The 514,082-nt window shown below is 37.9% G+C and overlaps 4 protein-coding genes, 1 long non-coding RNA gene, 2 other non-coding genes and 2 pseudogenes across 15 annotated transcripts; 7 read left to right on the top strand and 2 right to left on the bottom strand.

Annotated features, from left to right (window-relative positions):
* Positions 1 to 57,400: 57,400 nt before the first annotated feature.
* Positions 57,401 to 293,042, top strand: FILIP1 (filamin A interacting protein 1). 4 transcript variants are annotated; one of them, XM_063724869.1, is made up of 7 exons: positions 57,401 to 57,443; positions 173,481 to 173,762; positions 225,365 to 225,538; positions 234,566 to 234,744; positions 272,748 to 275,553; positions 279,064 to 279,121; positions 291,936 to 293,042. In XM_063724869.1, exons 1-7 carry the CDS (start codon positions 57,405 to 57,407, stop codon positions 291,974 to 291,976), a joined length of 3,579 nt encoding a protein of 1,192 aa, XP_063580939.1. In that variant the 5' UTR covers positions 57,401 to 57,404; the 3' UTR covers positions 291,977 to 293,042. The 4 variants fall into 4 exon arrangements, with proteins under 4 accessions (XP_063580939.1, XP_024103808.3, XP_024103809.3 ...); XM_024248040.3 differs by lacking the exons at positions 57,401 to 57,443; positions 291,936 to 293,042 and adding an exon at positions 96,677 to 96,868 and having other exon boundaries at positions 279,064 to 281,335; XM_024248041.3 differs by lacking the exons at positions 57,401 to 57,443; positions 173,481 to 173,762; positions 225,365 to 225,538; positions 234,566 to 234,744; positions 291,936 to 293,042 and adding an exon at positions 253,600 to 253,681 and having other exon boundaries at positions 279,064 to 281,335.
* On the top strand, positions 116,347 to 116,503 carry LOC112134103 (U1 spliceosomal RNA). The gene has a single exon (XR_002915676.1). It is a non-coding gene; the product is annotated as a U1 spliceosomal RNA (small nuclear RNA).
* Positions 124,477 to 125,075, bottom strand: LOC103890933 (ubiquitin-conjugating enzyme E2 variant 1-like; annotated as a pseudogene).
* On the top strand, positions 189,399 to 189,605 carry LOC112133929 (small nucleolar RNA U3). Its single transcript, XR_002915536.3, has one exon. It is a non-coding gene; the product is annotated as a small nucleolar RNA U3 (small nucleolar RNA).
* Positions 267,524 to 271,460, top strand: LOC100431378 (high mobility group protein B1-like; annotated as a pseudogene).
* Positions 293,043 to 297,015: 3,973 nt separating the features above from the next.
* On the bottom strand, positions 297,016 to 302,726 carry LOC134761534 (uncharacterized). The gene is made up of 2 exons (XR_010140246.1): positions 302,590 to 302,726; positions 297,016 to 297,194 (listed from the first exon to the last, which is right to left on the bottom strand). It is a non-coding gene; the product is annotated as an uncharacterized LOC134761534 (long non-coding RNA).
* A 204-nt stretch (positions 302,727 to 302,930) lies between these two features.
* TMEM30A (transmembrane protein 30A) lies at positions 302,931 to 334,900 on the top strand. Its single transcript, NM_001131090.1, is given in 7 exon segments — positions 302,931 to 303,479; positions 320,081 to 320,188; positions 322,488 to 322,595; positions 326,908 to 326,995; positions 328,349 to 328,492; positions 328,854 to 329,060; positions 331,538 to 334,900. Coding segments are annotated over 7 exon segments (1,383 nt in total). The 5' UTR covers positions 302,931 to 302,945; the 3' UTR covers positions 331,732 to 334,900.
* Positions 334,901 to 340,109: 5,209 nt separating this feature from the next.
* Positions 340,110 to 350,247, top strand: LOC100462105 (cytochrome c oxidase subunit 7A2, mitochondrial). Its single transcript, XM_002817071.6, has 4 exons — positions 340,110 to 344,327; positions 346,761 to 346,850; positions 347,643 to 347,727; positions 350,046 to 350,247. Exons 1-4 carry the CDS (start codon positions 344,214 to 344,216, stop codon positions 350,102 to 350,104), a joined length of 348 nt encoding a protein of 115 aa, XP_002817117.3. The 5' UTR covers positions 340,110 to 344,213; the 3' UTR covers positions 350,105 to 350,247.
* A 30,616-nt stretch (positions 350,248 to 380,863) lies between these two features.
* Positions 380,864 to 502,824, top strand: COL12A1 (collagen type XII alpha 1 chain). 6 transcript variants are annotated; one of them, XM_054557760.2, is made up of 66 exons: positions 380,864 to 381,257; positions 384,237 to 384,344; positions 392,142 to 392,258; positions 394,736 to 394,879; positions 395,319 to 395,378; positions 397,259 to 397,522; positions 397,693 to 397,857; positions 398,536 to 398,709; positions 402,908 to 403,198; positions 403,403 to 404,005; positions 405,861 to 406,133; positions 409,144 to 409,416; positions 411,919 to 412,191; positions 421,490 to 421,762; positions 430,670 to 430,936; positions 431,339 to 431,531; positions 432,649 to 432,770; positions 434,707 to 434,856; positions 434,939 to 435,058; positions 435,158 to 435,322; positions 435,902 to 436,048; positions 438,707 to 438,846; positions 439,397 to 439,526; positions 441,070 to 441,212; positions 441,862 to 441,991; positions 444,322 to 444,462; positions 445,552 to 445,677; positions 448,732 to 448,871; positions 449,113 to 449,245; positions 449,353 to 449,373; positions 450,108 to 450,250; positions 452,831 to 452,960; positions 453,697 to 453,836; positions 454,272 to 454,401; positions 455,614 to 455,756; positions 456,717 to 456,846; positions 457,465 to 457,607; positions 459,269 to 459,398; positions 461,225 to 461,344; positions 462,424 to 462,570; positions 463,324 to 463,440; positions 463,601 to 463,747; positions 464,291 to 464,365; positions 466,380 to 466,519; positions 468,348 to 468,471; positions 468,635 to 468,778; positions 470,274 to 470,438; positions 471,758 to 471,796; positions 471,893 to 472,031; positions 474,071 to 474,213; positions 474,502 to 474,611; positions 478,654 to 478,803; positions 481,295 to 481,372; positions 482,499 to 482,585; positions 483,980 to 484,033; positions 485,097 to 485,192; positions 485,736 to 485,789; positions 486,153 to 486,206; positions 490,496 to 490,549; positions 491,980 to 492,051; positions 495,671 to 495,706; positions 495,807 to 495,873; positions 496,897 to 497,085; positions 498,017 to 498,085; positions 499,409 to 499,579; positions 500,590 to 502,824. In XM_054557760.2, the coding sequence occupies exons 2-66, from the start codon at positions 384,272 to 384,274 to the stop codon at positions 500,598 to 500,600; spliced, it is 9,192 nt and encodes a 3,063-aa protein (XP_054413735.2). In that variant the 5' UTR covers positions 380,864 to 381,257; positions 384,237 to 384,271; the 3' UTR covers positions 500,601 to 502,824. The 6 variants fall into 6 exon arrangements, with proteins under 6 accessions (XP_054413735.2, XP_063580934.1, XP_063580936.1 ...); XM_063724864.1 differs by having other exon boundaries at positions 499,409 to 502,824; XM_063724865.1 differs by lacking the exon at positions 380,864 to 381,257 and adding an exon at positions 381,714 to 382,021 and having other exon boundaries at positions 499,409 to 502,824.
* Positions 502,825 to 514,082: the final 11,258 nt, after the last annotated feature.

Below are 514,082 nucleotides of genomic sequence, written 5' to 3'. Positions count from 1 at the left end.
AAGCAAGTTATAGGCCATCTTTTTTTCATCAGAGCCATCACACTGGATACAGACCAATTTTATATCATTTGTATAAATATAATTTATAAGTATATATAGCTAATCTGTGTGGCATAGCTATGTCAGAAGAAAGGAATTAGAGGGTTGGTGTGGATGACTTTGTCTTTTTTTCTTTTTTTTTTTGAGATGGAGTCTCACTCTGTTGCCTAGGCTGGAGTGCAATGGCACAATCTCAGCTCACTGCAACCTCCACTTCCTGGGTTCAGGCGATTCTCGTGCTTCAGCCTCCCCAGTAGCAGGGATTACAGGCACATGCCACCATGCCCAGCTAATTTTTGTATTTTTAGTAGAGGCAGGGTTTCAACATGTTGGCCAGGCTGGTCTCGAACTCCTGACTTCAAGTGATCTGTCTGCCTCGGCCTCCCAAAGAGCTGGGATTACAGGCGTGAGCCACCGTGCCCAGCTTGTCTTCTTTTTTATGAAATTTTAGTTTGGAAGAAATTACTTTCTTTCTAGTATTTTTCAGTATTTTCAAATAATGTTAAGCTAACAAATAAAGAACAGTTTAGATGTTTTCTCTGAAACTCCAAAGTTTGACAGTATTATCTTATCTTTCTTTAAAAAAAGTACACCTTTTCTAATGAAAATATGATCATTGGCCAGGTGCAGTGCTTCATGCCTGTAATCTCGGCACTTTGGGAGGCCGAGGCAGAAGTTCGAGATCAGCCTGGCCAACATTGTGAAACCTGATCTCTACTAAAAATACAAAAATTAGCCAGGTATGGTGGCACAAGCCTGTAATCCCAGCTACATGAGCCCGGAAGGCAGAGGTTGAAGTGAGCCTCCCAGCACCAATGAACTCCAGTCTGGGTGACGGAGGGAAACTCTGTCTGAAAAGAAAAAAGAAAAGGAAAAGAAAGGAGAAGAGAAGAGAAGAGAAGGGAAGAGAAAATTAAAAAAAGGAGACGAGAGGAGAAGAGAAGAGGGGAGGGGAGAGAGGGGGTCATTTTGGACTTTCATATTTTGTGTAAATTTCCTCATTTTTCAGGCCTTGCCCATCATTAAGTTTTTAAAATTCTAGATGTGAAGACCGTACATGTTCTATAATCTTGAAAGTAGGAAAAACATTTTATGTATCAGTCAAAATTTAATTCTAGATAAAAACAGTTGGTTCATGTCTTCTCTCTTTCTTTTTTGTAGTTTAATGCGTTTTGATAGCAAACTTGCAGGGATAGCACAGAAGACAGGCAACATTAAAAATATGTACTTGCGTGTGGGACAATTCAGTTAGAAAAGTGAATGGATGGAATCTACTGTATGATAAACTTGCAACAAACACCCTTTAGTTGCCATCAATAAGCAATTTACTTGTTTTAAAAATGCTGGCACTGTCCAGAAAATTTTAACAGGTTTATTTATAACTATTATAAAGTTGAAACACTGAAACTTGTTCACTGAAACATTTTGACTTGCATTAATGCTTTACATCCCTGGCATTTATACTAAAAATTCACACACAAATGAAAATGGAAAAACTGCCAATACCTGTTTTCTGTCCCCTGTTTATCCACTCACAATCATATATTTAAGTACCTTTTGGCCCTGAGGAAAAAATATAATGTTCAGATCTACCAACAACAGGAAGAAGATAATTTTTTTTTAGAGTGAATGTTTCCCATCGTAGTGGATTCTTAAGCACTTTTCCACATATGCAGCATGCTACCTGGATGTCTTTTGGCATAATTTGTTACACATGGATAGCACACAATTTGGTGTCTTCAAAAAGGCCAACCAGATGGGCTTCACTTGCCTTCTGCAAAACACCGATAGCTGTGCTCTGGAAGTGCAGATCTGTTTTAAAGTTCTCAGCTATTTCTCATGCTGATTCTGGAAGTGAATTTGGCAAATCATAAGTTCAAGGGACTTCTGTTAATGTCTAATTTCAAGGAGTGCCACAGTACCAGGCCTATAATGATGAGGTTTCTTCACCCTTTAAGTAGAGGGTGCACTCCCTCTCGAGTGGCTTTTTAGCCATTTGCTTTCTGGGTGCGTTATCACTGGTTGATTTGCAGGCAGTTTGCCTTGTATGAGCTATGGTACCTTCTTACTTACCCCACTTCTCCTTTGGCTGGAGCTCTGCGAGCTAGAGGCAGTGCTGATGTTGCTGTGGTGACTGCCTCCTCCATTCTCTTTTATTATTATTTGGTTTGTGTATACTATTTTAAAATCACTATGAAATAAGATGGAATCAAATGATTGCTATTTTTAATTAATTAATTTTAGAGACAGGGTCTTGCTCTGTCACCTTGGCTGGAGTGCAGTGATGTAGTCATAGTTCACTGCAGCCTTGAACTCTTGGACTCAAGCAATACTCCTGCCTCAGCCTCCCAAAGTGCTGGGATTACAGCTGTGAGCCACAATACCTGGACATGGCTGTTTTTGCAGGTCAAAATGATCAAATGTTGGTACTTTCATATGTCTCTATCTAATAATCAATAGCTATTTGAATTAAGTCATGTGATTTTTTTTTTTTTTGAGACAGAGTCTTGCCATCTCTGCTCACTACAACCTCCGCCTCCAGTCCAAGTGATTCTCCTGCCTCAGCCTCCTGAGTAGCTTCAATTACAGGTGCATGCCACCATGCTCAGCTAATTTTTGTATTTTTAGTAGAGACAGTGTTTCACCACGTTGGCCAGGCTGGTCTCGAGCTCCTGCCCTCGAGCAATCCACCCGCCTCAGCCTCCCAAAGTGTTGAGATTACAGGGATGAGCCACCGTGCCTGACCAAGTCATGTGATATCTTTACTCTGGTGGATGAACAGTGACTATCTGGGGCTGGTAACGTGGGGTTAAGAAAAATTTACCAAGACAGTTGTAGATAAATACAGGCAGATTTATTACAGAAAGTATGAAAATACATTGCAAGAAAGCAACAGGCAAGTCAGCAAGAGAGTAGCTAACTGCAAAGAGACAAAGGCATGCTGGAAATTTTATAGGATTTTATAGAATGGAGCTTGTGCTGTGTGCTGAAGAGGGCTTTGTGCAGTATTAATGCCAAGGTTGCAGTGAGCTAACTTAACAATTTTTCTGTCAGCTGAGGGTCTGGCGATAACTGGTCACAGGACGGTTGTGAGTTGTTTGCAGAGGACAGCTATGTGTCCTGGACCATGAAGAAAGGCAGAATTATATTGTAGCTTATTTGCTTCTTCTTTTTACTTTACCCTGGTCCCACCAGCCTGACTCTGTGCCCCCACCTCCTCCCAGGTAGGACTCCACATTTATCTAGCAAATAATTGTGAAAAATTTAGATTTGTCTTAATATTATGTTATATGCACATAAAAACTATATTGGAAAGTTTGGTTTACTGAAGGTATTGAACTTACATGGTAACTATTAAACCTATAATATAGGGATGTACTACAATACGGGTTTCAATGTATTAGAAAAGCAGGTAGTATATACCAGTATCATGCTGTTTTGGTAACTATAGCTTTGTAGTATAGTTTGAAGTTGGATAATGTAATGCCTCCAGATTTGTTCTTTTTGCTTAGTCTTACTTTGGCTACGTGGGATCTTTTTTGGTTTCACATGAATTTTAGGATTGTTTTTTCTAGTTCTGTGAAGAATGATGGTGGTACTTTGAAGGGAATTACATTGAATCTGTAGATTGCTTTCGGCAGTATGGTCATTTTTCAGAATATTGATTCTACCCATCTATGAGCATGGGATGTGTTTCCATTTGTTTGTGTGGTTGATGATGTCTTTCAGCAGTGTTTTGTAGTTTTCCTTGTAGAGATCTTTCACTTATTTGGTTAGGTATGTGCCTAAGTATTTTATTTTATTTTTATTTTTTGCAGCTGTTGTGAAAAGGATTGAATTCTTGATTTGTTTCTCAGCCTTGTCCTTGTTGGTGTATAGCAATAATACTGATTTGTGTACATTGATTTTGTATCCTGAAATTTTACTGAATTCATTTATCAGATCTAGGAGCTTTTTGGATGGGTCTTTAGCATTTTCTGGGTATACGATCATATCATTGGTGAACAGCGACAGTTTGACTTCCTCTTTACCAATTTGACTGCCCTTTATTTTTCTCTTGTCTGATTGCTCTGGCTAGGACTTCCAGTACGATGTCGAGTAAAAGTAGCGAAAGTGAGGATCCTTGTCTTGTTCCAGTTCTCAGGGGAAATGCTTTCAACTTTTCCCCATTCAGTATAATGTTGGCTGTGGGATTGTCATAGATGGTTTTTATTACCTTGAGATATGTCCCTTTTGTGCTAATTTTGCTGAGGGTTTTAATCATAAAGTGATGCTGGATTTTGCCAAATGCTTTTTCTGTATCTGTTGAGATGATCATATGATTTCTGTTTTTAACTCTGTGTATGTGATGTATCACATTTATTGACTTGTGTATGCTAAATTATCCCTGCATCCCTGGTATGAAACTTACTTGATCATGGTGTATTATCTTTTTGATACGCTGTTGGATTTGGTTAGCTACTATTTTGTTGAGGATTTTTGCACCTGTGTTCATCAAAGATACTGACATAGACCAATGAAACAGAGTAGAAAACCCAGAAATAAAGCCAAATACTTACAGCCAACTGATCTCCAACAAAGCAAACAAAAACATAAAGTGAGGAAAGGACATCCTATTCAACAAATGGTGATGGGATAATTAGCAAGCCATATGTAGAAGAATGAAACTTAATCGTTGTTCTTATCTTATACAAAAATCAACTCAAGGTGGATCAAATATTTAAATCTAAGACCTGAAACCATAAAAATTCTAGAAGATAAAATCGGTAAAACTCTTCTAGATGTTGGCTTAGACAAAAAGTTAATGACCAAGAACCCAAAAGCAAATGCAACAAAAAGATAAATAGATGAGACCTAATTAAAATAAAAAGCTTCTACACAGCAAAAGAAATCATCAGCAGAGTAAACAGACAACCCGCAGAATCGAGAAAATATTCACAGACTATGCACCTGACAAAGGACTAATATCCAGAATCTACAAGGAACTCAAACAAATCAAGAAAAAACAAATAACCCCATAAAAGTGGGCAAAGGACATGAGTAGACAGTTCTCAAAAGAAGATATACAGGCTGGGAGTGGTGGCTCACGCCTGTAATCCCAGCACTTTGGGAGGTGGAGGCGGATGGATTTCCTGAGGTCAGGAGTTTGAGACCTGCCTGGGAAACATGGTGAAACCCTGTCTCTACTAAAAATACAAAAATTAGCTGGGCGTGGTGATAAGCGCCTGTAATCCCAGCTACTTGGGAGGCTGAGGCAGGAGAATCTCTTGAACCCGGGAGGTGGAGTTTGCAGTGAGCTGAGATCCCGCCACTGCACTCCAGCCTGGGGGGCAGAGCGAGACTCTGTCTCAAAAAAAAATTATACAAATGGCCAATAAATGTAAGAAAAATGCTCAACATCACTAATTATCAGGGAAATGCAAATTAAAACCACAATGAGATACCACTTACTCCTTCAAGAATGGCTATAATTTAAAAATTTAAGAAAATAGATATTGGTTTGGATGTGGTGAAGAGGGAACACTTTTACACTGCTAGTGGGAATGTAACTGGTACAACCACTATGGAAAACCATGTGGAGACTCCTTAAAGAACTAAATGTAGAACTACCATTTGATTTAGCACTCCCACTACTGAGTATCTACCCAGAGGAAAATAAGTCATTATATGAAAAAGACACTTGCACACTCATGTTTATGGTAGCACAATTTGCCACTGAAAAAAATACAGAACCAGTATAAATGCCCATTGACCAACAAATGGATAAAGAAAATGTGGCATATATACACCATTGAATACTACTCAGCCATGAAAAGGAATGAAATAATGGCACTTGCAGCAACCTGGATGGAGTTGGAGAACATTATTCTAAGTGAAGTAACTCAGGAATGGGAAACCAAATATCATGTGTTCTCACTTATAAGTGGAAGCTAAGTTATGAGGACACAAAGGCATAGGAATGATATAATGGACTTTGAGGACTTGAGAGGAAGGGTACAAAGTTGGTGAGGGGTAAAAGACTACACGTTGGGTAAAGTGTACACTGCTTGGGCGACAGGTGCACCAAAATCTTAGAAATTAACACTAAAGAACTTATCCATGTAACAAAATATCACCTGCTCTCCCAAAATGATTGAAAAAAAAAAAATGGCCTGGCACGGTGGCTCATGCCTGTAATCCCAGCACTTTGGGAGGCCGAGGTGGGCAGATCACCTGAGGTCAGGAGTTCGAGACCAGCCTGGACAGCCTGGTGAAACCCTGTCTCCACTAAAAATACAAAAAAATTAGCCAGGCCTGGTGGCGCATGCTTGTAGTCCCAGCTACTTGGGAGGCTGAGGCAGGAGAATTGCTTGAACCTGGGAGGCGGAGGTTGCGGTAAGCTGAGATTGCGCTATTGCACTCCAGCCTGGGCGACAAGACCGAGACTCTATCTCAAAAAAAAAAAAAAAAAAAAAAAAAGAGGAAGGAATTAAAAATAATTTTTTTAAAGGATTGATTATACTCTATCAATGAAACATAAATCATTTTCTTTTAAATCTTGCTAAAAAGGTGCAGCAAATATATTAGCACTATGTAATAAAATTTGTAACTGAAAAAGGAAAAGCAGACAGTATAATATTAAGAATAGATACCAACAGTTATTTGTAATGTGACAAATTGAAGATGTAAGTTTCTATGAGATCATTTCATTTGGAGACAGGAAAGGGCAGATGTGTCAGGCGTTTAATGGGAATTCCTTTGGCAATATTGTTTATGATTATCTCCTCCTGGGAAAAGGACAAGGAAAAGTTACAATTTAGTTTGGAATGTTTTGGATGGGAATGTAGAATGTATTATATAGTGAGCTAGAAAACATTTTGTACTCATCAGGACTTTATACTCATGAAAGTAATTTATTTTCTAAATATTGATGAACTTTGTCATCCTAAGCAAGATAAAACAGTTAGGTATTTGGTTCCATAAATGGGTCTTTATTATGCAAAGGCCACTGCTTCTTAGGTAGGAGACTTGGATAAGTGGGACAAGTGCCTATTTTGGATAGAAAGCAGCAGCCTAGGGTGCGTTATGTAAAATTTGAATTGTAGCTATAGACCCTACTTTAGCTCTCCAGCTCCCTTTCCAGAAAAGGCTTTATGGACAGCCTATGGACAAGCTATGGTCCTGGAGGAGCCATTAACACTGTGTCAGTAGCCAGTCATATGTGCCTTGAAGGGGAGAGACTATTTGGACGGGGAGAACAGTACACTCTGAGGCGAGGCATGAAAAACTAGGGGAATAGGAATATGGCGCTATTTGCTTCTTATCTACTGTTATCAGTAAATTGGCCTATTTGAAAAAAAATTTAGAGAGCTGAGCACGGTGGCTCATGTCTGTAATCCCAGCACTTTCAGAGGGCAAGGTGGGCGGATCACCTGAAGTCAGGAGTTTGAGACCAGCCTGGCCAACATGGTGAAACACCGTCTCTAAAAATTAGCCAGGCATGGTGACAGGTGCCTGTAATCCCAGCTACTTGGGCGGCTGAGGCAGGAGAATAGTTTGAACCTGGGAGGTGGAGGTTGCAGTGAGCAAGATCGCACCATTGCACTCCAGCCTGGATGACAAGAGTGAAACTCCATCTCAAAAAAAAAAAAAAAAAAAAGAAAGAAAAAAAAAAAAGAAAAGAAAAAAAAAATTTAAGCATCTGATCTGTTTTTGTTAAATCACATGGATAAATTAGGCTGCCTTTGGTCTCTTTAATAGTTTTAGACAATAGATTTTGTAATATGGAATGCAGAAGTTCCCCCATTATTAGAGATTTCACTTTCCATGGTTTCAGTTACCTGTGCTTAACTGTGCTCCGGAAATATAAAATGGAAAATTCAGAAATAAACAATTCCTAAGTTTTAAAATATGGGACACTGAATAGCACGATGAAATCTCATGACTTTTCATTTGGGAGATGAATCATCTCTTTGTCCAGTATTTTCACACTGCATATGGTACCTGCTCATTAGTCATGTAGTAGTCTTCTCAGTTATTAGATTGACGGTTGTGGTATTGCAGTGCATGTGTTCAAGTAACCCTTTTACTTAACGATGGTCTTAAAGTGTAAGAGTAATGATGTTGGTAATTCAGATATGCCAAAGAGAAACCATGAAGTACTTCCTTTGAGTGAAAAGTGAAAGTTCTCAATAAGGAAAGAAAAAATTGTATGTCAAGGTTGCTAAGATCTATGGTAAGAACAAATATATCTGTGAAATTGTGAAGAAGGAAAAAGAATTTCATGCTAGTTTTGCTGTTGTATCTCAAACTGCAAAAGTTATAGGTACAGATGGTGATAAGTGCTTAGTTAAAAGGAAAAGGCCTTACATCTGTGGGTAGTAGATATGAACAGAAACATGTTCCAATGATGGTGTTGACCAAAACTAACACTTTTGAGGTAGAAATAGTTTGATAAAGGTTTATTGGGAGCCAAATATGAGGATTGGCATGGGAAAACACACAACAAAGTTGGGAGCATTCTGGATTCTCACAAGTTGGAGGGCTTTTGTAGGAAAGTTTAGGAGAAGGAAGGGGGACTCCTCATACCATAGTTGTGCTTTTTTATTGGAGGATACAATACAGAGTTTGCAATTTTGGATACAGATTGCAACATATGGGCTAAAACATTAATATCTATGTGCAAGACAGTCAGTAAAACTTTGTGATTCAGAAATAAATCAGTGTCCTTTCAGTGTCAGTAGGTTATACATTAATCAGCACATCAACAATTTGAGGAACTTAAGATCAGATTCTTTACTCAGGGACAGGGTGTTGCCATGAATTATAAAACCTTCCCTAGGCCATTATTCTGGAAGCCTGATTGCTTATTTATTTATTTTTGAGACAGAGTCTTGTTCTGTTGCCTAGGCAGGAGTTCAATGTCATGATCTCGGCTCACTGCAACCTCCACCTCCCAGGTTCAAGTGATTCTCCTGCCTCAGTCTCTCAAGTATCTGGGATTACAGGTATCTGCCACCTAATTACGGGCATCTGTCAGGCTAATTTTTGTATTTTTATTAGAGATGGGGTTTCACCATGTTGGCCAGACTGGTCTCGATCTCCTGACCTCAAGTGATCCCCTCACCCTCTGCCTCCCAAAGTTGCTGAGCTTAGAGGCATGAGCCCCCGTGCCCGGTCACCTATTTACTTTTAAAGAAAACTGTCAAATGTGACCTGTAGGTTATCAATGGCAATCAGGTTTAGTACTATCCATGTTTCAGGCATCTTGGAATGGGGGTCTTGGAATGTATCTTCCACAGATAAGGGGAGACTATTGAAATTTTATAACAAATAATTTTCTATTAAGTTCATAGAAGAACTTTGTCTAACCCTGTATAGGTAAATATACTTATTTTCTCTACATGGTCTAAGGCAGGTCGTGTACTTTGATTGTTTTTCTAAATTAAGAATCAAATAGTTGTGACTTCTTCATGTTTGTGTCAATGTCACAGTTAGATTTTTGGTGTATTGGACACTGAGGCTGACCAACAAGGTCAATTTCCACCTTGTTCTGATATATAGTCATTATGGCTTAGGGCTGACCCCAGCTCTAACAGGCATGCCTGAATTGTCTAACTCAGGCTAACCCCACTCCCCTTGGTATAGTGATTGTTTCAAATAAACCAATCTAATCCTAAAATACACCTTGATAAAAGTGAGTTCTCTTTCATATTGAAGAATAGTATCCAAAGCCCATTAATATCATCTTGACAGTTGGCTGGCTTTATCAGTTTCCTAGTCATTATATTATCCTGTTTCAGAGGGTTAACTTTGTAGTGTGGTACAGTCCTCTTTATGACTATACATTTAGAGTATGTGTGTGGATTAAGGTTGTAGAAAACTGACACAGAAATACAAAAAAGGTTCTGGGGAAGAAAGGTTACATAATATGGTTTTAGCTCTGAGAAACTGGTAGCAGTTCTTTTCTTTTGAGAGGGGGAACTAAGGTGGAAGGGAAATTTACTTTTCACTGCACATCTTTCTCTACTTTTAAATTTTTGTGCCTTATGTATGAGTGTTACCTAATAAAGATACGTTTATATATTAATTTTTAATTTTTTTTAATTTTAGAGATAGGATCTCACTATGTTGTCCAGGCTGGACTCCAGGGCTCAAGAGATCCTCCTGTCTCAGTATTCCAAGTAGCTGAGACTACAGGCTCACATCACCACAACTGGCAAGAATAATTTTAAATTGGTACTATCACAATCTTTAAAAAGCTCTCTGGACACTTCTGTAGTTCTCACTTTTTCTAAACTGATGCACTGCATATATGACAACGATGTTACTGAGCCATTGCCCTTGGGTGTTTATTTCAGTTGTCAATTCGCAGTAATTAATTTTTTTTTTGAGAGGGAGTCTTGCACTGTTGTCCAGGCTGAAGTGCAGTGGCCTGATCTCAGCTCACTGCACCTCCACCTCCCAGGTTCAAGTGATTCTCCTGCCTCAGTCTCCCGAGTAGCTGGGATTACAGGTGCCCTCTGCCACGCCCGGCTCATTTTTGTAGTATTAGTAGACATGGGGTTTCACCATGTTTGCTAGGCTGGTCTTGAACTCCTGACCTCAGGTGATCTGCCTACCTGGGCCTGCCAAAGTGCTGAGATAACAAGCGTAAAATTATAGTCATGCTTCTGTTTTGAAAAACTCATCTCTCTCTCTTTCTCTTTCTTCTCTCTCTCTCTCTCTGTCTCTTTCAGACAGAGTCTCACTCTGTCACCAGGCTGGAGTGCAGTGGTGCGATCTCGGCTCGCTGCAGCTTCTGCCTCCTTGGTTCAAGCGATTATCCTGCCTCAGACTCGCGAGTAGCTGGGATTACAGTCGTATGCCACCACGTCTGGCTAATTTTTGTATTTTTTTGTAGAGACAGTTTTCACCATGTTGGGTTTCACAGCGTTGGCCAGGCTGGTCTTGAACTCCTGACTTCAAGAGATCCTCCCGCCTCAGCCTCCCATAGTGCTAGGATTACAGGCCTGAGCTACCGTGCCTGGCCATTTTCTAACTTTTTGTTGGCTACTTTTATTTCTTCATTAGAGAATTGCTGCTTGATATAATTTTCTCATTTGCAGTTTTCTTATTGATTCGTATAAACTTTCTGTAAAGTAATAACTCATTTTTTGGTCGTTTTTGCTGCTAAAGTTTTTCTCCAGTTTGTTATTTTCTTTTGTATTTCAGTTTTTTTAAGGTACATACATGTAACATTATTATATTGTCAATATTATGTTATCTATGTGTTTAGCGTGTTTCATCGGATATTTGACAAACGTTCACTTTTCTTACCTTTTCTCCTTTGGTTTTAATTTCTTAAGATTCTAATATTCAATCTATTTAGATTTTATTTGGAACTATAGGGTGAAGTGAACATTTATTTTTTTTCAAAATTTATAAATTGCCAATATTTTAAAAAATACTTTCTTCTTTCTTATGGATTTGTGATTCTTCTTTTATCTAATATTAAGCCATGAAACAGGGCATATTTCTATGCTCTACATTTTATTTCATTAATGGTCTTTTATTCCAATGTTACTACTGTACTTTAAAGATTCTTGTCATTTTATAATATATTTGAATTATTGATAGGGCTTTTTCCTGCCCATTGCTTTCTATTCTCACCTAATCATACTATATAATTTTTAGTATCATATTTTTTTCAAGTTCTAAAATAAAAATCCCTTTGAAATATCAACTGGAGTTATTAAGCCTATAAGGAAAACAGAGAGCATGAGGTTTCCAGTTAACAAAAAATTATTTTTAAGAAACTGGAGGGTGTTTTTTTGAGTCTTCTAAAAAAAATCACCAGGCTTTAAATATATTTTTCCTTTTTACTCCCCAAATGGCACCAGCTGTGTAATTTACTGCCAGCCAGAATGTTGTTTTCAACTTCCACTGGGTGTTTTTTCTTGTACTCAATTTGCAAGCTCTTTTTCTCTATTGCATTTGCCACAACATGACATATATACTGAAGTATATTTTATCACATATTGCATATATATGGAATTGTTATACATGCATTACGTAAACACTGAAACACATTTTATTTCTATTTATTTTTATATTCTTTGGATAATTTTAATGTAAATAAACTTAGCATTTGGGGTATTTTTATTTTTTATTAATTTTTGTTTTTTTACTTTCAGTTCTGGGATACATGTGCAGAACATGCAGGTTTGTTACATAGGTATACGTGTACTATGGTGGTTTGCTGTAGCTATCACCCGTGACCTAGGTTTTAAGCCCCGCATGCATTAGCTATTTGTCCTGATGCTCTCCCTCACCTCGCCCCACCCCACCACCACCAATAAGCCCTGGTGTGTGTTGTTCCCCTCCTTGTGTCCATGTGTTCTCATTGATCAACTCTCACTTATAAGTGAGAACATGGGGTATTTGGTTTTCTGTTCCTGTGTTAGTTTGCTAAGAATGATGGCTTCCAGCTTCATCCATGTCCTTGCAAAGGACATGATCTCATTCCTTTTTGTGGCTGCACAGTATTCCATGGTGTATGTGTACCACATTTTCTTTATCCAGTCTATCATTGATGGGCATTTGGGTTGGTTCCATGTCTTAGATATTGTGAATAGTGCTGCAATAACATACCCGTGCATGGATCTTTATAATAGAATGATTTATATTCCTTTGTGTGTATACCAGTAATGGGATTGCTGGCTCAAATGGTATTTCTGGTTCTAGATCCTTGAGGAATTGCCACACTGTCTTCCACAATGGTTGAACTAATCTACATTCCCACCAACAATGTAAAAGCGTTCCTATTTCTCCACAGCCTCACGAGCATCTGTTGTCTCTTGACTTTCTAATAATCTCCATTCTGACTGGCATGAGATGACAGTAGTTTTAATTTGCATTGTGGTTTTAATTTGCATTTATCTAATGATCAGTGATGTTGAGCTTGTTTCTGTACATTTCTTGGCTGCATAAATGTCTTATTTTGAGGTGTCTGTTCATATCCTTTGTCCACCTTTTTTTTTTTTTGAGACAGAGTCTCACTCTGTCACCCAGGCTGGAATGCACTGGCATGATCTTGGCTCACTGCAGTCTCTACCTCCTGGGTTCAAGCAGTTTTCATGCCTTGGCCTCCTGAGTAGCTGGGATTACAGGTGTGTGTCACCACACCTGGCTAATTTTTGTATTTTTAGTAGAGATGGGGTTTTATCATGTTGGTCAGGCTGATCTTGAACTCCTGACCTCATGTGATCTGCCCAACTGCTCAGCCTCCCAAAGTGTTGGGATTACAGGCATGAGCCACTGCACCTGGCCTCCTTTGCTCACTTATGACATTTTTTTTTCTTGTAAATTTGTTTAAATTCCTTGTAAATTCTGGATATTACATCTTTGTCAGATGGGTAGATTGCAAAAATTTTCTCCCATTCTGTAGGTTGCCTGTCTGTTCTGATGATAGTTTCTTTTGCTGTTCTGAAACTCTTTAGTTTAATCAGATCTCATTTGTCAATTTTAGCTTTCGTTGCAATTGCTTTTGGAGATTTCATCATAAAACCTTTGCCCATGTCTATGTTCTAAATGGTATTGCCTAGGTTTTCTTCTAGGGTTTTTACAGTTTTGGGTTTTACATTTAAGTCTTTAATCCATCTTGACTTAATTTTTGTTTATTATTATACTTTAAGACTTAATTTTTTTTATAAGGTATAAGGAAGGGGTCCAGTTTCAGTTTTCTGCATATGGCTAGCCAGTTTTCCCAGCACCTGTTATTAAATAGGGAATCTTTCCCCTGTTGCTTTTTTTTGTCAGTTTTGTCGAAGATCTGATGGTTGTAGATGTGTGGTCTTATTTATGAGGTCTCTATTCTGTTCCATTGGTCTATATGTCTGTTTTGGTACCAGTACTATGCTGTTTTGTCTACTATAGCCTTGTAGCATAGTTTGAAGTCAGGTAGCTTGATGGCTCCAGCTAACCTTGTAGCATAGTTTGAAGTCAAGTAGCTTGATGGCTCCAGCTTTGTTCTTTTTGCTCAGGATTGTTTTGATTCCATATGAATTTTAAAATAGTTTATTCTAAATCTGTGAGGAATGTCAGTGTTAGTTTGATGGGAATAGCATTGAATCTATAAATTACCTAGGGCAGTATGGCCATTTTCACAATATCTATTCTTCCTATCCATAAGGAAGGAATGTTTTTCCATCTGTGTCCTCTCTTATTTCCTTGAGCAGTGGTTTGCAGTTCTCCTTGAAGAGGTCCTTCATGTCCCTTGTTAGCTGTATTCCTAGGTATCTTGTTCTCTTTTGTAATTGTGAATAGGGGTTCATTCATAATTTGGCTCTCTACTTATCTATTGTTGGTGTATAGAAATGCTTGTGATTTTTGCACATTAATTTTGTATCCTGAGACTTTGCTGAAGTTGGTTATCAGCTTAAGGGGTTTTGGGGCTGAGAGGATGGGGTTTTCTAAATATAGGATCATGTCATCTTCAAACAGAGACAATTTGACTTCCTCTCTTCCTATTTAAATATGCTTTATTTTTTTTCTTGCCTGACTGCCCTGGCCAGAACTTCTAATACTATGTTGAATATGAGTGGTGAGGGAGGGCATCCTTGTCTTTGCCAGTTTTCAAAGGGAATGCTTCCAGCTTTTGTCCATTCAGTATGATATTGGTTGTGGGTTTGTCATAAATAGCTCTTACTTTGAGTTATGTTCCATCAATACCTAGTTTATTGAGTGTTTTTAGCATGAAGGGATGTTGAATTTTATCGAAGGCCTTTTCTGCATCTATTAAGATAATCATGTGGTTTTTGTCATTGGTTCGGTTTATGTGATAAATTACTTTTATTGACTTGTGGCTGTTGATCCAGCCTTGCATCCCAGGGATGAAGGCAACTTGATTGTGGTGGATAAGCTTTTTGATGAGCTGCTGGATTCAGTTTGCCAGTATTTTATTTATTTATTTATTTATTTATTTATTTATTTATTTATTTATAGAGACGGAGTCTTGCTCTGTCGCCCAGGCTGGAATACAATGGCATTATCTTGGCTCACTGCAACCTCCCACTCCTGGTTTCAAGCGATTCTCCTGCCTCAGCCTCCCAAGTAGCTGGGACCATAGGCACACGCCACCTCACCTGGCTTTTTTTTTTTTTTTTTTTTAAGTAGAGCCGGGGTTTTGCATGTTGGCCAGGCTGGTCTCAAACTCCTGGCCTCAAGTGATCCATCTGCCTCAGGCTCCCAAAGTTCTGGGATTGCAGGCATGAGCCACCATGCCCAGCCTGCCAGTATTTTATTGAGGATTTTTGCATTGATGTTCATCAGGGATATTGGCCTGAAGTTTTCTTTTTTTGTTGTGTCTTTGCTGGGTTTTCATATCAGGATGATGCTGGTCTCATAAAATGATTTAGGGAGGAGGGCCAGGCGCAGTGGCTTATGCCTCTAATCCCAGCACTTTGGGAGGCCAAGGCAGGTGAATCACTTGAGGTTAGGAGCTTGAGACCAGCCTGGCCAACATGGTGAAACTCCGTCTCTACTAAAAATACAGAAATTAGCTGGGTGTGGCGGTATGCGCCTGTAATCCCAACTACTTGGGAGGCTGAGGCAGGAGAATCATTTGAACCTGGAAGGCAGAGATTGCAGTGAGCCAAGATTGTGCCATTGCACTGAAGCTTGGGTGACAGTGAGACTGTCAAAAAGAAAAAAAAAAGATTTGCAGAGGAGTCCCTTCCTTTCAGTTATTTGGAATAGTTTCTGAAGGAATGGTATCAACTCCTCTTTGTTCTTCTGGTAGAATTCAACTCGGAATCAGTCTGGTCCTGGGCTTTTTTGGTTGGTATGCTATTTACTATTGCATCAGTTTTAGAACTTGTCATTGGTCTATTCAGTGATTTGATTTCTTCCTGGTTTAGTCTTGGAATTTATCCATTTCTTCTAGATTTTCTAGTTTATTTGCATAGAGGTGTTTATAGTATTCTCTGTTGGTAGTTTGTGTTTCTGTGAGGTCAGTGGTGATATCCCCTTTATCGTTTTTTATTGTGTTGATTTGATTTGTCTCTCTTTTCTTCTTTACTAGTCTAGCTAGTGGTCTAGCTATTTTGTTAATTTTTTCAAAAAACTAGCTCCTGGATTCTTTGATTTTTTTAAAGGGTTTTTCATGTCTCTATCTCTTTCACTTCTGCTCTGATCTTAGTTATTTCTTGTCTTCTGCTAGCTTTTGGATTTGTTTGCTCTTTCTTCTCTAGTTATTTTAATTGTGATGTTAGGGTGTTGAGATCGTTCTAGCTTTCCAATGTGGACATTTAGTCCTATAAATTTCCCTCTTAACACTGCTTTAGCTGTGTCCCAGAGATTCTGGTATGTTGTCTCTTTGTTATCATTGGTCTCAAAGAACTTCTTGATTCCTGCCTTAATTTCATTATTTACCCAGGAGTTATTCAGGAACAGGTTGTTCAATTTCCATGCAGTTGTGTGGTTTTGAGTGAGTTTCTTAATCTCGAGTTCTAATTTGATTGCACTGCAGTCTGAGAGATTGTTTGTTATTATTTCAGTTATTTTGCATTTGCTGAGGAGTGTTTTACTTCCAATTATGTGCTCGATTTTAGAGTAATTGCAATGTGGCACTGAGAATAATGTATAGTCTGTTGTTTTGGGGTGGAGAGTTCTGTAGATATGTATTAGGCCTGCTTGATCCAGAGTTGAATTCAAGTCCTGAATATCCTTGTTAATTTTCTATCTCATTGATCTGTCTAATATTGACAGTGGAGTGTTAAAATCTCCCATTATCATTGTGTGGGAGTCTAAGTTTCTTTGTTGGTCTCTAAGATCTTTTTTTTTTTTTTTTTTTTTTTTTATGAATCTGGATGTTCCTATATTGGGTGCCTATATATTTAGGATAGCTAGCTCTTCTTGTTGAATTGGTCCCTTTACTATTATGTAATGCCCTTCTTTGTCTTTTTTTAAAAATCTTTTTTGGTTTAAAGTCTGTTTTGTCAGAGACTAGGATTGCAACCCCTGCTCTTTTCAGCTTTCCATTTGCTTGGTAAATTTTCCTCCATCCCTTTACTTTGAGCCTATGTGTATCTTTGCACGTGAGATGGATCTCTTGAATACAGCACACTGACAGGTCTTAACTCTACCCAATTTGCCAGTCTATGTCTTTTAATTGGGGCATTTAGCCCATATACGTTTAAGGTTAATATTGTTACGTGTGAATTTGATCCGGTCATCATGACGCTAGCTAGTTATTTTGCACCCTAGTTGATGCCATTTCTTCAAAATGTCATTGGTCTTTGTATTTCGTGTGTTTTGTAGTGGCTGGTACCAATTTTTCCTTTCCATATTTAGTGCTTCCTTCAGGAGTTCTTGCAAGGCAAGCCTTGTGGTGACTAATTCCCTCAGCATTTGCTTGTCTGGAAAGGACTTTATTTCTCTTTCATTTTTGAAGCTTAGTTTGGCTAGATATGAAATTCTGGGTTGAAAATTCTCTTTTTCAGCTGGGTGCAGTTGCTCATGTCTGTAATCCCAGCACTCTGGGAGGCCAAGGTGGGCGGATCACGAGGTCAGGAGATTAAGACCATCCTGGCTAACACAGTGAAACCCCATCTGTACTAAAAATACAAAAAATTAGCCGGTCATGGTGGTGGGCACCTGTAGTTCCAGCTACATTGGGAGGCTGAGGCAGGAGAATGGCGTGAACCTGGGAGGCGGAGCTTGCAGTGAGCTGAGCTCGCCACTGCACTCCAGCCTGAGCAACAGAGTGACACTCCGTCTCAAAGAAAAACGAAAATTATCTCTTTTTTTTTTTTTAAAGGAATGTTGAATATTGGCCTCCACTCTCTTCTGGCTCGTAGGGTTTCTGCAGAGAGATCCACTGTTAGTCTGATGAGCTTCCCTTTGTAGGTGACCTGGCCCATTTCTCTCTGGCTACGCTTAACTTTTTTTTCCTTCATTTCAACCTTGGAGAATCTGATGATTATGTCTTGGGGTTGATCTTCTTGTGGAGTGTCTTAGTGGGGTTCTCTGTATTTCCTGAATTTGAATGTTGGCCTTGTCTTGCTAAGTTGGGGACGTTCTTCTGGATAACATCCTGAAGTGTGTTTTCCAACTTGGTTCTATTCTCTCCATCTCTTTCAGGTACTCCAATCAGTTGTAGGTTTGGTCTTTTTACATAGTCCCACATTTCTCAGAGGTTTTGCTCATTCCTTTTCATCCTTTCTTCTCTAATCTTGTCTGCCTTCCTTATTTCAGCAAGATAATCTTCCATCTCTAATATTCTTTTTTTTTTTTCTTGAGACAGTCTTGCTCTGTCACTCGGGCTGGAGTGAAGTGGTGTGATCTTGGCTCACTGCAACCACCACCTCCTAGGTTCAAGCGATTCTCCTGCCTCAGCCTCCCAAGTAGCTGGGATTACAGGCACATGCCACCACGCCCAAGTGATTTTTTGTATTTTTAGTAGAGATGGGGTTTTGCCATGTTGGCCAGGCTGGTCTTGAACTCCTAACCTCAGGTGATCCACCTGCTTCAGGCTCCCAAAGTGCTGGGATTACATCTCTGATATTCTTACTGCCACTTGATTAATTCGGCTATTGGTACTTGTGTATGCTTCACGAAGTTCTCATGCTGCAGTTTTCAGCTTCATTAGGTCATTTATGTTCCTCTCTAAACTGATTGTTCTAGTTAGCAGCTCCTCTAACCTTTTATCAAAGTTCTTAGCTTCTTTGCATTGGATTAGAACATTCTCTTACCTCAGCAAAGTTTGTTATTACCCACTTTCTGAAGCCTACTTCTGTCAATTCATCCATCTCATCCTCCATCCAGTTCTGCACACTTGCTGGAGAGGTGTTGCAATCATTTGGAGAAGAGGCACTCTGGCTTTTTGGGTTTTCTGTGTTTTTTTGTTGATTCTTTCGCATCTTCATGAGTTTGTCTATTTTTGATCTTTGAGGTTGCTGACTCTTGGATGAGGTTTTTGTGGAAACTTTTGTTGTTGTTGATGCTGTTTTGTTGATGCTGTTGTTGTTGCTTTCTTTTTGTTTGTTTTTCTTTCAATAGTCAGGTCCCTCTTCTGTAAGGCTCCTGTGGTTTACTGGGGGTTCACTTCAGGCCCTATTCATGTGGTTCACTCTTGCACCTGGAGATGTCACTCAAGGAGGCTGGAGAACAGTAAATATGGGTGCCTGCTCCTTCCTTTGGGATCTCTGACCTTTAGGGGCACCAACCTGATGCCAATAGGAATGCTCCTATATAGGATGTCTGACAACCCCTATTGGTGGGGGGTGATATGGTATGGCTGCGTCCCCAGGCAAATCTCAACTTGAATTGTATCTCCCAGAATCCCCACATGTTGTGGGAGGGACCCAGGAGGAAGTAATTGAATCATGGTGGCTGTTCTTTCTCGTGTTATTTTTGTGATGGCCATCGATCATGAGATCTGATGGGTTTATCAGGGGTTTCTGCTTTTGCTTCTTCCTAATTTCCTCTTGCCACCACCATGTAAGAAGTGCCTTTTGCCTTCTGCCATGATTCTGAGGCTGCCCCAGCCATGTGGAACTGTAAGTCCAATTCAACCTCTTTTTCTTCCTAGTCTCGGGTATGTCTTTATCAGCAACATGAAAACAGACTAATACAGGAGGTCTCACCCAGTTGGGTGGCATGGCAAGCAGGACCCATTTAACAAGGCACTTTGGCTATCCCCTGGTGGAGGAGCTATGCTGAAGTCAGGGGAAACCTACTTATCTGGGCTGCCTGGATTCCTCAGAACTAGCAGGAGGAAAGACTAAGTCTGCTGGTCCACAGAGACTACTGCCACCCCTCCCCCTAGGGGCTCAGGCCCAGGGAGATTGGGGTTCTACCCCTGAGCCCATGGCTGGAGTTGGAGTTCCTGCAGGGAGGCCCTGCAGTCACAGTGTTGGCTGCCACCTCTCCCCCAAGGAGCTCAGATGGCTTAGACTGCAGGCAGCCACAGGAGTGGTGATGGCCGCCCCTCCCCCTGGGAACTTGGCAGGCTTATGCCGATTCTAGCTGAGTGGGTGTTGAGAATCTGTGTGGCTTCGTGATTGGGGCTCAAGGCCCCAGTGGCATGGGTTCCCGAGTGGGATCTTCTGATCCATGGGTTGTACAGTTCTGTGGAAAAAGCATGGTTTCCAAGGCTAGGTAGCACGCTCACTCAGCACTTCCCTTGGCTGGGGGTGGGTGCCCCCCTGCCCTGTGTGGCTTTCAGGTGGGCTGCCACACCACACTGCTATTCCTTCCTCTCCATGGGTCATGACAGCCACCTAGTCAGTCCTGATTGTTTTTTTTTAATTAAATTTTTATTTAAGGTATTTTCTTTCTTTTAGTTTTTTAAGTTTTGTTTGGTGATCTTTAAGAGAAAACAAGAAGAAAAACATATTTTAGTGCCTCTTCTACTGCAACTAGGATCTCTATAGGCATGGTCATAAGTGCCAACTGGCTTGTGGCTCACTGAGGAAGGAGCCATCTGAGGATAGCTCTATTGAAGGAAATCTCAGTGGCTCATGCTTATAATTCTTGCAGTTTGGGAGGCTGAGGCAGGAGGCAGGAGGATCACTTGAAGCCAAGAGTTCTGCAAAGTGAGGCCCCTGTCTCTACAAAAAGTTAAAAAAAAAAAGGGAAAATCTTAAAATCATGCCCTCATATGATATCTCCAATTCTAACTCAACACATCAATTTCTTTTTGATCTTCCCCCTCTCCATGTAAGTAAATGCTTTCTCCAACTGGGAAGTCTGATTCTTGTAACTTTCAACTTAATTACTTACTGTCTCAATTAATTTACTTATTTTTCTCATTCTATCTATTTCCCAAACTCATGTCTCCTTCACTCACCATCTCTGTGCAATGCCTCCTCACCTTTCAGAGCCAGTGTGCACACCACTGATTAGTCTCCTAATGGCTTCCTCCTCCCTGCTTTGCATTCTCTTCTTGTGCACTGGCAGCTGTTTTATGTCTGCACAGCATCCTATTCACCTCTTCCTTATGCTATACCAACAAGAAAAAGAAAAGAAAGGGAAGGGAAGGGAAGGGAATAGGAATGAAAGTGAATAGGAAGAAAAGGAAACAGGAAGGGAAATGAGGGGAAATAAAGAGAAATGAAGAGAAGAGTTTGTCTTCATTTGATTTTTAGGAAAACAATAGAGTAATTAGGTATATAAAATAAACAGGACTTCTGAAGACTCCAAAGGTTCTAGCAATAAGTGAAACTCCAGCACTTTTGGTTTAACCTATGTAAAATTAGGTGACATATACAACTTTATTTTATCATTTGAGAGCCACATTTGGTCAAGGAACATACTTATAGTTCATCTTGGCTAGTGGTTTCTGCTTCAGTTCTAATTTATTGTGGCTTGACTGTTAAGGTAGACAAGGAGAACAATAGATAGGGGTGAGATGGCAGAGAGGCTTTCTTCTCTAATCTGTTTTGGGATGAACTGTTTTGGGAGACACTGCTTCCTGCGTCCCAGAAACTCCAGCTCCAGCTGTGGCTAAAGGGCCCCAGATATGTCCCAGGTTGCTGCTCCAGAGGGCACAAGCTGTAAGTCTTGGTGGCTTCCATGTGGTGTTAAGCCTGTAGGTGCACAGAGGGCAAGAATTGATGCTTGGGAGCCTTCACCTACATTTTAGAGGATGTATGAAAATGCCTGGAAGTCCAGGCAGAAGTTTGCTGCAGGGGTGAAGCCCTCATCGAGAACCTCTACTAGGGATGTGTGGAGGGGAAATGTGGGGTTGGAGCCCCCACATGGAGTCCCCACTGGGGCACTGCCTAGTAGAGCCATGAGAAGAAAGCCACTGCCCTCCAGACCCGAGAATGTTAGATACACTGACAACTTGCATCATGTGCCTGGAAAAGCCATAGGCACTCAACGTCAGCCCTTGAGAACAGCCATGGGAGCTGAGCCCTGCAGAGCCACGGGGGCTGAGCTGTCCAAGGTCTTAGGAGCCCACCCATTGCATCAGTGTGGCCTGGATATAAGACATGGAGTCAAAGGAAATAATTTTGGAGCTTTAAGATCTTATGACTGCCCTGCTGAGTTTCAGACTTGCATGGAGCTTGTAGCTCCTTTGTTTTGGCTAGTTTTTGCCTTTTGGAATGGGTATGTTTATCCAATGTCTGTACTCCCATTGTATCTTGGAAGTAACTAACTTATTTTTGATTTTACAGTCTCATAGGCAAAGGGACTTGCTGTGTCTCAGATGAGACTTTGAACTATGGACTGTCGAGTTAATGCTGAAATGAATTAAGACTTGGGGGATTGTTGAGAAGGGTTGATTGTATTTTGCAATGTGAGAAGGACACGAGATTTGGGAGGGGCCCCTCCATTTCAGTTTTTTAGAATAGTTTCAGTAGAATTGGTACCAGCTCTTTGTATGTATGGCAGTATTCCATTGTGAATCCATCTGGTCTGGGCTTTGTTGTTGTTGTTGTTGTTGGTAGGTCTTTTATTACTTACTTAATTTTGGAACTTGATATTGGTCTGTTCAAGGTTTCAATTTCTTCCTCATTCAATCTTGGGAGGTTGTGTGTTTCCAGGAATTTATTCATTTCCTCTAAATTTTCTAGTTTGTGTCCATAGAGGTGTTCATAAGAGTCTCTGAGATCTTTTGTACTTCTGTGGGATTTGTTTTAATGTCACCTTTCTGATTGTGTTTGTTTGGATATTCTCTCTTTTTCTTTTTTAACCTAACTAGTGGTCTACAGACCTTGTTCATACTCTCAAATAACCAACTTTTGGTTTTGTTGATTCTTTGCATGGTTTTTTGGAACTCACTTTTATTCAGTTCTGTTTCGACTTTAGTTATTTCCTTTCTTCTTCTAGCTTTGGGGTTTGTTCTTGTTTTTCTAGTTTTTCTAGGTGTGTTGTTAGGTCATTGATTTAAGATCTTTCTAAGTGTTAGGACTATAAATTTTCCTTAACTGTGCTTTTGTTGTATTCTAGAGATTATGATATGTTGTGCTCTGTTTTCATTTATTTCAAATGATTTTTGGATTTCTGCCTTAGTTTTGTTGTTTATCCAAAGTCATTCAGAAGCCAGTTCTTTAATTTCCAGGTAGTGTGGTTTTGAGAGATCTTCTTGGTAGTGATTTCTGTTTTTATTCTACTGTGGTCCAAGAGTATGACTGGTATAGTTTTGGATTTTAATTACGTGTCTATTGGTCCAATTGGTCAAGTGTCAAATTTAAGTCCAGAACTTCCTCATTAGTTTTCTGCCTCAATGACCTGTCTAAGGCTGTCATTGGGGTGTTGAAGTCCCCCATTATTATTGTGTGGCTGTCTACATCTTTTCACATTTCTAGAAGTACTTGCTTTATGAATCTGGGTGCTCTAATTCTGGGTGCATATATGCTTAGGATAGTTAAGTCTTCTTTTGAATTGAATCCTTTATCATTATGTAATGCCCTTCTTTGTCCTTTTTTAACTTTTGTTGATTTGGTTTAAAGTCTGTTTTATCTGATACAAGAATAGAGACTCCTACTCATTTTTTGTGTTCCATTTGTGTGATAGATCTTTCTCCAATCCTTTACTTTGAGATTGTTGCTGTCCTTACATGTGACATGGTTCTCTTAAGATAGACGGACGGGTCTTGTTTTTTTACAGAACTTGCCACTCTGTGCCTTTTAAGTGGGGTGTTTAGACCATTTACATTCCAGGTTAATATTGATAAGTGTGGTTTTGAACCTACTGTGGAATTGTTAGCTGGTTTCTTTGTAGTCTCTGCCATGTGTTTGCTTTATAGGGTCTGGGGGCTATACTTAAGTGTGTTTTTGTGGTGGCAGGTATCGTTCTTTTGTTTCCATGTTTAGAACTCCCTTAAGGATCTCTTGTAAGATTGATCTAGTAGTAACAAATTTCTTCAGCACTTGCTTATCTGGAAAAAAATTATTTCACCTTCATTCATGAAGCTTGGTTTGGCAAGATATGAAATTCTTGGTTGGAATCTTTTTTCTCTAAGAATGCTGAAAATTGACCCCCAGTCTCTCCTTGCTTGTAAGGTTTCTGCTGAGAAGTCCACTGTTAGTCTTATGGGATTTCTTTTGTATATTATCTGACATTTTTCTCTAGCTGCCTTTAAGATATTTTCTTTAGTGTTGACCTTGGACAGTCTGGCGACTAATGCCTTGATGATGTTCATTTTGTGTAGCATGTTGCAGGTGTTCTCTAGATTTCTTGTATCTGGACATCTACTTCTCTAGCAAGATTAGAGAAATTTTCTCAAACTAGTCCCTCAAAAAATGTTTTCCAGATTGTTCTCTTTTTCTCAGGAATGCCAATATTTATAGGTTTGATTGCTTTACATAATCCCATATTTCTTGAAGACTTTGTTCATTTTTTAAAATTCTTTTTTCTTTATTTCTGTCTGACTAGGCTAGTTTCAAAGACTAGTCTTTGAGCTTCAAGCTCTGAAATTCTTTCTTCTTCTTGGTCTAGCCTATTGACAAAGCTTTCAACTGCATTTTGAAATTCCTTAAGTGAGTTTTTCAATTCCAGAAGCTCTGATTGATTTGTTTTTAAGATGTTCATCTTTTCCTTCATTTTCTGAATTGCTTTAGGAGTTTCTTTGAGTTTATTTTCAATCTTATCTTGGATATCATTGAGCTTTCTTGCAATCCATGCATTGAATTCCTTATCTGTCATTTCTGAGTTTCCATTTTGTTTAGGGACAATTGCTGGAGAGCTAGGGTGATCCTTTGGTGGTGCATTACATTCAGGTTTTTCTTGGTGCCAGAATTCTTGCCCTGTTTTTTTTTTTCTTTTAATTTAGAGATGTTGACACCTCTAATAATTTTCATGTGGGTAATATTGATTATTTTTCTTTCTTTCCTTTAATATTCTTGTTTTATCTCCCACTGCACCCCCCCCCCCCCCAACACACACACACACACACACACAGTGTGACTACAGAGAATGCTGGGTAAGATCGTTTGGCTCTGCTTCTATAGCCCTAAGCACTTTTGTCAGCAGGTTTTTTATTGGGCTGTGCAGTTTGACCTACAAGCCAGTAGATGGGGCACTTACGTGTAAGAGCCAGCTGTGGCCAACACTGCTCCAGAGTGGGTGCTCCAATCTCTGGCTTGAGACTAAAATGCTTGTGTGGGAATGCTGCCAGGTCAGTCAAGAAATGGCTGACTGTATGAGTCCAGATTAAAAATGGCACTCCACTTTTGGTCCCACGTCTGGGAAAATGCCTGTAGCTTTTCCCAGTGTCCTTCCATCACAGTGTCTCCAAGCCTCTCCCCAAGTTAGCTCCAGGGCTTGGGAGAAACAAAGTGTTCTCCCTTGGTCTGAGTTGCCCTGCTCCCCAGTGGAAAGTAGTCACAAAGGGAAGCCCTATGCCTTGCTCACATACTGCAGCTTCACTCACTTACTTTTATCAGCCTGATGTCATCACAGTGTCTTTTCTTGCATTCTCCTTCCCAGGATCTGAGGTTTTCTTCATGATTCTGGTGAATTCCAATTTTCCTTCTTGAATTAAAGGTCACCAAGTTAATCTTTATGCACTACCTTGCTATTTCCAAGTGTCTGACGCATGCTAAAAGCTTTAATCTACCATCTTGGGGAAAAAAAGAAAACTCTTTATTTCTTTGAAATTTCTCTTTACTCCTTTTCTCTATTCTTTCTGGAACTCTTATTTGTATGTTGTTGAATTTTCTATGCTGATTCTTTACTTTTCTTTAACATTTTCTCTTCTATATTCCCTCTTTTTTTTCTTCTATGCTTTGAGAGATTTCCTCAACTTTATATTCCAACTCTGCTACTGAACTTTGAAACTTACTATTTACACCCACCTTAATATTTCAAAAAAGAGGAATATTATTAGGTGGATCAGAACAGGATACATTTCCAGTGGGAATATTTTTCATTGGCTGCAGGTAAGATGTTACAGCTATCTAATTCATCTATTCTATAAACATTGCTCAAATTTGGAAATGCCCACCTTCTGGGAGCACACCAAAGATTAGACCTCTGCTATTAAAAGGTGTATATAGGCTGGGCGTGGTGGCTCATGCCTGTAATCCCAGCACTTTGGGAGGTGGAAGTGGGTGGATCACCTGAGGTCAGGAGTTCAAGACCAGTCTGGCCAACATGGCAAAACCCCATCTCTACTAAAAATACAACAAATTAGCTGGGCTTGGTGATGGGCGCCTTCAATCCCAGCAACAACTTGGGAGGCTGAAGTAGGAGAATCGCTTGAACCCGGGAGGCAGAAGTTGCAGTGAGCTGAGATCACGCCATTGTACTCCAGCCTGGGCAATAAGAGCAAAACTTCATCTAAAAAAAAAAAAAAAAGAAAGGTGTATGCAGATTTCAATGTTCTACGAGAAGTCAACGATACTTCTTATCTTTCTCTCTTTGTGTATAATGTGCTTTCCCCCCTTGGGCTCCTTTAAAGATTTTCCTTAATAATCTTTGGTTTTTGACAATTTGATTATGGCTTCATGTGTTTTTCTTTACGTTTATGCTGCTCAGAGTGTATGAAACCTCTTGAATTTGTGGGTTGATAGTTTTCATCAAATTTAGAAAAAATTTGGCTGTTATTTCTTCAAAATTTTTTTTGCTTCATTGTTTCTTCCCTCTGTCTTCTTTTGTATGTCAGTTACAACATTTTAGGCCATTTGATTTTGTCCTACAAGTCACTGAAGATTTCATAATTATATTCAACATGTTTTCTTTATATGTTTCAATTTGAATAATTCCTACTGCCTCTGCTTTGTTTTCAAGTTCACTGATTCTTCTCTTCTGCAGTGTCTAATCTGCTATTAAACCTATCCAATAAAATTTTCATGTCAGATGTATTTTTCAGCTTCAGGATTGGTTCTTTTGTAAAGTTTCAGTTTTTCTGCTGGTAGAATATATTGCATCTATTCACTCATTAGGCCCTTTAAACATATATATACCCATATATACATATATACATATATACACATATATACACAAATATATATACACACATATATATACACATATATGTGTGTATATGTATATTTCTGAGTCTGTAAAGTCTGTTTATTTTTCCTGCTTATGGATAATATTTTTATACTCTTTCTATATCTAGGAATTTTAAACTTTCATACTGGACATTGGCTGGTACATTGTTGTGAGTACAGATTTTGTTTTCTTCCTTTGAAGAGGACTGTGTTTTGTCCTTGCAGGCAATTAATTTACCTGCCAAATGAGCTTGATAATTTTGAAGCTTTTAAAAAAAAATGCGGTTAGGGCAGGTCTAGTCTAGCCTTTACTTCACTGCTTAAGCAGCTCTTCTTCTTCTCCTTCTTCTCCTCCTTCTCCTTCTTCTTCTTCTCCTTCTTCTTCTTCTTTCTCCTCCTTCTTCTTCTTCTTGTTTTGTTCTCTAAGTTTCTTTTTCTTTTTTTTTAAATTTTACTTTAAGTTCGGGGGTACATGTGCAGAATATGCAGGTTTCTTACATAGGTATACATGTGCCATGGTGGTTTGAAGCAGCCCTTCTTCCAAAGTGTAGACTTTCTGGGGTCTCAATTGAATGCCTAGGCTAACTGAAATGTCCCTACCCTGGCATTTGAACTCCAGCATCTCTCAGGCATGTTGCCTCCAGAACCCCCTTTCTTCACAGCTCTCTAGCTAGTCTCTGCCAGGCCTTACATTGTCTCATCTTTTATTAGTATTTGGCCAAAAATTTGAAGGGTCCCTAATGCGGATTTCTGGAGCTCATTCTCCACACAACTCTCTCTTCTCTAGCACCACAGGGTTCCAACTTCTGAACTTTGATCTTTGCTTTCTTAGAGGCAATGAGACCTCTGTATTCATTGGCCTCCTTCTCTGTCTATGTCTATGTCATAGTCTGGGATATGCTCCCAAGGGAAAGTTTAGTCAATTGTGGGGCTCACTCACCTCATGTGTTTTCCCTTTCTTAGCAATCACCATCCTATGCTCTAGTTGTCTAATGCCTGAAAACAACTATTTCATATATTTTGCTCAGTTTTTTTAGTTTTGTTAGTTTGCTTTTTAATGCCGAGAAGGCTAGTCTGAGACTAGTTACTCTGTCATAGGCAGAAGAGCAAGTTGTTTTATATTTTTAATCCCATCTCCATAAGTATTAAAAAAAAAATTAGCCAGGTATGGTGGTGTGTACCTGTAGTCCCAGCTACGCAGGAGGCTGAGGTGGGAGGATTGCTTGAGCCTGGGAAGTTGCGATTGCAGTGAGCCATGATTGCATCACTGCACTCCAGCCTGGACAACAGAACGAGATGCTTTCTCAAAAAAATTTTTTTTCTAAGAATTTTCTTTCTTTCTTTCTTTTTTTGAGACAGGGTATCAGCTCTGTCACCTAGGCAGAAAGAAGTACAGTGGCATAATTTCAGCTCACTGCAGCCTCAACCTCCCAGGTTCAAGCGATCCTCCCACCTCAGCCTCCCAAGTAGCTGGAACCACATGCGCATACCACCACACCAACTAATTTTTGTATTTTTTTGTAGAGACATGGTTTCACCATGTTGCCAAGGCTGGTCTCTATCTCCTGGGCTCAAGTGATCCACCCACCTTGGCCTCCCAAAGTGCTAGGATTACAGGCATGAGCCACCATGTCTGGCCTTTTTTCTAAGAATTTAAAAACATTCTTGAATGTTTTATTCCTTCTGCATTTTTTTTTTCCAGGATGGAGTCTCGCTTTGTCACCCAGGCTGGAGTGCAGTGGTGTAATCTGGACTCACTGCAACCTCCTCCTCCTTTGTTCAAGTGATTCTCTGCCTTAGCCTGCCAAGTAGCAGGGGTTACAAGCACATGCTACCACACTCAGCTAATTGTTATACTTTTAGTAGAAACAGGGTTTCGCCATGTTGGCCAGGCTGGTCTTGAACTTCTGACCTCAGGTGATCCGCCCACCTCGGCCTCCATAAGTGCTGGGATTACAGCTGTGAACTACTGCACTGGCCCCTTCTGCATATTTTTTATCTCAAATTCTTTCTATTTCTTTTTTCATTGCTGATTCATATTAGAGACTTCTCAAGTATCAGGCAATCCTTGGCTATCAGCTTCTATTGGATGGTGAGGCAATGTGAGGTTGAGCTGAAACTCTTGATATGTATGCAGAACTAGTCACAGGTAAACTTTACTGTAGTGTCGTCTGGCATGGCCTGATACCAGACTCTTCAAGTAATTTTCCTTGAGCTAGGAGAAATCATCTATTCTCCCAGGGAATGGGGGTCAGAGAGCTTATTTTTCGGTAATGAATAATGATCACTTGATCATTCTGTTTCAGTATCTTGTCCTTGAATTAAAATCTCTATAGTTCCATTTCTTCAGAGAGCAGATATTTAGTTGTCTTCCAGGATTGGGGATGGATAGTAGCTTCAGTTTTGGGGCAGGTTTCTGAGGGAGAGGAAGCTGTCAAACTATACAGCATTTAAAAATATCAATTTTCTATTTTAGAATCCATCTGTACTAATTTTGACTTTCAAGAGTAACTGATGCTTCAATTTTCTGAGCATTTCTGGGATTCCGTTGTCTGTTTCTGGATTTCCCTTACACTGTTAGGTTTTAGTATTCTCTGGTTTGTTAAGTCAGTTACCACTCATCCATCTGCTTTTCAGCCAAAATGTTGATTGCTATGATCTTTTTTCAAATTCTCTTTCTCCTTGCGGTTAAAAAAATCTACTTACTGTCGTTTTAGTGTGGTTTTAGGAGAGAGAGGCAATACATTCTATATTTTTAATCTGCTGTGTTTAACTGGATGCCTGTGTTCAGGATTTTAAGTCTACAATTGTCACACAATTAGGGCTAAGTATTTCTGTGGTAGCCTGATCTCAATCCTTAGTTTATCTGCATTGTGGTGAAGTCTTTTTATTTTCATTTTTAAAAAACTGTGCAACAGAGCAATGACATTTTGACTTTCTATTAATCAAATATAATATTGGTTTCTTAAATATGAGAAAAATATTTAAATATTTATATTGGTTTTAAATATAAGAAAAATATTATCGATGCCAAAAAAGCCAAAGAGAGTTCATGGATTCTTTGAAGTTCATCCACAGACCCAAAGGTGCTAAGCATGAAGTGCTTAATTAAATAATGAAATGTACAATGTATATATATGTACATATATATATATAAAATACATTTTATCTCAAAAATCTTTTACTTTTTTTTTTTTTTTTTGAGACGGAGTCTCATTCTGTCACCCAGGCTAGAGTGCAGTGGCATGGTCTTGGCTCACTACAACCTCTGCCTCCCAGGTTCAAGCAATTCTTGTACCTCAGCCTCCAGAGTAGCTGGGATTACAGGTGTGCACCACCACACCCAGCTAATTTTTATATTTTTAGTAGAGATGGGGTTCTGCCATGTTGACCAGGCTGGTCTCCAACTCCTGGCCTCAAGTGATCCGCCCGCCTTGGCTTCTCAAAGTGCTGGGAGTACAGGTGTGAGCCACCATGGCCTGGCCTATCAAGCCCTTTTATAACAGCATCAGTTCATTCATGATGGTGGAGCCCTCATGACCTAAATGCCTCCCCTGCAAAAGGCAGTGGGGATTAAGTTTCTAATACGTGAAGTTTGGAGGACATATTCAGACCATAACACTTAGTAAATTATAAGGAAATATTAATATAATACTTATTTTTCAAACCAATAAAATCCTCCTTCCTTCTTCCCCTATTTACCTTCCTTCTTTCCATACTTGTTTACTAGTAAATATTTTCTTTAGGACTGGATTAGGCACTGTAAGAGATTAAAAACAAGAAATTGAAAATATAGTTCAGTGTTGGTAGAAGATTGATAAAGTCTATTTTAGGATACGATGCTTGTGTTTGTGGTTTATCTTTAGCCTATGTTGATATTTCAGATTAGCTGAATTCCTTTTAAAGGATGAGTTGCTTTGGCATATTGGCTCATTTACTTAGAGATAGATAGCCTAAGAAAACTGCACAGAAATAGTTGCATTTCAGAAGAAATACAGGGGTAATGTGATTAACATACAATCTGGGGTTTATGGTTTTAACCAGATCTAGATCATATCTTCAGTTACCAGACTGTTTATTCTCCTGGAAGCCTGGGAAAACTTGTTTTAGCATCTGCTAGTAGTTTTGGAATTTCATGTTGTTTATCTTTTGGAAACTAATTAAACTAATTTCTTTGAAACAAACAGCACTAAAAAATAATGTTAATGGCGTAGAAATCACAGAGGATTACCTGAAACAAACTTGGGGAGGGTAAGCAGTGTGTAGTTTTTCTACTCACTAGCCCAGAGCTCAGGAAACATTTCACTCTATTGTACCCATCCAGGAAAGCAAAAGTAAGTGTGTGCTTTGGTACTTAATGAAATGAAATGTACTTTTTTACGGTACACATTTCTTCATTAATGGATGTGGTTGGAAAGGGTAGGGGAGGACACTGTTGTTAGTTTGCTGAGGTTTTGTCAAAGGGCAATAAACTACTTGTGACCCAGCAAAAACTGAGATCACATTAGAAATCAAGTATAGACCAGGTTCTCTGAGTCTTAACAATGAATGAAAATGCTATATTTTTGTAATGTCTGCGTTTAAAATTGTATAATCTATTTAAGAACTTCATATGGCAGTAAGCTTATCTTGGGGATTTGTATTAGTCATCTATTCCTGCATAATGCTCTAACCCAAAATCTAAATTTAAGCTACTAACAGCTTACGCAACAATCATTTATTATCTCACAGCTTCTTTGGGTCAGGAGTCCACGTATAGCTTATCTGGGTGCCTCAGTCTCAAGATTTCTCACAGGCTGCAAACAAGGTGTCAGGTGGGACTACAGTCTCATCTGAAGACTTGCCTGGGGGATGATATGCTTCCAAGCTCCCTGTCATGGCTGTTGGCAGGCCTCAGCTTTTCACTGGTTGTTCGCTAAAGGCCATGATTTGTTGTCACGTAGGCCTCTCCGCAGGATAGCTTACAACACGGCAGCTAACTTCCTTAGAATGTGTGTGTGTGTGTGTGTGTGTGTGTGTGTGTGTCAGACAGAAAGAAAGAGAGAGAGAGGGAAAGAGAGACACACAAAATAGAAGCCATAGTCTATTAAACCTAATCCTGGAAATGACATTTCATCACTGTCAGTACTCTGTTTGTTAGAAGTTGAGTCAGTAGGTCCAGCTCACACTCAACAGCAGAGGATTATACAAGGCTGTGAATACCAGGAAGTGGGGACCATTAGAGACCATCTTTTTTTCCCCATCCCCACTCATCTTAAAGGCAGTCTACCATTAAAGACCATCTTAAAACCTGCTTATCATGATTTTGTGGGACTCAATGTTAAATAACAATGCAGAGCTCTTTGTTCAAAGAATATTAATATTTTCAAGATGATGACAGCAGTGAATTAACCAAGTCTGGGACTGTTCTAAGTGTGGGTCCTGCTGACTCTACAGGTCACGTGACCATGAAGTTGGTCCTGCTGCCTACCATAGGTCTAACTTTCCATCCTGGTCACTCACTTAGTTAAGCAAGGCTGTAAACCACCTGGGGCCAAAAATTTTTTTCTGACTTATGAGGAGGAGATGAAAAAAATCTCTTTCAACAAGGATCTTCCAAACTTAAAATAATTTGAATGCTGAAAAGATACAGGTGAAAATGAATACAGCTAGGATTCTGCATATATTTTAGTAAGTGCTATGAAATTTAAAAAAAGACTATCAGTTTGAGGTTAAATGAATTTTGAATTGCAACTTGGGAAAAAGAGGAGCAAAGAGTTGAGATAAAACGTGTAAATATTAGTTTAAGAACTAATAACAAGGGTTGAAATGATTTATCAGTTAGGGCCTGGAATGAAATGGCATACTCAAAGTGTATAATTTGAGAAGAATTTTAAAAAGGAACTATAGTTATCCCCTGGTATCTTTAAGGGATTGGTTCCAGGACCCTGGCAGATACCAAAATCCACAGATGCTCAAGTCCCTTATATAAAATGGCATAGTACTTGCATACAGCCTATGCACATTGTCCTCTATACTTTATTTATTATTATTATTATTATTATTTGAGACAGAGTCTTGCTCTGTTGCCCTGGCTGGAATGCAGTGGCATGATCTCAACTCACTGCAACCTCTGCCTCCCGGGTTCAAGCAATTCTCTTGAGTAGCTGGGACTACAGATGCGCACCACCACACCCAGCTAATTTTTGTATTTTTAGTAGAGATGGGGTTTCACTATGTTGGCCAGGGTGGTCTCGAACTCCTGATCTCAGGTGATCCACCCGCCTTGCCCTCCCAAAATGCTGGGATTACAGGCATGAGCCACTGGGCCCATCCTGTCCCGTATACTTTAAATCATCTCCAGATTACAATAAGTTTTATAATACCCAATACAATGTAAATACCACATAAATAGTTGTTATACTCTATTGTCTAGGGAATATGGACGAGAAAAAGAAGTCTGTTCATACCAGTACATATGCAACCGTCCACTTTTTGGAGTATTTTTGATCCATGTTTGGTTGAATTGTGGATGTAGAATACCTGGATATGGAGGGCTGACTGTATTTACAAAGGTGTGGCTGGGGTACAAGGAACCTACAAAGAATACAGCAATAATCTGGTTCTCATAATAATAGGACTGCTACCATCTCTACAACTGAATGATGTGGTGGGGGTGGGTAGAGGGGCATGAAGAAGCTGGTACTGGAATGTGGACACACAGCAGGCTGTGTGGGCAGGGCTTGCTGACAGGAGCTGTGATCCATGGTGGACAAAGGCAGCTCTTCCTGGAATGTCTTGGAAGGGTAGAATTTAGGAAAATAAATACAGATGGTGCCTGACTTACAATGGCTCAACTGAAGATTTTTTTGGCTTCATGATGGCGCAAAAGCAATACACATTGAGTAGAAATCATACTTTGTTAAATTTTGATATTTTCCTAAGCTAGCAATATACTCACTCTATCATGATATTGGAGGTGGCAGTAAGCTGCTGCTTTCAGTCAGCCGCTTGACCACCACCGTTAACAACTGATATCGTACTCTACTGTGTGCTGTGTTCCATAAATTATGTGAGATATTCAACACTTTATTATAAAATAGGCTTTGTGTTAGATGATTTTGCCCAACTGTAGGCTAATGGAAGTGTTCTGAGTACTTACAGTAGGCTAGACTAAACTATGATGTTGGATAGGTCAGGTGTATTAAGTGCATTTTTGACTTACAATATGTTCAACTTGATGATGGGTTAATGGAGGCATAACCCCATTCTAAGTGTGAGAGCATCTATACCCAGCTCTCACTGTCTTTTTTTCCTTCAAATATCCTGCTAAACACAAGGAAAGGTGGACAAGGTAAGTACCAAGCAAAAGATTTCCAGTAGTGACAGATACCAAGACTGGACTGCAGTGGAACAGTCTAATAGAGAGGACATAAATATCTAATCTGCCTATTTTTAATGCTTTCGTATGGGTTTAGACTTAGGTCTAGGTGGAGGGAGTTGCTTAGTAGTTTCTTTTGCAGCTAACATATATTTATAAACAAAATCGCCTTCTAATAAATATAGATTCTATTTTTTGTATTTATTAATTATTTAAAATGTTTTCATCATATTTTTTGGTGATATACATTTCTATGGTTAAGAATTTGAAATGAAAACACTATCTCTTCAATTCCTATGCCTCAGTCCCTGAGTTTCCCAGTCACTGGTATTCATTAGTATTAGTTTTGAATATACCCTTCTTGAGATATTATATACCCAATAAAGCAAATATATTAATAAGTCATTTTCATCTTTAAATGGAATACTATACATATTTTTCTTTACCTTACTTTTTTCACTTAACAATATATCTTTGAGGTTACTTTATGTCAGTACACAGAATCCTTCCTCTCCCTTTCTTCCTTCCTCTCAGTAATTTATTCATTTAGTAGCTATATGCAAGGTATTGTCCTAGGTGATGTGGTAGATCTCATATTTTTTTCAGCTTCATAACATTATATCATATGAATGCACCATAATATATTTACTAGTCCCTATTGGTGAGCATTTAGGTTATTTCTAACCTCTTGATATTACTAATGATACTTCCTTGATTAATCTTGGTCATCCATCATTTTGCAAATAAATGAGTATATCTGGAGGATAAATTCCAAAAGTGAAGTTGCTGGGTCAGAGGGTAAGTATATTTATAATTGTGATAGATACTGTTACATTGCCTTTCATAGAGGTTGTGCCGATCTACATTCCCAGAAGTAATATATCTTGCCTGTCAAAGTGTATCAATTTTTTAATCTTTGCCAATTTGGTAGGTGAAATATTATCTCAGAGTTGTTTTGCTTTTATTTTATTATGAGAGAGAATACTTTTTCAGCAGCATAAGAACCCTTTCTAACTTTTAATAAACCAGCTGGGCATGGTGGCTCATGTCTGTAATCCCAGCACTTTGGAAGGCTGAGGTGGGTGGACTGCTTGAGCCCAGGGATTTGAGACCAGCCTGGCCAACATGGCAAAACCCTGTCTCTGCACAAAAAATACAAAAATTAGCCAAGTGTGGTGGCATGGACCTGTAGTCTTAGCAGCTCAGGAGGCTAAGGTGGGGAAGATCACCTGAGCCCAGAAATGTTGAGGCTCCAGTAAGCCCAGATTGCACCACTGCACTCAAGCCTGGATGACAGAGTGAGACCCGGTCTCAAAACCAAAAAACCAAAAACCAAAAAACACCACAACCCAAAAAACCCAAAAACAACAACAAAAAACCATCTCTTCATAAAATTTTCCTATTTTTCTAAAGGGCTTTTGAGCTTTTTCATATTAACTTATGAAAGATAGGTATAAATACAGAAATATCAGTCACTTTTCAGTGCCATGAGTTGCAATATTTTTCCCAAAGTGTTTCTGTTTATGATGGTTTTAATGTGCAGATATTTTAGCTTTTTTAAGTGGTTGAATTTATAAATCTTTTATTTGTGGTTTCTGGGTTTGTGCCATATTTAGAAAGACTTTCTGAAACACTGATTCATCTTTGTGTTCCTGGAATAAATCATATTTGATTATGGCATGTTGTTCCTTAATTGTGCTACTGGATTTTCTTTGCTAATATAATGTTTAGCATTGCTTCCTACAAATTGGTATTATTCATCATTTAGCTCTTTCTTCTCTACTTTTTGGAACAAAAGGGATGTTTTTGTTACTAGTCTATGCATGTTATATCTCCTGTTTTTGACAAGTGGTTTCAGTTTCACATCTCAGTGTGTGTCTGTGATGGTTTATTTTATGTGTTAACTTGACTGGGCCATGACGTGTTCAGATATTTGATCAAACATTATTTTGGGTATTATTGTGAGTGTGTTTTTGGATGAGATTAACATTTAAATAGGTAGACTAAGTATAAAGTAGAATGCCCTCCCCAATGTGGGTGGGCCTCATCCAATCAGTTGAAGGCCTTAATAAAACAAAAGGGCTGATTGTTCTTGAGTAAGAGAGAAGTCTTCCTGCCTGACTGCCTTTGGACTTCAACTGAAACATTAGTTTTTCCTCGGTTTTGAGCTTGCCAGTGTTTAGACGGGAACTACACTATTAGCTCTCCTGGTTCTCAAGTCTTTGGACTCAGACTGGAACTAAACCATTCATTCTCCTGAATTCCCAGCTTGCTTGATTCACCCTGCAGATCTTGGGACTTGTCTGCCTCCATAATTGCATGAGCTAATTCCTCCTTATTATACGCCTCTTTGTGTGTGTATATATGTATATGTGTTTGTGTGTGTATATATAATCAGAAACAATAGATTATAAATAATATATTAAAATATATACTATATAAATATATATCACATTAATATATAGGAACATAAAATATGTATATTGTGTGTGTGTATATATATAATATATATATAATATATATAATATATATTATATATATAATATATATATAATATATATAATATATATATAATATATATATATAATATATATATACACATCACCTATTGGTTCTCTTTCTGTGGAGAACCTTGACTAATACCATGTCTTTTACCTAGGAGAAATGTACATTGCTGATTAATTCTGAGATTTTTACCAACAGACCTCCTGTCTCCGTTTTCTTTTGACTTTATTTTTTCTTCTCTGGTTTTGGCCTGTCTTCCAAATATATTGTGGCTTGGATATCAGCTGTCTCTAGTCTCATGAGATGAGCCATGCATTTTTTTCTTTCATGTTATTTTGGTTTATTTCATGTTATCTTGTTTTTAAGTGGTTGTTTTCTGCAAGGAGAAGAGGGAATTTCCTATGGTATTCTTTGTTCTGTAAACCACAAGTTTAGATCTTGTTAAACTGACCATGTCATTTTCTTAGGTTTGTTATTAGTGCTTGACAAAGAGGGAAGAAAATTTGGAACACTGAGTAATTTGGAAGGGAAGAAGAAAAAGGATGAGGATGAAAGGAGATGGCTTGAGGCCAAAGGAGCAAAACAATTGCTGGAAAATTACCAGTGCAATATTTAGAGGAGTTTTAAGTATGACAATATCCACTATGCTATTTGAATTTGTATGAAAATCCTTTCTGAGACACATCCTCTCTCTCAATCCTCAGTAAATTCTTTTGGAAGTATGATTTTTTTTTTTTTTTTTTTTTTTTTTTTGAGACAGAATCTTGCTGTCGCCCAGGCTGGAGTGCAGTGGCATGATCTTGGCCCACTACAACCTCTGCCTCCCAGGTTCAAGTGATTCTCCTGCCTCAGCCTCCCGAGTAGCTGGGATTACAGGTGCTCACCACCACGCCCAGCTAATTTTTATATTTTTAGTAGAGATGGGGTTTCACCATATTGGCCAGGCTGGTCTTGAACTCCTGACTTCAGGTGATCCACCCGCCTCGGCCTCTCAAAGTGCTGGATTACAGGCGGGAGCCACTGCACCAGGCTGGAAGTATGAAAAATTTAATAAGCAAATTTTCTCTCTTTCTCTCTGAATATGCATTTTGAATTGAGGGAAAGGCTGAATATCATGCCTGGGACTTCTTGGTATAAAACAGAAATAGATTATGCAGAAACAAACTTCAAAGCAGAGCTGCCAATGAAAATACCTCCTCCTAGTAGATATTCAAAAAGATTGAGAAAGGTTAGGAGCTCTCAGAATGTGGAATAGCCATTCTAGCTAATCACATCTAGTTGTAAAGGGTTTGAGAGACTTGAAGATGATAAACCTTTTTTCTAAACTGATAATATCTATTTCTTTTACCATTTATGTATACTTTAGGATAGATGCCTTTGGGGGCATACAATCATAAATAAATCCCCTCTATTAGGAGAACTCATAGAAGTAACCCAAGTTTAGAAAAGAACAATGGTTTGATATGTTCACCTCCTTTCTACTCCTATTTAGTCAGCAGACCACTCACAGAAATGTGTCCCTGCATGTTGTCCCTATGTGTGCATGATGTAGGGGAATATCTGTATGTATGTAAAGGCACCATACCTGGTCCTATGTGTCTCTAAAAGCTTTTGTATAGCATGAGAGCATTTAAAAAACAGTATTTGGGGTAGCTGAACAGGGTTTGAACAATCTTTCTCTTTCTACTCCTATCTTCCCATCTTTCAGTCATCAGAAAAGATATTTTTGGAGATGGTTTAATGGTGAAAAAAGTTCACAAATTATTTGGGAAGAAGAAAGATAAATCCTGCACATTCATTATGATCAGTGTAAAAAATGTATTTGAGTGGAAAAATAGACAAACGAAATTTCTTTCAGTACTGGGGCACTAGATGATTTCTTTCTTAAAAATTTCTGTGTATTTTTGATTTAAAGGTTACTTTCAAAATTTGATTTAATATGTATTTTTTTCTTAAAAACAGTGACTATGATGTTTCTTTCTTGAAAAGATGATTTTCTTTCTTAAAAATTTCTGTGTATTTCTAAATTTAAAGGTTACTAACAAAAGTTTATGTATATATATATATAGATGTATACATCTATATATATATTTTTTTTTTTTTTTGAGACAGAGTCTTGCTCTATTGCCCAGGCTGGAGTGCAGTGGTGTGATATTGGCTCACTGCAAACTCTACCTCCTGGGTTCAAGCGATTCTCCTGCCTCAGCCTCCTGAGTAGCTGAGATTACAGGTGCGTGCCACCACCACTGGCTAATTTTTGTATTTTTAGTAGAGACAGGGTTTCATCATGTTGGCCAGGCTGGTCTTGAACTCCTGACCTTAGGTGATCTGTCCGCCTTGGCTTACCAAAGTGCTGGGATTACAGGAGTGAGCCACCATGCCCAGCCATATTTTTTTTTTCTTAAAAACACTGACTATGATGTACACATGTGTAAACTGTGGAGTGCTGGCTTTCCAGAAACTTGATAGTCTTCTTTATTTGATCTCTACTGTACACTAGATGAGTTTTTATTTTTGTCATGGTTTCACCTTAATATATTTATGTGTGTGAGACATATCTTTGCATACTCCTATATGTTAATTTAATTAACTAGGAAAAATGTTCTAGTTAAATATTTGTAGAAGTTTAAATTCAAATGTACCCTTTTCTTTGTGGAGAAATCTATTTTCTTCTTAATCAAACAATCAAGATTGACAGCCTTTTATATCTGAGAAAATAAACAGCTACTCTATTGGTGAAAAACAGCATCCAATTTATAATATAAAATTATATTACATATCTGTGGTACTCAAATATTTAAAAGAATAAAATTTTAATTATTCAGGATAAATATTAGGTGGGAAGTTAATGTTTGAGCTTATCCAGTGTCTAAGCCAAGATTAGTGGCAAATAACAAATTCACGAAGGCAAGATTTAACAAGGAGAGGAAATTTATTATAAGGATGCACAGATACCTCTCAAAACTCAAGGGCAAGGATATTGTCCAGAACATTCTCAGGTCTCAAAACAAGTATTGGAAAGTCATTAGAACTGCAGAGAGCTGGTTCCTGGGAAGAAGATCCTGTGTCTCTCTGGAGACATCTGAACTCTCTCTCATCTCTGCCTCTCCTCTGTATTTCTGTTTTATTTTTCTCTGTAGACAGGTCTGTCCTAGTTCTTTTGCACATGACAGCCTTAAAGCACTTCATTTTACATCCTTGGCTCAAGTGAACATCTCAGACTGATAAATGTATCAAAATTTCAAATCTAAATTCCTAAAATAAAGGATTTGATGGACCCATACTGAGATGAGTTTCCAACCCTGGGTCAATCACACATGAGCCGTGTGTGAGGTCATATATTACTAATATAGTTGCTAAAGATCTGTATTTGAAGAAGAAAGTGCTCAGAGAGAACCGATCATTCCCTTTTTTTTTTTTTTTTTTGCAGACAGAGTCTTGCTCTGTGGCCAAGGCTAGAGGGCAGTGGCACGATCTTGACTCACTGCAACCTCCACCTCCCGGATTCAAATGATTCTCCCACCTCAGCCTCCCCAGTAGCTGGGACTACAGGCACGTGCCACCATACTTTGCTAATTTTTGTATATTTAGTGGAGATGGGGTTTCACCATGTTGGCCAGGCTGGTCTCAAACTTCTGACCTCAAGTGATCCGCCTGCCTCAGCCTCCCAAAGTGCTGGCATTACAGGCATAAGCCACCGCGCCCGACCTGATCACTCCCTCTTATGTGCCTTCCATGTATCTACTAAACATGTCTATCATAGCACCTGTTAACACTTTGTTTCATTTGGTTTTTTCTTTGCATGTGGAGGACAGGGACAGCTTGCTTAGTGTCCTTATCACTAGCAGACATGAAATTAGGCAGTAATAATAATTAACATCTATTTAGCACTTAATTGTGTATCAGGCATTAAAAATTTCTTTTTCTTTTCTAATTTATTTAATTTTCTCAGCAACTCTATACAAGGAACAATGCTAATCTTCTTCTTTAGAAATGATTAGATGAAAAATAGCATTGACAATGAGTCTTAGAAGTAACATATCTGTTATAGTATGAATATTTATCCCCTCCAAAACTCACGTTAAAATTTATCTTCCATGGGGCAGGATTGAGAGGTCAGGCCTATAAGAGGTGACTGAGTTGTGAGTGATTCACGAATTAATGGGTTAATTGATTAATGGGCTATGGAGGTGGGATTGGTGGCTTTATAAGAAGAGGAAGAGAGCTGAGCTGGAACGTCATGTGATGCCTTGCACCACCTTGGGACTCTGCAGGGAGTCCCCACCAGGAAGAAATTCTTCACCAGATGTATTCTCTCAACCTTGGACTTCTCAGCTTCCATAACTGTAAGAAAGAAATTCCTCTTCTCTATAAATCATATGGTGTTTAGAATACTATTTTCAGGCATTCTGTTATAAGCAACAAAAAATGAGCTAAGACAATATCACCGACGGAAAGGCTGTAAAATTTTTGGTCTACCCATAATAATACCATCTGCAGTATTGTTTATTCAAAGACCTTATACTTTTTTTTACCACTTGGTGTCAGAGTTGTACTATTTGAATATATTAGTGCACTTGGGAAATCTTGTGGGAGTTATCTGTGAGCTTTAAGCATTTCACTCTTTGTTTAATTTCTTAGTACGTAACTATATTCTGCACGAAGTCACTAAGGAGAGCAAATGTTATTTTAGTCTTCCTCTGATATTTTTAGGTTAAATTGCATTTGCTGCCACATTGGAAGGGAAAACTACCACTGCGAGAAGTGCACACAGAATTTATGAGAGAATTCTTGGAGGCTCAAACAATGTTTTCTCATTTTTGCAGAAGACAGGAATAAGTCTGTCTCTCAGATTAATCCTCTGTGTAAGAACCAATTAAATACTTCTCCCTCTAAATGACATCTAGGAGGATTTACCTCTCACAGGATGACAGCCTGATTTCTGACTGAGGGATCAGAGAACCAGGATAAATACTAGATAAATGGATCAAGTATTTCAAATACAAAAACAGTGCTAAGTGACTGTTAAGATAAGTCACTTATTAATTTATTCAACAAAGATTTATTCATCTTCTGTAATGTTCCGGGCCCTGGTTTGGGAAGATTCCTGTTCCCATGGTATTACCCAACTTTTCTATGCAGCCCACCTTTGGCGTCTGTCTATTGCAGTATTCCTTACATATCCTGAGTTTGACAAACATGAAGAGATAATGACCTGTTATAAAAAGAGAGACTAAGCCTGGATATATTGCAGGAAAAAGAATCATCTTGGTGCCTGGAATATTCAAGGTATTCTCTTTTAAAGAAGTGGTAAAACATACATAAACATAAAATTTGCCACTTTCATTCATCATCAGGGTATTATTAAGAATTTGCCTATTGGGCCCAGGCGTGGTGGCTCATGTCTGCAATCCCAGTGCTTTGGGAGGCCAAGGTGGGTGGATCATGAGGTCAGGAGTTTGAGACCAGCCTGGCCAACATGGTCAAACCCCATCTCTACTAAAAATACAAAAATTAGCTGGGCGCAGTGGCGGATGCCTGTAATCCCAGCTACTCAAAAGGCTGAGGCAGGATAATTGCTTGAACCTGGGAGGCAGAGGTTGCAGTGAGCTGAGATTGCGCCATTGCACTCCAGCCTGGGCAACTAGAGCAAAACTCTGTCTCAAAAAAAAAAAAAAAAAAAAGAATTTGCCTATTGGTATCAAGGTTTTGCAATGACTTTTTAATGAAAATTGGGTTATAAGAATATGATTAGGCCAGGCGCAGTGGCTTACTCCTGTAGCACTTTGGGAGGCTGATGAGGGCAGATCACTTGAGTCCAGGAGTTTGAGAACAGCCTGGGCAACATAGTGAGACCTCATCTCTACAAAAAATACAAAAATTAGCTGGGCATAGTGCACACACCTGTGGTCCCAGCTACTTGGGAGGCTGAGGTAGGAGGATCATTTGAGCTTGGGAGATGTAGGTTGCAGTGATCCATGATTGTGCCACTGCACTCCAGCCTGGGCGACAAAGTGAGACCCTGTCTCAAAACAAAACAAAAAAAGATTAATTAGACATATTAAATATGTACCTAAAAAAGCAACTATGAATAATTAAGGAGTCAGTTAAAAAAAAAAAGAAACTAAACAGAAGTGGGAGATTTCCATAATTACTTTGAAACTGGCAATATCCAGGCTGTATGCTATGCTATTTTTTCTTTTTAAAAATTTTAATTTGGCTGGGTGCAGTGAGTGGCTCATGCCTGTAATACCAGCACTTTGGGAGGCCAAGGCGGGCAGATCACGAAGTCAGGAGATCGAGACCATCCTGGCTAACATGGTGAAAGCCCGTCTCTACTAAAAGTACAAAAATTAGCTGGGCATGGTGGTGCATGCCTGTAATCCCAGCTACTTGGGAGGCTGAGGCAGGAGAATCGCTTGAACCAGGGAGTTGGAGGTTGCAGTGAGCCGAGATTGCACCACAGCACTGCAGCCTGGCAACAGAGCGAGACTCCATCTCAAAAAATAAATTTATTTATTCACTTAAAAATATATTCTCAAGTTTCAAAACTCAAAGACATAAAAGTTTTTTTTTCTTTTTTTTTTGAGATGGGATCTTGCTATCCTGGCCAGGTTGGTCTTGAACTTTTGGCTTCAAATGATCCTCCCACCTCAGCCTCCCCAAATGTTGGGATAACAGGTATGAGCCACCATGCTGAACACTAGAAGGTTTTATATATATACTGAGAAGCTTCTCCTTATCACTGATCCCTGGTCACCCTGTTACCCTTGCTAGAGGCAACCAATAGTGACAGCATTTAAAAAATATTTTCAGAGATATTTTATCTTCTGTATACCAAAACGCATATATTCTCTATCCCCCAACCCTTTTTTATGTCTGAATATTATTTCATTGTATTGTCAGGCAAAATTGTGAAAGATTTTGAAATGGGGAAAAAGAAACAAAAGAAAAAAAGATTACTGGGTGTCTTTTCAACGGAATACTGAATTTTTTTAGTGAACACTTCTAGGTTACCTAATACTGTAGGAGTCTGTATCTTCCACTGTCTTAATGAAGTATTTTAAACACGGTTAAGTTGGAGAAAACGGGAAGTAATGTAAGTGAATTTTGCCTGCTGGAGAGGCAATTGATTTCCCTTTCTCCCCAAGATGTCCATTTTATATCTATTAACAAATTAATTTCATTATTCCTAATGGCCTATGTATCTGTTCTTTATTTTTTTATTTTTATTTTTGAGGAGTCTGACTTTGTTGCCCAGGCTGGAGTGCAGTGGTACAACCTCAGCTCACTGCAACGTCTGCCTTCTGGGCTCAAGTGATTCTCCTGCCTCAGCCTCCCGAGTGGCTGGGATTACAGGTGGCTGCCATCAAGCCCAGCTAATTTTTGTATTTTTAGTAGAGACAGGGTTTCACCATGTTGGCCAGGCTGGTCTTGAACTCCTGGACTCCAGTAATCCCCTGCCTTGGCTTCCTAAAGTGCTGGGATTACAGGTGTGAGCCACCGTGCCCAGCCTATATCTATCTGTTCTTTAGATTGTTCTTTGAACAATTTGTTACAAAGAAAATTTTTCTTTTTCTTCTTTTAAGAAACTCACGGTCTATGTAACATCTTATTGGTTCCCTCATTAATCAATGAGTTACAACGTTGGCATATGTTAATTTTATATTTGTATGACAGCCATAATTTTACCTATAAAAATTATCCCTAATAGTTTTAGGTGGTCATCCACTGAGATGCCTGATGACAAAGCCAGGTAAACTGCCTTGCTGGAAAAGTGGATTTTGTGGGTTACTTAAACCTAGGCTTATGGTTTCTTAGATCCCAGAAAAACCCCTAGTGTCAGTAGAACTTTAACTTGGCTATTTCTCTAGTTTTTTCCCCATTTTTTTCCTTGATTTTGTGTTTTCTTTTGTTCACACATGACAAATAAGTATTCTCTACTGGTGGCAGCAGTGACTGGGGATTTGATTTTATGGTGTGATGTATTTGATGCTTTCTGTAAATGAATGATAGAGATTTATTTTCTATTGAGTGAGAGATGACAGAAAATTTGGCTTGCTAGTCTTTTTTTGTTTGTTTATTTTGAACTCAGTTAAAAATGTTATGTTCAGTGGGAAAGAGAACAGTTCTTCGATATTTGCACTGCTGAGCTTCTGTGTGTGTGTGTGTGTGTGTGTGTGAGACAGAGTCTCTCTCTGTTGCCCAGGCTGGAGTGCAATGGCACGATCTCCACTCACTGCAATCTCCACCTCCCAAGTTCAAGCAATTCTCCTTGTCGCCCTCCCAAGTAGCTGGGTTTACAGGTTCCCATCACCATGCTCGGATAATTTTTGTATTATTAGTAGAGATGGGGTTTCACCATGTTGGTCAGGCTGGTCTCAAACTTTTGAGCTCAGTTGATCCACCCACCTCGGCCTGCCAAAGTGCTAGGATTACAGGCATGAGCCACTGTGCCCGACTGTCGAGCTTTTGTGTTTCTATGTTTACTCTTGACCTATGGCTGAAGTTGTAGAACTGAAGCTAAAAGTTTTCTATATATCTGTGCCTATGTGTCTTTGTGTTTATGTGTCTATAATTCAGAAAGACCCTTTCCTCCCATTTTATGAGTATAAAATATTTTCTTAGCTCCAGAAAGTATTAATAAATTAGATTATAATCTCTTAAATTAAAGGGGCTCTGTTCTGATTGGCTTATTGAGTTAAATAAGTGCTTATGTAAACCAAATGTCCCTAAAAATGCCTGTAACAGAAGGACTTTTTTTTGGTCTTTTTTCCCCCCCTTTTTGTGGAGAACAGGGTCTCACTATATTGCCTAGACAGGTCTCGAACTCCTGGGCTCAAGCTATCCTCTCGCCTCTGCCTCCCTAAGAGCTGTGATTACAGGCATGAGCCACCGCGCACAGCCAGGACTTTGACTTCTAACATTTTAAATGTGCTAAACTTTAAAAAATTCTTCTTATAGAAACTTAATTTAGGAATATTTTAGGAATCCCCGTTCACATAATTAAAGCAAATGAGATTAGTATGATAACTTTGATGAGAAAATAACAACTATATCTTTTCTGGATTTATCAGTGTATTAAATCATAAAATACAATTATACAATTTATTTTACTGGGGCTTATTTTTTCTAAACTTATACAGGACATACAGATTTTCTAGTCAAGTAAGCTAACATTACTCCTCCATAATGTTTAAGATTATAAAAAACATAAATTTGTGTGAAATAAAATAGAATAATTATTTTGACAAACTTTTATATAAAGAATAATTAAGTTTTTAAAGTCTTCCAGTTTAAACAATTTTTGAGATCTTTGGGTAGCTTACAATCTTGAATTAATATTACATTATGCAAATGTATCAGTAATTATTGGATACGTAAATAATTTCTAAGATGCAATTCTGAGATTTTGATTATTAAATATCATATTTCTATGCTTTTGCTTATTTTTAAATATTCTGTAAATAATCTAAATCTTTGGATCATTTAATGAATGTGCTCATTTTGCCACTCTATGATGTAAAAGCGATGTGTATGTTTGTAGAAAGTTGTGTTATGTGTGTTCGTGAACTTTGCTAGTCTACTAAAATACTCCTTTATATTAAACAGTTTTCAGTTACCTACCTTCATCCAATTTTCTGTGTAAAGTAGAGGTTAACTACTTTGATTAAAAGTTATAACTACAGCTTGGGCAACATAACAAGACCCCATCTCTAAGAAAAAGAAAAAAATTAGCTGGGTGTGGTGCCTGTAGTTTGTTCTAGCTGCTCAGGAGGCTGAGGAGAGAGGATCGCTTGAGCCCAGGAGTTCAAGGCTATGGTGAGCTATGATTGCACTAGTGCACTCCAGCTTAGGTGACAGAGTGAGACCTTGTCTAAAAAAAATTATAATTAATATGGCTCATTGAGACTATACTGTGAACATTGGTGCTAGAGAAATATAATTATTTATGTGCCTTGTTTGTCAAGGAAAAAGAGAGTAGTTTTATCCTAATGGAGGTATTCTCAAACCCTTTGATCTCAGGATCCCTTCACATTTTTAAAACTTTTAAAGACAACTAAAGAGCTTTTGTTTAAGTAGGTTATATTTATCAGCATTTGCCATATTGGAAATGAAAATTAAGAAAGCTTTAAAGTATTTGATCCTTTTGAAAAACAGAGATGATGAACTGATTGCGTGCTAACCTAAATAACACATTTAATAAAAACAAATTATATTTTAAAAAATTAGTGAGGAGACTTGCATTGTTTTAAATTTTTGCAAATCTCTTTGAGACCTGGCTAATAGAACACAGCCAGAGTCTCATATCTCCTGCATTCAATCTGTGATATCATATATCATATGGGTTATAAAAAAACTTCATTGTACACTGGTGAGAAGACAAGTGAAAAAGGCAATTCTAAGGTGTCAATTTATTCTAGAATATGAAACATTTAAAATGAATTTGCCTTGGTTTATAATACCTGAGTCTGAAAAGAATATATGCAATGGGCTAAAATTTTGGCATAGTTTGCCTAGTTTTGATGGTCTTGCTTTCTTGGTTTACTGATTAATGCCTTTGTCTACAATAGGTGAGATTAAAAAAAAAAGTTCTGTGTATAGCAAAGTGTCTGTGTTTTACCAGAGTAACTTTCTGTGCTTTATATTAACTTATACGTCCTTTTTTTTTTTTTTTTTGAGATGGCATCTTGCTCTGTCACACAGGCTGGAGTACAATGGTGTGATCTCAGCTCACTGCAACCTCTGCCTCCCAGGTTCAAGCGATTCTCATGCCTCAGCCTCCCAAGTAGCTGGGATTACAGGCGCACACCACCACACCCAGCTAATTTCAGTATTTTTAGTAGAGATGGGGTTTCACCACGTTGGCCAGGCTGCTCTTGAACTCCTGACCTCAGGTGATGTGCCTGCCTCAGCCTCCCAAAGTGCTGGGATTACAGGCGGGGGCCACCACGCCTGGCCTTATATGTCCTTATTTAGGAAAAATAAGAACAAAGAGTCTGCATTTATGAAAGAGGAGGCTGCTTACAAGGCAGCCAGGTGAGGAGGATGGATGATATTTCTCAAACCACATCCCTGAAAATTTGGAGATGAGGGTTTTTAAGAATTGTCTGGTGGTCAGGGGGCTAGGGAATGGGTTCTACTGATTGGTTGGGTCAGGGATGAAATCACAGAGGTGTCAAAACTGTCTTCATGTGTTAAGTCAGCTCCTTGGTGGGGGTAACCAGTCCAGGTGGTGTCAGTTGGTCTACCAGAATGCCAAGTCTGAAAAATATCTCAAAGATCAGTCTTAGGTTTCACAATAGGGGTATTACCTATAAGAGCAATTGGAGAAGTTACCAATATTGTAACCACTGGTTATGTGACTCCTCCAGCAGTAAGCAATTATAAAAAGTGAGCTAAGAGACAATTATTGATTACTGTTTATGCATATATTTTAACAGAATTCAGGGTCCTACAGTAATCTTAACTTTGTAGGCTTTTATTAGTTTTATAAATGTGGTTTCAGACCCTAAACAGAGGGGTGAGTTTTGGGAAGGGACTGTTATCATCCTCACTTTAAAGTTAAATTATAAACTAAATTTCTCCCACAGTTAGCTTGGGCTATGCACAGAAATCAGCAAAGGCACTTAGCTTGTGAAGTTAGAAACAAGATGAAATCAGTTATGTCAGTTTTTCTAACTGCTATAATTTTGCCAAGCCAGTTTCAGATTGTTTACGTTTTTCTGGTTAACTCTTTCCCCTTTTGCCCTGCGAATACTTGCCCAGCAGCACTTGCAGCTGCAGTGTTTACCCCGAGATAACTTTGCCATTAAACATCTCACTTTTATTATTATTTTTGCATTGCTCTAGTATATCAACTTTAGAAACAAAAAACATCATCATTCTACTTACAGCATTCTGGTTTTTGTAGTGGCATTTCCATTTACAAAATATAGTAATTCTCCATTGCTGAAAATGTCAAATCCTAGAAAATGTAGCATTCCTATGCACGATGTTAACATCGTTCTTGAACAGTTATTGACCAAAGATTCATTTGATGAATTCAATTTTTCTGAAATAGACAATTCTGATGATTCAGATGATTCTGATGTTAGTTCTGTTTAGAAATAACTCCAAGATCAGTTTTTATATTTTATTTTCACATTAAAAATCAGACAGATTTGCTTCAGCCTCAGAGCATGTTTATATAAAATTAAATGAGCATTGGCAACAAGCTGCCCCCCACTTTTTAAAAAATGGCAAAAGGGTTAAAGGGGGAGATTAGCATTTTTCAAGGGGAAGTGTTTCCTTACAGAGGGGTTTTAACTAAACAAAAGGAGTATAGAACTTTTTTTGGTAGGGGGTAGTAGGGGGTTCCTGAATGGATGAAATTGTCTACTAGTTAAGAAAACATTTACCAATTCCCATAGTGTTTGTGCTCATGGTCATTCTTAGGATAATATACAACATCTAGGTCTAAGATTGGAAAGGGAAATATCATGTATTATTTTGAGTCTTTTGGCTGGGGGTATTAATAAAAATGTGATAAAATCAAGGTAAACTGAACAAAATCTTTACTCCCAAAGCTGATTCTTCCAGACAAGATACAAACAGAAATATTGGGATCCAGCAAAGAGTATACAGGTAGCCAAAGGAAACAGTAACTGAAAAGATTAATATAATTTACAGAAATGATCCTCAGAAGAATAAAGAGTTGATGGATTTGAACTTGTATTACCTTTTATAAAGAAAAAAAGGGAAAAGAAGAGCTAAAATAGGATCCAAGTTTGTTACCTTTGACACTCTAGCTAGAGAGTGTATAGGACTCTTGGGAATCTCTCCAGAGTAGATGGGAAGTCTTGGTGTGTCCCTACATAGATAGGAGAAATTTGGGTAACTGATGGTTTGTAATAGACATTTGTTGTTTTGTGCTGTCATCCTTCTGTTAACAGTGTCCTAACTTTTTTCAGAAAAAGCATCTTTTATCTCACTTCCAGTTCATATAGTTTATTAGTTTGGATTCCTTTAAGCAGAGCCTGAGATTAGAAGTTGGGTGTAGGGATTTAGTTGGGAGATGATATCAAGAAGCAGAAGTGAGGAAGTAGGGAGAGTATGAAACACATGAAACATGGAAAAGCCAATAGCCAATAGAGTGATTTATCAAGTTCATTATCACTGCGGCAAGTGGGGCTCAATTCTGTCAAAGATCCTATAGGAACTCATTAGAATGTTCCTGGGTATAACCTCTCTGAAGGTTGGGAGGCTACAGAATTATCTGCTATCTCCATCCCTACTTGGTTGAATATTGCCACTAGGGACATTAAATCCCCTGCTCTTTGGGCCTGTGCCCATGTAGAAGTTGAGGAAATTCCCATTGCTTTGGAAAGCCTTGAAGCAGAAAAGTGGAGAAACACAGGGCAGGTGCTTGAGTGTGGTGGGTTCAGTATGCACAGAAAATTCTATCACAGCTGATGCTGAAATCAGAGGTGGCACAAGGGGAAGTGACACAGGGTACCAAAGAGTCTGTTACAGTAGCTTAAGTGGTATTGAGTCCATTTCATGTTCAGGAGCGGGAATATGACTTAACTGGGAAATCAGAATGGTGCATTCCCTGGGGTGTTTGGTTTAAAAATGGGCATGCTACCCTATTTGGACTGATTAGAGTCAGGCCTAAGACTTTTGTTTGTCTACAATAAAAGAGATACTTTCTTATTTTCTGGGGCAGAAGCAATAATGACTAAGTCTGGAGATACAGACTGCCATCTTGCTACCATGTGGATTAGATCTCCGTGAAGAAAGTCAGCACGGAGGAAAGAAGAGTTGAGAAATGGAGGGAGAACAAGTCATATTGACATTATCTGAGTGTTGAATCCAGCAAAGCTTAATTCTCATTTACATAAGCCAAGAATTCCTCCTTCTTCAAACTTATCCTCCCTCACCCTAAGCCAGTTTTTTATAGCTTACAACAGAAAGAAACATGACAGACACAGAATCTCTTTCTAATTGGGTAAGGTCTTGGAGCTTAGATGGTCTCTCTTGGTAGAAGGAAGCCATCTTGCAGAGGGGCAGTTTTGGTACCTGAACTCCTTTGTTAATCAATGAGAGAGACAAGAATCTGCTGAATTATGAAATCTACTTCTGTCCATCTGCAAACATCACGACTTTCCCCTGCAGCTGTAACATCAGATCACTTGATTGTCATTTGCGTTTTTAGTTTCTGGTAACTTTATTGAGAATTGCCTATGCATGTAAAAAGTATTTTTGTTACATTTGCCTAGTGTTTTTAAGTGCTTATAGAAGAAGAGTTTTCTGTTTATCTACTTTGCTGGGACCACTCTTTATTAATTTATGTATTAACTCACTCTATAGCAGATGCCAATGATGGCTGCACTATATTCCCCTGGCTCCATAAATTCACCTACATCAGCAGACAGTTGTTGGCACTTGGTCTGTCGCTGTTTTGCTGCCTGAGGGCTTTCTCTGCCCTGTAGGCACTTGCTCCACTAAAAGCAGGGGCAACTCTACTTTCTCTGTACTGAGGTGGAATGATTTTTGAAGTTTATTTTATCTGATACTAACATAACTACTTCAGCCTTCTTATGGTTACTATTTGCATGGTATATCTTTCCCATCCATTTCCTTTCAACTTGTGCCTTTATATTGAAAGTGCATCTCTTGTAGATAGCATGTTGTTGCGTCTTGCTTTTTTAATTAATTTTACGATCTCTGACTTTCAATAGGAGTATTTAGTTCATTAAAATTTAATGTAGTTACTGATGTGGTTGGATTTAGAGCTATTATTTTATTACTTGTTTTCTGTTTGTTTCTGTTTTTATTCTTTCTTGTCTGCTTTCTTTTTGATTGTTTGATTGATTGATTGATTGATTATTGTTTAGCTATACCACTTCATGTTATTATTATTATTATTGTTATTATTATTTTTGGTGGCTGCTTCATGTAAAATGTAGAACCCATGCAACTTTTTTTTTTTTAACGGAGTCTGGCTCTGTAGCCCAGAATGGAGTGCAGTGTGGCGCAATCTCGGCTCACTGCAAGCTCCGCCTCCCGGGTTCACGCCATTCTCCTGCCTCAGCCTCCTGAGTAGCTGGGACTACAGGCGCCTGCCACCACGCCCGGCTAATTTTTTTGTATTTTTAGTAGAGACGGGGTTTCACCGTGTTAGCCAGGATGGTCTCGATCTCCTGACCTCGTGATCCGCCCACCTCGGCCTCCCAAAGTGCTGGGATTACAGGCGTCCATGCAACTTTATATATCAATTAACCGCCCCCTTTGGCCCTTTACGATATACAGTAGTCTCCCCCGTAACTTGCTGTTTCACTTGCTGCAGTTTCAGTTACCCACAGTCAATTGTAATCCACAAATATTAAATGGAAAATTCCAGAAATAAATAATTCATAAGCTCTAAATTATACACTGTTCTGAGTAGTGTGATGAAAGCCTTGTGCCATCCTACTCCATCCCACCCAGAACATGAATCATCCCTTTGTCCAGTGTATCTATGCTGTATGCTCTACTCACCTGTTATGGTTTTGCTGTGTCCACACCCAAATTTCATTTTGAATTCCCACGTGTTGTGGGAGGGACCCCGTGGGAGGTAATTGAGTCATGGGGGCAGGTCTTTCCTGTGCTGTTCTCGTGATAGTGAATAAGTCTCATGAGATCTGATGGTTTTATAAAGGGGAGCTTCCCTGAATAAGCTCTCTTCTCCTGTCTGCCGCCATGTGAAACGTGTCTTTCACCTTCCGCCATGATTGCCAGGCCTCCGCAGCCACGTGGAACTGTAAGTCCATTAAACTTCTTTCCTTTGTAAATTGCCCAGTTTGGGGTATGTCTTTATCAGCAGTGTGAAAAGGGACTAATACATCACTTATTAGTCACCTAGTAGCCATCTTGGTTATCAGATTGACTGTCATGGTATCATAGTGCTTGCTTCAGGTAACCCTTATTTTACTTAGTAATGGCCCCAAAGTGCAAGAGTAGTGATACTCGCAATTTGGATATGCCAAAGAGAAGCTATAAACTGCTTCCTTTAAGTGGAAAGGTGAAAGTTCCCAACTTACTAAGGAAAGAAAAAAAAAATCACATGCTGAGCTTGCTAAGATCTGTGGTAGGAACAAATCTTCTGTCTGTGAAATCGTGAATAAGGAAAAAGAAATTTATGCTAGTTTTGCTGTTGCACCTCACACTGCAGAAGTTATGGCCACAGTGCATGATGAGTGCTTGGTTAGGATGGAAAAGGCATTAAGTCTGTGAGTGAAAGACATGAATAGATATGTGTTTTGCTTGATGGCAATAGGGTTTGATACTATCTTGTTTTAGGCATCCACTGGAGGTCTTAGAACATATCCCCTGAGGATAAGCGGATACTACTGTAGATGTTATATTTTACAACTACATATATTAAAAACTTCACAAGACAATGTCATAATATTTGCTTTAAATAATGATATTTATCTTTTAAAGAGGAAAAAATGGTCTCTCATATTTACCTATATTAACCACTTCAAAAGCTCTTTATTTCTTTCTGAAGATCTCGGTTTCCATTTGGTTTCATTTTTCTTCCAGTCCAAAAAAAAAGGTTCTTTGACATTTCATATAGTGCAGTTCTCCTTATAGTATTCTACTGCATGGAAATGTCTTTATTTTGCCTTTGTACTTGAAAAGACATTTTCATTGGATATAGAATTCTGAGTTGACAGATTTTTTTTTTTCTTTCAGCACTTTAGAGATGTTTCACTGTCTTCTGATCACCATAGTTTCTGAGGAGGAAATCAGTATATATTAGAATAGTTGTCCCCATATAAGCGATATGCCATTTTTCTTTGGCTACTTTCAAGAAGATTTTTTCTTTATTGTTGCTTTTTGGCAGTTTGACTATGATGTGTCTAAGTGTGGTTTTCTGCAAATTTATCCTTCTGGGCAGCTTTTTTTTTTTTTTCTGAGACAGGGTCTCACTCCATCACCCAGACTGGAGTGTAGGATGCAATCTTGCCTCACTGCAACCTCCGCCTCCCAGGCTCAAGCAATTCTCCTGCTTCAGCCTCCCAAGTAGCTGGGATTACAGGCGCACGCCACTACCGCCCGGCTAATTTTTGTATTTTTAGTAGAGATGGGGTTTCACCATGTTTGCCAGGCTGGTTTCAAACTCCTGACCACAAATGATCCACCTGCCTCGGCCTCCCAAAGTGCTGGGATTACAGGCATGAGCCACTGCGCCCGGCCTTTATGGGCAGCTTGACTCTAAATAATGTCTTTCACCAAATTTCAAAATTTTGGGCCATTAAATTTCAAACATCCCCCTCCCCCCAGCTCCATTCTGTCTGTGTTTTCCTTCTAGGAATCTGATTACGTATGTGTTAGATCTTCTGTCATTGTCCCATAGATCTCCAAGACACTGATAGTTTTAAAAATTGTAAAAAACCTTTGTCCTTCAGACTGGATAATATCTGTTAATCTAAGTTTACAGATTCTTTCTTCTGTCATGTCCAGTTTGCTGTTAAGTCCATCTAGTTAGATTTTTATTTTCAAAATTCCGTCTTTTATTTCAAGAATTTTGATTCTTTTTTAAAGTTTCTATTTTTTGCTGATATTCTTTGCATTTTCACTAATATAAGCATATTTTGTTTCATTTCAGTGAACAGAATTATAAAATCTGCTTTAAAATTCATGTCTGCTAATTTTATCATCTAGATCACTTTGAAATTGATCTTTTTCCTTTTTTTTCTTGAGAGATAGGATCTCACTCTGCCACCCAAGGCTGGAGTACAGTGGTCTGATCATGGCTCCTTGTGGCCTCAACTTCTTGGGCTCAAGTGATCCTCCGTGTGCCTATTATCCGAGTAGCTGGGACAATAAACACATGACACCATACCTGGCTAATTTTAAAATTTTTTGTAGAGATGGGGTCCCACTATGTTACCTAGGCTTGTCTCAAATTCCTGGGCTCAAGTGATCCTCTCATCTTGGCCTCTCAAAGTTCTGGGATTATAGGCATGGGCCATTATGCTCACCTGAATTGATCTTGGCTCATTGTCTTTTCTCTTGAAAATGAACATTTTCCTTGTTCTTAATATGTTGGGCAATTTTGCATTGTGTTGTGGACTCTGTAGAATGTTTTGTAGTTAAGACTCTAGTTTCTACTGTATATCTCCAAAGAGTGTTAATATTTTAAGTGGAAAATTAACTTTGTCAAACTCATACTGTACATGCTTTCTCTTGGCCAGCAGCTGAAATCTCAGCTCATTCTTCTTGTCCTTAGCTGAGGTACTTAGAGTCTCTGCCTCATTCATGTATAGTTCAGGGACTTGGGTAGAGTTCATAAACAGAATTCAGGCCTCTCCCTTTCTGGCTCTCTTTTTTCTCAGTTTCCTTCCACACTTTCCAGGTTCTGTGGTCACTCTGAATTCCATTCTCTAATTCTTCAGGCCAGAAAGACTGCTTTCTATTAGAATTTTAGCCACCCTGTGCAGTGCTGACTTTAGCCTGCCCTCAGGCTAAAATCTGTAACAATGGGAAACTCATCCTCTTCTAGTCCTTCTTCCAAGTTTTAATTCTTACAGAATCTTCTAGCTTTTGTTCACTTTCCAGTGACTTCGGGTCATTTTTTTTTTGTTTATTTTACTTTATTTATTTTGTCCAGAGATTATAAGTAAATATGAGTTCTTATTTTTGAAAAGATTTGTCCTGATAGGTTCTTACTTGGCCATCTGAGACATATCTCGTATAGTATCTTAGTGGGCTTGAGCCCATTTCCCCACATTGTAACCTGATCATTTTGTTGACTTTTCTTATTCTCAGTCTCTCTTCCTCACATATGCTTCCTAAACTGCCTACATTTAAGAGTTTATCATGGTCCAATTTAATGGTGACATAAATTAAGATATACATTTATTAAATCATTTGTACAGTCAAATACATTATTTAGTTTAATCCTCCCAACAGGTCTAAAAAGTGTGCTTTGTGAGAAGAATTTAAATATTATCTCTATTTTACTGGGTTTCATTGTGATTGTATCTTGCATATGATACTAAGTTTAGTAAGTGGCAGAATCCAACTTTAAAACCAGATGTGTCTGATTCTAAAATCTTATAGTACTGTGTGTTTTGGGCTAGTTACTTTACGTTTTTTATCCTTGTTTTCACATATGTAAAATGGGGATGATATAGCAATGAAATATAGAATTATATGTCAGTTAAATGAGATATTGTGAATACATGATATAGTGCAAGCAAAATAGTGGGTATTTATGTTAGCTTTCATTGTATAACAACCTCGAATTCTCAGTGGTTTACAAGAATAAATATTTATTTCTTGTCTCCGGTTCATGTTGTCAACTACTGGTTGGATGCTATGAATCTATGCAGACTGCAGGCTGAGTCTGCTCCATATATCTCTTTATTTTGGAACATGAACTAAAGGAGAGCCTCATGTGCAACATGCCTTTCTTATGGCAGAGGGCACAGGAACTAGAGTACTTTTGGAGTCTTGTAATCTCTCTAAAAGGCTGTGTTCAGAAATGATATACAGCAAATATTCCATTGGTCAAAGCAATTCACGTGTCCAAGCCCCAAATCAGTGGGCTGGGGAGATATATTTTATTCGCAAAGGAGAGAATGAATAATTGCAAACAATAACATAATCTACCACAGATATAATCATGATGTTTTGCTTCTACAATACCACAGTTACTATTTTCCAATAACTGGAGTAGAAGGTGGATCATATAAAGGATATGGCTACTTGAAATGGCAAAAGTACAAAGGAGTATTTTATTACATGCCAAGATAAGAGTTCAGATAAGAGCTGCTATGGGCATTTAGAAAAAGTTAGTGTGAGACACAAGGACTAGGAAAAGTCTCATGAATGAGAGATGGCTTGATCTGGGTCTTGAGAGATGATTCGAATTTAAATAAAAGTCATTTGAAGCAGCTATAGCAAAATGAGCAAAGGTACAGAGTTGGATTAATTTGATCCTGTTACTGGGGTGATTTTGCAGGGAGGATCATTGGAAGCAGGCTGGAGAGACTGAGTATCAGGCAGGAGATAAAAAGGAGACCTTAACAAATTTTAAACAAGATTCAGAATTGAAAAGTTATGTTTTAGGAAGATTGTCCTGGCAATTCTGTAGGAGGGAAGATGGGCGGCAGGGAGTATTTCTCCAGTGTTATACACAACAACCATTCTTCTTTTATGTAAGTTGTACACTGGCTCTGTGAGACGAGCATATCACAAAAATGTGGTGAGCATGACAAATATTTCCTCAATGCATACTTGACTCCCACTGGTAAGAAAACTTAAATTGTCTTACTTGTTTTTCTCAAAATCTCCTGTGTGACTAAATAAAGAGCATGCTTTGGTAGGAGACAATACTTCCCACACAGAAACATAATTAACGCAACATATCAGATAGGCTGGATGGTCAATAAAACATTGCAAACTGGAGGAAAATATTTTTGCACTATCATTTTTTATTTTGCTTTTGAACTAATCAAGGAAAGACAATTTGAACACAATTTTCTTTTGTGCACTTAAAAGTAGAGAAAAGATTTCTAAAATTTTCCATCTTTGAATTTTTTTAGCAAAATACAATGCCCAGAAGCTTTTGGAAGGCAGTGACAGTGGCTGTGGTAAGAATTTCCATCCATTATTTTATCCCATTATTTCTCTGATTTTTTATTGTTACTGGTTTTGGTTCATTAATGACCTGTGATAAATATTTATTATGCAGTGCTGCTCTATTTTGGATTTGAAAATTAGTAACATAAGTTTGAATGAGATTATTTGATTTTCAGAATTGTATTTATGACTTAGCTAAGTGGAAAAACGCTCAACAGTAATGTATGCGTTTATCAACCCTTAAATCCATCACCTAAAAAATTAAGATTTTTTTTCAGATCTATTGGGCCATCGTTATTTATGTCATGAAGACTATATTGCTTCATAATTAATATGATATTGAAACTAGATATCAGAGGATGAAAAGCACTTAAAAATATATGTAGATTAACATCTGGAATCTTGGAGAGTGAAACTGAGGAAGAGAGAAGGGACTGAATATTTATTTACCTTTTCTTGCATGCCAGACACTGTAAAGTGCTATACTCACTTGTTAGAATAACCATTCAATGCAGTTGTTGCTGTTATTATCCTCATCTCGCATATGAGGAAACTTAGGCTCTCCAAGGTGAAGAAAGCTACTCAAGGCCTCATAGTTAATAGTGGGTAAAGCTGGTGTTCAACCTAGATGGGTTTGACTCTAATATCCAATCCCCTTCCATTACATAATGTTGTCTCTCCACATTGCTTTGTTCTCATATTTCCTAATCCTTTGTCAAAGGGAGCTGGATTCCATGTTGAACCTAGAATTTCTGTTTTAGTTAATGGATGGTCTATTTATTAGTGGTCCATGATTTTCAGAAGTTCAAATTTTAAAAAAATTAGTACTATAAACAAGGAAATTAAATTTATAATTTGGTGCTTAAAATATATACTTATATAAAAACAATTATATTACAATAATAATAAAAACAAAAAATATTCAAATATCACCATAAATCATCTCTTAGTTTTCCATGTTGTCTTTTAGTTTTTGACCATGTGCACACACAATTTGGTAAGAGTTATGTTCCTTAATTAAACATTTTAGTAACTATACACTATTTCACTAGGTAGACATAACATCGTTGATTAAGTTATTCCTGTAATGTTTGAAACTTAAGTTGTTTTCAATTTTCTGCTACACTGTAATAAACATTTAAATTCATGTAGTGCTTTTCTTATTTTATATAATTTCTGTGGAATAAATTTCTGGTAGATATTGGGTCAAAGAGCAGCAAAATAAAAAATTAATACAAAATGTTCTACTTACAATTTTTAAGCTTAATGAAATAGAAAGTATTATCATATTGAAATGCTGTTGTGTCAGGGGTTCCCAGTACAACTCTCAGGCTTGATGATTCTCTAGAAGGACTCATGGAACTCAGAAAAGCTATTACAGTCATGATTATGTTTTATTACAGTGAAAGAGTGTAGATTAAAATGAGCAGTGGGAAAAGGTGCATAGCTGAAACCTAGGAGAAACCAGGAACAAGCTTCCCGATGTTGTCTAGCAGTGAAGTTGCAGGGGGGATGCGCTTAATTCGCTCAGTAATGACCTGTGACAATATGTGTGGAGTATTGTGAACCAGAGAAGTTCCCTTGAGGCTTAGTATCCAGGCCTTTTTGGGGGGGTCAGTCACATAGGTATGTAGTGCCCGTGTCATTGACCTTAGCTACTCAATCTCCAGCCCCCTAAAGGCTGGAGGCATGCAATGGCTCCAGTACAGAATGGTTCAAGGTATGAGGCATGCAAAAGCATTCTTATCAGACAGGATATTGCAAGGACTCAGAAGTTCTCTCCCAGGACCATGTCAAGAGCCATTCCTTTTTTTGGATTGTGCAGTTTCATCAGCCAAAGCCTGTTGAGCTAACTCCTTATTACACATTGGTGTAGAAATAGTTCAAGATAGATTGAAAAATCATGATGTCACAATGTTTAAAAAGGCTTGGAAGATTAATTAGTTCAAACTTTACTTTTTTATAGCCTGAGTAACTGTGGCTCAGAGCAGCTAAATTATTACCCAATCACACAGCTAGTTAGTGATAGACAAAATGCATGAGGATTAAGTGGAAGGTTTTCAATGACTTTCCACTTAAAGTCATTGTGTAGGTTTACTGTTAAAATCTTTTTTCCTATTAAAATGCTACCTTATTTGTTCTCAGCTTTTTAGAATGTAGAAATACCACCTATAATGCATGCTTAAAATGCAGATACCCGTGGCTCAACTTCAGAGATTCTTATTTGGTAAATTTAGGTGTGATGTAGGAATTTGCAGTTTTTAACAAAGTTACCCATGTGATTTCTGATACTGGTCAGCTGAGGACCACACTTTGAAAAACATTGTTACGCACTGATGACTGATAAATCTTCCTACAACCCAGATTAAATTATGCCATTGTGTTTTTAAAAGAAAAGTCATTGGCTCTTCACTTTCTGCCTAATTAAGTACCACTTTCTTCGGCCCATCATTTCACTAACTTCCACATTCTAGCCCCAAGTACCTTTCCTCTCGCTATTCCCTAAAGCCCCCAGCAGAATTGACTTTGTGCACTTCCCTGAATGGTTTGTGTGTATTTTTACTCTTATAATTTGTTCCTATTGTAACTTTAATGGTTGCTTCTTGTTTTTGTCTGCCTAGCTTTTTTTCCCCACTCCTTTCTTCTCTGGGAATCTGCCTCTGTCTCACTCCATGTGGTTCTGGGCTGAGTGGGTATGTAGGAGATGGAAAGATTCTCTCAGGCTAGTAATATTTGGACTCATGGAACATGCATGGTTTAAATTAGCATTTGGAGGATGAATACGACTTTGAGAGGAGGAAGACATAGTGAGTTGTGGCTGATGGATGGGAAGGAGTATGTGGTGCAAAATGAAGAAATGTACTTTCAGGCCAGTTGTGGTGTAGGTACTTAGAAATTTTGGTCAGATGAGATGGGTCAGGAGAAAGATTGGAGCTTCAGAAATAGAAAGCATTAATGTGAAAAGATGGTGTGTCCTATATTTTCTATTAAAATTTCTGATTTGCAAATGAGAAAGATGAAAACCTGTTATTCAACAGAAGGAATTCTGCAAACTATGATTTTGAGCACTGGAGTGCTCGTCACCTCTGGATCCTGACTTTGCTTGCCACCTCCTTTATAGTCCTGATGATCCTCATTTTCTTTTTCATGGGCAGAGATAAGAGTTTATTGGTGCCTTCTATTATTCTTCCAATGAATTGATACGGTGTAAACTTTATATACTGTTCCCCTAGGGACCTTTTTAAAATGTCATTTAAAAAATCACATTGAATATTGACTGTTTCTTTCTTGTTCTCTTGACTTAACAATTTTCTTGCTGATTTGGGGGAGGATACAAGAAAGTATGGAGAACAAAGAAAGTGAATATTTAAAAAATGTTTTCTTCCACTCAGAATGGGACAATTTTCTCCAATGGCTCAAAGAAGACATTAAACATCTAATACCTGGTTTTCTAATTCCAAATCTCATGCTTCTTCCAAGAGGGGAGAGTGATTAATGGTACTCAATTGGGAGGTTAAAACATGGTATGTTGTTAAAAATAACCAATACTACTATTTTTTTGCCTTTCAATTTTTGCATTATGAGAATATTTGACCATAATAAAACAGAGCTATTTGTGTTTCAAAAAATGGATGTTTTGTGTTGCGAGGTTTGGGATTCTACAGTCTCTGAGTAGGTGATCTATTTGTCTGGCAAATAATGTCTTCTTTTAATTTGGCATTTGGAGTGCCAGGCTGGTGCAAGGATATTCTCATGTCAGACTATCAGACTAAAATTATGCTGTGTGGAGAAAGAGAGCCACCAGGTAGCGCTCAAGTACTATTCATCAATGTTAGAACATGCCTATGCGGTCAGGTTAGTGTATGATGAAGCAACCAATTTTGCTGAAAAAATAAAAGTACTTAATTTTAAGAACTTTTTCTCATATATGGATGAATTCTAATATAGAACCACAAACTCTGTTATTAAAATCCATTGAAACTAAGATAAAATTTTATTGCTTATCTGCTATGAATACATAGTTTTCTCTTGCACACTGCAAAACAAGATAGGAATTCATAATTATCTTATTGACCAGGTGCTTGAAAATGTATATCAGTAAATAGTGCCTAAAAATCTGTCAGAAAAATGGCCAGAACCCCCATGCAAAGAGGAAAAAGTTTGCATACAGGGTTACTGCGCTGTGAGATGCACTTCTCCCTGGGATTTCTCTGGAGGGGCCTCCTCTTCACCCCAGAGGATGTCTGACTTTGCAAATCCCTTCCAAAAATATGGAAAATGATAAACATTCATACCAATTTTCTAAAAAGATTATATTCTTATTACTAAAGTTAATTTTTCTGAGTACTTTAATATAGCATTTGAATATACTGAAGAAAAATGTATAGTTTCTGTGTGTAATTAAAACTTCTTAGATCTATGCTGAATTAATTCTATTACAGAAAATACCTAACATGGTGATTTGAAAGCATAAAATCAAAATATGTTTGTTATTTTAATGTTAGTTTTATGCTTTTATTATGTGAAATTCTAAACATATGCAAAAGAAAAGAGAATAATACAGCTGATCCTTTGACAATGGGGGTTTGAACTGCATGGGTCCACTTATACAGGAATTGTTTCGATTAAACACATATCTCAATGGATGGAAAATGTGCCTATGTGGGGTGACTTTTTGCTTACAGGGGGTCCACAGGGCTGACTGTGGGTCTTGAGTATATGTGGATTTTGGTATACTCAACAGTCCTAGAGCCAATCCCCTGCATATACATGTACTCATCACTCAACTTCAGTAATTACCAATATTCTGCATCACTGTTTCATCTGTACTGTTCAAGCTTATTTTTTCTTAAGTATTTGAAGTACTTTTAAGTAACAAGAGATCATATCATTTTACCTGTAAATATTTAAGTTTGTATTGCCAATAGATGAGAACTTCAAAAAAACAAACCCACATAATCACAATACTGCTATTCCATTACCCAAGCACTTGATATGTAACTTTGTTTTAAAGCTCAATCAGGCAGTATGCCATCCTCAGTGAGAAAATATTTGTCTTGAGAGTTTGAAATAAGAATATGCTGTAGAATGTTGAATAAATATTGTTTTTAAAAAATAGGTGTCCAGGCGTGGTGGTTCATGCCTGTAATCCCAGCACTTTGGGAGGCTAAGGCAGGCAGATCACCTGAGGTCAGGAGTTTGAGACCAGCCTGGACAACATGGTGAAACCTTGTCTCTACTAAAAATATAAAAATTAGCCAGGCATGGTTGCGCACACCTATAGTTCCAGCTACTTGGGAGGCTGAAGCAGGAGAATCGCTTGAACCTGGGAGGCGGAGTTTGCAGTGAGCCAAGATCATGCCACTGCACTTTAGCCTGGGCGACAGAGTGAGACTCTGTCTCAAAAAAAAAAAAAAAAAAAGTAAAAGATTTTTAAGATAGAATGTATTATATATATTCTACATTTCATTATTTAATTAAGCCTTCTGTATCTCATGTGTGGATCATTGGACAAATGAAAAGCCAAATACATTTCTTGAGATAGGTGAGGTCTTAACTTAGATAAGTGCATATTTCCAACGTGCATACTTCTGTTTATAAGTTAGATAAGTGCATAGCCCTAATGTGCATGTTTCTGTTTTATTGCCGTTGTCGGAATAAAAATCATGAATATGGCTACATTAGCTAAACTCTGCCTGCTGTGAGACTTAAGACTTTTTGATGTGCAGCTCTGTTTATTTTGGCTTGCTTTCTTTTTCAGACTTTATGGGATGTAACGTTCCCTATAAAAGTCTGACATCAATAAGGATAGGAACTGACTCATTACATTTTCTGAAGATAATCAGAGTTTTTAGGCTTTTAGTATTCTCCTCCATGCCCATCCATATTGACAGATTGCTTCAGCCAAGGCAGGCGTGACCACAGAGTTCGTTTGCGTCAAATAGCCAAAGCTTAAGATCATGCCGCAGAGTTCAGCTAAGACCAAGAGTGGAATGCAATTGCCTAGCCTGAATGCGAGTGATATTGCATATCCTTTTAGGAATGTAATGTTTAGATTATATCTAGTGGCAGTGAAGAGTAAACAGACAGCTTTTTTCCTGTAAGACCTTGTAATACTTCCATATTATTTACAACATCATTATTTTAACCCAGTGTATTGCTTGTGTGTGACAACTTTGAAGGATTTTTCCTACCAGACTATTAACTTAAAATATAAAAGAATGCATGGAAAAAATTGCTTATTGGATTAAATTGCTAATCCAATAAGGATAAAGATTTTGACTATCCTGTCTGTATGCCTGCTTTTCTTTATAAAGAATTAAAAAGCATAGGACAAGTAACTTTGTTGCATCAAATATCTCTGAATTTTATCTATTAACTAATTTATGAAATACTTAAACCAAACTTCTATTAGGTAGATAGATTGAATTCTTTGTTCAAATTCAGAAATTCCCCAGCACTTTAAACCTTATGAATTATTTATACTTTGATAAGTATTCACCTATTTTTTTTTCTCCATGCAAGTCTTGATATGGAAGTGAGTAGAGCTGGGTTCTCATCTGAAATTATATAAATATAAAATGTACATATATACACATACAGGCCATCTTAAAAAGCAGATTTATTCAACAGAGTTAGTTCCAGTTAGGTTTTGACTAACGAATCTAAATAATACTAATCAAATTTGTATTAGCAGATGGCCTTAATGTGTCTTTTTTTGCCTGTTCAGGCATAAAAAATGTTCTGCTTAACAAAAAGTATTATCAGAGGTATTTTATTTTGTATAAAACATTATAGGCTAATGTAGAGTTGATTGATTTTATCCAATTTCCCTGAAATGTATCTTCGAATCAAAAAACTTCCAACATAACCATCTACTGAAAATTCCAACGGTAGAAAATGGAAAACTTCCACCTCTGTTAAAAGGATCTACTTTTCTCAAAGATGCAGAAACTTCAGAGTGAGATAGTACTGGGTATGCATTCTAGTTCTGACACTGACCTTGGTTAAGCTACTTACTTTCTCAGAAATCCAATTTCCTCATCCATTAAAAGAGCTTAATACTACCTAATAATAATGGCTATACTGTTTTTTTTGTTTGTTTGTTTGTTTTTTGAGACAGGGTTTCACTGTTACCCAGGCTGGAGTGCAGTGGCATGATCTTGGCTCACTGTCATCTCGACCTCCTGGGCTCAGGTAATCCTCCCACCTCAGCCTCCTGAGTAGCTGGGACCACAGGTGTGCACAACCACACCTGGCTAATCTTATTTTATTTTATTTTTTTTGAGAGGGAGTCTCGCTGTCTCACCTGGCTGGAGTGCAGTGGTATGATCTTGGCTCACTGCAACCTCTGCCTCCACCCGGCTAATTTTTGTATTTTTTTGTAGAGATGGGGTCTTGCCATATTGCCCAGGCTGGTCTTGAAATAACAATACCTTTTAATAACAAGTAATTTAATTTTTTATTTTAATAGCTATATTTTATTGAACCCTGCTCAAACATTGTGCTACTGCAGAAGACATGTTAGTGCCCATTCCACTTTCTTTGGGCCTTTCATGGTGCTCCAGTGAAACCCTAACTGCCAGTATGTGCGTCTCTGTGCCTCAGTGTTTTCCTTCCAGCTCTGAGTAGATATGGACTAAAGTGCTAAGTAATTCATATCCCCAGGAGCAGCCCTCAACTAATGACCTCACCCCTTTGTTGGTGCATAAATATCACAGGTACCTCAACCCTTGGGTGGAATAATTTCTAAGGTGTATTCTTTGCACCACTTTCCCAAAGTTTTCTTACAAAATTAAGCTCCAATTGCCCCTTGTGGTAGCTGCTTTACCCATGTCCTCTTTATTGGTTCTGTTGCTCAATTAGTTCTTCTGCTTCTTTAACATATTCTCTGAAATACCCAAATTTACTAACTTCAAATTTTTGCATTGTGGTCTGCTTCTGGGAAAACTCAAATTAAGACAGCCAGCTACTTTATATTTCACCATATCAGTTTAAAACCATTCTCCCGGCCAGGCACAGTGGGTCATGCCTGCAATCCCAGCACTTTGGGAGGACAAGGAAGGCAGATCACTTAATCCCAGAACTTTGGGAGGCTGAGGAAGGCGGATCACTTGAGTTCAAGACCAGCCTGGGCAACAAGGCCATATCTAATTGCAAGGGACTTTAGGAAATGCCTGCTACCTGGGTAATCAGGTACCTAACAATAATTCTATTATTATAGGAAAAGGGAAGATGGGTTTTTGTAGACACCAGCACTCTCTACCACATCTTTGTAGTAGAGTATGTATTTTTGGCTCCTTGTGAACCTCACTAACTGCAGACAAGGGGACAGAATATGAAACTATCAATCTGTCTGGCATCTTTTATGCAAATCAAGTCACAGAGCTTTTACATACTAATGATAATATCTTGGATTTCATCTCATCTCTTTTTTTTACCCAACCATATACTTACCTAGAAAAATATACCTTCTCCCCTCATAGTTTTATACATTTGTATACAACATCTTGATTTATATATTGATTTATCAGTAATGAATATTTAGATAGAGCCTTGCCTAATCTCTTGTGTATGTCTATTCCACTTTTTACTGAATAACTTCTATTGCTTCATTGGTTGGAAAAAGAGAAGTGAAATGGGAATGAATGAAAGTCATTGCAGGGAGTCTCACATTTCCATACATAAAAACTTCCTAAAAAACAATTTTAGAAAGTAAAATGTTAGAAAGTTGCTGGTGTGCTGATATCTGTTCTCAGGCATGTAAGAAATAGTGTATCATCTCTAAGTATATTTCAAGCAAATACTATACTTATTTATGTATTTATTTTTGTGTTTAGGCAAAGCAGATGGTAATTAATGACTTTCAAAAGTAGGAGGCCTAGGGCCAGGGGCCTCTGTTGCCTGTTCTTTGCCTTAAGGATGGTCCACATTCCTGGGGGTCTGTTACTCCTCTGTACCTACCTGGGAAGATTGTTGTGCAGTCAGTACTATTTTACTCAAGTATCAGGTCTCAATAAGTTTCCAGAGCAGGAATGAGGGAAGAGGTCTTTTGTCATCCAACTATTATACCACTATTTGGTGCACGTGCAACTCGTGGTAAGGCTCCCCATATACTATCTGCTTGAGGCTTATTTGGAAATAAAGAAAGGAGAGGATGTTGGGGTAGGAGGGTAAGTTGTGTTAGGGGCACCATGGGAAAAAGCAGGTTTTTACCCATAGTTTCTGGGTGGGGGTATGGGGAGCTCAAGAGAGGATCAGAGAGGTAGGGCCTAGGTTTGCTACAGTGGACTTGTGATGGTTAATTTTGTCACTTGACTGGGCTGAAGAATGCCCAGATAGCTGGTAAAACATTATTTTTGGGTGTGTCTGTGAGACTGTTTCTGGAAGAGATTAGCATTTGAATTGGTAGACTGAACATAAGAAGGTCGTCCTCACCAATTAGATGATGGGTGGGCATCATTTAATTCGTTGAGGGCCCAAACAGAACAATAAGGCCAAGGAAGGATGAATTTACTCTCTCTCTGTTTGAGCTGGAACATCTGTCCTCTCCTGCTCTTGGTCATTTGCAGTCTTGGTTCCTGGGCCTTCAGACTTCAACTGGGACTTGAGATACCACCCTTTCACTCCACAGTACCCTTCTGCCCCCATTCTTAGGCCTTCAGAGTCAGACTGAATTACAACACTGGCTTTTCTGGTTCTCCACCTTGCAGGTGGCAGACTGTGGAACTTCTTGGCCTCCATAATTGCATGAGTCCTTTTCTATTTTATATATATCCTATTGGTTCCATTTCTTTAGAGAACTCTGACTAATACAGATTTTGGTACCAAAAGTGGTTCCAGAGGAAGAGAATTTTAAGAATAAATTTTCTGGGTAGGTCGAGGACTTCTAGAATTGGCTTTCTAACCTGATTAAAATTGCTAATACTTGATTTCCAGTCGTAAAGAGAACACTTATGGTTCCATGGCATGAACTGTTAATAGAGCTTTGCAAAATATCTGCATTGCTTATTCTTAATCAACCAATTATAAGAAGCAGGGTGATAAGTGACTATATAGTACTTTAAAACATTTTTTTGTAAATTAAAAAATATAGTGACATTAATTGGTTGCTCCTAATGTCTCTGGACAAAGTGGTGAAAGAACAGGGTGAGCTCAGAGATTTGAATTCCCAGCTGATGCACAGCATAAATGACCTAAAAGCTAAGTATGCCCTGAAAGAGAGCCTTATTTCCTGTAGCTGCAGGGCTGGAATTGCTGAAAATCAATGATAGAACGTCATCCTTCCATTGGCTGAATTACAATGCAAGTGGAATTCCCACCTTCACAGGGTGTCTAATGTTGAAGTGAGGGCATTAATTGGGAAAGAATAGGATTCCATAAGTGGAGATGGGCATGTGTGGGAAGATCTTGATGAAGCTGGGGACACTGAGTCTCTAAATTCTGATGAGTCTAGTTTGCCAGTGGAAGAGGTTGCCCCATCCCCGGTGGAAGTAGCTTCTCCACCCATAGTAGTGTCAGCCTTTCCACTGCCATCTGAGGGGATTAACCCTGTTAACAACTCAGCTAACAACTCATGAAAGGTGAGAGAAAATCTTGCCTGAGGAAATGGTAATGGCTTCCCTAAAGCAGTTGCCACACAAAACAATGTTGATTCTCCTCAGTACCACTCCCCACCGCCAACCACTCTTTGCTTCTAGATTTATTACCAAGAAGTGAAGTGACCTGCATAAGATATTTCTATGTAAGTTTATTAAACTCAAGCCCTAGAAGGCCCTTGAAGGTGAGGTACAAAGTGTGACCCATGAGGAAGTACACTACACTCCAATAAAACTACTTGACTTTTCTAATTTATATAAGCAGAAATCCAGGGAAAATCTGTGGGAATTGATATTAAAGGTGTGAAATAATGGTGGAAAAAACATAAAGTTGGATCAGGCCAAATTTATTTATATTGGCCCTCTAAGCAGAGATTCTACATTTATGTTGCAGCTTGGTGAGTTAGAAAGATCTCTAACCGTTTGTTTGTTTGTTTGGCTGAAACATGGACCAAAAGGTAACTCACTGTGAGGAAATTGATATGCCTGACCACCCTTGGTTTAATGTAAAGGAAGGGATTCAAAGACTTAGGGAGATGGGAATGTTAGAGTGGATTTGTCATTTGAGACCTATTCACCCACACTAGGAGGTCCAGAAGACATATTTTTCACCAATACTTTGAAAAAATAAATTTGGCAAGGGACCACCAGCATCCTTGAAGAGCTCAGTGAAATCTGGCCTCTTCTCTGTAGGCCAGATTTTACAGAGGAAACCATAGTCGCTCAATTGGAAATGCCAAATGCAATTGGCGTAGTTGGATCCTGGAGTGAGAGGGGCCAAGTGATGGCGCTCAATTGCCAAAGACAAGGTGGATATAGTTAGTGTAATGAACAGAAGAGTCAAAGCAACAATCGGAACCCTCTGACTTGTTTAGACATAGGGTGTCGGCTAGTTAATCATGGTGTTTCTAGAAGTGAAATAGATAGGAAGCTTACTAAATTCTTACTTTATCCATATAAGCAGAAAAGTTCCAGGTCAAGTGAACAAAGTCTAATCATAAAAACAGAGAATCATGACTCCCTAATCAATTCCCAGATGATGGGGTTCAGGACTCACTACCCCAAAATGTAGCTGTAGGAAATCAGAGTATGCCACCCCAAATGTGCCTCTTTGGCATAAGGACTATTTTAAGCTGTCTCTTGAGAAACTGCAGATATAGAAGAAGCCTTGAAAACAGAGTAGAAGTTATCATTTTCTAAGACAAATTTATATCCACAAAGAGAATCTCCATATATAAAAGTGTTTCCTCTGCACCAGAAGGAGAGGCATGACTAAATAAAAACTCTTAATGGAGAAGGCATTGACTTAAATCTGGAAAACAAATCTTAACCTTGTTTACTATACTTGTTGTAACCTTGTTGTAACCAGCCTTTCCCCACACTCTTATTTTTTTGTTTCAGCAAATGATGATATTTACGTCTGAAGTTTAAACTACTTCTTTGAGATCTACTCTGAGGATTTACTCATGCAGCTGGGTTATCTCCCATGTATACAGAAGGTATACATGTTATTAAACTTCTTTTTGTTTTGTTTTTCACTTGTTAATCTGTTTTTTTTTTTGTTGTTGTTGTTATGGAGAGACCCAGCTAACAACTCATGAAAGGTGAGAGAAAATTATTTTTCCTTTCCTGCACAGACTTGAGCCAGTTTACAGATCCAAAACCTTTTGAATGAAAGGCAGGCTGGATCCCTTGAGGAAGGATCCTGGCACACCACTAAAAATTTATAGCCTTAATGTTTCTCTCAGCCTTCCCCAAAGAGACCTATGGCCTTTTACCAGGGTAACTGTGCATTGGGGAAAGGAAATAATCAGACATTTTGGGGATTATTGGTCACTGTCTCTGAATTGACACTGATTACAGGCGATCCAAAACATCTCCGTGGCCCTCCAGTCAGAGTAGAGGCTTTTGGAAGTCAGATGATCAATGGAATTGTAGCTCAGGTCCATCTCACAGTGGGTCCTTCAACTCTTTCTGTGGTTATTTCCCCAGTTCCTAGCCTCTGGCAGAATCCCCACATCCATTCCCTGATCTGTGGAGTAAGGGCCATTATGATGGGAAAGACCATGTGAAAACCATTAGAACTGCCTCTACCTAGGAAAATAGTAAATCAAAGCAATACTGCATTCCTGGAGGGACTGCAGAGATTAGTGCCACCATGGACTTGAAAGATGCAGGGGTGATGATTCCCACCACATCCCCATTCAACATTTGTATTTGGCCTGTGCAGAAGACAGATGGATATTGGAGAATGACAGTAGACTATTGTAAGCTTAACCAGGTAGTGACTTTGATTACATCTGCTGTACCAGATGTGGTTTTATTGCTTAAGCAAATTAACACATCTCCTGGTATCTGGTATGCAGCTATTGATATGGTGAATGACTTTTTCTCCCTACCTGTCTACAAGACCCATTAGAAGAAGTTTGCTTTCAGCTGGCAAGGCCAACAATATACCTTGTATATCAGGGGTATATCAACTCTCCATGTCTATGGCATAATTTAGTTTTTTGGGATCTTGATGACCTTCCATAAGATATCACACTGGTTCATTACATTGATGACAGTATGCTAAATGGACTTAGTGAGTGAGAGATACTAACTACTCCAGATATATTTTTAAGACATTTGCATGTCAGAGGGTGGGAAATAAGTCTGACTAAAATTCAGGGCCTTTTACTTCAGTAAAATTTCTAGGGATCCAGTGGTGTGGGGTATATCAAGATATCCCTTTTAAGTTAAGGATAAGTTATTGCATCTGGCCCCTCCTACAATCAAGAAAGAGGCACAATACTTACTAGGCCTATTTGGACTTTAGAGGCAATATATTCCTCGTTTAGGTGTGTCACTCCAGCTCATTTACTAAATGGCTCTAACAGTTGCTAGTTTTGAGTGGACCTATAACAAGACAAGGCTCTGCAACAGGTCCAGGCTACTGTACAAGCTGTTCTGCTACTTGGGCCATATGATCCAGAAGATCCAATGGTGCTTGAAGTGTCAGTGGCAGATAAGAATGCTTTTTGGAGTCTTTGACAGGCTCCTATAGGTGAATCACAGTACAGGCCTTTAGGATTAGTTACCATCATCTGCAGGTAACTGCTCTTTTTGTGAGGGACAGTTTTTGCTGCTACTGGGCCTAGTAGAAACTGAATGCTTTCCCTTGGTCCACCAAGTTACCATGTGACCTGAGCTACCCATTATAAACTGGGTATTATCTGACACACCAAGCAATAAAGTTGGGCATGCACGGCAGCACTCCATCATAAAATGGAAGCAGGCCTTGGAGGTATAAGAAAGTTACATGAAGAAGTAGCCCAAATACCCATGGTCCCTACCCCTGCTACATTGCGTTCTCTCTGTGCACCTATGGCCACATGAGGAATTCTCTATGATGAATCAGTTGACCAAGAAAGAGAAGACTTGGGTCTGGTTTATAGATGGCTCTGCATGATGTGCAGGCACGGCCTGAAAGTGGAGAGCTGCAGCACTGCAGCCCCTCACTGCATATCCCTGAAGGAGAGTGGTGAAGGGAAATCCTGTCAGTGCAAAACTTTGGGCAATGCTCCTGGTTGTTTAGTTTGCTTGGAAGAAGAAATGGCCAGACCTGAGATTATATACCGATTTATGGGCTATACCCCGTGGTTTGGCTGAATGGTCAGGGAATTGGAAGGAACATGACTGGAAAATTGGCGACAAAAATATTTGGGGAAAAAGTATGTGGATAGACCTCTCTGAATGGGCCAAAAAAAAGTGAAAATATTGGTGTTTCATGTGAATGCTCACCAAAGGGTGATTTCAGTAGAGGATGATTTTGAAATCAAGTGGATAGGATGACCCATTCTGTGTAGATAACAGTCAACCTCTTTCCCCAGCCACCACTGTCATAATCCAATAGGCTCATGAACAGAGTGTTAAGAGTGGCAGGGTTGGAGGATAAGCATGGGCTCAGCAACATGGATTTCTATTCACCAATGCTAACATGCCTAAAGTCACTGTTCAGTGCCCAATCTGCAAGCAGCAGAGACCAATACTGAGACCATTGATATGGCACCATTCATTGGGATGATCAGCCAGATATCTGGTGGCAGGTTGATTACACTGAACTGCTTCTTTATTCAGCCTACCAATTCAAATGCTAATCTTTGGAATAGATACTCTGAATACAGATTTGCCTTCCCTGCATGAAATGCTTCTGCCAAAACTACTATCCACAGACTTACAGAATGCTTTATCCACTGTCATGGTATTCTATACTGCATTGCTTCTGATTAAGGTACACTTCTCGCAAAAGAAATGTGGCAATGGGCCTGTGGTAGAAGAATTCACTGATCTTACCATGTTCACCACCATCCTGAAGCTGCTGGCTTGATAGGACAATGGAATAGCTTTCTGAAGACCGAGTTACAGCACCAGCTAGAGGGCAAGATTCTCCAGGTTTTTATTATTATTATTATTATTATTAAGTATTTATTGATCATTCTTGGGTGTTTCTCGGAGAGGGGGATATGGCAGGGTCATAGGATAATAGTGGAGAGAAGGTCAGCAGATAAACACATGAACAAAGGTCTCTGGTTTTCCTAGGCAGAGGTCCCTGCGGCCTTCTGCAGTGTTTGTGTCCCTGGGTACTTGAGATTAGGGAGTGGTGATGACTCTTAAAGAGCATGCTGCCTTCAAGCATCTGTTTAACAAAGCACATCTTGCACCACCCTTAATCCATTTAACCCTGAGTTGACACAGCACATGTTTCAGAGAGCAGGGGGCTGGGGGAAAGGCCATAGATCAACAGCATCCCAAGGCAGAAGAATTTCTCCTAGTAGAGAACAAAATGGAGTCTCCTATGCCTACTTCTTTCTACACAGACACAGTAACAATCTGGTCTCTCTTTCTTTTCCCCACATTTCCCCCTTTTCTTTTCAACAAAACCGCCATCGTCCTCATGGCCCGTTCTCGATGGTCGCTGCCTCTTCGGAGCTGTTGGGTACACCTCCCAGACAGGGCGGCCGGGCAGAGGCGCTCCTCACCTCCCAGACAGGGCGGCCGGGCAGAGGCGCTCCTCACCTCCCAGACGGGGGTGGCCGGGCAGAGGCGCTCCTCACTTCCTCCCAGAGGGGGTGGCGGCCGGGCAGAGGCGCTCCTCACCTCCCAGACTGGGCTGCCGGGCAGAGGCGCTCCTCACTTCCTCCCAGACGGGGTGGCGACTGGGCAGAGGCGCTCCTCACTTCCCAGACGGGGCGGCCAGGTAGAGGCAGGCGCTCATCACTTCCCAGATGGGGCGGCCGGGCAGAGGTGCTTCTCACTTCCTCCCAGACGGGGTGGCGGCCAGGCAGAGGCGCTCCTCACCTCCCAGACGGGGCGGCCAGGCAGAGGTGCTCCTCATCTCCCAGATGGGGTGGCTGGGCAGAGGTGCTCCTCACTTCCTCCCAGACGGGGTGGCAGCAGGGCAGAGGCGCTCCTCACTTCCCAGACGGGGCGGCCAGGTAGAGGCAGGCGCTCATCACTTCCCAGATGGGGCGGCCGGGCAGAGGTGCTTCTCACTTCCTCCCAGACGGGGTGGCGGCCAGGCAGAGGCGCTCCTCACCTCCCAGACGGGGCGGCCAGGCAGAGGTGCTCCTCATCTCCCAGATGGGGTGGCTGGGCAGAGGTGCTCCTCACTTCCTCCCAGACGGGGTGGCAGCAGGGCAGAGGCGCTCCTCACTTCCCAGACGTTGGGCGGCCGGGCAGAGGCGCTCCTCACCTCCCAGATGGGGTGGCGGGGCAGAGGCGCTCCTCACTTCCCAGACGGGGCGGCCGGGCAGAGGCGCTCCTCACTTCGCAGACGGGGCGGCCGGGCAGAGGCGCTCCGCACTTCCTCCCAGACGGGGTGGCGGCCGGGCAGAGGCGCTCCTCACCTCCCAGACGGGGCGGCCGGGCAGAGGTGCTCCTCACCTCCCAGACGGGGCGGGGGGGCAGAGGCGCTCCTCACTTCCCAGACGGGGCGGCTGGGCAGAGGCGCTCCTCACTTCCTATACAGGATGGCGGCCGGGCAGAGGCGCTCCTCACTTCCTATAGGGGATGGCGGCCGGGCAGAGGCGCTCCTCACTTCCCAGACGGGGCGGCCGGGCAGAGGGGCTCCTCACATCCCAGACGATGGGCGTCCAGGCAGAGACACTCCTCACTTCCTAGACAGGGTGGCCGTGGGGCAGAGGCTGTAATCTTAGCACTTTGGGAGGCCAAGGCAGGCGGCTGGGAGGTGGAGGTTGTAGCGAGCCGAGATCAGGCCACTGCACTCCAGCCTGAGCAACATTGAGCATTGAGTGAGCGAGACTCCGTCTGCAATCCCAGCACCTTGGGAGGCCCAGGCGGGCAGATCACTCGGGGCCAGGAGCTGGAGACCAGCCCGGTCAACACGGCAAAACCCCATCTCAACCAAAAATACAAAAACCAGTCAGGCGTGGCAGCGCGCGCTTGCAATCCCAGGCACTCGGCAGGCTGAGGCAGGAGAATCACAGGAGCCTGAGGCAGGGAGGTTGCAGCGAGCTGAGATCACGGCAGTACAGTCCAGCTTCGGCAACAGAGGGAGACCAAAGAAAGGAGAAGAAAGGAGAGGGAGACCGAAGAAAGAGGAGGGGGAGGGGGAGGGGGAGGGGGAGGGAATTCTCCAGGTTTCTACGCTCTGAATCAGTGTTTAATATGTGGTGCTATTTCTCTGACAGCCATCATTCACAGGTTCAGAAATCAAGGGGTGGAAAAGGCCTGGCACCACTCATTATTATCTCTAGTGACCCACTGGCAAAATTTTTGTGTCCTCTTCCTAGGACTTTGTATTCTGCTGGCCTAGAGGTCATAGTTCCACAGGGTCTACCAGGTGATACAACAAAAATTTCATTGAACTAGAAGTTAAAACTGCCACCTGGCCATTTTGGGCTCCTCATGCTTCTGAGTCAACAGGCAAATAAGAGAGTTATGGTGTTGGCTGGGTAATTGATCTTGGACTATTAAGGTGCAATTGGGTTACTACTCTAAAATGGAGGTAAGGAAGAGTATATCTGGGATACAAGAGGTCCTTTAGAGTATCTCTTAGTATTTCCATGCCCTGTGATTAAGATCAATGGAAGGCTACAACACCACAATCAAGGCAGGCCTACAAATGGCCCAAACTCTCCAGAAATGAAGGTTTGGGTCATCCTGCCATGTTAAGAACTACAACCAGCTGAGGTGCTTGCTGAAAGCAAAAGGAATATAGAAGGGCACTAGAAGAAGACAGTCATAAACATCGGCTACAATAATATGACCAGTTACAGAAATGAGGACTAAAATTGTCATTAATATTTCCTCTGTATTTTGTTATGAATATATTTGTGTGTATATACACATATATTAAGTAAATATCTTATTTCCTCTCTTATTCCCTTATCATGTAACATAATATGTATTTACTTTACAGCAGTGTTTAAACAGTGTTTATTTTACATCATTGTATTTAAGTTATGGGATATCAGGAAAAAAGTAAAGACTAATCAAAGACTTTACCTCCTCTTCTGGGGAGTAAGTTAGTGTATTTTCAGTTGTGCCCAGAATAGTTGTGTCATGTTAGGTAGAATTATGACCTTGTTTTAGTCGTTATCTGGAAATTAAGTATGGTTTAGGGAAATGTGTTTGGGTGTCAGATTAACATGGGATGAACTTGTGAGGACCAATTTTATGTGTCAGCATGACTGGGCTAAGGGATGCCCAGATAGCTCATAAAACATTATTTCTAGGTGTGTCTGTGAGAGTGTTTCCAGAAGATATTAGCATTTGAGTCAGTAGACTAAGGAAGATGACCCTTAACCAATGTGAGTGGGCATCATTCAATCCATTGAGAACTCAAAACAAAAACATGGAGAAAGGGTGAATTCATCATCTCTCTGTTTGAGCTGGGACAAGTCAACTGTCTTCTGCCCTTGGACATCTACCCATTGGCACTCCTGGTTCTTGGGCTTTTGGACTCGGACTGGGATTCACACCATTGCTGCCCCATTCCTCTGGTTCTCAGAACTTTGGACTCAATACTGAATTACACCACCAGCTTTCCTGGTCCTACCCCTCACAGACAGCAGATTGTGGGATGTCTCAGCTTCCATAATTGTGTGAGCCAATTTCTATAATAAATCTTTCTCTCTCTTCCCCTTATCGATTCTGTTTCTCTAAAGAATCCTAACCTGGGACATATGTGACTTTTATCAGGCATGGGATGTAGGGAACTGCTGGAAGTGCTTCTAAATGCACAGGCAGTTCCCACAAACATGGCCAGTGTATGATACTCTACTTGCCATTCTGGTGGATAACAGGTCTTCTCTCCCAATGGCAATAGCTTCACATAGTACCACCTTGTGACAGCTTGAAATAACTTTTAGTTAAGTGAATTATAAACCTCTGATTTGGTCTCTGTGGTTTAAGGGAATTGACACATGATGTATCAAAGCATGAGATTTTTGGAATTTGAATGTATGAAACTTGAGGATTTCATAGATGTATTTATTTCATTTACCTACATAATTTCTGTCCCTGTAATCATGAATATTTGAGAATTAGCTAATCTATTCTTTAGGTATGTGGTGTACTCTTTGTCTAATATTTATCTATCTGCATTTCTGATTTACCTAGGCCCTTTCAAAAAGGGTATTTCTTCCTCACAGACTCCTGCATTAGAGAAGAATATTTATGATTCATTTTCCTAATACTGTTTTATGTTGTCTTAATTATAATTGTGTGTATTCTAATTGTTAGAATATACATGTCTATTCATTATAATTGTGTGCATTTATATCTATTTTATTAACTGATGAAATTGTTGAAGGGATGGACAAACTTATAATTCTTTTTATTCCTAAGAACAAGCTTAGTTTACTGTCGGTACTCAATGAATGTGTATTGCTAATTATATAATTTATAAAGCAGAGTATCTTCTTTATTTGGTTTCTTAAGCACCTTTTCATTCAGATGAAGTGCCTAGAGGTATTTTGGAGAACTATCCAGATTTCCATACAGTTTCTTTTTGCTAAGTCCCATCTAATCTGGATATGCAATAGGAAACTGCATTTCCTGGAATATTCAGTTGTATAACACAAACTCCAAAGAAATTGTCTTGGAAGTTCAGGGATTTAGGGTTTGGAGGGAGTAGCTTGACTTGATGAGTTAATAGAAATTCTTCCAAACTTGTAGACTTCAATGTTCTACTCCTTTCTAAATAATTTATTGGAGGTATAGAATTCTTCCCCTGGCCCCTCCAATGAGATACTGCCTTGCATATTTTGCTACTCTTTGAAGAACAGTTGTTCTCCAATGGTTCATTCTTAACATTTCAAAGAAACTTCAGATGTTTTCCTTAGGTTTATTAATCATGAAAGCACTGTAAAACTTTTCCAGGCAAACTCCATCTGGCCACTTCTTGTTTGGTCCTTCCATGATTCCAATTACTCAACATTTTTGTGTTTCTGTTTCTGTTTGGAAATTGCACATTAGTAAACAGAACTTTTTTTGGTTAGGATTATTCCAAATCAACCGAAATAACAATATACATTGAAACACTTTGTTGCCATTACCTGGCACTAAATAGAATAAATAGAACAACTAACCCGTTAGAATGCCCTTGTGAAACATCACAAGCTTTGGGGACCTCTCAATAATCCCTGCTCAATATTGGAAAGCCATTTAGTGCCACTCTAAAACATTAAGACTTGCAGTTTAGGTTTGAGACACTTGAGTAAGCAAGGCCCTAAGTGGAAACTTGATATATAATACTTTTTGGCCTTTCAAAGATAAAATCACAGAACCATAGAATATTTAGAACAAGATCTTAGATCTAAAAACAGCTGACCCTTGACCTCTGAAGATCTAATCATTCTGACAGGATATTTCATAAAGAGCATAAGTTTAATTGCCTTATCAAGTCTGGGTTAAGAAGTTTAATTTTGAATGACATTAAATACTTTTCTCACTGTAGACAACATGAGTAAGAATGAATAGCCTTCTATATGTTACAGTTACTTTAATTTGCAAGTATTAAACCAATGCACTTTATTTCTACCTTTTCCCTTAAATCATTTTTCCTTTGTAATCTTCTCCTTCTAAAGCTGGGCCTTGAGGGTTGCAGGTCCAGGATAAGAAGATAGGTACTAGACTTTAAGAAGACAGTAGGGTTCAAAGCAAGCCTAGTGGAATTGAGAGGGTTTTTGTTGTTGTTGTTGTTGTTGTTGTTTTTTCCAGTCTCCTTTAGCTTTGATTTTACCCGCCAAAGGGAAAGTCTGGAGAACTTGGGTCACAGAGTTTTCCCATAGTGAAGAGAAGATATCCCTTCCCCTATGGCATCTGATTGAGCCATTTCCCTTTGTGGGCATTGGCCTAAAGAGGAGGAGGTATGTTAAATAGTTGTGTGGGAGGCTATTTCCATTTTGGATCAAAAAGAGATTGATTTTTGGGCTAACCTAGACCAACCTGGGACTTAGCCAGAACAAACTGAATTTGGCTATATAATGTGACTAGGTGGAGTCTGCAAAGTTTAATTTTCCTGGGCCTCTCCTCCATCCCTTGTAGCAAGAACTCAAGAGTTCTTGAAACTTCTGGAAGGGGAACTTGCAAGGCAGCTAAGTTCAGAGCAAGTGGGCCTGCCCTATGTCCTAATTTGAGATTGTTCTAGTTTATCTCTATTGTTTCATTATAATTATAATAGACCTTTTTATCACTCTCACAAGATCTCACTTTGAATGATAAGTTATATTTTAGCCTAGCTAGTGGCCCTGATTAGGTGGGGGTCATCCTGAAGCAGAGGCAGGAGGTGGATTGTTGAGGCAGATGGTTGGTTGTAGGAAATGTCACAGATGTGGGGAGTTCTATAGCACTGCTGAGAACTGAGCTAATGCTCCATTAACCTGGTAACACTACCAGGTTTTTAACAAGCTAGGAACCAGATCAAGGACAATTCCAGAACAGGAGTTTAGTTATGAATGCCAGCAGGGCAAGCAACAACAAAGTGGGCCTGAACATCAAGCTTAGATTGGGGAACTTTAGTGGTTCTCAGTTCACACATAAACCATAGCCCCCTGCCCGTATGCTCAGGTACCATCTTGGGGAGCTGAAATATGTATGGACGTGCATATGTACTGCACACATAGATGTGGTGAAAGGCTGAGAAATCTCTATTTCTTTCCTAGACACGTCAGAACATGGGCCTGTATTCTTATGTGATAACAGTGGATTATTTCAATTATCGAACAGGTCTAAATTTTAAGCAAGATTGAGGAAAGTTAATTCCTCCCCTCTAACCATCTGATGGAGGTTTGTGAAGATCAGAGCAATTTCAGTCAAATAAAGGAGTTCATTTTTCTTTGAATATCTAAGTTTCAGTATGCTGGTAAATTTGTGACCCTACTACATGTTTATAAAAGCAGTCTAGTGTACTGATTAAGAAAATGTGCCATGGAGTTGGTCTGCTTGGTCCCAAATGCCAGTTCTGCCAGTTACAAGCTATATGATCTTGGACTAATTAACTAACTTTCCTAACTTCTTATTTTTCCATGTGTAAAATGAGAAGAACAATGCCCAACTCTATGTATCATAAGAATTAAATGAGATGTATTTGCCGGATACCTATATATCCTCAATGAATATTAGCTGTTGCCATTATTATTCTCCACAATTACGGTTATATATCTTTTTATTTTTGGCTACTTGTAAGTACATATATTTGCATCAATCTTACATCTACTTATAGGATTCAAGCTCCTTTAGGGAATCAGATTTCCTTTATTTTTAACTCACACATGTTAAATTCACCAGGTACTAATGATTATCAATAAATATCCCTTCAACTGTTGACCACAGAAAGCTCAAGTTGTTAATAATAGAATACAAATTATTTTTATTCTTTCTCTAACTTTCAATATAAAATTGATCAGCAAATACTGTATTTTTTGCTTCCAAAATACACTTAGAATTCACTTACTTCTCTTCATTTCCATTGCTACCACTCTATTTTAAGCCACGATAATCTTTCACCTGGATTCCTGCAATACTCTCCTCATTCATATCCTTATTTGCATTCTTGGTCCTCTCCATTGTATATTTGCACAGCGAATGGTGTAAAGATGAAGCAGATCACATCATTCCCTTGCTTAAAATACGTCAAGGGCTATCCTTTATTTTATAATAAAATTCCACTTTTAAAAAGCCATAACCAATAAGGTCCTAAATTAGGAACTAGAAATTCAAATGCACATAGAGGCCAAATAGGCAAAATGAATGAATGAAAAGACGGTTGGTGCAGTGGTGAACATGAGGTCACAGGTCTTGTCTCAAGTGGGTGGATCCAGCTGATTGTTGTCCCATTAAGAATACAGGCCCATTGCTAACAGATATTTTAAATTTTTTCAAAATCCAGACTTTTTATATGATATCTTTTACTTTTCAACTTTTGGCAACTAAATTAAGAAAACACATACATAGCTTTAACCAAGATCCAGGCCTGAGACCTCTCTTCTGTATGGCAAGGTGCTTATGTAGCTTTCCAAACTTCTCTCTCCCATACTCTGCCATTGTCTTTACATTTCTTGAAGGTTCTGTGTTCTGTTCCACATCGATGATTTCTGATGTGCTATTCCTTCTGTCAGGATTACTCTTCCTCTTCCCCTCTATAGTTTGCATGGTCTTCTTCTCCTACAGGTCTCAGTTTAGATGGCATCTCTGTAAACAGGCCATTTCTTCTTATGGGAATCCCTAACTTAGCTCAGGTATCCTGTAACACAGAAGCTGAAATAAGGATTATGCACTAAGCTTTATTTGGGAAGTATAATTCCAGAATGGTAAAACTAAGAGAAAAGAGAAATGAAGGAGGGAAGGATGGGAAGCAATGCAAGGTGAAGCATGACAACGCTGCCCACGGCTTCACAAGCCATGAAGAAGCACAGCTGGTCACCAGGTACTGACTGTATAAATAAACATTTTCTTCTGTTAGGTATTCTGTGAGGACTGCCAATCTAGAGCTTCTTATTTTAACATCTTTGATTGGAGACTCAAAAAGATTGTTGTATATTCGCTCATCAAACCTACTGAAACCTGGTTTGTAGTAATGAATTCTCAGCATAGGCTATTTTTTTTCTCATCCAAAGCCAGGCCAAGATGGATGTTTTCTTATTTTCCTGTGCCTATAATTTAGTATTTTTGTTCTTTGTTTTTATTACAAGTGTCCTAACTTTATCCAGGGGTTTTAGTTCCAGATCTTAATCTCTATGGGCCTGAGGCTTCGTATCCTATCCTATCCCTATCTGGCTATTAAAATCTGTTGGTTTCTGAGACTAATACAGCCCCCATACCTGAGAAACCTCATATTCATGGCTCTGATTTTTCAGTCCCCTCTTTGGTTTTGGTCATTAGGGGTTTCCCGTAGTGTCTTTCATGTCAGCTAAGTTTCTAAAAGAATATTTGTATTATTTTAGCTGGAATTTCTAGGTGTTTTTTGGTGAGGAGATTTTCAGGATTATTAGACCATGGTCCAACATTTTTGGAAACAGAAGTCACACATTGAAATCATGCACTTGTTGGTTTGAGTTTTATCTCTCTCTTCCAAGAAACATTGTGCTCCATAAGAACAGGAACCTTGCCTGTTGAAGTCTTGTGTCTCACAAAGCGCCTGGCACATAATTGGCACTTGTAACACATTGACAGAATGAATCTCAATAATGTCAGTGTGGAATTACAGATGTAACCATTCTGAGTTCCAGAGAGTAGTGACTCTGTTTTACTCAGCTTTTTCTTCTCAGACAATTTAATACAGTTTCAAGAATAGAGCGAATCTTTCCAAAGATATTTGGTGGTTAATTTATTTTTATTTATATTAAAAAGGAATGATAAAAATCACTAGCACCTTTAAATTTAGTTTTTAAAGGAATGTTAAGATGGATATTTACAGTGTTATTTTCCTTTTTTCTTCTTCAACTTTTATTTTAAGTTCAGGGGTACGTGTGCATGATGTGCAGGTTTGTTACATAGGTAAACGTGTGCCATGGTGATTTGTTGCACAGATCATTCCATCACCTAAGTATTAAGCCCAGCATCCATTAGCTATTCTTCCTGGTACTCATCCTCCCCTGACACCCTCACCCTTTGACGGGCCCCAGTGTGTGTTGTTCACTCCTGCCATGTGTCCATATGTTCTCATCATTCAGCTCCCACTTATAAGTGAGAACGTGGTGTTTGGTTTCCTGTTCCTGCATTAGTTTACTGAAGATAACGGCTTCCAACTCCATCCATGTCCCAGCATGGATTTTTATGGCTGCATAGTATTCCATGGTGTATATGTACCATGTTTTCTTTATTCAGTCTATCACTGATGGGCAGTTAGGTTGATTCTGTGTCTTTGCTATTGTGGATAGGGCTGCAATGAACATATGTGTATATGTATCTTTATAATAGTGTGGTTTATATTCCTTTGGATATATACCCAGTAATGGGATTGCTGGTCAAACGGTATTTCTGGTTCTGCGTCTTTGAGGAATTGCCACACTGTCTTCCACAGTGGTTGAACTAATTTACATTCCCACCAACAGTGTAAAAGCATTCCTATTTCTCCAAAGCCTCACCAGCAGCTATTATTTCTTGACTTTTTAATAATCACCATTCTGACTGGTATGAGATGGTATCAAATTGTGATTTTGATTTGCATTTCTCTAATGATCAGTAATGTTGAACTTTTTTTCATATGTTTTTTGGCCACACGTATGTTTTCTTTTGAGAAGTGTCTGTTCATGTCTTTTGCCCACTTTTTAATTTTTTTTTTTCTTGTAAATTTGCTTAAGTTCCTTGTAGACTCTGGATTTTAGGCCTTTGTCAGATGGATAGATTGCAATAAATTTCTCCCATTTTGTAGGTTGTCTGTTCACTCTGATGATAGTTTACGATAGTTTCTTTTCCTGTGTAGAAGCTCTTTAGTTTAATTAGATTCCATTTGTCTATTATTGCTTTTGTTGCAATTTCTTTTAGAGATTTCATCATAAAATATTTGCCCATGCCTATATCCTGAATGGTATTGACTAGATTTTCTTCTAAGGTTTTTATAGTTTTGGGTTTTACATTTAAGTCTTAAATCCATCTTGAGTGAATTTTTGTTTATGGTGTAAGGAAGTGGTCCAGTTTCAATTTTCTGCATATGGCTAGACAGTTCTCCCAGCACCATTTATTAAATAGGGAATCCTTTCCCCATTGCTTATTTTTATCAGGTTTGTTGAAGATCAGATGGCTGTAGGTGTGCAGTCTTATTTCTGAGTTCTCTATTCTGTTCCATTTGTCTATGTGTCTGTTCTTGTACCAGTACCATGCTCTTTTGGTTACTGTGGCCTTGTAGTATAGTTTGAAGTTGGGTAGCATGATGCCTCCAGCTTTGTTCTTTTTGCTTAGGATTGTCTTGGATATTTAGGCTCTTTTTTGGTTTCAAATACATTTTAAAATAGTTTTTTTTCTAATTCTGTGAAGAATGTCAATGGTAGTTTAATGAGAATAGCATTGAATCTATCAATTACTTTGGGCAGTATGGCCATTTTCATGATATTGATTCTTCCTGTCCATGAGCATGGTGTGCTTTTCCATTTGTTTGTGTCTTCTCTGATTTCTTTGAGCAGTGTTTTGTAGTTCTCCTTGAAGAAGGCCTTCACTTCCCTTATTAGCTATATTTCTAGGTATTTTATTCTTTTTGTAGCAGTTGTGAATGGGAGTTCATTCATGATTTGGCTCTCTGCTTGCCTATTGTTATGTAGGAATGCCTAGTAATTTTTGCACATTAATTTTTAAATTAATTTTTAATTTTTATTTTTTTGAGAAAGAGTCTCACTCTGTCACCTAGGATGGAGTGCAGTGGCACGATCTCAGCTCACTGCAACCTCTGCCTCCTGGGTTCAAGTGATTCTCCTGCCTCAGCCCCTCAAATAGCTGGGACTGCAGGTGCACACCATCACACCAGCTAATTTTTGTGTGCTTTTTTTAGAGACAGGGTTTTACCACGTTGGCCAGGCTGGTCTGGAACTCCTGACCTCAGGTGATCCACCTGCCTTGAACTCCCAAAGTGGTGGGATTACAGGTGTGAGCCATCATGCCCAGCCAATTTTTGCACATTAATTTTGTGTCCTGAGTCGTTGCTGAAGTTGCTTATCATCTTAAGAAGCTTTTGGGCTGAGATGATGGGGTTTTCTAGATATAGGATCATGTCATCTGCAAACAGAAATAATTTGACTTCCTCTCCTCCTATTTGAATACCCTGCCATCTTTACTGTTTCACAGGCTTCACTGGTGATACTGAGACAGGAGAATAGGGTCTGGAGGCAGGGAACCTAAGTCCAATTCATGCTGACTTCCTAGAAATGAATCAAAAGGAAAACCCTACCTCTCCACCCCAGGTAACAAAAGGATCAGGGGCTATTCCCTTTGCACTGCATTGCAGATGAAGAATGGCAAGTACCTCTGCTAGGTCTCCTCCTGCAACCGATCAGACTGGTCGCAGGCCTAGTCTTCATTTGCATAGGGGTATAACTTTGTAACTTCACTTCAGCTTCTAATTGTTCTCCTCCTGCAACTAATCAGACTGATCATGGGTGACTACTTCATTTACATAGGGTGTGACCAAGGAAACAATGGGAAACCTCTAGAGGGTATTTAAACCCCAGAAAATTTGTAACCAGCACCCTTGAGCCTCTTACTTGATCCTACTCCCACTCTGTGGAGTGTACTTTCATTTTAATAAATCTGTGCTTTCGTTGCTTCTTTCATTACTTTGTTTGTGCATTTTGTCCAATTCTTTGTTCAAAATACCAAGAACCTGGATGACTCCTCACTGGTAACAATGCCTCAGTGTTATTTTTCAAAATTTTCACTGATCCCTAAGCTATAAATAATTTTTCCTCTGTGTATTTCTTATAGCTCTTCTTGCTTTGCCCATTTTATTATGTATTTGCCTCCTCTTCATTGCCAGACTCTAAGCTCCTGAGCGCCGTTCTTGTCTGATTATTATTATTTTTTAATCTTCCAATGCAGGGTTTCTTCACCTTAGCACTATTGACATTTTGGACTGGATAATTATTTGTTTGGGGCAGCTATCCTGTACATTTTAGGATATTTAGCAGCATCCCTGGCCTCTACCATTGGATGGCAGTCCAACCCTCAGTTATGACAACCAAAGTCATCTCCAGATATTGCCAAATGTCCCTTGGCAGACAAAATGTCTCTCACTTGAAAACCATTGCTTTAGAGGGCCTTGCACAGAGTAAATGCACCACATTCATTTATTACATAAATCCTATAGCAGATTTTGATTGAATTCCACACAGGCAAACATGGAATTCATGTTTTTTCAGGGGAACTGGTTTCATGTTGGACCAGCCATCTTGTTTGCAGGTCTGAACCGGCACTAAGATGAGCTATGCTCCTGTCTCCACTCATTGTCAACTCCCCTTTCTCATTCTCATCTACTTATTTATAGTTTGAAAACATCTAGAGTTTATGGTCTTGGTGTGTAGCTTAAGGCTATTACTTCCATAATACATGTATTCATTTTCTGACAAATGGTGTTGGTCAATTTACATTCAAATGCACCTGCTTTACAGATGACGGAATTTTCAAGCACACGCAGACACAGAAGTTCAGAATACTTACTATTTGTTTACATAAATGTGCAAAATTTGGCTTTGGAACTGTAACTTTTTTTTTCTTTCAGCAAGGTTACAACTAATTAAATCAGCAGCTTTTGAAAAAAAATATTCCTGCCTCCTTACTTTACATATCTGACAATGTTTTCAACAGTTTAGAATTATGTATAAAAACCTAAGCAATAAAATAGGCCAGGCGTGGTGGCTCATGCCTATAATCTCAGCACTTTGGGAGGCCGAGGCGGGCAGATCACCTGAGGCCAGAAGTTCAAGACCAGCCTGGCTAACATGGTGAAACCCTGACTCTACTAAATATACAAAAATAAGCCTGGTGTGGTGGTGCACGCCTGTGGTCCCAGATCACCTGAGGCCAGGAGTTCAAGACCAGCCTGGCCAACATGGTGAAACCCTGACTCTACTAAATATACAAAAATGAGCCAGGCATGGTGGTGCACACCTGTGGTCCCAGATCACCTGAGGCCAGGAGTTCAAGACCAGCCTGACCAACATGGTGAAACCCCATCTCTACTAAAAATACAAAAATGAGCTGGGTGTGGTGGTGCACACGTGTGGTCCCAGCTACTCAGGAGGTTGAGGCAGGAGAATAGCTTGAACCTGGGAGGCAGAGGTTGCAATGAGATGAGATCTTGCCGCTGCATTCCAGTCTGGGTGACAGAGTGAGACTCCATCACACATACAATAAATAAGTAAATACAATAAAATATGTTTTGTAAAAAAGATATTTTATGTTAGAAATGAAGCTTATAACAAGGAAACCTTTTCAGGTAATAAAAATATTTTTAGGCAATGAAAATAATTTTAGATAGTGGAAATTGACGGGGGTGAACCCAACAACACCATTGCCTTTCCTTGCTCTGATGGAACATTCTCGCTTTTAGAGCAGTGGCTCCGCATCATCACAGTGGTGGTGCTGGTGGAGGGTGCAGAGTGGTGGTGGGGTGTGTAGATTAAACACCATTATTCCCACTTGACAATTGAGGAAATAGGCTCAGAGGGATTAAATCATTTTTAAAAATTGTCTTGCTAGTTGGGGTCAGAACAAAGTCCCCTTTTTCCCAGGGCTCTTTCTGCCATAAGACATGTTCAGATAGTGATGTCATGTTCTAGCTATTGCTAAGGAAGTGCAAAAAGTGTTTCTCTGTCCTCTATCGCTTAAGGTCAACAACAGCAAAATGACTGAAACTTTTCCTCAGGTAATCCCTAAAGGAGAAAATGTCTCCTCCTTGCATCATGCAGAATTTCCAGGCAGACCCAAACACAATTGATGGCTCAAAGGGAAAATGTCACAGGAGAAAGCTACAGAGGCAAATGCAATGATATAATGTTATGGCAAGTTAAGACATTCTTAAAGATAAAAGAGCAGAAAAACCCACATACAGTATGGAAAGCAAAGCAACTGTAATTCATTTTGAAGAATCACGAGATGACCTTTTTTCTTTTTTTCCATGAGTGAATATTAAGAGGAATTTAGTTAAGGAAATTGAATGCCAGATCCACACCAGACAAAATTCAACTATGTCATTTGCTTAATAATTACATTATCCTGAGGCAGACTCATTGAAATCCTGAGTAGTAACAGGAAAGGCAAGTCATACCAAGCACAAATCTTCAAGCCTGCACCTCAGCAACATGTTGGAAAACCACCCCAATAGGAAATAATTTTAAATTATCTTATTTTCCTATTATAAAAACAAAATATCAATATGAAAACTTTAGAGAACATACAGAAAGATAACCATTGTAATTATTACGTGTAAATATTTCAGATACACACATTTATACACATATATGTATGTGTATATGTATTTCTATAGAAATACATATGCATAATGTGGGGAGGGAATTTCTATATATGTATTTCTATTTTCATATCTGTATCTATATCATCTACATCTATCTTTAAATAGGATAATGCAACAATACATTTAATGTTGTTTTATTACCTGCTGTTTTCATTTAACTTTCAGTGAGTTTTTTCCAATTCATTAACTAAGTTTAATATTTTTCTGCAATATTGTTAATATTTTATTAGAGACGAGGTCTTGCTCTGCCACCCAGGCTGGAGTACAGTGGCACAATCATAGCTCACTGCAACCTTGAACTCCTAGCTAAGCCATCTCCCGCTTCAGCTGAGACTACAGGTGGGAGTCACTGCACTGACTATAAAGCTATTTTTAAGGGCTAAAGATTCAACAAGGAACTTGTAATTATCTTATAAAGGTCAGTTTTGTTTTTTTAAAAAATTACTGCTTTGTAGTTTTCATTGACTTTTTAATTGTCTCACTCTACCTAATGACTCTAATTTCCACATTTATTTTATATTATTTAACCTAAAGCTTTTAAAAGAACGTTCTCCATCATTTCACCATATAGTTGACTTAGCTCATAGTTCTCAAGGTAGGTGACTGAAAGGAAAACTTTGAGGCACAAAGTTTTCAGATATTTTGTCATTTCAAAAACACTTTCTTGTCCCTTCCACCTCTCCCAGGAGGTGATTTATTACTTCATTTTCAGATGAAAGAAGTGAAGAACGCAAATATTAAGGATACAAGGGCCGACTCAGCTGTAAGATGGATACCAAATTCAAGTGTTTCTGAACATTTCTCGCCCTGAATTTTTCATCCTGAATGTTCGACCTTTGTGATGACATTTCCTGTTATTTACGAACTGTTGGCCTACAGCTTTTGCTGTGTGGATGCCTTACTTTCTTGATATTTTTTACCTTTAATTATCAGATAAGGCAAGAAAAATATGCTGCTAGTTTTGTTAAAAGTTTTGTTAAAAAAGCAAGGATGAAGACTCTTTTCCAGTGGTTTTTAAACTAATTGCTTCAGGCTGGCATTTCTAGTTTCTTTACTTTTTTTTTTTCTTAAAATTGTTTTTCTTTTTTAAAAAAATAATCACCTTCTTTGAGAATAAACTTTTTTATATTCATTTTTTAAAATCTCAGTTGCTAATAGTGTATATTAATAGTATAAATTCAATCATCTTCTTTTTTTTTTTTTTTTTTGAGATACAGTGTTGCTTTGTCACCCAGACTGGAGTGCAGTGGAGCAATCTCGGCTCACTGCAACCCCCGCCTCCCAGGTTCGAGCAATTCTCTTGCCTCAGCCTCCTGAGTAGCTGGGATTACAGGCGCATGCCACCACGCCCAGCTAATTTTTGTATTTTCAGTAGAGACAAGGTTCTACCATGTTGGCCAGGCTGGTCTCAAACTCCTGACCTCAGGTGATCCTCCCCCCTCAGCCTCTCAAAGTGCTGGGATTGTAGGTATGAACCACTGCCCCTGGCCCTCAATTATCTTCTTAATTATCTTATGACACCAGTGGAATTCCATGTGACTTCTATGAAAAGACTCAGATAGTCATAATATTAATTATATAAATAATAACTAACATTTAGTGAGTGTGTATTTATATGCCAGACAGTAAGCATTAAAGACATTTAATTACAGAAAACTTAAAACCTATATGAAAATAGAAAGAGTGTGCAGTATAATGATTACCTGTTTCCCAGCTTTAACAGCAGTCAAGTGATGGTCAATTCTGTTTCATTATACCCTCACCCACTTCTCTTCCTCTCCCTACACTGGATTTCTTTCTTTTTTTTTTTTTTTTTGAGACTGAGTCTTCCTCTATTGCCCAGGCGGGAGTGATCTCGCCTCCCATGGATTCAAGCAATTCTCTCGCCTCAGCTGCTGAGTAGCTGGGACTACAGGTGTGCACCACCACACCCAGCTAATTTTTGTATTTTTAGTAGAGATGGGGTTTCACCATGTCGGCCATGTTGGCCAGGCTGAGGAGGGTGATCTGCCCACCTCGGCCTCCCAAAGTGCTGGGATTACAGACGTGAGCCACCTGTAATCCCTCCCAGCCAACACTGGATTGTTTTGAAGCAAATTCCAGACATCATATTATCTGTAAATATTTCAGAAGGTAAGGACTCATAGGCATGATATATTTTCAATTACATTTAATTGAAAAAAATTTCAGTGAATTATAACATACACAAATCATAAGTATACAGCTTGATTAATTTTCAAAATTGAACACACTAGTGTCACTAGCGAGAAACTGAACATTACCAATGCCATAGACACTTTCCTCATGTCCACTTCAAATCATATTCCCATCTCCTAAAGGCAACTACTGTTCTGACTTCCAGCTTTGTCACTTTTTGAACTTGATGTTTATGGAATCATACAGTGTACTTTTTGAGTCTGGTTTCTTGCACTTAACATTTTGTTTGAGAGATTTATTTACACTGCTGTATAGTTGTAGATTGTTCATTCTCAATGCTACTGTATGACTATACCACAATTTATTTATCTGTTCAATTGTAGAAAGCATTTAGAGTGTTGCTAGTGTTTGGATATTGTGAGTAGTCATTTTTTCCATTTTGGCAGTTTTAAATGAAAGGTTTATATAAAATTACTTTATTCCTGCATCTTCTCTATTGTTTCTTCCTTATATATCCCCCTTTCCCTGCTACTTGACAAGATTTGGCTTTCCTTTCAAAGGTCTTTTTTGTGGTCTTCGTCTAGTGTTAGCCCAGTGACAAACCACCTTGCTGGAGTAAATGCCCACATGGACAGTGGTGCTGTTAGCCTTTTCCTGCTGCACCCATTCAATGTAAATGACGTATTTTTTCCTGTGAACCTGGACTACGTTGCCAGTTTGCTGAACTTTATAGTGTTCTTGCACAATCTGAACTTCATCATCCTTTCACATAGGCATGGATCTAACATTGTACTTCAGATCCAGCTCTTTGGAAAGAGGTGAAGACATAATCTTCCTGCAAATGTGGGAAGGTGCATTGAAATGCTTCTTACAGTTCTGTTTCAGTCAGAAGTCCCAAAGGGATTGGACTTCATTTTGGCTGCTTCCGCTTCGGCGATGGCTGCAAAAGGGGAGAACTGAATAGTCTTAAATTCTTTTATTAATCTTATAGAAGAGGGAAAGGTGGCTTAAGAGAGATTAAGTGATTTGCTAAACTCACTCAGGTAATAAATAAGGGAGTCTGGACTTAAACTAGCTTTACCCTACTCCAGAATCAAATATCTTAATGTCTGTATTTTTAAGAAAGTCCATTTTTCAGAGTTAAGTATATATATATAGTGTGTGTATATATGTAGTGTGTGTATATATATATAGTGTGTGTATATATATATGGTGTGTATATATATATATACAGTGTGTGTATATATATACTGTGTAAATATATATATATATACCGTGTGTGTATATATATATATACTGTGTGTGTGTGTGTGTGTGTATATATATATATATATATAGTGTGTGTATATACAAACCTATATACTTTGTGGAGAAAATGCATTATTCTTTGTGGTTCTATGCCCAATCACTGGCTTTCTGATTCTGTATCTGTTTCTTAAAGAGTAAATGTCCTAACCCCTTTTAAGAAATTGTTAAAAGTCATCCATTACAACTAAGAATTGAGTGTTGAGCAAGAGTAGGTCATGACTCTGGCACAGGAAAGGAAGCAGGAAATAGTCTCAGGAGAAGGTTATCTGATCCTATTGAAAAGTAGGATGCTTGTGATCTGTAAGTGTCTGTAGAATATGGTCCTGAAATAACTTTCAGGATTAGACATGTTCTGGTAGGCTTGTCCTCCAGAGGTTGGCTTACAGGGTGTCAAAGAAACAACGACTTTTAGGCTTAAGTTCTAATAACCCACTTTCAAGCACACAAGTAGAGAAATGAGAATTTTAATGTCTAATACATGCATATAAGTGCTTAATTTATGGCAAAAGCAAAAATATTATCTTATCGGTTTATTTAAAACCTAGTCTTTCTCTTTCCTGAAGCAGCTGGAAAAATAAATAATTTAATATTTTACGAATATTTGTAGGTGTGACAGTGCTTATTGTCAGGACAAGTATCTATTTTATAATGAATATATGTATACATTATTATAACAGTGTTAGTGCTGTTTCTTTTAAGGTTTTATAAAATCTAAATAGAAGAATAGGTAGATTAATTGAAAATGCAAGTATTTTCAAATTGTGAAAGCTGATTATGTCAAGTGTAATATATTATGTTGATGCCAAAGAACTTACTAATGTATGATTTCCCCGACATTGTTTTTTATTTTTTCTTGTTGTTGGTTACAACTTTGAGAACACATAGCTCCAAAACATTTTTAAATTGCTTATCAAATCAAATCATAGACCAAAAGTATATTTTTAGAATGTAATTTTAGAATTTCATTAAGCATTAAACTCATTCATCATAAAACATCATGCATTGCTTGTTTTAGAAACAATACTGAACAGCTCATATCCTTTGCTTAAAAATAGACTTTTTCTTAAAGCAATTATCTTCTTTACAGTCCAATTTGTTTCTTTTCTGGTATTCAACAGGACTTCAGTTCCAACGAGTTTTTATTTTACTATGCTAATCATGAAATGATCCCATCTTTTTTTCCTATCTGCCTCCAAAGCTGTTGGATTTTAAATGTATTTTTTGGTCAAAAGTATATATATTCAGGGATAGTGAAGTTCATATGCCGTAACCCTCAGTGATTGATAAGAACAGGCTACTGTGACTATTGTATGTAAGAGGCAGCTAAGTAGTTAAGAACACAAATTTTTGGAACCAGATTTACTAGTTCAAATTCTGGTCCTGCTATTTACCAACTAACATGCGACCTTGGCCAACTTATTAACATCTCTGTGCATCAATTTCTTGCCTGTAAAATGTGAGATAATAATAATACCCACCTCATAAAGTTATTGTGAGAATCAATTTGGTTAATATATGTTAAGCCCTTAGAACTCTGTGTCTGGCTAATGGTAAGTTTTGCATAGATATTTTTATTATTATCCTGAGATCTATTACTTTCCTTTGAAATTTTAACAAATTCACTTTTGGGGACCAAGGCGGTCAGATCACTTGAGGTCAGGAGTTCGAGACCAGCCTGGCCAACATGGTGAAACCCCGCCTCTGCTAAAAATACCAAAAATAAAATAAAATTAGCCGGGCATGGTGGCACATGCCTGTGGTCCCAGCTACTCAGGAGGCAGAGGCAAGAGAATTGCTTGAACCTGGGAGGCGGAGTTGCAGTGAACTGAGATCATGCCATTGCACTCCAACCTGGGCGACAGAGTGAGTGAAACTGTCTCAAACAATAACAACAACAAAAATTTAACAAATTCAAAATAATTAATTCACAATCAAATAATTTCTTTCTACAAGTTTTTTATATGTATCTAATGATGACCAATTCTGTCCAGAGAGCCTGGAAGCATTTTCTGTATGCTCTATAGTTTTCTTTATCTTTTCTTTAATCTTTTATATGTTCATTTGCTCATTCAGTCTTTCTTATTTATTGAACACTTACTATGGTGCTTAGGTAGCCAGAAAAAAACAAACTGAAAAATTCTCTGGTACCAGTGAGCTTATATTCATCATCTCAGAGTCAGGCAATAAATGTTAACAGAGCATGTTTGATTGAAAACTTGCCTCATGCCACCCACCCACTATCCCCAAATTATTAAAGTAAATATTGTTTTGAAGCAAAGGTCTATTTTTCTCTTCACTGGTATATTAAAGAACTTAATTAACCTATTAAATAACTTAATAACTTATTTTTGCTTTTAAAAATCACTATGCTTATTTAAGTGAACAAGGTGGGAAAATTTGGTTTTAGAAATGGGTGTAGAGATAATGGGTCAATGCTCTTATTTAATTTATTTGCCTTTCCCCCCACCCCCCAATAGCATTAATCTATCTTCTTATTGAAAAGTTTCCTTTGGGAGGCCAAAGTGGGCGGATCACAAGGTCAGGAGATTGAGACCATCCTGGCTAACACCGTGAAACTAAAAATACAAAAAAAATTAGCCGTGCGAGGTGGCGGGCGCCTGTAGTCCCACCTACTCGGGTGGCTGAGGCAGGAGAATGGCGTGAAGCCGGGAGGCGGAGCCTGCGGTGAGCCGAGATCACGCCTCTGCACTCCACCCTGGGGGACACAGCGAGACTCCATCTCAAAAAAAAAAAAAAGTTTCATCATGACTCATCCTTGAAGTTGGGATATTCGGTTTTACTTGTAAATTTATCAGAGGTTCTCAGAATGCTCACAGGGCTGTGGGAAAGGATGCAGCTGAACAGTAATATATTAACAGTATGTGTTGAAACAGCAGTTCCTTGTTGACTGTATACAAAACACAAATTTCTAATAGTTCTTAGCAGCACCACTTCCTCTGCAGATTATGTCGGAAATGCTTTAGTCTGAATAATCATTCCCAGGGGGAAAAGCCTTCAAAATAAATTTACTTTATTGCCTGTGTGTGTGTGAGTGTGTGTGTTAGAGAGAGACAGAGTCTGATTATTGTAGAATACTGAGTCAGTCATGCACATATGCCTAGTACAATTAAAGAACATAATTTGATGATAGCAACAATATCTAATTATATGAATTATTCTGTATGCTGTGGCTTGTCACCACATTGTTTAAAAATAAACTAATAGCAACAATAGACAGCTAATCCAAAGGTTAAGGAAAACAATGGTAAGGGAATAGGTTTTCATAAAACAAAACAAAACTGAAAACTTTAATTATCTGGATAGTTGTGGAAGAAATAAATCTATCATCCTTTTTTGGCCATAAGGGCAAAGTGGGTTTTTCCCCTCAGTTATCTCGACATTTGGCTACCACTCTTCTTTGCCTCATTTTGGTCTGGAGATATCTGTAAAGTGAACTCTTAGTAGGGGTGAAATAATATATCCTCAAAGTTATTTTTAGTGGATTTTAACCTGGAGCTGTTGCATTTGGTGTGTGTGAGGGGAAGCATATATATTTTTCAAACAGTAATTTACCCACATCTCACCCCGACCCCCCATGTTTTTTTGGAGACACGGTCATGTTGCCCAGGCTGGAGTGCAGTGGCACAATCATGGCTCACGGCACCCATGACCTTCTGGCCCCAAGCCATCATCTCACTTCAGCTCCCCAAGAAGCTGGGACTACAGGCATGTGCTACCATGGTCAGCTAATTTTTTTGTAGAGACAGGGTTTTGCTGTGTTGCCCACGCAGGCCTTGAACTCCTGTCGTCGAGTGATCCTTCCACTTCAGCTTCCCAAAGTGCTGGTGTTAGCTGCTGTGCCCAGCCCCTTTGTAATTTTTTAAAAGTTCTGATGATTCTGAATTATCTCATACTTCATTTATATACTTTCTACCTCTATTAGAACCCACTTTTGGGGACTGTGAATAGATTAAGTTTCTAAAAGATCCATTAGCTCGAGAAGAGTCAGTTAATTTCACGTGAGAGCTCTTTCATCTTAATAGAAGTCTCTCTTTTTTTTTAAATCAAGGTTGGCTCAGACTCAGAAAGACTGAGTCTGAACAAATGCAATTTTACATGTGTATGGTAGTAAGTACATTAAAGGGACAGGGTGCATGCTGTCAGTGTGGTGTTTGGAATGAGAAGAACTGAGATGTTTTTGAATGGCTTGAGCAGGAGAGGGTCATTTCTTTAAAAAGAAGGACATACACACACTCCTGATTGAAGTGGCAAACTTTCTCAGAGACATAGGGTTACCCACCACATAAGCTACTTACTGCAAGTATGCAACTCTTAAAATATTACATCCACACCTTTACATATGCCCTTGGTTCATCTTCAGTTTGCATGTCAAAAAGAGGGTATCTTTAATCTGATAAATTGATCTCAGGAAGAAGGTCAACCTTTATAACGGTATTGGTGAGATTTTTATCAGGGCCATATTCTAGTTTGTTAATCAATAATGGTTCTCTCTCTCTCTCTCTCTCTCTCTCTGTGTGTGTGTCTGTGTGTGTGTGTGTGTGTATGTGTGTGGTGTGTGTGTCTCCCTTCCTACTTTACCTGTGGCCAAAAGGACCTCCTTCAGTTTCCCTTAGTATTAATTTCACATATGTAATTAGTAAAACAGTCCCCAAAACTAGTTAATTAAACAATTTTTAAAAAGCTTCAATTTCAGCAGATTCATACCGTTTTATTATGTAGGATGAAGCACATAAAGTATCTTGAGACATTCTTCATGTTGTAGAGACTTGAGGGTTAATGATGAGGCAAGCCTGTCAACAACCAGAGGTATCTCATGTCCTGGATTTCCTGGAGTGTTTACCGTGTGTTACTTTGAATGAATGACCTGAGTGAGGATGCTAAGATTTTCCTTCTTAATGTTACTCCTTTCAAAATCATAATGTTATAGACATTCCTTTATGGTAATATTATTTTAATAACATTCAGGTACATAGCTGGACAAAAGTTTGATATGACTAGGTAAGTGATCTAGCTATAAATGAAACATACCAGTGTCAAAAGCTGTTTGGAAGTGATCTTGTACTCATTTTCACAACCAACAGTTGTGATACACTTTTTTAAAACCTCCATTTATGCAGAAGTGATACACTTTTAAAAAGCATTTTTTATTTCAGAACATTTACCTGAGAGAGCCTAATTGAGAAGAATATTGCATTAGTAAATTGCTCTGCCTAAGACAACTGCTGCTCTGTTTCTCTTCACATTTTAAAACCTAAGTCTCAAATCTCAGTCTGTAGTTAAGAGCTTCAAACAATAATTACCTCTGTGAAATGAGCAGAAGTCCTTAAAAGGGTCTGCCAGTTTTCCCGCAGTCTTTTACAGGGTGAGCAGTGCTGTATCCACTGATAACCCAGCTGCTTAGGAACTGAGTAAAGCCAGCTCCAAACTTCTCAGCTGTTGACAGGCTTGACTTGCTGAGAACACTGGTTAAATATAGCACCCGCGAGCTCAGCTCCTCAACATAGTCATTGCTCTGACAGTGTTGTGAAGGGAGCAGAAGAGGAGAAACCTAATCTCCGAACCCAACAACACCTAGCAACAGTTGAAAAAACTTTTAAACAAAAGTCTGGGTGGGAGATATACAACAACTTCCAATTTCTGCTGATCAGGATTTCAGGGAGAAGAAGCTGCTTTTCCCCCTCTCTACTCTGTTTCCTGCATGACTTCAGCTATTGGCTAGTCCTGGGAAAGAAAGTGGGAAAAGCTTTTTCCTCTGTATTCTTTTGGGCTGGATAGTTTTTGAGAACTTGAATCTGTCTTGGGCTGTGAGACAAGCCACTGGGTTCTTCAAAGGATAAACTACCTACATAGAGGACATACCTTTGGTTAAAGGAGCTGCCGTCAGGTAAGACCAAAATAAATAACTACTTACTCTCTTAAGAAATATCTGTTTCCACAAGAAGAGAGTTCTCTCCCATTCTGTTTTGTCTGTTTCCTTTGATTCTTCCTGTTCTACGATGTGATAACACATTTAGAAATTATGATAACCATTGTGAATTATTTTTAAAAAGTCAGAAACATCATCTCTTCCTCAAAATTATACCGATCACTTTTCAAACACAGATAATTTTATGGTGTTTTAGTAGACATCAAAATATTTCTCCCAAGTTAACGCTCTTCGGCAGGTAACAGAACTATGACAAAGGACAATTTCACATCTCCTTTCACAATTGGGATGGCTAAGCAATGAAAAGGATATCTCCCCTAGAAGTAAAATAACTTTCATTTACTGAAACTAGTTAAGCAGCTTGTGTGGTAAATGAGAGGAAAGTCCCGCATGGTGTTTGTATTGCTGTACTTTTTAAACCTGCTGTTGTATGTGTCTCCTTTTGCCTAATTCTCTGATTACACTGGTACACCTTGTGCTGGTTCTGACCTCGTTACACTAGAGTCACCCCAAATGCTTCTGACTGGGCATAAAATATGCCTGGTATTAAATCACTACTCTTGAAGTTGTTGAATATAACTACTCAAGATAATGATATTTGTGTACTTTTAAAAAATAAATCAATGCTTGTATTTAGATATAACAGATTCTATTTTTAAAAACTTAATTAGAAAACATTTTCTGTTAAGTTGCATGTGTGTGTGTATGAATGTGTTTACTACAGCGTGAAGGAAATCCTCCTTTCATCTGATGGCATCTTGTCTCCCCTTCCATGAGTTGCCATGCAATTTTATCAGAATTGCTTATAGTAACCAGTTTCATGTTGAATATGACAACTTATGTTTGTACATTGTTGATATAGTTAGTATTGACATCTGGTGGTTTGTAATTGGGGTAGATTTGCATAAAAATATTTTTCCTCTAAATGAATATGATGATTTGAATAATTTTTTAGTCTAAGGAGAATATCAAAGAAGATATAGAAGCACATTTTAATTGGAATTTTTAAAGCCTATTCTATCAATGTAAAGAAACAATTTACCCAAAACCAGTTTTGAACATATTATTTGCTGACAAATAAGAATGTATCAACCTTTTCAGAAAATGATCTTTTTTTAAGAAAAGCTAATTAAAGCCTATATAGCATATGCTCAGGAAAATGAAATAGGGCACTCATTTCAGTATGTATTATGTTTTATAATTATGATTTATGTTTTATAATTATGTTTTATATATTTATAATTATGATTATGTTTTATAATTATGATTACTTGTTTATACAGTATATAAGCAAATCACATATACAAATATGTACAAATAATAGTGCAAAATGCACTCTGGTAAGTTTACTATTAGAGACTGAAACTCCTGGTACTTTAGTAGAAATGAAATATCTTTGTCTCGAAGGAGTTTGAAAAGTCAGAACTAAATGCTTTACATTTTTCTTTTTTTTATCCTAAGAAGGGTTACATTGTTGACTTAAAAATGTATGTGTAAGGCCAAAATCTACCATTGATTCTAGGCATGTAATTTCTTTTGGAGTCAGTGGGACAGTGTGGCGATAACTAAGTGCAGCATTTGGCCCTGTGTGAAAGTCATGTTTGCTGATGAAGTGAATTTTTCAGTATCATTAATTTTCTTCATTGTTGTACATTTATTCTTGAGAATCAACAGCAACTCAGCTCAGGCTAAACCACACGGTTTCCTCCACTATATGAACAATCAGGCTCTCCACGACAACGCAGATCTGTTCTCCTATTCACTCAAGTTCATAGTTCTGTGACATTTTGGAACTGTCCCTTTCCCCTTTACCATAAAAGTTGTTAGATTCCATTGCCGTGTCTTCCACCACACTAATGCCTGTTTTCTTCACCTAGTTTGGATTATAACAATGCTGCTCCCTCCTACCCGTTGTTGCCATCCAAATCATCTTGCCCATGACCACGAGATTGGTTTTACTAAAGCATTGCTATGTTTGTCTATCTACTCTTCAGTTATCTTCTGGGACTTCTAGTTGCTGCCAAACACCTAGGCTGGGTATTTTGAAAAACTTCCATCATCTGGCACCTACTTAACTTTTCCAGTCTCACTACCATGACTCAACAACAAGGTCCCTCTGCTTCAGGTATTGCAGATTATAGGCCATTCTCCAAACACATACTCAGTGGACATTTCAATACCCCAGCTTTGCCCCAGCTTTTATTCTCCCTGCCTGGAAGACATTTACTCTCTGGTCCTGTAGAAACTTTGCCTACTCTTAAGACCCAGATCAGGGTCTTCCACTTTCACAATGATATTCTGGATCATACATTTTAGAAGTGATTCTTTCTAAGTTTAGACAGCTTGGTGCTCTGTTAGAATTAGAGTGCTTTTAAGTAGGGTTTGCCTCTTTATATTCAGAACAATTTTATGACGTCTATTAGGTGCAACGCAGTATCCTAAACATCACTTGGCTTTGGAGCTTCTCAGCTGCAGGCACATTGTGGATGTTCCATTCACATTTGTAGCTGTAGATATCTGATGATAAGTACATGAGAAAGTATGGATAAGTATAGAATCAAGAAAAGCAACTGTAAGTTAATAGTTTTTTACTTCAGAAATTTCTCAAGGAAAATCTTCATGGTTTTACCATGCACAGAAAAATTACAAACACTTTTAACTACACTCATGTACCTGATTGTGGAAATGATGTTGTATCTCTCAGGAATAAAATAGAAAGGGGAAATATGACAGGACTGTGTATGTATATATGCATGCACACATGCACACACACACACACACATACACGCACACACACACAAATCCTGTGTATCTACCTAGACCTCTAAATACTGTAACTTATATACTTTTGTTATCTTTTGGTGCCAGATTCTACTTATAGTTACTTTTGGTACAATTCATTTAAATCATGGCTCTTATTTGTGGATCGTGAATTAGAATCTGGCTTTGAACAAGAAAACATTTAAATACGTTATGATCCTTTTTCTGTTCTTTTTCTCTTGATATTTTGAAAAAGGCGTTTTTCAGTATTTAATTGCTCGTGAAAACTGTAGCCTTACTGGGTGAGATAAAGCAGGAATCATACTTTCAAAGCAATTTGTTCTGTATTCAACAAAAGAAAAACATTCTCTTAGTATTTATGTTTTAAGATGGTCAAAGTGATGAAACTTACTCTTTTAAGCGGATATTCAGTAAGAAACCCTATGGAATTTTCCAATGAAATTTGTGAAATATTTAATATGTTCATTAAGCACCGGTTTCCTTGTGGTTATAATTTTTACTTATTGTTTAGAAGTGAAACTTTGGGGTTTACACAGTCTAAATAATGCTACCTGTGTTTTCCTTTTTTGGCAGGTGAGCATTTTTTCATAAAACATATGCCTTAAGATACAAGATTTTACAGAGTTTGTTTAATTCACATTTTCATTCATTTGTCTAATCTTCCTTCTTTAAACTCGTGAGTTTTAGAAAGGTAGCACTAGGAGAAATGAGGGGGCAAGCTCGTGTTGAGATTTATTTCAACAGAAAGGTTTAAGAGAAAAAAGATTGGTAACAATTTATTAGAAAAATGACATCTAAAAGCCTGCAGTATAAATTTGTTTTTACATTATTTTTAATATATATAGCAATAAATAGAAAGAAGATAAGCTAATAAAAATACATTTTGTTTCTTTAAATCTGAGTTGAAGATATAACCAGAAGATGTTCATGGAAGAAGAGTCAGAAAAGGTTAGTAGCACGACTAAGTCAGTCAGATAGCCTGGATTCAGATTTCAGCTCAAGGTGACCTTAGGCAAATTAATCTCTGTGTCTCAGTTTCTTCATCTGTAAAATGAGGGTAATAATGCTATTTCCTTATGAAGTTTTTTTGAACATTAAATGACTTATAAAATCTATAGTTTATAATTTATTCTTCAATAAATTTGAGCTAGTATGGCTTTATTACACCTTAAATATAGTTATTTGCTTACTTTAATCTTTGTTGCATACAAAATTCTTGGATGCGGATAGTTTGTGATCTCAACTTCACAGATTATAGGAAGGGCAGGAGAATGTATTATTTAAGTCTGGAATCCTGCTTGGGACATACTTTGCTGCTGGGTGCTCTAAGCAGACACAATTTGAACAGCAGCCAATAATTTAGTATGGAATTTATGTTTCAAACTCTCCCTTATCACTCAGCAGTCTGCTGTCTTATAGAACCATTACTAAAAAGCCTAAGAAATCACCCACAGCACAGACTGTTCTATGGTTTCTATATTTGCACTCGGAGATAAAGTGTGTTTATACACAGTGCTTGGGTGTCTGTTTTACAGCCGACTACACTGGGTAATGTACAACAATGAAGACTTCCTTCTCCATGCAAGAACACATTATTAAATTTATCATTCTTTATTTCTTTCCTTAGATGATTTGTTTTGTTTTACTAACCTAGTAACAGATAAAAATGAAAAGACCAAAAAAGGTCATCTTAAGCTAACTTTAATTTTACTAAATGGAAATGAATTCTTGCGATTCATTGCCCTTAATCCTATTCATTCTTCTTAAATATGAAAAGAAAAGTACATTCCAAGACAAACAAAAAGTGTTATCTCATAAGATGTGTGTGTATGTGTATTCTGCTTAATATTCTGTATACTTAACAAAAATATATAAAGCACCCTTATAAGCAGGGAAGTTTCTTAGCAGCTTTAGTGGCAACAAACCTTATGCAGGACATAAATGGTTTAAATCTGTCAATTTTACTTTATTTTTCCCAATTGAAAGGATAAGTCTCTAAAAGATGAGGCAAAACAAATTTTAAAACTGTCATTCTCTAATGAAAACTTTGTGTGGAAAGAAAGAAACAAAGGAAGGTAGGAAGGAAAAGTAAAACAAAGAAAGAAAAGAAGGAAATAACTTTTCCTGGCTTTGCAGAATGAATACATTACAGTGATACCAGGGCAAAAATATAGAAACCTCAGGAAAGTATATTGGATTGTGTTTTTCTTTTTTCTTAAATGGTCAGTCTATGTTTTAGCTAATGAGAGAAGGGAAAAGGCTACAGGCAGAATATAGCTATCTCTGGTAGTAGCTGAGGCAGTTTAATTTCAAAGACCAGGCAGCCCGTTGTGGAAGAATTTAGAATAAGGAAAGTCATACATGAATTGAGCAGTTTTAGCTGGCTGTTAACCAGCTGATTGCAGAACTTGAGAAACTCCCAGCACAGAAGTGAAGGAATACAACTTAAACCAGCATCCCCCTGCTGCTCTGTCTCTGAGGGCTTTGTTTAAGCCACAGCAACACTGAGACATCAAAGGAAGGTTTGGGTTTTTTCCCATTTTTGAGACGTGGTGTCAACGTGCATAATATTGGGTGATTTATGTGTTTCTGAGGCCTGTGAAAGACAAACTAAAAAGAATTTTTAAAGCTAATGCAGAAATTATCTCGAGTGATCTGATTTTAATTGAGCCCTTAAAGTTTAAGGATTTTTCTGTTTTTATTTGCTTGCCTAAATGCTGTTGCCTACCTCCTTTACCAAAACATTGAGGAGACGATGATTGTTGCTTCACTGACCAAGGACCCTATAAGTCTGCCCTTGAAAATAGTCTTTTTTGATCTTGTAAAAACTGTAATTGCAATCTTCCCAAGTTACTTTAAAGAAATGAATTATCTGCTTCTTATCTTTGTAAGGAAAAGTTGTAAGAAAGGTATGAAATGGACACATCAGAGTTGGCCAAATGCATTCTTTAAAAAATAATTTGTTGAAGATTTCAGGCCAAAAGAAGATCTGACTGAAAACAATAGACTGCTGGCACCACCAAGACAATGGAGTTACTGCCAACTTGCCCTTGTTTATCTAAAAGATTTATGCAAAAATTAGGTTTTCACACATGCACGCGCACACACACACACACACACACACAAGTCATAGATGACACAATAATGGGAATAAATGAACATTCTTTTTCTTTCATATACTTATGTCTTAAGTAACTCATTTTAGGCCTTGCCTCTTTGACCATAGTACCAAGCACAACAGGAAAGGAAGAGGCATTGCTGAGTTAATAATGCTATTTCAGTGTGGCAGCCTAAGTGCACATGAGGAAATGATGCCCTGCGCCTGTATTTGGAGCCCTGTAGTTACTGTGACGACAGCACACACTAATGGAAAACAAAGAGGGTCTGCTCATCAGGGCAAGCCAGGAAGAGTTTTGCCAGCTCAGATTTTTCCTAATTATTCTATAGGTCTTGAAATGTGACACTGGAGGTATTCAAGGCTCTTTGTGTTTCATTAACTGTTTAGTAAGGGACACATGCTCGAAGAGCAGCCTGGTATTTGGATCAGGGAGTGGCCTTACATATAAGCTTAACTTTCACATGCTGTGTTGATAGATATCATCTTCTGGTTTGAATACCACCAAACCAACTGGTTTGGCCATAGCCTGTTGTTCGTTCTGGTCTTTAAGGAAGTCAGCTGCATTGGTCGAGTTCACTTCTCAGGGCCCCTCAACTTTTGATAAGACATCCCCAACTTCTACATTCTGCTCATTCCATAAATAATAATAATAATGGCTACATATAACATATATTATCTATATAATATACAACATATACAGTACATTTACTATATAAAATGATAGGAATAACTAGCATATACTTGAGAATATTACTATGTGCCAGGAATTGTGCCAAGCATTTTACATGGATGATTTTATTTGCTTCTCATAACAACCCTATGAGGTACTATTTTTATCACTATTTTACAGATTAGGAAAATGAGGTTATAAATGTTAAATAACTTACCCAGTAGTAGATTTAAAATCCAAATCCAGGCAATTTAATCTTATCTATTCTATAGTTTCAACCACTTTTTAAAAGTCGGCAGTTGTTTATGGAACACCTCCACCTAGATGACTATGAGATGTTTTAATGAAACGTGTAGAATGTGACACTGCAAGGTAACAGCTGCCCCTATAGTATTAAAAGATTCACAAAGTGCAAAGAATAAAGAGATTTAGGGTCAGAAAGCTAACAGAGGCTCTTTTCCAGGATCCCAAAGTGGAATCAGAAGCTTCAATGGCCAGTAGAGTTGGGCCACCCTGGATGAGCTAGGCCTGGGGCACTGAGATGCAGAAGCAATTCTTCCAGTTATTGATGGGGCAATGTGGTTCTTGGTTTCTACACTGCTGGGTTGATTCCCAAGAAGAGGATGCCGTGGAGCATTTGATTTTGTACCACCTCCTTTGACACTGTTGGGGCTTTTGTCTGCTGTTGCTCGTATTGACAACTCAGAGCCCCACCTTCTATTGTAAACTTTGAATGTGCTGCCAGTCTCTGCCTTGGTCATAAACATTTAGTTTGTGAAGTGGGTTCAAGAGGGAGTTCTATGAAATACTTATCCCCATTGTTGGTAGCAATACTTCTTCAAGAAACCTTTGGTGGAGTGTGTGTGTGTGTGTGTGTGTGTGTGTGTGTGTGTGTTTTGGTCAGGAGGCCGTGAGGAAGGCGGTAGAAGGTGCTCCACTTAAACGCTTGTTATTGGTTCCAAATGACTTTGTTTTGGTAGTGAGTTGCTATTCTGGCAGCATGATGTTCCTTCAAAAAAATAAAATAAAACAGAGAGCTTGCTGTAGTTGAAGAAAAATTACCTGACGCTTTTCAGCCATTTTGCTACTATGGATCAGAGGCATATTTTATTGGATATTTTATTTAATTCTTTTATCTTTATTTGCCTGCATGATGTCCAAATATCTGACCATTTGGAAATAATTGAAACTTTTGAGTTTCTATTTGCATTTCTGGCATTTAACTTTCAGATTGTCTGAAGTAAAAGGAGAGCAATTCTAATACAACTTTGATGGAGCAGATAATGCTTTGCTTTCTCTTATGCCAGTGGCCAGAAAGACTCCACTTTTCCAGGGTATCACATATCCCAGGTAGTGGGATTGAATATCCCAGGAAGGTGAATGTTTTATATTGAATGAAATATAACAGAATAAATCTCTACCTTCTGAGAAATTCTATTCTAATAATTGAAACAGTAACTTGTCACAACTATACTAGCACACCCCAACTCCCCCTCCCCAAATACACTACATTCATTATTGGTTAATAGCACAGGACTTGTACTGCTACTCACCTGACAGGCTAAACATCTTCCTGAAGCAAATATACTGTTTGTTGTGTGATACAGACCTGTTTAATCCAAGTCAATGAAAAAGAAGTAAAGGCAGAGATGTATTACATTTCACGAAGGCTGTCTGTTTTCTTGACATAACATCTCTTGATTTCTTTGCAATAAACTCAGTTTTCCTTTTTTCTTCTCCTGTCTTTATGTAAAAAGGTGTAATAGTGTCAAAGGAGAAAAAGAACTGTAATTTTTTTTTCACCCACCCAGTGAAAGAGTATTAGTGTTCTATTCTTTGGAGACAAAGAGTTTGACTGGTTGGCCTCTAGTAGTATTTTTTTTCCTCATTCAATTATTCTAAATTTCTTTTGGTACACAACAGCGATAATTTCCACATTAGTCTTTAGCTAATTTTTAAGATATTAACAGCTTATCATATTCATTCAAGAATTATCTAAGACTTCTGTAAGATTTCCTAATTCTCTTTGCACATCTGCCCCTAGTCTGATTGTGAGCAGGCACAGGACCTTGAGTACCACGATGTCAATGATTACATGGCTTTGGTCCTGGGGACAGCTATACCTTACAGGAAACCAAAAGGAGTGGAAACCTCTAGACTCTGACCTCACTTGAAACCATCAGATTATCTAGTACTGTGGCTCTCAACACTCTCTGTGTGTCAAACTCACCTGGGGTGCTTTAAAAATGCAGATGCCTGGGCTATGCCCCCACAGGTTCTGATTTAAATTGGCCTGAGAGGGTGCCCAAGTATTGGTCTATTTTGTAAGCTTTTGTGTGATTTTAATTTGCATCCAATATTGAAAACCTGTTATCACAATCATTTTAAAGACAGTACTTTAAAAGTACTTTAAAAGATAGTACTTTAAAATGATGAGTGCCACCTCATCATTTTAAAGAAGATAGTACTAGAATGAGAAGTCACTCAGCTCAAGTTACAAAACCCTCCGCAGGTAGAATTGAGTATGCAACTGTGGTTACTCAACCCTTGGTAGTGGGTACTTTCTACACCTTGCAGTGGCTGTGTTCCTGTCTCAAGAGAACTGACACTCGGGATCGTTGCCTGGCTTACTTTTAAGATCTTGACTTAAGGATTTTTGATTACTTTCTGGGTCCATTTCTATGACCGCACCTCAGTTCTGTACAAGAGTCACATAGGTGGAAAAAGAAGTAAAGTAAGGACCAGAACTTAAAGTCCCCTGAGCCCCAGCCTATTGCTTTTTTCTATCACACAATCATAATAAACAATAAAGTAGCTAATATTTAATGAATGCTTTCTGTATGTTAGGCACTAACAGTTTCATAAGGCAGATACACATATACTATATATTTTACAGACAAGGAGGCTGAGGGAATTGTTCATCTCCCCCCAGCCCCCAGCAAGCAGGTGGCAAGTCTGGGATGAGTCCAGGCAATTGGACTCCCCAGCCTGTGCTTGTAAGCTCTTAATCACTTTGCTATTCTGGAGCCCACTCTGAAAATGTAAGGTGTTGAATGGCAGCTGCTCCCTCATTTCAGCATCAGGGGTCTTGTTGCAGCTGGTTATGGTGCCCTTAGTTCCTGCTAACTGGGCTTTCTGTTTGACTAGAGATTGGGTCCTTGCCTTCTCCTCTATTTTCCCAATGACTGGCCCAATTGGAGGCAACCTATTCTCCTCAAGATTTTGCTATGATGCTCTATTTCCCCTAGTGACTTTGTTTCTTATTTCCTGTCTTTCCTTTCTCTTGGGGACCAATATGATATTTTATGCCTTACTTTTGGGCACATGTACTTTACCCCAGACATTCTGAACACAAATTCTACTCTCCTGTTTGGATCCTTGACTTTTCCCCTAGTCTTGTGAGTTTGGCTGGGTTCCCCATTTTTCCTGGGATTCCTCTGTCTGGACTTTTATACCTCCCCCTATCTTCTCTCACAATACCAGCAACAACAGGAAAGGATTAATCACTTTGCTTTCCTATACAGCAGGTGCACTGGAAACAAGCTGATCTGTCCTGTGAAACTGACAGGTCAGTGTGTTAATGTACTCTGAAGAACTTTTAAAATCTACATTTTTAGGTAGCATGTATGGAATTAATTTTCTGATTGATTCTGTAGGTTTGAAATTCTACGGAACAGGCTCCTTTACACCTAGAGAAAAATGTATGTGTGTTGTCTGGTAAAATGAATCTTACTAAGATGAAAATCACCAATAGCAAATACTGTAGCACAGATTTTTTTTTTCTGCAATAGAAAGCAAACAAAAAGTGAAAGATTCTTATAATTATTCTGTGACACATATTTACATGTAAATTCAAAAATTCAACCTGATAAATAAATTCTGTTATGACTTGGCATTGTTTTTAGAATCACCTTGACCCAAACAAACACTCAATAACTGTTTGTTAAATTGAATTCATTAAATGTCATGAAATTGAGAAAGTAAATATTAATGATCAGTTTCCATTGATTGAAGTGAACATAATGTTTCCTTGATAAACATGGCAGTAACAGTTGGTGACCATTGATGATTATTTCTCTGCTTCTCAGTTTTCTCTAAACCTTTATGGTCATGTATTGCTTTTCTAACAATATTAATTAAAAATAAACAAATGTTTTAAATGTTCACTAGAGTATCACAGAATAACCAATTCATAACTAAGTGGGAGCTGGACTTAGTAGCTCTAATTAGCATGATGCATACATATTTCCATTAACAGACTAGAATTCTTACTTTAAAATACAGTGGCATAGACATAACTATTGACAAAAGTCTAATTGCAGCTACTAACCCAAAACCACAACCAGGCTGTAGTTCATTAGCTGGAAACGCTCCCATCCTTGGAAATCTATTTTGGAGTTAGGATTGCTCCACTCCTCTACAAGTGGTAAAGCAACAGCTGCCATTTAATTAATGTTTCTGCTGACAGTTCCAGCTGATGAATACCATTGAATTTCCCTATTACCATCAATACTATCTACATTACTCCAAAAGGATATATTGAGTATAATTGCTTGATTTTGTCTTATTTCACCTTATTTCTTTCTCGCATCACTTCTTCCAAATTCCAATGATGCCGTTATTTACATCATCATTCACATCTTCCAGGGAATAAAGTCCCAGTGGGACGCATGTGTTCCTGGTGATGTATTGTGATGGAATCTCACCAAAATGAGCACGTGAAATGCTGAGCTCAGAGAAGAGGACAAGGGGGAAAACCAGATGAAAGTGGCCTGTGGTTTTTCAGAAAGTGAAGAATTTTGTCCTTTTGAGAGAAAGATTAGGGAAAAAAACAGAGGTCTTGTTTTTCTACATAGTATTAGCGAAAGATTAAAATCATCCAATTTGAACTATATTTGGGTTATATTATTATTTCAATTTCTCTTTCCAGACACTTTTTCATAGGAGTTGAATTTCAACAGAGCTCTCACTATTATTGTGTTAGAATTTAGAAGGATTTGGTCTGTGTGAAAGCACATGATTATACAGTGAGCTCCACTCAGTCTGCTCATCTTAAAGAATGTGTCCTGGGGCTCAATCAGGCAAGGCCCATGTTTTGTAGCTAAAAGAGGGGTTGGATTGATGCTGAACTGAGAGAACATAGGATCTAAATGGTGTGGCATCAGATGGTAGAGTGGTTCAAGCTAGCAGCTGGGATCTGAAGGTCTAACATGTGGTTATGGGGTATTCTGGCAGGTGGATAGAGGATGCCTGCATTCTGACACAGGCAGGGAGTCAGTCCACATTTGGGCAAGCTTGTCATCAGGAGCAGGAAGGAGAGCAGGGAGGTGGGAATCAGGAACAGGATAGCTGTGGAGGAGGAGCAGTCCTAGAGACTGTGAGTGAGATGCCAACATTGTCATACAATGTCAAAACAACTAAGATGATGCTAAATCCTAGTGGTGGGCTAGAGTTCTTTATGTCTCTCCCGCTTCATATTTAGTAAGAATAATTTACTCAGTCACCAAATATTTTTTGAGACTCATGTATTTCAGGCACTGAGCTAGGGATTGGGATACAATGGTGAATGTTATATTATCTCTGCTCTCTAACAGGAGTTATGGGTAAAACAATGGCAATTTCAACACCAAGTGACTAGTGGGTAAATGGTTTAGTGAGACCACAGAAGTGGGACCACTCACCTGATTTTGGATGGTCAGTGATTGATCCAGAGACAGTATAAAGTGACTCTCGCTGTGGGAAAGGGAACTGTAGAGGCCGAAAACAAGATAGGGCCTGACAAACAAGGTCTAAGGGAAAGCATCAGACATGAGTGTTATTGAAAAGCTCAAACATCTGATTTGTTACAACAAGTCTACATAGCTGTCCAAATAGTGGGGAATTAGTGAGTTGCATTCTTTCACTTACATGACAATTTTAGTTTTAAAAAATATGTAATGAAGAGGCTCTGCTATATGCATGTATGTTCATCACAGTTAAATCTTCAGTGGCCATAATGAGGCAGCCAAAGAAGCCTCTTGCAGGCTAGAAAATTCCTGACCCTCAAACCACATTGCTGAGTATTTTTTCTAAACAGTGACTACTCTCAATATGTTTAAAAACAGATGATGAATGCTTCCTATAAAAGTATTTGCTTTAGGACTTTTACAAGTTTGTGCACTTTGAAAAAATACTTATATATTCAACCCTCCACTTCAAGTGCCTAACTGCTGCTGAGGCAATAAACCTAAGTCGTAGCCAGAAAATTTTTGAAGCACATGTTGGAGAATTGCCTTACCACATATTAAAATGAATTTTGAGCCAGGAGCAGTGGAGGCTGAAGGGAGATTATCGATTGAGCCCAGGAGTTCATGTCTAGCCTGGGCAATAGAGTGCAACTCTGTCTCTTAAAAAAAAAAAAGAATTTTGAACCCATATTAATTAAAACACTTTGGCGGTGGTATCAGAATCAGTTCACATCAGATGAGGAGATCAAGGGAAAATAGTAGAAGGTTCAGAGAAGTATATACCTATAAAAATGGTGTACATTTTTAATACTATAGAAATGTAGTATTAAATCAATAGGGTTCAAATAACTGGAAAAATATGAAATTAAATTTCTGTTACAACTTACACTAAAATATGCATTAGATGGACCAGAAATTTAAGTCTAAAAAAATGGAGGTGAAATACTAACAAAAAAAATTAAAAACATATATAGGTGGGGAAGACAAAAAGCCAGTAAAACATAAGACTAAAACATTTGATTCCATAAAAACTGAATGAAAACTTTTACACTGAAGAAAAACCCCTTATAACCATCATGAACAAAGTTAAAATTCAAACAGCACTTTGTGACCAAAATAACCAGGAACAAATGTCCTTAATATAAGACTTTTTTTTTTTTTTTTTTTGAGATACAGCTTTACTCTGTGGCCCAGGCTGGAGTGTAGTGGTACGATCTTGGCTCACTGCAACCTCTGCCTCCTGGATTCAAGCAATTCTTGTGCCTCAGCCTCACGAGGAGCTGGGATTACAGGCATGTGCCACCACGCCAGGCTAATTTTTGTATTATTAGTAGAGATTGGGTTTCACCATGTTGACCTGGCTGGTCTTGAACTCCTGACCTCAGGTGATCCACTGGCTTTGGCCTCCCAAAGTGCTGGGATTACAGGCATGAGCCACCACGCCTGGCCAAGACTCTTTTAAATGAAAGTAGAAAAAGAGACACAATAGAAAAATTGACAAATGACATAAATAATTTGGAATAAATATGTGAAAAACTATTTAACCTTACTGATAATTAAAAATTTAATTAAAAGAAGATGTATTATTTCAACAGCTACATTGACAAAGACAAAAAAATTCAATACCCAGTATAGTGAGGGTATGAGGAAGTTGACACTATATGTTGCTGGTGGGAAAACCAACTGCAAAAGTTTCCAGAAAAACAACAATATGTGGCAAAAATCCTTATAATCAGAAGAAATATAAGGCTATTTCCATTTTGAGAAATAAAAAAATCTAAACACATGCAGTGCTTTTGAGAGTACATTGTTTTTTCTTCCTCCTATTGTTCTCAAATCTATTGACTTGTAAAAATTTGGCAGACCTAGAGACTCTTATATGAAAAAACAGCCAATATACTTCTTTCTCAGTTGCTTGATAGGATTTCCTAGGAGGGACCTTGTTAGAATAGGGTTGTTAAAACAAGGCTGCATAGTCCTTAAGTGTCAAGTACATCTTGATAGCAACTTATTTCCTTAGTTATGTATTATTAAAACATAACCTGATAGCCAAAGCTGACACATTTATGACTAGATCATGAGGGTGAGGGACCAAGGAGCAAGTGGAAGAAATGGGGCATTGCACCAAACAACTCTTTGCCATGGATCATTACCTAGAATAAAATTGCTCAGGCTCATTAAACTGTTTTGGTCATGAAATACTCTGAAAAAAATTGGTTTACCATAGTATTTGTAGATACTGGTAGATGCTAAAAGATAATTGACTCTAACCTCTTTTTAGGAAAGATGACAAAACTGAGACCCAGAAAGTTTAACTTACTCAAGGTCATACAGCTTATTAATTCAGATGTACGAATTTATAGACAAGCCACAGCGCTGTGGCTTATATCTTCCTAGAATCCAGAACACCACCTGTCTTGCGTTATTTCCCAAGATACCTGTTGTATAAGAGCTCATGATTTCTCTGTATCATCATGCCTCTAGCACCACCAGATGTTGGGCTTTTCAGCAGCTCACTACCCATCAATCCTGCCTGTTACTCCAGGGGATGGAGAGAGGCTGATGCTAACCTAAGCTCCAGTTACAGAGTGGTGTATGGGGTGAACGTGTCCTATGAGGGGTCCAGTGAAGGTGGTAAATAATTCTCAGCTGCTTCTCACTGCACTGACAGCAGGGTCATTTTGTGAATGGGTAGGGAGCAGCAATGTGAGTGAAATCTCACTCAAGATCTTGTGTGCTAACATTTTTCTGCTTTCTCCTGGGGAAGCCCTTTTTTGAAAGAAGCCACTCCTGAAACATTACCCCAAGTAAAGCTAAGAATGAAGCATTTTAAGCCAAGCTGATCATCTAGATTATCTTTTGCTGTTTGATCCTGCAAAGAATGTGCTGAGATGAGTAGTAGTACTGTATCACATAAGTTGTCCTTTTGTTTTCATACATTGGGCGCAAGTGAATGAAATCTCTTTACTTCTCTCATACCCACAGGTAAAGAGGAGTGAGTCCAAGCATCATATTTAATTCTGTTAATTACAATGTAAGTGTAAAATAATAGCAACAACTGCGCTCTAGTTCCAACTTCTGTTTGATGATTGTCAGACCTAGAAATCTAACAAACAGTACATTATTCAATGAATTCTTCACATTGTCCATTTGCAGCCCCCTTTTCTTTAAACAGTCTAGCCAATTATATTCTCATATCCTTGTTTCCTATTATCTCTTGTAGCCTCCTTGACATAATCACACTGTGACTTGTGGGAATTGTTTCCCCCTCTTCGCCTTTTCCTCTGGGTTCAGGCCTGGATGTGTACAAATTTTGTTCCCCTGCATCACACGAGGACGCTTTCCATTAGGCCTTGTACTCAACTTCCCATGCTTTCCTGAGCTTATTCTTTATTATATCTTATTTCCCTTTTATTCAGAATTTTTTTCTTTCTCCTTATTTTTTTAGGTATTTAAAATATTTTAAATTATTAATATTATTTTTGATGGACAAATTATAATTATATACATTTATGGGGTATAATGTGATGTTTTGATATATGTATACAATGTGGCATGATTAAATCAGGCTAATTAATATTCATCACCTATCATTTTTTATAGTGAGACATTTGAAGTTTATTCTCTTATTTTGAAATATATAATGCCTTATTATTGATTGTAGTCATTCTGCTGTGGCATAGATCTCAAAACTTATTCTTCCTGTCTACCTGAAATTCTGTACCCTTTAATCAACAACTCCCCATTCCCTCCCTCTCCCCGACTCCAAGCGTCTGGTAACCATTATTTTGCTCTCTATTTCTATGACTTAAACTTTATTAGATTCCACATATAAATGAGATCATGCAAGAATGCTTTTTCTGTTATTTCTTCTGCTTCAGTCAGTCTTAGAGCATCTTTCAACATTAATATACATGAAAGCTACACAAAATCAAGGCACTTTTATTAATGTTGTAGAAAAAGTTAGTATTCACAGGGATAATTTTTTTAACCAATAATTAACCATCGAACTCAATATGTATTATCAATTTCCAATTAAAACTAATAACCCCAATCATTCTCCAGGAAATATCCACCTTGGAGGAAGGACCTAACATTTCTTCCATATTGTTGTATAACAGAACAGAGTTCCAAGAACAAATTGACATTCAGTGAGATCAAACCAAACACTAGGGAGCATAAAGATGGTCTGTCATGACTCTAGGTTATAACATTTGTTCTTCTATTTTGGAATTTGGTGTTATAAGGAGGAATAGTGTCTACTATGCTCAGAAACAGGGAGAACATGGTGTGAGTACAAAGGTTGTAAAGGGTGCTCAATATACTAAGAAAAGGCCAGAATCTTCATTATATAAAGTCCTCAGCTAAATTCCAGGTATTTTTCATAAGTGCATTGGAGCAACAGCTTAACTTTAAAAGAAGAGTTATAAATAGGCATGTAAAATATGCATATAGAATAGGTTGAGCAACATTTTACAAAATATTCCTGAAAAGATTCTGCATAATATTGATGTTTAATTACTTTCTTTAACTCAACTTGATTTCTTTATTAATAGTGGTTGACTTGTTTGTTCAGTTTTGTTCATACCAACTGAAGTTTACAACTGATTAAACTGAGGGTATAATCTCTTATGTTTTCTGTGATCTGGACCTGACTACAGAAGCAATTTCCCAGTGTCACCTAAATCCCAGTTAAACTGAATGACAAGTTAGGAATCATGATACCAATAAGACCCAATCTCTAAGCTGTCACCTGAATATGATGATCATCAATGTCACTTTTTTTTTTTTTTTTTGAGATGGAGTCTTGCTCTGTTGCCCAGGTTCGAGTGCAGTGGTGTGATCTTGGCTCACTGTAACCTTTGCCTCCCAGGTTTAAGTCATTCTCCTGCCTCTGCCTCCTGAGTAGCTGGGATTATAGGCATCTGCCACCACACCCGGCTAATTTTTGTATTTTTAGTAGAGATGGGATTTTGCCATGTTGGCCAGGCTGGTCTTGAACTCCTAACCTCAAGTGAACCGCCTGCCTCGGCCTTCCAAAGTGCTGGGATTATAGGTGTGAGCTACAGCGCCTGGCCAATGTTACTTTTAATGTAACTATTAAAGCTATTGGCTCTAGAAAGAAAGTAAATGACAGATAATAATAGTTACTTTTATTGAGTGCTTCCTACCATATTAGGAACTGTGCTAAATGCTTTATGTGCACGAGATGACTATTATCATTTTCATTTTATGGATATAATCATACTATTTTTTGAATTCTTCCCTAAGACATGATCTAACCTCTTGTCAACTAAAATTTGGGCTTGTCTAAAATGTCAGCTATGTAAGTTTTTACAAAATGAGGTGAGGCTCATAAAATAATTTTTTTCCTAATAGATTTTCTAATACTTGATAGTTTTGATTTGTATACAAAATTCACTATGAAATTTAAAAATCTACCCACAAAGATATTATCAGAGTAAAAAATGTGAGCCACATTTAGTCTTTTTAACTTTCTAAACCTCAGAAAGATTTTTTATTGTTTTAATAACATCATCATAATATAATAAGATTCTGTGCTGTCCTTTGTAGGGAATGGTGGAACAAGGGATGATGGCTACCCATCATAAATACAACCAGTACTGTGAGCTGATTTCAGGAGAGGAATTGAGCATCCGTTATTTCCTGCCAGATTGCTCTCAGGATTATTCGGAAATAAATATTTCCTTGTGGAAGGCTAACTGCTCTTAGAGCAAATCTTCAATTTTCACCTGTGTCTCTGGAACTACTTCACTGACCAGCCCAGACTATGTGTGATTTATAATTCAGATAAACATTGATTTATAGTTAAGATATGCTTTATTGAAAAATTTTAATTATACTCACTTTAAGTTAGAGATCAATTAAATCTGTATTAGTCCATTCTCTCATTGCTATAAAGACATGCCTGCAACTGAGTAATTTAAAAAGAAAAGAGATTTAATTGGCTCATGGTTCTGCAGGCTGTGCAGGAAGCATGATGCTGGCATATGCTTGGCTCTTGGGGAGGCCTCAGGAAATTTACAATCATGGCGGAAGGTGAAGGGGGAGTAGGCATGTCACATGGCCAGAGCAGGAGCAGGAGAGAAGGGGGTGGCGGGTGCCACACACTTTTAAATGACCAGATCTCATGAGAATTCCATCACTATTGCAAGGACAGTACCAAGGTGATGGTACTAAACCGTGAATGAGAAACCACCCCCATGATCCAATCACCTCCCACCAGGCCCCACCTCCAACACTGGGGATTACAATTTAATATGAGATTCGAGTCGGGACACAGCTCCAGACCGTATCCAAACTTTTGTCTGATATCTTCTTTAAATACCTAATGAGTATAACAGTTTCATGGAAAAAGGAAGCTCTGGGGAACCTAATGTACAGCTCACTCATTGCTGTCATGTCAACTGCAGACCTCCCAAGCAAGCACTGCTGGAAGAAAAAAAGAACTAGCATCTCAGTTCTTTTGGTCCCTCTGTTTGCATACACTGACTGTTCTTCAAGGCTTCGAAGAAGCAAGACCCATTGTTGGGTCTGACATATGGCTACTTACTAGTTACTTCCTCTTTCACTTCCAGTCCTCTGGTAGTAGGAGGTGGTAATACAGACAGCATGGATGTTTAACTGAATCACAGGTATATGATCATAGCATTATTGTTACAGTGAAAAGTTAGAAACAAATATATGTTTAATAATAGGGCACTATTAACCAAGAAAAGGTGGATTTGAATAGCTCTTAATACATCCACTTAATGACAATCTGCAGACAAAATGTGAGAGTAAATGATATTAATAAAATAATATATTCAGTAAAAATAAATGCATTACAGAAAGTATCTTTAAGATTCTATTGCAAAAATAAGAAGACTATATTTCTAACATTAACAGTAACCATTTCCATTTGGAGATATAAATGTGTGATTTTAAATTTCTACAGTAAGCATGAACTACATTTAATAAGGAAAAGAGTTGAAGCTATTTCAAAATAATTTAATGGATCAGTTCACATGGCCAAACAGATAAGAAATACTCCATTTAAACTCAAAATTTAATAAGATATTCTCTGGAGGTCATAGTGCCAAAGTTGTACGTGTGTATGTTTATACCCTTACCTTCGTCCATAAAAAATTTTAAAACCATGATCATGAAGGTGGTTTTCCCAGGGCGAGGCTCATCCATTGCACTCCGGATGTGCTGAGCCCTGTGGTTTCCCCAAATGTGGGAAACTGAGCTGCATAATTTGTGGTAGTGGGGGTCTGTGTTCGTGCTTTCCCCTTAAAAAACAGTTTTCGTGTAGGTTTGGTAGAGATTGTTATACGTTGTCCCAAATAAAACTGTGTCTTTATGTTTTTAAATAAAACATTTCTCAGTTAGCATATGCATGGACATTTTGCTTTCCCATGAGTGAATTTGTTTCATTTTGTTTTTTAAAAATCGAACAGTCACATATTTACAGAAAAGCTGGAAGCACAGACAAAGGCTTTTTTTTTTCTTGAAACACTGGAGAGTAATTTCTGATCTGATGTCTCACGTTTCTTTAGTTGGATCACCTACAAACAAGGATATTCATTCGTATAACTACAACACTAGCATCAAGGTTAGGAACTTAACATTGATGCATCACTATCATCTAATACTCAGAACCCATTCAAGTTTCTCAGTTGTCCCAGAAATGTCTTATATGGTGAAATAATTTATTTCAGAATCACACATTGCACTTAGTTGTGTCTCTTTAGTTTATTTCACTCTGTAACATTTCCTTAGCCCTTCCTCTTTGACTCTTTAAAGTCCTATAATATTATTGTATCATAAATAAGCACTTTGAGGTATCAAAGTAAATGATCCTTCCTCAAGATTGTCCATAAAGTTAAAAAGCAACATACGATCTTCTCAACTTTAGTCAGTTTGAAAGTAGCCAGACCTGGTTTCGTATGCACACTCTGCAACTGAAAAAGTCTTTGCTCTACCATACCCACAGTCTTCCCTCTAGAGTATAGACCTTAATTAGAAAGGTAGAAAAATATTGAAATAGGTGATGAGAAGAGAAAAATAAAAATATGGCTAAGAGAATTTGAGATTTGGAAATGTGCTGTTTCTTTCAATCTTTATGAGGCTTAAGATGGTGTTTTTGAAAGACGTAATATTTAGGACATACTTTATATTATGTCTCTGTGACCAATATATGTGTTGTGGAGATAATTTGATGCTTTTAGTTCTTTAAATATTTCTTCTTAAATAAATCCATTCAGTCCATTAACCATAGTTAATGTTTTCCCACTGGTTTGTACATGTCATAGTTAAAGACCAATGTAGACTAGCAGGGAAATAGAAAAAGAAAAATTAGTACATTCATGAATTATTCTCTGTTCTACTTTAGACAAGTTAATTTTCCTTAAATTATCAGGTTCCATCTTAATCATAGGCCATTTGTGGTTATCAAGAAATAAATGTTTGTATGTTTGACCTTCACAGTCTTACATTTCCCACTAAAAGCCAAATTCAATTAGTCCTTTAACATCTAATCACAAAACATTCAATGTGGGAATCAAAATTTTTAAAAAATGGATAATTCTTAGATTTATCAAATTGTTCTCCCAATGAATATTAACTAAGACTTGAGGAAGACTGTTCTATTAAATTAACATTCAAATGTCGTAATTATATTAAGAGGGTAACTCTTATTTCCAGAATAATCATTTTAGAAATTAAAGAGCACTTATATCATAGCACCCTGGGTGGGTAAATGAAACTTCATACAAAACATGGCCCCCAAAAATAAAGCCCCACCCAAGATTACCTTTCATTTTTTAAGACCAGAGAGTAAAGGATTATACTCCTGTGGTATGACATGCAGCATCTTTGGATTTTCCAGTAATATGAATGAAAAGAAGAAATAGCTTAGATTTTACAAAGACTGTTGTTTCACTGATTTCACTAGTTTAAAGCAAATTGCTTGCAGTACTTTATAATTTGTACATTAAAAATTTAAATTACCTTAGTAATAGAGGCTCCTTAAAAAAAATTATAACTTTACAGATCAAGCTGAAGTACCCTTTGATTATTCCCCTCTCCAATGCCCCATCTTAGTCTTCTCTCTAGAAATAGTCACTGTTAACAATATAATGTATATGCTTCCAGACTTCTCCATAGCGTTGCTCATAGAAGAGATATCTATGTATGTATTTTAGCATAAATGATATATACATTATTTCACCTAACAACATGACTTAGACATTTTTTTCAGTACACACAGGTTCACTTCATTTTAGAAAATTGCAGCATGGTCTTCCATAGAAAGGATGCACAATTATTTCTTTAGCCATTCCTGATTTTGTGAATATTTAGGTTGTTCTGAATTTTTCACTGTTACAAATAATATTATGATGAAGATCATTGTACTTGCTTCCTCAATATCTACTCCAACAGTTAGTTGACTCTGAGGTAGATACTAACAGTAGAATTTTGAGGTGACGGGATATGCAAAATTGTCCGTGAATGCACAATACTTGTATTTAAATTCCCTTCAGCAGTGTATAAATATACTTACTGAATTTAAATTTGAATTTCTTCCATCAAAGTGAGGTTGAGTGCCAGTTTATATAAATCTTGATTATTTTTATTAGTTCTTCTGTGAGTTTACAGTTTATATTATTGGTCTATTTTTCAAATAGATGATTCTTTTCTTTCTTTAAATGATTTGTTGATTCTAATCCTTTATTATTATTTAGGTTGAAATACCTTCTCCTAGTACTTGTTGAAATACCTTCTCCTAGTACTTGTCTTTTCACTTTTATACTCTTGTGGTTGATGTAGTTAAACTCATTATATTTTCTTTCTTTTTTTTTTTTTTTTTGAGACAAGGTCTTGCTGTCACCCAGGCTGGAGTGCAGTGGTGTGATCTCCGTTCACTGCAACCTCCACCTCCTGGGTTCAAGAGATCCTTCCACCTTAGCCTCCCGAGTAGCTGGGACTACAGGTGCTTACCACTATGCCTGGCTAATTTTGTTATTTTTAGCAGAGATGGGTTTTGCCATGTGGCCTAGGCTGGTCTTGAACTCCTGGGCTCAAGCAATCTGCCTGCCTCTGCCTTCCAAAGTGCTGAGATTACAGATGTGAGCCACCTCGCCTGGACTCATTATATTTTCTCTTACGGCATTTGCTTTTTTTGTTTTATTTCAGAAGGTCTTCCTGACTCTAAGGCACCACATATTTGCCTACATTTTCTCCTAATAATTTCTTATCATTAAAAAATTTTAAGTCTTAACTACAATTTTGTGAACAGTGTAAGATAAAATCAAACTTTTATTTTTTAAAAAGAGATAGCTAGTTAGTCTCATTGATTTGAAATGCCATACCATTATTTTCCCATTGATTTGAAGTTCCACTTTTATCATATTTCATAAACATATGTGTTCTATAGATACAGGCATACATATATACATACATATTTATCATTTAAATAAACATTGGTTGGTTCTATGATTATTCCTCATTTTACAGACAAGGAAACTGAGGTACAGAAATATCAAATAACTTGCCCAGCAACACATAGTCAAGAAATAGTGGAGCAAAAAATAAAACCTATGGATCTAGATTTAGAGTCTGTGGCCTTAATGACTATACTTCCTATAAATTTTCTGTTTGTGAGTCTGTTTTTTGAACTCTATTCTGTTTCTTCAAACTACTTGTGTATTGTTGCATTAATTTATTAATTTCCTTCCCAATTACATTTTAAAAACAATCGATGGCAATATATAGAAAAGTCGTTGATTTTTTTATTTTGTTTTTGTTTCTTGCTATCTTGCTGAACACTCTTCTTAGTTATAGAAGTTTTTCCTTTATCTTGAGCTTTCTATCATTTTTCTCTGTAAATAATAACAGTTTGCCCCTTATTTTTCAACACTTATACAACTTACTATGGTTTTACTTAATTCCATTGGCTAGGATGTCCAATCTAATGTTGAATAGTAACAGTAGCAGTGGGCATTCTTGTTTTGTTCTTGACCTTACAGACAATATTTCTAATAAATATCATGTTTGCTGTATTTTGGGGTAGATATTCTTCATTATATTAAGGAAGTTTCTTTTTATTCTTAGTTTTTTCCCACATAAACAGATGCACACACAAGTGTATCACATATACACACATAATCACAATTGTCTTTGGGCACCTGTTGAAACTGTTTCTCTCCTAAATCATATGACCAAGTTAGCCAATTATATTGGATTATATTGGTTGTTCATTATTAAAAAGCGATATTTTGTATTCCTGGGATAAACCTTACTTGATCATAGTGCATTATTCTTTTAATTGATTGCTGGATTTAAATTTCTAATATTTTATTTAGCAATTTGCATCTATGTGAGATTTGCTATGGTTTTCTTTCCTTATGCAGTCTGGCTTGAAATTTTTAGAAAGCTAATGCACGTTCTTAAAAGGCTTTTTTATTTTTTAAAGGGTTGGTCAGAGTTGCCTATGAAATTTTGTGGACCTGATTAAATTAGGGGAGAGGGGAGTATATTTGAATACCATTTCAAGTTTTTTCTGCCTTTGTTGGATTGATTTTATTTTCTTCTACTTTTTTGTGATAGCGTAAAAATTATAAATTGTATTTGTGTTTTTCTACTAAATGCTATTCAATTAGCACTTAAATGAAATATATTTTCTAGTAATATTTAGAATTGGTCAGTGTCTCTCTACATTTATTAAACAAAACCAAAAATTTTTGTATGCTTTAATTTTACTTAAGTATTCCTTCCCATTTCAATTCCCTTCCATATTGACCTAATTTGGAAGTTTATTCTACATTGTTACTTTAAAAATTCCTATCATTGTTGTTTTAAAAAATCAACACTTATCTAGAATTAATAATATAATTTAATGGATTTTTTGTTCATCATTATTTTTCAGAGCTTCCTTATTATTATAATATTCATTTTTATTTTGGTTGGCAAAATTATATCAAAGAATTACTGTGAGTGGTAAAGTTTCTGGTTCCTTCATGTTTCATTTTCATTCTTGAATGATAGTTTGGTTGGATATAAAATTGCAGGTTTAACTTTTTTTTCTTGCTCCTTTGATTTTATTCATTTGTTAACAAGAAAATTGTATCGGAGATTTTGTTTTTTCTTTCCCAAAGATTTTAGTATTTGTTTCCTTTATTCTTTGTTTGGGAAATGTTAATATAATATCTAGGTATAGGTTATTATTTAAATTTATCTTACTCAGAACTTGGTTGGACCTTAAATTGTGACTAAACTAATGTATATGTTACCTTCCTTCCATTCCTGCTAATATCTTAGTAACTCCAATTGGGTGGATGATGGAGCATTTGAGTCTATTTTACATAATTCCTAACTTTTATTTTATACTTTATATCTGTTCATCACTTTTTATTGCATTCTGCAAGAAATTTTTGGATTAATATTACAGTTCAGCAATTTGTTCTTTGTGTCCATTCTCTTATTTGACCTACTTGTCGAGTATTCTATTTAAAAGATCAATATTTTAATAGGTGTACTTTCTAATTGATTATTTTCTGTGGATTTAATATCCTATCACATATCTCTGTGGATATGACTTGTAATTACTCTGAAGTCCTTTTCTGACATTATTAATTCCTGGCTGTAAGTTCTTCATGTTTTGAAAACAAAGAACTCTATTATATTTCTTTTTAATGGTATTGGCCTTACTCCAATGCTAAGTGACTCCTGAGTGTTCATCTTTTAGCTGACACTCCTTATTAGGCTCTTTGTTCTATGTGCTCTGGCAGGCTGCTTAGAGAGAGACCAGATTTGCTGCTGGAACTTGTATTTCAGTCTGTTTTCAAGAGTGTATGGGAGGGGATGAGGATGCCCCTGGCCTCAGAGACTAGCTCCTGGTAGGGGAGGGGCTGTCTTATTCCTATTGGTAGCTCCAGCTATTCAGGGCATCCAGGATGCTGCTTTGTTTCTCTGATTCAAGCTTCCATACCTTTGACTCCCAGCTGGAAGCAATAACTCCTGTTGCTACTCTTTGACTACAAATGTGGCCTAAGTTGGTAGAGGGAAGGTGCACAGTTCAACCTTGCTGTTCCTACTGCTCTCCTGTAACAAACACTGTCTGTTGTCTTAGGCCTCCCTCTTGTCCTTCGTATCCATTCCCAACATTTATTAGCAGCACTCTCCTATTCTTGTTTTGTGCTGGTTTTAAATCCTCCTTCTAATACCACCTGCTTTCTGTCTTCCAATGTCTTCTCAAAGTTTATATGGTCCTCCAAAGCTTGATACTGTTTCCCAGCTATATACATTAAAAAATTCTTTCTAAAATTTTGAGATTTCCAGTGGGAAAAGGAGACTACAATCTATTTCCGTTCTACCACCTAGAAATGGAAACCAGCGTGTAATCTTCAAAACCTTGGGAGGATGTTTTGAAAATGAGTTTAGCAGACCAGTTTGCAGGACTGCCATTTATGGTTGTGTATGCTGCTCACTGTATGAAGGCATCCAGTTGAGGAGGTAGCCGAGAGCTGAGAGCAAGCACACTGTTTCTTCCCATCTGTCAGAGAGCAACTGACAGGCAGGAGGGACCTTTTCTTTCTAATTCACACAAGGATGTCCTGTGGGTCAGCAGTCGCCCTAGTCATTTGAGCTTTAAATTACGTTATGTATGATGATGATTCTGCACGTGTATACCTAGGTCAAAATGACCAAATTATTCATTAGAAATACACATAGTTCCTTGTACATCAATTATACTTCAATAAAGCTGGAAAATAAAGTAAAAAAAAGTAAAAGAAATTTTATTGTGCAAGTAGTAAAGTGTGTAAAATGTTCTGTTGGATTTAGAGGATAAATTTTTAAGGTTTCATATTTTACAAATTGGTCAAGATGATATAAAAGCTTCACCTTAGTTGACAAATAACAATAATTCTAAAAGAAGATGCATTCATGAACAGGATAGTTAAAGGAGAAGAGAGTTAAAAGGAGACAGTAACTAGCTGTTAATCATCTTTTCTGATAAACAAAGTGGTATAGTTAACAATCTGTCTTGGAGATCTTAGGGAAAGCCCTAGGTAGAGAGGCAGAGGGATGAACTAAAGCTGTGCTGCCCAATACAGTAACCACATGTGTCTATTCAAATTTAAATTAATCAACATAAAATAAAATAGAAAATGGAAATTAGGTTCTTCAATCATATTGCTGTATTTCAAGTGTTCACTAGTTCCATGTGACTAGGGGCTACTGTACTAGACAGCACAGATACAGACTAGTTCTGTCATCACAGAAAACTCTATTGGAGAGCACCGACCTAGTTGATCTCTTAATCTAGGTCCTCTACATACCAATAGTTTTACCTTTGTAGATAACTACATTAAATGTAATCCCAGATTTTAATTGCCAGGGGGTCTAACAGAAGACAGAATATGGGTCCATACTGGGTGCAGAATAGGCATTCAGGAATCAATAACGTTGACTGGTGATCAATAACGTTGATTGGAATCAATAACGTTGTTGATGAATGGATACATGAATGAAGCTAGCAGTTAATTCCCACTATTTGATAAAACACTGCATTCATTTATCCATTCATTAACTCAAGAAATATTTATCAAATGCCTACCACTTGCTGGGTACTGGTTCAGGCACTTGATCAGGAAAGTGAACAGACCAAGATTATTTCCCTTCTGGAGTTTACATGCTGGAGGATGGGGTAAATATTGTAAATAATAAGCATAATAAATCAGTAAATCATATCACAAGTGTTAAGGTGATAAATGCTATGAAAAATAAAAAGTAAATTAGGGTAAGGGGAATCAGAAGTGCTGAGCGTGAGTAGGGAAATGAAGATTATAATTTTAAATAGGATGGTCAGGGAATGCCTCATGGAGCAGGTAATGTTTGAGCAAAGACTTGAAAGAGGTGAGGAATAAGCCATGTGAATATCTGGGCAAAAAGTAAGCCAGGCAGAGAGAATAACCTGGGTGGGCCTTAAGCCGGGAACATGCTTGGCAGTTCGAGGAACAGCGCGATGGCTGGCGTGGCTGGAGCAGGTGAATGAGGGAGAGAGGAGTTGCAAAAGAGGTCTGAGAGGTAACAGATGGGGACAACAGCAGAGTCTTGTAGACCATTGTAAGAATTTTGACTTTTACTCCTTTTGAGAAGTCTTGTTTAGCAGAGAAGGAACATGATCTGATTTAAGTTTTTGGTTTTTTTGGTTTTATTTTTGTTATAGCACAATTTATATATTTCAAGTGGACAAAAATTAGTGTCATTTTTGGAATCTTAAGATAAATTGTCCTTGAATGGGAGCTTCCTTTCCAGTACTTTGAAGTCTATAAGATGCGCCTGGAAAATTTACTACTGTGGAAAATGAAGACTGCTTAAATCGAATGAGGGGATGGAGAAGAGCTTGTTTTTTTTTTTTATTGCTGTGAAACTGTCCTTCAGGCAGCTGAAGGAGTTTCATATTTTCTTTAGACATTATTAGGCACTGAAGCTCTTGCAGGACAACTTTGATGCTATATGAATTCTGCCATTTTGCTAGCATTGATATGGGTCAATGAAATGGGTCCACCACTTCATTGGAGCTAGTAACTCCATTCAGATTAATTTCTGTTACAAATCTTACAAAAGAGGCTGCTTCTGGTTATTTAGGTCCACATTTTATTTTAAGGCTGTATATTTGGTTTTCATAAATTGTTCTTGGAGGCCCAATTGTCAGCCCTGTGCATCTTGTGTCATGTCTTCATCATCTTCTAGACCGCAGTTAACTGTGCCATCTCCTGCTCCTTTCTGGGCTTCTTTGAGTTCTTCCAACGGTTGGAAATTGTAAGGGACTTTTACTCCAGAGCCTGCGGTAGCTGCCATTTTGTGTTGCTCTTGCTCCTTGACTTAAGTTTTGAAAGGTGAAGTTTAGCTCCTGTGTTAAGGAGACATCGTAGTAAGCCAAAGACAGAAGCAAGAAGGCTGGCTAGAGGCTGTTGCATTATCTAGGTTGAAGATGATGGTGGCTAGGTCCAGGGTGGTAGCAATAGTAATAGTGAAAAGTGGTCATATTCTGGATATATTTTCTATGTTGAACTATAAAATTTCTGGATGGGTTGGATGTGGATGTGAGAGAAAAGGAAGAGTCAGAGTTTCAGCCTAGCAACTAAAAGGATGCAGTCAGCATTAATGGGGGTGGGGAAGGCTACAGGAGGACCAGATAGAGGGTAAGACCAGAAGTTGAGTTTTGAACATGTTAAGTTTGAGATGTTTATTAAACGTAGAAGTAGAAGAGTTGAATGAGTTGCTGGATATACAGGTGCAGATTTGGGAGAATAGTATGAAGTTGAAATAGGGTTACTAACAGGTAAGCAAATATATTCTTTGTTAATGAACCAAAGTCTTTGTACATCAGAAGGTAGAATTGGCTGGCTGTGAGTTCAGGTAAAAATAACAGATTGTTCTTAGCATGAGCTAAGAGACCTGTTAACAAATTTTGCTTTGCAAACATTTACAAAATGTTCAGGCATTAAATTCAGTTTTAAGAAGGAAATATTTCCTGCATACTTTGATGTTTAGTGTGCAGAGTTTTTCTGTGATTTTCACAAAGCACTTGAGCATTTTTGTTAATATCAATGCTATGTTAGGACAAATGCTGGTATTATTTTCTCCCAGGCCCGTAATATTTTTAGCAGTTAAACCCAAATCACTGTACTTTAAATAGACTTCATTTACCACTGCAGCATAAATAATCTATTTTTAGTCATTGGAAAGAAAATCTTGATGTTAATTTAAAAGAAGGAAATAATAAAATGTAAGTACTTGAGTATTAGGCCTGAGTCTATAAAAACAAGTTAATCAAAATTGTGCAGCATTATAATCTTAAAAGGATGACGTCAAGGGTCTGATGTCTTGGATTCTTAAGGACAGACATGGAACAGTCCAACATCTGTGCCAGAATGACCTCTGTGAAGCATAATATTTCCTTCTAAATATTTAGACATCATGATAGTTTTCTATGGTTTTAATTCATAAAATATGGATTTTTTAAAAGCCACAGAAGCATAGCAATTTTTTTCAGCTGTCCCCCTACCATCTCTACCTTGCTTTTAACCCCTATTAACTCCTAATGTGAACAATTCATCTAGAACCTTCTTTCAGAAACATGACCATCTACAAACATCTCTGGATAAGGAAATAAAATGACAAGGAAAAAGTTCACTGACTCTGAGCTGGTCATGAAATCTAAAGGCATTAATATGAATAAACTAAGATAAGAAACATCTTAGATAAGCTTGTTGTGGTTTAACTTCATGGCTTTCATAATGCTTTTACTATATTTTTCTCTTGTTAAGACTCTGGTTGTTTTCTAGGTCAAATATATTCTAGTGACCCATGCTGTGCAAAGAACCCTTATTTTATGATACCCAGAAAACTGTTTTGGAAGTCTCAGAGGAATCATGTGAGTTAACATAGGAAACTCATTCAGTCTGTTTATTTTCAGCTGATTTGCTTTCTTAATTGAGTAATCCAAAACTGGATATTTATGTAAAAGAAAATATGTTTTGCTATGTTTATACTTGAGCATAATTAGCTAGTTATTTTTCTTTCTCTTTAGTTTTACCGCCACTACACACAAACACAGTAACCAATTAGGTTATAATAGAACAAGATAATTCAATGGCTTGGTTGTTTATTCTGTATCTTGAATGCTAAATAGAAAAAAAATTTATGTTGAATATATGAAATTTTTTCTTTCCATGAGATTATAAGTTAGGGAAAGGGGGTATGGGGCACAATAGTGGGCTTTACTTTGTGCACTGAGAGCAGCAATTCTGAGATCCACACATATGCCAGAACATGGAACTAAACTCAGACTCTTTGGCCTTTTGCTCACAGATATGTCCTTTCTTGCTAATCTGTTTACTCTCTACCAAGAGCCAAGTGTATCATCTTCACATTTCTTGCATATATTGCGCTCATTTTCCATTCTGTGGCCACTGTGAAGACTTCAGGTATAGATGAAGTTATGTGACTGAAAAATAAACATCTGAGTAGCTACAGTCTTTGACCCCTCTTCCCATTCCCCTACCCCAGACTTTCCCACCCCCACTTAACTGCTCTTGGGCCACTGTGGTTATGAGGGAGGTAGTGGAGAAGTGGAGATGATAGAAAAGTGATTTCTTTGGAATGAGTAAAGGGATGGGGGCAGCTTGTATAGAATGACCCATCTCTGCATCCCCAGAAAGCAATGGCTTAACAGGAGAGTAAACACAGACTGGGCAGTGGGATTGGCTTTAGTTTGAGAGATAATTTTCTAGAGTTTAGAGAGAGGAAGGAAAGAAATTTGTTGAAGCAGCTACTGTACACAGCTATAGCAATACTTATCAATATGTATAGGTACATGTATATGTGTGTGTATATATATATATATACACACACATATATGAGATTTAATTTGTAAGATTTAATAAGATTTAACCTTATTTGCAATTATTTTTGATTATCAGCAAGATTTATATTAATGTGGTACATATCAAGATGGGCAAACTAGTTCTTTAGAGCTGTTATCTGTCCTGATTGGGTCAGTGTCTCTTCTGTTTAGCCAGTGACCCTGCCATTCCAGCTGTGCAGCCTCTCCCCTGGAATTCTCTGGGCCTCCTCACAATCCAGAAGACAAAGGGGTCAAGCTTTGTGCCTCAGAGGGCCTCCAAGTCATTTCAGCACTATAGCTGGCATCCTCAGAAACTCACTTCAGCACTATAGCTGACATCCATTCTGATTGGTTGTTAAATATTTAAAATCCCACCTCTGATTGTGATCTATCTGGAGTTGGGCCCTAAAGAGATGAGATACTTAGAAAGGGCAAGTCCATGTGGGCTTCATAGTTGGTAGGGGAAGAAAGAGAGGTGGTAAGAAGTGTGGAAATAAAAATGGGGCATGAAAAGGAGACTGAAGGGTGTGGGAAGAGAGGTGAAGACACACTGCTGAAGAAGGGCATTGTGAACAAGTGTGGCCTACATCTGGATGGCCTGGGGCAGCCATGCCTTTGCTTTTCTTGTCTCACTTTTCAAGTGAGGACCTATCCTCGCTTGAAAGTTGTGTAGGCACCTTTGAGAAAATACTTCCTATTGCCCCCTCTGAGCATGCACACCCCATCCTCTCTTCTCCTAAGCGCCTGTGTTGCATGCACACACTTTGCCCTTGTTCAAGCGGTGCTTAGTAAGAATTCTTGAATGTTTGCTTTCTAATGTGTATGTCCAGGCAACTTCATGCAGTGAATCTGGAAATAACCTAATTTATCGCCTTCATTTTGCAAATGAGAGAATAAAATGGGTCTAAAGAAATCAAATAATTGCCGTATATCCCTCAAATCCAGGGATGATTCTCCTACTAACACTGTAAGTCTCAAACTGCAGATTTCCTGAGGGAAATTATGTTATAAATCAGGACAAACTTCTCAATTGTTTCTGTGCTTTGAGAACAATGGACTTTGTTTTTTACTTTACTTATGAAAACTTAGAAAAATATTCAAAATATTATATTGACTGAAAAAAATCCATATGACCACATTAAAAATATACACGTGAACATAATTTTAGGCAAAGGAAAAATTCTATGCCCAAGCCAATAAATTATCTTCTATGGTGTCATGAGAGGCAGTTAAAGAATAGACTCCGGATCCCAAATTACTTAGGCTCAGATTTTAGCAGAGCAATATTTAACAAGTTACTTAACTTCTCTCTTCCTTGGATTCCTTATTTGTAAAAATGAGAATAATGTACCATTTTATAGAGTGGGTCTGATGATTATGCAAGATGATTTAGCTTAGAGCAATGCCTAGCACATAGTAGGGCTGCTTGTACTGTTATTATCACAGTTTTTGTGGGCTGAGGTTTTTTACAGCCCAGATTCAGAGTAAGAGGAACTTGATTTCCTTCGAATCAGATTTGATAAGTACAAAAGTGAAAGGTCAGATAGAGAGGGAGGTCGTGTGGGTTATTACAGTAAACAATAAATCCTACTTGAGTTATGTACCCAATATGTTAGCTACAGAAAAATTTGAAAGTACTAAACGTTTTGTTACAAATCAGCTTGTTTGAGCCAGTTCTATTTTTATCAGCATGTCTTATCTCTCTTATAAGCAAATCATGTCCAATCAAAGCCAGAAAAAAAACAAAGCTAACAAGTATTCTGACTCAACACATTTTTTTGTAACACTCAGAAAGCTCAGTCTTTTATAGTCTTTTGGCCATATTGTCTTGGTTATCTTCTGAGATGAGATGCACAAAAACCTATAATGAGGACTAGAGCTCACATTGGAATCTCAGAAATAGAGGCTAAATTACCATTTCCAAAAGGGGAACTTTTCACCTCAGTATTAAATCAAGCCTCAGAAGAAAATGAAAGTTATTATTATTAATTCTGACGGTTATTTCACTCTAAGACAGCTGAAATTCCTAGATATCTACTTTGTAAAATAATTTATTGATCCCAGATTCTCAACTATGGAAATGATTCAATATCTAATATTACTCCTATAAAAATTTAGCTTTCTACTTTAGGATGTAATAGATTTTTCCCCAAATAATATTTAGATTCTTTAAAAAATATGTTAATATGCATAAAATGACTGTAAGTCATCAGAAAGATGTATTAAGAGCTGAATACCTTTAGAATGGCAGAAAGGACTTTCTCTTCAGAGTGCTACTAAATTCTAGGGAGAGTATCTTTATCCCTTTTTAGTCTTCATCTATTTACTGAGACTTAGCAAAAATACTTTGAGGGTTTTAGTTAGCTTGATCATGCCTCACACTTCCTGAAGAAGGTTGCAGTTGTGGAGACCGCACTAAATTCCTGAAGGAGTTCCAACCAAAGAATCCTTAGACATGCTCCAACTGACTGGGCTCAGGAGATTTTTTGTTGTCTTTTAGGTGAAGAGCTAATGGCAGAGGGAATTATGAGGCCTCCTAGTCATAGGGTCACCATTAACTTTATTGGCTCTGTTGGAGTCTAAGTGTTTTCCCAAATAAAATGAAAATTAGAGCAGGAGTTAGTAGCATTTCCTTTCTCAAAATAATGTTTGATTTGAATTACTTATAATTATTTAACTCACTCAAAGAGATTAATGTAAATATTTGAGAAACTGCCTCCCAGGAAACAGAGAAATGACTTCAAGATTCTGAAAATTATCTTCTAATTCTCTTGGGAATGCAAAGTGTGTGGGTAACCTAAATATCAAGAGACAGGAAATATATTTGACAATTGGAAAGACTGCTATTGAAATGCATTCCTGTTAAATCAGTGGATCAAAAAGTAACAGAAAATTATGTGTCTAAAAGCGAATGTAGATGTTAATATAAATAACAATGACAGGGTGGATGTTTCAAGAGGATATTAAAAAGGAATAGATTCAGATCTTAGTTGTACCAGGCCTGGTAAAGGCAATGTAAATGGCAAAGTCTTATTTCTTTTGAAAGTTTTGTAATGATCGGATGATAGGGCTGAAGGGACTGAGAAGGAAGGAGGAAACTCTTTTCCAATATCTTCAATAGGATATGCCCTTTTCTAAATTCATTTTTATGTTTCATGTGAAAATTCTTTTAATAGGATGAGTACTCCTTAGTTAGATAATGTGGTTAAAGCAATTACTCCTCTATAGTCCAATCCTGCCAACAATTCATACTAGTAATTAATAACATGCTGAACGAATATTTTTAAAACTGCATTTTAAAGAACTCAACTCATAATTTAAGAAAATATTTCAGTAAGCAGTGGCAGGGAATCATTGCAGACACTCACAGAAAAGAAGCAATAAAAATCGGTCTGTAAATAAAACCAAGCAGGATCAGAGACAGCGTATAGTGTCATTAGATTCTTAGGTCATTAGATTATCTTGGCTGGCTCTTTACTTAGATGAGCCATGTTGCTTGCTTTGGGGCCTCCAGGCAAACCTTATGTGGCAAGAATTGACGTATGAATACATTTTCAGTACACCACTTCGTGTTATTTCACAGGCCTCTGACATTTGGCTGTCACCCAAATAATCTCTAGTAGGTTTCATCAATGCCTTCATTTTTCTTTTGTAATACTTAATAACTTCTTTGGGTAGTTTTTTTTCTTTTGAGTAGTTTTTATTTAAGCATTTTTTCCACATCCAGGAGAAAGGAAATACCTGAATAAGGAGTTAGGCTTTCCTAAAGTCTCAAACAATTTATCTTTGTAGCTCCAAGTAAAAGTAGGAGTAGGAGAGAGTAGACATGATCAGAGCTCATTCCAAGCCAGCGTTTTCACTCTTCCCTTGCTTCCTTTCCTATAAATAAAATTTGGGGTGGGGAAAAGATTTGGAAAAATATTTGTAAAAAATTTTATCCCTATTCCTCCTCTTCCTCTGAGCCGGAGACCACCCAGGGGCTTGACTGATGTTTTCTATTGGAGAAGTCTGAAGGAATCCACTCTTGGGTAGCTTAAGTGTATCTGCTTTAGTAGGCAACATTTCTGAGCCACACAGAAATGGAACCAGTTTTCTTGGTTTGCCTCCAAGTTGACCAACTTTGAAATTAATTAGCTGTGAGGCTTATAGCAAGCCACTTTAACTCTTCTAGACCTTCTATTCTTTTCTAATAAAAAGAAGAAGAAAGAATAGATGTTCTCAAAGGTCATTCTAGATAAAGATTTCTCAATTTCAACATTATTGACATTTTGGACTGAATATTCTTTGTTGTGATGTGCTGTCGGAGGCATTGTAGAATGTTTAACAGCATCCCTGGCCTCTACCCACCTGATGCAGTAGCGTACTTCCTAGTTTTGACATCCCCAAATGTCTCTAGCTATTGCCAGATGTCCCCTGGGGAGACTGAAAGATAAAATACAAGACACCCAGTTAAATTTGTGTGTCAGATAAAGAATGAATCATTTTATTGTATTTAATTGGACATATTTATACTAAAAACTTACTTGTTTTTTTGTCTGAAATTCAGATTTAATTGAGCATTCTGATTATTAGTTTGCTAAATCTGGTAGCCTTATTGGTGGGGAGGGTGAGGTGGTGGCACAAAATTGCTCTCTCCTCCACTCCGTTGAAAACCAATGTTCTAGGCAAAAAGTTTTTTAAAAATATATGGTTTTGTTCTCCTCGGAATTTTCCACATTAGAATAATTAAAGGGATAGGCCAGACTTCCATTAGATCAGATTTTTGGAAATGTTCCTGATTGATTAATTTTGCATTCATAGATATAGCTATTCTAAAAAAGAATATTTTTCAACATTGTTAGGATAGGGATGTCAGACAATGACCATTCCTTTAAGCCACTGCTGATTTCTCTCTGAGAAGGCTAAACATGTGCTTAGGGCATTGATAAAACAGAAACTAGAGAGAGAGAGAGAGAGAGAGACATTGTTTGAAATAATTAGGTATTTTTTTAAAGCATCAGTGTAGTAGACACTATGGAAGAAGTTCTAACTTTGTGGAACTTATTTTGAATTCCATATGAAAGCGGGGTGAAGGATAATCTTTTTAGTGCCTAGGGATTTTGAGTTTCTAACCCTGGCCTGATTTCAGGACATTTTACCCAACATCAGTCATAACAGAAAGAGGGTTTGCCACAGGTAGTTCACTCCTCCTTTCTACCCTAAGCTCTTGAGCAGTTATGTATAAAGAGCAGTTCTGTAAAGAAGTGTGCATGTGGAGAAGTGGATAATCAAATGAAACAGAGCTTTAGGTACATGTCTTTGTGTGTGCCAAACTCAACACACTGCTTTTTCAATTTGAGCCAGACTCATCTGACCAATTTAGGGTCTGGCATTTTTTAATTTCCACTGGTACTTGCTGTCTTCATGATAGCATGGGGCTTGAAGACTCAACATAAGGATGAGGGAGTCATGAGGATGTTCAAACTGGTAAAATATGGCAGTGATAACTGTAAGCCTGCAGTGCTCATAGATAGTAAAGGACGTAAAAAATATTTTATCATTGTTATTGATAAAGGTTTTTTCAGTGCTTTCCATAGGTATGAATTAAATGCTGAAAGAAGGCTGAACAGCATAACATTTTTCCTCTTTTACAAACTTCCATATCATTTAGGAAAATAATACATGCAGATAAGAAAAAGTGACAAAGAAAATATTGGATAAAGAAAGAATATTTTTGGGAATACGGTGGCTCACGCCTGTAATCCCAACACTTTGGGAGACCGAGGCGGGCGGATCACGAGGTCAAGAGATCGAGACCATCCTGGCCAACATGGTGAAACCCTGTCTCTACTAAAAATACAAAAATTAGCTGGGCATGGTGGCACGTGCCTGTAATCCCAGTTACTCAGGATGCTGAGGCAGGAGAATCATTTGAGCCCAGGAGTGGGAGGTTGCAGTGAGCTGAGGTCATGCCACCGCACTGCAGCCTGGCAGCAGAGTGAGATCAGTCTCAAAAAAAAAAAAAAAAAAAAGAAAAAAGAATACTTTTTTGTATGAGTATACGTAAAATATTTAAAATATTAAATGAAACACACTTTTATTGAAAACTTATTTGTTCTTTATCTGAGATTCCAACTTAACTGAGCATCCTGTATATTTATTGCTAAATGTGACAAATAAATATATCTTGCAATATATGCTAGATGCCAAAAGATTGTTTAAATATTTGGTGTTCTAGGAGTTGAGAGGGGATACTGCTTCTTTCTCAATCTCAGCATTATTGGCATTTTGGGCTGGATAAATCTTTGTTGTTGGGGCGGGGGGCTGTCCTATGCATGGTAAAATGTTTAGTGGAATCTCTGGCTTTTACTCATACATGCCAGTAGTACCCTCAACCCCTTTGTGACAACCAAAAATGTTTCCAGACATTGTCAAATGTTCCCTGGGGAGGAAAATCTCTGATTGAGAACCACTAGCCTCTTAGTGTGGAGGAAGACTTAGGAGAGATATCACTTGAGTACGGCCTAGGAGGATGTGTGAGATTTTGCAAGAAAGAGGTAGTTTTGATGGAGAGCATTTTAGATGAGGGAAAAGGCATGAATAAAGATGTCAAGGTATAAAAGTTGAGAGTAAGTTTGGGGTAGAGTAAGCAGATGAGTTTAACTATATAGTTATTGTTCATACGGGAAACAGTCGGATTGTAAAGTACTTTAAGAAATAGAACATATTTTGTGACTCTGCCTATGCCCACAGCAGCCTAATAGTATCTTGACCTTAGTAGCTGTTCAGCAATTCACTGGTGATTTGATTTGGAAGGTAAATGTATCAAGATAAGAAAGCCTTGAATGGAAAGTCTAAGAGGTAAAACTTTTTCTGGTGGTCAGTGGAGAGCCCTTGAAGGTTATTTGAGCAAGGGAATGGCATGACCTTGAGGAAGTCAAGCTGTTCTGGGGTTGATTGGGTTCAGTTATCTCAATGATGAGAGAAAGGAGTTGGAATTGAGAATAGTAATAGCAATCACCTTTAAAAAATTTTCCCCCCACAATTTACAAAGCACTTTGCCTGCATTTTCTAATTTGGTTGTCCCAAAAATCCAGCATCAATTTCATCAAAAATTTTTCTTCTTTAGTTATTTTTCTTCCCAACTAGCACTGATGTTTGGACATCGCAATAAAAATGAGCTTTGGATACACTTCATGCCATGAAAAAAAACTCTCACAATTTTATTTTATTTTTTTTGTCCTTCAAATTATGATGTCATCAAAGGGTCTGGGCAACTGATTTACCTTATGGGCAAAGATGGAGTTGAGTGGCACTCTGTCCTTGGCAGGGAGGAGCTTTTAAACCTGGGCTCCTCTCTGTGTCTGGGATCCGGGTTGAAAGCATTTCCTTTTGCTTCTTCAGATGAATAAGTGGCACTGTACAAGCATTAAAAGAGATGTCTGTCATATGAATTTGGCATTGTCCCCCCACCCCCCCAATCTCTTGAAAGTCTGTTTGTGGTGCCACAGGATTAGTCCTTAACCACTCTGTTCTTTCCATCCCCAAAGAGGCCAGACAGCTTTCTTTCTAATGCTCCCACCTCCTAGGTACCCTTTCTATTTACTGTAGAATCGGATCTTATCCTGTGGAGAAGTTACATAATTTTGGGTGTTATGAGGTAATGCATGGCTCTTCTTTTTTTTCCCCTGCTCCTTCAAAACAAACATTTCTTGTTCCTTGGTTCTTCAATGTCTGACTGATGTTAGGACAAAGATGAGAATAAATTAGTTGATCCTACAAAAATGAAATGAGTAATTAGGAGAAAACTCAACTATGGCTAAAATTGGTTTCTGCTAATTAAAAACATTGACAAGCAAAAGATTGTCAATATGTTCTAGATTTAGTCATCAGGAAATCAGGCCTATTGTAGAAATGTTTCTCATCATAAGAAAAGACATGGGACTTCACGGACTCTAATTAAATTTCTTGAATCCATAATTTTGGTTAGCAGTATTCCATTTAGTTATTCTTTGTTATTACTGTTTGTAGTTGGCAGAATAGCCCCCCTGAATATGTCCACACCTTAATCTCTGACTCCTGTGAATGTTACATGGCAAAAGAGACTTTGTAGATGTGACTAGGGTTATGGACCTTAAGATTAGGAGATTATTTTGAATCGTCCAAGTGGGCCCAATCTAATCCCATGCATCTTTAAAAGCAGAGCATTTCATCCAGCTAGAGGGAAGAGAGATGCTGCAAAAGGGAAAGTCAGAGAGATTCCAAGCATGAGAAGGACTCAATGCACTATTGCTGGTGTTGAGATGTAGGGTTCTAGTGTGAGGATCAAGGGGAGAATTTTAGGAAGTAAAGGCCTCTCTGCTGACATCCATAAAAAAGCAGAGACCTCAGTCCTACAGCTGTAAGGACTATAATCCTGCTAACAACCTGAATGATCTTGGAGACAGGTTCTTCGCAGAGCCTCCAGTAAAGAACACATCCCTGAAACACCTTGATTTTATCATTGAGAGACCCTAAGCAGAAGAATCAATTAAGCCATGCTGTATCTGGACTTCTGATCTGCAGAAACTGTGAGATAATAAATGGATGTTGTTCTAAGCCTTGAAATTTATGGTAATTTGTCATGGCAGCAATAGAAAACTAATACAGTGTTCTTTGTCATTGTTTCTGTCTTCATTAGTGTCACCATCATTGTTATGACTTATTATGTATTTGCATCACATGACATGGCCCCAAGTACCAGGCTTTGCCACTAGATTTTAAGCCCTTAAGACAGAGATTTTTTTTTCTCTTTCTCTCTTTCACCCTGGCCAGAGTGCTCTGGCCTGTTCATAGTTCACAGTAACCTTGAACCCCTGGGCTCAATTGATCCACCTGCACCAGCCTACAGAGTAGCTAGGACTAGAGGTGCATAACACCAAGCTAGGCTAACTTTTTAAATTTTTTGTAGAGATGGGGTCTTGCTGTGTTGCCCAGGCTGGTTTCAAACTTCTGGTCTCAAGCAATCCTCCCACCTCAGCCTCCCAAAGTGCTGGGATTACAGGTGTGAGCCACCATTCCCAGCCTTTCTCCCTCTCTTAAAAAATTTTCACCTACATAATCTCTAGCACTTCAAACAGTTGTCTAACACATACTATGTGCACAATAAATATTTACTGAATGACTATATAGGGCTACAAAAGAATTTTCAATATTATCCCTTCCTTAGTGGAGTTTAAAAATCTAGTTGAAGCATCAAAATCTCAATTAACTTCCAAAACAGGACAATATATTTCAGTGCTAAAGGAGAGGTCTAGACAATACATATTGTAGTTTTCTAGGGGCATAGAAGTTGCAGTGGGTACAGGTGGAAATACATTTCATGGAGAAGATAGGCCTTTGGGTAAGATGACTAAAGAAGCAAAGCAAAGCAAAGGGGAGGACAGGAGAAAAAGACAACAGCCTTACAACTCTGCACGGGGTAATCCAAGATGACCAGCTTGGGGTAATCCAAGATGACCAGCTTAGGGTAATCCAAGATGTACTAACCTTGGCTTGAGCCTGATGGTGAGACTGCTGTGTCATCTGCAGTCCCTTGCCTTGCTGGAAATTACAGCGAACACTTTATAGTACAAAACACCTATCAATGGGGACTAAGGTTTCAGTTATCAACGTTCTTGATCATTCCTTTTATTCTTCCATCTGGCTTTTTGTCTCATCAAAATATGACTCCTTCATGTTAAATGGCATTATACCTTACTTTTTAAAAACAAATTTTAATGCAAAAGGAATACATGGTCACTATAGACTACTTGGGAAAAAATAAGTATAAAGAAAATAAATCATACACAATTTCACCACCCAAAATAACTGCTGAGTAGTTTGATGTATTTTTTCACATTTTGTCCTTCTGAATTACTTATATACTATAGTCACAAGATTAGTGTTGTGCACAAGATATAGTTTTATATCTAATTATTATTTTCTGTGTAATTTCCTATAATGTGAATAAACCATAACTTATTTGATAACTCCCTCATTATGGGTCATCTAAGTTGTTTCCAATGTTGTGGAATTTGGAATCCAATAATATAGCAAAGACTTGGAACCAACCCAAATGTCCAACAATGATAGACTGGATTAAGAAAATGTGGCACATATACACCATGGAATACTATGCAGCCATAAAAATTGATGAGTTCATGTCCTTTGTAGGGACATGGATGAAGCCGGAAACCATCATTCTCAGCAAACTATCACAAGGACAAAAAACCAAACACCGCATGCTCTCACTCATAGTGGGAATTGAACAGTGAGAACACATGGACACAGGAAGGGGAACATCACACACCGGGGACTGTTGAGGGGTCGGGAGAGTGGGGAGGGATAACATTAGGAGATATACCTAATGCTAAATGATGAGTTAATGGGTACAGCACATCAACATGTCACATGTATACATATGTAACAAACCTGCACGTTGTGCACATGTACCCTAAAACTTAAAGTATAATAATAATTAAAAAAAAAAAACTTTGGTAAAAATCCTTGTCAATAAATTCCTGGTGGCATCTCTGATAATAACTTAAGGATAAAGTCGCAGAAGTTGGAATTATTCGATCCAAATATTAAACCTCTTTATACAACTGGTCAAATTATTTAACAGGAAGAAAATGTGGAATTTTTTTTACAGACTACCTCACATTAATTGATATTTCTATTAGTTGTGTATGAGAGTGCTTATCTCACCATACATTTACCAGCATTAATTTTGTCATTTTTGTCATTTCTTTTTTTTTTTTTTTTTTTTTGAGACAGAGTCTTGCTGTGATGCCCAGGCTGGAGTGCAATGGCTCAATCTCAGCTCACTGCAATCTCCGCTTCCTGGGTTCAAGTGATTCTCCTGCCTCACCCTCCCGAGTAGCTGGGACTGCAGGTGCGCACCACCACATCTGGCTAATTTTTGTATTTTTAGTAGAGACAGGATTTCACCATATTGGCTAGGCTGGTCTCAAACTCTTGACCTCGAGTGATCAGGGTGATCAGACTGCCTCGGCCTCCCAAAATGCTGGGATAACAGGCTGGAGCCACTGTGCCTGGCCTTTGTAAGTCTTTTTAAATGCTATTTTATTGTCGTTTTGCCATAAATGTCACTAATTTTTCTAAATGCACTTTGATATATATATGAGCTTAAATATATTTTTATGTTAGAGTAGAAATTTGTTTATCTTCTTTGGGAATCACCTGTTGATACCTTTTGCCTATTTTTCTATATATTAGTGTTTTATATTGATTTATAAATTCTGTTTCTACTATAATTATTGATATTTTGATTATTATATTAAAGATAAATATGTATTAATCATTAATGCAAATTACATATACATATATGTATTATATATAAATATATATTTATATATAATATTTGAAAATAATATTTCTATTTTGTAATTTGCCTTTGAATTTTGTTTATACTGTTTATACAGATCAACATATCAAAGCAGTTCCTCAATCTAAACATCATGGCAAGTCAATGGCTTGCTTTTTGAAATTGTTGTGAAACGTGGTTTCCTCTCACTCCCTGACACCCAACCCTTATCCCTGCCCCAACATGAAATGAGAAGTCCACTAGCATTTGAACTTATATTTCCTCCAAAGTGTAAATTGATTACATTACTTATATAAACTAATTTTTTTGAGATGGAGTTTCGCTCTTGTTGCTCAGGCTGGAGTGCAATGGCACGATCTCGGCTCACTGCAACCTCTGCCTGGCAGGTTCAAGTGATTCTTCTGCCTCAGCTCCCTGAGTAGCTGGGATTACTGGCATGCACCACCATGCCTGGCTAATTTTGCATTTTTAGTAGAGACATGGTTTCTCCGTGTTGTTCAGGCTGGTCTCGAACTCCCAACCTCAGGTAATCTGCCTGCCTCGGCCTCCCAACGTGCTGAGATTACAGGCGTGAGCCACCGTGCCCAGCCACTCTTTTTTTTTTTTTTTTAAGAGAGATGTTCTTATTCTGTTCCCCAGGCTGGAGTGCAGTGGCATAATTTCACTGCAGCCTGAAACTCCTGGGCTCAAGCAATCCTCTCATCCCAGCCTCCTCAGTAGCTGGGACTACAGGCACATGCCACCTCTTCCAGCTAATTTTTTAATTTTTTAAATAGAGATGTGGTCTTGCTTTATTGCCCAGGTTGGTCTCAAACTTCTGGCCTCAAGTAATCCTCTTGTCTTGGCCTCCCAAAATGTTAATTACAGGTGTGAGACACTTCACTTGGCCTCTGATTATTCTGAAAGAATTTATTGGTATTCTTATTAAACAATCACAGAATACTTGTAGAACATCACTTGAAATCAGTAATTAGTTTAGCCTGGGCATGGTGGCTCATGTCTATAATCCCAGCACTTTGAGAGGCCAAGGTGAGAGGATCCCTTCAGGCCAGGAGTTCAAGACCAGCTTGGGCAACATAGCAAGATCCCTCCACCCCGCCCCCGGCCACTTTCTTGGCCCTGCCATCTCTATCAAAAAATTTTTTTTTAAAAGTAGGCACAGTGGTGTGTGCCTGTAGTTCCACCTACTCAGGAAGCTGAGATGGGAGGATCACTTAAGCCCAGGAGTTTAAAAGCTGCCGTACAGTAAGCCATGATTGCACCACCGCACTCCAGTCTGGGTGACAGAGTGAGACGCTGTCTCTAAAAAAAGAAAATTGTTTAAATAAAATAATCAGATATATCAACATAGTATTCAGAGTTATGTGTATTTTAACCTGAAGTAATTGTTTCTAACTGGTTATCGTATTACTCTGAGTGCAATTGCAGATTCCACTGATTATTTTCAGTGAGTCATAAACACTCATACTTTAAATACTTAGACTTTAAGATAGTTAAGCTGGGAGTAAATGTCTCAGGATTTTTGCCATAGCAGTCAAATAAATATCATTAGTTTTTAAATGCACTTCCTTCAATGTCCTACTCTTGTTCGGGTTTCATCAGTTTTGTGTTTAGCCAGGCTACCTAGACTTTTAAAAAAATACAGATGGGGTCTTGCTGTTTCCCAGGCTGGTCTTGAACTCCTGGGCTCAAGGGATCCTCCTGCCTCAACCCCTGAGTAGCTGGGATTACAGGCGCATGTCCAGCTAAGGCATTTATCTTTTTTTTCTTTTTTAAACTTAAATAGGTTTTTGGGGAACAGGTGGTATTTGCTTACATGAATAAGTTCTTTAGCGGTGATTTCTGAGATTTTGGTGCACCCATCACGCGAGCAGTGTACACTGTACCCAAAATGCAGTCTTTTATCTCTCACTGCCTTCCCATCTTTTCCCGCCAAGTCCCCAAAGTCCATTGTATCATTCGTATGCCTTTGCGTCTTCATAGCTTAGCTTCCACTTATGAGAGAACATACGATGTTTGGTTTTCCATTCCTGAGTTACTTCACTTAGAATAACGGTCTCCAAATCCATCCAGGTTGCTGCAAATGCCATTATTTCATTCCTTTTTATGACCGAGTAGTATTTCATGGTGCATATGTACCACAATTTCTTTATCCGCTTGTTGATTGATGGGCATTTGGGTTGGTTCCATATCTTTTTTGCAATTGCGAATTGTGCTGCTATAAACATGCATGTGCAAGTATCTTTTTCATATAATGCCTTATTTTCCTCTGGGTAGATACCCAGTAGTGGAATTACTGAATCAAGTGGTAGTTCTACTTTTAGTTCTTTAAAGAATCTCCACATTGTTTTCCATAGTAGTTGTACTAGTTTACATTCCTACCATCAGTGTATCCCACCACATCCACGCCAACATCTATTACTTTTTTATTATGGCCATTCTTGCTAGAGTAAGGTGGTATCACACTGTGGTTTTGATTTACATTTCCCTGATCATTAGTGATGTTGAGCATTTTTTTATATGTTTGTTGGCCATTTGTGTATCTTCTTTTGAGAATTGTCTATTCATGCCCTTAACCCACTTTTTGATGGGACTGTTTGGTGTTTTGTTTATATTCCTTGTAGATTCTGCATATTAGTTCTTTGTTGGATGCATAGATTGCAAAGATTTTCTTCCACTCTGTGGGTTGTGTGTTTACTCAGCTGATTATTTCCTTTGCTGTGCAGAAGCTTTTTAGTTCAATTAAGTCCCATTTATTTATCTTTGTTTTTGTTGCATTTGCTTTTGGGTTCCTGGACATGAAGTCTTTGTAAGGCATTTATCTTTAAAGGGATGTATTTGCTATCTTATTTATACAGTAATAGCACATAAGAATCAATCATGTTTCATTTTAAAAGAATTGAGATCAGAAATGCTGAATGCATATCCTTGTAAATAGGAACTCTCACCTATTAGTAGAGGCTGTTCCAGTGATGTATTGAGAAGGCTTCTGAGAATGTATTCAGGCTCAGCAGTCAAAGAATGCCACAGCTAATTAGTGATCTAGGAGGAAGGTATGACAAAATCCATGCTGTGTGTTTACCATCCAGGTTAAAGTAAATTTAATAAATTTGAATGTTCAAATATAAACAGAAATTTCAAACTTATTTAGTGTCTGGCATGCTATCTTTGAAGCAAAATTACAAAGACTTTTTCCTCATCTATGTGGGGGGTATTATTCTATATGTAGGGAACAGCTCCCCTTAAAAATAATGTGATATTACAATTATTTTCATTTTTTTTTAATGCTTGAAAAGTGCCAATGAAGAATCCTGAAGAAATTCCCTTTCTTCTGTATTGGTATCTGGTTTGATTTCTTTGAGAGCTCAATCTTCAAAGAATGGGAAAAGAGGTCTGATTTGTATTTGTGACTACCTCTGGGTGCATTTAGGTTTTTAAATACAGTTTACTTTTAAGATGAAGATTTAATACATGTAGCCTCACCTGGATATTTAGCTAAGGGCACACTGGAAAGGTCTTGAGCCACAGTTAAGAAAATAAAGATCTTTCCAAAGTATCCTTGATCAAAATCCCATACACCTGGAATGCAAAAATAACTTCAGTACCTTTCAGTCCTTAACATTAGCTTTCAAAGTTCACTATTCTTTATTCCCTAGACAACTAGGCTCCATCTATCTTTCTGTCCTATGAATATTTTAAATCATCTCAGCTTGGTAAGGTAAAGCACAGGTCTACAAATCCACGGATGAAGAGCATTGTTCTCCTCTTCTCTTCAAATAGTCAGTGGAATCCCAGGGCTCCCTGCACATTTTCTTTAGGATACCTTGACCTCATCCAAAGGTCTTTTGAGATTTGAAAATGCAATTCTTGGCTCAAGCTAATGTATGGTGAACTAGAGTTTTCATTGAAAATGCTTCCTGCCAATTAAAAACAAAGGAAGAAGATAAATGTATATTGCACCTGATTTCCAGTGTTTCTTGCAGCAGAAAAAAAGAACACTTTAAAGAAATCTAAAATTCTACGTTTCTATGTTTATAACCATTTTCTTTCTTTTTTCCCTACTTGCACTCAAACTTTGTTATAGCTAAAAATATATAAAGGTTTTTAATGCAACAGAAGTTTGTAGAGTTGTTCATACCATCCTTATGCCTTAATCGTTTCTTTTTTGGTTTTGACTAAACGTTTCCTCTGAATAATATGCTACTTTTTTGGAGGCAAATTGTCTCCTCCCTAAGGTTCGGTGACTTCATTTGATATGACACCAATGTTAACCAAGGAAATGAACACTGACTATTTAAAAAACCAAAAACCAAAAAGGGAAGGTGTTTTAAATGATTGGGCAGACTCTTGGCATTAGCTTTTTAGAAGCAACTGGCTCAATTAGCCAGCTCAGGAAATGTGCCACATTGTGTGTAAAAAATCCAACTCCCCAAATTACAGAACTGTTGGAACGTTGTGCACCCAGTTTACATTTGCTGGAGAACGTCATCCTTGGCTCAGATGCAACGAAAGAGTCATCATTTTCCCAGGTGAACTGGGGCAAACTAAGGTTTAGTCTCCTTTTATTGCCAGGGAGAGATTGATGGTTGCGGCTAGAAACTATGCAAAAGTTGGCAGTTGTAGCTTCCTTGAGCTTTCAGGTTTGTCCAAGTGAAAGTCAAGGAGTGTGAACCCAGGTAAATGAAATGTTTACCACTAAAGAAGCTACCATGGATTTGAAACCACTGAGGTGCATAGCGCTTTCACAGGAAGCATGCCATTCTGCAGAGCTACAGTCTTCTCTGTGAATGACTGTGAAATGTAGATTAGCTCATTTAAATTTTAGGCTAAACATGCAAGAGGGAGATTTTACTGAGATGGCTAGTGGTTACATCCACAGCATTCAATTACTATAATAAGAAACAGATATGTCACTCTAGAGAATTTGGGCTTTGCCTTGTTTAGTATAGGAGTTTATAATATTTTATAATGATTGCAGCTGCAAACACTACTCCATAGTAGTTAGCATATTATCTGCCATTAGCTATGAAAAGGAAGATTCAAATGGTGAATGGAACAACTAGAGGATTTGTTTTTAAGAATAAATATATTCTAATAAATATAAATTCTTAAGGAGAATCTAACTATAGCAATAACTTCAGAAAATGAAAATTTTGTGAGTTTTGAAAACTGGGTGATTATAAGTCAAGATCTCTTAAGTTTTCTCTCTGTAAATCTGATTATATATTTTGAAATTAGTTCTCAAAGTAGTCTATGACATGGTGATGCTTTAAATTTTATAACAAATATCCTATAAATACTTAGAAAGTTTCAAATTTGTAAGATTCAGCAAAATAATGATCTTACTATATTGGCGGGATTGGATAGTTTGTTGTTGTTAATAGGTATTAAGCACAACCAGATGTACTGTCCTAAAGGAATAAATGAAGAAGGAAAAATGTGTTCAAAAACAGAGGTGCAAAAATATATATTATTAATTAATGTAGTGGTAACAAGCACAGCCTTATGACTTTGCAGAATGGAATCTACAAATATATAGACTATAGAAATTCAGCAGGTTCATTTATTCAATATTTAGCAGATATTGTGTTGGCTATGATGTGCTAGGATGTAGTAGGTGCTGGGAGTTAAAAAAAAAAAATGTAAATGTGGTTCCTGCTTTCAAGAAGCTCACATGCTCAAATAAACATGGTGGCTGCCATAGTTACATGTGAACCAGTGTTCAGGGAGAGTAAGAAAAGAAGCAGCTAAGTTTTCCTAAGGAAATCAGGGAAGGGAAAGTAATGCTTGCATTGAGATTTGAGGAAGAATAAGATTAATAGTGTGGGGAGTAGGAGAGAGACAGAGTTCCAGGGGCCTTGAGAAAGGGTGGTGTGTTTAGGGAACAGAGATCAGTAGAACATAGTTCAGTATAGGGTGCTTTGAGGGGAAGGATGAGAAAAGAGTATAAAGACCTTGAAAAGCTTAGGTCTTGTAAGAGTAAGAAGTTTATTTTGGGGAATAGCTCAAAGAATCTTGGCAAATGATTCAAGAATCTTGAGCAGAGAATTGACACAAAACCACTTTTGTGTTGAAAATATTTTTCTAAGAGCTTTGAAGTGTATGAGTTGGAGGGGCTGCACTTAGGGTAGAGTGGTTATTGCAGAGATGGGAGGAGAGGGGATGGAGGTAGGAGTGGAAGTCAGAATGCATAGCCTACTACAGCTCTATTTCTATCTTGTCTCAGCCTCGAATTTATGCTGGACTGAAAGTCAGTGGAACACCCTTTATACTGGCTCAGTTCTCTTTAATCAGTCACAAGTTCTGAGGTGATATAAGCAACACTTACACAATTACAGGTAAAAATCCCAATAAAACAAACTAATGGATTATAAATTATTTTAATCCTCTGAAATTTTACTACCTATCCTAAGGTATTGCTGGGCTAGAACTTATGAATTTTTTTCTCTACAAATACACATATACACAGGAGCAGTATGTGTAAGTTAGTTTAATTTAAAAATGAAGCTTTTAAAGTGTGGATAAATCTGTGCCAGTCACACACTGGAACAGGTCCATTTAAGCTTCATTATTATTAAAGCAATCTAACATATAAAGGGTGTGGCTGAGGAAGTGAGCTAGGTAAGTGTCAAGTGATAGACTGACTGTAAAACAACTTACGATGGTAGGGGACACCTAAAAACTCCTGTGGGGTCCTTTTTTTGATGTTGTAAATCAAAGTACTACTTTATTAAATGAGTTATTTTACACAATATGAACATCAATATAATTACAATTGTAGAAAAAAAAATTATAACAAAGATGGGCTCATTTGTGACTCTTGTATCAATGAGAAGCCCAGCACAAACTCTGTTAAATTGGTTATTTGTGTTTAATAAGAGTAACTGACAGTAGACTATGTACGCACATCAAGTAGGATCAAAACTTACTAGAAATCAAATATTGATAGCTGGTTCAACCGGAAATGGAGAGTATGAGAACCAGAGACACTCAAAGAATACTTCTTTTAATTGGCTGAATCTCATTGAAGTATCACAACCTGTTTAGTATTAACTGAGGGAAATGTATCTGAAAATTAGAGGCAAATAACTGATTTTTTGGTGGGATCAGTGCTGCATTTGAAAGAGAAGAATCAGTATGTTAAATTGGATTGACCATCACAAAATTATATTTGAGTCATTGTGTTTACCATTATTTGCCTTTATTGTTACCTCTTCTATTTATTAAGTACTTTCTACATGCATAGCGCTGGGCTGAGTTGTCACCATTCACGACTTCATTTTGTCTCTACAAAGCTCAAATGGTAGTCAGACATTATTATTATCTCCATATTCAAATAAAGTTGAGGTTTAGAGAGGTTAAATGGCCCTTTTGCTATACAGCTCAATCTAATATGAGAATGTTAGAACTGAAAGAAAATTTAGAGGTAATCCATTTTATCAAAAACTTAGATGCCTAAGTAGTCAGGCAGATAACATAACACCAGGAGTGCATGCCTTATCCGAGGGGACAGCTGCTATTCAGTGTATGCCTTTTGTTGCTGCATGGGAATGTAGACCCAGTGTTGCCAATCTTATAATTGTTTAAGAGAAATGAGGAATCAGAATTTGAATGTGAAATTTCCCAAATTTAAAAACATGCTGGGCAAATAGGATATGTCCACAGGCTGGTTATGGCCAATGGGTCACCAGTTTGCAACCTCCAATGAAGTACAATTCCATTATTTTACAAATAAGACACAGAAAAGTGAAGTGAGACACCCAGTGACTCACTACAAGTCAGGGATATATCCATTTTTCCCCTTAAAATCATGTTAGATTACCAAAATACTTAAGTTTTTCAGAAAAATGTTTTTAAAAATTGGTAGATTTTTGAAACGCATTTTAAAATTGTTTATTTCCTTGATAATCTATTAAAAATTGATTAATGCTTGTAATGCTAATGCTCTTGGCATAAACATTTAAAAATATGTGCTTTTCTTTCTGCCGACTGTTTTGGCTTGATTATGTTACAAACAGCATTAAATAAATAGTATAATTTGGATAATAAAATTTCTAAAGAAAAAAGAAAATCTATGGATTGACTTTATTTTTGTTTAATAGATGTTCCAGGAGCAGAACGAATTCTAACTACAAATTTTCTAATACTCTTTATTTTTCATCTGATCTAAAAATTGGACAAATAAGTTAGGGAATCATTTCCCCAAACAATTAAGAAACTTTACACTTTCACTCCAAGATTTTTCATTGTGGACCATAAATATAAAGCTATCTTAGGTTCACTTTGAACATTTTCTTCCTTCTTTGTTTCCTCTCTAATAGTAAAAAGATTGCTCTTCTGAGAACTCATTGGTCCTTCATCCTTTGCAGGGGTGTTAAGGAATCAGGGAGGGCTAACTCCACGGACGACACTGACTGGGGATCCTGCATGTGTGTGGACATGGATTTATGAAATAGAGTGGGAAGAAAGAGGAAGTTTTACTCTTCTGTCATACCTTTTTTTTTTGAGACGTCGCTCCTTGTTGCCCAGGCTGGAGTGCAATGGCATGATCTCGGCTCACTGCAACCTCCACTTCCCGGATTCAAACGATTCTCTTGCCTCAGCCTCCCAAGTAGCTGGGATTACAGGCATGTGCCACCACGCCCGGCTAATTTTATATTTTTAGTAGAGATGGGGTTTCTCCATGTTGGTCAGGGTGGTCTTGAACTCCCGAACTCAGGTGATCGCCTGCCTCAGCCTCCCAAACTGCTGGGATCACAGGCATGAGCCACTGCTCCCGGCCTATCATACCCATTTCTTAAGAGAAGTCCATGGAGTCAAAGACCAGCGTGGTAAATTGGTGGGGGCATTTCCCAGTGAGCCCTCACCTGTGGTCTCATGGAGTTATGTAATTCTTGAACACAGGAAGTCAATCTTGCCTGCCATTCCACTTTGTAGACGGGTCTCAGCATTTCCCTCTTACTGGTTGCATGGCTTTTAATACTACAAATGTTGTTTAATGTCTTCAATAAGCCCTTCATAGTGAAAATTCTCTTCACCTGCAATTTCTCCTTCACTTCCTGCACAATCACAGGCTTGGCAGTAAACCTAAATGATTTGCCATGAAGGTTGGAGAAAGCAGATGGAATCCAGCATTTCCAGATTCTTAGAATTTTATTGACTTGGAGTTGAGCATTTTAAAAGATCAGCTTGTATCTCAGTGCTTTTTTGCTTTTTATTTTCATTTTGCCACAGTGTATTTTTAAAACTTTTTATTCTGAAATAATGTTAGATTCCCAAAAAGTTGCCCAAAGAGCCTGTGATGGATTTTCAAAATGAAGGTCGTAAAAAAAAAATCCAGAAGTTATTTTCCTATCTTATTTATGTCATCTGCTCAATGCAATTATTACATGTTTTTACCAACTTTAAACTCCTAAAATATTGACTTATATATTAACAAGAAAAGCAAACCATCATAGCAATAATATGTGGTCATGCAAATGCATATTTTTTTTATTGAGGTGAGATAGGTTATCCATGGTGATTTGCCTTTAATAGATTCTCAAGAAATATTTGTTGACTGGTTTATTTAGTATAGTAGGAAAGATTTGCTGATTTATCTTCCCTCTTTAATTGAGAATTACTTCTTAACAATGGCCTAATTTGTACTTCAATGTTAGGAAGAACTTACCAAGCACTAGTTCAAGTGTGTGGTCTTTCTAACCTAGAGTTTATTTTGGATAGGGATACCCAGAGACCTTTATCAAATAATATGACACTTGCTCTCCAGGACATTCTCCTCAAAGGCTGGAGTGGTACATAAATATTTCTAGCTTCTTCTTAGTGTCCTGTTATAAATTGATCATCTACTTATTTATCTAAATCTTTCCAAACCTGAGCTGTTTGATTCATCTCAAGGAGCGACTATACTCTGTTTTACAGCATTAAGAATAGCTTATTTTTCATTGTCCTACGCCTGCCCTCCTTCATATTTTAAGGACTTCCACGTATGTTTGCACATTGTAACTTTTGTTCTATTCTCAAAGGGACAAAGAACATGTGTTTGCATACTCCAATCATGACCATATTTTCTTACTATCCATTTAACCTTTTTTTTTTGGACGGAGTCTCGCTCTTGTCGCCCAGGCTGGAGTGCAGTGGCGTGATCTCGGCTCACTGCAACCTCCGCCTTCTGGGTTCAAGTGATTCTCCTGCCTCAGCCTCCTGAGTAGCTGGGACTACAGGCGCATGCCACCACACGTGGCTAATTTTTTGTATTTTTAGTAGAGACGGGGTTTCACCGTGTTAGCCAGGATGGTCTCCTTTTCTCAGAACTTTTAGTAGCTTAGATTTCCTTCTCTCAACAAACCCGGGAATTGCTATAATGCAGGACCTCTGTGTTAACATGCTGAAGAGTGAATTCAAAGATCTGGAGACATTTCATTAGAGGTTATCTGAGGAGAGTGTAATATTGGCCTATCACATTGGTCAGCAGCCTGTTTGTAACCCCTGTCTCTGGCAGAGCTTAGTTTTTCCTATTGGAGTCGTTCAAAATCTTTCTAGTTTCTTAACCTTTTAGTCACAGTTTGGCTTTTCTGATTTCTCTGTAATTTCTGGGAAACCCTGTCAATTCCTCATCTTAATAAAGAGTCCATGAGTAGAAGCAACATTCTAGTTGCTTCCACTAGTTGCATTCTAGTGGGGGCCTTATGATTCTGAGAACTTTTGCGATATCAGTCCACATTTTTTACATTCTTTAATTTATCTGAGCCAGAGTGGAGCTGCCTTTGGAGATTTAGTAGAATGTACTGATATCCATTGCATTTTCCCATACGCTGCCTTTTTTTTTTTTAGCCTAATCCAATTACACCAAGATTTATTGCTTGTGCATTATGTGAAAGCCCTATGCTAATTGCTGCAGGGGTTACAAGAGTGAATTTGATAGTTTTTGCCCTCAAGCAGTTTATGATCTTGTGGGATTAAAGACATGGCAGTTACACCAAAGCTATAATATGCAGACAAAAATAAGTATAATTTCTGTTTCCATTTTTATATCTTACTTGGGTTAAATTTATCTTAGGCTTTCTAATCAAAGCCCTGTGAAATAAAGGAGGATAAGAAGAGGAAAAGCAAAATCCCCAGGCTGACTGTACTCATCAGTTGCTGTGAATAAGCTGGCTCCAAAGTATGAGGTCCAGATGTTGGATTTATATCACAGCTCAGTGAATGACAAAAATCATAGTACTATGTCTTTTATTGCTTCACTATTTATATATAACCTATGATGAAGCATTAACCTTCTTTGGGTAATATTTCCTGCCCCAAAAGACCACTAGCAGGCATACAACTATGCACAGCTGGAAGAAGCATAGCCTGAAATTCATGACAGTAAAACAGGTTGTCTTTCAACTGTCACTGTGCCACATAATGGAATGTAACAGAGATAATGCAGGAGTTGTTACAATGCAGCTTGGCTGAGACAGCCGTGATACACAGGGCCTTGTCTTTAAAATCTTTCTTTTAAAATTATTTATTTTCAATAAATTAATTCATGAAATCTTATAACTTACTCCTATGAAAAATGCAACAGTTAATGATTTCCCAACTTAGATTGGAGAAACTAAGGCACAAAGCAAGCAGCTAATTTCTTTGAAATGCCTAGTTACCAGTTAATTGCTTTGGAATGCCCAGTTAGTCTCTTAGCCAATGTTACTAATGACTAATTCTCGGTTCTTGAGGACAGTTCCTCCCCAGCTCAAACATGTTCTCAGCAGATCATGAAGGACCCTGACCAATACGTACATCTCTCCTTGTTCCATTAGAGATGCCTTAGAAGTCTTCGAGGTCACCATTTGTTTGTATATATCTTTTACATCATCTTTTTGGACTGTACTTGAGGCAGTTACCTCATAGTGAGCAAGGAGAGATTCCCGACTGTATCAACACATCAGCAACTGTTACCGAAATATCACAGACTCAGGCTCTCCCATGAGGCATCTCTGGCCAAGAGGATTGCTGAAATGAGGATTGTGAGGAAGATGAGAAAGCCAATATTCTTATGAACTAAGCTTTATTTCTAATAAAAGAAAGAAAAACAAGGACAAAACATTGACTGCAGTTCAAAATCCAGCTGTTTTCTTTACAGAGGCCACTTGTTTTAAGTTTGTCCATACAAACTCACATATTTTCTCCCTAGCTTATTGTCACATACTTTAAGAAGACAAATTATTTCCTTCTGATTTGTTCCTCCTTTTCCATGCTATTCTATCTGCTTTGAACCACCATAATACTGTGGACTGAGGCATGATCTTTATCGTTATTGGGCACAGCAAATGATGCCAGGTTTATCTGGTATATCTCTGCAAGTTTTGTGTTCATAATATTTTACTTAGGAATGCAGGGAAGTTTTTCCAATCTGATTCCGTCTGCATGGAAAAGTGAGAGCGGGGAGTTGAGGCTGCAGGAGTTATTTGGCCCTTTCTCAGTGGTGTGCTGGAGCCAGCTGGCACTGGCTTTCAGGAACTGATTGTGCTCATCTCTTCTCAACTCTGCGTTCAGTGATGTCATGCTGGTAGCTTGAAATTGACCATGATGGGGGTATTTACACCATGGGAAGTGCAAATGCTACCAATCAAGTCCTTTTTTTTTTATTTTTATTTTTTCTGGAGAGCTGGCTTACCAGCACATCATTTCCCATTGTTTGTCTTGACCTAAACACCGAGGATTTCTGCCAGTGTCCATTAAAATGTCACCACACTTCTGGCATATTGTCAGCACAAATCGGCAACCCAAAATGAGTTAGAAAGAGATGAATTCTCTCCACCTGTCTCATCATCAAAAGATAGCTTTGGGACAGGGCTTTATCTGTCTCATAATCTCCATGAGCAACTCTGTAAAGCTCCACTGTATAATTATTGATTTGTGACAGAAGTGTGCTTTCTAAGTAAATGTGGCCTCAAGGTAATCTATGATTCCCTTGTACCTACTTCTAACCAGATTACTCCCACTAGATCTCCTGTTCCTAGAAGGAACTTAGAAGCCATTCTGCTTCCAACTTTGGTACATACAGCGTTACAATGGAAGCTTTTTGCAAAAGTGTCTTTTTTTTTTTTTTTTTTTTTTCTGAGACAGGGTCTCACTCTGTCGCCCAGGCTGGAGTGGCGCAATCTTGGCTCACTGCAACCTCAGCCTCCCAGGCTAAAGTGATCCTCCCACCTTGGCCTCCCAAGTAGCTGGGATTACAGGCACATGCCACTAGCCTGGCTAACTTTTGTATTTTTAGTAGAGACAGGGTTTCACCATATTGTCCAGGATGGTCTTGAACTCCTGAGTTCAAGTGATCTGCCTGCCTCGGCCTCCCAAAGTGCTGGGATTACAGGCATGAGCCACTGTACCCAGCCTTGCAGCAGTGACTTCTGCAACTCTTATGACTTCTGTGATCCTAAGGGCTTCAAGAGCATCAGGGATTCCAGCCCTGCCATTGGTCTTAAAGAGAAAATTAACAAGAAAATCCCATTATCTCAATTCAGTGTTCCAGTTAATCAAGGTTAACTGGAATCTACTGTGCTATGCTCCTTCCCTCTTCTGAGTAATTAAAGCCCTCAAGCAGATTAAATAAGCAGAGATGAGTGTGCCTTTAGTGTGTGAGAAGTTTGAGTGGTTTAAACCCTGGAGGCTGTGCACCTTCCTGAGATTCTCTTCCTTGGTGCCTTTGATAACATCTCAGTAGTATCAATGATGACGGGAAAAGTCACTCAGCAGAAATCAAGAGAGAAGGAAATGTAAGAGTGTCTCTTGGTAGCTGTCAGGACAGCATTTAAGAACAGAGTTATTCATCCCTCCCACCCTTGCGGAATTCTAGAAATAGCTGAATAAGGGTCTTTGAGGAAAGTCTCTTGGTCCCCGGTCATGGGTGGGAGCAGAGTTTGAGAGGTCAAAATTTTACTGCCAGGTTACTGTATTCCAGGGAACCTGATTTTAAGTTCTCATTGTGTGAAACAGCAGAGGCATAAAAATGTGAAATCTGGGCCGAATCAAACATGATTTAATTGTTAATTAAGTCCCTAACAATAATTTACCCATTCATTTATATTTCAAGACTTAAAAAAGCAAAGAAATCTCCAATGATTTAAAATTGTCTTCTGAAGAAAAGTGAACAAATCTGTAGGGACCTCTGAATTGATATTGTACATATGATATAATTTTGTTCTTTGAAAAAAATCAACAGCCAAAATACAGAGTACTTTTTCGATTTTTTAAAAGGCTACATTAAAAATTCACTCTCCATTTTATGAGGCCAGCGTCATCGTGATACCAAAGCCTGGCAGAGACACAACAAAATAAGAGAATTTTAGACCAATATCCCTAATGAACAGAGATGCAAAAATCCTCAATAAAATACTGGCAAACCGAATCTAGCAGCACATCAAAAAGTTTATCCACTGTGATCAAGTGGGCTTCATCCCTGGGATGCAAGGCTGGTTCAACATACACAGATCAATAAACGTAATCCATCATATAAACAGAGTGAAAGACAAAACCCACATGATTTATCTCAATAGATGCAGAAAGGCCTTCGACAAAATTCAACGCCCTTCATGCTAAAAACTCTCAACAAACTAGGTATTGATGGGACGTATCTCAAAATAATAAGAGCTATTTATGGCAAACCCACAGCCAATATCATACTGCATGGGCCAAAGCTGGAAGCATTCCCTTTGAAAACTGACACAAGACAGGGATGCCCTGTCTCACCACTCCTATTCCACATAGTGTTGGAAGTTCTGGCCAGGGCAATCAGGCAGGAGAAAGAAGTAAAGGGTATTGAATTAGGAAAAGAGGAAGTCAGATTGTCCCTGTTTGCAGATGACATGATTGTATATTTAGAAAACCCCATCGTCTCAGCCCCAAATCTTCTTAAGCTGATAAAAGCAACTTCAGCAAAGTCTCAGGATACAAAATCAGTGTGCAAAAATCACAAGCATTCCTATACACCAATAATAGACAAACAGAGCCAAATCATGAGTGAACTCCCATTCACAATTGCTACAAAGAGAATAAAATACCTAGGAAGCCAACTTACAAGGGATGTGAAGGACCTCTTTAAGGAGAACTACAAAACACTGCTCAAGGAAATAAAAGAGGATACAAACAAATGGAAGAACATTCCATGCTCATGGGTAGGAAGAATCAGTATTGTGAAAATGGCCATACTGTCCAAGGTAATTTATAGATCCTATGCCATCCCCATCAAGCTACCACTGACTTTCTTCACAGAATTGGAAAAAACTACTTTAAAGTTCATATGGAACCAAAAAAGAGCCCGCATTGCCAAGACAGTCCTAAGCAAAGAGAACAAAGCTGGAGGCATCACGCTACCTGACTTCAATCTATACTGCAAGGCTACAGTAACCAAAACAGCATGGTACTGGTACCAAAACAGAGATATAGACCAATGGAACAGAACAGAGGCCTCAGAAATAATACCACACATCTACAACCATCTGATCTTTGACAAACCTGACAAAAACAAGAAATGGGGAAAGGATTCCCTATTTAATAAATGGTGCTGGGAAAACTGGCTAGCCATATGGAGAAAGCTGAAACTGGATCCCTTCCTTATACCTTATACAAAAATTAATTCAAGATGGATTAAAGGCTTAAATGTTAGACCTAAAGCCATAAAAACCCTAGAAGAAAACCTAGGCAATACCATTCAGGACATAGGCATGGGCAAGGACTTCATGACTAAAACACCAAAAGCAATGGCAATAAAAACCAAAATTGACAAATGGGATCTAATTAAACTAAAGAGCTTCTGCACAGCAAAAGAGCTTCTGCACAGCAAAACTATCCTCAGAGTGAACAGGCAACCTATAGAATGGGAGAAAATTTTTACAATCTATCCATCTGACAAAGGGCTAATATCCAGAATCTAAAAAGAACTTAAACAAATTTACAAGAAAAAATCAACCCCATCAAAAAGTGGGTGAAGGATATGAACAGACACTTCTCAAAAGAAGACATTTATGCAGCCAAAAGACACATGAAAAAATGCATCACTGGCCATCAGAGAAATGCAAATCAAAACCACAATGAGATACCATCTCACACCAGTTAGAATGGCGATCATTGAAAAGTCAGGAAACAACAGGTGCTGGAGAGGATGTGGAGAAATAGGGACACTTTTACACTGTTGGTGGGACTGCAAACTATTCAACCATTGTGGAAGACAGTGTGGCGATTCCTCAAGGATCTAGAACTAGAAATACCATTTGACCCAGCCATCCTATTACTGGGTATATACCCAAAGGATTATAAATCATGCTGCTATAAAGACACATGCACACGTATGTTTATTGTGGCACTATTCACAATAGCAAAGACTTGGAACCAACCCAAATGTCCATCAGTGATAGACTGGATTAAGAAAATGTGGCACATATATACCGTGGAATACTATGCAGCCATAAAAAAGGATGAGCTCATGTCCTTTGTAGGGACATGGATGAAGCTGGAAACCATCATTCGGAGCAAACTATCACAAGGACGGAAAACCAAACACTGCGTGTTCTCACTCATAGGTGGGAATTGAACCATAACACATGGACCCAGGGCAGAGAACATCACACACCAGGGCCTGTTGGGAGGTGCGGGGAGGGGGAAGGGATAGCATTAGGAGATATACCTAATGTAAATGACGAGTTAATGGATGCTGCACACCAACATGGCACATGTATACATATGTAACAAACCTGCATGTTGTGCACATGTACCCTAGAACTTAAAGTATAATGAAAAATAAATAAATAAAAATAATAAATTAATAAATAAAAATCTTAAAAAAAATTCACTCTCTTTGAGCCACTGTGGATGAAACCTATATGGCCTTGCATAGTAATGTTTTTGCAGAATTGGCTTTGTGAAAGAAATATCAACTTATTTTTAGAATAAACTAAAATAAAAGTTGACTTGGAAATAACTCATTCACCCAATCAGCTAGCATAGGCAAAAATCTTCCTAATTTCTCCAGCTGTCTCTGTGATTTATCTTTTCAATGGGAACAATTTTGTTACTGTGAGGTCCATGCTGACACAAATCATCTACAACTCCTTCCTTTACCAAGGGCCTGGCCCTTTGAAATCACTCAGTAACAATGAAACAATAAAGTAGATCCTGAAAATAATTTGAAAACAATAAAGTAGATCCTGAAAATCATTTCATAGGTAACATTTACATCAAGTCTGTCTTCAAACTTAGTTTTGAGTAGTAAATTTTAAAGTGACAGAGATTTACTCTAAAATTACCTTTTCAATGATACATTCATATGTAGGGTATGGTATTTATAAATATGCAAGTGACAACTATTTAATAAAAACAGTGGAACTATTTTGGTAAAACTGAAACAGTGTATCAAATACAGGGTATCACTAGTTTACAATCTAAGTGAAATCTATGGAGAAATAGAAAACCTGTAAGTCTTTGGTCCTGGCTGGGACTTTTGTTCAAGCAGAATCCTGCTATTTATAATCCTTAGAAGAGAAACTTTATTTTTAGACAGTTCATGTATGTCACTATCTTTTGCACAGGGTACTATAAGAGATTTTTAAAAACACATTACTCTTATCTTCTGAGGTTTTGATTTGTTTTCTTTCATATTTCTCCTTATCCTCCCACTAGTCTTTGTGTATATTCCCTTGGAGCAGAAGTGTAGAAAGGACAGAGGGGTGTTTAGGTCTGTTACCTCAGTTGGCCCAGGAGTCCAATACTGCAGGCTCCTTCTCTGCCTAGGACAGCTGGGTGTGCCTGGTGTGGGGGAAGTCCTTTGTTCATTGGCTATGCTACACCCTCACTCTGGTTTGTCAGCTGTCTGGCAAATCTTTGTCCTTGGCCACAAGTGTCATTAGATGACAGCATATGAACAACTCAAGGCAAACATACCAGCACTCCTAGAAAAGCAATTCTCAATTTGTGTTCTGTGGATGGTGAGTCATGCTAGTATACTAAGAACAGGGGTGAACAGAAAACAAGGGAAAGAAGGGTAAAGGACACCCTCCCTGGTTCAAATTTGGAAAATACTAACTCTGGGCATTTTTGTTGGCTTAAATGGCAGCTGATGAAAATAAAGTGTCAACAAAATAAGAAGATAGTATTAAATTACTGGGAAAATATTTTTTCTCATGCCTACAAGAGAGACTTTACTATTTATGTATATCTTAAATTTTAGACGTTAAAAATTATAGGAATGTAGCCAAAATTAAAAATAACCTGTGTTTTGTACTTTCTTGACGTGTAACTATAGAACATTCCTTGACCTTCCTCTGCCCTCATGCTCAGTATTTAGTTACCATGGCTACCGCCAAGGCTCACTTTTTCTTTTTTCTGATGTGAATGGATAACAGTGCCGTATGAAGGACAAACTGAAGGCTGAACATGCAAACTCAGAGTGTAGTCTTATTATAACATGCAACCTCAGAGTGTAGTCTTATTATAACATGCAACTTTCCTGAGTTAATCTGTTGTGTTTTGCAATATACATACTTATTATTTTGCTGCACTTGTCCTCCATTTTGAACTTTTCCTCCTAGGTTCACATCAAACCACAAGACAGCTATGTGTTTTTGTGCTTTTCCCTTGGCCTGCAAAGAGCTTACTTGCCCCTCTTAGGGACCAACAGGAGTACCATCTGCTGGGAAATGCTCAATCTTCAAAGCCTGCACCTCTGTCCTAATCCACAGCCATTTGTCTTTGCATGTTTCTAATTTCTTATGATCTTAGCAGTTATTCAGGATTAGGTCTAGTTAATCCTCAGATATGAGACTGCTACTAATTTGGGATTAGGTCTAGTTAATCCTCAGATATGAGACCACTACTAAAGCATGACTCAAGCTTTCTTTTATTTTTTAAATTTGCTTAAATGTCTGTTTTGTAGACCAGTTTTCACATGAGAAGTCACTGGAGTGTGAGCTGTTATTATATATATTTATGATATCTTTTATACTATATACATATAATATTTGTTATAATTATTTCATTTTGTTATTTTTTTCTGTTTTTGGATATGATTTATAATACACCTAAAACATAAGGAGAGTAGCATAACACTTATAATTTATGAATACATATACATGTTTTGGGATAAGTGATTAACTTTTTAATTTATCAACTATCAAACAAATTTGAAAACCACTGTATTAGTCTTTTCTCACACTGCTATAAAGAAATAACTGAGACTGGGTAATTTATAAACAAAAGAGGTTTAATTGATTCACAGTTCTGCATGTCTGGGGAGGCCTCAGGAAACTTACAATCATGGCAGAAGAGGAAGCAGGCACGTCTTACATGGCAGCAGGAGAGAGAAGTGAAGGAGGAAGAGCCCCTTATAAAACCATCAGATCTCATGAGAACTCACTCACTAATGTGAGAACAGCATGGGGGAAAATGCCCCCATGATCCAATCACCTCCCACCAGGTCCCTCTCTCAGCACTTGGGGATTACAATTTAAGATGAGATTTGGGTGGGGGCACAAAGCCAAACCAAATCAACCGCTCTCTTAGACTATGACGTTCTTGAGGAAAGCAACATGTTTTATTTTTGTGTGTGTGTCTTTGCATCCAGCATGGTGCTGGTGTGCTTGTTATGCAGTATCGTGGGACACAAAAAAAGTTTGTGAAATGAAATATAACCCATAGTTTTCATGCTGAGAAAGCCTGGGGTGTAACAGTAAAAGATCAGTATCATATTTCCTTGACTTCATTTCTACCTGAACTATTGTAGAACCTTCTCTTCACTTTCTGCCAGGTTAATTTAAGAGGCGGTCCCCAGGGCATGTTCCTTAGGCCTTCCAAACACTGTTCTGCTCCTGAACTGCCTTTGAAGATTTGTTAATGCCTCTGCTACCTCTTCTGGTTCCAACAGTGACCATTCAGGAGTGCCCCAGATCCACTTCCTGTCTCCTGCATAGCCAGTTCTTACAGAGCCTTTCCTGGTGTGCTTCTGTTTCTATTTACACCTGCTAGGGGGCCTCAGCTTTGGCTGCATGCCTGTGGAGGCATCCTGAGAAACCCATTCCCTGCTATGCACAACATTCCTTCTCCCCTTGGAAAGTAACATTGACCTTGGATCAAGCTTGTAGATGGAGCACAGCTTCTTCTTGTTGGACAATTCCTCTCCAGGAGGTTTCTTTGACCACCCTACACAACAGAGTTGGCCTCTTGCTTCCACCCATCCCCCTTGCATTTCTGTTTGCCATCCAGGGTTGTCTGGACAGGACCCAAACTCAATTGGTTTCGGAGGATAGATGGATAATAAACAGTGATGCTGGCAGAGTAGTTGTGTATTAAACCCCTGAGAACTAAAAATTCTTCCTCTTTTTTTCTAAATTGAAACATGAAACTCCCTGGGTGTAGCTTTTGTTTTTCCCCTTAGGTACAGAGAAGAATTTCTCTGCAATAACAAAAAACATAGTGCAAACATGGTAATAAACACATGGCAATTGACTCTTAGTCTCAGTGCTAAAGAGGTAATAGTGAGTAATAAGGATTGTGGTAAACTAGCTAGTAAATGCTCCATCTAAATGGATAAACTGCTACCCAACTCCAGCTAAATGTAGCTATGCAGGACTAAAGGTCAAGTGGTGCCAAATATTCTGACTTTTTCAACAAAATCTAAACAGATTATTTGTGAAATCTGATACAAAAATGTCTCATTAAGCACACACACACTGAAACCATGTCTGCAAAGAAGGTTTGGTCAGTCAGGCATCATTTTGTAATCCACAAGTCTAAACTCTCAAGCAGGGACCCTGCTGGAAAATGAATGATAATGTGACATATAATCCTTTCATGGAAATAATTACAGTTAATATTAATTTTATCCAACCAAGGCAAGTATTTGTAGTTTAACTTTGAGAAGGCAGAGTTGCTGGTTGAAATAGGTAGATATTCTGGGGCTGGGGCTTCTTTGCAATTTTCTGGACTTAACTTAGTCCTACGTTGTCCTAGAGCATTGTTTCTCCATGTTTGGTCTTGGGACTAACAGCATCAGCATCACCTGGAAACTTGTGAGAAATGCAAATTCTCAGGCCCTGCCCCAGTCTCACAAATTCAGAAACTCTGGAGGTGGTGACCAATAATCTGTTAACAAGCTCTCCAGGGGATTCTGAGGTACACTGAAGCTTGAGCACCACTGCCCTAGGCTTTTAGAGGGAGGTTTTCCACTTGCACTATGCTCTTGGAGCCCTGCAGGCTGGTATAGTCTTGGTACTCCTGCCCCTCCACCCTCAACACCGGGTTTTAGGAGCAAAGATATGCCTGATATGTGAACCATGGTTTCAGCTTGGCTTTCCAAGAACGGAATATTGGACTGAGACTCAAACGAGGAGGCTGGCGCTTAGCAAAGAAAGGGGGATTTGAGAATTAAGTATGTTGAGAGGGAAGAGGAGGAAAAAGATAATGTCTGCTGTGTTCTTCTTCCCCTTCCTCTGCCAGGGCTTATTTCACAAAGAAGAGAAAGCTAGCGATATGATTTAAAGAAAGACCTTCCTCACTCTTCCTTCAACCCACCCTCTTTAAAAATGGCTACTTCTATTTTAATTTCAAAGATCCTCTAGTGTTAACAAACAAAGACACTGAGGAATATACAGTAGTCATGCTGCTATGTGATTTAAATTTAACCAACTTGATTTCTCAGCACCATTCTGTGATTCTGGAAGAGTGAGAGTTCAAAAGGATATGGGGGGTCATGTTTGGGCTTGGGGCACATTTCAAGGAAGTGAGGGATAGAGAGGCCTCTTCAAAAGCAGAATATCACTGGGATTTCACTTTAAAATTTTAGGGAAAGCATAGAAGAGGAGCACAGAAGGGAAAATGAGAAATGTGTCTAAAGTAAGGAGGTGAGGAGGGACAGAGAGAGATGCAATCTATAGTTTTGGGGCAGAGTACTCCTGTACCATTCCCTCTTAATGAGAGGTCCTCACCAGCCTCCTCTGAGAGGAACTGTACAGTCATTTCATTGTTGGAAAGACTGAACTCTGGCTGCCTCCAGGCCCCATATGAGTCTTACTTCTTGCTTTTCTTTTTCAAAGTTAGAAAAAGAAGAATAGTGATGAGACTTAAAGGAAAATTTCTTTGCATGCATAGCCTGAAAGTCCTATAGTACTTTATAGTTTATAAAACTGTAACCAGTATTATATTTCAAAGTTCAGACACACGTAAAACTCAGGGGGCACAAGTCTAATAATTGATTTTTTATGACTGAATTCAACTTTGCTCTTTACTTACCTATCCTATACTCCTTCCTTGTAATCCTTGCCAGAGGTAGAGAACTTAATCTATATATTTTCCAGTAAAATTTTATCTGGTGATTATTTTGTTGTTATTACATTCGTGTATAAGTCAATCCTAGACCAAATCAAAATTCCATTATCGTCTTTCCTTTGCCTTCTCCCAAGCTCTCCTCTTCTATATCTTGGGGTATCACACAAACACTGAACATCAGTGTTGGGGAGTGGGAAGGAAGTTTGCTAGCATGGTAGTCTGGTAGAAGTAATGGGGGAAGCACATCCAGTATCTAGTTTAGACTGGTTTCCCTGCTGCCATCAGGACTGGTTACATAATTTGGAGGGTCCCGTGCAAAATGAAAACGTGGGGCTGCTTGTTCAAAAATAAGAATTTCAAGATAGCTGCAGCAGAGCATTAAACTGAGTGCAGGGCCCTGTGTAACTGTAGTGGGTCACATGCCTGTGAAGCCCATCCTGCCTGTATCCTCTGTTGTTGTCTCTCAGCTTGGCCTCTGTTGAAGTAGTGCCCATGGTTCTTTCTTGTAAAATGCCCCTATCTCTACTGCTATCTTGGAATCCCACCATAATTCATACAAAGGCTGCAGAGTCCTTCGAGTGTAGCTGTGCCTTCCATTTCAGCCCCAGTTTGGGTGATCTGCTTGAAGCCGTCTGCCTTGGTGACTCTCCTGTTAGCATGTCAGCTGCCTCTCTAAGCTACCTTCCACTTTTGCTGGACACATGGCCACTTCTGTATCTCCTCTATATATTTAGTGGGCATTCATCGCTATCACCTCCTTTCTACAGTCACATATAGCTAGGACTGTATTTCCTGTCTGCATATCCCATGGCATGGCTAATGTCAGCAGAATCCTACTCTCAATTTTTACCCATGAAACAGAATGTCAGGTTCTTCCACCTTAGATTCCTCAAACTTTGTGGGAGAACCCTTTTATGTTCATGTCCTCTTTCAGTTTATCTGGAAGAGAAGAAGTGGCATTTTTTTCTTCTCTCTTATTTTCAGTCATTTTCTAATTACTGTAAACCAGAGGACAGAATGAGGAGTGGCAGAAACCATTTCTATTTCTCCCAGTTTAAATACACTCATCATTTTTGTCACATAGTCTTGATCAGGGTTGGCAAACTAAGAACTAAGAGTCAACTCCAGCGACACCCATTCATGTATGTATTGTTTGTTGCTGCTTTTGTGCTACAATAATACAGTTGAGTAGATGCAACAGAGACCACATGGTCTGCAAAGCCTAAAATATTTAATGTCTGCCTCTTAAAGAAAACGTTTGCCAACCCCTGTGCTAGATGCTCACAGTTGAAAGTAAAGTAGTTTTGTCCCCGGTGCTACCTATATGAGGATATTGAGAGGTATTTGATGACTCCAATAGTTAATCTACCATTGGTTAATGCTTCTTGCCTTAATATTTCTAGTAAATATTTTCACATACATATGGAGAGTAGAACAGGCATTGTGATTTCACATACATACACTGTAGGTAGTACATCTAATACTTTATTGTCCTCATTTTACAGATGAGGACACTGTGGGTTGGAGAGTTAAGTGACTTGTCCAGCATTACAGAATACGTGTGTGGGGTTAGGGATGCAGCTCCTTTGATTCCTTGGGGTTAATGGCAAACATCTCTAGGAGGATTCAGCATGTTAAGGAAACAAATACTAAGGATGTTGATGTATGAGGTGATGAGACACCTTAAGGCCAGTGTGGAGCTGGGTGTGTGCTGAGGTAGGGTGGCTGGAGGGTAGAGAAGATAGGAGTCTAAGGGCCATTATGTGTTTGAAAAAAATTATTCCAAAAGGTGATGACTCATTTTCTTATATACTTCCTGCCCACGCTGAGTCTGAAACTTCTGCATTGTGGCATGACATTTTAGATAAAATAAATTTCTAGTGCACCTTAATTAGTTCATCACAAAGCTCTTCAACTTTATGGCTCTTGTCAGCCTTTGCATTCACATAGCAACTAAGTTTATGCTGATTGCTTGACAGTATTCAGAGTGATAAACATCTTTAAACATCAAATAAACATCTTTGACAATCATGTGGTTTCAGTTGCATTCACAGGATGTGTTTTAATAGGAATAATTTTTACATTTCTCCTTTATTGGTTTATGTAGTAGCTATGTCTGTTTTCAATTTAGGCTCTATATGCTTTGATCTAATCTAAGACAAGGGATCTCAGGGCCAATTAGAAGAGACAGAAGTTGGGAGGAGTTCAAAAAAGACACAACTTGACTTCATACATTACAACTGATTTTAAGTTATTTTTTATGTTATGAAAGGCTCTAGGGATTTGAAAGTAAAGGCATTTAAAGGATACCTGAATACAGTTGATGTGTGTACAGGCGATTAGAACACATGAAGTCATAAGCAGCACACAGATGGGGTGATCTGTGCTGTATTTAATTTTTTTTCTTTGTCAGCATAAAGCAATGATATCATCCAAATCACAGCATGTCTTTCACCCCATAGAGGTTAACTTGTCTTATGAACATTGACCATCAATTGGGATTTGCCTCACATTTCTGGAAAATGCAATAAAGTTGAGAATATTTGCTATATAAAGACAAACATTTTTTTATCAGGAAATTTCGTACAGTTGGTTTAATAGAATAATTAATCCACAGACTAGAATTTTTTAAATTCAGTTACTTTAAAAAAACAGTTCTACTCATCCAGTTGTCATAAAATGTTTCTGTTTCTGGAGTCTTAATGACTTTTCCAATCCAAGAAGTTGAAAGTCAAGACTGTGAGGGTAAAGTTACACTTCAGCTCCTTTGAAAACCTCAAGTATTGAGGAGTAGAAAGGCAGTGTGAGGAAGAAGTGGGGAAAGAGAATGTGGTCTTAGAAGAAAGAGTTATTGCACAAATAAAGAAAAAATTTTATTGGAATAGTGGGATTCTTTATCATTTATTATTGTTTGAGACTTCTTGGGGGATGCTATGCCCTGTGACTAAACTTATTTCAGCCCATGACAAGGTGACTATAAATGCATTTGTATTGCAGTAGTGTTGATGTGATGGCTAAAGCTTCCATTTAGACTTCTTGCACATGGAGAATCCAAACAGACCTGTGTTCTAGCTCAGGCTTTCCCGGGTGCTGGCCATATTGTTTGGGCAAATGGCTACAACTCTCTAAGCCTCATTTTCCTTATAAGAAGTATAATTATAGTACTTGCTTTATCAGGCTGTTATCAGTGTGTCAGGAAATTATTGGTGCAAAAGTAATAGTGGTTTCAGACCATGAATTTTAAATCATTAAAACTAAGCTCGAACACGTCTTTATTAATCAAAATAGGAATTATTACAATCAATACATTTTTGCCAATGAGAAATAAGTTTGTTTAATCCTGTGGCATAAAAATCCATGCTTCAGGATTCAATGAACTCTTGGAAAGCATTTTCTGGATCCTGCTGGTTGTGGAAGTGTTTTCCCGGCAAAAAGTTGTCAAGATGCTTGAAGGAGTAGTAGTAGGTTGGCAAGAGGTCAGGTGAATATGGCGGATGAGGCAAAACTTCATAGCCCAATTTGTTCAACTTTTGAAGAGTTGGTTGTGCAATGTGTGGTCCATCGTTGTTGTGAATAACTGGGCCCTTTCTCTTGACCAAGGCCAGCTGCAGGCATTACAGTTTTCAGTGCATCTCATCGATTTGCTGAGCATATTTCTCAGATGTAATGGTATCGCTGGGATTCAGAAAGCTGTAGTAGCTCAGCCAGGCAGCAAACCACCAAACAGTGACCGTGACCTTTTTTTGGTGCAAGTTTGGCTTTGGGAAGTGCTTTGGAGCTTCTTCTCAGTCCAACCACTGAGCTGGCCTTCACCGGTTGTCGTATAAAATCCACCTTTCATTGCGCATCACAATCAGGTCGAGAAATGGTTCAATGTTATTGTGTAGAATAGAGAAATGGTTCAAAGCTATTGTGTAGAATAAGAGAAGACAGCACTTCAAAATGACAAATTTTTAAATTTTTGCTCAGCTCAGGAGGCACCCACTTATCAAGCTTTTTCACCTTTCCAATTTGCTTCAAATGCTGTACAACGTAGAATGGTAGTCGTTGAGTTCTTCAGCAACTTCTCATGTAGTTGTAAAAGAATCAGCTTTGATAATTGCTCTCAATTGGTCATTGTCAACTGATGGCCAGCCACTGTGCTCCTTTTCTTCAAGGCTCTTGTCTCCTTTGCAAAACGTACTGAACTACCACTGCACTGTATGTTTCTTAGCAATTCCTGGAACAAATGTGTTGTTGATGCTGCCAGTTGTCTCCGTTGCTTTACTACCCATTTTGAACTTGAATAAGAAAATCCCTCAAATTTGCTTTTTGTAACATCATTTCCATAGTCCAAAATAAATATAAAATAAATAACAAGTAATAATTGATTAACAAAAAAGCAAGAAATGTACATTAAAATGATGTATAATATAAAACCATTTATTCAAGAATGTATTCCAATATCAAATGGCAAATTTCAACAATGCAAAAACTGCAGTTACTTTTGCATCAGTGTCTATCAGGTGGTTAAGCCACTGCTCAGTGCATCATAAGCTCTTCAGTTAATGTCAGCTATTATTATTGCAAACAAAGGTAATATTTAAGAATAATTCAGCAAATATAGACTGCTGAGATAATGTCTAAGGTACTTGTCTTTCTGGCTACCAATAGGCTTGTTTTGTTAGTGGCAGGAAAATGGCTGATTCTTATTCAGTTCTGAGCCTGATGAAATAGAGGAAGAAATTCTAGTCCTGGCTAACTAGGAGTCTGGTAATTTTCCAGATGTTTAGAAACTTTAATTAAACTAAATGGTGACATTCCCTTTTCTTCAGAGGCCAGATGGTACTACTGAAATGTCTGAAAAAAATTATAGTAATCAAGTAGAAAAAGTAAAGGTAAAATTTACCAGAAAACAAAAGAACTTTCATAATCACTTAAATGTGAGGGTCTTACTCTTTTTATTTAATCAATGATTATATATTACATGCTATGTCTGGTAGTGACAGTGACATCAGAATTATAATAATAAAGAATTATAAATATAAAAATATTTTAACATGTACTTGAGGTTCAAGGATGAATCACTGATGTTGAAAATGCCAGAAAAAATTATGTCATTATGTCATCACCACTGTATATAACAGTATATTACTAGATAGTTAAATGCTTTTCTCTTTTATATAATTGAAAGTAGCCTTTTTCTGTGATTGAAGTAAAAAAGAAAAAAGTTAAAAACCCTGTTATAGATACTGGAAGTGAGTATAAATAAGTGAAGTGTAATACCCACGCTGCAAGATCACAGATCCTGAAGTCATGGGATGTGTTTAGGAAATACTCATGAGACGTAAGTCCTGGTTCCAACTATTCCATTGATCAGCTGTGTGACTCTGAGCCTCAATTTCCTCAGTTGTAGGAGTAGAGGGGCTAGCATGCTAGTTATTTTAGGAAGATAAAATAGAAACACTATTCTTATGCAAAGTTGTTTGCATTCTAGATGAGTCAACAAGACTAATACCAGGAGCCATTCAAGAACCACGCTAAACAGTATTATTAAGCCCTAAATGGGTGGTACAAACTAGATGTGCTATAGGAGTTCAGCAGAGGAAGAAGTCAGTATGAGCTGAAGTAGGGAAGAGAGATGTTGTGGAGGGACAGTGAGGAGGAGTAGCGAGGAAGGGTGCTGATGTTTCAGGCTCAGTGACAAGGATAGTACAAAAAGTTCCAGCCTCAAGTTGGAGGGATCCGGTTGAATCTTGCGGTAACCACCCAGGACTCAAGTCTCATGAGTATTTCCTAAATATATACCGTGACTTAAGGATCTGGGACCTGTGTCCTGGTTATCCTGTTGCCCTGTGGAGCTGATACATCCCTAGCTTTAGAGTAATTGGGAAAATTCAAACAATTCGCATCTCTTTTACTTTCTATAGTGCCAGCATTTAGGTGCCCAAGTACGTTCCCACTCATCTATCCACCGTCCATCCTCCAAAATTGTGTTGACATCTGTCATCCTCATCTGCTGTCATTTACACTCCTATTTTCTCTGTCATCTTTTTTTTTTATTTTTATTTTAGTGTGTTTCAGGAGAGAGTGGAAATAAATGCAAGTTTTAATTCACCATGTTTATCCCAAAGTGCACGTTACTATCATGAAAATTTTATTATTTTAGTGTTAGAAATCTCTCCAAATATTGCTAATTGCTTTTGGCATCTGTTAACAACAAGTGTATCTAAATATTTCTTTCTTTCTAATTATATTTTATCCAGTTACTTTAATTGGAAGCAATGAGTTCTATAAACCTATATTCTAATATGTAAAATGTTATAAATTCAAACCATCAAATGGTGTCTATCAATTGGTATTTCAATGATTTGAAGAAGTCTTATTAAATGTCCTTAAAGAGATTATGTTTGGGGCAATAACAATAATATAAGCAAGTGTGAAAAGCACCAAGTAATTAATATAGAGAACAAGCAAATGTACAAAATTACCCAGGAAGGAGAAATGGCACATGTTGGAATAGTCAGACGAGGCCTGAAGAGTACAAGGGAAGAATAGGCCATTTTAAGAAAGAAATTCATGAGCGAAGATATAAAAATAAAATATACCAGACATAATTTGTAATCAGTGACTAAACAAACATGATAAATGTATGGGAGGCATTGAAAGGTAAGACTGGAAATACAATTTTAGGGAAAGTGGAGGATCTTGAATAGTAGGGTCATGGCTAGTGGAATGGAAAGTAAAGGACAGCTACAGGACACATTATGATAGAAGAGTCCATCAATTTGGGGATTTTAATTAAAATGTTGGTAAGAAGGGTTACCATCTATTACCATTCAAAGTTTAAAACTCAAATTGTACATTCTTTTAGACTCCATGCTAATTTTAAAAGATTTCTTATTTCATGGCAGTTCCCTGATCTATTCTCTTGTTATTTTTTGTCTTTTTTTTTTCTGGAAATTTTTCTGGGCCTCCTGGTATTGTTCTTGAAGGATATTAAACAGAACGTCATAAAATATTTCACCATAGTTTTAAGCTGGAGTAGAATAATATTTTTCTATTTGCCACAGTATGATATTTTCCTTGGCCTTTTGATGACAACATCACTGCAGTGACTCCAAGAGAATCCTTTTCTCTGAATTCTAACATTTTGTGAAATTACTTACAGACATTTTCAATTTGTCTGAATAGATCTACCCTAATAGGATAAAAAATACTTTAAGTAAAAACCTTAGTTATTTTTTAGGATTTAATAAATGTAGGTAATGAGAAGTAAAACAAATATTTAACATGGCTTGTTGCATAAATAGGATGAAGACAAGAAAGGAAAATTTATAGGCAAACTTGAGAACATTTCTGAGCGATATATGCTATAGAATATGTGATAACCTCATGAGAAATGTTTGAACATTTCATGAGCTGGGATATTTATACGCAGATTTAACCAATAAGATAACGCACACAGGAAGTAATCTGGCATTGATAGGGAATAAACTAGTTGATTTAATTGGTCTTTTGCATTTGAAAATTCACTGATGACATAAAACTAGAACAGATATTTTCTTTTTGAGTTTTGGGTGCTTTGGGTATTGTCATTTATGTGTAAGAGAAAGAGTCAGGACAGTTCTGTGGTAATGTTCTGGAAGCTCCACTTGTAGCAGGCCTTTTGCCAGGCCACCTTGTAAAATCTCGGCTTTTCTGTAATTATGTGCTTTCCTTTTTTACTATGATAATTTTTCCTCATAATTCTATAAAGTAATTTTAAAATAGAAATTAAATATATAAAATTATTATGGCATCTCATTCTATGCACTAGGTAGGTTCTTGAAAATATATATAGATAAAATAAAACCAGGAACAGACAGGGGTTGGATACCTGAGAAGCATAGCAAAGATGCCAAAACCTAATTTATACAGAAAAGAAGTTTTTGTTGGTGGTGGGATGGGGAGTATTTTGACCAATGTTGAATCATAACAGGAAAACACAAATCTGGAAAGGAGCAAGAGCAAAGGTGAGAGTGCTAGGGAGAAAATTCAAGGTCAAGATTTGTAAGAGCTAAGGCAGTCTGGGAACTAGAATTTCTGTAGACATTTTTTGTTTCCTTTTTTTCTTTTCTTGTTCAAATGCTCTAGAAATACTTGTTAGTTCAGCATAAATGACTAAAAGGCTTTACATTTGCTGATTCCTGTGATATTTTTCATCTGACAGTATGCTCTGGCATTGCCCAATTAATGGGAGGCTGCAGGGGGTGGGGGGGGGCGCAGATGAAAAGGAGAGAGGACCATAGATAAAAGAGGGAGGTTCAGAATAACATTTGATCTTTCTTTTCTTCACACTCTAGTTAGCAAATTCCATATAAATTATTGTTGACTACTATGAAAGGAAAAGTAAGTATATTTTATGAACTATGTTAAGATAATTTGCTTATCAAAAAGAAGCATCTGTGCTCCGGTTAACACTGATTTTTTAAAAAGGGTTATAAAACCTGATTTGAATCTTCAGTCTATTTATATATTTTTCTTGGGGAGAACTTTTTTTTAAAGGATATACACTGGGATAATTCGAAGGCATTCTTGGCTTCTTTCAGAAAATGTTATCTACACGCCTTAAATTTGCAGCCATGCAATCAACTATAGGAAGCCTAAGGAGTTGTGGATGCCTTTTCTGTTACCTGCCTGCTACCCTTGTAAGCACAATAGACAGGATTTGGCCAACACTGATGAAGTGTTTACTATTGTTCAGCTCCAGGGCTTTTAACACAATAAGTCTGTAATTGTCCCTGTTCAGACTTTACATCCTGTTTTCATAACTGTACCCTTAATAATTGACCAGATTGCTTCTCAGGAAGACTTTTGAATGATTCATCATCTCAGAAGTTCTGCAGAAGGTTAATTATTTCAGAAAACATATTACAAATGTTATGTGAGTGTTGCAAGGGTGTCTGTGGAGGAAGACATATATATGGATTTCTCAAATTTTGTTATGTGAAGTGAGAAAACATCTTAGCATTTATAGCTTTTTCTCTTTTTTTGAGACGGAGTCTTGGTCTGTCGCCCAGGCTGGAGTGCAGTGGCACAATCTCGGCTCACTACAACCTCTGCCTCCCAGGTTCAAGTGATTCTCCTGTGTCAGTCTCCCTAGTAGCTGAGATTACAGGCGCACGCCACCATGCCCAGCTAATTTTTGTATTTTTAGTAGAGATGGGGTTTTTCCATCTTGGCCAGGCTGGTCTTGATCTCCTGACCTTAGGTGATCCACCCGCCTTGGCCTCCTAAAGTGCTGGGATTATAGGCGTGAGACACCGCGCCTGGCCTCTGACTTTTTCTTGATCCCCTGATTTATCAGGGATAGCCCCTCTTCCAATTAGCATATGTTTAAGAACTTAGAGGAAAGCTGTAAGGAAAGCTGTATAGTGGGTTAGTATTTAGTGTCCAACCTGAGTTCAAATTCTAGTTTTTCTATCCACTAGGAGTAGCTGTGTGATACAGGAAAAGATATTTAATTTCTTTAAACCTTAGTAGCATCATCTATAAACCTGAGAGAAATAGCACTTACTTCACAGGGTTGATGTAAATATTAAACAAGGTGCTGTATGAAAAATGCTTCCTATACTGTGTAACACTTACGAAGCATAAGTGAGAGCTATTAAAAATATGAAGAGTATAAATGTCACTAAATGTGACACATGCAAGTCCATTATTGCTTGGATGTTTTCCCCTCCAAAATAGAATAAAGCATTTTAAAGTGTACATTATTTATTACAGACTTAGTTATTCTATTGAGAAATTATGTTTATCTTCCTCATAGATGCTAACTCCTTGCTAAAACATTCTTGATTCATTTGTTATTGCTGAGTACTTTTGTATTCCTGAGATAGAACAGGTGCTGATTGCTGACTTCATTGTGAAGATAGAAGACCTCATTTATCTAACCGAGAAAGGACTAAAAATCTTTATATTCATGCCAAAGGAAAAGTAATTAATGTGAAATTTCAATATCAGAAAAGAAAAATATTTCTTAAGACAAAATTAACATCATGGGTCTACCACATGAGATTTTCCATCAGCCAAAGTGAATTAATGTGGAAAGGAATAGGAGACTAAAGCTTTCAACCTGAATAATGATATAAAATAATTACATAATTCTAAAATGGGTGGAATTTTTTGTGTAAAAGCCATTAATATAATACTATAATAAACTTTATTTTAAAATATTAATTTCAGACTGAAATTTTTAGAAAGAACTAATATAAAATTGATACTAACAGATTATTTTCTGTATGTTTGCAGATATAATTGTGATTGAGTAAATGCATGTAACATAATACAATCAGATTTAAATACTGTGTAAGATTAAGCACTTCCTGTGCTTTGGGAACTATTGTCTAGGATTTCTATTAACTCATGATTTAATGATTTAAATTAAAGTTGTCAAATCAATATTTGATATGTCATCTCAAAGAGCTTTAAGATCTTATAGAGAAAATTATTTCAGATAAAAGGAATTCACACGTGGTATGAAGTCGTACAGAATCACAATTCAGTTTGGGAAGTCCATGTGTCTTAACTGTGAGCTATAACAGGTCATGAGTTAAATTTGAAACTCTTTATTCATCACTTCTTTTTTTTTTTTTTGGATTGAGGCTTTAGTCAGCCCATTCTGCCCACAAATAAGCTGCAATAAAATACAGTAGGTTTGTTCCAAAGTGCTCTGGTTTCCATTACAAAGAAACTTCTATTCTTTGTTGACTAGGGAAACCCAAAAGATACTCTAAAATTGGGAACTAATCATTGAGTGAATCAGAAAACAGGGTGCTAGCATCAAGAAATATTCCTTTGGTTTATATTGTTAAAAGCTGGGGTGCTGTAGAAAGTTCACATACACATAAAAGGGTCCATTTGCTTACGAGTTCAATTTTTAAAAAAACAGCATTAATGTAGATTTCAAGATTCATTGGAAGAATTGGATATTCACTACCTGAAAGGAAACATCACACTGTGTTAATTTTTGTGTTACAAACCTAATGTTTTTTAAAAATCTTTCCGTAGTTAATCTTAAGTATGGTTGGGTTCATAAAGGAAATTTACTTTCATATAACAAAGTCCCTATATTTTATCTGGAATGAATGATGAAAATCTTTTTGCTTAGCTGTTCATTTTAAGGGCTATTTATACTGTGAGTTTTTAAATAAGCCCATGAGCTAATCTACTATATTTAAGGGTTTAGGCAAAATTTGAAATACACCCCCCAGGATATTAGCGTTCTCTTCACAGCACTTTGAGACCTAGCCTGTGAGTTCGGTGTGTTTGTTTGTAACATACCTGTTGGTAGAATTCTTTTGCTCAGAGACTGACAGAGAAACTGTAAAGCATTCCTCATGGAATGACTTGAATGTGCTTCTCATGGGACAATTTAATATCTTAGCTGCTGCTTTGTCTTTTTTCCTTATTTTACCTCACAATATTGTTTTAAGTTTTGATTTTGAAATTGATTCATTTTCTCCCAATTCTTTGTGCCCTTATTACTGTAAATGACATTAAAAGACCTGATTTTAAAATAGAGGCTATGGGAAAATAGAATCGCATATCACTAAAAATGACACCACCCTCCTCTTCCCTTTGCTTTTCCCTTTTCCTCTGTCCATTTTAAGCCCCCACCCTAGGTGGGCTTTTTTTTTTTTTTCCCACTGTGACATCCAACTGGTTCCTGGCAGGGTTTCAGGTTTGATTTTTCTGATAAATAAATAAACTTTTTATTTTATCTTAGAACAGTTTTTATTTATTTTTATTTTATTTTAGAACAGTTTTTATTGATTTTAATTTTATTTCAGAACAGTTTTAGTTTCATAACATTATTACAAAGCTAATGCGCATATGCCCTACACCCAGTTTCCTCTATAATTGACATCTCCGTTAGTATAAGTACATTTGTTACAATTAATGAACCAATATTGATATATTATTTTGGGGCTGTGTAACAGCAATATGACTTAGCACTATTGATATTGACCTTGATCATTTGGCTTGAGGGGTTTGTCAGGTTAAAATCTTACTTTCATTTTTTCTGAAGACCATCAAAGGGGTTTCCTGAAAATTTTAATGACATATTAGTTTGATTTTTCTTTATTGGTGATGTGGTAAAGCTGCTATAAGTTTCTAAGTATTTAGGCAAAAATAATTTTGATGGTGGTAAAGAACATCTTATCTTTTTTTTATGTACGTGTTGTAGGTGGGAATGAGATCTCGAAACCAAGGTGGTGACAGTGCATCTGATGGGCATATCTCCTGTCCCAAGCCCTCCATCATCGGCAATGCTGGTGAAAAAAGTCTCTCAGAAGATGCAAAAAAGAGGAAGAAATCAAGTAGGAAGGAGGATGATGTCATGGCCTCAGGAACTGTCAAACGACACCTAAAAACATCTGGAGAAAGTGAACGAAAGACTAAGAAATCCCTGGAGTTATCCAAAGAAGACCTCATCCAACTACTCAGTATAATGGAAGGGGAGTTGCAGGTAGAGTCAAACTTTCCCAACTATTATTGTGTCTTTGGTTTCTAAGTTATAAAATAAGAGAATGTAAATCTGTTCTCCTCTCTGAATAATGAACTTCATGGGGAAGGAGAATGTTTCCCTTATTTCTAAATCCCTAGTGCCTGGCACAAGTTTGCACTAAATAAATATTTGTTGAATGAATGCTAAATGAAAAAGTGCTGATTTCAACTTCAAACTTCTCTAGAAGCAGAAAATTTCTTCATTATATGATTTTGGTGGTGATTTAATACAGATCCTTTCGGTCAGTAGGTAATCAATTAGGTTATCTAATTTAGACATTGACTGTGACTGAAAAATGTAGAAATGCAGCGATTATTAAAATGGGGAGTTCAGGTCACTTGCTAATTTTGCTTTTTTCTAAGAGGTAGAGTGAAAGAGAGAATGAGATAGAGGCAAATAAGGGTTTGTTGAAACCAGCCTTATTGCCCAGTCTTTTCTCTCTTTTTTTGACTTTCAGCCTCAATATTCTACAACATCATAGGAATTGAGATGCAAACAAATAAGCAGAGCATTGCATTCATTATGAAGAACCTAATAGTTTCCTAAGCATTTTCACATCTGCTGTCTCTTATGATCACAATAAAAATGTGGGTATCATCTGTATTTTATAAATGAAGAATCTGAGGCCCAGAAAGATTGAAGGTTTGTCCAGATCTCATCTCAGGCTTCCTGATTCTTCGTCCTGTGCTCTTTCCTCTGCCCACCCCCACCAATCTTATTTAGTTGCCATGAGCCAGGTCCCTCCCTCCCATTAAGTCTTTGTTTCTAGGGACCCAGGAGGCAGGCAGGATGTCAGGATTCTTCTGAGTTTCTGAGCCCTGAACAATTATATTTCTGGAAGTAGAGGAGCAATACTTTTTTTTTTTTTTTTTCTTCTGGAGAAGATGACTTAAAGAGTGGAGCTACTGTTTTCATTTTTGTTTTATTAGTTTCTTGGCTTGCATGAGCCTTTGAAGGAACACTATTAGGTTGGTGCAAAAGTAATTACTTTAACAATTGCATGAAATAAAATCCTTGTTGGCTTATGGGTGCTGTTAGCTTTAGTGAGGTAATTGGCAACCTACTCTAAACTAGGGTGGGTCACTCTGTTCCTGTTATCATCTGTGTGTGCATACAGATAAGGAAATCCCTGGGGTAAAGAAAAACAAACAACATACAAAACTCAAGTTTAAACAAACAAACATGATTGAGCTTACCATTTACAGACTGAGAAAAATCACATTTTCATTTCACAGCAAAAGATAAAATTTTCTAGAGCAGCCACTGTTACTAAAAATAGCTTCACCACTCCCAGAAATGTGGTTAGTGTTTTTGTCTATTAACATTGGTTGTGTACAGAGGCAGAATTACTTTACCTTTTAAGCTGCCCCCAGCGGAAAGCTATTGACCTGAGTGAAAGGTACAATTTTTGCCTTAGAAACCTTCACAAAACAACACATTAGCTCACTTTTCTCCATCCATAAAGGCTCTTGGGAAGCCCATGGCTCTTGCAGACTCTAATTTCTGCATAGTGCTGTTACATCATGGTGAACTCTGGAAAGTATTTAAGATTAATGTGGTTTTTATGTTCATAGTGGTGCTAGATAAGGTTTCAGATCCTAGATATGCAAATATAAACTCATACTTCTGAAATATTAAAGAAATTAGTCAGACGGCTCCAAAGAAATGCATTTTGCTTTCCATTAATCTTTATAAATACAATATACCTACATTACACAATAGATATATTCTTGAGCAGCTATCAATAAATAAAAAGTGCAAGACATCATTTATGTGGGAGGCAGTGAAGAGAAGGATAATGAAGGACCTGCTATTTTAAGGAATTCCCTGGTGAATTCATTTGCAAAGCAGATAATCTATTCCATATATATATGCACACACACATATACAAGTCCATATATATAAACATATGTCCTTGTAAATGCAGATTTAGCTATGTTAGATTTGTTTAAAATGAGAAAGCTCCTATATTTAGAACTATAGATATGTATTCTTGTAGTAGTAGACACTTGTCTTCTAGTAGCATTGTCATATGGGAGGTGTTGTAGCTAAGAGTGGGAGGGAGTTAACATTAGCAAATGTGAGTGGACTGGTAAAAATGTAGAAGTTATCAGCCATCATACTGAATGGGCAAAAGCTGGAAGCATTCCCTTTGAAAACCGGCCAAGACAAGGATGCCCTCTCTCACCACTCCTATTCAAGATAGTATTGGAAATTCTGGCCAGGGCAATCAGGCAAGAGAAAGAAATAAAGGGTATCAAATAGGAAGAGAGGAAGTCAAATTATCTCTGTGTGCAGATAACATGACTGTATATTTAGAAAACCCCATTATCTCAGCCCAAAAACTCCTTAAGCTGATAAGCAACTTCAGCAAAGTCTCAGGATACAAAATCAATGTGCAAAAATCACAAGCATTTTGATACACCAATAATAGATAAACAGAGAGTCAAATCACGAGCAAACTCCCATTCACAATTGCTACAAAGAGAATAAAATACCTAGAAATACAACTTACAAGGGATGTGAAGGACCTCTTCAAGGAGAACTATAAAACACTGCTCAAGGAAATAAGAGAGGACACAAACAAATGGAAAAACATTCCATGCTCATGGATAGAAAGAATCAATATCGTGAAAATGGCCACACTGCCCAAAGTAATTTATAGATTCAATGCTGTTCCCATCAAGCTACCACTGACTTTCTTCACAGAATTAGAAAAAACTACTTTAAATTCCATATGGAACCAAAAAAGAGCCCACATAGCCAAGACAATCCTAAGCAAAAAGAACAAAGCTGGAGGCATCATGCTACCTGACTTCACACTATACTACAAGCCTACAGGAACCAAAACATCATGGTACTGGTACCAAAACAGATACATAGACCAGTGAAACAGAACAGAGGCCTCAGAAATAGCACCACACATCTACAACTATCTGATCTTTGACAAACCTGACAAAAACAAGCAATGGGGAAAGGATTTCCTTTTTAATAAATGGTGTTGGGAAAACAGGTTAGCCATATGCAAAAAACTGAAACTGGACCCCTTCCTTACACCTTATACAAAAATTAACTCAAGATGGATTAAAGATTTAAACATAAGACCTAAAACCATAAAAGCCCTAGAAGAAAACCTAGACAGTACCATTCAGGACATAGGCATGGGCAAAGACTTCATGACTAAAACACCAAAAGCAGTGGCAACAAAAGCCAAAATTGACAAATGGGATCTAATTAAACTAAAGAGCTTCTGCACAGCAAAAGAAACTATCATCAGCATGAACAGGCAACCTACAGAATGGGAGAAAATTTTTACAATCTATCCATCTCACAAAGGGCTAATATCCAGAATCTACAAGGAACTTAAACAAGTTTACAAGAAAAAAACAAACAACCCCATCAAAAAGTGGGCAAAAGATATGAACAGACATTTTTCAAAAGAAGACATTTATGTGGCCAACAAACATGATACATAGCTCATCATCACTGGTCATTTGACAAATGCAAATCAAAACCACAGTGAGATACCATCTCATGCTAGTTAGAATGGCGATCATTAAAATGCCAGGAAACAACAGATCCTGGAGAGGATGTAGAGAAATAGGAAAGCTCTTACACTGTTGGTGGGAGTATAAATTAGTTCAACCAATGTGGAAGACAGTGTGGCAATTCCTCAAGGATCTAGAACCAGAAGTACCATTTGACTCAGCAATCCCATTTCTGGGTATATACCCAAAGGATTATAAATCATTCTACTATAAAGACACATGCACACATATGTTTATTGCAGCAGTATTCACAATAGCAAAAAATGGAACCAACAAAAATAGCAAACTTGGAACCAACCCAAATGCCATCAATGTTAGACTGGATAAAGAAAATGTGGCACATATACACCATGGAATACTATGCAGCCATAAAAAAGAATGAGTTCACATCCTTTGCAGGGACATGGATGAACCTGGAAGCCATCATTCTCAGCAAACTAACACAGGAACAGACAACCAAACACCACATGTTCTCACTCGTAAGTGAGAGTTGAACAATGAAAACATATGGGCACAGTGAGGGGAACATCACACACTGGGGCCTGTCAGAGGTTGCAGGGCAAGGGAATGGATAGCATTAGGAGAAATACCTAATGTGGATGAAGGGTTGATGGGTGCAGGAAACCACCATGGCGCATGTATACCTATGTAACAAACCTGCATGTTCTGCAAATATATCCCAGAACTTAAAGTATAATAATAATAAAAAAAAAATCTCAAAAAAAAATGTGGAAGTTATGTGCTAGGTTTGCCAAACTGGAGATAAGAAAAAAAAATCTTTCTGAATGGCTGGTGCTGAGAGGAGAAGCAGGTCTATGCCTTATGAGATAAGTTACTCTCAGCTTAGACCTATGTGTCATCTGGCTTGATATGTATGGAGCATTTAGTGAGTTGTCTCCCAGATCTCCAAAGACCACCTATTGCTCTCTCTTTATGAGGTGACTGTATATGAGTCAGATGCCTTTACTCTGGAGGTGGTGTACTGAGGTTATAATTGCCTGATGGGTACTTCCTGCCTGCTACATAGACAAAATCAACTCACTGATACTGTGGTATTGCAGTAGAAAAATGGTTTAACACAAGGCTGGCCAAGTGGAAAGATTGGAGTTATTACTCAAGTCAGTCTCCCTGAAAACTCAGGGGCTAAGGTCTTATGGATAATTTGGTGGGTAAGGGGTTGGGGAATAGGTGCTGCTGATTGGTTGGGGATGGTATTATAGGGGTGTGGAAAACAGTTCTTGTGAGCTGAGTCCATTTCCGGGTGGGGGCCATAGGACTGGTTGAGTCAGGAGTCATGGGTCCAGGTGGGGTCAGTCAGTTGCCAGAATGCAAAAATCTGAAAAACATCTCAAAATGCCAATCTTAATTCTACAATAGTGGTGTTATCTATAGGAGCAATTGGAGAAGTCACAAATCTTGTGATCTCTGGCCACATGGTTCCTGAGCAGTAAGGCATTGTAGAAACTATGCCTACATTTTAGCAGAATTCAGGCCCCTCCCATAGTCCTAATTTCATGGTTTTTCATTAGTTATAGGTCCCTGAGCAAGGAAGGGGTTAGTTTTAGGAGGGATTATTATCATCCTTGCTTCCAAGTTAAACTATAAACTAAATTCTTCCCATGGTTAGCCTGGCCTATACCCAGGAGTAAGTGAGGTCAGCCTGCTTGTGAGGCTAGAAGCAAGATAGAGTCAGCCATGCTAGAGTCCACTCACTGTCATAATCTTTGCAAAGGAGGTTTCAAGGTTCTATAAAATATTAGAACTCTAAGGCACCTTTAAAGTGTCTTATCTACCTCACCTCCTTTATATTACAAATGTGAAACTCACATACGAGTTTTGTGACTTGCCCAAGGTCGCGCAGCAATGTAGAGTTCTAGATCCAAATTTCCTATCCTTCTGTTGAATGTCCTTCGCGTTATATCACTTACATTCTATGGAGGTTCAAGGGAAGTTGGGCTCCAGGACCTTTCATTTATTCTTGGCCTCCAGAATTTCTTTAAAGTAGACTCACATTGTAAACTCACAGGCTGAAGCTATTTTGTGAAAAGATGAAACTTTTTAGGTAAGAGAAATTTAAGGTTTATTTTTTACACCAGGGAGACAAAATGGGATCTGAGCCTCAAAGTTTGGTACAATCTAGATGATGAGTAAAATGGCAGCAGGCAGGGATGCCACAGGGCCATGTGAGCTGGGCACTGCACAATTCTGGGGGGGCTTCGTATTCACTACTCAAAGGATGGTGTCTTCTGGAGTTGTGTAACAGTGCAGGCTTTGGGGGATCACATCTCCTGGTAGAAAGAAATAGGGTGACATACAAAGAAAATAGCTTATAGTTTTGAGAGATAGGATAAGATCAAGTCTGCCCATAGTAGGTATACCTTAAAAGTGACTTGGTGAAAAGGAGGAGATGGAGGTTCCTTCAGGCTTGTCATGCCAATTTTCTCCTTTACAAACTCCTTTTTGATCTCTCTCATTCTCTCCAACTCTATACCCAACATTTTGGACACTGTAGACAATTCTGTGTGTTTTCTGGTACACCAGTGCCCTGCCACTTTTGGTAACTGTTAAGTGATCTATGGAAAATTGTTGAGCCAATATTATAAACAACATGACCTTTATTGTAGGCCTTGGCTCTTTGCAAAATATGCACATTTGCTGTTTTGTTTGCCAATCTAGGTATCCCATGAACTCCTGAAGTGCACCTTTAATGGATATGTATTAGAAATGGAGGTGCATCTACTAGAGATTTTGCATTTTGGGGAGTCTTGTCTAGAACCAGTAATGTGACCCTTGTCTTGAAGAGGGACATTTTTCAGACTTTTCAAGCCACACCTCTGCAGATGCAGGCCTGTCATCTCAGCACAATGACTGGCCTGCATTGCCTGCATGAAGTAGCTGGGATGGTTTCCATTATTATACTTCTGTCAGTGACTGCTTCCAATACCAATTGCTTTCTAATAAGTTGGAACATTCTTATTCTCTAGGTGAAAAACCAGTTACATATTTCCCAGTTTAAACTGAAAGTAAGAAAATAGTACCCCGGCCCATCATTTGGGCACCATGATTAATTTCCCCTTGTATTAGTCCCAAAATAGCACTTTTAAAAAGTGAGTAAACTTGGCTATACTAAAAATGACAAAAGTTTGAAAGAAATGGTACTCATATCAAAAAGCCATAACAGAAGATCTGGCAAAAGGATATTCGTGTAGAATGATTCAAGAACAAGGGACAAATTAATTCTTTTTTCTTGATGCAAAAAAATAGCGATTTTATATAATAAATTCCCTTGATATTTTTACTTGGCTACATTTTAGCAAAAAACGACCTAAATTTGGTTTCATTATTTTTCCTTTTGTTGTTATAGTTAGCTCCCTTCTGCCTGTGTATAAGGAGGCACAGAGTAAACTAGATTACACAGCTGGATAGTGCACCACCATTCCATTTGGCATTGGTATTTTCCAGGCTAAGTCAGAGACAAAGTCATTGACACCCTGAGAAATCTCTCTTCATTCTGAATGAGCAGCAGAAAGGTGTTGTATACTTCAAAAATAATTTATAAGGCCGGGCGAGGTGGCTCATGCCTGTAATCCCAGCACTTTGGGAGGCTGAGGTGGGCGGATCACGAGGTCAGGAGATCGAGACCATCCTGGCTAACATGGTGAAACCCCGTCTCTACTAAAAACACAAAAAAATTAGCCAGGCGTGGTGGCAGGTGCCTGTAGTCCCAGCTACTTGGGAGGCTGAGGCAGGATAATGGCATGAACCCGGGAGGCGGAGCTTGCAGTGAGCCAAGATTATGCCACTGCACTCCAGCCTGCGCAACAGAGCGAGACTCCATCTCAAAAAAAAAAAAAAAATGTATAAAATAGATAATTCGTGTGTGTATAGTTAGAAGCTTCTTCTATTCCGTAACTTCTTAACTCATAAACACATTCTTTTGGGGTTCCCAGCCATTTTTTAAAATATTGTTCATTAGTTTCTCTTTTCCTCTTCATCACCTACTATAGGTGAGCCTCCTATATGTGCTTCTTTCTTACCAAGAGAGTTCATTCATTCTTTGGGCTTTAATTAATAAATAATTAATTCAAAATGGATTGATCTTACAATATTTAAGAAACATTGCTGAAGCCAGGTGTGGTGGCTCACGCTTGTAATCCCAACACTTTGGGGGGCCGAGGCGGGTGGATCACGAAGTCAGGAGTTTGAGACCAGCCTGACCAACATGGTGAAACCCTGTCTCTACTAAAAATACAAAAATTAGCTGGGTGTGGTGGTGTGTGCCTGTAATCCCAGCTACTCAGGAGGCTGAGGCAGGACAATCGCTTCAACCTGGGAGATGGAGGTTGCAGTGAGCCGAGGTTGCGCCACTACACTCCTGCCTGGATGACAGAACAAGACCGTCTAAAAAAAAAAAAAAAACAAAACAAAAAAATTGCTATTTGAGAGATTTGAGGAATGCAAAGACACATAATCACAATACTTGTATTTGATGGGCTCCTACTATGTGTCAAGTATGGTTTTAGGTACTAGATATTACAACAATCGTGAAGAAAGAGTGCATGACTTGGTAGGATAGATGAATAGATGAGAATATGCAGGAATGAGTATTGTATTGGGTAATTGCAATATAAATTACAGGAGTACAAAGGAGGGAAAGATTATGAAAATATGGGAGCTTCACTAAAAATTTGGACGTTGAAGAATTGGTGGGTTTTGGGCAGATAGAGATGAGCATAGGGGCCAACATGAGCAGAATCAAACAGAGTGGGTGAGAAAGTCTGGGCCATGTTCATCGGTGAATAGTCTGGCTTTAGTGAAGTAGTATTTTGTGGAGGTAAAACGACACCTCCATTTACAGACTACAAATAAGAGGTCCTCCTTTCCCACAAAATAGTCAGAAGGTGTGAGGATTCCAGGGGAGTAGAGCGATGCAGAAGTCAGGGGAGTAAAGATGAAAGAATATCAAAAAGAGAGGTTCAGTTAGTCAAATCAGCAGAAAGGCCCTGTCAGACAGGACTAAAGGGCATTTTTTGGGTTTGTTAATTTTAATTTCATTGGGAACATTTGTCAGAGCAGTTTCAGTGAGGTTAAGCCCATTTTCAGTGGGTTGAGAAGTTGTTAGATATGAGTTCTAAATTTCTTTTCAGAGAATCAATATGTCAGTATGTTCAATTCTTTGCCTTCTACTTTTAAACTTAACTTCCTCATAAAGCAACCTTTTTCGATTATCTGCTCCACCCTGACTCATTCCGATTACCTACTCCACCCCGACTCATTCCGATTGTCTGCTCTGTCATAACCATTTTTTCCACCAACCACTCCCCGCCGTCAGTCCTTTAAATTAGCCAATCAGAATTAGTTTAGCCTGTGCGGTCCAACCCTAGCCAATAGGGGAAGGACACAGCAGCAGGGGCCACGTGCGTCAGGGATAAGAACCCCCTTCCCCTCCCTTGTCAAGTGTGCACTCACCATTGCTCTATCTGTAAGGGCGCACCTTCTATAGAAGTAACTTGCCTTGCTGAGAATTAAAAAGAAAATTTTATATTCGAGTGCTATTTCTTTTGCAGCACGGAAACTTTATTTATAACAAAGTGAAGGGAAGTTAAGTAAATAATTTAAAAAAACTTTCTTATGTTTTTTTTTTCTTTTTTCTTTTTTGGTAATAATTAGATTTTCCGGGTTTTTTGTTTGTTTGTTGTTGTTGTTGTTTTACATAGCCAGAGAAGCCAATTTTCCCCCTTCTTTAGCTTAGTGGAAATTAATTGTGTGGCACAGAGTAGGCCTTTAGGCCTACATTTGTTGACTTCCTGATTTGAAATTACATGTTGCTTTTCTCTACTTTGAAGCTTTAAGTGAAACCTGGGATTATTAAAAAGTAAAAGACCAAAACAGTGTGACTTGAATGCCAAGTCCTATGGGGAAATATGATAGAATCAAAAAGGTTTGGTAGTTGACTTTATTAGTGTTGACTCTGGGCCTCAGTTTACTCCCTATGTGTTCTAATGGGGACATTTCCTACCTTCTGGGGTTGTTGTCGTTACTAAGCTTAGCCAATATAGATGTTATTTGGAAAAGTTTGAATGAGAAAGGCATAGAAAGAAGACAGAAGCTAGAGGGAAACTCAGGTCAACTGAGGGAAAGACACTTTACTGTGTTTACAGGTTAAGAGGTTGCAGGACAAGAAAAAAGCAGAGTCAAGGATGTAGAAAAGAGAAAGAATTTTTGATGACAGCATCTTGGAGGATATAGGAAGTGGTGAATCAAAAGTATGATTTTGGGTTGAACTTGGTTTTGGTCTTGAAAAGGAAAGAGACCCTTCCTCTGTGATGGAAGGAGGAAAGATGAGTGGGGGTAACATTTGCAGCTGAGGGGCGGGCAGTTGAGGTAGATCCCCCTAAAGCCTCAGCTTTCTCATCAAGGAACAAAGTTATGGTCTGCTGAAAGTGAGTAGTGGTCCTGAGGATGATTATGTACATGCTGAATCGTTGCAGAGGGGAATGCTAAAGAAAGGTGATTATGTACAAATACAAGCACTAATGGGTGAAATTTAGGATTCAGCAGGGAGAGACCATGCAGTTACAGTGGCAGCAGTCTGTTTAGAAGCCTGCGTGTAAAGGGGGAGACGTATTTTATAGCACTGGATCTAGGGTTGCAGTTTCCAAGTGGGTGCAGTGAAAGGACAGTGGTATAAGAAAGTAGAATGTGTTGGTGAGACGGTGCCCAGCAGGAAGAGATCTTGGGAGAAGTGAGCAGGCCAATGGCGGGACAGGCAAGAGAGGGCTGGAAAAACTGGAATTTGAGCTATTTGCATTTAGGGTTTCTGATATGGCAGTGTTGTTTTGTTTTATTTTGTTTTTGGGGACAATCTTGTTATATTGCTCAGGCCATGGGCAGTGGCAGTGGCACAATCAGCTCACTGCACCTTCCAACTCCTGGGCTCAAGTGATCCCCCCACCTCAGCCTCTCAAGTGCCTAGGACTATAGATGCATGCTATGTGGCACAGCTTTAACTAATGCAGGGTCTTGGGTGTGGTCCTGGGAGTGGAAGTGAAAGCAATTGGAATTAATGAGGTCAAGAAATGGTGAAGTTAGGACATTGGCTAAATCTCCCATTAAAAGTTGAAACCTCCTAGGATTATGGCAGGATTTGGAGTGGAGTGCAAGTCTGTGTCATCTAACAAATATGAGCATTGGGGACTAGAAGGTCAGTAGATAACTGGATAACTGCTGCCAAACTACTTTTTCTGAAGTGTTTCTCTGATCATTTTATCTGTTGCTTAGGAATTTAGAAGAGGTCCCTACACCTTATCAGATAGAAGTCTAAATTGCTTAGACTGGTCTGAAAAATCTCCCTCTTAGCTATGAAATCTCATCTTTAGAGCTACTTAACATGACCATTCGTATCTAATCAGGCAGTCTCTACATTTTTTCCCCCATACTCACATATAATCTTAAAATACTTGCAAGACATAAATTGGGGCTCTCAAGGAAATTCAGGATATGTGTTTATTTTTGTCCTATCCCATACTTTCCTCCTGTACCAGTCAATATTTCTTTTTCTTTTTCTTTTTTTTTTTTTTTGTGGGACAGAGTCTTGCTTTGTTGCCCAGGCTGGAGCACAGTGACATGCACAGCTCACTGCAGCCTCAATCTCCTGAACTCAAGGGATCCTCTTGCCTCAGCCCCTTATGTAGCTGGGACTGTAGGCATGCACCACCACACTTGGCTAATTTTTTTGAATTTTTTTGAATTTTGAGATGGGGTTTCACTATGTTGCCCAGGCTGGTCTTGAACTCCTGAGTTCAAATAATCCTCCCATCTCAGCCTCTCAAAGTGCTAGGATTATAGGCATGAACAGCTACACTCGGCCCTATTCAATATTTCTTTAGGGGCCACTGAAGGCTTACCTCCTCTGTGAAGCATTTCCTAATGACTTGCTCCCCAATGCTTATCTTTCTCTTGCCATGAAATCCTACATTGATCCTTCATGAAGTGGACCATAGCACTTCATACACCCACATTCCCTAAGTATTTTATGTACTTACACCTTGTTGCCCAAAAAAACTTCCTGAGAGAAGCTGTGTCTTCTGCATCTTTCACGTGCCTCATTATATCTAGAAAAGGTTTAGGCATATCATTGTTAGTCTATTAGTAACTGGTGATTAATCTTGAAATATTCTAATATTTATACACCCTATGAGACAATCATAAGATTAATATTTTTAACATTTGCAAAACACTGAATTATACAGGAAAAGTATAAGTATCATAATATATAATGTTATTGAATTAACAGTAATGGTCATAAATATTTACAGTGATATTCCTACTACAATACTATGATTCTACTTTTCTGTCATTTTTAACAAGAGATGTCATAACTCCATTGGGAATGGTGATAATCAGTTCAGATGGAATTACTTGTGCAACCAAGAACAATAGGCTTATCCTTCAGGGGTACCATTTATCACTTTTTTCTTTAAAGATGGCTTTTCTTTTTCTAAATGAGTTCCATTTGTCACATGGGAAGGCCTCCAGTAGAGTCCCTGTGCTTCTAAGAATGAGGCTTTTAGTTACTCTCTATGGCTTTTTAAACTGATGACTCACCTGCACTTAATATGCTCCATCTTTAGAATCTCAGGCTGAGGTCACCCTGAGCAAGGCTGCCCAGTGAAACCTCACACCATCAAAATGGTCAGCGTGCTGAGAATGGCATGTCTTTGCTAAGTTTAGGAGGCAACAGAGAGACAGGTTGCTTTCTGATTAAAATCAGGACCAGATCTGATTCTTTGTTGAATACGATGCTTCAGAATCTCATGTGTCCAATAGTATTGTTCATATTTTGGCAAAGAGCTTTGTTGTCTGATTTTCATTGTTTCAGGCAGAATACTTTTAGGATTCCTAATAGAATCAGAAAGTTGGCTTTCCTGCAGTGAGAATAATGTCCTCATTGGTGTTGTAGGGGAGAACTTTAGTTTTGTTGAGAAATGTAAAAAAAGACATATTAATAAAGAAAATCTCTCATAAATCCTTTTATTATTTTACAGGAATCTGGTCATGGGAAAATACCACATAAGGGAAAATACCACATAAGGATAATATGTGAAAGATGGAGATTTCCCCCTAAATGGCTGCAGCCTACATTTTCCTCAGTGAAAATGGTCTCCATTTAGTAAACTAAATTATATATAAATATTACAACTTACCTGTACAAATATTTCCCAATTATTTGGGGATGTGCTCTTTTTACATGGAGAATTTTCAAGTAAAATTAGTTTGTACAGATAACTGGTATGAGAAATGTATGTTAAGTGGAGTAGGACTTGGGGCATGATGAATTTGTGATTCCAGAAGACTTCCAGGAGAGATGTCATGTAGAACACTGCCAAATTTGAAGCTTGGGAGAGATAAGGTCTAGACCTGTGCTGTACAATAGAACTTTATTTGAAGAAGGAAATGTTCTATATATGCCTTGTCCTATAGGGTAGCCATTAGACGCATGTGGTTTGCAAACTAGTGAAATGTAGCTAATAAGGCTGAGGAACTAAATTTTAAATTTTATTTAATGTTGATTAAATTTAAGCCGCCACTTGTGGCTAGTGGCTACTGTATTGACAGAATGGATATAGAAAAACAAACAAGGTACTAATCTGAAGAGACCATGGTTGAAGCAAAGGGATAAGAGAATAGAAGGAAAAATTAACACCAAGGAGATTCTCTTAGAAAATATCTATGGTTAAGGGTGGTAAGAGAGAAAAGAACTGGCCAAAGAAGAAAACAAGACATGGTTAAAGAGAAAGGAAGGCGATCAGAATGAAGACGTGTCATGGATGCAAGGGAGGGAGAGAATTTCAGGAAGACATAGTTCTCAATGCTGCTGCAAAGCTGGAGAATGAAAACTGACAACAGGCTATTTACTGAGCCGTCATTTAGAAGGTGTGTTTTCCAAGGAATGGTGAGGGTTGATACCAGACTACTGGTGTTCAGAAGTGCTTGGGTAAACTTCACTTTTGACAAGTTTGTGGATAGATGGCAGGGCTATATCTAAGGAAATAGTAGGGGTGGGGAAAGGCTTTTTGTTTTGTTCTGCTTATTTTTTTGAAAAAGGACACTTAAACGCTTTGTAGATGTTAAGTACAAACTTCTTTCATAATTTCCAGCCCTATCCTTCCTCTCTTTGTATTCCACAGATGCTTTGATGTAGAAGTATTTTACCTATAAGATTGAGATCTTCTCAACTTCTGTCCACAACAAAAGTACTCTGTTCATTGCCTCACCTTTCTTTACTTCCCCTTTCACTAAAAGTATAGTGTCTCTTTTTCTCAAAGCTACTTCTGTTGACTTGATCCTACTGCCTTCCCATACTAACATATCTCCTACCCTTCACTCCCCCATCCCTGAATCTCCCATGGCCTTTAGCACCAGACTGTTGTGGGGCCTGGAGACTTTCCAAATTAAGGGAGCTAAATTGATCAAAGCTCCTGCGGTTCTTTAGGCATGGAATTATTATCAGAAAGGTCCCCACCCTCTAGGGAATATAGACCTGAAATATTTGGGTCACCTTTTTCTAACCTTCTCCTGACTATATACATGCTCTTCTTTCCTCCCTCCATTCTATTCAGGTACCTATAGCCTCACTTAGGTAAATTCATCTCCATCTTTTTCTACATTGACTGTTTTTAACAAGACTTGTACTTGTCCATGTTTGTCTTTTAAATAACTATTTTAAATTAACAACTTCTTGAGAATAGACAGCGTCTATAAAGCACTTTGATAGGCGCCTTTTGAAAATTACTTTGTAGTTGCAATTGGCAAATATAAACTGGGTTTTTTTTTTAAAAAAAATAAAGGGCGTATTTCCAGTTCAATTTTTTTCTAAAGTATTGCATGTTAAATGCAAAGGGTTGGCTTTGACGGAACCTTCAGCATAGCGACCAAGAGTGAGGCTGTTCCAAGGAAACAGGAAACAGGTCACAATGAACACTCTGGATTTGTTTTCTACCTGTCACAGTGCCTAACACCTGCATCACTTTACCTATTTTTTCCACAGATGTGCCAGTATTAGTGGCAGAGCTGTCTCTCAGCCAGGAACCAGATGGGTTCCTGCTCTGAGAACACTGTCATCTTAATGTCCTGATTGCTGGGTGAAATGATAGGATGCCTGGAATTTCCTTTAAAAGGCTCCAACTCCTCCTTTTCAAAAACAGCATAAGAGATAGATGGTGCATTATACTTTTCAGGTTACTTTGATGTATGTTTAAAACTTTTTCATAATACAAAGATTAAAAACAAATAACATATGAAATGACAAAAGAAAAATAATGTCTGTGTTGCCCATGTGACTTTCTTGTGCTGCCTAATATATGCCAGGATTTTCATTCTTTTATTTAATAATCACAGTAACCCTAAAAGGTTAAATGAGGTCTGAACAGAAGCCCAGAGGGTTTAAGTAAACTCCGTTAAGAGCACCACCTTGTAAGGTGTACCATGCTCTTCTGACCCCAAACCCAGTGACCTTTTGTTTCAGCATGAATCTCCAAAATCTGTGGCATCACATTGTTTTCACATTTTGTTTTTAAATAATTCCACTTTGTGTCAAAGACTGAAAGCTAATGATTTTAAATCACAAAAAACAAACAAATGTATATTAATGGCCTATTGTATGGCAGTAAAATAATGTGCTGCTATTGTCCTAGCAGTCCAAGTTGAGGAGCAAACTCACAGGAAAAGAGAATCCGATTCCACAGATAAGAAGAGGAAACATCAATTGTTTGCCAACAGGATTTATTTTTTCCATACAAAACAGCACATTTTAAAATTCACAAAAACTTGGAATATCTTTTCTGGTCTGTAAGTCACAACTTGAACTGATGTTTGGTTTCCCTTCAAAGGTCTGCTTTATCTCCTCAAGTGCATCTTGCCCTTTCTCATGCTTCTCAGTGGGAGTTTAACAACCTGAACAATAGAAATCAATTGTAATAAAGTCAATGGTGACACGGGCCAATACCATTGTCAAACTGGTGATTGAAAAACATTGAAAAATAAAGTAAAATTCTAACTTTGAGGAGCCATTTTCATAGTTTGTTACTAGAGAAGTTTCTCTGAACATGGAGTGTACCAGAAAGCATGAGGAGGAAGTGCAGTGTTCTTGCCTTAGCTGTGAAATCGGTTGCTTCATTGCAACCACAGTTTTCACTGATGGCCCATCTTCTCTTTCTTTGGGAGAATAAGAAGGGGAAGATGCAGTCTGAGTGGTTAAAAAAGAGATAAATTTCACTTTAAGTTAGGTGCATTTTGCTGGCTTACACTATTCATGTAAAACTTTTTAAAAGATAGTTATTAAATGTTTTTAAGAATAAAATGTAGACCAGCATGTCCAGACCATAGTGAATTTAAATTTTCATTGACCAAAATTAGTGAAATGTCACTGTACCACATCACTTACAACTTTTAGCACCTTGACATTGTTTACAAGTGCCTAGTGCAACCTTTAGCCTCTTTTTTATTCTCTTCTCTCTTCTGAACAGTTTCAGGGACACTCTTGAAAGTCACTGGGTTAATACCTATAGATACAGATGGCCCCTTCTTAGGTTCTTCCTTCCTCATTGTCTTCCCTCCTTTCGGCCTCAGTGATCCTCAGGAGACCTCTACTAGTGTAGTGGTGATGGAGGGTTTGTTCTGAAGCTCATGCGACCTGCAGTATCTTTAGGTTTGCAGGTGAGGTTACAAATACAGACAAGGTAGTGGAATATGTTTCTTTGCAAAACTAACTGGCCCAGCTGGGATTTAAAACGACCTCATAATTACTATGTCAACCTATCATAGACCAGCTTCAAAACAATCAAGGGCTCAAAGTGGCTGATATCATATGGTTGCCAACAGAGAAATATTTTTTCCAAACTCTGTATTTAAGAGAGAAAGCAGGGTACTGATGAAAATTGTTGGAATTCTTTCACTGTGGTAGTGCATAATCAAGAGGACATCACTTTGATGAAATAAGAACACTGTACCTTGAATCTTTTCCGTTAACATGTAATCCTATCTGTGGATATAGTCTTGTGCTTCAACAATGTATATATTTGTATTGGCAGGAAAGGACGTCTATGGACCTTTCCAAACAGCAGCCATTAATCTCTAGAATACTTACTCTGATGTTAAACATTTCTTCATCAAGAGCCTGAAAATAAACATGAAACAATGTGCACAAATTTTAGCAGCCTCTGGGCTGTCCCTTTGCCCTTCAAAAAATAGAAATAATGAAAGTACATTTGCAAGTCTATGGTTTTATGAGGATCAGCTCATTTATGAGGAAAATCAGCTATAAACCAAGATTTTGCATGTTCCTCAGCAGATGAAGGAAATCGTCTCACAGGCTCAAAACACGTATTTGCACCAATGAAAGTGAGTGATCCTTGAAGAGTGGAAGGAAAGGGATCTTAACATTACTGATTTTGAACTTTAAATGGTTCTGCCCTGAGATGGGATGTTATAATTCCTGCCAACTTGGAATTTTATATATATATATATATATATATATATATATATATATATATGTGTGTGTGTGTGTGTGTGTGTGTGTGTGTGTGTGTGTCTTATGTGTGTATATGTTATGTAAAAAAACTGTATATATATATACACATATATATTTAATTAGCAAACTTTTTTAACCTGAAAACAATGTGTAAGATGAGTTGTGTTCTGAAGTAATCAAACTATGCATGCCTTTTTTTTCTTTAATGGAATGTAAATTCCTGGCTTTGAGTTTAGAAAGGATAAGCATGTGAGTGCTGATAAGATCAATGTTGCATACAGAGTGTGAGCCATATATGTAATCTTTGCAATATCTAACATGACTTTTTTTTTTTTTTAGAATTTTTTATATTTATTAAATAGGTACTTTATGTTGGGTACTGAATAAGTTTTTTATTTTTATTTTTTTATTTTCTTTATCAAACTACTTTTTTTTATTATACTTTAAGTTTTAGGGTACATGTGCACAACATGCAGGTTAGTTACTTATGTATACATGTGCCACATTGGTGTTCTGCACCCATCAACTCGTCATTTAACATTGGGTATATCTCCTAATGCTATCCCTCCCCCCTCCCCCCACCCCACAACAGGCCCTGGTGTGTGATGTTCCCCTTCCTGTGTCCATGTGTTTTCATTGTTCACTTCCCACCTATGAGTGAGAACATAACATGACTTATTTATAGATGGTTTGATATAACGTATCAGCCTGAAGTGCCCGGTATACTGACTACAAAATACCTGAGCAAAGACCATCTTTGAAAAGAATCTTACAAATCCTGCCTGGGAGACACTAATAGGGTCACCGAAGAGTTGAGCATGGGAAGCTTTGAACACTGCACTTTCTCTCTCCAGAACTAATTGTTTAAGAGACATAGGCTTCCCTTTGTAGCCTGTGAGACAGGACACAGGTGGTTGTTAAGATCCCATTCCCTCTTGAGTATCACTGCCTCATTGCAATTATCTTCACAGATACCACACTGTTGTCTACCTACAGCAGAGAGGAGATCAACAGGCTGGCCATTTTATTTATTATCTACCATCACGTGATAGTGGATTCAACTAACAAGGGTATAATTGACAGGCAATTACGGAATGCCAGGCAATGGAGAGAATGTAAAAGAGTAAGCCACAGAATCCCTGACCTCACATAGCTGGAAAGACATGATCTCCACTGCCACTGCTTTACTTCAGGCATCCTCACCACCGCTCACATGGTTTATTGCAACAGACTCTTAACTGGTATGCCCTTCCTGCAGTCCTGTCCCCCTTTGGCCAATTCCCCAGATCACAGCAAGAGTTAGCTTTTTAAAATACAAAATTGATCAAGTCTGTCTTCTGCTTGGGCTTTCATGGGCTGATCCCTGCTCACCACTGCTCACCACTTCAGCCTTATCTTTCACTACATCTCCTCAATTTATGGTCCTGTCATACTGACCTGTCTGCAGTGCCCTGAATATTTCCCGTCTTAAAAAATGTTGGGAGCCTCTTCTTATTGGAGAGTATTCTTTTTCATTATGTGTTATGCAAATGATTTTAAAGAAAGGACACTAAGATTGTATGTGTTCCAGGTTGGCTGATGTATATAGTGCATTTATTCTCTTCATTGATTTTTGTCCTACTTTATTTTTTTTGTGTTGTTTCCACATCCAAGTCAAGGTCATTAGGTAGAGAAAGCAACTCTCCATACAAACACCTACTGTTAAGCTAGTGCTTAAAAGCTTATTCCATTATTTGTCGTAAAATAACTTGCTCCCATATTTCATCAAGGACTCAGGGGAGAGAACTTCCATTCTGTCCAGGTGTTCGGAAACTTTTATTTTTTGATAAAGTGTCACTACAATATCTTTTCCAAGGTACAGTCTTATTGTAATCACATGCTCAGGAATCATGTTGTAATTATAAAATAAGACAAGTGTATGGATGGAACGATGCTCTAATTAGTCGTAAACCTGTGTTCAAAAATTAGGCAAAACACCAAAATAGAATTCTAGGGGTAAAGTTTATATATTTAAACATTTTCGGCCTGGTGTGGTGGCTCACACCTGTAATGCCAGCACTTTGGGAAGTCGAGGAGGATGGATCACTTGAGGTCAGAAGTTTGAGACCAGCCTGGCTGCATGGTGAAACCCTGTCTCTACTAAAAATACAAAATTAGCCAGGCATGGTGGCAGGTGCCTGTAATCCCAGTTACTCAGGAGGCTGAGGCAGGATAATGGCTTGAACCCAGGAGGTGGAGGTTGCAGTGAGCCAAGATCGTGCCACTGCACTCCCACCTGGGTGAGAGAGTGAGACTCCATCTCAAAAAAAAGAAAAAAAAATTATTTAAAACTATTTTAGTTTAAATTTTGAATGGTTAATTCACACTTATGGTTTAAAAGTTCCAGAAGGGTATAATATGTGGAAGTATATACTATATTTTTTGTTTTTTACACAAATGAGAGCATATTATATATATATATGTTGTACTGAAATCAGCCTTTTTCTGATATCAAATATGGCTTGGAAATTTTTCCCTATTAGTACACATAGAGATTTTACATTCATTTCAATGACTTTAGAGTGTATGATATTTGGGTACATAGTGCAGTCTCCTGTTGCAGGACATTTAAGTTGTACCCAGTTTTTCGCTATCACAATCAATGCTCCATTAATATATTATACATATATATTACCACACATGTAAGAGTATTTCTCTTCATTAAATTCCCAGAATTGAAATTGCTGAGTCAAATGGTATATAAATTTGCGATAGATTTTGCAAAGTTGCCTTCATAGGCCTGGTTTCTCACATTCCTGCCAACACAGTACATTATCAGTTGTTTTACCAATTCAATGCTGTAATTCCTTTGCCAATCCAATAGATGAAATGGGTATTTTCCAGTAGTTTTAATTTACATTTCTCTTATAAGTAAGGTTGAACATCTTTTCAAATGTTGTTAGAGACATTTACATTGCCTTTTCTGTGACTAGTCTGTTCTTATCTTTGCCTGTTTTTCCATTGAATTGTTGGTCTTTTATTGATTAATGAGAACTTTCTATATAACAAAGAAATTCTCTTTGATACAAGCTGTAAATCAAATATTTTTTCCTATCTCATTATTTTTATTTTGACTTCACTTTTGGCACTTTTTGTTATGCAGAATTTATTATTACCATTATTAGTCAGACATCAGTGTTTTGTTTTATGGCTTCTGATGTGGATTAAAATTAGAGAGGCCTTCCCACTCTTAGATTATACAAAATTTCTTTCAAATTTTCTTCTAGTACTTTTTTCCCCCAGCTTTTCTTATTTAAATATTTAACCCATCTGAAATTCATCCTAAAGTGAGCTACTTTACTTTTTTGTGGATGGCTGTTCATAGCAGTCAGGGTCTAGTCAGGAAAACAGAAAGTGCGCTAAATATTTCAAACAGAAAGGAGTTAATAGGGATTTGGTCACACAGATGTTAGAAGCCTAAAAGAGTAAAAAGAGAATGCTGAAGTAACCAGAGATGGTAACTGCAAGAAGCAGCTATCACCTCTAGGGCTGAGGAAACAAAGGGAAGACATAAGATGACTAGTGCATAGGACTACAGAGGAGGAATCCCTCTGCAGAGGGCTTACTGCCCAGCCTCTGCTAGTACCTCTAAGGGAGCTTGATGAGGCTAGTTGTGGCAGGCCTGAAGAACCAAGAGCTGCAGCTAACTGCTACTACTGGAGCAACATTGTCAGAAACAGGACAAAGTAGAAAGGAAATCTTTCTCCCCATCCCACCTTTTAACATTCCTCTACTGACTCCAATTAGCAGAACCCAACAGAAAGCAGCTAGTACAGGAGCCTGGGAAATGTAATTTGCAGAATCTCAGGCTTAGTATCACAGAGTAGAATAGATATAAATGGTTTTATAACTGAGAGGTAATGAGTAAACAACCATTAATTGAACAAGCTATTTTACCCTATGATATGAAATGTCACTTTTATCCTATAATATTTGAATCTACTTCTGGGTTTTCTAGGTTACTCCAAAGATTTATCCACCTATTCCGTGCTCTAGTGTTCCATGCTCTGGTACCATATTGTTTTAATTACTGTTGTAGCATAATATGTTTTTATATATGGAAAGGCCATTCCTTTCTCATTATGCTTTTTCTAAATTTTCCCAAATATTCTTTTTTACTTTTTAAAAACTTGGCTTTTTACTTAAAAGATCTTTCAAGGAATTTTAAAAATAAGAGTCAATTTTAGGAAAATGATATTTGTTTTCTTTTGGATATTTTTTCATTATTTATGATGATCTGAATCTTCATATATTAGGTACTTAATAAATATATGTGAATAACTTTATTAACATTTAGAAATGTCATTATGTCTTTTAAAAAAATTCCATCTCTATGTACTTAAAAACAGTTTTAGTTTTATTATATTGACAGTGATTGGGTTAAACAGAGAAAGTGGAGGAATCCTTTCCTTCGTCAGCAGTTCTTTATTTACTTCCCTGTTTCTGAGTCAATGTGAACCTCTAGAAAGAAAGAGGGACCAAACTAGGTAGCTTTGTGTAATCCAGACAAGAGATAATGGTGACTTGGATTAGGGCAGTGTATTAGTCTGTTTTCATGCTGCTGATAAAGACATACCTGAGACTGGACAATTTACAGAAGAAAGAAGTTTAATTGAACTCATAGTTCCACGTGGCTGGAGAGGCCTCATGATCACGGCGGAAAGCAAGGAGGAACAAGTCACATCTTACATGGATGGCACCAGGCAAAGAGAGAGCTTGTGCAGAGAATCTCGTGTTTTTAAAACCATCAGTCTCGTGAGACCCATTCACTATCATGAGAACAGCATGGAAAAGACCTGCCCCCATGATTCAACCATCTTTCACTGGGTCCCTCCCACAACACATGGGAATTATGGGAGCTACAATACGAAATTTGGGTGGGGGCACAGAGCAAAACCATATCAGGCAATAACAGTGCTGGTGGGGGGAAAGTGCTAAGATTTTGTATAAATTGTGTAGAAGAGCTCGTTGTATTTGATGGCAGATTGAATGTGGGATATGTGAGAAAGAGATTTGCTAAGCCTGACTCCAGGGTTGTTTGCCTGAGCAAATGGGAAATGGGTTGTCATTTACTGAGATGGAGAAGACTACAGGTGGAGAGTAGACAAGAGGAAACCAGAAATATAGTTTTGCACAGGAAGTTTCAGATGCTTAGACAAGTGGAAACCAGAAATATAGTCCTGCACAGGAAGTTTCAGATTGGAATCTGAGACTTTGGCATTTGAATATGAGTCTAGAGTTCAGGGAAGAGGTCTGGGATGGAGTTATCAATTTGGAAGTCACATGTATATAGATGCTATTTAAAGTCCTTGAAATCCAGTAAAATCATGAAGAAAGCAAATTTAGATAGAAAAGATAAGAGGTCCAAGGACAAAGCCCTGGGTAATTCCAGCACTGAAAGACTGGGAGGATGAGGAGGACTCAGCAATGAAGAATGAGAATGAACAGTTTGAGAGGAAAGAGGAAAATCAGCAAGTAGGGCGTCTTGGAGTAAAAGTGGAAAATTTTTCAAGGCAGAGAGAAAGATCCAAAGTGTCAGATGCTGCTGATGGATCAAGAAAAGTGAGGAGTGAGAGTTGACCATTGAATTCAGCAATAGACAGATCATGATTTGCCTTCATAAAAGAGTTTCAGTGGAGTACTGGAAGCAGAAGCCTGGTAGGAGTGGGCTCAAAGAAATCCCAGTCACTTGGGAGGAGAGAATATTGGAGACAGTATGTATAGGCAATTCTTTCAATGAGTTGTATTGTATAGGAAAGGAAAGAAATGAAGTGGGATCTCCAGGGGAAGTAGAGTCAAGGGAGGATCTTATTCAGATGGAAGAAATAACAGTATGTTTGTATGCTAATGAGAATGAGCTAATATGAAGGGAAACATTAACAACAGGTAAAAGGCTGGAGCAATGTCCTAGCTAGTCAAAAGAGGATGGGATGTAGTGAATAAAGTAAGAAGTTTGTGTTAATTAGAAGCACAATCAGTTTACTTCTAGTAATAGGGGAGAAGGTCATATATACCAGCAAAGATGCAGTAGGTGTATGAAAGTGATAAGAGATTGTGGAAATTCTTCCCAAATTGTTTCAATTTTCTTGGTGAGTCAGGGAGCAATGGGGTAGATGTGTGATTTGATAAGGCAGGAGAAGTTATGAAATAGTATATGAGAGTGGACCAAAGGAATATAGTGTGATTTCTTGATAGAATTAACAGCCCAGTTAAAGTTAGTGACCATGAATTTGAAATGAGATCAGTTGGCATGAGTTTTTCTCTGGGGAGAGAGATTTAACCAAGGCTGTAATTTGACCAAGAGAGTACAATCATGTGAGAGAATGGGCATGACATTAAGGGTGTATGCAATTGAAATTTAAGCTGAATGAGAAGGAAAATGAGCGCATGGAAGGAGGAGGGTGAAGGCCAATCAGAAGATGACAAAAATCAATGGATTTTAATGTGCTGCCATCAAAACACTGTTGAATTTTGAGCTCTAGAGGGAATAAGCTGGAAATATAGAAGATGATGTTGGAGAGTTGAAATTATAGATAGTTGTAATTTTTTATAATAATGGCAAAAACTAGGGTATGACCATACAAGTGAGGGTTGAGGTAGTGTGAAGGACAGAATCATGAGAGGAGAGAAGTTCAGGGAACTGGGAAGTCAGAACATCAGAAATATCGTCTAAGAGGATAAGGAAATCACGAGAAAATTGGCAAAAGTAGTATTAGAGAGAATAACAGCAATCCACAGGCAAAAATCTTCAAAGAAGGAAGGAAAATGAATGACCCAGGGGTATTGAATGGCCCATGACTATTGATATAGTTTGGATGTGTGTGCCTGCCCAAATCTTGTGTTGAAATGTAATCCCCAGTGTTGGACATAGGGCGTGGTGAAAGGTGATTGGATCATGGAGATGGATTTCTCATGAATGGTTTAGCACCACTCCCCTTGGTACTGTCCTCATGATAGTGAGTTCTTGTGAGATCTGGTCATTTAAAAATGTGGGGTACCTCTCGCCTTGCTCTCTTGCTCCTGCTTTTGCCATGTGATATGCCTGCTCCCTCTTTGCCTTCTGCCGTGATTGGAAGCCTCCTGAGGCCTCCCCCGAAGCAGATGCCACCATGCTTCCTGTACAGCCTGTGGAACCCTGAGCCAATTAAACCTCTTTTCTTATAAATTACCCAGTCTCAGGTATTTCTTTACATTAATAGAAATGCAAGAATGGACTAGTACAGCTATTAACAGAAAGGATATAATTAATACTATCTGATGACATGAGAATAAAAATTAGTATATTTTAGGAAGCAGGGAGAGAGAATTATTTGGAAGCAGTGATGATGAGCAAGAAGGAAAATCTACCCCACATCCAGGCCCACTGGTACAAGGAGAGTGGGATAGAAACTATCTGCTTCTGAGTTGTTGGGCAAGTAATGTCCTCAGGAGAGAGCCAGTGTTCCTTTAGAGAAGTAGTTCTCAAACTTGACCGCAGATGCACAGACCATATCCCAGACTAATTAAATAACCACCTCTGGAGGTAGGAGCCATGGACCTGTATTTTGTTTATTTGTTTTAAGCTTTGGATGATTCTGAAGTGCAGCCAAATTTGAGAATAACTACCTTAGAGCAAGGAGGTGAAGGGAACATTCTCAGAAGAGTTTGTGAACTGAGGAGAGTTTACTTGTGGTTGAATGTGAGTTTCAGAGAGCACAGTGGAAGAGTCTCAGGAGATGGGGATAGGTGAGATATAGGATTAGATGGCAAAATAGATAGACCGCTAGGCAGACTAGTAAAGAAGAAAAGAGAGAAGAATCAAATAGACACAATAAAAATGATAAAGGGGAGATCACCACTTATCCCACAGAAATACAAACTACCATCAGAGAATACTATAAATGCTTCTATGCAAATAAACTAGAAAATCTAGAAGAAATTGATAAATTCCTGGACACATACACCCTCCTAATACTAAACCAGGAAGAAATTGAATCCCTGAATAGACCAATAGCAAGTTCTGAAATTGAGGCAGTAATTAATAGCCTACCAACAAAAAAAAGCCCAGAAACAGATGGGATTCACAACTGAATTCTACCAGATGTACAAAGAAGAGCTGGTACCATTCCTTCTGAAACCATTCCAATCAATAGAAAAAGAGGGACTCCTTCATAACTCATTTTATGAGGCCATCATCATTCTGATAACAAAAACTGGCAGAGACACAACAGAAAAAGAACATTTCAGGCCAATATCCCTGATGACAATTGATGCAAAAATACTCAATAAAATACTGGCAAACTGAATCCAGTAGCACATCAAAATGCTTATCCACCACAATCAAGTCGGCTTCATCCCTGGGATGCAAGGCTGGTTCAACATATCCAAATCAATAAACGTAATCCATCACATAAACAGAACCAGTAACAAACACCACATGATTATCTCAATAGATGCAGAAAAGGCCTTCAATAAATTTCAACAGCCCTTCATGCTAAAAACTCTCAATAAACTAGGTATTGGTGGAACATATCTCAAAATAATAAGAGCTGTTTATGACAAACCCATAGCCAATATCATACTGAATGGGCAAAAGCTGGAAGCATTCCCTTTGAAAACCGGCACAAGACAAGGATGCCCTCTCTCACCACTGCTATTCAACATAGTATTGGAAGTTCTAGCCAGGGCAATCAGGCAAGAGAAAGAAATAAAGAGTATTCAAATAGGAAGAGAGGAAGCAAATTATCTCTGCAGATGACATGATTGTATATTTAGAAAACCCCTTCATTTCCGCCCAAAACTCCTTAAGCTGATAAGCAGCTTCAGTAAAGACTAAGGATACAAAATCAATGTGCAAAAATCACAAGCATTCCTATACACCAACAATAGACAGAGAGCCAAATAATGAGCAAAATCCCATTCACAATTGCTACAAAGAGAACAAAATACCTAGGAATACATCTTACAAGAAATGTGAAGGACCTCTTCCAGGAGACCTACAAACCACTGCTCAAGGAAATAAGAGAGGACACAAACAAATGGAAAAACATTCCATGCTCGTGGATAGGAAGAATCAATATCATGAAAATGGCCATACTACCAAAGTAATTTATAGATTCAATGCTATTCCCATCAAACTACCATTGACTTTCTTCACAGACTTAAAAAAAACTATTTTAAATTCCATGTGGAACCAAAAAAGAGCCCGTATAGCCAAGAAAATCCTAAGCAAAAAGAACAAAGCTGGAGGCATCATGCTATCTGACTTCAAACTATACTATAAGCCTATAGGAACCAAAACAGCATGGTACTGGTACCAAAAAAGATATATAGACAATGGAACAGAACAGAGGTCTCAGAAATAACACCACACATCTACAACCACCTGATCTTTGACAAACCTGATAAAAACAAGCAATGGGGAAAGGATTTCCTATTTAATAAATGGTGTTGGGAAAACGGGCTAGCCATATGCAGAAAACTGAAACTGGACCCCTTCCTTACACCTTATACAAAAATTAACTCAAGATGGGTTAAAGATTTAAACATAAGACCTAAAACCATAAAACCCTAGAATAAAACCTAAGCAATACCATTCAGGACATAGGCATGGGCAAAGACTTCATGACTAAAACACCAAAAGCAATGGCAACAAAGCCAAAATTGACAAGTGGTATCTAATTAAACTAAAGAGCTTATGCACAGCAAAAGAAACTATCCTCAGAGTGAACAGGCAACCTACAGAATGGGAGAAAATTTTTGCAATCTATCCATCTCACAAAGGGCTAATATCCAGAATCTATCCAAGGAACTTAAACAAATGTGTAAGAAAAAACAAACAACCCCATCAAAAAGTGGGCAAAGGATATGAACTTTTCAAAAGAAGACATTTATGCAGCAAACACATGAAAAAAAGCTCATCATCACTGGTCATTAGAGGAATGTAAATCAAAACCACAATGAGATACCATCTCACGCCAATTAGAATGGTGATCATTAAAAAGTCAGGAAACAACAGATGCTGGAGAGGATGTGGAGAAACAGGAACGCTCTTACACTGTTGGTGGGAGTGTAAATTAGTTCAACCATTTTGGGAGACAGTGTGGCGATTCCTCAAGAATCTAGAACTAGAAATAACATTTGACCCAGCCATCCCATTACTGGGTGTATACCCAAAGGATTATAAATCATTCTACTATAAAGACATATGCACACATATGTTTATTGCAGCACTATTCACAATAGCAAAAAATGGAACCAAAAAAATAGCAAACTTGGAACCAACCCAAATGCCCATCAAAGTTAGACTGGAAAAAGAAAGTGTGGCACATATACACCATGGAATACTATGCAGCCATAAAAAAGAATGGATTCATGTCCTTTACAGGGACATGGATGAAGCTGGAAACTATCACTCTCAGCAAACTAACACAGGAACAGAAAACCAAACACCACATGTTCTCACTCATAAGTGGGAGTTGAACAATGAGAACATATGGGCACAGGGAGGGGAACATCACACACCGGGGCCTGTCGGTGGGTGGGGGGCAAGGGGAGGATAGCATTAGGCAAAATACCTAATGTAGATGATGGGTTGATGGGTGCAGGAAACCACCACGGCACATGTATACCTATGTAACAAACCTGCACATTCTGCACATGGATCTCAGAACTTAAAGTATAATAAAAAAGAAAAGATGATGGCAGAACCAAATACAGATTTGAGTTTGGAGGGTGAGAGAGATGAATTTCCTCTGTGTTTTACTGGTAGTTCTGAAAGTACCAAGTGCCTCCACTTTAGCAGCTGCAAAATCAGAGTTACATAATTGTTTTCTTCGTTTGTGGCTTTGGTGAACCCTTAGGAGGCGTGGCTAGGAAAAGCAACGCCCAGACACCTCAGGAAGAGATGCTTCAAATGGTTTTGCTGTGATTAAGTCATCTTGAGATGTAAGTCTTGAGAACTCATCCCCCTGAATGTGACACTATCTCCAAAACAGCTACTAAGACTTCAGCTGGAACTGATGTGCCTGTATTGCTGCAGCTCCATGGTATCTTGCTAAGCTGGCTGTCCGGATTAAGCATGTGAAGAGTGGCTGTAGAAAAAAGGCTTCAGACTGCATGCTTACTGGCCTTGGAGGTCATGAAGAAATGTGAAAGAAGACTCTAGGGATATTCCCATAATATTATTTAACAAGACTGGCCACTGTTGAACATGAAGTGAGTTCAGCGCTGAGAAATCTGGCGATGCTGGTTAACTGATCTCATCCACCTGCCTCTTCTATTTAGTCATCTTCACCATGCTTTCATCTGACCACTTGCTTGGAGATGATGAAGCACGATTATGACAGCTCAGAGAAGGTTCCTGACCACAAAAACTCAGTAGAGGTCAATGCATATCATTGTCTGAAACAATAATTTTTGGCAGCTTGGTAACTACAAATAAGCAGTAGAAGTTTGAAACAAGCTAGGGAGAACTTGAACCATTTTATTGACTCTATCATAATCCAGAAAGTTCTTTCCCTGAAACTTTCCAGCTATTAATATAAATCTTGGCCAGTGGTTCTTGGTCATTTATTTGGAAAAAGTAGATACATTGGAAACATTATACAAGCTAGTAAGGCAAAGATTTCCCAATGCCACAATCAATGTTATGCTGCCAGATAAAGCTCAGGGTTAGCCTATCATGAAAAAAAAAAATCCTAAGGGGCTACAAGTAATGGTACCATGATACGTAACATGCTTAACCAGAGTGCTCCTCACTTTGAGTGAAGATTGGTTATTGGAAGTAGTTAATCAGCTTATAACAAAATTAAGTTTTTCCAACATCTTCCCTCAAGATTATCAAACTTACCAACCAGTTCCTGGTTGACTTCACAATCTGCATATGGAAAGAAGGCATGATATAAATAATACTATATATATACTTATCTGAAAATTAAGGTAAAATATTGCATTACATGATAAAGGAGTAAGAGAAAAATACATTGCATCAGATATTTTAAGTTCAGTAAACACATTCCTATTGCTAATTGACAAGTGATGTATTTGAATACACAGTCAAATATCAGTGAAACATCAATTACCAGTTTTTAGGGCATTGATTTTACGGTCATAAGCTGCTATTGACAAGCTGCTATTGATATGTATGCCAGCACTCTTTCAGGTACACCCAATAGCATTCAAATGCTTCTTAAAATATTAATTTTGCCAAAAATTGCTCATTTCATGTTTTAAAAATTAATTAGCATATGAATTAATTCCTATGTGAGATTACTGCAATGTATTTACTAGTTATTTAGCACAATGGAGAGATCTCTGGTCTGAGAATCAGGAGACTGGGATTCTAATGTGCAATCAAGAACCAATTAGTTGTATTCCTTCGGCAAATTATTGACTTCTTTGAACTTCTGTCTCTTTAGTTGTAAATTAAGAAATTAGGTTGGGCGTGGTGGCCCATTCTTGTAATCCCAGTACTTTGGGAGGCCGAGGTGGGCAGATTGCTTGAGGCCAGGAGTTCCAGACCAGCCTGAAAACATGGCAAAACCTTGTCTCTCAAAAAAAAAAAAAAAAAAAAATAGCTGGGCATGGTGGTGCTCACTTGTAGTCCCAGCTACTCGGGAGGCTGAGGTGGGGGCATCAATTGAGCCTTGGAGGTTGAGGCTGCAGTGAGCCATGATTGTGCCACTGAACTCCAGCCTGGGCAACAGAACAAGACTCTGTCTCAAAAAAAAAAAAAAAAGCAATTAAATTTTTTTTTTTATTCTAAATTATTCTGATTCTATAAATCAAATGGTCCGCTAAGGCTTGGAGCCAGTTAGATGGTCAAAAAACAGGAATTAAGATTAATCATTCCTGAAGACTTCCCAATGCTATTTCATGCTCTAGAACTTTCCTTTCACACTTCCTTCCAAAAGGTGGCTTGATGAACAATTAGCTGTAGGAGTAACCTTCCAAAATCTCTCTCCTACTAGATTATAAAGTCATTCAAACATAGGATTATGTCCTACTCGTATGAGATTCACCACAGCAACTAGCCACATACTTTGCACATAGCTGCTAAAGGAATAAGTTAGCAGATGGAATGAAGGATGGAAGAAGAGGGGGAGGAAGAGAGATAGATAACTAACTGTTCCATTTAGGATGTGCAGGTGCTAAAGGAAAGAGAAGAAGTAGCTAGGTCTGTCAACTTCCATCTAAAGAGGGGAGCAGGACAAATCAGAGATGTCTGGTAAAGGTTTGATTTAATTACTACAGACATAAATCACAGTGGAAATTGTTATTTCAAACAAAGTTAACAAAGTGGAATTCTAGTCTAACACAATTATTTGATCTTTTCCTTGGAATTTTTTTTGTATTAGAGTTTGATCTAAATTTTAGGTTATAGATTCAGGTAAAAAAAATTGAGAACACTGAAAAAGACTCAATTGAGAGATGGACATAAAAATAGAAGAGGCTTGATTAATTTATTGAAAATGAAATACAAGACATAACAGTTATGGTGAAATGAGTATTAGTGGCAATGAAATTTAATTCTCCTTGACCTTTCCATTCTATTATTGAATAAAAAAATAAGGTGGTACATATTTGAGAGGTTCTATATGGATATATGTATATGGAGAATTTATAAAGCATAATATTAAGATTGCCAGCTCTGAAGTTAGGTTGCCTGATTTCGCATTCTGACACCACTTATTAGTTAATGTGACTGAGCAAATGACTGAACTTTTCTGCACCTGCCTCAGAGCCCTCATTTACAAAATGGTGATAATAATAGTGTCTATCTGATAAGGTTATGTAAGGTTTAAATGAGATAATGTTTAAAAAGCACTTTGTCCATTACTTGTCTAAGTGCTTCATAATGTTGTTGGGTGGGAGAGATAATGCATGTGTTACTACTACATTTGTATATCTATAGAGAAAACAATTCTGAAATGATCCACTTCAAATTATTAATAGAATTAGCCTTGGTGAGTGGAATGTGGGAGGATGTAGCATATACGTTTCATTTTCTTTAACCACTTCTCTAATGTTGATTTTTTTATAACAAACATTTTTGCGTCATAATTTTGTCTTTAAATTTTGATAGTAGGTCTAAAGAGATAATTTACCACTGTAAATTCATTCAGAGAGAGCACAATTCAAACTCATTTATGCAGAAGTAAGGTAGTAGAAGAGACCATTAATAACAATTCCTTTTTTAGGGGGACAATATTTATATGCATATTCAAACCTATGGTCTCCATTAATCCTTTAGGTTACATAGGATTTTGCTATTTCCACCAGAGTTGAGAAAGTTGAGAGACTTCCCAGATCTTACCTTATTACTCACCTAGTGAAGAGCAGGGACAGAAATGACTCAAGTGCCCTGATTCCACAGAGCCCCTGCACTGCCTTATGACATCTACAGTGTCCATTCCCCACAGAGCTCCAATTTTAAAGAGACAAAGAACAGTGCATTTACATAATCTTGAAACCCAGCAGAATGGAGAGTAACAAGTCTTTTGGGGAACTGGCTAATTTGTTTTAGATCTATATGAAAACATAGGTGAAGCCTCTCAAAATATATGGTCACCATTCAGGTAATTTCTTATCTCCTGAAAGGTTTAAATATATTTTATGTTTTAGGCTTTTGTGGCTGATAAACTGAAGCCTTTCACCTCGTGGCTAATTTAACATGGTTAGTTTTGGTTGAGATCTCATTTTTCTGCCTGCAGATTCACAAGATCCCCCAAAGTCTATTCAGTAATTGTGATGCATTCCTGTAGCATTTAAGACTAAGCCCTAAAAGCTTTGCTTTGTATACTTGATCTGTAGCGACCTTTAGAGTTTGCTGCCCATTGAACCGAAGGTCTTCCTTGTGAAATCATAGAATAGTGCCCCAGTTCACTTTCTGTTACTTGATATCACTGAACAAAAATACCATTATCAGTGCCTGAGAAAGAAAGAGATATGGTACCCTGTCTCTTTAACAGTTTAAGAATAGCAAGCACAGTGGAGTTAATTCTTTTGGGGGCTGTGCCTTGAGAATTTTCTGGCCCAGAATCAAACTACAGATAATTAATTATGTCAGTGAAAAGCTCTGATGGCCTGTTCTCTTCAGAAAAAAGTGACATCATCCATAGAATTCTCTGGCAATAAAGCAGAACAAAGCTGTGAGTGCAGGAAATAGCAGACAGATGTCCGTGAGTGCATATTTTATCTACTTCAAAGTACATTGCAAGAAGTCATGCTCTAGGGCTGTCTCCCAGCAGCAGTGGCTTGGCAAGGGGTCTTGGAGAGTCAGAGAAGTTTACAGGATTGGGTTCACTGCCTCACGTGCCCTGGCCTGAAGATTGAAGTGCAGCATCTTTAAGGAAATTACTAAAAAAAGATGACAATGCTCAAAAAATGTTGGCAAGACCATGAGAAGCCAATCAAGTTATGTAGTGTGGGGAAATTGGACCAGATGGCTATGGACGGCACCACTTGTGGATGATTGTTAGTACAGGAAACATTACCCAGTGAGTTTTGTTCCAGGGCTTTCCTTTGCTCTGTGCTTACATCATATTTTCACTGAAAATTGTTATTAACACCTACAGCAACATATAATGGAAAGAACAAATATTTTGGAGTTAGATAACTCTGTTTTTTACTAATGATGGGATCTTGGTCAAGCTATTTACTTTATCTGAGCCTTATTTTCTCATTTATAGAATTGGAATTAAGAAGCAGTAAATTAAATAATGCTCCTGAAAGGAATTTTGTCCACACTAGAGTAAAATGTAAGAATTGGTTGTTTTTACATTCAACTCTGTCCTTTCCTGCAAAATATATTACATACCTAAATCTACAAATCCGAAGTCAGACTTATTTTAGCTAGAACAAATGTCTACATACACAAGCAATTTTAGGTATAATAGAAAGATCATTGTTTCATAATTTCAGGTGCCAGAGGACCAGAAATTCTACTGTTAGAAATTTAGTCGTTTGAGCTGAAATACCTAGCACTTTCTTTTAAAAAAATTGTAGGCCAGGCACGGTGACTCACGCCTGTAATCCCAGCACTTTGGGAGGCCAAGGTGGGCAGATAACGAGGTCAGGAGTTCAAGACCAGCCTGACCAACATGGTGAAACTTCATCTCTACTAAAAATACAAAAATTAGTCGGGCGTGGTGGCACGCGCCTGTAATCCCAGCTACTCAGGAGGCTGAAGCAGGAGAATCGCTTGAACCCGGGAGGCAGAGATTGCAGTGAGCCGAGATCAAGCTACTGCACTCTACTTTGGGCGACAGAGCAAGGCTCTGTCTCAAAAAAAAAAAAAAAAAAAAAATTGTGTCTAATTATCAAAGTAAAACCAGTCTGATATAGATTTAAAACATGCATTCTCAGTGTCATCACTACTGTTCTCAAGAGGGTGAAATTTGGTTCTGTGGGTGGCAGTAAAGAAATTTTAGATGTGACAATGGTTTATGGCACTCAAAAGGATCACAGAACATAAATATATGTCCAGTATATATCTATGGTATTAAAGTTTCAAAAGAGGGCAATATAAGAAAAGATACCTAAAAAGTCTCCTTAGGAAGACAAAAGCAAGTTTGAAAAACAATGATTTAGGAAAATTTAAAACTTATGAAAAAAGTTTTTCATAATCATCCATAATTCTACCAACATAAAAGAATGATTGTGGCTATTTTGATGGGTATTTTTCTTCACATGTATTTTTTCCATAATTGCAAGCACAGTATATATGCAACTTTAAATATTTATAATAAGCATTTCCCACATCATTCAGCCACCCTTGGGATATATTTTTTAATCCTTGTATAATGTTTTATTCTGTGGGTGTACTGTATTTTACACAAATATTTCCTTATTATTGAATATTTATTTTTCCCATTTTTTACTATTAAATATAACATCATATTTCTGCAACAATCTTTGTCCCTCTTTTTAAACTACTCAATTAAAAGGTATAAATGTTTTTGAAGACTTGCATGTTTCTGTTGTCAAGTTACTTTTTAGAGTCATATGTCTTCCCAACAAAATTATGAGAATGCCTATTTATCAAACTCTCACTTGTAATAACTATTATAGTTCGAAAATTTGTCCTGATTTAAGAGGTGAGTAATGGTATCTCATTATTGTTTCAATTTATAATTCGTTAGTTGTTAGTTGAGTTGAACTGTTTCTTAATGAACATTTTATATCTCTTTAGTGAACTGTCTATTTATACCTTTCAGGCATTTTTCTTTTGAGCTTTAGGGTTCTTCTCACTGATATATGTAAACTCTTTATAATTAAGTATAGTTACCCCATGTCTTTCATAGTTGTTACACATATTTCCTATCTTTTTTTTTTTGCCTTTTAATTGGCTATGATTGTTTTTTACAATTAGAATCTCTATTTTTTCTTTGTTATTTCAGAGAAAGTCTTTCCTGTATTCAGAAGTCAGATAACTACCCATGTATATTCATTCATTCGTTCATCCAGCAAATATTTATGAAGTATCTGCTATTTGCCAGATACTATCTTTAGGTATTGGGGATAAAGCATAAACAAATCTTGTTGAACAAACAACAAAAAATCTCTGTCCTTAAGGAGTTACATTCTAGAGGAGGAGACAGACAAGAAACAAAGTCAGTCAAACAGATATGTTAAAAGATAGCAACCCTATGGAGACAAATAAAGACAAGAAAAGCCCTAGGATATTTCAGGGATGAGGATTTTAGTTTTAAATAGGAGATCAGGAAAGTTTCCACCAAAAAGCTAACATTTAAATAAAGACCTGAAGAAGATGGGAGAGCACACCATGGGGGAAGAGCATTCTAGGCAAAGGGGCAGAGGCCTGAGGGGAAAGCGTGCCTGGAGAGTTTAAGGCACAGCAAGGAGGCCAGTGCAGATAAAGCCAAGGAGAGAGGAGGTGGTGGTTATGAGAAGGAGCAATGAAATCTGCAACAGCTTCTCCAACACTTGGGTCCTGTTGCTGGGTTTGACTTCCCATCCCAGATTCTTCTTCCCTAAGAGTGAGCTTCCTCAGAGTCTCTGTTGTTTCTCCCAATAAGTCTGCCTTGGTTTGACCATTGCAATCTATCTAATACCTTTGAATAAGTCTGAAATTCAATGACAGACCTCTCTCTCTCTCTCTCTTTTTCTGTCTCCATTAGGCATCTTTAGCTTCTGTGTAAAGCAGTAATGCAAACGAAACAGTTGCCTATTTCTATATGCAAAAGGCATCTGAATATCAGGAACTTCCAGTCAATATTCCTTGTAATATGTATTTCTATATTTTTAAAAACTGAGTAATAAACTACATTTATACCTAGTAATAAAAAAAAACAACTTGGGTTCTAGTCATGGCTTGGTTGTGAATCAACTGTATATCCTTGGTAGGGGGTAGGCAATAATAACAACTTACTTTTATGAAATGCATAACATTTAATTCATTTTCAAGGGTAATATTTTAAGTTATTCACCTTATTTCAGCCTAGATTTCTGATTCATAAATGAAAGCATTAAGTTTGATGATCTCTAAAGCATTTTTTCAGGTATTATGTATAGATAAAGAAATAGAATTCAATTCCTGAATCAGGATCTTTGAAATGAGGGTCATACGTTTTATTCCATATATTATCAGCTCTATATTTTAGATTTTGGTGGTGGCAAAACCTATGTTGGTACCCTTATTTTGGTACCAATTTCAGTATTAATAAGCATAGACAGGGACACGCTGCAATAATAAATTAATCCACAAATACCAGTGGCCAAATTCTTTCTCATTACTGTATTTGTCCAACTTGATTTGATGGGAGCAGAGGGTGTTTGTGTTCCATGTAGTCACTCAGGGACCCAGGCTGATGGAGTTTTCACCATCAAGTGAAAATGCCATCAGTTTTCACTTCATGTCCATTAGTTGTTTGGACAGGAAGAGAAAAGTAGAAGAGTTGTGCATCAGTTCACTCATCATTTCTCATAGCCTATTGACCACAGCTAGTCACATAACCCCCTCCAGTCACAAGGAGGCTGAGAGATGGGGGATGCTAACATTTATTTGTAATCCCCAAATCAATACTTGTGGTGCTTTCATGGCCATTCCCAGACATGCACAGAGAGGCCAAAAATTTGTGTTGCCTACGTGCATGTTCCCAACAGAGGCTGAACAGGCTTTTCTCTGCCCTCTTGTTTCAGCTCTCCTACTGTAGACAAGTATCTTTTTTGCTATCTATTTACTGCCACATGTTTCACATTTTTGTGGCTTGTGTTGGTGATTTTGCTGTTTAAAATGGCCCCAGGCAGAGTGCTGAAGTGCTGTCTATTGTTCCTAAGTGTAGGACATACTTTAAGGAGAAAACATGTGTGTTAGGTAAGTTTCCTTCAGACATGAGTCCTTCAGACATAGTGTCATTGATCATGAGTTCAATGTTAATTAACAGTTTTTATAAAATAAGATGCCTTTAAGCAGAAAAACATACAAAATAAGGTAATGTATTGATTGGTTGATGAAAATACTGTGAAGAAAGACTCACAGGAATCGAACTCTGTGTTTCCCTGGGGAGCAATGATTCAGTATTCACTAATTTCATGTTTGTGGCAACTTTATAGAACATAACTACTACTGTGAATAATGAGGATCAACTGTCGTTCATTTCTATTTCTTCTTCATGTTCAATAAGGAACCTGAACCATGGAGAGATTTGACAGAAATTTTGTGAACATAAATGAAACTAATAAGTCAATATCTTTTGGAATCTAAACTTTCTCTAGTGAAGGGCAAAAAGGTAGCTTTTTAAAAAGCAGTTCTGTCCTCAAAGGAGAAAATGTACATGCTTTGAAAAGAAGAAGCACAATAAATTGTTGATGGATAAGTAGGATCCACACATACACACCATTTAACAAATGTTTACTGAGCACCCACTTGTGTCAGTCATTGTGCTAGGAGCTAGGGACACAAAAGAGAACAAGAGGCTCCTGCCTTCAGTGCTGTCAGTCTTGTGGGAGGGAGAAAGGCGCAATTGTAATTACAAAGTGGTGACTATTGTGAATAGGGAAGTATCAGGCACCAGAAATGGCAGTTCTACAAATTTTATGCTCACTCTCAAATCGCAGAGCATCACATATCTCCTAAACAATAGCACTTAGGTAACAGTACATATGAGATGTTCATGTTCAAAAAATTTTTGAATGTGTCCCATCTCTGGTCCAATATACTGAAAGGGCAAGATAATTTTACAAGCAAATGCAGTTGACTATTTGGCATTTTAAACAGGCCTTGTAAGGCCAAATATTGCCCATGAAAAGCAGTTAACAAATCACAAATCATACATAAGTAGACCCTTTTTTCAAGGGTCTAGTTTCTTTTTTTATAAAAAGGACATTCCAAGTAGGAACTCAATGGGAATATTGTTAAAGACGCAATTTTTAAAAAACTTAACATTTCTAATTTTTGTGCTTCTTTTTATTTTCCTTTCCTAAATCAGAGAGCTTGACTTTGGTTGCATCCTTCATATGTGGGCAATATTTATCTTCAGCATGAGTACTAGCAAAATGTGCTATGTAGCATTGTTTCTTACTGATGCTGGGTTTAAAAAAAAACTAAGAAAAGTTTAGAAAAAATAGTAAGACATTTCTGCCATAATATAATCTTTTGACAGTGGTGATGAGGGAACTGCAGACTCTACACAGTGTAGTCCAAATTTTTGAATTAGGGAGGGAGCTGTCTCTTTAAATCCCATCAACAAGTAGTGCAAGAGGCCTGGAGGGTGGCACAAGCTGACATAGAGTTGCTAGTGGTCCGCTAGGTTCATGGCACAGGAATCACAGATGTGTTTATGAATGGTTTGGGTAGTCACCGAATATTGGAAACAACAGAGATGAGAAAAAAATGCCTTAGCCTTTGACTTATTGGTTCAGTTTATGGAAAGGCTTTTGGTTATGTTGCCCAGTGGATCAGGCAATTCGCTCTTATCAGAAAAAAAAAAAAAAAAAGGAGGAAATTGCCTTTCATTGGGCCTCACTGTATGTCAGGCACTATATTAGTCACTTCACAAATATTTCATTCTCATGCAGGTTGGGGAGCTGAAATTCAGAGCTAACTGGCCCAAGGTCACATAGCTGTAGTAAACAGAAGAGCTATAATTTGTCTGACTCCCAAGGGGTGGGGAGTAACCAACATTTACCAGGCACTTTGTATACATTAGCCCATAAAAAATCTGTGAGGTAGCTATTGCTATGCCCATTTTGCAGATAAAGAAAGAGTTCAGACAGGCACACTAACAGTAGTACCGATGCACGTTTCTAACACAAGATTCCCTAGGGCATGCTCTTTCTACCACATTGCATCTCTTGAGTAGGAGTAAAAATAAGCAAAACACTAGCTCTGAGTCTATATCAGAAACTTGCTTTAAAAGAAAAACAAAAAGCAAATGGATTCAGTAAGGACACAACAATATTAATCTTCAGTACATCAGAAAATTGATACTTATAAGGACCACCCTGAGTTTTCAAAAAGACATTATGTACCTTATATATTTTTTAAGTGGAGGGAGACTTTATAATACATTTGAGGATGTACCTGTGCCCAAACCCTTAAAATTAAAAACTCTAATATTTAGCATACTAATTCTGATTTTTTTGTAAAAGTAAATATACAGTGTGACATTCCTCAAAAGTTCAGAATGGCTGAGATTTTCTTGCATTTTTGTTCAAAAAATTCAACAGTAGTTTTGCTAACTTGGTCAAATGTGTAAGTGTAGAATTCACTTAGGTCAGAGGCTAAAATGAATAGATCAGAAAACACAGTAAACCCAAAGAAATTCAATGTTATGTGATTCAAATAAACCTCGTATAAATTCTGGCTAGACAATGTAGTTTTATTTTGTTTGATCAAGATAGTTTCTCTTTTGAAAATGCTTTACCCATATCTCCAGCCCTCACCAGTCTGAGGATAAAAATAAGATCAAAGACTTTATAAAGCTATCTTTTCCCTCTCTTGCCCCTGCGCCCTCCCGCTCGGTGAGAATGCCAAGCTCCTTTAGGTTATCTCATAAGCCTTGGAAGACGCCAGAAAATGACCCACGCATGTTCCACACACTCCTGTGGGATAATATTGGCATTTGCCATTTGCCCTTTTTCCTTCTCCAGCCTGCTGTGGGTCTGATGGCTGCCCCTGTAAGTGCACAGCGAACACAGTTGTGTGTGCCCCAAATACTCTCTCTTCTGTTTATGCCAGTTGTTGTCTACTTGGAGGCTGCTCAGGCTGATGTCTACACTGAGATCATGATGTAAGCTATAGACAGGGCTACTCTTCCCCACCTTCCCCGCTTACTGCTGAAGCTGTGATGCTTTGAATTCTAATTTACCAATTCCTCTAGTACTTACTTGGGTCTTTCACGGCAATCCCTCACCCCAGGACTCAGGCAAGGGCCGATGGGGGTGGGCTACATGGGAGACTGAGTGACAGACACTGTGCTGCACTCAGACTCACCCTTCCCCTCTGACCCTGCTCTATTGTCCTTCAACCAAAACTGTGCCCTTCCTCCCTGGGGATGATTTTTTTCCCAGGAAGAGCCTCATGCAAATAGCTGTGTGGCAAGGCCACCCGCCAGTCAGTCCTCTGGATGGAATTACATAGCTCGAGGATTTCCCCTCGAGCTGCAAAAATAACTTCTAGAAATAACTGAAAAGGAGGCAATCACAGGAAATTAAGAAAGAGGTGAAGAAAATTTAACTTAATAAACAGAGTTGTACCAGAGATGCTTGATTTGTCCTGGGTCTCATCTAGCTGGTTTGTGTTGAGGGGATTACATTTACTAAGGTGGATAAACAACCACTGTGAGAAAATGTCATCTAGTTGTACCTTAGCAATGACTTCTCCCATGTTCTAAAAAATTCAGCTTCTCACTGGCCCAGCACGGTAACTCGCGCCTGTGATTCCAGCACCCTGGGAGGTGGAGGCGGGTAGATCACCTGAGGTCAGGAGTTCGAGACCAGCCTGGCCAACAATGGTGAAACCCTGTCTCTACTAAAAATACAAAAATTAGTCTGGTGTGGTGGCACGCGCCTGTAGTCCCAGCTACTCAGGAGGCTGAGGCAGGAGAATTGCTTGAACCTGGGAGGTGGAGATTGCAGTGAGCTGAGATGGCGCCACTGTACTCCAGCCTGGGCGACAGAGCAAGACTCTGTCTCAAAAAAAAAAAAGAATTCAGCTTCTCACCTGGTTCACAGAAAGCTGGACCCTATCTGCTGATTATGCATACAGGTGGGCAGTTTAAGGGCTCTGCCTAAGGTCTTTATTAGCATAGAACTGAGAGCTTGCAGTCTTTTGGAATTTAAGAAATTATACACTGTAGGATGATAGCACTGCATGGGGGAACCTGTGACCTTATCTAATTTTTAATCCAGGACACTGCAGCTGTCACACTATTAATATCCCAATGTGTGTAAAATAGAAAAAAGAAGAAAACCACATAATAAAAATGCATTCAAATCCATGGATGACAATGACATTCAGATGACTAATCACAGGAAAATATGACTACACTTTTATAATTTATTACATGGAATTTTAGTTTTTTGTTTTGTTTTGTTTTGAGATGGGGGTCTCAGTCTGTTGCCCCAGCTGGAGTGCAGTGATGTGATCTACCTCCTGGACTCAAGTGATCCTCCCTTCTCAGCCTCCCAGGTAGCTGGGAATACAGGCACAGGCCACCACACCTGGCTAATTTTTGCATTTTTTATAGAGACAGGGTTTTGCCATGTTGCCCATGCTGGTCTTGAACTCCTGGGCTCAAGAAATCCACCAGCCTCAGCTTCCTACAGTGCTGGGATTATAGGCCTGAGCCACTGCACCCAGCTTGAAATTTTAGTTTTTTTCAAAAACATAATCTCTAGATAGAAAATTGGGGAAGATTTTAATTTTCTTTTCTTAGTTGATTTTTTTAGGCAGGTGAACGTATACTTAAATTTTTAAAAATTGTTGGCCAGGCGTGGTGGCTCATGCCTGTAACCCTACCACTTTGGGAGGCTGAGATGGGAGGATTGCATGAGGCCAGGAGCTCAAGACCAGGTTAGACAACATGGCAAGGCTCCATCTCAAATAAATAAATAAATAAATAAATAAATAAATAAAAATAAAATTGTGGTAAAATGTATGTAATATAAAATTGACCATTTTAACCATCTTTAAGTGTACAGTTCAATGGCATTAAGTATATTCACCTTGTTGTGCAATTATCACCACCATCCATTTCCAGAATTATTTTCATCTTCTAAACTAGAAACTACTAATTAAAAAATAGCATCCCTTTCCCCTTTGCTCTCTGCTCTGGCAATCACCCAGTGTTCCACTTTCTCTCTCTATGATTTGAGTACTCTTAAGTACCTATAAGTGGAATCATACAGCATTTGTCCTTTTGTAACTGACTTGTTATACTTAGCATAACATCTTCAAGGTTCACCAATCTTACGGCACATGTCAAAATTTCCTTCCTTTTTAAGGCTGAATAATATTCCATTGTATGTATGTACCATATTTAGTTTGTCCATTTATCAGTCAATGGACACTTGGGTTCTTATTTTTGACTATTGTGAATAATATTACTATGAACATGAGTGTTCAAATATTGTTTGAATCTCTGCTTTCAATTCTTTTGGGATCATATGGTAATCTATTTTTAATTTTTGAGGAACTGACATACTATTTTCCATAGCAGCTGCACCATTTTACTTTTCTACCACTAGTGCACCAGGGTTTCAATTTTTCTGTACCCTCACCAACTCTTTCCTTCCTTCCTTCTTTCTTTCTTTCTTTCTTTCTTTCTTTCTTTCCTTTCTTGATAGCCATCCTATCGGGTGTAAAGTAGTATCTCATTATAGTTTTGATTTGTGTTTCCCTAATGACTTGTGATATTGAGTATATTTTCACGTGCTTTTTGGCCACTTGTATATCTTCTTTGGAGAAATGTCTATTTGAGTCCTTTGCCCATTAAATTTTTTTTTCTTTTTTGCCATAAGAGTTCTTCAATATTCTAGATATGGATATTAATTCTTTTTTTTTTGTTTGAGACAGAGTTTCGCTCTTGTTGCCCAGGCTGGAGTGCAATGGCACGATCTCAGCTCATCGCAACCTCCACCTCCCAAGTTCAAGCAATTCTCCTGCCTCAGCCTCTCTAGTAGCTGGGATTACAGGCATGCACCATCACGTCCAGCTAATTTTGTATTTTTAGTAGAGACAGGATTTCTCCATGTTGGTCAGGCTGGTCTCAAACTCCCGACCTCACCTCAGGTGATCCACCCACCTTGGCCTCCCCAAGTGCCGGGATTACAGGCATGAGCCACTGCACCCAGCCTCTGGATATTAATTCTTATTGCACATACGATATGAAGATATTTTCTCCCATTTTATGGGTTGCTTTCCACACTGTTGATTGTGTTCTCTGATGCAAGGAAGTTTTTAAATTGAACATAGTCCAGTGTATATGTTTTTCTTTTGTTGCCTGTGCTTTGGTATCATATCCAAGAAATAAGTGCTATATCCAATATCATGGAACTTTTCTCCTGTGCTATTTCTAAGAGTTTTATAGTTTTAGCTCTTACATTTTTATTAATTTTGAGTTACTTTTTGTATATGCTGCAAGGAAGGGTTCCAACTTAATTCTTCTGCATGTGGATACCCTGTTTTCCCAACATTTGTTGAAAACACTCTCCTTTCCCCATTGAATGATCTTGTACTCTTGTAGAAAATCATTTGTCTATATATGCAAAAATTTATTTGTGGGCTCTCTATTCCATTCCATTGATCATATGTCTGTCTTTATGACAGTACCACACTGTTTTGATTAGTGTAAGTTTGTAGTAAGTTTTGAAATCAGGAATTGTGAGACCTCCAACTTTGTTATTTTTCAAGATTATTTCAGCTATTCATGGTCCCTTGAGATTCCATATGAATTTATGGATTTTTTTCTATTTCTGCAAAGTCATAATTGGGATTTCGAGGATTTTACATTTTAAAACTCAAGCTATCATGGTGGTGGCAAAGCAAGTTTTAACATAAGAAATTGTGTCTGTTTCTGATATTTTAATAACAGATTTCTTTTGGTAGATATTCAGTCAGAAGTGCTACTCTTTTATGAACAAGGTCTATATAGGCTTTTAGGCTACTATTGACCATGTGGTTGTGGAGAATAATTTCTCCAAAGAGAACAAAAGTCACATTTTTAGCCCCAGTGGCCCTTTAACCTAACCATGTCTGAATGTTCTTGTACATAGTTGTATTATAAATCTTGTTAACTTTGATTTCTAAAATTCGGTGGAAAAAATGGGTTTAATTTCTATAGTAACAGCTAATAACATTATTCATTACATAGCTTTTTTTCTTTCAATCTGTTTATAATATTAGTATTTATCTAACTTGGGTAAATAGTATAATTCAATTTGTATGAGATTTAAAGATAGTCCATTTCCTGTTGCAACATTCTGGTGGAATGTACTACTTTTCCTTATTCAGTTTACATATTTACTTTTTGGAATCAACTTAAAAAGAAGAAAGTGGGCTGGGAATAGTGGCTCATGCCTGTAATCCCAGCACTTTGGGGGGCTGAGGTGGGCAGATTGCTTGAGGTCAGGAGTTTGAGATCAGCCTGGCCAACATGGTGAAACCCTGTCTCTACTAAAAATACAAAAATTAGCCCGGGGTGGTGGCAGGCGCCTGTAATCCCAGCTACTCGGGAGGCTGAGGCAGGAGAATCGCTTGAACCTGGGAGGTGGAGGTTGCAGTGAGCTGAGATCATGCCGCTGCATTCCAGCCTGGGTGACAAGAGCAAAACTCTGTCTCAAAAAAAAAAAAAAAGAAGAAGAGACTCCCAAATTACAGACAAATATATCAGATGAAAGAGTAAAGAGGTTGACAAAATGTAATTGTTTAGATCTTTTGAACAAGGCTAAGTAGTTAAGGTTGTTCTGAGATTTTCAGTGCCAGTTTATGCCTCTCTGACTTTCACATCACTTAATTTTTCTTTTCTTTATTTCAGCAAATATTTACAGAGTGCCTACCATGCATCAGGCACTCTTTTAGGTGCTGTAGACACAGTCTCCCAAGGCAGTCACAGTCCTCACAGCAGCTCACAGCCTCAGGAGGAAATAGACAAGTAAATTAATAAATTACCATATGTAAGTAGATACAGAATGGTTGAGTGGAAAAGCAGAATGGGAAAGCAATCACAGAATGGGCATGTTACTGATCTTCCAGGGCTGTCTTTTCTAGGGCTCCTTGACTCACTGCAGCAATGGGGTTATATTTAAGAAGTTAAATAATACAAAGAAGCGATAGTGCTTGGGAACTGTGTCATTCTTCCATAAGCACAGAAATGGATTTGTCCTTTCCTCAAAATGGATCCATCATTTAAAGTCAACAGCTTTTGGCAGGAATGCCTTGTTTAAAGTGTGCGGCGTCATTAGGTAAGGTCAGGCTTCTCAGACTTCCCACTGGCTATGCTTCCTCTCAGCCAAGTGAGTGGATCATCATGCTGGGGTCATGGTTACATCATCTAAGAGTCTGTCCCAAGCTGCCTGGCTGAAGCAAATGCTTTTTTATGTCTTTTGTTTTGTTCTGAACACTCAGGTGAATATTTAAATTGTATGAATATTCTGAGTTTTAAACTACTTATCACCCACCCCAAGTCTTTCAGTAATCTTAGTGCTAAAAGAAGATGCACCATGTTTATCTCCAAGCGCCAAGGCTCGTGGGCATTCCATCCCCATTTTAGAAGTGTGGAAGTAGCTATGTCATAGGAGCATAAGAACTAAGTATTCTTTCTTACTCATTATGTTTTTTTCTTTCAAAGATAGAAAAGACACACAAGTTTAAAATACAGTTAAATTGTCATCAGACATAATAATTAGTAATGGCATTGTACCTTTAAAAAAAGCTAAGTTTTGGAAACATGATCAATGAAATTCAGTTCCTGAGCATAATAAGCCCATTTATGGCTGCCTTGCTAGACACAGGAATATTATGGAATATCCAGTCTCTTTCTGACTGGTGTTTGTCATAGGGTGACCAACTTGTCCTGGTTTGCCTGGGACTGTCCTGGTTTGCAAAAGGCCAGCTTCACAGGACTCAGTTTCCCTTAGTCTCACAAAATCTGGGACATTTGGTCACCCTCATTTGCCCGAAACTGGCAAACACTTCCAGCAGTCTTCAGGGATCCTCCTCATTTAGGCTGCTGGCTGGAAATGACCATGATTCTTTGGTGCAGAAAGGTCAGGGACTAATAACACAGGGAGAATAGTAAGAAACCTCTGAGGCAACCAAGTCCCTGGGAATCAAACAACCCTGCCAAGAATCTTGAGCTAACACAGCAAGAGTTTTAAGTATTTTTGATGCTGAATTTGTCATCTGTCCTAGAGCAGTGATTTCCAAGTGCAGCTGTGCTTTAGAATCACCTACAGAGATATTTCAAAACACGGTTCCTGGCCTGCCCCAACAGACTGGCTGACTTAGAATTTCTGTGCCTTTAACACAGCAGATGAATGATGTTTCCAGCACGCAAATCTGACCATCACTGTCCTGCTGCTCAAAAATTCCAAAGTCTCTTGCTCTTCTGTGACAAAATCCAAACTCATTGTATGGCTTAGAAAGTTTTTCATGAGTTTATTACTCCAGTCTCATATTGCACCATCCCATGCATTTAAATCTGTTTGGCCTTTGTATAGTCTTGCCTGGGCCTAGAGTACTCTCACCTTACGTCTTCTTTCTGTGGCTCAAGTATTCATTATGAGATTTCAGGTCCTTAATCCAGGAAGCCTCTTCTGTTAGCTCAGATCCAAGTTAAGTGTTCTTCTAGATGACGTCCTTAGCCCCAAGTATTTCCTCCACCTAAGGCTTACTATGTCATATTGTAAACACCTCTCAATTGTTTGTTTATATCTCTCCAGACTTGAATTCCCGAGGATGCAGTTATTTCTCCAATACTGAATACAATGCATTGCACAAAGTAAATGTCTGCAAATATTTATTGAAGGAGTGATTGGATTTGGCCCTCTTTTGAACCTGTGCTACTCCTGCTTTCCCAGCAAAGCACAGACTCACTCCATTGACTTTATATGATGAATCGCACACTCACCTGTGGGCCCTAGGCCTCGCAGAGCAGCTGTTTGCTGCCCCCACATGTTTTGAATCAGCTTCTTATCCAGCCAGCTGAGAAGCCCCTTATTCCACCTGGTGCAGTTTCAGTTGTGGGGTATTTATGGAACATCCTTGTTCTTGGCCTCCCTACGCCTCCACTGGCACAAAGAACTATGTCTGATGGAAGAGAATGGTGTGACAGCTGTGTCTGTTTCTCTACTCTAATCTCATATTTGTTCTCTATCATCAGGAGTAAATAAGTTGAACATAGAGTTGTCTTCAAAGCATTCTTCTCTGGGTCATTTTACATGTATTTAAATATAGTGGTCTATTTTGCAGCTTCCCCACATCCTAGGATTTTAACAACTTGTTTTGGGTAAATTTCTATGTGAAAATATTAATGCTCAAGAACAGAAGCTTTCTTACATTTTGAACTTTATTCTTTTATAGAAAAATTAGCAAGTTTCTCAAAAATGGAGATGTAAAGTTGTTTTATCCCCAAAATATAGGATCTTTTTTAACATAAATTGAATCATTCATTTGAAATAGTAAAATAAATTTGTGATCACATAGTCGTCTTCATTAATATATTGATTAAATAGATACCACAATATTATTGATTTGCTATTTTATTATTATCTCTATGATTCTTTTGAGACAGAGTCTCCCTCTGTCGCCGAGGTTGGAGTGCAGTTGCGCAATCTCGGCTCACTGTGACTCATTGTGACCTCTGCCTCCTGGGTTCAAGCGATTCTCTTGCCTCAGCCTCCCAAGTAGCTGGGACTACAGGCGCACGCCACAACGCCTGGCTAATTTTTGTATTTTTGGTAGAGATAGGGTTTCACTATGTTGGCCAGGCTGGTCTTGAACTCCTGACTTCAGGTGATCCACCTGCCTCGGCCTCCCAAAGTGCTGGGATTACAGATGTGAGCCACCACACCCAGCCTCTTTCCATGATTATTACTATACAATTAAAGAGCCTTTAGTAAGTTTACAGTGAATAGTGTGGTTGTAAATAAATGCACTGTATTATATCACCATAGCCTCTTTTTCTTCAGTAATTAGTATCTAGGATAATTAAACTAAGATGAAATATATAGTATATGTAGCATATCACAATTAATACAGTTCAAGCAAAAGTGTATTTCGGGGGAGGAAAGGAATAGGTGTTTGATATCAGTTGGAACACAAGAAGCTGTCTTCTGAGAGAATTAGGAAGTTTGGGGTCAAGATGATCAATACCAATAATATTTGCGTATTTTTAAACTGAATAGCTTAAGTGATTAAACTGAAATAGATACCTGCTTACAGTTTCAAAAGTACTTTATTTGCATTATCTTGTTAGAGCCTAACACAGTCCCTATAATGTATATGGGTTGTGTCCCCACTTTACAGGCAAGGAAACAGTCAGGGAGATTAAATAACTTTTGGAGAGACTGCTCTGATTTTGAAATTCCTTTTTGAAAAAAATATTCCTAAGAGTAAACTGTGAAATATCTAGACAGTTTTAACAATATCGGTTTTACATGTTATATTTGGTTAGGGAAAAATATATCTTATAAAATTCCTTTTCTACCCATGCAGCAAAAAGTTATTTAAACATGGAGACCTAACAGAAACCATAGTAAATCATTGCTATTGTCTCAGCACCTACTTTATGCCAAGTTTTATGTTAGGCATCTTATATATTTACATCTGATTTTAAACTAACAACAAGTGTATAAGAAAGTTATTATGATCCAACTTCATAAATGATAAATTAGGTCAAAGCAATGTTAGCAGCTTGCACAAATCACACAGCTTAGCTGAGACTGGAAACTATTTCTGTGTCTCTTCAAAGCTGGACACATTCTACTATATCATGACATAAATTTTATTCCTATATTTTAATTAAAATTTGTATTTGCTTGATAACTTTAAGATTTATTTTTTTTATGCTCAAGCCATGTAAACTTGTGCAAACCAGCAGTACAACTGATGCTCTCAAGATTACTTGATACAGTTTACATTTGAGAGCCACTTTCTGATTACCTTTATCCATAACTAAGGACAAACAGTTTTTCAGAATGTCATTTGTGGAAAGACCATATGGAAATAGTTCTGCTGTGATTCCTTCAGCTGTCTAGTTAGAATGTGACTAAATCATAATAAATATTAGGTGGGAAAACCTATAATCCTTATACTACCCTGCTTTCAGTACACTTACCCAGCTCAGTGGCTGTTTTACCTCTGGCTTTACTGGTGTGTTTGAAATAATTCTGAAAGAAATCAAGACAATGCCAAAAAGAGGGCATAGAATAATCCTTGAGCAATTTTTGTTTTACACCCTTCTTTGTGTTAAATCCTAGAGATACTGTGCATAGGATTGTCTATAGTCAGAATGAAAGTGGCTTTCTCAGCATTGGGTGCATAAAAAAGACAGAACTTTCTATGAAATTATTTGCCTTTGTTTTATTTATGGGGAATAAGGAATGATGAAGTATTTCTTTTTTCTTTATGAAGGTACTACTTTGTTTCTCTTTGTAAAACTAGTTACATATTTACTGTAGAAAATTTAGAAAATACATACCTGTACAAACAAAAAAAAGAGGTTAAAAACAGTCCTTAGGCCGGGTGCAGTGGCTCACGCCTGTAATCCCAGCACTTTGGGAGGCCGAGGCAGGCAGATCACCTGAGGTCAGGAGTTCGAGACCAGCCTGGCCAACGTGGCGAAACCCTGTCTCTACTAAAAATACAAAAATTAGCCAGGCGAGGCGGCATGTGCCTGTAGTCCCAGATACTCAGGAGGCTGAGGCAGGAGAATCACTTGAACCCGGGAGGTGGAGGTTGCAGTGAGCCAAGATCACGGCACTGCACTCCAGCCTGGTTGACAGACTGAGACTCTGTCTCAAAAACAAAAACAAAAACAAAAAACAGAAAAACAAAACAAACAAACAAAAAAACCAGCCCTTAATATTACTACCCTGTCTTCTAAGCCCTTTTCTTTTAGTCTTTCAGAAATTTTGTAATCAGTATCTCAATTTATAGTACAAACAACAGTACATTCTTTTTAATTTTTTATATTAAATTTTTTTATTTATTTATTTTTTCAAAGGACAGTACATTCTATGTCTGCTCTATAAGACTTCATATTTCACATGTTAGAAAAATGAGCTTTATAAAATGGCCTTTACTTCATCTGATTTAAAGATGAGAAAGAGACAGTAGTTTGTTATCAAGAACTTCCAACTTGCCAACCTTCTATCATCGCAATTTTTTCACTTTAAATGTGATTCTAAATTTTCCTTTCCTGTCATTACATAAGTCACTAAATTCACAGTATGGTGTTTCTTCTTTAAAGACGAGTTTGTCTCTTTCAGATTTGGTCAAAGCAAAAAACTGATCTCGGGTGTGAGGATGACTTAAAGGAGAAAGGTGATGACACCTTTTTAAGATCGGAAAAAGGAAATGCACTTCCACCAAAGTAAGAAAGTTTACTTTGGATGATGCCAAGGATTTGTATTCAATTTAGTTGCTATGTCTCGTAATCTATTAGTGTGGCACAGTACTCTCAACCTTGGAATCACCTGGGAGCCTTAAAAAGTGTTGATGTGTAGGTCCTTCTCCAAAAGATTAGAATGTAATTGGTCAGGAATGGCCTGGGCCTTGGGATTTTTTAGAGTTCCTCAAGTGACTTCAGCACAGTCAGCATTGTGAATCATTATTTTAGAATATGCTTTATATATTCACCTATGTCAGATGAACATAGGAGCACTTTCTGCCTGAAGACCAATAGCAGTCTACATAACTTGAGGCTCCTTCAGTACAGATTGGGAGTTATGCCTTGTGCAGTGGTGCCTGGCAGAGAGGATGAATGGGCTAAAATACAGCCTGCTCTTCACTCATCAGGTAAGCTGCTCTCTGACTCAGGGCTGTGTCTCCTGGATAAAGTGGGCACCTTTTTCTGATGAGCACAGTGTACAGGCTAACTTGACCCTGCGTCTGTGCTTATCTTCTTTCAACCTGCATGGAGACACATTGCCTTTCCGTTAAACTACTTCCTGACTTCAACATTCTCACCAACATTCTAAACCACTGGGTTCTTCAAAATTCATATTTTCCATTTTTGTCTTGAAGTGAGCATATGTATATGTGGCAGAGACATTTCAAATCTGCAAATTCCAGTTCATTGATATCTCAGTAATGAATTATTCTGTAGCCATATGGAATTAGATTAATTTGGAGACCGAAAAAGCAACAAAAGTGAGAAACCTCAAGAAAGACAAACTTTATAATGGTTGTATCGTGAATACTCATAGTTGACTAGTTAGCTCTCTTCTTTAGAATATCATAATAATGAACCAGGTTTATAATTTCAGTCCCACAGTTAGCATCAATATAGGAGAAAACTCTATTCCATTGTCATAGGCTGAAACTTTGTTCCCAACCAGCTTTTTCTTTAGTATAAGTTGGAATGAAGTCAGGGCACTTCTTACCCATCACCATTACTGGAAAAATAGCTCCAAGTGTGTCCCCATATGGAAATACATTCAGCAAATGTCAGCTCCATCATAACTAGAAAGATCATCGCTACTAACCAGTGCAAAACATAAACAGGTGTATTTGCATTATGTGATGGGAACCACAGACAGTATGATATAAAGCCTACAATCGTGGTTTTCTTGAAAGCTTCAGCAATACGTTGTGCTAAGAAACAAACAAACAAAACTCTGACCTACCAAGCTGACTTGTCTAACTGACAGTCTGGATGTTAAAGGGGTGAAATTTCACCTTTATTGTGAATACATTAGATACATTAGATTTGAAAAGGACAGCCAAGCATCGTGTGAGTTCTCAACCATGTGTTTCTGTGGAAAATGAATCACCTAATGAGAAACAGGAAATCACCAATAAAGGCTGTTTGTTAATTACACATGAAGTTATAACTAGAATGGAGGCAGCAGGGTTTTATTTTAAACCAGATTTGAATACTACATTGAGAACATCAATAGAAAACTAGAAGATTTTAGACTGTCATTGACCTCATGTGCACTGAAACAGGTTAAGTATGCCAGGACCAGCCCTGCTTGCCTCCCTCCCCCACCCCATCCCAAATTATTGCTACTTAGATAAAGCAATTTTTATGTAGTTAATATTAGCACAAATCCTTTTTTCTGCTTGCCTGCTTCCTAGCAACCTGAAGCAGAGTATCTGCTTGCCAATCTGCTTTTGGTTAAACAAAAAAAAAAATTAGAGCAGAATACCCAGTGAATTTGCCAATAGCCCTGACAAGATGGGGATGTATTCAATAAGCTCTCTGTTGATTTTTTGAGCCCAGTATGCGATTTACATTGTCAGTCGTCTGATCTTGCTGCACTTTCTATTACAGGCTAGAGAAGATGTGATCCACATGCTGAAGACAGAGAAAACCAAGCCTGAGGTTCTGGAGGCTCATTACGGGTCTGCGGAGCCAGAGAAAGTGCTGCGGGTCCTGCACCGAGATGCCATTCTTGCCCAGGAGGAATCCATAGGAGAAGATGTCTATGAGAAACCGATTTCAGAGGTAAAAATATGACACCAACAAGTCCCCTGGTTGGGAACCTCAGGGAGATATCTTCACATTCTTCCATTTACATGCTTTAACATTTTCTTTCAAAGGCAAAATTTTGATGATACACTAATATACAATTAAAGTGTAATTAAATAAGTCAAGGGTTATAGTGGATAAGCTTCAATGTTAAGAATTGTAGAAGCTTTTCTTTAAACATACCAAAGCCTGAAATATATTTTTCCATGTGGTTCTGATAGTTACATGCTCTTGCAGTATATTATTCTTTTACTTACCTAAGAAATGATATGTGTAAAAATAAGTACTTACCAGTTTTAACATTGAGCTGTCAGGATTCTTACAAAATTGGTAACCTAAAATTAAATTGATCTTATCACTGATATGGTTATAAAGACACTTTTTTGAATTTTATAAACTCTTTCATAATGAAAATGATCTAATGTGAGTGGCTAAAATACAGTGATAGAGGCAAAATCCTAATGAAATGCTTAGGGCAATTATTTGAGATGAAAGGAATTCTACTAGGGCTATGACTATTATTATCAATTACTCATAGTACCACATTTTAAAAATACTTTCACATTGTAGTAGAAGTTCGAGCCAGATTACGATGCCAGTTTTTCACATTGACCCTTCAGACTTTATATAAAAAAAATTACAGATGTGAAATTAGTGTCATGAATGAAAAAAGAGAACAGAAATTAAAAGTCTGAAATAACTTACTATACGTTTAACATGTAATTTATGTCAAGCCTTTGGAGCAGCGCAGTTTGATAACTCTGAGAGATAGGATCTGCTTTAGACAGCATTCACAACAGATTGATAGTCCCATAGTTTTCAAATTACTGCAGCAAGAATAGACTGGAGCTCTATTCTCATCTTTTCCTGAAGAGTTAAGAGATGATTATAAGATAGGATGCAGTCAACAGGCTGGATCTACTTTCACGTCTGAGACTTACCACTGCTAGCTGTGTATGGCTATAGGCAGATTATGTAAGCTCTTTAAGCCTCAGTTTCCTCATCTGTGGGGTATGAGGAACCACAGTGTCCACCTCATAGAACTGCTGTGAGGATTTAATAAAGCAATGCCTATAAAACTCTTAACATAGTCTCTGGCATATTCTAAGTACTCAGCAAGTATTAGTCATTAGTATTTGCTGGGATTCAAAAATGATAACTGCTCATACCCTTAATTGGTTTGAAACTTGGAGAGATTTGAGGAGTAAAAGACACAGAGGTCAAAAACATGTATTTGTTTAATATGATAATAGTAATAACTTGGGTTAGAGAACTCAGCTTGGATAAATGGTCTCATTTGGGCTTCTGAAGTATTTTCTTCCAAGGCTAGAGCTTGGGATGACACTCCCCACCCTCACCACCAAGGGAGAGGTGGGTCTGCAGAGCATACACACTTACCCAGGATTACTGCCTCCAATCCACTGGCTTCTATGGGCTGAACACAGAGAGGGGAGTTTCTGACCTACCTTTAGAAAGTAGGCCTGACCTAAATATTCCTAACTCAGGGACAGAGGATCAGAACAGAAAACACTCACCCTGTGAGTTGTCCTTCTGGAACTGGCAAAGCTGGGCATATTTCATGGTTCCTTTCTCCTCTTAACAATCTGAAGAGTCATTTCCCTTTTGGGGAGAAGTGAGTGAGAAGGCAGAGAGAGAGGGCAGAAAATACTTTTCCTGATACTGCCAAAATGAAGTCCATTTTGTGAGAGAAATAGAATGATAGAAGGAGAAAAGATTGCCTTCCACCACTTCCACATTTTGGGTCTGTTAACCCTTTTAAATTAACAGTCAAGTTCTTGTTATCTAGGAGCAGAATCCTGCTTCCAAATTCACAAGGCAGGAACCGTGATACATCAGTGTTCCATTAGCCTCCTGGGATCACGAGCAGGTAGTCTAGCTCTTGTTTCCTAGAAGCAATGTTATACCTTAAGCCAAAAATCACTGATCATTCTTATTTCCATACCATATTAGGACCAGCGAGGGTATCCAGTAGAACTCACCAGCGGTTAAACAATGAACCCAATACAGTGGACCTATTTCCCTTGCCAAATATCTGGGGAAGAATTAAATGGCAAATATTAAATCTCTCTGCCCTTCTTTGTAAATTAAAGTCTGGAATATCAAAGTTCATAATTCTTAAGTAAAATTCCAAAAACATTGAAGGTTTTCATTTCTTTCCTTCCTAATTTTGTATTCTGCTTAGCCTAAGCCAGTGGGATCTCAATTGATTGTCTGGGTAGAGTTTGTTTTTGTTTTCTCCTTTAGTAAAAAAATCTGGACTCACTGGCATTTTCAAAGTTGTATTAATATATCCGGAAGTCCCTAGAGTCTACTTTTTTCTGAAGGATCTAAAGAATTATTAGGACACATGCAATTATCACAGTACAACTTCACACTCATAAATTTAAAAAATACAAGAGAGTCTCTAGCACTAAGATACATTTTTCTCAAGCAAAATTATATTCCTTGACCTTAGGACTCAGTATAAAGAAGGTCCATGTTACTCCTACCAGAGACTGAAGCAGAGATTTTGGGCATGTCTGAGGGAAGGAAGGTAGATAGAGAAAATCTTCAGCTATAGCAGGGTTCTGGTAATTCTGCTCTTACCAGAGCCTGTTGTCATCAGCAGCTTAATAATTATGGGAAATGGCAAGCTCGAGGTTGGGTGGAGCCTGTCTGCAGGTATTGTCTTTGCCCTCAGTGAGTGGCATTCAAAACTTTCCTGTCTTTTTGTAAAGTCTAGGGATTTGCAGTGGTGACCTCTTCAGTGCCTAGGTCTCATTTTAGGTACTCAATTTTCCCACCTGAGTATTTAAGACCTCTTTGATCTTTTTCTTTTTTCAGGCCCTGTTCCCAGGCCTAGGAAGCCCATCGCTTTAGAGGGTCAGCCTTCTGAAGCCTGTGTAATTTGAGGCCCAGAAGGGATCAGACCTTACTCTTCCTCAGAACTTAGCCTCCCCTCATGTTTGAACTTTCAATCCTTGAGTAACTTGTCTGACTCAAGGCAACAAAAATCTTTTCTTCTGCCACAACTTTTTCTGTTGTGAGAGAGGAAGGCTCAGCTGAGTTGTTGCTTCAGCATTTTAGTCATTTTCTTCAAGTGCTCCCAGACATTTGTTTTTCTAATATTGCCTTCCATATTCTTCATTATGTGGACTCCCTCAATGAGAGATGTGAAATCAAGGAATTCCGAGTCTGCCAAGAGTATTCTTTGTTAAACCTAAATCTTATCTATTTTCATGTTCTTGAGTTGGATAATCTTCATTAAAGGGCCTTTTTCCATTAACCACACCCACATTTGGACTTATCTGATGCTGTCCTGCCTAAATCTCCTTGTCTTTGTCTCATCTTTCCTTCAAACACTACATCCCAACATTTCTTGAGTATGTTCACTCAGGGCCCGTGTAATATTGGCAATTTCACTGGGCGCGGTGGCTCATGCCTGTAATCCCAGCACTTTGGGAGGCCGAGGCGGGCAGATCACTTGAGGTCAGGAGTTTAAGACCAGCCTGACCAACATAATGAAACCCCATCTCTACTAAAAATACAAAACTTAGCCAGGTGTGGTGGCGGGTGCCTGTAATCCCAGCTACTCCGGAGGCTGAGGCACGAGAATTGCTTGAACCTGGGAGGCCTCAGCAGTTGCAGTGAGCCGAGATGGCACCACTGCACTCTGGCTTAGGCAACAGAGCAAGACTCTTTCTCAAAAATAAATAAGGGCTGGGCGCGGTGGCTCATGCCTGTAATCCCAGCACTTTGGTGGATCACGAGGTCAGGAGATCGAGACCATCCTGGCTAACACGGTGAAACCCCATCTCTACTAAAAATACAAAAAATTAGCTGGGAGTGGTGGTGTACGCCTGTGGTCCCAGCTACTTGGGAGGCTGAGGCAGGAGAATGGTGTGAACCTGGGAGGCAGAGGTTGCAGTGAGCCGAGATCGTGCCACTGCACTCCAGCCTGGGCGACAGAGCGAGACTCTGTCTCAAAAAATAAATAAATAAATAAATAAATAAATAAATAAAAATAAATAAATGTTGGCAATTCCGTCTACAACAACTGAGACACTGAAATTCACCAAATAATGCTTCAGATGTCTTACCCTGATCTTCCCAGATTTCGATTCTTAAATCTGGTCATATTTTATATAACCACTTTGAATAGATGTTGCAGTCTTCAAGGGGAAGGGCCCCCAGTTGAGCTCATGAAAGACTCTCAGACCATTTACAGTGTCCTCCTCAATCCCTTCCTGGATCCTAATGCCTTCTTTGTGAGGAAAGTCACACTGCTCTGTCCTCTGGGCTCTCCTGTCTCTATCTTCTCTGGACACGCATTCTGATTCAACAATGTCTGAAATACCTTCCATTTTAATATCCCTATTTTTAAGAGTACTTAGATCCATTTCTCCTTTGTGTAAATCTAGTTTGGTCTTTAAGACCTCATATTTGCTTTTAAGTAGACTTCTCTTTTCCGCAATTCCTTAATACTTCTCCAGTTAGCCCTTTGCAGGTAACAGAGCTAAAAACACTTCTTGAATCATGCCTTTTTTATCTAAAACATACTGAAATTTCTCCTCAAGTTATTGTACTTCTCCACTAACTTTATTCATTAGAATAAGACTTCCAGGTACACTCTTTCCTTAGTAAATTTTTGGCATTTGGTGTTATGATTATCTCATTCAATTTTCCTTCCACTTCGTCCAAGTAGAATCTATATTTCCAAAGCAATAGGTACCCATTCTACTTTCACTGGTCATTTAATAAAACCCATTCCTCTACACTAAGCCACAGCTTGGATCCTGAAAACCAAAAGCCATGTACATATAGTATCTATGATTAATGAATCTACAGAATCTATAATTATGGGATATAGTCTTCAGAGCCTCTGGACAAGCCACATAGAGCCAAGAAAACAGGCTACCTCTGTTCTCTCTTAGGAGACTGATGTAGTTCCAAACAAAATAACAAGAAACAGCATCTGGTACAGCTGATCTTTTGCTACCTTTGTTATTCTTACATCCAAAACTTAAAATTGACACCTAAAACCTCACACACTAATGTGTGTTATAGCAGAAGAATTTACAGCCTCTACATTCTAAAGTCTGGATCTGCAGCTCTGCCTAAGAAACACACTACATACACCAATGCCTCAGTAACTTATGCATTAAGAGATGAAAAGACTGCTTTCCAGATAATGTAATTACTGTTGTGGTCAAGCTGTGCTAGTGTTGGTGAGGTGAATATTACCCACAAAGACTTCAGCCACCTACTCCAGTGGCTTAGTCCAGAACTGTAGCTATTGCAAACAACCAGTCTCAAAAGCCTACAAGGATAGAGGTAAAAAGGCTAAGGCCTACCCTCTGTCTAGGCGGCCCCAGAACACTTGATACTTCCATGTGCTGTTTTTTTCTCCAGATGTCCATGTAATGACTATCTCTTTACATTTCCCAGTCAAACATCCGATTAGTAATGCTGCCACCTTCCTCTCCAGAATTCCTTACACGGATTGAGAGATACTGCAGAAGAGTTTGAGCCCTGAGATCACAATGTATCACTGTATGACAGGCAGAGTAAAAAATAAGAAATGAAAGGGCTGGGCTGCACACATCCAGTTCCCTATTCCAAACACAACTTTCAAATAAGTCACCTCTCCTTCCTTTTGGAGGAGTTGGGTAGGGCCTGAAGAAACAGGGAAAATACTGATCTTCAAATAGTTTCCAAAAGATGGAGAGTCCTATTTTATGATAAAGCAGGAAGACTGAAAAAGGGGGGAAAGTTGCTTTTTCTACATTTTTGATGATGATGATGTTTCAGCAATGCTTGACACGTTCTCTAAAATATGTTGAAAATCACACTTGTAGAAATTTGGAAAGTTTTTGGGGAGAATATTTTGTAATAGGGAATGGAGCTATTACAATGGGAAAACCTCATGTATAGACTGTCCCTTTAAGACTACAAAAATTGACCGGCCGCGGTGGCTCATGCCTGTAATCCCAGCACTTTGGGAGGCAGAGGTGGGTGACCTGAGGTCAGGAGTTCAAGACCAGCCCGGCCAACATGGTGAAACCCCGTCTCTACTAAAAATACAAAAACTAGCTGGGTGTGGTGGCAGGAGCCTGTAATCTCAGCTACTCGGGAGGCTGAGGCAGGAGAATTGCTTGAACCCAGGAGGTGGAGGTTGCAGTGAGCCGAGATCATGCCATTGCACTCCAGCCTGTGCAACAAGAGCAAAACTTCATCTCAAAAAAAAAAAAAGACTACAAAAAATTATTAGAAGATGTAAAAATACAATTAGCAATTCCTGATGATCACAGATATTATCAGCCACCCATTAACGTGGGCTTCTCCACCACTCTGTATCTGGTCACCTACTCCTAAACAAGGGAAGTGGAGATCTGGGAAGAAGATAATGTGAGCAGCTGTCTTTTATTTTGGGCCCCAGGAATGATTCACTCACAATGAACATATCATACAATTATAGAGAGAGCTTCAAATCCTCCTTATAACTGAAGAGCAAACAGAAACTAAAGGGGAATAGCTCTGATGCTGAGACTCTGTGGAGTTACCCCGTGGGGTTTCAGAAAGTTGGTTGTGAGATTGAGAACTGATTTTAAATATGTCTATTTCAACTAGAACAGTGGTTCTCAATTGGGGTGGTGGTGGATTTTTCCCTCCAGGGAACATTTGGCAATGTCAGGATGGTTTGATTGTCACACAGGAGGTGGTGCTTACTGGCATCTAGTGGACAGAGGCCAGGGATGCTGCTAAACATCCTCCAGCTCACAGCACCCCGAAATAAAGATGTATCTGGCCTCAGCAGTACCAAAGTTGCGGAACACTGAATTAGAATTCAAAGGGGAAAATAGGATAGTCAGTAGGATAGGGAAATATCAAGATTGTAAGATTTGGTCCAATTTAACAAACACTTACTGAACATCAACTTTGTACCAGGGCCTGTGCTCAACACCAGGGACTAAAAAGGTGATCAAGGCATGATCTCTTTAAAATCATATAACCTGGCCAGGCCAGGTGCGGTGGCTCATGCCTGTAATCCCAGCACTTTGGGAGGCCAAGGTGGGCGGATCACCTGAGGTCAGGAGTTTGAGACCAGCCTGGCCAACATGGTAAAAACTCATCTCTACTAAAAATACAAAAATTAGCTGGACGTGGTGACTTGTGCCCTGTAATTCCAGCTACTTGGGAGGCTGATGCAGGAGAATCGCTTGAACCCAGGAGGTGGAGGTTGCAGTGAGCTGAGAGGTCGTGGTCGTTCCACTGCACTCCAGCCTGGGCAACAGAGTGAGACTTGGTCTCAAAAAAAAAAAAATCTTATAACCTGACCAGAGAAAGAGGCACAAAGACCTGGCAATAATATTTACAGATTTTTTATTCTTTTGTTTTGTTTTGTTTTGGTTTTGGTTTTTGAGATGGAGTCTTGCTTTGTTGCCCAGGCTGGAGTGCAGTGGTGTGATCTCAGCTTACTACAACCTCTGCCTCCCGGGTTCAAGCGATTTTTCTGCCTTGGCCTCCCAAGTAGCTGGGATTACAGGCGTCTGCCAACACGCCTGGCTAATTTTTGTATTTTTAGTAGAGACAGGGTTTCACCATGTTGGTCAGGCTGGTCTCGAACTCCTAACCTCAAGCAATCCACCCGCCTTCGCCTCCCAAAGTGCTGAGATTATGGACATGAGCCTTTGCGCCCGGCCTCTGTAATAACATTTGGTAAGAACTCTTTTAGAGATATGTACTGTCTATAAGTTCTGAAATCCTCCCTATATTTAGTCCTCTTGAAAAAAAGAGGACTTTGGATCCTACATATACTTTTCCTAGAAATGCATATAGCTGCAAGCTTTAAAAACAGATTGTGATGAAAATTACTTTCCAGGGGAGAAGTCTGGTGCATGTACATGCTGAGATCTTAATTTTTCTATTAGGAAGGGTGTTATCCTCTTTCTGAGTATAGAGCTTTGTGATATCTCATTAAAACCGTGAAAGAGTTGTTTTCCTGCAAGTTTAGGAACCCAAATGACCAATAAACAAATGAAAAAGTGTTTGAACTTTATCAGGTAAGTGAGCATTAAAATCACATTGAGCGAACACTACACACCCACCAAAATGGTTAAAAGGTTTTTTTTTGTTTTTTTTGTTTTTTTTGTTTTTGAGATGGAGTCTCCCTCTGTTGCCCAGGCTGGAGTGCAGTGGTGAGATCTTGGCTCACTGCAACTTCTGCCTCTAGGGATCAAGCGACTCTCCTGCCTCAGCCTCCCGAGTAGCTGGGATTACAGGCATGTGCCACCACACCCAGCTAATTTTTGTATTTTTAGTAGAGACAGGGTTTCACCATGTTGGTCAGGCTGGTCTCGAACTCCTGACCTCATGATCTGCCTGCCTCAGCCTCCCCATGTGCTGGGATTACAGGCATGAGCCACCATGCCCAGCTAAAAGTTTTAAAAATACTAAATGTTGACAAGGATGTAGAACAATCAAAACTCCTAAACACTGGTTGTAGGAGCGTAAATTGGTACAGCTTCTTTGGAAAATTGCTTAGCATATCTAATAAAGCTACATATACACATATCCTATGACCCATATTTCACTCATAGGTATACACCTGACACATATGCTATATGTTTACTAAAGGACATGTATTAGAGTATTCAGAACAGCATTATTTGTAATAGACCCAAGCTGGAAACTACCCAAATGGTCATCAACAGTAGAATGGATAACATTGTGGTATATCCCACCCCCCCAAAAAAGGAAAAAAGTTTAGGAACCATATATATGTTTACAAAAAAGCCAGAAAGCCAGAAGTTACTGCAGCATTATTATGATTGGTTTATACAGCCAATCGGCATAAAGGAACTGATACAATGGGGGAAATGGTGGTGAATACCAGACTCACTGTTCTCGCTTTCAGGTAATAAGTCACTAGACCCATGTCTATTTAGGGTCGTATGCAAATGCAAGAAAATATTAAGCTCCTTCCCATGTTTGCTTATTCAGCTGGACAGACTTGAGGAAAAACAGAAAGAAACCTACCGGCGCATGCTAGAACAGCTGTTGCTGGCCGAGAAGTGTCATAGGCGCACCGTATACGAGTTAGAGAACGAGAAGCATAAACACACTGACTACATGAACAAGAGCGACGACTTCACCAACCTGCTGGAGCAGGAGCGGGAGAGGTAATGTGCACACACACCACCAGTCACATCTGGATGCCCATAACCCTTTCATGTCTGCCCCTCCCTTCAGGGATCAGTCTTTCAAGCAGGGGCACCGTGGACAGGTGCCCAGGGTCTAAAGCCAATTTTTGAATGGGTGGTAACCATAGAGAATGATACAGAATTTTACCTGAGATTATTACATGAATGTTTTGGGGGTTGCGTATAGGTAGGGCGTCACATTCCCAACAAGGATGTTAAAAGCCATGAAACTGTAAAGCTGGAAAGAAACTCAAGGACTTTATTTTTTTATTTTTTAAATCTTTTTTTTTAATTTTTTATTTATTTTTTATTATACTTTAAGTTCTAGGGTACATGTGCACAACGTGCAGGTTTGTTACAGATGTATACATGTGCCATGTTGGTGTGCTACACCCGTTAACTCGTCATTTACATTAGGTATATCTCCTAATACTATCCCTCCCCCCTCCCCCCACCCCACGACAGGCCCCGGTGTGTGATATTCCCCACCCTGTGTAAGTTTAATAATTTGCCTTCCTGAAAAGCAGATTTCCACTCCAAAGAGAAAAGCTAGATTGCTTCAAATAGAAAGCAATTTGTAGAAAGACTTTTCAAATGTAGGTGCTTCATTGATAAGTTTATGATCAATGAAGCACTTACATTTAAATGTAAACTACATTTAAATATAAACTTTATATTTAAACTTGATCAACGAAGCACCTACATTTAAATGTAAACTACATTTAAATATAAACTTGATCAATGAAGCACCTACATTTGAAAAGTCTTTCTACAAATTGCTTTCTATTTGAAGTAATCTAGTTTTTCTCTTTGGGCTGGAAATCTGCTTTTCAGGAAGGCAAATTATTAAACTTAACAATTATAAATGAATCCTATTCATTTTTAATACCAGTGTAGAAAATATTAGTATTTGGCTGTGTATAAATCACTTAATGACTAGAACTACCTGCTGAACTTTCTAAGGGCTGCATAACTTTTAAAACTTGGGGTAAAAAAACAAACCAAACCAACTGAAGACTGACACATTGAGCCTTGATGTTTATTCTTGTAGGTATTTATTTAGTCTTCTAAGACCAGGGATTGCCACAATTGAAGCAGGGACCCCAAATTAAAAAATTTTATAATACATTCTTCTTTACCATCCATTTTTTTTTCCAGTATCTTTTAAATTATTATCTCCCTTCTCTTCCCTAGGTTGAATGCTTATGTCTGTGAATTCCACAGACTTTGAAACCAGTGATATTGAATCCCCATGCTTTGAGTTACCAAGCATGTCTGCTTTTGTGTTTAGAGCTTGCAAATTGAGAACCACTAGCGAACAGCTTTACCTAGCCCGGCTTTATTATCTATTTAGTTACAAAAAAGAGATCTAGTTTTCCCAGATTAGTGTATATACGAGAAGAAGCTATCACAATTACACAGTAAATAAAAGCATAAAATAGAACAGGCTTGGCTTAAACATTTTTTAAAAAAATTATTGGTAATGTTTATTTATTATTGGATTTGGTACATCCCTTGCGGAAGGAGAAATGGAAAAGTGAACAATGGCTAAACTGTTGTGTACTATATCCCAGACTTATGGTTTCTCATGTTTGTCTTAAGTTCCTGTTAAGCTAAGGTTAACTAGCTTCATGTTTGAACACATAGACTAACTGATTCGACATCCTGGAGTAACCAGTGAAAATAAATCCCACCTCCTCAATCTCTGAGAACTTTCCAACCTCAAGCTGCAGATACTGCAAACAAGGTTCTAAGGAGAGTATAAATTACATATACAGTCATGTGTCACTTAATGAAGGGGATGCATTCTGAGAAATCCATCATTAGGTGATTTCATCATTATGTGAACATCATAGAGTATGCTTACACAAACTTAGATGTATAGCCAACTGCACACCTAGGCTATATGGCACATCCTGTTACTCTTAGGCTACAAACCTGTACAGCATGTTACTCTACTGAATTCTGCAGGCAACTATAACACAATCGTAAGTATTTGTGTATCTAAACATATCAAATGTAAAGTAAAAATATGGTATTATAATCTTATGGGATACAATGGGGAAAATGGCCGTGAATACCAGACTCACTGTTCTCCCTTTAAGGTAGTAAGTCACTAGACCCATGTCAACAAATTATTTAGAGTCCTATGCAAATGAAATAAAATATGAAGTGTATAATGAATATTAATGGTAATGAATATAAAAGTACTCTGTGGTGGCCGCGTGTGGCTCGCACCTGTAATCCCAGCACTTTGGGAGGCCGAGGCAGACAGATCACCTGGGGTCAGGAGTTTGAGAGCAGCCTGGCCAACATGGTGAAACCTGTCTCTACTAAAAATACAAAAATTAGCCAGGCATGTTGGTGTTCACCTGTAATCCCAGCTACTCAGCCTGATGCAGGAGAATTGCTTGAACCTGGGAGGCAGAGGTTGCAGTGAGCCAAGATGGCGTCATTGTACTCCAGCCTGGGCAACAAGAGCGAAACTCTGTCTCAAAAAAAAAAAAAAAGTACTCTCTGAACTATCATGCTCTCTTGTGCTGCCTCAGGCACACCACCATCATATATGCAGTCCCTTGTTGACAGAAGTGTCGTTATGTGGCACAAGACTATCTACAACAATCATCTGGTTAGGTGTCCTGTGGTGGAAATGTGGTCAGGTAAAAAAGTTGCAACTTGATATTGACTTTTTAGAATATCGAAAATCAAATAATTCTGAGAGCACCTGTGTGAATTATTTTTCATTACCTTGTAAATTATTTGATTTAGAACCAGATATCTGTCTTTTCTTTAGCTTCCCACCTAAGCTAAATGCCTGAGGTAGTATAAGTTCACTTACGGAGTCGTTGGTTTAATAAAAGTGTGTAGACGGAGTGACCATACTTATTCAGGCTGTTTATTTTTCTTTGTTTTTTGTTTTCCTAATTTTTATATTCTGTGAGAGTAATTGAAATAATCAGATAGAGAGCATGATAGTTCACAGAGTATTTTTATATTCAGGATCCACTAAGCCTATGCAGGATGTGTTTATTTACTACCTTCATGTTGGTCAACTCTAGACTAAGAATTTTAATCCCCTCTCTCATAGAAGTTGTTTAATTTTATTAAAACAATTACAACAGCCTCTCCTGAGCAAAATGCTATGTAGAAAATTTTAAAAGTAAAAAAAAAAAAATCTTTAAAAAAATTACCCTAACATGCTTTTGATACTTTCATCAGCACCACTGGGATATGTCACCAAACTTTCACGTTTTAGATAAGAATTCACTAAGAGACCTTTGACTCTCACTAATTTTCACACCACTTTATGTTTTAAAATAATTTTTTATGGAATCAGTTATACTTTAGTGCTTAAATCTTTTTTTTTTTTTTTTTCTGTCAACGTTTTATCTCAGCTCAACACTCTGACTGACCACCAGTGCACACGCCGTGGGCACTCTCTGACAGACACTTTATTCTAAATTAAACATCCCTAGTAGGACCTGATTGATAAGTTGGCGTCTCTGAATTTCTCTGCGATCTCAGGCGTCCGCCGTGACTTGCTTGCCGAGTTCCCGGGGCAGCGAAGTTTTTGGGATTTTTCAAAGGTCAAGCCTGGGATTCCTGCTACCCTTTGGAAACTGCCCTGCTAAATCTGCTTTGGGTTAAATCCTCTTTTTGAAGTAAGCGGTCATAATTAGATCTACTTATGAGAGCTGGCAGGAGGCTGACCCCGAGGCTTTCTTTCCCGCGGGCCAAGTTGCCGGGGAGCCCCTCCCCAGCGGGGACCACGGACCACGGACCTTGGCCGGGTCGCTGCATCCCTGGGGCTCTGCCAGAGAGCCTCTCCAGGAGGCTCCCGCCGAGGAGCAACGCGGCCGCAGCACCTGCAGGGGAAGCTGGACTGCTGCTAATAAGGAAACGGCATTTTTGAGAACAAGTGGGAGTCCTCGTGTCCTATAGACTGTTCCAAGTCCTTTATTTGCTTTTTGTTTTGCACTCCCTTCCCCTTTTCCCGAAAAGTCTCCGTGAGCAAAAAGCACAGCCAAGAACTTTGCTTCGGGAACGCTTCCCTTTGTTTCTACTGTGAACATGAGTAAGGGAAGAAAGTGAAGTTTGAGATAAGCTTGAGTGGTTTTCTTCTTATAATCACTCACTCAGCTTCTCCCGCCGGTGGTGAGACTCTGCAGGCTGTCTCCATTCCAGGCGGCTTATTGATTTGGAGGTGGAGGGGTGAGGTTGGGGGCGGGGCAGAGCAGGGACTCTCCGGGCACCAGAAGCATTTCAGCTCCATTCTCCACATTTGTCCTACTCTGTAAGGGTTTCTCACCTCTTCCAGAAAAATGGTTAAAGATAACAAAAAGGAACCCAGGCTCACAGGATCAGTAGTAGCTGTTGATAAGCCATCCAGATTCAGATGTTTGATGTTGTTTGAATCTGAGGCTCTGAATATTGCAAAAGATTTTGAGATCAGCCCTTTCAAATCCCTCATTCTACAGGTGAAGACATTGAGGCCTAGAACAATTATGTAACTCAACCAAGATCACACAGTGCAGGCCACTACTCTAGCACTTTTGGGCAAGTGAATACTTTGTGCAAATAGTTTACGTTTCATTTTTGTGTGTAGGTTCCCCACCCCTACCCTCTTAGATCCAAACTATGACACAAAATTTTGAAAGGCAGAATGACTGTTATCATGAAGATATAAGCACAGAGATATTAGGACCAACGGTGTCTCTAGAATGTCAAGGTAGAAGCTTTGGCACAGTGGTCTCTCGGAAGGAGCAGCCTGGGACTTGTTTTGAAGTTGAATCTGAATAGCATACACAGTGTTTTACTTAGCTTGCATTCTGCTTGGGGTAGTTATCATGGAAGGTTAATGAGGTTTATGGGGGCACTTAATAAAGCCCTCCTCCAAATTAACTCCCTCGTTTTGCCACTGACCTAGACCCTATAAGTGTAAAAACTATATAAATTATTTTTCACTTTTCAGGAATTGCTTAATTCATCTTGTATAAAAATTCCACAAATTAAGTACCTAAGGTGGGCAATATATTGTTCTGGGCTTCCTTTATTCTAAGTCAACAAACTGATCATAATTTGTTACCATCATTTACTGCATATTTGTTTTACAAATAGTTATAGTCCCAAATTAAAAAGAGAAAACACCATTTTAAAATGTTTTGGCTTAATTAGCACTGTTAATAATAAAGACAAAAATATTTTTTATTGTATTAATTCCGGCTGGGTAAAGAAATCCCCCTTGTCTAAATGCTATATTTGGTTTGGTCCATACATATTTCAAGTCAACTTGACTTTTAAAGGCATAATTCTGAGCACATGAGATCACCTTCAGAGTCTGTACTTTACTCTCTGCTTGAACTGCAAGACGTGATTTTAATCTTAAGCTCCACTAGGGCTGCTCCAAGAATGTCAAAATAGAGAGAACACAGTTACATCAAAAAGTGGTCTGGGACTTACAGAAATATTTGAGGGAAGTGTGTGTGTGTGTGTGTGTGTGTGTGTGTGTGTGTGTATAACTGATGTGGAGGAGTGCTGTCTAGATCTATCACTGTAGATAGAGATTTTAAAACTTTTGGATTTTATAGGCTCAGCTGGGACTACATAAATAATTACATCATCATATAATATTGCAGCAAGCCTTCCAAGTGTAAGTTAAGTTTTTTAAAGTACAAATCAGCATCTCAAGAGAAATCCCTTAACCTGTGAAGCAGAGACTGTAAGAGCAGGGGTTTGAATGGAAGGGAAGCTTTCAAGCCCCATGTTGGTATTCTTCCTTTAAGTCAGTGTGAACAGGGGGTTGGTCATATATCTGGTGGATAATGGGACAGTCTGCACGATTATACTTTCCTATGTGGGGGAATGACCAGTCAGAATCAACTGTTTCTGAAAACTTGCTCTAGTGGACTGGGATCTTTGGAATTATTCTTGATCCACTTTATAGAAAAAGATTCATATCTGGTTCCCTGGAACATTATTCTTAAGTTTTTTAGGTTTAGTGGCCATATCTCAAAAGCATGTTAGCAAAATGGACTTTTCTCACTGGTAGCTCAGAGAATCTAAATAAAGCACTCTGTAGAAAAAGGTTGCTGATGCTTTGTAAATACTCAAGTCTTAACAAGCAGAAAGTAATCCATATGTGGAACATAAGAGCAGAAAACAACTGAGCCTTCTTCTTTGTGATTAGCACTCTGCTAGAAGCTGTTCAAAAGCAGTTAACTTTTATTGATCCCTGATAAGCTAGACACATGTACCATCTTGTTTAATCCTTACAAAACTATAAGATATGTAATTATTAGCCCTTTTAGCAGATGAGGAAGCAGAGAAGTTAAATTCCTTCCCCCAAGGACACTTGCCAATAATTAATTGGCAGAATCAGGGTTTGAACTGAGTTTTATTCAGTAAGAAAAAAATAGCTTTTCCCACTCCTAACTTCTTACCTTCTGATAAATGTGAACACCTTATTTCTTCAATGCACAGAGGGAGAAAGGTGACTTGGAAAGTTGACCAGTGGCTTGAACTGCATACCTATTCTGTTGCCTGTTTAGGATTCAAATTCACAGACGTTCACTTGGTCATAAGACATACCGCCTAATATCAGTATCCCACTGATGAAGGAAATTGCTGGGAATAGACAATTTTCAAGAAAGAAGAAGAATTAGAATTCAGAGGCCCAATGACCCAGCTGGAGTATGTTGTATAGTTTCTGAGATAATGCAGACTCAAACTCCACCTTCCATTTCCTCTTACCCTTAAAATATGCAAATCCCACTTTCCACTGGAAAAATGTGATTAAAGTAAAGGAGGCTGAGGTGATGAGGTGTTACCCCTAGCTGGGGTGTCTGTTTTGGGTGATAAGGTGGGTGGGAGGTGGTATAAAGAAAGTGAGGATACATCTTACTTGAAGGGACCAGGCAAAGTAACTTAAAAAGGTAGCTTCCCAGGGTTGAAAAGTTTGGGGTTAGAAGAGTCACTTCTTTTAAAAGACATAGGATAGTAACATACCTACTATCAGTGCTGTGGAACTAGGAGCATGTTGCTTATCTACCAGGCACCCCCCTGGATTAAATATGAAGGAGCCCATTAAAAATGCCCTTGAGGTTCATTTCACCAGATTCCACCTATACAAAAATGCTGGGTCTTGGATGGATGTGAGCTTTTTCCCAAGCTTCATAGCACTCTCATTCTCAAAGTTAATGAGCTAACAGCCTCTGATTAAAGACTCTATTTAAAGTCTTAGTATTATAATGTTAACAAGGATGCCTAGGAAAATGGGTTATCTGACTCACAGAAATTTCTAATTAATCAAGGGTTATGCCATGAATTAATTTACTTTTACTGCTATAGAAGATATTTCTCAAACAAACTTCCTTTCTTGAAAAAAATTTAAAATATACCACAAAATCCAGTTAAGTCATATTTGATGATTCAGGATCTTGTAGTGCTACTACCTGGATGCCTCTTTACCTTATAAACTCAGAGCCTATTAGATTATATTTAAATCTAAATGTCAGTTCTGATCACGTTTTACTATAGATAAAAATGGTAAGGATGTTTTCTAGATTTTAGGGCTTAACTTGGCTTAACTGAAAATTTTAGTTAATTAGATTCAATATATTTAGGCTTTTATAACCATCGCCACCACCACAGCAATAGAACTTGGACCAGAAAGAACCCTAATGACATTGTGAAGTGGCATTGCTGTCTGGGGTAAATACCCGGAGTTCCTCATCTTGCGCCAAGAGGTTTAAGGACACGGACACGTGTGGGTGGGTTAAGGAGTAGAAAGTTTAATAGGCAGAAGAAAGGCGAGAGCAGAGCAGCTGTCTCTCTCTTTGTGGGAGAGAGGTGTCCAAAAATGAAAAGATGGCTGACCGCAGCAGATTTTATAGGCAGGCTTGAGGAGGCAGTGTCTGATTTACATAGAGCTCACAGATTGGTTTGACCAGATGTGACGTTTACTTAGCGCACGGAAAAGGCTGGTCGCCCCGCCTAATCTTATTATGCAAATGGTTTTCCACTTGGCCGGCACCAGCTTGTCTGCTCCTTACTGTACATGCAGCTGGCAAGAAGAAGATGGCCCTGCCATTTTGAACAGGCCTAGTCCCAGGTAGTATATTCCCGTGGGCCCATCTGCTGGCATTCACCTGTGAGAGCTTCCAGCTTGCTTGTTTATGTCTGCAGCTCGATTTTACGGGCTGCTCTTTGTTAGAAAAAAAAGATTTGGGGGTTGTTTTTCATTAAAAGGAAAACCTTACCAAGGACTTCCATACTCTGACTATCTGCCTAAGTAATTTCTTTTTAACTCCTATATCAATTGTACAAAAGGATGAGATAATAATCAAAGAAAACTGATTATAGGAAAAAAATGTTGAAAGGGAGGGCTTGAGCGAAAATGGGCAAGAAATACACTTTACTGTAAGTGATTTCAACAAGCTATGTAAGAATGCCTTAGTCCCGGTGCTTGATATCCCTTATTTTAGAAGAGTCCTAAGAAAAGCAACAGTAGAGGACAGTATTTGACATTTAAATATGAGAATAGTGAGAACCCAGTAAGGGTAGATGTTCATGTTGGCAGAGTTTCTCTAGATCTGAACCAGTCATTGAGAGAGTTTATCTTTTTAAAAACATTTTTAAAATTTTTTATGTTTTAGAGTTGGTGTCTTGCTTTGTTTGTTGCTCAGGCTGCAGTGCAGTGGTGTGATCAAAGCTCACTGCAACCTCCAGAGAGCTGATCTATTTCAAAAAGTTTTCAGGGTATTACCAGATAGTCCCTGAAACTCTGAAGTTCCTAATTTGCGGAAAAGGCCTCATACTGAGAGAAATGGAGGCAGCTCCTTTCACATTGCTGTCATTCTTTTTGTCATGTGGCCCTGTAAATGCTGGTCACAACCAGTTAGAGAAGTTGACAACTGTCCTGGACAAAGGTCACAGAGGTCTCCAATGCAAGTGCCTCCAGAGCCAGCTGACCCAGCTCTTCAGCATACATGGCATGAGTGGTTGAAACTGCTAGACTGAAGAGGCCATTCTCTGACCACCAAGGAAAAGTAAAGTTTAGCTCAGGCTAATTGACCCCATTTTAGTTTGTAGGCCCAGTGTTGTCAATTCTTATGTTTCAGAAAATGATAGAACTCTGATTTTGGTAAGATATTCCAGTTTTTCAATGTTGACTCAAATTGATAAAATAATGTGTGGCGAACAAAGCCATCTCCTGGCCACTTTGTCTTTAAAGTGGCTAGTTTGCAACCTTTGATATCCTAGACATTAGAGAGACTGAGGTGGATGAGGTGGCCTGGCATGTGCTGTTTGATGGTGGTCAGCTAATCCATTGAGACCCTTATGAGACATAAAAACAGAAAGAAGAAAGGACAACAGTAACCTAGAAAACCACCAAAAACCAAACAACAAACAAACAAAAAACCACACCAGAACATAGAAATTCTCAGAGTAAAGAAAGCTACTTCATAGCTGGGGTTGCAATGGATGCCTCCTTCTGAAGGGATGACAAGCACTGGGCCATAAGCATTGCTGTTGGGTTACTGGAACTGCAGGTGTATGTTAAACAATGATGAACAATATTCCAGTTCTCTTTGGGCCTATCTGGCTGTGGAGACAGCTTTCTGTATTTATTCACTTTTTCGCATATTCTTTCTAAGAACTCCCATCATCTTAAGTAATCTGGGTGGCTCTGTTCTTACAACCTCAGAGACCAAGGGTTACAATAATAAAATTGTTATAGCTTTCACATTATCATTTGCCTATGCTCAATTATAAAAAATGTATTATAGCGCGATAGTAATTGGATCTTTTAACCTAGTATTTTCTATTTCCTGTGGCCTGTCCCCATTTGAGTAGTCACCCAAGAGCAACCACTGCCTCAAGAGAAATTTGTCACAACTAAAGGGGAGAACAGAAATCAATATCTGGTGTATAGGATCAGAAGCAAGGATCCAGGTATAGCATTAGAAAGAATATGTAATCAAGTGGATCCAATTTTTGTTTATCACCCCTCTTCTTTCCCATTTAGATAAGATGTTTCTCTGAGAGGATAGAAACAAGGAAGCAAGAGAAGTTTATGCTGTAGGAGGGGGTAGTCCAAAATAAGAGGCTCTATTCAGAGCTTTTTTGTGGGGAGTGGATAGGGGACAAAGATGGAGAGTAATATAAAATCCAAAGAGAGTTGGTGTGGAGAATTCTAGACTGAAGGGATTACCAGGTGGAGTCCAAGAGTATCTTAGTTTGCTTGGTCTGCCATAACAAAACACTATAGACTCTGTAGCTTAAGCAATGGAAATGTATTTTCTCACAGTTCCAGAGGCTGAAAGTCCAGGATGCCAGAATTGTTGGGTTCTGGTGAGACCTCTTCTGTTGGCTTGTAGATGGCTGGCTTCTCCCTGTGTGCTCACGTGGGCTTTTTCCAGTTCATGTGTATGTAGAGATAGCTCACTCTCTTCCAACTCTTATAAGACTACCAATCCTATCAGATTAGAACTCCAACCTTATGACCTTATTTGACCTGAATTACCTCCTTAAAGTCCTGTCTCTAAATAAGGTCACATTGGGGATTAGGGCTTCAGCATATGAATTTTGAGGGGCGCAATTTAGTCTTTGTCAAAGGGAGTGGCAAAACTTGTGGTTCTCCCTCTAAGAATTCAGGAGAAAAAGAGTAAAAATGGTGACCAGTATGTTTAGTCAGAGAAAGCTTGATACAGCCTCAGTTTCCTGCCACTCTAAAAGAATATCTAGATTTTTCCCTATGCCTTTGAAAGGCCGTGGAAATAGCTGAGGTAGGGCTGGTCAAGAGCATGAAACTGTGACTGGCTTGGATCAGCAACTTGGACAGATTGGCAACTGAGATCCGAGACCACAGTGTGCATCTCAGAGGATGCCTGTGTGGAAGAATGTTGAGCAGATGACCTCTCACCCACCTTCCTAATGGTCCCAGAGGTTAGTCGCAACTCCAGAAATGAGGACTTGAAGCCCTAGAATGAATTCAGGAGATCCTGACTTGACTGAAGTCTGAATTTACTAAAGGAAACTAGGCTTGGGTGAGCATATCCATAATTAACTAAGATGAAGTTTCTGTCACCTGTGGAATGGGACCCCAAATAGAAATTATAAAAGATACAGAAAAATGAAGATTGTTGTATTTCTTGCACACGTGAGTGTGAGGCCTGCAATTAGTACCACTTCATGGGTAAAATAACCTGTATGTGTGCTGAGGAGAAATAATGCAGTATTGAGACATTTCAGATTACATATGATATGCTTCCAAATATCTTGTGACCTTCAGAGGATCATCTGAACTAAGTTTTACCTCTTCAACTGCAGTCAATTTCTTCTCTAGGTTACTGTAGCTACATGGTGTGAGACCCTCATAAAATCTGTAACCTAGAGACAGTTATTTTCTTAGTCTTCTGCATTTCATTTAGAGACAGGTAACTCTGAGTTCAGTTACTAAGTCTATCACTTGTGGTCTATGACTTTGGATAGGTTATTTAACCTCTCTGATTTTTGGTTTCCTCTTAAATAGAATGGAGATAACCAAGTACCTATAGCATTTTATGTTCATGAGATAATGAATATATAGCCCCATTCACAAGGCATAGCATGTAATACCTAAAGGGATCATTTCTTTTACTCATCTGTGTATTAAACTCTTGGAGGAAAACAATACAAGTTTCACTAAATCATGATTTACAGTTTATCAAACTAAGACATTTTGAGAACAATGCAACGTGTAGGAAAAGTGAGCTCTTCTACTGTTTGAGGGTAGTTGTTATTGTACTTAATTATACGTAGACTCAGGAAAACTGAAAACCTGCTGCAAACAATTAGAGACTTCAATAAAGTAAAATAGCAAAGTACAAAATTACATGGAATCAGTAAGCAAAAATCAGTAGTTTTCATATTTCCAAATGACAAAATAATATAAACTATATTACATACAAACTATATTAAATATAAAATATCTAGGCATAAATTTAAGAATGTGAAAGATCTACATAAAGAAGTATCTTAAATGCTACCTAGAGACATGAAAAAGACTGAGACCAATGGAAAGGATCATATTCTAAGACTGGAGGACTCAACATCATAAAGATGTCAAAAGCCTGGCACAGTGGCTCACTCCAGTAATTCCAGCACTTTGGGAGTCTGAGGCAGGCAGATCACTTGATCCCAGGAGTTCAAGACCAGCCTTGGCAACATAGTGAAACCTCATCTTAAAAAAAAAAAAAATTAGCCAGGTGTTATAGCATGTGCCTGTAGTCCCAGCTACTTGGGAGGCTGAAGTAGGAGGATCACTTGAGCCTGGGAGGCAGAGGTTGCAGTGAACTGAGATTGTGCCACTGCACTCCAGCCTGGGTAACAGAGTGAGACCCTGTCTCAAAAAATCCAACAAAACAAAACAAAACAAAAACCCTCAAGTCTCCCAATATTAATTCACAAATTTAATGTAATCCTAATATCAAATTTTTAATGTAGTTCTAAAAATACCTTTTTTTAAGTATGGGAACTAAATTAAGGGATTCTAAAGTTCATATGAAAAATACATAAGCAGACGGGCAGGCACGGTGGCTCATGCCTGTAATCCCAGCATTTTGGGAAGCCGGGATGGATGGATCACTTGAGGTCAGGAGTTTGAGATCAGCCTCGCCAATATGGCAAAACGCCGTCTTTACAAGAAAAAAAAAAAAAAAAAAATTCCTGAGCATTGTGGTGTGCATCTATAATCCCAGCTACTAGGGAGGCTGAGGTAGGAGAATTGCTTGAACCCAGGAGGCAGAGGTTGCAGTGAGCCTAGATCATGCCACTGCATTGCAGCCTGGACGACAAAGTGAGACTCCACCTCAAAAAAAACAAAAACAAAAACCCATAAGCAAAAATAGTCAAATTTTGAAACCAAAAACAAGTAGAAACAAAAAGTTTTCTAGCAGAAACAAAAACTCTTTTTAAAGCTACAGTTCATAAAATAACATGGTATTGGTACATGAACAGACAGACCAATAGAGCTGATGGAATTTCTGGAGATAGATTATATAGATATAAAAACATAATATATTTTAAAGATGGCATTCCAAATCAGTTGGCAAAAGTTGGGTCCCTTAGTAATGACCATTATCATAGTCATCTTTTTGTATGGCTCCTATACTTTATTTGTAAACATTGGGAACAACTGATTGTATTTTAGTGAGAGTATTTCCCTCTGGCCTGATCTAGTGTCTACCATTTCAGGAGAACCATCCATATAACAGTTGTGGTTTGCGTCAGAAGAAAATTTAGCATTTACATTTTAAGTTTCCAAAGGACAGATAAATTCTACGTAATAAAAAATTATATTTGAGGAATAAAATAAAACTATGAAATACATAGCTGGAAAAACATGACTTACTTTCTATTCTAAAAAGCAATATTATGATTTTTAGCCATATAAAATTTTATGAGAAGTAAAATATGTGGTAACTAGAAGCATCCTTTGGGAGAGGAAGTGCTGGAGTTATTTTGCCGGGGTCATAAGTTTATTGCTGTATTTCTATAAATTTGTATATTTAAAAAATAAAAGGAAGTGACAGGACACACTTTATATTGTTTATTTATTTATTTATTTATTTATTTTAGACAGAGTCTTGCTCTGTTGCCCAGGCTGGAGTGCAGTGGTGTGCTCTCGGCTCCCTGCAACCTCTGCCTCCCAGGTTCAAGCGATTCTCCTGCCTCAGTCTCCTGAGTACCTGGAACTACAGGCGCCCACCACCGTGCCTGGCTAAATGGTGTATTTTTAGTAGAGACTGGGTTTCGCCCTGTTGGCCAGGCTGGTCTCAAACTTCCGACCTCAAGTGATCCCCCTGCCTTGGCCTCCCAAAGTGCTGGGATTACAGGTGTGAGCCACTGTGCCTGGCCTCCCCACACTTTATATCTTGAAAGGATTAAACACAGCTTAAATTTACTTATTAGAATAATCTGTAGAATATTAATTTTCTTTTCCCAACAGCTGCATAAAACAAATTGCTTTAAATGAGAAAAAAAAGTGAATGTGAAGAGCTGTGCCTAATAGTCTACCAAACTGAAGGATTTAAAAGCATGTATTTTTTTTACAGAAGTTGTTGTGTTATTTAGCAGAGTCCAGATACAAATTCACTTATTTTGAAAGTCTAGCACAGATTTACCCTATAATTTCTAGATGAAAGTAGATTGTGATTCAGTTTATGTATATAGATGAAAATTCATGCCTATTTTTCAGAGAGATAAATAAGCATTAATTAAACAAGAGAGTCCTCAGGAACCAGAGTAGATGAGACATTTTAAGAAACACAGAATGAAAATCATCAGGAAATAATGTCCAGTTAGAATGAGACTTCAACAGACAAATTTTCCATCAGTAGTTACAGCCTCAGAGTCTACCCAAGTGACAAACATTTAGACAGTGAACAACTAGTGCTTTGTAGTAACAGATTTTAAAAATGCTTTCTGACCTATCAATACACTGAAACTATCACTTGTAATCCAGGCAACTGTAATGATCAACTGTAGATCAATTCTAACTTTAACAGATGTTCTTTATGTCAGAAATGCAAAATCGAAGTCTCCTATGGATTTTTTTCATGAACTGAAGCATCAGTGAGATGTATAAATTCCAGAGAAAATAAATTAATCCAGGTTATAGAAGCAACTGTATTAAAAGTGAACATTTCCAACAACTGAGGGGAATTTTTGTTCCCTGCATTCCAAACTAGTTGGATTGAGTTTTTAATTGATCTAATCGTTTATTTCAGCCTCATGGGCAAAATCGGGTATGGAAAAGTGATAAGTGAGATTATTCTTCTGGAATAAAAAACTCTGGGAATTCTGCTTTAAATTGGCAGACATTTGTCATCACAATAAATAACAAGTAAATTTTTTTTTGCATAAACTTATACACCAAGAAAAAGCTAAGAAAGGAAAGTGCTGGAAAAATGTGTTGTCGTCGTATCACTACAGTGAATAACTACATTGTTTTCGTATTTTTACTTTTTTTCTAGAGTGGAAAAAGGTAGTCGGATTAGCATTACAAATCTTGGACTCCAGAGAGGAGGTTGAAACTTGGGAAGGTGGTGTTTTCAATGTTTGTAGGTTGCTCCTCTCTGGCTCTTTGACTGTGTGTGCACTCTTTTTCTAAGAATGCTTGTGTTTGGAAAGTGCTTCATGGTGGTGAAAAGTTTGAGCAGAAAAGATTAATCAAAGTTTGAGTCTTTCATGTTCACTGCGTAACATATTCAGCTCTTGGATGTGAACTCTTAGCCAAGAAACTATTCAAATATTATTCAGGGGCTGAATGTGAGCTTTAACTGCAAACAAGAGGTCAACTTTACTTAGTCTTAACTCATTCCTCTTAAGTTCAGAAATGCTGTGCCTTAAGGATTTTAAAAAATATTTTCTGCATAGCTCCTAGTATCATATAAGAGGTCACTGAGAGTTCCTTTTATTTGTTTTATTCTTAAATGCTTACGGAAGCACATTCATTTGACCTGAAGCATGAAAGAAACACGAAATGGTGGACTATGACTGCACCACATCCAGCGTGCTCTCAGAGGGGAGGAATGCTCTAGACTACCTAGTCTTTGTCATTTAGTACAATGTGACTAAATAACACACAACAACTTCTGTAAAAAACCTGTATTCAAATCAGGAAAGTGTTCTTATCTACACTACCATTCCTTCCTCTAGTACTTTCTGATTTACTCAGCTTTCCAGTGCTCTCAGATTTTTCTCACTTCTCCTGGAATCTGTAACATACTGTAAGTTTTGGATTATGTTATTCCCAAGGAAGAAGGCATAATTGTGGGAAGAACTATTATCCAGACTTGATACACCATTCCCAAGCTTCCAAGGTGGAATCTTGGAAGAATGCACCTCTGCCCCAACTAAGGAAGGCAAGTGCAGTGCTTCTAGTGTATCCTATGATGTTCTTCTTCCTGCCCTGCCATGCATCCACTTCTTGAATTTCTGGAGCACACCCTGCTCTGCTACAGAAAAAAAAAAGTTTCGTGAGATGAAAGCATATTGCATTGGCAAGCCCAGTGATTGCCCACATACACTGAGAAACTTCCAACTTGCCATATGCTAAACTAGATCTTTTTCATAATTCAGGAATCATGTCCTCTTTACATCTCTTTTCCTTATCAATTTGAAAAAGAAGCAACTGAAGGAAGACTTGTTTTAAAGAGTCACTTAGTCAGGTCATGATGCTTAATGGCAACCAGATGCTTAAAGGATAATAGGAGCCTGGATACTCTGTCTGTAGGATCCAGTGCTTTAAAAAGTTATAATTGTTTTTAGAAGATTCCCACTCATAGTGGACTTAGGACTCGACCTAGGGACCTATAATCACAATAATACTTTCCACATGCACTATATTACATTGGAGTATACATTTTAGTTAATATGTGCTAAGCAGTTGAAGAAAGAAAGGTTGTATATGATTCATAGAAAAAAAATTAGGCACCAGTGTCTAAGACAATGCCTGGTCCTTGGTGGGCAACCAATTAAGTGTTTGTTGAATGAGTGAATACAAGATACTTCCTGAAAACAGAAAGACACAGAAAGAACCCTGCCCTTCAGAAGCTAATAGTGGGACGTTTCTTGTTACTGTGACTCTAAGAAGGGTTATAGCATCACTTAAACATCTCTGGGTTCCAAGAGGCTTCTAATAAACAATGCTATTTAGCCAAGGGGGTGTTAATTAATTATAATAAATATAGCCTTTTTGAGTGAGTCTTAATAGTGGAGTTTTAAATTTAACTTTGAATGTAGTCGTTTAAGTGGTATTAAACAGAGGGAAAAAAAACCTGTCTGTGATTGACGTTTGTGGTATTTTTAAAAAAGGTTTTTTAAAGGTAATAAAACATTTCCCCTTGCTATTATCATTTGTCTCTAAATATTGATTTAATATGGCTTGAACATAAGCAATGCCTCCCCAGGACTATAATTCAAGTTTGAATCACTAGAAGCAAACCGTGTACAAGATGCAGCTTGACTATATAATCAGTCCTGACCCCTTGATTCCCTTTTTTTTCACATGGGTTTATGTTGCCTGTCAAAATTAGACCACAAGTTTATATTTTCACAAACTGCCTACCATCATCAAAATTAAACTGTGCAGAAACATATTATATATTGTGGGCCCACTATGCATCAGATTCTGTGGCCTTGACTTACATTATTTTATTTAATTCTCATAACAGCCCTGTAAGTTAAAACCCATATCCCTATTATACAGCTGAGTTAACTGAAGCCACAGAGTTATAAAATATACCCTTTGGTTACCTTCCAAGTAGTTGCCAAGCCCAGATTAAGTCTGTCAATCAATTGCCAAGACACCTCTTCCCCCAGCACTAGTGCAGCCTTGCCAGGCAGTGGCAATAGTTTCTTGTTTTCTTCTTCAATGTCAGTTTCCCCATCCATATTAAAAAAATAGCTAAAAAGCAAAACAACAACAAAAAACAAAACAATAACTAATTGGTTAGTATCTGTAATTTTACCTTAACAATGAACATTGCTTTATGTAACTTTTACAGAAAGCTACATTATTTGATTATAACTCTGTAATGAAAACACACTTATTTAGTACTACAACCTTGAAACATGAAGTAATTATTATATTCAGTTCAGGTGGTTGAGAAGTTAGACATATTCTTAGAGCAAAGGGCATGACTGAACATTAGGGATGTAAGAAAGCAATGGTCTTGACCATATTTTTTTTCATATTCTTTTCTATGCCATAACATAATGGCTTATACTTACGTAGTATAAAAGATATCTGAAGACTTAAAAATGCTCTGCAAACATTTAATTCTATTAACCTTAAAGTTAATTTGACTAATTTATCTGGTATCGTGCTTTTATTCTGTAATTGAAATGAAATTTCATAACATAAATGACATATATTTCTATGCATATGGCTTAGAAAAAATTATACTGGAATGTTTAATTTACCTAATGTCTTTTTGACTAGATTTATCACTCATACACTCTCTCAGGAAGAAGGAAAAAAGGAATGAAGGGAAGGAGGGAGGGAGGAAGGAAGGGAGGAGGAAACAATGGGAAAAAAAGAAAGGAAAAAACAGAGAAGAGGGACAACTAATTTGAAGATGATAGAAGCTTTTGAAAACATTTTGTATAAATGATGATACAGACACTTCTATAACTTTAGCTGAATGTATTCACCTACTTTTGTTTGTGCAGACAGCAATTTTTGCCATTTAAAAACACTTAGGGAAAAAAATTCAAGTAAAAATATTTTGTAAAGATGAAATGATTTTTAAAATGAAAGGTACTTGGCATTCTGTAGCCATACTGCAGTGTTTTCATTTAGATACCATGTACCTTAACTGGCATTTTAGTTGAAACATGAATTTTCTCCTGTTGGCTGAATCATAGATTAGGCTCTAGTGGGATCCCTATTTAAATTCCAGTATGTGCTGAATAGAACTGTATAGAGTTTAGCTAGTTTGAAAAATCGGGAGTGAGGCCCATTTGACATTTTATGCATAACTTTTCTTTATTTCATTCTTCCTCCCCAAATGTATGCCTCTCCCAATGCATTTCCCTTAGTGTGGAGCGTAATTCCCGTTCACTTGCTTTGCTTCTTAAGAGCTGCCTTCCCTTCCAGTCTTGGGCAGCTCCACCCCTTCTCACAGACCAAAGTAAATCTGCACAATAATGAGCCATATAAGGGAGGAATGACATCATCAGTTAGTGGTCCCAAGCTGTTTTGCACAACATTCACCTTTCATTGTTCTGATGACAGGGCTGGAATGTGACGGTTAATTCCCTGTGGAGTAGGGGGCTGAGCAAGGCCTGCTGCTGTTGAACAAACTTCAGTACCCCCTTATAAAAAAACAAAAACAAAAACAAAGCTACTATGCTTCCTAGTATTAAGGTAAGGAAGTCAAGATCTGTTTTGGTTTAAGCAATGTTAGTTACTCTTGTCCATGCGCATTTCATTTGTTAATAGGCTTACTTGTCAGTAAACTCATTTCTAAGTGTTACTGCAAAGAGCATCCTGGAAGCTGGGTTTGGACATTTGTAGAGCCCTGACTAATCTGACAAGGGCTGTAAGAACTCGACAACCTTTCAGTTTGCAGCTACAGGTTTTACTGAGTGTGGATGGTGACAAGCCTTGAAAATTACCAGCTTATTGTGACTTTCCTTGATGCCTCAGAATCCTTGACTGAAACTGGCCAAGATGCACCTTGTTATGGTATGAAGAGTGCTCCTGGTTTTCTATGGTGGGGGAAGTAATTTCATCCTACAGAAACCTTGGGGAGTTTGTACCAGAACTGAAAAATCTGTTGTCTTACTACCAGCAGTCCTACTAATGTGTTCTGAAGGCTTTTAACAGGCAGCCTTTCTATATATTGTAAATGTATCTTCTAATGTATGATTTCTTGATGAGCAAGCAACTAATTTCAAGTAAAATATTCTTCTCAAAGGTTTGTTGTTATTGTTGTTGTCATGTGGATTTTCTGCAGCTCTCTCTTTGCATGTGTGGAAAAGGCTTGTAAAAGTTGGCAATGAATTAGAATGCATAGCGATCCAAAGAAAGCCGTGTTTGTTCTGAAACACTCAGTGTGGCAGTGATAACAAGAATAATAAAGTAAATAGGAGGTTTGATTTCAAAGTGGGAATGAAAGTAAAGTTTGGATTATGTTAAACAATTGTGTAAAAAGTTGAACTTTAGTAATTTTTCAAAATGCCAAAAAACATTGTCTAAATTCAGCAGAGTGTATAAAAAAAAAAAGCTTGATTTAGTGCTCAGTAGGGCTGAAAGATCTGTGAGTCTTTCACAAAAGAACTTCATTTGGCCAAAACCAAATTTTTATAATGTGATTTTAGATTCACATGACCCGTTTTATAGAAATTTGAAATGGGGGCAGATGGTATGGTTTTCATTTGTGTAGATTTAATTTGTGTAACATTGGTTGTTAATACTGTTTTGTCTCTGTGTTTAAAGTGATGAATATCTTGAGTTCAACTATGATGAAAATCTTGGGTTCACTACATTGATCTTCCTGGATTCTTAATTCCATGTGACTGGATGAACTTCTGTTTACTTGTAAAATTAAGTATCCTTTCCACAACAGAAGGATGCTCACATTTGTTTTTTTTCTAGATTAACAATAGTCAAGATCAATACAAAATTAAGTCTGAGGTTTTGGAGTTTTGTTTATTGTTTCAACATTTTATTTTTTGAATTAGTTTTAAAGTTGTTCCAAAACTGGGTGAGATAATTATTAAATAAATGTTAACATAATAATTCAAAATATTTAGCAAAATTTTACATAAGCTTATATTTAAAACTTTTTAAAAGACCTTTAAATGTCATGGCAATAAATCCAACTGCCATTTTAAAAAGGGAGAGGTTTACTTTTCTGAGTAAGTAAATGAAAACACATCAATAAGTGATGTATATACTTAAATTAATTTGCTACCTAAGTTATGTCTAAGTTATTTTAAACAAATTTTATTTGTGAAAATGGATTTACCCAAGAGACAAATTAGATTAGTAGTATCTTAATTAAGAGCTTTACAATAAAATACTTTTATGTTGTGAGCTCCCATACTGTATAAGCTTAAAACCATGACTTTTGCCCAGCACTGTATAAATGTGTGTGTGGAGTAAAATGAGGTGTATGGTACCTTTATGGATTGTCTCCAACCTCTTTGACTAGTCTCAGAAAACCTCATTCATGCTGCCAGCTCCTCCTGTTATGTTCTGTGTGACCACAAGTTCATCCCACGGGGGAAAGGCTCCTCACACTGTGGGAGGTGTATGTGGGAGGAGACCCTCACACATGGGAGACCCTCATACTGTGAATTCAGGGACTGAAAAACCTACCTGCTTCTAATATCCTCCCTGGCCTCTGGCTTCCCCCAGGGAATCCCTCCATTTAACTTATTTTCTGAGGGAGAGAATTTCCTGTGGCAATATGCTTTTCCTAAATATAGCATCCCACAATTATGTGTGATAAACCTGGGCAACACATTCCTTAAGAATGGGATATGGAAGGCCTCTTTGAGTTGGGGAGAGAAGGTGAAGGGGCCACCTGGAAGGGAGAGCCCAAGGTCACACATTTAAGTCACGAACTTGTACGGTTCATGGCTTTTCCTGTTCCTAGTGAAAATTATTAGGTAAATTCATTCACCTGGCTGATTATACACATTCTCAAAAAGAAAGAATAGTACCTGCTTTTTCTTGTTTTAAAATATTTCATCTGACCAATCTGAGCGGGTGTTTGAAAAGCACTTTGAACAACATAGAAAATAGGAAAACACAATAAAAGGCATATTGTTGTCCTCTTTGGGGAGAGGACATAAGAACAGAAACCTTAAGGTTGAGAAAGAAGAGCCCATGAGACTACTGTGGACTGCTGTCTTGGTTCGTTCAGGCTGCTATAACAAAGTACCATAGGCTGGGTGGCTGATAACAAAATTTTTTTTTCTCACAGTTCTGGAGGCTGAGAGTTCGAGATCAGGGTGCCAGCACAGTCAAGTTCTGGTGAGGGTCCTCTTCCTGGTTGCAGACTTCTGTCTTTTCCTTATATCCTCATGTGTGAGAGCTGTCTGGGATCCCTTTTCTAAAGGTAGTAATCCCATTCATGAGGGCTCCACCCTTCTAACCTAATCACCAATCAAAGGCCACAACTCCTAATACCAGCACATTGGGTGTTAGGGTTTTAATATACAAATTTTGGAATGTGAGAGGATATAAACCTTCAACTCACTGCAGTCATACAGGTTGTAGCTTACAAGGGTGCCTGACCAGTGAAGGAATGGGAGCTGAAATAGAGTCGCAGCATGGCACTGATTCCATAGAGAGGAAGGAGATCTTTCCAGTTCTGACAAATGTGCCACATGGGTTATACCCCTGACAACAGGAGAAGGGTATTGGGAAGGCCAACAACTGCAAAAGCCCTGAACAACTACTTCCTCCATCCATGTCCCCATCCTTGGGTGTCCCCGAGTAGCCTATATTTAAAGGATAAATGGCATTTAACATAGCCTTGCAATATATATATTTTTATTCCTATCCCCTAATACACTGACAATGGGGAGGAGACATTCTGCCCATCTTTGCTGAATTATTGAGTTAATTAATGAATCATGGTTATATTCTATATTAGTCAGGGAGCTTCATACTAGAGTGTGGGATCAGAGAGTTCCCTCTCAGTGAATCTCAAATATGGGCCTCCTGGATGGTCAGCAAATTATCAGAAAATAGCAGCCATTTCTGTGGCTCATAAGAGCAAACAACTAACAATTCCCTAGACTTTAATTTTTATTATGACTAAGTGGTATTTACTAGTTACGTATTGAGCAATTTATTTTACAACATATATAGCATTTATAAATTTAAATTAGCATGTTCCAGATTTTCTTGAAGACTAAATCAGTATTTTACAATACAGTCTAGCTGCCACCCAGTTTGCAAATACCTACAAGTTTCTGCTTACCTGGTAGTAAGAAATGTAATCATCTCCAAGACGTATAATTTGTTATTAGTCATGAACTTTTCATGGTTTTCAGTTCTTGCCATCTATGGGTTTTAAAGGTAAATTACTATGGATTAAACTTCACAATCAGTTTAATTTGTTGTGGGTTGTTGGGCTAACCCACAGAGAGTCCATAATGCAGATCCTTAGTTTATAATTTTCGACAACTAGTTCCAAGGCCTATAATCAATATTCCTATTCTAGAGCAGAATTATATATAACCCCCTCAAAATCTGATGAAAAATAAAACTTCATTTGTGATAATTTGCCTGAGCTTTGTATGTTTGCCATTTAAATTACTTGAATTATACTAGCAAAGTAAATGTAATTAAATTACTGGATTTTTTAAAAATTTATAGGATATATAATAGTTTTATAGCTTAAAATCATAAATATAACTTCAGGATCTTCTCTTATGAAGAAAAAGCAGTTCACAAAAGCTGCTAGCAACAGGTCTACAGATTTTTTCTCTTCTCTTTCAATTTTTTTATCACCAAGTTCTTTTTTAGAGTGGGACTATGTGAAATAGGCCTTCCTGCACTGGGCTAGGGTCAAAAATTCGAGATCACAGCCTCCAAAACGTTGCTGGTCTTTTAAGACAGGAGGAGAAAAAAAGTGTATCAGGGCTTTTGTAAGCTCATGTTCACTACTAAGAAATACAAAACAAAAACAAAGCTCAAAAGTTTTTGTCCTGTTGGGAAGGATTCACCATTTCTCTCTTTATAAAAAATGATTCTCTGGCACTCAGAAATCAGAGCTGGAACTAGGGTGAGGCAAGTGAGGCTCTCACCTTGGGTGCAAAATTTAAGGTGATGCCAAAAAACTCGTAATCAAGATATACTATATTTTAATGAACTATTTAAAAAGTATCAAAATTAATGCAAAAAATCCACGATGAAGAAAATATCAAAATTTCAAGTGAAGACAGGCTCTGACTCTGCAGTTGTACAACCCAACCCTCATCCACTTCTCTCTCATCCCAGCCCTGCACAGTATAGTAGGGCCATTAGATTAATTCGGGATAACTATAATAATAATCACCATATTGAGGAACTGAGGTAATTTATTCAGAAGTAACATTCTATAATTGGATCATTGGTAACACAAAGGATATGCTTGAGGTCACGGATACCTCATGTACCCTGATGTGATTACTACACATTGTATGACTGTATCAAAATATCCCATATACCCCATAAGTGTATATACCTACTATGTACCCACAAAAATTAAAGATTAGAAATTTAAAAAGTTAAAAAGTAATGCCCTTTCTGAGTTATTTGGCAAAACCATGCCCTATTATGTTAACAAGATGCTTAGCTCTATACTGTACTCTAGTTGGGAAAAAACACATTGTGACTAAAGACTTCAAACTACATGCAAGCTTGACTCTTTTGAGGTTCATTCATCTTTAATTACTATCATGCCCTTATGAGTTTTAACCTTCCCTCTGTCTTGGAAGACAGAGAGGCATACACAAGGGGAGAGTTGAAGAAAAGCAAGAATAGTGTTCTGAGAAGGAAATTAACATGGTCTGGCTAAGAAACAAGCTTAGGATTACTTTTTGGTGACATTTGTGTTGCAAAACGGGGTCTGATGGATTAAGATGGGGACAAGTGACAAAATCTTAAGGAGTCAAAGAGACAATTGATGCTCTGGAGCTAATGCTGATAAATTTGGAAATGAGGTTGAAAAGTGGGAGTGTCAAGAATGTTGGGCAAAAGGAGCCCTAAAATCTTACACCACTTTATTCCAAGGAAGAGAGGTAAGAATGAATATAGGCAGATGTCCCCTTAAATATTTAGGAGCACAGATTGACAAGTGTTCCAAGGATGGTGGTTATCACAAGAATGGATAATCAGGATAAGCTTTAAAAAAATTCTCACTTCCTATTTCCTTCTCCCAAACAGTTTGTCCTTAGACCATAAGAAGAAAGATAAATTCACAAGTATCCGTGGAATAGGACATAGTGAGAATACTTTCTCTGGCATAAGTTTGACTAACTATCAAATGGATTCCAATAAGGAAGAAAAGTAAAAGTCTAACAAACTAAATTATATAAACATGGAAGGGAATAAGAGAATCACCCACAGTCACAGACAGATGTGAAAGTTCCATGGCACTGTGAGGAAAGTAAAAATACAACCAAAGGCCAAGGGAGCTGAGACTGGAGGTGAGAGCGGGGAGCTAAATATTACAAAGGAGATTTTTTTTAAAAACATTATTAGCTGGGCATGGTGGCTCACCCCTGTAATCCCAGTACTTTGGGAGGCTGAGGTGGGTGGCTCACTTGAGGCCAGGAGTTTGAGACCAGCCTGGCAAACACGTGAAATCCCATCTCTACTAAAAATACAAAAATTAGCCAGGCGTGGTGGCGCATGCCTGTAATCCCAGCTACTCAGGAGGCTGAGGCAGGACAATTGCTTAAACCCGGGAGGCCGAAGTTGCAGTGAGATCATGTCACTGCACTCCAACCTGGGTGACAGAGTGAGACTCCATCTCAAAAGAAAGAAAGAAACAAACAAAAACATTATTACAGAAAATTTCAAACATTTACAAAAGTAAAGATAATAGTATAATGAACACCCATGTACCCATCAATAATCTTCAACAATTAATTGACTTATGACCAGTCTGGTTTCATCTATTTTTCACTCCCATGAATTATTTTGATATAAATTTCAGATACATAATTTCATTCACAAATATTTCAATATGTACTTCTAAAAAATAAGGACTCTTAAAAATAAAGGACTCTTGCCATAATCCATTATCTAACCTAAAACTTAATAATTATTTCTCAACAATATAATTTTTCCAATTATCTCATTTAAAAAAGTAGTTTGAATAAGAATCCAAAAGGTTACAATTGGTTGATGGGTCTTCTAAATTTTAAAAAAATCCATAGCTTCCTCTTTCTGCTCCCATTTTATCTTGCAATTTATTGATTGAAGAAACTAGTTTGTTTATCCTATGTAGTTGCCCACATTTTGGATTTTTCTGATTGCATCGTCATGAGGTCATTTAGCAGTTTCTTGCTCCTATCTTTCTTTTAAACTAGTAATTAGTAGTTATAGGAGCTTGATTTGATTCAGGTTCAGGGTTTTTTTGTTAAAAGAATCTTTCATGGGTGGAGGTTTGTATATAATGTCTGGCTGTCTCTTTTTGAGAAACACTGATGAGCATTACCTACATCCATTATTTCAAAATGGTGGTATTCTATAGTTAACCTCTTTATTTATCAATAGTAGCATGTTTTCATTTATTAATTTATAAAGAATAAGGAAAAACAAAGTTTTAAATTAAGAAGAAACATGTTAATATATATCTCTTAATGTTTATATAGGAAAAACAAACTAGTTTCTTATATATATATATGAGGGAGATCTGGAGAGTGTTTCGAAAGGCTCTGTGAATTGACCTGTCTTTTTATTTTATATTTATATATATGCATATATACTTATATATGTTCATATACATATATTCACACACAAAAAAAGCTTAAAATACTGATCCTGCCCTACCTGTTTCCTTTGTTCACTTTCCTGTTTCTCCTTCCTTTTACAAGCAGAGTGACATGATCTGATTTACCCTCTTTTAGGATCATTCCAGCTTCTGGGAAAAGAACAGACTGTGGGTGGACAAGAGTGGAAGTTGGGAGTCAGATTAGGTTGCTCTTGCAATAATCCAGATAAGAGATGATGGTGGCTTGGGCCAGGGGGATAGCAGTGGAGGAAGTGAGACATAACTGGATTCAGGATATATTTTGAAAGCAGAATTGGCAAGATTTGCTGATGAATTGAATGCAAGGATGTTACTCAAGATGGCTCTAAATTTCAGTCCTAAGCATCTGGAAGAAGCGGGTGTAGGTGACTGACTTGAGGAACATATGGTTGGAACAGATTTATGGGGAAGATTGGGAGCTCAGAAGAGATAAAGAATGAACAGCTCAGTGGGCTCATAGCTAATTGAATGACAATGTCCACGCTACTGAATGGATTCATGTCAGCAGGAGGGAGATCTGGAGAGTGCTTTGAAAGGCTCTGTGCATTGACCTGTCTATTTAATTAATAATTGGGGTCATCTTGCCATTGACACAATGCTAGGTATAAGCTGTTATTCTGGGTGACAAAATAGAATCCAAGGGGCATCTTGACAATTCTAAGATAAACTGAATCAAGCAAGATGAAGTTAACCTAAACATAGTCTGGCAAACCTGAGCTGTCCAGGCAATATCCATTTGAGCAATAGCATTGTTATGAAAGCACAGTGTTTGTGCAAACAGATCTGATTCAAAATCCCAACCTGCCTCTTCTTAGTCATGTTCTCTTAAGTTAAATAATAATTTACCTTATTTATGAAATGGTACAGTACTGCCTTGCTCAAAGGGAATGAAAATTAAATGAAATAATAAAGCTCTCACACTACCTAGGAGACCTTTCCTTTTATTTCATATGTTGTCAAAATTAGGTATTAGCAAATATTGGAGTTGGGGTGGGCTTTATTTAAACTTTATTTTATTTTAATAGTTTTTGGGGAACAGATGGTTTTTTATTCAGGGATAAGTTCTTTAGGGATAGCTCTTTAGTGGTGATTTCTGAGATTTTGGTGCACCCATCATCCGAGCAGTGTACGCTGAACCCAATGTATAGTCTTTTATCTTTTACCCCTCTACCCCACTTCCCCGAGTCCCCAAAGTCCATTGTATCATTCTTATGCCTTTGCGTCCTCATAGCTTAGATCTCACTTACAAGTGAGAACATATGATATTTGGTTTTCTATTCCTGAATTACTTCACTAAGAATAATGGTCTCCAACTCCATCCAGGTTGCTGTGAATGCCATTATTTTGTTCCTTTTTATGGCTGAGTAGTATTTCATGATTTGTTTGTGTGTGTGTATATGTGTGTATCTATCTATCTATCTATCTATCTATCTATCTATCTATCTATCTATCTATATCTCACCTTTTCTTTATCCACTCGTTGGTTGATGGGCATTCAGGCTGGTTTCATATTTTTGCAGTTGCAAGTTACACTGCTAAAATATGCATGTGCAAGTGTCTTTTTCATATAGTGACTTCTTTTCCCCTGGGTAGATACCCAATAATGGAATTGCTGGATCAAATGATGGTTCCACTTTTAGTTCTTTAAGGAAGCTTCATAATGTTTTCCATAGTAGTTATACTAGTTTACATTCTCACCAGCAGTGTAAAAAAGTGTTTACACATGATGTGATCCCTTTTCACCACATCCATGCCAACATCTATTATTTTTTTATTTTTTAATTATGGTAATTCTTGCAGGAGCAAGATGGTATCTCATTGTGGTTTTGATTTTGCATTTTCCTGATAAGTAGTGGTGTTGAGCATTTTTTCTAAATGTTTGTTGGCTGTTTGTATATCTTCTTTTGAGAACTGTCTATTCATGTCCTTTGCCCACTTTTTGATAGGATTATTTTTTTTTTCTTGCTGATTTAAATTCCTTATAAATTCTGGATGTTAGTCCTTTGTCAGATGCATAGTTTGCAAATATTTTCTCCCACTCTGTGGGCTGTCTGTTTACTCTGCTGTTTTGTTTTGTTTTGTTTTTTGAGACAGAGTCTCACTCTGTCGCCCAGGCTGGAGTGCAGTGGCACTGTCTCGGCTTACTGCAGGCTCTGCCTCCCAGATTCAAGCAATTCTCCTGCCTCAGACTCCCAAGTAGCTGGGGCTACAGGTGTGCGCCACCACACCCAGATAATTTTTATATTTTTAGTAGAGATAGGGCTTCACCATATTGCCCAGGCTGGTCTCGAACTCCTGACCTCAGTTGATCCACCTGCCTTGGGCTCGGCCTCCCAAATTACTGGGATTATAGGCATGCACCACCGTGCCCAGTCTGATTATTTCTTTTGCTGTACAGAAGCTTTTTAGTTTAGTTAGGTTCCATCTATTTATTTTTGTTTTTGTTGCATTTGCTTTTGGGTTCTTGATTATAAACTCTTTGCCTAAGCCAATGTCTAGAAGAGTTTTTGCAATGTTATCTTCTAGAGATTTTATGGTTTCAGGTCTTACATTGAAGTCTTTGATCCATCTTGAGTTGATTTTTGTATAAGGTGAGATGATGATCCAGTTTCATTCTTCTACATGCAGCTTGCCAATTATCCCAGCACCGTCTGTTGAATAGGGTATCCTTTCCCCACTTTATGTTTTTGTTTGCCTTGTCGAAGATCAGTTGGCTGTAAGTACTTGGCTTTATTTCTGGGTTCTCTATTCTGTTCCATTGGTCTACATGCTTATTTTTATACCAGTACCATGCTGTTTTGGTGAATATGGCCTTCTAGCATAGTTTGAAATCAGGTAATTGATGCCTCCAGATTTGTTTTTTTCACTTAGTGTTGCTTTGGCTATGTGGGCTCTTTTTGGGTTCCATACAAATTTTAGGATTGCTTTTTCTAGTTCTGTGAAGAATGATGATGGTATTTTGATGCATTGAATCTGTAGAGTGCCTTTGGCAGTATGGTTATTTTCACAATATTGATTCTACCCATCCCTGAGCATGGGGTGTGCTTCCATTTGTTTGTATCGTCTGTGATTTCTTTCAGCAGTGTTTTGTAGTTTTCCTTGTAGAGATCTTTTACCTCCTTGGTTAGGTATATTTCTTTCCTTTTTTTTTTTTTTTTTTTTTGGTTAGGTGTATTTCTAAGTGCTTTATTTTATTTTTATTTTTTTGCAGCTGTTGTAAAAGGGATTGAGTTCTTGATTTGATTCTCAGTTTGGTCATTGTTGGTGTATAGCAGTGCTACTGATTTGTGTATAGTGATTTTGTATCCTGAGACTTTACTGAATTCATTAATCAGATCTAGAAGCTTTCTGGATGAGTCTTTAGGATTTTCTAGGTATAGGATCATATCATTGGCAAACATTGACAGTTTGACTTCCTGTATTAGTCCATTTTCACACTGCTACAAAGACATTACCTAAGACTGAGTGATTTATAAATAAAAGAGGTTTACTTTACTCACAGTTCTGCAGGCCTGGGGAGGCCCCAGGAAACTTAGAGTCATGGTGAAAGGCAAAGGAGAAGTTAAGTACCTTCTTCACAAGGCAGCAGGAAAGAGAGTGCAGAGGAAACTGCCACTTTTAAAACCATCAGGCCTCATGAAAACTCCCTCACTATTATGAGAACAGCGTGGGGGGAACCACACCTATTCAATCACCTACCAACAGGTCCCTCTCTTGACATATGGGGATTATAATTTGAGATGAGATTTGGGTGGGAACACAGAGCCAAACCATGTCACTTCCTTTCTACCAGTTTGCATGCCCCTTATTTCTTTGTCTTGACTGATTGCTCTGGCAGGGTGCGATTTTAAGAGCCTCTTGAAATAATATTAGGACTAGAGATTGTCTAGGACCTGAAACATTACCTCCCCAGAAAAAGTTTTCTTGTCAGCTCCTCTAACACCACCTGAAATGTCAGCTCCCTTCTCTTTACCTTCCGCACCTGTGCTTCCACCTCTTTCTGCCTTAAGATTAATAACCAATTTTATGTTTTCTGTCATATTTTAAGTCACTTGCTAGTAATATTTGTTTACAATCTTTCTTCCTTTATCTGACATCTTGGAACACTTTCCAGGGTTTTAAATTTTTTTTTCTGGTTTTTAATTGAGATATAATTTACATACAGTAAAATTCACCAATTTTAATTACATAATTTGATGAATCTTGACAAATGTATGCACCATCAACAATCATAGAACATTTGGGAATATAAAGTTGAGCTATTAAATTCTAAATTCACATTTGGAGCTCAGAATGGAACTACTATGCCACTCATTTACCTGGGTTTTTATTCCAATTGCCATTATTTAATTAAATGTAAAAAAAAATCACATTAATAAAGAGCTTTCTAAATGGCAAAAAATAAAAATAAAAAAGGAAAAACTTCTGGGCCCACACTTTTAAAGTCTTCTAGTTGGAAATAATTAAATTTCTGAACATGCCGATAAGTGATCAATTTGCAAGTTAAAAAGTATAATTTTGGCTGGCCATAGTGGCTCATGCTTGTAATCCCAGCACTTTGGGAGGCCGAGGTGGGTGGATCATCTGAGGTCAGGAGTTTTAGACCAGCCTGGCCGAGATGGTAAAACCCCGTCTCTACTGAAAATACAAAAATTAGCCAGGCATGGTAGCACATGCCTGTAGTCCCAGCTACTCAGGAGGCTGAGGTGGGAGAATCACTTTAACCCGGGAGGCTGAGGTTACAGTGAGCCAAGATGGCACCACTGCACTTCAGCCTGAGTGACAGAGTGAGACTGTCTCAAAAAAAAGTATAATTTTATTCAGTATGAAATAAGAAATTAAGAATACATTTAAGAATAGTTATTAAGACAGGCAATAACAATTTAGAATCTCTATTAATTCATTTACTTGTCTTTCTTTGTTCTCTAAAGAGGACTAAATGCTTGCAGAAAATTTAAAATTTGCCAAGAAAAAGTTTGATTTTAGGATACTTAGGGCTCTACCTGTGACTGCTGATGGGAATCAGGGTACTAATTTATTTTTTTAGTCTTAGTCTTCTGGTTTGTTTCCTTTTCATGCATATTAATATGTTTAGAATCAAGGCATAGTTGAAGAATGGGAAGGTGAGCAGAAAAGAGAATGGAGAGGAGGTGGTAAGACTAGTTGGCACAAGCAACACAAATCTCTTATTCTGCTTCTTAAATAGCATAATTACATGGAAATGGTGCGCAGTAATGTAGAGCAAATTAATTGTTTGAAGCGCAAAATGAAATTGTAACTATTAGCAAATTGTTGAAAAAAAAGAGATGTAATATGCCATAGGCATTATGTTTTGTGAATAGATACATGCTATATTTCTGAATGCTGAATGCTTGTTTAATGTAAAATGAAGATTTCTAAATATGAGGGAAGAGAAAAAAACATCTGCAAGTGGAATGCTGAATTGACTGGGGAGGTGGATAAAGTGAGACACAAGCCTGTTCCTGCCTTCCCAAAACCCTCTTCCTTGGGTGCTCCTGTGTTGCTCCATGGCTCCCTCTTTATCTGTATCTGTTTCTCCTCTTCTCTCTATGCACAGGCCTTCCATAGGTCCTTCTTATTCTTTTTATCTTTCATTTTTGGACATTTCCCAAAGTTTTTTCTCCATCCTATCCTTTTTCTCCCTTTAGATATGTTCTACTTTGGAGATCACATTCATTTCTATGTCTAAGGAAATATCACCTCCATTATGGAAATAAAAATCTAACAATTACCAGGCTTTTTAGCACTGTGAAAATTTCTATGTAGGGTGGGTTGGCTGACAGACAAAATGGCCCCATGTTTCCCTCTGATTTTCTTTCCTCCTAGGAGTTCCGTAACCTTAATTATCACTGTTCTTCCCAATAGACCCAAGGGTGTACTGCTCTAACATTAGATTTTTGATCCAACTGTGGATGAAAATCCCTTTCCTTTAAAAAAAAAAAAACTACAACAGGCTGGGCACAACGACTCACAGTTGTAATCCCAACACTTTGGGAGGCCAAGATGGGAAGATTGCTTGAGGTCAGGAGTTTGAGACCAGCCTGAACAACATAGTAAGATCCCATCTTGAAGAAGAAGGAGAGGGAGAATGAGGAAGTAGAAGAGGAAGAGGAGGAGAAGGAGGAGGAGGAAGAAGAAGAACTAAGACAAACCAGTGACACAAAAACCTATGAGAGAAAAAAAGCCTTAATTCAGCCTGTTCTAATAGTCCCATAGCTGTTTTATAGGTTATATAGAGGTTGTTCAGCCTCCAGTGCTACAGGTAGACAGATAGTAAGGGATATCTTGCTCAGCCCATATAGAGAAGGCTCCCTCCCTCATTTGAGGTTTCTCAGTTGAGAGACATATTTCTTTTCTAATAGGCTGACAATTAAAATGGACACATTCTTCAAGGGAGGCCATTGCTCATTAGACAGAGACACTCAACTAATAGCCACTATTAATATAAAATTGTTGGCCTAATAACAACTGCAATATCTGTTTAACAAAAATGTATACTCACTCAGCATCGTGGAGAACTTTAGTTAATACATCTCTATTTAGGTAATTTCCAGATCTATACTTGTTTTCTTTTTTCTTTTTTTTGAGATAGGGTCTTGTTCTTTTGCCGGGGATGGAGTGCAGTGATGTGATCTCGGCTCACTGCAACCTCTGCCTCCCGGGCTCAGGTGATCCTCCCACCTCAGCCTCCTGAGTAGCTGGGATTACAGGCACATGCCACCACACACAGCTAATTTTTGTTTTTTTGCTTTGTTTTGTTTTGTTTTTTTGTAGAGATGAGGTCTTGCCATGTTGCCCAGGCTGGTCTCTAACTCCTGGACTCAAGCGATTTGCCTGCCTTGGCCTCCCAAAGTTCTGGGATTACAGGCTTGAGCCACCGCTCCCAGCCTACAGATTTATGTTTCTAATTCAAGTTTATGTGTTCATTCTTTCTCTTGTTTATCCATTCAGTCAATATTTCTTTAGCACATCCTATGTGTCAGGCATTACGCTAGGGGGCAAACAAGACAAACATGGCAGCTACCCTCATGGAATCTGCATTAACAGAAGTAGGCAGACATTTAAAAAATTATAAGTTGGGACAGCCATTGCAGTAATTGAGCTCCATAGAGACAACACCGGGGCAAATGAGAGCCGGACGGGCACTGGGCGACTCTGCCTTGCTGAAGAAAAATAACTAAACATGGGCAAAGGAGATCCTAAGAAGCTGAGAGGCAAAATGTCATGATACGCATTCTTTGTGCAAACTTGTCTGGAGGAGGAGCATAAGAAGAAGCACCCAGATGCTTCAGTCAGCTTCTCAGAGTTTTTTTTTTTTTTTTTTTTTTAAAGACAGAGTCTCGCTTTGTCGCCCAGGCTGGAGTGCAGTGGCACAATCTCAGCTCACTGCAAGCTCCGCCCCCTGGGTTCACACCATTATCCTGCCTCAGCCTCCCCAGTAGCTGGGACTACAGGCGCCTGCCGCTACGCCTGGCTAATTTTTTGTATTTTTAGTAGAGACAGAGTTTCACCGTGTTAGCCAGGATGGTCTCGATCTCCTGACCTTGTGATCCGCCAGCCTCGGCCTCCCAAAGTGCTGGGATTACAGGCGTGAGCCACCGGGCCCGGCCTCAGAGTTTTCTAAGAAGTGCTTGGAGAGGTGGAAGACCATGTCTGCTAAAGAGAGAGGAAAATTTGAAGATATGGCAAAGGCAGACAAGGCCCGTTAAGAAAGAGAAATGAAATCTATATCCCTCCTAAAGGGGAGACAAAAATGAAGTTCAAGGACTCCAATGCACCCAAGAGCTCTCCTTCGGCCTTTTTCATGTTCTGCTCTGAGTATCGCCCAAAAATCAAAGGAGAACATCCTGGCCTGCCCATTGGTGATGCTGGAAGAAACTGGGAGAGATGTGAAATAACACGCTGCAGATGACAAGCAGCCTTATGAAAAGAAGGCTGCGAAGCTAAAGGAAAAATATGAAAAGGATATTGCTGCATATCAAGCTAAAGGAAAGCCTGATGCAGCAAAAAAGGGAATCGTCAAGGCTGAAAAAAGCAAGAAAAAGAAGGAAAAGGAGGAAGATGAAGAGGATGAAGAGGAGGAAGAAGGTGAAGAAGATGATGATGATGAATAAGTTGGTTCTAGCACAGTTTTTTTTTTCATGTCTATAAAGCATTTAACCCCCTGTACACAACTCATTCTTTTTAAAGAAAAAAATTGAAATGTAAAGCTGTGTAAGATTTGTTTTTAAACTGTACAGTGTCTTCTTTTTGTAGAGTTAACACTCTACAGAGTGTGTCTTTAGATAGTCTTGTCCTGGTAGTATTTTCAGTAGCCACTAACCTTGCCTGGACAGTATGGAGGTTGTAAATTGGCATGGATTTAAAGCAGGTTCTTGTTGGTGCACAGCACAAATTAATTATATATGGGAATGGTAGTTTTTTCTTTTTCAGTTGTCTCCGATGCAGCTTATATGAAATAGTTGTTGTTCTGTTAACTGAATACCACTCTGTAATGGCAAAGAAAAAAGTTGCAGCTGTTTTGTTGACATTCTCAATGCTTCTAAGTAAATATAACTTTTTTATTAGAAAAAAACATATGTTGATTAAGTGTTATAAAAGAAAACTGGGCCAGGCATGATGGCTCACACCTGTAATCCCAGCATTTTGGGAGACTGAGGCAGGAGGATCACTTGACCCCAGCAGTTCAAGACCAGCCTCGGTGACATCAGGGCGACTCTGTCTCTACAAAAAATAAAAATCTTAGCCAGCCATGGTGTTATGTGCCTGTACTCCCAGCCATTTGGGAGGCTGAGGTCAAAGGATAGTTTGAGCACAAAACGTTGAGGCTGCGGTGAACTATAATCATGCCACAGCACTTCAACCTGGGTGACAGAACAAGATCTTGTTCTGTCCCTAAAAAAAAAAAAAAAAAAAAAGACTGTAGGATATTGATATTACAGGAGTCTATAAGAAGTTCTGACTTAATTGGGTTTGAAGAAGTGACATTGAAGTGAAACTTGGAGGATGAAAAACTAGCCAGGAACATTCAGGTGAGTGTGATGTGTGACAGAATGAAAATAAAAGGAGCAGGGAGGAAACACTAAGCAGAGGACACAGCATTTGCAAGGAATGTTAGATGATGGGAGAGATTGACTGGATATGAACTTATCAAGGAGGTCAGGTATTGAATCCCATCGTTCCCATCCCCAGCGTCTTGCCTGTAAGAAGTTTGATTGCAGGTCTATTTGTGCAGAAGGCTATTGGCAGGCCTTCCAAAATGAGCTGAGCAACTTTACCTTGATCCTGGATCTGACCCTCAGCTGTACCAACAGGGAAACTGGGTTTTGGGAGCACACAGAGAATGAGCCTGGTATTGCTGTAGAGCCACTTTAACTATGAGATGGGCATGGTTTAAGATGTGGTGAAAGAGAATAGGAGGGAGAGTAAGCTAATGGGGTTAGAAAAACATAAATAATCACAGCTAGGAGAACGTGAAAAATGTGGTTTCCTGGAAGCCAAATTCCTGCCGAGATCACACTCTAGCTCATGGAATTTCCCACTGATTGGAATGCCTTCTGCTTTTCTCTGGCTGAAACATTAGTGCCCCAAGTTTTACTATCAAAGACAGGATAATGACAACAATATTTATTGATTAAACATAGAAAGCACTGACAGTCTTTCCAGATGAAGCCAATAGCATATACTATAGTTCTTATCTTTTTGTGCTTTATTACGTTCATGTATTGAGTCTATGTATCTGTCACTTTACTTCTACTATTTCAGTTAATCTTCAGAACAATTCTATATGGTTGGTATTAGTGTTCCATTATTGGAACGCTAAGCTTGTGCGATTTACTTATATCCTGCTTCTCAAGGTCATCGCCAAGTTCTGATTTTTCACACAAAAATTTGCAACCTCCGGCATAAATGGGTTAATATCCCTCCCTCTTTCCTCTACTGGTGAAAAAATTGAGAATCAGAGAGTTTCAGTGATTGGCCAGAGATTACACAGTTAGAAAGTGACAGAGTCAGAATTCAGATTTGATTGTCTGACTCCAAAACCTATGTTGTAGTCACTCCAACCCACTGCCTCTAACAGTATAGAGGCATAGCATTCTTAAAAATATATTTTTAGAAGCTTTAACATGTTAAGCTTAGACTTGGAAGCAGTAACATTTTCAATAAATTAATCTCTAACAGTCCAGTTAAGGGCAAGGAATTTGAAAATGGTATTTTATGTTGAAAATATCCTGAAAAGTTTCCCCTAATCTATAGTTCTATGACATTATTTCAGTTGTTTCAACTTTTAATAAAAAGAGAACATGGTCAATAAAATGCTGTTTTCTACATGTAAGGACCACATTTAGTGATGCTGTTACAGTATTACTCAGGCAAATCAGTAGGACCTGAAGATCATATTTTCCTCCTATTTTAGGAATAAAGTCATAATGATTTTTGGAGGGTATGCATTAGTTTAGAGATGCTGAGACACAATCATGCTTTATAAAAGTAAATTCTATGAAAAAATCTTAATGACATGATCAGAGCCATTTCTGTAATACTTACACTGTATTTAATTATTAATAGCTTCTATCGTGCTTTACTAATGTATGTTCAAATATTTCTTGTACACCAGCTTTCAGTCAGTGACAAGTAAAAAAAACACAGAAATATTTCTTGCACAATGCGAGACTATTCTATTTACTTGGCTAACAGCTAATCTAGTCATAAATATGAAATGAATCAGAATAGTAAAGGAGCAAAACACACTGAAAGAATAAAATCTATTATACTTAAATAAGTACATGTCATTGGTTGTTTATAACTTGCTTCCCTTATAAACCTGTTAATTACTAAAATGCATTCTTACACTAACATGGCAACTATGATTATAATTTTAATTGTTTTATGGGTAAATAAAAAAAACTATTAAAATTAGTACAAGTTAACTGACCAACCCAAGAGTGGTAAATAGCTACTTCAGCATATTTATATTCCTACTTTTTACAGATATGCATAAACGCCTTAGAGAAAATGTATTTCACACAAGTGAAACAATAATTCCTGTGGCTGCCACATTTTTGTATTGATATACAGATTTCCTTGCTATCTAGTTCTTGATTAAAAAAATATTCTTTAAATAAAAAAATCCTGTGCCAGTTCTGATGTGAACTAAAATCAATTTATGTAAATCAGCTTTTGTATCAGAAAGCCAGTCCTACTTTGTCCGTTCCAGGTGACAGTTACGTAGTTTACGTCAAGAGTTTAAAATAAGAAAACCCAAAGCTGCTTCTTTTCTGAACCTTTACCATCATTTAAAGTAAATTTATCTCCTGAAATCATATGATGCAGAGGTGGAGAGCAATAATTCTGAAGGCTTCCTGGCTAAGTTTGAAATCCAGCCCTGCCACTTACTGACTCTGGGATCTGTAGCAGGCTACATAATTCCCCTGTATCTCATGTTTTTTCATGGTGATGATAGTAGCAATACATATCTCATAGGGTTACTCTGAGAATAAAGTAAATACTAACACCAAGGATACAGAAGAAATTGTGTAAATAGTCATTATTATTGCACAACCTAAGTTTTATTTAATGGCTACTGTATTAAAGTATAATACACATGCAGAAAGTTACTCAGAAGCGTTCAGCTTACTGAAATTTCATAAGGTAAGCTAAACAATCCTGTATAGCAAGCATGCAAATTACAAAAGAGAAACTAGTTACACTCAAAGCCCTCCTCATGCCCCCTTCTAGCCACTACCCTTAAGGGTAACTAATATTTTGACTTCCCATTTGTTTCATTAATGGCTATTTTTTAGACGTTGAAATTATAGCAATTGATAAGGGATTTATTGTAGTAGCATTTTGTTTTTTATTTAATATCAATGCTTAAATCTGTTTGCTGATTACTCTTTTAACATATAGGTATATTTTATTTTCTAGGTTAAAAAAGCTCCTTGAACAAGAAAAGGCTTATCAAGCCCGCAAAGAAAAGGAAAATGCTAAACGACTCAATAAACTAAGAGATGAGCTTGTTAAACTCAAGTCCTTTGCACTCATGCTGGTGGATGAAAGACAAATGCACATTGAACAACTTGGCCTGCAAAGCCAGAAAGTACAGGATCTTACTCAGAAGCTGAGGGAAGAAGAAGAAAAGCTCAAAGCCATTACTTCCAAATCCAAAGAAGACAGACAGAAATTGCTCAAGTTAGAAGTGGACTTTGAACACAAGGCTTCGAGGTTTTCTCAAGAGCATGAAGAGATGAACGCTAAACTGGCTAATCAAGAGTCTCACAATAGGCAACTTAGACTCAAGCTAGTTGGCTTAACCCAAAGAATCGAGGAGCTAGAAGAGACCAACAAAAATCTGCAGAAGGCAGAAGAAGAACTTCAGGAATTAAGAGATAAAATTGCCAAAGGAGAATGTGGAAACTCTAGCCTCATGGCAGAAGTGGAAAATCTTCGAAAGCGTGTGCTTGAAATGGAAGGTAAAGATGAGGAGATCACTAAAACTGAATCCCAGTGTAGGGAATTGAGGAAGAAGCTGCAAGAGGAAGAACACCATAGTAAGGAGCTCAAACTTGAAGTTGAGAAGCTACAGAAGAGAATGTCTGAACTAGAGAAATTGGAAGAAGCATTTAGCAAGAGTAAATCTGAGTGCACCCAGCTACATTTAAATCTGGAGAAAGAAAAGAACTTAACCAAAGACCTGCTAAATGAATTGGAGGTGGTCAAGAGTCGAGTTAAAGAATTGGAATGTTCTGAAAGTAGATTGGAAAAGGCTGAATTAAGCCTAAAAGATGATCTTACAAAGTTGAAGTCATTTACCGTGATGCTGGTTGATGAAAGGAAAAATATGATGGAAAAAATAAAGCAAGAAGAGAGAAAAGTGGATGGACTCAATAAAAATTTTAAGGTGGAACAAGGAAAAGTTATGGATGTAACTGAAAAACTAATTGAAGAAAGTAAGAAACTTTTAAAACTAAAATCTGAAATGGAGGAAAAAGTATACAACTTGACAAGAGAAAGAGATGAGTTGATAGGCAAATTGAAAAGTGAAGAAGAAAAATCCTCTGAATTAAGCTGCAGTGTTGACTTACTGAAGAAGAGACTTGATGGTATAGAGGAAGTGGAAAGAGAAATAACAAGAGGAAGGTCACGAAAAGGGTCTGAGCTCACCTGCCCGGAAGATAATAAGATTAAGGAACTAACACTTGAAATTGAGAGACTGAAGAAACGTCTCCAACAATTGGAAGTGGTCGAAGGGGATTTGATGAAGACAGAAGATGAGTATGATCAGCTGGAACAGAAATTTAGAACTGAGCAGGATAAGGCTAACTTCCTCTCTCAACAACTAGAGGAGATCAAGCACCAAATTGCCAAGAATAAAGCAATAGAGAAGGGTGAGGTTGTGAGCCAGGAAGCTGAACTGAGACACAGATTTCGGTTGGAAGAAGCTAAAAGTCGAGACTTAAAAGCCGAAGTACAAGCTCTTAAAGAGAAGATTCACGAATTAATGAACAAAGAAGATCAGCTTTCTCAGCTCCAGGTAGATTATTCTGTACTTCAACAAAGATTTATGGAAGAAGAAAATAAGAACAAAAACATGGGGCAGGAGGTCCTCAATCTGACCAAAGAGTTGGAGCTGTCCAAGCGCTACAGCAGAGCTCTTAGGCCCAGTGTGAATGGAAGAAGAATGGTGGATATTCCTGTGACGTCAACTGGAGTCCAAACTGATGCAGTCAGCAGTGAAGCAACAGAGGAAGAAACGCCAGCTGTATTCATACGGAAATCCTTCCAGGAAGAAAATCATATTATGAGTAATCTTCGGCAGGTGGGATTGAAGAAACCCATGGAAAGATCCTCTGTTCTAGACAGGTATCCTCCAGCAGCAAATGAGCTCACTATGAGAAAGTCTTGGATTCCATGGATGAGAAAGAGGGAAAATGGCCCCTCAATCACTCAGGAGAAAGGGCCCCGAACAAATTCCAGTCCAGGGCACCCAGGAGAGGTAGTCCTTTCACCAAAGCAGGGCCAGCCCCTGCATATTCGAGTGACACCAGACCACGAGAACAGCACTGCGACTTTGGAGATAACAAGCCCGACATCTGAAGAATTTTTTTCTAGTACCACCGTCATTCCTACCTTAGGGAATCAGAAACCAAGAATAACCATTATTCCATCACCAAATGTTATGCCTCAAAAACAAAAAAGTAGAGATACTACTCTTGGCCCAGAACGAGCCATGTCCCCAGTCACAATTACTACATTTTCCAGAGAGAAGACTCCAGAAAGTGGAAGAGGCGCATTTGCAGACAGGCCCACATCCCCTATTCAGATAATGACGGTGTCTACATCAGCAGCACCAGCTGAGATTGCAGTTTCTCCCGAATCCCAGGAAATGCCCATGGGACGGACAATCCTCAAAGTCACCCCAGAAAAACAGACTGTTCCAACTCCAGTACGGAAATACAACTCCAATGCCAATATCATAACCACAGAGGACAATAAAATTCACATTCACTTAGGGTCTCAGTTTAAACGGTCCCCTGGGACTTCGGGTGAAGGAGTCAGTCCAGTTATTACTGTCCGACCAGTAAACCTGACAGCCGAAAAGGAGGTTTCCACCGGCACTGTCCTTCGCTCTCCCAGGAACCACATCTCCTCACGGCCTGGTGGAAGCAAAGTGACGAGCACTATCACCATAACACCGGTCACAACGTCATCTGCTCGAGGAACCCAGTCAGTGGTGAGTAGAAGAGGCTCCAAAGGGCAGGCCTGTGGAGGGAGGGAGACGTGAGTAGTGAGACTACCCCAGCACCCACAGTAAAACCCAGCCACATGCTTCTCATGCTGCCTGAATCCACCAACAGATGCTTCCCAGAGGACCATCCACACTGAGAACTGAATGTAAAAAGTGACCTAATAGTTTAATAAATTAGGCCAACTTTGAGGGAAAACTTCATCTATTCATGTAAATTATGGAGAGTGCCATAAAATACTTGCAAAGGTAGCCTCTTCGAAATAGTAGCATATAGTAATCGGAAGGCTTAAAATTTGATTTTAATGTTTAAAATACTTTTTTCAATGGAGACGGGGGAAATGGTCTATATGGAGGAAGAATTAAAATTGTTCCTAGGTTATGTTTCTATAAACTAAAATATTCAATATGTGGTTATGAATGGCCACAGTCATATTTTATCCCAAAATAAGATGAGATTTTAATATCAAAAACTTTTTCAAAAGTAAAAGAGAAGTGAGTTTACATGTATAAAAACTGTATTTTATTTAATCGTATCTTGCAGAGAGCACGTGCTTCATAAATATTTATTTAATAAATAGCTGGGGCTGGGTGCGGTGGCTCATGCCAGTAATCCCAGCACTTTGGGAGGCTGAGGCAGGTGGATTACCTGGATTACCTGAGGTCAGGAGTTCAAGACCAGCCTGGCCAATATGGTGAAACCCTGTCTGTACTAAAAATACAAAAATTAGCTGAGCGTGGTGGCGGATACCTGTAATCCCAGCTACTCGGGAGGCTGAGGCAGGAGAATCGCTTGAGCCCAGGAGGCAGAGGTTGTGGTGAGCTGAGATTGTGCCATTGCACTCCAGCCTGGGTGACAGAGCAAGACTCCGTCTCAAACAAACAAGCAAACAAACAAAGAAACTACCTGGAAGGCTAAATGAATGATTATTGAAAAGCATGTGCAAAGCACAAAAGCCAGAACTTAAAAATAAATTCTACCAGCCTGGCCAACAGGGCAAAACATCATCTCTACTAAAAATACAAAAAAAAAAAAAAAAAAAAGTAGCTGGGTGTGGTGGTGCACACCTGTAATCCCAGCTACTCTGGAGGCTGAGGCACAGGAATCACTTGAACCCAGGAGATGGAGGTTGCAGTGAGCCAGGATCATGCCACTGCACTCCAGCCTGGGTGACAGAGTGAGACCCTGTCTCAAAAAAGTAAATAAATAAATTATAAATTATATTTTTCAAAATACTTCCAGTGATTGTCTTCATTTATTGGTGGCAAATTGGCAAATGTAATTATAGAAGAGCTTGTACTGTTTAGATGTTAACTTAAGCTAATAGACTAGAAATCGTGATTTCTAGACCTTGAACAAGTTCTACAGAATAAATTGAAATCTCTTAAGAAAGACAGGAAGCTCATAATTTAAATATAGAAACTGTGGCTTATTTTCCTATATTCTTAATACGATTTTCTTTAATTTTCTATGCACAAACATAGACTTGAGGCAGGCTCCAAAGTGTGAATTACTCATTGCTTTGCCAGTAAAGCTTTTACTTATTGGCTCCTCATGAGCCAAATAGTATTCAGAATTATTCACTGTCCTCAGGTGGTCCAATACTTCTTTTTAGGTAACATAGAGCATAGCTTGGTTGTGTAGGGTTTTGCTTCTTTCTGCTGCATTTTATAAAAAGATATTGGAGGTATAAATCATTGTAACTTAGAGCATATTTTCTGCCATAACATTTTCTTAGCATTTTTAAGGGTCAGATCAAAGTAGCCCTACCCTCTGTATTGACATTTTTGACTACTGATTAAACCTCACACCCTAGTAGCATTTCAAAGCAACTGTCTAAGATTTCTAAGTTCTGAATGGTCCACCTATTTTAAGTATATCAGATCTCATAAAATCAAGGACAACAAAAGATTTGGAATACTCGTCTTAGAATTTAAACAGTGAGGGTAGTTCATTTGTACATGTATTCATTCAACATTTGTTGAGTGTCAGCTACACTTTAGGCATGGGCTAGGTGCTGGGAAGCCAAGAGGACTGTAGAAGTTCTTGACTCAGTGGAATAGACAGGTTTGGAACCTACTTAGTGGTTCTATGATAGAGGTATGTACAAAGGAGCCAATGGAGAAGGCTTCACAGAAGTGGAGTTTTCACAGTTAAAGAGGGATTTTCAAGAAGGAAAAGAGAAGGATTTTGTAGACAGAACAGCATGTGCAAAGGCATGACAGTGTGAAGGAGCCCGGCATGCTTGGGGAATGGTGAGCAGTCCCATTGTGCTGCTAACAGTTGCGCATGGGGCAAAAAATGCAAGGGCAGAAAATAAGGAAGCAAACTGGGGTTGGATATTGAAAGGAGGCACACACATGTCTTATTATGAAATTGATATTTATAGATTAGATAAAGGGAGCCACTGAAAGGGTGATGGTCATGAGAAAAACATATTGTTTATGTTTTAGAAAGATGTGTGTGGAAAACAGTTTAAAGGATAACTTGGAGGGACAGGGATGCTGTTGCAATTCTCTATCTTAATGATGGAGCAGGTTTGAACTATGGTAGTGAAAATGAGGACAGAGATATAGTGAAGACAGAATCAAAACGATTTCATGACAAACTGAGTAGAGAGGGTGACTCTTGGGTTTCTGATTTGGCTGTCTGGGAGAATAAGATGAGAAACTTTAGGGGGACTAGCTGTTTAGGAGAGAGGATAATTAATGTTTGGGGCATGTTATATTTAAGATGTCTGGGGAACATCAGAAATGTCCAGTGAGTAGTTGGGAATGAGGATCTGCATTTCTAGAGGGCACTGAAGCCTAGGGATCCCAGGGTTTGAACACATGGGGTAATAACTAAAGCAATTCTCAGGGTGAATGTTAAACATTAAAAGGAGGCTGAGAATGGAACATGGTGACACATTTAGAAGGCAGGCAGAGTAGAGAACAAGAAGCCAGCAAGAGATTGAAAAGGGGTCATCAGATATGAGAGGTGAGTTGATGAGACTGTCCTAAGAAATCACAGCAAGACAGTATTAGGAGCACTTTAAAAAGGAGGATGTGGTCAGCAGCGACAATAACATGCGAAGATTCTGAGGTCTTTAGGAGGTGAAAAGAGAGTGGCTTCATCTGAAATGGGAGAAAGGAGGCAGTGTAGAGGTAATTTAGGGAGCAGTAGGAGTAAAGTTGCCTGAGTTTTTGCCTGGTGGTCTATATTTATTTCCTCTGTGAAACTGGAGTTAAGGCCATCTTCAGTAAGGGCAGAGGAGGTAAGTTAGTGCTCCAGAAGAGAAGGAAGTTTCAAGCAAAGCTGTTTTAAGTGAAGGGAAGGGGAGATAATCAGAGTGGATTAGATGCAAACTCCAAGTTTCTCACAATTATTTTATCTGGGGAAGGGTCTTCTGTGGGTGTTCCTGTGTGGCAAGAGTCCCACTAATGTTCAGATTGATGGCATATCCAGAGGAAACTCACCAACATCTCCCTTGTATCTATGTATTTTCTCTCTTACAGTCAGGACAAGACGGGTCATCCCAGCGGCCTACACCCACCCGCATTCCTATGTCAAAAGGTATGAAAGCAGGAAAGCCAGTAGTGGCAGCCCCAGGAGCAGGAAATCTGACCAAATTCGAGCCTCGAGCTGAGACTCAGTCTATGAAAATAGAGCTGAAGAAATCTGCAGCCAGCAGCACCACCTCTCTCGGAGAGGGGAAGGGCTGAGGGCAGTGGCTAAGGGGGTATGTTGTGCAGATGCTACTGCTGCCGTGAAAGTGAACCTTCATCTGTTTGTGCCAGTTCTTTACATGTACTAATTTAAGTTTTAAATATTGTGTTTATAAAATAACCAACTAATAACCATTTGTCTTTCCTATTTTGTGCATTTGTTTTGATGCTGGGGAACAAAATTAGCAAAACTATTGCTTGCTGCCTAGAAGCCAGGGCGTGGTTTCTAGTTCCAGCTTTGCTTCTAGCAAGTAGACCCATCAATAGACCCATCTGAGCCTATTTCCTCATCAGTTAGATGTGGGGACTCAATCACATGCTCTTCAAGGCCGGCTCCCATATTTCCTGATTGCAAGCCAAATTTAATGTACCTTGTTCCACAATAATTTTTTATTAAAAAAATCCTATTACAAAATAAGACATACTTTAACTATTGTCATTTGCCTCTTTCACATCATGAATTTGCTTTATGTGCTGGAAAAAACATCACATAGCTATCACAGGGCCTGGACCTCTAAAATTTTGCAAAAACAAAAGGTTCTAAGATGATTTCAGGAAATAATATGAATGTGTAATAAAATGGAAATGAAATATGGAATCCTAAGAACAGAGTTTTACTTATTTGTTTGTGTCTGTGTGTACTGTAGAAGTGTTAGCCCCTCCATAAGATTCCCAGAATTTCTTAGGCAATAATTTTAAAATTATTAATGTCAGACTCGTGCTCTATTCAAGTGTGCAATTGATTTAAATTGTGGAATAGTTTGAAAAGAGCTGCCAAATGGCCTTTTACAGCTCAACAGAGATTGTGATGGATAGAAAATAGCAGAAAGTAAATTCTGATACATTAATACCAACGGAAAAAATGACATCATGCATATCTTAATTGAATTCAAATATTTTTCTCAAGTATAGACTTGCAAATGTAAAACCAGTTCATGATTTGGGTGTGTATGTGTGTGTGTGGTGTGGAGAAGTGGATTATTTCTGTCAGTTTTACTCTTGTTTGAATCAGTTTCTTTCATTTTTAGGCATGTTTTAATAAGCATGAAGCAGAGTGTGAATGCAAAATGCCAGGTGTATTTATGAGATTAACCATGTTAAGGTGGGCTTTGTGTTTCATAGCCATGTAACCACAAACGAGTTCAAGGCTAGTAACTCACAGCTTAGCACACAAGATCTCATGTAGGCTGCACCTTTGCTGACATTTTTGAGCCAACTGAGTGAACTTTACAAAAATACAACAGCAAAAAGTCACAGATTTTTAGTTTTCCATTTTTGAATTGTGAGTGTTCCAAAATTATGTGGATAGCACCTGTTCTTGATATTTGGGAAAAAGCATACTTCTTTATAAAAAAAGATGTATGATTAGATTTTTATCTCATGATTCAACATGTTTCATGATAACGAAGCTCTTCTCTGAGTTCTTTTCCACACCAGATTTTCTATCGCTTGCAGAACTTGGGCTTGAATTGTATATAGTGGTGGTAGATGTAGATGCCTCATAGTATTCACATTCATTTTAATCAGATCGCTGTTGCCTACTGCTCATCAGTTCTCAGCATTGTATTACAAAATGTTGAGTAGCCAGGCATGGTAGCTCACGCCTGTAATCCCACCACTTTGGGAGGCTGAGGTGGGTGGATCACTTGAGGCCAGGAGTTCGAGACCAGCCTGGCCAACATGGTGAAACCCCATCTCTACTAAAAATACAAAAATTAGCTGAGTGTGGGGGTGGGTGCCTATAATCTCAGCTACTCAGGAGGCTGAGGCAGGAGAATCACTCGATCCTGGGAGGCAGAGGTTGCAGTGAGCCAAGATCATGCCACTGCACTCCAGCCTGGGCGACAGAGCGAGACTCTGTTTAAAAAAAGAAAAAAAGAAAAAAAGAAAATTGAGGAGCCATGGTAAAGACCTGCCATAGTAATGGGATTTCAAGGTCAAAGGAGAGGGAGAGACTGAGAAAGAACACTTTATGATTTTGGATAAATTTGAACAAGAGAGATTGCCATTTGGAATACTGACTTTTTTTTACGAGATTTTTCCTCTTTCGTAAAGTGAACATTCAACCCTTTCAAAAATGAAGACATTCACTGTTTTTACTAATGTGTACCTGACATTTGTGAAGTATTTAGTGTTACTGTACCATAACATATTGTATTTGAGCAAATGAGGGTGTCAGAAGAACCAAACACCGCATTCCTTTTGACTCCACCTGCCATTTTTCAGTGATTTTTATCATAATCTTATTGCAGCTTGCTGCTGTTTTTGCTTTTACCTTCTCACATCATGCTTATGTGTTTCTTCCAGGAAGTCCATACCATCTACAGGAGAGTGCTCTGAAGGCTTAACAGTGCATGTACAGGATGTTTATACATCTAGATATTGGAATAGAGCCACCCACAAAATACAACTGCTAAAAAAACTTGGCAGAACAACACAGATTTGCTTTTCAGAATGATAAAGAACAACTACCATGACAGTTTTTCTTTGTAATTTTAGAGCCCACTCTATATTTATTGGATAGCTTTGCTTTAAGCCACACATTAGAAATAAAATCCACTGGGGATAGGAGGTGGAGAACTAAATGTACCACAAATCCAACTTCCATTTGTGAAGACAGTACTTTTAAGATGCAATTTAATGTGCTTTTGTAGGGGTGAATGGGATGAAAACTTTGCAATATTTTCTCTGTCCCGAAATGTACTGCGTAGTAAAATAAAAGGGGTCTCACTATGGCTGATGTGTACAGCTGCTGCTCAGGACCCACCCTGAAATCTTGGGACAGTGGGTGACTTTGGGGTGGGAAGGGTGGGCCATTTCCACAGACTTCAGTGTGTTGGCGCCCTCTAGGGTGAGCAGGACACGATCTACACAACTACAGAGGAGACCCTGGTCTTCACTGCCTGAGAATAATTTTAATGTGCTGACTATTTCAGCACACTATGGTGGTGTCCAGCTTACATGCATGATTCCAGAAATGTTTCGATATGGGACACAGCCCCAAGAGTGTTTATCATTTTTTTACATGTGAGCTATATATCTAGGTCATCTGCTTAAAAGTTATTCAGTTTCTACTGGTGTTTTAATTGTATTTCCAGTGAGGATGGGTGGCAATCGAGCTCTCTCTAGAGATTTTAGGGTATTCGTTAAGGGTGTACCCAGAGCTCTTACTCGAATGTCTTCAAGAAAGAAGTGAAAAATAGCTTTCATGTGTAGTGTGGGAAGAGTATAATTTCAGAGACATGAAAACAAGTCTAAGAATATCAAATGTAAAAATATTTAAATTTCTCGTTCCCCAGATTCAGAATACTGAGGAAAGGGTGAGACTTTCCTTGTTGGGAAAAACACAGGGTTATAGATATGAAGAGCACATTTATATTGGAGGCTGGAGGGCAGAGAGAGAGAACGAGTAATGAAGAGATGGGCATAGAGAGGATTTCCCAGCAAACAGGAAAATATGATTCCAAAATTTCCCCAACCTAGATAATGTTTCCTTTCTGTCTCTTTAGGGTCTCATCGTTGGTTATTTCTTTGTTCTCTGGTCTTTCCACTTCTCGTTTTCACTTGCTATCCCCTGACCTCTCTCATTTTAGCAAAATTCCTCCTTCATCTATCTGCAGTCCTGTGTAGCTACTGCCCAGTCTCCTTCCATGCCCAGGTGAGCTATTGAGAGAACACTCAACATTTCCTGCCTCCAGTCTCACACTTCCCATTTATCATTAGTCACTTTTTATTTTTAATAAAGAAATTCATATACTTAGTTCAAATATCAGCCAGAGTAAAAGACAATGAAAACAGATGTTCCTTACCACTTCCCTGAGCCCTCAGTTTTTTCCCCCGGAGAAAATCACTTCCAACTCTTAGCTCTTTCTTCTGGCATTTATCTCCATATTTCTAACTAAAGTGCTTATAGTGTGAGTTTTTATTTCTAGATTTTAGATCTCCTTTGTCTTCGCATTATTGTTTCGATGGTTGAAGTTTTAACCTTCTCACTTATCCCTTCTCTTTCCTTTTTCTCATTTTCCCAATATGATTACATCCTCAACTTTTTGATAAATCAGCAGCCAACATTTATATATTTATGTGTTTTGCAGTGCAAATTTAAATATGGTTATCTGGCCAGGCCTGTAATTACAGCTCACGCCTGTAATCCCAGCACTCTGGGAGGCTGAGGCAGGTGAATGACTACAGCTCAGGAGTTTGAGACCAGCCTGGATGACATGGCAAAACCTAGACTGCAGCCTCAAAAATACAAAAAATTAGCTGGGCATGGTGGTGCGTTCCTTTAATCCCAGCTACTCGGGAAGCTGAGGTGGGAGGATTGCTTGAGCCTGAGAGGCAGAGGTCGCAGTGAGAGATAGTGCCACTGCACTCCAACCTGGGTGACAAAGTAAGACCCTGTCTCAAAATAAATAAATAAAAATAAATAAATAATAAATATTACTATCAGCTGAGCCAAGTAGTATACTATGATTATGCTCTCTTCCTCTTACCACATTTCCCCCTTCAAAAGAATAATTGTTTTAATTTTTCATCTGCTTGGTTTTCCATGCATCTATATATATTTTTTTCCAAATGCTCCATTAGACTTGCCAAACACCTATCAGTAATTTTTCCAAACACTTAAACACACCAGTTTCATATTTTTCCCTGGAAGCCTTCCTAGTTCAGCCCTCTGCTTCCATATTCAGTCTGGACTGGTTGTTTTCTAGGCCTGCTGCACAGCTGTTGCCCTTTTGCCTATGTTGATTTCTCTGTTTCCCTGATTGGTTATATTTGACTTCTTTTATCTATTGATCTATCTATTGATCTGCCTATCATCTATCTGTCTTATCTATCTATCTATCATCTATCTATCTGTCTATCATCTATCAATCCTCTCTCTCTCTCTTTCTCTCTCTCTCTCTCTTTCTCTTTACATCTTCTAATAGTTTTTAAAGGAAAAAGTCCTCCAGTAACCTTTCTGGGGCAGGCTATCCAAATTCTAGGAACAGGTCAGGGGAGGTAAGATGAGAATCTCACAGCTCAAGGTATAAAGTTTTTACTCCCCTGCAATCAGTCTGCTGCCCATTCTTGTGTGTGGGTCTAGAACTTCTTAGGTCAGTTTTTCCAGAAAACAAACCTCTGGTCTCTAGTAAGGGTAAGGGCAGAGTTAGGCTGTGCTCTTTTCCCTCAATGACCAAGATATCTAATCTGCTTTCCTGCTTCTTTCACCTCTTTGCTCTGCTTCAATTTCCCTTGTTGGCTCCTTATTTTATGTATACACAATAAGGATTGATGTTTCCCACATCTCTATTAAAAGCCATGTTCCTGCTCTACAAGCTGGCTCTGGTTATTTCATCTACACCCAGATGCTGATGACTCCCAAACTTCTATCACCAACTGTGTATCCATCTTTATAGTGTGTATTTCCAAATCAGCTTGTCTAAAAACCATTTTTAATACTGCCCCATCTTCTTCCAAAGCTTCTCCTTCTCTTATTATTCTCCATCTCAACAGGGATATCCTAACCCATTCAGTCTCCCAAGCTAGAAACCTGGTAGCCATCTATGCTTCTCCTTCTGCCCTCATTCAGCAAGTCCTGTTTATTCTCTCATTCTAACCCACTAACATCTTTAGCAGCTGACTCCTCCTCTCCATTTCCCCTACCATGGCCTAAATTGAGGGTTTTAACTACTTTTCATCTGGGTTACTCTGATACCCTCCTAATTGGTCTTGTAATCTCCAGCCTCAAAACTCTAGGATTCATTTTTCATTCTTGCAGTTTTCCAAAGTGCAAGTTGATCATATCATGCATCGTATCATATCATATCATATCATCTCTATTTGAAAACCCCCCAAAAGTTCCTTATTACTCACAGAATACAATGCTATGTATTTGAGGCGCTCTGTGACTGGGCTCTACTTCTCCATTCTTCTGAGCATCTTTCCCTTCCCTTGGCGGGACCCCCACACTCCAGGCTTAAATAATTGCTTGACTGTCAGGCCATGCCACCCTTCCTTGACTTGCTCAATGTGTTCCTTCTCCTTGAATTGCCCTTTCTCCTATTTTTCTTTTGGCGGATGTGTCCTTCTCTGATCAAAGCCTATTTTATGAACATTGCCTCTTCTAGGAAGATAAACTATTATTTCAGAATCTATCCTGGGGTTTAAAGGCCTGTCCACTGCCGTACACAGCTTGGCACTCACTATAGATAAACAAAACTAGCAGCTGAGAAATGGCAGAAAGTTGGGCAAGAAAGAGCTGTTTCTGATTCCTCTCTTTGCAACACAAACCAGTGAGAATGACGTGGAAGGAACTAACAAGTCCTGTGTGAGAACACACAGGTAATGAGATGGCAGAATTACAGGAAGTCCAGGTACTGTCATTTTTGGGTGGTGAAAGTTACTTCTATTTCCCTCCAAAGGCACAACAGCAGGTGATGGATGCAAAACAGCCAGGAGTCCTGGACTGGGGAGTTCTCACCTCAGAAGCCACCATGCCTGTGAAGAAAGGGGCCTGAGAGCTTTCTGTGGAATATAAACACACAGTACATGCATGAGTTACTAATGGCCCTTTCCTCACCCTTTCTGACTCCCCCAGCAGAACACAAAGGCACTTCAAGAACGAGAAAGTTTCAGGGGTTTGTCTCATGCTCTTCAAGTTCATGAAGGACCCTCAAAATAGGACAGAGAGGCTCTCATTTTAAAGGACCAAACACTACCAAACAGCGGGATTTAGATTTAGGATAGATATCAGGGTGAATATCCAGAGAAGAAGGGCTACTGAAAAATGGACTTGATACCTGAGAGAACTGAAAACCATGAGACTGGAGCCATACTCTTTTCTACCATCAAAAGGTTGTGTAACCATTGGCATATCACCCTACCTTGGCCTATGATTTAGCACTGAGCTATACCTTTTTATGATTCTGGCATTCTCTCTTAGAGTCATAATATAACATGCTTCACTATTGTTTAGCAAGCACCTTACAAGATCCTGCTACAATGCTTTTCCTAAGATCTAATGATTAATTACTTATCTGGTAAAAGTACTTTTGGCCTCTCTACTTCTGCTAATGCTACATATATGCAAAATCACAGAGCTGGTTAGAACTGAAGTAGACCTTAGCGATCAAGAGGATAATTATCTATTACTAAAGAAGACAAACAGCAACAAACCCTTTAAAAAAAAATCCCTGAGGCGTACAGATGTCTAAGCATCTTATTAATCATAAGGCCAGGACCAAAAATCGGTTCTTCAGTTTCTCCCAGTACATTATTCATTATTTCATATGATGAAACTACTACAAGTGAGTAACGTGTACATTCATACATAGACTGAAACACTCATACTCATTGGGTCAAAATAATACTGCTAAATGATTTTGAGCTACTAAGACATCTATATAGAAACTATGTGAAACAGTTCTTACAACAATATTTTGATGAATATTGTTGTCCTCATTTAAAAAGCGCAGTGACCTCAGTTTTCACACATAATGTTATTTTGCATGCTATTCTGTGACTAGCCATAGACTTAAAACAACCTAGGTATTTACCATCTGTGTTTAAAAGAGTAGAACCTCAGCATGCTTTGCTCAAATACTTACCTATTTTTCCATTACTTAGTTTTTATTTATAGTTAATGTTATATATGGGAACTAATTCAAATTTGCTTGTATCTGTAAAACAGCAGTCTATGCTGGAGATAAGAATTAGCTTGCCAAAAAAGAATTTATCAGTTATAACTGTGATTATTGGTGAGTTCTGCATCCTGGGGAGGTAAGGGGATAATTTGGGCTGATGGTAGAGTGGGAAATCTGCTGGAAGGAAGCAAATAAATTATTAGGTGGTTGAGAGCTCCCAAGAGAGTTTGTATCATCTGGTTCAAAAGTTTCCTAGAGCAAATGACAGAACCTATTAGCAGAATTATTTTTAATTAGCTGAGCTGAATCCAAAAGAGGAATAAAAGTCCAAATCAAGAGAGGAAGTTTCTTGAACTTCCTATTTAAAACAGATGTTTTAACAGAACTGTGATTAATTTCCGAATGTGATAATAACAGGATTGAACCCTGAAGCAGTTTATGAAAATGAGAAACTTAAAAGTAAATCCTATCTAAGTACTTCTAAAAGGTAAATAGAATGTAGGACATTTTTGCAGTGGACAAGTTGTTCTGAGGCCAGTAGGTTCAAAGCTGATGTTTGGTAGTTGGTCGGGGGAGGGGAAGAATAGCACAACTCTAAGCTGGTACGTCTAGGCAGAGCCCCTGGTGGGTAGGGAGCCATAGAACATGGGAAGCAGGCTATATATAGGCAAATTGATGCAAAATCCAAGAGGACATGTTTTTGTTCTGTAGCTTGGTGTACAGCTTCCTGTGGATAAAGCAGTCCTCCTCTGCTGATGTAACGTCTTGTTATAAGTTGAATTTCTGGTATGTTTTGTCTTTAGTATGTGAACTTAGAGGCTAGCTATTAAAGTGTTGTGGCCTTATTTGCTAGAGAAGAATGTTTTTTTTAAATGTAGAGCTCAAGTGTTCCTTTGCAGTGTTTGGCAGAGTATAAACATGAATTACTTGGGAAGGAGGTATTGGCTTTTTAGGGAGTATATCTTTCTCACTCTACAGCCAAGGAGACCTCCTGGGAGGAAACAGAATTCTAATTTGTTGTGAGGTTGCCTCACTCTGCACTCAGGAGACATTCTCCCCCAAATTTCTCCCCAAATCCTATCTCATGCACACAGCTTTGGATCTCAAGTCATATGACTGGCTAGTAGTTTTGGGATACCACCCAAGGAGGATGAATATTTAGTAAGGTCAGAAATCAAGTTTAATTAGGAATTGACAATATGTTAAACTTCCTTTCCAGGAAGTTATCCAACAGCTAGTGTACTAAAAGACTTAATAAAAACTACATCATTTCACAATAATGTCATAATAACAAATAATGTATTTAATGTGTTACCTGAAGTTTTTTTAAGGAAAATAACATCAAGGTAACACTGGAGAGAAACATACAGGGGAAATCGTCTCTAAGTACACTTTGATATGCCACTAATGTCAAAAATATATAAAAACTCAGTGTCTCGTATGTATATGTTCATTGAAATTTAGGGTTTTTTAAACTTCCAATTAGAAAAAAAGGAAAAATTAGAAGTTTAAAAATTTTTTAAACTTCCAATTAGAAAAAAAGGTTTATTAACATAATAAACATCTTCATATCAGAGGGTCTCAAATTTAAGTGCTTTGCTATTTTGAGTTTGCTGACAGAGGTGGTAATCACCTATGGTCTTTGGTTCCAATCTGCTTATTAAGTGCTCTCCAAATCACTATTGTCAGAAGAGTGGTATCTGTAAGAAGAAAAATTATGATAGTTGTGTAAAATTATGATCTGTAAGAAGAAAAGTTATGAAAAATTATACCTGATTTTACTGAGGTTATTTTAGAGGCCCCAAATGACCTATAGTTGACTCTTGTTCTGGGATGAAATGAAGACAGTAGGAGATGGAATAAAATTTGCTCACTGAATCTGTAACTTCAGTAAGATTTATAACATTATTTTATTGTACTATATATAAAAAGACAGGAACAGACTTGGGAATTCAAGTCTCTCTTTTTTTTTTTTACACAAATAATGGCATTAATCCCCAAAGCACTAATTTTTAAAAATTTATTTTAATTTTTTTTTTTGCTGGCGACATGGACTCCATGTGCCTCAGACAGTTGTACTGTATAATGAGTTACTTCAAAATGTAATGGCTTAAAGCAATATATTTTTTTTGAGACTGAGTCTCGCTCTGTCGCCTAGGCTGGAGTGCAGTGGTGCTATCTCGGCACACTGCAACTTCCGCCTCCTGGATTCAAGCTATTCTCCTGCCTCAGCCTCCAGAGTAACTGGGATTACAGGTGCACGCCACCACGCCCAGCTAATTTCTTGTATTTTTAGTAGAGATGGGGTTTCACCATGTTGGCCAGACTGGTCTTGAACTCCTGACCTCAAGTGATCCACCCCCCTCATCATCCCAAAGTGCTGGGATTACAGGTGTGAGCCACCAAGCCTGGCTTTAAAGCAATATTTTAAAAATTTATCACAATTTTGTGCATTGGCTGGGTGATTCTTACTGAGTAAGTTCAGCAGAGACTTGGGGAAAACATAGCTAATAAGCAACTATAGATTTAGTAAATCTGTTTAATAAGTTTCAATTAATAGAGCCAATATCATATAGATTTTATCTCACTATCTCTAGAAATGAAGTATGTCTCCATATAAAACAACATAATTTGGGCTTAATTGTATTCTTTTAAATAAAGTTTATGTACATAAATATTAAATACCACCTTTTATTAAAGTACGATTTATATAAGATAAACTCTTATTTAGCATTATCAAGTATTTCTGAGACATTTGATTTAATAACACATCTGATTAATAGCATTAGCATACACAGCATGCATGGATTATGAGTTTGCTAATTTAAATACAGTAATTAAATGTTACGGGCCAACCAAGACATTGTTTCTTCTGTGTACGGACCCTTATTACTATGATGGAGATTTTGAAATGCTAGGATTACAACAAGGCAACTCTAAGTTGTGCAAAATGCTAGGATTAAGACAAGACAACTCTAAATTGCCTTAATCCTAGCATTTTGTAAATTTCCACTGCTGCACACTGAAGGAGAAAGAAGGTATTGTAGTAATACAAAATGTTAACCCTGAAAGGAATTTTTGAGATGCTCTCTAATACCCTTATTTTGTACTGTGGAAACAAAGGCAGAAGATTTCTGAATTACATCCACAATAAGAACAATTCTGATTTCACTCTTTATTTATGCTTTCTTAAGGGAAGGAAATTGGAGATACTTTAATTTTACCAGGGAGATTTGAGACTTGGGTCTTTTTACTATTTGGAATCTACTGCAGAATTTTTTTTAAAGTAGTGAGAAACATCATTTTAATTTTGGATGCTAATTTTTAACTACCTAATATTTAATTAGTACTTAAAATTGTTTGCCTGAAGATTTTGATATATTTTTAGGCATTTAAAGAAGTTGAAGCTGGAACATTTTTTCAATGAAAAAAATGAGATGTTTATAAGGGCTTCTGGTATAGTACAATATAGTATGTATGTCTTAAGAGCTTCAGAAAACCTTCATAGCTGAATATTCTTAGATATATAAGACATTCTATAGTTCATCTTACTTGGCTTTCTTATCTACCTCAAATTCAAGCCAAAAGGCTGAGGGAAAAAATGGAAATAGCTCCACCTATTGGTCATCATGAGGTAAAGTTAACGACACCAAATTAAGAAAACATTTTCTTTTTGGCAGATAATCATGCACTGTGTGTAATTACTATGAACCTATAAGTCTATGGCATAATACAATTTAATTAATGTTTACTTATATACTAACTACATAAGTAAAGATAAAACTTAAATACTAGGTATTTGGGATGAATGTGAAAATAATAGGTAGAAATTTCTTCATGTTATTGATAAACCCTGACATAAGTTTCTGCACTCACAACATATACCATATGTTGACAAGGAGGTACTAATGATAAATTTTTTGGGTGAAGAAACTATTTGAAGTTTGAATATTTTCTTTCCCCTGCTGTGTATAATCTCAGTGATGTTCGGAATCTTACTCATTTTGATCATGCATGTAGTTCCATGCCTACCTAGCACAGTATACAGCCTCAATAAATAGTTCTTCAATGACTGAAATGAAGTGAGTCATACTGATACATGTTCATTAAGGCATAAAGTTTACTATAAAAGAAAAAACCAGCCAAATAAATATAAATATTAATTATCTATAATGTGCTGGACTGTTGTAATTACTATCTCAATCTAGTTTAAATTTATTTTTATAAGAATAAATTTATATTTTAAAACATATAGGGAGGCCGAGGCAGGCGGATCACGAGGTCAGGAGATCGAGACCATCCTGGCTAACACGGTGAAACCCGTCTCTACTAAAAGTACAAAAAATTAGCCGGGCGTGGTGGCAGGCGCCTGTAGTCCCAGGTACTGGGGAGGCTGAGACAGGAGAATGGCGTGAACCCGGGAGGCGGAGCTTGCGGTGAGCCGAGATCGCGTCACTCCACTCCAGCCTGGGTGACAGAGCGAGACTCCATCTAAAAATAAAAATAAAAATAAAAATAATAATAATAATAAAACATATAGAGTTATGTAAAAAGAAGCAGTCAGAGATAAAAGTGAGTCACCTGTATTTATGGACTTCCTAGAAATAATGTCTCCTTATTAAACTCTAATCCACACACACACAAAGAAATTGAAGAGGTGTAAATATTGTTCAGAACAGAAAATGTGGCTGGAAGATTAGAGTTACTTCTAGGAAATAGTCTGGTTTCTCATTAAGGGGTTTGTATATAGTAATTACTATCTTTGTTTTCAGTTCTTACCTTGGTTAAAACTGATCTACTATTGTCAGAACGTTAGACGTAGTTTCTAAAGGGCTTTAAGAAATTTCAAGGTAAAGTACATACACCAGTATAAAGACGTTGCCCAAGAATAGTAATGCAAGAAAGTCTATTAGCCTCATGTACCTGTTTTTGTTTGTTTTGTTATTTAACATCTATGATCTTTTAGTGAAATGATGTAGCTTGATTCTCAGTTTCAGTTTAATTGAAAATGCCATGTCTTTTTTCTCTTTATAGAAAGCATCATCATTCACCAGTTACGAATGAACTCCAGATGAAATGGTAAACCAAGCACATGCTGGATGTGTGTATGACCTCTGAATCCCTATTGAATGGACAGCCCTCAATCATGACTAAGGTCCTCCGTGCTACTGATCACTACTGGAAATATTTTACTACTTCCAGTGATTTTTTTCTTTAAGGATATAATGTAAAGGCTGAAAATGGCTTTGCTGATAATATGAAAATATGTAGCAAGAGCAATTCAATCTATGTGCCAAAAGAAATTTCTTTTTGCAAAGCTTTCAGGTCTATGGGCACATGCTGTATAACTTATTTTTTATAATACATTTTGTAATGTGATTTTTTTTCCTAAAGTGTTTCCCTTTTTCATAGTCTCTGGCACATATATCTACGGAATACGCTGTCAGTTCTTCAAAGTACTGGTATTGTTGCATTCAAAATGGTAATCTATAATTATTTTCTTTTTATCAATTTGTTAATTCTGAAAAAAAGAAAGTACAACTATATTTCCTGAGGTAAATTCAAGAGGTAAAACTTAGAAGCAGGAGATTCTGGAAGAGGTTTTACCATTGCTTGTACAATGCTATGGTTCTGATCATGGTTCAATACTAACAAATAATGCTCTGACTTAAAAGCTTAATTTTAAATACTAAAAATCAGTTTCTAAAGTTGCTCTTTCTGGTGTTCTGGGCCAAAAACCTTGGATGAAATGATTTTTATATAGAACAAATTCATAAAAGGAGATGTACCAGTTTAACCAGTAAGGGTAATAAGAACAGCTTCGACTGACAGTTCAATTACACTTCTGATTGCATTATTTACTTGTATGTATAAGACTTATAATAAGGACTGTGAAATAAAGATAGTTCTCACAATCTAATCCAATCAAAACTTGAATATAAAAACAGACCTAAAATGTCAGGATCTTTTTAAAAAAATAAGGCTGGGCATGGTGGGTCGTGCCTGTAATCCCAGCACTTTGGGAGGCCAAGGCGGGAGAATCACTTAAGCCCAGGAGTTCAGGATCAGCCTGGGCAACACAGTCAGAGTCTTTAAAAAAAAAAAAAAAAAAAAAAGTTAGCTGGGCCTGGTTGCACCTGCCTGTAGTCCTAGCTACCTGGGAGTCTGAGGTGGGAGGATCACTTGAGCCCAGGAAATGGAGGCTGCAGTGAGCCATGATTGTGTCACTGCACTCCAGCCTGGGTGACAGAGTGAGACTCTGTCTCAAAACAAAGACAAACCCACACACACACATACAAACCCCCAAAACCCAGAAAGAAAAAGTAGTACAAGAAACCTCAGATTGATAGCTTTTTCCCCTTGATTTTGAAAGATTTTCATAACTACAGGTAGGTTAGAGAATATATTCTTTGAAGATAAAAAGCACAACATGCATTACTCAAATCTCAACGTCAGAGCTACTGTTGAATTTAGGTTTATGTGAAAATGTGCATCTCAAGTCTACTTGAAACCCTGGTAATACACTTTTTTTTTTAAAGACTGTTAATATGGACATGTTTTCAGTAAGGTCTTTAAAGATAACTTTAAAGATAAATGAAGAGTTGACATCAGTTTCTGAATGTGGAAATCATTTATCATGTAACTTTACTGAAATTAAAGAGAGAATGCTTCTGAGTGTCACAAGGATAACTAAAAGCCACACAAGGAGGACTGCTGGCCCATTTCTCTAGTCCACAGGTTGTGCTCAGCTTTAGAAGCCCACACACGGGCATCCAAACTGAGTCTCTGGAATAGAAAAATGAATGCTGGACTTCCTCCCCTATGTAACCTTGGAAGGTTTTAAGTTACACCTTGGGGAATTGGCAAATCATTTTCAACATGTATTATAAATTATATGACATTAACATTATTTTTAATTTTTTAAAGTAAAAGAAATGTTACAGTAGGCTTGCCATAGCTTGAATGATTGTGAAAACATCACATAACCTTCCAGAATTTTGGTTACTAAGAAAACTAGAGTGTGTATGTGTAAAGATTTTTTAGAATTGTTACTGGGTTTTGTTTTCTGAAAATGTTGACTGTAATGACATTTTCAATTAGAAAAGTGTTTTAGTTAGTACTGTTATATTTTTTGACTCACAGTTAAGTATCCTATTTGCCAATGTTTGTACCTTTGATGGCAAAATTATTTGATAGATTAGTATTTGAAGAAAATAACTTTCTCAACTTGTGGGAATTTTATTATACTAATAGTGAAAATGTTAGAGGATAAGATTTTAAATACTTCTTGATTTAAATTAAAATACTATAAGAAATGTATGTATATCTGGATTTGAAGGTTTTTCCCCTGGATTTATAATGAATTTGGAACTTACAAGAAAAATGAGGATGATGGTGCAATTAGAGTCATTTAGATAGATGCTGAGCTTTTTCTGTCCATGCTATGATTAAGTCCTCTGTTTAAACCCAAATGCAATCTGGGTGACACATGAATAAAATTAATTAGATTAATTTTGAAATTAGAGAATATGCAAAATTAACCAAAAAAACCCCAGAAAACACTGGTCATCTCCTTCTCTAATGAATAAGGAAATAAGATCATAAATAGTCCCATCTCAACATGCATATCCAAATGAAAAAACTGCCCTCACAGGCAATCCTAGCACAATCCTAGGCTCATAAAATTTCTCTGTCTTTTCTTGTAAATAAGTCTCCAGTCATCATTCTAAATGGGAATCATTTTTAATGAAATAATTATAATTGTTTTCTGAAATATAATCATAATCAGTGTTTCTAGTTCAAGGTACAATTGAACTAATCCATAATTTTACCCTTTTCTTTTTGATAAGAGAGTGTTTCATGAGGGTATCTTTGGTAGAGATCTTTTCTCAAGTATTTTATAAAATATTCGAGTTTGATGAAGATAGTAGATAAATACACCAGCTGTCAGATGCCTATAATTTTCACAAAATGTGAAGAATTCATTGTATCTTAGGATGACCATAAAAAAATTAATGGTGTGGAATCTAAGCATTAATAGAGACAACAACACTACTGCAGTAATACACAGCTACTACAAATCAGTGGCAGAGCAAGAATAAGTGGTGTATCAGGCAATGTAAAGTTTTTGCCTTTTCTCCTAATGCTGTGGTTGAGTATTCCTGGAAATGAAGGAAAAAAACATAGCAAAAGTAGGGTGTGTTAATGAATCTGATGAGCAACAAGTCTAAAAATAGCAAAAGTGCAAAATGGAAATTAAAAAAACACAACTGGTACCTGAGGCATATTTCCCTTTCTTTATCTCCAGTGCTATGCCTCTGCTAAAAACATGAATCACAAAGCAAAGGAAAAAGAGAAAAAAAGTGTTGTAATACAGTAAAAATCACTATAATAAAAGTTTATAAAAATTGAGTTTTTTGGAATTGACTTTGGCCTAGTGACTATTAGTATTTTTTTCTTAATTTTTCAGCATTTATTCCATAATAATGTGATAACAACTGTGTGTGTTACCTAGAAAAATGCTGTAGATCCATACATTTGAACGGAAATGTTTATCGATGCCATAATGTGATACATTTGCTTTCTGGTGTTGTTTTCTGTTTATATTATTTAGGGCAATTTTACCTTACCATCATAGATTTTGTTACTTTAATAATGCAGAACTGTATTTATTTAATCTAGATTTTGTTTTAAAATTATCACGTGTTAGCTTTTACAAATAAGAGGCTGATAATGTGGCCAGATATTCTTAGAATTCTTTTAGGTCTAAGGGTTTTCAAAACTTTAAGAAATACATTCTATTTTTGCACCATTTAAAATTTTGTTTCCTGTAAGTTTTATTAAGTACACGAGAAGTTTATTATTTTTCATTGAATCCAAATGAATTTATGGATATGTACTTATCTTTTATATGAATGTAATAGCTTGCTTTCAGTTCCTCACAGGTCATTGAAATTAACCAATGAAAACATTCTCTGTTACTTCCAAAGTCAACTATGTTTATCAAAATCTCACTAGTGTGAGAAAAATAACAAGTGTAATATTAAAGCATTGTGCAATATCTTGAGTTGGAACATAATATTCAGAAAATTAAAACCATTTAAAATGAGTACGCAACCTTCTTTTTATTTAAAATCATTTGCTCTAAAATAGTTTTCAACTCTGCATTTCATATTTTCTTAAAAATATGGTGTCTTTCACTATGGATAAGCAGATGTGGTATAGCAGGGCTACGAGGATGAGGGATGTTCTTCCTCTGGATTACATCACGGTTTGATTCTTTAGTAAGATGAAAACTTTAAGACACCAAGAAATGGAAACTGGTTAAAGGGTTTCCCTCCCTGCTTGATTCCCACAAACTGCACTGTCAATCAACATTCAGATGTTACTCCACAGCTGCTGCTGACAATCTAAAGGTAGATCACTCAGTAGAGCAAAGGCTCCTGAGGCTTTGCCAGCAGTCCACAGCCCAGTATCTACAGAGGCATTTGGGTCATTGTTTTTGCAAAGTGGGATGTGGGTGAGAGTGGGGTTGTGTTCTGACTTCCTTTATTTCTATCAGCCTGTGCCAGAAATAGGGATCTATATAGCTACATCCAATCCTAACTTATCTTTGCCTTATTTGAAACAAAGGAATGGGTTTCTCTTAGTAAATAATAAAAACATTAGTTTATTAATTCCTGCTAGGAAGTAGCCTTTTCTTATCCTTCCTTCAACTGCCCTGTCTCCTTTTCCCTGTTATTCAAAGACCTTTCCCATGACCACAGCCACATTCTTTTTTGGCTGTTCTGGTTTTCAGTACACAGTTCTTTCTTCTCCTTGACAGCAAGACATGTTTAGTTAAAATAACAGAGTGTTTTGTAGGCACCTAATAATTGACTCCTAACCCCAGAGGATTGCTCCTTTGGGAGCAATACCTCAGTCAGGGTATTCTGTCCCAAATCTTCCTCACCAAATTATTCTGGTTGTTGTTGCTTTCCTTGCAGAAATTTCTGTGCCCACGGAAGGTTTCAGAGGCAGATCATCTGGATTAAATAAGAAAAGACCTTCAATAATCACTGATTCTAAGGGAAGGTATGCCTTTAAAAAGACAAGAGTTTCATCAGGCCTCAAGATGGTTTGTACTGCTTTATTGAGAGAAATGTGCTCATTTTTGCTTCACAAAGGGGCATGTATTGGTGCCCACGTGGAGCAATGACACAAGTAGGCAGTGGGACAACAAACTGATTATCTCCCAGAAATGGAGGGCACCAGAGATGTCTGTTTCCATGGTCACCACAGTCTGATGAGATCCTGCTTGAGGAAAAGAACAGGATCACCCAGAGTACATACACAGTCTTGCTTAGCATTTATAGTACATGTAATATTAGCATAAGACTCTCTTTTCTCTATTCTCCTACATGGAGAACCACAATGTAACTCTGACCTTATTTCCAATTTCCTCACAGTTTAGTTTTTGACATTATAAGGCAGATGACATGTGGTACCTCCTCAGAGCTCCTATAACCCCTTGAACACACATCTTGTGTGGCACTGACTTCATTATATAATATTTCAGTTGTCAACGAGGTGTCTCTCCCACTAAAATGTGGGTTCACTGAGAGTAGGTTAGGTCAGTTCAACAAGATTTATCAAGTACCTTTTATGGCCTAGGCACTTTGCCATGTGTTGGAGATGTAGAAATGAATAAAAACAGTCTCTGACCTTGAGGAATTCATTTACATCTAGTAACAAAGACAGATATAAACAGATAGTTTTCAATACTACACAGTAAGTGCAAGGACAGACGTCATATATACATTACCTTGAGCTCTGAAAGTAGCTCTTAACTCCACCAAAGGGGTCAAATAAATATTCCTCAAATTGGCTACTGACCTGAATCTTGAAGGATGAGTGGGGATTAGCTAGCAAAGCAGTTAGAGTGGAGGTGGGGTGTGAAGTCAGGGAGCAGTGGGTTACTGAGTGACTGGGTTAAGGAAGTAAAGACAGCGAGTGCAGATTTCTCCTCCCAGATTCAGTGACAATACAAATGATGTTGTGAAACAGTTTGCTGAACCTATCTCGTGCCTTATGGTGTGCTGGTCAAAGGGAAGCCCTTGGTCTTTGCCTTTGTTGTCATAAATATTTAGTGCTATTGACTGAAAATGTGTTTGATTTCTTTCTTTCTTTTTTTTTTTTTTTTGAGACAGAGTCTCGCTTTGTAGCCCAGGCCGGAGTGCAGTGGCGGGATCTCGACTCACTGCAACCTCCGCCTCCTGGGTTCAAACGATTCTCCTGCCTCAGCCTCCTGAGTAGCTGGGACTACAGGCGCATGCCACCACGCCCGGATAATTTTTTGTATTTTTAGTAGAGACGGGGTTTCACCATTTGAGCCAGGATGGCTTCGATCTCCTGACCTCGTGATCTGCCTGCCTCGGCCTCCCAAAATGCTGGGATTACTGGCGTGAGCCACCACGCCTGGCCCAATGTGTTTGATTTCTGAGGCTCAACAAAAGCCAACTTTCACATTTAAGTCCATTTTGTGAAGATCCTTCATGAATATGTTGGTTATTTTAATGACTCAAGTGACTCAAGTGTTAAAAAAAAAAAAACATGATGAAATGAACTCCCCCTCATGCTGGCTTTCTAAAACTTGGAAAAATAGAAAAGTATAAATTTAAAACAAGTCTAAAAATGGTCCAGACATATAATTTATAAAGAATTAATGTTTTTAGGCTGGGTGTGGTGGCTCACGTCTGTAATCCCAGCACTTTGGGAGGCCGAGGCAGGCGGATCACCTGAGGTCAGGGGTTCGAGACCAGCCTGGCCAACATGGTGAAACCCTGTCTCTACTAAAAATACAAAAATTAGCCGGGCATGGTGGTGGGCACCTGTAATCCCAGCTACTCAGGAGGCTGAGGCAGAAGAATTGCTTGAACCCGGGAGGCGGAGATAGCAATGAGCTGAGATCATGCCACTGCGCTCTAACCTGGGCGACAGAGCAAGACTCCATCTCCCAAAAAAAAAAAAAAAAAAAAAAAAAGAATTAACGTTTTTAAAATATCTACTTTCCTGTATCCTTGATGATTCTCTTGGAGTAAACTAAGCCTCTTTCCTCCTCTGTTCCCCTTTTTAAAGAAATGAACTGTTATACATGTAACATGTCAGTTGGCTGTTAACCTAGAGATGGCAACATCATATTTGAAAAAAAGACCTTATCTATAATTGATGGCACCTAATGAAAAAATACTTGCCATGGGGATGTAATCAACTGAGAGATTCTATGCAGTGGAAGTCATGAAGTCTGAAGTCTTGTGAGAATCACATTCTTTCATTTAAAGTATGGAATTGGCCAGGCACGCCTGTAATCCCAGCACTTTGGGAAGCCAAGTGCCTGAGCTCAGGAGTTTGAGACCAGCCTAGGCAACATGGCAAAACCCTGTCTCTACCAAAAATACAAAAAATTAATTGGCTGTGGAGGCACGCACCTGTGGTCCCACGTACTTGGGAGGCTGAGGTCGGAGAATCGCTTGAGCCTGGGAGGTGGAGGTTGCAGTGAGCCACTGCACTCCCACCTGGGTGATAGAGTGAGACAGCGTCTCAAAAAAACAAAAAACCAAAACCAAAAAGTATGGAATTATGAGAAATGAAGCCTTATTTCCATCCAAAACAAAGTTCTTAGGCTGTCTACTAAAGAATTTTGGTGTAATTGCTCTTTCCTCTAATGACACTAATCATTAAAATATCTTGCTTGACTTGTATTTCTGATGACTGACTGGCTTTTCAAGAACTTGCAAAATTTTCTATCACAACACCTATGACCTCAGGCTAATCAGTCAATCTGTCAATGTGAGAACAAAGGGATTTTCCTAAATATCTAACTGAAAGTATTCAATAAGTACACTACATAAAAATAAGGAAAAATTCAATTTTAAAAAGTAATTTTTAAAAGCGAGTTTGAATCAATATCTGATGCAATAAATACAGGAAATGAAGTTTATTATACAATTTCTACATCACTCTTTCTCCTAAAAGTCCTCTGAGATAATTAAAAATGAACATTTTGCAGTTCCACCAAGCTGCCATGGTCAACTGAAAAGGAAAAGGTATTTTTTTGTTGTTGTTCCTGCAAAAATATGACCCAGCCACTGAAAATAATTCAAACCATTTCCAGTCACTAAGAACTTTCTCTGAAACTCATGATGGTAAAAACTATGGCACATCTCTCAGCCCTCTTCAACTTTTTAAAATATCCTTGTTACAGATGTGAATGAAATGGTTTGAATATGGTTAGAAGCTAGAGACCTACAACAGCACCCAACATAAAAGGAACCCAACAAGCAAATTTGTGTGGCAAATCTACTTTGATTAGGCAATGAAAAGACCAGTTGCAGTTTCCTCTTCCTTGTTCCCAGAGATACCCAATAGTTACTCTTCTGTGTTTTTTTCTTAGATGTTTCTGGTTACCGAATTCAGTGGCACAACACAGCAACTGAACTAAAAAATGAAAATTGTATAAAACTTCCCAACCAAAGGCTAAATATATACACCTTTTCAGATTGTTGGGCTTGCATCTGTTCTATCATTTTAGATTCACTTTTATACTGGGGCTCGTGCATTGACTGCATACTTAGAATGTTAATCTGATAGCATTAATAAATGCCATTTAGCCACATACATTCCACTTTTACCAAGAATCAGCACATGAACAATCATTTGAACAATACAAATGCAATCTAAATGTATCAACATACATACACACAAACACACACCAGTCGCTCCTAGCAATCAGTTTGAATATGCATAAATGGTAATCCATTGTGAGAACTATTCTCTTTTGTTGCCCTAGAAATGCTGAATGACACTTTCTTTTGAAAATTCCTACTTCAGCAGATTAAATGAAAAACCACCTAGTAAGGACTTCATAAAATAATGTGACCAAGAAAATCACAAAATTGTGAGTCCCCTGGGATAATAATGTGGCACTGAAAAAAATGTTTCAGCTGGGTAAAGATGCATATTGTGGAAGAATACAGTAGTGGAAAATGAAATGGAGGGATATCAAGAGATCTGGAAAAGCAATTTCATCCATCTGGACCTCATCTGAAAATGTAAGTTTTAGAGAAGAATCTCAGGAGGTTTCAATTCTGTAAATGTTTCAGTCAAAATGGAATTTCTAATAAAAAAAGAGACAAGGGATTAACTCATTTTCCTATGAACAAACAAAAATAAAGAAAAAGGAAGCAGATAAATACATCACAATCACTCAGATCACTAGAACAAAAACAAAAAAATGAAGGTAAAATGACCATTTATACAGAGTGCTGGAATAGCAGATCAGTTAAATAATTATCAAATTTAGTGGGCATGATGATATAGGCAGAAATGGGGAGGAAAAACCTGCCTTATATGTACTTTTGCAATACGCCCATATTGTGGCATATATTTTTACTAACAGAACTTAGCACAATAAAAGGACTCCATGCCTTCTCCATTAACTGTGATAGATTGTTTTCCATTTGAGCCTGGGGTTGAAGGTAAACTTAACAGATCAAAACAAAATATAGACCTAAGTATGTCAGTAGTGCTAAGAATTTGAGCATGAATGTCATGTAAGAGCAAACCCAAGCAAGTCGGTTATTAGAAGGCAGCAAGTATTATATCACTCTAAACTCTGCCTAGTAAACATGTGATTGGCTCACATTTTTGAGACCTATGGTCATTTTGAAAAAAAAACATTTAACTGTAAATTTTTTTTTTTTGAGATGGAGTTTCACTTGTTGCCCAGGCTGGAGTGCAATGGCGGATCTTGGCTCACTGCAACCTCTGCCTCCCGGGTTCAAGTGATTCTCCTGCCTCAGCCTCCCGAGTAGCTGGGATTACAGGCGCGGCCACCACGCCCAGCTAATTTTGTAGTTTTAGTAAAGACGGGGTTTCATCATGTTGGCCAGGGTGGTCTCGAACTCCTGACCTCAGGTGATCCACCCGCCTCGGCCTCCTAAAGTGTTGGGATTACAGGCGTGAGCCACGGCGCCTGGCCTAACGGTAAATTATGAGGACCAAGCACTCTTTATTTTCTCTTTCCTCAGTTTATCTTCTTTAAGGCATTACTGCAGACTAAGCCTAAAAAAAGTAATTTGTTTTCAAATGATACGACTTACTCTCTGGCCTGGATTTCAAAGATGTCAGTATAATGTGGATTGTATATATTGTTTAAATTTTACAAATAACATAACGCCTATTATAGAAATTTTGGAAAATACAGAAAAGTGCAAAGAAACAGAAAAAAAAATCCTTCATCCGATCAGCAGACTTACCATTTTCATTTTTAGTTGCGCTCTATATTGTACTTCTATAGTTGCTACACTACTCTAATATTCTGACTTAGTCACCTTTTACATCACGAGTATTTTCTTGGGTCATTAAATAGCTGGCACTTTTAAAGTGTTTACGAAGTATCTCATTTTGTAGTAATGCTGTATGTCCTGGTTTTTTAACAGTAAGAGAAAAAGCTACAGCCTATTACAAAACACTTCCTATATCAATGCGCAAAAGAGAAAGGTGGACACAGAAAAGAAGCGGAAAAGTAACGTGAGAATTAGCAACAGAGAAAGAATAAGTGAGAATCGCTTAATTACAGGCAAGATAATAGGGCTAAGTCACATTATTGATTCTTGACTTTAGGACAAAAGGGGTACATGTCACGCACCTCTGTTCCAAGTTTGTATTTGCACCTTGAATGGCGATTTATTAGACAAAGTCGCGGTTTTACAACCTAAGCAAATACTGCTAATTCTCCCCCGACTCAATCCCCCTCGAGGCCGCCTTTTAAATGCTCCGACTCCCTTCAGAGAAAGCCTCGAGGTAAAAAGAAAAACCGGTCTGGCAATCCAGACCTGCCGACGCCACGATAACCAGAGTAAAACACAGCTGTGCGCTAACTAAAGCCACGGCCAACAGAGCGAAGATGCGCCTACGGCGCAGGCGCTGAGTCACCGTAGCTCTAGGACCGCGCATGCGCGAATGTAGCTTCGCGATCCAGTGGCTGAGCCCGTCACAGGACAGATGTTCAGGGTGCGTCCGCTTTTTCGTTCCCGCTTCTTTCCTCCTCCCCTTTCCCCTCCCCATGTCCCTCCTTCTTCTCCCTCCTCCCTCTCTCCCTCCCTCTGGCGTCTCCAGCCTACTTTCGCTTCCCGTCAGCGGCCTTTGGCGGAAGAGTGTCCCGCCTCTTCCGCTCTACAGCGGAGGTGGCTGTGGCGGCGGCGGCGGCGGCAGCGGCGATCGAGAGGTTCCTGTCAGGGTCAGCCGGCGGGCCCCCTGGGTGGTCCACCTGCAAGTCGCGGAGCGGCGCCCCGGGGATCGATGGCGATGAACTATAACGCGAAGGATGAAGTGGACGGTGGGCCCCCGTGTGCTCCGGGGGGCAGCGCGAAGACTCGGAGACCGGATAACACGGCCTTCAAACAGCAACGGCTGCCAGCTTGGCAGCCCATCCTTACGGCTGGCACGGTGCTACCTATTTTCTTCATCATCGGCCTCATCTTCATTCCCATTGGCATTGGCATCTTTGTCACCTCCAACAACATCCGCGAGATCGAGGTGAGGGGAGGGAGCTGTGGTGGGAGTTGGCGTTGCTCGGGGGGAGGGTCCTACGCGCCCGCTCCACGGCTTTCCCAGCGCCCAGAATCCAGTTGACTGGCGGACCTCGCGCCGTCCCCCACCCCCTTCCCTTTGTTTCTCCGTTTTTTCTTTCTCTTTCTGCGGGTTTCCTGAATTTGCAGGTTTGTCCTAGCTTTGTCTTGCTCGAGATTTACGAAAACGGAATGAATGTTTAATGCAGAAGATAGGTCAGGTGGAGAACGCTTCTTCAGTGGGCGGTTTGTGTGGTTCCGTCGGGATTAGCGGGGGTTGTTCACGGAGGTAAAAAGAGAAGTGGGGGTGAGGGGCAGTTGTAACTAGGTACATGTAACCCTGAGTGAATTGACAGGGTCAAAGTGCCATTACGTTTGTGGGAAGTATCCCAAGACACAGAGATGAACACCTTGACCATTGTTGGGAAAAGAACTGGAGTCGTAGAGGTATTGACGATTCTAATGTAAAGAAGCTGTCGCATGTTATCAGGTCACATATGAGGACTTATGACAAATGTGCATAGTACTTTTCATTTTGAGCTAATTCGATATTTTTAGTTGTAGGGCAAGATGTACATAAAAGATAACCTGAAACTTCAGTTCTGGTTTTGCTTTTAGGCTACTTTTATTAATGTGCCCTACCTTTGCTGGGTTTTTTTTTTTTTTTTTTTTTTTTTCCCAAAAAGAGCCAGTGACCGCACTCAGGGAGTAAGTTGTGCACTGTCTACCAAACATATTACTGATATTAACTTTGCTGAATATGTAACACATGACAGGAAAACTTGGGGAAACATTTCTTTGTCAGAAGCACAGTATCTTTATTTATCTGCAGGGGTGAAGATGGTTGATAGTACACTGTATTAATATATACTCTATAGGTGTCCAGTATTAAGCGTCTCTCATCTTTTCTTGCATATCTGAGAATGTTTTTTTTTTCTAAATCTATTTGAAAGGGCAGGAACTAGTACCAAGTTCTCTTGATTCCTTCTGTTCTATTTACACACACACACACACACACACACACACACATTTTAATAAATATACTTACGTATGTGATGTATTGGGACTTTGAGAGTAATTTTATTTTTAACTACTGAAATAGGGATGGGGTTCCAGTTTAATTTGCAGTGTTATCTCTAAAAGCAAGATTGATGTATTTTGTAATTCTACAGTGCTTACTTCAGTGTTGTTGACAGTAATAAGAATAGTATCTATAGAATAACTAGTTTTAAAGTTTTTTACTAAAAATTCATTCTCAATTTAATAACGAGAGTTACAGTTTTTTTTTCAGCATGTATTTTAGTTTATCACCTTAATCTCCCTAATAATCCTGCAAATGTAGTACTTCTTGTTCTAACCATACTAGGATCACACACTATATTAAGATATGGGCAAAGCGGTGTCATGCAAGGAACATGGGCATTGGCTGGGGTCAGGCAGAGCTGGTTTTAAATTCCAGCTCAGCTACTAACCAGCTCAGTTTCTTGGAAAATTTCCTTAATCTCTCTGAGCTTCAGTTTCCTGCAAAATAGGTAGAATAATTCATATCTTCTAAGGTGTGAGAATTAGAAGCAATGTAAATAAGATGTCTGGCACTAGGTATCTGTCTCCTGATCCTTAATCAGGAGACGAGAAATAGAGAGGTTGAGATTTGACAGTAAACTAGTTGAGAGTATTGTAAAAAATGAGACAGAAACTCAGGTGTCTTGATTCCCAGCTTTAAGCTTTCACCCTACACTAAGATCCTTACTGCAATGTTAGTAAAGTAGAAGAAAATAATTTAACATCAGAAATTTGAATGATTTTATTTAAACTTCTTAAGATAATAAGATGAAAATAGCAATAATTTGGAATTGTGTATAAATTAGTATTCTCAGAACTCAGCTTCCATTAGTATTTACTATAGTATAAAAATAAATATTTAACTTTTCTTAAAATCTTTGGGTTTTGGAGTAAAATAAGGTTCTTCACGCTAAGTAGTAGACGAAATAGAAATTTTTCAAACGGCTCTCATGTGTAATTCTGATTTCAAGTTGCCTGAAGAATCCGCTGCAGCTTAGCCTGGTTAAAAGGGTACTGAAGAGTCAGGGAATTAGGATTGAAATCCCAGCTCTGTCACTCTGTACTTTGTGATCTTAGATATAATTTTGAGTCCAATTTCTTTACTTGAAGAACCAAAAGATTCAGATTAGACTACCTCTAAGAGGCTGTTCAACTCTAAAATTCTATGATTTCGAATTCAAATGTGATTTTAAAAAAGCAGGATGTGTTTAAATTGTATTGCCTTTGGAACACGAGGAAATGAAAATTAAGAATAATTGGGAATTTTTTACTGACACTGACATACAGTTGTGCAGACAGAATCCACATATATATTTTTAAAGTTTGGATGCTAAATGTATAGAGAAATGCTTCTGAATTGTGTCTGGAGATTCCCCAAACACACATACTTGTTTCCTGCTTGTTCTCTACCCTTTGTTACGCACTAGTTGTAAATGGGTAATGAGAAGTTCTTACCAACATTCGCTTCCATACTGTAAGTTACTCACACTGTATTTTTTATTTAAAAAACCCTTTATTGCTATTTTAGTTCAAATTACTAGGGCAAAGGAGGCTTGTCAAATCCAAATGCTTTTTAAATATAGCTTAAAGTGCCAAAATCAAAAATCCAAACTTTTTCAAGTATAAAATCACTGGATTTTTCTCATTCCCACAGAAATGTTACATTAAGAATTACTACTTTTGAAAAGTGTCTTGGACACCCCTGGAAAAAAAAGATATTTTCACATTTTAATGCTTAACTTTGGTAGCAGATTTCCTCTACTTTTTAGGTTTATGTATCTTGTTTAGTTGGTTTTTAGATTTTCAATAATCTAAATAAAATGAGGCTAATAGAAAATCATAATTGCTTTATCATTCACGAGAAAATATTTTAAATATTTAATATCTTCATTTATTATCAGGGCAAGGAATGAAGATTTCCTTTAATTTGGCAATTGTGAGTCAGGCACATCTTTCAAAGGGCACTGATTTTCTAGTCTAGGACCCTTGTTGGTGAGACTGAGATACAGAGGTTACTTGAAAAATATAGTGAGGTTATTCTTAACTTTTGTAAAAGTATCAGTGTGAAGTTACATAGTTTTAAATTTGTGGTTAAAGTCAGATTAGGTTGTTATTCAGACTAAGTTTAAAAACTAAACATTTACTTCAAGTTAGTGTTGCCAAAACGTTTAAGGTACATTTTCATGAGATCTTAGTGAATTAGCTCCCCCTTCCCCACGTTTGATAAACTCTCAACTTTCTTCTTCACCTTATTTTATTTACTGCCCTCGATTATTTAATCCTGATTATTTTCTGTTGTCCTAGTTTCTGATAAAAATTTTTATGTATGTTTTTACTCCTAAATTGAATTATTAGATTATAAGATTTTTAAGGAGATTAAATTTCTCATCTGTATTTAGCAATCTTTGTTATACTTAGGCTTTAGCTAAGAGTCAGGGAAGAATAAGTTGCTTTGTATAAATTATTGTTAAAGATTAGGCACTTTTATGTTAAAAAGTTTAAGGTTTTAATATTCAAGTTGATTTTAGTTACTTAGAAGCTGACTTTTGGAAATTAAGGTTTGTGGTGTTTTAACATGTTTCTCAAGTAATGTTAGTACTTAGAGCAAGGAATGCGAAAGTAAATATGGCCAGCTGGAATGTTTTTGCATGGCCCAGGAACATTTTACAGATGAACATTTGTAATCGATTTGATGATAGGAGAGCACTAACTTTGAATCCCAATTATGAGAAATGTCTCCTCCAAGATTTCCATTCTTCTCATTAATATTAGTAGACCTATGTTACCAAAAAATTGTACATATTATTGTTGCATTTTGAATTTTATCAATAAAAATTGTTGCAAAGTTGTTTTCTCTCTCGTTACATAAGAACCTACATACCTAATATCTTGGACCATGCTTCTGGGTCCACAAAGCCTGAAGTATTTACTTTCTGGCCTCTTACAGAAAAAAATTACCTGCCCATGACTTAGAGTTTTAATGAATCATACCAGCAAAGTTAGCATTTGCTACACAAATAGCTGTGTTTAATTTACATGTTCTAGTCCTCAATAATTGTTCAAGGTAGGTGTAATGATCACTGGCAATTGCTTAGGTTCTGTCTTTGTACAGATTGAGTAGATATAAAATTTACCATTAATCTTGGCTTAGGAACATCATTCTTCATTTCTTTGTCACAGACAAAAATCAGGCAGCCTAAACAAAGTTGCTTTTGAAAGTTTTATTTTACTTACCTCTCGAAAGGTCTCTCGAAAAGACTTCAGATAAATCATTTAGTGTGGAATAATCAGTTCAAGGGGGAGTACTTAAAATACGATTTTTAACTTAATTTGATTAATACTTAAAATGATTTACCTTATTACTCAGCATTTTGTTGAATGACCTGTTTAGGTCTTATGTTGATTTCCTTTTTGACAAATTTACATTCAAAATGGAAGTTTTCCAGTCCTTTTCCTATATAGTGTAAGAAATGCACATCTTTCAAATTCCTCCTTTCCCACTGCATTAAATTCTGAGTCTGTTTCTTAGGAATAGAATGTATTTTTAGAATTACCAAGAAGAAATGCCAGTTTGACTTAAGTGAACAATTACAGTGGTAGCAAAACAAAACTGAGAATGTGATATCTCCTATCTGCTCATCTACATCTGTTCTATTTTGCCTCTGGTTCTTTGTCTTGGATTTTAGCTAATGGGCAAGTCTCCAGACTATCATTGTAGTTTGCACTGTGCCTTGTATGCTCTTAACATTAGTAAGCATTAATTTTTCAAAATGAGAGAACTGTAGCTCCTCTTCCACTTGGTAGCCTCTTTTGTTTCTAAACATAGGAACTATGTGCTTTAGTGTGAACTTTATTTTTTGAATAAAGTTGTTACAACCCATGGTAACAACTTTATTCAAAAAATAAAGGATTGTTAGGCCCATAAGGTTTTATTAAGGTCTGGACATTATGTCTGGCTACCCTTGAATTTTAGCTGATAAAGGGTGTTGTGGTTTTATTTGATGGTGAAAACTCATAAGCTGAGTTAAATTTACAAAGGATTTTAATCAACATTGGACATTGTCTTCATACATTTTCTTCAAAGTGCATCGCTGGGAATAGTGGGAGATAGGGAAAGTTTGGGAACAGGACTTCCCTCCCTGCTCCCCTCCCCCCACACCTTTTTGGAGCAGAGGACCTTCTTAAGGAGCTTGGCATCTTTTGGGGAAGATGAGACACAATAACAAGAAAACTAAGCATTGCTAGGTGAATGGCACAGGGAAGAATATCCTTTGGTAGTTCAAAGGAGGATGCAATTACATCTATTTCTAATGACCATGGAATGCTGTGTAGGAAGTGGGCTTTGAGCTGGTACTTGATAAATAGCACTTCTTTAGGGGAGGTTTGGATGCATTCCAAGAAAGGTGATTAGTATGAACAATGATCTAGTGGCAGGAAATCAAAAAGTGTATAGATAAAATAGGAGTAAGGGCAAATTAGTTGGTGCTAGATTGTGGATAGTCTTGAGTATTTGATAATGAATATATTAAACCAGGGAAGTGACATGATTGCTACACTATCAGTTAGGAGTGGGCTGAGCAATGAGTAATTACGATTTTCATTCTCATGTAAAATGCCTTAGGAACATAGTATGAGGCTGTCATGGAGTTCTGTTTTACTGAGTCTTCACTTGATCTAATCATTTACTGCCCAGCCATTCTTAGGATTGGCTCTCATGCTTATAGTTCGGCATGGAAGCTAGGGTTCTAACTGCCTTTTCACGGTAGCAATATGGAAGAAGGGGTGAACAAAGGGATAAAGGGCTTTTAAAGAAGGTTCTTGAAAACTGTCATGTACCACCTCCACTTGGTAACAAGGCCACACAAACTACAAGGGAGGCTGGAAAATGTTTTCATTCTGATAACAAGCTTCTCAGTAAGTGAGAGTTTTGTACTGTGAAAGAAAGATAGAATAGAAAATGAGCTGAGGGGTTGCTATTAGCAGTCTCTGCAACACAGGGTTAGAGGAAGATTTATCTGGTGGTGAAATGGTATGTCATCAGGATGAGAGTTAGATCTCATATAGACGTGAGACTAGTAGTTTAGACGCTGGAATTAATGTTTGCATTTTTATATTGATTATAATAACATTGAATCCAACTTGATTTCATAGTGAAAGTCATTAATGTTTTTTCATGTGAAAAGCGAGTTAGGTATGTGGCTTTGCTGATACGTAAAAAAAAGTTATGAGTATTGAATATCACCATCTTCCTCTTGTTTTCTTCAGCCTCTTTTTTCCATCTGTTCAGCATATAAATGTGTTTTGGTTTCTTCTCAAAAAACAAAAATATCCTGTCTTTTATTTTTATTTTATTTTTCTTTTTTAGGGACAAGGTCTTGCTCTGTTGCCTGGGCTTCATTGCAGTGGTACAGTCGTAGCGCACTGCAAACTCGAACTCCTAGGCTCAAGCAACCCTTCCACCTCAGCCTCTTGAGTAACTAGGACTATAGGCGCATGCCACCAGGACTGGCCAATTTTTAAATTTTTGCTAGAGATGGGGGTCTCGCTTGGTTACCCAGGCTGCTCTTGACCTCCTGGCCTCAAGCAGTCCTCTTGCCATGTCCTCCCAGAGTGTTGGGATTATAAGCATTGTTAGCCACCACACCTGGCCTTTTTTTGAAAAAAATTAGAGATGGGCCTTGCCGTTGCCCAGGCTAGAGTGCAGTGGCATGTTCATAGCTCACTGTTGCCTCAAACTCCTGGGCTCAAGTGATCTTCTTGCCTCGGCCTCCCAAGTAGCTGGGATTACAGGCGCAAGCCACTGTGTCTGGCTTATCTTAATTGTATTTCATAATAAAACTATTAATAATGACTAACATTTTTTAAGAGTTTACTCTGCTAAGAGTTTTACATACATCATGTTGGTTGATACAGTGACACTTAACAAGGGTAACATTATTATTCTCTCCATTTTTTTTTTTTTTTTGGATGAGGACATTGAATCTGAGATTAAGTCTTCTGCTTAGTCACACAGGTGGGATTCATACTTTAGCCATCTGACCTCTTGTTTAGTTTCCTGTAGTTTCCTGTATTCTCTTTCCATACAATCTGTTTAGAAAGAAGGGTCCATGCTTATTGACAATGTCCATTCCCATCTCCCTTTAACTCCTTAATTTGCTGCATTTGAAGTATGTTAAGTGGTAAAAAATCCTATGAAGAAAAATGAAGGAAGGGTTGATGATTTATAATTTTAAATAGGGTAGCCAGGGGAAGCCTCAGTAAAATGGCATTTGAATAAAGAACCAAAAGAGGGAAGAGAGTGAACCATATTGATATGTGAGGGAAGAATGTTCCAGGCAGAAGAAATAGTAAGAGCATAGGTCCTGAGGAATGTGCTTAGTTAGGTGTTTGAGGAACAACAAAGAGGCCAGTATGGCTGAAGTAGAGGGGGAAGAATAGTAGAAGATGAGGGTATTGGGAAGTATTGGGAGGAATATCACATGAAGCACTATAAGAACTTTGGCTTCTCCACTCAGTTTGGTGAGAAGCCATTGAAAAGTTTTGTACAGATAGGTGATATTATTTCACTTATGTTTAAAAAGAGTCACTCTGGCCTTGACGTGGAGAATATTGCCTGGTAAATAAGAGTAAAGCAGGGTATTTCTGACAGGAAAAAGCCAAAGCATATTTCCTAGTCTCGCACACCACTCAACACTTCTGACACCACATGTGTGGAAATTTTTCCCTACACACCATCCAGTTCTGACACCAGATTCTCCGGCATACACCAATTGGGTGTCGTATAATTTCATTAAATTCTGGCACTATCTACTAGGAGATAGTATCAGATCCCACAGGGTAAGGGCTCAGTCCCACAAGACTGCCTCTCACTTTAGATGCCAATTGCAAGTCCCAGGCTGCGACCTGTACTTCTGGCCAAATTGCTATAAACTGGTGTTTCCATGACCCCCTCGAGTTTGCTTTATTTGCTAGAGCGGCTCATAGAACTCAGGTAAACACTTTATTTACGTTTACCCGTTTATTATAAAGGATATTACACAGGATACAGATGAAAAACCAGATGGAGATGTAAAGGGAGATGTTTGGAGAAGAGGTTCAGAGCTTCCATGTGCTCACTGGGGTGCCACATTTCAGGCACTTCCATGTGTTCAGCTATCTGGAAGCTCTCTGAACCCTGTCTTTTTGAGTTTTCATGAAGGCTTCATTATGTACACGATTGACTCAATCATTGACCATTGGTGATCAACTCAGTCTTCAGTCACTCTGCCCCCTGGGACTCAACCTTCAGTCCCTTTCCCCTTCCCACAGGTCTGTTCATGCCTTGGTCTTTCTAGTTACCAGCTTCCATCCTGAAGCTATTTAGGGGGCGCCAACCACCAATTGTATCATTAGCATATGAAAGACACTCATCACTCAGAGACTGTAAGAGTTTTTTTTAGGAGCTCTGTACCAGGAAACTGGGAGCAAAGATTAAATATGTATTTCTTACTGTAAATCACAATATCACACAGGGAAACCAGTTAAGAGGCTATTGCAAGTAATTCAAGCAGGAGATGATGGTGGTCACAGTAGAACGGTTGCAGTGAAAAGCAGTTAGATATAGAATATATTTATGAAAGTAGAGCTAATAGAATTTTCTCATGCAATTGATATATGGGGTGTAAGAGAAAGTGAAGAATCAAAGATGACTAAGATATTTTGGTTTGTAACTGGAAGGATGGAGTTGTCATTTTTCAAGATGGGGAAGATTGCAGGAAAATGAGGTTTTAAGTATGCTAGTAAGAGGATGTGGTGGGGGAAGCAGAATAAATAGTTCAATATTTGACTTGTTAGGATGAGATGCCATTAGACATCCAAGTTGGGAATAATGAGTAGGCAAACAAATATAGAGTTCAAGGGGAAGGTTGAGACTAGAGTTACACATTTTGAGGGTTAATCAGCATAGGTGATGTATAAAGGCCTAATTAGCATAGATATTGTATAAAGGCCTAAGATAGGATGAAATCATAGGAGTGATTTATAGGTCAAAGAAAAGTAAGAAGATCCCTGAGTCACTCCAGTGTTTAGAGGCTGGGGAGATAAGGAGGAACTAGCAAAGGAGACTGAAAAGGAGCAGCCAGTGAGGTAGGACAAAAACATGGAAACGGGTATCCTGGAATCAAAGGAAGAGCTTGTAAACAACATGCCAAATGTTGTTGCTCATGGTTCACAGAAGAGCAGGACTGAGAACTGACTTTTTTTTTTTTTTTTTTTGAGACAGAGTCTCGATCTGTCACCCAGGCTGGAGTGCAGTGGCACGATCTCCGCTCACTGCAAGCTCCACCTCCCGGGTTCACGCCGTTCTTCTGCCTCAGCCTCCCGAGTAGCTGGGACGACAGGCACCCGCCACCAGGCCTGGCTAATTATTTGTATTTTTAGTAGAGACAGGGTTACACCGTGGTCTCGATCTCCTGACCTCGTGATCCACTCGCCTCGGCCTCCCAAAGTGCTGGGATTACAGGCGTGAGCCACCGCGCCCGGCCTGAGAACTGACTTTTGATTTAGTGACATCAAAAGCAGTGGTGAACCTTACAGAGAGTGGCATCACCATCCACGGGTTTTTCATGCCAGAAACCCTGGAAATCAACCTAAGTGTATTTGCCCTCATCCCATCTCTAGGCACTAAGTTCTGTAGATTCTACCTTCTCTTTCTTTTGTGAATCTGTCTTTTGTATTCCTGCTGCCACTTTATTAGTTTAAGTTCTCAACATATTTCACCTGGATTATTGTGGTGGCATTCTGTCTGGCATTCTCTTTAATCTCTCTGCACATTGCTGCCACAGTGATTCTTTTTAAGAGGCTAGTCTTAATGTTTCCTTCTTTTATTTAAAATTTCTCTTATGGCTGTTTCTGTCTAGCATTCATGATACTGTTCAAACCCCTTTACATAGAGTGTAATTTTCTTCATGATAGGCTACTTTCTGCTTTTCTAGCCACATCTCCTACCACTCCCCTACCTTATGCTCTAGTCATGGCAAACTACTATAGTTTCTGGAATGTGGCATGCTAATAGTTTACCTGAAATGACCTTCCTTTTCTTATTCTATCACATTTTCAAATGTAGTTCCTATTAACATGGAAAGTCTTCCTTGATTCTCCTTTTTCTACCTGGTATATATGCTTCTCTCAGTTTCCAGAAGTACTAGCTTACAGCCTGCCTTAAAATTATATTATCCTGTAATTATTCATAAATGTGACTTTCTATCCCACTTGTCTGTAAATTCTTTTGTAGCATGAACAATGTATTTTTCCATTTTGTATTCTCATCCTGTAGACAGTGCCTAGCACCTAATAGAGACTCAGGTTTGAATGAGTGAATGAAACTCAGTCAGTACCACCAAGACATCTTAACACAGTTTGTTGAGAGTTTTTTGGTCATCTGAATGGTATTATGGGTCTGAAGGAGTTCTTGAAATTACCCAAGGAAAATATTATATACTATAAATCAAGCTTGTATAACTGTGATATCCATCCATATCTAAAGGCAAAACAAATTTGCCTATTGAAGAGTAATCCAGAGAGTGCTGAAAATTTAACAAACAGGTTAATTGGCAAATGCTGCAGCAAAGAGAGACAAATATCGAAACTATATCACGTTCCAAGCCCCCAGTCAGGGGTGTAGTCTCTCTTTGTACTCTCTCCCTGTAGATAACATCTACTCAGCAGGTTTCATGGAGAAATTTGCTGACTACTAGACTAGCTTGTATTGCCATACCACCTATACTTTTTTTTTTTAATAAAAATATCCATTCTATTTTAATGTTGTTTTCTGTGTTAGATACTGAACTCCAGGAGGTCAGGTGCTAGGCTGAATCCTCTTTGCTGGGACCATAGAGGCATTCATAAATGTTAGGTGAATGAATGATTACATCATGATGGGCAGTCAGAAAGAAATGAAAGTCCTATTTCCTATCTGTTTATATGCAAATATTTGATTATGTTGTTCTCCTCAAAACTCTTCAGTTCCTTATTTCCTGCCAGACATTTTAACACTCAGGGTTACTTAGCTTGCTGAGGCTTTATTGTCAGCAGCGGTAACCAGCTCTGGCTAGCTTAGACAGGAAAGAAAGTATTAAAGGAGGATTGGGTAACTCTCACACAAAATGGATGGGACATATAGAGAGTCAGGTTTGGAGACAAGTGGGAGGTAAGGGAGTTTTGAAAGTATAAACAGTCTGATCCAGATGCCACAGCTGCTGTTGAATTTCTCTTGCTAGACTACTACTGTGACTGCTCATTTAATCACACCCACTCTTTGTTTCCCAGGATTCACTGGTTTATGTGGGAGTGTCTGATTGCTGAGTCTAGCTCTTGTACCTTTACATTGGCTACCATGGGTTTATGGAGAGGAAGAACCCATCTCTCCCTCTGGTTTTTGAAGTGGGAGGTGGAGCCCTGCATCCTTCCAAAACTCACAATGGACAGTTCCACAAAACTTGGAAACAATTCCAGCAATTGCCAGGGTAGTTGTATTTTTAAAATGAGATGATGTGTGTTAGAAATAGATAATCAGTGCCATGAAGAAAAGTCAGCACAGAGACAGAGGACCTCTCAGAAACGCAGTCTTTACTTTCTGCAGAAAGGGCGCTCCTCGCAGATGGAACAATGGTGAGAGCACACTTGAACAAAGGAAAATCAACATATTTATCCCTTATACATTTGGGTCGTCCTTACTGCTGTGTCCTGCATCCATTGGCTGGAGCCGGACCTCACAGTCTTAAACTGATTCCCAATTTGCTGATAACCTAAAACTTTCCTAAATAGGTAAGTGCAAGGCAGAACAAAGGAGAGGAAGTTGCTTATGAAAGGTTTAAGGAAGCAATAACATTTCCAAATAAGGAAGGGTCATAAGCTATGAGCTAGGACTTGCCTGGGTCTGTCCAGGCATGCCTGAGTAAGCTGAAGCAACTAACTGGGCTAAAGTGTAAGAAATAATAGTTGATAGGAGGCTTTAGAGTAAGAAGCTATTATTTCTAGTGTCTATTATTTTATTTTTAAACCAAGACGAGCTTTGAAGAGCTTTTCTACTTTCTACATGTGTATTAAGTACTTACAATGCCTGGCACTTAGTATACATTCAGTAAACAGTAGTCAGTGAAATACAGTATATAGTTTTGGGTCCAGTTTACCTTCTTAGCTGCCTCCTTTCCTTCCAACATGAAAATTCCATAAATACAAAATGTGTATGCTATTGTCCTTAAATATACCTTGTGATTTCCACCTCTGTCTTCTCCATATGCCACCTCTTTCTCTCTTTTCCATCTTTCTTTTATGGCTCTGTTCAAATCTTTGCTGCTTCTCAGTAAGAAAGAAGTGTTGGTCCATCTATTTATTATTCCTCTATGCCATCTAGTTTGGCACTTAGAATTTAAGGTAGTTTTCTTGGTATTTATGTGTTATCTTTGATAAAGTAGTCTGCTAGAGGGCAAAGGGGACTGACTATTTTGGGGGAAAAAATGGTTTAGTAGAAGGAGCATGAGGCTTGGAGTCAGAAATCCTTGGTTCCAGCTTAGCACTAGCTATTACTACTTGTGTGACCTTGGACAAGTTTCTGAATGTGTTCTTTTTATATAAAATGGAGATAATGCTATAGAATTTTGGTGAGGGTCAGATGAAATATGTATGTGAAGGAAAAGGCTGTGTAAACTGTATAACCTATGATTGCTTTTGTGTGTATCTTATACCTAATGTCATGCCTTACACATAGGCTTAATATATTAATGATAATGATTTTTTTAAACAGTCCTTTCAGATTTTCATGGCATCAAAAGACATGTAATTTTTTAATACATTTAAAAAATTGTAGTCAGATTGTGATAAAGATGTTATAGCTATCTTTTATTTTGTTCATGTGTAATTTAATATTCAGTGATTACTCTTGGTTCCAATAAAATGTTATATTGTTATATTTTATACTGTAGCATAATTTATTAGATTTCAAATTCCATCAGATTATTTTTGTTCAGTTAAAAAAAGAATAGGATTTCTCTTGCAGATTTTGCCCCTAGAAACTCATTCTAAACAGAGTGATTTGAGAGGTTTCTGTTCAAAAGTGTATAATATGGGAATAAGTTCAGCTGGCAACTTTTTTAATGCTTAGATTAGTCTTAAGAGGGAGAAAATATACAGAGATTTTAAAATATAGTTCGTTTTTCCGAATGGTCTTTTCTTTCATCTCTCCAGCATCATAAAACTTGGTATTTAAGTGGAATATTGTGTATGAAAAGGCCCCAGGTGCAAAGTTGTGGCCCAACAGGTCTAATGAAAGATTACATAGGCTTTGCCTCTCTTCGTTTGGGAGACCTGTGTTTTCAGTTTGTTTTAATTATGTGACTAGCTCTTCTTTAATTTTGTAGTGAAAGAAAAGTTTCTCTAAACAATTTCATCAGTAAACAAATAAGCTTTGATGAAAACTGTTTCTATAGGAGGTTACACTGGAATTTGACAAAACCAAGTTTTGTTAAGCAAATATATGACTTTTAAAAAGCAACTAAATGTTACACCTTACCAAGGAGTACTACAGTGTCTTAATCAGCTGGGTGATACCTTCCATTGGTTGGGTTAAACAACCAATGTTTATGTCTTGTAGTTCTGGAGGCTGGGAAGTCCAAGGTCAAGGTACTGGTAGATTCAGCTCCTAGTGAGGTCCCTTTACAGGCTTGTAGATGGCTGCCATCTTCCTTTGTCCTCAGATGATAGAGATTGAGATAGCTGTGGTCTTTTTTCCTCGTCTTATAAGGACACTAATCCCATCATAGGAGCTCCACCCTCATGACCTCACCTAAATCTGATTACCTCCCAAAGGCCCCTTCTCCAAATACCATCATACTGGGGGTTGGAGCTTCAACATAGGACATTTAGGGGGACACAAACATTCAGTTCATAACATTCAGGTGGCAAGTAAGCATATAAAAATGCTCAACATCATATATCAATAGAGAATTACAAATTACAACAACAATGACATATTACCACATACCTAGTAGGATGGTGAAAATCCAAAACTGACACTACCAAATGCTAAGGGAGGATGTGGAGCAATAGGAATTATGATGGAACGCAAAATGGTACAGCTTCTTTGGAAGTCAGTTTGGCAGTTTCTTACAAAAGTAAACATACTCGGCTGGGCGCAGTGACTCACGCCTGTAATCCCAGCACTTTGGGAGGCCAAGGCAGGTGGATCATGAGGTCAGGAGATCAAGACCAAAATAAGAGTTTAAGAGAAATAATGGGGCTGGGCACGGTGGCTCATGCCTGTAATCCCAGCACTTTGGGAGGCCAAGGTGGGCGGATCATGAGGTCAACAGATAGACACCATCCTAGCCAACTTGGTGAAACCCCGCCTCTACTAAAAATACAAAAATTAGCTGGGCATGGTGGTGCACTCCTGTAGTCCCAGCTACTTGGAAGGCTGAGGCAGGAGAATCACTTGAACTCAGGAGGCGGAGGTTGCAGTGAGCTGAGATTGCGCCACCGCACTCTGCCTGGTGACAGAGTGAGACTCCGTCTCAAAAAAAAAAAAAAAAAGCAAACATACTCTTACTGTATGATCCAGCAATAGCATACCTTGTATTTACCCAAGTGCATTGAAAACTTATGTCCACACAAAAACCTGCACATGGATGTTTAACAGCTTTATTCATAATTTCAATAACTTGGAAGCAACCAAGATGTCCTTCAGTAGGTGAACAAATCAATAAACTGTGGCACATCCACACAGTGGATATTATTTATTGCTAAAAATAAATGAACTGTGAACCCATGAAAAGACATATAAAATCTTAAATGAGTATTACTAAGTGAAAGAAACCAATCTAAAAAGGGTACATACGGTATGATTTCATATATAACATTCTGAAAAGTACAAAACTATGACGACAGTAAAAAGATCAGTCCTTTCCAGGGGTTAGCAGAGAAGAGGGATATAGAGTACAGAGGTTTTTTAGGGCAGAGAGACTATTCCGTATGATAACATAATGGTGGATACTCATTATACGTTTGTCAAAACCCATAGAAAATGCACCAAGTGTGAACCCTAGTGTGACCTGTGGGCTTTGGGTGATGGTGTTGTGTCAATGTAGGTTCGTCGGTTGTAGCAAATGTACCACTGTGGTGTGAGATGTTGATAGTGGGGGAAGTTGTGTGTGTGTCAGAGGCAGAGGGTATATGGGAGCTCTGTACTTTGTTCAGTTTTGCTGTGAACCTTAAACTATAAAAATTAGTCTATTTAAAAATGTTTATGGTAGAAAAAAAAGCCTTTCAATTTAGCTATCAGGCCAGATCTTCTGACAGCAACCAGTATACTGCAATTCAATTCTGGCACTAACCACCCTGAAATGGTGTCAGACTCCACAGGTTCAAGGGCATGGTCCCCAACAAGACTGCCCCCACTTCAGACACCAGCTGCAAGTCAAGTTCCCAGGCCACTCATACTTCTTGTCAACTGGCTCCAAATCCAGGGGGTTCCCAAGACCATTCTCGCTACCTCGCCATAAGATTTCCCTCACTTCAGATGCCATTTGCAAGTTCAGGGATCTCCAGGTCACCCATATTTCTGATCAACTGGCTATATATTCAGAGGGGGTCCTAGAAGACACATATAGCAAGGTCTCGAAGAGTCCTGAATGCAGAGCTTTTATGCCCTCTCCCTGTATACTTAGAGCACATTACCCTCCCAGCACATTAGTGGATTCACCAACCAGAAAGCTGTCCTTCACTTCAGTGTCTAGAGTTTCTATTGGGACTTCATGATGTAGGCTTGATTGATTGAAGACTAATTGATTGAACTAAATTTTTAGTCCCACTTTCCTCCTAAGAGATTGGGCTGGGCCAGAGGTTCCCAATCACACAATTAGTCTTTCTGGTGACTAGCTGCTATCCTGAGCCATCTTGTTAACATAAACCCTGGTGTGAATCAAGGGGCTTATGAATAACAAAGATACTTCTGTCACCTGGGAAATTCCAAGCGTAAAGCTCCTTGCCGGGAACCCAAGACAAAGACAAATTCAGCACCAGGTGTTGAAAAAACAGTAGCTCTTGGTAACCTAATTTTTTTCAAAAGTATGTCATGGAAAGCTGAGGTGACTGAAAAGTATTTAAGATTGAAAGATTTAAGAGGAAAAGCTGATTTATTGATCTCTGTTAATCTAGTATTTTAATAGTTTAGATGTTTTGGCTATGTAAATATGCAGTTTTGAATTTTGTATGTATGATTGTATGCATAAATATATTTCTTTGATAAAAAGAAGAGAGGACTTTACTTGGAAAGATCAGCCAGTAGAACAACAGAGGACCCTTTCCAGTTTTTACTACCGCACACTGTCAAACAGATGACCTTAAAAACAGTTTTTGTCTGAGCTCTAGGTCATTTCATTGGACTTAATTTTCCTTTTAATAGCAAGTCATTTCAGAGTGTTTTAGGTATCCACTTTCTCTAAGGAAGTGCTTAGTTATATTTTTCTCTTGCAGATTGATTATACCGGAACAGAGCCTTCCAGTCCCTGTAATAAATGTTTATCTCCGGATGTGACACCTTGCATTTGTACCATTAACTTCACACTGGAAAAGTCTTTTGAGGTCTGTGTTTCCAAGTAAGGTGCTAGAAAAGCCATGCTTTAAAAAATACTGATATTGTACTAAATGTCTTTTATAAGATATTTTCCTTTTATAGAGAAGTCACTTTAATTTACGGGAGTTTATAGGCTTTTGAGGAAGATCGTTTTATGTGTTTGGCTGTTGGATTTTGCTGTCTGGTAATTGAATACATTTATTTGAATGGTTTAGTTAGTACTTTGTAGACAAAATTTAAGACATTGTATTTTATCTTTTCAATAGATAATTTTATGACTGTACGAATCAGTTTTTTATCAAGTTTTATATACTTGTATTTTTAAAATTATTGCTGAAATTGTTGTGCATACTTACAATACTAAAGCAAGCTTTACTTTAGAAAATAAATAATAATTCTCCCATTACTTAATTGAATTATTTTTATGACATATGAAGCATTATAAAAAATGCAAACACTTATTAAAACCTTACTGATCATTTATGTTTTTATAAGTAGTTAGAAATCCATGTGTTTGCACTTACACTGCCGTTCTGAGCACATGCTAACGGACGTAAAGATTCAGAATAGGCATGTAAAGACCACTTTGTATTCTCCTGTGCCTGAAAATTGAGCTTAAAATAATTATTCTTAAGGGAGCAAAACTGCATTAATACATGCCAACTGTTTAGATTTTCTGAACTTCAGATTTTCTAAAGGTAGTGATGACTTTAATAGTCCCTAATAGTTGGTTGCCATCTAGTGGTTGTAGATGCTCTTGCACTGACATAAAGGACAGGATAATGCTGCTTTTGAATGATACATGAAAACAAATTTTGTAGAAGACAAATGTAATTATTTAACTTTGTTTCAGCAGAAACAGAATATATATTTAAAGTATCTTTACAAGTCCATGATTTTTCAGTGTGATGGGCAGACAATAAAGATGCAATAAATTCTGCTTTTGTCAGAACAGGCAGAATTGAAGAAACGAGAGACTAGTAGTGATATAGAAGCTTCATTAATTTTCTCTCCCATTCAAAAAACACTTCAGAACTTGTTTTTTGCAAAGGCAGTCAACCTCAAATTCATTCTCTTGTGGATTCTGTGTTTCTTCACAAGCTCAAACTTTGAATTGGACTAAACTCTTCAGGGAACTTCAAGTAGGTTATTTTGTCTCAGTGTTCATTCAAATAATCTCTTTTTCAATTTACAAATTGAATTTACTGTACTGAATCTTGAGGTAGTATTTCCTTTTGAAAAAGAATATTCATTGTCTCAATTTCTGTGATGTAATTTTGATATTCCCTCTCTTCCACAAGAAGGTTTCCATGTAAACATTTTCTTTATATAGAATGGGAAAATTTGCATGGTTTGACATTTGAAAGTCAAGCATTAAATAAATGATAGTATATATAAAAATAGCAAATCAAATGAAGTCTACTTATAATGTTACTGAATTACTTTTAATTGAGGATAAGAATATAGAAAATAAAGGTAGCAACCAGAAAGGAGAAAATAGCTTAATGTTTGCTACTTCTAAAAATTTTAATCATTTAAGATGGCTTCTTAGCATCTTCTAAATAAGTGTAATGTTTATAGGTTACCCTTCTTTCCCAGGTTATTTCAAAGTTGGCTCTATTAAATATATTAAAGTACTTCTCTTGATTATTATAAAGTGGCTTATTATCATAGAACTAATTAGTAGTTTATTAACTCATAATATTATATAGTGTCCTCTTGAGGAATTTATTATATCCCAATTCAAGTTCAGAATTCACTTGGACAAAAAAAGTGAAAGTTTCAACTGCACGTGGTGCTACAGACCTGTAGTGCACACCTCCCAGCGTCTAGGGACAGAGGCGGTAGAACAGCTCAAGCCCAGGAATTAAGGGCCAGCCTGGGCAACATAGCAAGACTCTAGTCTCTGGGAGGAAAAAAAAAGAAACAAGTTTGACCATTATCCCTGTGAAAAGTCGATGCTAACTGGGTGAAGACCGGTTTGAATTAGAGAAAATTTTAAATTGAAGGTAGCTCAGAGTAGGCTAATAGATTCCTTGAAGATTCTTTTTTAATGTAAATGGTACTTCTTTGACGTCTTTAAGGATAGTTTTAAAGTTTACTTGTGGCTTTTTGTAACATACTTTCTTTAACCTTATTTACAGTTGTGCCATTTTAGATTGCTAAGTACTCGTGGAATTTACCCCACTACCTATCACAAATTGTAAATTAATAAAAGTCCAAATTACGTAGCTTTTATGTACACATGAAATAAGTTTATACAGAATAGTTTTTATATGAAAATTTTTTCCCTCTCTGTTTCTCTAGGGCAATGTGTTTATGTATTATGGACTGTCTAATTTCTATCAAAATCATCGTCGTTACGTGAAATCTCGAGATGATAGTCAGCTAAATGGAGATTCTAGTGCTTTGCTTGTAAGTAAAATGATAAATATGAAAATATGATATCTGTAAAATAAGAATATGTAGTAACTGTTCAGTTAGAATTGTGAGGATGAAATTAAAGTGTTGTCATTTATAGTTTGTATAGTGAGGATTTTTTTTTCCCCCGAGATGGAGTCTCACTTTGTCTCCCAGGCTGGAGTGCAGTGGCGCAGTCTCGGCTCACTGCAGCCTGCACTCCCCAGGTTCAAGCAATTATGCCTCAGTCTCCCGAGTAGCTGGGATTACAGGCGTATACCACCATGCCCAGCTAATTTTTGTATTTTTAGTAGAAACGGGGTTTCAACATGTTGGCCAGACTGCTCTCAAACTCCTGACCTCATGATAAGCCCACCTCGGCCTCCCACAGTGCTGGGATTACAGGCATGAGCCATCATGCCTGGCCTGTATCATGAGGATTTTTAGTTAAAATATTTTTTCCTGGAATTTGCACAGATGCATTGATGCCCAGACTGGTTTGGAAATCTGTGGACTAGGGGATCTTAGTTTCTTTACTGTTGTTCAGTTTTCCATATTAGTAGTTAGTGCCTATATATATTTTTTTATTTTTTATTTTTTATTATTTTTTTTTGAGACAGAGTCTCACTCTGTCGCCCAGACTGGAGTGCAGTGGCGCGACCTCGGCTCACTGCAGCCTCCACCTCCCAGGTTCAAGTGATTCTCCTGCCTCAGTCTCCTGAGTATCTGGGATTACAGGTGCGCATCACCAAGCCCAGCTAATTTTTGTATTTTTATTAGAGATGGGATTTCGCCATGCTGGCCAGATTGGTCTCAAACTCTGGACCTCAGGTGATCTGCCCTCCTCAGCCTTACAAAGTGCTGGGATTACAGGCTTGAGCCACTGCGTCTGGCCCTAAGTATTTTATGTTACTGTTGCCAATGCAGCAAACATTCAGAGGCCCGGAGCAATTTAGGATTTCTTAGAATTAATGAATCTCTTAGAATACAATTTAGGACTATGTTGTGAGCAGCATGGGCCTCCTAAATGTAAAATATAACTGCTCTAGGTTATCCTGATTGGTTTTATTGCTGATCATCAGTTGCTGATGTGTGGGATTTTAAGCAATACAAGTCTACTTAAAGATTCCTTGGTATACACAGGGTTCTGGTTAGGCCTATGATATTTTGAATCTATGTGGGGTTTATTCCATAGGATCCAATTTTTAGCACTCAAATCCAGAGAAGATGTTGTACTGTGAGATACACCAAGTTTCTAGACCTTTCTGTATGTATTTTTAAGGGATTATAGATTGTGTGTGTTCTAAAACCCCAGAAATGGTAGCTGATTTACAATTATTTTATTTATATATGTGCTCTGTTCACTGAGGGTAAAGAAAACTGAAACTGATTCTTTTCTTCCAAACTGTAAGCAAAGATTTCAGGCCACACCAGGAATTGATCAACTTTTTCTGTAAAGGGCCAGATATTATGTGTAAGGCCCTGTACAATCTGGCATCAACCTCATTATCTTATATGCTATTTTTAATACATTAAACAAGGCCTGGCTGCCCTGGGCCTTGTTTGCTGCTCCCTAACCATGCATTGTGACACAAGTAATCTGCTCATCTTGCCATTTAGCATTTTATTTGCTTAGAATGTCATTTTTACTGTTTCCCTGGAAGTCTTCTCATCTCAAGGCCTGCTATTTTTCTAAGTGCCCTTCCATGCAAAAATGTGCTTCTTTACATATTTACTTCATTTATTTTTGTGTTCCAAGTCACTACCACTTTTTGCTTGGATAAACAAATTGTGTCTCACATCATCCAGTCCTGCTCCTTTCCAGGCCATTCTCATAGCAGCTATAGTGATGTTTTTAAAAAGTATAAATATCACTTCCCTACCTAAAATCTTTCAGTGGTCATATTAGCACTTGTAGTAAAATCTCAGGATGATCTGAGCTATGTGTAATCCTCTTGTCTCATCACATATCATCCTCCCTCTTGGCATGCTCCAGCTACATTCACCATTACCTTCACAGAAATAAGTTCTTGTTTAGTGGCATGTGGTGTTCTCTTTGCTTAAAACTCTCTTCTGTCTTCTCTTTATATGGCTGGCTCCTGGTCTTTTTTTATGTCTTAACTTAAATGATACCTCCTCCAGAGTCAAACTTTTCATTACCATAGATTCTAAAGCAGCTCCTCCTATCCTTTTTCCATTAAATACTCACATAGCCTCTTCATAACACTTACTGTAATTTGTAATTACATGTTTGCTTACCTATTGTCTTTCTTTCCAGCTATACTGTAAGCTCATGAGGGCAGGGAGCATGACTTTCTCTAATCACTGTTTACCAAGTGCCTGGCTCATGCTTGCACATGGAAGGCATTTAATAAATATTTGCTGAATGAATGTAGACATCTTCATCATGGCTCTTATTTCGTATGATAGTTGGTTTTGTAAGGGTCTGCTTCCTCTGTTACATTTTGAGTTGCTTAAAAATACAGATTGTATTCTTTTCGTTTTTAGCACCTAGTATGGTACATGCTGCATATTAGGTACTCATCAAATAGCTTTGGTTTTTTTTGTTGTTGTTGTTTGTTTGTTTTCTTTTGAGACAGGGTCTCACCACTCTGTCGCCCAGGCTGGAGGGCAGTGGTGCGATCTTGGCTCACTGCAACCTCTGCCTCCCCAGTTCAAGCAATTCTCTGCCTCAGCCTCCCGAGTAGCTGGGATTATAGGCCCCCGCTACCACGCCCGGCTAATTTTTGTATTTTTAGTAGAGACGTGGTTTCACCATATTGGCCAGGCTGGTCTTGAACTCCTGACCTCGTGATCCACCAGCCTCGGCCTCCCAAAGTGCTAGGATTACAGGCGTGAGCCACTGTGCCCGGCTTGTTTTTTTTTTTTTCTGAGACAGGGTTGACTTTGTCACCCAGGCTGGAGTGCAGTGGCACAATCTCTGCTCACTGCAACGTTCGCTTCCTGGACTCAAGCAAACCACCCACCTCAGCCTTCTAAGTAGTTGGGACTAAAGGTGCATGCCACCATGCCTGGCTAATTTTTTGTATTTTTGTAGAGATGGGATTTCGCCATGTTGCCCAGGCTTATCTCGAACACCTGGACTCAAGGGATCCTCCCGCCTTGGCCTCCCAAAGTGCTGAAATTAGGGGCGTGAGCCACCGCACCTGGCCCTCATCAAATAGCTTTTGTAAGCCAGTTAATGCAAAGTACCTAGTATTGCTTAGTTTAGTACCTGACATAGATAGTAAATACTATTTTCCTTTCTTTTAAAACTTCCTTAAGAATTTAGTGGCTAGCAGATATATTTGCCCTAATGTTAATAGCTTTATCAATACAGATAGTGCAGGGACCAAAAAGCTGAGAAGTCAAATATTGAAGAGACATGAGATACCTACCACAGACTTCCTTAGCCTTCTCTTATCTTTTCCATTCACACAACTGCTTTTTTCCAATCTAGACATGGAGAATATAGATACAAGTCAAGGTTAGCTGGTAATGAAATAGTCCTAAGAGGTCTAATTAGGGTCTTCTTAATTTCAAATTGAGATTATCTTGGTATGTTTATGTGTTTTGAGACATGGCTTGATGTGGCGGGAGGGTCCCAGCTCAGACAGGCCCCTAACCTCAGACTTGATATGATCTCTAGTTGAATCCCATAACTGCCACACCTCTTTAAGATCCTCAGTTAGGGACTACGTCAAAACCAAATCTGGACCACAGGCAAATGTTCTGCCTTGTCAGCATTTTTGTTTTTCTTGTGCCTGGATGCACAGTTTAAAGATTGATATATTCTAGGAATCTGCACTAGACTCCTTCCTTCCTTTCTTAGATATAGGATTTAACCCCAAATCACAAAATTTCAGATTGTATAGTTGGACATGTTTATTTTGTGAGGCTCAGTTAAATTAAAGGAATTGCCCAAGGAACTAGAACCTCTAGCCTCTTTAGTTCCAGTTTAAGATTTTCTTGTTATATCACAAATGGATTGGCAATAGACCATTTCTTAATTTTTCTCGGGCAGAAAACCCTTTGTGGTAATGTTTTCTGTGATAAGAAAATAAAAAAGATGTTTATTTGATATATGCATGTATGACAAAACATATGCAAGTAAAGGTTATATTAAAAAGGTAAGACAGTAATGTTCAGAATACATTTTGAATATTTAAATGTGGTGTTATCTATAGCCTACTTACATTACAGACCTGTGTATTATAAGTGAGAAAAATATAGGTATTGAATTCTTAATCAGTAATTTAGGGATGGCTCATAGTTCTCCCAAAGGCCTGGATAATAATTTCTCTCTTCTTTTCCTTCTAAAAACCAGAATCCCAGTAAGGAATGTGAGCCTTATCGAAGAAATGAGGACAAACCAATTGCTCCTTGTGGAGCTATTGCCAACAGCATGTTTAATGGTATGATATAGATACAAATATAGACATATATAATTAGGACAATTTGCATAATTTCATTACAGATTTGATAGTTTAGTAAACATGAATGAAATTGAGAAACTCAAACATTTAAGACTAAATCGAGTATTGAATGGGGTATTATAATGCTTTGTGATTCTCTTTTGAGCATACTTGCATTTTAGAGTGGATTTCTGTCTCTGAGAAGAAAGAAGCAGAAACATTCTGCTAATCTTCTTATTTCATATAAAAATAAAAGTCAGGCTGACCTTCCCACTGACTTTATTTTTATCATGGAAAAGGAGCTATAGTTGGTCATTTAGAGCAGCACTATCTGATAGAAATATAGTGTGAGCTATAAATACAAGTCCTGTAGGTAATTTTAAATTTTCTTTCTTTTTTTTTTTTTTTTTTTGAGACGGAGTGTCATTCTGTTGCCCAGGCTGGAGTGCAGTGGCACAATCTCGGCTCACTGCAACCTCTGTTCCCCGGGTTCAAGCATTTCTCTTGCTTCAGCTTCCCTAGTAACTGGGATTACAGGCGCCCGCCACCATGCCTGGCTATTTTTTTTGTATTTTTAGTAGAGACAGGGTTTCACCATATTGGTCAGGCTGGTCTTGTACTCCTGACCTCGTGATCCGCCCACCTTGGCCTCCCAAGGTGCTGGGATTACAGGTGTGAGCCACTGCTCCTGGGCTGGTAATTTTAAATTTTCTAATAGTCATATTTAAAACTGTGAAAAGAAACAAGTGAAATTAATTTTAGCAATATATTTTATGTAACACAGTATATCCAAGATACTGTTATTTCAGCATATAATACTATATAAAAGTTGAGATACTTCATATTCTAATTTTTTATACTAAGTCTTTGATATCTGATGTGTATTGTACACTTACAGAACATACTGATTTGGACCAACCACATTTCAAAGACTCAGTAGCCCTGTGTGCCTAGTGGCTGTTGTATGAGAATGCAAACAGAGAAATGGATAAGCAAGAAGCTATTAGGGATGCATTATTGGAAGGAAGGAAAGGCAGATTTACCTTGCAATTATAGTTGGGTTAATATTAAAACATTCGATCTTACTGCATGTCAGCTAGCCTATGGGTAAGTGCTAGAACTCTGTTAGAGTGTTAGAGTGTTAGAAATCTGTTAAGGGAAGAGAAGTCCATCTAGAATTATAAAGTTACCATAGTTAATCCACATAGGAATAAAGAAAAATGTGAATCATATGCCTACTCTGTCACAACCACTTTTGGAAGCAAATATCAGGTCCTTATTTCTCATAGAGTTAAGCAGATGCTATGAGTTTTCAAGAGATAGTTAGTAATGTCTTTCTTTGCTTGTGTTTAGATACATTAGAATTGTTTCTCATTGGCAATGATTCTTATCCTATACCTATCGCTTTGAAAAAGAAAGGTATTGCTTGGTGGACAGATAAAAATGTGAAATTCAGAAATCCCCCTGGAGGAGACAACCTGAAAGAACGATTTAAAGGTAAAACATTACTAATATCCCTTAAAAAATTAAACTAGGAGTTTTAATGAAGTATTTTAAATTTTCTGTCTTCAGAATCTTAAAGTTTATGCTTTGAAAAACACAATTTTTCTTTCCTCAGCTTCATACCAAGTTAGGTAAATGTTTTAATGTACTATAATTCTAAAGGAAATGTATACTTTTAATTATGAATTCAGTTTCTGTGGTGTCTTATAAGCATTTCAGCTATAATATTTTAAAATTGCAGCAAAGCTTCTTTTGAATAAACCCCTATTTATTATCCAAATTTATTTATTTCTCTGCCACTTTAATTTCACAATGTAATATTTTGTCTCCTCATCCCTTCCCCACTCCTTTTAAGGTACAACAAAGCCTGTGAACTGGCTTAAACCAGTTTACATGCTGGATTCTGACCCAGATAATAATGGATTCATAAATGAGGATTTTATTGTTTGGATGCGTACTGCAGCATTACCTACTTTTCGCAAGTTGTATCGTCTTATAGAAAGGAAAAGTGATTTACATCCAACATTACCAGCTGGACGATACTCTTTGAATGTCACATACAGTATCCTTTTTTGGCCGGGTATACAGATTCATAGAGCTTGAAAGGAGTTGAGTCAAACCTTATATCTGTTATGTGGCATGTTACCTTGTGCTTTAGTTTTGGTCTCTGCATTTTTACAAAAGTATGTGTGGTATATGTGAGAATGTATTTTTAAATTTATGTCTTCTAGAAATGTTTTCAATTCGCATATACTTGGTACTGGGGTTTGAAGCATATTGTTTGGTAAAATTACTTAAAATGTAGGTGCTTGATTTATTAACAAGCTAGGTATTTTTACAAGGGAGATTGTAATTGGGCTTAATGTAAAGGCCAATGAGAGTACCTAAAATTGGGTGTTGAGTGGTACTGGGCTGTTTTAATATATATATTTTAGATATTAAAAATCAACGGATGTGTCAGTTTGTATCAATGTAATTGTTCATAATTTTGATCTATTGGTAGTATCAAAACATTTTATTATTAGCTATATTGTTCCACATTAATAAGTTCACATTCAGTGCTGATAAATACATTTATTCCGCTCTAACTATGTGTTAACACTGTGCTGAGTATTTTCCGCTCATTATTTAATTCAGGCAGCAGCATATCTCCCTATTATAGACCAGAATACAGGAATATCGAGCACTGAAGTAACTTAGCTGACTTTACACAGGTAATAATAATGAGTTGGGGTTCATAACCAGGCTGTTGACTCCAAAGGCCATAATTTTACTCTCAGCTACCAACATAGCCTGCATCTCAGCTAGTTCACTCAGTTACACCAACCCATATCTGCATAGATGCAGTCTTTTTTAGGAGGGAAATACTCAGTAATTTCTTGTATTCTAACCAAAGTCTTTGCATCTTTTAATCTGGAGTCTATATTTTACATACCCTGTGAGTGAAGAGATCTCTCAATATTAGAATCTTAAATGTTTGCTGATCTTTGCATTTTTATTTCCGTAATCCAAATGAGTCATAATCCATATGGGTTTTGGTTTTAAAATAGATTAGTAAATGGTTAAATTAATAGACCCAATTTCAAAATAAGGTTTTTTTTGGATTCTAGTCTCTTGATGTTGCACCTGAATACACAAGTAAATATGGCCTGCTATGGCAGGCTAAAAGTGACCAAGTTTTTGAAACTAAATCCACATTGGAGCAGTTTTGGGCAGACAGACCCAGTTCAAGTGCTGGTAGAAAGAACATTATCCTGAGGAGATAGTCAAACTAGAGAGTAGCTCTGTTAAAATTAGCATCCAGAAAATCTCTAGAGAGTAAGGGCAAATTTAGCAACCTGTAGCCTAAGGCACGATGAAGGGAAGTCTGTGAAGCACTGAGGAATTCTTAGTTGATAGGTGATTTCCATACAGGAATTCTGCAGCAGGGTCCCAGGTTTGCAAGAACTATCTAAAGGAATGCATGATATATGGCAGATTGAGAAGACTTGATAAGACAGGAATTTGGACCTGCAAAACATCAAGGGTTGATTATCAAAATTGGGCATAAGGTGGGAACTAAAGACTAGAATGAAGGCAGAAGCCTGTTTCTTTAGGTTTGGGAGACTAGAGAGAGACTAGCATGGGTAATTTGATACTGTATCCCACAGAATGTTTGGTTAGCTAGAGGTCTTAAAATCATTCCTGCCTCAGTTTAGGGTTGATTTAAGAAGTTAGCAGAACTGAACCTGCCATTGGGAGTTAGGGACCCATAGGGACCCATCTGTGGGGATGGAGAGTTGAAGAAACTAGAGAAACAGATAGGGCCTAACCCTAGATTCAAAAGATGCTTTTGAAAAAGTTGTAAACTTTTTGCATGGAGACTTGGTTCTGTCTTCTTTGCTGCCTTACCTCTTGCAAAATTCTACAACTGGTCCATGTAGATAATTCATCTAGTGCACTGGTGCCCTATTTCCTAAATCTCCTTAACAGCCCACCCTTCACTTCCACTGTTAGCTATCAGCTGTGTCACAGAGTGCGTTTTGTCATTGCTCCAAATCAGCAAGTTAAAACTTTATTATCATGCTTTTTGATCTTTTGCTCAGAGCCTTTTCATAGTCTCATAACTATACTCTTGATACATGTGTTCTTTGAGCTCACGGAGACTTCTAGTTCCTGATTTTTCTGTTTTCTCCTGGTCTGTTAGTCTCTTTGTGTGGGCTTCATTGTTCACTTGAAGTATTTTTTTCACATTGCATTCCTTTGAGGCCTTTTGCCCCTTCCATGTAATGAGAGCAAAAGCACCCAAGAAACTACATAACCTTTACATTTATTTGTTTTGGTAAAATATTTTGGCTTTTACTACTAACATTTAATTTGCTAAATCAGTCTTTCAAGATAATACTTTGTGTGTGTGTGTGATTTAGAACTTAGGAGTAAGGTACCTGTATATCCTAGAATTACACAAATGAATTACCAGCAATTAAATGGCAACTTTTAAAATTGTATTTTAAATATCAAGTAACCAGAGATGGAAAAATCTTCCTATACCCTCTTCAGATTACCCTGTACATTATTTTGATGGACGAAAACGGATGATCTTGAGCACTATTTCATGGATGGGAGGAAAAAATCCATTTTTGGGGATTGCTTACATCGCTGTTGGATCCATCTCCTTCCTTCTGGGAGTTGTACTGCTAGTAATTAATCATAAATATAGAAACAGTAGTAATACAGCTGACATTACCATTTAATTTTATATTATGAAAGCAAATCATCTGCATGTGCATCAAGGCCAGTCCTATTCAACCTAGCTTTCGAATGCTGATGTCTGGTTAGTATGTCATTTTGAAGTTGGCACATAACTTTTCTAAAAAAAAGCAGTCTTTGTTGTTTGCTTCTTCCCTATGGATGACTTCTAAAAATATATGACGGGTATAAAAAAATTAGTTATATTGATCATATCAACACCGTAACTGCTGAAATGGCATTCTAATGTTTGCTTTTTATTTGGACAGGCCACATGATGCATAGAGCCTCTTTCATGTGACTTGTGTCTACTGCTTAAATCTTTATGCTGTGTTGATGATATTATATTGACATATAATGCTGTATATGTGTATGTATTTTGTGGAGAAAGGGATTACAAGATGTATGAATATAATGACTTGCTAACCTTTCAGGATTCAGAGAAAGATGAAGAAAGACCATATCTAAATAATACACTTCATCATTTTCATGTGTATAAATGCTTAAAGTACCATCTTTGTTGAGGTGGTTCATGTATCCAGTTTATCCAGTACAGTTAGTTGTCAAGCTTAGCTTTGATTTCAAAGGACATGCTTACCTTGTCTGGCATAAGAATTAATGCTCATGTCTGCAGTGGTTGGGTAGGTCCTGCTTAGGAGAATTAAAAAATTCCTCTTTCCGTTTGGTTGAATGTTGCAGTCAGGAACCCCAACTCACTTGGAATGTTTTTATATGTAGTCATTTCCCTTGAAGCTTATACTTTATAAGGGAAGAAAGAATTCAGGTGATATGGGAAAACTGCTTGGCAGACCTTCATCTTCTGCCTCAATTGTAAACCACATGTAAATGCTTAATGGAGACTGTTTTCATTCTTGTGATATGTAACATTCAGAAAATTACTTCAGCTTTGGAAATACCTCAGGCTGTTTTTATTTTGCAGGTAAGTGTTTTGACTTAAGTACTAATATTCCAGAAATTTTTGAAAGCAGTAACCTTAATTTCCTATGTATTTCATTCCACTTTTGCATATAGGTCAAATAGCAATGTGTATGCACATTCTCTTTAGTTAAGGCACCAATTGTTTTGGTTGGTTTTCCTAAGACATACTTTAAAAAGATGTTCTATAAATTTCCTAATTAAATTATGGGGATTTTGGAGTATGTACATGATAAATTATAATATGTATATGGCTGAAGTTATTTTTTACTAACGAATTATTTTAATATTCCTTATTGAATAAATGCTGTAACTTGTTTGCTATGGAACTTATTCTTAAAGTTCTAGTTAAAAATAATTTTTCCACATGCATGAAAATATGTATTAATCAGAGGTGGCTTAATTACATTGAAATTGCTTTTTTGTTGTTGTTTTTTTACTGAAATAACTCATGTTTGTGTAGAATAATGCCTGTTTATTCAGAGTTTATATTTTCCTTCAGTTATATTTTAAATCAAAAGGTCTGGGTAATGTATACTTTTGATTAATATATACTTTTTTTAAAAAACAAAAAACAATGGTTAACAGTAGAAATGTGCCACACTTTTCAAGTTTTATATAACATATGAAATTCAGTTAAAAGAATGTGTATTTCATAATGACTTTTAACTGGTAAAAATATTACTTGCACGAAGTACTTGATGTATGGTTATCCTGAAATTTCAGAGTATTTGGTGTGTTCTTTGTCTAAAAATAGTCTGTTTTGTCAGTCCTTCAGAATGTTGTTTATTCTGAAAATTGTCCCTCTTGCACTTGGCAGTTTATTTTCTGGGATACATTGTTGGGGGAGAGGGGTTTCTGCCAGTCTTTCCAGATTGAGTCTGTGCTGTTTAAGGAGGACTACCATCCTGCAACTCTTTTTCTAATTGGGGCACAGAGGATGTCACTAAAGAAAAGTTGAAGAGCCCTTTCAGCACTTTCTCATCTGTGGAGAAGATGGAATCTTAAAATACATTTGGAGTTTTATCTGTTTTACAAGTACATTGATGGCCTAAGTTCCTCCTGTTTTCTGCTGTTTGATCTCTAAGGAACTCCTGTTGCTAAATATGAAGAGTATGGAACATTCATATGGTCTCTGTGAAGCATGCGGGGAGGGAAGACATTTCTTTTTCTTATAGGCTTTATGCTCAAATGTCATAGTCACCTTTCAAAGAATTGTGTTGCATTTTAAATGCACCCAGCTTAAGTAGAAGACATTGAAGGATGCATTAATTTTCAGGAACTATTTTGAATTATGAAAAGATTCCCAATTGAAAAAATTATTCAATAAGTAAAAGCTAAGAAATTTCATTGAAATCATAAGGCAGTTTAAGCATAAATTGATAAAAATAGCTGTGTACTACTAATTAATAGAAAATCATTCAACCAAGAGAAGAGTCAAGTGAATATCATTTGTTTATTGGCTAGTGAGTTTCTTTGTAACGTTGATTTTATTAAATGATAATATTCGGTTAGTATGTCCTATGTTAATAAAAATGAACAAAATTAATTTTGCTATGTTCAGGTGTCTTGATAAAATAACAGTGCCCCAGTGTTGTTGCTTATATTTAGCACTAAATTTTAACACAGGGTCAGTAAGTCCAGGTTTTAACTTCTTCATGCCTGGATGGGATAAAATGTAATTCATTGTTAAATTAATTCATATTTGTATTTATTAATCACTGTAACAACATTAACCATTTGTTCTTACCAGGAAGTGGTCAGATTATCATCTGAGTTACAGTTAGACTGGCTAAGTTTGGTATTAGATCAAGGGGAATGTCCAGTAAACAGAGAGGTAAGGATGATGAAAATAATGAAGTGGGGTGCACAGGAAAAACCTGACTAGTGAGGAGGAGCAGCTGAGAGATAGGGTCAGTGAATGTGGTTCAGCCTGCTACTTCTCCTGTCTTCATAGAACCATTGCCTTAGAATTATTGTATGACACTTTTTTTGTTGGTTAAGCTGTAAAGTTTTGTTCTTTGTGAACATGGATATTTTGAGGGGAGGGTTGAGGGAGTAGGGAAGTGCTCCTTTTACAAGAATTTTGATGCATAAATGTCTGTTGTAGGGTTTGGATGATCTAGTAAAGTGTTTTAGAACCCCTTTTTATCCCATGCACCATTCAGTAAACATAAAAATCACAATTCTGCTAATGTCATTTGGAACTTCAAAATAAATATCTTGTCTAAAAACAAATCAGACCATGGTGGCCTTATTTCCTTTTATATATCTATAAAATTTATCAAAGTAACATGTGTACACAGTTTTAAAAAATAAAATAGTAAGTTCTAAAGGCTTTATGATAAAAAATAGTAGTCCCTGCCTGAACTTTCCTTCCCTCCCAGAGGCAATCACTGGGACTCCAAAAGTTGTTTCTTCTGTTACCTTAGTGTATCTAAATAGTATGGCTATTCTGTTGCTTGATGTAACAATTTTAGACATTATTGTCTTCTCAGTAATGTTACATGATGATTTAGCTCTCTAACACACGTACTTTGCCTTCTATTATGTAGTTATTATATTTAGTAAATGCATTAGCTGTTATTTAATTATGACTGTATAAATATTGTACACTCTAGGGCAAATGTAATATGATTTTCTTTTGTATAAGTTAATTTTTCCTGGAATTAATAGTTGCCTCATTTAAAACATTTACATAACTTTCTACAAATTTACCTTAAAAATTTTCCAATTTCTCTGTCAGGTCTGTCATGTTCCCATCACTAGTTTGAAAGGGTTTTGTACCCAAATATCAGATAACGTCCCTGTTTTTAACTAGAGATGTCTCTGCTGCAGTTGTCCTTCTGTGCCAGTCTGTATGGTTGCTCTCTTGGCCTACTATATGGTGATGATCCTATGACCTCCTTTTGTCATCCTGTGTTGGACTTCCCATTTCCTAGTTTACTTTGTTTACTAGAGCACTTCCTAAAACACTTACAGCTTGCTAAGAAATAGTATATGAAAGTTAAATGTTTTGAGTTCTTAAATGTCTAAAACACCCTTTTTCCACCCTCACATTTCATTGATAGTTTGACTAGACATACAATTTTAAATTAAAAATAAGCTGTCAGCGTCTTGAAGGCATTGCTCCACTCTTGTCTAGCTTCCTTCGTTACTTTTGAGAAATTTGAACATAATCTTAGTCAGACGTTGGACTTTTCCTAGATTGGTGCTTAATTTTCTTCCCTTTTTCTCCAGTTGTTTTGATGCTATTATCTCTGTTCTTTCTAGGAAAATTACTTAATTTGATCTTGCAACATTATCTTCCTTGTATTGAATTTGTAGCACATTTCTAAAAATATTTTAATTTCTAGAACTTCTTTCATTTTATTTTGTTTCCAAAATATCCTACTTAGTTCATAGATAAAATATCTTATTTTTCTGAGGATATATAGATATATATGAATATGTATTACTACTTTTGTTTACTGCTCTATTAACACCAAAGTTTATTTGTTGCTGTTTGTAATTTGTTTTTTCTCATGTTCATATAGGTGAATTTCCTGTTATTTCTGGCTAGTCTTGGCAATATATGAGTAGACCCCAAAACACTATTTGAAAGCTCTGTGTTTGTGGGCAATGCTTCAAGGGGTCTAGGGAGGTTCTATTACTTACTGCTTTTAACTCTGCTTCTTCCTTCTCCTCCATCTCATCTCCTGATTTCCACTTCACACATACTTCCTTGTATCTGTCCCTCCCCATATTTCTTCCACTTAATTGTCTCCCATTTATTTCTCCAGATAAAAATTCTCTGGTGTTCTACCTGTGAGAGACAGTGATGGAAGTTGAGAAATCATATTTTTATGGCTAAGGGGTAGGGCAGAGGACTTTGGGGATCAGGCCATTCTGTTGTATATGCTTTCAACTAGTCATTTTCAGGCCTGTCCCTGCCTCCACTCTTTGCTGTAACTTTCACCTCCAAATCTGAGCTTCTCAGGGGTTGTGGAATCAATCAGCGTGCTTCTCACTGGTATCCGCCTTGTAGTCCCTCTAGATTGCAGCTTTCTCTGTTCAGCTCAGTCATATTCCATCTGCTTTCAGTTTTCCACAAATTTGTTGAAATCATTTGTCTGTTGCTGCCTCCTCTCTATTCAAATTTTGGGCTCATATCTTTTTTAAAATTGTTTTTCAGATCATCATATGGTAAATTTTACTTCTGTTCTGGTAGCATAGTTTTGTGAGTTTTAACACCAGAGATAAAGAAAAGTACCATCACTCCCCAAAAAACTCCTTATACTATCCCTTTGTAGTCATTCTCCCTTCCCCCCACTCATAACTCACAATTTGTTTTCTGTCCCCATAGTTTTATCTTCTAGAAAGTTCTAAATAGAATAAATGCCATATGTAACCTTTGAAACAGCCTTCTTTAGCATAATGCCCCTGAGATTCATCCAAGATGATGACTGTTATCAATAATTTTTCTCATATTTTTAAAATTTCTTTCATTTTACTGTAGTGGGATGGAGGAGAGATAAACTCGTGGGGCCAATCCACTATCTTAAATCAGAAACACCTTGAAGCAATTATGCCCTTCACCTTTTGGTGATTTTATAATGTTTTTGAAAAAATCTTAAAAGATAAACTTGTTATGTACTTTAAGTGGTATTAATAGGAGCTTGTCTGTATATCACAAGCTTTTCTATCCAGGGTAATGTGGAAAAAGATTGAATTCCCCTTACATCCCTTTCAAGCTTGTTATGTCACTTTGTTTCAAGCACAGAATTGGGGACAATAGCTTTATAAATTTTTGTCAAATAGCTGTATCTGGTGTAAAATAACCCCAGGGCATGTTGTCTTTCCTTTTCACAACAAATTTTGTGAAACAGTATGTCCTTTATATTTTCTTATCATCTTCAACTTCAGTCAGGGTCAGGTTTTCACCACAAGATTACACCGTTTGTACTCTGTTGACTGTCACCTGTGTCTGAAAGATTCAGTAGAAAGAGTATGGGTTTCAGGAGTAGGCTGATACGGCTCCTATACTTACAAAGTGTACCTGGCAATTGCTTAAATCTTCTAAGCCATTTACCTTTCCTTGTCTGTAAAATAGGGATTTCAATACCCATTTGACAGATTTTGTTTTGAGCAATAAGGAAAGTGATAGTTAAAAAGCATTTAGCACAAAGCTTAGAAAAATAGATATTCAATGAACAATTCCCATTCTTTTCTGTCAGATCAAGTGAACTCACCCTTATATTGATCTTTTTGCTCCATTTGATAGGCATTTTCCTTCCCTCTCCATCTTTAGCATGTGGCTTCTGTGAATGACTCTCCTGATTTTTTTTCCCCTTATCTGTTCCTTAGTCTCCTTTGTATATTCCTTAATTGTGCTAACCATATAAAATATTGGGAGTTCTTTGAGATTGTGTTCTGTGCCTTTAAGTTACACATTCTCCCTGAACAATCTTAAGTACCTTATTATTTCTGTTGTCTTAACACTGACTGACTTCTGTCTTTTCTTGTGCCTTGACGTCTGTCTTGAGCTCTAGATTTTTCATTATTAATCTCTCGAGAAATAAAGGTTAATAATGAATTAACCTAAGTTAATAAGGCCCAAGCAGCAATCATTCCACACAAGCCTGGGTTTAATAAGGTCAAAACAGGAATAATCTCACACCAACCTGAGATTTCTTACATTCCTCGTTATTGTGAATGGTATAGCCAACCACCTTGAGGTAAGCCAGAAACCCTAGCTCTCTTCTCCAGCTGCCTAACCTAATCACTGTATTGTGTTGATTTTTGAATGTTCTTCCTTTTAGTTGGGTCTCTCATCCCTCCCCTTGTCTACATCTCTCTTGATGATTTAGTTTTTTTTCTTCCTCCTTGGATTACTATGAGAGCTTTCTGACAGACTCTCTGACCCTAATAACTCATGCCCAATCCAGCCTTTCATTACTAGAATGATCTTGAAATAGAGCTCCGATTTTAACAGTTTGCTACTTGAACCTCTAAGTAGCCCTTCAAGTTGTTTAATTCATCACTGAAATTAGCCTTCCACTGTTACCTCAATTCTTCATTTGTTCTGCAAATCAAACCATTTGCAATTCCCCAAGACATTTGGCCACCCTGTCTTATTTGCCTTTGCAAATATTATAGCTTTTGCCTAGATTTTTCTTCTTACCCAACCTTTCTTCCCATAATAGTAAATATTTATTGAGTTATTTTAACAGCCACCCAATGATGATGAATACTGTTATCTCCATTTTAAAGACAAGAGAAACTGAGGTATAAATAGATTATGTATCTTACCTTCAGTCATGTCACTACCACTAAATGGCAGATTCAGGATCTGTCTGACTTCCAAGTTCTTAACAACAGTATATTTTTTCTCTTTTTCACTGCATCTAGGCCTCTGTTTTTGCAGTTCTACAGCACATCAATGCTTGATTCCAAATTCAGATTGTTAATCATGTTCTTGTCCTACGTCTGAAATGACTTAATTTCTGCTCCATTTATTCTACCAGATCTCAGCTCACTGCAACCTCCGCCTCCCGGGTTCAAGCAATTCTCCTGCCCCAGCCTCCCGAGTAGCTGGGACTACAGGCTAATTTTTGTATTTTTAGTAGAGATGGGGTTTCACCATATTGGCCAGGATGGTCTCGATCTCTTGACCTCGTGATTTGCCTGCCTTGGCCTCCCAAAGTGCTGGGATTACAGGGGTGAGACTATATAATCTGTGCCCGGCCCAAAATTCTGTCTTTTTACAACCTTAGCCCACTAGTTTCTTTGAATTACCCATACAACTTTTGTTGTACCAGTTACCTGGAGAGTCATTTATGTCTGCATCAAATTTACTGTTATGTATGATATTCCTAATTAAATTATATTCTCCAGAAGTTCAGAGACTTTAAAACAATATTCCCTTGCGTGTATTACAAAGTGTTACATTCATAGTAGGTAACCGGTAATTATTGTTCAATGGGGAGTGACTCATGTTCCTGTTGGTGAAAAGAGTCAAACTCTATAAAATATTTTAAGAGATTTATTCTGAGCCAAATATGAGTGACCATGGCCCGTGACACAGCCCTCAGGAGATCCTGGGAACATGTGCCCGAGGTGGTCGGGATACAGCTTGGTTTTATATATTTTTGGGAGGCATGAGACATCAATCAAATACATTTAAGAAATACATTGGTTTGGTTCAGAAAGGCGGGACAACTCAAAGCGGGGGACTTCCAGGCTATAGGTAAATTTAAACATTTTCTGGTTGACAACTGATTGAGTTTATCTGAAGATCTGGGATCAATAGAAAAGAAATGTTTAGGTTGAGATAAAGGATTGTGGAGACTAAGTTTTATTGTGCAGAGGGAACTCTCAGAAGACTGCAGAGAGAGCAGGTTATAAAATGTGTCTTATCAGACTTAAAAGAGTGCCTGGCTCTTGGTTGATTATCTCCTGGATCTGGAAAGGGGAAAGGAGATTCTCTACAGAATGCGGATTTTTCCCACAAGAAACTTTGTAGGGCAATTTCAAGATATGGCAGAGAAACATGTTTTGGGGTAAAACATTTTGATTTTCTTCCTCGTTATGCCAGAGTCACATGGGAAAGTAAGTCATAATATACAGGGTTAAATAAAACCCATCTGATGAGAATTTGTGGTTTGTAGGGCAGGACTCCCCAGACCCTTTAGATATGAATTTGGGCAAGATAAAAAAAAATCAGAGATTAGTCCTCATTCATATGTTTTATGAAATTGTTTATCATAAGGACTTTAGAGTCAGAGAAAGATCATTAGGAGTTAGTCCACCTACTTAAGTTTAATGATGAAAAGACTGAGGCTTCCAATTAGATAAAGTATTTAATAATAAACTAATACAGCAACTAAGATAGCAACTATTTCCTGATTTCCAAAAGTGACTCAGAATGTGATAAAGTATGGAATTATATTGAAATGTTATCTTTTACCTAACCAGTAGTTTGTAACATTAAAGTTAACATGAAACTGTTCTATATTTTTATAAAATTGGAAGTGGATTAAGCATGGCTCTAGAATTAACAGATGTGTGTACGCACACACACACATGCAAATCACACAAAACTATTCTGGCTTCCCTCTGTTTTTGTTATTTATAGATTCTATAGGCAGGATCAAAGTCAGGGTTATCTTGTCTGCTTTTTAAAGGAAAAAAAAAGATTGGGTAACTGTGCTCTGGTAAATTTGCATCAGTAATTATGAGATATTTTCACTTAGTACTTTCGCATCTGATGTCCATCTTACCGACGAGACTTAAACCGTGACCTACCTCAGGTTTCCCAGATATTTCCCACATATTCCCCCTGCCAATTTTGTTATACTGTTACAAAACCCTCCGCAGTAAGTATTTTCCAAAAGAACCATTTTCTAATTTTCTAACATTACAAAACAGCAAGGATAAAAGAACCCCAAACTGATGGTTTGGAAAGCATTCTATTTTGAAAGTAACTTCTGGTTCAGAGGATGAATTTTAAAATGGGGTAATGTTTCTAGTGTGCCTGGGAAGATCCAATAAAGTTTGTTAGGTACCCAGGCAAATTTCAGTCATTTGTTTGCCAGGATAATCACAGCTTACAGAAAGGAGCAAGAAGATAATGAATGAGGAACCCTGGGACTGAAAACATTTGGAGGGAGTACAAGTACTAAGACAGATGTTTTGAATTTTTATACTCAATAATCCATTCTTTTGTGCAGGATACAGTTCATTCATTTAACCAATGTATATTGAGCATTTTCTATGTGCCAATTACTATTCTAGATGCCAGGGATACATGAGTAAACACAACCGAGTTTAGAGCAGAGTCATATGATCCAACTTGAGTTCTTAAAAGAATCATTGCTGTGTGGAAGATAGTGGAAGAGTGGAAACAGGGAAACCCGTTAAAAAGGCTTTTGACATAATCTGAACAAGAGATGATGATGGCTTGGCCAGTAATAGTAGTACTGTTGGAGATAATGAGAAGTGGTTCAATTCAGATTATATTTTGAAGGTGCAGCCAATAGAAATTTTTAATAAATTGGTTTATAGAGTATGATAGAAAACAAAGTTTAAGGCTTGAAATAAGGAAAATATCAGAGGACAAAGTTGGGGAATAAGGAGTGGAAAGTAGAATTCAGTTTTGTTTGTAAGTTTGAGATGCGCATTAGCCATCTAGGTGGAGATGTCTCAAGTTAATGGGAAAGGCCAGGCAGGAGGTAAGTGAGAGTTGTCAGCACATGAATAGTTTTTCTTTCCTAAAAAAATTCTTTTTCTTCATACAATCTACAGGAAGTGGGAGTAGTAGTTCAATGTTAGATGAAATCACAAAATGGATGAATGTAGAAAAGGTGAGAAACTGAAATTTTAGAGGTTAAGAGGATGAGGATCCAGGAAAGGAAAGTAAAAGGAGCAGCCGCTAAAATAGGAGAACCACCGAAGGAGTACTATGGAAGCCACTTTAAGACCATGCTTCAAACTATCATATTCTTTCTTACATGTATGGTTTACCTCTAAATTGAAAAGTAAAAGTACATGGTGAGGGACGGATTAACTATGTTAAATGCTGCTAATAGATGGAGAAGGTGAAAAGAGTTTGACAGTTTATTTAGCAACGTGGAAGCTATTGGTGATTCTAAACAAGAGCAGTAAAAGTCTGCCCAAAATGGGATCAAAAAAAGATTAGGAGGAGGAGAAGGAGAGACAAGTATAAAGAAGTCTATAGGATGGTAACGGTAATCAAAGGAGTTTGTTTTTAATTTGGGAATGTGTTGATAGATGGAATGATCCAGTAAAGGGGGAAATTGTACTGAATAACGTGCATATAAGAATCTGTGTCTACTTTAGGATCTATTTAATGTGAATTCATGGCTTTATTTATTTATTTATTTATTTTTTGAGACGGAGCCTCACTCTGTCGCCCAGGCTGGAGTGCAGTGGAGCGATCTCGGCTCACTGCAAGCTCCACCTTCCGGGTTCACGCCATTCTCCTGCCTCAGCCTCCTGAGTAGCTGGGACTACAGGCGCCAGCCACCACGCCCGGCTTATTTTTTGTATTTTTAGTAGAGACAGGGTTTCACCGCGTTAGCCAAGATGGTCTGGATCTCTTGACCTCATGATCCGCCCGCCTTGGCCTCCCAAAGTACTGGGATTACAGGCGTGAGCCACTGCGCCCGGCCTCATGGCTCTTTTTGGACAGAGTCATAAGCTTCTTAGATCTGTCACCCAATGTAATTAATTGATGTATTGGTTAATACTGCCTTTAGCAGTGCTAGGGGATTGGTAAGAAATCTACATAATCTCTGCGCTTGGGAAATTCACAATCTAGAGTTGGCTAAGTGGAGAAAACATAAGAGAACACATACAACTAACAAATTCAGATTATGGACAATGTACTTAAAAAACCCCCACGCCCTAGCTATTGGCACGTGGTAATTTTGCCCAGAGTTTTTGTTACATGCATAATCCAGAGGGGTGTAGAAAACCAGGTCCTTTCAGTACCAATCTAAGGAAGACATGAATTGGGGTGTTTATAAACCTTGGTGAGGAAGAGAATTTTAACTGGGACTGGTAACTTGGTGGGCCCATTGACATACAGTAGATTGTGAAGAAGAAAACCCCAAGGATTATAAGGAATAGTTTTAATATTACTAATTTTTATCCTTTGCTGAACCTATGGGTTTCTTATTTGAAATGGCAATCAAATAATTTGTAAGAGTTTGTAGAAAGGTGGAAAGATTATTGTAATACAGGGTAGATATTTGCATTTGTACATACTTGAGGGTAAGCGCAAGAAATAAACACTTGTAATGGGGATTACTTAAGCAAAATGGATAACACCGACAGCCTTTCTGTACAACAAATAATTGCTGTGCTTCTCAACTCCAATAATGAATGTAGTGCCCTGCTGGATCTGGGACAGCAAGACTTTTGAGTCCAGATTCGCCATCCCATTTCCTGTCCCCTAACGTTTCCTCAGAAGCGAGCGAGCCTCTTCCACAATTTGGGGACACTGTGGAAGAGCTTCTTGCTTGGGTAGTTCTGCAGCAGTCGAAGGTACAAGAAGATAAAAATGGGTATCTCGACACAGCTCTTACAGCATATTCTCAACACAAGGAACAGTAATGTCCCGCAGCAATTCCTTCGGTGGAAAAAAATGACTGTATCCGTGTAAGAGGAGTAATTCTTTTTTGAATTTTATGAGGCTTCAGCTGTATTTCGGCCAACCCAGTCTTTGTTCAGTTTCTAGCGGCTTAAAGGTTGCCCAGTTTTACGCCTTCTTGCTCAAAACAGACACTAGTTTTCTTTGATAGCCTGGTCTCACATTGACTTCATCTAAGCTTATTACATTCGTCTCATAAATCGTTTGCTTTTTCCCCCAGCCTTAGCTCCAGGGACCAGCCTACTGAACATCGAAAAGGTCAGGAACGAGATCACGGGACTGAGACGGCGAGCCGGCTAGAGCGGATAGAGCCGTACTGCCGCTCTAGGTTTTCTTTTGCTCTCTATGGTTAGGAGCGCAAGCCTCTCTTCGGCCCGGAAAGATTTATGTTCGTGAATGCTTACGCAAGACTCGGAGGTAGTTCCGGTTCCGGCGTGGCCATTTTCGTTGCTGGTGTTCAGTTGTGGCGGTTGCTGGTCAGTAACAGCCAAGATGCTGCGGAATCTGCTGGTGAGGAGCTTCTCATCTTGCATTCATGATGGGGGCGAGGGAGTGGAGAGGAGGCTGAGGCACCACGATAGAAAACCCTCACCTAGGAGGGGTGCAGAAGGCGGCTAATGAAGTCACCTTGATTCGTGTCCTTTTCCCCTGACCTTACTTTCCCTTCCGTCTATTCCTCTCGCCCCAGGCCGTTACTGGGTAGATGTTAAGGAGTGGAGAGGCTGGGGAAGTGACCAGAGACTCGTGGGTTAGACCCGTCTTGGGTTCTTAGTCACCACCCCTAACCCTGTCGGTCATTGATGAGGTTAGTAGCTCCGATCTTGAGTAAAACCAAGGCCCGGGTGGGGAGTGTCTGACACCCGGAAGCATCAAGCAGAAAGGTGTTTTTCTGGTACTGAAAGGTTTTAACTTTCAATGGTTTTGAGCTTTGCGAGCTTGAGAAGGCAGTTTAAAAACCAAGCCATTCAATTTTGGGTGGAACTTTAGGAATAGTCATGGCTGAAGTGCAGTGTTACTTCCGTCAGGCGATTGTGTATTGTCCTTCACCCCTCCACCGACTTTGCGCATGTGAAATATTTCCCCAAATTTTGAAAAAGAAAAAAATGCGACAATGATTATTTTATTTTTAAAATTATTTAATGAAGTTTTGCTTCATTAAAATCCTCAATGTAATTTTAGAAAATCGAGAGCATATTTGTTTCATTATTTAATTCAACTGGATATGTAGTGCATGTCTCTTCTTTAAAAGATGTATACCCTCTTTAAAATTGTTTAGGAAAAATGTAATGAGAGAAGCATTTTAATTGAGAAGGAGTCATGCCAGTCTATTTGCTGTCAAGTAATAGGTTTTTTTTTTGTTGTTGTTTTTATTTATTTATTTATTTTTTTGAGACGTAGTCTCACTCTGTTGCGCAGGCTGGAGTGCAGTGGCACGATCTCGGCTCACTGCAATTTCCATCTCCGAGGTTCAAGCGATTCTGCTGCCTCAGCCTTCCAACTAGCTGGGATTACAGGCGCTCGCCACCAAGCCCTATTAATTTTTGTATTATTAATAGAGACGGGGTTTCACCATGTTGGCCAGGCTGGTCTCGGACCCTTGACCTCAAGTGATCTGCCCGCCTCAGCCTCCCAAAGCGCTGGGATTACAGGCATGAGTCACTGTGCATGGCCTTTTTAATTTTTTTATTTTTATTTTTCAAGCAGAGTTTTGTTCTTGTCGCCCAGGCTGGAGTGCAGTGGCGCAATCTTGGCCCACTGCAAACCCCGCCTCCTGGATTCAAGCGATTCTCCCGACTCAGCCTCCTGAGTAGCTAGAATTACAGGTGCGTACCACCACGCCCAGCTAATTTTTGTGTTTTTAGTAGAAACGGTGTTTCGCCATGTTGGCCAGGCCGGGTCTCGAACTCCTTACCTCAAGTGATCCACCCACCTCGGCCTCCCAAAGTACTGGGATTACAGGCGTGAGCCACTGCACCTGGCCAACTAACAGATTTTTTTGTTTTTTTTGAGACAGAGTTTCACTCTTTTTGCCCAGGCTGTAGTGCAATGGGGCGATCTTGGCTCACCGCAACCTCTGCCTCCCGGGTTCAAGCGATTCTCCTGCCTTAGCCTCCCGATTAGCTGGGATTACAGGCATGCACCACCATGCCCGGTTAATTTTGTATTTTTAGTAGAGGCAGGGTTTCTCCATGTTGTTCAGGCTGGTCTCGAACTCCGGACTTCAGGTGATCTGCCTGCCTAGTAATAGAATTATTTTTTTGAAACGGAGTTTCACACTTGTTGCCCAGGCTGGAGTGCAATGGTGCGATCTCAGCTCACTGCAACCTCTGCCTCCCAGGTTCAAGCGATTCTCCTGCCTCAGCCTCCCAAGTACCTAGGATTACAGGCATGTGCCACCACGCCTGGCTAATTTTGTATTTTTAGTAGAGACGGGGTTTCTAATGTTGGTCAGGCTGGTCTCGAACTCCTGACCTCAGGTGATCTGCCCCCCCACCCCCGCCTCCCAGAGTGCTGGGATTACAGGTGTGAGCTACCACGCCCGGCAGGTTTTTGATGATATGGCAGCATATTATGAAAATATTTGAGTTTAGTGTATTTTGGTTAAGCACTATTTTTGTAATATGTGTATGTCAATATGTTCGCATCAAGGATTATAAAATGCTACTAGTTCTGTTCAGGTAGAGATCATGATTTTATTTTTTGGTTAGAATCTGTATGAATTGCTTCTTGAATATGTTATTTGGAGACTGCAGAATGTAATTCGAAGAGCAGAGGATGGGTGACAAATTGAAAAACCTGGATGCTCTTGCATGACTTTGCTACTGACAAATCACATATGCTTCAAGTCTCCATTTACCTTTTCTATAATATGAACGACTGAAAATAGTTGGTTTTGAAGGTTTCTTTAGGCTCTAAGTCTGTTTACTAATATTTTCGTTTTAGGCTCTTCGTCAGATTGGGCAGAGGACCATAAGCACTGCTTCCCGCAGGCATTTTAAAAATAAAGTTCCAGAGAAACAAAAACTGTTCCAGGTACTGAAGTATTTTATAGGAGATTGTTACTTGTAATAATTAGATTACCAAAGGGTAGAGTTGGGATAAACAAGTATGTGTATAAATTAGATCATATGACAATATAAACATTACAAAAGAAGTCAAGGACATGTACCATACTGCTAATAGTGGTTGTCTCTTGGGGAAAGACCTGGTGGAGCAGAGCAATTTACCTTTATAAGTAGTTTGATTATGAGTGATTTTTGTTTTATTATGGTTTCTAGCTTTTCCTAAATAAAACTTAAAGTGATTAAAAATAGTTGTATCATATATACATAAAAATAAAATACTTTATTGAACAGATGTACTAAATAGCTACTGTACGCCGGATTAGATGCTAGGGATATAATTTAGGTTATAAACCAAAATCCCTTCCCCACTTTTTTAAGGGAAAAAAAGTTTCCTATGACTAAGTCTAATGTGTGGCAATTATTGGTTCTTTTATATGTAAGTTATATTAAAGTTGTTGAGATCAGTGTGTATGTTTTATAGCTTTAATGTTTATATATTCTTTGGAAAGACCATCATTAATGGATCTCAAATTAACGGTGAAAGAAAAATGCTGACTTTTAGGAATTCTTATTTTAAAAGTAGTAGGAGTAGAGACAGAATAAAGAAAATTGTAGGTCTTTTAAAGTTTAATACTTAAAATACTTTAATTCTAGGGATTTAAGGAGCTATATCATTTTATATGCCTGTTCTTTTGAAACTTAGTTGGAAATGAGTGAGACATTTATTATTGTCTTTTTTTTTTTTTTTTTTTAAATCTAGGAGGATGATGAAATTCCACTGTATCTAAAGGGTGGGATAGCTGATGCCCTCCTGTATAGAGCCACCATGATTCTTGCAGTTGGTGGTAAGGCCTTTGGAGTGTTTGAAGGTTTATAGAAAAGTAATAGTAATGATAACTGGTAACTTTATTGCTTTTGCTGTGCCAGTATTTTAATGCAGGCAGTCTGTCTCCAGAATTTATCTTACTATATCTCATAATGATTCAAGAGGGTGACTGATACATACTGTATAAGAGCATTGTGATGTCTTTTTTTTTTTTCTGAAACGGAGTTTTGCTCCTGTTGCCCAGGCTGGATTGCAATGGCGCGATCTCGGCTCACTGCAACCTCTGCCTCCCAGGTTCAAGCGATTTTCCTGCCTCAGCCTCCCGAGTAGCTGGGATTACAGGCATGTGCTACCATGCCTGGCTAATTTTGTAGTTTTAGTAGAGACAGAGTTTCCATGTTGGTCAGGCTGGTCTTGAACTCCTGACCTCAGGTGATCTGCCCGCCATGGCCTCCCAAAGTGTTGGGATTACAGGCATGAGCTACTGCGCCCAGCCTTGATGTCTTAATAAAAAAATAACACCAATAAGACTTGATGATTATCTTGTGATAGAGTTGGCTTTCTGAGTCCCATTGATGGCAGTGAAGGCCATATTTCAGTCAAAAACATCCATTATATCCCACCTCTTATAGCAAGGGCTTTAACACATTTTGACTGTGATGCAAAATAAAAGCACACTTTACATCTAAACTTTGTACAGACATATTTATGACTAAAACAAAATTTGTATGGGACAATACTTTCACTGGAAGGTAAAGAGAAGGGATGCTATATTTGAGTGATTATTTTGTGCCTATCATATTCATAGGAATGCCACATACTTGGATTTCTGTAAATCTTGCATGAAGTCTATAATATGTCCTCATTTTAAAGATGAGGAAATTATGTTAATTACCTGTTTGGGAAACTCTGCTCTCACACCACAACAATCAACATGGAAGACCTCTGTTGCCAAATGTGTGGGGGGTTTTCCCTACACACCAAGTAATGGACACCAGCTAGGTGTCCTCCAATTCAGTTTCCACACTATCTACTGGGAGATAGCATCAGATTCCACAGGTTGATGCCACAAGACTGTCCCCTCCTTCCCACCAGTTGCAAGTTTGGGTCTTTGGAACTTCTGACTGACTGGCTTTAAGTTGGGGTTCCCACAATCCCCTCGTTGGGGAAACACATTTACCAGTTTATTATAGGCTGGTATAGGTGGTATAGGCTGGTATAGGTATAGGCTGGGCATGGTGGCTCATGCCTGTAGTCCCAGCACTTTGGGAGGCTGGGGCTGGCAGATCACCTGAGGTCAGGAGTTCAAGACTAGCCTGGCCCACATGGTGAAACCGTGTCTCTACTAAAAACACAAAAATGAGCCAGGTGTGATGGCACACACTTGCAATCCCAGCTACTCGTGAAGCTGAGGCAGGAAGATTGCTTCAACTGGTAGGTGGAGGTTGCAGTGAGCTGAGATTGTGCCACTGCACTCCAGCCTGGGCGACAGAGGGAGACTCCATCTCAAAAAAAGATAAAGCCCTAAATTCCTTTTGGCCAATGTCACCATTTCTTAGACATTCTGGTAAGTAGTTTTTAAAATGAAATTCCAGTTATCAGCTTTTTTTTTTTTTTTTTTTTTTGAGATGGAGTTTCATTCTTGTTGCCGAGGCTGGAGTGCAATGGCACGATCTCGGCTTACCGCAACCTCTGCCTCCCAGGTTCAAGCAATTCTCCTGCCTCAGCCTCCCAAGTAGCTGGGATTACAGGCATGCACCACCATGCCTGGCTAATTTTGTATTTTTAGTAGAGATGGGGTTTCTCCATGTTGAGGCTGGTCTTGAACTCCTGACCTCAGGTGATCCGCCCGCCTCGGCCTCCCAAAGTGCTGGGATTACAGGTGTGAGCCACTGTGCCCGGCCCAGTTATCAGCTATTTTTTATATTACATTTGATTACTTTAAAATTATATCACTCTTTTTTTACATTCACTTTAGGGAAGGCTTGCATATTTTAAACTCTTTTTTTCTTTGGCATTTAATCATCCTTAGCATTTCTCAGGCAATCTTGGGTTAATATGGAAATAACCTTTGTATATGTTCTTAATCTTATTTTTAAAAATTTTTGCATTTTATGTTGACAAATATATTATTGTGCTACACTTTCTATATTAAAACTAGATTATATATTTTACATATATTTATTTAAAATTTTTCCAGCACCTATCAAAACACTTTTTTGTGTTCCAATGAAGGTAGTCTTAATGCAAACTTACAACTTTTGAACTGGAATATTAAATTTATACACTTAGATCTTAGAATTTCTGGTTAAGTTCTTTTTTTTTTTTTATTTTTAGGAACAGCATATGCCATATATGAGCTGGCTGTGGCTTCATTTCCCAAGAAGCAGGAGTGACTTTAATCATCCCAGCAATCACTTGGTTCAGTTTCATTCAGCTCTCTGTGGACCAGTAATCTGATAAATAACCGAGCTCTTCTTTGGGGATCAATATTTATTGACTTGTAGTAACTGCCACCAATAAAGCAGTCTTTACCATGCTTTGTCTGATTTTATCACTTTTATGCCAATAATTTCAACTTTTGGTCAGCCTTGTAAATCTTAGGTAAAGATCAAAGAAATGATTGTTTTGCCACTAAACTTGTGAAAGCAACATTATTGCGATATTATTTTAGTGAAATTTTACTTCTAACAGCTCAAAATTAGAGTCTCAACTTCAGTTTCAACTTGACATTTGAATGCATATTGCTTTTTCCCCCTACCCACTCCAGTATATCTTGGAATATGCTAGAACCCGGGGGTAGTGGAAGCAGATTATCTTTGGCTCCTGGGGTCTACATTTCTTTTTTTTTTTTTTCTCAGCTATGTGAGAGTATGCTTAAATATTGGATGTATCCCACAGCTTAGAATTAGGCTTTAGTAGAATGGCTTTGTAAAGTATTTCAGTATTTGTTTTTTTCTACACTCAGAGTGGGTTCAGGTAGGTTTCTCTCATCAGGAACCAACCAAAGCAGGACAGTTCCTGGGCTCCCCAGCTATCATCTAATGGACCCACAACTGTTTAACCTAAACAGTAGTTAGGTGCTTAATAAATGGTAGCCATAATAGGCTTCTCATAATAGGAATGTTTCAAAAAGGTCTACTTAGGGAACACAAAATGCAAATAGATACAGAGAGTAAGAATCAAAAAGAATTACGATGCTGCTCTAGGTAGCTTGCTTCAGGGTTTGCAGAACCCTTCCTGCTTTGAGAGAACTATGCATGAAGCTGGAAATTTCATAGACTTCAAGATTGGGACTCCCTTTTCCTGGGTCCTGGTGTGCATCCATGTGGAGAGTAGCATCTTGTGAACCACTTCAGGACTTTCCTTCTATATATATCGAAATTGGTAATTCGTCAAGAGATACTGAGTGCCTACGGTGTACTAACTACGGTTTTAGGTACCTAGGAATCATTGGCGAACAAAAGCAGATTCCTCCCCTCATATGTTGTAGAAAGGAGTGGTAGGAAAGAGAGTTTAAAAATAAATTGCACAGTAGGTTAAAAGATAAGTTCTATGGAAAAAGACCAAAGGGGAGAACTGACATGGGTATGGATGGTTGGTTGCAGTATTAAAGTTAGGGTAGGCTTCAACAGGAAGGTCAGATTATTTCGAGACATCCGAAAGTGAACTGGTCAGAAACAGTCATCCCACTGTGTTAGAAATTGGTTCTGGGACCTCCCACAGATATGGAAATCTGTGAATGCCCAAGCCTTTTATATAACATGGTGTAGTGTTTGCATATAACCTATGCACATCCTCCTATATACTTTAAATAATCTCTAGGTTTGTTATAATACCTAGTGCAGGATAAATGCTATGTAAATATACTGTATTGTTTTGGGGATAAGGACCAATAAGAAAGTCTGTATGTGTTCAATACAGATGCAGCCATTTATTTTTTGCCAAATGTTTTCAAGCTGTTGGTTGAATCCACAGATGTGGAACCCACAGATATGGAGGGCTAACTGTATATGGGCAAAAGGCACTCTAGGAAAAGGAAACAGCCTACAGCAAATGTCCTAAGGTGCCTGGCATGTTCAAAGAACAGAAAGGCAAGAGTAGATACCACTCAGTGGGTGAGGGAGAGGAAGTTAGTAGGTGGTGGGCCACATCAAGTAGGGCCTTGCAGGTTATTTTAAGGACTTTGGCTTTTGAGTGACATGGAGAGCCGTCATAGGATTTCTCAATGAAGAATGACTTATATGTTTATAAAGAGGACTAGCCTGGTTGTTGTGATAAAATAGACCATAGTGGGGCAGTGGTAGAAACGGGCAGATCCTTTAAGATGCTTACTGCGGCAACCTAGATGAGAGGTGATGAAGGCTAAGAGCAGCTGTTAGCCATGAAAACGATGGAAAGTGTTCAGATTATGAGCAGAGGAGGATCTTTATCATTCACTTAAACCTTACCCTTCCTCATCCATCCATCCCACAATTTCTTACTGAGTATGAGAGTCTACTTTGTATAAAGCACTGTTGTAGGCTCAGAGAATACAGCTGTGAAATAGATGAGCAAGCTCCTTCATGGGGCTTACATTCTAGTTGGTGGAGATAGACAACAAAGAATTCATAAGCCTGATACTGTCCTATAGTGGGAACTGCAGATCAACAGGGTGATCTATTAGGAGGAATAGCGCAGTGGAAGCTAGAAAAGGGCTGAGTAAAGTTACATTTGAACTGAGACCAGAAAAAAAGAAGGAGCCAGCTAAGAGTGAGAAGAAAAGCATTCCAAGGAATGGGAAAAGGAAATTGCTTTGCAGGGATGAATTGCAGAAAGAGGATAAGTGTTGTGGAGTATAGGGAGCTGGAGAAAGCAACTATTGTTCTCTCTTCCACAGTGACTAGCACAACAAATGGTCATGCCACTACACACAGGGTCTAGATAGATTTGTTTTCTGGTTTCATAATATGCAACACGATCTGATAACCATAATATTGATTTAGCAAGAATCCCAAATATAAATTAATGTGGACAATCTATCTCAGGCAGTTATTGTTACTATTATTAGTAAGAACTGGAAGCTGAGAACATACAGAGATCAAATACACAATAATTACATTTGAACTAGAACTCAAACCTAGATATGTCTTATTCTGAAGCCCCTTGTTTATCTGCTATGTACCATGTTACTTCCTAAATGCAGAAAAAAGAAAAAAGTACTTAGGATAATTTTACTGGTTGCTTTCCCCACAAACTTTATTCCTTTTGAATATTGTTGTATTCATGTTATGTTTGATGAATTAGCATCATAAGAATTGGCAATTTTTTTATTTCGCTCTTCTCTCAGACTCCTGTGAGTCTGGCTGTGTATCTGTTCCAGTTGCCTATTTCTATTGAAATTATAGTTTTACAGCTGCTATTTACTATCTGAAAAAAAAAAAAAACAGCTTCTACAAGTCAAGGATATTTTGAAGGACTCATCTTATTAATGAGGAAAACCAATAAAAACCCAAGATATTTTCTAAATTTTTATCTCAGTATAATATACTGGAGGGAAAGAAGGATTAAATGTTCACAATTACGTTGCTTGGAAACTAGAAAATTGCCTACTGAAATGGTAATTGTAAGCCAGGCACGGTGGCATGTGCCTGTAATCCCAGCTACTTGGAAGCTGAGAAGGGAGGATGGCTTGAGCCCAGCGGTTGGAATCCAGCCTGGGCAACATAATGAGACTCTCTCTCTCTCAAAAAAGAGAAAGAAATGGTAATTTTAAGGCATACATGAAGTCAGTTAAAGGAAGGGAAATTCATAACATTAGATATTGCAGACTTAGTGCCAGAATATATGCATGTATGTATGTAAATTTGGATTTGAGTGTTGATTTCTAATTATCAATGTTCCATTAGTATAATGTAAGATGGGCTGTTTCTTGCATTCTGAGATTATGCCAGATCTTTATTGACCTCTTGGAGGAGGCCATCATCTTCCCTCTGGGGAGCTGCTAAAAATATTCTGTAGCATTAGTCTGGTGGCTAAAAGCTGGTATCCTTGTTTGGCCTTGTTTTTTCTCTTTCCAGGCCATTTTACCCCAGTTAATGCAGTTATAACTAGAACAGCCTATGGCCATTAACATTTGGATGCTCTCACTACAGTGCTTTTTCCTAAAATAGTACCTGCTTTGGGAAGTCAGTATGCAGTGAACCATCTTGACTGCTTTGGTCACAAAAACATATCTTTACAGTTGATCATTTCCCCATCTTAATTCTATCCTAATGATCATCAAAATGATTTCAAAGAAAGTTTTCTTTCCACTTTAGTTGGACCATACAACAAAGGAACAGACCAGGAAGTCTCAGTCAAGGATGAGGAGCCTGGAGTCTCTTTTTTGTTTACCTCTGTCCATATTTATCAAAAAAAAAGTCTGGATGAAACAGACAGAGTCCCTTACAGAATTGAAAGACAAAAGCAAACAAAACAAAACAAAAAGATGCATTTCTCAAGAAGTAATTTTGAACATGAGTTTATTTCTCAAGTCTTGAAAGATTCCTTATGTTGATTTCCCAAAGCTGTAGCAGCCTAGCTTAAATCATACATTTTTGATTATTGGTTTCCAAATCAAGCCTTTTAGTTGGTAGAAATTCTTTTTTTGTTATGGATGATTATAAAGTAGGCTGAGAAAAAGAAGTGGAGTTATATAGAACACTTAATAAAGAACACCATGTGTTTATTATTATTTAAAAAACTTTCTGATTATAAAACTCATTCATACATATAGTAGGTATAAAAGAAAGAAGAATACTTCTGATAGTGTTCTGCTCTTTGTCCTATGTTTAAACAACTGGAGCACAGGAGTGTTTTTAGGACTCCCTCCATCTCTTGTCGTGGTTCATCCTTTGAAATTCCCTTGTTGAGCATGGCCGAAATGTATCCTCTGATGACATGCTTCCCAGCTTCACCACTTATATTAGATGGTTTGGGCTGCTATAACAGTATACCACAGACCAGATGGCTTCAACAATAGAAATTTAGGTTCTCACAGTTCTAGAGCCTTAGGAGTCCCAGATCAAGGTGCCAGCTCATTTGGTTCCTAGTGAGGGCTCCCTTCCTGGCTTGCAGATAGGGTGGCCTTCTCACATGGCCTTTCTTTGTGATGTGTGGAGAGTGAACAAGCTGTGGGGTATCTTTCTCTCTTTGTAAGGACACCAATACTATCAGATTGGGCCCTCACGCTTATGACCTCATTTAACCTTTATTACCTCCCTATAGGTCCTATCTCCAAATATGGTCGCATTGGGAGTTAGGGATTCAACATGTGAATTTCAGTGGGACACACCTGACAGAAAATAAGGGCTGTTTTTGACTCCAAGTTCAAAAATTTCAAGGAAGGTCTCTGACTGCCTGGGATCTATCAAATGAAGGGTAACATTGTTGGCAGTTTGTTTTAGGGCTCACTTCCTGCCAATCGGTGGCTTCTATTTAAGGAGCTAATGCTCTGAAGATTTTCTTACAGATTAAACTTCTTTTTTTTTTTTATTTATTTTTACTTTTCTTGAGGCAGAGTCTTGTTCTGTTGTACAGGCTGGAGTACAGTGGCATGATCTCAACTCATGTCAACCGTTGCCTCCCGGATTCAAGCAATTCTTCTGCCTCAGCCTCCCAAGTAGCTGAGACTACAGGCACGTGCCACCACACCCGGCTAATTTCTGTATTTTTAGTAGAGATGGGGTTTCACCATGTTGGCCAGGCTGGTCTCGAACTCCTGACCTCAAGCAATCCACCCGCCTCGGCCTCCCAAAATGCTGAAATTACAGGCATGAGCCACCGTGCCCAGCCCATTTCTTGATTTTTTGATGGGGTACTATTGGGGGTAGGAGAAAATATGATTATAGAAATTCAGAAGATTTAGGCAGTAATATATAAGATGGACCAGAGTGGAGATAAAATGGATAATGAGGAGGCTATTATAATAAACTAAGAAGATTTCAGACTATTGAGCAAAGTGAGCTGTCAGCTTGGATGAAAGTAAGGGTGGTAGGAGGTGCTAGTAACGATATTAACAATAACCTAATATCTTATAAGTTATGTTTTGTGTGAGATGCAGAATAACTGCCACAAAGAAAGCAAAATGAATAGAAAGTTAATAGGAAAATGGGTAAATTTGTAAAAAGGATAGGCTACATTATTCTTAGATTTCTACCTTCTATAACCAGAGGAAAACAGGAAAGAAGATAGTGGAGATGATCTAGGGATTTCAGTTATAATTTACAGTTGCAGCATTTTCCTTATAAAGGAACACAACCTCCAAGACACTTGAATGTAAGAATATGAGAGTGGTAGAACTGAAAAAGCACTGTTCAGGAGACATGAGGTTGTTAATGCTGTGTTATGCTGAAGCCACGCCAGCTTGGGAGTCAGCTGAGGTTACATCTACTCTAGTTTCCAAGTAACCATTATTCTGAGCCCCCACCTGTCCATTCAGGAACATTGCTACCCTTTAAAGTTAATTTTTTTGAGTCATTGACACATCACATGCCCAGGAACATGATTTTCCATATCCCCGCCCACCCCTTCTTATCCACTCCAGGAGAAGAAGTCAACCCATCCAGGTGCTGCTCTGCCCAAAGCTCTGTCTTCACATGCTCCCAAAGCTACCCTTCCTTGTGTCCTGGGGCAGAGCTGGTTTGTAAGGAGAAACGTGCAGTTTTCCTCCATTTATTCATTCAGGAAATATTGAAAAGCCTACTCTGAACCTGGCAAGGTTCTAGGCCCTGGAATGTACACCCATGAAGAAGACAGAAAATGTCCCTGCTCTTAGGGAGTTACATACTGAACCATGCTTCCTCAGAGAGGCCCTGAAGCAGCAATTCTGGAGGCCACAGTACAGCCAGTTCTCCCTGTCTGCAGGTTCAGCATCCACGGATTCAAACAATCCCTGTTTTAAAATGCAGCTTTTGAGGAATGAGGAACCCAAGGATATGACGGCCCGCTTTTTGTAGCCGTGGGTTCCACAGGGCCAACTGCAGGACTTGAGCATCTGCAGATTTTGGTATCCCTGAGGGTCCTGGAACCAATCCCCTGCAAATACTGAAAGACAACTGTATTGCAAAGTTTCCGGTAAAGATGACTGTTTCAGCTTTGGGCTTTTATTAGCACCTCTCTAATAAAACTCGCATGTGCCACAGAAAGAAGAAAGCATTTTTAGGCGCACAGTGCCTCAACCCATACTTAGAGAACAATCCACATTTTTCTTTTGTTAGTGGAACAAAAGTATTCAAAGATGTAATTGCCTGTCGCATTGACAGCATTTCACAGGATTCTAGAGCCTCAGCTTTTGACTAGGAACAGGGAAATTGACTTTTTCATGAAAGTAATGGAAGGTCTATTTTTTCTTTTGATATCTTGTTTCTCAGGGATTACTGCTTTTTCCCAGTGCATCTTATGTTAAAAGGCTGGGCCCTGTAACATGATACTTTTATGGTAGGACACTTTTTCTGGCTGAGGACACCAGTTCTCTCTAAGAGAAGCAAGGGTTTCATTTGAAATGGCTCAACTCAGAACTAATGTTCACAGATCAATTCAGATTTGACAGTGATTTGTTGATGGACTGAAAGTTCCCACCCCCCTTTCTGTTACCCGCTGGGGAGTCGGGCTGTGTTGTTAAGGAGCCACGGCGCCACTAGGGGGAAGTATTGGATAGGGAGGAAAAGAAACTTCACATTCCTTCTGTTACCGTGGAATTACATAATATTTCAGTAAATCTAAATTGAAAATATCGAGATCTTGCCAGTCAGAAGTCATTTGCCAGCTCTGAACTCCGATAACACTGCTTACACATACAAGCAATAGTAAGCATGCTTTAGGTTCATTATTTCTCCCATTCAATTTTAAGTTCCTTGAAGTACAAGGGCTGTCTTATAATTCGTTAGTCTACTACATAATGTCTGTTGAGGAAATGAATATTTTATGAGCATCCTCTGAATACATGCTGAGTTCTTAATGTTTTAAAATATTTTTATAATAATGCAATTTTGAATATTTTTAAATTGACAAGTAAAAACTGCATCTATTTATGGTGTAAAACATGATGTTTTATTATGTAACTCCCACAAGGTGTGTATATATATATATGTAAATATTTATGTGTATATATAAATATTTATATATTTATAAATATTATATTTATATATATTTATAAATATTATATTTATATATATTTTTATATATTTACATACCACAAGGTATATAAATATATATGTGTATATATATACCTTGTGGTATGTAAATATATATAAATATAATATTTATAAATATATACAAATAAATATTTATTTATTTATACCACATAAATAAATATTTATTTATTTATGCCACATAAATAAATATTTATTTATTTATATATACCACAAGGTATATAAATATATATATGCATATATATATATACCTTGTGGGAGAGGTAAATAAAACTATTTAACATGTGTTGCCTCATATACTTATTTTTAAGCTGGTCTTAAGTGAGAACACTTAAAATTTGCTCTCTTTGTAATTTTCAAGTATACAATATATTATTAACTATAGTCACGATGATGTACAATAGATATCTTGAACTTATTACTGTCTAACTGAAATTTTGTGTCCTTTGACCAACATCGACCTACTCTCCTAAACCCCAGCTTTTGTTAACCACCATTTTACTCTCTATTCTTATGAGTTTGACTTTTTAACACTCCACATAAAAGTGAGATCATGTGGTATTTTTCTTTCTGTGCCTGTCTTATTTCATTTAATACAATGTCCTCCAGGTTCACCCATGTTGTTGCAAATGACAGAATTTCCTTCTTTTCAAAGGCTGATTAGTATTCATTATGTGTACATGCCACATTTTCTTTGTTTATTCATTTGTTGATGAATGCTTAGGTTGATTCCATACCTTGGCAATTGTGAATAATGCTGCAATGCACATGTAGATATCTCTTTGGCTGACTGACTTTGTTTCCTCTGGATATATACCCAATAGTGGGATTGCTGGATCAGAGAGTAGTTCTATTTTTAATTTTTTGAGGAATCTTCCTATTGTTTTCCATAATGGCTGTACTAATTTACATTCCCATTAACAATGTGTAGGGGTTTTCTTTTCCCCATATTCTCACCTACAGTAGTTATTTTTCATCTTTTTGATAACAGTCATTCTAGCAGGTATGAGATAATATCTCACTGTGGTCTTAATTTGCATTTCCCTAATGATTAGTGATTTGAACTTTTTTTTTTTTTTGAGACAGGCTCTCACTCTGTTGCCCAGGCTGGAGTGCAATGGCGTGATCTTGGCTTACTGCAACCTCTGCCTCCTGGGCTCAATCCATCCTCCCATCTTGGCCTCCCTAGTAGCTGGCAATATAGGTGCATGCCACCATGCCTGGCTAATTTTTGTATATTTTGTAGGGATGGGATTTTACTATGTTGTCCAGGCTGGTCTTGAACTCCTGGGCTCAGGTGATCCACCTGCTTTGGCCTCCCAGAATGCTGGGATTATAGGTGTGAGGCACTGCGTCCAGCCAAGTCTTCTTTTGAGAAATGTTTATTCAGGTCCTTTGCCCATTTTTTTTTTGGAGTGTTACATAACTTTATTAGAAAGTTTGACAAGTTAATCGGATAAACAAATTGATAGCATTCATGGCATGTAAACAGAACATACACACTATTTTCAAATACCAGAGGAAAGTATTTAAAAGGACAAGTTTTAGGCCGAAAATGACATTAACTTCATGAAAGTAGAAATCCAACAGGTCACATTTTAAAAACACTGTGAAATGACCATAGAAATATCAATGAAAGTGAAATCCACAAGTAATATTTAGCCACATACAAATTTTATTTAAGATCAATATAAATATTGGATGAATTAACAAGTTCAAACTAAGAATATTGTACAAAATCAAGGAATTATTTAAGGAGAATTCTTGTGACTGGAATCAAAGGACTTGAATTCATCTAACTACTTCTACCAATACTAGTAAGTTTAAGATGTTACAGAAAAACATAAATTCTGGCCTTGTCTACTGCTATTCACAAAAGTGGAAGTTAATATTTCAGAAATGTGTTCAAAATGTAAAAATGCTTTCCCTTATTAATAGAATGACTACATTCTGAACATAATTATACTGTATATTATATTGGAGGAAGTGGTGTTGTCTGAAATTAAGAAAAAATTCCAGGATTTCTCATAGATGCTGTTGTAGGATAGAAATTATCTAAGTGAAATATTTCACTAATGTGTCCTTGGCCCATTTTAAAATTGTGTTATTTTTCTTTAATTGGTTGTTTGAATTCCTTATCATATTTTGGATATTAACTTGTCAGATGTATGGCTTGCAAATATATTCTCCCATTCCATGGGTTGTCTCTTCACTCTATTGATTGTTTGTTTCCATTTCTGGGCAGATGCTTCTTAGTTTGATGTAATTCCATTTGTCTAGTTTTGTTTTTGTTGCCTGTGCTTTTGGGGTCATATTCAAAAAATCTTTGCCCAGACCAATGTCATGGAACTTTCCCCTTACGTTTTCTTCTAGTAGTTTTGTAGTTTCAGGTCTTAATGTGTAAGTTTTTGATACATTTTGAGTTGATTTTTGAATGTGGTATGAGATGAGGGTTTAATTTTATTCTTGTGCAGATATATATACAGTTGTCCTTTCCACAATATGTGTTCATGGCATCTTTGTTGAAGGTCAACTGATTGTAAATGCATGGATTTACTTCTGGGCTTTCTATTCTGTTTTGTTGGTCTATGTGGCTGTTTTTAGGCTAGTACCATGCTGTTTTGATTATGCTAGCTTTGTAGTAGATTTTTAAATCAGTAGTGTTGATGCCTCCAGCTTTGTTCTTTTTGCTCAAGATTGCTTTGGCTATTCACGATCTTTTGTGGTTCCATATGAATTTTAGGATTATCTTTTCTGTCTCTGCAGAAAATGTCATTGGAATTCTGATAGGGATTACATTGAATCTATAGATTGCTTTGGGAAGTATAAAAATGTTTACAATACTAACTCTTCTAATCCATGAACGTGAGCTATCTTTCCATTGTCTTTGTGTCTTCTTCAACTTCTTTCATCAATGTCTTATAGTCTTCAGTGTACAGATCTTTCACCTCCTTGGCTTAATTTATTCTGAATTATTTTATTACTATTATTTTTAGCTATTCTAACTGGGTTTGTTTTACTGATTTCTTTTTTGCATAGTTCATTGTGAGTGTATAGAAATGCAACTGATTTTTGCATGTTGATTTAGTTTCCTGCAACTTTCCTGAATTAGTTTATTAGTTCTAATAGTCTTTTTTCGTGAAACCTTTAGGGTTTTCTAAGTATAAGATCATGTATGGCCAGGTGCAGTGGCTCACGCCTGTAATCCCAGCACTCTGGGAGGCTGAGGTGGGTGGATCTCCTGAGGTCAGGAGTTCGAGACCAGCCTGGCCAACATGGTGAAACCCCATCTCTACTAAAAATACAAAAGTTAATTGGGCATGGTGGCAGGCGCCTATAATCCCAGCTGCTGAGGCATGAGAATCGCTTGAACCTGGGGGGTGGAGGTTGCAGTGAGCTGAGATCGTGCCACTTCACTCCAGCCTAGGCAAAAGAGCGAAACTTCGTCTCAAAAAAAAAAAAAAGATCATGTAACCAGTACTATGTTGAATAAAGGTGGTGAGAGTGGGTATCCTTGTCTTGTTCCTGATCTTAGAAAAAACGATTTCAACTTTTCACCATTAAATATGTTAGCTATGTGGTTTCCAAAACAAATATTTGTAACATCAAGATTAAAAATAGAAATCCTTAAAGCTAGTAAGACAGACTTCTAAAGTTTAGAGGAAAACTCTAAACTTAGTCACAGAATTAGACAGAAACTCAATTTTGTGATAACAAAATGCAGAATAAGTATAAATTTTACTTATATTTTGTAGCTTGTAAGTATAACTTCTCAGGTCTATTGTATTGAAACAAAGTAGCTGTAAATTTTGTGCTTTGCATTCTCAAAAGTACAACTTCCTGTTTCTCTCAACATTCCTACTTAAAACAAAACAAACCAAATGAACAAACAAAATAATGTTAACATAATTTAAGGCTGAATCAAAGATACTCAGGATTTGAATGAGTTGTTTACACATAGTGCATTATATGTCTTTGATTAAACTACATTGAAGTCCTTTTCTTTCTTCCTTCTATTATGTGTACAATATGTTTCATTTTCTTTCTAAATGGTTAAGCCATCCCTAAGAATTTTTCTTTAATTTTTCTCTGTGAAATTGTCTTGAGGAATAGTCATATCTCCAGGCTGTCAATCCAATCTTTCATTCAAGAAAAGATCAGTCTGCTTAACTGATACTAAGCAGGGAAACATTCAAGAATAAATGAGACAAGATTGCAGATGCTCACTGTGTTTTGTTTGCTGTTTTTTGTCTTTTGTTTTGAGACAGGTTCTTGCTCTGTCACCCACGTTGGAGTGTAGGGGTGCAATCGTGGCTCACTGTAGCCCCAACCTCCTAGGCTCAAGTGATCCTCCCACTTCAGCCTCCCAAGTAGCTGGAACTACTATTTATATTTAATTAATATTTATATTTAAGTAATTTTTAAATTTATTATATGTAGAGACGAGGTCTTTCTTTCTTTTTTTTTTGAGACAGAGTCTCACTGTCGCCTGCTGCAACCTCCGCCTCCTGGATTCAAGCGATTCTCCTTGCCTCAGCCTTCCAAGTAGCTGGGATTACAGGCACCTGCCACCATGCCCAGCTATTTTCTTTTGTATTTTTAGTAGAGACAGGGCTTCACTATGTTGGCCAGGCTGGGCTTGAACTCTTGTCCTTGTGATCTGCCTGCCTCGGCCTCCCAAAGTGCTGGGATTACAGGCGTGAGCCACTGCCCGGCCGAGATGAGGTCTTTCTATGTTGCCCAAGCTGGTCATTGTTTTTACTAGGTAGACAAAGCAGTATAAAACCAATCCTTCACCTTCAGAGGGGCAGGAGCATAGGTGGGCTCAGAATGGCCTGCCAAGGAAAAAATTTCTCCCGCACTGGCCTTCCTGCTTTTTGATTTTCTGCTCATGTCCATTCAAGGGATGGACAAACCTGCAGCCAGATAGTCTTGGGCCTTGTTGGTGTAGGACAACCTTCCACATTGCTATTTGGATATTTTTGTGCTTTACTTCTCCTTTGGAGACCAAAAAGTATGAGAGAAAATAAAGCCTGTAACTTTACTAGTAGGAAACACTGGTTTTGAAAGTCTTTGTCTTAGGAGGGTTGATTTTGGCTTTATTGAAATATAGGGATTAACTAGAAGTCCTGGTCTCTTTTCACCAAGACCATGATCTCTGCCTCCAAACAGTCCATCGTTGGAGATCTGTGAAGTGAATGTGAAAATTATCCACAGGGAGAACGCTGAGAGATGAGGGACTGGAGGTCCAGGTGGCCATAGAAAGCAGGTTCAGTGGAGTTGCAGGTGAATTAAGAGGTGGTTCAGCTAAATAGTTAACAGTAGGGGCAATCTCTAAGGAGTATGTGGTGGTATTAAAATGTCCACTAATTCTTTGAAACTTCTCTTATCGAGAGGTGGAGTTTATGTTCCCTTCTCTTGAACCTGGGTGGTTTTGTAGCTGTCTTGATGAATAAATGTAGCAAAAGTGATGCTGTGTGACTTCCAAGGCTAGGTTAGACAAGGGCAGGCAGCTTCTGACAGTTTTTCATGGGATACCTGTTAAGGGAGCCTCAGTTGCCATGTGAAAAGTCCACCTACCCTGAAGTCAGCATGTAGAAAGGCTTCCTAGAAAGAAAGAGACAGGTTCAAGGAGACCCAGCTGTTCTAGCCTGCAGCTATTGGACTCTTTCCAGCCTGGATGAGGTGTCAGGCATGTGAGTGAAGAAGCCTTCAAGATGACCCCAGCCCCAGCCACTGCCTGACTGCAGCTGCGTAGAGACCCCATGCAAGAGCTGCCTAGCAGAGTCCATTCAGCCAAGATCAACGAGAAAGATCAATGAGAAAGATAAATGATTAACTGCCTTAAGCTATGTTTGGGACCGACTTTTTATGGAGCAACAGATCACTGGAACAAGGCATGGAAACACCAGAATACACTGGAAGCATGATGCTGATAATCTCAGGTTCTCTCATGAAAATTCTGGTGAAATGTAAATTGAGTGCATTCCAGCTGAAGTGGATGGTGCCCTTGTGAGGAAATTAGTTAAAAAGTACTTCTCTACAGCATGTGTCTATCTTGTCTATGTGTGTGAAAAGCAACGGAATAAATTTCATTTCTCTTGACCAGAAGTGGCCTAGGAGAGAACTGGGCCATGAAACGTAAGGGGCGGTCTTTGGGAAGTTTTCCTCCTTGATATTAAAAACAAAACAAAACAAAAGATTTGAGAGGATAAAGCCTTCCTTTCCAGCCTCTGGGTGCACTTGTGTGAGAGGGGGATGCCTGACTTCCACCTTTGAACCATAAGGTGACAGAAACCAATGCTTGACGTGACAGAGGGGAGAAATGGGAAACCACTGGATCCATCTTCATTGTCCTTTAGAATTAACCAATTTGGATCTGCTGCCACTGGGCTTATTGTTATCTAATAAATGTCCTTATTGTTTAAATCCCTGTTAGTAAAATCTCCTGTTATTTGTAGTGCAAAATGCAGTGGATACACTTGATGTAATGCTGTTTCTAAGGAACGAGTGATTTTTAAAGATTTATTTTCTTACTTTTAAATCTGTCAGTGCATTTTCCACGAATTTGTCTCGTTCACAAAAGAAAGCTCAAGAGAGAACTAGCATTTAATTCAAAGCAGGGACTAATTTGCTGGGTTTTTTGTTTGTTTTGGCCTCTCAGGACACTGACTCTACTTTAGCAAGGATATGTTAATTAGTAAATGAAATGGCTTTTGTTTCTTCTGTTGTTGCAAATTTTCTTGTGCAGAAAATGATTCAGAGTCCAAAAACGAAGTATGAAACGCCATGGTGGACAGTTATATCTGATAGCTTTTGTAATCAAAAGCTGTCAGAGGTTGAAACAAGGTCCTCCCTTGTCTAATTTTAATACTCTGTGGTGGCCAGCTGTTAGGGGCTGAATTGTGTTCCTCCAAAATTCATATGTGGAAAATGCTAACCCCCAGTACCTCAGGATGTGACTATTTGGAGATAGGACCTTAAAGAAGTAATTACATTAAAATGTAATCATTAGGTCATTAGGCCCTACTCCAATATGAGTGGGTGTTTTATTAACAAGAGAAAATTAGGACACAGGGAGAGACAGCAGACATGTGCACTCGCAGAGGGATGGCCATGTGAGGGCGAGTGAGAAAGGAGCCATCTGCAAGCCAAAGAGAGAGGCACCAGAAGAAACCAAACCTACTGACACCTCGCCCTTGGGCTTTCAGTCTCCAGAATTATGAGAAAGTAAATTTCTGTTGTTTCTGATAGTTTTGTTATGGCAGCCCTCAAAAACTAACACATGACGTATATGACATTTTAAGCTACATCCCATAAGGGGATGAGAAAACTCTAACTTGAGACATTTCCAGATAAGTTAAAATGCTGTGTTATATCCAGTGCCATTTTTTTTTGAAAGAGTATATGATTTTAAAACATTTATTCAGCATACAATGCTGGTGGATAATTAATTTCACTCCATCAGCATTATATGCTGGATAAATGTTTGAAGATTACAGTGGCATTACATTATTGTGCTGCCAAACTTGCCCACAGTTCTCAGTGTAATCTTGGAAAGAATAAGGGTCTTGGAAAAGTAGAGATTGTGGCGAGAGAAGGCTTTTTCATGGAAGGAGATCTTGGGGCCCTTCTTGTGTGATAATGGGATGTGTATGAAGGAGATGGAATACAATTTGAGAGTCATTGATTTTTGAATGTTCATAACTGTGAGACAAAGATGTTGGAAACATTGGTAACACTTGAACCTTGTTAGTGGATAAGGGAACACTTGAAAGATTTTAGTTTTGCCTAGAGTTCTCTAAACAGTAACTAGTTTCCTAAAGAATATTATTCACAATCTGTTGGGTCAACTATTTTTAAGGTTGTTTGGAGGCAAATTTGTTCCCTTTGTGTAATAATTCATGACATGATTAGTCTTTTGGCCTAATTTTAAATTCAGTTCTCAAAACAGTTTGTCCCTAAGTAAACTGCAATGCTGTTTTCTATTTAATTTCCTAAAAAAAGAAAACCCACTGGAAATGTCCTTGCTAGTGTTTATTTATTATTACATTTCAGTTAATGGAAATATGTAGTTATTCATCTTTTACTGGGAATCATTTTGATACTACGGAAATTACCCAGAATATTTTCTAATAAAATAAAAATAATAGATCAACAATCTTATCTAGGTTTTCTCAGGTCTGCCTTACAATATTAGCCATCAGGAAATATCTACCAAAATAGAACACTAGTATTTACAACACAATGGTATTTCTTAAACTATAGTTCACATTAAAAGATATACAAAAAGCAGGTTATTTTTAGTGTTTTCTTGCTTAGTTTTCAGTGACATTCTTGGAAATAAGATTGATTTTATAAAAGAAAGCCAATTGCCTTTGACATACTGATGCATGGATTTGAGAAAGGTAGTCAATGACTGCTGTTGAAAACTGGGAAAGGCAAGTGTAATTTTGTTTTATTACCAAGAATACAGGCAATTTGTTAGAAAACTTGCCTGATTAAAATAAATTGATTAAAGATTAGAAAAATAAGCATATAAAAATAGAACTTCCTCTTTGGAAAGCTTAAGATCCATCATTTATATGAACACGAATTTTTATCTCGGCAAATGAGAAAAAAATGTACATAAAATGTTGCAGTATTTAGAGGCAGAACTAACTATATTGACAAGCTATTTGCCACAGAAACTTTAAGGCCTAAAAAAATAGAATTTAGTGGAATAAAAAATATTTTTAAAAGAAAACACACACCCACAAAAATATTTTCTTATTTCGTAAACATTTTATTAAATGCTATTTGCTTTCGTATAGCACTGTTTTATAAAATTCACCTTTTTTTCCCACTAGGTTACCAGTACTATAAATGATTATCTGTGTGGGGGAGGTGGAGGATGGGGGAGAAGATTAGATTAAATTATATCCTTTTGCAGATATAAGATTCTATGGATTCATTACAAACAGATCCTGACATTTACAGCTAATTTTTATCTAACACTTACTCAGTGTCAGGCGCTGTCCGTAGTGCTTTGTAATCTGTGTGGCTCCAGAGTTGTACTGAATAAAAAAATAGTCAGCGGCAGGGGCACATACTTGTAATCCAGCAATTTGGGAGGCCGAGGTGGGAGGATTGCTTGAGGCCAGAAGTTCAAGACCAGCCTGGGCGACATAGCGAGACCTTGTTTAAAAAAAAAAAAAATAAATAACTAGGTATGGTGGTTTATGCTTGTAGCCCCAGCTACTCTTCAGGCTGAGGTGGGAAGATCCTTTGAGCTGAGGAGTTTGAGGCTGCAGTGAGTTATAAGCCTGCCACTGCACTCCAGCCTGGGCAACAGAGTGAGATCCTGTCTCTAAATAAACAATAATTAATTTTTAAAAAGAAAAAAAGAAACAGCTTCAAATCAGGGAGAAATTTTGACAATTAGATTCTAGGTTCATGTTTTACTAGAAAATGCATTATCTCCATTACCCCAGTATTCTGAGAAATAAGAGACCTCTCAACTTTAATTCAGGGACTCTTGGTTATCCTACATACCCATTCTTTTCTTTTCTAACAGCTGGGTACAGGATGGCTTGGAATAAAGACTGCATTTCCCATCCTCCCTTGCAGCTAGGTATAACCATGTAACTAAATTCTGGCCAATAGAATTGAAGCAGAAGTATTGTGGGATAACTTAAAAGAATCTGCCTTCTCAGACCCTGTATGTGCTTTAGCTAGATAATCAGATTCTACTGTTTTTGTTGCCTCTTTGGGAAAGGACTTTTGTACCAGGAAGTAACATATCCTGCTCAATGATTTCTGTATGTGCAAGGATGATACATACAACATGGCAGACAACCAAGTTTTTAGGTTTTTGTGTGCTTCTTTTTTTTTTAAACATTGAAAACAATAGAAAGAAGAAAGTTTGAGTTAAGCCATGTAATCAACAAATTGAAGTAAACAGGACATGAAGTAGCAAAGTAGTAGATATTAGAAATTGAACAGATCATCCTTGAGTCACTGAAGATCTTTGGTCATCATGCTAAAGCAAGAAATGCGTATTCTTAATAAGTAATAGTCCTGTTCATTTATAAACTTGGTTTTCAGGATTCTCAAGCTCATCAGTCACTTCTATGGAAAGAAAAGCTCACATTTTAATGTGTCTCACTGCCATAGAATGTAATTTCTGTCATGTTGTGTATATTTTCTCATTTAAATTCATTACGTTATTCATTTTGGTAATTTTCAAAACTAGAACTGATCCATGAATTCTATCTTTATCTCTGTTGTTGTAATTTTTACTTCCTTAGCTAAGGGTGTCCTTCTCTTATCTGGCTGACTGACTCCTACAGAACCATGGCTCAGCTGAAGTACCTTCATTTTGGGAGTCTGTCAGTTTCAGAAATCTGACTTAGATACCCCACTGTGTGCCCACAGCCTGCTGGGTATACCTCTACATGCACTTATTACTCAAGATTGTGGCTTTGTTTGCTTCTGTCTCTTCTACCCTGGATTATAAACTCCTTAAAGTCATGAATTATGTCTCTCATTTTTGTATTCCTAGAGTGTCTGTTTTACAGCAAATATGCAATAAATTCTTTTTTCTTTTTTAAACATTTTTTCTCAGAACTGAGATTCAAAAAATCTCTAACATTTTTTTCCTTAATACACTTTTAAAGTTACATTTTTGAGGGACAATTCATATACAATAAAATTAGCCCTTTTAAACTGTACAACTCAATGACTTGGCAAATGTATCGAGTCCTGTAACTACGCCACGTTTATCATATGGAACATTTTCATCAGTGCCAACAGTTGCATTTGCTCCTTTGCAGTCAATCTCCTACCCCATCTCCAGCCCCTAAAAATCACTGCTCTGATTTCTTTCTTTATAGTTTTGCCAGTACTATGCTGTCATAAATGAAATCATCTGTAGCATGCATTCCTTTGTGTCTGACTTTTTCAGTGACACGGTGAGGGAGGAATACAGTAAATGGCGAACAACCAGTCTGGGAGGACACCGGAACCAGAAGACTGCCTTGCTCTGCTGCCAGCTGTGGCAGTAGATTTGGGTTTGAGAGCTAGCTGTGCCACTTTCTAGTTATGTGGCTTTAAGAAAATCATGTAACCTCCACTTGAAACATCAGATTAAAAAAATCTGGAATGCTTAAGAAATAACATTAGCTCCATCTGCATTAAAAGACTATTGTGGGCATTGCCTTGAGAAGTACTCAAGCGCAATATATATATTTCATGAGTGTCTTCTTTTATTTGGTCAATTAAAAAAATGCTTTCCCTCCCTTTAATTCTCTTCTGTTTAACCCTCTTCTGACTCTTACTCTGTATCTGACACATCAATGGCATTCTTCTCTCAGATTCTAATCTCCTTTTCTGCCCCCTTACACCATCCTACACACTTTGGAGTAGGTAATCTGTGGTACCTTCATAAATTCCTTTCTATGGCCATCCATCTCAGACCCAGAGAACAAAACTGTGACGCTTTAGATGTGACTAGGATGTGTCCTTCAGTTTCAGATTCTGTGATATGTCAAAGAATATTTACAATACATTTCAATGAACTTGAAGTTCTAGAAGGAGCCTTCTTAATTTTTGAGATGATATGGGAGTCCTTCTGTGATTTATTTGTTGTCTACAAGATAAGCACAAACATCTTTTCATGAGAGCAGTTCAGTCATAGTCATTTATAAGATGCCTACATTTTCCTGGAAGCCTATATTCTCTTTCTATTTATAGCTGTATTTGTTTTGCCTTCTTTGCTTTCCAGCATAGTGCTTGTTTATAAAAAAGATACCATGTAATCCTTTCAACGCCCTGTATAATAGGAAAGAGGAAATGAAGTTTGTTATGAATTTTTCAATGTAAATGACTCGCTAGGGAAAACACACGTCTATGCAGTGATGTCATCAATGATGATTCCATGGCCCCATTGTCCTCTGGGGACCTTCTCTTTTCATAGGCCATCCAGCTCACAGGATGGTTTTTCTTTTAAGTAAAGGCAATCCCCAAATTATGCTAAGTGTGAGGACGAGTTAAAGAATTTCTGAAGACCATAGCGCAAAGGAGATTCCCTTGTGCTTGGCAGCTGGTTCTTCAGACTAAGTGGAACGAGTCCAAATTCCAATGAAAGTCTTATTAAAACTGATGTCAGAGAGCAGGAGTATTTGAGACGTTGAATAGGATGTGGCTTAGCTTGCTTTTTAGCTACCAAGTGCCCAGCACATTAGTCCACAAAAGGTGACCAATCACTATCTGCTGAAAAAAGGGATCCATGAAAAAAAGTCCCAATCAAACAAACTGGTAGTATAAACATAAAAGATTTACTTTCTTAAAGGGAACATGTTCTTGCCATGTGCTGAATGTTTGAGTCCCCCATCTCCCAAATTCATATGTTGAAATCCCCAATGTGATGATATTTGGAGATGGGTCCTTAGGAGATAATTAGGTTATGAAGGTAGAGCCCTCATGAATGGGATTAGTGCATTTAAGAGACATGATGGCTGTTGTGCACTATGATTGTGACTCTGAACAGCCACTGCACTTCATCCTGGGCAACATAGCGAGATCCTATCTCTAAAAAATGAAAAGATGAAAAAATAAAAGATATGAGAGAGCTTGCTTCCTTTCTCTCTCTCTCTGTCTCTGCCATGTGAGGATATAAGAAGACAGCCATCTGCAAATAAGGAAGAGTCCCCTCACCTGAACCTGCCAGCATCAGGATCTTGGATGCCACCAGTCTATATATTTTTGTTATAGCAGCCTGAACTGACTAGACAGTTTCTAAGTGCTTTATAGGGATTTATTAATGTATCAGCAATGTAAGCTGAGCTAGTATTCTATATACATATTGGGAGTAATTCTTTACATTGGTGCCTCTACTACACCATGTTTGTTAGCATCATTTTGAATTCTGGTATGCATTTAAAATGAATAAAGTGACATTCCTCTCATTATATTGCATAATTTACATTTAATCTGTCAGAATATCTTTTTGTTAATCACTCTGAATTAGTATCATTTTATCTGTCTCCTGCCCCAGCACTTCGAACGTTTCTCTTTGTGTAGGAGAATACAGATGTTTACCATTGGATTTCTATATTAGTAGTAGAGTCATTATTCTTTTCTCCTTCTTCCATGGTAACAGAACCTTAGATTTTTAAGTGGACACATGGGTGGCCAGAAATTTCCAGACCTCTCCCTAGCAGTTAGATGGGTCCATGTGACTAAGTTCTGGTCAAAGAGATATAATTGCAATTGTCAAAGAGCAGCTTGTGAGAACCTTCCTTAAAAGACAGCAAAGACCACCATTTGAAACTCTCCCCCCGCCTTTTTTTTGTCCTTTGCTTCTTCTGGCGCTGAAATTCATACATCATCTCTGAAGTGGGTGCAGCCATTTTGGACCGTGTGGTACCTTGAAATGAGGCCTCGTGTGGAATAATAGGATAGAATGAACCTGGGTGTCTGAGGACTTCAGAAAACTGGATCAGCTTTGGACGGCCTACCTCTTGATTCTCATGAGAATTTTAGTCCCTGTTATTTCTGTTTTCCGTTACTAGTAGCAGAAACCTCTGATGAAGAAGAGTGCCAGTGGTGGGCACTCTTAGGAGAGGGGCAATTAAAAGTGACTGAGGGAATGCTCTCTTAGATGCAAAGGTGGGCTTGGGAAGTGAGCAGACATTGCCCGTCACAGGACACAAGTCCACTGTGCGGGGTCTGCCCTTTCACCTGCACTCACTGACCTGTGGACACAGGTCTGATGCTGCTAAGTAATAGGCACGGTTGCAACCTCCCCCTCTTCCTCCCTCTGAAGCAGGAGCTAATGATGTTGAGGCATCTGATCTTCTTAGCAGCTCTGTCAGCTGTACTGGGAGTGCTGGGTGGGCCAGGCACATGTAGTGGCATATGTCATCACGTATTGTGGCAAGTTTTGTTTTGCTTTAACTTTGAAAGGCTGCAGATGCAGATATGTTGTGATTGGCGGCAGCCTTCCATGGCTCTATTCTAACCTCAGTCTTGAGACAGGGAGGCGGTGAGTTCTAACATATTTTTACAAAATTCATGACATGCCCAGGAATAGGGTGTCTGGAATAATGGAAGGAAGATGAGCCAGGCAGCTGGCATCTAGATTGTACTCCTGTCACTATTCAGGTTTTGCAAATGTGAAATAAGGGAGTGGGTTATAGGAAGTCTAAGATCCTTTTAAGTTCCATCACTGTGATAATTTCTATAATCATTAGATCAGGTGTATCACAATTTCATTGCTTTCTTTATAAGTATGCAACTAATCTGTTGAGTATAAATACAGTAAGAAAATATTACCTGTATTTCCTGAGAAGAAATAAAGCAAAATGTTCTCATCTTTGGATATATATTTTAGCATCAATGTTAGTAAGAAAAAGAAATAAATAGCATCTTGACTGTCCTTTGGGAAATGAAACTGTACCATGTTTCTGTCTGATTTAAACTTTAAAGTCAGGCCAGGTGTGGTGGCTGACGCCTGTAATCCCAGCACTTTGGGAGGCTGAGGCGGGCGGATCACTTGAGGTCAGGAGTTCGAGACCAGCCTGGTGAATGTGGTGAAACCCCGTCTCTACTAAAAATACAAAAACTAGCCAGGCATGGTGGTGCATGCCTGTAGTCCCAGCTACTTGGGAGGCTGAGGCAGGAGAATCGCTTGAACCTGGGAGGCAGAGGTTGCAGTGAGCTGAGATCGCACTACTGTACTCCAGCCTGGGCGACAGAGCCAGACTCCATCTCAAATAAATAAATAAACCTTAAAATCAATGACAACAATGAACTAGATTCCTCCCAGGTGTAACATGGAAGTGGGGAGGTGGAGGTTTGGGAAGCAGACAGGCCTGAGTTTCACACTGGCTCTATGACCCTGGCCTATCAACTTTCCTCTCAGTTTACAAGTTTCCTCAGAATAATTTTCCTAACTACTATTGGCTAGGCTAAACCCATAAACACTCACTTGAACCATTGATTTGGGGACCTGTATGTCCTACAAGTGATTGATCAGTCCTTCTTATCTGCCAGTTCTATTAATAGATGACTCCTCTGGCTCTTCTGGGTGACAAGGCTTAGACTAATGTGTGTCAACCCTCACTGAGCATCAGAATTACCCAGCCAGCTTAAAAAAAAACAGATGCCCAGGCCCCACCCTGAGAGTTAGATTTAATTGTCTGAGGCTGGCCCTTAGATATTAGTTCAGGTATTCTCAGTCTACCCTAGTGATTTTTGTTCGTGCAGTCTGGCTTGACACCTGTCAGCACCACCCCAGGCCACATGGTGGCCTCACATGTGGGTGAACCAGAAGTGGAAGGAGTGTTATTGAGGCACTGCAGGGCCCACACAACAGCCATATGGGGAAAAACCCATTATTTGTCTGTCGAGACCCTCACTTTAGTTCCAGGGTAAAAATCTGAATGAGTATTAGCCACTGCTAGAAAGTACAAGATGAGTCATTTCAACTTCATTTTCGTCAGTAGTAATAAAAATCATAAAGGCACAAGACTTCATTTCAAAAAAGTGTGTTAGTTAAAACAAACTCGATCCTCAATACATGGTTTTCTAACTCTACTTTCCTGATGTGAACATGGCCTTATGTGTTCCTAACATCAGAGATCAGGAACTTGTATTTTGGGGGCAATTAGTGGTTTCATTTTAAAGCTGTTACTATCAAGAAAGAAACAAAAATATAAGAAAATAAGCTATTCGATAAGTAAAACTACAAACTACTTTTTTTTAAAAAGTAGACCTTGTGTGAGAGTTTGAAATAATTTTCTCAGTTTAAACAATGAGTGAGGACTTTATGTCCCACAGTCTTGATGAGTCTAACACTTGAGCAGCAGATAGAGGGAGGCTGGAGAAAATAGTTTAAGCATTTCCCAGATGCTTTTTGTATCACATGCAGCGTTATGCATTCAGCCACCCATGAACAAGCTTGCTGGAGAGCCGAGAAATAACAATGCCATTGTTTTCCCTTTGAATAACTCTGCCTGTTGCACAGAGTGCAAATATGTCTTTTTAGTAGTTTTTCGTGGTTTGCAATTTCCTGAAAGAGTATATCACTCTAAAAAAATTTGTATTTGAATCTGAGACACTATTCAAATTTTATTAATATAGCAGAGAGTGTCCAATAAACTTTACTAGGAAAAAAATCCAAGGATTTTGATCATATACAAGGCACGTCCAAAGCCATTTTGTCATGTCTCCCTACAACTGGCTCACCTGCCTCACTTCTCTAATTTTCCCCTTGGCACCATCATCATTCAGTCACCTGGCTTTGCTCCATCATCTTAAGATATTGTCTCGTCTTTACTTCCTAAAGCCAGCCATCTTTCTCTTTGCATGCTGCTGCTGTGAGCACCATACAGAGACTCTCAGTGTCTCTTCCTTGGATTCTGGTACCCCCTACCCCAGTCTCCTTGCTTGCAGGTTGTCTTCCCAGCAAGTTACCCTGAGCCTTGTTGCCAGATTGGACTTGCCTCATGAAATTCTTTATCTGTAGTACAGAGATAAAAATTAAACTTCATGGACTGACAAATATAAAATGCCTTGTGTAGAATCTGAAATACAGATACTACATATTTCTATATTTAGAGGAATAAAGTCCAGGCTCTCAGCCACTTTTAAGCCCCATTACTATTCCAGTTTTATTCAAAAACATTCTGCTAAAACAACTCTACTTTATTTATTGCCAAACACATTTCCTGCTCTTTGCTATTTTTTCAAGTTCTCATTTTGAACTTTGTGCTTAGAATGCTCACTCCTAGTCCTTTGAAGTCTTCCTTCTCTAGAAATTCTTCAGGGACCACTTCAACATATAGTGCTTTCTCCCTCCCAAGGACTTTTAACAATTCTTATTGTTGGGAGATATTTCTCCACAAGTCTCTCACATTTCTGCATGTCTGTTGGCAGAGGCTCTGACTGCCAGTACTCCAGATGATCTCTTCAGGGGTGTTTGCATACTAACAGCTTTGGAAGACAGTGATCATTTCTGTCTCCAGAGCGAAGGGCAAGTTTGTTTACTGTCCAGTGTAACAAAAACAATGTGTCTCTTCGGGGCAAAAGCCAGGCAGCCTTATTGCCCTCATAAAAGCTCTCAAGCTCAGATTCCATTCCTATAATGCAACCCACTGCATGTGCAAGGGTCACCTGGCTCTTCTTGTATCACCCTGTTGGAACTGGGGCTTGAGAAACTGGTGTGAATGATGACCCTGGCTACTGGCTGCTATTATTGTGAGCAATACAGTCCTTTGTTTTTGATTCCTTGTGTGTTCTGTCAGCACCCATGAAACTACAACAGGTTAACTTGTTAGCTTGCAAGTAGGATACAATCTCAGATCCTTCATACTTATTGATAACGATTATTATTATTTGGTTGTTATAGCTCCTATTTTTTTCATAACAATCTATTTTTTTCTCTTCCTTTTTCTTGTCATTGATTTGTGGAGGAACTGATTCAGGATAGATCTTGGAATTTTGCACGTTCTGGGTTGAATTGATTGCTTCCTGTGATGTCATTTATCTTGTTCCTATATACATCTATTTTTCCCCAAATCATTTTTCACATTGATCTTTTAGCTTTCAATTACACTCTGTCTCCAAACTTCTCTTGAGTCATATTTGGCTTCCACGTATGTTTATTTCTGGTCTTATTACTATATTTAAGTTTCTTATGGGCAGGACTTCTTTTGGTTTGCCTTTATAAAAAAAAACTCCCACAATTCCTAGTTAACATTATGACTAGAGTAACAGCATTTGCAGAATGAGTATTCAGGATAAAAATGATTCAATGAGTCTAATCAGATAATATCCTTTTGCTCTTCTCCACCAGAGGGCGCAATCACATTAGCTTTAGGAGCATTTCAAAATCTAGGTTCTTGTCTGCTTTAAATATATCGATGTCAGTATTCTATACATGTAGCTGAATGAATTAGTAAATATATATAAATGAGTTATCAGGCCAGGTGCGGTGGCTCACGCTTGTAATCCCAGCACTTTGGGAGGCCAAGGCAGGAGGATCACTTGAGGTCAGGAGTTCGAGACCAAACATGGCGGCAAACATGGTGAAACCCCCTCGCTGCTAAAAATAAAAAAATTAGCCAGGCATGATGGCATGCACCTGTAATCCCAGATACTCAGGAGGATGAGGCATGAGCATCGCTTGAACCTGGGAGGCAGAGGTTGCAGTGAGCCGAGATCATGCCACTGTACTCCAGGCTGAGCAACAGAGCCAGACTCCGTGTCAGAAAAACAAAACAAAACAAAACAAAAACGAGTTATCAAATGGAGACCTGGTCAGGTTACATGTCACCCTACACAGGAGCTCCTACTGAGAGCAATGAAACGTCTTTTGACTATGATTTCATTATTACCGCATTTCAATCTACTAGATAATTAGTTTAAAAGCCAAGACCAAATCTTGAAAAATAGATTCCTGTGATTCTTCACATTTTCCATCAGTCTGAAAGTGTATTTAAGTATACACATACTGACTGCTGACACACAGAACAGTGGCCTGACTAGAAATTCTCCACTTTATGCTACTTTGATGGTTCCAAAACAAATAGATTGCAAGATGCCTGTGGTGGTGTGATTTAAAAGTACTGAATTTTATGGAAACAAAGGAAGAAGTGGCAGCCGTTTGTTTTCTTAGCTCTTAAGTTAATTCATTTCCTTTTATCTTCTACTTTTTGCTCAAGGAGGTCAGAGCTAACTGGAAAATCGACTTCTAGTAGTACTTGACTTTTATTAAATCTAAATGATTTATCCTGAGACGTTATTGTATGTGGATACAGTGTTTTCTGAAATGTCATAGTTTCCTGTGCAACCACAGCTTTATTTTTCTTTTTTTTTTTACAATCAGCTTTTTTAGGTTGAAGCAATTGTAATTTTTTGAGGTCATATGAGGTTTGAGCTACCAGTTTGCATAGTAAGAGAAATATGATGCAGTTTCCGCTTTCTGCTCCAAAGTTGCTCATTCGCTAGTAGGGGAGGTTATTTCAGTACAGGTGAGATGGTCTGGGTGAAGTACTTGCAAAGTCCTTTGTAAAGAAGCAGAACTTGTCAAAGAGGCAAGAATGCAGCACGTCCCCTTCCTTCCTTTCAGGATGGTTTGGTCTCAGGATTCCTGAGCTTTGTTAGTACAGAGAGGGTGGTTGTCTAAGGCTTCTCATTTTTAATGTTACATTCTGAGTGCACGACCTTGGGAGATTTAAATAGGCCACACACATGAAGTTGCTTCAGGTGTCCCAGCTGTTAATTTGACAGAGTTTGAGGGCAAGGCCTTGTCTTATCTTTCTATCAGCTACTCTGAGCTTGGCACTGTAAATAGACAGTGCTCATTAAATGTATATTGACTTGAGTTGCACACAGGGATGGAAAGAAGAGGATTCAGACACACAGTTTTTGACTCTTGCTGGTCAGGCTGTCTCTCTGCTTCTGAGAATCAGAGCAGGTGGTGCACTACCTCCTCTCCTCACCCTTTTATTCCAAGGGGCTTGTGAGAGCTTTCTTCACTCAAGACCCTCACAGCTCACACTGGGGCCAGCCTTAAGAGATAGGCAAATACTGCACATTCAGACGAGGTTTCCCCTTCCTTCTGCACAAATCAGCCAGAACCTGCAACGGAAGTGTTCTAGAAACTGTCTCACCTGTTGCCAGGAATGCTGGCTAAATTGACCTCAAACAAATCAGTGAAGAGGCCCCCATTGCCTTTGAAGAAGTTAAGATTACAGAAGTTAAGGGCACTCTATAATATTAACTTCTTCCTGAAATCAATATCTCTTCCCTTGTAAACTCACCCTTTCTTTTGAAGAAACTTGAGCAGAGCCTAGAAGCCTTGGGGCAGGAATTTCTGTAAGCAGCTAATTAAACTGCATGAAGAAAGTTGATGCCCTTCTCCCGACTCGTTCTCCCATCCTGCCGCCTCTCAGCCCTGAGAATCAAATACATGAATGAGACTTTTTTTAAAAAAACTCACCCCAACACTTGTAAACTTGTCAACAACTTCCCAGCTCTAAGTTCTCTGTAACTTTAACCTCCGACGCCAGGGTTAGCGCTGACCACTAGATCGCGCTGTCGGACAAGAAATCTGAGGGCTCGGAACCGCCGGGAGCCCAGGACTCAGAGGGTGAAGAGGTGGGAGCTGAACAGAGGAAGCGCGAAGGAGGCGGATCCCGTGATATCGCCTGAGGAATAAAAGCCACAGGGAGCAACGAAAAGGAATAAATCCAGCCGGCTCTTCCCCAGTCAATAACTATCACCAACGGATTCCAAAGGGTATTAGGAACTGGATGCACCATTGAAAGGGGAAGGATGGAAGAGGGTTACCCGTTCTTTACCGTTTATCATACTGGGAGTCTAGCGTAAAGTCCCCAGGGGACCAAAATGCCAACGTCATGCTGGGAGGCCCCCGGATTGCCTCTTTGTACACATTTGAATTACACTTGTGTTCCCGGGGAATCAGTATACTTGAATTAGTTTCTGGAGGAGTCTGTGTAGTCCCCAACCCGGGAGTCCTCTCCTTCCTGTTCCTCTCATCCTACTCTGGAAGTTTTGCCTAAGGATCCTTTTTGTTGAGCTAGAGAGGAAGTTTGCAGGTGGTGGTTTGTGTTACCTACACTCCTTTGCAGCAACTATTTTCAGATACGTTAAATCTAAGTATGTGAACAAGAATGCCTCGAGCAAGAGAAGATGCCCACGCGGGTTCCCAGCACGCTGCTCTTGGCTGGAGAGGGCAATGTGCACGCCCTTGGGGACAGATGCCTCTTCCACCCAGTCTGCGTCCTCCAGCCGCGGAAAGGGAAGCCCGTGACTGTCTTTGGATCCCCGGAGGGTGACTGCTCAACTCCGGGGTTGATAGATGCATTGGCAGCTCGGAGCCAAATCAACAAGAGTTCTCTCTTTTAAACAACAACAACAACAACAACAAATCAACATTCAGAGTTACATGCTCCTCAGTCAACAACACCGCCATCACACACACACACACACACACACACACACACACACACACACACACACACACAGAGAGAACATCTGGGCCGAAATACAAACACCAGCCAGCTTGGGCTGGCGTGCAAAGTAGCAGTTTTCCTTTTCCCTTTCTGGATGGGGTGTCGTTGTCCGGGGGCTTCCCTGGCCGTTTCAGGCAGCGGAGCAGGCCAAGGGCGCAGCCCTAGTGGGTGCCCGCTTGGCGGCCTGAGGGACTTCTCTGCTCTCGGGCTCGGTTTTTGCGGCTGCCATCAGTCCACGCGCGGTCTGTAAGCCTGGTTGGACTGGGCTCCCTGCTCTTTGTGTGTTGGGTGCAGAGGCGAGTGAAGGGCTAGCTTGGGCGCAGACGCCGGCTGTCGACAAATTCGGGGCTCAGTGATACCAGGGCAATGTGGCTGCAAGCCTGATTGGGCGCAACGTTGAGAAGGTCGGGTGTTCCATCCGTGGGACGCGCTCACGCACTAGGGGTTTGTCAGACACCCTGGTTGTGAGGATTTGAAGGGGGAAAAGCTTGTGCACTGTGTAGGCTCTTTGTGCGAGCTGCCCAGCTGGACTTCGAGTGGGCTGTGTGCTTGGGGAATGTGCAGAGGCGGCGATTCCTATTTGTCTTCATTGTCTCCCTCTTGTCTTCTCTCTTGCTTTTGCCGGCTTCTGCTGGAAGCAGCCTGTGTGTGGGGAGATGTGCAGAAAGGGGAGCGCTCTACAAGTTCTTGTCATTCGAAAGGCAAGTTTGGAGGCTACCGCGCCTAGTGGAGAGGGAAGGCCAAATTTGCAGACGTCAGAGCCAATGGGGAAGAGAGGTTTACATTGGGAGCATGCCCTCCGATTCTACTATGGCGGGCGCTTAGTTCCAGAGAAGAAGCTCTTCTGTTCCCTCGCGCCCCACCCCGGTCCTTTGTTGTTCAACGTTCCCCCAGCGTTACGGGAGTAACCTTTGGGCTTCAAGAGACCAAAACGGTGCAGGGCCTATACTGAGGTCAGACGTTATAATCAGAATCTCTCCAGTAGCATTTTTCTGATTTCTTGGTGTGAGTGCTCGAAGCTTCCTCCCGTGCGCCTTGTACAATCTGGCAACCCTGAGTACCAGACTCCCTGCCCAGGAACAAGGGGTAGGATGCCAGGATGGAGGGAGCTGTAAGAAGAGGCGACGTTGCTGGTGGAATATCAGCCCCCTATTTGGCTTCTCCAGTATTGTGTGTGGAGGGGTGCTTTGGGGTTTCAAACTTACTCCTCTTTGCCCCTTTGGCCCCGCGAGGTTTTAAGGGCAGAGCTTCCAGTCCGAAGCCTCCGCTCGGGGCCAGGTTTTGCTCTGGTCCAGGTGAGAAGTTTCTGCAGTGGATGGAACTTGTTACTGAGCGGCTTCCTATTCTGAGAACTCCTGGGTTTCATAGCTTTCCTCTCCCTCTCTTTTGGCTCAACTTAAGTCTCCCAGTTCCGTCCTGAAGCACCAGGGGAGTGAGAGAGAACTGGGAAAGCCATCCCATCACTGAGCCCCGCGCGGGCGGCTGTCCGGGTTTCCAATCGCGCTTGGAGATTGAAAAAGACAGAAGGCGCGCCGCGTGTACAGACAGTTAGTTAATGGAAATCCTGTAAATCCGTTTTAAGTGCACCCAGGACAGAGGGGGAGGAAGATGGAGATGGTGATATCAGATGAAGGATGGAGATCGGCAGGAGCGGGGGTGAATGGGTTACGTATCCTTGCATTTCCGAAAATGGGAGTCGCTCCCCTCCCCATTGTTCTTAATTTAGAAAAATTCATTAAAGAAATCGCAGGGATAGGGAAACCCGAGCTTCCCAGTCCGCCCCAAGTGGTGGAGTACGCGGCTTCCCTTGGCAGGGAACCCGGCTGCGGCTGTCCCCCTCTCCGCTCCCTCCCTTCTCCCCGCCCCCCAGCGGGGCACTGCTACTACGGCGATCGCCACCTCACGCCGAAGGAATGCTCGAAGTATGCACACGTTCCCAAAAGTAGACCTCCTTCACCGCCGGAGGAGCATACATCACCCCGTGGCAGCCGTCCACCTTCTCAGGCGTTTCGTAACCGAGTAAACTGAGAGCTGGGAACAGCCCTCTATTAAGTAGCCCGCGGCGCGGAGTCTCTTTCCACTTGGCGAAGGCGAACCGCCCCAGACGCGTCCGCGCGCCGGCAGCTGCAGGCTCAGGCGGTCTCCAGTCGTCCTGCCGCGCCCGCCTCTCCTCCTGGGATTGTCCTCCTCCTCCTGGACTTCCCTGCAGCTGCCCACGCCTCGGCGGCCGCCAGGTGCTCCTGGAGCGCAGCGCCTATCGCCGGGGCGTGTGGGGGCCACACCGAGCACCAGCTTCTCCGACGCCGGGAAGTCGCTGTCGCCGCCGCTACCTCTCCCTGTTGCCGCCGCCTCAGGTCAGCCTGGTTTCTGTCCCCTTTCCCCTACCCCATCATTCCCAGAGACAACTCGGGAAACGGCGTCTAGCTTGCACCTTGCCCGGAGCGGTGAAGAATCCTGGGCGAGGACAGTTTGGACTTGTAATAGTGTAAATGGGCTAGAGCTTTTCCTTGTATACTGGGATTTCGAGATTCTTTGAGGTTTTTGAGGGAGAGGGGAATGTTGCTTTTCTTAAGAGCTGAGCAAGGTTTTGTGCGCGGAAGGCATCCCGTTCAGTGTTTCCGTTTCTAGAGGAGTTTCATCTGTAGATGGCTGTCGATTTCAATGGAGGGCGCGCCGGGTTCTGGGGCGGCAGGGCCCTGGTTATCTCGCTGCTGTGGCTTTGTCGGGGAGGGCAGGCGTGCGGCGGGAGCACTGGGAAGATATTTTGGTGACGCACGGTGCGGAATTCTTTGGAGGGCCCGCTGAGTGCTCTGCAGCTCGTCGAGGCTGCACGGGTGTGTGTAGCATCTCGTAACAGATTCCTAGTGTAGTGTTCTGGCTCCTTCCTCCCCTACCTTTCAGAGCATCCGAGATGGTGGGTTAGGCAGCACTAGGGTACTTATTCTTGGCGGACTTTCCCCAGCTCCGGGAGAAAGTCCCCTCTCCGACTCCTTCCCGGTGCATTGGTGGAGGCCCTATTCGGGGTCTGTGAGATCTCCGCGGCGGTTTCTCACTCAAATCCTAGACTTGTGGGGATCAGAAAGCGTGGGTCGCCGGACTCGTTCACCGAGCGGAACAGGTACCCCCAAGCGGGCGTCCTCGGGAGCCCTCCAGTGACCAGTTCAGGGCTCCCTGGGACTCTGGGCCAGGGAGACTTTCGATCCGGACTCAGTAGTCTTCTACTGAATGCTGGGGAAGGATGGGGCAGGAAAGGAAATAAACGCTAAGCTCTCCTTTGGCTAATGCCAAGGTCGTGGTGGGTGGGAGAGGAGGTAGGCGAGGCGCACGCGGTGTGTGTGTGTGTGTGTGTGTGTGTGTGTGTGCGTTTGTGTGATTTTCTTTTTAACTGGACGCGGGAGTTAAGGAATTGGGTTCTTCCAGCAGGGAATTGGGAGGGAGCGAGTTGGCAGAAGGGGACGAGTCCACTTAGCTCCCACTCCCACCCCAATGGACTCATTTTTATTCATGAGAGTGAAGTGAGGGAGTCCTCGCTGCCACGTAGGGGCGGCCGCTTTCAGATATTTATGTCTGAGAATGCTCAATGAAGTGTTGCTAAGCATTCAAATGAATGTTTTGGCTAAAAAGGAGAGAAAGCGTTTTCTTTTTTAAAACATATATGGACGGGATGCTTGGCTGGCTGGCGTTCCGATATCCCGGCGCGAGATGATTCATTCTTGCAGCTAAGTCGGGAAAGCGATAGGTGGCGATCGAGACCCAGCAAAAGTGTTTCCACTCAGGTTTTCGTTGAGTTCAGCTGTTAAAAAAAAAAAAAAAAAAATCTGCACACAGCTTTTCGGTGGGTCGATTGTTCGTCTTTAACTTTTCGCGAGCACGACTGCCAACTGAGTTGGAGATTATTATACCAAAGTTAAGGCCAGATGATTGGAACAATGGGCCAGTCTCACCTCTTGCTTTTCACTGATGTAGAAGAAGGTTAGAAATGTCAAACAGTTGTTAATTAGGAAGAAAGAAATTGCTAGACCCCTTAGATACTTAGGGCAGTGCCAAAATTTTAATCTTGGCTTCATAAAAAGGAGCTGCAGGCAATTTGGCAAACCTGCTCATCAGACATTTAAAATGCAATTTACATACAGGCTGAGGAAAGCTGCCCTCATGCTTTGTGCCAATAATTTGGAAAGTCATTGTTGGAGATTGTCAGTTTCTTTTCTCAAAGAGGCCTCGACCTTTGGCTCATTTTTGCATTTCGACGCAGGACAGTCTCCTATCCCCCTCCATTTTTCCTGCGGCCTAGGCTCTTGGCTTACAATAATTTATGTACCACAGAGTCAACTCTTTTTATGTTTTGCCACTGGCAGCTTCCCAGTTCAGTTCCTTGCTAGTAGCTTTTGTCTTTGGGTTGAACCCTAGACTATTTTGGGAGATTCCATTCTGTAGACATGGGTTAAGTACCTACTGTGTGCTGGGAAACCACAAAGATGAATAAGATTCTTTGTCTTTAAGGAGTTCATAATGTAATTACAAAATTAGAAAAAATCAGAACAGAACATATTCTCCTCTGGGGCATATATACTAATAATCTTCCAGCTTAAATAAACAGTTAAATACAAAGATTATTATTGATAATTTTTATTTAAAAACACGTTGGAAAAACAGACAAGGGTGTCTTGCTTCTTCCATTTTGCTGCCTTATTTGTTATGATGTATTTTGGAGTTGTTTTTCCCTCATCTCAGGTAAAGGATTTATCAGATGTGAAAACAACACGGTTAGCAGGAGGGTCAGGTTTCAGCTGGGCCTTACAAATTTCTGTATAATCCATTTCAGATCTTATGGAGCTGCATATTTGAAAGCAGAACAAAATGAAGAAAAAAGAATTAAAAAGGTTTATTATACTTTTCCAAATTACCCTGAGACCACTAAAGTACAGTTACCCAAAGAGTTCAGCAGCTAGGAAAAAGCAGTCAAATAAAATCCCCAGCTGGAAGAGACATTTAGTTGAGTGAGGGATAAAATGACCTCTGAATTAGCCATTACCCAGGCAGGATGAAGTCATGTGAGGGCTGGTAAGGCCTTCACCCGGGATGCTAAGCAGGACCAGTCTCCAGGAGAACAGGACCCTTTTTAAACTTGAACTTCCTCCTAGGGCCATGATTAAACTTCTGTAGACGAACTTGACTTCCACTGCTTCACAATAGGCCCATTATGTGCTGGAGTAGGCCCTGTGGTTATTAAGGCAGATCTGGTCGGGTTCTGGACTAGGTCCAGGCTCCAGTTCTAACCTGGTTCAAGGCCTGCCCAGACCCAGTTCTGATGCGGTCACTGCTTCCTCCCGCAGATCTCTTCATGCCGCTGTAAGCTCGGAGGCCGAGGATGCGGAGTAGGCTTCCCCCAGCGCTTGCCGCCCTGGGCGCGGCCCTGCTCCTGTCTTCCATTGAGGCAGAAGGTAAAAGGCTCCCTTCCCCTTCACCGAGTGACAATGCAAAATTCAAGAAAGGAAAAAACACATCTTTCTTGCTTCTATTGCTTGCTCTGTTTTCCCTGCGCTTCGTGCTTTCTCCGGTGGTTTCTCTCCTTCAGAGAAACGCCCCTTTCTCCTGAGGTTTGTCCATTTCCCAGCTCTCAGGTCCAGCTCTTTCGTATTCTGCTTAATGCATTCCGTACAGTGCTGTGTGATCTTCTTGAGCTTGTCTCTGCGGTGTGCTGTCCACACTGCCACCTGCACTGCCGCCTAATGAGAGGACCAGCCGCCCGAGAGGGGGCGACGGCTCTTATCAGCGCAATCAACAGGACACCTCCGGGTGGCACCCAGGAGCCCCGAAGAGCGGGCGCACTCGCTCGCTTGGCTGGTAACCAACCACCTGGCTCGGGGCTGCGACCTCGGTGACAGAACACAATAAAAGACTCCAACAGCGCTGGCTCTGCGCCTCTGTGTGCTTTGTGGGGAGCTCAGTCGGCGGGGCGGACGGTGCGGGCAGATGAGCCAGCAGCCAAGCAGCCTGGGGGATGATGGCAGGCAAGCGGAGATCCGGGACCCCGGGTGTTCGCATGACCTAGGGTCGCGGCTGTCCCTGTTGGTTCGCAGGGCTCCAAGGCGCGTGGCCTGGACTGGCCCAGCTCAGACAGGTTGAGCCTGGGCCAAGGTTTCCAGCCTGGGAAGCGAGCGCGCGCCGGAGTTGCTGGGCACCACCTCCAGTGTCCTGCCCTTGCTCCCTCCTGCCTCCCTCAGGGAGAGCCGGGTGCGTCGGACCTTCCCGCGGAGGCGGTGGGGCGCTGCGAGATGGGTTTCCAAAACGGCGCCGTGTGGCCCCTCCTCTAGAAAATGGAGGGGTTTTGTTAGATGTCCCACCCAATTTTATTTGTTGTGTGCACTTGATGTCTTAATTTCTCAGTGTTCATTAAACAAGCCATTTCTATATGTCAACCCCATGGCGGCTTCTGTGGTCCCTCAGTTGTCATTGGAGACCTGACAAATTAGTTTTCTTATTCTGCAAAGAAAATGGGGTAATGTCATGAAAGATATCTTTTTTTTTTCAATAAATAAATACCCCTGATGAAGTTAAGGGAGGAAAAAAAAAAACACTTCTGCAAGTGACAGCTGTGGAAGTTCTGGGTTAAGGTGTGCTTTTTTAGAGGCTCTGAGAAAGTATGGTTGTTTGCATGATTATGCCAAGGTTTTCAAGGTTTCTATAGTGTTGGATTTTCTACTTCAAGACTACAGGTAAAAAAAAAATTAGGGGAAGCAGAGTGTTTCCAAAATGTATGGCATGTTAAGAAAAGTGACAGAAACTTGCTGACTTTTCTTAGCTGACGAATATTTTATGAATGTAGAGGCTTTTCAGAGTGGCCTCTGTGAAGTAATAGTCAGATGAGGTTGCTTTTAATGTTCCTTTCTATGTCGTTGTTAGGAAGGAATTTTATTTGAGGAACTTCTGGAGGCCCTACTACAGATATTTTTAGATAATTCACTGAAGTGGCCCATTTATTGCTCATTAAGAAAATAGTTATTTGAAAATCAGAAAGAGTTGAGAATTCTTAGAAAAAGAATTAGGCTGGAAATGATGTAAGTGGAAAAAATTGATTCTGAATTAGATTGGCTGGTTAGCAAAGTGCAGTTAAAAAGAACAGCTTACTATCTACATTTCTGATTATTCCCATATTATATTTTATCTTTTAAATTTGTGTATTTCCATATGGTACAGCTCTTTCTTTTTTTGCTTTCTTAAACTGTGTCTTTTCTTGTATCCCATCTCCTTAAGTTAGTATTTAATAATCATATTTTAATAGGATTCATTTTTTGGCCTTATTCTCTAGTTTGGCATTGTCAAATAGAAATATGGTATGAACCACAAATGTAAGCCACATATGTAACCTACATTTTTTTCTGGTAGCCACATTCAAAATGGAAAAAGAAACAGGATAAATTAAATTTTATAATGTATTTTACTTAACCTAAATTATTTCATCATGGGGCCAATATGAAAATTATTAGTGAGATACTTGACTTTTTTTGTACTAAGTCTTTGACAATTGGGTGTGTATTTTATACTTACAGTGCAGTTTATTCCTTAAATTATTTTTATTTTTCCTGAGACAGAGTCTTGCTCTGTTGCCCAGGCTGGAGTGTAGTGGCTTGATCTCGGCTCACTGCAGCCTCCGCCTCCTGGGTTCAAGTGATTCCTATGCCTTAACCTCCTGAGTAGCTGGTACTACAGGGGTTTGCCACCATGCCTGGCTAATTTTTGTATTTTTAGTAGAGACGGGGTTTCACCATGTTGGCCAGGCTGGTCTCGAACCCCTGGCCTCAATTGATCCACCTGCTTCGGCCTCCTAAAATGCTGGGATTACAGGCAGCACAGTTTATTTCCTACTGGCCACATTTTAAGAGCTTGCTAGCCACAGATGTCTGGTTGCTCCCGTGTTGGACAGCACAGCTCTGCTGTTGACTACTAAGTGGTGCTAGGAGCCTTTGAAGGGCTGACAAAATTTGGGGCCAAAGCCTTTCTGGGGACACTGGGCTGGAACCAGAATTTCTTTGAAATATTTCTGTTGGGGGCATTTCAAAATTTCAACTTGGGACTCTATTTGGTACCATGCCATTTTGATCTGAGTCCTAAAGTAGCCACAGTTATGTTTCTTTTCCTTTCATGACTCACACTTGCACTCTTATATTCATACTATTTTGTCGCCATTTTCTATGACCTTAATGTTTTGTATATTAAAAACCCAATACCTTTTTGAAAACATTAATTAAAATGTTTTGGCATTCACTTTTTGCATTTCTTCTTTTTTATAGTGGTAATATTTTTGTCTTGTTTTTCTTTTGCTTATTTGTATTAGGAGCTATATTTTTCATACTATGTTATCTTATCCTATAGAAATAAGAGTGGAAATGATTTTTTTCACTTCGTATTTATAATTTTTAGCCACTGCAGAGACTTTATCAACCATATCACTGCATAGACTTTATCAACTGTATCTGAGTGGCCTAGAATGTATGAATTATTTTTGGTTCATGTATCATACAGTATGTTAATTATCCTGTAGAAAACTTAACACTTTGCATATAAAGGTTAATGGTCAGTATTCCCTGAGAACTGGGCACTTTTCTAATTAATCTAGGATTAGAGATGAACACAAGTTTTCTGAAAAACAGTGTAATTTTGGTTAGTCCGATTTATAGTTTATAATATATAATGAACAATTGAATATTATAAATTCATCAGTGAGTTGTGGCTATAGCTTTGTCTTGTGTCTAGGTTGAGACTAATTTGTATATATTTTTATAATCCTATGTCTAATTTGTGTTATAACAGAAATTTCAAACTAGAGGCTAACATAGAGATCATCTATTCTACTTCTCTCATTTTCCAAATGAGAAAATGAGGCCCAGAGAGGCTGAATCACTTGGTCAACTAACGCACTTACTTAGATATGAAAAACAGACAAGACCCCAGTCTTCTAGTCCTAGGTTAGTGCTGGTTTGCTCACACTGTGCTTTCTTTGTGCTTGACAACTGGTTGATCCGGAAAGTTTAATGAGAGGGCATGTTTTGTAATGTGTACAAAATAATCTGTAGCTTATTCTAAAATATTGTCTTTTCAACTGATTGTTTATGGTACCTTGAAAACTCAAATGAAATGAATTTCTATATCATGGCAAAGATCATTAAAGTTATGCTAATTTTGCATGGCAAATGTAAATTAATGCCTATAGAATATAGTTAACTCATCACATGTTGCACATTTGTCAAGGTTTCTCCTATTAAGGTAGTATCCTTTCCAGTGTTGTTATCACAGATATCAAACTAAAGATCTTACTAGTTCATCAAGATATTTTAGTAGTGTATTCTTAGTTTTGATTTATCTATAGCGCATTATATATACTTACCAAAACTTATTAGACTCCTCTACTCCCTCTCATCCGTTTTCCCACCTGTCTATCCATCCTTCCCTTCATTCATCTCTGAAGCGGCCGGTAATTTCTTGGACATAGCCCCTTTTTGGGTGCCCTATTAAAAATGTTTCAAAAAGTTATATATCAAGATGGACACTTTAGTTTTAAATGCTTGAACAAGTGTATAAAGTTAATATACCAAATTTCATCTGTATCTGAATTGGAGATACCTGAATACCACATATTTATGTATATATGTATAATAATATGTAATATGTCATAACAATATTACATATGTAATACATATGTAATATGTATAATATATACACATATAATTATATGTGTATGTATATATATAAATCAGCTACATATGAATATTGTTTATATTTACAAATATAGGTGTATATTAAAAATGTGTATATATTAAACCCATTTATGCCTAGTGTTCCATTATTGGAATGCTAAGCATGTGGGAGTGATTTATATCCTACTGCTCAAGGTCATTGCCAAGGTCTGATTACAAAAATTCAAAAAATTGCAACCTCAGGCATAAATGGGTTAAAAGCAACTACATATAAATATTGTTTTCTAAAGTTAATTTTTGATGGAAATATTTCTTCTACTTTGCATTTAATCTAGTACAGTAGAAAACTGTATGTTTTGTTCAGACCATGGAATCCAAGTGTTGTTGCCTATTGGCTGTGTTAATCTCTCTGAATTTCACTGATTTATCTGTAAAGCAGGGATAATAAGGCCCATCATTGGGTTCTTATAAGGAAAAAAGTGGCAACACAGTAACCAGCTCTCTGCCTGTTATAGAGGACTCTATAACGCTCAGCAAGTTTCGCTATTATTATCATTCCCAAAATGTCCTAAATCCTGCCAGTTTATGTAACAAAAATTTCATCAGAATGAGTCTTCGTAGCATAGTGTTTTGATAACAAAAAACATTATCTGTAAATATGAAATTAAACTATAAGAATAAAAATACTTAAAATTTTAGTCTCTTCACTATCAGTATTCAGGTTTTTTGAATATATGTAAGATTGTTATTTATTTATAATTTTCATTCCGTTTCTCTTGGTTCAGATTCTCGTCCTATGCAACTGTGGCTCTTTGCAGTTAGAATCAATATGCAGCTAGCGCATAATTGAAAATTTTCGGGCTGGGCACAGTGGCTCATGCCTACAATCCCAGCACTGTGGGAGGCCGAGGCGGGCGGATCCCCTGTGGTCAGGACTTCAAGAGCAGCCTGACCAACATGGAGAAACCCCATCTCTACTAAAAATACAAAAGTAGCCAGGCATGGTGGAGCACGCCTGTAATCCCTGCTACTCAGGAGGCCGAGGCAGGAGAATCGCTTGAACCTAGGAGGCTGAGGTTGCGGTGAGCCAAGTTCGTACCACTGCACTCCAGCCTGGGAAACAAGAGCGAAACTCCGTCTCAAAACAAAAAAAAAAAGAAAAGAAAAGAAAAGAAAATTTCCAGCATCAGCATTGTCTTAGGGAACACTTAGACTCTGTGATGATGTAATGGTGTTTATGAATTATTTTTATGTAAAAGAAAATATTTTCAAAATTAATAAAGTACATTTTTCAGCATTGATTTATGTTGACACGGGTCATACACTCACATCTGCTTTATTATTATTTTGTCATGAAACAAACAAACAAATGTACAAATAGAATGGCATGCCTGAAAAGCTGTACATGCAATAAAATCGGCCAGAAGAAAAGTGAAGCGGGCTCTCTGTTGTACCCATGAGGGTTGGCCATTCTTTCCTACTTTGATTCCCACATACCACAGTTTCTATGAACACCTCAAGATCCTCTGAAATGTTAAAGACTTTTCCCCACAGTCAATTTTTCAGTTTATCTGGAATCCTGGTCATTTGGATATCAACAAGGGGGGCTGCTACTGCCCTTCAGCAGTTTTAACCTAATGTCCGCTGCTTCAGGTCATTTTCCTTCCAAGGTTGGTGGTACTGTTTTTCCATGTACTGATTTTTTTTAAAAGCATGCTCAGGCCAGTGTGTCTGCCTTTGCATTAAATTTGTCCTGAGCCATTGCTATTGGAACAATATTTTATAATGATATTCTTAATACCCATTGTCCTATTAACATCTGTTGCATGCATGTTATACTAAGTGATGAGTACAGCTAAATCTCAAAATGTGATTAAAGACTGAAGAATGTTGAGTAATTAAACTATGCATGTAGATTAATAGTCTAATCTCACTGCCTGTGTATGGATAGTAAGAATATAACATTCATTCCAATACTAGTGTATCCAATAAAAATAAAAAGCCATCTCCTATAGTTGGAGGCAGCAGTCCACTAAAGCAAATGTTTGCTTAATTATTTCCATTAAAACATGTTATTAATATTACATAAATCTTTAACCCCAGTTAAATTCTGTGACTCATGTCTCAAAGCTACTAGTGTATTTTAATTGACCTTTGAAAAAACCTAAAAGGAAATTGTAATCTCTCAAAACAGATGCAAAAATTCTGACTCACAAGGAATACTCTCAGACTAAAACATTTTAAGAAGAGTGTGGCTGAAAGTCATCTTAATTTGTTGACCTGTTTCAAGAGTAATAATTTTTAATTCATCAACCATGCACTGACAGTGAGTCAGTACAATGCTGCATGATGAGGCATGAACATTGTAGGGAGAATATCATTATAAAATATTTAGGAAACGTCTTTGTGTAATGACTACTGTACATGGAGGCTTTTGTTCATTGTGGGAAACTAAAAACAAGTCAACATTTCATTGACACATGCATGATGCTGTACAGTTTTGTATGTAAACTATTTCTTTCTGTACTTTTCAGTTATCCCTGTCATTGACTTTTCCAAGTTTTTATGCGCAGTCATGTCTTCAGATCACTGATCCTTCTTCACTGTTTTCTTTAAGTTCTGTAAATAAATGTCCATAAATATACATTGATGTTGTCTTTTCATAATTAACCATTGTTTTGTAAAGGACCATACTGGCATTTTAATCTAAAATGCCCTTTCTAGTATGGAGTATACCTGCTGCAAAGGAAACAATAGTGTTGGTTTACACCCTGGAACATTCAGCAAGCTGGTGTAAACAGGCAGAATATTAGTTTTATAAACTTTTGAATATCACTATTTATATATTTATAAATTATTGACATCACTTATTTTTGAATCCTTGCCTATGAATATGAATATACATTTAAATGTATATTTCCTTGTCAGATATAACTGTTTCCCATGATTCCTCATTTTCATTAAAATATATTTTTCATCTCTGCTACATATTGAGATTTATCAAATAACAATGAATAATTACAAGGCAAATAATGCAGAGAATGAACCAAAACCATCGTTGATTCTTGTCCATATTATGGAAAAAAACATATTATGTCAACGTTTTGAATTAACTTCTCTGGTTGTAAGCAGGTTGTGATTTGGCATGCTTGTTCAAAATGCACTCAGCATGTATCGAAATTCCTTTAATTGTTATGTGAATTGTTTGCATATGTGGTTATTATATGTGATTTCATTGTACTTGTATGTACTTGTATCCAAATATGTTTCTATTATGCTTGATTTTGCTGGCCATTCTTGAATGACCTAGCAACTCAAGAATCAAAAGTGTTTTTTGTGCTGTCTTCTGTAATATGTATACTCTCTGATGTTTTGTCAGCTTTTAGTTTTATTCTTATCCAACAACATATCTTTTATATTTGTTGGAAACAAATTTATGCAAAGACAATTTTAGAAAGCTTTGCTCAACACAATTCTTTATTAATTAAATTGACCATTTTGTGACATTGAAAAGTTTAATAATATAAACTCTCTCTTTTGCAGTTGACCCACCTTCAGACTTGAATTTTAAAATTATAGATGAAAATACTGTTCATATGTCATGGGCAAAACCAGTTGATCCAATTGTGGGTTACAGAATAACGGTGGACCCTACAACGGGTAAGTTTTGAGACTGGGGTTTTAGGACAGAAGCATCAAGATGATATAACTCAATCTCCACCTCTTCTCCCATTTCATCATGAAGAAGCTGAGCTTTAGGAAGGCTGAGGGATTTGATCCATGTCACCAGACATTTGCTGAACTCAGGTTTCAGATTTCCAGCCTAGTATCCACTATTATATTTTAATGTTATTGAGTTTAACATGTTTTGCTGTGGTAGGCTGTTATTATTAAAAATTGACTCTATTTTTACCTGATCAGAATATTGTTAGTAACCTTTGATTTTATAGAATCAAATCCTCATTCCTTGGCATTCTTGAATTACTTAATCTTTTCAACATTTAAAGTATCAGCTGATGAAGTAAGTTGTTACACCTTACCCAGTGTCCTACACATTTCAGTATCCAGGAAACACTATTCTGTGATAATGGTAAACAACCATGATGACAGATAAGAGTTTACTTTGGCTAGGTGGATTCCATAGACACTAGGCTGAATCCTTGGAAAACAAAACAAAACTTGTTTTGCTTGTTCTCAGGCATTATCTTTAGTGTTAATAATGTTGCCAAAATGTGGAGAACCAAACTCTATTGATTAATTTTTAGTTCTAAAATGGAATGAGAAAATAACCATTTCTTCTGACTGTAACTAGTTCAACCATTGTGGAAGACAGAGTGGCGATTCCTTAAGGATCTAGAACTAGAAATACCATTTGGCCCAGCCATCCCATTTCTAGGTATACACCCAAAGGATTATAAGTCATGCTGCTATAAAGACACATGCACACGTATGTTCATTGTGGCACTTATTCACAATAGCAAAGACTTGGAACCAACCCAAATGTCCGTCAATGATAGACTGGATTAAGAAAATGTGGCACATATATACCATGGAATACTATGCAGCCATAAAAAAGGATGAGTTCATGTCATTTATAGGGACATGGATGAAGCTGGAAACCATCATTCTTAGCAAACTATTGCAAGGACAAAAAACCAAACACCACATGTTCTCACTCATAGGTGGGAATTGAACAATGAGAACACATGGACACAGGAAGGGGAACATCGCACACTGGGGCCTGTCATGGGGTGGGGGGAGGGAGGAGGGATAGCATTAGGAGATATACCTAATGTAAAGAGTTAATGGGTGCAGCACACCAACATGGCACACATATACGTATGTAACAAACCTGCACGTTGTGCACATGTACTCTAGAACTTAAAGTATAATTTAAAAAATACTAAAAAAAAACAAAGAAAATAACTACTTCCACTAACATTAGCTAAATGGTAGGAAGAAGTCTTGACTGGCTGACAGTAGAGGTGGAAGATGTCAACACAACTTATTACTAGAACTGTGTTTATTTATCTTTTAGCCTTTAAAAATACCAATGATTTTACATATCAATTTACCAGGAAACAGCTTTTTTTAAAAAGATGATTTAAAAACTTAAAAAGGGATAAAAAATTTACTTTTTTCTCTTTCAGTCTTTTCTCCCCAAATATATTTGCAGTTAACTTATTCATTCCAAAGCAGAAAATCAGTTCTAACAGGGTCCATCCAGTTTCTAGATGTTGGGAATAACTTGACACCCAACACTTCCAAAACTGGCACTGGGGCTACCCATCCTGGCAGAGTCTGAGAGTCTTAATGTCCTCTGGGGATCTTGGTTGGTTTTGCATGTTCCACCTGCAAACCAAGAGCATTTTTTCAGTGGTCTGTTGCACCTGTTATCTTTCCTAATTATTTATATTTTGATGAAAACAATATAATTAAAAATATAGTCAGGCACGTAATTCCCAGGAACCACCAGGTTTCCTGATTGAATTGAGAATTAACAGAATGTAGAAGGGAGTACATAACTGCCAAAATATAAGTAAACACCTGGTTATACTGGACCTTGAAATATTTGATACCTGCTTAAGTCAATGCAGAGGTCAATGTTACCCATTAAGACATGTAGCCATTTGAGTATGGAATATGCACTGCTTCCACACAGATTTTTTCCCACTAGGGGTTGGTCTAAACCTATGGGGTTTGTTTTCTTTGAGTTTATTTTCATCTCTTATTTCTCTCTCTCTGCTCTCCTCCAATGCATAATTTAAAATTAAATTCATTTTCTCTGCTTTATCTCTCATTTATAAAACTGTTATCTACCATTAGTCTCCAAAACCAATGAAAGATTTTTAGTTTGATATTCTGGTATACCTTTAAACTAGAAATGTCTGGAATTCTCAAACAAGTATTAAATATGATTGTAACAAATAAAAGCAATACCAGTCCATTTATTAAATTTCTAAAATTCAAAATTTTAGTTTTGGAAGGCAGTAAAAAATAATGTTTGAGTGTCCTGAAAAAATGTATATACTGAATTTTTCAGATTTTGAGTACCTCTGGGAATTACAATGTATTGTGTTGTGTTATATGTGAAAAATGTTTTGTTGCATTCATGTTTTTCCTTTTTATATTTCCAGATGGGCCTACTAAAGAATTTACCCTTGCAGCTAGTACCACTGAAACGTTATTGTCAGAACTTGTACCTGAAACAGAGTATGTGGTGACAATAACTTCATATGATGAAGTAGAAGAAAGTGTACCAGTTATAGGACAACTAACAAGTAAGCACACATATAAATTAAAATATTTGTATACTTTTTATTTTGCAGAAGGTTTTTCCAACTGCAGATTTAATCTTTTATGATACAAAGTTAATTTACACCAGTACTAACTATTTTTTTCTGTTATCCTAGTTATTAGTGGACATGAATAATTCATTCCTGATTTATAAATCTGGTCAGTAATGTTATGAATGAAGAGCATTAAAAATGTTAAACTTTGCTGGACAACAATGTGAATATCTTTTTGAAAAATCTCAAAAATATCACTAAAATAACTTACTTGCAAGGGAATGATTATTTGGCAGTATTCTATGACCAGCAGGGCAGGGCCATACATTTAAGAGACAATAACAAAAACTAATATAATATATTTATTCTATTTTAAAGAGAATATCTGCTTGGGTTCATTTCCTTTTGTAATAATAAAGTTTTAACTTAGTTCAAACAGGTAGTTCAACAAAGCCAGTGGAGAAGAAACCTGGAAAAACCGAGATACAAAGTGAGTGTTTCTCTTACTATTTTTGCATAGATTCATGGGAGTCATAAATGTAGGACAGAACAGATGTTCCAATTATATACATAGATTGATCTTATTCCTATATTAATTTCTATAAGCTTTATCTAGAAGGAGCATGGACAATATAAGAATAATGTATAACTAAGTCATTATAACCTAAGTTCTGACATTCTAGCTAGTTTTTCATTCTATTTACTAGATATTCTTTTCAATGGGAGTGTTTTGAAATTGTGTGTGTCCAACCTTTCCTGCAGAATTTTGGCAATAGGTGAAAACAAAGCACATCTCAGGACTCAACTCATTTCTCAAAGACAAACTGATAGCAGTAGGTGGTACTTAGGAATATATGAGAAATACAGGGCTGGAACATGAGAGAGATGCCCTCAGCTAGTGTTCAAAGCAATACAATTGCCATGAAAATACTTTTCTAAGTCTATGTGTATGTTAGCTCCTCTCTAGGTTATTTACATGGCCTTAGTTGATGGTAGTTGTAACCTTTTTGAGAGTCTCTGGAACACACCTCTTATAAATTGGTGCATTTGTAATCAGATGAAAGCAATTTTATTTAGTCTAGATCTTGCAGTTATTAGCCTCCTTTTGTCTTATACTGCTTTTCTGACTTATGGGGATAGATCCTTAAGGGGTTTCTTGGACTTCTAATTTTGTCACCTCGTAAAACTTGGATTTATGACCCAGAATGACAATAAAAAGATTATAAACACAAAGGTCTTTTTATCTGGAAATATTCCCTCCAGAACACTGTTTATCATTATTTCAGATGTGAATATTTTCAACAATTATTATTTATTTTAAATTGAAGTATTATGCCAAGTATTGACTTTTTAATAGGCTTAAATTGACCTATTAAATAGTGTGCAAAACTTATTTAAGCATACAACTTGTATTTGGCTTGCAAAATTTTTCAGCACCCTCTCCTTCTCTTCCTAGCCAAATACTACTTTTATTACCTATCAGCTGACTGCAAGAACAAAATCATCATCAGAAAATTCACTTGGTATTGCATTACAAATACAGATTTTCATAAAACCAACCTGACCTCCACCATAGAGAGAAGGAAAGATAACATATTCAGTTACAAAATCTGATCATTGTATTCTGATAATTTCAAGATACCACATGGATTTTTAACTTTTGAATAAAAATAATTGTTTACCCTCTTTGTTCACTAAAAGTAGGTTTTAATTGTCAAATTTAAATATATTGATAATTAGGACTATATATTTTGGCTATTTTGCATAATTTTATGCTTGTTTTTACTTCTGTTAGGCTCCCTTAGCCCTCTAGACTAACCCTAATGCAAACTTTAGAGAATTATATTGAAAATTGCAAGAGAATATTAACAAACTAGGTCTTCAACTCAACTGCACTTCCTTGAATGGTACAGCAATTATTTTGTATTTATTTGTTGATATATACCAAGGAATAAAAACCCTTTGCTTATATTTCTTTTGTATGACTCCTAAATGTTTTATAAAATTTGTACTTGTAAAGAAGAGTGACGGTATAGTTTATAAAAATGGAGAGGTTGATAGCACGAATACTTGGACTTTATGCCCCTGGAGAGCAGGTTATAGATCTATTTATCTTTTTTTGTATAATGTCTTCTAAAGCAATTTAAAGACATCTAGTTCCATGAATTCATCTTGATAAAGGCATTGAAAATGCTTCTATGTGTTGTTAGTAAAATTGTATATTTCTTTGTGCATGTGGGTAAAGAACAATTGGTGAATATGTTCTAATGAACAGAATGATATAAGTAACCAACATTTTTGCAATGTTAGCACGTATTGATGAGCTGATTTAATAAAGCATCATTTAAAAAGATATCAAATGTATTTCAGAATGCTCTGTCAGTGCCTGGACTGATTTGGTTTTCCTTGTGGATGGCTCTTGGAGTGTGGGAAGAAATAATTTCAAGTACATTTTAGACTTTATTGCTGCTCTTGTGTCTGCTTTTGACATTGGGGAAGAGAAGACAAGAGTTGGAGTTGTTCAATACAGCTCTGATACCAGGACTGAATTTAACTTAAATCAGTACTACCAAAGGGATGAACTTCTTGCTGCAATAAAAAAAATTCCATATAAAGGTGGCAACACAATGACAGGTATGTTCTACAGATTTTTTTAAAGTTAAAAATAAATGAAATGTCTGTTTCAGAAAGAAATGATGCATTGCCTATTACATATTAAATATTTTTGACATTGTTCACATAGTTTTTGACTTTGGAAAAATTGTGTAGTACAGAGTAAATGAACATGTTTCTTTTCCCTTTAGGGGATGCCATTGATTATTTAGTTAAAAATACTTTCACGGAATCTGCTGGGGCAAGAGTTGGCTTTCCTAAAGTGGCAATTATTATTACGGATGGAAAATCCCAGGATGAAGTGGAAATTCCAGCAAGAGAGCTTCGTAATGTTGGAGTTGAAGTTTTCTCCTTGGGTAGGTTAAATTCAGTTAATTATTTCCATTTTACAACTCCTACAGTATACTTAACGTTTAGGAAGATGAAAGATTGATTCCTCAAAGAAGGATGCTATTAGAAGTGTTTATTGCATTTTTATAGTGTAATATTAAAGACTTAAATTGTCTTTAAGTAAAAATTCTGCTTATCTATTTCCCTCATATAACTCCCTTAGCATATGTATTTAGGAAGGTGGTATTCACATTCTTTGCCAGCTCTCTACTTTTCAAAGAATGCTGGGCCAATGATTCTAATAAAGATCCTCCTTGTATTATCATTAAGTGTTTTTTATGTGTTTCCTATATTATGTAATACTTGAAGAATTCAGAGGGCTCCAGCTTATTCAGGACTCTGGAAGAAAAAAGTATTATCTTTACAGATGGCAAAGACATATGATGGTATGGTTGGGATGAAAGCCCACTCTGTTTAACCAACCATTTGTTTTCCTCTTTGGCTGGCCACTATATGTCAAATTACAAAATGTTTTTGTCATCTGCACAGTTGCACATTCGTTATGAAGCAAAGCAATTCTGGCTTATGACTTAATGATGATTTGAATATGTCTTCAGTTGTGAAAAACGGAGAAAACGAAGAACTTCTCCAAGTCAATTGGCACATTTCCCATTTCAATATGTCCTTATCCTTTTGTTTTGAAGGCATTAAAGCTGCAGATGCAAAAGAACTCAAACAAATTGCCTCCACACCTTCACTGAACCATGTTTTCAATGTGGCCAACTTTGATGCAATTGTGGATATTCAGAATGAGATCATCTCCCAGGTGTGCTCAGGTGTTGATGAACAACTTGGTGAATTGGTTAGTGGAGAAGAAGGTGAGTAGACTGTTTAGTGTTCCCCATGTGTTAGTCTTTTCCGTTGTTTGAGTATTTATAGTTATCTTAGAAGTAGACATATTTATTTAAATATTTCTTCCAGTGATTCTCCAATTGTATACTCCATTGTGTTGTTTTTTAGCAACTCAACTTGTTGATACCATTTGTATTGTTTTTCCTTCCAGTGGAACATTCAATAAAATGTATCATTGCACAGTTCTTAAAATTTTTTTGGTGGGGGAAAGTTATGATTTACTTTTTTCTTTAAGACTCTTTTGTGTACATTGAATGTCTGTCTAATTATGCTATTCTGCTACTTGCTTTAATTATCTTGCACTCTGTTTTAAACATTGATGGGCTGGAAAGACATTTGCAACTTGATAACAATGTTTCTGTTAACTGGCTAAGGACAAGGGTTTTCTATCATTATACTCTGCCTAATGTTTTGAAAGCTTTTAAGAATATTTCAAAGATCAGTCAATGTGATCCTCCCATTAGAAAATTCTCCCATTTCTATTAGTTATTACTTCTAAATACATGGGAGAAAGAAAAGACATTTCAAAAGCATCCTTTTGAACATTAAAAATAACGACCCAAAGCCTTTATATTTTTCCATCATTGTTCTCCTCTCAGCCTGAGAATCGATAAGTGATTAAACATAAATTCTAAATAGTGACATCTTCAATCATACAAACTCTTTAATCTTCAATCTCTGAACATTTTGTCAAAATGTTCATTGGCCCTAATTCTGTCTCAGAACCTCTCATTACTTCATGGGCTCTCAATCTATCCTTTATTTTACTGTCTACTGTCTAACCTTTTTGCTTTGTATTATTATAAAATCCATCTCACTCACCTCCACTTTTCTCTGATTACTTCTCTTTACTCAATCTTTTAAACAGTTTAATTCTTCCTGGGGTGCAGTTGCATGTATGCAAGGGTAGGCCAGACTTTTATTCTGCCACTGTTGGAACTTTCCCTGTGTAGGGGGCTGGGGCTACATCACAGGTGTGTGATTTCTCTTTAGTGTCTTCTCTCTTCTGCTGGACTAACCTAAGGCTTCTCTCTTCTGCTGGACTAGCCTGTACTGCCTCTGTATCCCTCAGGTTTGGCCAAATTTCCATGTGGCATCTCTGTGGCTTCCCTCCTACTACTTTCTACTTAAACATCATTTAAAAAAATATATATATATTTCTTTATTTTTAAAATTATTTTCATTTTTAAAACTTTTAAGTTCAGGGGTACATGTACAGGTTTGTTACATAGATAAACTTGTTTCATGGGGGCTTGTTGTACAGATCATTTCATCACCCAGGTAGTAAGCCTAGTACCCATTAGTTATTTTTCCTGATCCTCTCCCTCCTCCTACCTTCAACCCTCCAATAGGCTCCAGTGTGTGTGTTGTTTCCCTGTATGTATCCATGTGTTCTCATCATTTAGCCCCCACTTATAAGCAAGAACCTGTGGTATTTGGTTTTCTATTCCTGTGTTAGTTTGCTAAGGATAATGGCCTCTAGCTCTATCCATGTCCCTGCAAAGGACATGATCTTGTTCTTTTTCATGGCTGTATAGTATTCCATGGTATATATGTACCACATTTTCCTTATCCAGTCTATCATTGATAGGGTTTTAGGTTAATTCCAAGTGTTTGATATTGTGAATAGTGCTGCAGCGAATATATGTGTGCATTTATCTTTATAATAGGATAATTTATATTCCTTGGGTATATACCCAGTAATGGGATTGCTGGGTCAAATGGTGTTTCTGTTCTTAGTTCTTTGAGGAATTGCTGCACTGTCTTTCACAATGGTTGAACTAATTTACACTCCCACCAACAGTATATAAGCATTCCTTTTTCTCCACTACCTCACCAGCATTTGTTATTTTTTGACTTTTTAATAATAGCCATTCTGACTGGTGTGAGATGGTGTCTCATTGTGGTTTTGATTTGCGTTTCTCTAATAATCAGTAATGTTGAACTTTTTTTTGTATGATTGTTGACCACATGGATGTCTTCTTTTGAAAAGTGTCTGTTTATGTCCTTTGCCCACTTTTTAATGGGGTTGTGTGTTGTTTTCTTGTAAATTTGTTTATGTTCCTTATAGATGCTGGATATTAGACCTTTGTTGGATGCATAGTTTGCAAAAATTTTCTCCCATTTTGTATGTTGTCTGTTTACCCTGTTAGTAGTTTCTTTTGCCATGAAGAAACTCTTTAATTTAATTAGATCCCATTTGTCAATTTTTGTTTTTGTTGCAATTGCTTTTGCCCTCTTTGTCATGAAATCTTTGCCAGGGCCTATGTCCTGAATGGTATTGCCTAGGTTGTTTTCCAGGATTTTTACAGTTTTGGGTCTTACATTTAAGTCTTTAATCCATCTTGAGTTGATTTTTGTCTATGGTCTAAGGAAGGGGTCCAGATTCAATCTTCTTCATATGGCTAGCCAGTTATCTGAGCACCATTTATTGAATAGGGGGTCCTTTCCCCATTGCTTGTTTTTGTCAGGTTTGTTGAAGATCAGATGGTTGTAGGTGTTCAGTCTCACTTCTGGATTCTCTATTCTGTACCATTGGTCTAGGTGTCTGTTTTTGTACCAGTACTATGCTGTTTTGGTTACCACAGCCCTGTAGCATAGTTTGAAGTCAGATAGCGTGCACCTCCAGCATTGTTCTTTCTGCTTAGGATTGCCTTGGATATTCGGATTCTTTTTTGTTCCATATGAAATTTAAAATAGTTGTTTCTAGTTCTGTGAAGAATCTCAGTGGTAGTTTAATAGGAATAGAGGCCAATCTATAGATTGCTTTTGGCAGTATGGCCATTTTAATGATATTGATTTTTTCTGTGTATGAGCATGAAATGTTTTTCCATTGTCATCTCTGATTTCTTTGAGCAGTGGTTTGTAGTTCTCCTTGAAGAGATCTTTCACCTAACTAATTAGCTGTATTCCTAGGTATTTTATCCTATTATTCACAACTCCCATTGTGAATGGGAGTTCGTTCCTGATTTGGCTCTCAGCTTGACTGTTGTTGTGTATAGGAATGCTAGCAATTTTTGCACATTTATTTTATATCCTGAGACTTTGCTAAAGTTGTTTATCAGCTTAAGAAGCTTTTGGGCTGAGACTATGCAGTTTTCTAGAGGGATTATGTCATCTGCAAACAGGGATAGTTTGACTTCCTTTCTTCATATTTGGATGCTTTTTATTTCTTTTTCTTGCTTGATTGCTCTGGCCAGAACTTCCAATACTATGTTGAATAGTGAGAGAGGGCAACCTCATCTTGTGCTGGTTTTCAAGTGAAATGCTTCCAGCTTTTGCCTATTTGGTATAAACATCATTTTTATATCCTACATCTGATTGCTTTTTTGAGGACGTGATGTGTAAATTTGGGCCTGTTTTTACACACACTTCTTGCAGGTTGATTTGTAAAAAATTATAACTATATCTTCCAGGAAGTCGATTCCATTGACAAATCCAGAATTTTGATATTGTCTGAAATATCTTAAAATACTTTATGTTAACTGTCAAATACATGACTATGTTCTATGTTGAGTAAGGATCACCATTTTTTAGAGGATTGATATGCATGTGTCAATATGCATGTTATAAGCCATTGTTTCCCCTCTGTTTGGTGGCACTGTGGACATAGTTGAACTTTTTTTCTTACCCTGAAACTAGTGAAAATGAAATTGTTTAAAATCATAAGAACCTGTCATTTAAGAACTACTAAATGCTTTCTCTTTCTTGGCATATTATAAAGTATCTTTTAAAGATTATACTTTTATGATGTTATTAAGAGAGAAAAATTCCCTAAAGAATTGAATGAAGCATTGATTTAACAAATATTTATCAAGTGCCTACTTTGGTACTTGAGAATGAAGACAATGAGTGAATACCAAAACCAGAATGGAAATCTTGGTTTCAGAGAAGAATTAGGCATGAGGTGTCCCAACATTAATTTCTTCCAAATACTTTCTTATTCCATTAACTTCTCAGCAATTTGACTAAAAGCCAAGTGTTGAACCACTTTTGGTTTGATAGGGACATGTGAAATTGGGGACTGAGGAGAGTATTGGGCAACTCTTTTCAATATATTCAGGATTAATTTGAATAAGGAGATTTGAAGGTCCAAACCTAAAGACCAAATTAGTAAGGTTACATCGCACTGTTATTAATCACTATCTGCTTGTAACTTTTTAGTTGTTGAGCCTCCTTCAAATTTGATTGCCATGGAAGTCTCTTCAAAATATGTTAAGCTAAATTGGAATCCATCTCCTAGTCCAGTGACCGGCTACAAAGTCATCCTCACACCAATGACCGCAGGAAGCCGACAGCACGCTCTGAGTGTGGGGCCTCAGACAACCACACTCAGTGTTCGCGACCTCTCAGCAGACACAGAATACCAGATCAGTGTTTCCGCCATGAAGGGAATGACATCCAGTGAACCCATTTCAATAATGGAGAAGACTCAGCCAATGAAAGTTCAAGTGGGTAAGTTAATGTGTGCATCATTGTGTTTGGAATATGTGAAGATCTGTTTGACAGAATGCCTTACTTCTTTGGACTTAGTTTTGAATGAAATATTTGCAATAGTTTGTTTTTTTTTTAAGAAGCATGCTTACTAAGAAAGCTAGATATGTATATTTTAATGATTAATATGTATTGAAGTTTAATGTACTTTTTTTCTCTTTACAGAATGCTCACGTGGTGTGGATATAAAAGCTGATATTGTGTTTTTGGTTGATGGCTCCTATAGCATTGGGATTGCAAACTTTGTTAAAGTTAGAGCCTTTTTGGAAGTTCTTGTAAAAAGTTTTGAAATTTCACCAAATAGGGTCCAGATTAGTCTTGTCCAATACAGCCGGGATCCTCATACTGAGTTCACTTTGAAAAAATTCACCAAAGTTGAAGATATAATTGAAGCAATAAACACCTTCCCTTACAGAGGAGGATCTACGAATACTGGCAAAGCAATGACTTATGTCAGAGAAAAAATATTTGTGCCTAGCAAGGGATCAAGAAGCAATGTGCCAAAGGTCATGATTCTTATCACGGATGGGAAATCATCAGATGCTTTCAGAGATCCTGCGATAAAACTAAGGAATTCAGATGTTGAAATCTTTGCAGTTGGTGTGAAGGATGCCGTTCGCTCAGAATTGGAAGCTATTGCCTCTCCTCCTGCAGAGACCCATGTGTTCACGGTGGAAGATTTTGATGCTTTTCAGAGGATATCTTTTGAACTCACACAGTCTATCTGCCTTAGAATTGAGCAAGAATTGGCAGCTATAAAGAAGAAAGGTTAGTAGACTTTGAGAGTAAAAGTTATTTCTTCATGAACAAAGAATTTTGGTTCTAAAACTGTGGATAATATGCTTCTCCAATTCTTTTTATAGACAAGAAAAAGTAACTTTCCTATGTTATTGAAAACTATTGAACTTAGTTTACTTAGCTCTGAGATGTGACTTTCTCCTGGATATGGATCATATTTTAGTTGGTGAAAAAGCTGTTTACTTATAAGAGTCATGAGATGTTTCTGTTCCTAGATCCTCAAGCAGGTTTAGGAACAAGTTTTATCATATGTATGTGTCATTTACAATCCAAATCCCATGTATGGGGTGTTCACTATGTGCTGGACACTGAGCTGGGTCCTTCAACTCAAAGGTGACGAGAATATAGTCCTGGACCTTTGGATTCTTTTTATGCATTTCCTTTCCTGAATCATTTTGGGCATCATTTGTCACATCTGGAATTTTCCTCATTTGCCTGATCTACTTTTCAATGTTTAGTTAAAAGTCCCATCCCTTGAGTTTGTGTCCTTTTCAGGGACATGGATGAAGCTGGAAACCATCATTCTCAGCAAACTAACACAAGAACAGAAAACCAAACACTGCATGTTCTCACTCATATGTGGGAGTTGAATAATGAGAACACATGGACACAGGGGTGGGGGCATCACACACCAGGACCTATAGGAAGGTGGGGGGGCTGGAGGAGGGATGGCATGAGGAAAAATACCTAATGTAGATGACGAGTTGATGGGTGCGGCAAACCACCATGGCACGTGTATACCTATGTAACAAACCTGCACATTCTGCACATGTACCCCAGAACTCAAAGTATTATAATAATAAAGAGTCCCATCCTTTTCATTAAGCCTTCCTAAGCTGTAACTGTCCTAGCACTATCATGCTATCACTTTCACTCAGTTGGCTTTCCTATGTACTGCTTTTTTTTTTTTTTTTTTTTTTGGGAGAGGGTCTCACTCTGTCACCCAGGCTGGAGGTCACCCAGGCTGGAGTGCAGTGGTGCAATCTATGCTCACTGCAATATCTGCCTCCCCAGTTCAAGCAATTCTTGCACCTCAGCCTCCCCAGTAGCTGGAACTACAGGAGTGTGCCACCACACTTGGCTAATTTTTCTATTTTTTTTTTTTTTTTGGTAGAGATGGGGTTTCCCCATGTTGGCTAGTCTGGTCTTGAACTCCTGACCTCAGGTGATCCACCCACCTCAGTCTCCCAAAGTGGTGAGATCATAGGCATTAGCCCCCATGCCCTTCCTGCTTTTTTTTTTTGGGGGATTGTTAATAATGTTGCATTCTCTCGTTTCTTTATTTTGCCTGTGTGCCCCCTAAGTATACACTGTATGTGTTAAATGTTGTCTCTTTCTATGATTTAGTTTAATAACTGCTAAGTTTAATAAATATTTTGTTGTTGGGAAAAATTCCATAATTTTTACTTTGAAATATTTGTCTGCAAACCACCAAAGGTTAATATCCAAGTACCAGGGATGAATGGGAAAATGTACATGGTTCATTTTAGGTCTGCTATGGTTTAAATATTCCAATTGTGGGCAAGGCCATTCTATTACTACTGCTTTAAGAATCTCAAAATTCACATTCAAATTTAATCAGTCATTTAAATAATAGAAGTTAGTATTATGGATAGTCAAGGTGAATAATCAAGATCTCTTGTTGGGTTGTAAGTTGTGGGGGGCTTTCTCTCAATGGTCAAATGTAGATGAGGTACTCAGTGCAGTAGTCTCAATGAGCACCATTCTCCCAAATTAATGTAAACCATTTTATAAACATTGAAATATTGGTTACTGTTTTGTTTTATAGAGTCAAACATTTTTAACTGTCTTTTTTTTTTAATAGCTTATGTCCCTCCAAAGGATCTTAGTTTTTCAGAAGTGACTTCTTATGGTTTCAAAACCAACTGGTCTCCAGCTGGAGAAAATGTTTTTTCATATCACATCACCTACAAAGAAGCGACTGGGGATGATGAGGTCACTGTGGTGGAGCCAGCATCGAGCACCAGTGTTGTTCTCAGCAACCTGAAGCCAGAGACCCTGTATTTGGTCAATGTGACTGCGGAGTATGAGGATGGCTTCAGCATTCCCTTAGCTGGAGAAGAGACCACCGAAGAAGGTGTGATGGGGTTTCTGCCACTGTTTTTCAAAAATGAATAATTTATTGCACTACAGAGTTACAGTTTGTAGTAACCATCTTCTTTATAGTTCAGAATTGCCAAAGCCTTTGTAAGATTTGGCATCTTTAAAAGACAGCTTTTCATAAATCTTTTTAAAAAGAGAAAAATAACTTTTAAGTAAAAAACCTTAGACTTCTTTTGATGAATTTGAAGTTAAGAGACCTAGAGAACTGTTGATAATTATGGAATTAACTTTTGAAATACTGCTTATCCATCTTTTTTGGTCCCACATTTCAGGAATGTTATGTCTTAAGTCTTTCTGAAATTGTTTACTGTACTTACAGAGTTACGGCAAATATATATATGTATATATATTGGTAATAAGTATATTATAAATTATTTATTTTCTTTTTAAAAAGTTGTGGTAAAATATACATAACATATTTACCATTGTAACCATTTTTTGAGTGCACATTTTAGTGGCATTAAGTACATTCACCTTGTTGTGCTACCATCACCACCATCCATCTTTAGAACTAGCAAAACTGAAATTCTGTACCCATTAAGCAATAACTCCCCATTCCCTCCTTCCCTCTACTCCTGGAAACCACCATTCTATTTTCTGTCTCTAGGAATCTGATTACTCTAACTACCTCACTTGAGAGAGGAATCTTTCAGTACTTGTCTTGTTGTGCCTGGATTATTTCACTTAGTAAATGTCCTCAAGGTTGATCCATGTCGTAGCATGTGTCAGAATGCCCTCTCTACTTATGGTTGAATAATATTCCACTGTATATATACACCACATATCTTTTAAGATGGGTTTCTTACTATGTTACCCAGGTTCGCCTCAAAATCCTAGGCTCAAATGATTCTCTTGCCTCAGCCTCCTGAGTAGCTGGGACTACAGGTGTGTGGCATGGCGCCCTGCCTCACATTTTGTGTATCTCCATTCATCAATGGACATTTGGGCTGCATCCACCTTTTGTGAATATTGCTGCTATGAACATGGTGTGCACATTTTGCCAAATATTTTAAGCAGTATTTGTTTACATGTGTACTCCTTACTGGATAGAGTTGAATATATTTGGACACACTTTGTTATGTTTGACATTTAAGGCACCAATTTAAGTTGGTTAGTGGAAGACTAAGGCAAGGCAATTATTCTTTAACATAAGCATAGCAAAGTATCACAATAAATGTCAATTGTTCTTTCCTCTTTTGACTGGGAATAGGAGGTGAAGACCCTGAAAGAATAGTGTGAGGAATTTAAGATAGTTATAAAGAAGTATTTGCTGACAGGGATGGTGCACATTGGCATACTATACTGATAAAAGCTAGAGAATCGTTTTTCTCTGAAACATTTTTCAGATAAGATTGCTATTTTTCCTTTTTTCTTTTGCATGGTTTAGGTATATTTCTTCCTGAAGGCCATCACATAAACTAAATGGCCTAAGAAGTCCTTTCATCTTATGACTTTTGTGGTCATATAAGGGAGAAGGCCATACTCAGATATTTCTGAGTTTCTGATGCTTTTCCTGTAATGCCCACACTGCTACTCGATGACCTTGACCCTTTCTTTTCAGCATTTTGGGAGGGGAATGGGAAATCTGTCTCAAGAGAGGACTTGTCTCAGGGTTTTTGAGTAGAAGTCACTCCATTCATACACACTCTAGTTTTTGGTCATTGGTCTACTACAATGGAGTTTGGTAAAGTCTTTTCAGTTATATTGTCTGTAATGGAATCTGGGATTTAAATTTTCTTTAGTTGATAAGAAAGTTTCCAATGTAATACTTTCATTAAGCTAACAATTATAGAGCTCCTGCTATGTTTCAGGTGCTCTGCTAAATGTTTTCCATAGATTATCTCATTTAACCACTTAAATAATCCTATAAATAGTCATGTTTTGCTGCTAGGGTAATCTGCGGCTCAGAATTACATATCTATGAAGCTTCAGAGCTAGGATTCCAACCCATCAGTCTATCTGCTGATTTGTTCTGACTCATTTAATCTTTTTCCTTCCAATACAAAATGAATCATGGGTGTAAGTTGGCCAACTACCATTTCTTTCTTTCCTGGAGAGATATACTTCCTTCCTTTCTCTTCTAGAGAGATATACTTCCTTCCTTTCTTTCTCCCTGGAGTGATCTATTGATGTGTTGAATATTTAAGTAAACTTCTAAACGTCTGTGTGTCATTTGCCAGGCATGTTGTGCTAGGCTTTCACCCCAGTGGACTAAGAAGACAAAGACCTTTAGTTCATCTTTCCTGAATATGTTGTCTATATAGACAGTTGGCCCCATTGAGCAAGAAGGTCATTTAAACATGTTTACTAAACACAAAACCAAATGATGTTCTCATTTGGGCATAATGAAAAATGCATTTAAAACTATGAGTCTGCGGGTGTTACCCACAGTGCATCTTAGCTTCAAGATGTAGATATAATGAGCATTCATTAAGTACCTATTCTCTGCTTGTTCCGTCCTATGTATGGTTGAATTATTCTCCAAGTCAAATGACTATACAGATAAAAAGTTAGTGTGGGACTGACTGGATAAGACGGTTTGGTTGGGTGGGTTGATATGGTAGAGCTGGGTGTTAGGTGTTATTTTCTAGTTTCGTGAGAAAATGTAGTAAGAGTGAAAGTCTTGGCTGTTTATATTCAAAGAAATGAATTGTTTTTATTCTTGAAGTTTATAGCAGTATAAATTTAGCATTTGATAGAATATTTATTATTTTAAAAGTTTACTATTATATACATCTTTATGTAATTAAAAAATTAACAGTACTTAGTTTCTTTCTGGATATTGTAGAATTCATATTTGCTGTTTCAGAATTTAGTTAATCTCTGGCTAAATGAGTACAGAAACCAGGATGTTTGCAAATAAATTGCTGATGGATTTCTTTAGAGAAATGGTATAATTTAGTAATAAAAAAGTAATTTTTGTATTTTTCATATAAAGTCAGTCAATTTATGTTTTAAAATCTATTTTTCCTTTTTTATTTCAGTAAAAGGAGCGCCTCGAAACCTAAAGGTGACAGATGAGACTACAGATAGTTTTAAAATTACTTGGACTCAAGCTCCAGGGAGAGTTTTAAGATATCGAATTATATATAGACCAGTTGCTGGTGGAGAGAGCAGAGAAGTTACCACCCCACCCAATCAGAGGAGGAGAACCCTGGAGAACTTGATTCCAGACACAAAATATGAAGTATCTGTAATTCCTGAATATTTCTCAGGACCTGGTACTCCATTAACTGGAAATGCAGCCACTGAAGAAGGTAGAGGAAATATGCTTATCATATGGTGACAACCAAACTCTTAGACTAGAGGGGAAAATTGGGACAACTATCCAGATAAAAAACTCATGAGACACTTTGTTTCAATTATTTGAGTATGTTAGACCATAGTCCTTTTAGATTTAAGTTTAAAATTTTTTTTTTTACTTAATCATGACATTATTTACTTGTGTCAATAGATTTACTTATTTATTTATTTAATTAATTAATTTTTTTGAGACAGAGTCTCTCTCTGTTGCCCAAGCTGGAATGCGGTGGCTCGGCTCACTGCACCCTCTGCCTCCTGGGTTCAAGTGATTCTCCTGACTCAGCCTCCCAAATAGCTGGGATTACAGGCACGTGCAACTACACCCAGCTAATTTTTGAATTTTTAGTAGAAAGAGGGTTTCACCATGTTGGCCAGGCTGGTCTGAGACTCCTGACCTCAGGTGATCTGCCTGCCATGGCCTCCCAAAGTGCTGGGATTATAGGTGTGAGCCACCACGCCCGGCCTTGTGTCAATAGAATTTAAATGCTAGGATATAGTCTCAATATTCTTTTAAAAATAATATTATTAAATGTTTTAGTGTGAATTGAAGGATGACTAAGAATTAAAAATCAAACTGCTATGCACTATTGAAATAAATTGTATTTTACTTCTTAAGAAAGGTTTTTAAACATTAGCTTGTTTTTCTTTAAATGGGATGATTAGGATCCCAGTATACATTCTGATGTTTGTTGAAATTATTAATGTTTAATATGTGATTTCATTGGGGGGAAAGTAAGGCATACATAATTTTTCATTTTATTTCCTAGCTGTAATGTTTTTAAAATAGCAGTAATAATGCAAAGAACACATTAGCAATAATGAAAAGTTACTGAGTACCTGTCTGGTGTCAGGTTCTGTACAAAGAGCTTTTCTTATATTTTGTTTAATCTCTGCATAGACTTTATGTTATTATTATCATCATCTCAGCTTTATAAGAGAATTGAGGCTGAGGAAATTAAATAATAAATCAAGACCACACAGCTAATAAATGGTGAATCTGAGTTTGTGGATTTTACTGTCCTACTGCAGACATTTACAAGGAGTATCCATTATCTCTTGGTCTGCATCACCCTTCTCTGTCCCACTGCCCTCCCTCCCTCTGCATCACTCTCCCCACTCCTACGGCATTCCTCTCCCTCCTCCCCCACTGCATCATGCTCCCACCGCCCACTGCCCTCCCTCCCACTGCATCACTTTCCCTCCTCCCACTGCATCACTCTCCCACCTCCCACTGCATCACTCTCCCTCCTCCCACTGCATCACTTTCCCTCCTCCCACTGCATCACTCTCCTACCTCCCACAGCATCCCTCTCCCTCCTCCCACTGCATCACTCTCCCACCTCCCACAGCATCCCTCTCCCTCCTCCCACTGCATCACTCTTCCTCCTCCCACTGCATCACTCTCCCTCCTCCCACTGCATCACTCTCCCTCCTCCCACTGCATCACTCTCCCTCCTCACACTGCATCACTCTCCTTCCTCCCCCACTGCATCACGCTCCCACTGCCCTTTGCCCTCCCTCCCACTGCATCTCTCTTCCTCCTTTCATTGCTTCACTCTCCTCTCTTCCCCCTGCAACCTAGCTCATTAGCCTGTTCTGCTATAGAGGCTTTCTCTTTTTACCTGCTTTCTTCCTCCTCTCTTCCATTGGTGAAGTGTGACTACTTCATTGGTTTTCTTTCTTGCTGAGGGTCTAGGGCTCTTTGTGCTGGGCACCATAATGTGACCCAATACCTCTTTATCTTTCTATTTTCTGGAGTAAAGCTAGCTGGCTTTTATATGCTTAGTGGAGGGTGACATAGGGCCGGATTCCTTAGGAACCTTCAGAGAGGACATGACCAATCTACAAAGAAAGTCATGAAATAGCAGACATCACAGCTACAAAAGGATGGGTGGTCCCTCGGGATTTGTACCCAAGGCTCGGTCTCACTTAGCTGTTTTTTCTCTTACTTTTTTTCCCCCTAGGGAAAGCAATATGTTTATAATTTATCATTTTTATTATATCAGAATTAGTTCCTGGGTGTTACCTTTAGATGTTTGTAGCATTACACTGATTAACTGTTTTTACTGAAGATTTCTTAAAGGAATTAAAATCTGCATTGTAATACTAATCAACATGTATATATTTTATAGTGCTTTGTTCCACTTTTAAGGAAATACAGGGAAACTATTTTATAGGAAATATTCTAACATGGAAGATTTTACATGGAAGATTTTAACCTTTGTAAACACAGAAAAGGGACTGGATATCTTTCCCCTTGTTTCTACTAACATATAGGGTCTGATTTAGAGATGCTTAAGCTTTGTTGGCTAGTCAACAGTTATATCACAACAGTGATAGTCTCAGCCAGGATATAACTTTGATGTAGTGCACATGCGTAAGTAAAGTAACAAAGTGTTTTTCAAGTCATTTTATTAAATAATGGGTTTTGATGATGTTGTCATTTTTTAATGAAGTTAGAGGGAATCCAAGAGACTTAAGAGTTTCTGACCCTACGACGTCTACTATGAAATTATCTTGGAGTGGGGCACCAGGAAAAGTGAAACAGTATCTCGTCACATATACCCCAGTGGCAGGGGGTGAAACTCAAGAGGTCACTGTGAGGGGAGATACAACCAATACGGTGCTGCAGGGATTGAAGGAAGGGACACAATACGCCTTATCTGTGACAGCCTTGTATGCGTCTGGGGCTGGAGACGCCCTCTTTGGTGAAGGAACAACACTTGAAGGTAATTACCATCGTATTTTCTGAAAATCCAGGAACTTGTTTGTGGTGCTGCCTCTAGGAAGCTTAAAATGTTTTCAGACAATGAATCTAGAAGTATGCAATCCTTTCTCTTAAAGGATTTTCAATATGCATGTTTTTCAATGCATATTGAAAAACAAATAACCATAAAGCTCTCTGTTATTCAGAGATGTAGAATGTAAGCAACGGAAAAAATTAAACTTGATTCAGAAGTGCCTTGGGGAGCTGGATGCATCATGAGGCCAAAGAAATGTGTTTATAGTTCCATGGGTTGGTTGAAAGGAGAATAGGTGTATGACATTCAGAGCGGGAAGGGACCTTGGGAAACATCTGTGAAAAAAGGTTTGGATTGCCCAAGTTTATGCAGCTAGTTCTGTCTTTCAGATCCAGATAAGAGCCATTTTCTGACATCCATTCATGTGCTCTTTTCATTTACCATGCATAAAAGCTGAAGAAATATAAGAATCCAAGTTTCTTTTTTTTTCTTTTTTTTTTTTTTTTGAGACAGAGTCTCGCTCTTTTGCCGAGGCCGGACTGCAGTGGCGCTATCTCGGCTCACTGCAAGCTCTGCCTCTGCGGTTCACACCAGTCTCCTGCCTCAGCATCCGGAGTAGCTGGGACTACAGGCGCCCGCCACCACGCCTGGCTAATTTTTTGTATTTTTAGTAGAGACGGAGTTTCACCATGTTAGCCAGGATGGTCTCGATCTCCTGACCTCGTGATCCACCCGCCTCGGCCACCAAAGTGCTGGGGTTACAGGCCTGAGCCACCGCTCCTGGTCAAGAATCCAAATTTCTATTTGTTTTCTAAGTGATTTCTGAAATTCCGTTCTGTATTAAATGTTCAAAGTGATTGCGATAAAGTACTTAGTAAGAAACATCAGCAAGACTGGAGCGGTTTCCTTGGTTCTTTAGAGTTAATTGTCAGAGGCCTTTATATTTTTCAGGATCTTTTGAGATATAATCACAGCTTAGGTTTAACTCACCACAGCTACTAAGTGAATAATGTAAGGGAGAGAAAATACAAATTTAATTGAACCGCAATGAGAATGGATTGCAATGCTAAAAATCCCATGATGTTGACTCAGTCCTATGGCTGGGGCCTACATGGACTATGAGCAATAGCTTTCCTTGTCTTTATCATTATATTTTATATGACTTATTTTAAATGATTATAGGAAGAAAATGAATCTGAAGTATCTTCTAATATGAAATCACAGCGACTAAGCAAAATATCCATCAAAGTTGATGGCTCCAGGAGCTTGGAAGGTTGTAGATATTGTAATTAATGAGACAGGACATACAATAGGCGGTTCTTAGAAACTTCAAGACTTAAGAATGAAAAACAAATAAATAAAAAATACTAATCTAAGTAGTAGTGATCGGCCAGGTGCGGTGGCTCATGCCTGTAATCCCAGCACTTTGGGAGACCAAGGCAGGTGGATCACCTGAGGTCAGGAGTTTGAGATCAGCCTGGCCAACATGGTAAAACCCTGTCTCTACTAAATACAAAAATTAGCTGTGCATGGTGGCGCATGCCTGTAATCCCAGCTACTTGGGAAGCCGAGGCAGGAGAATCGCTTGAACTCGAGAGGCGGAGGTTGCAGTGAGCCGAGATTGCACCATTGCACCCCAGGCTGGGCAACAAGAATGAAACTCCATCTCAAAAAAAAAAAAAAAAATAGTGATAAAGAGTTAAATTTCCATAGTCCATGAAATCTGTTTCTAGAAAAAGATTTAAATGAAAGATTAAATACCAGTGTTTAAAGTACTTACAACTAGAAGAGTCCTGGTTGTACTGCTTAGCTGTGTGACCTGGAGTAAACCTTTAATCCCTCTGGGCCTTAGTTTATTCATCTATAAAGAAGGGATGACTATCCTCCCTCTTTCTTTCCAGAGTTATTGTTGAGATCAAATGGGAGAATGTAAGTGAAATTCATTGGAAACTGTAAAATACTATATGTCTACAAAATTCATCAAGAGGACATAGCTTATTAACTTTAGATCTGATATCTAAAAGCCTCTTGGTATACTCAGGGTTGGGGGCTGCGGATTGGTTCCAAGACCCCTGCATATACCAAAATCCCCTGCATATACCAAAGTCCTCTCATACTCAAGTCCAGCAGTCGGCCCTAGGGAACCTGTATATGTGAAAAGTTGGCCCCCGGATATAGGTGGGTTTCGCATCCTGTGAATACTGTATTTTTTGTCTGCGTTTTGTTGAAATAAATCTGCATATAAATGGACCCTCACAGAGGAAACCCATGCTGTCAACTGTATAGCTTTAGTATTTCAAATATAATTGGTAACACAAAAAGTTTTGAAAAAATTAGTAGAAACAGAAATTGCCTTAAATACACAGACATAATCCAAACAAAAAAAGCATGTGATCTTTACAATCTGGGGCAACGTCCAGAATTTTGGAGAAATTTGTCCTTTTCTTTGGACCTTTGAAGTTCTGTTTCTCCAAATGCTTTCCACAATCTTTTAGCATAGGTTGTTCATAAGATTTTTTTAGAGGACAAACTTTCACTCTTTGTTTTTCACAAGATAGGTATAGATTGTATTTGTGAACATTTCTTCTTTATAAGAAGTATCTTGGAAATAATTTAATAGTTTTTCTTCTGGTTGTGCCTTTTAACCTTCTGGTATTCATTTGTGCTTTCTTGCTTTTAAAAGTATATTTATGCTCAGTAAAAATCTTCTCGATTCTAAAAATTAAGGCATTTTTGCCAAGAATAATATATTACAAATTGTATTTAACAAAATGTACTTTTTAATTTTACAGGAAGCACATTCTACTAGGCTGTGATTTTTGTAAGCCAGATGTATTGCTCAATTGTTTATAATATTATAGCTCTTCACGAGTGGTATCGAAAACCTATCAACTTGTACGCATGTGTGAGTATACACACACGCACGTGTCTTTGATCAGAAACAATCTCTAAGGGAAACATATAGATAGTAAAATAAATTTTAAAAGCTATTGTTTTCTATTTCCTGAGAAGAAGGAAAGCTAGATAATTTGCAAGTTTGCTTAAAAAAATACAGTTAATTCCTAACTAAATTGTAAAAATTTACAATGGACATTTTGTTCATTTATGCTAAAGTGCTTTACTGCAGTGAAGGATTACCGAAGGGCCTCCAGCCTGATTTTGTTAACATATTTATCCCATTGCATTGTGTGTGGTAAACTTGACAAATATGTGAAAGCATAGTTGTGACTAAATGAAAATAATAGAAGATTTTTGCCCCTGGTTATTCCATTTCATTTTATTGTATTAACTCAGCCAAATCCACATACCATATACAGGAATAGGATATGATGGTAAATGCAGGGAGTGGAAAGCCCAGAAACAGAGCCAGGCAACTGCTTTTGAGGGCTGCTGTTTTTCTAATCTGTTTTTCTCTTGGGAGAGGAGGTGGTAAGAGCAGAACTTGAAGGAATGTTTCCTTTATCCAGAGGCATGGTGTCAGCCGGCAGGAGCATTCCGTAGGTTGGACATCTTATAGATTACCTCAAATGTATTATGGCTTTCAATTCAAAAGGAAATAAAGTTGTTGTTTTGTATTTAAAAAAAATGTGTAGTGTGGTCTACAACCATCTCTAACTTGAATCTATTTCCTAGTACTTTTTTTGAAATGCAGCCAATGATCAGAAAATTCCCTTGTTGCTGGAAGAGAGATTTATTAGCACTGGTGTTTGGGAAGTTCATGGTTGGCTATAGTACTGTACGCAATAGAATCACAAAGGCAGAGTTTATTACTATTTCAGATCCAAACTTCAGAGGAATGTGAGCACACATCATTAGGTTTGATTTACATTGTTTTTTTCCCCTGTTGTTGTTGTTGTTAGAGCAGTTAGACAATGTAATTACAAAAACACTACTGTATATGTAATTGAACTTCAAGTCTTGAAAGAACCTTTAATTGCCGCTGTTAGTGCTTGGAGGAAAATCTGTTTTTATAAACCTCTCAATAAATACTGCCCATTTTAATTCAGAGATTTACCACAAATGAACGAGAATTTCAATTTGAAGAATAATATGTTTTCTTGTTAAATTTTTGAGTGTTGTTTTTTGGCTACGGAAAATATGACTTTTTAGAATTTCCTTTGTTTCAGTTGCTGTAGCAACCTGCTAATGTCCTAGATATGAATGGCTTCCTACAGATCAAACCAAGTGTATTCAGTTGACATTTTGTTACAATGAGGTTTTTAGCACATCTCAGGAATTCTGCATGATGTTGAGTAACATGAGCCCCTTAAAGATGGACTAAACAAGGCCTCTGTGTTTTCCTTGATTTACTGCTGTCTCATAATTTGAAAAATCATACATTCTGGGTATAATAACTCTGACGTTGCCAGGGAACTTTAGCACAGTCACCAAACAGTAATTTCTATTTCCTTTTTTTCTGTGAATTAATTGCTTGTCAGATAAAAATTGAAGTCAATGTGGAGAGGTAATAATTATGGAAGAAACACTTTTTTGCTCAAGCCGACTTTGAAGTTGAATGGTAATTTAATTGTTAAGATGTTTTTAAAAACTGTGTATAGCTTAAAGTAACTGAGTTAACTTATCAATAGTGAACTTTGTCCTTTGGAATGGTGGCTCTAATTCATTGGTTGTAAATCAAATGTATTTCCACATGAATGTTATCCAGAAGCAGATCTTCTGTATTGCTGTGGAAAGTTGGATGACTTTTGAGCTGAGCTCTAACGGAAAAGACAAATTGATTTAGAAGAGAGTTTACATTACATTTTCAATTTAACTTCTATTTTTGAAAGTGGTATATGAAACTCAATGAAAGCTGGCTGGAACAATCTATAAGATGAAATACAGTTTTATTTCATGATGATTAATTTTTCATTTATCATTGGCTAATTTGTGTTATAATTATATTTGAATTGGATGATAATTTGCTTTTCAGAAAGAAAATGGAAAAAGGGTAAGGAAACATAGGAAAGTTACTTAAATGAGGCATTAGTTCTTTGGCTTGGTATGTGGAAAAAAGCAGTGTAGGAATCAACCCCTTCAGGATGTTCAGATCATGAGAAGTAGACCTGTCTGAATTACTTCCCACAGCAGCAGCACAGAGACACATGCAAGCACACACTAGAAAAATGGCTTTTGAATAGATGTAACTATGTTTTATAATAAGGACGGAAATGCTGAGTAGCCAAATTTCAAAACCTGATAGAGTTTTATACCTTTAAACTTATGACATTTATACCTATACTGGTACTATACTAGGAAGAATAAGGTGTAAGGGAAAACTGTCAAGATAGAATCAAAGGAATGGTAATAAAGGAATATCATCATTATAGATGATGACTTATTTGAAATGATTGCCAGAATTTCTATTACCAGAGATAAAATTAATAGACAGAGCACAGGCATATATCCAGAACAGAAGAGAGCAAGTGCTATGAGACTAAACATTATTCAAAAAAACCCTAAACAAACCCCAGCACTGTAAGACACATATTTGTAAATCTTGGAGAACAGAAGAAAGAGGAGGACCTCAGAAGGGAGGGAGCCTCTGCTAGAGCAAAAGTAGATCTAGGTTCAGGGAAAGGTAGTGACTACATGGCAAAAAGTCTACTAGGGTTGCTTTCTGTTCACTGCCACTGTTTCTACGCCTTCCCCTTTTGAGGAGCAGTAACCTCTCCTGGAGATAGCCTACAGACTGGTCTTCTCACATCTTTACTTTCTTCTCCCTCTCTCTTTCCTATTCCCTCTTAGGTACTCTAAAAAGGGACTCTTGCATAAACCCAATAGAATGAAACTAAACCAAAACAAGTCAGATAATTTCTTCCTGTAGTTACTGATGTCTGGAGCTCCTCAGATTCAGGACAAAAATGACAATGTATTTGCCTTGCAAGTAAATGCCTTGCTAGGTAACACTTAGAACTTCATTCATGTGAAAATGTGCTCAGCTCTTCAATAAGAGGCATGCGTGTGTTCAGAGCCATTTCCTGTTGAGACAAGATGGAGGGGAGAAGAGAGCAGTGAACATCCCACATGTGTCCATGGAGATGTGATGAAAAGCTTAAATCATCTCCTCTGTTCTCTGAGGGTCAGCCTTGAGATTATTTTGCCGCCTAAAGCAGTGATTTTCTGTACATGGCAATATAACCACACAAAATACAAGCCACCCAGCAGTCCTACAGAGCATCATGTGTGTAATGATTTTGACCAGTTTACTTTCACCATACCTGTCTTTATTTTGAAGGAGCACCATTTCTATGTGAAAGCAGATTTGAGGTTCCTTCCCACACTGACCCAGCACACCTCCCGAATAAATGCTTCTCTAGACCTCAGAGAGGAGAAGTAGAAAGAAGAGCAAAAAGGGGGAAAGAATAAAGAATTGTAGAGGCTTTGGAATCACAGGGCAGATTTAAAAGATATTTAGAAGGCACTAGTACTTAGGTGCATCCCCAAATATTCCAATTTAATTGATTTGGGTAGGGTCCAGCCTTTGTTTTTTCAGGCAATTCTGTTTATCGGTTCAAGTCCAGTCCAGTTATTTTGCTGCTGAGGGCCCCAAGGCCCCAGGAGGTGACATAGCCTGTTGGTGACCTGCTCAGATGGTTGCACACCTGGCCCCAAGACCAGTTCGGCCACTTGCCAGCTTCCATCCTGCCAACTGTACCACAGGGCGCAATCCGCTTGCTTCATTTTTTGCTAATCTAATGTTTGGCCAAACCAAGATCTCATTTTTTAAAAATTCAAGGGCTATACATTTACTTGTCGTGAGTACAACTTATTCTCAAAATTCCTGGTTGTAATGTAACAGAATACTCAGCCCTCCTCTCTAAAAAAAATTATCAATATGTTTGGGGAGCAGTATGGATTTAATATTTAGGAATATTCTTATCAAACTGACTGATTGACATGTAAGAAACCCATATGAAGCAGTTTATCTTCTCAATTGTGGTGTCTCAATTGAACTATCTTTCTCCTTTCTTTGGAGTCTATGTTGCTATGTCACTAACATGGAATGTTGTAGTGACAGTGCCTGCCTTTACATACCACAGGCAGAAACTACAATTTTTAGTGAGTTTTTTTCTGAGATTGAGAACTTACTCAGTGTTCACTCAAAATAGTGTTGTCATGCCATTAATTAGAGCTTAAAAATATTTTTTAGTTGATTTTTAATTTGCATCTTAAAAAGTGCTGTTGTAGATTATTTTCAGGATATTGATAAACCTTGGGAAAGGTCTTCATTGCATTTTACTAGTATTTTGTTCTAGCTTTACAAGTCTTGAGAGTGTTAAAATAGTTGATTAAAATCCATAGGAAGACATGTCTTGTGATCTTAGATCCTTTTGTTTTAAGCCCAGAAATATCTTTGTGAATGTATTTTTGCTTCAGCCACAATTCTCTTCCTATTATTTTTCTCACAGTGAAATCATTAGCCTGTGTTTATGAGATTGACGTCTGTTGTCGTGGAAATAAACAATGTCACAAATTTAGTGCTGTAGAAAGAAAAATAGGTTGAGAAGCAAAACCTTTGGGAAAAATAAAAGCTGAAATTGTTTTAAAATTACCCCAGTGTTAATTTGAAAGATAATTCCCACATTCTAGTTAACCTTATTTGTCTGATACTTTTTTGAAACGTCGTTAATGCAGCTCATTTAAATTCAAAATTGCTTTCAAGCAAGGTCATTTCACAACAGCTGTTCCTGACTGCAATTTAGGAAATTTAGAGGAAAAGGCACATATTGAAAATGGTGTATATCAAGCAAAGGAAAAACGTGCTGTACATTTAAAACTTAGAGACTAGGTGTTGGGATATCGATTATCAAAACAAATAAAAAACAAAAAAAAGAAACCCACAACCAAACCAAATAAAACAGTTTTAAATTGTACTTTTATATTCCAAGTAGAGAAAATATAAAGGTGTATGACCATTTACACAGTAAAGACAGCTAAAGAAGACTTTCAAATGGGAATTAGCTTCAAGAGCTGAGGGAAAAAATTCAATTTGCTCTTAAAAATAAGTATTCTTTGTTCCAGTGAAATATGTAACTAATTTCCTTCCAGGGATGAGATGTGCTGTCAGCAGTTAAAGTTATTTATAATGGAGTTAGAATTTTCCATTTGGGCTTGGGGTCTGGTAGGCTGCCCATCTTCTGTTTCATTTATTTTTTCCCTCTAAATCCACCATATATGATAGGTTTTTGTCCACCTAGATTTCTTTTTCATTCATTGTTACCTTTACTTTTTGTGTTGAAATATAATTGTTAAGTTATGACTGCTTTTAAGATATTCATTTTTACTCTTTGAGTTAAGTAAAATAATAGTTTTTAAAATTCTTGTAAGAGCATTATATATCATTTGCATGAATATACAACAATTACTGGTAAAATGTATGCTGGGAAGCAGATAGATTTGTATTTATGTCATACTGTGGCATAAACCCTAGTAAAGGTAGACAATAAAAAGTGACCTGTATATTTATCTTACATTTAAAATATGGAGAGTGAGGGTTTTATTCAAAGACATCTGTGCCTCCTGTTAAGTTGAGGTTTCCATATTTTTCCACTTGGGTTGTATGTTTTTTGAATGAAAGGGCCAAAATTTAGTAGCAGACGTTTTTGATCAGCTAGAACAAGTGGTGTGTTTTATTTTGGTGACTAATCACTTTTAAGTTTTCCAGAAGAATTGGTTGTTTTTAGTTTCGTTAGAGTTAAGCTATATTGAAAGTTTGCACTGCTACGTTTTAAACTGCATGAGCAAATAGAAGTTTCACCAATAAGCTGTTGTTGGCATTAAGTTTTGTAAGTGATATGAGATTGTTGCAGTTGTTGTAAATCATGCATTGAAACTGAGTTTATTTAATTAGATCAGAGAGGAAAAGATCATGGTAAGGAAATAAAAATCTTTGTGAACAATGGGCCATGTCACAAGGCAGACTAAAATGTGATAAAATTCTGGGACTTAGATACATTTTTTTCCTTTGGAATTTTTTTTTTAAAGACAAATACTCCTCCTTCAAATTTGGATGTCAATCTTGTCCTGAAGGACAAGATTATCTGACTAGGCATATGAGGGCAAGGTTAAGAGGTAGGAATCAAATAGAATTCTAAAGTTTTATTGCATCAATCTATTCCACAGACAGAATAGGATGTACAACTCAGAAAGAAGAAATGGGCAATTTTAGACAAATGGAGTGTGAGTCCAGCAAGTCAGAATCTCTACCAGGATCAATGAATATTAATACTTAAATACCTACTAGACATTTTTAAAAAAGATTCCCTTTTAATTTCTGTTCTAGAACGTGGTTCTCCTCAAGATTTAGTTACTAAAGACATCACTGACACATCAATTGGGGCTTATTGGACATCTGCTCCAGGAATGGTTCGCGGTTACAGGGTCTCATGGAAATCACTTTATGATGATGTTGACACTGGAGAGAAAAATCTGCCTGAAGATGCAATTCATACTATGATAGAAAATCTGCAGCCAGAGACCAAATACAGAATTTCAGTATTTGCCACTTACAGCAGTGGAGAAGGAGAGCCTTTGACTGGAGATGCCACAACTGAATGTAGGTAACATTATGGGTGTGTTTGGGTGTGTGCTGGTGCTACCCAATAGTTATCAGCTCAAGTGACATGCAGTTTAATCACTTGAATGTTTTTTCTTTACATGATAAATGAAGACTGAGGAATTAGGATCTTTAAAGAATTTGGCTTAAATTCAGAGTAGGTTAGTGTCTAAAAGTATATCAAATTTTGAAATATTGAATCTCTTTCAACTAACTATATTTGTCTTTTTTTTTCTGGTGCAATGATTGACTAGATCGAATACCCAACTAGTAAAAAGACCAGAAGCTATGAAGCGAAGAGAATTCGGGCACATTTGTATAGCTGCATGATCTTTGTCAAGTTACTTAACCTTTTTTGAGCCTCAGTTTCCTAATCTGTAGAATGCAGATAATAAATCTTGTCTCTTAGAGTTGTGAGGATTGTATAAAATAGCAATATACAAAGTGGCCAGCATAGTGCCTAGCCACTTAGAGATGATTGATAAATGATGGGTGGCTATTGAAACTATGATTATCATACAACCAAGACTTAGTTTTTTAATTATTTATTTATTTTTATTTTTTATTTTATTCCTATTATATTTGGTAAGGTCAAATCAAAAGCCCACTCAATTTTCTGATGACTCAGATTTACCTCAATCTCACTAATATTCTTTTGTTTTGTAAATAATTATGAATGACCTATCATAATCGTCTGGCTGGTGAAGGATGTGTCAGGATATCTTAATTCACTATCTTAAAAAGGTTATTTGTTTAAGTGATAATCATGTGTCAGTATAGGTTCAGAAGTTGTAACAAATGTACCACTTTGGTGAAGGATATTGATCATGCGGGAGGCTGTGCATGTGTGGAGGTGGGAAAAGGTACGTGGGAAATCTCTGTACCTTCTGCTCGATCTCTGTACCAAAACTGCTCTAAAACAATAAAAAATCTATTAAAAACAAACAATTGAAACCAAACCAAAGCAAACGTCGTTTGTTAAGCATGGGCATTTCTAAGCATTTGTAGGAGAAAACTTTAATCCTTTTGTTTTGGGAAGCTTTTAGGAAAAGGAGAAAGAATGGGCATTCATGCATTTCCTTCTATAAAAAAGAAGTAGAGGAATTTGGTGATTTTTCTGGCGAAGGAAGAGAGAGGGAGAAGTGCCATGAGCAATTTCAGTTAAGTCCTATATCCTGATTTTAAGTTGTCCTTAAACTAAAATCTTTGTGTCTAAGTTCATTTTCTTATTATCATATGCAAGCTCAGTTGGATGTTCAAGTTTAAATTTGTATCTTAATTCACCAGATTTTTAAAAATCAACTTCTTTATAGGAAATTTAAATATGTGAGAAGACATAGTTCTCAGATATTCACATGATTGGTTTCTATGGTAGTAAATAAAATCTTGTGTCTGGAATATATTGACTGATGTAGTTTAAGAATGTGGTAGAAATTCATTCTCTACTTTTGAGGAAATTCACTTGTCAAGAGAAGCTGTATTGTAAACTTAGGTCATATATGACACATAAAGCTAAATTTATTTGTAGGAGTACAGATACAGTTCATGTGGCTGAGAAATTACAAAAGTATATGTATTTAAAGGGACTTTTTTCCTCCAAAAATTATCCTCCATTTTGTCTTTTTCCAAAAAGTTGGAGGCTTCAAATAATTATTTGGAATTTAAAATGTCTGCAAGAGATGTGTTGTTGCCAAAAGCAAATATGGTGGCAGAAACTAAATAAACCTCTGTATCTCAGAAGATGAGCATCTAAAAAATTTTCAATATTTCTTGGCTAATTGCTTGACTTAAACATTGATGAACAGAAAGGCCTGTTTTTTTCCCAAGTTAACATTTTTTTAAATTATACTTTAAGTTCTGGGGTACATGCGCAGAATGTGCAGGTTTTTTACATAGGTATACATGTGCCGTGGTGGTTTGTTGCACCCATCAACCCATCATCTACGTTAGGTATTTCTCCTAATGCTATCCCTCCCCTAGCCCCCTACCCTACTACAGGCCCTGGTGTGTGATGTTCTCCTCCCTGTATCCATGTATTCTCATTGTTCAACTCCCACTTATGAGTGAGAACATATGGTGTTTGGTTTTCTGTTTTTGCATTAGTTTGCTGAGAATGTTGGTTTTCAGCATGATCCATGTCCTTGCAAAGGACATGAACTCATCCTTTTTTATGGCTGCATAGTATTCCATGGTGTATATGTGTCATATTTTCTTTATCCAGTCTGTCATTGATGGGCATTTGGGTTGGTTCCAAGTCTTTGCTATTGTGAACAGTGCTACAATAAACATACGTGTGCTTTTGTATTTATAGTAGAATGATTTATAATCCTTTGAGTATGTATCCAGTAATGGGATTGCTGGGTCAAATGGTATTTCTAGTTCTAGATCCTTGAGGAATCGCCACACTGTCTTCCACATTGGTTGAACTAATTTACACTGCTACCAACAGTGTAAAAGCGTTCCTATTTCTCCACATCCTCTCCAGCATCTGTTGTTTCCTGACTTTTTGATGATTGCCATTCTAACTGGTGTGAGCTGATATCTCATTGTGGTTTTGATTTGCATTTCTCTAATGACCAGTGATGATGGTCTTTTTTTCATATGTCTGTTGGCTGCATAAATGTCTTCTTTTGAGAGTGTCCATTAATATCCTTTGCCAACTTTTTGAGGGGGTTGTTTGATTTTTTCTTGTAAATCTGTTTAAGTTCTTTGTAGATTCTGGATATTAGCCCTTTGTCAGATGTATAGGTTGCAAAAATTTTCTCCCATTCTGTAGGTTGCCTGTTCACTCTGATGATAGTTTCTTTTGCTGTGCAGAAGCTCTTTAATTTAATCAGATTCCATTTGTCTATTTTGGCTTTTGTTGCCATTGCTTTTGGTGTTTTAATCATGAAGCCTTGCCCATGCCTATGTCTTAAATGGTATTGCATAGGTTTTCTTCTAGGGTTTTTATGTTTTTAGGCCTTACATTTAAGTCTTTAATCCATCTTGAGTTAATTTTTGTATAAGGTGTAAGGAAAGGATCCAGTTTCAGCTTTCTTCATATGGCTAGCCAGTTTTCCCAACACCATTTATTAAATAGGGAATCCTTTCCCCATTGCTTGTTTTTGTCAGGTTTGTCAAAGATCAGATGGTTATAGATGTGTGGTGTTATTTCTGAGGCCTGAGTTCTGTTCCATTGGTCTGTTTATTGTACTTTAAGTTTTTGGTACCAGTACTATGCTGTTTTGGTTACTGTAGCCTTCTAGTATAGTTTGAATTCAGGTAGCTTGATGCCTCCAGCTTTGTTCTTTGTGGGTAGGATTGTCTTGGCTATGTGGACTCTTTTTTGGTTCCATATGAACTTTAAAGTAGTTTTTTCTAATTCTGTGAAGAAAGTCAATGGTAGCTTGATTGGGATAGCATTAAATCTATAAATTACTTTGGGCAGTATGGCCGTTTTGACGGTGTTGATTCTTCCTATCTACAAGCATGGAATGTTTTTCCATTTGTTTCTGTCCTCTCTTATTTCCTTGAGCAGTGGTTTGTAGTTCTCCTTGAAGAGGTCCTTCACATCCCTTGTAAGTTGGATTCCTAGGTATTTGATTCTCTTTGTAGCAATTGTGAATGGGAGTTCACTCATGATTTGGCTGTTTGTCTGTTATTGGTGTATAAGAATGCTTGTGATTTTTGCACATTGATTTTGTATCCTGAGACTTTGCTGAAGTTGCTTATCAGCTTAAGGAGACTTTGGGCTGAGACAATGGGGTTTTCTAGATATACAATCTTGTCATCTGCAAACAGGGACAATTTGACTTCCTCTTTTCCTAATAGAATACCCTTTGTTTCTTTCTCTTGCCTGATTGCCTTGGCCAGAACTTCCAATGCTATGTTGAATAGGAGTGGTGAGAGAGGGCATCCTTGTCTTGTGCCAGTTTTCAAAGGGAATGGTTCCAGTTTTTGCCCATTCAGTATGATATTGGCTGTGGGAGGCCTCTTTTGAACAAGGAGCAGACGTGGCAGGAATGAAATGTTCATTTTTAGGTTATGATTGGCCCTCCATATTCTCAGGTTCCACATGTGCAAAGTAACCAACTGCTGATAGACAATATTTTTTAAAAAGCAATAAGAAATAACAATACAACAATAAATAATAATGCTAGTAAAATACAGTATAATAATTATTTATATGACATTTACATTGTATTATAAGTAATGCAGAGATGATTTAAAGTTCAAGAAGTTCTCGAATAATATCATAACATTGATGAGAAAAAAGAATTGATTCCTGGTGGGGGTCACCATCTGTGTGGAGTTTGCACATCCTCTCCATGTCTGTGGGTTTCCTCCAGGTACTCTAGTTACCTCCCACATCTCAAAGATGTGCCTGTTAGGTGAGCTGGTGCGTCCACGTGGTCCCAGCCTGAGTGAGTGTGGGTGTGTGTGTGGGTGCCTAGGATGGGGTTCTCCCTTTTGCCCTGAGCTACTTGGACAGGCTGTGTCCACTGTAACCCTTAACTGGAATAAATGGGTGAATAATTGTGTTACTGGTTTTCATTTATCTTTCTTAAATGTATATATAGCTCACACGTACATCAGTTTTTCATATGAGAAGTGTTTTGGTTTTTATTGAGAAGTTTGGTGATGTTTTTGTGATCAGAAATATGATGTAGGAACTTAACGCTTGTTTATATCAATTAACCTCTGGAAAATTGGTTTCCTTATATCAGTTGTTCAAAGTTGCAGTTTCCAAGAAATTATTTAACGTTAGGTGAGAGCTTAGTGTATTAGGGAGGATATGCATAGGTTTATGCAAATACTACACCATTTTATATCAGGAACTTGAGCATGTGAGGATTTTGGTTTCTATGGGAGATCCTGAAACCAATCTCCCATGGATACCAAAGGGCGACTGTATGTGAAAACTGCTGAAATGTCTAAGTAAATAAGAAAGAAGTCATGGACCTTTCTTTGTTCTACCACCATTTTGTTGTTGTTTAGAAAGTATTGTCAGAAATCTGAGTGAGATCTGCTATTTAGATGGTAGAGGAATCCTAAGGTGTGGATAACTCAGCAGAACCCCGAGCCCATGCTCCTAGAGTTTCACATATGCTTCCAAGAGGGCATTTTGGGAATGTCTTTAAGATTGCTTTCTCCTGAAACTCAGGGACATGGTATGCAGATTGTTGATACAATGAAACGAATACATCATTGATACAATGAAAATCATGAATTGGGGTTAGAAAGCCAGCAGAAGGGACACTTTCTATTGCCCTTCTAATTTATGGCAGCTGGCTTAGCAGTGGTGCAGTGGATGTTTGAAAGTGTCTGGTGATAGTTACTAACACATGAAAAGAACTTACAATGTGAGAGGGTGTAACAGCATTTAATGGCATGTGGTATCCAATCAATGATGTAAAAATTCTTTCTCTTTGGTTATGGGAAGCCAACAAGGGTTTTTTTTTTTCTCCCTAAAATCCAGTTTCCCATTAAAACTAGGATGAGATATGCTGCACTGTATTTAATTTCAGTTTCTTTATTTTAAAGAGTTAATTAAAAGGCAGGAATATAAGTGAGGTCATTAAAACATATCAGGGTATGAGATATCACTTTTGGCTGTTATTAACATGTTTAAATTTTGAAACATTTTAAAGGTTGGTATCCCATTGTTTTTTGAAACTTAATTTTCTTTTTAGATCAACATTCATAAGATTTAACTTTTATTTTTCTAAATTCTGAATTGAGTGAAATTGGTTTAAAAATTTTGTAAGAGAGAGAATGTCTTGTTCCACTGAGTAAAAATTTAAGAGATTAAACAAAAGATGAGAAAAATGTATTGTAGCACAACCCCTTCTAGAAAACTGTTAGACACCCATCAACTTATTTGATATTTGTGACAACTGGTAATGCTAATAATCCAAATAGATTATTTTTCTATATACTATTCTTTCTTGTACTATTTTCAAAACTCCAGGTAAAGTCTTTAGATTTTTTGTTTGGAAATTCATATATATATGTTTATATAATGTATATTTTTATATAATAGTATATGTTTTATATATATAAACTTTTTTCCTTTTAATAGCTCACTTACCTGGAGAATAATAATAGCGAATTGATGATTAATCTAAATAAATTTTAATATTTCCAGAAAGTAATGGACTTCGCTGAGAGTTCTCTTAGTTTCTTTAAACCCAAAAATAAAAATTGCAGCCAATATAATTTTGATTGAAATTATATTTTTTCATCTCTCAGAAGCATAATTCATAACCATCATAACCATATATTGAATTTACCTACTTTATCATTCTATAAAAAATATGGCTGCTTTACAGATTTTATTTTTATTACTGATTTTAAGCAATTTAATTATGATGTGTCTTGGTATAGTTTCTTTATGTTTCTTGTGTTTGGGGTTCACTAAACTTTTAGGATCTGTGAGTTTATGGTTTTTATAAAATTTGAACAAGTCCATTCCATTATTTTTTCAAATACTTTATTTATTACACCCCCACTTTATTCAGGTACTCCAATTAATTACACATATATTAGTCTGCTTGAAGTTATCACACAGCAAACTGATGCTCTGTTCGTTAAAAAGTTTTTTCTTTCCTTGTGTTTCATGTTCTATTATAATGCCATCAAGTTCACTAATCTTTTTTTTTACATTTTCTAATCTGCTGTAAATATTATCTTGTGTATTTTTCATTTTAGATATTATTTTTATCTCTAGAAGTTTGATTTGAGTCTTTTTTATATGTTCTATATCTCTAGTTAAAATGCTTAATCTTTCTTCTACCATTGTTACATATGATATATAGTTATAATAGGTGTTTTAACATCCTTTTTAATTCTGTAATATATGTCATTTCTAGTTCTGTTTCTATTGATTGATTTTTCTTCTTATTATGTGTTGTCTTAGTTTGGACTGCGATAACAAAAGGTATTACTATTGACTGAGTGGCTTTAACAACAGAAAGTTATTTTCTCACAATTTTGGAGGCTGGAAAGTTGAAGATTAAGGTCTGGCAGGGTTTGATTTCTGGTGAGGGCTCTCTTCCTGGTGTGCGATCACCTTTCTTTATGTCCTCATATGGCCTTTTCTCAGGCTGTGAACGTGGAAAGAGAGAGAGAGCTCTTTGGTGTCTCCTTTTTTTCTTATAAAGTCACCAAGCTGATCAGATTAGGCCCTCACTCTGATGACCTTATTAAACCCAAATTGCCTCCACAAAGGCCTCATGTTTAAATGTCATCACATTAAAGGTTGAGACTTCAACATATGAATTTAGTGGTGGGAGACCTTCAATCCATGATACAGGTCATAAGTTTTTCCTTTTTGGCATGCCTTGTAACTTTTATTAGATGTCAGATTTTGTGAATTTTATTTGCTTGGGTGCTAGATATTTTTATATTCTTATAAATATTCTTAAGTTTTATTCTGGAACACAGTTAAGTTACTTGGAAATAGTTTGATCTGACACTTGCTTTTAAACTGTTTCAGTTTAGGACTAATTTTGCCCCATTATTGAGACAATCACCTACTAAATATCCTACATGATGTCCCTAGAGTTGTGAGGTTTTCTCTTCTGGGTAGGGGGAACATTTCTAACCCTGTGTGAGTTCCAGAAATTGTTCCCTGGGCTCCTTTAGGGTGGTTCTTTCCCTAGTTTTGGGTGGTTTTCTTACACATACGCACTGATTATCCTAGGTTGAAGACCAAGTATTTTCTCTGCGGCACTCTGTCATTCACAGTACCCTATTCTTCAAGTTCTGGTTGCTTTGGGCTCTCCAGACTTGCAACAACATCTTGACAATTAAGGGAGGCCACCAAGCTCCATCTGGATTCCCCTTTCTTTTACTGGGGACTGGAAATTCCAAGCAATAGCTGGGCAATGATAGAACCTATTCCCCTTTGTTCCTTATCTCTCTTAGGGATCAGTGTCCTGTGCCAACTGATATCGTGTCTGAAAATTATTGTGTTTTATTTTTCTTAGGTTTTTTTTTTTCCAGGTTTCTTCGTTGTTTCAAATGGCTCTTGACCACTTGAACATGAAATTTTCTTTTACAATCAGGAAAGATTCTTTGCTGATTTTGAATTTTGTTTAGCTTAATCTTTTTCTATAGAACATGTTTATGTTCTTTTGAACACTGATTATTGAACTGAATAAAATGGTCCTGCTTACGAATTCTAATTATGTATAAAAATAGGATGTTGTAGGTTATTTGTGGCTGTTGGTTACTTATTTCATATAGCGTTATTAATAATTGTGAAATATTAGTAAAATGGAATTTAATAAATAATTACATATTATTGATTACATATTAAGCAAACACTATTTACAGATAGTGCTTTCTGAAATACTCAGCATATACCAGTTTATCTTTAGAGCCCCTGAGATATTTTGAAGTGTTGGTTTCCTATTCTTTTGTGCTCATAGTCTGAGATGTGCATGGCAATCATAAGAGTGGTGTTAACTACAGTCACTCTGGCTAGTTATTTATGGATTGCAACTTTTTCTGAAAAAGTCCAAGTAAAATGTCCAACCCTGCATTCATAATTTTTAGTATTCTCCACAGCATTATTACTGGATAAATTCTTTACAGATGGAAATATAATAAAAATTCTAAAGCCTTATCTCCGGAAACGGATGTTTTCTTTACTAAAGTCTCTAGAAGGCAAATAGGAAATCTCTGCAATATGAACTTCCATTTTTTAGTATTAGCTAGATAAAACGAAAACATCTTACTGAGATCTCAATGAGATTAGGCTCACACGCCATCATGAATTTATGAGAGATTACAATGCTAAGCAATGGAACAGTGTACATATTTAAGAAGCCACAGAGAGTTTCTTTTCACATAAATGAAGAGGTGGACGTACATTTTTTTCAACATGGTATACAGTTTAATCTTCCTTTTATCTCACAGTATCTCGAGATTCCAAAACCCTGAAAGTAGACGAAGAAACAGAAAACACAATGAGAGTTACGTGGAAACCAGCACCAGGGAAAGTCGTCAACTACCGTGTTGTCTATCGCCCCCATGGGGGAGGCAGGCAAATGATTGCTAAGGTGCCCCCCACAGTCACTTCAACAGTGTTAAAGCGACTTCAGCCACAGACCACATATGACATCACAGTTCTTCCTATTTACAAGACGGGAGAAGGAAAGCTTAGGCAAGGATCAGGAACAACAGGTACGAAATAATAATTATGTTTTGAGGGGGAGAGAAGGTAATGTTTTAAAAGATGACTTTGGTATGTCTACTTCATTTGTAAATGTTTAAAACAGATTCTGTAATAAGTTAAATTATAATTATTAGACAATGTCTAAATAACATGTTATTTTTACCAATCTAGTGCCTGGTAAAATGATTCTACATATTAATGTTCTTATGCAAATCTAATCTGAATTGTGAGAATTATTTACACTTCTACTTAGCTAGCACTCTGTTATCTGGACTTCTATGGAACATGCTATTTTGTGCTACCAGACTTAAACCCTTTTTATGGATATGCCTTTTTGTGGGGCTAATAGAAAAGAAATCCCAAAGCCTAGTCTTATAGATAACATTTAAAAAATCTTTTTGTCTTTACAGCTTCTCGATTTAAGTCTCCCAGAAACCTCAAAACATCTGACCCAACCATGTCAAGCTTCCGAGTGACTTGGGAGCCTGCCCCTGGGGAAGTGAAGGGTTATAAAGTCACATTCCACCCTACGGGGGATGACAGAAGACTGGGGGAGTTAGTGGTTGGACCCTATGACAACACAGTTGTTTTGGAGGAACTTAGGTAGGAATTAACTACGTTTGTATCAAAGGATGAAATTAATTTGTTTAAAAGGTTGAATAGCTTTTGTAAATTAGTAGGCTTTACACAAATATCACTTATATGTCTGTTTGCCAGCAAAGTATTTAAAATCAGCTAAAGCTGTTTTCTTATGCTTGGTGCTGCTGGAGTTGAAGTTAGGTTTCAGAGGTCAGCAACAGAATTTAGGCCTGAGCAGGATTTTTTGTAATGTTTAACAATTTTTGTTTGTTTTTAAGTGATCAGAATTGGTGTTTTCAATAACACCCTGCTTTTAAGAAATTAACGTTCTTATTGCACAATGTCACCAAAATTGTAGCCATGTGGAAGTGTGGGGGGGTTCCTGTACCTTTTGGCAAGATTTGAGGGACTCATGCTGAGATCTTGCATGTGAATCCCCCTCCAGTGTGCCATACAGGAGAAAGAAGGCAGGACCTTGTGGGTGCCAGCTGACAGGAGAGGGCAAGGCTGGGCTCATGAAAGGTCCAGCTCCAGGCTGTGCAGTGAAAAACAAGGAAGTTTCAGTTTGAACAGCACCTTACATTCATTACAGTAAAAAGAATGAACTACTGTGTGTAGTCTTTTGGGAAGTTTGTTTTTCAATCATTCATTCAAGACTATTGAAATCTATATAAATGCTTGTGATTTACTTTTACCAGAGTAGGGAGTATAAAATTTATTGAGCTTACTATGTGTCAGGCATTGTGTTAGGCATTGTCTTATGTTACCTTGCAAGGTACAGCACTTCAATTATTTTCTTAAAGCCCATTGCTTAGAAACAGTAAGATTAAAGAGTCTGACCCTTCCCTGAAAGGCAGGGTAGAGACTCTGCATCTGCTAGAAAGGCAAGACAGAAACCAGTGCTGTGAATTCCTAGTGTTCTCTGGAATGCTTGCTGTCTAGTTTCTCTTGACACCTCACAGGGTAACCGTAAGTGAGGAAGTGGCGGAAATTATTTTTCTTCTCTTATAATGTTGTACACTATAAACTCTTCATAGTGAAAGCTTGTAAATCAAGAAGAATGTCTTTAACAAAGCAAAAAAAAGTGCTACCACTTGAGCCTATGGTTCTCACAGGCTATATATATACTTTAACATTTTAGGGCTGGTACCACCTATAAAGTAAATGTTTTTGGAATGTTTGATGGAGGAGAAAGCTCACCACTTGTTGGACAAGAAATGACAACCCTTTCTGACACAACTGTAATGCCAATTTTATCTTCTGGTAAGAAATTGAGTTACATTCCTCGAGGAAAACAACTTAGGAAACTATTTCAAATGTGAACTGTTAGCGTATCATACAATGGAAAACAATGATACAAATTTTACACTAAAATTTATTTCAATAATTTACATACTTAGCAAAAAAACTTCTTCAAACATCCAGTCAAGCATGCTTTTTGACAGTATTTTTTTATACTTCTTTTATCAGCATTGCATTATTTCATACTTAAATTATTACATAAATCTATTTTTAAGAGTAATATATAATTATTAATGTATTAATAATTATTAGTAATGTAATTAATGTAGTAATTTTAAATTATCTAATAATGCATAATTTAAAATTGTGCATTAAATTTATTAATGCATTTAAATATTAAATCTAAAATTATGCATTATTGCATAATTAAGCTTTATTATTTAAAGATGAGTTTTTACTAAATGTAGATATTGTACCTTTTTCTATTTTTAGTGACTAAGATGCAGTTTTCTTTTGTTAAAGTCATTGCAGAATTGTTTTATTTGGGCTGGGTAAGCAGTGTTGGGTTACATAAATAGGTGGGCAACTATGACTTGGGAAGCAAAATGGTAACATAAGCCCCTTAGGTTTTCTGTCCCTGCCACAATTATAGCCTTTATGAACATAAAGCTAGTTTTTAACATTCTTAGAGATGGAGGTGGTGGACAGAGTTTACTTCTGATAGTTTTCATTATTGCTAAAAAAGAGTAGATCTGGGCAGAGCAGGAGCAGGCTTGTAAGGGCTTATTTTTTTGGGATAGTATTTGGGAATCCTTAATCCTGATATAGTATATAATATATGAGTGACACATTTGTATTTTGTAGTGTGATGAGCATTATTTAATTTTTCCAGTGATTTCTTTTGTAATATGAAGATCAAATGCTAACCTTGTAATAAATTGGAAAATTTATAGCTGGTAATATAATCTTTTGGAAAGGAGAACATTAAAAAAATGGATGTGGACAAAATCAAGTGTCAAATCTTGCTGTTTTGCATTAATGTTCTATTGTTTCTCTGATGATGATATTAACTGACTTATATTTTTATTTTGTAGCTTGTACACTGAGGATGTTGGGATTATTTTCTCTTTCTAAAGCGTTTCCTTTTTATCAATGTTTGTGCTTATCTTTACAGCTCTCAATTTGTATATTTGTTTGCATACTTTTCTAAATTGTCTTCCTTCTTTCTTGATTCTTTAAATGTGCAAACTTCACCATCTATATTTACCTGATTTTTATTCATAGTAGATCATAAATTTAAATGATTAATAGCTAAATAATAATATATCATGGTTTAAAAAATATATCTTTACCTCAAAAAGGTATAATTTTTAAAGTTATGTGTCTAATCTTTCATATATATGTGGTAGTTACCTAACAGCTTAGCTATTTGAAAAGATAATTTTTGGCTCACAAAAACCTTTTTTTAGTTTACATGTTTTATCAGTCCATCTCATTCTTGTCTGCTATGACCATTAAATATTGCAGAAGAATGCAACATCTAATGATTTGACTACATTAAAATTTTATTAAAGTTATTAGTACCTCATAGTTAGACAACTATACATTCTCATTTATTTATTTCAGCCTTTGAATTTGTGAGCCCATCAAATTTTCAACAATGGCTTAATTCAAGTCTCCAGGTTCTATGAAAGAGGGCAGGAAATCGAGTCAAAGATAAAGGAAAGATTGGCCACTGAAATAATCTTTGGAGGAACTGCTGATTCTTAAGGCTGTTAATTGAGGTTAATAAATCAGATGGACATATTTTCAGAGTCTTCTACTCCACATCACTGAGCTAGACCATAGTACTGAGACAGGCAACACTGAGGATCCAGGGAGTGGCAGAGGTGTGATGAGGAAGTACCCTTGCCAACAATTTGCTTCTTACTGTCTTGTCTCATGATTGCCATGTCAGGGATGGAGTGTCTCACCAGAGCTGAGGCAGACATTGTGTTGCTGGTGGATGGATCATGGAGCATCGGCCGGGCAAATTTTAGAACTGTGAGGAGTTTCATTTCTCGTATTGTGGAAGTCTTTGACATTGGCCCCAAAAGAGTACAAGTTGGTAGGTTCTGACAACATTGGAGCCATTTAGACATTTTTATCTTTCTCTTTCACATGCACTAATGCCAGTGGTGTCATTTTAGCTCTTGCTCAGTATAGTGGGGATCCCAGAACAGAGTGGCAGTTAAATGCGCACAGAGACAAGAAGAGCTTGTTGCAAGCTGTGGCAAACTTACCATACAAAGGAGGCAATACTCTCACAGGTGAGTAAGGACTGTCTGACACTCTTTCAGCTCATGCTTCTGGTTAAGGTTTGTGGCTGAATGGTGATGTGACTGATTCTCTTTTAAAAATCCCACTAGGGATGGCTTTGAATTTCATTCGCCAACAGAACTTCAGGACCCAAGCTGGCATGAGACCTCGAGCTCGAAAAATTGGTGTGCTCATTACTGATGGAAAATCACAAGATGATGTTGAAGCACCTTCAAAGAAACTCAAGGATGAGGGAGTGGAGCTGTTTGCTATTGGTACGCACTGAAAAGGACAGTGATGCCCGTGGGGTTACAAATGTGCTGAGGATATTTTTCGTAGTTAGAAGTTTTATCTGAGGCATGAAAAAAAAAACACCATTTTTTTTCTGTCACATAATTTATCAAAATAATGTTCCAGGAAGTTAATTCATTTTTTTCTTCTTTTTTGGGACAAAACTACATGGTTTCTTAAAAGAAAATTAATAGATCAAGAAGAAAAATGTGCTATTAATAGGATTCAGAAAAACTCCTACTTGGTTTTCCACAGAACCATGTTTATTTTTGTTATCCATTATTTTACATTCCAGAAAAAACACCGAAGAGACACTTTTTGGTGGGAAATTGGTGCTAGATACATTTAGAAGAAACCAATTTAAAAGAGCTTTCAGTTTGTATTATCCTTTGTTTCTGTTTTATTATTGAGAAAAATAATATGTATGTTTTAGTTAACTAATTATTAAACCTTCATAGTTGGCCAAAAGCAGCCATGAATTAAGAAAGCCGTAAATCATTTGCTTCGTTCCATTAATTTTTTTCTGAGAAGTGCTTTTAATTTGTATATATCCCTTTTTGAAGGTATTAAAAATGCTGATGAAGTCGAATTAAAGATGATTGCAACTGATCCTGATGATACCCATGCATACAATGTGGCAGATTTTGAGTCACTCTCCAGGATAGTGGATGATCTCACCATTAATTTGTGTAACAGTGTCAAAGGTCCAGGTAAGTTTAGCCCAGAGTTTCTCGCCCTTAGCACTGCTGGCATTTTGGGCCAAATAATTATTCTTTTGGGTGGGGGGGAGGGCACTATTTTGTGCATTATAAAATGTTTAGCAGTGTGAAGGGCCTCTGCTGGTTGGATGTCAGTAGCATCCCCTAAATTGTGGCAACTAAAAAGATCTTCAGTTGTTGCCAAATGTCTGCTGCAGAAAAAAACTGTCCCCAGTTGAGAATTGCTGCTTTAGTCACTGATTTTTTTTTTTTTTCCGATTTGTTTCTCGTGATGGCACCTCAATGACTTCTAGCTTATTTGAGGATACATTTAGTTTATATCCTGCATACCTGCACCCTCCCCCACACAACATATATATAAATGGGAAGGGTTAGGAAGACAGGGAAAGAGAGGTGCTTTCTTTTCTGGTATATACCTATTGTCTTGTAAAGCATCTTCACTCCATTTAGTTACTAAATTGCTATTAGATGGTTGTTCCCAGACTCTTGTTTTCCTCAGTTTTGGTACCCTTTTTGATTTCCTAGTGTGAGCAGGAATAAAAGAGCAGTCTTTATATCTGATTTGCTTTGCCTCAACTGTAGATGATCAGATTTGAAATTTTACACTTATAATCCCTAAATATAAAGAGAAGCTACAATTTTACAGTTTAGACATTTAGAAATTATATAACCTCTTTTTACCAGTGAAGAAACTGAGATCTGGAGAAAAATTACTTAGTCTGGGTCAAATGTTTAAAGATGTTTTTAGGGGTATTAAAAAAAGTAGATATAGCTAAGGAATTAGGATATTGAAATAAAATTATAGAACTGGATTTATACCAACAAAGGATGGTGCATGATGATTACTCTCTGTGTAAATCATGGGACAAAACATGGTAATCACCAAATTTGAAGGTTTTTTGAAAATTAATGATAAAAATTATGGCTCTTATTATATGAGAAAAATTTTATTTAAGTACATGTAGATTATGGTAAAATTGTCCTTCATTAATTTAATTTGGTTTTGGAAAAGTTGGAATAAGTTTAAGAAATAATGTGGTAGAAATGGTTCACTTGCTCTGGGTGCTAGGGGTATGTTTATTTGAATGTTCCCTCTTGGGTTTCTTTCTCCTAACTTTGGCAGATTTTCTTTTTTGAATTTTGAACAACAGATTGACCTTTTCCCTGGAGAAATAGACCAGCCTGGCAGCCAGAATTTGTAGGCTTCTGGCTCTTGATTAGCTGAGAGAGTTGTAGTTTTATTCCATTGGAGAGAACTTTGAGTGGGGATGAAAACATCTTTTATCTGTTTTGCTTTTTTTTTTTTAAATGAACTATGTAATAGTTGCATTCATTCTAGTTTCCCAGACAGTAAAATTGCTTGATAATTTTGTAGGTTTGACTCTTACCCAAGTACAATAAAAGTTAAGATACTAAGAATGGAAAGGCTTTCCCCAGTTTTGGCTTGCACAAAAAGTAGAAAGAGTTTATATGAGAATGATTTGCCATGCTTATGGCATTATTGGATTAATCCCTTTCTCTTTTAATTATTATTTGGGCCATTTTCCTGTTAGACATATTGAGCTTAATATTTCTATTTTCATCAGCATTTATTCCAGATACTGTTATGTATTAGTCATTTCACCTATATCCACCCACAGGGAGCACAATCACAGGCGGTAGGTTGTTCCCAGATTGAAAAACATGTGTTTGTTTGCACTCTCTCCAGTGATACAGTTGTCAGCTTCCTTTGTTATGCAGCTAGATCCTGTTAGAGAATAGAATGAATGAAAAATCAATTCTGTCCTCACAGAGCATAACCTTTAGTTAAGGAGAGAAGACATGAATATATGGAAACAAAATGATAATGAGGGCAGGGAAGTTGTGTGGTGCCAATAGTGATAGGGACAATGGAGAAGCTAAATTGTCAGGACCTAAATTCTTATTTACTGAGTATATGTACAAGAGTAGAGAGAGGAGAAAGTATCAAAAGGTGATTCAGAGGTCTTGTATTAGTCTGTTCTCATGTTGCTAATAAAGACCTACCCAAGACTGGTAATTTATAAAGGAAAGAGGTTTGATTGACTCACAGTTCCATGTGGCTGGGGAGGCCTCACAATCATGGAGGAAGAGCAAGGGAGGTCTTACATGGAGGCAGGCAAGAGAGAGAATGAGAGACAAGTGAAAGGGGAAACCCTTATAAAAGCATTAGACCTCGTGAGACATTTACTACCACTAGAGCAGTATGTGGGAAACCACCCCCATGTTTCAATTATCTCCCTGTGGGTCCCTCCCACAACACTTGGGACTTATGGGAGCTACAATTCAAGATGAGATTCGGGTGGGGACACAGCAAAACCATATCGGGTGTTGAGTCTCAGTGACTTGTAAATTGGTAAAGTTTGTAAGGAAGAGGAGGATCAGGTTTTAAGGAAAGACAATGAGCTCATGTTTTAATCTTTTGAGGCTAGAAAACCTTTTAGTTACCTACTCATAAACGTCTTACAGGTGATGAGCCTCTAATACAGATTTATTGTAGCTACTTAGTATGTGAAAAGAAGTATGTGAAAGCTTAGAATATGGAGGGTAATATTGTTTCAATGTCATTTCAAATATTGTCACCTTTCTACAATAATGAGAAAAGTGTATACCCTTTATTTCCATGTGTAGGTGATTTGGAAGCACCTTCTAACTTAGTTATTTCTGAGCGAACCCATCGTTCTTTTAGAGTGAGCTGGACACCACCTTCTGACAGTGTGGATCGATATAAGGTGGAATACTATCCAGTTTCTGGAGGGAAACGTCAAGAAGTGAGTAGGAACACCTACAACTTACTTCTTCCTGATGTTGAGATTGGGTCCTCCTCATTAGGGCTCTGAGAATAATGTTAGGTGAAGGGCAAGAGGGATGAAGAGGGGCCAGAAATGAGTCAAGAATAGTGCTTTCTATTCTTGACTTTGCTCGGCAGGCATTTCCATCTGGCTTTAATTAAAGGGAAAGAGCTTTGCTTAAATTCTTACGGTTTCTAAGAATTGTAGAATATCACTATTTTTTTTCATTAAAATCTAATTAGAAGATGCTTGATTTATTTATGAATTTGTAGTAGAATCAGAGAGTTAGCAAGGAACATTAAAGATGATCTATTTTTACCCATTCATTTTACAAATAAATAACAGCTGGGAGAAAAATTATATGAATCGTTCAAGATCTCATTGTAATCTGATAGTTTCCAAATACAAGACAATGGCCTAGTTGAAATATAGATTCTAAGCTCACTGCAGTTAACTACTTTGTAAGTATAGTAGGAAAAAGGGAACTGATTATACATACGTTGTTGCTCTGTTTAATTTTTCCCCCTAGTTTTATGTGAGTCGAATGGAAACTAGCACAGTGCTGAAAGATCTGAAGCCTGAAACTGAGTATGTTGTCAATGTGTATTCTGTGGTAGAAGATGAATATAGTGAGCCTCTGAAGGGGACAGAAAAAACCTGTAAGTCAGATTAAAAAATTGTTTCTCATTGCTTTCTTTTCCAAGATAAAGCATGATGGCTCATTTTTGCCTACCTTCCAAATAATTTCTTTATTCAGCATCCATTCTATAAATATTTACGGAGTGCCATCTTTGTGCAGGTGCCCAGAAAATACTCAGTGGTTTTCTACTCCTACTGCTGATCCTGCCATCATGGAGCTCCACTGTGGAATAGGGGGGTCACTGCCATGATAATCTAGAGGGAAAACAACCTTTGATGGAGTTATTCACTTCTTAGAGTCTTTAGATTTTTGCTTTCAGGAACATCTCCTAAAATGCAAATATACCTTTCAGGGGGATAATTTTACATTTTACTCAGTTGTTATATGATGACATTTTATTGAGGAATAAAGCACATCAGGAGTAAGATATGAGGAAGGATACCATGTGGGGAGTGGGACTAAGATCAGGAAGAAGAGCGTACAGAGATACCGATTTCACTTTTGCTAATGGCCAGCGCTCCCTGCTGCCAGTGAGATCTTCTCTTTTCTTTCTGGCATCTGGTCTTTGCTAGAGAAACTCTAAGTGCTTTGGCTTTGAGTAGCGCTTTGGGGGTAGATGTTCCTTGCTTCTAGTCCTGGTAATGCTTCCAGAGACATATGAAAATATTCTTTCCTACTTCTTGCTTCTTGGTTGGGCTCTAGGGGGAAGAAGGAAAGCCACTTTTAAGAAGAAGGAGTGAGCATCACTCTCTAGAGCAAGAACTGACTTTATGTACTGCTCAAGTTTTAGATCCTTATCTCTTCTCTTATATCCCTTTATATTAGACTATAGGAGGTGAGAAATAATGTATTTTATAACTGGCAGGATTAATATGATAATTTCTTAAAACTTTGAACTCAATCTTTGAACAAAAAATAATTGGAAGCAATATGGGTGTTATAGGGAGATTGCGCACATGTACCATAGAGCCTAAAGTATAATAATAATAATAATAATAATAATAATAATAATAATAATAATAATAATAAAAAGAAAAAAAACAAAAAAAAAACAACAACAAAAAAAACTTTTTCCTCTGCTTCATGGGTTTATTTTCAAGAAGCCTATAAATCCCTGATGTTCCAGTTATTAATGTATAGTGTTCTTATTTTAAATTTATTTTTTGAAGAAATATAAAAAATAGTGTTGATTACATATATATAAAGTTCTGTGATTGAAGAATAGAAATAGTCAACTTAGTGATGTTCCAGAAAAAGAGAGTAATGTATCAGGAAGTTGGTATCTATTGTAGAGACTCACTGGAATGTCATTTGAAACCTGAACTTTAACATTTTCCATCTATAAAATAGTGGTAACGTGCAGTCTTGAATATGAAGTGCAATGAGCAATGTAAATTGGATTTTTTTGGGGCAATGGGAAGGATTATATTAACTCTTATTGATTTCTCACAGTAACCCACTGTCTAGTATATACAAATATCAATAATTGAGTACGAAGCAATGGTTAAAAATGAGTGGAATGAAAGGAACTGGACTGATGGTCTGCTTTTCTGTTTTGGAAGTGCCAGTGCCTGTAGTCAGCCTGAATATTTATGACGTTGGCCCTACCACCATGCATGTGCAGTGGCAGCCTGTGGGAGGAGCTACTGGCTACATCTTGTCATACAAACCTGTTAAGGACACAGAGCCAACAAGACCCAAAGAGGTGAAAGATGTTTGTTTCTTTAACATTGGGTCTTCCCAAGACTTTATAGCTTTATAGTGCCTATTATACTGCAGTTACTTACGAACTCATTTATAATTTTACATACAAAATGGAAAAATAGAAAAGTAGGTTTGTGGTCTGCAACACATTGTGGAAAACATTGGCATGGACTGCCCACGGTGACTGACGCCTGTGTAATCTCAGCACTTTTGGAGGCGGAGGTGGGCGGATCACCTGAAGTCAGGAGTTCGAGACTAGCCTGACCAATATGGTGAAACACCGTTTCTACTAAAAATACAAAAATTAGTCGGGTGTGGTGGCAAGTACCTGTAGTCCCAGCTACTCAGGAGGCTAAGACAGGAGAATTGCTTGAACCCGGGAGGTGGAAGTTGCGGTGAGTTGAGATTCAGCCACTGCACTCCAGCCTGGGTGACAGAGCGAGACTCTGTCTCAAAAACAAAACAAAACAAACCAAAAAAAGAAAAAAAAAAAACAAAACATCAGCATGGAAAAGGAGATGTAATCTTATACATGAAAAATACAAGCTGTATTATAATCTAGTACAAATAGACTTCAATTGACTATTCCAAAGGTAAATGGAAAAGTTTGATTTGAATATCTTATTTATGCTCTGCATATCCATGTGCAGATGCGTTTGGGGCCAACAGTGAACGACATGCAGCTGACTGACCTTGTTCCCAACACGGAGTATGCAGTCACAGTCCAGGCTGTCCTGCACGACCTCACTAGTGAACCCGTCACTGTTCGGGAAGTCACCTGTAAGCTACTGCTAGTTTTATTTCCCTACTTATTGCTGTGAGCGTAATGTTCATTAGAATTTATTTCATGTGATGCTAACAATAATTTGATAATTTATATATAAAGTTACAGAGTTATTACTTTTGACAATCAAATTTGAGAATAAATGTCTCAATTCTAGATTTATGGAGGCATCTCAAATTGGCTCTAGGATGTGTATTTTTTTCACATTGATCATGCCTGAAATTGAAGTGTTTTACAATCAATGGTGTCTTACTGTTATTGCTCTCTTACTGATGAGAATGGGAATGTTGAGTGAATGTAATTTTGGAGGAAGACATTGGGTTTAATATCAAGATGCTCCAAGTTCCTGTTGATGTAGAAACTCTGTGGCACATATGATTAAGTCTGTTTCAGTTAAGTGAATTAATCAATTTACCCAATGCAAAGATATATTGATCCCCTATTATATGCCAGTCACTGGGCTAGATGTTGGGAATACCACTATGACATAATACAAAGCAGTATAGACCATATGGACTCCTTCCTGGTTTGCATTTCTCTTGTGTGTGTTGGTCAGCCTTTTGTGTACTTCTGACTTGTTTTACTAAGCATTTAGGTGCTTTTTTCTTGAAGAGTGACAATGATTGCACTTACCCACTTACTGCCTCTTGCCTTACCCAGCTGGTATTTTGCTTCATGCTTGGGGAGATTGACATGCTGGGATAGATGAGCTGGCTTAAATTTAATGAGTCTTGGCCCACACTTCTGAGAAAATGAAGAGTTTTGAAGGAACTTCAAGGAGGAAAAAGGGACTAAGAAAACAGAGCATGATGGGGCAGAGAAGAGAAAGATCCCCTACAGTATGGGTCAGTGTAAATTAATTGACAACAAACAAATATTTATTAATCCTCCTTTATATGTTAGATCCTGTCTGGGGCTGGTGGTTTTGTGAAAATGGGAAAGTGGCAGATGGAAGGAATGGGGAGTCAGCCAGGGATAGAGACTCATGTTCTGAAAGTGCTGAGAGAGGAGACCGAAAGTTACAGTGAAATTAAAAACAAATATGGTCACAAACTTGGATATGGTGCTGGACTGGAACAGTAGAGGAATGGAGGGCAGAGAGAGATGCACAAGACAAAAATGTTGAAGAGATGGAGGCGCAGAAATGTGGAAGTGGAGCTAGAGAGTTAGGAAGACAGATGTAAAGAGTCAGAATGAGAGACAAGTTAAACTAGTCAAATGGGCAGCTGGAAAAAGTGAAATACATCTCATATTACAGGAGAAAATCTCCTCATTCCTTATCCTCCTTCCCCCCTTTTATAATGGAAAGTTATGTTAGATTTGGTAAACATTTACCATTTGGATTTTCTTTTTTTTTTTTATTTGCAATGTTTTATTTTAATTGAAAACATATAAATGTACATTCATTTGATAACCTTTTGATATAGGCAAAGGCCTCATAAATATGCATGTATGTCTGCCAATTCATGTTCCGTGTCCACTGTTTGAGGGACATGGATGAAATTGGAAATCATCATTCTCAGTAAACTATCACAAGAACAAAAAACCAAACACTGCATATTCTCACTCATAGGTGGGAATTGAACAATGAGAACACATGGACACAGGAAGGGGAACATCACACTCTGGGGACTGTTGTGGGGTGGGGGGAGGGATAGCTTTAGGAGGTATACCTAATGCTAAATGACAAGTTAATGAGTGCAGCACACCAGCATGGCACATGTATACATATGTAACTAACCTGCACATTGTGCACATGTACCCTAAAACTTAAAGTATAATAATAATAAAATAAAATAAAATAAAATTTAAAAAAAAAGGATTTTCTTCTAACAATTTAGGTGTCTGGGTTTTTTTATAAGCTTATTGGATGCTTAATGTTGGCTCATCTTCATTCTTCACTCTGTAACTATTTTTTTCTGTCACGTTCTTAAGGGTGCATAACTCTATTGATTTTGTTTTCTGTCTTGAGTTAAATATCTGATAAAGAAACATGAGCTGTACATTTATGATGAATTATGATTTATTATGGGGTTGAGCAGCAAGAGATTATTTAAATAGTGTGGAATAAGAGTAATATATAATTGAGAAGTTAGCCTTGTGATAACAAAAAATTAAATATATTCTATTTTTGAAAAACCTTCTTAAGAAGAATTCACTCTATCTGGTAGAATCATGGTACTTTTATCGTCATAATCATTTTTTTCAGTTATTTTGCCAAACACCTTTAAATTTTCTCCAAACAACTTCTTGAAAGCTTGCATGGATGCTTTAGAGCTTTGTGGTTGAGAAGCACATCTGGATTTAATATCTCGTGCTTCTCTAGTGCCTTTACCCAGACCTCAGGATCTGAAACTCAGAGATGTGACTCACAGCACTATGAATGTCTTTTGGGAACCTGTGCCTGGAAAAGTGCGTAAATATATTGTTCGATACAAAACACCAGAAGAGGATGTCAAAGAGGTAGGTTGAAGATGATAGTAGATATGAAAATATTTGTTTTCCTAGTAGGTTTAAAAAAGAACTTTATCAAGTATGGATGATAGCATGTTTTGAATACTTGTCACTTTGTTAACACAGTGTTGAAAATTTGTGATATTAATAAAGCAGTTTTTGAAAATCAATAATATATTGGACTGTCTTGTCAAAACAGAAATGTTTTGCTGTGTGATATTAATCTCAGAAAGATCATCCCTTGGTAGATAAAAAGTTATCAAATCTAAATGGTATTTCGTTCTCATCCAGATTCCTTATATGGCACTCTATTCTAAGAATTACTAGAAAATGTCATGTTTCTAAAAATAAAAGGTAGCAAGAGGATGCAGCAATGAAGAGGAGCAGTTTGTCAGATAACAGGAAGAGAGGAGACTAGAGAAGGACACAGAGAAAGGAGGAGTATGTTGTTAGAGGGGTGTCCTTTTGGGACTGTTTTTTTGGGAATTCCGTGATGACTGGATTCAAAGTTAGAGCAAATTAGAAGGGCTTCATGGACCAGCAAAACTTGTGTGTGCTTGAGGGAGTATCAATGTCAGAATCTCAGAGGCATTTTTGGAACATAGAAGTCATTTCTCTAAGCACTCAGTTACTGGTTCTGCTGGTCATTTGTGGATTATACAAAAGCTACTTTATACATGTGCACACATTTATTTCATTCTGCATTTCCATTTAAAAGGGATACAATGGCCAGTGGATCTCACAAGGTTCTTGTGCATAGCAAATGAAGTAATGCTGTGCATAAGAGACCATTGCTGAAAGAAATAATGCAGTGATATAAAGGGAAACAGGTGGAAAAATGGTTAGGTTGTTTGAATTCATAGGCAGTAATTATTTTCTAGGCAGTCATGTGCCATATGATCTAGTACATACATTTTTTTCCAGTTTGGAAATATTTAAACTGTGTCCAATTTCTGGATTCTCATGTAAATTGGAAAACACTGCTCTTTTCTGATCACAGATGTTATATTCTTATGCTGACAGGTATAGTAAACAACAGAGAGATGTCAAAAGTAAACCCTTTGTAAAAGTAGTTCCACTGCTCTGTTACTGTTATAGGTAGAGGTGGACAGATCAGAGACCAGCACTTCCCTCAAAGACCTCTTCTCACAGACCTTGTACACAGTCAGTGTTTCTGCAGTACATGACGAGGGGGAGTCTCCTCCAGTGACTGCTCAAGAAACTACCCGTGAGTTGTGCTCCTGCTCCACTGATAATGGGAAACAACCCTTTACATGCATGTGTAATACAATTTACTGGGTCATTTTGTTTCTTAATGCTACCTTTGCCAGTATTTAATAATGCTTGGATTCATAGATTGTTTTCACTTATTTTTTTGTAACAAGGTGTCCCATCTTCTATCTTTGCATCCGTTCCTTTTATGATACTTTCCATCAGCCACTGTCATTAATTTGTCTTCCAACTACAACTACTTGATGTGCACCTGTGTATGTGTGTGCATGTATGTGTAGTGGGGTGGGCAAGTTTTCTTGACATATGTTGCACATTTGCTTTGGAAAAGATGCATTATTTATAAGTTTTTTTGGGGTATTTTACTATACATGAAGTGTTATCAAGGGTAACAAAATATAAGCATCTTTGCCCTCATCAGTTCATGATTTAGTTGTGGAGATAAGAAAAAATTAACTGAGAATACATGGGATCATGTAAGGAAGGTCAGATGGCACTGAAATTGTGTGCTGTCAGATTTCAGAGGAAGGGGCGACTGCACTGTGAGTGGAGTGCTGGGGGAGACTGGGCAGCCTGCCCAGACCCTGCTTCCTGCTCCATCTGCTGCAGCTCCTGGAGATGTCAGTTCCTCTCCCTCTCATGGTGTCTCCATAGTATTTAACACAATCATTATTGCCTGTTGGTCTTTCGCTATGGATTCTACTTCCCCCTTGCTCTCTCCTAATGAAGGAAGAGACATTTTGCTCAACTTTGTATCTCCAGTGCCTGGCACCTAATAGCTTAATCCAGTGCTCAGCCCATTACATAAAGCAAATAGTAGTTAAAAAAACATTGAGGCCTAGAGCCAGCAGTGTTCCAAACAAAAATAATGGTAGTTGTATGTGTAGTTTTACATTTTCTGGTGTCCACATTAAAAAAGGCAAAAATAGATGGATGAAATTAATTTTGATAATGTTTTATTTAACCCAGCATATCCAAATATATCCATTATAATTTCAACAGCTATCAGTACAATAATTATTAATGAGACATTTTACCTTTTTTCTGTAACAGTTCTTCAAAATCCAGTGTGTATTTTACACTTAGAGCATGTCTTAATTCAGACTAGCCACATTTTAAGTGCTCAGTAGCCAACTACATGTGGCTAGTGGTTTCCATTATGGACAGCACAGGTCTAGATAATTTAAGCAACTTGCCCAGCCACATCCAGTAATCTACTGATGGGACTGATACTATAGTCTGGAAGCTTTTCCTCCTTTCCAGAAAATTCCTCACCAAAGGCTCAATGGCATGTTCTTTAGTGCCCAGCTGCCTATACCTAATTAGGGCATCTTGTCAAATGTTATAACCTGCTTTTTTTTTGGAGACAGAGCCTCGCTCTGTCACCCAGGCTGGAGTGCAGTGGCACGATCTCGGCTCACTGCAAGCTCCTCCTCCCAGGTTCATGCCATTCTCCTGCCTCAGCCTCCGGAGTAGCTGGGACTACAGGTGCCGACCACCATGCACGGCTAATTTTTTGTATTTTTAGTAGAGACGGGGTTTCACCGTGTTAGCCATGTTGGTCTCGATCTCCTGACCTCGTGATCCGCCCGCCTCGGTCTCCCAAAGTGCTGGGATTACAGGCGTGAGCCACCGTGCCTGGCCATAACCTGCTTCTTAACTTCAGACCTATCCACTTCTCCCTTTTTGACTCTGCTGTTTTCTTACCATGTGAGATCTCTTAGCAATTTCATTTATTTTCCTGGCTTAAGTTCTTACCTGGTAAGGGTCATGGCTGGAGCTAAGAATTGATGCATATGCATCAGTAGACTGACAGCTTTGCATAAAAATAACATAACAGGTGTAGTGAACAGAAAAGGAAGTGAGGAAGAAAGGCTAGTGAGACAGGTAATTTAGTAAAGTAGATTAATATTTTTAATATATATTTTCCCTTAAGATTTCCAAATAATTTTCAGATACATTTAAAGTACATTCTTAATACTGCTTTGTTTTGCAGTTGTGCTGGTGGAAATAGTACCACTCTCTTTATCTCAATGGGCCTTTTCATTGTAATTATTAGAACAAATTTTTAATGGCTCTGGGGTTCGTGTAATTAGCTTTGGTTACCAGAAAATAGAGAAATAAGTGACAATGAAAGCTCAGGAATGGTGGCAGACATAAAAAAATGCTTGTGCTGCAAAACAGCCAGAGGACCTGGTCAATGGAGGGGCTGTGAAAGGGGATTTCAGCAGTCATTTGGGTCTCCAGGTGTTCAGTTCTCTGAACAGGGTCAGCATGTTCTGCTTCATATCATGTTTAAGGTTAGTGATCTATAGGAAGAAGCTATGTGTGGGTTACCTGGATCGTAACGTGCTCAGAGTTCCTTTCCTGTGGCAATATTCCTAGATTGGAATTCACTGTATGTGTAGCAGTATGTATGTATGTTCTAATCAACTGTCAGAGTGCAATACTTTTAGTGTTGTTTACAGCTAGGCAGACATTCTCATTTTTAAACTGCAGTGGTATGTGTGTTTTTAAAAAATAAAAATGAAACTGTTTCCTTTGGGTATCAGAACAACAAATTATGAACAATAAATGAATAACGATTTCCTTGAGCATCATCTTTTATGTATAATATATCAGCATACCTAGCTTATGACTTCTCGGTTAAGAAGGACTTCTTAACCCAGAGTCTATGAATGTCTTTGGGGTTATTGATAGACTGGAGAAGGTCCATTAACTCTCTGATATGTGGCCAAGTTTGTGCTTTGTGTATTGTGTATTGCTGTGTGAAAGAGTCCATGGTCTTGATTTGATTCTTAAAAAGTTGGAGAAAGGTACTAAATGGTATCTTAAAAAAATCATCATTTAAATAGAATATCCTTAATAACCTATTATATCCACAGAATGCTTGCAGTTTCCAGAGCTCTAGGAATTGGTGAAATATTTGGTTCTAAGCAATGTATTCAGTTTTCAGATGTCCATTAATATAAAACAAGGCAGTTTTATTATATTAAATTGCATTTGTAGCTCACATTCAAAAACTTAGTCTGCTTGCCTTTTCTCATGATAGGACCGGTGCCAGCCCCAACAAACCTAAAGATTACTGAAGTAACATCAGAGGGTTTCAGAGGGACCTGGGATCATGGAGCTTCAGATGTGTCTCTCTACAGAATAACCTGGGCACCTTTTGGAAGCTCAGATAAGATGGAGGTAGTTAACTCTCTTTATCTTTCTCTCTGTCTTTCATGTCCCATTTAATTTGTAGGGAAGCTTACTTTAAAGAAGTATTACTCTTGTTGTCAATAAGCATTTATTGACATTTGAGCTCATGACATGCATCAGAGCAGGAGGAACATCTGGCTAAATAATGTAAACAAACTGCCATTGAGTGTGTGTGATATAAGTGGAGACTTACTTTTGCGTGGGTATGTTTTTGTCCTCTTTCTCCAAGACCATCTTAAATGGAGATGAAAACACTTTGGTGTTCGAAAACCTGAACCCCAACACCGTCTATGAAGTTTCCATTACTGCCATCTATCCTGATGAGTCAGAAAGTGATGACCTGATTGGCAGTGAGCGCACACGTAGGTGTTTAGCTTTCAAATACGACATTGATATTTTAAAGTTAATTTTTTAAAAATAGGGCTACAGCTATATTAGTAATGTGTCCCCAAATTCTGTTTTCTTTTAGTGCCTATCTTAACAACACAAGGTAAGAATTTAATTTGATGAATTGTTTGAATGAATAAATAATGAATGAATGTATAAATGAAAAGTACCGTAAGATACATGATAAATAGGTCATCTGCTTTTAAATCCTAAGATGTTCATTGAGAACTCGTTTAGGTAGGCTTTTCTTGAAAAACTTTGCTTTGCTACTACTTGTTTTGGAGTGTATTGATCAGCTTGGGGTGCCATAACAAAAGATTAGACTGGATGGCATAAATAACAAATTTATATTCTCACAATTCTGGAGGCTGAGAAATCCAAGACCAAGGTGCTATTCAATTCATTTCTGGGTGATGGCTTTCCTCCTGGCTTACAGCTAGCCAGCCCCTTTCTCAGTCTCTCTCATTTTCTCACTCTCACACGGAGGAGAGAGAGAGAATAAACTCTCTCACGTCTCTTCTTACAAAGACTAATCCCATTATGGCAGCCCCACCCTCATGACCTAATCTAACCCTAATTACCACCCAAAGGCCCCATCTCTAAATACCATCATATTGGAAGTTGGAACTTCAACATGTCACGTTTGCAGGGACAGAAACAAAATGAAAGTCCATACTAAGGAGTCATTTAAGAATCAATAACCATTTTTATTAAAGGGACAAATTTAATTATAAACCCAGAGGCATAGAATTCTCTGATTGCCTTGGGAGCTGTATATATTTTAGGGCGAGGCATTGTTCTGTCTGCTTACTCTGTTTTTCAACAATCTTCTTTCAGCTCCCAAAAGTGGCCCACGAAATCTTCAAGTGTACAATGCAACATCTAACAGCTTGACTGTTAAGTGGGATCCTGCTAGTGGTCGTGTGCAGAAATATAGGATCACTTATCAGCCTTCCACAGGGGAAGGCAATGAGCAAATGGTAATTTTTTAATAAAAATTATAACTTGGATAAATTCTACCCATTTCTCTTCAAACTCTTTTTCCCCCTCAGTGTTTAGTTAGTCATACTTACTTTTTAAGGGATATTAAGATTTATTGCATTGGATGGAATAATCTGACTCTTTAGCTGGCACTCCACGTGGAATGCCATCATGGAGACTCAATGGATGTTCTCATGAGAGATGATAGCTGTTCTTCATCATAGCCCCAAAGCATGAGGCATGTGCTTCAATGCATCCATAGTTCCTTTAAAAACTATTAGTGCTGGATTATCCATGAAGATATCCAGATAGTTTCTGAGTCTATGTTGACCTTCCATTCCTCTCTCTAACTTAATCAAGTGCTGAAAGTTTGCTAAACTTACGTAGAATGTTTATTTTCTATTTATCTCATTTCCCTCTGTTTTTTGCATGTCATTGGGTGTCTTCTAGATCTGGTGTTCCTAGATGTGGGAGCCTGTTAACCTAATTTACACTGTTTTTCATTTTTCTATTATCCAAATGGAGGTCCCCAAGAAAGATGGTAGGACCAGAAACTCAGTCTTCATCCTCTTTCTCTTCCTAGTCTTTCCCTATTTAATAGAACCTTTGTCCATTTTACCTCCCTTACTTTAGTTGTCTGGTTTTGGGCTTTCTACAACTTTGCCTTTTGTGAACTATGTAATTAGAACTGCGTGTATTATCCTAGGTCAGGCAGCCTCATGATTTTTACATAGGTATGATTATGTTTTCTGATTCATTTCAAAATAAATCTCCAGTTTTGGTGAGGTACAGAGTTTTATTGACTTTTTTGGCTGTAATATTTTCTTATATAGCCTTAGAGACACATGTGTTATTAACCTTTAATCATCTGACTTGCCGAGCTCAAGCAAATGGGTCATTTCTCTGATCAGTTTAGAGGTATTAGGCAAGGTAGGAGTTGGCATTAATCTAAGGTGTGTCATTAAAGATCTCTGATACTACCCAGTAAGTAAGCTTAGCTGAATCAGAAACCTTCCCAACCCTAGTGTGATTTTGAGTTGGTCTTTTGAGGCTTTTATGGCTCCAGTCTTAGGTAGTATGATGCATTTGGACTGAGAATTTGTCTGTTTTAGGTAAATAGATTATCATTAATAAACTTAATATCAACTGTAATCAATAGACTTTTATATGAAAATAAGATAAGACAAATTAGATGGACTGATATATTAATTTCAGAAACAGAACTTTTTTTTCTGTGGCATGCCAGATTTCGGTAAAACTACAAATCAGGAGAAGCTTGTTCTTAGCATTTCCCATCTTGGGGGCATTGATGTTCCGGCTGCTTCTCCTAAGTCTCTTTTACTGTCTTTCAGCTGTTTGTTATCATAAAGAGTCTCGTAAACTTATCATCTGGAAAGTATGACACCCTTAAGCTTTGTTAGTCTTTGGGGTACTTGGATTTTAACACTAGTCCGTGAAATCATGAAAATGATGAGTAACTGATGCTAGAATTATTTTGGGGAGCTGGATGGGAGAGGTAGGTAGATGCCCCTCTGCTTACTCGTAAGGGCAGTTCTCCTAAGTAGGCTTTCAGATTTGTTATGTATTAGGTTTCTATCAAAATGGCTTATACTAGTATTGATACTTTTCTCTCATAACCTCAAATATGAAATTTATTAAAATTAGCCATGGTAGTTCAGTTTGTCCATATTGAGGATGACGACCATGATTCACTGGGTTTTTCTCTGGAATTCAGACTACTTGAGTGGATGGGTGCTAAGTTGGAAACATCTGGTTTGTTCTAGCATCCAGCTATCTACATGTGCACTCATTTTGGGCAGTGTGCCATTTTCATGCGATTTTAATTAGTATGACATAAACATCTGAATTCGGTAGACTGTTAATAAATTGTACAAATTTTCTTTCAACAAGATAGCTAGATGGCTTTAAGTAATGAATAAAAACTTTAAGCTCCATAATTAGAGTAAATTGAAAAGCTTCATACCACAGGGCTGGTATCATGGAGACAACTGGAAACCCCTGATTGAGTGTGGCCTGGCAAAAGGTCTGGTCATGTCATTAACACAGCTAAGGCTGTTAGAGTGACAGTGTTCTTGGGGGAAACACCAAGAGCTTTATACTGTATGCTGAATCATTTTAATGTGTTTCTAAAGCAAATAAAAACATCTGTTAAAAAAGTAAGAGTAATATTAAGTGGTGTGGAGCCTCTAAAATTATGCAATTCTTTGATATCTTAAAGTCCCTTTGTAGCTCACTTACGATTAATTCCCCCCCTTTTTTTTTTTTGAAGAGTTCTGTGAAATGTGTTTTGGATGAAATTTTGCAGTGCTGGTGGCTAGCAAGTTGAAATAGCTTTTTGGGGTCACCAGTTTAAAGCTTGGAATCCTTTTTATGATTTGAGGTGCATATTTTACATTTGAAGTTATACCATAAGATGTATGTTAAACCTTTACCGTGATATGTAATTCTAGAAATTGACAAGGGTCTCAAACAGCTTCCCTGCAGAAAGAGCTTTTTCTAACAGATTAGTGAGATGGAGAGAGCAAGGCTAATACTTACTAAGACCCTTTTTACTCAAGACCACAATAGGAGGACGGCAGAACAGTGTGGTCCTGCAGAAACTGAAGCCAGACACTCCTTACACTATCACCGTATCCTCTCTGTATCCTGATGGTGAAGGAGGTCGGATGACGGGAAGAGGCAAGACCAGTAAGTGAAACCCAAGTTCCTATAGCTTCTTTAATAGCTACTATTAGAATGGAATCATCTCTTTATTTGGAAACACTGGGGTGACACAAAGTTTTACTAATATTTAAAAATTCATTTAGAAATAATATTAATAGTTTTTTCTTTTTTTTTTGAGACGGAGTCTTGCTCTGTTGCCCAGGCTGGAGTGCAGTGGCACAATCTTGGCTCACTGCAACCTCTGCCTTCTGGTTTCAAGTGATTCTCCTGTCTCAGGCTCCTGAACAGCTAGGATTACAGGCGCACACCACCACACCCGGCTAATTTTTTATATTTTTGGTAGAGATGGGGTTTCACCATGTTGGCCAAGCTGGTCTTGAACTCCTGACCTCAAGTGATCTGCCTGCCTTGGCCACCCAAAGTGCTGGGATTACAGGCATGAGCCACTGTGCCTGGCCATATGAATCGTTTTTAACATCCCTGCTTGGAATTACTTGTCTCTATTTGTGGAGAAAGATGTTACTTTCTAGGATAGAAAGGTGCTCTAAGACCAAAATGTCTTGTGGATAGATGAGACATATGCATCAGACTGATGCAGACACAGTGTGTGTCGTTTATTCACTACTTCAACAAATGTTTGTGCGGTGCCTGCTATGTTCTAGGGTGCCTAGAACGTATCTAGGGAGATATCAGTGAATCTGTGTTTCATGTGTGCTTGATTGTTAGCACTATACTGTGACGGGATTTCTGTGCATTTCAGAACCTCTAAACACTGTAAGGAACCTGAGAGTGTATGACCCTTCTACCAGCACCTTGAGTGTCCGCTGGGACCATGCAGAGGGAAATCCTCGTCAGTACAAGCTCTTCTATGCACCAGCAGCAGGTGGTCCAGAGGAACTGGTAATTATTTCTTGTAGTAAAAAATGCTAGTTTGTTTAAATGGTAGCTGAGTGATTTAAAAGTGGAACTGAAGGAGTTAACCAGTTTGCTTTAGAGCTGAAGAATTTCATAGTCATTTAGTAAGACTTGATAGAGGGTAAATAGTTGATGCCTTAGATCCTGGGTAACAGAGGGATTGTGGCCAGGATTCTTACCCCCGGCCAGGGGAAGAAGTGGCCTTTCTGGGAAGTTCTAAATGGGGAGTATTGGGTGGCTGGACGGGTATAGGGAAATATGTAACCTCTTGTAACAGGTCATGTGGGGGCACATTATTACATCCTAATATTACAGAACCTACTTTTTGACTTGGTCTTGAGTTGGTATTATGTTATTTGAATTATTATTTCTTTCACAAATTTTTCAAGTCAATGCTTTATGTTTTATTAAAATCTTTAGGTACCAATCCCCGGGAATACCAATTATGCCATTCTTAGGAATCTCCAGCCGGATACCTCGTACACTGTGACAGTAGTTCCCGTTTATACTGAAGGTGATGGGGGACGCACATCAGATACTGGAAGGACATGTAAGTAATAAAGCCAAAAAATTAATTTTTCATCATAAATGTTGCTTTTCATTATAAAGGCCATAAAGGCCCATTAAAGAGAATTAGGAAAGTTCGGTGTGATAGAATTAAAAACATAAAAACTAGCCATAGTTCACCTTCCTATCACCAAATGTTAATATTTTGTGTGAAATAACAAATTTATAATGGCATCTTCTTTTGAAATAATTTCAAGATTTGTAAAGGTGTGTATAATCATCAGTATACTACTTTGCTTAATCTCTTTCACTGACAAAAATTCATTGAGCTTTGCTTTGTGCTTTATAAATTGTTGTGAAGGACTGTTTATAATTGGCTTTCATAGTGCGAATTGTTGAAATCTGTTGGGCACATTACTTAATTTCACATGTCTTTGAGTTGTTTGTCGAAGTGCTTTTTTGATCTTGAAATCTGTATGCTTTCATTTAGGAAGCAGTTTATAGTGGTTTCACTGTTTTTTTGTAGTATTGCTTAAAGGCTTTTGTGCAGATTTAGAAATATTTCTTTGGCTTTAAAAATATACTTGCTGATAGTTAAAAGGAAGCAAGCATGAATGTCTTCTTTTGGTAAAAGATTAGTGGTCTAGGAAGATGAAGTTATTGGTTAAATTAGAGTTTGGAATTCATATATCAATTTAATTGGTAGGTTTTTCTAAGTTCCTATTGGGGCAGTTAATTGAGAACTGGGTATATCTTATTTTTCTCTCCTTTTGCCTTTTTTATTAATCACAAAAATATTGAGTAGCAATTTGTTAAATGAAGAAGTAATGAACGGTTGAAACTAGTTGACTGAATCAGATGGGCTTAATAGCTGTTGTCAGATTTTACTTAGAAGGCAGACTCTTAAAAAATGTCTCTTCTTCCTCTCTCCATTACCTATGTTAGAAAACTGAAACTACTTTTCCTAATTTTTTCCCTATCCCATGACCCTTTATGGCCAATCCAGTTCCACCACTTTTATTAGCTTGTTTTTATTGAATACAATGTTGCTTCCTTATGGACAAAGGCCATACTTGCTAACTTTAACTAAATTTGGATTTGGAGAGTTTTAATCTGCCTTTGTGTGTAGGTAATTAGAAATGTAAAGAAGATAGCATTTTATCCTGTTACAGAATGTAGGTTCAGGAAAAGTGATACAAAAACTTGAGATATATAGACAGACTTAAAAAATAGATGTTGGCCTTCATTTCCTCAGTGATGAGAGGACTGGCAAGAAATGTCCAAGTATACAATCCTACACCTAACAGCCTCGATGTTCGCTGGGACCCTGCACCAGGACCTGTGCTGCAATATCGCGTTGTGTATTCTCCTGTGGATGGCACAAGACCCTCAGAATCTGTAAGTAATTTTGTCATGGAAACTGCATTTCCTGATGAATGTAGTCACATGTTTGTGTCATGTTTGATAGCCTGGGAGAACACAAACCACAAACATGCCAGTGTATAATACTTAAATTATTGTTTTTGATGACTTGAGGTAGGTGTATTAATTATAGGGTTAGTAAGAATAAAAAGAATTTTGGGAAAATGTGAATTAGCTGGATGAGTTAAAAACCCCAGTAATAAATGTAAATCATTGCTAGACCTTGTCAATATGTCTTTGTTATGAAAATAGTTTAAAGTTAACCTTCACTGGTTCTTACAAATTGCCCAATTCATCTTTAATTCATAACATTATTCAGTTTTGTAAGTAGACTAACAATTTAGGAATCAGAAATTGCTAATTTCAATAAGCACAGTATCAGAATACCTAAGGGAAAATAAATTTATAAACTAATTTGACTTATAGTCTTTGCAAAAATAAACAATGTTGACAAAGATAAACAAATGATTAACAATATATGCACTTGGTAAGAACATTGATTTTCATGTCCATGTATGGTAGGACATATTAAGACAACTTTATCTGTATGTATTGTATGGAGTCTCTATTTCAACACAAAATCTCCCGCACCACAAGTAAGAGTCCCTATTCTTGTGTATTTAACATGCAGGACGTTTTTCGGGGAAATATCATTAGCCTTGCATGTTATATTTGAGAATCTTTATAACAAACATAAATGGAGATAACTGAAGCTACTAAGGGTCAAGGATGAGGTCACTTTTTTTGGAAAGGGAATTTCTGAGGACAAATTTTGTTTAATGATATGGTCTGGGTAGATCTTATGGAGAAGCACAGTTGGCTTCTGATGTGTCTGGGCTCAACATTTTATTATAAATACTATTGTGATGACTAACTGAAGACTTGGTAAGCATTCGAGTTGTTGTCAGGCAGAATTCGGCATTTTCTCCCCTGCAGATAGTGGTGCCAGGAAGCACGCGCATGGTGCATCTGGAGCGGCTGATTCCGGACACACTCTATTCCGTGAACCTTGTGGCTCTGTACTCGGATGGAGAGGGAAATCCCAGCCCTGCCCAGGGCCGAACGCGTGAGGCAGAAATCCTTTCTCCATTCCATTCCCTTGTAGCTAGATTGGCAGGGCTTCTCTGATTGAGTGAGTGGTGGGAGGGGGGTGGTGAGAGATGGGTGCTTTCTGCCTGGGATCCCCTACATTCACATTCCAAGTGAAAACATTGGGTCTGTGACTGTTGTTTGTGTGATGTGAACTTCTTCTGTTCGTGTTCTCATTTGGGACGTGAGTTAAGGAGGGGTTTCTCCCCTTTTTCCCCTCTTCTACTCTGCATCTTCCTTTTTTCCCTCTTTCTACTCTGCAGTGAATCTTCTTACCAAATGGGGACTTTGGAAATGTGAGGGTTTAGTCTTTATGTTTTATTGAATAGATATAGTTATAGTGGTTAAAATAATTCCCCTTTTTCCTAGTCTACCTTTCAAAGCTAGCTCTAGGTCACTGAAAGTTCAGCATGTAACCATAGCTCTGAAATACACTGTTTATGATTTCACATTAAAACCATAAATGTGTATTTTATTATATGGGAGGAAACATCTGAGTGAATGGTGAATGAAACACATGCAAGCAACCTCCTTAATCTGACCTAGATAATGCTCACAGGCAGGCAACAGACTCTATTGTATTTTATTTATTTAGTACCACGGAGTGGACCAAGGAACCTGAGAGTCTTTGGTGAAACAACCAATAGCCTCTCGGTAGCCTGGGATCATGCTGATGGGCCAGTTCAGCAGTACAGGATCATCTATTCTCCTACTGTTGGTGATCCAATTGATGAATATGTAAGTCTGATACTCATTTATTGGCACATTTTATCATCTTAGCTGAATGGACAGTGAAGTTAAACTTCTTTAGAGGTACGCTGTTAGTACAGTTGAGTCCTTGATAGTCACACTTTATGGTCTCTGACATGACTTTGGGACCACCCAAATGTGCTTACTTAGTCTTTCTGGCCTCCCATACCACAGAGAAGCAATGTCTTTGGGCTCATTTTTATTCTAAAGACAGATAGAAAAACTATCTTACTGCATGATTAACTGAACATTTCTAACCACCTAATGACACCACAGGAACCAAGTTTAGTGAAATATGATACCTATCATTCTGGAATGTCTAAGTTAATATTCAAATAATATATTTATCCAAATCTTACCCTTTCCTCAAATCTAATTCCTCTACAAGGTCTCCCTTAAATATTCCAGTGTTAATTGATCTCTCTTTTCTTTAAACTTAACATTTTGTGGTACACTTTGGTTTTGGAATATACATACTCTCCTATTAGCGTCAAACTTTTTGAGTGTCATAGTTTGTCTTTCCAGAACCAGATTCAAGTTTCTGGTAGCTTCCTCATAGCCCTCACTATGCACATCCATTTGTTATGAGTGGAAAAATGGAAAAACTAACTACTTTATTTGAAATTTAGTGATTAATTTCTGTGATACGTTTGCAGAATATTGCACAAGATGTTGATTGTAAATTAGGTCTGTGGTTTGCCATCTTTTTACCACATAGATCGTCTTAGATAATTTTCCCTCCCTGAGCCCCATGTGATGAAATATTTCATCTACTGGAACTTGATATAGTAACCTTTAATTCAAGTCCCTATTTTTATTAATAAGAAACACATGTAACTACCATTTATAGTTTCTGATCAAAATGAGATAAACGTACTACTACAGTTAGTTTGCCAAAGCAGAGAAACTCATGGTTAGTGTTTGTTCAGCCTTGCCATGGACAAATATGCAATTTCCCTTTACTTTCCAAACACATTAAAAATACAATTTATCATTTGTAGTTATAGGACTCCAGGCCAGGATTCACTGGCATACCTTATCCATGTTGTTTGTAGAAGCAAAGCGTAGGTTTAGAAGAGAGATTGAGATGTCTGGTTCATTTCCTCTTTGAAGAGGTAGTTGAATGTATTCCCATCTGTTTCAGCTAATTAGTGTCAGCCAAACTGATATTTTTGAGGCCAGAAACTTAGTCAATTTTTGCTCACCAGTGGATTCTCAGTAGCTAATACCTGTCCCACTGTGCCTGGTCCACAGTGGGTACTGGGTACATATTTGTACATGAAAACGGAACATGTGATGATGAGATCTGAAGGAAACAAACTTACTGCTGAGTGCTGGACTACTCAGTAAGGTGTTCTGAAACATACATGGCATTGCTTTTAATACAGTTTTCTTCAAAGATGTTAAGTCACATGGCTGTTAAGTGGCTGATCTGGGATTTGAACCCAGAGCTGTCTGACTCTAAAACCACTCTCCTATGCTGCAGAGAAGAAGTGAAGATAGTTTGTCTTGTCATGAGCATTGTGCAACAAAAATAAAATGTGAAAAAAACTACTATTACTGTTTATGGGAATACATAAAACAATATTGTCTTTTGATCTGGAAGTCTTCTAGATGGTAATATATTTATAATTTAACTTCCTCTATAGACCACAGTCCCAGGCAGAAGAAACAATGTAATACTGCAGCCCCTGCAACCTGACACTCCATATAAAATTACTGTTATTGCTGTTTATGAAGACGGAGATGGTGGCCATCTAACAGGAAATGGAAGAACTGGTAGGTGTTTTGTACTCCATCTTTTTTTTTGCTTTGAAATTGTCAGTATCTTAATGTTGCTTTTATACCTTTTAAAACCTTAAAATTTTATGTTTACCAATACATCTCAAATACCACACTAATATTGTATTATTTTTATTAGACATTAAATTTTGTCAAAATGATGACATGTGAAAGGAGTTTGTTTTTAACTTTTTAAAGGTCCACTAAGAGAAGAAAAAGAAGACCATCCACATATTTTTATTTGCTTAAGATAGTTTTATTTCTTCTTTGGAAAACCATTGCATATTCTCTGAATAATGTTTCAACTGGTATGGTGTCAGTTAAGGCTATAATTGTTAAGTCAATATAGTATCAGTAAGAAATATTCCATTGTGATTGAATCTTAAGTCATAAATACAGAAGTGAGATGATCAGCAATCATTTTCTGTCTACAAATTTAGCTTTTTCTAAAAAAGAAAAATGTATTTTTTATTGTACTAAGCAATTTACATAGAATTATTAATGTTCAGACCCATTTTTACACTATACTGGTGGTAATTTCTTAGGGTTTAAAAATTCTCTAACGTGGTTGCTTGCTACAGTCACCTGAGGAGCTTTAAAAATACTTATGCCTGGGTTCCACTCCCAGAGATACTGATGTAACTGTGTGAGGTGTGGGCTGGACCTGCTGATGTTCGAATTAATGTGCAGCAATGGCTGAGAGCCACTAGTTTAGCATAAAGGTAGGATGAACTCTAGATCTGAGTTTTGTTACTGGTAGATATTTGCATTGCTGTTTTACACTTCATTCACCAAAAATCTACTTAAGTAACATGACTTCAGGTGTCTTTCTGCAGTCACTTGCCAAAAGTCTTTTTGTGCTTAAATGATCTTGACAACATTACAGAATTTGAAGAGGTGACATTTGAAAGCTCCTAGGGGAAAAGCAGGACTAGAGTTGACTCAGCTCAGTCTCTCAAGGTCAAGAATCTGTATTTATTGATATTGTTGTCTACAGGACTGAGTCAATGGAGACTCACATGACTCAAGATGATTTTAACAACCTCGCTTTTTAAATTTTCTCAGATTTTAGACTATATTTTGGGACTTTCCTGGGGAAAATGGCTTATTTCAGAATTTCATGCTTATCAAAGTTGATTTTTTTAAACTAGATCTTGGATTTTCCAGGAAGGGCCAAAGTCATGTTTTGTTTCTCTTATGAAAAAGAAGTTTTTCAAGTTGGATTTGTTATTTGCACAATGCTGTGAATAGTAAACTCAGCAACTACTTAACATGCTACCTGAACAGCATTGATTTTATAAGTTGTGGGCTTGGGGGCAGTATCTCTGGAAGCTTAAGGATTTATTCTAGGTAATGCTGGTGGAGGATAGAGAGGTACAGGGAAAAAACATTATTAGGTAGCTGGGTGGTTTTGGGCAAATAATATCTTATGTATTTGATGAACTGGTTGGACTAGATAGTCTCTAAATTGCTTTCTGTTTCCAACAATCTGTAATCTATGACATTCTAAAAAGGTTTAAGATCTCTTTCATTTTCTATAATCCTGAGTCATAGAACATTTCCGCTCTGGATACTGCTTCCTGCTGAGAAGGCTGTTCTGGAAATCACTAGTTCTTGAGTCTATTTGAGTTGCTGTTTAAATTTGGAAAACTATTAAGCATTTTTTGAATACTTCAATGCCTTTTAATTGTTTTCTGGATGAAGACATTATGGGATATTATGAAATTGCTCCCATTGGGCTTTCCTACTGATACTTTTAAAGTTTTGTGCTCTCCCTGTGTGCCAATAAAAGGTCAGTAATGTGTGTCAATGTTTGTTTTCAGTGGGACTCCTTCCTCCTCAGAACATACACATCTCTGACGAATGGTATACAAGATTCAGGGTGTCCTGGGATCCTTCACCCTCTCCAGTTCTTGGATATAAAATAGTATATAAGCCAGTGGGTAAGGAAGTGCCTTTGTCATCATAGAAATGCTTTGGAGGGTTATTTGCATATGAGGGTATTTTCTCTTTCATCCTCCACTATTGGGTTCTCCTGAGAGTTCAGATCACACCAAGTTTCCTGTAACGAAAGGCAATGTTTTTGGCAATAATATTTTAAGCCAATCATCTAAAGTACCATCGTTATTATAGGTGTAGATGAGATTCTTATTAAATGTCATGATTAAAAAGTTTGACTTGGTTCATAAAGTTGCACAAATCAAAGATGGCTGTCTTCAGACATCCTATATGATCATGAAATAATGCATATTCCATCAATATACCTCTGTGGTTTTCCCACTATGCCCAGGTATTATTTTATTTTGGGCATAGATTCCATGCAGCTTATTCATGACAGCCTTGCTTTCAAATCCCCTCTGAAAATTAGTATCCTAAATTAGTATCACCTTGATTAAATTATTTGTTATTTTTGTTTTAATATTCTGTCTGTATTCTTAGAGAAACTGGAAGAAAAATGCAAATTTGTTAGGGCATCTTCCATATATCCAGTAACAGTATGAACTAGAAAAAACATGAAAGAGAGATGGCAAGATAAAGGAAGTAAAATTTGAACCTATGTAAGAAATAGAAAGAGAACTTAAAAAAGAAAGTGGGATTGGTAACTGAGGACTTTAGCAGCCAAAGTATGTGGAATGAGGTTCAAGACAGAAATTCTTAGATCATCTCTACAATAAATGAAAAAGTGTCAATTGAACACCTACTATATGCAAAACACTATGTTGGCAAAATAGGGGTTGAGAAAGAAGCTTGAGAATTCATTCACTAAAGAAACATTGATTATATACCTACTATATTCCAAATACTGTGCTATGCTTTGAGAATAGGAGGGTGAAGAATTCAGTGTCTGCTTATGGTTTCGTATTTGCCATATAATGTAGCATGTGCCCCAGTGAGTAAGTGTATGAGGACTATGGAATTAATGGTGTTCATAATACCCTTTGACTATAAGATCTTTAATTTTAAGCAAAATTTCATGCTAGTGATGGCATGTTTCTGTGTATTTTTGTGGTTGTTAATAAAGGTTCCAATGAGCCCATGGAAGCCTTTGTTGGAGAAATGACATCATATACCTTACACAATCTCAATCCCAGCACCACCTACGATGTGAATGTTTATGCTCAATATGATTCTGGACTCAGTGTCCCCTTGACAGATCGAGGCACTACATGTGAGTCATGGATATTTTCATAGTTGTGAGAAAAACCATAGTAGAAATTACCAGGTCAGCCTGTTTTAATTTCCTGTTTCTGAACATATACATGTTTCCTCAGCATTATGTAGGCAGGCTATTTTGTGTCTGGTTAGACAAAATACCTATTCAAATACATAAATATTATAATTGAGTATATAAAAATGTATACGGTGAGAAATTTGTGTATTTCACATAAAATATTATATTTTGAATTTTAAAAGATAAAAATTATAGAAATTGTCATTTTATCCATGAATGACCTGTAAAATTAGATCTGTGATGCTACTTAGTTCTTCTTGACATTTGATACTAAGATATATATTACCTAAATCCATTGATTTAATTTGACTTAATTATTGAATCATGATTAGTGATTCAGTCCACAGATATATTTTAATGTCACCATTGCTTTGATAACTATTTAACGACTTAGCAGATAGCCTTTTAGAAATTGTTTTCATTATTTTCCATGAGATGTTTTGGAAATTCTTAGTTTTGAGAGGGACTATATGGAATTTCCTTTCCTTGAAAATCAGTGAAAGAAAGGGGGGTCTATTTTGGCAGTACCACATTTTCAAATATGATACATGTATGTTTCTTATAAGGAAACATAATACAATTTTGAACTTTTTTTCAGCCACAGTGAAAGTTTGAAAATTGTGTTATGATTAAAAGTACAGTTTTTGCCTTAATTTACAAAGTAAATCTCTTTCTTTCTTTATTTTGTAGTATATTTAAATGTAACAGATCTGAAAACTTACCAGATTGGGTGGGATACATTCTGTGTCAAATGGTCACCTCACCGGGCAGCCACCTCCTACAGGCTAAAACTAAGCCCTGCAGATGGTATGTGTATAAAAAAGAAAAAAATGATCTGGAGCATGTAGTGGAAACATTTTAAATTTCAGTAAAGAAGATGCCATTTTGTTTATAACAATGATATATAAAATTTTCTTGAAATATAATTGGTAATGACACTGGCATTTTCCTTTGTTGTCATAATCAGGAACAAGGGGACAAGAAATTACAGTGCGTGGATCAGAAACCAGTCACTGCTTCACTGGCCTTTCACCAGACACTGATTATGGCGTCACTGTTTTTGTGCAGACACCAAATCTCGAGGGACCAGGAGTCTCTGTTAAAGAACATACCAGTAAGTTTTTGAGGAATCTGGAAAGCTTTCATAAGGCTTTAGAATAGAATGCTCTAGGTAAGGAGGACTTAAGTGAATCCTGTGCAGGTACCTCTCTGCAGGGGTAGCAATAATGATGGGATGATGGCAGGTTCCTGAATGTGGAGTCTAAAGCTGGTTCAGGACCTTTTTCTGTAGCAATTGCAAGTTGTCCCTGTTATCGAGTTGGTGCTACTTTGAGGAAGGGCTAAAGGAGGGAGAGATGGCTCTCGCTGAGAAGCTGAATTCATATTAGTGACTTTTACTCATTTGGCCCTATCTGAAGGCCTTATATTTTCCCATTAGATCTTTATTTTCTGTAGCTGTAGTGGATGTTGAGTGACTACCAGTGTCACCAAATTTGGATGGAATAAAATCCCCAGCATGTCAGTACCGATGACAATGGTGTCTCATTTTGTACGACTTGATTTGGTATCCAGGATTTAAATTGCTCTTAAAATTTACTTTCTGGGATATCAAATGTGTACATGGTGTGTTTTTATAATTATTATTTTTAAATTTTAGCTGTGAAACCAACAGAAGCCCCTACAGAGCCACCCACACCTCCTCCCCCTCCCACCATTCCACCAGCCCGGGATGGTAAGTACAGCTAAATAGGCAATACGTTCAGCTGATAGGGAGTTACAGACTTCTTATTTATGCTGCATGTGCATCATTTACAATTAATATAGAACATTTCTGATTTATTATTGCTGCTGAAGAGTTTTTAGATTGAAAGAAAGGATTACCAGTAATTTGTTTCTCTCCATCTCTGGGCACATTTTAGTGTGAATAAAATCAGTCGTAAATTATTCCAGATCTTCAGTTGGAAGTCTGTTTCCTCAGTTTTACAGATTTAGGTCTTCCATGGTCCACAGTTACATGGTGGACATTTCTTTCTGCTAGCTGCTGGCATCAGTAAGCACTGTGAACCCTTTTGGCTATATTTGCAACCTAAGCCCTGAGGCTGTTGGCTTTAAAATTCCTGATGTCCAACCTGAGAAGTTCCCTGGATTATACAAAGCTAAAAAATTTTCCATTCACCAAAATTTGAAAGATAATTGTAACTTGCAGTGAACTGGTAAAACAACATACTGATTTATTAAGGTTGATCTCTCAGCATTTGAGGGCAATTCTTTAGCACTTTGTCAAATTAAATTTAAGTTAAATAACTACTGGATTATTCTTTTCTCATATGCTGTTTCCAGCATTTAATAGAAAGCATTTCAGATTTTAAATATATTTCTATTTTATCTTAGAAGGTTGTAGAATGTTACAACTTTATTAAACCTATTATATAAGTAAAATTAAAAATTAAAAGTATATTATTGTAGGGTAAAATATTGATGAGTTCCTTTAAATTAGATATAGAAAGAAATTCAGTAAATAATCTTGGTTTAAAAACAAGTTTTTTCTTTTTAAATAGGCTTTATCTTCTAGAGTAGTTTTAGGTTCACAGCAACATTGCAGGGATGACGCAGAGATTTTTCATCTCCCAGACAGACTGCCTTTCCCCACACATGCCCAGCCTCCTCCACTATTAACATCCCATATCTGAGTGATACATTTGTTACAACTGATGAACCTACACTGCCACATCATCACCACCCAAAGTCCATAGTTTACATTAGGGTTCACTCTTGGTGTTATACTTCTATATGTTAAGTTTTTATAAACTAAAATTTTGTTAATTGTTTTTGGAATTTTTTCTTAGCCTCCAAGTCTAGATATTCAAATAAAAATCTTCTTCTTTCCTACATATGATTCTAGTGGCTTAATTTAAATTTTACAAAGGACTTGGCCGGGTGCCATGGCTCACACCTGTAATCCCAGCACTTTGGGAGGCTGAGACAGGTGGATTGAGACCATCCTGGCCAACATGGTTAAACCCTGTCTCTACTAAAAATACAGAAATTAGCTGGGCAGGTGGCATGTGCCTGTAGTCCCAGCTACTCAGGAGGCTGAGGCAGGAGAATCGCTTGAACCTGGGAGGCAGAGGCTGCAGTGAGTCAAGATCATCGCACCACTGCACTCCAGCCTGAAGACAGAGCCAAGACCCTGTCTCAAAAAAAAAAAAAAAAAAAAAAAAAAAAAAAAAAAAAAAAAAGGGACTTATTTGCATAGTCAGTCAGTCTTTAATAATTATATTCCAAATCTCCAAACTTTTTCTTTGATTTCTCCTCTCATTTGTTGTTCAAAACTACTTGAAGAGTTCCATTAGGTAAGATTGTATCTTTGCATAATGGATCTAAACAAATGGAGTAATTCCAGAGCAGGTATTGAGGGTCCCCCCAATGCTTCTTAAATTTATTGTGCATGTGAGTCATCTTATTGCTGCTGGTACTGATTCAGGAAGTCTGGGGTAGGACCCAAGATTCTGCATTTCTTTTTTTTTTTTTTTTTTTTCTTTTATTATTATTATTATTATTATTATTATTATTATTATTATACTTTAGGTTTTATGGTACATGTCTAACAAGCTCCCAGGCAGTGCTGTTGCTGCAGAACCACACTTTGCGTAGCAAGGTGTTATACTGCATTTTCAATTATGTGATTTCATTTAAATGAAAGAATTCATGAGATTTGGGGCTTCCTCTGCTTTCTTTTTTTGCAGTATGCAAAGGGGCCAAGGCAGATATTGTGTTCTTGACTGATGCCTCTTGGAGCATTGGGGATGATAATTTTAACAAAGTTGTAAAATTCATCTTCAATACCGTGGGAGGCTTTGATGAAATCAGTCCTGCCGGGATTCAGGTGAGTGTCATTCCACCAGTGGCTACTCATTTGTGATGTCTTGCCTTTCCTTTGAACTTCTCTTTTTAAGTAAAAGGTCTTTTCAATATAAACTCTGTTTTGACCTTCTCTTAGTTGCTATTTCTTTTATTCATGTATTTTTGGGAGGGAATTGGGTGTAAATGATAAATAAATAGAAAAATAAATGTTCCCTTAGTTTTTATCTTTGGCTAGATAATATTCCTGTTGGAGAACTTAGGGGATTCTAAGGGACTCTAACTTCCTGCTTAAAACTTCCAACCATGACACATTTCTATAGAAGTTCATCCAAAGTTCTGGATATTAAATTCTTTGTGATTGTCATGCCCTGTGAAGTTAGAAGAATCAGTGATAAACAGTGACTGGAGTGGGTGTGTGGAACTTGCTGCCTCTATCATTACTTCGTAGATAATTACCTTGACCAGAAGAATGTCCATTGTTGAGCTAAAGCATATTTCATTTGTTTTTTTAAAAGGGTAACTACCAATTATCTTGCTCTGAAATCACTCCAAATATATTTGTTATACTGAAGTACTTAGAGAAGTTTATATTTCCATAAGGGGCCTCAAAGAATAAATCATCATGTAACCCTAACACAGTTAAAAGACCCAATTAAAATTTCACCCCCTCTGGTGAGATTCCATGATGGCTTTACCCATTCCGTGCTTTCGAAGTATTTTGTCTATATTGCTGCATTACAACAAATATCACTTCATATTGTCATTAATTGTGTGACTCTCTTCTATCTAATCTTCTATCTAAATCATTGACTACTTAAAGCAAGAGACTATCTTTTTAAAAAGCAATTCTCTCCTCCTTTTCTTTCCCATTTCTTTGGTGAATTTTCTTCTTTATTTTGGCAGTTTGATCATCATTGTGGCATCATGAAAATAAGATATTTTGAAATAAGCGACAAACAATTTCATCAACAAAACTTGTCCTCTTTTATGGAATAGTAGTATACTAAATTTCAAATCCTCAAATAATCCTCTGGACATTGATCCAACCCAAGAAGAGTAAAAATTCACCCGAGTCATATTCTTAATTTAATGTGATTATATTCTTAATTTAACCACATTAATTCAACAAGCAAGCTTTTTTTCATCCTTTTAGGAATTTGTATTTCTAACAAAAAGTACTGATCATATTTTATTAATGTCTATGTACCAGTTACTTTGTATACAGGATTATTTAGTCTTTAAAACAATCCTAGAAGGTAAGTATAGTTATTCTCATTTTACTGATAAAAAAATCCATTGTCACATAGCTATTAAATGCCAGAGCTAGGATTTGAACCCAGCGATTCCTGAGTACAAAGTCCGTACTTTTTCCACTAAATCCCATTTGCAATGAGTTTGTGATGAGGGATGATTATAATCACACAGGTGACATTTTTGTATTGCCATAAAGAACGGATATAGTCAGTGGGAAGTAGCAGTTGGCTGAGTCAACTGTTTAACCAACATTTGGATTCGAGATGGTATGTTCTCATGTCTAATCCTGGGATCTCACCACTCCCCAGCTTTATTCATCGCTTTCTATGTCCTAGAGAAAGGCACAACATGAAGATAGTATATTTTCATTATTAATGTCAATTATGACAATTTCATTGAAGATTGAAAATTAAAGAATTTAATGAGACAAGTGCAGTAGGTGTTGTAATATTAGCTATAAAGAGCTTACAATATTCTATCAGGTCTGAGATACTTTTTACACCCCCCTGCTTTATTCTGCAGCTAGAGAATCATTTGAAGATTGAAACATAAAATTAGATGACTTATGCTCACTGCCAAACCACATTTTCCTTCAGGTTTCATTTGTGCAATACAGTGATGAGGTCAAGTCTGAGTTCAAGCTGAATACGTACAATGACAAGGCCCTAGCCCTTGGGGCCCTCCAGAATATTAGGTACAGAGGAGGAAACACAAGAACAGGTATGTGTATATGTAGACCTTTACTCTCCAAGCACTTGTAGTGGCAGAACTGAGTGTATTATCTCACGCTAATGTCCAGATTCTTATCAGTTGGGCGTGACTAATGGCATTTGGGTAGTTTTCACTGAGATGACACTAAACTTTTCCATGCCACATTCTGTAGGCAAGGCCCTCACGTTTATCAAGGAGAAAGTCTTGACTTGGGAGAGTGGCATGAGGAAGAATGTCCCTAAGGTGTTGGTTGTGGTCACAGATGGTCGGTCCCAGGATGAGGTCAAGAAGGCGGCTTTGGTCATCCAGCAGTCAGGCAAGCACATACATGAATTTGATTGCACTTACAATTTTAACATTTTTATATGTTCACAAATGATTGCAAAAGACTAAATTTGCTGATGTTACTTTATTGTTTCTGTTTCACTCTGCACTGTATACCTTCGTAATGCTAGTTTATATTTAATTATGGAATGGTTTGCAACTGCTCAAAAATGACATGGGGTATTCTTTGTATAAGATGTGGTTCAGGATTGACAAGGGGCAAACCACATTTTTCCATACTGGCTGGAAGGCTACAGAAAGCAATGGTAATGAGATGATGCTAGAGCAGGCTTCCTGCCATAGCAGAAATGAATCTTGATATTGCTTCCTGTGCAAGGAGAGAAAAAAGGAAGCCTTTAGCTTTAGCACATCTTTGCAGATGCGGACTTAATGAGTGCTAAAAGATACGTTGCAAAGAAGGAGTATTGAGGTCTTAGGGAGTCATCTCTGGGATAGATCTTGCCAATCAAATATACTGAGAGCCTCCTGGTAACACTGTTCTTTGGATTAGTTATTTAAGATCATTAGAGGTGAAAGTAGATCTTTCCAATACTTGCATTAACAGCCCCGCTACCCTCTGCTGTCCCAAGCAAAGTCTAAGGTGGATATATTTTTAGAGAGAATCTTATGCATAATTTGTTGTAGTAAATTATAAAGTAATTACATGGAACTTGTCATCTGTACATGCATGATTCTTTGGCTAAAATTATGAGTTATGATTACTGCTAAGTCATACTGTCTTTTTTTCAATAGAGGTTTTTCTTGCTGATCTTTTATAAAATGTATTGCCATTATGTTATACACCTTACACAGATTTCTGCATGTTTGTGACTCCTGGTAGATTTAAGTTTGGGCTTATAAATATTTGCTTCTCACATTACCTTATTTATATCTAAATATATTTCTAATTCCTTATATAGCTTTTTTCCCCCGACGTCAAATTTAGCTTTTGGAATGAAAAATGTGCTTATTTGTCATAGCCTAAATTTGCTTATTTGTCATAGCCCATCTGTTGCCAGTGAGAGTTGTAGATTCCATTTTCAAGATGGCCAGAGTTCTGCCTTTGAGCCTGAGTTTCCTGAGAAAATCAGTTTCAAGAACCCAGATTTTAAAATAAGCCCATTCTTGACTTCTGAGTCACATAAGCTTAAAATATTAATGGCTGCAGAACTCATGTGTGTATCAGGACTGTGGATCTGTGGAAGGCAGTGTGCACCACATGAAGTCTTTCTGCTATTAAAATCTTCCTACTTGAATTGTTGGGATTTTATCTTAGGAAATCAAATTAAATGAATTCTTTAAACCAGAAAATAGAAAGACCTGGAAAAAGTATGTATTTATTAGAGAGAGTTCATGTCAAATAAAAGGACTTGCTGCATACATTAAGAAAATACAGCATCATTTCTGATAAGAAATTTTTTGCATTGTTCTAACAACAAGGACAGAAAAAGAGATACGTGATTGATTCTATAAATGCTACTTTGCAGGGTTCAGTGTCTTTGTAGTTGGTGTGGCTGATGTCGACTACAATGAGCTTGCCAACATTGCCAGCAAACCAAGTGAACGGCACGTGTTCATTGTGGACGACTTTGAATCTTTTGAGAAGATCGAAGACAATCTTATTACATTTGTTTGTGAAACTGCCACTTCAAGTAAGTCACAGTCAACATGGATCTATAACCTCACTTATTCTGAAAAATAATTACTTAGTAGACAATTCTATATCCTTTGTGGGATCAAGTCTGTGCATAAATAGATCCTGGGATCCTGAAGAATCACTGTTCCTATTGCGATCATGCTAAATGTGTGCTTGTCAGAAATCCATTTTTAGCCTTGAATATGTAATTTCCTTGTGTGGAAATAAAGTGTTTTAATATATCCCTTTCCCACCACCCCAATGCCTATGACATTTGGTTAAATTAATCTCAGCCTCAAATTGCATATATAGGGCGTTTCTGTGAGATGAAGGTTTTCCCCATTAGTAATCAATTGGTATTTGTTCTGTCAACATCCGTGCTTCAAGAGAGCAATGAAGAAAAATGGTTCCTCAGAAATTCAGTTGGTTCCCATTTGTTTGTTTGGGTTTAGATTTTCAAGTTCTGCTTTTTAACTACAGTGAAGAACCAAAAATTGATTGTTTAAGTCGATTTATTCTTATCACCATCCATTAACACCAATTCTTGGGGAATAGGTTATGGAGGCAATTAATCCTCCATAATTACCAGGAGGCAGTTTATCCTACATAATTGATCAGGGATCTGGACTAGCCACAGACCCCTGATCCTAGACAGGGCTATGCTTTACAAATATAATATTCCCCTCCATTAAACATTATTTTAAAAACAAGAACTCTGGTTAGAGTAAACAAACTTTGTTGGTTTACTATGAAAATTTATGCTGAAGTTTGGAGTGGAGCTGCACTGGTGAAAGTGAGTAGGGGGCTGGAGTGGTTTCTCTTCTTTCTGTTCCAAGTAGACCTGGATGCAGCCATCTGGTACCCTCAGCTCTGAGAGGTCCAGAGCAAAAACTACTGCACGCTTGTTACTGTTACATGGTGTTTGGTAGCCAGTGTGAGGCTTGGAGACTTGGCAGAGAAGAGGGTTGGGGATGGACAAGCTCCTTCTACCTTTGCAGAAATCTAAAATTCCCTGGGAAGGAAGTTCTTTAAATCTATTGAAAAATGTGAAAAATTCCTCCCGTAATTCTATTTTATTATTTTTAAGAGTACTGTAAAAGTCCAACTGGATTGGAGAATGTTAGGGAAATATTTGTTACACTGGTTAATACTATAATTTCTCCTACACATAGGAAATGTACAAGAAATAATGTATAAAATATTAAATTGAGAAGTTATTTTAATAAATGAACAATGTCATTTATTACTTGAAATACGTTCATTGCTACTTTCTGTGCATATATAATTTATACATTGTGTTGGTGAATCATACTTAAAGAACACTGTACATTGCAGGTTGTCCTCTCATTTATTTGGATGGCTACACCTCACCAGGTAAGCATTTATACTTTGGGACTAATTTGTTTCCAGATTTAAGCAATAAAATTATTAAAATGTACTCCATTTAATATTTTCTTTTCTGATGTAAAGGGTTTAAGATGCTTGAAGCATACAACCTGACAGAAAAGAATTTTGCTTCTGTACAAGGAGTATCTTTGGAGTCAGGGTCTTTCCCCAGCTACTCAGCTTACAGGATTCAGAAGAATGCGTTTGTGAATCAGCCTACAGCGTAAGTATGACAACAGGAGGTTCTCCTTTTCTTAAGACCTGCAAAAAGTTCTTGGAATATTTGCTGACTTCCCAGAATCCTGGAACTTTAGAATTGTCGGAAGACTGCTTATGGATGACCCTGATTGGTTTTCTTAAATACAGTTAGGTTAATTGTTTCTGGGTTACATAGTTGTTTGCACACAGAAGACTAAGACTCAGGCCTCGTTATTGCCAGATCCAAGAAGCTCATGCTGGTAACAGATTACTGACCGTTTTGAATTTAAGGCTAGAAAAGCTGTTAAAACAGGAAGGCAACTTAATATTTTGAACATCGCTCCCTGTGGTGCAGAATACTGGATGGAATAAGTGCAGAATGAGAGCATTCTTTTTAGTGTTTCAGACCTCTAGAAAATGAAAGGTAGTTTTTCTTGTCCATGATCAGACACTTGCCATTTAGTTTTTATTGGCTGATGCTCTAGCAATCTGTTGTGTAGCTGTAGATGTTATTTTGCTTCATGAATGTTTGCACCTGAGTATGACAACTGAAATCTGTATTTCTTATTCATTAAAATGAAAACTTTTTATGCTGAAAAATATGTTTGCCAATTTATGGAAAGAAAAGAACAATGAGAAATAAAGGTATTGTAAGCTCAGGACAGGGTCAGGAATGATGTCTGAAATATGAAATGCTCTGAGAAAGCTGATGGAAAATTCAGACTAAAACCAAAGCTAATTTATTTTAAGAGGCAGAGATTGTGTTGTTGTAGTTTGACCACATTGTGAGTCTCAAACTCCTTTAATGGTTAACCATGTTGGCTCGGAGTTCTAGGTTTTTCAGTGAACGTAATACCCAGTGTTTAACTCCTCCAGTCAGCTCACCATATGATTTCTACATTTTAACTTATGACAGCCTATTGTTTTCTCAAGCATCAGAACTTTTGGCTGAAAGGAAAGAAACATAAATACAATTACATAATTTTTTCATAAGCACTAATTAAGGAAGGAGAAAAATGGGCTAGGTGAGAGAGACGAGTTGATGTGGAGAAAATATTTTTAACATAGAATATTATAAAGATAGTTCTTGAACATATAAAACACATCACATCAGCTTACCCAGAGCATATGTTTTAAAAGCAAGATGGCATTAGTGGTGTGGTATTAGGACATGAAAGCTTTGTGTCCTCTATCAAAATTCATGGAGGAATAGCTTCTTTTCTATGAGCTTATTATCTGGTTCTTTTTCTTACCTTCAGGGAGAAAGTGTTATTAAATGTTCTCAGATAGAAAACCATCAATTTCGCTTCAAAGATTCCCCCAGAACAGTGATTGACTAAACTCTGGAGGGACACATGGGACCAATTTTTTGTTTTTTGTTTTGTCTTACAGCTGAGGGCCAAGAAACATTTCCTTTCAATTAATTCACATCCTTTTATCATCACTAAATGTTTGCACATGTATATGGCCTTCACATTTAAAATGGATTTTGTTTTTGGGAACATATGAGCTCTGGGGTTGATTTATTTGATTTCAGGGGAGAAATTTGGAAGTGTAAAAATATTACTGATAGGGAGGGAGAGAGAAATTAAAACCTTAAGCCATTTTATGATCTCATACAGCTGACATTGGAAATTAAGTATATTTAGTAAGATTCATTCTCGTTAAATGATACCCATAGTCATAATGTTTATCATTCTAAAATTATCATATAATTTTATAATACTCTGTGTCTAGAAAAATTAGTTATTAATAGTAGGATAAAAGACTATTTTGTAATTTCCCAGACTTTTGTGACTTTATCAAATTAGAAATAATCGATTATAATTTACATAACTGATCTTTAGTGCTTGTTCTTTTGATGTGCTTCCTAAATTTTTCTCCTTCTAAGGAGAAGTCAGAAGGAGCCAGATTATTATAAACAGCCTCTAATACTACCCATATGAGATTCTGGTGCAAAGATTTAAAAGAGTAGCTGTTCTTGATGTTAAAGCAATCAATCTTTCTTTCTTCCTTTCTTTTTTTCTTTCCTCTCATTTTTCTTTCTTTTGTTTTATACAACAGAGACCTACACCCAAATGGACTCCCTCCTTCATACACGATTATATTATTATTCAGACTTCTCCCAGAAACTCCCAGTGACCCTTTTGCAATTTGGCAAATCACAGACAGAGACTACAAACCACAAGTTGGAGTGATTGCAGATCGTAAGAATTTTTATCTTAAGGCACATGCATACTTAGTTTTGATTATGTTTTTCTTTTCTCTTTTAAAAAACTTTCTGAATATAGACTATATATATATTTATTTGATATATACTTTTATGTTTGAACTTTTCCAAGTATAACACATCAGTAAATATCCTAATTGCATTTTATCATAACTGAAATTATTATATTTTTAAAGAAATCTCTCCAACAAGAATTATTTGCTAATACTTTAAATAAAAAGTATACAATGCATATGATTTAATAACACTTTTATGTTGATTACAGCTTCTAGCAAGACGTTATCATTCTTTAACAAGGATACAAGAGGCGAGGTGCAAACTGTTACATTTGACACAGAAGAAGTAAAGACATTATTTTATGGAAGTTTTCATAAGGTAAAAACATCAGATTATTTGAGTCTTATTTCTAGAAAAAAATATAAAACAAATTTATTATTTATTAAAATGTCATGTTAAATTGTCAGAATTATAACTATGTCTTTTAAAAATAAAATCTTATTTTAGAGAATTTGGTTAATTCAAATAATATTTAAAATAAAAAGAATATACTAATCAAGAGACAACTAGTAACATTTTGATATATTTTTAATGCTTATTTCTTTTTAAAATTTGAATCATATAGTATATATAATATTATCCACCTACTTTTCTGCTTACCATTTGGTTATGAATCTTTATGTCATTTAGTTTGAAAAGCTTAATTTTAGTGGATATTTTAATTGATAATATTTCTTCTGCTTGCTTTTTATTGAAAAGTACAAACATGCCAGTGAAATGCAGAAATTGATATTTCTTCTGCTTGTATTTTATTGAAAAGTACAAACATGCCAGTGAAATGCAGAATAATTATTTTTATCAATCCAAAAGTTATCAATATCTAACAAAATAATTAAGATAAATGTTTATGAGATTAATTTTTATGTGAACACACTTATTCCTTAAAAACACAATTCTCTAGAAAATCTTATTAAAAGTTCTAAGATGCATTCTAGGAATTGTCTGTTCTTGATTATCTTAATCAATTTTTTTATGTCAACATCCAGCAGATAGTGGAAACTTTTTTTTCAGGTTTCTAAAGGACAATTCATTGACAAATAAGAAGCACTTCTTACTTAGAAAATACTGAAGTTAGAAGCATTAGAAAGAAAAAGAACGATCTAGGTTAGGAATGGAGGTTAGGAATACACTTTTTAAAAAAACTTCTATTTTAAGTTCAGGGGTATGTGTGCAAGATGTGCAGGTTTGTTATATGGGTAAACATGTAATGGGGGTTTATCATACAGATTATTTTGTCACCCAGGTATTAAGCCTAGTATCCATTAGTTATTTTTTCTGATCCTCTCCTTCCTTTCACCTGACACCCTCTGATAGGCCGCAGTGTGTGTTGTTCCCCTTTATGTGTAGGAATTGACTTTTTAATAGTATTTCTTCATCCATTGGATTATGTTAACAGGAATACCAGTTGTTGAACAGATGCTTTAAAATTTCTCCAGTGTGGTATGTAGAAAGATTAGCCCTTATACATAAAACACAGATGTTTCCAGTTCAAGCTGATTCTCAAGTGAAAATTGAAGAAATTTCTTCTACCTGAGTAGACTTGGCAGCATTTCTTACTGTTTCTACTCCTGAGGAATCTTGCTTTCTTTCCAGAGTGTTGTTCTTATTCATTAATCAGATTTTTGATAAGGATGGTAAAGGACTCTCCTCACTAAGCTCAAGGAAGCTTCAATGTACATATTAGTGATAACAAAAAAAAAAAAAGGAAAAACAAAAATCCCTGAGTACAATCGTATATCTACTTAAAGGTTTACAGACCTCCATAGTGAAATGCAGTAAAATAAATGCCTCATCAGAAAAGCAAGTTCTAGTTTAGCAAGTGTTATTGGCTTCAACTGATCCTTATCTGATCTTAGATGTTGAATCTGGCAAAGGTCTTATGAACTTTTGTGGCTCAGTGAAACTTACATTTGAGTAACTTGCTAAAAAGGACTATTTTTATTTTTCCTTTCATAAGCACTGAAGATATTGAGAATCTTATCATCTACTAAACCACTGATAACCATTTGGTAACTGTTATTTTAAAATTTCCAACTGTCATGGAATGCTTCATTTTATCTGAAAATTTTAAAAGGCAGTATTTTTTAGAGGTCTGTAGTGATATTAATGATTGCAAATCAAGACAATTTTTTTTGACATTCTCTTCTTTATACCATTTGCCTCCCCAGAAAGGCATTTGCATTCTTGGGTTTTATATAATACCTATTTTTTCTCCTCACAAGCTCTGTCTTTTCTTTCCAAATTCTCTACCTTCTTCTTTGTTTTTTATTTTAATAATCTGTCTTTCTTTTAGTTTCTCCTTTTTTCCCACTGCGCTCTTTTTTCTCCTCCATTCCTTAAACCCGTTCTTTCTTTTTAAGCAGCTTTATTGAGATGTCATATAGAAAAATTGTATATACTTCAGCTGTATAATGAGGTGTTCTGATATACACATACATTGTGAAATGATCTCCACAATCAAGCTAATTAACATATCTATTACCTCTACAGTTACCATTGTGTGTGTGTGTATGTGTTGAACCAGTTTAATCTGAGATCTAGCATCTTGCAAATTGCAAGTATAAAATACCCCCATCCCATTGGCCCACTCTCATCTCATCAATTCAAGTACCACCTTCAATCACTCTCAGCTGTTCACATTTTTTTTACTGAGCCAAGGATTCAAGCACTCTTTCTTCATTTTCCATCTAATTCCTGAATTGAAGTTTTTCAAACTTGGGATGAGAATGAGCAATATTTCAAGAGCAGGAAATTAGTGACAGTGACAGGGAGAGGGAACTTTGGGGAGAGGGATTAACTAAAATAGTTTAATTAAGGAATGACAGTTATCCCTTCCTGGGGATTCTCTTGAAAAGCTTTTTTTGTGTCTCCCTTCTATTGTTGAAAGATGACATGGATTCATATGAGACATTTATAATAAGAAAGAGAACTAGAATGGCAGAGTCTGGGAAGGGAGATGAGTTACAAGAGGGTCCCTATTTTTTTCTACTGGTCTGGGACCAACAACACATCATTTAGGAAATAGATTGGTTACTCTACACACTTGGCACAATGATCTACAGATGAAGGCCCAATCTGAAATGTAACTATGCGTTTGTTTAAACTGCAGTAAAACGCACTGAATACATTATAGCAAAATGTACTTTTAGAATGTGTTTATCTATGGTTAGCATTCAATGACAAGTGTTCCTGGAATAATTTTGTCACAAATTAAAAATTTTGAAATAATTTTTCTGGATACTGTGGTTTTTCACATGCCTTGTCAATGTTTGCATCTGTGGTTGTTCATATACGAGCCAAAAAGTTTTGGTTCTTATTAGATAAAAAATATCCTAGCATGGTGTTCTTCTTGAGTTCAGTATTAGTTGATTGTCCTGGGGCATTTAAACTTTATTTTTAGTAAGGTATGTATTACTTTTATATAAAAGCAATGTGTAATTTATATTTATCACAGATGTAGTAAACTTATGTTTTGGTGGTGATTCCATGTGGGAAAAATATTTAGTTTAAAAATACTTTAGAAATTATTCTTATGCTTATTGACTGAGAGCATTTAAGGGAATTTCTGTTCCTTTTAATTTGCTGCCAGACTTTTCAAAGTCATCATCAAGGGCTTACTTGAGTATTTGTGCTGTGATAAGTAGAAACTCTGAGTATAACTATAAAGACAAGGATTACCCAGGACCATTCTTTACATTGTTGAAATACAAACATTTTATTAATTATCTATACTAATAAAGTTGTTAACATTCTGTGTGTCTTCAGTAGCAAGCAAAAAATAAATCAATATAAACTTCTTTCCTTAAAAGGAAATTGAATCCTGAATTCTATTGATTTCCAGAGTTGAATCCCTATAGAAGACATGTGCTAGTTCTTTACTGTATGAGATATCTATATGGTATGCAGATTATTTCTGCGTGAGATTGGAGAACAACAAATTGAAAGTTGAATTTAGTAAAATTAGTGGAAGACATCTGAAATTTCTTTGTAGTGAATATAATAGTATATACATGATTTATTAACCTCTACTTGGGTAGCTCTTTATAGCTTACAAAGTCATTTCATCTACTACATCCTCTCTGGTCATCTCAGTAAGAGTAGATAGTGGGAAAATAAGAAATTATGCGTGTGTATGTGTTTGTAGGAAACTAAGACCAGAGGTTAAGTGGCTTGTCTAATTTCATATTATTAGCAAATGATTTCATCAACATTGCCAACTGTTCTTGGATTTTTAGAGTAAGACTTTTGATTTAGGATGAGAATAGCTTAAAAAACTTCAAAAAAATCTGATCTAAACTATGCAGAGTCAGCTAATTTTTTATTGTAGAAATTTTATAATGGAAACAAATTATCTTTTTAGGTTCATATTGTAGTGACCTCAAAAAGTGTTAAGATTTACATTGACTGCTATGAAATTATAGAAAAAGACATCAAGGAAGCTGGAAATATAACAACTGATGGTTATGAAGTTCTTGGAAAACTCCTTAAAGGGGAAAGGAAATCAGCCGCAGTGAGTAACACATTTTTATTTTTCTTGGTACCTTGTGTTAAGATGGAAATGGCATTTTTCTAAACAACTCCTTGAGTTTTATTTTATTCTATTTTTCTCAGTGAGTTTTAAGTTGTCAAATTTCTTGGTCAGATCAAAACATTGGAAGAAGTACATTGAGAAAATGTGTCCACAGAACATAATAATGTGCTTTAACTACTTACTAGAAACAAAATAAGATGTCAAGGCACCAGGGAACACCACGTAGTCATCTTGAAACAGGATCAAACTGGAGAACACCACACAGAGTTGCCAGCATACCCAGTGAAATAGAAAATAGTTCCTATTTTGTTCTTCAGCAATAATTGTTAATACAGATTTGTACAATCACGATATTAAGCATTTGGGGACACTAGTTGCTACTTTCACCAGAGCCCACATTTGCTCACAGAGGAGCCATTCGGCTGCATGTATCAAAAGGATCAGTGGAGTAGGGCAGCCAGCTGACCCCATTAGTCACAACTTTCACTGTCTCAGGTTTGAGGCAGGAGCGTGCCAACCCCATTTACAATGCTATCTAGTAGGGAAAATTTAAATCTAAAGTTGTCATCATACCAAGCTAATTAAATTCATATTAAATGTCAATCAAAGCCAGGCACCATTGCTCATGCCTATAATCCCAGCATTTTCAGAGGCCAAGGAAGCAGAATTACTTAAGGCCAGGAGTTCAAGATTAGCCTAGGCAACATAGTGAGACCCTGTCTCTATAAAAAAGAAAAAAAACCAATCAGCTGAGTGTGGTGGCATGTGCCTGTATTCCTAGCAACTTGGGAGGCTGAGGTGGGAAGACTGCTAGAGCCCAGGAATTTGCAGCTGCAGAGAGCTATGATGGCATCACTGCACTCTAGCCTGGGTGACAGACTGAGACCCTGTCTCAATCAATCAATCAATCAATCAATGTCAATCAATAGACCTATTGTCCTAAAAGCAAAGCTAGCCTGTTTGGCTTCTATAGATGTTATTTTAAAAATGGCTTTATTTATTTAATTTAGCTTTCTTCCATGGACAGGATTTTCTTCTAGATTCAAAAGGAAAATTTTTATTCCACAATATAGAAACAATTAGTTCAAATGTAATAGAATTTTGATTAAAATCCAAACCTTCTGTTGAATATTGAATCTGGTATTTAAGTATAACAATTACATCAGGTTTTTAAAAGAATAACATTGTCTAAACAACTTTTTACTTTTTATCAAAAGTAGTTTATTTTTAAACTATAGAAAGATATAAAATATATGCTATCTTGAAATAGTTGAGGATATCAGAAAAGTTATTGGTCAAACCCTTGGTAATAATTTCTAAAAAGAAGAGCATCAATTGTAGAGTAAGTGAAGAATTGTTTCCTTAATTTACTTTAATGTTACTTTTCTATAAGGGTGGACTCTTAAAGCTTGAGTTAGGCTGAGTGTGGTGGTTCATGCCTGTAATCCCAGCACTTTGGGAGGCTGAGGTGGGTGGATCATTTGAGGTCAGGAGTTTGAGACCAGCTTGGCCAACATAGTAAGACCCCGTCTCCACTAAAAAAACAAAAATTAGCTGGGTGTGGTAGTGGGCGCCTGTAATGCCAGCTAATTGGGAGGCTGAGGCAGGAGAATCTCTTGAACCCAGGAGGCAGAGGTTGCAGTGAGCCAAGATCACACCACTATACTCCAGCCTGGGCAACAGTGAGACTCCATCTCAAAACAAAACAAAACAAAAAACAAAAAACAAATTTGATTTAAATGTGTGTAGGCTTCAAATTCATTTAATTATAGAAATTAATATTCTCTTAAAAAATAACACAAGGCTGGGCACCATGGCTCACGCCTGTAGTCCTAGCACTTTGGGTGAATCACTTGAGTCCGGGAGTTCAAAACCAGCCTGGCCAACAGGGTAAAACCCCGCCTCTATTACAAAATACAAAAAAATTAGCTGGGCATGGTGGTACACGCCTATAATCCCAGCTACTCAGGAGACTGAGGCACGAAAAGCATTTGAACCTGGGAGGCAGATGTTGCAGTGAGCCAAGATCCCACCACTGTACTCCAACCTGGGCAACAGAGTGGGACTCTGTCTCAAAAAAAAAAAAAAAAAGAAAATACCTAACAAACAAGTGGAACAAAACTCACTCAAACATTGCGTTTCGGCCAAAGAGGTGAATCAAGAGTGGGAATCTCACATACACCTTTCACTGTTCTATCTCTTTCTCGTAGGCATATGTTCAAACATTGCATTTTGGCCAAAGAAGTGAATCAGGAGTGGGAATCTCATGTACATGTTTCACTTTTCTATCTCTTTCTCGTAGGCATATGTTTTCATGTTCTTTCCTCATGAAATAAGGATCACATTGCTCTCAATGGCTCACACCCTTGAGAGAGTCTGTGTGAGAAGTTGGCAATGTTGAAATGTGGAAGTGCCAATATAAAATGTTTTTCATGCATCTTTAGCTGATGTTGCTGTTGGTTGTTTGCAGTTCCAAATCCAGAGTTTTGACATTGTCTGCAGTCCAGTGTGGACCAGTAGAGACAGATGCTGTGATATTCCCTCTAGGGTAAGTAAAACAGAATTGAATTCTGCCATGGCTTTAACAGTCCCCCAGGAATAAACCCTTGTGCCTGGGAGAGGAAGTAGCACTCCACAGTTGCATCTTCAGGATGGAGCTAAAAGACACGCAACGTGTGGGTGCTCACCAGCTACTACAGAAAAGCCAGTGCCTGTGTGATCCCTCCCTCACAAGCTGGTAATACACAGATTGTATCTGGAAATTCTCCCTAACCGAAAAGTCCTGCTGAGTTAATGTGTTTGATAAGCCCACTTACTGTAAAGCCCTCTTATTGCTTGTAAAATATCAGCATTTTATAAAACAAGCCAGCACCTTTCTGGATGACTAAGGTTTTTTAGATGGTGGAAATAACCATAGTATTTCTTTTTGAGATGATGACTTTTCTTTAATAGTATCTATGTAGGTGGTAATAGTTACAAAGTTGAATGTTGGTGATGGATTTGAAGCTTTTGGCCAGCAAAGACCCACATACATCCACAGGAAGAGTGTGCATTATTTATTCAGCAAATATTTATTGAGTACCTATTATAAGCTAGGCACCAATCTGTGTGCTTGTGTTAAGCCAGTAAAAAGTGAGTATTCCAGTGAAAGGCACTGGGAGAGAAAGAATTAATAAGGACATATATACTATACTATTGAGTGAAAGTCCTAGGGTGCATAACAAATCAGGGCAAAGGGACAGACAGTGATGGTAGGTAGTAGCAGCCCTCAGTGATAAGGGGAGATTTAAGCGGAGACCTGAATGAAGTGAGGGACAAAACAATGTGGATAATGGAGAAAGAGGAAAGAATTTTGGATTTTTTTCCAAATGGGAATTGATATTTGAGATACACAACAAGTCTCTAACACTGGATAAGAGGAAATTGGATTAAATTACCAGAGATCTCAGTGGTCTTGTAAACATTTCTTTGTCAGTGAGGTGTCCTAACATAATGCATAAAATAAAGACATAAAGGAGCACAGCAAGTTTCAACATAAGACTATTCATAATGATAATTAAAATTATTTCTTTAAGTTGGGAAACAGACTTCCTTGTGCATGTAAGTGGGGGTGGGGATGGGAAGTCATTTTTTTCCTCTAAATTTAAAGGTAAATATTCTTTTCAAAATTTCAGAGAGATGAGGCAAAATGCCCTGCTTTTCCAAATTCTTGCACATGTACACAGGACAGCGTTGGACCTCCAGGACCTCCAGGCCCTGCAGTAAGGAAATTGAAATAGTTCCTCTGGTTTTTCCTTTGAAATCTTTAGAGTGATTATCTATTTGCCAGTATGGAGTCAATAAAATGCTTCAATTCATCCAGGTTTTCTAGGATAGAGCAAGCTAAATTGCAGACCATCTTTTTAGTATATTTGGACATCTGAAATGGAGTAAATCGGGAAGAATATTTGATTCTGGCATTTGACATATTTCTTCAGCCATGCAAGAATTATAATATTGGCTAGTCTTCAGGAGCTTTTTTCTTAAAGATATGAACCTGGATTTCCATCTGTAATTACATGACTGAAAATTCCTTACGTCTCCTGAAAGCTTCTTATATGTTTGGTATAAAGCCATAGCTGAGAGGCTGACCCAAGAACAGCTTGTTGAGAACCTAGAACATGTGCACCTTATGTAGCAGACATATCATGAGAATAACATATAGAGAGGGTAATTTACACATGTGATATCATAAACTTTGGGTTTGAAATAACTTGAGTGAGAAGACTATGACCAGATTTATTCATTGGTTGGGAGGGAAGGCCAAGAAAGTGCAAGACAAAACATTGAAGATTGCAGTGATAGAGTTCATTGATCAATGTGAAACCCCTTGATTTAGTCGATCCAGTATCTGATCTGGGCCAGTTTTGAGGATAGCTCTAATCTCCCTTGGCTTCTTTTAAGAAAATATGTAATTAACATAGGAAGAGCTCAGGGATTCACAGAACATGAAAATTTACTATTCTTGGGTCATAGCAAATAATGTAGACTGATTTTAGGTTAATTACAAGCCAGCTCCTCATATATAGAATCAAAATGTCACTGGGATTACCATTCTTTTTTCTAGTAACAGTGATTTATATTTATAATCATGAAATTATATCCTGGATGTGATTAGATGATTTTGAGATGTTGGGATTTTTTCTCCTGTAGTTGTGAAGTAACATGCTTGGATGTCACTGTGATATTTATTTCCTCTTTGTTCAGTTGTTTCTGAATTCCTGTTAAGTACATGTTCTAATATTCTGAGCAATTTAAGATACTCTTCTTTTTGCCCATCATTTTCCCCGAGGAATGTAATTCACATAAATCCAAAGCTCATTTTTCTCTTTATTGTATACAAGTAGTATATTTGCTTTTCCCAATAAACCTCAAATTTTCAAATGAAAATTTGAAATTTGAAATATAATTAAAAAAAGACACTCAGAATGTACAAAGTTTTGAAATTCTCTTGCCTCGCATATTTGTATGACATGAAATATTTGCTTCAATATTTTGCAAGCAGCTGTAGAATAATAATTGTCTGGGAATTGCACTTTTTCTTGAAGCACTTTTTGTATATCAACTTCTTCCTACTTTCCTGTGTTCACACTACTATGTGCTCTATGTATTTTAGGGAGGGCCTGGTGCTAAAGGTCCCAGAGGTGAAAGAGGTATCAGTGGGGCAATTGTAAGTATATTTTAGAGTGCATTTAAATTTTTATCTATATGTTGAAATCTGGTTGTTCAAATTTTCACAAAGGGGGTATGTGATCTTGAGCAAGTCAGCTCAGGTTTAGTGTGCCTCAGGTAATATAATTACCTCTGTCTTATCTCTGGATGTCATAATGATGGATTAGACTAGCCAGAGAAAGAAATGCGTAGGATGCATGTCACAGCTGTAACCATTACACATGGGGAAGCTGCAGAAGATCTTTAAGGCCTTGGCCAGAACATGGGGAAGCAGAGGGGGTACCCACACCCCACAGGGAGCGGAGACCCGCTAGAGAGCTGGAGCCTGTTGGGAGCACTTCTGCTGCATTTTTCACCAGTCTCAGAAAAAAATGCTGAGTGGCTGTGTATGTGCTCACAAGGGGTCACCTGCCCCTTCTGCCAGCTCCACACTGGTTTTCTGTAAGACAACTCAAGCTTCTCAGGGGAATATTTTATGAAGATAATGTGTAGTTTTTGGTCATAATATAATTAATGATAAAATAACCCCATTAGGAAAGGGCAAGATTAGGATGCTAACCCAGGCCTGATGCCAAGGTTGTGCCTTTTCCATCTAGACAGATTGCAAAAGAGCTCCAGCACAGGGCACCTCATCCATGGGCATCTTTTCTTTCCTTGCTTGATTTATATATCCTTTAGACCCAGAAATAAGCTGAAGTCTAAGAGAAATGAGGACTAGCTTAAAATAAATCAAATCCAGTGAAACTTAAGCATTTAATCTCATATAAATCTATGAAAATTAATATATGAATGTATTATATGCAATGTATTTTATTAAAAAAATCTATTTCTAATAGGACTTTTATGGAAATGTAAGTGCTCTTATAAATTTATTGTACTTTTCAATAGTGAAGGGAAGAAAGAAATTACATTAATAAACATATTCATAGATGTAGATTTCTAAAATGTTTACAAAGATTATATGATTGATGTGTTAGAATTATGATGACAAGTGTCTGACTAAATCTCAGCACTGAAAAGGTATTACATTACTTTGTGGTTGTCTCTCTCGTGTATTTTAGGGGCCCCCTGGTCCTCGTGGAGACATAGGTCCTCCAGGCCCCCAGGGTCCTCCAGGCCCTCAGGGACCCAATGGACTCTCTATTCCAGGAGAGCAAGTAAGCACAAAGCCTTTCTGTATTAAATGAGAATGGTGGATAAACATTTAGTAAAATGAATCTTTTCTACATTTTGCCAAATCAAATGTTTTCTCAGATAATTCAACGAGGTTAGTCACCGAGATAACAGTCTCTATGATGACTGTTATTTTAGATATGTAAATAGACTATGTAATAATATAAAACTGTGTAGAAAAAATTACTGCTACTTATTTGACTTTATTAAACATTTTCTTATAAGTAAAGTAGATATGCCCTATGTTAAACTGTATTCTTTTAAGGTAGGTATAATATCCCATAATTATATAAAATTACCCCATAACATTATAAGTAGAAATTATAACACAGCATTTGTGGTTTAAAAAGTGAGCATTAATTCAAAAAAGGTTATTCATCTCCTTTCAAAAATACCCTTCTGCGCTCATTCTGAACGCTTACACTGGATTTATGAAGTGATGAAGATTTCATAAGTGACTCATGTCTTCCTTTTTTGCTTAATCTCTGTGAAACGCCTGAGAACTGTTTTCCCATTGCTCACTCTAGGGTCGCCAAGGGATGAAAGGTGATGCTGGAGAGCCAGGGCTTCCAGGCCGAACAGTGAGTTGGTCTTTAAGTTGCCTTTTCTTCCCCCTGTCATGTGCTATTTGAAAATTTCCTTTTGTAGTGCCTCAAAAGGTAAACCCAGGTTAAGTAGCAAAGCAGAAGCCTGGATATGTGTGTCACCTCATTTCCATTTCATACCCTGGTCTTAGCCTTCAAGTTGGTGCTATTCAATTCAGGTATCTGCTCGTTGACTGAGCATCTACTGTATGCTTGGCAGTGTGCTTGGCTCTGTTCTCCTGTTTCTATTCAGAGTCTCTGGAATTAAAAAAAAAAAAAAACATTTGGAAAATAACAAAGATTCTCTCCCACACAGGAAGTATATTATAATGTTTCACTTGTTTGTTTCTTTCTGTGCAGGGAACCCCAGGATTACCTGGCCCACCAGGACCAATGGGACCTCCGGGAGACAGAGTAAGTTTTCTTGAGCAGGCTATAATAATGTTGGAAATGATTTCACATGGTTGCCTATTAATTAAGAACCCTTCAAAATCCAGTTTGCAAGGCTGGTAATGTATCTTGTGGAAAGCTGCAAAGCTGCAAAGCTAATGTCAGTGGACCATCCAACATCAGATCAATCTCAAGGTCTGAAATAAAATGGTGGGACTCTAGGGGAGTCTTTGAAACTTTAATTTTCAGAAAATTTCTTACTGTATCATATTCATAAAAAGAAGTCCAGAAAAGGAATTTTAGCTGATTAAAAAGAGATTCAAGAATCTCAGCAAATTGTTTTAAATCTTAAAATTAAAATCTTAGTTGTGAGGCAGCTTTTCTGTAACCATGAGGGTAGCCTTGACTCCCATAGCACTTTCTACAAACTCAAGACATCCTGTCTACACCTTTAGAACTCAAATACCACTTCTAGGCCTTGATGGTGGTGTAGACAGCTGGTATTTAGTAGGGAATTTGCCTATTGGTAGTAGCTTTCAGATTTGGTCTTGACTTAGCATGAAAGCAATACAGGAAACCCAGTCTTCTCTAGGATAAGTTAATGAGAAGCATGGTGAACATGACCTCTATGTTCTGTTCATCAATAATGTGAAATATTTGGTTCCATAGGAGACCACAAATGCTTTAATAAAAAGAACCCAGAAATTTTAAGAGTTTTTCAAAACAAAGGAACTAATGACTTTTCAGCATCTTATGGTTCCAATAATAGTCTGAGAGTAGTTTGTATTTTGATTAATCAATCAAGTTAAAATATATGACTAGCAGCAGGATCTGAGGAAGCCAGTACTATAACAGCTGTCACTAAACATGAATCTATCAACCTTAACACCTCCAAGACACCATTGGGCAGAGAGGTAGGCCATTCAGAGGGAGCAAAGATTTGCCCTAAGATAATAGAAAATGGTAGATGATATGCCAGTGAACTTTATTTGTTCCCATGCCTCCTTTTGAGTTTGGGGGAGAGATAAGAGAGAGGTCAAAGAGAAAACTGTATTTTCTGGGATATGGGATGTGGAGGTAGTTCTGACATATACATCTTCTGACTCTTTTGAGACTGGCACTTTAGGTTTTCTTTTTTTTTGAATTCTTATTTTACAATAAAGGACAACAGTGAGAGTACAAGGGTGACAAGTCAGTCTTCTTTATTAGAAAATAAACCCCAGAATATTGCAGTTGAGAAGTGGCAATGGGCTGACTTGCTTGCTGCTGCTACGACTGAAACCTTGTTTCCATCACATCCACCCCAATGTGGGCTTCATGCAGACACATGGCGGGTTCCCTAGCACACTTCCCAGCAGGACTATCTTTCTGGACTGGCGCTCAGACAGCCATCACCATCAGGCAGCATAACTGCATCCCTGAAAAGTAAGGGACTGGAAGGGACTGTGCTTTTCCATTCTCAAATTCTAATCTGTGTCCAGCTTTGTGGTGAGGCCACCCTGGGATGAGGGCAAGAGAACTTTTCAGGAAACTGTTCTCTCTTTTCCTTCACAGGCTGTGTACCTACCTACTGCTTAGTAAACTACCACTAATGCAAAAAGGAGGGTGCATAGCTGGTGGGGTATCAACAATTTTAGAACGTTAGAGAGACTTTGAGTATGGGAATCTCAGCTGAAACAAAACAAAACAAAACTTGAACTCAGTAGTGGAAGTGAAGAGAAGGAAGCACGAGAGATCAAGGTCAAGAGTTGTGGTGAGGAATGGAGACTGGTTAGCAGGATCAAATAGGGAGAAACAAGATACAGAGATTGTCTTCAGCACAGTTGATTTTTGAAATGAGGCACAGTGCTGGGGGCTATTAGAAAGTAAAAAAAGAACCACATATACGGTATCTGTACATGTGTATCTATGAAAATGGCCATCAGTCTTCTCAGCCACCCTCGCTTGGGTAGAAGTGGAAATAACTGCTGCGGCTTGCAGCAAAAAATGAAGAATAAAATAAAATTGTGACACAAAGTTCTGCAGATGGCATAGTGGGTAGCCTTTTTGAGTACTTCATGACAAATCTTCTTCGCTCCAATTTACGAATGTATTTCCTCTAAAAGGAAATGGTTGATCAGAAAGTTCTTAGACTGACTAAAGGAGGATTAATTATTTAGAAATATGATATTTACCATAAAAATGAAAAAGAACATCCTATATAGTAGTTGGAGAAACTTGGGTGGAAGAAATTTTATTCAAATTGTCCAAGCAATATTATAGAGAATTTTTTTCTTAAGTGGCCCTTAGAAGTGATATTGGTGTTACATCAGATAGGCTTAGGATCTGTTTTTTGTTAATCAGGCCTAGATCTTCCAGAAAACAGTCTGAAATCTTATCCCTAAAAGTTTCTGAAAAAAGGTTTTTTTGGGGGAAGTGGAATATTTCCAACAAATGTAAGAAGAATAATTTAAACTTCCATTGTAAAGTCAATGTACTAATAAAAAGTATGGATAGTTAATTCAGGAAGAGATCCAAATGGTCAACTTTTGTGAAAATCCAAGAATATGGATGAAATGATTACTTTCATTCTCTGCAGAAAATAAGACAAAAATCTCTGACAGAGGAATGCAACAACTCTAAAAAATGACCTGACTCAGAAATCCTCGGCTGGATTTCAGAGATCTGCTGTTGAGAGTGAATGCTAACTGGGTAGCAGGATGACTCATTCCAGGCAGAGGTCATTTGGCACTGTACAGAGAGAAAAAATAACATATAAATGCGGGCGCACGAGCCAGAGATCAAGCCTGTGGGGAGATGTGTTCTGTTCCTGCCTAGTAAACTGATGCTGAGGCAGTTCTGGCCTTTGTGTGTACTGAAGAGAGACAGAGCACTACAAAAATTAACTGCTTATTATCAGGATTGAAGATTTCCTCTCTTCTGAGTGGAGGGCAGTTAAGAAAGCTTTGCCTCTGTTTTTTTTGAAATAGGGTCCCACTCTGTCACCCAGGCTGGAGTGCAGTGGTGCGATCACGGCTCACTGCAGCCCTGACCTCTCGGGCTCAAGTGATCCTTCCACCTCAGCCTCCCAAGTAGCTGGGACCACAGGTGTGTGCCACCATGCTTGGCTATTTTTTTTCTTTCACTTTTTTTAGTGACAGGGTCTTCTTATGTTGCCCAGGCTGGTCTTGAACTCCTGGGCTTAAGCAATCCTCCTGCCTTGGCCTCCCAAAGTGCTGGGATTGCAGGCATGAGCCATTGCACCCAGCTCAGCTTTGCCTCCTTTGGGAGAGGAAGAAAGAAATTCACCAGGAGTGGAGACATAAATAGTCCTGCTCTAACTGTCTGACAGTTGCTCAGGAAATGAGGAAGGGAGTTTTCTAATTAGGTGGTCAGGATTTTCCATATAGATTTCTCTATGTCTGTATGTATGGCAGGGTATGAAGACTTGAGAGCATGTGTTAAAATAATTTTATTATTTATGTTTAATGTATATTCTTAGATAAGGGGGAATTTAAATGTGTAGTAAACTTTCATGTTAAGTATTTACTACAGAGCTTAATATTTGCATATTTGGTAAAGGAATGTTTTATAAAATTTGATGATTCCATCTGAAGGAAATTTTAGGCTTTAGAACATGATGTATTGACCAGTACATATTATAAATATTCTATTAAATATATGGTTAAAATATCTGGAAGCTGTGGTAAAAGCAATAGGGAGAAATTCTTATTGTTTTGTTGGGGCTAAAGGGTGCTGATATGATGGAAGAGAATGAAGGCACGGAGAATGCACCAAAGGGAAAAGTGAATTTCTAAGCTGAGAGTCCAATTCCCAGCAGACAAAGGAAGACTCTGGCACCATAGTATCATCTTTTATGATACCACTTGCTTTTCTCAGTAACTTTCTTTTCCTCTCACCTGCCTCCTTCCTGGGCCAGCCTGTGGACATTGACTTTTCCATAGAATGGGTAAATCTTCCTTTAGACTTCTTTATGCTATTACAAAAACAAAAAATAATATCTTCATGAAGGGAATCTGCCTTCCTGGGATAAGATTAGTTTGGCTCTTAAAATTGTTTTATTTATAACTATACAAGTGAATGTGCATAGAAATTAATTATTCAGTAAAAGGCATAAGTTAAACTGAAAAGATTTATTTTTTTTTATTTTTTATTTTTTTGCTGTTTGTCTTCTTATTGAAAGCTTACCTCCCAAACAGCATGTTGGGCTAAATCCTTCTCTTCAGCCTTCAGCTTTAGCAACCTGTTTAGCATCTTTTCTTTTCACTTGCTCATGACCTCCCTAACTGTAGTTACTTTCATTTTTACAATAGGGCTTCACTGGAAAAGACGGTGCAATGGGACCCAGGGGCCCACCAGGGCCGCCGGTAAGAACTAAATGTGTCTCATTTTTGTGCCCTTCACTCCCACCCTCTCACCTCATTTTGCTAGTAACCTGCCTTTGAAGCACGTTCCATCTGTGCTGTGGAGTATATCATTGAGGGAACTGTGTTTTTGTTTATCTACATCAAAATGTGCTAGGGAAAACAGATGGGTTAAAATATGGAATCTTTCTGTTTAATCAAGTTACACTTGAGAAAAAGAAAAAGAAATCCCTAACTAACTGGCTACCAGCTGCTTGGTGCCTCAGTTTCTTCATCCCTACATTAAGTGGTTGGGTTTTATAACCTCAGTAGTTCGGTTATTTCCTGTCACAGAATTTTAAGAATCTGTGCCTATAACATTTAAATTTCAAGAACTTTATTATTGAACAGCCATCAGTTGTTCTGAGGAAGTCAGTTTTGTCTACAACTAAAAGGGTCTTCAACTTAAGATATTGGGAAAAATACTGAAACTAATGATTTTGAAACTGGCATCTATATACTTGCATCCAGGTGAGATCCCAGTAAAATTGTTTGAGGTGATGGATAGCCTCCATGTCTGTGTGGCAGGATATGAAGACTAAAGAGCATATGTTAAAATAATTTTATTATTTATGTTTAAAATATAGATCTTTAGGTAATGGGGGATTTAAATGCACAGCAAACTTTCATGTTAAGTATTTACTATAGAGATTAACATTTGCATAATTAATGGAGTAAAGGATTGCTTCACAAAATCTGAACATTCCATTTTAAGAAAATTTTAGGCTTTAGAACATGACATATTGGCCAGTACATATTATAAACATTCTATTAAATATAGGGCCAAAATGTCTGGAAGCTGTGGTAAAAGCAACAGGGAGAAAATCTTATGATTTTGGTGGGGTTAAGGGTGCTGACATGATGGAAGGGAATGAAAGTGTGGAGAATGCTCCAAAGGGAAAAATGAATTTCTAAGTGAGAGTGCAATTCCCAGCAGACAAGGGAAGACTCTGCCACCATGGTGCCCAACTTAGCACAAAACTGGCCACCTTCTTAATTCTTCTCCAGCCTAAATTTTCAACCTCTGTGTTTTGAAGGATTGTCTGGTCTTGTAGTAGGAAACTTAAAGAAAAAGGGAATTGCTTTCTGCACATCCACTTTGTAACCAATTTACTAGGATCATAGTCTTAAATTGTGAAACTGATTGTATACATGTGCATGTATTTTTCAACTGGTCTCAAAATATATTTTAAAACTATATAGTCCATAAGGATTGCACTGTAGTTGTCAAGAGTTTTTTATTTCATGTTATCTTAAAATTTTGTTTTAGTTTTCCTGAATGTGTAATTATGAGTTGTTTCATTTAAACGCGTTTAAAACAGACTGTATTCATTTACTTTAGATGGGATTTTCCCTTTGTCATAACAGTCCCCTTCCCTCTCCATGTGTTGTAGGGAAGCCCAGGCTCCCCGGGAGTCACAGGACCAAGTGGGAAGCCAGGAAAACCTGGAGATCATGGCAGACCAGTAAGCGGACAGCTTGCATGTCTACTGACAGTCGTTTCACTGTGGAAATAAATAATGAGAACTGCAAGGCTTTGTTATATTTAGGTTATCTCTGCTGTAATGTGTTTGAAGCATTTGTTGAAACCACGTTAAACTCATGGATTTGACTTGGTACTAGTTCTAAATATTTCTCTCTGGGTTGTTATAATATTCTGGGATGAAAATTGTGGTTACTGGGTTTTTTTAAAAGGAGAATGGGATTATGAGCCAAGACACATATTTCTGCGCTGTATAAACACTCAGAGCTGGGTCAGCAAAATGATTCTTTTTACTTAGGAGTGGTATGCTGCTTAAGATGGAAAAATACATGACGATGGTGCACAGCGCCTCCATCCCTAGCTTGCTAATGTTAACCCTTTTGTGGCATTATCCAGCTTTCTATTTGTTCTTTTGTATCTAGTTGAGGAGGCTAGAACATCAGAACCAGAATTAAAATTATTTATTAACTTTAATTTATCATTTTACTTTTTTAATACTGTCCTGCCCCAATTTATACCCCATTTAACTTTCTCTTACGCAGATATTTTGGTTAAAATAATAGTTGAGATAGTAGTACACATATTTAGTATTTCCAAATTAGTATCTCCAAAACTGAATTTGAAGTTTCTAAAATATACACAAATATTTGTAATGACTGTTGGGCTTCATATTTTTTACAAGCTTTTCCTTTTTTGTATTTATGAAGTGTGAATTTATTTAAGCAATTTTTTTTGTCCAAATAGCATCCTGAAATATAAAAATTTATCTTAAAGACAATTAAGTTCAACTATTAGCAGTGACAAAAATTTATCAGGGCTCTTCTCTGGACAGAATTTCTCCTTTTTAAAGCATTGTTCAAATTATACAAACCCAAGTTTAAAAAAAAGTAATTTCAGACAGACTTAGAATTGGACATTTATGTGATATGGCTTGCCTTGTATGATTCATAAAATTAAGCAAGCAACAGAAAGATAGAAGGACTCCTGATATATTAGGTTAAAAAGAATGACAAAAACCGCAATTACGTTTGCACCAACCTAAATACTTTAAAAACTGTGTGTACCCTAGCATGTGACTTTATTACTCTCTTTTCCTCAATGGATCATGGTAGAAACTTTGCAAGTGCAATTATAAGTATATGAAACTTTTCTACCCATTCAGCATTTCATTTTATTTTACTATGACCTCAATAGTGTCTTATATAAGAATATTACTCATATAATTGATGGCTGTAGCTAGAAGCCTAAAAGAAATGTCTACAGCTATTACTTGAAATATGATCTCTAAATATCAGCAATAGAGATGATTTCTACAAATCATGAACAATAGGACAATCTCAGAGTGCCAATAAATTAAAAAAAATCAGAACAATCTCAAAATAGCAGTAAATGTAAAAAATCCTGCATTTGCAAAATGCTCCAAATATAATATTAGTGTTTCCACAAAAATCTAATACTTTTTGGCAAAGAAATAGACAACTCCAGTTTTTCCTATGATAATTATAATTTGGTATACATTTATTTAGACCCCAGCACTTCCCCTTTTCTCCTTCATTTTCCTTGTCCTTCAAAAGTAGCAAATTTCCTCTCTTTTTCTTCCCTATTTTATCTTACCTTCCTCTAATTAATGAAACCAAACATAGCATATAGGTATGTACAGGTCTTAGCAGAGAGCTTGGCTTAATCATTGTTAGCTTATGTCATTAGCTATTATAATCAGTTGGTATCTTCTTGCTAACTTATAATACCTGATATTCTATAGGAGATGTTTCCATGAGATATTCATAGAATACTTCATTAGTAAACATATATTTGTTTAGTGCCTACAATATGCTAGCCAGTGTTCTAGGGTCAGGTGATATAACAGCAAACAAGACAAAATTCTTGCCTTCATAGACATTCTGGGGGGTATATAGACAAAGCCATATAAATATAGGTTCCCGTGATAATGAGTGTTATGAAGAAGCAAGAAACAGAGTAAGGGGTTAGAGAATGATTGTGCTGGTGGGAAGGCAGCTATTTTGGATACAGTCATCTAGGAACCTCTCTGACGAGGTGACATTGGGATGAAATGAGGGAGAAAGCTATTTGATCTATGGAAAGAGGGTTCCAGGCAGAGGAAACAGCATGAATGAAAGCCTTGGCTGAGGAATGAGTCTGACATGTGAAAGGAACATCCAACAGGTCTGGGTACCAAAGCGAAGGGAGTTAAATGGAGAGGGATAAAATATGAGGTCAGATAGCTAGGCATAGATGATCATATGGACCATGTAGCCCATGATAAGGAATTATTATTTTCCTCTAAATCTGATGTGAATGGGATGGGAGGCTCTTGGAGCCAAAGGAGTGACATGATCTAATTTTTCTTTAAAAAAATATCATTCTGGTTTTTGTGTGGAGAATAGACTATAATGTAGCAAAATGGGGAAAAGGGAGAGCAGTTAGGAGGGTATTGGAGTAGTTTCAGGCAAGAATCTTGGTTTGGACTGCAGTGGTTTCCATGGGGATGGTGAGAAGTGGTTTGGTATGGGACATTACCTGATTTGTCAATGATTTAGATGTTCCTTCGGTGATAGCAGTTGGCAGCCTGGAAATATATAACTGAAAGACAAAAACTTGTTGCACTCTAAGGAAAAATTTTCCAATATCTCTTATGGTGAGAGGCTTATGACAGTGTAGGGACAAATATTCTATGCTTGTATTTAGATGTAGGATCAGATTGAGTTATTTAACAAGAGAAAAACCCAGTTTCTTTTTTTTATTGTAGAATTTTTTTATTATTATACTTTAAGTTCTAGGGTACATGTGCAGAATGTGCAGGTTTGTTACATAGGTATACACGTGCCATGGTGGTTTGCTGCACCCATCAACCCATCACCTACATTAGGTATGTCTCCTAATGTTATCCCTCCCCTAGCCCCTGACCCCCCGACAGGCCTGTGTGATGTTTCCCTCCCTGTGTCCATTTGTTCTCATTGTTCAACTACCACTTATGAGTGAGAACATGCAGTGTTTGGTTTTCTGTTCTTGTGATAGTTTGCCGAGAATGATGGTTTCCAGCTTCAACCCAGTTTGTTTTATCTCAAATGTACAAAGAATCACTGGATGAAGTTAAGGGATATATATTGAGCTAAGGAGCTGACAACAGCCTGCTGGTTCTTAGTGAGACTGAATGGAGACTAATCTCATGGACATTCCACAATAACCAGCTGAGATAACCAACCATGATGATATGAAGCAAAGTATGGCGGTACAAGGGCAATCTTCATATGTATTTTAGTTCCATATGTATCATGAATTGCATTGTAAAAAGTGTGCATGGTCCATAACTTTTACAATTGTGACCACAAAATTCATATCTGTGCACTGTTTTGGAGGACATGTGCTTCAGAGAGAGAGAGAGAAAGAGAGAGAGAGAAAGAGAGAGATTAGATTCCTTTTTATAGAAAAGCAGAATGTGAGTAACATGGATATAAATGTGATGTGTCATTTTGCTAATGCTTTAGAAAACAGAACTTGTTCTCTTTCATCATTATGTCTAGTCATGCATCATTTTAGAGTATGTTTGTCAGTTTCTAATGTATGTAATTCATATTTTTCAGGGTCCATCTGGGTTGAAAGGAGAAAAAGGTGATAGGGTATGTATTTTTTAAAAATCTTACGTTTATTTTGTGTGTTAAACATTGAAGTCTAAAACTATAGAACTAATATGCTAATCATTCTCATTAATTCAACAAGGGAGACATTGCTTCCCAGAACATGATGCGAGCAGTTGCAAGACAAGTCTGTGAACAATTGATAAGTGGTAAAATTTGTTTTCTTTTTACTGTATGAATTGTTTTAAAATTAATTGCAGGAAAATGCAGAGTTTGAGTCATAAAGTTTCTAAGAGATAGATTTCTCTTTCATTTTGATAAGCTCTTGTTCTTATACATTGTCAGTTTTGCATCTGATTAGATAAAGTTAATGATATTTTAAAGATTGTCACTAAGATAAAATAATAACCCAAGGTAAAATAATAGCAGCAAACTTAAGTACTAAGACATTAGATATTTTAAGTTATGATCTTTAAGTCATTTTATGACCTTAAGGAAGGGGGCCCACCAAGATGAATTTGATCAGTGAAAGTTGATTTTGGTAGGAAACTCTCACTTGCCTCTCTGTTTTTCACAGGCTCTTCTTATTCCATAAGGCCCGTTAAGTAATGAAGCTCAGTACCTGCAGACTGGTGTGGGCCTTAAACCCATAACTCGCTCTTTGAGAAGTCTTAATCAATGTTTTCCAAAGTGTGTTACTGAGGAACACCTGCCTTAGAATCACTTATGTTGCTTGTTAGAAGTGAGAGTTCCTGCACCATGCCCTAAGCTTAGTGAATCATTGTCTTTGGAGATAAGGCCCAGAAATACAGATTTTTCAAGGTGTCCCACAGGCAATTCCAGTTTGCACTGAAACCTGATTATCATTGCCTTAGTTATACAAAAAATTGTAGAATTATCTAATTATAAAAAAGGTTTTCTTTTGAGTGATGTCACCTGGTAAATCTCAAGACTATTTCAGAGCCATATTAAACTTTAACAACTCTTTTGTATTTGTAGTAATGTTTGTGGCTTATAGGTCAGCATTTTGTGGAAACAGTTATTTATCAGGGACCATTTTGTCCTGGATGATTAGACTGTCTTAATTTTATTTTTAGGATTCTAATTAGATTGTTTCCTAGAGGGGGTGCAGAATGGAGATGGATTTCACTAGACACTAAGAGAAAACAGTTTCACTCTCTCATCCCTCCTTTATTGCGTTTCTTACTAACAAGCCTTATTTCTGTTTGTAGGTCAGATGAACAGATTCAATCAGATGCTGAATCAGATTCCAAATGATTACCAGTCCAGTCGCAACCAGCCAGGCCCGCCGGGTCCACCGGGACCTCCTGGCAGCGCAGGAGCCAGAGGAGAACCTGGACCCGGGGGGCGGCCAGGCTTCCCGGGCACACCAGGGATGCAGGGACCCCCTGGGGAACGAGGTAGGCATTTCTAGCTTCTGTATTGAGATAAAGGAAGGAATTTGCAAATGTAGGAGTTGGGACAGGTTGAAGGCATCTGGAAGGTGACCTAGGCAAACTGCTTTCACTAGTCTTGTTTGGACAGCCTCAGAAGAGCTGTTAGGCAACTCATAGGCCATAGAGATCCATGTCTTAGAAAAATGGCATGTTTTTATCAGATCTCAGTAAAGATAATGCTATTTTCTGACTTTTGTTGTTAATGGGAAAAACTCTATCTTGGCAAACCAAATCAGCTACCCAAATCTTACTACTCTCTGTGACCACGGCAAGAGTCGAGCAGCAACTGAATGTTCTTAGGCAGCCCTAGAGTTTTAGATCCAACTTATTGTGGTTCCTTTATTCAGGGTCTGGCACTGGTCTTGTGTGTTTGTTTGACTCTAATTTCATGGTATAGATAAGTGCAGTTGAAGGAAAAGGTGAAAAACAGGACTATTTGATTCCAGATATTTCAGGATTCTGGGTATCCACTTTTGTCAAAGGAGTATTTAATACTCTAGAGAAAACCTACATATTTCTATAATTCTACTGGTTTGGCTGCTGTACTAATAGGGCTACTAAAGATAAAATACCTTTAATTGTTTTTCAATGAGATATTATAACGATTTCTTCAGGATTACTGTTCCTAATTACTATTTAAAAATATATTAGACATGTTTGTTTGCTTCAAATAATTTTTCCCCTGCCTTGTAGCCAAATTTTTTCTTGGCCATAAATCTAGAATTACACAAATGTCTAGAAAGAACTTGGCTTAAAGAGTGAACTTCTGTGAAAAATTAGGTTCTGCTTTCACTAAGGAAATGAATTCCTTGAATCAAATATTATCAGTTAAGATGAAAATTACATGTTTCCAGATAATTTTTCCCCTATGCTTTCTCTTTTTCTCCTTCCTTAGGTTTGCCAGGAGAGAAAGGTGAAAGGGGTACTGGATCTCCAGGACCTCGGGGACTGCCTGGCCCCCCAGGTAGGTTTGCTAGTATATTAAACAGGCAAACAGTATAAATACCGAGAGGGCACACCATCCTGAAGAGATTCACAACTTCATCCTGTTATTCTTTTTTTTTTTTTTGAGACGGAGTCTCGCTCTGTTGCCCAGGCTGGAGTGCAGTGGCACGATCTTGGCTCACTGCAAGCTCCACCTCCTGGGTTCACGCCATTCTTCTGCCTCAGCCTCCCGAGTAGCTGGGACTACAGGCGCCCGCCACCATGCTTGGCTAATTTTTTAAAATTTTTAGTAGAGACGGGGTTTCGCTGTGTTAGCCAGGATGGTCTTGATCTCCTGACCTCATGATCCGCCCACCTTGGCCTCCCAAAGTGCTGGGATTACAGAAGTGAGCCACCGCTCCCAGCCAACTTCATCCTGTTATTATAGCATCAAGCATTGTTATTACCATGGCGTATGTTTTAGCAAGAAGTTCAACCTCCATAACTTCATTTTCATGTTCCCTTTGTTAAAAAAATGAAAAGTTTCTATTAGGCATTAACTATAACATTAATATATGATGAAATGAATTTTAGTGACACAAAGGGTTGCTATTTCCCCTCTCTCCTTCCTTCCTTCCTTCCCTTTTCCTTCCTTCCTTCCTGTTTGTTTTTTTTGGCCTCATAGCCTTTAAAGATGGTTATATTTCCTGTTTTTTCCAGTAGTCTTCAATATGGGGCTATTAGACTGAGAAAACATAGCCTCACTAAAAGGGCCTGAGATATTGGTAAATTTCATTCACTGTTCTCCCAAAGCATTTTTATATTTTGGATAGGACTACTAGATGTCTGTCTGATGCATTTTGTTTACTAGGTTGTAAATGATTTCTTTTTTCATTATAAAGCATATGATACCCTTGCAACCAAGGACAGCCCTATGGCTAAATCTTTCCATTTATGTTAACTATAACTATTGATCCAGAAACAATATTGCTTTGCATAGTCTGGAGGTGTGGAGCAGATGCTGCCCTCTTTTGATGGCAGCTCAATGTGGCTGCTTAACAGAGCTGTTTCCTTCAGGTGCTCTTTTCTCCGTGAGAGTGGGAGCAAACCAAAGAACTCACTGATATCTCTGGTTTGGCTGAATTTTTGCTAAATCAGGTTTTCTGGAATCAAATACTTCTGGCATTAACTCTGATGAGTCACTGGTAAGAAAGTTCCATCACACCTTGGTTCATATTGGGTATTTCTTTAGGAAACATTTTCTTACCATACAATAGTAAATTGTCTAATTTTGAGATTGGTGGCTACCTCAGGAGTTGTATTTGACAAGAGGGGAAATATATTTGTTTTAACTCCACACTAGGTCCACAAGGAGAATCCAGAACAGGTCCACCAGGGTCCACAGGTTCAAGAGGTCCCCCTGGCCCCCCTGGCCGTCCTGGAAACTCAGGTATCCGAGGACCCCCAGGTCCTCCTGGATACTGTGATTCGTCTCAGTGCGCCAGCATCCCATACAACGGGCAAGGCTATCCAGGTACGTTGTTGCCATTGTAGGAACCCCAGTTCACCTGAGGTAAAGAACTTTATGGAAATGAAGTTCCTTAGGATTGAAGGAAGGTTGATTTGAAGATGTCTTGAAGATAACAACTCTTTCAGTTCTGATTATATAATAATACTGTTTGCTATCATAGCACACAACATTATTTCACTGTTAGGATTGAATTATTTTCTTTTTTTCCCCATGTTTCTGCATTTACCAAATCACATCATAAACCTCCTCTTACTTCTCTTGGGACTTCAAAGCATGCTAGTAATTGACTTTTTTTTTCTTTTCCCAAAGATTGGGAACAGGGATTTGTTAAATACAACTGTAAAATGTCAAGAATATGTATTTAAAAATTGTTTTGGGAATCTAATTTATAGGTAAACTATGTAATAATATGGTGTAGACAACTGAACATAGTTAACTGTCCCATACTAGCCATGGAATTAATATTTATAAAATCTGGGACTTAATAATTGTTTTTAAAGGATTTTTAATGAAATTCTAGTGTTTGACAATTGTAGAGGGCAGAAGTCTCCTATACTTGATTTTGTGGGATGTGAGGACTGGGGAGATACGCCAATCTGGAAATAAGATAGTCATGCTGTGGTCAATGGCGACCATTTCATTAGTGCACCCTCAAGCATCTTGCAAATTTAAAAAATGATACTGCTGTTTGATATGATTTGCTACTTTCAAATAGTGCATGAGTAGTTGAATATCTAAATATCTATATATCTATATATTTATATGCATAATTACGTATGACCAAAAGTAATAACAAATCTTAATGTATATTTTCATGCAACCCATTCAAAAAATTGCAATTTAATTCTTTATAAATTTAAATTACCACCTCCTTATGGGATGTGAGAATAACTAAAAATATATGGATATATATATATATATACTTTAACCATTACATACGTAGATGGATGTGTATTTATATTTTTTACTTAGTCATTCAACTTTTAAAAACTATCATCTTTGACCTGTTTCAGGTTCCGGCTAACACATTTTCTAAGTCGCCAGTGCTGCTTACAGTTTGAATACATGAAAATCCTGTTTCTGAGATGTTTGCGCACGTGCTTATTAGGAAATGAGTCTGTATGGAAATCTCACCACAGATAATGGTTAACGAACCGGGTCGACATCACAAAGGAGGGTGGAGACTCTTTTTACTAACTTGAATGAGACAAAAGCAGTGGTGTCACGTTTATAAGCCTGATGCATTTCAGTAATAATGTAGAAAAACATTATTTTAAAAAAGTTCAAACACAGCCATGAGGAACCTCAGTTGTGAAAGAGGTGCATAATAAAACTACTAACCAGAGGAGACTATGCCATTTTAAGAAAAACAATTAACCTGGTTAAAGAGAAATGTCTTATGTAAATAATAAACTAATTGTGGCTTGTAAATGATTTGTATGTGATCCTGTCGACTAAAATCACTTAACAATTCTACAGTAAGCTTCTGCATCAAAGCCTGCCGCTTGCTCTATGCCGGAATAACACCAAATGGAATCTCCTCATCTCTTGCTTGTTAGCGATGTGTCTGATTCAGGGCATCTGTCTTTTTGTTACTTTTTTGTCCGTGTCCTCTCATTTGGGTTTTGTAACTGCAATTTTCAAGCCAAAGTTTAAAATCACCTTTTCTTCCTGTTTTGCTGTAGTCACTGGTGTTCCTCACCCACCAGCTGTAACTCTGTGTGAGGTACAGCCACAGAAGATGTCATGTACTGTATATTACCTGGTGATAGTTGCTTTTCACCCCCCGAGTTCAGTTTCTAGGAGCCAATAAAACTTCCCCTCACCTCCTCATCTTTCCAAGTTGTTCTTTGAATTGAGGAGCTTGAAGGCATAAACAGTTAACTTGGGGATTTGCGAAAATCCTACTTAGTTACTGCGTTTACAGTTCTTTGGCCCAGTCTCTGACCCTTCCCAGGTATTTGTGCAATGATTGTGTTTACTGCTGGATTTTTGAAGGTTTTTTTTTTTCTTTTTTTTTTTAAGAAAGTGCCATTTCATTATTTGATTATCACCAAATTATCTGGAAATAATTGGGACATTGTAACTTATCTATTTATAGTTACGAGATTAAGACTGGAGTGCCATCACCGCGGGTGATGATTTAGCTTTTGCTCTGTGTGTGTGTGTGTGTGTGTGCCTTCCAAATCATGCCATAATTGTAATGTTGAATCGGACAGAGCCTTACGTGCCCGAGGGCGGGGCCTACCTGCCTGAGCGCGAGCCCTTCATCGTGCCGGTGGAGCCCGAGCGGACAGCGGAATACGAGGACTACGGAGCAGACGAGCCTGCAGAGGAGCCTCCTGAGCCTCACCGGCGCTGGCGGCGCGCCCTGCCCCACGGACCCGGGCAGTGAACCAGAGATCACGCGCCGCGCCGCGAGGCTTGGGGGAGGTGTTGAAATTCTCATTTACAGGTCAGATAGAGCAGTGTACGTCTTTTCTGGGGTGTTCCTTCCAGCGTTGCTCATCCAGTGCCCTTTCTGATTGTAGAGAACCTTGTTTCTGCAGGAAGCCTAGCTCCAAGCACGCAATCTCTAGACATTTTTGCCTTTGCCCTTGAAATGCTTGCAAAATACTTTGTTAACAAAAGCTGCAGAGAGAACATGCCGTGTGCCCTTTAGTTAGCACAGCGGGCAGCCTCAGTGAAACTCTTAGGTTAAGCAGTAAGTCCTGGAACCCAGAGCTGCTGTGTATTTCGAGCGGGCAGTTTATCTTCTGCTATACTTATTTGCAATTCAATTACACCACGATTCAAATAATTCCCCTCCTAAAACCAAAAAGGAGGGAAATGTCAACTCCATTGCAATTATTTATCTTCCTCTTCTGTTATACACCGGGGCATAGAATGCTCGTATACATCTCTTTAACAACCACAGACCTTAAGCCATGTAGATGAAGTTAGTGCATCAACGGGATACAGTTCCATATTGCCTTAAACCTCCTTGTTTTAGACACACTAACATTTATGCCAAATTGCAGATTATTCTGCAGAGATGGAATTGCATGTTTGTGTTGTATATTTAGTATGAACTTTTTTCCGAATATAATATTTCTTAGTTATCAAAAGCAGTTGGAAAACGTTTGCAAGACTATGAACATAGAATTGCTGCTTTTATATTTTAACTGCAGATTGTGAATTTCACTGCCTTATATTATTTATTTCTGAAACAAAAGAGGCATTTTTCAATAAAACTACTGAAAATTTGACATGGCATGTTTCTTTCTTTGAAGGGCCTTTTGGACTGCCTCAAGTGGTTGTTACAACAAACAAGTTCATATCCTTGGATACAGTTACAAATCTTGCTAATACTATTAAATTATGCTAAATAACTTTAGATTTTTAATGATACGGTGAAGTCATAGAAAGAGAGTGGTGAGAGCCTTAAAAAGCCCTGCAGATTCCAAAGGCTTTATTAGGAATATAGAGGATGTGTGGGTTGGTGGAAAAACAACTACGTATCCTAGGATACCCCAAACAACCAAATAATCTCTAATAACCCACATGATTTCATGTGCATTTAATCACTTTTCTATACCATACTTAACCCAAAAGCATGTTTAATTGCTAGAAGGAAAATTCCTTAATGGAAAATTTTACATTTAGCGATGCCTTGCTTTTCCACTTACAAATGCAATAAAACCATTCTAAATATCAAGGAAAACAATGTAAATGTTGGTTTGAAAGAACCAATATCAATTGAAGAGAGACGAGTAGTGATAGAAAGTTTTCCACAGAGCAAAACATCTGAATTAAGTACCTCCTGGAGACGAGGATCAAAACGCACAGATGATACATAAATGCATTACATTTAGGAGGCGTCCAGCAGGTTGCTAAACTCATAGCATTCACTTGTGATTCCCAACACGTGCACTTTTAAAGCTAGAAGATACTGCTGAGACTATCCCAGACCAACCCAATTCTTTTGCTTTGCTGGGAAGAAACAGACTGCTAATTAATATTAGAACAAGACTAAGACTCTGGGCCTTGTGATTCTTAACCTAGTTTATCACTAGATGGCCTCCCCCACTCCTATCTTCTTACTCTCTGGGCAGAAGCTTTCAAACCTCCAAGTTCTATCAGTTTATTTTGATTAGTTTCTGATTAATTGGGGTTTCTGATGCTTCTTGATGAAGAACATGTGTATCAAGAGCCTGAAGATGGGTGGGTCCTCAGCCACTGATCCAGTGGAGTCCCAGGGCCACGTGGATTCGAGGCATGAAGAAATTGAACCTTCTCTCACTGGCTAGATGTGGATTTGATTCTTGATGTTGGCAATGCACTGATTAACCACTTTCTATTCTGTTCTGGGAACTTGGGGCCAAGGCAATCCAAACCCGGGGCTAAGCACAAAATTAATAACTAGCTGAGATGCTTGTTGTGATTTTTATTTTCATAGTATATTTACTTAATTGTGTTTGCTGGATTCTGTGTTAAAATTATTTTTATAATCCTTGATTGAGCACATACGGACTAAATAATGGGGAGAAGAGGACAGATAGTCTGTCTTTAAAAACTCACGGAAAAACTACAAGAAATCTAACATGTAGGTGCTGGTTTATTTATCCAAACTTTTATTGAGGAGAATACAGAACAACTTGAAACACTTTTTCTAGCCTTTTCCATTTGGAAGCATTATAAGAAATTCCTTATGTGCATGCAATGTATATTTGGAACTAGGGCTCTCATTTTTTAGAAAGTAGCCTGAAATAAACGTGGGGAGAAGTTGTAGCTTCTCATGGAGTCTACAGTGGGAAAGATTTCAAAATTTACAAATAGCATTTGTATGGGTCCTAATTTCTGAGTATTTTTATAGACTATTTGTGCAATGATTTAGCAAGTTTAACAGAAGTTTGCACGTATATTTTCTTAAATACATGAGCATCCATTTTTGACTCTATACAGAATTTTGCTACCTGGGCAGTTGCCCAAGCTTACATTTTATTTTTTGTGCAAAAAAGGTCAATATAATTGTTCCTAAATATTTGTTATTCATTATATCTATTGCACTGCATTTGGCACATGCAATTCTTCCTCATTTGGTTTTAATCATCATTTCTCCCTAATAAAAAGGGGTTTGTGATTATAGTGTCCTCATGGGGTCTGCCTCATAAACACTAGCTAGTTATATACAAAATTGCTGCAGTGACTTTTATTTTCCAAGGCAATATTTTAAATACAAAGTAATATCAATCTTTATCTTACACCTGTGGTCAGAAAATTGATTTAGATCTGAATATCTATTTATGTAAACATTTATTAGCTTTTCCACTCTTAGATCAGGCTGCTGAAGGCTGTTGGAAAAAAAAAATCACATGGACTAGCTTTTAGAGAATGACCTGTGTTTCCTGTCCCTAACCCTGATCTCTTGCCTAGTTCTATGTCAGTATATTCAGCTGTACTGCATACCCCTCCTTCAGTTCCACAGACACCTCAAACTTAACACATCTGGTATTTATTAGGATTAAGTTCAGCTGCGAGTAACAGAAAGCTACAAAATTATAGTGGCTTAAAGAAGTAGAAATTTCTTTATTTCTCATGTTTGAGAAGTCAAGGAACCAGGCTCTTTCTATCTTGCTGCTCTGCTTTTTTTGATTTCCATGGCCAAGTTAGGCTTATGGTCCAAGGTGGTTAATAGAGCCATAGCTGTTATGTCCATATTCCCCTGCAGGAAGGAGAAAGAGGTGAAGAATTACGCTTCATCTTTTAAAGACACCTCCTGGAAGTTGCAAACACAATTTGTATTACATACCATTCGCCATAACTTAATCATTTGGCTACATTTAGCTGTAAGGGAAATGGGAAATGTTTTCTTTATTCTGGATGGCCATGTGCTCCATGAAAATCAGCTATTCTGTTACTATGTAAGAGGGGAAATGTCAAGTGGAGGTAAACTCAAGGCTTTAGTTTTTCATGCAATGTCCAGATCTGAACATTTCTCTCTGTAAATATAATTTTCCTCCATTGTCCCCACCAGCCACCAAGTTACTCAGGCTAGAAATTTGAGAGACCTTGGAAACTTCCTTCTTTCACTTCTCACATCCAATTAAATCTAGCTGATTGAACTCCTACATATCTTAATCATCTCATTACTACTCAATTTTAGACCCTTGAGATTTCTTGTCATGACTGTAATTCATAGTTTCTTGAATGGTCTCCCTTCCCATAGCCTTGAATCCCTTAAAAAAATGTCTTCTACACAGCTGTCAGGGTGATTTATCTAAAATGCAAGCCTGACTCAACAATATCTCCTGCTCAACATTCTTCAGGTGGCATACAGATTTCCCTGCAAATCTTGACTCTGCCAATTTCCTATTCCTCCTCTCTCACCAACTTTTACACTGGACCACCTAGAATTCCTATTCCATTATTAACAAACATCTCCAAATCCTCAGCCTCTATAGTGAACAATCCCAGCACCTCCTGGATTGACTCTGAAAATACCGCAGAGACTTTTTATGCCTCCCAAAGTTGGTAGGTGGGGACATGTCCTGATCACTTCTCAGTGCTGGTTCCAGACCAATAAATCTTCCTCCTCCTACAAAAAGCCTTTATCATTGGAGGATCACAGCTAACTTCACATCATTATAACCTATTTACTTTGCAACGTAGTAGCTGATTTTCATGGGGTACATGGCCATCCAGAGTAAAGCCTCCAGTAGCAACTTTAGTATGTGGCTCTCAGTGCTTTTCTCCATCCTCATATCTGCCATCTTCTGGGGACACTTCAGCATCCATATTGGATGACAAATTCAACGTCCTCAATTATTTGACCTTCTTATTTTCAAGACCTTACTGTTTTTTTATAACTCAGCCTCAGCTACTCAGTATCTCCAAGATCTTAACTTGAACTTGAATTCATTACAAACTGCCGCAACTTTGAAATCACTAATTTAGACGCTGAGCTCTTCTGGGGCTTCCAGCTCATCTGCTCAAGTACCCCACTGCAGCTGTTCCTCAGCTTCATCATGACACCCAATGCAGTGAATCTTCTATGTTCTTCCATCCATCAGTCCCTCCTTGTCTTCACTTCCTTTCTTATGCAGCTTGGAATCCATGTCCTCCTAAAACACTGTTTATTGAACAGCCTTAACTCTAAGGGGGTACAAAACCAGCTTTGTTTATCTTTAGCCACTGCCTTCAGTTAGGTTCTATGAATACCATTTTTCTATCTTTTATCATACCTCAGACAGATCCATTTCTTTTGGATAATTTTAAGCATGAGTACTGCAATTCAGTCTATTCCAACTTAATCCAATTGAAACTTTTAATCTCAAACCTGGCTTAGTATTTATTTTCCTTTCTACCTTAAAGCCAGATCTTAGACTTAGGACTGGGACTGCAGAGTTGGATATGTCAGCTCGTTCACTGCAGCTTCTCCAGGTTTAGGTAGGGGAAGCATACTGAACGAAAAGGGGTTAAGATTTCTTCCACGTAACCTGTGCCACTAGAATCCTCTTTTGGATGTGGCAGGTGCCCAAAAGCTGCCCATCTCATGGGGCTTCTCAGGGGGCCTGCAGTGGGCCCACCTACTGCCCATTTATTTTCAAAATGACCTCTCCTAATGTACACTCAGCTTTTGCTTCCATGAAATGCCTCACAGCTACTTACTGCTAAGGTCCATTCCCCTTGCCGAAAGTTCTCTTAAGAAGTATTCCAGCAGGATGGCTCATGTCTGACGACCTTCCAAATGTCCATTTGACCACAGCAGACTAAAGCATCCTTGTTAAGCCAAATAAAAGGAGTCTTCCACCACAAATGCTGCTTCTCTTTGCTTGCCAAGTGCCATTCATGTTTCTCCCTTCAAGAACATAAGCCTGTAGGCTAGGTAATCAAGTCTACTGTGTAATAGATATCCACTTACAGAATAACATGCCCTTATAGGCACTCCTCAATCTCTGTGACTGATTCCCTTAGAACCTCCTTCACACGGTTCACTTGGGTGAGGGTTCGAAGCCCTCTTTCTACAATGGAGAGTAAAAGCCACAACTCTGTCATATAACAGTGATAAGCTGCTTCAGTGGATTCTTCTTGACTCTCAATCTTTTGCAAATGTAGACTGCTTGGGTGTGGTGGAGTGAAAGTTTAGATGGAAGAGCCAGTTCTGCTAATTCTTAGAAATCCTGTGGGAATATGTTTTATGGTTTTCTTTAGAATGTGGGTGGAAAAGTCTAAAGAGTTTTCTTTAGAGTAGCTAGAATCTTTATGGCTATTTGGCCAATTCCAAATCAAAAGGAAAAATACTGTTTAGCATCTTGGTACCCAGATAAGCCAAATTCCCTTGCTATTTTATCCTGTCAAAGGTGCTTATTAAAACCCTAACTGTAGATGATCCCAGCTGGTTGTAATCTCCAAATGAGTGTACCCAGATACTGAGCACAGTTGAAGAAAATCACCTGTTGGGTCAGATTGTTATGTCTATAAAAAAATCCATGATGACCAACCTCAACTTGCCTGCCAACACTTCTTAGTAATTTGACCAGCCTTGTTCTCAACTATTTCCAAAAAATTTTAAACTTGAACTCTGTAACCCATTCTGATCAGGAAAGTTCATGCTACTTCTCATAGAAGTGATTATTTCATATAGGAATATGAAGCTAAACTGGAACATTACCTTTCTATTGCAGGCTACAAAAACACCTGCATCTGCACATATCCTTTCCTTCTGCTTCATCAAAACAGCATCCCTATTGTTTGAACTCTGGATCCCTTTTTATTCTTCCTTCCACAAATACTGACTTAAGCATTTATTAAGTGATAGATGCATTTCAAATGGTGCTGGGGTTCTATAGTGAACATAGAAAAACCAAGACAAAGTCTCTTCTCTTATGGGGAATCTCATTTTTATAGTCGGAAAAAGACAATAAATAAATAGGCAAAGCATATAGTCAGAGGGTAATAAGTGCTATGAAGGAAATTAAAATAGGCGGGAGGATGGAGAATGATGGGTGTACATGGTATGTGTGCTAGTTCAGGTAGACTGATCAGGAAATGCTTCTTTGAGCAGTGACCTGAGGAGTGGCTGAAAGCATGAGGCTCAGTTCTGTCTGATTATCATGTAAATTGGATGCTTTCACAATTATATAGATAGATTACCAAACATATCCGTAGAGTGATAGTTCTCAACCTTGCCTCCAGCCAGGACGGGAAACTTTCTACTTCTCTCTGTAGCTTCGGGTATCACCTTTAAGCTGACTAACTGTATCTTTAGTTCAGTCCTCTCTTTTGAGGCATGTATATCCAACTGCCTTGGTACATCTCCAGTTGGATGCTTTACAGGTATTTCAAATTTGATCTGAACAAGGGAAAATCCTGCACTCTTCCCACACTAGCCTTTCTGCAAGTTTTTTTTTTTTTTTTTGTCTTTGTGAGTGGTATATCTATTCTCTCAATTGTTTAACCCAGAGACCTAAGAATTAATATGACTTCTCTCTATCCCTCACCTCCCTCATCCTCCAGTCACTAACTCCTTTTAATCCTATCTCCTATCTGTACAGTTTACCTCCCTATATCCTCCCTGCTGCCATTCTTTCCCTTGGCTCCATTGTCTTGTCTGGATTATGGAGGAGTCTGTATTTGATCTCTTCCATCCACTTTTACCTCCTGCCAATCCATTTTTCTCAAAGCATAGCAGCCAAAATGATTATTAAGAATGCAGTTCTGGTCACGTCATTGCATTCCTTAAACTTGTCTGGTGGTATCTAGTCCAGAAACTTTATCAAGACTCAAATACCAGCGGGGAGTTGGGCTCTTCCTATTTTTTGACATTATCATACCTCACTTATCTCTTCAGTTGATTTTCTTCAACAATATTGAACTTCCTGCCCGATCCTTCCTTAATCTTGAACCTTCACTATTTCCTTTACCTGGAACATTCTCTATCTTCATTTGGTCAAGCCCTACTATTACATTCTTTACGTCGCTCCTGTAATACTACTTTCTTTGGGACATCTTTTCTATTGCTTCCAAAGTTCAAGGTTCCTGCAATGTATATTAATAGCATGTTCTTTCCCTTTGATACCTTTTATCATACTAGTACTTCTTTATTCAGTGTTTGCCTTTTCCTGTTGGATGGCAAGCTTTGATGAGGGCAGGCTTTTGTGTGCCCAGAAGCCCCCACAATGCTGTTATGTACGTAGTGTGCAATAAATATTTGTAGAATGATTTCAGGTGAAACAAACTCTTTTCTCCTGATATACAAGGCTCTATTTAAAACTCACCAGAATGTTGTATGAAAGTTGGATAATTCAAGGGTCGTCGGACTTTATGTCTATTTTGTTGCAGTGCAGAGGAGGATGCCTCTGGGAATGTTTTACCCTGTATGGGAGCCATTAATGACAGAAGCCCTAATTATCTCTTACTTTGGGCTATTATATAATTGGGCTTATTTTAATGATGTTATTCTATATTTGTAAATTCAAGGTAACCTGAGTGGGGGTAATTGGATAGACTATAGGAAAAATTTTACCTTCTGTTCTTTTAGGTACATAACTGGAAAATAAAGTATAAAGATTGCTCCAAAGCCCCATTGAGCTATTAATAAAAAAAGCCTCAAGTGTTCAGGAAATGCCACAAAGAAGAATGGATGTTTTATCTTCTTTTATAAAAAAGAGTTCCCCGCCCCCCCCCGCCCCCGCCCCAAGCCACTCTTCAAAGAGTCAACACCTGGCAGGATGGTTAGACAATATAATTGTTATAAAATTGATGTTTTGTTGAGAGAGGTACTGTTGGGAACTGTTGTCACTCATCGAAGCTTCTGATTGTAGTTAAAGTTACTCCAATAGCATAAAACAAGCATGCCAAATGGAAAGTACCTTTAACTAGGACATTTTCTAGGGTTGCCAAATTAAAGCAGATGTGAGATATTTATCAGTTTAAATTTCTGGTGTTTAGATTACTCAAAGCAAATGCCACTGGAACATGCTGATTAAGGTCAATTTATTAAAGTGGAGCCCAACTAACAAACGTAATTTACACATTTTTTCTTCTACATATACCTTCTAGCTTTAGATTTTTCTAATAAAATAAAATGTATTTTGTTTGTTTTCAACCTTCTTAGTTTCTTGATTATTGTATTTGGAACAGAATGCAAATTGTAATTGTTGCAAAACATATAAATATTAAGAGAACTTCTAATGGAGTTATAAAATATTTTCCATTTATATTTTCAAGACAGGAAATAAAATAGACTTCTAACCTATTTTGTGCCTGGCATGGTACTAAGTGCCTTTAAGACAGTTGGGTGGGAAGGGGTTCTCAGAAATATTCCAGCCGGCCTGCGCACTGGGAGGAGTGCGCACTGGGGTGGAGCCACAGAAGTTCGTGCCTTTTGTAGTGGGGAGGAGCCTGGCCCTTCCTCTTCCTGGGTGTTACCTGGAATTCAGTCTGCCAGGTGGGAAGCATGTACTAGCGAGACTCTCAGGCTTCCTTTGTGGAGAGTCCCTGTTTCCTTTTCTTTTCCCTTTTCACTCGATAGATTCCATTTTTCTCCCCTTTTAAATTATATGGGAGCCTTTTTTCATGATCGTGTGACAAGGACCCCGTCTTTAGCTGAGCTACGGAGAGAGTCCTGCAACACCTTCATGCAGACATTCTTGTAAGTATTATTGTTCTCGTTGTACAGATGAGAGAAAAAACACATGAAGAAAATTAAACTGTTACCCAAGGTCATGCAGTTAGAAAAGAGAGGAGGTTTCCAACCTGTACTTTCTTACTACACTGCACTGTCCTCACTGTTTATCTGTGGTGATGTAGGCATAATCCTGTTACTAATACAAATAATAACGTAGTTAGGAGTGCAGACTTTGCTCTCACACCTGGATTGGAACCTTGGTGCAGATGCTTTCTAACTGTGATCTTAGGAAGTTTCTTAACATGTCAATTCCCAAGTCCTGAAAACTTGGGCCTCATGCTTGCTTCTAGAGTTATGGAGAGATTAATGCCAATATGAGCAATATTTTTTTTTTACCATATTAAAAAATTAATGTAGATACAAATCTTGTGAAAAGGCATTAGAGACTCTCCCTTAGTGGTTATTCTAGTTCGTAAGGGTTCTTCTAGTTCACTTGTTGAGAGGAAGTTTTCTTACTTTCTCTTCAGTTTTCATTCCATTATTTTAAATGTTAGCACCTGTTTCTCCTTTAACAGTAGATTGTAGTCTTTTTCACTCTTATCAACAGAGTTAGAGAAGATAATATTTGAACATGTCTAGCATACTGGTCACTAAATAAATGCTATCTTCTCTCCCCACTGTTGCTATCCAATAGTTCCATAAATTGGTCTCAATATAGCAATTGGGTTTCTCAATGCTTCTTGGGGATCATGGTGAAGACCTTTGTATAGGATCTGACACCAGAGGCATATTGTTTGTCTTGATTTAGCCAGATGGAAGAATGTGGAGGAGGAAAATGAAGGGATATAGAAATAGGAAAACTCTGGGAATAGTTTTATTTTCTTGACCTCTGTCAGAAGTTGTTAATAAGGGTAGTTTCACAAATTTTAAATGAATTGACATTATGTATTTCTTAAATAACATTGTGTTCTTAGGTTGTAAAGCCAAGGGTTGTATTTTGAGAATAAAATACTAAGAGTGCAGCCCACGTGAGGATTGACAGGGCAATAGCAAGGCTCTGGAGCCAGGAAGACCTGGATATGAGTCTGGACTCTGCCACTTTTTAGCTGCTTTGGGAGAGTAACTCAACTTCTCTTTACTTTCCTAATCCATAAGATGGGTATAATACCCATTTATTATACCCACTAACACAAAATAAAATTGTGTTGGTGTAAGAAATCACTCCCTTGCAATATTGTATTTGAGATAATACATTTATAAACATGTATACATATATAATCATATATAGTAATTGATGTAATTTTTAATAGAAATTCCAAAATAAGTAGAATTGTTTTTTTCCCTATATTTGGCACAGGGACTATTTTCATGTGGATGTTTTGTTATTGATTACAATGAGTAGGATATCAGCAAACTGTTACAGAGAATGTCCCAGAAACAAATGTACATCTCAAATGTTTCTGAGAAATGTTTCTTTTCTCAGAAACATAGAATTTTACTATGTCTAAATTATGGCTCATTAGAAATTGCTCCTCAGTTCTCAAGTTATTCAGCTATTTAGCAGAATTATCTTTGTTATGACATATTTCTTAGTAGAGATATATCTCAAGTCTAGAGGACTGCTAGTGAAGCTGATCTGTAGAACTCATGGAAGAATTAGGTGCCATCATGTTAGTAAAGGCATGTGTTCAATAAATGGTTAGTATAGTTACTAGAGAAAATGTCTTATAAGACTATCAGTTCAGATAATGGCACCAAGGTATTATTTACTATCCAAGGTGGATGCAATTCAGTTGTTTACTATAGCTTTATCTTGGGTATTTTGAATGCTGTCTCAAATTGGGCTGGCTATTAAGTGGTTATTGACTGTATTATTCCTTAGATTTCCGTGTGCAAATATTTTGTTCTACAAATCAATAAAATATATATCTAGAAAGTCACTTCAACAAATTTAGAGCTTAATAACCTACTTATAAACAAAGTGAATGCCTCTTGGCTAAGTCTCTAGTCACTGAAAACACTCTCCTTAGCCATCCTGGGACACGTGAACTTCAAATGGACCTTGTGTGGGGTTTTAATTCTTGTGGTCGGGCAGCCCACTGAGTACTTTCCATGTGAAATCCACAGTCTCTTCCTGGAACTTGTGAGTAGGGAGGAACTTCCTTAAAAATCTGGTCTGATTTCTCATTACATTTTTTGTCACCAGTGCACTGAAAATGACTGGCAATTCATATGTGAATTCTGCAGTGAAGACTTACTAAAGAGATTATTAAAATTGAGTGTAACAATATGAAAAGAACCATTATAGATGATATGAGAGTAACTGAACCAAGTTGGCAGGGTGGGTGAAGGACAGTGGGACATTGGGTAGAAGAGAATCTTCTTGGAGAAGATTGTATCTGAGCTAAGACAAAAAGAAGAAAAAGACTTTCATTTTATCACTGTTAAAGATGGTACTAATTTGAATCTGTTTCATAAAATATGGTCTCATTATTCTTACAATATACTGAAAACAAATATGTAGAAAGATTATATTCTATAAAGGCCAAGCTAGTCTTTGTTGTGATAGAAAGTGATGATACTTATTTCTGATTGTTAATGGGTGGCTTACATTTAATTTGATTAATTAATAATAGCAAACATTTATTAAGTGCTTTATTATGTGCCATTATGGTGCAAAACACATAATAGACGTTAAATGACTTAATATATGGAAAGCCCTTAGATTACTTACTGGCACGTAATAAATGCTCAAAAACACTTTTAGCAATTATTATAAATTTGTCTTATACAATCATATAATGGATGAAGGCACAGAAGTTTAGAGAGATTTATGTGCTCAAGGTCACAGAGCTAATAAATCACAAATTTGGGATTAGAATTCAAATATCTCTA

Source organism: Pongo abelii, chromosome 5 (assembly GCF_028885655.2).
Source record: "Pongo abelii isolate AG06213 chromosome 5, NHGRI_mPonAbe1-v2.0_pri, whole genome shotgun sequence".
Lineage (NCBI taxonomy): Eukaryota > Metazoa > Chordata > Mammalia > Primates > Hominidae > Pongo > Pongo abelii.
The sequence above is the reverse complement of the archived record's forward strand: the minus strand, read 5'-3'. Positions and strand labels throughout refer to the sequence as shown.

Excerpts from the sequence above, each read along its gene's own strand:
- FILIP1 (XM_024248040.3), top strand. The coding sequence starts at position 173,487 with ATGAGATCTCGAAACCAAGGTGGTGACAGTGCATCTGATGGGCATATC. Across the intron at positions 173,763-225,364 it reads TAATGGAAGGGGAGTTGCAG|GCTAGAGAAGATGTGATCCA; the intron begins GTAGAGTCAAAC and ends TTTCTATTACAG. Across the intron at positions 275,554-279,063 it reads CTCGAGGAACCCAGTCAGTG|TCAGGACAAGACGGGTCATC; the intron begins GTGAGTAGAAGA and ends TCTCTCTTACAG.
- LOC100462105 (XM_002817071.6), top strand. The coding sequence starts at position 344,214 with ATGCTTACGCAAGACTCGGAGGTAGTTCCGGTTCCGGCGTGGCCATTT. Across the intron at positions 346,851-347,642 it reads AGAAACAAAAACTGTTCCAG|GAGGATGATGAAATTCCACT; the intron begins GTACTGAAGTAT and ends TTTTAAATCTAG. Across the intron at positions 347,728-350,045 it reads CATGATTCTTGCAGTTGGTG|GAACAGCATATGCCATATAT; the intron begins GTAAGGCCTTTG and ends TTTTATTTTTAG.
- COL12A1 (XM_063724864.1), top strand. The coding sequence starts at position 384,272 with ATGCGGAGTAGGCTTCCCCCAGCGCTTGCCGCCCTGGGCGCGGCCCTG. Across the intron at positions 448,872-449,112 it reads GAAGCTCAGATAAGATGGAG|ACCATCTTAAATGGAGATGA; the intron begins GTAGTTAACTCT and ends TCTTTCTCCAAG. Across the intron at positions 471,797-471,892 it reads GGATGGCTACACCTCACCAG|GGTTTAAGATGCTTGAAGCA; the intron begins GTAAGCATTTAT and ends TCTGATGTAAAG.